Genomic DNA, 571,893 nt, shown 5'->3' on the forward strand with positions numbered 1-571,893 from the left:
GCTGGGATCATGACCTGAGCTGAAGGCAGCTGCTTAACCAACTGAGCCACCTAGGCACTCCAAATGGTGTATTGTTCTTATTTAATTATCTTCCATCCTAATTTTACTTTTTCACTCTAATAAAAATGAAAAGGAGGTATTTAAGGACTAGCTTGTCTAATTATCTGTAGATAAGTGACACTTAAAATGAATATGGCATTAAGATATTGTTACTTTATCCACAAAAGTGTCTGACAACCAGAGGCTGATATAGCTTGAGCACTTAGTGAATAGAAGGATACATTGTATTGTCACCCTTGCTTTAGAAATTTTGGCCAAAGAAATCAGGGCAATTCCCTACAGTCATACCCCATTGCTAGTTGGTCCGAAGGTTGTGGGTTATTGTTAAGCTGTTTAACATACCCCATTGCTGCTGAGAGCCGGCATCAGGTCCCTGATGAATTCCTCCATGGAGCTAATTACTTGGAGAAAGGAAGGAGGCAGAGATGAGCATCCCCGGTAGAATTTGCTCTTACACTACCCAGCTCTGCTTCAGCCCACCAAGGTATCAAAACTGGTATTTTCCCAAAGAGGCCATGTCAACTCAGGGTAACTGAGGGCCATCATATTAACAAAATCAGGATCTGGTGGAAGGAACACTGAAGAGAGGCCAGAATCCACCCACCAAGCCTACAGAGGTGAAATGAAGTCCTTCTGCCTGTTACTAGAAGATGCTCATCCTTATCGAGGGTGTATGTCTTGATGCTGACTTTCTCTGTCAAAGGGTTCCCCGTCACCTCTCCTCTCCTGCCATCATCCTTCTCTCTAATCACACCCCAGGCAGTGGGGGCCCATTTCTCAAAACATCCCTAAACTCAATGTCCTCAGTGAGTCACTTTTGATTCCTGAGCGAGTGTTAGCACAACAGGATGTCCCCCTGATGCTCTATCAGCTCTGTCTCCTTAGCTGTTTTTTTCCAGCGAGAATTTCCACGGTTCCCTTTTGCAGCTATATTCACTGTATTGTAGTTCTCCTGAAAGCACTTTCTGAGAGAAAAATTCTACAGAAACATAACCATTTCTGCTCCAGAATATAAGAATTCTCTTAGGGCAGAGATGGAGCAAACCAGGGGTAGTATGTTTGGTGTATAATACAAATGAAAATTCAGTTTTTTGCTTTTACAATAGTTTAGTTTTTTTTTTTTTTAAGATTTTATTTGTTTATTTGAGATACAGTGAAAGAGAACACGAGAGGAGAGAAGGTCAGAGGGAGAAGCAGACTCCCTGCGGAGCCAGGAGCCTGATGCGGGACTTGACTCCAGGACTCCGGGATCATGACCTGAGCTGAAGGCAGTCCCTTAACCAACTGAGCCACCCAGGTGCCTACAATAGTTTAGTTTTAAGCAGTTTTCAGTGTGGCTGTCAGTAAGGGACACCTGTAACTACATTTTTCCCATGCCTGGTCCTATCCAATGTCAATATATCATTGACTTTTATTTACCACAAGTTTCCTCCTCTGACTATTTGTGAGTGCTTCTAACAATGTGCCTTTAAAATCTCGTTATTTAGTTGTGAATACCCAAGAGGCCACTTCTTTCCTGAAGAATTATGGTACTTGAGATGAAGAGGAATGCTCCTGAGACAAGGGTTATCTGATGTAGCAAGTAAAAATACAGGCTTAAATGTGAATTTCAGATAAACAACAAATATTTAGTGTAAGTACATCCCAAATACTGCATACTTATTTCTGGGACATACTTATACCATGTGAAATATCTTACTGAAATTATTAAAATATTCTATTAAAAAATTATTCACTGTTGACCGGAAATTCAAATTTGTTTAGGTGTTTTATATCTTATCTGGCAATCCTATCTCAGATCTATTTTCATACTCTACAGAGACCAGAGCTGGACTGTGTCAGAGTAAACAGCATATTTTTACCTTTCCCAATAAGTGGAGAAGTAGAGCGGTAGCCTTTCCTCACTAAAAATGGCACACGAAGAGCTATTAGTTCAAATACACGCATCTGCTTAGGACTGACCCACTGTGCTACCTCAGAATGAGGGTGCACAAGCTTTATCTGTTTGATAGTGTTGTATATATCATTATTTGAAGCTACCCATGGCTACTTTTGGAGGCATGCATTTTAACTAATTGCTATTCATTTGTACTTCTTCCCTGAGGTGATTTTTCAAAATCTTAAACTATAAATCTAATCAGCAGATTTCTGGGTCTGTTTAAATACTGACATTTAAAAATTTTTGAGGATGGCAGTGAACATTAATGAGACAGAGGATATACAAGAGAAATGAAATATAATCACCATTGGAGTTCATAATAATAATAAAAAAAACTTCTCCAAAGTATTACATGGAAACACATTTCTTTCGGAGTGTGGTATTTCTAAGCCATGTCCAAAGGTTCAACCAAGGTTTAGTGTTACTAGTATAGAGTTGGAATGACTCATATTAAAACAAGCAAATTCTGAATATCAAACTGGAATTTTAATAGACTCTAACCCTTACCTGATTATATACCTAGAATATTAAGATCAACAATTTTCAAATAGTTGGATAACCTCTTCGATAATGGAAGCCTATTGCCAGGGAGCACAGCTGCACTGCCATCCACTGGCCTTAACTTCTTAGAAATGAGGTTTTAGGTCCCCTCCTGCATTCTTTTCATTTAAAGAATTAGCATGGTGTGGGCTTATGGTGGGGGAAAAGGGGCTCTGTCATAGCTTTGTTACCACTCCTCTCCAAGTTCTGTAATAGAGTGGTAGATTAAAGATGGCCACAAATTCTTTCCTCTTTTTTACATTGAAAAGGGAGTACTTTTCCTTCCCCTCCAATCTGGATTGCCCTTCGTAACTTGCTGATCAGTAGAACTCAGTGTAAGTGACATGCTGGGACAATTTTATAAGAAGTTTTTTTTTTTTTTTACTTCCACCCAATCCTCTTGAAATGTTCTCTCTCGGGACACCTGGGTGGCTCAGTTGGTTAAGCAGCTGCCTTCGGCTCAGGTCATGATCCCAGCATCCTGGGATCGAGTCCCACATCGGGCTCCTTGCTCGGCGGGGAGTCTGCTTCTCCCTCTGCCTTTGCCTGCCATTCTGTTTGCCTGTGCTTGCTCTCCCCCCCCCCTCTCTGATAAATAAATAAAATCTTAAAAAAAAAAAAAAAAAGAAATGCTCTCTCTCTGGGAGCCCTGAGTTACTGTGTCATTGCATAAGACCATGTAGCTGGGCAGGCCATGTGTAGAGTTCAGCCTTCCAGCTATCATCTCCATCCAGGCACACATGTGAGTGAAGCCATCTTGGGCCTCCACTCCCCAAGTATTGCCAAGGGAATTCGTGTTGATGCCTCCTCCAATAGAAGAGCCCAGCCAAGCCTGGTTGGAATTCTTGACCCCTGAAATCATGATAGAATAAGATGGTAGTTATTTTAAGCCATTAAGTTTTGAAGGAGTTCATTAAGTAGAGAACCAGAACAAATAGTGATGTATTGATCTTTACACTTAAAAAGAGAATGAAGTAGAAGAAAAAAGGGGTGGGCTGACTAGAGAAGGTGACGGGGGAGAAGTGGGATAGAAGATCATTAATGCCTCAGACACAAAAGAAAGATGGGCTAGGGATTTAGAAGACTTACAGCAAATTAAAAAAAAAAATCAAGAGTCACAAATTTTTATCAGGTTACTACTGTGACTTAGGGCTACACTCACAACGTGAGTTCTTAAGGATTCAGAGGGAAAAGAGCAGTAAAGTCTTGCCTCACGCAGATGCTGTGAACAGTAATGAATAAACATGACAAATGAAAATGCCTCAAATAAGAGCTAAAAATGCTAAATATGTAAGGAGCAATCTCTTCACCTACTGAAAATCGTTCATCAGATGATTTCAAATTGAAGGTGTCTCAGGAGAAAATAACTTTGAAAACACAAACAGAGTTTTGCTTTTTGTACTTTTATTGAAAAGGTACATTTAAAAAAATACACAGACGTTTTACCATTTACAGATTGCAGATATAGATGCTCTAAAAGAGTTCACTCTGTTTTGTTTTATGATATCTCTTGCCCCTGATACCACAAACATTCCAGTCTTGTTGATACCAGTTTAGAAAGGGGGGCACAGGAGCATGACCTGCAACATATTCGGTGAACAGAAAGACAAATTGTTCAGTTATAAATTTTTTTTATCTTCTGTACATTATTGCATTAGGGAGCCACAAAATTATGTAGCATCATTACAAATGAAAACAGGTTAAAAATGAAGAAGATAATAATGTAGAAATACATGGATTCATTGTCTCCTTGCAGAATACGCACAAGAGGTGCAAAAATGTGCAGCCGAGGGAGCTCTTTTTTTCTGGTTGTATACATTTGCTTAGCAACTCAAACTAGTGAGGAAGCTACAAAATAAGTTAAACAAAAGTAGCAAACAGGTAGTAATTATAGCTATGTTATATGGCTTTCTAGTTCTTTTAAATATCACCAAATAAAACGTGAAGTAAAGAAAATACATTACTTTATCATTTGTTCTCTTAAAGAGAAAATTGAAAGCTACTTTGCTTCCTAACATTGACACGGCAACTAAAAATGTTGAATTCAGACAGGGGATACAGAACTAGTACTACACAGGATACAACAGTACTTGGGTCTAAAACAGTACACAATCCCTGTCGACAATAGTACACCAGAAAAGAAAACGTTGTGATCCGTTGGTAAGATGGTATCCACAAGTGAGCACTTGTGGTCATCTAGTTTTGTTCCACACTAGAATGTGCCCCGTTGGATTCCAGAGTTATTTACAGACGTGTGAGGAAGACCCTAGTTTTCAAGTCTGTCAGGAAAATATTCCTTATCATTTCTAAGCCAGATCACACCCATGGAAAAGGAGTCGGCGAATGGCATATAGATACATTGTTTTGTTTTGTTTTCTGACCGATACATTTGCAAGAAACCAATTATCTCAGAGACACAGATCGGGTGGGGGAGGGGCGGGGGTAAAGCCTGGGCTGCTCGGGTCCCTAACGGTGGGAGCGGTCCCTAAAAGCACTCTTGAGCCTAGTGAGCTGCTAGTCTTTGGAGTCGGGGCTGGGGGGGTGCGCCGCCTTTGGTGGCCGGGGCAGGTGGGGGGCCGCAACACGGAAGGCGCCCGCCACCGCACCCCGCGGGGCCTTGCTCCGGCGGCGGCCCGGGGCGCCGGCCGTCAGTAGGGCGCGAAGAGGATGGAGGCGGGCGTGGCGCGGATGGGCCCGTGGCCGGGCCGCAGCAGCGCGGGGGGGATGGCTGGCGCCTGGAAGAGCGACGTCGACGGCCGGGGCGGCAGCGACAGCGCCGACGACACCGCCGCCGCCGCCGCCAGCGGCGAGGACAGGAAGGCCGGGGCCAAAGGCTTCATCATGTCTTTCTGGAATGCGAGTTTTGCCTGACGGAGGGAGAGAACCGGGGCGGGGTGGGGAGAGGGTTTTGAGTAAGCACCGCGGACGGCTCTTCGCGACCCGCGCGCTCAGAAGTCAGCTTTTAAAAGATCGCGCCTCTCCGAAGTCAAGAAATTATTTTCACTGAGCTGGTTCTCAGAGGCTCGTGGCATACCTTTGCTTTGATTTGTTTCCGTTTCAACTCTTTTTCTGGGGGTCTTTGCCCCTGGGGGCTAGGACGCGGCAGGGGGCAGGGGCGGAGCCTCTCTGAGTAGCTACTAAAACTATTTTGTGCCGCTTCTTCTCACAAAGAAAAAGCAAACGTACCAGAGGGTTTCCTGCTTAGATTATGGAGCTCAATTTACAATTCTGACTACTCCTAACCCACAGTGCAGCGAAGGGAGAGGTTTTCTGGGCGGGGGGCGGGGGATGCCTGACCTCCACCTTCTCTCTGAAGAGCTGCGCTGGGTGAGGTAACTGGGGTTCGGGACGTTAGGGCCCTGGTAAGCGACATGAAAACAAAGTCAGTGCGCTCCTGGGGATGATCCTAAGTGTGCTAGAAGTGTTCTTCTTTTAAAGGAATCCCAAGGTGGAATCTTCCTGTGAAGTAAGAAATCAATCCCTAATTTCTCTCTTTTGCAATCAGGAGACGCTTTGCACATTGGATTTGTTTAATGCAGGTAACACCTGCTTGCAGCATCAGATGGAGGCTTTGCAGAAGCTGGGAGCATCGCCTCCAGCTGGCCAATCCCACTTCAACCTCAAATGGAATGCCAGACTGGGCTAAGTCCCAGGGAGATTATGAAATCCATCCATCTGGGTATTTACATGACATCTATTGCTGGCGCCCCTGGATATTTTTGCAAAGAAACTGAAAACAGCACAAAGTGAGCGCAGGTAGGACAGGCTGAATACCAACATGCCTGCTAGACAGGTTAAGAGACAGTAATACAAACACCCACTTTACTTCCCGGAAAAGGGGGGTGAAAGGGGAGTGGAGGAGGAGGAGAGGGAGCGTCTCTAGAAGGGAGGGTATTAAATGGATGGAGTTTTGTTTTAGGAAGGCAAGCCCTCTTCCCAGGTTCAACATATTCCAGGATTCCTCAGGATTACTTGTCTTTGTTCCTGAGCCTTTATTTTTCTTTATATGTTAAAGAAGGTAGTCTTTTGAAAAGGTTCTGGTAAAGAATGAGGTATTAACTCTTAAAGAGGTTCAGTTTCTCTTCTCTAAAGCAGCTTGCTTCAAGGTGACCTATAGCAGGGACTACTAAGCCTTCCTTCTAAGCTTCTGTCTGAGAGGGCTATTGAAATTCAAAACCTTTCAGGGCCAGTTAGTCCCCAGGCCCTCCTAACCCACAGTCCTTAAGGTGGACCCACAAAACAGGTGAGCAGGTGAGGTGAACTTACTGCTAAAATGCTTGGGCTCCGCTGGAGTTTGTTGTAAGGGCTGTATTTCGGCTTCAGTGGTTTCCCTGCAACTCGATCCTTATGCCTTCGGCTAGAAATGTGCTGAAAAAGGTTGGATGCATTAGCTGAATCTAGATGTGAGCTTTACTTTATTCCATGTAAAATGTATTTCCTAAATAGAGGTAGTGGGTTGCTCCATTCCCAGTTCTGAGTCCGCAGGTCCAAGGCGGTGATGGTATGACCACCTTGCTCTCAGCATTCAGACCTGCTCCCCACTCAGTTGTAGTGCTTCTCTTCTTCTCCTTTCTCTGGAGTACTTACCCTGTTTGGCCCATTTTTACCATCGTGACTGATGAGTCTGTCTCCCCAACCAGATTTTGGTCTTTGAAAGACGGGCTGAACATCTTGTCTTCCAGAAGTTCCTGCTCCACTGACTACAAACTCCAGGTTGAATGCTGTGCTCACCTAGCCCAGATCTGACGTATAATAAAGATGCACAAGTATTTGGTACTAACTTTTTCTTCCATAGCACCTGCACATCATATATTCTATACTTCGTAGAAAGATTAGTAAATTTATCTGTGAGCATAGTGGGAACCATTATATAGATTAGTTACACACCCCAGTGGTGACCCAAACAACAGTGAATATTAATTCAAGATACATTACCTGCTTGAGTTGAATTTCTGAATTAACATGAACATCACAGATCTCACAATGAAATGTCTTGTTCTGAAGTCCTGAGCCCTTACTGCCATTCTGCATCTTTAACCTTGATCCAGGTCTAGGATAGGACTTAATTGGACCAGCCCCGTTACGAGCTTCAACCATGGTCTTGTGTTTAGAACCTAAGGCAGCAAGAGACATATAATAAGTAAATAGCTATTTAAGAACCGAATAGAATATATGTATAGCTCTGTGTTTTCTTATCCTTGAGAAGTTTATCTTCAGGCTGAATTTCTCATTGCTTTAAAAAAATCACTTTACTGCTGATTATAAACACTTTTTATTTATTATAAACAATCAGGCTGATTATTCAACACATTTTTGTGTAAAAAGGGGGAAACATGAGTATATTATGAAAAAAATATGTAAAATATAAAGAAGCATAAAAAAAATAAAGATTACTCTGTATTTTCACCACTCAGAGATAACCATGGTTATCATTTTATTTTTTTCAGGTTTTATTTTGTCTATATACTAAAAATATACATATTTTCAAAATTGGGATCATACTAGTTATATATACTGAAAATTTCACAGCAAATCATATACTTTTTAAAATAATGACACTTTAATGACTGAGTAATATATTCTCTCTGTTGGATTACTATAGTGTATTCGACATTACCCTACTGAGGGACTTTTAAATTGTTTCCCTTTTCTTCTAAGTGTGATGCAGTGAATATTGTGCGTGGATATTTGTCTTCATCTCTGTCACTTCATCGTAATGAGTTTTGGGAAATATTAGATGCTTTTGAGAAAATCAAGAACAGAGCAAGTTTTATCTCCAATTTGCTTTAAACTTTTGACTTGCTGCTTCCAAAATTATTGTATCATACTTTTCTTAAAATCACTCCTTTGAATCAAAAAAGCAGAGAAGACAATGAACAAACCTAACGTTTGAACAACAAAAGATAAGGTATTCTGCTGGGAAAAGTTGGGTTTTGTTATAAACACTATTTAAATTCAAGTGATAGCTGCTAACCTGTGTTGTGTGCCTCTAGCTGTGACAGGGAGTTCACAGCCACTTTGCATAGTGAACAATACAGTAGTTTTTTGGCTTTTTCTTCTTCTGATTCAGAAACAGTACCAGGAGCTCCATTTGTGCTCTTCGAGGGAGAAGTGGCTGCTCCAGGTGGCAAGGGTGCTGTGCCAGATTTGAGGAGATAGGAGCCCCCTTCAGAGCCTGATGGCTGACTGCAACTGTTGACTTTTAGCTTCCCTTTGTCTTCTAAGAGAGATGCAGAGAGATTATATTGAAGCTTCATATATCGTATCAACACGTGGAAAATTGACATAGAGCAATTAACGATAGAAAATGGATTTCCGCATATAGTTTTCATCTCCAGCACAGGTTTTAGTTCATTGAACTTGACTGAAAAAGAACTCCATGCCATCAGTTTCCAATATCACCTCACCCCAAGATTATGATGACTTATGAAAAATGACTTTTTGTCCTCCCACTGGTAGCAGGTAATTTTCTGAGATCCTTGAGTTGTAAATTATGCTCCAGGGAAGTTTTTAATGTAGAGGAAAACTAACTTCTTTCCAATACGAGTACATGATGTGTTGGTAATGTGAAATAAGTCATTCATCAATGGTAGTTTCATTTGACTATTCATGCTTTCATTATGACATGAATATAAAGTTAAAATTCAATTTTTATACTAAGTTAGCATTTTAACTTTGGGGTTTTGGGATAGAGGTGAAGGAAGAAACATGGTTAATTTTGGTTATGGTTAGTTAAGCCTTTGCTGCTCATTGAATGGCAAAGCAATGTATTTGAAATACAAGACGCAAAGACTTCATTCATTATATTTATGCCTGCCAGTCTAAATTCTAAGGTATTTTTTAATTTTGTTTTGTTTTTTGATAAACTCTACCCCCAACATGGGTCTCAAACTCACAACCCTGAGATCAAGAATCACATGCTCTACCAGTTGAACCAGCCAGGCGCCCCTAAAATTTTAAGTTTTAAGTAATGACATTAACCATAAGCACAATATGAGGATTAGCCAAATCATTTATAGACATCTTGGCATTTTGATCATGTAGCTCCTAAATGCTTCTAATTCTCAAGGCCCATGTTACAAGCTATAAGAAGGCTCAGAGTGACTTTAACAGAATTTTACTCTTCAGGGTCCATTTGCTATTCAAGACAGGTTCTGTTCAGTGGTCCTTTGGGAAAGAAACTGGAACTTCTTTGGCAACAGCCCAATCCATCACACATTTAAGTTGAGTAGAGCTGGTGCTCTCAGAAAATGTCTATTGATGTGTTGATAAACTCTTATTAAGAGGGGAAGGAAATTAAAACTGAAAACGTATTTGTTAATTGTCCTAGCTAATTTAGATCTGTGTACCATGGGCCTGGATCACCAAGACGGAAAGAGTAGGGGAACAGCAACACAATAGTGTGTGTCTTTTCTGCAGATGGGGCAAAGCCAAAGGGTTGATATGCATCAAAAATAATGGGAGATCATATTTCTACCAGTTTGATTTCAGGATCAACAGTTGATTTCCATTCCTTTTCCTGCACTGGATACATCCAGGTCAAGACTAGCAGGGATTCTATAGATGAATCCAGATCTGGATGTGTTTGGAATAAGTAAATGTTCAGGTTCCTTTTTTATCCCTGGGTCTCACAATGTACATTCCTTTTCAGCAAGTTTATTAAAACTTCAGGATGCCATGAAGTATGATGGAAAAGATCTTAGACTTTTACTAAACTGACCTTTGTAGTATGAGAGAAGGAAATAAAATCAGTCTTCCTAAATGGTAACAGTAAGTAAATTAGACTGAAGATTGTTTAAGGCTTGGAACTCTCTCATCTCTAAGGATCCTTCACAGTGATTTTACAGTATTACAGAACTCACAGAGCAGTGAAATAATTCAGTAATCTTAACATTTGCCCCTATGGAATTACTTAGTTTTTTGTGATGGAACTCGAGTTATTACATAGCAAAATCTTTGCTTCAGGAGTTTCATAAGATGTTTCAAATAAATGTCACCTAAAGAATCTGACCTGTTTTAGTCATTTCCTCATTCTCTCTCTTGTTCGTATTTAATTTATTGTCTCTTATATTGATCTCCCTCATATCCTCTAATATTTATATAGAATGTTAACAATTTACAAAGCGCAATCACTTACATTATCTTATTATTTCTCAAAACAAACTTGTGAAATAGGTAAGATTGAAAATAATTATTCCCATCTTAAAGATAAGAAAACTCAGGCTCCTCAAAATTGAATAATGTCCTGCAGATTAGTAGGTGGCATAAATGAGCATGATGTTTTCTCTAACTGTTCACTGGGTAGTATATTCATCTTCCTGTACAAAGGGTGGACTTCATATGGCATTAACATTATAAAAGGCATAGAGTTGTCACTGCAGATGTGGTAAAGCTGTTGTTTTCTTTAGTTTTAAAGCATATTTGCCTTAAATGAAAATATCTAGCCTATTCAATAATCATCTGATTCAGAGAAGATGGACAGAATTATCTTTTTCTCTCTATTCTTGTTTCTTTAAGAAAAATTAAACATTTCCTTTCCATATCTTTTTTTCAAAAGAGGTCATTTATTCATTAACAAATGCATGTTAACAAGATGCTAGATGCTGACAATGTGCTAGACACGGAAGAGAATAGTGACTAAAATGGGTATAGACTAAGAAAATAGAAGTATAGCACGGAAAATGAGATAGTCATTCAGAGATCTCTAATTTATGACAGAAACTGGTAAGAGGCATGGGAGCATGGAGGAGGAAGTAATTAATTCTGGTTAGGAAAAAAGAGACATTCTTCATAAATGAAGTTATATTTTGGCCAGGTTTTGAAGGTCAGCTTTAGAGAAACATAGGAGGAGGTGACGAGTAGAAAGTGAACAGTTGGAGGTGGAAACACGAGGAAATGCTTAGGTGTTAGAAAGGGTGAGGGTTGCTTATTGAATACCTGCTAGCTCAGCATAGGTGATGGCAACAGGTATAATGAGAGATATTATTATAAAGGTGAGTTGAATCAGAAGGTGGACAATATCTTAAAACTCTTAAGATGGATAACAAGGGAAGCATTTTCCTTTAAAAATATTAAGTGATATGGTATGTTTACATAAATTATGTTTTACTTTTTATCCTCTAGATAGGCCAGAGTCATAATCTCTGTGAATACAGGGATAAATTTTGACCTTGAAGACGTGTAAATGGTTCCATCATATTCGGGGAATTCTGCCATTGGATTGATACCAGGTAGTCAGTAAAGCAGATTCTAAAATCACCAATGCAATAATGTATTCGAACTTTGGAATTCTTTCCAGATGTATAAATTTATAAGCTTCAAAGCCAAATTTTTTAAATTTCTCTTTTAATTGTTTTATATTGTTATCAAAATCCATCCTGTTATTTTTGTTTCTTTTGGCATTTTTTAAAAGCCTCCTTATTTTGTGTATTTGAAAGTTTAATGAATGTACTGTTTACTTCTGTTTCTTTTAATAAAGATACATGTCATCTGGAACTTCTGGTTCATGTGAATTCCATTTTCAAGTACCCCACCTAGTGTTAATTAGCAGGTCTTCTGACAGCCTTCATTATTTTCTGATTACTCAAATGCCTTCAGGTTTTATCCTACAAGACTTTGAAGCAAAATTTGCTTAGCTATATCAGAACTGCCCTTTAAAACAAATATCTGTAATTTATGCCTCCAAGCGAATTTAATTCTTCAAAGTATCTGTCCTGGAAGGTTCCACGTTGATTTACTTATTTTCCAAAGTTCTAAGCATTTTGAAAACCTCCCATTTTAGAACTGTTTTCATATCTAATCAATAAACCAGGTGAAGAAAATTAGTCTTCAAAACTTATTTGTCACAGCTATTTTTTACTCCAAAACTTTACCCCGTTTAACCCACCTGTTCATCAAACTTAGCACTCTATTCCTCAGACACAGCTTCAGAGGACTAATAAGCTAACACAGAAGATGAAGAGAACATGCCAGGGGTTCTGGAAGCAGCTTTCAGAAACTAATCCTGTGGGTAACTAGAAGACTGATGTCCATCTGTATGTCTTAATTTAAAAAACAATCAAAGAAATACTATAACTACATTGTAGATCTGTAGTTTGAAGTAGAACTTTGGAAGCTATAACCAGTTTTTATGATTCCACTTACAAAGTTTACTCTTCAGTTTAATGTTACTAAGCTTTTTCTAATCGGGTTTCAATGGTTTAATAACAGATACATATGTTATATAAAAAATTTGTGTTCAGTGTAGAAAATAAAGTTAGACAAACATTTTTAAAAAATCACCCATGATTCCATCGCCTAAAATAACTTTTTTCTGTAAAGCACCAGATGGTAAAAATATATTAAACTTTGTAGGTCATACTGTTTCTGTTGCAACTATTAAGCTTTGCCATTATAGCAGGAAAGCAGCGACCAACATGGCTGTGATCTAATAAAACTTTATTTACAGAAATAGGCAGCAGGCTGCCTATTTATGTTTAGCCCACAGGTAGTATTTTGCCAACGTTTGACCTAGATTATTATAATGATAACTTACTTCACACTATTTAAACAATAATATATGTGAATAGACAGAAACAGGTGAATAGATATATATGAATAGATGGAAACATGAGGACACTAATATTTTTCAATTAGCAATAAATCAATATCTTTTCAGGTCAGTAAATGCAGAGTTGGATCATGATTTATAACAAATGATATTTACTTATATGGGTGTACTATAATTTATTCAACTAATCTTCTTTGATATTTAGGTTATTTCTGGTTTGCACTTTTACCATGTTAAAGATACCAAAAGGCAGTTTGGTTGCCTCAGAATGAAGGACACAAGCCCAAACTGAAAGCAATTGGCATCAAGTATCTCAGCATCTTAGAATAAGTCCCCGGGGAAACCCCCAGACACAAACGTGTAGCATTTCTATGAGGTAGTAGAACTTATCCTGTTACCAACATCTTATCACTCACTTCCTAGATTATCTAAGGATCAGAGGACTCACTGACATCATGAGCTTCTGTCCTGATTGGATGCTCCTCAATCTAGCCAAAGTAGTAAAACCAGAAGTACATGTAAGAAAGGACACTGGCATTTCATTTTTCAGTCTGGCAAGTTCGGATGTTAGTTATCTGCCCCTCATACCAGTAGGGAAAGTAGGGAAAAGGAAGGATGGGGACAGATGAGCTGGACCAAAAATGGTCAGAAGTTGAGGGACCTATAATCTCACTTTGGCATATCAAGGTTGAATGAGTTTTCTTTGGGTCAGTAGGACATCTTGAAGGGCAGTCAGGCTTAATCCCTGTTACTGATAACTGACAAGAAGGCTGAGCATCAGGACCCTGGCAGCAAGAGGCAGAGGAGTGGACTTCTCTGGTGGCGGGACCTACAGAAGGACTAGAAGAACCACATGAAGACCTTACACATGGTCCTCCCGAGAGAGGAAGCGTCTGGACACCTACCATGCAGAGGGCATCAATGACTGTCATTAAGTACAAAAACATTTGTCCTTTCTTCTTTAGTTCCTACTCCTATCTGTAACAATTGGAAAGGGCAAGCACTAGAAATTATAGGATGGGGAAGAAGGGAAGAGTAGACAATGCCCCTTCCCACGGCCCAAGCTGAGACAGGAAGAAGGAAGTGCTCAGTTGGATAAGAGCTTTAGGTTTCAGTAAGACCAGACTTTCTGATATCTGATGTCTTTGACGAATGAAAAAGGGACAGTCAACAGAGGAAACAGGCAATCATGTTTACTCCACTGAATTCATAAATTCATAAGCTGGTTTTATAAATAGCATTGTATATAAACATCTCTGTATACTTGCCTAATTTCCTCAGGACCTAAACTCTGAAGGGGAATTACTGGCACAAAGGGCACATATGTTTTTGAACTTGTGATGCACATTGCCAAATTGTGCCCCAGAATGGTTACACAATACTCTCAAAGCTCTCTGTCCTAGAGTGTGCCAGCTTCTCTGTATCTTTATCAGTTGAAGTATCCATTGCCTTTGCCAATCTGACAGATGAAATATAATAACTCATTACTAATTTGATTTGCATTTTTATATTGAAAGGGTTGAATATCTTTTCATAGGATTAATGATGATTTGTGTTTCAAAGTGATATTTAAAAAAAAATTTCTTAATTCTGAAAGGGAGCAAACTTTTGAACTAAGTGCATTTTTGACAGTTAAAAAAATTTTACCCATAGTAAGAAGTAAACTTTACCATAATAACAAGCTTTCTTTTACACACAACTAGTACTGTTGTTTGAAGCATGGTTCTTAGAAGCTGAATTCTGAGCCTCAGTACTATTTAGGGAAGTATGCTTTTACGTAAAGCAACAAACTGGCCTAATGATTACTCCAGGAAGTTTTATCTTACAGTGATAGAAATAACAATCATAATCCCAAGCCAATGGCTGATATGAAATGAAAACTCACTATAGACCAAGCACTGCATTAATAACTTCTATTCATTATCTCATATATTTTTCACATAAACTAATGTGGTTGTTACTGTTACTATCTGCACCATTTAATTTCTTTTTTTACTGAGGTATAACGTATAAACTGTAAAGTACATAAAGTTTAATGAATTTATACATATGCATACATTTGTTGAACAGAAGATATAAGACCTGTAGGAAATACAGGATGCAAGATACTGATACACAAGATATAAAGCTGTAGATGTTTCCACCTTTCTAGAGGGCTCCCCTGAACCTCCAATCAGCTGATACTCCCTCTCCCTCTAAGGTAACCACCATTCTCATCTCCATCAACTTAGATCAGTTTTGCCTATTTTTGAACTTCACAGAAGCCAAGTGTACGGCTTCTTTCACTCAACGTGTCTATGAGATTCATCCACGTTGCTGTACATAGAACTTTGTTTCTAAGAGCTGAAGAGTATTCCGTTGTATGACTATGCCACCAGTAATCTATTTGCTATTGATAAGCATTTGGAATGTTTTCAGTTTTGGGCTATTTTGAATAATGCTACCATAAGCCTATTTATATGTGTTTCTGTAGACATAGATACTCATTTTTGTTCAATGTATATACATGGGAGTGGAATTGCTGGGCCGTTAGCTATCTATCTCCTATCTGTCTACCATCTATCTCTATCAAGCCTTAGTAGATTCTAGAGACAGTTTTCCAAAATGGTTGTGATTTATATTCCTGCCAGCAATGCATGAGAATTCCAGCTGTTGTACACTCTCCCCAGCACCTGGTATCGGTACTGTCAGTCCTTTTGGTTTTAGCCATTCAAGTGGAAGTGTGGCAGTGTCTCAATGAGGTTTTCATTTGTATATCTCTACTGACTGATGGTATTAAACACCTTTGCCTATTTTTATTGGCCAATTATATGCCTTCTTTTGTGAAATGCTTGGTCAAATCTTGTGTTGTTGTTGTTTTTTAGCCTGAGAAAAGTGCTCAGGAAACCAAGGCCACAATTTTAACAGAATTGTTCTTTGTGCTTTCTGAGGTCACTGAAATATACTGCTGGTCACTTCTTTGTATAATTACATTTTCCTTTTTATACTTAATATTTCACTAAAAAGAATTAGCAACAGAGGCATGCAGTGAAAAGACTGCTGGTCATAGTCTTCCTTGCATTCACAAGCACCTTGTCCAACATCTCATTATTGTTCCAAAAAACAATGTCCGCATTACTGCTTACCACTTATTAAATCAAGTTAGCTCACTTTCATAAGGAATTCTGAAATCATTCTCCTGTTTTATCTTCCCACTTTCTGAATAATGAGAAATTAATGGGTGTCAGTCACAGTGTGTGCTTCCTTACGAGTTGTGCACTCTTGTGAGAAGTGAAGCTAAAAAGCCTGTGGTGCTCTGTGTCAGACCAAAAAAACAAAAACAAACACAAAAACAAAAAACCCCAAAAAACCCCAAACCCCGGAAACAGTGCAAACCTGTATGCTTGTTGATTGGTATGCTGTGGAAGACTTCCTCACCATTGGCTTCATGTGTCCCTTCCTTATCTACACATTTGACACAGTAAAAGTGATGGAAACCACCAACTGATGACAGATATTTTTAAAAGTTTAAACTGGAATTGCATTCAGTCAGTTAATGGATTTGTGTGGGGGGTGGGGGGGGAAGGCAGCAGCACACAATCTGCAATAAAAGGTGTACAGATGCTAGAGCATCACTATGTTGGTAGACGCACAAAGAAAGGGGCATTCATTTCTAGTATAACAGGTCTGCACCTGTCTAAAGGAGCAGGAAGAAAAGACCAACACTGCAGATAATGATCAGAAAAAACAGTCAGTTCCCCCTTTTTATTTATTAAATGTTTTCCTGAAAGGTATGTGCAAAAAGATCTTGGAAAACTTGGTAGTAATTTGAATACACTATTTAAAAGAGTGGGTTTTTTTTCAAATTTAAATTTTACTTCATTAACATACAGTGCAATATTGGTTTCTGGAGTAGAAATCACTGATTCATCACTTACAAACAACACCCAGTGCTCATCACAAGTGCCCTCCTTAATCCCCATCACCCATCTAGTTCATCCCCAGCCACCTCCATGCAGCAACCCTCAGTTTGTTTGCTATTGTTAACCGTCTCTTATGGTTTGTTTCCCTCTTTCCCCATTTTTAAAGAATTTTTTGAAAGCATGGCTCTCTTGACAATGCAATAACCACATATCCTTATTTTAAAATTTTATAATCTTACAGATTAGATTTGCTTAAATTAGAAACATATATAGTGAAAACTTATATAGCTGAAGAACAGGTCAATAAATAAGACAAACAAAGATGAAAAGAGTGATTCTATAAGGGGAATAAACACAGTCAGTCAGCCTCCCCATGGAAAATTTGTCCTTCTTCTTAAGTTGCCTACCAATATCACCAGCACCTCATTAGCAAACGTCTGGTATATTGTTTCTTACAGCAATGAGGAAGCTGGATGAGTTTGTCCCTGATGTTACCTTTTCTTCCATTTGCCTCTATTTTCTTTACTTCTCTGAGGAAAAGGTGTATGCTTCCATCTGTCTATCTTTTACACTTTTTCTCTATTTCCTATAGTTCTGGCTACTTTTTTCCTACTGGGTTCTTTCTGTTTACAAAATGCTGAGATTCCCGTGTTCCAAAAGTCATCCGCTGACTTGGTTCATTCCTGGAATCTTCCACCTGTCTTCCCTTTGATGCAGAATGTGAAGTGGCCATGTGAAGTGGGTCTTCTACTTCCTTTCTTCCTGTTTATCCTTACCCACCTAAAAAAACCAATGGTCTCTCTTCATTCTTCTCTTGTATTGGCCCCAAATTCCTTCTTGAAGTGCTTTTCCCTCTAGATGTCCACAGACACTGGCCTTGCCTGGTTCTCCTTCAATGTCAACCACAGTCCTCTTCATCAGCTCCTATTCGTTTGCCTAGTGTTGGCATTCCTCAAGATGGCGCCCTTACCCTCTTTTGGAAGTCATATGATCTAATTCACTCTAATAACTTCTACCACATTGACATAGATTCCTAAATCTGTAGGTGAAATTTCTACCTTCCTCACAGGAAGTTCAAGATCCTTTTCCCCTGAGTCTGTGGGACATCTATTTTAGATGTTCCATGGGTATTTCAAACTCAACCTGCCTGACACTAAATGAATGATCTCCACCAAGGGGCTATACCAAGTAGTCCCCTTATCAATCAATGACATTACTAGTTATACATCAGAACTGTCAGCAATGACTCTTAAATTCTTCCTTCTCTTACCCTCTATGTTTAACGAATGATCTAATTTTATTGATACTATCTTCTAAATATTTCTTCTATCAGCCTTATTCACTCTTTATCCAGCACGCATTTCTTTAGCATCTATTATGTGCCACTGCCTTATTTCAGGCCCTCATCCTTTGTGGATTGCCATTAAACTTCTTTCTAGACTTTGCAACTTCTAGTCCCCAAGCTCACTTCCTCCCTCCTTTCCTTGCCTATGTTCTCATAATCCTCTTCATATAATTATATTTTGATCTTGCATTAACTATAATTTTTCCACAGTTACAGTTATTACCAAGATAGAGAGATTCTTCAGTCCTGCAACAATGTCCTAATTCATCTTTGTGCCCAATGTACAGAAAGCTATAGGTGGGCAATTAGTATGTTGAAATAAGGAATGTTCAATTCAATGCAATCCCTTTTAGCCTCACAAGTAAAAATACCAGAAATTCACTGTTAATGGCTAAATCATAAAGTGAAGTAAATATAGAGAGAACAGACATTTCTGCTGTTGATTATGTAAAATACTTGTATCGTTGTTGAAGATATATATAAGCAGTCAATATTTAATGTCATTGAAGTTGAAATAATTCTCTTAAGAATGGGTCTCCTTGACATGTACTAGGGCAGAGTCATAACAACAGGTACATTGTGTCAGGTCCAATATTTTGATTTGATAAAATGAACAAATCTATAGATTTTACTATCTTCTTTATTAAGAATCCTACATAAGCTTACACAGAAACAGTAAGTCTGTACCTATGCCAGAAAAATCTAAAGCACCTGTGAAAACAAAAGAGACTCAAAGTATAGCCTATCCTCTTTGCAAGTAAACTGATATCCTGTTCTCATGGCAAGGTTTCATTGATAGCAACACTGTGGGTCTTAAGTTTGTAGCTAACAACCCATTTTAGCAATGTTGTAAGCAGTCATTAACAAATAACGTCTCAATATATTCATCTGAATTATCAACAGTTACATGATTGATATATTTATGCAATAATATCTTTAAGAAATTCCAAGTACTATGATTATGCCATTATTTCATTTTCTCCACCGTTTTAGGTAATAGATGTCCATTACTGAAGGTGATATTTTGCAGGCTTTGTATCTTAGTGATGATACTACTCATAGCCTACTCAGATCCCTAAGGCCCCAGAACACTTGGAGTCTTCTAGCACCATTTAGCTACTTCCAAGTAGATTTCCTCATTTAGATTTGATCTAACTCCAGATGTCCCCAAGCATTACCCAGCATAATGCAGACTGGTTTATCTTACAACACCTACTAAGTTGGTTGACTTGCTTTATTAGTCACAGGACTTCTTTGTTGGAAAGTGTCTGATCTCAATGCCTCACTTGGAGGATAAACAGCCAAACAACCTTTGGAAACAGAAAGCATTCCCTATATGGCTTATGTCATTTTGCAGACGTGGAAAACAGAGTACTGTCTATCATATCAATACAAGCCCAGAGACACAAGTAGCCAAGAAAAGACACAGAAACTAAAGTTAGTTTTAAAAATTCTCAGAGCACTCAAATATTATTCACTGGGTCAGCTGTGGCTGGTGGGGCCCTTCCCACCTAAGGCTACAGTACCATGCCTCCAGCTAAAGCCCGGAAACTCTGCCTCTTCAAACACGGTGGATCATTGTGAAGCTTGCTAATTCCTAATTAACTATGTTTATGACTGATTTTCATATCTTGGCCTTTAGACTAATCCTGGAATCAGGGAAAATTGTCTATAAAATTGACTCTACGTTGAACCAGAATCTATATATCCTTATTTTATTATTTTTTGAAAGATTTTATTTATTTATTTGACAGAGAGAGAGAGAGAGAGCGTGAGCGCACAAGCGGGGGAGGGAGGTGGCAAAGGGAGGGAGAAGGAGAAGCAGGCTCCCTGCTGAGCAGAGCCCACCAGATGCGGGGCTCGATCCCAGGACCCTGGGGTCGTGACCTGAGCCAAATGCAGACGCTTAACTGACTGAGCCACACAGGCACCCATCTAGATCCTTACTTTAAAAAAACAAAAACAAAAGCTTATTTATTTGATGTAACTTAGGACCCATGAAAGTTAGGAGACCCATTTTCTAAGTTCAAAATAGTCCCTGTACTGTCTTTTGCCAGACTGAGATCCTGAGTTAGGATATCCCACTCTTTCCTTTTGAAAGCCTGTGTCAGTTGGGGTCTGGCCACTGGGCTGCACCCTGCAGTGATTTTGTGGTCCAATGAAATGACAGTCATTGCCTAGCTCTGCATGACAACTGCCCTGTCGTCCTTCATGCCACTTTGTTGGGGAGCAGAACCTGCCAGTCCCACACTCAGATATAAAACAGTGGCATCTCCAAGTATCTCCCTGTTAAAAGCTGGCAGCCCACACTCTATATCAATGAGCTGGCACGGAGTCTAGTGAACATGTCACTTTTCTAAGGGAGCACAAAAGAGGGCTTGTTTGCTAGAGCTGGAAACTAATGAACAGCTTTCTCCTATTTTGTGTAGTTTTCCAGCCATTTGACTTGTACAATAGAGAAATCATATTTCAACTTCTTCAGGTTGAAAAATTGCCCCCTTTCCGATTTGTCACTGAGAGATGTGAAACAGCTCTTTCTGAGGCAGCTTTATTATGGAAAATAGAACAAGTAACTCCTGTCACTCAAATCAAGTCCCTCAGGGAGTAGGTCCAGTAATGATTCAAAAGCCAGGACTAAGAGTAAAAACTAACTTTCGAGGTGGAATGAGAAGTAAGTTCTTTCCTTCTAAATGAATGGCCCTTTACAGGGGAAACATTGGTTCGCAAGGTATAAGGAAAAACATGTGAATTCTGCTCCTCCCACCTCTGCCCTCTCTAGATGCAGAAGTTAGGGGTTAGCTTTGAAGCTCCAGGTAGACTGATTAGACAAGGGAAAGGTCAGCCTGAGAGGTATTGAGGACACAGTGTCTTTTTTCATCTTAAAAAATGTATCTTTATTTAATAGAGAAAAATTTTTTTAAAAAATTACTTTCTTCAAATGAGCTCATTGCCTCAGGCTGCTCCAGGGAGACGACTGTGGGCGGCCACTCTTGAAGGATTATCGGGATACTGTCTGTCCTAAGGAGACAGCTGACTTTCAGGGGCTAGACTGCCCAAGTGTAAGAAAGCTACCAGGCCTTTTAAAAATACACTGCTAAAAGCCAATCACACTTTTACTTTTTGAATCTAGCATTTGTGCCCAAATTCAATCTGCTGCTTTGCTATGAAATTGTCAAGGCCAACTTTCTGTTTAAGGCCTATCAGTTGCAGGAGAAAGTCTGTTGACCATAGACAGTCTCCTTTTAACATTAAAACTAATGTTAATTCAAGAGACCTGGGCAACCAAAGGGGTTCATCTAGAGGTTCTCATCATCTAGATCCCTTAGGAATACTGTGACATGGGGCCTTTTAGCTACAAAGTTCTTTTCCATCCTGCCCTGAGACATACAATAAACTCCTCAAGTCACTGGAAGAGTCTAGACCACAGGGATCCATGGCACCAGAGAGCTTAAGAACATCTGTGTTTATGCCCATCACTTCATGCTGCCTTCTTTCTGTTCCTAGCCGTCATTTCAATGACATTTTTACCAACACCCTAAATTCCCTTCCTTGTTCCCAAGAGTCCTCTCAGTGCTTCAGGTATTTAAACTAGGCTGTCTTTCACATCTCAGTCCTGTGGCATACTGGTCCTTCTGATGAATTCCTCTTTCCTTTCTGAAACCGGGGCCCCTGTTTGCAAGGCTACCTTCTTTCCCATCAGGCAGAGGGAGTTTAAATCCTCTGCCTAGGACTTCCTCTCCGTGGACAAGGTCAGCGCCCCTCTCTTTGCATTTAGCTTGTCATTATTTGTTCAACATTTGCTCTTCCAGACTGTATGCTCTCAGGAGGGCACAGCCCAAGTCTGCTTGATTCACTATCACATACCTAGTGCCTAGCATAATGCACTGTATTCCGTGGGGGCTTAATAAATACATGCAAATAAATACATGCATGAACAAACCATTTTCTAACTTTGGATCTAGTGTATTACCTGCATTTTCATGTTGCTTTCATTTACTTTAAGGCTGCATAATACTGTAGTGAGTGTAAGTACTTTATCGAAATAACTTCCCTGATACTGATCGTCTTGTTTCTACTTTTCATTAATAAAAATACTGCTACAGTAGGCATTTTCAAATGTAACATTTTATTTTTTTTACTTTGTATTTAGGATTATTTCATTAGTATAAATTATAGGAACAGGAATTTACGGGTCTAATGGAATGAACATTTTTATGTATTTTAAATTTACTGTGATATTGCTTTCTAAAAGGATTCTCTCAATTTAAAGTGCCATAAGTAACATAAACAGATATCTACTAGTGGTTTTTCAAAATACTCAAAAAAACTTTTTTTTTAAAAAAATATTTTCTTTATTTATTTGAGAGAGAATGAATAAGAGAAAGCCTGAGAAGGGAGAAGGTCAGAGGGAGAAGCGGACTCCCCAAAGAGCTGGAAGCCCGATGGGGGACTCGATCCTGGAAGTCTGGGATCATGACCTGAGCCGAAGGCAGTCACTCTACCAACTGAGCCATGCAGGCTCCCACCAAAAAAAACTTTTAATGGATATTTAATCTTATGGATTAACCAAAGGACTGGATAAAATTTTTGTTGAAAGAATAAAATAAATAATTTTCCCTTAACTCAAAATGTGATACCTTAATTTCCCACTTAGTAAAAATATTTTCTTTAATAGCAGAGAACCAAAAGACAAACTGTTTTAACTTAAATATGACCATTTTGCTAGATTAATGAGTTAAAAAAATCATAAAACTATGACAGAAGTTCAAATATTTGCCAGCAAAGAATAAAATAATTTCTATTATGACAAGAAATTCTAATATTTATGTCATTTCATATTTGAAGGAAAACAAAGCACATATTTTCTAGAGGCTAACTAGTTAATAGCATACAAAAATTATTTTAAAAAATTGTACACTAAGAAAATTTTTTGCAAGAAGCCAGGAATAAAATGTTTGAGCTGACAAGTTTCTCATTTACTGACATAAATGCTGGCAAGGACTTGTCAGGCAGGAGCGTGTTTCTTATTCTGATCACACTCTCCCTCTCCTGCTCAGTAGCCAACCCTGGCTCCAGGCGGGGCTGCTTCTCCATAGGTAGCACCCAATTTCTCCCTCCACAAATGGAGATGGGTTGGGATATCCTTTCTTTCAGTACCGTGTTTATGTATAGTGCAGACTGCCGACCTATGAGGTGGGGTAGCCATCTTACTGAAGACAAAGGAAAAAGAGCTAACCAGTGTCCGCTTGCCCTGTCCACATACTAGAGAAGGTGTTACAGTTTCCCCATGAGATTCTTCTGGATGGTATTAATTTAATATATGCTATCTATGTGACAGCCACATGCAGGATGAAATACCGGGAGCTGCGGAGGCCAGAGCACATGAGATACATTAACCAGTGGGAGAATGAATAAAAAGAAAAGACTTTTCCTCCATTTATAGAAATGTGAGGAAGATCAAGAAGGTCCCTCTACAACTTTACATGTCCCACTGGGAGAGTCACGCTCATCAAGTCTTAATGTCTGGAAGGAAAATGCAGTGTAAATAATTACTATGAGATAAAAGAACAAGTACATAAAAAGGAATGGAGTACAGGTCACTGTTGCATGGAGGCAAGGCATGGAATGATCATGGAATCAAAAGGGCGGAGTTGGGACATTTCTTTGAATAACGGTTGTATTTTTTATGGCTAGCATTTATTGAGTATCTGGTATGTGATATGCACTGAGGTTGCCATTATTGGTTCATTAATCCTGACAATTCCGCGAGGTAGGTCTTAGCCATCCTATCTAACACGTGGGGAAACAGGTTGGTGAACATGATTTGATTAAGGTTATCTGGTAAGTGAGAAGGGGAGCTAATATGTCTGAACTTCAAGCTCATGCTCTTTTTACTATGTTATATGTACAAGGTAGGTAAATGACACTCAAAAATCATACCCTGGTTAGTATGTCCTCATTCAAAGACACTCAAAACTTGATTTCTCAAAAATAAAACCCGTTGTAAAAGATGGTGGGAAAAGAAATCACACAACCTTTCTGAGGTGTCAGACATCTAGAAGTGTCACTTAGTGAAAAAAATATCAAATAACCTTACGGAAGCAGTGCAGTTAAAGTTATACACCCTCATCCAAAGGTGGCCGAGCATGGTAGTGAATTGGGGCTGCCTGGCAGAGAATCTGGGCTGGAAGCTACCTTCACTCTGAGCAACTCTAAGCCACCATTTCCCCTTACCTTCTAGTATCCGTCAGAGGACTATATCATTATGTAAGTTAGCATCTATAGGATATTTAGTATATTAGCCTTGGGCACACAATAATCATTCAGTTACATGTTAATTATTAGTAGTACGGGTGTTAAGATAATTTTTTGCATCTGATTCTAGTAAGATTGGATCTGTTTTTCTAGAACAGACTGTAATAGGTGCAGCACAAGGAGGACAGTGATAGCTGCCCCAGAAGGGGGCACCTGTCGCCTTTCATGGATGGCAGCAAGAAGGGATAACCGCGCAAAAAGAAAAACCCCCAAACTGTAAGAACATCAAGAACGGGCATTTTTATTATGCTTTACATTCTGCCAAGGGCTTGCAAAATCTTTTCATTTGATCCACAAAACACCACTGTGACGCAGGGAGAGCATTATTCCCAATTTACATATGAGAAAACAGGCTCAGAGAACATAATGCCTTCTCTGGAGTCATGGCTACTTAAAGAGCAAAGAGTGCCACAGTCTGCAGTTGTGCTGTCCAATTCAGTAGCCATGTGTAGTATTTAAAAATAAATAAAATTAAATATTCAGTTTCTCAGTAGCACAAGCCACGTATCAAGTGCTGAACAGCTACGTGTGGCTCATGGTACTCATGTTAGATAGCACAGATTACAGACCGTTTTCATCACTGCAGAATATTTTACTGAATAGAACTGGCCTATAAAAACGAGGACATCATACTATTAATGTGTGATATTATGTCCAGTATCCACAACAGTGAGCCTGATTCTCGGAGGAAAAAATCAGAGAAGGGAAAAATATTTTATAATGTTTCTATGAAAAACACTTTAAGTTTTATACCATAAATCCAAATTTGTGGGGTACAGTGAGAATTGAGCTGAAATCCCCCAAAGTGCTTAGTATCAGTGCCCCGAACACAGAATCTACAAATATTTACTGTGCGGTTCTATTTGGTCATCCACCCATCTCAAAAAATATTTCACTGTCAGAGAATTCTTCCTGAAGCAAATAAGTGGGATGTCATAAAATATTTGTAATAACCTTTGTTAAAACCTCAGGGGGCATTTTTGGTGGTACATTTACAAAATTACTCAATGTACATACAAAATCCTCTTATATTCCCATATCCTGTCAATGCAGAAAGGTTGTAAATAAATGTAATCAAAAGAGATGAATACCAGTTAAAATATGTCTGAAGATGAGAAAATCTTCCAATAGTGTTATAAGCCTTAATGAGGAGATAGTTGAGGTTTTGCTTTTTGGAATGGTTTATAACATATCCCTAGTAAGTTATAAGTTAATGGATCCTCAGCAGGTCAGAAGTGAGTCTCAACTTTTGGTTCATTTTCTTAGAGTGATGCTAAGGAAATAGTTTTCAGAAGTGGAGAAACTAACAATAAATGCTCAGTCTTATTTTGAAGCAATATAAAATCCTCACAAGTTTCAGAGGTTGGCTTCCCGAGTCTGACAAACACTTAACTATCTAAGAACCTTTAGCCTTGCCTGGCAGGATGCTGTTGTCAAATTCAAGGTGGATGGGCAAAGATGGAGGCAGTTTCCATTTTTAAATTGACTTTGAAAGTCTTAATGATATATGTACATTTCATGAAAATACGAGCCTTAGTATAATGGTCTGTTCTTTTTAGACAGATGGGACTCAATTTATGTTCTACATGATTGTACCCCAGAATTTCAGACTTAAGATGTTTGTCATAAATATAGTTAATCTATTATTTTATGAGGGATACTAAATCTCGGCCTCCTGGATTTGGATAGATGTATGCCAAATTTATGATGGCACTTGTCTATAAATGACAGATGCTGCCAAAGCAGAGCACTATCATTTTCTTCAAGTCAACAGCACAAGGTCTTGTTGCTAGAGACAGAAAGGGGAAGAGGCAGTTACAAAGAGCTTGCTGGCTAATCGATGGAGTCCTGTGGCAGTCAGCGGAAATGAGAAGTTGTCATTTGGAAAACTTGGCCCCATTTGTAACAACACATAAAAACTATGAAACACACAGGGGAACCCATAAAAATGACGAGGCAAGGGTCTCTCCATTTGTATCCCTGGCAGAAAGAGTCTTTGACAAAATTGAAAATACACTTTCATAAAGCAATAGGGTAACCAGAAAAAGCTGACCTACAGCCTTGCCAGGTAAATCATACTAATCTACTAGTTGATAACTACTTCTGGTTCATGCCCGTGGAATTGCCACAATGCAGAAGCACAATATGGCTGAAAACGAAAATGAGCTGTTCTGAGGTATGCTATCCCTTTTCCTTCCTTCTTTTGTCTTTTCTGACAAAAAGCTCCCACGGTACAATCATGGGTATGGGCTACATAAAACAATTTCCCTATCCCCAGTGGGAATATTTTATTTTTAAATTTTATTTATTTGACAGAGTACACAAGTAGGCAGAGAGGCAGGCAGAGAGAGAGGAGGGGAAATGGGCTCCCTGCTGAGCAGAGAGCCCGATGGGGGGCTTGATCCCAGCATGCTGAGATCATGACCTGAGCCGAAGGCAGAGGCTTTAACCCACTGAGCCACCCAGGCGCCCCCCCAGTGGGAATATTTTAGATGGAATGATTCCAAATGCTATTGAAGCTGTGGACAGACTTCAGGACAAGCCAGCTGGACCCTTTAGAGGGCAGTTCAAGGTTTCTGCCATATTGGGGATGCCCTCCCTAGTGTTCTCCTCTATTTCAGCAAGGATATTTGGCTCTATAATTGTCAGACTAGAGTTTTGAGAACATTTGTCATTTGCCCAAAATGAGTATTTTCATTCAAACTTGCCTTGGAAAAGATCTGTAATGTCTAAAGCTTTGTTCTGTTGCAGTTAAATACTACAGACAATATACTGCATAGGAAATAAGGATTCTTAATAAAACAAAGCCTTAATGCTTCTTTTAGTTTCATAGTTTCTCCTGAAAAATATCAACAGTCAGCAAGTAATTTAAAAGTAATCCATGGAGGTGGGCAGGAGGATTGGGTTAAACAGGTGCTGGGTGTTAAGGGGGGCACTTGTGATGAGCCTTGGGTGTTGTGCGTGGGTGATGATTCGCTAGGTTCTACACCTGAAACTAATATTAAACTGTACGTTAACAGCTGGAATTTAAATAAGAATTCTACCTAAAGTAATGTATGGTCTTACTCACTAATTCTTTTAAAAAGTGGTTTCGTGATTTCTGACTTTGCCCACTGGGACACTTGTATTTATTCCTAAGGAAGAAAAGTTTAGAAGTAATGGGAGTAATGACATATGTGTGGGTCAGGAAGTCCTGACTTTATTGGGATATGAATGGTGTGACCTTATGTGAACTAATTCGCGTTTCCTTGACCCATAATTACGATATTTTGGGGAGCAGCTTGAAGGTGGTAAACATATATTATTTTTCTTTGTAGCCCTAATATCCAACACATTAAAAAACACACACACAATAGGTTGGAAGCTCTTTGAGGGCAAGAAAATGTTTTTGTGTTCACTGTCGCACCCTAGTATCTGGCAATACACTACATCATTTAGTATAGAAAATAAATATTTCCTGAGTAGATAAATGGATATAAAGTTTGTTGCATGAGTGAATGAAAGATGGATACTAATTTTTGCCCTAACAGTCAAAGGGATATGGAGAGGTTCATACAAAAACACATATGTGACTGGATTTTATAAATTGAACAAATTTAAGGTGTTCCTATTGTTATATTTCAAGCAGAACATGCTGGTTTCATTATCTTTGCTCTTAATTGCATTTATAAATACATCTATAGCGTTTTGAATCATTCCATCTGCTTTCATCTGGTTAGACAGCAACTGATTAAAAGCTGTTTAGTTCTAAATAGATTTACATACTTTGAACTAGAAATGGATTTTCCCCATTTGATATCTAATTAATTAAAAAAAATCTAGTGTTAAGACTAGACATATGGACCATTAGGTTGACTACCACAATATTTGTCATTAGGTTGATTATAAAAATATTTTATTATTTTCAAGAATAAGGCTTTTTGAAGGCTCTGGGCTTTTCTGAACCCGTTACAAGGGGTCAAATGCTGTCACAAAGAGCATTCCACTTGATGTATAGGACATATTATCACAGGAAAGTGTACTGTCATATGGCACTATGACACTTGAACTCCAGGGAGAAATTTGGGTTGAGTGTCTGGCTAATACGTTCCAGCCATCTTCCTGAAGCTGTTTAATGCTTGCTGTGTTTTGACCCTAATTCTCCTAAAGCACATTTCTCCTCCCTCCTACCATGTTTTGAACTCCCACTGATGCATCATTAGAAGTTGGGATGGATCCTGGGAGACCATGAAACCATTTCTTCGCATTTTACATCTAATTCTACACCAACTTCTAAAAGGTGAATGGGACAACTATTTTTATTTTTTTTCAAAGATTTTATTTATTTATTTGACAGAGAGAGATCACAAGTAGGCAGAGAGGCAGGCAGAGAGAGAGAGAGAGGAGGAAGCAGGCTCCCCACCAAGGAGGGAGCCTGATGCGGGGCTCGATTCCAGGACCCTGGGATCATGACCTGAGCCGAAGGCAGAGGCTTTAACCCTCTGAGCCACCCAGGCACCCCAGGGACAACTATTTTTAACTGCCTTTAATGAAGCATATTTAATTTTTTTCAATCACGTGGTCAGAACTTCTTACAATAAATGAAATACAAACTATTATTGTTTAAACTAATTTTGTTTACTGACCTGAGAGGAAAAAAAAAAGGAAAGCTTGCCACAATACCCTGAAATATTTATATCTGATAGCTCCATTCTAACAAATCTATCTGGATTACACAGATCCAGCTACAATGTGAGCCCCATGGTATCTCCAAATGGATCATAAAATTAAAAAAAAGAAGTTGCCACTTCTTAGAATAAATAATCTGTGCTCTTGAGGAAGAGGCAGAGATCATCCGTGGGTGCCATGTTCCTTGTTGGATACTCTGAAATAACACTTCTCCTTGACTGCTATTTGGTGAATCCCAGGATGCTGCCCTCCTAGAAGGTCCCTCCCTTAACTTCTGGCTATTTCTGCTCCCTCAAGATTTGCCCTCTATTGCTAGGTTACTGCTCCTAAAATATGAGACTGGAAACTGAATTAGTCAATGATATGGATGTTGTGAATCTGGATATTTGAAATCTGGTGGCTGAGACATCAAGTAACAAATACATTCATTTTGATTTAAATGTCTAAAAATCATGTAAATATTGCTTAAGACCACTTGATAGGAACTCTTCTTTCAGAAGAGAAAGACCAATGCTAGGCAAACCATGGTTTTCCACTCTGACTGTTACTCTGATTTTTGACTGACTCCTTAGGAACAGTGTTGTCTGAAATAAAACATTTGGTCAATTAAGTGCCACAGTCACGATTCCTCTTCCCTTCTCCCTCTTCTTCATCTCTACATTCCACCTAGACCATTTATGAAGGACTGGTTTTGGTGTCCTCTCTTCTTCTAAGACAGGGACTCTGTGTGTGTGTGTGTGTGTGTGTTTTAAGTGGGCTCCATGCTGAGCTTGAACTCATGACTTTGAGATCAAGAATCAGATGCTTAACTGACTGAGCCACTTAGGAGTCCTCTAAAATAGGGTTTAAAACGAAATAAAAACCAGTTTCCAAAAAATCTATAACTTTGACAAAGCGGAGGGAGCTTTTTAAGGATTTAGAAACAGATAGTCAGCAATAGGTTACGTATCACATTGTTTAGGCCAGATTGCCCATCTGGGCAAGGTTTCTAATTTTCCAACTTGAAAATTCTACTACATATATGTGGGAATTCTTATTCATTTGAAGGTGACAAAAGAACATATGTATCTATTTAGCAAACACAACACATTTTATTTTTAAATGGTGCCATCTTTGACAACTTTGGTATTGCCTTTGCTGATATGATAGAACAAATAGTGTATTCCATTAGTATTAATATTTATGGAAAGCATGGGGAAAGGAAAAAATAAAGTGAATGATCCAACCAATGAATTATCAAATCATTTATACAGATTTTGAGTAAGGAAACACAGAGAATGAACTAACCCCAAAACACAGGTGGTTGTCATTACTTCTGGTCCGAGTCTCAACAGTGACACAGTGAGTGAAGCCAATACTATTACACCAAGTACTCTGGGGTGGATAGAGAAGTGGCAGAGGAAGCAGACAATGCAGGATTAGAGACCACCTCAGAGCTACTGAGGAAGAGATTCTGTGGTTGAGATTTGTTTGCCCTCTCCCCACTCTCATCCCCTAGGATCACTCTAGATCTCAATTCTCTTCCCTTGTTTATACCATTGCCTGGTGTGTCCCTATTGCTTACAAGGCAAACACAAGTGCTTAGAAAGTCTCTTTCATTGAGACCTAACTAGTATTTGATGGTAGGAATAAATGCTTTGAATTGTTTAAACTTTAACATATGCTCATTGGGTACTTTGTAGGTATGAGAAAAGCTGTGATTGTGGCCCAGGCCCCTGATTTTCCATTTCTAGATTGCTCTTTCCTTGGGTCTATCCCCTAGTCTTTGACTTTTTTTTGTACTTCCTTTCTTCTTCCACATCTTTCCTTCTCTCTCTTTTTTAAAAGATTTTATTTATGACAGATGGAGATCACAAGTAGGCAGAGAGGCAGACAGAGAGATAGGAGGAAGCAGGTTCTCCACAGAGCAGAGATCCTGATGCGGGGCTCAATCCCAGGACCCTGAGACCATGACCTGAGCCAAAGGCAGAGGCTTAACCCACTGACACCCAGGCGCCCCTTTCCTTCTCTCGTTAACTGTCTTCTATACTTTCATTGATTCTGCTTTCATTGATTCTTCTTAATTTCCATTTTTAACATTTTTTTTCCTGCTCAATACTTTTACTACTATCCCTGGACAAACCCAGTTCCCAAATAATTCATAACTAAGGGGAACACTGAGCACACACAACAGCAACACTGGAACATTTACAATACCTACCAACTGTGCTATTAGCTCAAGACAGAAAATAGGCTGAAAGAATGGAGTGACACTAACTTCCATTGTTTTATCATGTTGTACATAAGTTCTGCTGTGCTTAAGGAGCATAATCCAGGTAATAAAACCTTTGGCAGAGTGTTGTTTCATAGAGGCAACAATATCCTGTAGAAAATGAAACCAAGCAGGAAGTCAGGAGATGATGGATTCCTCCAAACACTGGGTAACCTCCAGTAAATAACTCCTGCACTGTGGACCCCGGCTTGGTTTACCATTTTGTAAACCTTAATATCTGATAGACCTGTGTGAAGGATTAATTAGATAATATACATAAAAAGACTTTGTTCTTTAGAAGGGGTGAAGTGTGATGTAATAATCTAGTATTTATTATCTGTTCATCAGATAACATGATTTAGTGATTCTATCAAACCAAGAATAAATATTTTTATTATCAAATTTGGCTTAACTCACTCCTACGCTGCAGGGTGGTTGGAACCACCATTCCTGAGACCTAATCAATAATTGTCCCTTCCCAAATAGTCTTTTTGTCTTACCAGGGTTTTTGAAACTTCCTCTAATACTAGTATGTTTGCTCTCCTCCAAAGCCCTGAGGAGCCACAAGAAAGCATTCTTAAGTCTTCTCCTAAAATTCTACAATGATTTCAAGAACAGAAGAGAATCAGAAGTGTGTGTCTGTGTGTGTGTGTGCGGGCACGCATGTGCTTCCAACAACACAAAGGTCCTCAAAAAGAGTCAAACATTAAGAAAGGGATATATGCTCTTAGTCACCCTTCATAGACACGGTTCCTCAGTTAGTTACTGAAACACGATTACTTATCTATTTATCCAACCTGGGCCTGAGAGGCAGTGTGAAAATCTTCTAAACATCCAATTTTATGGTGTACATGCCAGAAAATGAATTTTTTTCTCTTCTCCCTGAATCATTCAGTTTGAACTTACTTAGAAAAACTGCTGATTCATTGGACTATGAAATACAGACTCTTCTTAAGAGGCATTTCCTGTAGTAGCCCATTTCCAATTATGTAAAGCTCTTCTGCTAGTCAATTCATAACTTTTTAAATAACTCCCATAAAATCCTCAAGCTCACTTGTAACTCTGAGGGGAACTCTCCACAGACCTTCAAAAATGAAAATCTTTTATTACTGAACACATTTTCAGATTCATTTAATAATTCCATTTTCAGAAAACATCACCGTTTTGACCCGCCTTTACTGTGGTAAAAGAATATAAAAATGCCTATTAATAAACAACTTTAAGCATTCCTTCACTGAAAAAGTCTACAGCAAAAAACAAACATAAAATGAATAAAAGGTAATAAACTCAGTATTTTAGATCCATTTCTCGATTCTTGTCTAAACACATTATGACCAAGTAGCCTCTACTTACTTTCATGCATATATACATATATATTATATATATATATTCACACACATACACACATATATACTTAAATGTATGTATTTAACAACATGGAATGGTAACATCAAATGCTTAGGTTCCGTGCAAACACATAACCTTTCCTGTGAAGGAAACATATTAATATTATAAAAACAAATCATGGAGAGTAACATGCAACAGCTGAGGAGAGAAGAACGGGGTTGGGGCAGGGGACCCGGAGAAACACAAAGAATGTAAAGAACAAAAAGTGTCATTGACCTGATTTGTCAGAGCTGTTGCCTGTGATTGGAGTGATGGAGCAGCTGGGATTAGCCTTTGCGCTGTCCTTGGAAGAAACCATTTTGGGTTTATTTTTCGTTGCCTCTAGTGCTTTGACCTTCTTGGCATGTTTACTTCCTTTGTAGTGGGCCTCGGCCTGGCTCTACAAAGGAGAACAAATCAGGCTCATTTTTTTGCTACTTACAAACACCACAATGGATGATCATGCAGGAAAATATACATTCAATCGTAGGCACCACGGACATTTACAACTCAGCCCTCAACAAGGTTTCTGGCATTTAAGGAATTGGTAGACCAGTTCCTAAGGGGGTTTTGTGTCTTGAAACCCTCAGTACGGCACAGAGGACCCGTTTCTTTAAAACCCAGACATTATTATGAGTGGACACCAGGGCCAGGGCACACTTCTGATGAAGCTGAGCCTTGTCACTGGTGCCCTCCCACCACTGCCCATTGGGGTTCCTCTTCAAACACTGAGCTGGCAGCAAGCTGCTGCCAGTGTCCTTCTACAAATACTCCATTTTGTTTCCCTTCAGGTAAAAGCCGGTTTGCCTGTATCTACTTTCTTCTAGGCTCTGCTGTCTCAAAGATCAACTGATGTAACAGCAAGCTGCTGGTGAGTGGAAACAGAGTTACATTTTAGAGTCGTCTCCATGTGCTTCGGAAGATCCCAGTTCCAAGAATGGATAATTTAAGCTGCAAAGGAGGGACAGTCCTTGTTTCTAATCTCAGAAGTGATTCTGAAGTCAAAGCAGTTAGTGTCCCAATCACTTGTACTCAAAGCATAGGTGGAACTGTGACTTCAATACCAGATAAAAAGGAAGAAAAGAGATCAAGACAAGTGACTACTAAAAACCTTTAAAAGACAAAAACAAATTACAGCAAAACAAGAAAACATTTAACCAACTTATTGGCATTTGGAAATCTTCTCTCTGTCTAAAATAAGGATTTTGTGTTTTGGGCATCTAGCACGAATACACATATTAACAATAGAATCTAAGTATATTTGCTTCAATTTCATTTTGAGTAGACCCTGAAAATAAAAACATGCATTTGATAAAAATAAAAAACCAAATTATGACATAGATTATATGACCTATTAGCTTAGTTATAAAGGTGAAATAGGTGATAAACTTATCATAAAGTGAGTTTTCAATACAGAATTTTTAAAATAATAACTTTTTTTAATGTCAATTTTCCTTATACATTTGTATGTACTTAAAGATGATTATATTAACGCTTTCATCACTTTCCTCAACAAGCAGAATGCAGGGTGTGTGTGTGTGTGTGTGTGTGTGTGTGAGTGAGCACATGTGTAAGGAGGTGCGTAGAAGTGACAATGGACTGAACAAGCCAGGCTTTAATTTTATATTTCAACTAACGGTATGAATGTGATTTCCTTAGCACAGAACACTGATCACCCGAGGTCAAAAGCCTTATATTGGTGGCATACAGGACCTAACTTCCTCAACATCTTTTCATAAATTTCATTGTAAATCATCATCGACTTATAATTTCTTAGTTGGTTGGCTCAAGGACTTCTCACATTGTTCTCTGCCAGGTTGGAAAAAATAATGATACCAAGGGAGGAGAAAAGTGGAACATAACTTATTTACTTATTAGTTACCAAGAATGCTTAAATGCAGCTAATATGGATTATTGGATACAAATTAAGAAAATACACAAATAAAAATTTAAAAATTGATTACATGAAGAGATAATAATAGTGACTAGTATTACTGAGGCTCTGCCAAGCACAGTTCTAAATGTATTATGTGTATTAGCTCATTTAATCCTCATAATATTCTGTGTGGTAGGTACTATTATTAATTAGCATTTTACAGAAAGAAAACTAGGCACGGAGAAGTTAAATAACATATCAAAAGTCACAGAGGTAGGTGTAGAAGCCACTTTGTCCATCTGAAATGCTTACATGAACACTCCTATTTAACTGTATGCCCACACATTTACATACACATATTCACTCTGAGCTAACATTATAATTGTAATAAAAGGAAAAACTTTTTTAAAAAAAGGGAAAAATTACACACTGGGAAGCCACACTGCTTTTAATGACTCAGTGAAGATTATGTCTTAACAGAAGCTTCTATGAGTAGGAAAAATCTACTTCACGGAAAATACTCTCACATAGTATGTTAGGCCTGCTTCTTCCTAAAGAGCTAAGTAAGTCCCATCATTTAGGTATATAACAATTTCTACATGATATCAGGATACCTAATAACTCGTCTTTCCAAGTATACTGAATATGTGATGTTACTTTAGTGCCCTCCGGCTAAATAAACATATGGTTCTCTAAATAAAACCTCCTAGCACAAGATAAGCAGAGTGTCATTTCCTCATTACAATTTCCTGGCATCACTGCAGAAAGTTAACAGCATCAATTAGCACTTGAGATAAAGATCCAGCTAAGTGACACCTTGCTAGATGCCAAGATGGAAAGAACTCTCCAGAGCCACGATCCACTTTCCTTTTGAGTTCTGGGGCACGGAGAGAAGTGCAGCAAGGGAGCTTAGCTTCTACTCAATGTTATTTGGGAAGGACTCATGGAATAAAGATAGTGGCAGGCACCACTCATTCACATTTGGCATCTTTCCAATTGCCATGTGGTATTCTTGGTAGTAGCACTTTGCTCTCCTCAGTGCTGTATCTGGGGCGGTGTCAACAGCTTCCAAATCCTGGGCAAATCTTCAAGTGAAACTGAGACACTGTTAATAGTAACACGATTAACCTGACTTCATTATCTAGGACTCTTCTTAGTTGAGGAGTGAAAGAAACAAGGACAAGAGCCAGAAAACCCATGAACTAGGGAACACAAATCAAGCCCAATCGACCATGGCTCTTGTGTCACTTCTGAGAGACCTGGTTGACCAAACTGACTTGCTTTACACCTCAGTGACTGAATGGCAGGCACGTATTTGTCTAGCTCTACAGGCCTGCTTTCTGCTTCTCTGCCAAAAGTACTGCTGTGCCCCTAACTGGCAATGGGCAAAGAAACCTCTTGCCAAGAATTGTCAGAATTAGAGAGTTGCCTAAACTACCATATTGACCGCCGCACGAGAATACCTCAGGATCTATGCTCTTCTCTCACATGTCACCTCAGTAGCAGCCTGACCATCTTCTGGCAGAGGAAGAGAGTTGACAGGAAATGACATCCTAGAATTTTCTTATTTGTTTATCTCCATGTTTGTTACTACAGCCTTTTGCTTTCCCAAATCCTCTCCATCTCTCAGGACCCCAGTGGTCCAAACAAAAAGGAAAAAGAATGAGATGATGTATTGGTTTAAAAATAAAAACATAACACTAAAAATATCTAAAATTCACTGTGCTCTCATTTCTGATTTTTACCTTGTTTCTTTCTTTCTTTTTTTTTTTTTAAGATTTTATTTATTTATTTGACAGAGATCAGAAGTAGGCAGAGAGACAGGCAGAGAGAGAGAGAGGAGGAAGTCTGCTCCCCGCTGAGCAGAGAGTCCGATGCGGGGCTCCATCCCAGGACCCTGAGATCAGGAACCTGAGTCGAAGGCAGAGGCTTTAACCCACTAAGCCACCCAGGCGCCCCTGAAACACAACTTTAAATTGTGCTCACCTTTTTGGAAAGAAAAACGCAAAAGTGTCTGGGGAAGAGCAATGTTACTAGAGAACGCCCTCAACCATTTATTTACCAGTAGAACTCGTCTTGTTGCATTTAAAAAAGTAATTAGAACTCTTCCCTTCATTAAAGAAAGTTCATCATTAAAACTATTGGTGTCTATTTTTTTTTTTATTGGTGTCTATTTTTGACCTTAGATTTCAGGATGTTAAATGGTGTTATATGGGAAATAACAGAGGTCAGTTAATTTTCAGAGAAACTCTATAAACTAAAATGTCAAATAAAAAAGATGTCAAATGAACACAGGGTACACTAACAAGAGGAAAACATTATTATTGTACAAAGAATTATTTAATACCTGCCATGTGCTAGACATCCAGAAAAATTAAAAACAAAGACCTCTACTCACAAGAATGGTTGCAAGGAAAAATCATGCATGCAAATAGCCTCAACTCAGACCAAAGAGTGGAATGATAAAAAGGGATGTAAAGAGTAAGAAGGAAGGAAAGAAGTTATAAGAGGTAAATCTCTTCGGATTGGAGGTGATCATGGAAGCTTCAGGAAAAAGAGGTATCACAAATGGGGCCGGCTCTGGGGGGCACTGTGGTAGAAGGGGGAGAGGGAGGTATTTCAGGCAGAGGGAACAGCATGTGCTAGGGTAGTGAAGTCCTGTGGACTATGCTGTATTCCTGGGGCATGTTGGCTTCTCAGCATCACCAGGACACAGATAATAAGGAACAAGAGGGAAAGGCTGCTGCGTTGTGTTACCCTGAAAATTATCATCCCCTGTAAAAGAACATGTGTAAGAGTGTTCTACAATTAAAAAAAAAATGTTCTTTTTGTAGGCATTTTATAGAGAAAATGATTATAAAGTGGGATGTGGCTTTTACATCACAGATTTTTATCCTCTGCTCCAAACTAAAATCCTGTATTATAACAACTAAATTATTTCTACTGAAGCTTTAATAATTGTTTGAGATAAAAGCATGGCACTTAAATATACTACAGTTAAACATGTTAAGGAAAAAACTAAGGACTACTGAGTATTAGCTAAATAATTATTTGAATTTTTGCTTTAACAAGACTATTACTAACAACGAAAAGGCTGTTTGCATATACTTGCTGCATTGACAAAATCACACACTCTCAGAGACAGAGCTATAACGTATGAAACATAAGACGCAAGATGCAAGAACAAGGCTTACTGAATCCAGAGATGGCTGGTAAGTCTTTCTGCTGATATTTGCCGTTGTAAGGTCTACAGTATCAGTAACGACACACTACCGGCTTTGATATTCATTTCATTCAATCCTCAATCTATTGAGATCTCTTGAAAACAAAGTCTAGACAAAAATTACAACCGATATGAGACTTTAGCATAGAAGGACATGATGTTTTTGCTAATTTCTATTTTATAGCTAAGTGCAACACTCCAGGTTGCTGGAGCCTGTCCAGAATTTGTCGCATTGCAGAAAGCCGGGAGTGAGCAAATGTGATCCCTGAATTCCTGTGAGCCTGGGTTCTGGCCTCAGACTTTCACATTTAATGGCTTTACATTTCTACATATGTAGAAAACCCCATCAACTCCAAATATTTCTAGATGACTAAAGAGAAAAGTAGTGGCTGTCTAGGAAGAAATGATGTGCACGCTAGACTGCTAATTCTCTTTGGGTCTAATTTACATTCTATCCAATATCATTAGACAGAAGTGGAGTTCTTCGGCTGCTGCTGCTTTAAAATGCCACTATTTGAATACACAAGCATTACATATATATTTGTTCACATTATCAAAACATTCTCATGTAGGCAAATTAACTCATTTCTTAAAATGCCAAAATCCTGAGTGGGCTTCAAGTTATCAAGTTAATTTTTCAAATGCAGCCAAAGTCTTGATGCTACTGTTTCTTTTCTGGTGCATGATTTATTGGTGGAATTACTTTACACATTGAAACATGGAGAAGCTATAAATGGACCTAAGAACTATGACAGAATTTATACAATGAATTAGAAAAACCTTATTGTTTGAGTTTAAAATCATCTGGAATACAGCAAAAGTGTTTTTTTTTTTTTAAAGAAAAAGTTTTTTGTTTTTTTTTTTTAAATAAAATTGTCCTTGCAGAACAGCCACTGAGTAAAATTTTTGCATATCATTTTCCCAGTGAGTTTTATATCTCAATTAGGTGAAGGTAGATTTTAATTTTGGAAGATTCCCAGCAATCTAAGATTCTTTCCTTCAATATCCAATGATACCCTATGTTTCTAGTTTAGGATTGAGTACAGCAGGGCATTAAAGGGACAGTTAGTTATATAAGCTTGACTATGTCAGCTGTGATCTGACCCCCAAATCCTTTTAGATGAAACCAAATCATGTCATTTCATTGAATTCTGCTCTCTCCTGTTCCCTCCTTTTTTTTCAAATAAGGCCATAGTTAAAAAACGACTCAACCATATATATGTGTCAAGGTAAAGTTTGTCCCAGAATATTAATTTCCAAATTTTATTCATGAATATTGCAAATTACAGAGATTGTATTTTGAAAAAGATTTTTCCCTCCAGCAATCTAAGGGAAGGAGGTTTTTCTTTGTTTTTTAAACAATTTTATTTATTTGGCAGAGAGAAAGACAGTGAGAGAGGGAATACAAGCAGAGAGAGAGAGAAAGTGAGAGAGGGGGAGTGGGAGAGGGAAAAGCAGGCTTCCTGCTGAGCAGGGAGCCAATGCCGGCTTGATCCTAGGACCCTGGGATCATGACCTGAGTCGAAGGCAGATGCATAACGACTAAGCCACCCAGGCGCCCCAGGAAGGAGGTTTATGAGAAGTTTTCCAACATAAATAATGGATAAGAAAATGAGATTTATTTAATGCCATGATTTCTTTACCATCATCACACTTTAGTTAGAAATTCCACAGAAAGTGTCTGAAATGCTTATCCTAAGAAAATAAGACTGCTTACTTCTCCATTTCATATTACAATTTTGAAGGGTATATTTACTTTGTCTTCTGGGTTGAAGGTTAATATCTGAGTCAATTTAATGATAAATGTATGTGTAAACTCCAGTAGTTGTTCTAGAGTTCAGTTGAGACAAGAGAAGTTTAAATAAACCCTGGAGAAATGTGCCCTTAAAGTCTCTCCCAAATCCTAAAGGGATCAAATCATGAACTCTACACAGAATGCATTTATAAACCAGATTCTCCGAATTATTACACTGAAAAAGGGGAAAGCAGTGTTCTGTATACTAACACAATCTTGAGTATGAAATAATGAGAACATTTATAATTTATAAAAATATCTAATTTTTTCAAAGAATTATGCATATAGGGACCTAATGTGTTAGAACTTTTAAATCTTAGAATTTTTATGAAACACATGGATACTGTCTTTTTTTTTTATATAATATAGTACCAAACATTAAGAATTTGGTAATAATTACTTAATATTCTTAACTCATTTATTTTATGATCTTCCCCAAAGTATTCCAAGTAGAAATTGTCTACCTATCTCTAATTATTTTCACATTTTATATTAAACTGGAAAATTTTAGTTAATAATTCTCAGCTAGCTTGAAATATAAAGAAGGGTATCTCAGAGTTTATAGTGATTTCCCACTTACATTCTAAGTATCTAACGTGTGTGAGAGTGCTGCTATCTTTCAGTGGGGAAATAGATTGCCATTATGTGCTTTATAAGAACGATTTTTGGTACTCAATGATAAGTAATGCAATATAATTTAAATCCATGCACCAAAGCTGTGACTCTCCAGCTAACTAATTTAAGTCTTCTGATGGTCTTTTAAATTAGGCTCCCAGGCTTCCACACATTAATTTTTAATCAGTCTAGAAGGTATTACATTTTCTTCCATTTCCATATTAAGGAAATTTACATAAATGATACAAAATAAATCTAAAATTAGAATTTGCTTTATGTCTCTTTATATTTGATATATAATATCCCTAAAGTAGACAAAAGTGGCACAGTAACTCTGAAAGTACAATGATCAGAAAATTGGTTGAAGAATGCCTTTAGGGCGCCTGGGTGGCTCAGTGGGTTAAGCCGCTGCCTTCGGCTCAGGTCATGATCTCAGGATCCTGGGATCTAGTCCCGCATCGGGCTCTCTGCTCAGCAGGAAGCCTGCTTCCCTCTCTCTCTCTCTGCCTGCCTCTCCATCTACTTGTGATTTCTCTCTGTCAAATAAATAAATAAAATCTTTAAAAAAAAAAAAAGAATGCCTTTAGCAATATCTTATATATATTTAATATATTATTTATGTATCATTACTCATTTGAAAATCTTTTACAGAATGGTTTGCTAAAACTCATACCCCAAAGCCTTAAACCAATTCTTAAACTGAGCAGACATTTTATAATTCAAAATTAAGAAAATATGTAAATATAAAGATTAATACCATATCCTTTCAAAGTATGCAGATAAAACTAAGAAAAAACAATGAAACTATACATATTTAGCAGTCACTTAGCCAACCCAAGTCATATTAAGGTTGTTTGTACTCTAAAGTACCAGATTAAACTAGAAATTTTCATTCCAGGTTAATCTAGTCAACCTTCTAACATATGTGAAATTGGTCTCCTGAAGATAAAACTAAAATAAAAATTCCTTTGACTTTGATTTACCCATACATATAAAAATATTTCAGTATAATCAGCCAAGTGGACTTCTAGTTTCTGATTCTGTGTAATGTTGTCCAAAAGTTCTATTCACCAGTAATAATCACAATACTGGTTGTTCATATAATGTATGAAAATCATTAATGTGGACTCTGTCTTATTCATTTCTGAGTCTTCTGAAGTACCTATTGTGTAGTACAGACTCAATAAAAAGTTTTTGAATTGAATATAATATATAAATGGGACAGAGCAGGGAAAATCTTCTAAAAGCAGAATTTAAAGCTGAGTGTTCATTCAGTCTTTCATTCAACAAATGCATATTGAAACCTATTATGTTTCAAGCATAATTCTCAGTGTTGTGGGATGCAGGTCTAATAAAACTTATATTTTATCAGGGGAGATGGCTAATAAAATATAAATATATATAGATATAGTTAAGTGATTAAGTGATAAGTGATACATTTATGAATATGTTAGGGAATGCTATAGAAACAATCCAGAAAGTTAAGACAAGTAGACTCTGATGGGATGGGGTGCCATTTTAGGTACTGAGATAAGTTTTTCTATTGAGGGAACATTTGTAGAGAGAACTAAATGAAGTGAGGGAGTAAAGCAGGTAGGGATAGACGGTAGAAAAGCATTTCAGGTCCAGTGAATAGCAAATGGCCATGTAAGATTTTGACTTTAATCTGAAGAGCTGGAAAATTCCTACAGTGTTTTGAACAGACAAGTAACCTTGTTTGACTTCCGTTTATAAAAAGATTACTCTGGTTCTTGTGTGGAGGACAAGTTACGTGTGTACATGTACAGGGTGAGGAGACTGGGGTTGAGGCAAAGTTTAAAAGGAAGCTGTTTTCAGTCATTAAGGCAAGAGATAACAAGGGTTCAAAGTCAAATCTGACAGCAGCAAAGACCTGCTAGAAGGAAAGAAAAGACAGGAGAGTAAGACCTAAAAAGCAAGACAGGGAGTAATAGTGTTCTTAAATATACAGATTTCAAATTTCAGGAGCACTATACACCCAAAGCCAGAGCTTTTTTTTTTTTTTTTTTTTTTAAAGATTTTATTTATTTATTTGACAGAGATCACAAGTAGGCAGAGAGGCAGGCAGAGAGAGAGGAGGAAGCAAGCTCGGAGCAGAGAGCCCGATGCGGGGCTCGATCCCAAGACCTTGGGATCATGACCTGAGCTGAAGGCAGAGGCTTTAACCCACTGAGCCACCCAGGCACCCCAAGCCAGAGCTTTTTATAGAAATATATTCCTATTCCTCCAATTAAGGTACGTCTCTCAATCCAGAGATGCTATTCCTTTTTGCTTTCCTCAAGTCTATGATCCCTTTTCTTTTTTAACATTTGTATTCAAAACTCCTTTCCCAAATAAATCCTTATGATCAAGGTCTAAACAAGCTCTAATCTCCCCAACCCGAATGAATCATCTTTCAACCCCCATTCAGCCTTAACTTTTCACCCTATTACTCTGCTCCCTCTCACAGACTAATTTGTTAAATTGTGTGCACATCTTCATTTTCTCTACTTGAATCCGGTCCATTTTAATTCCCTGAAACAGATATCGCCAAGACACTGGTGCCCTACAAGCTAAAACCAAGAACATCTTCCCTTACTCATCTTGCTTGAGCAACAGGGTACACCTGACCCTGCTGACCCCTTGCCTCTTCTTTGGAAGGTATTCTTTCCCCAGCTCTTTCCCAAGTCAGCATTTCCCCCATCCTCCTTTCAGAAGCAGTCGCAGGATGTCCGCCCCCACCCCCACCCCCACCCCCACCCGGGCCTAGTCACTGAATGTTAATATATTCCAAAGCTCAGTTGTAGGCCTTCTTGTCTTCTCACACAAAACCTTCCAAACAAGAGATCAGTCTCATTCCCTAACCACCTCTACAGCAATAATTTCCTGGTGTCCACCTCTCCAGTCTACATCTCTCTTCTGAGTTCCAGACCTAGACTATTCACTTGGATAACTCAAAGCACTTTAAACATAAGTTCAAAACCAAACTCCTGTGATACCAGACAAGTGATTCACTCAAAAGCCCCTCTTGCTCTCTTGCAATCTGTTCTCTACATGGCAGGCAGCCAGAGTGATATTTTCAAAATGCAAATCTGATCATGTCACTCCTCTGCTTAATATCCTCAATACCTTTTTCACTATTTGTGGTTTAAAATCCTAAATAATCATATGCAAGACCTATATGGCCTACTTCTTACCTATCTTGAGTTTCATTTGGTAGCAGCTATCTTTCATTCTCTGAGGAACTGAAATAGAGTGTGGGTGGAAAATAATTATGGTACCATCCTTTTGCACATGCCTAAAACAGTATCCCTTTTCTCTCTTCCTAATTATTTCCTATTTCTCCTACAGAAGCCAGCCCAAACATTTCTTCCTTAGGAAGCCTTCCATGATGCCCCAGACCAGGCCATATCCTAACTCTTTAAATTCCTTTCTTCATAGCACATCTCACAACTAAAAATAAATAATTAATTTTTATAATTTGATTAATACACATCTTCCCCAACTAGACACCTTCATTAGGCTTGTACTTACAAGATTTTTGTTCTTCATTGTATCCCTTGTACTCAGCACACTGCCTGAGACATGTTAGGCATTTCATAGATACTGTTTACAATGATGAATGAATGAAGGAATGAATGAATGAATGAATGAAAGAATGAGTGACTAAAGAAAGAATCTGTATTATTTGGCAAAAATTAAAGTAAAGTTTGAAGAAGAAAAGTAATTAGAGTTTACTCTAAAAGTTTCAGGCCCAAATGACTGGGAAAATGGTGAAGCAATTAAAAACAACAAAAAAAATTCAGTTATGGTGGGATGGGGATATGTGTAGAGGAAAATGAAAACTCAGTTTGGGCATCTTCTATTTAGGCTTCTAATAGGGGCAGTGCTGAGGTCCAACAAAGAACTGGAAATGCAAATGGTAGTTGAGCAGAGAGGCTGGGGCTAGAGACATCCCATTTGGGAACCACATGGTAAGATGATAGACCCAACTCTCTGGGGACAGATGAGATTAATTAAGAATAGAGGGGAAGAAACCAATCTGAGGAAAGAAGCTTAAGAAGCAGCTCCATTTAATAGATAATATGAGGAAGAGAAGACTGCACCAGGTACAGAAAAGGCACCAGAAAAGCTGGATACACAAGAAAGTAATAAAACACAGAAGTGAAGGGAAATAAAAAGGACAGATAATTAAGGGAACAAAGGAAAAATAAAAATACACACACACAACTATCAAAGACAAACTATAGTCTTACTGAAGTATGACCACATCTTAAATATTAAAATACTTCTCTATAATTTCACAATAACCTCAAAAAATACCTGGAAAATAATGTAATATGAGATCTTTGTTTTCTGGAAGAATATCTGATAGTGTTGCTCAGAAAGGTGGTGGCCATGTTTGTGTGAAATAAGGGATCTATTTATAGCTACTGCCCCAAGGAAATCATAGTGCCTCACCCATCACTTCAAAGAACTGAGGACTGCAGAGCCATAGACAGAACACATCAGCCTGAAGACTGCAAACACAACATCAGGTTACAAAAACTACTCTGAATTCAATAATACAAATAGTGACAAGGATGCCTGGGTGGCTCAGTGTGTTAAGCCTCTGCTTTCGGCTCAGGTTATGATCCCAGGGTGCTGGGATCGAGTCCCACATTGGGCTCCTTGCTCATCAGGGAGCCTATTTCTCTCTCTGCTTCTGCCGGCCACTCTGCCTGCTTGTGTTCTCTCTCTCTGACAAATAAACAAATAAATAAAATCTTTAAAAAAAAAAGTGACAAATAGTGAACCAGTATTGTTTGCTGTGTACCAGACACTGTGTTGAGTACTTTACAGACAACACCTCATTTAATCCTCACAAAGCCATGTGAGGCAGGTATTATTAGCCCAAGAGACTATGAAAAGTTAAGTAATTGTCCAATATTACACTGCCAGGGATGAAAGACCCTGGATTCAAACCCAGGATTAAAAGATTAGACTCTTAACCAGTACATCTTTGAAGCAAATCCGCAAAGACCCTTCACAGGGGAAGATCCAAAACAGAACAGAACTTTCTCCCTTCATCACTCTGGTAAAGATGACCTTCATTTCCTTAGGAAAATCTAGAGGCAAAACCAGTTTGGGGTTGTGCCCTTTAAGGTCATGTAAGGTATAGTTTTTATTGTAGAGAATGGATTCAGTAATTCTCAACCAATCCTTGGGTGTCATAAGTCAAAGACAAAAAAATCCCCTTTAAGACCACTTATTAATTCAAGAAATATACACACACACTCCGTGCTAGGCACCGGGGAGACAGCAATACACAAAACACACCCACTCCCTGACCTTCTGGAGTCAACAGTTGTGTGTATGTGTGTGTGTTTTGCTAGAAACAGTTATTAAACAAATAGTCCCATAAATAAAAATCTCTTTACCAACTGTGATACATTTAATAAAGAAAAATAAGTGGGTGTTATAAAATTATTCCTGGGAATGGGGCTAGTTTAGACCAGGGAGTCTAGAAAAGCTTCAGGTGACACCTGAAAGAGGAGTATGGACTAGACCAAAGTGGGAGGGGCAGAAGCAGCTTGGTAGATTTACAGAAATAAAGAGAATCCATTGTGGCTGCAGCCTGACAAGCAAAGGGGCAAGTGGTAAGAACAAGACTAGAAATGTGCATGGCCAGTTAGAAACTTGAATTTTAAGAATTCTAGGTGACTAAGAGAGTGAAGAGTTTGGTGTAAAAAGGCGCCAAAATGAAACAAGTACCTCATACTTCCTCCAGATTTGCTGACCGAGGGCCGCCTGTGATTCAAAGCAGTGGATTGAAGAGGGGGTCACTAGCTGGTATGATTTTGGGGGTCTGGCTTCTTGATCAGTCTCAATGTGGAATGAGCAACTTCATAATACACTAATCAGTTATTGGTAAAATAATTCTTTTTTTTTTTTTTTTAAAGATTTTATTTATTTATTTGTCAAAGACAGAGGGAGAGAGAGTGAGTGAGCACAGGCAGACAGAGAGGCAGGCAGAGGCAGAGGGAGAAGCAGGCTCCCTGCCGAGCAAGGAGCCCCATGTGGGACTCGATCCCAGAACCCTGGGATCACGACCTGAGCCGAAGGCAGCTGCTTAACCAACTGAGCCACCCAGGCGTCCCAATAATTCTTAAATACAGTGATTTCCTTCCTTGCCTATCAAGATAGTCTCAGGTCAGAATGTAGAATCAGTGATTTATTGATCATTCAGTTAACTCGATCAGTGTAGACAACTAAATTGGACAAACATCCCACAAAGCAATGTCTCTTTGGCTGGAAACATAAAATGTGGATATTATCTAAGTTAAAATACTTGACTCAAAAGAGTTTTCAGAGAGGTGTGCCTGGGTGGCTCAGTTGCTTAGGTGTCTGACTCTTGATTTCAGCACAGGTCATGATCTCAGGGTCTTGGAATCAAGCATTGCCTCAGGCTCCATGTTCAGCATGGAGTCTGCTTGGGGTTCTTTCCTTCTGTCCCTTCCCTCTGTCCCACCTCCGCTGGCTCATCCACACCCCACAACCAATCTCATACTGCATCTCCCTCGAAAAAAAAAGAGAGACTTTCAGAAAAATGTTAATCAAGTCACAAATACATTCATTTGCTTTAAGAAAGAGAATAGTATTAGGTATTACTAAATGGACATAATTTCAGAAAAAAATCAATAAAGCAGACCAATTTGGGTAAAGGACATAATGAAATGGTAAAAAAAAAAATTTGAAAAGTAGAACATTTTTGAAGAAATGCTGTTAGTTGGTGACAATTAGCTACTAGAGATTCTTAGGTAATTTGTTAAAATAAACAAGATTATTTTAAATGATATCATTGTTTATATCTTAATGAGTGCCCTTAAAGTGCTTAAGTAAGCCTGAAAAAATTGGTTCCATAGGTGTTCTGAATCTCTATGCTTCAATCTCTTTTGCAACACTCATTTGCATTATCTTTGAAGAATGAATTTGGACCAAACAAAAGTATAATTCAGCTTATACCTGAATTATCACAAATTCCTAATTAATGTAGTCCAAATTAATAAGAATTTATTACATCTATAAAAATGGAAATTTATGCAAAATACAATTACTCAGTGTTTAGATCTTTAGAAAACTAGCTTGAAGAGAATGTCTTTCAGATATTCAAATTTTGTGTCCTTTATCTACATCTGCACACTTAGTAATTCTACTCTGGCATTTTATAAATATAGACATTCATAATTTTCTCAGCATTTACAGATGTTAATGAATACCCCCTTCTATGACCATCTGTGTAAATGTATAAATTAAATCATAAAAAGAGATTGTTGGTATTTTTAGTTTAAAAGTACATATAGGACATTTTGTTGCCTTAAACAATTTAAATTACAAAACTGTAACAACCAGCCCAATTAACGAATCCTTTTCCATTCCTCATGAATGATATAAAAAAAGTCAATAAAAAGTAATGACATAAACAAATAAGTCATCGCCTAAAGGATTCCATAGGCGTCTCTCAATTATACACGGTGATATTTCTTCCCAGAGCAAAAACCAGGTAATCACCTCAAGCTCACAGGTCAGAAATAATGAAAGCTACATATCACAGGACACTCAGCAGGCAGGATCAAGGATAAAAACAAAACTACTTGCTGATTTTAAGTCTGCACTACACATCTTGCATGTTGAATGTAACATGCATTTAAAGCAGAACTAGAATTCCTATAAATCGAATAACAAATGTCACTGGTACGCAGCAAGTGAGGCTGCCTACCTCAGATCCAGGAAATAAGGGGTTGTCCGGTCTGTAAATAATTTAAAAGTAGTAATAAAACTCTCAGACTAAGTGACTAATACAGTGAAGATGTAGGTTATCAAGAGTGGCCATAATCAAAAGAAGACCTCCTCCTTCTGATTAAATATCAATATATGCTGGCAATTCTAGACATAGTTTTAAAATAACCTTCCTGAAAATAAAATCTATTTGTCTACATTCTAAATAATCGCTGTGGTTACAGATGAATTTTAATAATATATATGCAAACAAAACCAGCACGTTTTTTTCACTTCTCTTTTAATTAACTACATGGAAGTTAATGTAGAGAACTTGTAGTTACAGAATTGAACTTCCAAGGCACAATGACTCTGCTAACCTATTATTTGGAAATTAAGTTCTTAATGGTTAAAAATCATTTAAGTTCATTTCAGATGTAGTTCAAGTTTGTAAAACTGTGCAGCTCATATCCTGGCATTTCACTAGTTGATCTGAAATAAACAAGGCTAGCACAGTGATTGTAAAGATGAAGAAACAGAGCTTAAGATACTTCAATTCTCTCATTTTACATGACTGCTTAGAATTTTTGTGTTTAAAATTTAGGAGTGAGACAGTACCTATTGTGAGGTGTATTATTTTTGTTTGGTAAATATGAATTTTAGCTTATACATGACATATTTTATTGATTTTATTAACTCCTATCTTTAAAATTGAAATTTATGCTTCTTTTAAAGTTATGTGCTTTAAAACTAAGCAACGAAGAAGAACATAAACTATCAGTGGTATAATTCGCTACGTATATAAGTTATATCTTTTGTGTAATTTTGATTTTATTATAATTCATTTATTTGTTACTATAATATTATTCATTATTGTGACAGAATAATATGTTGGTTTAAGTTTTTTCTCATTTAAAAATATATTAATACAAGTAAGAAGAATCAATCCTTAACTTTTTTCCCTTTTTATACTATAATATTAAGTGGTCTAGTAGTATATTAAAACTTTAAAAAGTCTCTGAGTTTTTTTCTGGCTTTTATTTATTTCTTAAATCTTATTATTATTATTTCTACATGTTTTATTTATTTGAGGGAAAGAGAAAGAGAGTGAGAGAGAGAGAAAGAACATGAGCAGGGGTAGGGGCAGAGGAGGAGGGAGAAGCAGACTTCCCACAGAGCAGGGAGCCCAATGATGCTGGGCTCCATCCCAGGACCTTGATATCATGACTGAGCTGACACTTCACCCACTGAGCCACCCCGGAGCCCTTGGCTTTTATTACTAGTCATGTACATAAATATTTTTTTCTGAGGGCGCCTGAGTGGCTCAGTGGGTTAGAGCCTCTGCCTTCGTCTCGGGTCATGATCTCAGGGTCCTGGGATCGAGCCCTGCATAGAGCTCTCTGCTCGACAGGGAAGCTGCTTCCTCCTATCTCTCTCTGCCTGCCTCTGCCTACTTGTGATCTCTGTCTGTCAAATAAGTAAATAAAAATCTTTAAAAAAAAATTAAAAAAATATTTTTTTCTGAAAGGGACTGTTCTATAGAGGCGACGTTAAAATTATCTGCTTCTGGTGTCAGAAGTGTTACGTAAAGTAATATGGTTTTATTTTTAAGTGTTAAAATACACTTAGTAAGAGTCAAATAATATTCTCTGCTCCCAAAAGTCATAATCTTAATAGAGTGGCTTATTCTTGGGAGTTCTTGTTCATCAGAATTAGTGAATACAACATTTTCTCTCCATGTGCCCTGGAAGACAGAACTGAAGAGAGAGAGAAAAAAAAAAAAACAAGGTCTTGTTTCTTTTCCCTTCCTTTGCCTTCCCTTTCCTCCCCTCCCCCCCTTCCTATTCCTTTCCTTTTCTTTTCGTGTTTCTTTTCCTCCCCTTCCCTCCCTTGTCCTCCCCTCCCCTTCCCGTTCCCTTTTCTTTCTATTCCTTTTCCTTTCTCTCTTCTTTCTTCCCTTCCTATTCTTTCTTCCAAGATTTAGGTTAGATGAAATGCTAGCCACTAAAAATCATTAAATCCTGGAACATATTGCCAAAGGAAGCTGTGGAACATTCACTCTGCAAGAATGGAAGATTCAATCACTTTAATCATCATGTTAAATAATCCTGGTTTCAGGTATGCAGATAGGCAACATTTTGCATAATTTTGGAGGGTTCATGGACACCCTGTGGCCTATACATAGATTGCCTCCTTGAGAAGCCCCCTCTGTTTTAGTTCTAGTATTTTATAATTCTTCAGTTCTCTTCCCTCATCCTGACCATTTCTCAAGCTTTTTTTTTTTTTTTTAAATTTTATTTATTTATCTGAGAGAGAGAGAGAGAGAGCGTGAGTGAGCAAGCGAGCACAAAAGCCGGGGGAGGGGCAGAGGCAGAGAGAGAAGCAGAAACTGAGCACAGAGCCCAACATGGGGGGCTTGATGTGGGGTTGGATCCCAAGACCCTGAGGTCATGACTTGACCCAAAGGAAGATGCTTAACCAACTGAGCCACCCAGGCGCCTCTCTCTCAAGCTTTTCATAGTTTCATCTCGTCCACGAACCCCTGTGCAAATAATAATGAGATAATGTATGTGGAGAGTATCTACTACAGAGCCGGCAGAGAAACAAGCATCCATCCATGCTAGTTTTCTGATTATTCCAGCCCCTGTGCTGACTCCTCTTCTAGATTTACACTACTCTACAGTTAACATTATACAGTTTAGCGGTGTTTCTAAGTGTATTCGTTTTGTTTCCCTAGCAAGATAATTGGGTCTATGAGGATGGAATCCTCCTTCCTGGGCAGGAACTATTTTGACACTCTCTGTCTCAGGCAAAGTTCACTGCTTCTTTACTCTCCTTGAAGAAGTCACATTAACCAGCAACATTTTTTTTTTCCAACAAAGATTCCTACCTTGAAATTTTTAGCAATTGGTTAAAGCAATGCTTCCTCATATGCTATTTTCTCCCACCCTCAATCTGAGCCATGTATTATAAAATTCAGATCCCCCCCGCAAATGATCTTTATGCTGACCCACTGTATCTGAAGTTCTCTGGCCTCTTGAGATAATGTCGTCACATTTTATTCAAATTTCTGCTTGAGATATGAAAGTAGCTAAAAGTTATCCCCTTTGCAGGATGTTTTGAATTGCATTAACTCAGCCACTTGCTTGAAAGCACTGGGTAGACAGATTTACATCTTGTTGCATCCAGCTTTTTGTTTTTTGTCTTACACAAGTGATACTTTTTTCTTGTTTTAAGGTTGTGAAAATTATAGCCAGTTGCCCATACAGGTATACAGAATATAAGACAAGCTATGGGAAAACAAACATGTCCTACATAAGCCTAAATATAAACTTGAAACCAGCAGCTAGTTATTTCGGAAACCTATAGGTGTTCAGCCTCAAAACTCTACCTGATCACTAACTATATGTTAGATAAGTTTTCCAATGAAGAATACCAAATCACAAAAATTGAGTGAAACAGTACCTTACTGTTAAGGATTCCACAACCTGTCTTAACTAAAAAAAAAAAAAAAAAAAAAAAATCCATACCAAGCAAAGAAGGAAAATACAGGAGTCTTCAACAATCTTCCTCAACCCCCAAGTGGCAAGAGAACTCTCGGATGACAAAAATCACCAACAAGATGACTCAGAAATGCCTTCAGGATTCTTTTACTTTTGCCTACAAGAATTACTAACACAGGGATTTCACACAGGAAGAAAGAAGTCCCACAGTGTTTTTAAAAGATGTTATTAATATTTGCTCAGCAGGGAAGCCTGAGTGGTTGAGCTGCTTGAGCTTCCAGCTCTTGGTTTCAGCTCAGGTCATGAACTCAGGTCCTGGGATCAAGTCCCTTGTCAGGTTCCCTGCTCAGCGCAGTCTGGTTTGTTTCTCTCCACCCCTCACCGCTGCTCACTCATGCACGCTCTCTCTCTCTCTCTCCTCCCCCTCTCAAGCAAAATCTTTAAAATGTATAAACTTCTTTAAAAAAAAAAAACTTGTTCAGCAAACCTCTATTAATGGAAATGTACCAAAGCTTGCAGTATTGACAGTGAATTACACATACCAAATGGTTTCTGTTGAAAATGTATTCTGATAAATGGGTGTGGTTTTTGGTACTTTCCTTGTAACATTCATACTTACTATTATTCTTCACAGCATCATATTGGCTGATCATCCTAACTTTGAATATTACTGAAAATGTATGATTACCTAAAGTAGCATATCATGTGAGGCATCAATGTATTTTAAGAAAAGTCAGAAGATATTGAATTATTTGTGTTGCATAATTTCCTCATTAGTTAAATATAGGATCTGATGAGTCTTTTTAAGTCATAATACTCACCTTAAAAAAATTTTTTTTTTTACTTATTTGTTTTAGAGAGAGAGAGAGAGAGCACACCCAAGGTGGGGCAGGGGGAGGTACAAACAAAGTCTCCTAACATGGGGCTTGATCCCAGGACCCTGATTTCATGACCTGAGCCAAAAATCAAGAGTTGGACACTTAACCGACTAAGCCAGCCAGGCACCCCTAATGCTCACCTTTTAAAGAAACTTCATTTTTATCCCAGTTTTTCCTTCAGTGATGAATTTAAAATTATCCAAATACAGGGTGTGCTGAGAAAGAAGGTGGCATTTTTATAATACCATCCACCTACTTTGGAGGCAAGTTTTTTTAAAAAAAATTTAATAAGTAACTACTATATGCTTCAAAAAAGCTGACCACACTTTGTTAAGAGCTTTGTTAAACAGAGTTATTGAAGACAACTTTGAGCTCGGCATGTTCCTTTCCCTAGAACCTCGCTATATTTCTGTCAAGTTGAAGCAAAAAATGTTCATCATTTTGTCAGTTCTGTCTGCAAAGCAGAGAATTACCTTCCTAAGCTCCTGAGATTTATGCTTTTAATTACCTCCTATCTGCTTCGCTACCCTCCACACCTAAGAATCAATATAAATAGTCCCATTTATGGGAAAAATGTAAAATGTTTGACAAAAGCAGGCTATCATTTTCTAGATTTCCATTTGATGCTATCGATTCCTTCTATCTTCAGTGAATTTTTCTTGAATCAGTCGTTTTTCAAACTTATAAATTTATTCATTTATCTAATAATTTGTACTGCTTAATACAGATAGTTGTAAGCCCTGCAACTAGCTTTTTGGGTCCCAACCCAGCAATAAGATTATCATCACTTGGCATCTCTTTATTTACTCATCGGCTGCAGAATTCAGATTATGTATGGTTTTTCTCCAAAACCCTTCATCCTAAATTCACTTCTCAGTGAAGACCAACTCCAATGGCTTATTTCATTTCTGAATGGGAGGACACTATTAACACAGGCAAAACCTAGCCACTGAGGCACCAGTAAAACTCTGCCCCTCATGTTTTATCAGCATCAATTCTTTAAAACAAAAACTCAACAAATTACATATCTATCTATCTATATATAAAATTATACATAATATAAAGATATATATACAATAAAGTATAGATATCATTATACATATTGTATTTATTATATAAATACAATAAATGAATAGACGGAGAAAGCTGCTATCTGGAAGGGTTTTTTTTTTTAAGATTTTGTTTATTTATTTGTCAGAAAGAGAGTGAGAGAGAGAGAGAGAGAGCATAAGCAGGGGGACTGGCAGACAGAGGGAGAAACAGGCTCCATGCTGAGCAAGAAGCTGGATGTGGGACTCTATCCCAGGACCCTGGGATCAGAACCTGAGCAGAAGGCAGGTGCTTAACCAGCTGAGCCCCCAGGCGTCCCTATTTGGCAGGCTTTAAGAGAAATAGAGCAGATGCGTATGGGTGGCAGGCAATGGTTGTCTGTGTACATGGGAGGAGGGCACGGTTAACAGCTGATCTGTAGAATCAATACAGGTAGATAGTAGTTGGATGTATGGGACCTTGGTGATGTAGGGAAGGTCAAATATTGAAACAAGAATGTTCAAAGCTTTCCTTGAGATGTCAGTTGGGGTAATGTACTACAAAACCAATGTCTGAGAATTCAGGAAATACAGGACAAACTGATTTGTTTAATATAGCATGCTGGTTAGAGTTTCAAATAATATGCTCAATGTGTTTGTTTTGTTTTGTTTTTACCTGCTAGAGAATTTTTTCAAGTGAAGGACCTCTGGATTTAAAGCAACAAACCCAGTTATAAAACTCAAGGCTTCACGAAGCTGCTATGCATGTCCCAGGACCATGAGGAAAACGGTGTTTTTGTTGTACTTCTGTGCCCGAGAAAGAGGAAGAAAGGGAGGAAGAGAAGAGTTGGAAGAGTGGAGGGGTAAAAGAAGATAGAGAACACAGGAAGGAGGAATGCATTTGTTGAGTAGAAGAAAACAAGTTTTGACAGGCAAAGGGAAACAATGAAAACTCATGGACAGAATTACTGGAGTTAAAGGCGAGCATTAGGCAGCCAAGAGCAAAATGTGGCACCCCCTGGAGGACTAACATGGCGACTCCTAGGCTTGATCCTTCAGAAAAAGAGAGTAGCTGCCCTTGTGGCTCCAGTGCCTCTTCTGCTTTTGCTGCAAGGGACATCGTCGAATGCAGAGGCCACCGGGTTCCTGTTTGCTGGGCCGCTCAGCCCTTCCCCGGGAAGGCAGGGCAGCTGCTGCAGGGACATGCTAGCCCACGGCAGCTGGCAGAGAGGTGGAGTTAGGCCTGGTGGCAAAAGGGGATGGAGGGTCAGCCAAGAGCACAGAGAAAGGGCATTTATGCGGGCCCCGGGTGTGGCTCTCCCTAATCTCATGACTGCTGAAATCTCTGCTGGCTGATGGAGGACTCTGGGGCTTCTAGCAGAACCAACGTGAAAGCCTCAGAAGGGACAGATGGCATATGGGGATTGTCTGTTTATGCAAGACAGAGAATTTGTGTTGCACTCTGAACTGCTGAAGAAATCAGGAAGTGGGCATAAGATTAAAATAAAAGAGAAAGAGAGAGAGAGAGAGAGATCAAAAGAACCAGGAGGGCTTACTTAAATAACCTTATTCACAGGAAAATTGCTAAGAAGACAAGGATGTGGAGGCTGAGGGAAGGCCCAGCCAGCGCACTGGTCACACGCAGAGTGCAGTTCTGGGAGAAAGGAGGGGATCCCCGAATGACTGCACGTCCTGAAATTTCAGACAGATTTTCAGTCAAGAATAGGAGAGTCACCCAAATGTCCACACAAATGGTTGGTCAACCTGACATTTTAACTTGTAAACAAACCCTTAATTTCCTGTCCATTTGTACATAGTCCGACTGAAATCAATGAGATGGCATGAGGTCATTTGTTTAGGCCTTGAGGCATGAGGAAATAGAACACAGCAAAAAGAACAGTGGGCCAAAAATGCGAGGTAGAGCTATTTGGATAACCAAAGTTCAAAAACTGAAACAAAGACAAAGAACAATCCAACAGAATTAGAAGCCTAGAGAAACCACAATGTAAGACAAAACAAACGCGAACTATAAGTGATTCGAAGTTTATGGTGCTCTTCAAAGGTAATACTCTAAATTTGAAACATCAAATGGGTTTGCACCAAATGACTAATGAAAGCCTGTGGGGTCAGCAATTAGGGACACTGCATCTCATGCTTAATCAATTGTGGTATTAATGCTGAGTATCAAAATTTCAGGGTCAATTCCTAAATTAGGTACATAAAACTTGATTAAAAAGATCATTATGCTCATGTTTCGATTTGCCTATGAAGCATAAAGGACCCAGTAGTATATTAAGGGTATTTATGATTAACCGTGTTCTGAGATAATAATAATAAAAGGAGATCATCTCTATTTTTAAATCAAGTTGCCCTGATTTTGTGTAAGATCTGTTTAAGGATCAGTTTCCTTTATCCTTCTGCTATTATCGTCCAAAGAATTGAAATTAATATGCAAATCAGAAAATATCTGGGATCTGCCAACTTTCAACCTAGCCAAAAAGAGAAACATTAGCCTCAAAAAATATTTTAAAAGTCTACATTAGCCCTTGTTTCTGGTCTTTTCGTGTGAAAATGGAAAGCCCCAAAATTTTGAGAGTCTTTTTTAAAGTCAAGCACAGAAGAGCATAGAGGATAGAGACCTATTTCCCTGGCAAGGCTTAACTCTAGAAATGAATTTCCCAGCAAAAGGGTATAGATTCAGATTTAAGCTTATCAGTTTGTGACCCCACTATAGTTGGAGTGCTCTCATTTGTTGGAGAAGAAAGGGGCATTCAGGCTTGGGACAGCCTCACTCAGTGCTGAGCTTAAGCCGTGTTAGGGAAAAGAAGATGGCCAAGAAGAAACTAGGTATTTGGGTGTTGCACAAATTTGTGCAAATGTCTGGGACTCAGTTGGGAAGACATATTATTCCTGGACTGCAGTGCCTGCCTCTGGCAAAGTTAATGGTGTTAATTTGTAAAGGTTAATTTGGGAAATGTTTGTGATTAATGCTTGCTCATTTGCATAACAGTATATGGTGTAAATAAAACCGTAGCCTTTTGCTTTCCAACAGTGGAGTTCTACTGAGATGATAAAAGCTGGACAAAGGGGGCTATGGGACACTTAAACTAGGTCACATTGAATTTTAATGCATGAAGCCAGTCCTGGTACATTTTACATGGCTAATGGAGAACTGAGGAATGCAGTCTGTTTACTGTGCAAATCTGCCTTCCAGATTTTTCAATAAACATATTTTCTACACTGAAGAGTGAAGCCAATGCAGTCTCAAGCTGATTTAGAAATGTTATTAAAGAAAATAAGGATGAGCATCTTCTTAATTCTTACATTAAAATGTAAATAGGGTAATTATAAAATAATAAACTCTCCCCCAAATAAAAAATGCTCAGTTTCAGAACTCAGTTATGCAGATTATAGCACCATTACTAAACACTGAGAACATGTATATGTCACACTTGTGAATTTGCCACCCAGACTTTGTAGCTTTACTGCCCAGAGTCTAAGCATGACTCAGAAATTTAATTTCTTTCTCCATTATCGACAGAACTTTTGAACGGCGACAAGGAAACTGGTGGTCACATGCTCACCTGTGTACATTTCTCATGATCCTATTAGTAAATACAAAGAAAATCATTGACATCAAACAAAACTCAAGTCAAAGGTGAACCTACTCCCAGAGCAATTCTGGGGCACAGACAGAAGGCAGCTCCCCCCCCCCCCCACCATTAACCCAACCCATGACACCAATGAAAAAACAAAACTCTCAGTCATTCTTTTTGGGTCTTAATTGTTCCACCTGTAAGGTGGAGATATTTATACCCTGTCCTTTATTTACTTATTTATAAGTTTTTTAATTTAAATTCAATTAACATATGTTTATTAGTTTGAGGTAGAGATCAGTGATTCATCAGTCTTATGTAACACCCAGTGCTCAGTACCTCTTAATGCCCTTCTTAATGTCCATCACCCAGTTACCCCATTCCCCTGACTCCAGCAACTCTCAGTTTGTTTCCTATGATTAAGAGTCTGTTATGGTTTGTCTCCCTCTCTGATTTTGTCTTATTTTTCTCCTCTCTTCTCCTATGATCCTGTTTTATTTCTTAAATTCCACATATGAGTGAGATCATATGATAATTATCTTTCTCTGACAGACTTTTTTCGCTTAGCATAATAGCCTCTAGTTCCATCCACATTGTTGCGAATGGCAGGATTTCATTTTTTTGATGGCTGAGTAGTATTCTGTTGTGTGTGTACATACATACATATATATATATATATATATATATACATATACATACATACACACACATCTTCTTTATCCATTTATTTGTCACTGGGCGTCTGGGTCCTTTCCATAGTTTGGCTATTGTGGACATTGCTGCTAGAAACACTGGGGTGCAGGTGTCCTTTTGGATCACTGCATTTGTATTTCTGGGGTAAATACCTAGTAGGGCAATTGCTGTATACCCTATCTTCCAACAGAAAAGCCATGGAAATGATTTTTAATCATAGAGCTGTAATGGTCCTCTCAAAATTATCTAGTCTATTTTAGGTTGTGAACAAGAGGAAACTGTGGCCCATGGTAGTGAAGTGATTTATCAAATTCAAAATTAGGATTTAAATCACCTCAAAGACTCTTAACCCAGGATTCTATACTGCATGGCCTCTCAGTGTATGGACTCATCCAAAATATAGAGCAGAAGACCTGTGATATGACTAGAAATTTGGATAATGACTATGCAAAATTATTAAACATATTTGGATCTATTTTAGGATTTATTATTCTGTCTTTCCCTACAAAAATTCTTTACTTATTATATCTTAAATTAAGTAGTAATATTGTAGCTCAATACAGTTAGTATTTATGTTCCTATCATTAATTAGTCTACTTGCAAAATATTTCATGGCTCCTACAATGCTGATTTTTTTTTTTCAAGTCAGGGTTACTGAGGTATACTTTATATACAGTAAAATTCCTTTTTAGGTATTTAGTTGTACGGGATTTGAAAAACAAAAACAGTTGTGTAACCACCACAAAAATGGAGATATAGAATATTTTCATCACTTCAAAAAGCTCCCTCATACCCCTTACACCTTTTGTAGTTGATTTCCTAACCTCACCTTGCTCCATCCCTGTTAACTAATGATCTGACTTCTTTTCCAATAGTTTTTGCCAAAAGTTATATAAGCGCAACCATACAGTACATTGTCTATGTGTTCAATTGGTTTCATTTAGCATCCTGCCTTTGAGATTCTCCCATTGTGTAGGATTTTATCAGTATATTATTTCTTTTATTGCTAAGCAGTATTCCATTGTATGACTGTACTTTTTATTTGTTGATCCATTCATCAGTTGATAGACATTTGGCTCAATTCTAGTTTGAGGCAATTATGCATAAAGCTACTATAAGTGACACATATGTATGAACATAAGTTTTCATTTCTCTTAGATAAAACCCTAAAAGTTGGATTGTTGGGTTGTATGGAAAATTTATAACTTCCTAAAAACTTCTTATAAATAACTATTAAACTATTTTCCAAGTCCCTGCACCATTTGTATTTCTACCAACAACAAATTAGAGTTCAGTTGCCCCTCATCCTTGACACTTGGTATTATCAATTTGTTTAATTTTCATCATATTAATAGGTAGAGGGGTATGTAATTGTGGTCTGCACTTCTTTAATGGCTAATGATATTGAACACTGTTTTGCATACTAACTTTCCGTTCATTCTTCTTCTTTGGTAAAGTGCTTGTTCAAATCATTTGCCCATTTCTTATTAATTGAGTTGTAAATTATTTAAATATTTTTTTGGAAGATTTTATTTATTTATTTGACAGACAGAGATCACAAGTAGGCAGAGAGGCAGGCAGAGAGAGAGAGGAGGAAGCAGGCTCCCTGCTGAGCAGAGAGCCCGTTGGGGGGCTTGATCCTAGGACCCTGGGATCATGACCTGAGCTGAAAGCAGAGGCTTTAACCCACTGAGCTACCCAGGGGCCCCTTATTTAAATATTTAAATGTCATGTTTTATATTATTTTCTCTCAGTCTATAATTTTTCCTTTTTTTTGAGGTGCAAATTTTTAAAAATTAACATATAATGTATTATTTGTTTTGGGGATACTGGTCTATGATTCATCAGTCTTACACAATTCACAGCGCTCACCACAGCATATGCTCTCCCCAGTGTTCATCACCCAGCCACCCCATCTCCTCACCAACTCTCCACTCCAGCAACCCTCTGTTTCCTGAGATTGAGAGTCTCTTATGGTTTGTTGCCCTCTCTGGTTTCATCTTGTTTCATTTTTCCCTCCCTTCTCCTATGATCCTCTGTCTTGTTTATCAAATTCCTAGTATCAGTGAGATCTTATAGCAAGAATCTTTCTCTGATTGACTTATTTCACTTAGCATAATAATGTTCCATCAAAAATATGGAATGCTTCACTAATTTGAGTATCATCCTTGTGCAGTCACCATGCTAATCTTCTCTGTATCGTTCCAATTTTAGTATACGTGCTGCCGAAGCAAGCACTTTTAATCTTCTTAAGAGTGTAACAGTGTCATTTAAAGAGAAGCTTTTAATTTTGATGATGTCTAATATATCAATATTTTTAGAGTTCATACACTTCTTTATTTATTTGATGGGGTGGGGGGAAAGGATAGGCAGACTTCATGTTGAGCTGGAGCCCAATGTGGGTCTCAATTCCACAACTCTGGATTATGACCTGAGCCAAAATCAAGAGTCAGATGCTTAACAGACTGAGCCACCCAGGTGCCCCTATAGTTCACACTTTTAGTTTCCTAAGAAATCTTTTGCTTAATTCAAGTTCATGTAGATTTCCTCCTATGTTTTATTCTTGAAGTTTTTTACTTTTCAATTCATGGTTAAATATATAATTCATTTGAATTAATTTTGGAATTTTGTCTGAAATGGCCTTTAAGGTTCTAAATTTACATGTGGTTATCCAATTACACTATTTGTTACAAAGATTAGCCTTTCTCCTCTGAATTGTCACTGCAACTTTGTTGAAGATCAACTGATCATACAGCTTTGGGGCTATTTCTGGACTCTTCTGTTCCACTGACCAACGTAACTACTATCCTTCCACCAATATTACAGTCTTGATTATTGTAGGTTTTAAGGTAATTATTGAAATCAAGGAGTGAAATCTGGAAAATTTGATTTTTTTTTTTTTTTAAAGCTTTATCTAGTCTCGGGTTTTTCTTTTCTATGTAATTTAAGAAGAAGCTTGGCATTTTCCACAAAAATGCTCTCTGGGATTTTGACTGGGATTGCACAAGGTCTATAGATGAATCTGGGGACAGCTGACAATGTTGAGACTTTTAATGAACTGATTCCATATAGTTCTCAATTTTTTAGGGAACACTTTAATTCTTGAAAAAGGAGTTGAGAAAGATTTTATTGAGTGCCAAAAAAATTTATTGGATTTTTGATGGAAATTGCATTAAATATACTTTTACAAATCATGTTAAACATGATAAAAACACTCTTTTCCAATTTTTATTATGTTTCCTATACAGAATTAGCAAAACATTTACTGGTATGTACAAACAAGAGTATTTATTGTTTTAGTATTTGCAAAAAAGCATGAATCCTGGAACATTTTCTTTGGAAAATGGCTTCTGGGTGGAGTAGCTCAGGAAATAACACATAATATATAGTTCCAGATTCAGATATGTATTGGCCATTGGCTTCACTTGGTAACTGAGTATTGCAAACATTCTAATATTATTTATTTTAATTTCACGTTACATTACTCCTACATTTAAAATGATTTGTACTCTTTTCTTGTTATTATTATTATTATTTTTAGCATGATGGTTATGCTGGCCATTTAAAATAATTTAAAAAAAATTTCCCTGCATTTCCATGTTCTGGGGAAAATATAAATTGTGTAATAAATTATTCCCTCAGGCATTTAATATGATTTGGCATACACACATGAAATGTGACACTTGTTATAAAGGGGAATAGCAATAATTTTCTTCAGCATTCATTGCATTTTCAACTTTTTTTAAAAAATATTTTATTTATTTGACAGAGAGAGAGATCACAAGTAGGCAGAGAGAGAGGAGGAAGCAGGCTCCCTGCTGAGCTGAGAGCCTGATGCGGGGCTCGATCCCAGGAACCTGAGATCATGACATGAGCCGAAGCCAGCAGCTTAACCAACTGAGTCACCCAGGTGCCCCTGCATTTTCAGCTTTAAAAAATTTTTCTATTTAGTGATTTTTGAAAAGTGAGTATCATTGGCAAGATTAAGCATAAAATGTTATGGGTGTGATTGATCACCTGGAGGAATTCTTGGTTTTTGATATTAGCTACTCTATTACTCAAGTTTCTAATGTTGAATCCGAAACCCTGGAAAATCTGGCCCACTGAACTAAGTGGGCCACCAAGGCAAGTGGCTGTTAGAGGTGATGTAAATATGAAGAGATGTACGTACTCAGAACAATCAGACTTTGAGCTTGACAGACTACAGAGAATAATAAAAAGGTGATACTCACATCTGAATTAAAGCGAAGCTGACAGACATTGCAAGAAATAACTTGTTTCTTCTTTGGGGGAATGGACACTCCAAAAGTGTGGTTAATGACTGCTTTTTGCACAGGATCCATCTGAAGAGCAAATGATAAAATAGTCAATGTACAGCTTCAAAGGATAGACAGTAAATACGAGCAAGTTAAAGTAGTTGTATTATTCCCTAAGATTTTAACTTCTTGGTTCCCAAAGAGGGATAATAAACAGTCTCCTTCAATAGCAAGTTACTCGTTTCCAGGAGTTAAAAACAAGAACAAAAAACTTGTTTTGAAACAATAACCACTCCCAACCAAATCACAGGAGAATCATATCAAGGAATCTTATACCTCTATAAGGAATCTTGAAAAACCTTAAAAGAATCATAAAATAAGAAAATTTAAGATTCAAAGGTCAGGGTTCAAATTCACATGTTAATGCTTTCCTCATATGAGGTGATGATTGTTAAGATGGTCTGAAACGATCTCAGTCACAATCACTACACATACATTTCAGTTTCTCAATTTTTGATTTATGACAAAATTATAAATGACAGGCTCATATCACAACACAGAAACTATTGATCATTATTTTAAAATAATTTATTACTTTTCATGCACTATAGATTGAAATCCATCTTACTTGAAACACATGTCATAGTTGTACACTCAAATACCCATAGCAGATTAACATGCAACCTTTGTCTAGATATTGATCAAGTAAAGTTTTAACTTTTTGTTGTCTGATTGCTGAGGCTAGGAATTCTAGTACTATGTTGAACAACAGTGGTGAGAGGGGGCATCCCTGTCATGTTCTTGAACTTAAAGGAAAAGCTCTCAGTTTTTCCCACAGAGAATGATATTTGCTGTGGGTTTTTCATACATGGCTTTTATGATATTGAGGTATGTTCCCTCTATCCCTATACTGTGGAGAGTTTTAATCAAGAAAGGATGTTGTATTTTGTTAAATGGTTTTTCTGCATCGATTGAGAGGATCATATGGTTCTTGTCCCTTCTTTTATAATCAGACAACAGAAAGAAATAAAAGGCATTCAGATTGACAAAGAAGAAGTCAAACTCTCACTCTTTGCAGATGACATGTTACTTTATATGGAAAACCCAAAAGACTCCACCCCAAAATTGCTAGAACTCATACAGCAAATCAGCAACATGGCAGGATATAAAATCAATGCAAAATAATCAGCTCTATTTCTATACACTAACGAGAGAGAAGAAAGACATTAAGGAGCTGATCCCATTTGTACCAAAAACCACAGGATACCTAGGAATAAACCTAACCAAAGAGGTAAATGATGTGTACTCTAAAAACTACAGAACATTTATTAAAGAAATTAAGGAAGACACAAAGAAATGGAAAAACATTTCATGCTTTTGGATTGTTAAAATGTCTATGTCACCCAGAGCAATATTAATAAATATTGTTTAACAATAAATAAGAAAACAAGAATAAATATTGTTGAAATGTCTATGCTACACAGAGCAATCTACACATTCAGTGTAAGCCCTATCAAAATACCACTGACAATTTTCACCAAGCTGGAACAAATAATTCTCAAGTTTGTATGGAACCAGAAAAGACCCTGAATAGCCAGAGGAATGTTAAAAAAAAAAAACAAAAACAAAAAAACAAACAAAAAACCCAAAGCTCATGGCATCACAATGCTGGACTTCAAGTTCTATTACAAAGCTGTAATCAAGACAGTATGATGCTGGCAGGAAAACAGACACATAGATCAATGGAACAGAGTAGAGATCTCAGAAATGGACCCTCAACTCTATGGTCAACTAATCTTCAACACAGCAGGAAAGAATATCCAATGGAAAAAGGATAGTCTCCTCAATAAATGATGCTGGGAAAACTGGACAGCTACATGCAGAAGAAGGAAACTGGACCATTTCCTTATACCACACAAAAAAATAGACTCAAAATGTATGAAAGACCTAAATGTGAGACAGGAATCCATCAAAATCCTAGAGAAGAACGCAGGTAACAACCTCTGTGACCTGAGCCGCCGCAACTTCTTGCCAGACACGTCTCCAAAGGCAAAGGAAACAGAAGCAAAAATAAACTTTTGGGACTTCATCAAGAATAAACCTTCTGCACAGCAAAGGAAACAGTCAACAAAACTAAAAGGCAAACTACAGAATGGGAGAAGATATATGCAAACGACATATCAGATAAAGGACTAGTATTCAGGATCCATAAAGAACTTATCAGACTCAGGGCACCTGGGGGGCTCAGTGGGTTAAAGCCTCTGCCTTTGGCTCAGGTCACGGTCCCAGGGTCCTGGGATCAAGCCCCATATTGGGCTCTCTGCTCAGCGGGGAGCCTGCTTCCTCCTCTCTCTCTGCCTGCTTCTCTGCCTACTTGTGATCGCTCTCTGTCAAATAAATAAATAAAATCTTAAAAAAAAAAAGAGAACTTATCAGACTCAATGCCCATAAAACAAAGAATCCAGTCGAGAAATGGGCAGAAGATATGAACAGACATTTTACCAAAAAGACATCCAAATGGCCAACAGGAACATGAAAAAACGCTTCACATCATTTGCCATCAGGGAAATACTACAAAACCACAATGAGATACCATCTCACGCCTAACAAGACAAGAAAGAACAAATGTTGGTGAGGATGCAGAGAAAGAGGAACCCTCTTACACTGATAGCGGGAATGCCTACTGGTGCAGCCACCCTGGGAAACAGTACAGAGGTTCTTTGGGATTGGGAGGGAGACAAACCATAAGTGACTTTTAATCTCACAAAACAAACTGAGGGTTGCTGGGGGGAGGGGTTTGGGAGAAGGGGGTGGGATTATGGACATTGGGGAGGGTATGTGCTTTGGTGAGTGCTGTGAAGTGTGTAAACCTGGTGATTCACAGACCTGTACCCCTGGGGATAGAGTATTATGCCTCCATCAGAAAGGATGAATACCCAACTTTTGTAGCAACATGGACGGGACTGGAAGAGATTATGCTGAGTGAAATAAGTCAAGCAGAGAGAGTCAATTATCATATGGTTTCACTTATTTGTGGAGCATAACAAATAGCATGGAGGACATGGGGACTTAGAGTGGAGAAGGGAGTTGGGGGAAATTGGAAGGGGAGGTGAACCATGAGAGACTATGGACTCTGAAAAACAATCTGAGGGTTTTGAAGGGACGGGGGTGGGAGGTTGGGGTACCAGGTGGTGGGTATTATAGAGGGCACGGATTGCATGGAGCATGGGGTGTGGTGCAAAAATAATGAATACTGTTATGCTGGAAATAAAAAAAAATAAAAATTAAAAAAAAAAAAAAGTTAAAGATAGAGTTACCCTATGACCCAGCAATTGTACTCCTAGGTATTTATCCCATAGATATAAATGTAGTGACCTGGAGGAGCACCTGTCCCCCAATATCCATAGCAGAAAGGTCCAAAATAGCCAAACTGTGGAAAGAGCTGAGATGTCCATCAACAGAGGGATGGGTAAAGATGTGGTATGTACACACACACACACACACACACACACACACACACAATGGAACAGTATTCAGTGGTCAGAAAGGATGAATACTTACCATTTACATTGATGTGCATGGACCTGGAGGGATATTATGCTAAGTGAAATAAGTCAATCAGAGAAAGACAATTATCATATGATTTCACTCATATGTGGAACATAAGAAACAGCTTAGAGGATCACAGGAGAAGAGAGGGAAAACTGAACGGGAAGTCATCAGAGAGGGAGACAAACCATGAGAGAGTCTTAACTATAGGAAGCCAACTGAAAGTTGCTGGAGGGGTGGTGGAAGGAGGGTAGAGCAATGAGGCGATGGACTTTAAGAAGGGCATGTGATGTGATGAGCACTGTGTGTTATACACAGCTGAGGAATTACTGACACTACATCTGAAACTAATGATGTACTATATGTTGGCTAAGTGAATCTAAATGTCTAAAAAGCTTAAGTTTGACTTATACCCTATAACTTTCTTTCCTTTAGTTTGCATGTTCCACACATATTCAGAAAAATATATGGTGACGAAAGTACTCAGCCATAGAAAAACTATGGCACAACACCATGATAATACTTGGAAAAAGAAAGAACACTATTTGTAGAGCCTATAAAAAGAGAGACAGAGCAGTGATTCTCTTGCGTATTCCAAATAATCTCCAGCATTAACATCAGACAACTGGCAGTTCAAAGAACAATGTGGGTGATGAACAAAGCATTGCTTATCAACACATGCAACATGAACAAGAACGGATCCACTGACTCCATCATGTAGGAAATCTCCTGCGGTTAGAGTTTAGGACTGGATTTGTTGATGAGGTTTGGTAGAGAGGACAAATGAATACTATCCTTGATCAGAAGTATAAATCAACAAAGTATGAAATTAGCTATTAAAACCTAAGTATATTAGAAAAGGGGGTGGATTACAGAACTATCAAATAGTAGTATTACCTATTTTTTTGTTACAAGTTTAATAGAGATGACAGGACAATGTATTCTCACTATACAGAACAAAAATTTGGAGAGGGGGATATTCTGGAGTAAGATATTCTATATCCTGACGCTAGTGGTGGTCACACAAATTTACACGTGTTAGCGTTTTTAGAACTATATACACATGCAAAAAGTCGATTTTATATGTGATAATGTAAAACATAAAAAAAGAAAAAAATTGTATGAGTATGATGTTTAACTACCAAATGTAAAAATATCCTTATTGGAAAATCTGGGGATTTCTTTGGTTCAAGGTCATGACTGATGGATTAAGTGTACTTAATGAATTTTTTTTTAAAAACTCTCCATAGGCAAAGAAAATCTCAGTAGTTCAGAAAATAAAACTTAAGTTCACTTTTTTAGTTTACTCACAAATGCATACACTTAGGTCTCATTCATCCCTTTGTAAAACATGAAACTATACTTTCTGATTGTTACTAGAGATGGCAAAGCAGTTTGAAGAGGCTAAAAATAAAATAGCCTAACTATATTGAGCAGGATTGAAAAAAAAGTACACTGTTTTGCAAAGTTAAAAAATGAGAGAATTTTATTGAGATATGTTCTGTTCTCAGGCTCTGAAAAATACTTGCTGGTTATGTGCGAACTACATGGAATAAAACTATATGAATATTTCCCAAACATCAGTTTTCTGCATGCCACTTTCATTATTTTTGCCATAGCCATATATTATTATTTACTTATTTTTTCTTTAAATCAAAGTAAAATTGACTTTTTCTTTTTAAATTGACTTTTTTAAAAACAGTGATAACATTAATGAAATCATAGGTTAATGTCTTTTTTCCTATTACTCATTTTAAAAAAGATTGAAAATTAACGTTAAAAAAATTAAAACTTTCATTATCTAAAATAAAGGCATATATTCTTCTTGTTTCCATGCCACAATGTACGAACATAGGCAAAAGGCTCATCTAAAATAATCTAGTTCCATGTTTTTAGAAACCAAGACATCTGCTGACAGCTCCAACATGACCTGGAATATAAACATTCCTCTTACATTTAAAAAATTGTTAGCTGCTTATATAATTTTTTAAATGGCTCCTAATACAACTTTATTCTACGTAAATCTCACATTTGCACCACATCAGCCTGAAAATATTTCCTAGTGTCCCCAAGGCTGGGAGCAAACTGTCCCAAATGGTGAATTGTGGATGAGCCCTCCAGGTACAAAGGCAAACTCCCAGCCATCTGCTCTCCCGTAAGTGAACTGAGGAGGTTCCTTCAAGAAACTCTTAACCAGAACTGGCTTCTCTATCTCATAATCCTATCCATCCTTGTAAAATCAGCTAACTAAACACAGCCCTTTCACTTCATTCCTTGTTATTAATTCTTGTTGCCTTTTATCCTTTGAACAATTTATCACTAATCATGTAAAAATTTTATTCCCTATGTTTCTCATTTGGAATAGATTTTTCTCTGTTTTCCATTTGATTCTTTTTTTTTTTAAACAGCTATTTCAGGAAAAGATCCACTTTTCCCCCCCTCCCCCATCTAAATCTCTTTTGTCTTTCTCTGCTGTTTATCACAGGATTCTATAATTACATTTCTTATTCAAATGTCATTTTGGGGAACCCACTTCAGTCGAAAGAAAACCTTAAATTGTCTGAAAAAGATCGCTCCACTTGCCAATTCAGCAGATACCTTGAGATAGCTACCATCTAGCTGATATTTGGAGCATTTGCCATCTGACATAGTAACTACAGTCACCTGAGTCATTTTAGTGGGATCCAGACATGGAAGAATATAGAGAAGGTCTTCAGATCTCTACCTTTCCTTTTTTAAGATATTAAGTGAGGGACACCTGAGTGGCTCCGTTGCTTAAGGCTCTACCTTCTGCTCAGGTCATGATCCCAGGGCCCTGGGATAAAGCCCTGCTTTGGCTCCATGCTCAGGGGCGAGCCTGCATCTCTCGTTCCTCCCTGTTCCTGCTCTCTCTCTCTCAAATAAACAAATAAAATCTTAAAAAAAAAGTATTAAACGATAAAATCTTATATACTTTTCTTAGCAGTCCTACAATACTTTACAAGTTACAAGAAAACAGTAACTATGATGTTAACTTATAAATATATATATTTTTTCTTCTACTAATGCATGTCCATTCTCTGTAATTACGATGGGATACGTAGAACTAAGTCAATGGTAATTCTTTTATTCAATCACCAATTTTTAGGGTAAATAAAACAGGGTGAATAAAAACATTCTCATAAATCCTAAATTGTGATATATGCATGTGACTCAGTTTAATACAGTCAAAACTATATATACATATCATAATGATCTCATATGTAGAATACTCAGAAAAATAATTGGAGATATTGCAACTAACCACAGTAAGAGTTTTCTTAAAGAGTCAGTTGGCTTTCTCATAGACATTTGATTATTAAAAATAAACAAGTGTTTTCAAACATCTCTGTTAAAATGTTTATATCACTTTTAAACGAACAAGTGCCTTGTAAATACTCATTGTTTAGCTCATGTTCATTCAGATTGCACAAGAAAGCTATCTATGTACTGAGAAAATTGTGATTCATTGGCAAATAATGCTAGAGAAATTTTGCTTTTTTTTTTTTCCTTAAAAAAATCAAATTTCGGGGCGTCTGGGTGGCTCAGTGTGTTGAGCCTCTGCCTTCGGCTCAGGTCATGATCTCAGGGTCCTGGGATCGAGCCCCGCGTTGGGCTCTCTGCTCAGCAGGGAGCATGCTTTCTCCTCTCTCTCTCTGCCTGCTTGTGATCTCTGTCTGTCAAATAAATGAATAAAATATTTAAAAAAATCAAATTTCATATACGAGAGGTTTTTTTTCCCCATCAAAAAAACAAAACAAAACAAAACAAAACAAAAAAACAACCCATGTAGTTCTAGCTACCAATATTCCTTACCTGGCAGAATTTATTGGTCCCAAATAAGCCTCTTCTTTTCTAAAAAAGTAAAAATTAGAAGTAGTCATCTGGAATTTTGAGGCTAGCAAGCACATTTACAAGAAAGTTTAAAAAAATTCATTTTCCTTATTCATCTCTGATTAAAAAGCCTGCAATGCTTACTAACCAAAAAGCAGCAAGAGTTAACACTTGCCACTTTTTCTAATGAAAATCATGTAGAAATGAAAAGCAAAACCTATTAGTGCAATTAACTGGGAGGTAATAAAAATGAAAGATGGGGTTGCGGCTATTACCAGGAATTGAGGAGATAATTGGAGGCTATGTAGGGACAAATTAACTATTATATTATAGTACTTATAAATGAATTAATGAAGCTGGCCTTATCACACCATCTATTATATTGTCAATATCAGAATAAGAACAAACAGGTATCCTTGGTGTATTCACCAAGATTATGGAAACACAAATTTGTGTGGATTTTTAAAAAGTGTTATTGAGCATACTAGAAAGTAATTTACATCTTCACAGTGTAAGCAATCACATAAAAATATGCAGCTGCAAATAAAACCGAGCCACTGGGAAAAAACAACGCCGGGTACCTCACTAAAGGCAGGAGCCACCCTACTGGGGATAGGGAGAGAAACCAATGCAGGGGCTACGGGATCAAATGGCTTTTAGACAAGATGATTTTTCGGTTCGAGGCAAAGAACTTAGAAATACAAACTTCGGACTATCTCTGTAATTTTCAAGAGGACTGAAATTTGATTTATATCCTTGTAAGAGTCTTAAAATGATTTCATTATGCAGCCAGGGTGGCTAGGTGTAAAGTTGGAGTAAAATATGGGAGTAAACTGAGGGTTGCTGGGGGGGAGGGGGTTTGGGAGAAGGGGGGTGGGGTTATGGACATTGGGGAGGGTATGTGCTTTGGTGAGTGCTGTGAAGTGTGTAAACCGGGTGATTCACAGACCTGTACCCCTGGGGATAAAAATATATTATATGTTTATAAAAAATAAAAAATTAAAATAAAATGGGTGTCAAGTTGGAGCACCGCCCAATTAAAAAACAAAGAGACTGCCCAAGAAGGATAATACAAGGTTTTCTTCTCTGTGGCTAAATGGCTAGGTTTCTGCACTATTCTTAAAGACAGAGTAGTGTCATCTTAAACTCAGTCATCTATTTTAACCGATGTACTGAAAAGCATTTGGGAAGCACTTGTTTTATAATAAACGGGCAATACTAGCTTTTCTAGCAAACAGAGGTAGAAACCACATTTTTGATGTTTAAAGTTTAACAGTCATCCCATAGACATTCCTGGAAGCCTATTATGTCAGATATTGTTCCAGACTAGATGGTGTAGGATGAGTCCAACATAAGGACATATTTATAATTGTGAAATTTAACCAATGAAAAAACAGACAACAGAAACTGTATTTAACTGGGGCTGGGAAAAGAAGTGACCTTAAAGCAAAATAACAGGCCTGAGAAAGCACTTGGAGGTGTGTCTTCTTTGCCTCCCCTCTACTTTGGGCTTTTTCTCCCTTTTCTGATTTTCTCACATTTTAAGCACCGAGGACCCTCCCTTTACCAGTGACGTCAATGTGTTATCCTCCCAGGGGGTGTTGGTCTTTCCATTCCTTTTTTAGCTGTGGAATAACAATAACAAACATCATAAGAGCAGCTTCGATTTACGGAGCTCTTACTATGTGCCAGGAATTATACTAAGGGATTATTTTGTGTCGTCTCCACAGTCACCCAAGGCAGATATGATCTTTATCCTCTTTTACAAATGAAGATTCAAAGGCTTTGAGAGTTTCAATAGCTTGTCACCCCTGAGTCGGAAGGTCTGAAGCCAGGATTCAAACTCAGGTAGAGTCTCTCTCCACTGTTCCCTGCCAAAGAAGCACTGAGCCTGATGACGGGTAGTGCCTGTGGCTCTGCTGAGGGGAATGGGGAAGTGAGATCTGAAGAAAGGATGGATGTTTCTAGCTCCTCCACAGCCTGGAGGGGAGTTGCCTCGTCCAACTACACGTAAGACCCACTTGATACTTAAGTAAGTTTCCTGGAGAGGTGAGTCTGGGTTTTTCTCTTTCTGATCCATTTTCATCACTCTTAGAATCAGCCCATTTCTTCTTGTGCAAGTTAAGGAGAGCCAGAAATAAGCATTGGGGCTGTCCTGTCCTCTCTCCCCCATTGTAACAGCTGGGCTTGCGTACAGAATAAAACACCTAAGAGAGGGACTACTTAGAGATTATATGCAGCCGGGGACGGTCAGCATTTACACTTGCCCTTGATTTACTGCAAAGAGGACCTTGACGACTAAACCCTGGTGACTCAGGGCTCTCTGGAAGTTTGGCAAAGCATCACTTTTTAAAGTGCAATATTAGCAAATTACCGTAGTACAAAAAGAATGACTATTTTTTCATCTCTTCCTTTTTCAATATCAGACTTATGGAAAGGAATGTGACAACAGTGTCCCATGAAAACTTCAAATGTTCATAAAATGACACATTTAAAAGTGATAGCTACATCATTGAAGAGTAGTATCTCTCTGAGTTACTTCAAAAAAAGGTTTTGCCTTTTTCATATTTAAGCACTCTGACCCCATGCCTTAACATTATTGTTTTGCTTTTTTCAAATCCTCACAAACTGAAATAGAGACCAGACACAGCTATCACAAAGACCCATTTCTTTTCTCAAAGATCAAGAGGTAGAAACAATTGCGTATTATTGGCAACAACACCTCAACCACACAGCTTTGTATGGTTTTGGATTTCAAATAAGAAGGCTCAATAAAAGTAAACTGCATGGAACATTACACTGAAATTGCACGCGACCACGAGATCTGCATTTTTGCATCTGGAATGTGTACAATCATAGACTTGCCACACCGATATGGCTTCTCCTACCTAGAACACCCTGACAGGGGTCCACATGGATGCCATCACTGTCACGGTAAGGAAGACAAATGGCCCGCCACTCTCTCCACAGGTTGTTGATTCAGTGGGGAGCCATATGTCTGGAAAGGTGCTTCCCTCACGGGTTTCCAGCTCTGTGCTAGAACCACACCTTGGTTGCGACTTGCTCATCGAATCCTCTGTGTCCTGATAACAATGGGATACCATTCCTCTTCTAGGAGTTTAACCAGTCATTCAGAACTGGTATAAAGGCTAAAGTAAGACAATGCACACTTAGGGAAATAATAAGCAATAGGCCACATTATATCTTTATCTCCAACCCAATAAAGTTATTACTATTACTACTACTATTTTATCAAAATATGGTAGGCTGTTCAGTATTTTGAGGCTGGTTAACAATTAGCAGTATTAAGTATTATATAATATAAGTATAATATATATATTATATATAAAATACATATAATATAGGTATATAATATAATATAAGTATTAGCAGTGATTCCTGCAGAAATGAGATGGGATTCTAGATTCTCTTTCCAAAGTCTCCTTTGGGGTGTCAATAGTCTCTAGAAAATATGAGTGGCCTCAGCCCAGAGATCTGAAGCAGCCAGTCAGAGTAGAGCACAGATTAGCCTTTCATCCACCTCCCTTTTTTTGTTTAAATAAATTTAGAAGGTTCGACATCTTTCACTCAAATTCCATATTGTCAGGCCCTCTTTGAAAAGTTCTGAGATTCATCAAACGAGATTGCATATTCCATTGACAAAAAGGATGACTAAGTAAGGAAAAACACCCGGTGATCTATTTTGAAGATCTATTTGGAAAGAAAAACTGAACTGCATTTTCCGGCGGTTTTTGGAGAAATTCCATCTTGTTTTTATTTTTGGAAGAATAAAAAGAAACATAGAATGTTAAGAGATGTATGTTTCTGCCATAAAATACTGTCCACTTTCTAGATCACTCTGATAGTAAAGGTTGTTTCATATCAACTTAGACTATTCAGTACTTGGAAATTTTTGCTCCTTTCCCAACACATCACACTTTTATAAATGCATGATTTTCAATTTGAACACTGTATTTTCTTGAAAATTCATTGATTTAACAAAAGTTTATCAAGTGGCTATCATTCACTGTCTTAGGAACTGGACATAAAATGAAGAACAAGCCTTCAAAAAAAAATTACAACATTGTATTTGAGGAGACCTATAAGTCTAAAGTAATAAATAAGGTATTTTCAGAGTGTTTAAGTACTTAAGAGAAAATCAGGAGAACGGGAAAAAAAAAACCCACATTTTACCACAGATAATTCCTAAAAACATTTTGGTTGTCTTGACACAACTGTGATTCAGATACTTCTACATGTAAAACCATACCAAAAACATAAAAGCAATGACACTATTCCATGATTTTGGAAAAATTTGATACCAAATTCCGAATTGTACAACTTGTGCAAGTAAGGAGCATGTTCCTCAGCTTTCAAAGTGGCCTGTGAGATTTCCATAGTGGATGTTCTTCAACTGACAAGTACCAAGATAACAAATGGATGTCAGAATTCCCATGATCGTCCTAACCTCAAGGAGAAAGTGACCTGCATTTTGGAAGTTGTCTGAAGAGGAGTGCTACGTGCTAGATGTCCTCTCACATGGAAACCTTCCAAGCGGGTTTCTGTGCAGTGTGGTTGGTCTGGTAGTTAGTGAATAGCAAAATGAGTATGAGCTACCTCTCTTGTTCTTTACATAAGTACAGAATTGGTCCATGATCTAACACTTATGAAGATACTCTAAGAAAATAATGTTTTTCAAGTTTAATACGTTAAGAACTTCAAAAAGTTACCAAATGGTAAAAGAAAAAAGCAAAAAGCTAATGAATGGGTGGTTTCACCACCTCCCTCTCTTTAGTGGAAAACCAGTTGAACACTTTTGACAGATAATTTAAAAACTATTCTGAGGAAAAGGAAGAAATTTTAAGGTCTTTTTTAGACAGTAGTTATTTTGTTAATGGGAGACGCCACAAGATTAGACCTGTGTACCTTACTGAAGCCGCACGTCTAATTCTGACAGTAGATCCTTGTATGTAACAAATATGGTCAGTACAAATGTAAAATGTTCCATTTTCCTGGCGGCTCCACATGCCTGGTGATTTTCCATGCTACCAGGGATTAAGAGCGATGCAGCAACGCTGTAGTTATGCCATTGGCTAATTTAAGAAGCCACATCAAAGAGCATTTCAAAAAGCTCAGTTTAACAAATAAGACTTTCAATTTACGTCTGCAGTGGGTAGGAGACTTAACTGAAGGTTCACTCAGACCTCACTGCGTGGACACATACACACACGTACACACCCAACAGTTTTGGGTGTTGATGTTCCTATTCAAACAACAGACGAGTCAGCTAAAAAATTCAATGGCATATTACCCATATTCAGGTTAAACAATGCATTTTGAAATGTCTATTCGGTTAATGTGATTTATTAGGGAAGCCCAGACCACTCTGTAGTCCAATTCTAACTGCTGCTTTCAACATAGGGAAAAAGAAATAAGGTAATGAGCTGAATTTTATCTCCTAAGAAAACCCAATGCTTTTCTTTCTTTGTTTCCATTCTTAAACAAGCAAATGTTTAGATGTGACTGGAAACCACTGAGAGAGAGAGAGTGGTGTTTTTCCATCAAGATGGGAAGAAAGTTCTTGAAAGCTTTTTCTTTTATCTTCAAGATTTGATGTTCTGGGTTGCCTGGGTGGTTCAGTTGGTTAAGCGTCTGCCTTCGGCTCAGATCATGATCCAGCATCCCAGGATCATAGCCTTGCGTGGGGCTCCCTCCTCAGTGGGGAGCCTGCTTCTCTCTCTCCCTCTGCCTCTCTCTTTTTTTTTTTTCTCTCTCTGTCAAATAAATAAATAAAATCTTTAAAAAAAAAAAGAGTTGCTTTCCTATGACTATAATATTTTTTGGCCAATGGATGCATACAGATATGAAAGATCTATAACATCTGTCAAAGACAAGATAACAAAAAATTTCTTATGAAAATGTTAGATGTCCTCATGAGAGAATGCAAAAAAAATTCAGAAAATTTTTAAGAAAAATGAAAACTATGTGGAATCTTTTAGGAAACTAATAAGAATTTAACTCTACTATGAATTTTAATAGCAAAGAAGAAATAAAATGATAAATCCTATGAATATATTTTTCCTTGTGGGAAAGTTACTACCTCCAAAGGTAGTCCAAAGGTAAGTACTACCTTACTCAATAAGGTATAGTCATATTTAAAAAACAGCCCAAGATATGCATAGTTGACAATGAACTATGTCACCCCCTGTTCCCCAAAAAAGTCCCACTAACAAAGCTAGAGTACATGCTTCAGAGTGTTGGGAACAGGAACTGGATTCACCAAGAGAATCTAAACTACACAGGTCAGCTGTTTCCTGTGTTATTTAGTATTGTGTCTTCTCAGGGTGAAATAAAAAAAAAATTATATCAGGAATATGGACTGAAGAACAATTTTTCAATAGATGCAAAATACTCAAGAAGAGAGAGATTCAGCTGAGGATAGATCATGAGAAGATCATGAGAAGCAATTATTCTGTAGTACATCATAGTACATCCATCCTGCAGTTTGGAAGGACCGGCTAATATCTGAGATAGAAGACAGGCACTTTGTTCTTGACCTTTCTTTTTGTTTTTAAAATAGTGACTGGAAAACTGCCTCCAAAACTTTGTCTTCAAGATTAAATTTCCATAACATAAAATTCAGTGCCAAAAGGAAGTCTGAAAAATACCTTAAAAAAAAAAAAAAAAAGAATTCTCCGTACTTTAGGAGGAAAAAAATGCCATACCAGTAACCAAAGACTACTTGCGGATACTTATGATGTAGCTTTAAAAGTTATTGGTCCAGGGTGGCTCAGTGGGTTAAAGCCTCTGCCTTTGGCTCAGGTCATGATCTCAGGGTCCTGGGATCGAGCCCCGTATCAGGCTCTCTGCTCGGCAGGGAGCCTGCTTCCTCCTCTCTCTCTGCCTGCTTCTCTGCCTACTTGTGATCCCTCTGTCTCTGTCAAATAAATAAAAGAAATCTTAAAAAAAAGTTATTGGTCCAAAGTCTCTAAATACAAGTAAGTAAGAATATGTTTGCCTGTGTTCTGGTAAACAGTCTTTTTTTTTTTTTTTTTTTTTTAAAGATTTTATTTATTTATTTATTTGACAGAGAGAAATCACAAGTAGACAGAGAGGCAGGCAGAGAGAGAGAGAGAGAGAGGGAAGCAGGCTCCCTGCTGAGCAGAGAGCCCGATGCGGGACTCGATCCCAGGACCCTGAGATCATGACCTGAGCCGAAGGCAGCGGCTTAACCCACTGAGCCACCCAGGCGCCCATGGTAAACAGTCTTAAAAAAAAAAAAAAAGTTACATAGGCTTCCTTAGACACTAGGAAAGCACTGAGCTTTCTTGATTTAAAAATCAATACACCTCCCAAACAGCAAGATGCATTAACTGACATCCTCTCGAAACCATTCTGTCAAAGCTGAGTTTGAAAGGCTGTTGGGTAACGAATCAGATAGATCCTGATGGTGAAGCAAAACAGGTCCGTGACACAAATTAAAAAGGTAGAAGATGAAAAGAAAACCCCACCAGGCAAGAAGAAGTGCAAGCGGAAACCCGGGCCTGTTTGGATGTATTTTTTATTCTGCGAAGCAAAGTGGAAATGAAATGTTTTTTTCCCCAGATGCAGGACCATGTTTCTTACCCTTGCACTAAGAAGAAAGCTGACAGTTGAGGACTGACAAGGCTCAAGGCAAGACAAGTGTTCCAGTCCTGAGCATCTCGGGTTCCTTCTCTCCATGGCATACTCTCATTACACAGTGGTAAAATGTCAGAGATCATCTATGTTTTCAAACTGGTTTTTAAATTTTTAATTTCAGTCTGAGCTTCTGAACCCCCCCCCGCCCCCGCCCCGCCAAAGTCATCCTAATTGAAAACAATAAACACTGAAAATGATGCTGGTTACAACTGGTAGGCCAGGCCCCACACCCACCGGCCCGATTTTAGTGCAGCTTCCTCACTTGAAAATGAGAACAGATTTGGAGAATTTAAGTGACTTGCTTGAAACCCTTCAGCTAAGCCCAGAACCCAGATCTCTTGCTACAGTCACCAGATTTACAAATATAAGTATAAGATGCCCAGTTAAAGCTGAATTTCAGATAAACAACAAATCATTTTTTTTAAGTAAACATATGTGCCAAACATTGTATAGGATATTCTTATACTAAAAACAATTTGTTGTTTATCTGAAATTTAACTTTAACTGGCATCTTGTATTTTATCTCTCCCTGATTCCTTTTTTTTTTTAATTAATTTATTGATGTCATCTCTACACCCAGTGTGAGGCCCAAACCCACAATCCCGAGGTCAAGAGTTGCTCACTCTTCCAACTGAGCCAGCCAGGCACCCTCCCTCCAAAGACGTCATGACTACATCCAAAGACGTCATGACTACATCAATATTGATTCTATTGGTCCTTCTCCTTACAAGCTTTTTTGTCATACTTAACATTCTAGGACTTTTATTAGGAAAGTAGTCCCTGAATGGTTTTGTGGACAAGTGACATCAAAAATATTTTACGTCATATATTTATCTTGTTGCTGCCTTTTTATATGGGTGTATATGTGTATACTCTTCCAGCAAATAAAGATTTTTGGTTCAACTCTGCATTTATATTATACAAAATGTACCTACCATACTTGTAAAGTAAAATAAAGAGCTTCAGTATTATGCCTCACTCTGTTCTCTGCAGTGATAATTGCTTTATTGAATAAGGCTCTGTTAACGGTACAGCTTGACATTTAACATTTATCCATTTGATTTATAATTATTTTTAGGTGACTGCAAGGAGGCTACAGTTCAAACTAAAAGTAGTCTGAACTGAACTGTCTTTCTTCTTCTCTGAGTTTGTTAAGGAAATGCAGTCACTGGCAGGTGAAACTATTTTATCCACCAAATTTGTTTCAAATATACATAAAGCCCTTTCTGCCTCTGTATATTCTGAATACAGCAACATCTAAAGGAAGAAAATGAATACAGTAAATGAAATCATCACATTAAAAATGTGTCTAGCTTGCTCATATTTTGGTCATGGATATCTCATCAAAATTCCCTAGTCAAGCAATGGAGAAACACCTACATGCACCGTAGCGAGTTGTTAGGAAATATAGAATCCCTCAGGAACATTCATAAAAAGTTCAAATGTTATGGAGCAAAAACCATTTGTATTTATAATCTATCTACTCCTTATGAAGATTTTTAGAAATGTTTCTAAATGTTTCTGTTTCCCATTTGGAAATTCAACCTATTGGGATGCTTGGCACCTTCAAAGTCTTCATAACACTCATTTGGAATTTTTATTCACCCTTTTTGCCTCCCTCAACCTTTAACACTTTTACTAAAACTGGACAAATACCTCTATGCAAAACAGAAGAAGTTCATATGTCACTCTATTTGAAAGGTTTTGTATAATTAGCTAGGAGTCACCAGATTTCTGCCACACAACAAACAATATCACGAGAACGATTGTTGGCAGTTCTCTAACCCCTGCAGTGCCACTGGCCTCCTGAAGCTGGGGTTAAAAGCTGGCCTCTGGAAATCAGTCATGCTCTCGGCAGAGAATAATATTTCAGTGATATGAAAGCTGAAATGGAGACTATAATCTTTTGTGATTACCCTTGAGGCCGAAGCAAACGCAAAAAGGAAAGTCCATGAATTGCTGATAATTTCCTGTGATGACCGATTCCCAGGAAATTCTGATATAACTCTTGCTCTGTGAAGAACTGATGGCTCCGCAGAACTGTCGCTTCAAAGACCTGCACCTCTGGATGTCACAATGCTTCTTCAGAAGCTACTCATCCATTAAAGGGGCCAGGCCTATGAGGCAGCAGCTCTCCCTCTGAAGACAATGGGAAGTCTGATTGCACAAGGAGTGATGAGCTGTATGCTACAGGCTGTTTTTCCAGAGAGTTCTTTTATGAAGGAATTGATTGAAAATATAACTGTTTTAAACCTTTTTTCTCCTCCTAGAGGTTTAAAGATGGATATATTTCTCTGCTGTTCCTAATAGCTCCGTAACTATGATAATCTCAGCTTTTATAATTTTTAAGGTTTTACTTGTTCTGATATTTGTTTTCTCTGAGAAAAAAAATAGTTTTCATACATATGTGCATACTGTTCATGTCTATTTAATATTTTGGATAGGATATAAAACTACTCATCTCTTTTTGAGTAAGCATCAAATCTACAGTTAGATGTCACTGCTCAGAACACAGGTTAAGCGGGTCCTTCTTATACAACTGGCAACTGAAATTCAGGAGAAAAGGGGAGGCAGGGTAAATGGAGATCTCCAGCAGAAGTCCAAAGAATTTTTAGAATACATTTCCATTATCAATACATGAAGGATAATTTAATATATTGGCTTCTATGAATGGGTTTAAAATCTTTTTTAATTGTTATGTTAACATAATTGTTATATATATAATATATACATATACATATATTATATATACTATATACTATACATAGTATATCTAATAATATATATACTATACTATATATAAATCTATATAAAGTGTATATAAATATAAAATATAAAAGTATATATATAATATATAAATCTTTTAAAATATAATTTTTAATATAATCTTTTTAAATTGTTATGTTAACATAATTTTTATGTTAACTATTGCTAGTTGAAAGAATAATGTGAGAATAAGATATGTGTATATATGTATATATTATATACTAAATATACTGTATATATGTATATATTATAGTATATATACTTATGTATATATTATATGTGTATATATGTATAATATACATATATATAATATGTTTGGAAGTCAACTGTATTTTATTTTATTTTTAAAAGATTCTATTTATTTATTTGGAAGAGAAAGTACAAACATAGGCAGGGGGAGAGGCAGAGGGAGACAGAAAGGGAGAAGCAGACACTTTGCTAAGGAGGGAGCCCAGTGCAGGGTTGGATCCCAGGCTCCTGGGATCATGACCTGAGCTGAAAGCAGACGCTTAACTGACTGACCCATCCAGTCGACTATATTTTAAAATAAAACAGAAAACACTGTTACATGTTAGTAGTCAGTGACAATGTTGCATAAGTGGACAGCTTTCAGGTTCGAAATATCTTTATCATAACCTAATATTATTGAAGGTAAACCGGCAAAATGGAATTCAGCCAAACCAGTGTGGTTATTCCCCGCCTTCGTTCTATACCCTCTCCCCAGCCCTGCTTCAAATTCAGCTGTAGCCTCTCTTCATTGCTTTTAGACAGCCAGGTAATTCTGATCTTTAAGCATGCCCTACTACTAACTCATTCAGCTAACAAATAGAGTACCTGCTTAGTAGCGGGCAGAACTACTTTAAACAGTATAAATGTCTTAAAGTCAAGAACCAGGTCTTAGCCATGTATATATCCTTACCATCTACCTGAATTAGGATTGCTCGAATGCACAAAACCAGCCCCAGTGATAAATATAACTTGGTTTATTTAAGGCAATTGGCTAGGAAGATGAGATAAAGGGAATAGACATATTAATAAGAATATTAATTTTATTTATAAAAATCGAGCTTTGCTATTTTAAGTGTACTTTCTTAAACATGATCTCATTTGGTATTCATAGAAACTGAATTGTTCAAGACAACAATAAGGTGATACGCCGGCAGGCCTGGTGGCTCAGTCCAGAGAGCATGAGACTTCATCTTGGGGTTGTGAGTTCTAGCCCCACACTGAGTGGGGACTACTTCAGAATAAAATCTTTAAAGAAATAATATGGTAAAGTAGGGTCAGGCCTGGTTAGTACTTGGATGGGAGAAATAATACGGTGATATGTTTTATAGTTATGATTTTTTTCACAGAACTCGCACTACATTTCAGAAGTTTTCTAAATATTCAGTCATATCCTCAATCCTCCATAAACAAAATAAGCTCAAATTTTCATGATATAATGATAAGGGTTATGAACATATATTAACTCTAGTTGTAAAATAGGCAAAAGTAGAACTAAATGACTTTCTCAAGATCAAAGAAAATGAATGTAGATACCGGTGTCATGGGTCCCAGTCCAGTGCCCCTTCCCTTCCCAGTGCACTAGATCACTCTCCCTTCTTCCCTCCTCCATTCTGACTCCTGCTTCTCTAGGGGGCATGAAGTAGAGTCAAGACCATGTAGGACTGTTAGAGGCTTACTTTGGAAAAATGCAAGCAGAATTACCTCTCTGAGATCAGAAAGAACGTTCCAAGTGGCTTTGGGGAGGAGGTGGGATATGACAGATGAATGAGTGACTAAGTAAATGCTACCACCTCTTTAGAAGCTAAGTACTTCAAAAGTTGAAAATTAAGTATATACCATGTGATAGTAGCTATTACTAGTAATTTCAGCATCTAATAACTTCAGCTCATTTTTAGGAAATGAAGTTTTTGGAGGTTTGATACTATTACGACAAAGAATCAATTTACATATTGTGGATATTTGGTATCTATATAAAAAAAATCAACTAAATTAGACCCAGAAACATATTTTTAATTATTGGAGACTTTATGTACACCTAAAATTATTGTAAATCATAAACCTGTGAAAGAGATCAGCTATCTTTTTTACTACAACACTCAGATCTTTATTTGATTGCAGAAACTGCTCACAATAAGAAAAAAGGATGAGACTGACAAGACAATTCTATCTTCTAAATAGAATACACTGCAGGGATGCCCAGCTGGCTCAAATGATACATTATGCCACTCTTAATCTTGGGATGATGGGTTCGAACCCCATGTTAGGTATACAGATTACTTAAAAATAAAATCTTAAAAAATTAAATTAAAAAAATAGAACACACTGCAAAGGAAAGTTTTTCAATCTGATTTTAGGTCCTGCAAGGATTTATTGGGTATTTAAAAAAGTATGTACTACTTGAATAACCTATTAGAAATAGACACATTTCAATTCAAGTTTTGTCAGGATGGAGACCGCTCTTGCTTGTCTGATACTTAGCTTTTTTTCCTTTTCAGAGGCAGAGCTGTTTACTGGAAGAAGTGTGAAGACTAGATTATATTCTTCAATCTTCCATTTTGCAAAAAGGGTGCAACAATGACACATGTAGCCTATTTTCATATGTGGGTATGTTAAAAGGATTAATTGTAGAATATCTTTAAAATATGCTAAAACCTTCTGATACTAGAATTCCATGAAAATAAGGTGTTGTTCATATAATTTAAGTTTTTCCCATCCTATTTTAAGCATCCGAACATAAAAAAGGTATAAAAATCAAATTGACAGCTAAATCTGTGAAAAAAGTATTTTTCCAAGATTCCTATGTGGTTCCACAAAGATGTTGAAATTTCACAGATTGCTCAATAGCACTCCAATTCTTCTTTAACACCCTCAATGACAATTCTGAAAGTAAAGGGATTGGAAGATTCCAAAACATGTTTTTCCTTCCCCCAAAGTGATTTGAAACCTAATTCTGAATATAAGAACCTGGGGGGGGGGGAAGCACACAGTCTGTGCTATTGGCTGGATTCCCAAATTTTTGATAAAAGTTTTTCAGAAAACAGCACCATCAATTAATGTTTATAGATTGATCAATTTAGAAATAACTTTTTGAGCTGTAGGAATGTTTTGCACAATAATATTTTGCTACTTCTTATATTTATGAAGCTCCCTTACTTGACCACTGGCACATGAAGAATTGGTCACTGAGAGAAACTAAGAACAAGGCTATTGTTGGTTTCTTCTTTGAATTAACTGGTAAGAACAAGGTAAATTATTTTAAGAAGATGGTAAATTATTTTAAGAAGATGGCCTGACAGAGACACTTTTTCCAAGTTGACTCTGCTCTTGAAAAATGCTGACCTGGGATAGTGCCAAGACTGAAGACCTGTCTTGCCAGAAAATCTCATGTGCCCTCCAAGTACACATAATCCTTGAAACTCTAGCACTAAAGATGAGGCTCCAGAGCCATGCGAGGTTGAGACTGGGATAATGAAATAGACATTCGAGAGGACAGAGCATGGGGGAACTACAGATGCCTCTTTTCATAGGCTTCTCAAACCTTGTGTTCCTTTACTGCATAAGGGTCCATCAAAGTCTTAATCTGTGTTTCTTGGCAGCTTAATCAACTGAACTGACTATTGATTATGAACAGTATTCTTTATTATATTACGGTGAATTACACAAGAGGAAGTAGTAATGTCAAACAGTGAGCAGATTCTTATTCGTTATAACCCCTGTCTTAGCACAATGACTGGCATGTGAGGACATTCAGTAAGAGGTTGTGAATGAATGCCTTTTCCTAGATGCCATGCACAAATAATTTATTTGGGGAGAGAGAAGGTGTATGACCATATATTATATAAATACACATGCACACACACATGCACACATACATACCATATAAATAATACCCACATATTCTAAAGGGATTTCAATAGTATGTAGAGAAAAGGAGATCTAAACACAAAGTCTGTAATAGGCAAAGCTTGATAAGGCAAAGGACATGACAAATTTTAAAAGATACGTTTGTAGTTTGAAGAGAAGAGGGAGACAATAGTACAGATGGTCACTATGTAGTATTTTTTTCCCTCCCAGGTAATGTTTACATACTTTTTCTCTGTCATATTGAATAGGGATGAAAAAATTTCCAGGCAGGAATCTATGCTTAAATATTTGTATAAAAATCTTCATTAGTTTTGTACTGCATTTCAAAGATGGATTCCTATACATTTTTTTTTTCTAATGACCTAGGGGGTTGCTGTTGGCTTTTTAAAATCCAGTAACAGACCATCATCTCCAAAGAAATTTCAGTAACCATGGAAAATTTCAAGTTGGCATATTTTAATATACATTTCTTTAGGACACATAGAAGAATAAGGTCCTTCAATATATCTTAAGCATAATCATGAAAATAAAAATTCAACCCTATCCTCTTTTTTATGTTATTTTTATTTATTTTATTTTGTCTCTATTTTACTTTTTTTTCTTTTGGATAAATGTATCATTTCAAGTAGCTGTACATATTAATATCCTAGGAAACAAGGAACATATAACTTCTTAATGACAGCAAATCATTATAAGAGTAAAAAAGAAGCCTCAAATAGCAAAAATTCACAACTAAGTGCATTAGCAGAGGTAAAGTATTTTATTTAAATCAAATTAAAGAAAAAATCAAGTAAAAGGGAAGTATGTATCCAAATGTTTAAATAAAAACTTCATTAGGTAGCAAAGGTATTAAAGACAGATTAAAAAGTTAAACGTTTTGGCTCACTTCAGGTTTCCTTACAGTGACATCTCATGAGACACATGGTATGAATTAATAGTGAAGTAAGTATGATTTTGATTCTCAGTTTCTTTATTTTGTACCTCCTTGATAAATATATTGTAATTGTATTATTATTTTTGGTACAAGAAACATTTTAAATATTCATTGAAATTGTCAAACTATGAATAATCCAGAATCTCAAAGAGTTTAGAATGAAAAATAGTAGACATACAGATCATCTCACAGATTGTCACGGATAATTCAGAGTCATATAGTGATTTTGGATTTTATACTCAGAAATAATCTTTATTCTTTTCCACATATTTGCTTATGTGTCAGGAAAAATGAATTTCAAGGGATGTAGTAAAAATCAGATTATTTTTCACAGAACTAAGATTGCTGAGCCTCTTACAATAAAGCAGCAGTGACCTCTATTGCGCCCGGAGCAGTTGCAAAAACAAGGCAGGACTCAGGAAGACATCTGAAATAGTAAACATGGGAAGTACCTGCCAATTAGCAGAGAAATTGATAGGTGACTGTCGTCTTAAGGTTACTCTGGATCATATCTATAGCTCCAGAGGTTCACGCAAATACATCTATCTGTTCATGTTCCCCATATGTGACTGTTAAAAAGAAACTTAACCTACTTATTGTCACATACAATATATAGGTTGGATAACAGTCTTAGTTTGTTCAGGCTGCCGTAATGAAATACCATAGACTGGGTGGCTTCAACAGCAGACATAGATTTGATCACGATCGTGGCAGCTGAGATCAGTGTCCCAGCATCATCAGATTCTGGTGAGAGCTCTCTTCCTGGCTTGCAGATGGCTGCGTTCTCACTATGCCTGCACATAATGGAGACACAGAAAGCTTTCTGTGGTCTCTCCTTCTAAGTGCACTAATCCCAAAAGGAGGGCCTCACCCTCATGACCTCATCTAACCCTAAATAACTCTCAAAGACCCCATCTCTGAATACTATCTGCAGGTGTTAGGGCTCTAAAATATGAATTTGGGAAAGAGGACACAAATATTTTGTCCATAACAGTATGTAGATATATCTTCTAAAGGGACTTACTTTATTTTATTTTTAAAGGTTTTATTTAATCATTAGAGAGAGAAAGCACAAGCAGGGGGAGCACAGGCTGTGGGAGAAGGAGAAGCAGACTCCCCTCTGAGTAGAGAGCCAGATGCGGGACTTGATTTCTGGGCGCTGAGCTCATGACCTGAGCCAAAGGCAGACACTTAACTGACTGAGATCCCTGGCGCCCATGGCCTTATTTTATCATACTAAGCTGATGCTATCCACCCTGCTAAGTATGCAATTTATTTCAATTCTGAAGCTGTCTCTTCTTATAGTTAACTAAGCACCAAGTACTACCCCAGTTGTTAAACACCAAATATTAAACACCAAGTATTATCTGCATTGAATGAAGCTAAAGATTGAAACCATAGTAAAGGACATGAGAAATTCTAATTCTAATAAAAGAAACAATTGTGTATAATCTGGTATCTACCAAAACATTATGTACAGTAATTAAAGGATGACTATGAGGCATTTGGTGAATTTAAATAAAGTGAAAAATAAAATGGTGAAAATAGCTCTACTGGGTTACCAAAAAATCATTCTTTCTGGCTTTTCTTTAACACTATGAAGTTGTTACTATTTTCACTTTGCCTATATTTCTTGGGTTTTGTTATCTTGCCTTTTCCAGTCTTTTATTCAATTTCTTTTAAGTTTCTTGGGCACTAGAGTATTTTTGTCTGTTTATTTTGTTTATCCTCTTCCTCAAACCCAGTACTCTTCAGTGCATATATTTTCAATAAAATCCAGGAATGAGTAACTTTCCCTTTAAACTAGCCGCACTTAAGAATAGGACCAAAGATAAGAAATGTAAGAGATTTTTGCAAAGCTTCCACACCATCCACACAGAGAAAGCTGGAACTATAGTTGCAAAAAAGGTTGTAAATAAGTATTGCGCATGGGTGAAAAAAAGACGACAGTTCTCAGGAAAACAAAAAAAAGTAAACACCTGGGCTTATCGTATTGTGCTTAGAAAGGGCTCAGAAATGTTGGTATTTCCTTTGCTGGGTGGCGAAGCATGTACACTGAAAACAAAAAACTGGGGTGCTTTCCTCCCTCTGTTTCTCCTTCCCATCAGAAAGGTTTTATTGAGGTCCTGGGCCACCAGGCATAGGAAGATGAACAAGCTATAGGCCCTGCTCTCCAGGATCTGGCATTCTAGCGAATACAGTAATCAGGTCATGGGATTATGGTGTGACAACTGCCATCACAGAGGTAATCTGGGAGTACTTTGGAAATACAGAGGCCTGGCGCTTGATTCAGACTTGAAGGTCACAGAAAACTTTATGTGTGGGAGGTGATACCTAAGTTGGGCTCTGAACAACAAAGAGTTGAAGGTGGGAGGCCGTGGTGGGAGTGAGGGAGCCTTAGTGGGTAGTCAGGTGAAGAAGCCCTATTAGGCTGTAGATAGAAAAGTTGAGATCTTTAAATACTTAGGTTTTGGTTTGCAGAGTCTTTTACCTATAATTGTCTCAAAACAGCCCATTGGTAAGATAAAACTGCTGGAGGGCAGAGTTCACATCACCGTTCTCCATCTTTGACCTAGAGCCCACCATAAATTCTCAGTGACCCAAACTCCATCCTCCCTAAACTCCAGACATCCCTCTTTGGATGTCTGCTTGGGCTGTGTCTTGAATTATATGCTTATGGTTCACATATAATCAGTGAGAGAGATTCTGTCAGTTGTGGAGTAGAAGGCAAGACAGCCACTGAATGAAGAATGTGAAGCTTATCTCTTCATTGTGTACAATTTAGTACAGAACAAGCATGTATTCTATTTCGGAATATGACAGAATCCCGTTTTTCAGTCTTGCTATAATTCTCATGTAACATTATCATACTCCACTGCAAAAACAGAAGGAAACTGTTACTTTATAGGTATTTTAAAAATCCACTTAAAACAAAACCTAAAAATTCCAAAACTGTCGATATGGTATTGGAATACAGTGTTTCTAGTCTTCTGATAATAATGATGAATTAAAATACTTCTTATTTCTTGTATTTGCTAATGTTATCCTTGGTTAAAAGTAAAGTGATTATAATGGCATTCACCTTACTTTTCAAAGAATAAGTGGACTCTTGAATAGAGAATACCTTTAAAATTTGCTAACAAGAAATTTTAACTTTTAAAAATATATTCTGCCTCAGAGATACTGTTTGTAGAGGTCCATTTTACATTTTCAAAAAATTCTTTCCTCTTCCTACTTAACGATTCTGCTGAAAATTGCCTACCATGCTTCCAGAGAAGAACAAGAAAGATTTCTCATTGAGCTTTGTTCATATGGAGTGATGTGGTAGGTAACATGGACCAAAAAAACCAAAGGCATGGATGACCCAGAACATGAGTTTGAAAGTTAGGAGATTTTTTTTTAAAAGATTTTATTTTTAAGTAATCTCTACCCAACGGGAGGGGGCTCAAACTTACAAACCTAAGATCAAGAGTAGATGCAAACTGCCTGAGTCAGCCAGGTGCCCCTTAAGGTAGGAGATTCTAATTCAAGTGTCAGTTCTTTCTTTACTAATTTTCTCTCCTCCTCTAGACAGTGGAAATGACATGGTCTACTAAAATGTTCTAAGACTTGTGTTCTTTGAGGGATATAAAACATCACATATCTATAGTATAATTATTATTAGTGATATAAAAATGTTTTTCTAGAAAAATGTAGACAATGACTTTTATGAAGTTGTCCTAGGAAATCTACTAGACGATTTAGACACTGGGATAGAAAAGTCTATAGGAAAAGGTTTAGAGTAATCCAAATGGTAACTCAGTGCAAAATCATAGGTAACCCAATGATCCTAAAAATTCATTTATTTACCAGATGATAGAGGGTCCTACTTGCAATGATTTAATTTTTAGTATACTACGAGATGTGTTCTCCCTTCACCGAATGGCTTGGATATAATATAATCTAATGTAATATAGAGAGTAAAATGATTATTTCATGTAGTTCTTTGCTATATTCTTCTCCTTAACCAAGAGTATTTTCATGTGAAAATTACACTTTTATTTTCTTCCAAGAAGGAAAAAAATTAATTTTTATTAGAATTATTCTTTGGGTTTTCTCAAATATTTCATATAGTTGCTATAAACAAACAAAAAGGCCAGTGAGTGTATCTACCAGCTATACAACATTAGCAAACCATTATGATACTGAATTTTTATCTAAAAAAAATTATGAAGACACTCTTTCCATTTCTTAAAGCTTTTAAAAACAGATATATATATAATATATATATTATATATATACACACACACACAAGGCATCTTGATAGTTGAAAAAAGTAACTTAGAAAAAAAAAAGAAAAAAGTAACTTAGAGAATAGTGCGGATCATCCCATCGCAGCTGTAAAAAGACAACAGTGATCAGGTTCCTGTTAAGTATGCACATAACATACTTCTAGAAGGGGGAGAGAGGGATGGGTATAGGGTACTTTCCTCTAACGAAGGGAATAAACATGTACACAGGGACAGGTAATGGTGACTCACACATTTTGCTTTGAACGTTAATGTTTTATTCGAATCTTTGAAGTAAGTATCCATGTATTATTATTTGTGTTAAAAACAATGAACTGCAGTCGGAGCCATTCATGTCTCCCCACATCATCAGTGCTGCTTCCTGACAGTGGCCAGACCCCAGCTGTGGCTAAAAATGCTGTCTCCCAAATACACATTAATCAAAATACAAACACCTAGTAAGTGTTTGAAGACGAGTAGCTTAATTCAGTTATGTTTGGAATGTATCACCCACATTTCGGTAGAGGATAAAACAGGCACACTTGAGTTCAAGTTCTCTGAAATGGCACGTTGAGTTTTGGGTGGTCACGCCTGATGGATTCACGTGATCCGGGCGGGCATGACTTCTCTCACTGAGCTGCTTCGCTGCTCTAGAAACGCTGCTCACCTGTTTATGCCTTTCTTTCTTTCTTTTTCTTTTTTTTTTTTCTTTTTTTTCTGTTTGACTTGTCTTTGAAAAACCCAGAAAAGACAAAGACATTCAACTGTTTATTCATTAAGTCAAAGTCAGGGCTCCTTAAAAAGTTGGCTGACCCCCTCCCTACCCCCTAATTACCTTGCAACACTAAGCCCTGACCGAAGTTCTGTCAGCAGATTCTATTTACAGCCCTTGAGGAAAAATCCTCTTTCTGTTTCACTTCGTACAGAAGATAAGTTTGCAAAAGGGAACATTTGGCAGTGCTTCAGATGCCCACTGTCTGGTGGTGTGGATAATGCAATTCTTTTGCTTGATGACGGCAGCTTCTATAATGCTGTATCACTCCTATAGACCATCATGCCCCAACTGACTGCATTTATTGACTAAAGAAATAATTCATACAATCACCTGAGCTGTTTAACCGTTTCTCTTCCTACAAGCTTAGCATTGGGCTGTGGGCTGAATTTATGCTGAATTTTATTGGTGAAAAGTGTCAAGCTCCACCTGGCATGCCTCCAAAATGTCTTTCAGCTGACCTGAGTGAAGAACATTGGCAATTATAGGTGAGGCACTAATATTTATTGTACGTTTTCAAGGGAATGCCAAAATATCGCACAATTGATACGTAGATGTAAAATGAGTTTTTTTTAATAATAAACTCACATTTACATAACCCACAATACCTTCCCAATAAAAATTCTGTTTGTATAAGACCCAAAATACATCCCAAATAAAAGTGTATCTAGGTAGTCAAAGCATATGGTTTCTTTTTTTTTTTTTTTTTCCCCAGAAGTAGGGGAAAAAAAAAAAAATCAGCATGGCTTGCTATCTCTATATTGAGCATTTGAATAGTACCCCAGATATAATATGGGTTCTCAAGCCACTGAAGTCTACAAAATTGCTCAAAGACAAAAGTGAAAAGTCGCTTGGGGAAATATTTGTAAAATAAATATGCTGGCTTTTGTTTGGACCCACTCCCATGGGAGGATTGTCTTCCATAATACAGCTGATCAGCGTAACCAAAATAAGGTCTAAAATTACACACTTTGGAAACAGGCTACGTCTACTACCTATTCACAACTGTAATGAAAGGAATCGGGGAGGACACAAATAAAAGAAAAGTGCATTTACTCACTGTGTTAAAATTTGGAAAGAGCCCAACAGCAGAACTACTGTCCACTGGAAAAGACATAAATGGTTTGATATCCAGTGAAGGCTGCATCATCAGGGTAGGTGTGCGCACGAGAGCAGGAAGTGGAGTAGTGTGGCAAGTACTGCCTGCCAAGAACAAAACAAAAAGGAATTCAATCTTTTGCTCATATCCATCTCCCTCCCCAACCTACCCTGCAAAAATCAGGACTGCTGAGCTGCAAAAACAGGACCTGAGAGCGAGGGAGTTATGCTGAAAGTGAGCCAACGGCACTGGAGGAGAAAATTCAGTTAAAAAGGGTCTTCTTGCTCATAATATAAGACAGTGAGGCAGAATACTCTCCGATGGCAAGGCCAAGGGCTGCTCAGACCCGGCAGGGGTACGTAGTACACGGATCCTGCTGGCAGGTGGGGCTGAATGAGATCATCCTGTGGTTCAACCATTGTCTCTGACTGGCCAAAAATGTAGGAGAGCCCAGGGGAGGGGCCTCTTGCAGCCAGATGCTCTTTACTATTCAGAGTTATTGAATGGCTGGTAGGCATGTTTTGTGCAAATCAGAGATAATTATAGGGTTTTTACAAGGGGGAAAAAACCTTGGACTCACAGTCACTGCCTGCTCCCAAGAAAATTATGACTCAAACAATTTTATCTCTAAAAAAAAAACCAAACTGAAAGTTGCCCTTACTTTGCGGCAGATAAGTAGTCTAGACATTGGGTAGTTGGAGTAGCTTGAGGGAGTGATTATTGCTAAAGGGAATGATTACTTCCCAGGTGGGGCAGGGTACTGGGGGACAGGGAGAAGTTAGGACAGAAACTTGAATATTTGTCTCCAACTTGAATTCTAATGAAATTTGTACTAGGGTAACAATTACCCCTTTTTAACAATTATATTAGCTGTCATCTCTTTAGGAATCTGGGCTAACCCATGTATGGGAGAGTTAAAGCACTCCTCCCTGGCAGCAAGCATTCTTCTTCTGAAGCCTCCGTCTACCGCAAGTAAGTAGCTGCTGGTACAGGTGGCCCTCTCGGAGACAGGCTCTGGTGTGCCCCGCCCCCCGTTTTAAAAAATGTAATAACTTTACTGAGATATAATTCACATACCAGACAATTCTACCACTTAAAGTGTACAATTCCATGGTTTTTAGCATATCTACAGAGTTGTGCACGTTACCACAATCAATTTAGAGCATTTTCACAATCCCTAAAAGAAATTCCATGCCCATTAGCAGTCATTCCCTATTTCCTCTCAGCATCCCCAGCTCCTGGCAACCACTAATCTACTTTGTTTCTGGGTTTGTCTATAATGGACATTTCATTTTTTTTTTAAAGTTGTTTTTAAAGATTTTATTTATTTACTTGAGAGAAAGCATGTGTCTGTGCAGGAGCAGGGGGCAGGGGCTGAGGGGGGAGGGAGAGGGAGAGAGGGAATCTGAAGCAGATTCTGGGCTAGGCGTGGAGCCTGACATAGGGCTCTATCTCACTACCATGAGATCATGACCTGAGCTGAAACCGAGAGTTGGCCCCTCAACCGAATGAGTCACCCAAGTGCCCCTATTATGGAAATTTCATTTAAATAAAGTCAAAGAGGGGCCTCTGGGCGGCTCAGTCAGTTAAACATCTGCCTTCGGCCCAGGTCATGACCCCAGGGTCCTAGGACTGAACCCCACATCGGGGTCCCTGCTCAGTGAGGAGTCTGCTTCTCCCTCTCCCTCTGCTTCCCACTCTGCCTACTGTGCTCTCTCTGGCAAATAAATAAATAAAATCCTTAAAATAAATAAATAAATAGATAGATAGATAGATAGATAAATAAATGAAGTCGAACAATATGGGTTCTTTCGTGACAGCCTTCTTTCACTTGGCATAAAGCTTTCAAGGCTCATCCATGTTATAGCATGTATGAAAATTTCATTCCTTTTTAAGGCTGAATAATATTCCATTGTAGATGTAAGCACTTTTCCTTATTCATTCATCAGTTGATGGGCATTTGGGTTGTTACCATGCTGTTGTTATTTTGGATAATGCTGTTATGAACATTTGTCTATAAATTTTTGTGTGGAGATATAGTTTCAGTTCCCTTAGGGATATACCCAAGAGTAGAATTGGGGACTGTTGGGTTGTATGGTAATCACATAGTTTAACCTTTTTAGAATTTTCAGACTGTTTTACAAAATGGCCGAAACATCTTATAGTACCTAGTAGTGTACGAGGGTTCGAATTTTTCCCAGCATGTCTATATAGGACCACAAATAATTATACGCTGAAAATCTCCTACTGGCTTCAAGGAGAAATAAACAGTATGGGAAAATGGTCCAACTATTAAAATTTCCTCCACTGTTCTCACACAGTGTTCCAGAATAATTAAGATTTCTCTTTCAATGATATATTTTTTGATAATGGATTTTCTTAATAAACTGCATTATATTTCAAATCATTCCAGAACATTATTAGTAATAGTGTTTAATGGACTCTCATGCCTCATTTACATTGATCCTCAAAACAGAAAAAAAAGAAAAAAGCATCTAAAACATTTATCTGTAATGGCAAGTCTTTAGGTCAGCCCCATCCATCCATTAGGGAATATGGAGGAGGACTCAGCAAAAATAGAATCAACTGAAAGTATAGATCAAACGGTAATGGTTTTTTTCTGATGCCAGAGTAAATACTCTGATCTCAGCCTGGCATTCACATAACCACCCTGTATTTAATTACACATTTTTCTTCTAATTAGGTAATGTTACATTCATTGCTAACTTCAGAGCTTGGAGATCCAAGATTTTACATTATGTCAGTATTTCGATGTTGCAGAAGCACTTATTAAAATCTTTATTTTAAAAGCTTTCCTGTGAAATCTTAGCTAAATTGAAAAAATATATTCTTATTTTAAACCGATGGCCTTTTACAACTCACAATTACTGTAATCATCAGAAGTCTAAAGTCCAAAAAGTATACAAAATTATTCTACTTAAAGCAGCCTGATGGACAAATTCTTTTGCCATCATGGGTCTCCCCCTACCAAAAGCAAAATTCTTTTTTAAGCCCACATAGTACAAGGTACTGGGGCGCCTGGCAAGACTCATTTTGTACTAACAAACTCAAATCAAACATACTGCAACATGAAACTTGACAAACAGATTGCTCCATCAACAAAGGTCAGAATGCACAATGATCCCCTTTACCCAATCAAATATCTATGCTAATAAAGATGCGGCTTGAGAACTACTTAGCTGCCACCATTCATTAGCATAAAAACTTAGCAGCTGTTTACCATTCATTAGCATTTTAATGACAGACAATTTGCCATGTTAAACACAGATTGTTTTAAAGTACTGGTAGATCTCCTGAATAAATATAAACTGCTTTCATCAATTCCCTCACCTCAACCTTGCTGTTTCACTTTTAAAACCTGCTTTTTCATGTCACTTCACCCAGACTCACTGCTTCAAAGGAAGTTTGTGTAAATGAGACATGAATGGCAATAAAGTGCTCCCCACCTCACCCCAAATTAGGTTAAGCTTTTATGCCTCTGTCACCTTATTTCAGATTTTGCTGCTACTCCTGCTGCTGGGAAACATTTCTCCTCACCTTGGGATGCCCAAAGGTTGGTAGGAAGTACAAGCAGAAATTTGTCCAGAATACATTGTACCCTGCAAGAAAATGCTTAGTATCTTTAAAACTTGCTGAGAGAAAAGAAAGAGTTGAAAATATAATGAGCATAAAAGCATGATACAATGTATCTTTTACATTGCTATGCTCATGGGACAGGACCAGCCTTGGTCTTTGTATGAACTATTCGGCAGCATTATGTAAGACATCTCCTATATGTAGTTCTATTTCAAAGCAAAGGATACAACCTTGTATATATTCTAATGAATCAAGTCATAATAGAGGTCCCTTACTTGATAATCAAGATTTTTAATAATTTTTAAGATTTTATTTATTTAAAGCAGAGAGAAAGCAGGGGTTGGGAGGAGAGAGGGAAAGAGAGAATCTCAAGCAGACTTTCTGCTAAGTGTGGAGCTAGAACTTGGGGTTCGATCCCAGGACCCTGAGATCATAACCTGAGCCAAAATCACGAGTGGGATGCTTAGCTAACTGAGCCAGATGTTTATACTATTTGCTGTATATATAGATCAAACTCACTGACCTAAAAAGAAATACACACAAGTGGGCATGCCTAGCCCAAAGATCCAACAGTCACCACTCTCACATGGAAATTGCACGTGTTTATATACTGTCCCATAAGAATGCAGTTAACCCTCTCCCCAAATTTCATTTTCATTTTCATTGTAAAATCCAAGTTGTATTTATTTGTAACTATGAAACTAATGAGAGAGACAGCTCACCGCTATGATCATAAAACTATTCTTCAGCCAACTGCCTCTGTAACATAATAGGTGCTTTATTATGTCAATGGATTATGTTGTAATCCATCACAATAAAACCTCATTTGAGGGCTTGGTGAGACGTGAAATTATTGCCTTAGTCTTTGACCTTTAGAGATATAATCTTGAAGATTTAGGTGATAGCTCTAAGGTTTCCTAGTGGCTCTTCTCTATGTATCATAACATGAGCAGACAAAACACCTCCGTGTTAGAAGGAGGAAACGCCAAAGTCATAGAAAAACTGTATGGAGAAGCATTTATAGAATGAGATCAAATCTATGCTATATCCGAGAGAAAGGGTTTTTTCCTTATGCCGGTATTATGTATGTCTGCCCTAGTGTGTACTGAAATAAAAAGCTTAACATATAAAAGTCTATCGGGTGGAGGCAATGCCAATTATAGAATTCCCAGAGATGTCATTGAAGAAATTAAAATGAGTGACACTTCAGAAGTCCTACCAAACTCAGTTTTCTCTTTTCACTGCTGTCCCAGCTTTGTTGCCTCTTACCCTGAGTGACTTTCCCTCTTAACCTCCACCATCACCACCCAGCACCACCCAGCATCTCCTCTCCCCCTCACTCATCATTTCCCTACTTTCATCAGTCTAACATGCGAGGAAAACAAATTTGTCATGAGACCATGGCTATGTGAGTTGGAGATGTGACTGATAAAGGGTTTTGTTTCTGAAAAGGCCACATAATAATAATAGAGATAACATTTCTATAGTTCATACTATGTGCCTGGCACTACCTTTAAGAACATTACATATGCGTATATGGAAGTATACCCACAGATAATATATACATATTTGTACATGTATACCCATATATACTCATTATAAATTGAATCAGACCAAATGTATTTTACTTTTTAAGAGAAGGTAAGAAATGTTACTGTTTAATGAGATTTTACTCTATGTGAGGTATAACTAAGTAATTTGTGTCCCTTATTTTATTAAATTATAATACAATTCTGTGAGGTTTGTATTATTATCCCCATTTTACAGATGAGAAAGGTGAGCCTTAAGGAGATTGAGTTCATCTAGTATGTGGTAGGGCCTGGGTTATCTAGCTCTAAAGTCCAGCCATCATTTCACAAAGTAGGTTATATGTAAAGTTGTTAAGTAAAAAAGATTCTGTCCTCAAATACATTTAGAAAATGCTGGCTTCAACAAAGTTTAAAGTGGCTCTTTTTTGCAAGACATCTTGGAGCTTATAATATACTAACAGGCACTGTGCATGTCTAGACAGATATAATTTCTACTTTCCATTTCTTGAGCACAAAACAATACTTTGTTGTTGTTGTTGTTTGTTTGTTTTCTTCCATAGAGCTTCTGGAACAATTAGAATGCTTGGCATGTCGTTCAGGCAATGCTGTTCTACACACACGAACTGTACCAATTCAAGAGTAAGATGATGACTTTCAGGTCTACCATTTTCTTGTTGTTCAAATTTGTGATGAAGGATAGTAGGAAGAAAGGCAGGCAGGGACAAGGAACCCCCACCATAAGAGGAAACCAACCTTAGGAGGACTTGACATCACCCTGGAAGGAGCCCTCCACCCTTTCCTACATAACGGATAGATGACAAAAGCCTGATTGGATGACAGGAGCATAGAGGGTTAATCAGATTAAAAGAGCCTGCAAAGGAGCCCATAGAATCCACTAGACTGAGAAAATCTGATGGCAACCGTCTCAAGTCCCCTCCGTCTTCAGGAGCTCTGTGGTATCACTTTGCTATTGCTCAATACACCTTCCTTTGCTTCCCACCACTCTGTCTGATCTACCTCTTCATTCTTGGAAGTGGGATCATCGAGAACGATGGGCACCGAAGGAGAAAGAAATCCTGTAACACTTGGACAAATGATTTTATTTCTTTAGTCCTCTATCTTCTTTTTTATAAGTTGGGGAAAATAAGAGTAGCTACAGCATAGGGCAGGTAGGAATACTAACTGAGATTTTTCTATGCAAAATGCTTAATCCTGAACCTGACACCTAGCAAGTGTTCAATAAGCTTTGATTACTGTAGTTATGAACCATTCCTACTCCTCTCACACTATGCCATATCCCAGAAGGCCATAAATACTTAAGTTCGTTAATACTTGCAAAAGACAGGATATGTAAGGGATCATAAATTATCAACAAAATGCTAAAGAGTTTCAAGAAAGAAACTGCATCTGGTTAGGAGTTGGGTTCATAAATGTTTTCATAGATGAGCTATCTCTTAAGATAAGCCTTGGGGAATGGTTGGTATTTTGAGAGGTAGATATGGGAGAATGGTGGAGGGAAATGCAAAAGCAAAAAACACGGAGAAAATTGAATGTATTAAAATTCAAAACCTTAAGGATTCAAGATACTCTTAAGCATATGTGGTTTAGAAGGTAAAACAAGAAAGAGAAAAGCAGAGTATCTAAATGACCTTGGAGTAAGCAAAGATTTCTTCTTTCTTTCTTTCTCTTTTTTTTTTTTTTTGAGATTCAGTTATTCATTAGAGAGAGAGAGAGAGAGTGTGCACAAGCAGGGGGTGGAGGGAGTGGGGGGCAGTGGGACAGAATCCCAAACTGATTCCCTGACGAATCCGGAGCCCTAAGTGGGGCTCAATCCCACAACCCATGAGATCATGCCCTGAGCCAAAATCAATAGTCAGATGCTCAACTGACTGAGTCACCCAGGTGCCCAGCAAAGATTTTTTAAATAGGAAACAAAAGATATTAATCATAAGGGTGCCTGGGGGGCTCAGTTGGTTAAACATCTCGCTCTTGATTTCAGCTCTGGTCGCGATATCAGAGATGTGAGATGGAGCCCAGCGACCAGCAATGCATTCAGTAGAGTCTGCTGAAGATTTTCTTTCTTCTTCTGTCCCTTCCCCATTCTCTCTCTCTCTCTGTCATAAATAATTAAATCTTTAAAAGAAAGATGTTAACCTTAAAAAAACTGACAATATAGAAAGAATAAAGCTTTGGGAATATAACATATCAAAGGAATGAAAAGGCAATCCACAGAGTGGGAAATTAAAATATATACTTTGACAAAGAACTTTAATCTAGAATACAGAACTCCTTAATATCAGTAAGAAAATGAAAACATGATGGAAAAAAATGGGGAGAAAATTAGCCACTTCACAAAAATATATACTAAAATGGCCAGTACTTAGCTTCATTAGTAATACAGTTTAGCAATTAAAAAAAAAAAAAAGGGACATGCAAGTTAAAACTGCAATGAGTTATCACTGCATACCCATAAGAATGGCTCCTATGAGTAAAGATTGAGAATGTTAATAAAGATATGGAGCAACTAGAACTTTTTTCCCCCCAGTTTTTTGTTTTGTTTTGTTTTTAGTTTTTGTTTAAATTCCAATTAGTTAGTATACAGTATAATACTAGTTTCAGGTTTACAACGCGGTGATTCAACATTTTCAGACATCACCTAGTACTCATCACAACAAGTATACTCTTTAATCCCTGTCACCTATTTAACCTATCCCCCCCACCAATCACCCCTCTGGCAAGTATCAGTTGTTACAATTACTGTTACAACAATTGTGTGGGTTTTTAAAAAAAAATCATTTTTTTAAAGATTTTTATTTATTTATTTGACAGAGAGAGAGAGATCCCAAGTAGGCAGAGAGACAGGCAGAGAGGGGAAGGAGGCTCCCCACTAAGCAGAGAGCCCGATGTGGGACTTGATCCCAGGACCCCAAGATAATGACCTGAGCTGAAGGCAGAGGCCCAACCCACTGCGCCACCCAGACGTCCCTAAAAAAATGCTATTTAAATACAATTTAATTAACAGATATTGTATTATTCGTCTCAGAAGTAGAATTCAGTGATGCATCAGTTGCATACAATACCTAGTGTTCATTACTTCAAGTGGCCTCCTTACTGCCCATCACCCAGTTACCCCATCCCCTCACTCACCTCCCCTCTAGCGACCCTCTGTTTGTTCCCTATAGTTAAGAGCCTCTTATGGTTTTCCTCCCTGTTTTCCTCTTATTTTATTTTTCCTTCCCTTCCCCATGTTCATTTTTTTTCTTAAATTCCACATAAGTGAAATCATATGGTATTTGTCTTTCTCTGACTGACTGATTTTGCTTGCAAATGGCAAGATTTCATTCTTTTTGATGGCTGAGTAATATTCGTGTGTGTGTGTGTATTTAGATGATACACCTATCTATATATGGAATACCTATATGGATGTACATATATATACCACACCTTCTTCATCCATTCATCTGTCAATGGACATCTGGACACTTTCTGTAATCTGGGAATTACAGACATTGGTGTTATGAACACTGGGGTACATGTGCCCCTTCAAATCACTATCAGTTGTTACAATTACCTTGAAAACCCATTTAGCATATCTACTAAAATTGAACATATATATGCTCTATGATTCAGCAACTTCCACCTCTAGGTATTTAGCCAACAAAAAGGATATGTACTAGAATGCTTATAGCAATACTATTTATAGCAGCCACAAACTAGAAATTAGCTAATTAACCCATCAACAGTAGAAATAAATAATGTTGGTTCTTCATGCAATAAAACATTCACATTATGGATTACAGCAATGAGAACAAATGATTTATAATTAGATGCTACAACAAATAGACCTTCCAAGTGTAATGCTGAGAAAAAGAACTAAAATACGGGAGCATGTGAACGTGCTGTATGATACTAATTTACACAAAGTACGAAATCATGCAAAACGAATGTATACTGTAAGGATAGGCTCTCCTTGGAGGAAGGATGTGGGAAGTGACTGAAAGGGGGCATGAGAGGGTGCTGGAAATTTTTCTGCCTGATCTTGGTGCCAGTTACACAGGTCTGTTATGCTTGTGTACATTCATCCACTGTACACTTGTGTGCACATTTCTGGTGGTTTTCTCCAACAGAAACTTTTGAAATGTGTTCAATGATAATAATTTTAGTAAACTATTGTTGGCAAATACAGGCAAAATTTTCCAATAAGAAAAACATCTTCAAACGCTGTCAAGTACTTTTAGGATGAATATGATGCTTTTTTCCCCACTGCCAGCTTGATTTTGCTCAAAATGATTTGTGAGAAAATAAAATTTCCCTTTAATGCTGCTGCTTCCTTGCTGAATTTCCTAAGTGGATGGAAGAGACTAACACAGGATCTACTGATGCCAAAGAGAAAAATGTGTATCTAGAACTCTGAGTCTATAAAATCTTCACAATTGGCAGTTCTGCTTCTGAATGTCCTTTGGGGCACCTCAGGGTTTCCCCCAAAGAGCTCCAACAGTAGCATCCTGGCAGAATGTTGCATTTAAAAATAAATCCTTCTGAGTACCACACTGAAGTTTATGGGCAATAATGAAATGCTGCTGCAAAAAACAGCAGAGAAGTCACATCGTGATAGATTTTAAGCTACAGTGTCTGTTGGGTTTAGCAGTGATACGCCAGCTTTTACACAAAACGATGAATCTTTCACTAGGACGCAACGGATGGCTTTTTGAATGTGTGGCAATAGAATACTTAGAGCCAAGTGGTGATTCATTTATACTTGAATATTTTGCTTATGTATGGACTTTCTTATGTTTAAATCCTGAAAAAAAGGTTAAGATTTTTTTGTTTGTTTGTTTGTTTTGGTTTTTACTCCGTGGTACAAAATACAGTTTGACTAAACATGTAACATACTTCATTAGTGGTCATCATTTTGGAAACAGAATTGAAAAATCTGAGAATTTCAGAATCTAAGTAAAGAAGTGGTTCTCAAAAAAAGTCTTGAGGACCAAGTCTTCTTTGCAGCTGAAATTACATTTTTGCTTTGTTATCTTTTTTTCCATTTGTAGCCCGATTTTATTAAGCATGACCATGCAAGGAAGAAAACTAAAGAAGGGAAAACAGGATTCTGACAAGTGCTTTGTCATTTTTTTGAAATAGTTTTTAATATACCTGACTTATCAAAAGGGAATGTCATGTGCTTAGTGCCTAAATTACTAAGTCTTTAGAGAAGCCAAAATTATCTCCAGACAGGGCTTTACTAAAATTGTCTGAGGTCAAGAATGGATTGGGAGGTCACAGTAGCCTGATGAAACTTTCTGGCAAAAAGACGTAGGGAGATGCTCCTGTGCTACATTTGCCCAATGACTCCTGTCTATGGCATCAAGATGCTTTCATGGAGTTTGAAGTCTGTATCAGAGGAACTTTTTTCTCTCCCTTCCCAGCATGTGAAGGACCTCATGGCCGCATGGACTCATAGTTTATTTTAGAAACCTCCCAAATAAGGCAGACTTTCTTAGGAAAAGCAACCACTGTGTTTCTCAAACTGTTGAATACTTCTAGAGGAATTATAGTTCATAAAATTTTAGAGGAATTCACCCTTTGTTTTGCATGAGATAAATGATTAAGAGAACTTAATCCAGCATGATGTCTGACTGATGGTAGACATTGCCCAGAGACATTGTTTTGAATAATGACGTCTACACAATCGAAGATGTTTAGGAATCATACACTGAAGTCTTGGTCTTCTTTAAAAATTTAAATAGATTTGTATTTGGTCTGTTTTCTTTTTATTTAATTATTATTTTTTAAAGATTTTATTTATTTATTTGACAGAGAGAGATCACAAGTAGGCAGAGAGGCAGGCAGAGAAAGAGGAAGGGAAGCAGGCTCCCTGCTGAGCAGAGAGCCGGATTCGGATTCGGGGCTCAATCCCAGGACCCTGGGGATCATGACCTGAGCCGAAGGCAGAGGCCTTAACCCACTGAGCCACCCAGATGCCCCTTTTTTTATGTTTTGACTGAAATTTAGGAGTATTCCCTTTTCAGTGAGATTTTAATCTTAATGTTTTATTTGTTTTTATTACTATGTTTTGAAAGATTTTATTTATTTATTTGACAGAGAGTGAGAGAGAATGAGAGAGAGAACACATGCAAGGAGAGTGTGAGAAGGAGAAACAGAGTCCCCGCTGAGCAGGCAGCCTGACAGGGCTCCACTCCAGAGCCCTGGGATCATGACCTGCACGGAAGGGAGATGCTTAACCAACTGAGCCACCTAGGTGCCCCTTAATGTTTTATTAATATGAATAATGAAAGAAAGAGATTTAAATCAAAGAGAAAAGCCAGTGAAGTCAAGAGCCAACATCTCTATTTTAAAGAACAGTGGAAGATCAATTGCAGCACCTTATTTTACAGAATTCTTTTAGTATTCCCAATGACATAAAAAAAAAAAAACCATTAAAACTACGCTTTCAAGCATACTGTTTAGGTCCACGAAACTAATTCAAATAGCTTCGTGGCAGGAGGCACACATATATTTGTTGGTGGTTTTTATACTGAAGTACTATCAGTTACTGAAACAAAAATGCTATCTGAAAAGACACATTTTTTCCAAGCTATAGCAACTGACCTTCCACTGGAGCAGATCAAAGCACCAAGACCATGGAGGCCTCTGAGTCTGTCTTTAGGCCTCTCTTCTGCAGCTCCCGAAAGGGCCAGGCTGAACGGGCTGCGTACAGCAACTGGGGAGGTCAACACATCCAGCTGCTGCTATAAATTCTAGCTCCAGGATACAAAATGTTTTAGACCCTGGCTTCAGAGAATTTCAGTTCTTGCATTTGGTGACTTAGCTATTTGCATTGAAGAACCAGACCGGGGAAAAGGAATAGTGGTTTACTTAATGGTCCTTTAAAAAGATATTTTTTTCCTCCAGAAGCTTGCTCAGTTTAAAGAAATAGAGTTAATATTTGCTCTGCTGGTGTTCTCTACTCCCACCTTGGTAGAGAAATGATGTTTCCTTAGCTTAAATATTAACTAACATTTCAAAGCTATTCAAAAGCTGTTGCCCATGTTTTAAAAAAAAAAAAAAAAAACAACCAAAAAACAGTAATGGGCTTCTAGAAAGCACAGTTCGGGAATAAACAGGACACCAACAACTGTGGTATTATATACTTTTCCCTTTTTGCATACATATTCCATGGCTTCCATATTACAGTGCACTATACAGAATTCAGGACAAATTCTAGTAGATTATAATACTGGCGACCATCATAGACAAGGCCACTCTTGGTGCTCCAACAGCCAAGAAGCCATTTTCATCCAGAGACTGCAGAGATGGCTCCCATTTGGCATCCAGGCACCATGAAAGCTGCCATTTCATCCCTGTGGAAACCTGGCATGGGTGACTAATGTGGACGTGCTAGGAATGGGGTGAGCAGAGATTGTAAATACTGGGGAGACAGTGAGGTTCACTTGGGCAAAAGGTGAGGGGGATTTGAGGAGGGAGGGAAGAGCAGCTAAGTTTGGCTGACTTTTAGAGAGGAGAGTAGAATTAACACCAATTCCTTACTTGGAGTTTCCTAACATCTCACTCCTAAAATGATTTTTTCCCCTTTTATCTTTAATCGTATTGTCAAACTCTAGGATTAGATCTAGGATTGTCAAAATAGGATGAAGTAGAGCAGAACAAAAACAATATAAGTAGGAACAACTTGGTTAAGGAGGAATATAATCTCCTTAAAGGAGCTGGGCAAATGCGAGGCAGTGTCATATCATCCTTATGCTGAGAAACATGGGGTCTTGTGACCTAGGGGATGCTTACACTCCCAAGGGTCTTTAGTGGGTATTGAAGGGAATGGTGACCCCTGACCCAGCTTCTTGGAACTCTTGCCATTGTCCTGATCTGGAAACTGAGGCTCCCTGCTTCAGTCATTCAGACAGCTTCTGGGGGCGCTAGTGATATGCGAAACAGCATCAGATAAGGCCGTCCAGAGAATGCCCAAGGATTTTCTGCACTGGAAGTGATTCATCATAAATGATCGCCCCTGTCCCTGTGTATCATGTTTATTTTTGTACCATTATCCTGACTTTGTACCAGTTTTTCTTCTATGGAATTTCTTTTTGGCATCTTAAATGACTCCATCTCACTTCCCCAGTGAACACCAAAAGTCAAAGACATAATGATTTTTTAATAAGGTGCCACATGGAAAGTAGAGAATTTAATCATAGTACTCATCATGTTCCTTGTCAATGATTTGCTTTATAAGGCAAGGAAGGAATGGAAATAGTTTTTTTTAGAAGAACATTTGTTTTGACTCTTAGTCTCTTCTGAACTTCAAATAGCCTTTTAAGCTCCCTTTGCCTTAAAGGACACAAATGGAAAAGCATCAGACCTGCTCTCAATGTATTTAATTTGACAAAGCATGTTGCCAGTTAAAGAAAATACAAAAAAGAACCCAAGGTTCCAAAATTGTACAATCTCTATTTTCAAACGTTGATTGACTTATGTGTCTGTCTTTTTTTCTCTGACACCTTTCTTCTCTGTGTCTCTGTTATCTCGCACAGTCTCTCTACCATCCCCGCCTCTCACCTCATCTTTTCTACTTCTCCCATCCCTCTAGTCTCTCTCAGGTCTCTGTTTCGCTCTCTTTCTACCTCTGCATACGGACCTGTCTGTCTCTCTTGTCTCTTTGTCTCTGTCTCTGTCTCTTTCCATAATATTGCCGAGGAACTAGAAAGTACTCAGACTGTCATTTGCCTTCTTTTATAGCATTCACTGTGTTTTCAATAGTTGCTTCCATAAATCAAAAGACAGATTTTACTAATATCAGAACAAGTTTGTCTCTGTGACAAGATAAAACAATTAGATGAAGGTCACATCTCTAGTTATGTCTCAAGTAGTCATGTCAGTTGCAACCACTGAAGACTGTTATTATATACAATCCCATGTTAATATCTGCCATACTCACAACAGAGTAGAGCAAGTGAAGAACTTAAATTCACCAGGTTCACTTGGGCAAAGGTGAGGGGGATTCAGTGGTGTGTGTGTGTGCATAAAGATTTATATTTATTTATTAGACAGAGAGAGAGAGAGCATAAGCAGGGGGCAAGGCAGGGGGAGAGGGAGAAACAGGCTTCCCGCTGAGCAGGGAGTGCAATGCAGGCCTGGATCCCAGGGTCCTGGGATCATGACCTGAGCAGAAGGCAGACGCTTAACCGACTGAGCCACCCAGGCACCCCTCAGTGGTATATTTTTATAAAATTCATCATCAGTGTCCTGGGTTATACAAATACCATGGCTTCCTGTTGGGGAACACAAGGTGCTTTAACACACATTAAGTAGACTTCTAACATGTTACATGGCTTATGATCAATCATCCCACATTTTTCTGATGAAGAAAATGGTGCTCAGGGAGAAATGATCCCATGACAAAGCAAAAACAGAATGAAGCCAACAATGAGCTCAGGGCTAGAAAAAAATTTTCTTCCAGAATCAGGTATGAGCCTGATTCTGATAGCTACACTGAGCACCAGTTCTGCTCAGAAGCCTCATATCACAGGGTCTCTAGCACCTTGAAAAAATTAAGGCTCATGGGCTTTAATCTATTCATTTTTTGCAAGAGTCTACTGAACCCTCAGTGTTTACACTTCTGATCCACCTGTGAGGTAGACAAAAAGATGACGATGCTCTTTTACTATTTTCTGAACCACCTGAAACCCTACTGGGGACTACGAGATAAAAACATCTACCTAGTGCCAAGACTTCTTAAGTTCTTTCCTAACAGTAATATTTATTCATGTTTAAAAAATGACAAAACTGAAAAAGAAAAGGAATTTTACGTGGGGAAAACTAAAGTGATAACATTAAAACAGAAATGAGAATTTCACCATCATCGATTGTATACATACAAACTACATCTATCCTCAAAACAAACAATACTCCCACTTGAGGAGCTAAATTTACCTAGTTTCCAGAGAGATTTCTATGCCCAAGGGTCTAAATAAACATTGAAGCCATTGAATTTTGACTTAAACTAGATGAAACATTAAAATCTTAAAACATGCTTATCATAAAAACCATGTGACGAGTGCAAATAACCCACGTCACCTAATTTTGTGACAGGCTACCAGCCACTATTCTGTCAGTTTGATTGTGAATTCTTAAATAGGTATAATCATCAGCTTAAATATACTTCGCAAAGAGAAAAGTGAGAGACGGTTCTAAATCCTTGGATTAAACATGAATTTCATTTTTACCAACTAGTTATTCTGAGACAAACTTCAAAAGGAAAAAGATAAAAGAAATGTGGGCAATCAGTCACATCTTTATTATACTTAGCAAAATGAACCAATATTACAATTTAAATAAAAACAAATTAGGAAAACCAGGATGATATTGGGCAGGGAAGTTGTGAAATTAGCCAATTCTATTTGCTCTTAATTCTGCTACTTTTCTCTGAAATTGATTTTAACTGTTTGACATTTTTGTCACATACTTCATGAAAAAGTTCCCTGAGGTGTAAATGCTGATTAGCCAGCAATGCTTACCTTCGTTTTTAAGATTACAGTCCACGTTCACTTCTGCATTCAAGCTCTGTGCAAAGTATGACATCGAGAGATAAATAATTCCATCATTTCAACCTGATGTTTCTGTGAAATGTGGTGCTAGGAGACAGCCGACGGGCACTGCGTCTGAACAAATCATATGTCCTGTAATTGCCGCTTAGCTCTAATTACTATTGAGGATAGTGTTTGCAACTTGATTCCAGGGAGAGGGCAGACTACCTTCTGACGACACCGGACCAAATATATCCTAAAAGACTGACAATTACTTTCTTTCATGTAATTTTTCTGAGTAGCTTCAGCTACTCAGAAACTACTACTCGGCCATGGCAAAAATGAAATCAAATCATCTGCCACCCAACTCTCCTTTCCAACAAGACAATGCAATTTGCTCAAAACACTTACTTGTTAAAACAATTTGGAATTTTGGGGTATCACTGAGATTTAAAGGGATTATTTTTTTCTTTTCTAGGTGGGCAACTAAATTTTTATTTTAAAATTGCTTTTTATTTCAAAAAGGACTGTGTTCTTAAAATAAGAACTTTGTCTATGTTCTCTTAGTTTGAAATAATTTATTTGCATGCCGTTAGACCTGAAGAATTTCCTTCCTTTCCTGTGCATTTTTAAGTTTTAAGTAGATTCATAGCATATAATTTAAAAAAGACTAAAGCAGGTAACAATTTGATGTTGATACATTAAGATGGATGTTTATGCTTTTCAGTGCCAGAAGCTTAATTTGAGTTACGCGGGTGAATTATCATAGTGAAATTAGCAGTTGTGCAGGCTTGGAACTGAAATGATACATTATGCACTCATATGTCTAATCTCACTTTGTCCAGTGGCATCTGATCATGAAGGTTTCTGATAGATCCATGTGACACGTATGGCTATGACTGAATGGTGTTTTGCTTATGCTAGGCTGACTGCCATTGATATTGATGAGTTAGCTTGGTGGGAATTTTGACTGAGTGAAAGAAACTTGAAATGACGGATGTTTTAAATGTTGGGAAGGATTTTGCACCTTTGGTTGTGCAACTTAACAACATTTGCCAACCACAGTCAACACTTCAGTGACATACAGAGCAAACTACACCCACCCAAATTCAAAGATCTGATGTATCTGCTTATGTCAGATTTGCATGGTAACTATCAGGGACAGGTAAACCTAAGAGAATAATTAGATGCAGCAACCAAAATGGTAATTACAATACCGGCTCTTAGAATGAGTTCATAACTCTAAGCCCCACGATCTCAGTTGTTATGAATAATAACAAAGTAGCATTCTAAATGGGACACAGCACCCTCTATACTTATTTCCCCCCCAAACAGCAGTTCACACTTCTTGCTCATATAACATGTTGTTCATGATTAAAATAAACTTGTGTGGCTCAGTTGGTTAAGATCAGACTCTTGATTTCTTCTCAGGTCATGGTCTTAGAGTCGTGAGATCAAGCCCCACATAGGACACCATGCTGGGTGTAGAAACTGCTTAAGATTCTCTCTCTCTCTGCCCCTCCCCTCTAAAAAGAACCTTATAGTCACTGCTGTGGTTTTCACTTTTATTTTTTATCTTTTTTTTTTTTTTAAGATTTTTATTTATTCATTTGATAGTCAGAGATCACAAGTAGGCAGAGGGGCAGGCAGAGAGATCGGAAGGGAAGCAGGCTCCCTGCCGAGCAGAAAGCCTGATTCAGGGCTTGATCCCAGGACCCTGAGATCATGACTGGAGCTGAAGGCAGAGGCTTTAGACCACTGAGCCACCCAGGCACCCCTATTGTTTAACTTATTTTAAAAAATCTATACCTAAATTTAAAAATCTAGAACACTCCTAAGAAAATTCGGTGTTCAGTAGGGATTCAGCTAGGCAGATTATTCCATTCTTTTTTGTCTGCCTTTAAATCATGCCTGATTCCTGAAGTATTTTCCAGAACATTCCCAGGCCTGGCATACTAGTCCATCCTCAAACTCTCACAGCTTTTACTTGTACCTCCCATAGGCCCTTTGTTTAGTTCAGCAGTACACGAAATGTGGTCCCTAGACCAGAAGCATCAGCATTACCTGAGAACTTGTTAGCAAAGCGAATTCCCAAGCTCCATCCGAAACTTGCGGAATTATAACCCCCTGGAGTGGAACCTAGAAATCTGTGTTTTAACCAGCCCTCCAAGTGATTGGACACACACTTATGGTGGAGAACCACTGGTCCATGATGCATGTATGTACCAAGAGTGGTAGGAGAATGTGATAAGGAACATTTAAGCTTCTATGGGGGAAACTATGGAAGAGCTAAAGGCCTAGCAGAGGGCTGGCATTTAGTGGTGGTCTAGAGGGGCGGCAAGAGACTGAATGAATGAAAGAGGCACTAGGCATCCCTTACCTGGCTAACCTGTCATGTGTGCCCTTGAGTTAATGCAGCCCTACAAATTCCAAGGTCTTACTCTGTAAGTTACCATCATTCTTCAATCATTTCATTCTTCAGGAAAACAAGGAAAACTTCCCTGATTTTTGTCAGCTTCTTCATCTACCAATTTCTCTGTCTTTTCCTTTAATTCCTTTTAGCATAGCCTATATTTCTTTTTCACTTTTTTTTACTCTCCCTTCAATTAATAAATCTGGCTTCTGATTTCTCCATGTTAAGAAAACTATAGTTTTGATGTTCTTTATCAGTCCTCCTTGATCTCTGTATCATAGTAGAATATGATCCCATGTCTAAATACCTCTTTTCCAAGCTCAACTTTTGTATTTCTAAACATCCCCTGGACTCCTCTCACCTGTATTATCCCACTGGCATCTCAACTTGAACGTATACAAAATTGAACTAGATCATCCTAGCTCCCCTAAAGTCTAGAAGAGACATACTTCCTCTGGTGTTCTTTATTTCACTGCCTAGCACCACGAGTTTTGGTTATACAGACTACAACTTGACTCTATTTGATTTTTCCCTTTTCCTTGCCCTGAATCAAGTTAGTTACATTTATGACACCTTTCACCTCCTATCCTTTTTCACACCCATTCTTGTTACCTCCATTCAGGTCCTCATTAGCTGTTCACTAGTATAATTCTTTAATCACTGTAATCCCCCTGTGGTTAAATGAGTTCCTGAGAAGGATAGCTTGAATCAATCATTTCCCTGTTCAAATGTCTTCCATTGCTCCCCTTAGTGAGTTACAGGCTTTGAAATCCAATACTGTGCACCTGTTCAAATCACTACTCTGCTACTTACCAGCTAGGCAACATTAAGTGAATTAATTGATTTGTTAAGCCCGTTTTCTTAGCTGACAAGTAGGAATAAACACTAATCAAATGTCATGAGGAGACCTGAAGGAACTAACACATGGAAATTCTTACTAAAGTGCATAGAAGGCTGAAGGATTTAGCAAATGGTAAGCATTATCATTACCGTCACCAAAACCATCGCCATAAAATACAATTCCAACACTGGTTCAGCAGCCATCACCATCCTTAAACTTAACTGAAACTTTCTAAGATATGCTCAACTGAACTATTTCTCAGGGGTGAGGACAAAATGGTTTTCTTTCCGTCTCTGGCTTTTTAGGCAGTTCTTTTCACCACACAAAGCACTGCTTTGTTCTTGTACATACAACTTTTTTTTTTTTTTTTAAGTTCTATAGCTTTGGTTATGCTTCCTCGAAGCTCTTGGCTTTCTGTCACCTCTCATACTCTAGCTTTAAGTGGTATTTTGAATGCCATTTCTTCCAGGAAGCCCTTCTATTTCCAAAACAAAAAAGTACCTTGCTTTCCTTTGAACCTGCAACACATTTCACTAATATCTCTTTTTCAGTATATAAGACATTCTATTGTGTATGTGTCTTTTCCCCTAGGAAACTATCAGATCTTCTGGGTTAGAGACCAGACATGACTTGCTGCTTTTGCTTGGTGTTTCACCCAGAGAGGGCACTCAACAAATGTACTGAATGAATGAATGAATGAGGTAAAGGGAACAGCATCTACATTCTTACATGAACTGTGCTACTGTGTGCTACCTGATGAGAGGCTTTCTTCCCCATTGATAATTATGAGGGTCTTCAACATGATGAGAATTACAGAAACAAGTTTTAAAAGGCCCCTTATAAATGGGGCATTTTCTTTAAACCTTGGGTTTAAAGTCATTCTAGAACTCAGAAGTAGGTTCTGCATAAATAAAGTCATAAACATTCATTGGATTCCTGAGATGGTGCTCAAAAGCATCAAAAGTTATTGACCCATAGGACAGGTGTCATGGCTAGAACATTACATTAACACCTCAATGCCAGTGTTACTAAAAGGGGTCATGAAAAGGAGTCGATATTCTATGAGTGTTTATGAAGTGCTCAAACTTCCTTATGAAACATCAAACCAGGAATTTTTTTTTCTTCATATTTTAAGACATACTCCAAGAGCTGTAGCCAGAAGCCAATTTTCTTGTGTATTCAAATGATTACTTTTCCTTGCCAGGATGAATGTGCTCTGGTTCAAGAATGAATTTATAATTGCTGATTATAAATTTAGAAAATGAAAGTCTTCTATAAAGTTGTTGATTTGTTTAAGTTTCCAGAAATCAGAAATTATTTTCTTTTTTAGTTACAATTCTAATATTTAGCTCCTTTGTCTTCATTTTGGATTGATTTTAAATTGACTGTGTGGCCCCTGATACTCCAGCTTCAATTCCTGTACCCACATCCCCTGAAAAATACATAATGACCCATTAACAAACTTTTAATTACATTCATTAGGGGAGTCTGTTATTTTAAAGTAACTCTTCAGTGAGTAAATAATCCCTTTTTAATGGAAAAGTGATTGCCTTTCCAATTATCTGAATTGCAATTTTGGATTTTCACAAATTTACTTAAAGCAGACAAGCCTATAAAGAAGAGATTATCAATGAAAAAGACCTATTTTCACTGTTACTTTTGTTCCCCCTAGTAGTGAGCTAGACATTACGATAAACTGAAAATGGGGGTCCTTGGTCCTTGAGAAGGTGACTATTCGGAGAGCAAAAATAGTAAATCTGAAACACTTAGAGACTAATACAAAGACACATAAAATGTAGTGTGAATTATAGGCCCAGAGAGAGATGTACAGAGGTGAGAATATAGCCTCACAAGGACAGGGATCTTTGTTTTCTTCACTAATGTATCCTCAACACTTGGAACTGTGTCTTACAGGTGTTACCAGCTCAAAAAAAAAAAAAAAATTGCTCCACCAAAAGGAAAGACAAGTGAGTTAGAATGACTGGAGATGTTTCACTGGGAAGGCAGGACTTAAGTAAGACCTTAAGATATGTGATTCCTTGGTTTCTCCTTTTGCTTACCACCTACACCCAGACTACTAGCAAGTTCTGTCTGTACTCCCAGCACAAACTGCAAATCTTTCTACGTCTCTCCATGTCACTGCCACTTTTTAGTCCAAGCCACCAATGTCTATCTGGACTACAGCTAATCGCTCTGAATGGATCTTTCTGGGAACATTTATGTTCGCCTATACCTGGCCTCCATATAGCAGCCAAACTGTTTAAAAACAAATCTCATTGTGTTACTCCCATAACACAGTAATGACCTCCCATCGCACCCTGATTAAATTCCATTCCTTCCCATGGCCTACATTTATCACATGATTAAGCCCCTGCTTACTTTCAAAACCACACCTTGTATCACCTCCACTTGCCAACCTCTCCCCCTTCAAAGACCCAAGCTTCTTTCCTCTTTCTTGAATATGTCAAATTCATTCTTATCTCAAGGCTTTTGTCTTTGCTGTTCGGTCAGAGTGGAACTCTCATCCTTAAATCCAATGGTGTCTCAGCTGAGGTCTTTAACAACATGTTTTCTCTATTACGTGCTTCTGTTTTTATCTACTCCATCTACTTCTTTGTCTCTAAAATTATCTAGTTTTTTTACTTGTTTACTGTCTCCTGTCACTACAATATGATCTTCATGACAGCAACAGCTATATTCTAGGTGCCTCATTTCTCACTTCTAGAACAGTGCTAGGCCTCTGACAGGCACCTGGTACAGATTTTGAAGGAATGAATGACTTTCCTCCCCCAGCCTTTTCAAGTATGAAGACACTTCTTACACATCGAAGGATTTGAAGGATTCCTCACATTTTATTATTCTTTTCTTTCCCATGAGTATTCACTGATTATATATGATGCTGTTATGAAGTCAGGAACATTTTTTCAAATAAAGACCTATCATTATCACAGTAGGGCTGACATACATTTGGCAGGAGTATGATATGTGAGACATGGTATTTATTCAATCAACCAGATACGTGGTGCACACTTCTGTCGGCAGGTACGTGAGGATCCTTTGCCACAGATTTTATGGGATCACTGAGTAACACGCAGACAATATGAGAGAACAGAGGGATGGAAAACATCCTACTTAGCACTTTCTCAATACAGAGATACAAATAAACTCAGGTGAAGCCTTAGCCTAAACTAAGGATAAGCCAATTTATTCTCTGAACCCTCTAACACCTACTGTGGAGTTTACCGATCATCTTCACACATTTGTATAATAACGGCTAATGCACTACATTTATGACATGTCGACAATATTCTAAGCACTTTATGCCTATATTAATTCACCTAATCCTGCCAATTAACACAGTAAGAGAGGAACTCACTACTACGTGCGTTCTGTAGATGAGAAAACAGGGCACACCAAACTTAAGTATTTTGCTCAAGATCACAAAGCAGGTAAATGGCAGGGCTGGCTTGTGAAGCCATATCGTCTGGCTCCAGAGTCCGTACTTTAACCATTATGTTATGCTGCCTTCCTGACAGAAAAAGATGGCATCGTCTTCACACTGGGTAGAGTATGTCTTGCATCATACATAGCATATAAGAAAAATTACATATCAAATGTCAGCTACTTCTAAATATGCACATTTTACTCCTAAGCATTTCCAAGCAGTTGTTTTTCTCTTTATGCCACATAAAGGTCTGAAATGCTTAGCAGCAAGTGACTTCATGAAGCAGCTCTATATCATGTGGGAAATCATGAGGATAATCTAAATCAAATACAAATCTCACTGTGCCTTTAATATCACTGTGAAAACAGCATGCTTTTCTAGGACACACTGTGAAGTCTGAGGTGATAAGACAGCCTATCTTAAAATGACTTGAAACCAAAAATGGATTTGTGATTGTTATTCCCAACTCACCAAGGACGTTCTATTTTGACAGGTTAGAACATGTGGATACAGGCCTCACCTTCATATATAAGGTATAAAAGTGTATAAACCTCAGTGATTTCTGCACAGTATTTGGTCAGGCTGTTTATGAAGGAAGTTCAGTATTAGCTTACTGAACCAAGACAGAATTCCAATAAGGCCCTTCATTTATTCCCCTCCATCTAGTCCCTCCTTCTTAAAGAGATTAATTAGCCACCTTGCGAAATATGAATGAATCAAGGAGGAGTCGTGTCTACTGGGCAGAACACATGTTAAGCAACTTGACCCTTAGGTAATAAATCTTTTGGAAAGCAGGTCTTTTCCCACTGGGACCTGTCTTCACTTTTCTCATGTGAGACCTGGCAAATGGGACATTCTGAGTTTGACAGGCCACTTCTCGGCTCCTCAGCTGACAACTGTTTTACACAGATGTCAGCTGAAATCCTTACTGGGGCACGTAGGGGATCAGAATGTTTGAATCACATCCAGCACCGAGAATCCCTCCTCCCTCAGCTCTCTGCCTGCCCCGCCCGTCCCATGCCATCAGCAGCACAGCCCTCCTGCAGGGCAGTCCAGCTCCAGGGAGATGGCCCAGGGCAGGAGTGAGGGGAAGGATCAGCTGTCAGCACAAAGGTGGCTTAGGGTGTTCCTTTGCAAGAAGTTCATTCAGGAAGACGCATCTCTCAACTTCTGCCATTATTCCTTGGTAAGGATTTGGGAGCTGGAGGAGAGATGTGAAGGAATTTAGGGCATTTTCTCATGGTGTGGTAAGATTAGAGTCCGACTCCAGATCAAATTTTGCTTCTACTATTTATTAACTCACAATGTCACTTGGGGGAATTACTCTCTCAACCATAGTTTTCTGATCAGAAATACCTGCCTTTTTTAGGGTAGCAAGGGGAAGAGCATCATAACACATAGAAAGTGCTTGGTGCGGTGGCTGGCAGAGAGTATGGCTTCAATAAATGTTAATTCTATCTTTTTTTCTCTGAAACTGGAAAGGCCAGGTGTTTGGAGGTCTGTGTTTAGAAATGCCTCCAAAATCCTCAGCGCATCCCATTTTCACTGGCTTTGTTTTTGTTTTGCCTTTATGCTTTTGTTTTGGATTCTTATATTAAGATCTATGGACTCTCCCGTCCAAGAATTCAGTGCAGTATTTGCAACCATGTTCATTTTGGGGAAAGAGAAATTAGATTTAGTCAATTCTCAAAGGATTCTATGATTCACAGAGATTAAAAATCTCTGTGCATGTTTCTGAAAACTTGTAGGCAAAGTGAATATCTTTTTTGTAAATCAAATTTAGCTTTTAATGTACTAGAAGAACCAGTGAGCAAAGAAACTCTCCCACGAATCTTTCTGTTTCATAAACTGCATATTCAATCCAGAGCTCTTCAGTTTTTACAAAAGATTTAGACTTTCAATATCAGGTTTGCTTAAACTAGAACACTTAGTGACATTATATGTATAGTAGTAACTTCCATTAATGATTTACAACGTAGTATGGGGGTCAAGTTCAGGTTGAATGAAGACTGAAAAAGAAGGAACTCCGAAAAGTTCCTGCTCTTAACTGGACAGAATCTTAGTTATCCTCTGCTCCAAAGACCTCATTTTATGAATGAAGAAATTGAGGTTCTTAGGGGTTATATGACTTGCCCAAGGTCATTGCAATAGTTACAGACAATAAGGAATAACAGCTCTAAAAATAATGACAGTGATTATGATGATGATGATGACAGCACTATGATCTGTTGAGCATTTACTTGAGCTGAGCCTTTTAAAGACTTCAACCTCATGCACTTTTGCTACAACTCTAGAGGAAGATTTTATTAACTCCACTCATTAGATGAAGCACTTGGCCCAGGGCTCCACAGCCTGGAAATGGGCAACTCACAACTCAGAACCTATTTTGCCTTGAAAGACTGTGTTTTTAGGCTGCTTCCCAGAATACAACAGAACAGAGAATCACACAGTCTTGAAGTAGAAACAAGAGGTTAGTTTGGAAAGATGTGTCTACAACCTTCAAGGTATATACTTGAATGGGTTTTTAAAAAATACAACATTAGACAGTCCTAGATAATACTACATCCTCACAGATACACATTTGTAGTATTCTAGGATTAGAAGCTCCAGAATATATCCAGGTCGATTGCTTGCCAGACCTCTTCCCAGGCTGCAGGCCAAGGAGATTGGTCCTCGTGGAGTCTAGGCTCTCCTCCTCCACATTCTAAGCCACGTTCTGGGTCTCTAGGATTTCATGTGTTCATTTCTAAATGGTCCTAGAACTACTTCCATGGCCTACATAGGTCTCTTTTCCAGATTTCTCTCCCTCAAGGTAGGTAATAGACATGGGGGACCAGTATGGCTATTTTTAGGGAATGTAAGTGGAGCTTGCCAGCCAGGACTGGGTGTCCATACATCTGTAGTATAGGACAGGACTGGGGTGGGGGGGGGAAAAAAAAAGAAGGTGGGATAGAAACCATGCTGCATCTTCCATGTTCTGGCATAGAACTTTGGATATGTCTGGGAATTCTAAAATAATATGTAGCCTTCTCAGGTTTTTATGAATATGTATTTGTCAAAGTATATGAAATATACTTTACTGAGCAGCTGAACAGCTTGATTTTAAACTATAATAGTTTATAATAGATATATATGGGCATCAATTTTTATCCTTGTCTCAGGGCTCGCATATCATGGGACAAGACAACACATGCCTGTCTGCTTTTCTACCTCCCGATGCTGTTCCTTCTCAGCTTTCTGCGTCTTTGTATCCCTTTGCTATGGCTCCATATTTGCTTTGATTTCCATTTTCCTCACTCCGCTTTTACTGATGACTTGGTATCAAACCCATCTATGATCTATGATCTATGATCTATAGACGTATGATCTATGAAATCCATTATCTAACATGTAATGAGGGCTGATTAGAAGCCATAGAGGTACTATGTAGAGAACAATGGACAAGAAACCCTCAGTCCCTGCCCTCATGTGACAGCTCTGCTTGAAAATAAATGCACTTAAAACACAGCATGACAAATGTGATGACAGAGAATTACTAGCTATGCTGAGGGAACGTAACTCTTCACCAGGTGTCCCAAGGTTTCCTTGAGAAAGTCAGGTCTAAACTGAAAACCTGGAGTAGGATTTACCTGGGCAAAAGGTAGGAATGAAGTAGGAGATGTTTGTTTTAAGTAGAGGGGATTACACATCAGGTGAAGCCTGTAGCCAGGGCAAGCACTGTGCCCTGAACTGAAAGAATTTCAGCAGTGACTAAAGTATGTTTCTGGAGTGAGAAATGTTCCTGGAGAGATAAACTGGAACAAGACCAAGCCAGGTCTTAGAAGTCATGGTAACGTGTTCAGGTTTGACCTAAATGTGATGGGGAGTCAAAGGCAGATTGGAAACAGGGGCATGACGTGATAAGACTTCTATATGAGGACATCAATGGTTGAAATACGGATTATGTGTATATACCAGAGTTGCTGCTGGAGGAGAGGGGGCAGGGAGGGGCAGGGCAGATGGTGCAAAGAAGTCCGAATAGCAGGCATTACAGCAATTCAGGGGAGGGACAGTTTTTTAGCATGAATTGCTTGCGGGTCAGGTTGTAGTGAGAAGACTGAGGAAAGAGGTAGAATCAGGAGGATGTGATCACTGGTGGGATCTGAAGCTAACCTCCAGTGGACTAAAGGGAAGCTCCCAGCCTGGGCAGATGGAGGGATCAATCGCAGAAAAGGAACACACGGGGAGGTGAAAGCTTGAAGGGGAATTTGGTTTCTGAGCAAGTCACAGCTTTTGATTTTCATCTTTGGATACCACACATTGAGGCTGAGAATGAGGGCCTACCTGTTAAGACTTTGGGGGTCTCCTCTTCCAACTGCGCCCTGCCACCATCAGGAGGAAGGGTGGACGAGCAACAACCAGGAGAAAGGGAATTCTTAGATGAGGCTTGCATTTATGATTCCTCTGTAAAGATCATCATTTGTTTAAAATACTTTGCTGTCATAAAAGTTACCAGGATTACTCAATAAATGACAATGTTTCAGAATTTTCAGTTATGTTGGATTGGGGGGGGTCTCAAATATTACAGCAAGGATTCAGAGTTAGTCAGTCTGTCAAGATTTTGCTCTCAAATATTTGATGTTAACCAAAAAACGTTGATCCTTTAAAGATGAAGAAAGTTACTTAGCGAATGGCTAATACACATCCTTCCTGAACATATCTTCTCAGACTTTACACATGCATTCCATAGTACATCAATGATAGAAATTAATCTTTATCCATACACCTGAGTTGTAGTCTTTTCTCAGTCTCCAGGAATTTCACATGGGTTATTAATTATACCAGAAGAAAATTTTAAGAAATAGTACTTAGTTTCAGATAAAAGGAAAAGTGCAATTTTATTTTTTATTTTGCCAGACTAAACATCAACAAGGATTGCTAACAATCCTTTATGAAGTTAGCAGCTATCAGAAAAAAGCAAAAACAAAAACAAAAAACAAACAAGCAAAAAACCCAAAGGATGGGTCCAGTTTTTTGAAAACAAACTTTTCAAAAGTAAATGTATCTTTCTGCTCAATATTGATGAACATTGTCTGCATTATTTATTAGCCATATCATATGTAGTACAGTTAGGTCTTTTAAAAAAATCTAAAATTTAGGTGAAAAAGCCAAATTTAAGAAAGTTACTTCTGAACTTCTTAGCGATTGTGCTGTGTGAATTTTTAAGGTGAAAAAAACCCAGAAATCAATACTATGTAAGGAAAAAAAGAAAAATGGATGAGAAAGCTTTCAGGGGCTCTATCAATATTTTAAGCAAGCACAGAGGAAAAAGCCAAGTTGTTGCGGCAACATTACCAAGGTTATCCACATCTATTGCCTATGTGGCTTTCGATAAAGTTCTATTTCTTTATACCTTAGTTTTTTCATAAATAAAAGAAACAAAATCAAAACAAATGCACCAAAATGCCACAGAAAGAAGGTTTATAATGAATTTTGACATGTGCTTAATAAAAGCTATAGCATTATTAGATCCATCTTATTTTATCCTTACACAGACCCGGATCCCTATGAACCAAAAGGAATGATTTTTAAGATCACTTTATTATAATGATATTTAAGATCGGTAACACACCCTGCCCCAGGAGAAACGGGCAAATAAAAATTAACACAATGAGAATGCCTCCGAAGATTAAGGGTTTGCATGTAAATTGCATTTTACAGTGGGGGAAACATGTCTAAGCCACTATCTGTTCAGGGGGCAACAGAGCCTCGTCGTCCATGAGTAAAATAGAGACCAGAACCCATATGAATCAGACAGGCAGCATTGTCCTTACTTCAAACACTGAAAAACAGAACAGACTTTTCTGTTTATCCTTCTTAAAATTGTTAGTTCTCTTAATGCAAACAACAAAGTAGAAAGTCCATGGAAGCAGAATCTAAACTATTTCTGTTTGGCTCTGAGCAAGGTATTTATCTGTTACATCCTGAACAAGGAGCACAGTGAACAAAAAAATATCCCCTAGTAAACAAAGGTAAAATCGGCTGGGTAACCACGAAAATAATGACTACTGAAACACTCGCATTATAGTCAAATTAATTGTAGCTCCTTACAGGAAAAGACCATGAGAAGCCACAAAGCCCATAAACAAACTAGATAGAAGCAATGCTAAAGAAAGCTAATCGAATGTCATACTTGCACACAGCGAAAATTCTACTCTTCACGTGGCATTAGACCTTAACCTAAGTAGAGAAACTCTGGTGGATTTCCACCTTCCCTCGTGGTTCAGAGGAACTGGGTGAGAGGGAAGACTGTGGAGGTGGCAGGTTCAAGAGGCAAGGCTAATGAGAGAGAAGTGGGTTTGCTTCCTGCTCCCTTGTTCTCTGCCTCCTTCCTTCTGCTACTTCCCTTTAGCCCTGCTTCCCGAGATATGTCTCTCCAGGCCCTTCTCTGGCCTATCCGATCAAGTTGCTCTGTCACTGTAAAGCCTGTTCTTACTCTTCTGTGTATGTTGATGTTCTGGTTTCACCACTGGTTTTCTGCTGGTGGTCCTCTACACCTTCTCCCCAGATGACCCCTGTGGGGCACTGTCTCTGCTAAGGACTACTACTCAGAGCCCCAGCCTCTGCCCCAAGCCTCAGTTCTGTGTATTCAGTTGCCAACGGGATCCCCCATAACCATGTCTAAAACCAAACTCATTTGGGTTGAAAGATTTTACTCCGAAATGTGAGGATGGAGTTACTCATTCTAAAAGAATATCCTGAGATAATAAAAGATAAATTTAGAACAGGAAGAGAACAGTGCCAAAGAGTGAGAAAGAAAGAACATTAACCATATTTCTTATAAATCTTCAGTGTACAAGAATTACATATTTTAATAGTATTTTTAACCATCTGAATATAAATTAAATTTAACGTTATTTGAACACCAGGTTCAAGTGAAGGGGGGCCCTTTGTTTTGTTGGATTTGTTTTCAGCCCCTCACCAAATGTTAAAACCAGATTGAGAAACAGAAGTAGAAATACTGTTTATTTGGAGTTCTCCTTGGCCTCAAAGCATTGCTCCTTTCCTGTATGAATTGGAGAAGCTTTCAAAGGCCACTCTGAGAAGTTCCATGTGGGAGCTGATTCCAGCCCCTCTTCACTGTAGAATGCTCAACTCAGAGGGTGGGAGAAAGGAAAAGCTAAAAGGAGGAAAGAATGAACTATCAATACATGTCTCTCTCTACCTAAAATTTTGTGTGAAGGATATGTGGTAATTAATTATAGCAAAATGTTTTGGTGTTATCAAAATTTTTAAATGCTAATATAATAGCCTTGGGATATTTGAAAATTTGAAGTTCTAGATTTTCATTGAAAACTTGTTAGAATTTGTCCATGGGTTCATTTTTTTTAAATTTTAAATTTTAAATTTTTAATTTTTTATTTTTTCAGTGTAACAGTATTCATTATTGTTGCATCACACCCAGTGTATGGGTTCATTTTAAAAACAAAAGTTGAAAGATATTTAAATTCTAAAGTCTTCAGGAACACTTGAACTTGATTCTTCCTCTAAACATATATCCTTATGTTCTTTAGATTAAATAATGGCAACTACCATAACACATGCTTCCTACCACTCCTTTTCTTCTCACAGCCAGAGAGCCACAAAAACACCAGGTCCTACAGGTTTAATCTTCCGATACATCTCAGATTCATCCTGTGACTCTGTGACTCCCGCTGCCCTACTTCAGAGCCTCATCGTTTCCCATCATCATTGGTCTCCTTTACTCCACTTTTATTCTTCTTGGATCCGTCTCTCAGGCTGCTGCTATTAACAGTTTATCAAAAAATCCAATTTGATTCACACACATCTTCTGCTTAAATCCTTTTTTTCATTCTATTTCATTTCATCCACCCAAATAATATCTGTTAAGGACCAGGGCCTGTGTGTCAGATCAATGTGCAATGTTGGGAACACAGCACAAATGAGACCATTGGGAGCTTTGCCTTCACCATTGAACTTATACTAATATGGCTTACATGGTCCTCCAAGATGAAACCCCTAACTACTCCGTGAGCTTCATTTCTCACCATCTCTGTCTCAAACATTATATTAGCAACACACATCTGTTTATAGTTCCCTGTACATGCCATGTTCTTTCTCACCTTTGTGAATTTCTCCTACTGACACTTTTCTCTCCTCTCCCACTTGATCTGCCTCCTATGCAATCTCTGAGAGAAAGTCTCTCTCTGTCCCTCTCAGACGGAGGTGAAGTGTTCCTTCACCGTGTTCCTATATAACACCTGCATTCCATACCACTGTGTCCATTATGTTGTAAATGTCTATATATATGTATGAACACAATTCATTTTGTGTTCTAGACAAACATTTATTTAACCATCACCAAATTCAAACATAATGACTCATATATTCTATAATAAAATTGGGAAAAATTGGTGGCAAAGAGATGCTCATATTAACAAAGTTATAGTTCAGGTAAGAGGGCAAGAGGTAGAAGGTGTTTAGAGCCCAGTTATAATTCCATATTCATGATGGGCTTAAAAAACTCAGGCAGTTCAACAAATATAGAGTAAATTCAATGGACTGTCTTGTTCTGGTAATCTCTGCTGCACTAGTATGTTTGCCTTCCTGATTGAGGTATTAATAATTAAGTGTGTTGTGTTTAAGTCAGGTCCTTTTGCTAGGGGAGAGGGTTTGAGGAAAAGCTCTTAACAGTGGTGTTAAGCATTCTTCATATGAGAATAAAGAACTCAGGAGAAAACTGTATATAAAAATATATTGAGGCAGTAGTGAGTAATCATTACCTGCAAATAAGCAATTATGATATGGAGGAGAAGTCCTATACCATTGGGCTTCTAGAGTAAAAACTAAGACATTCTTTGAGACCTTCAGAACACTCCATGAGACAAAAAGCAGGCTATCCTAAGTCCAGCTGGATTGGAGGGATCTTGTTTTTTAAGGCCAATATTAGTGTGGAAATAAGCCAAAGCTGCCTCCTCAGATGAGATCTTGGAATAATTTCCTTTTTTCCATTTTAAGCTATTTCTAGTTCTAATTAGAGTAGATAATATAAAGTTGGTTATACATCAGACATAAAATCTCATGGTGAAACATAAAAGCATAAAACATAAAAACATATGCCAAAACATATTTTGGCATAACAAGTGCCAAAATTATCCATAAATATAGATCCTTTCTACCTGTAAGACCATTTATTATAATTCTCTAATTATATAGAGCTGGTATCTACTTTAACCAGAAAACTTGCCTGTATATGTCAGTATATTTCTTTCTTTCTTTTTTTTTTAAAAAATTTTATTTATTTATTTGACAGATAGAGATCACAAGTAGGCAGAGAGAGAGAGGAGGAAGCAGGCTCCATGCTGAGCAAGAGAGCCCGATGCGGCGCTCGATCCCAGGACACTGGGAACATGACCCGAGCCGAAGGCAGAGGCCTTAACCCACTGAGCCACCCAGGTGCCCCGTCAGTATATTTTTAATAGAAAATGTGGCAACTAGACCTGTGCTCTTTTATAACTACTGATCTTGAGGGAAAAAAGTCAGGTTAATGTAAGGGTTTATTAAAACCTTGTGGGCCACCTGGGTGGCTCAGTGGGTTAAAGCCTCTGCCTTTGGCTCAGGTCATGATCCCAGGGTCTTGGGATCGAGCTCCGTGTTGGGCTCTCTGCTCAGCGGAGAACCTGCTTTCTCCTCTCTCTCTCTGCCTGCTTCTCTGTCTACTTGTGATTTCTGTCTGTCAAATAAATAAATAAAATCTTAAAAAAAAAAAAACCTTGTAAGTTGTGTAACTTCTTATTAGAAAAAAACTATAATTGCTTTTTAACAAATATTTAGATAATTACATTTCAGTATTTTTAGTAAATTACTAATATGAATACTTGTTATGCCCACAGTAAAGAAAAGATGAATAAAAAAGTTGCTTCATGACCTATACTGACTGTCTTTGTTAGAAATAAATGAAAAAAAAAAAACAACCAACAACAACAACAAAAACATACACACACACCAAACAACTCGTGGCCATGAACAAATGTTAGTGTTCTTGAATTTCTGTAAGTTTTCTTGGGCTGGTATACTTAATTCTCATAATGTTTATAAACTAACTTATATCCATTTTTTGTATTAAGAAATTATTACATTTTTCTGCTTTGGCAATTACTAATTATTTAATTACATATTTATGTGATGTTACTGCTGGCTCGACACCTCAGACATTACTTTCCTTAACTAGTGAAAGTACTCTGAATATGGGATGTGTGTGTGTGTGTGTGTGTGTGTACGTATGTGTGTTGGTGCATGTGTTCATTATACAGCAATAGATTCTTCCTACATGTTTGTATTTATGTGTTGCACATTTAATTACTATAGACTCACTCTTTAGCTCAAATCTATTTATTCATTTATTCAAGTATTTCTCTTAAGGATCTACCATGAGCCAGGCCCTGTGTTTATCCTGACTGAGACATGGTCCCTGCTCCCCAGAATCTAGTAGGGAAAACAAAACAAACATATGCAAGGTGATGTGTAACTCCCCTTTCTGAGTACATACCACAACTTAAACCAAATCATCAAACTATGACAATTATAAACAAAGCCAACTGTTATGGTAGGTATGGCTATCTTGCCTTCTCAAATCAAAACCATTGCAGGGTGTGTGTGCGTGGGTGTCTGCCCATATGAGTAGTCACTCCTAAGACTGTCTAGGAGGCATAGAAAGAAGATGATTTTATGATACCATACACCTTATCTATATATTCATAATTGCTCTGCCCAGATGTTGAGAACTACTTAGGATCAACTCAAGTCATTAGTATTATTAATTCCCAATCAAGACAGTTCAGAATTTTCTAACACATGTACCTGGTGGGAAGCACTGCTTTTACCTTTCAAAGTCACTAGACTGTGTTCCTGAAGCCTCAAAGTCACATTGGGCCTTCACTATTTGTTCAGCTGATCACAAATCAGAGGTAATGACATTTACATTGTTAATAGCCTTTGCTCCAAAGTATGTTAACTCCAGGTTTTGGTGTAGTTTCTCCTATCTGAGAAAAGCTTTTTTGACCTCCTGCATGAAACTTTAACTAGAACTAATTATGTGAATAAGAACATTCCCTTACTTGTATATCCACAGAAACATAAACATATTAAATGTAGAAATGTATGAAATTCTCTAATTAACCACTCCATATGAGAATCAGGACAAATTAAGGTAAGTATTATTGATTATTATTGATTTATCCTTACATACACATTAGATGACCCAACAAATCTGGGCATATTAGGAGAGTTGCTCGCAGTCATTATGATTGACATAACCTCTGTGACAATTACCAACTATCTTGGCTTTTAGAATTAGACTAATATAAAAATATGTATTTTGGTAAAGATTAAATCCAGCATAATGTGGAGAACAATTGCGCGTAATTGGACTTTTCCGAATACCAAATTTCAAGCAGTTAAATCTTTGCTTCTTTGATGTTCCTTTGATCACAATTACTAACATTTTATTGGCTTACTGGTGTGAAATGAAAAACAACAATTCCAAATTCAGTTTACTTTATTAACGAGCACTAAATGACCTCAAACCAAAGCCAGATAAAAAAAATTACATTGGTGTGCTTCAAGTAGAGTTTGAATACCTGCTACTTGTTAACTGTTTTAATCTGCTGCTTGAGCAGGCAAGAATAAATAGACACACACAGAGACAGTTATTCAGGTAACAATTAAGGTGCTAGTATCTCATATTATGAATTTTATAACACTTAAAAACTTGTAAAGTGTTTTGAGGTCAGCCAAAAGTATATGTAATTTGGATAGTATTTTATCCATTCCAATAAAATGTATAAATTTGGTTTCACAGTTAAATTCAATGGAATAGGATTTGATGTGTACTCAAATAATAACCAAAATTCTGAACATTTTTCTGTGTACTAGGTGTATGCCAACTGATTGCTATGCATTACATAATTTGATTTTCATTAGTACCCTATGAGGTGGACTCTATTCTTTCCATGTCAGAGAGAAGATTGAGAAATTTTAGTGAGTTAAGTAACCTGCCCAGTTACTGTTAATAAGTGACAGAACTTGGATCGAAGCCAGACTTTAGTGACTCCAGAGCCAAATTCCAGCTTATATACAGTCTGCTGTGAATTAGAAATTGTAAGATCTGGCATGGAGTCTCAGTGTCAATCAATTATTAGACCTGAGACCTTAGGGAAATTACTGAACTTCTCCAAACTTCAATTTTCTAATATATAAAATAGAGCCAATAACATATCCCAACCCTTCCTTTGGAGTTGCCATGAAGATTAAAGAGATAATGTAAGCAAGAAAACTACAGAGTGCTCTACAGATATCACTTTGTTATACTGTAATATCTTCACATTTTGTAACTCCCAAGGCATTTTGTGGGGCTAAACAATGACATTAGACCAGGTATCTCCTTAGAGAAAAAGAATTTAGGGAGGCCAGAGTGATCTACTGGAAGAAATTTTAGGGAGGTTGTCCAGGGTGGCACAGGGTAGTCAGAAAAAAAAAAAAAAATCACCCTTTGTGAATGATATGTAAATGAAAGGGAGGTCCCTGCTAAGGACTGAAAATTTTTATTCTCCCAAAATTCATATGTTGAAGCCCTAACTCCCAATGTAAATATAGATCGGAAATAGGGTTTGATAGTTCCAATGGTAGTTAAATGGGGTCATATGCATGGGGCCCTAATCCCATAGGGCTGATGACCTTACAAGAGGAGGGACGAGATACCAGTGTACTCTCTCTCTGCCATGTGAGGACACAGAAAAGGCAGCTACTTGCAAACCAGGAAGAAAGTTCTCACCAGAAACTGAATTGGCAAGAACATTGATATTGGACTTCCCAGTCTCTGGAAGTGTGAGAAATAAGTATTTGTTGTTTAAGTGCCTGGTCTATGTCTGTGGTATTTTGCTATGGCATCCCAAGCTAGCTAATACAGCCAGTATTGTGTTCACCCCTCATGTTACCAAGATCACCAAAAAGCAGGGCCACCTGAGCCCCGTTCAGCTGCCAGCTGGATGAGAGTGTGGTCTGACAGATCACATGAGCCACTGACAATCTGCAGTTAGGACCCAGGGAATGTAAGAATGTATTAGGCAAGCTTAGCATGAAGGGGACTCAGTATAAACTGCTTTGCCTAGAAGAAAACTGTCCAAGTTTAGCAGATTATAATAAATATCCTCAGGAAAACAATCAAACCAAACCAATAGAAAAATAAGACAAGTTCCAAAGATGCAGTCCCATGTTTGTAAGTATAAATTAATGCCAAAAGCTTGAAACTGAATTTATGAAAAGAACAGTGGAAAAATTCTGATTAACAAATTTACAACTGAACAAACGAAAGAATCTCTACATTAAAAACAAGTAACATAGTTCACTTTGTACTTTTTCTTTTTCACCAGAGCACAGCTATTTCTCAATCAATCTACCAGGGTTTCCTCAGCTAAAAGGGCAGTGAGCTGAAGTCATTGCACATAAAAACAAGCAGACATTGAAATATTACTTCTGCAGCTTCTTTTCCTTAGGATGATATAAACCTTATTTCTTGGGAATTGTGTTTTAATTTACAAGAAGACAGACAAATTTTCAAATGAAAAAAATAGCTTTCTAGGAAGAGCTGTCCCCAAAATCTGAGTAATGCAAAGTGTAATTGATAAAATATTTCCACTTACTTGCTCCTTTCACACTAATCGCCTTCCAGATGATTTGATTCTAGATGAACATTTATTCCATGTGAGGCACTATTCCAGGTGTTTAGGGCAGGCTCTGCTAGTTTTCTTGCCAATCTCCAGGACAGCAGGAGTATTAGTTTAGCGCTTCCCAGATAAAGAAAGCATTTCTCAACTTCTCTTGCAGCTAGCTGGGGCCACATGACTAAGTTCTGACCAATGAGCTGTGAGTTGAAATGATAACTTCCGGGTCATTCCCTTAGACGACAAGGTGTGTTTCCTCTAGCTTTCCTCTGCTGGCCTGGAATGTGGATGTGGTGGTGAGCTGAGCATGCAAAAAAGGGAATGCAGAGCAGAGGCGGCTAAGCAAGGAAATGGAGGAGCCTGGCCTCCGAAAGAGCTGTTATACCATTTCTGGATTGTTGGGTGAGACAGAAACAAGCCTCCGTTGTGTGAAATCCACTGTGCTCTTGGGCTCTTGTTACAGTAGTCTATCATGTATTTTCACTAACAGAGGATCGTACATATACCTTGTGAGGTATTACTATCCCAGTTTTATTAGAGGATTGAGGTTTAGGGAGATTAAAGAACTTCTTTATAATCACACAGGTGGTAAGCGGTAAGCTGGGATTTTAATCAAATGCCTTTCCCATTAGATCTTTTTAATACTAATAGAGAGAAAATTACTAATTTATAGAAAATCAGTATTATGCAGCTTTCTAATCTCCGATCTATTGATCTGATGGGATTATAAAAAGTCTTCAGTTTCACTGAATTAGAATCACTGCTACAAACCCCTATTTTTCTAATAAAGTGCCTAACAGTTACCAACCTTTCTAGGGCCTACTCCTCAAAAAATGTTGCATTAGAAAAAAATTATACAGAAAAAGTATGTTGATTCTCCAGGACTAGGACATGGAAGGCTGGTCAGAATGTTCAAATAACTTACAAAATAATACACTGAAAAAACACAATAACTCAGAAACAGATCAGCAGCTTTTCTGGAATGCATTTTCTTCCCTAATGTTATCCTTATATTAACACATAAATTTGTTCTCAGAAAGAACCATACGTGCATTCACTCACCACTTAATAAACATGTACTGAGTGCCTAGTCTATGTCAGGTACTTCTTTAGATCCTGGGGGAAACAAGAGGAAAGAATCTAGATGAAGTCCCCACATGCATGGAGACTACCCGAATGCAGCTACTGTAGGTCATATCCTATACACATGAATGTGACAGGCTTTCAATGTGCACCAGTAATTCACATTTTTAAATTAAACTTTGTTTTGGAATAATTGCAAATTTACAGAATAATTACAAAGATGATACAGAGAGTTCCATATACTCCTCACTCAGTTCCCTCTAATATTAGCATCTTATTACCAGAGTATATTTATGAAAATGAAGAAACCAATATTGGCACAGTAAGATCAACTAAATCCAGAATATATTCAGATTCACTAGGTTTCGGGTTTTAGGGGTTTGTTTGTTTGTTTTTGGTTTGCTTGTTTTACTAATTTCTTTTCCCTGTACAGGATCCAGTTCCAGACTACCACATTACATTTACATCTCAAGCTTACTTGATCCCTTTTAGTCTATGACCGTTTCTCAGCTGTTCCTTTGTTGTCATGGCCTTGACAAGTTTGAGGAGCTATTTTGTGAATGTCCTTCAATTTGGTGTTGTCCAATTTTTTTTTTTCATAATTGAACTGGAGTTTGTTTAGAATATCTAAGTAAAGTGCCCTTTTCATCATTGTATACCAAGGGATAAATGATAGCAATATGACTTGTCACTAGTGATGTTAATCCTGATCTCTAAGGATTCCTGTTTCTGTTTGTTGGAATATATTGGGTGTGCTTCTTGCTACTGAGATAAGCTCCATTTGTGTAATTCTGTACTAAACTATAGTAAATTTATTTGGGAATACATTTATACACACACACATATGCACAGGACTTATAGGCCATAAAATAATCTAAGGTATAGAATGGCAAAATGAATTCTTAAATACTCTATTTCTATCTTTTATATTCAAGATGCTACGTCTTAAAGATTTACATATTATAAGCATACTCACTCTATCAGAATGCATTTTGGAAGGTTCCTTAAAAGAGATCATCCCCATCTTCATTCTGTCCTCAAATCTGCTGCTTGGCACACAGAAATGGTGACTGGTGCTCTAGCAGGCATTTGGAATATCCGGGCCATACTTTAGCAGTGCATTCCTTAATGACTTTGTGGAGGCATCAGGCAAACCCGATTACAGACCTCCAGACTTATTTTGTGTGGGAAAAAATAAACTATCTGTTTAAGCCATTATTATCAGGGCTCTGTTTCAGAGTCAAATGCAACTCCTGATGGGTAGTTTGGAAAAGAGGCAGAAGGAAGTAAGATTTGTTGAGAGCACTGTGTACCAAGTGCTTTATATGCTTTAGTTCACATCATCATCAAGACAAAACAAATTTGAGAAACTAAAGATCAATGGCACTAAAACTCATGCATAGGTTTACAAAGCTCAATATTAAAACTGAACCGGGACTGGACTCCTGGGTGGTTCAGTTGCTAAAGCGTCTGTCTTTGGCTCAGGTCATGATCTCAGGGTCCTGGGATCAAGTCCCACATCGGGCTCCCTACTCAGCCGGGGGTCTGCTTCTCTCTCTCCCTCCTTCTGCCACTCCCCACTACTTGTTCTCCCCTGCTTGTGCTCACGCACTCTCTCTCTCTGACAAATACATAAATAATATCTTTTAAAAAAAACTGAACTGGAATTTAAGCCAAACTGTGTTTTCCCATCACAGCATGCTAAAATGTCCTGTTCATCATAGGTACCAAGACCTATGTTGATTACTAGCAATGGGTATGAACACATATTATTTTCTTTCACTCAACAAGTAATATGAGATAATACTTAAAGAAATAAAATGACATATATTTAAGTATGCAACAAAATAGTAATGTGCATCCATAGTTTGAGTCTTCTCATCTCGTTCCATGGTTAGCACCTCAAATGGTACAAATGGCATCAGGGCAACTTCAGGAGTGAAACCTCAAACTTACTGTTCTCAATCCACATATAACTATAGATTTTTCTCACTGGGCTAGAATGGGAAGCCATTCAGACCACCCATCACTCTACCCACCTACTTATGCATTCATATGTACTGAGCATCTACTATATGCCAAACAACTTGTTACTTCCTGCATATACAATGTTGAATAAGACACAGCTCTTGTTCTCCAAAAGCTTGTAGCTCAGTAGGAGAAACAAAAAAATAAATATGCAATTAGAACAGAATACCACCTCACACCAGTCAGAACGGCTAAAATTAACAAGTCAGGAAACAACAGGTGTTGATGAGGATGTGGAGAAAGGGGAACCCTCCTACACTGTTCGTGGGAATGCAAGCTGGTGCAGCCACTCTGGAAAACAGTATGGAGGTTCCTCAAAAAGTTGAAAATACAGGTACCATGCAACCCAGCAATTGTGCTACCGGGTATTTACCCCAAAGATACAAATGTAGTGATCCGAAGGGGCACATGCACCCCAATGTTTATAACAGCAATGTCCACAATAGCCAAACTATGGAAAGAGCCTAGATGGCCATCAAGAGATGAATGCATAAAGAAGATGTAGTATATACATACATCAGAATACTATGCAGTCATCAAAACCCCCGAAATCTTGCCATTTGCAGTGATGCGGATGGAACTTGAGGGTATTATGCTAAGCAAAATAAGTCAATCAGAGGAAGACAATTATCACATGATCTCACTGATATGAGGAATTTGAGAAACAAGACAGAGGATCATAGGGGAAGGGAGAGAAAAATGAAACAAGGTGAGACCAGGGATGGAGACAAAACATAAAAGACTCTTAATCTCAGGAAACAAACTGAGGATTGCTGGAGGGGAAAGGGGTGGGAGGGATAGGGTGGCTGGGGGATGGACATTGGGGAGGACATGTGCTATGGTGAGGGCTGGGGATTGTGTAAGACTGATGAATCGCAACCTGTATCACTGAAACAAATAATACATTATATATATATATATATTTTTTTTTTTTAAACAGAATAGGGTTTTTCAAATTCAGCACTAATGACATTTTGTACTGGATTATCTTTGTGGGGAGATCTGTGCCTTGTTGGATATTTAGCAGCATCCTGACCTCTACATACTGGAGGTCAGTAGCACCCTAACCCTAACCCTTTGTTATAACTGAAAGTGTCTCCAAACACTTTGGAATGTCAAATACCAATTGTCAGATGTCCCCCAGAGGTAAAAATCACCCTTCCACCTTCTATATCTTCCCCTTTCCCTTCCGTCATTGAGAACTACTGTAATAAAGTACAAGCCACCACTCTGGAGAAAGTAAATCCTTAACAGTGACTTGAAAGTTCATGAAGTGTAGCCAGATGAAGTAAATAATTATATGTGTGTTTATATGTGTATCAAGAAGGCCTTCAAAGCATGTGCAAAAACTCAGAGTTTTTAATGCATACAATACATCTGGGGGAATAAAGGTAGTCTAGCATGTTTGGAATGGGAGGTATGTATAAAAGGGAATTAGGAAAAGTTGCATGTGCCTACAGAAGAATAGAGAGATCTAGTCAGGAGAAGGTAAGAGACTGCAATCAGAACAGGCAACCATTGGGAAGAGAAGGAATTCAGTTTGGGATGTGTTAAATTTGAGTTACCTGAGGGAAAACCAGGTGAAGATGTCCAATAGGAAGTTAAATTTTCATTTCTGGAAGGTAGGGGCTTGACTCAGGCCAGAGAATGAATACCGTCTACATATAGAAGCCGTATGTGTAGATGAAATGACCCAGGGAGAGTGGAGAGGCCGGGGGCCTGACAGTGGCAATGTGGATAGGGGTGAGGAAAAATAAGAGTGATCATGATGTCATAGGGAGAGTTTCATAAAAATGGCATGAAGGTCAAACAGATGAGGGTGAGACATATCCAGTGGAGTTGGCGATTAGACACGGCGGCCTTCGCAAGAGCCACGTTATTGATATGTTCTGGGTGGTAATCCAGCTCCCAGTGGGCTGGAGTAGATGGAAGGGTATCAAGAAGAGTCACATTCAGGAAATCTGTAGAAAGCATTGGAATCATGCAAAGATAGTGCTCATGGTAGAATAAATGACAAACACACCCAGAGTCAAAAAGGTGAGTGGGGACAGGTAAGAATTTTAAGTATGGTTCTGACATCAGGTTAGCTATGGATATTGCTTATAGGCTCTGTTCTTATTTTTGGCTCTTGGAGTCTCCTGGGTATTTACATTAAGCTACCTCATAGAATTTCTGAATATAAGTGCAACTGGATTGTTTTTGCCTCTCCACAACATACCATATGATTCTGGGTGACTTTACAGTAGCTCTTTACTTGTCTGAGGTATATCCTCTGAATAAAGTATCAATAACACCCGACTCACTGGGCGCTAACTATACAGATTTCCCTTTAAAAACACAATATTCCAAGTCTAAAAGCAAGAATTTAGAGCAATAAGCTATTTTATATAAAATCTCTAAAACTATTTTATCATTAAGTGTGCTTATGAAAATCTTTCCTTTGAGAGGTTTTGTCTTGGAATTACTGACTCATGGGAGACAAAAGCTGACAGGGAGTTTAGAGACCTTCTACCTCCTTCCTTACTCCTCATCCACTCAGTGATTTTAGATGAATCCCTTTCCTCATGTCTTATGGTTCTTGCCCTTGACTCCATAGCTTCTGCTGATACTGTCACCATCTCTCCTGTGTTCCTCTAGATGGTTTCCCGACTGGCTTCCTCACCTCTAATCTTTGCTCTCTCCAAGCCTTTGCCATACCTCGTTAGAGTGATCTTTCTAGAACACATATGTGAATAGTTCCTGAGTTCTACTTGGAATTACTTGTGTCATGGCTTCTCACAAAATTCAGAAATCCTTATGTCAGATAAAGCCTTTTCCATTTGCTCCAGCATCCTTTGCATATTTCATTTTATCCTTATATTCCACCTGTACAGGACATCTGTTAGATCCTGAGGCTTTATACTGACTTCCTCCCACAGGCCTGTGTTCTTAGACCTCCATCCCCTACTCATCTAGAGAATGATATTCAAACTCAGCTCAAACATCTTCTCTTTAAAGTCTAAGTCAATAGTCTTCTCTCATCTGAAACCAAATAGGAATGACCACTCCTCTTTTGGTACCCTCCCATATGTATGTTATATTTGTTTACCTAATACAAATTTCTGTAATAGTATCAAACTGCTTTATTGCATGCATTAGTTTTTATAGGTGCATCTTCTATTGAACTCTCGGCTCCTTGAAGACAGGGGCTGCTTTTATTATTGTTATTTTCTGTCTCACTGAAACATGTTATTTATCAGGAGCTCAGTAAATATCTGTTGAATGAATCCACTCCAAGCCTCTATAACTACCAATGAGTGAAAAAGCCCTGGAGAAGTTAAAGGACTTACTCAAGGTCACCCATCTAATGAGTGGCAGAGTGGGAACAGAAGCTGTGGACTGACTTTAAACTAGGGCTCTTAGCAGTGTCCCAGATACTACTTCATCTGTTTGAAAAGAGAGACACCAAGGCCCAACTTTGTGGTTTGCTAACTTGGTTGAACAATGTTTTGATACTGAATATTTAAGAGACTATTTGATGAGAACATTTTTTTTTTCTGATTGAGAGAAAGAGTGGGCTAGATAGTTTCAAAATGATGCATTATTTGATTTTATTCTCACCTTTTTCTCTATTTGCTCTTTCAACCTGCTTGACTTTACCAGTTTAGCATTCAGTTAGATATTTTCAAAAATTTCAAAATCTGTAAGTAGGTATCAGCTGAAGACAAACTAAGTGCTACCACATTCTTCTTGTTGACAGAAGGGAAAAAAAAACGTGTCTTGAATGAAGAATTTCCCATACGTATTTCATACATCAATAATTAGTAGTACGTTGAAATTGTTTTTGTTTATTTGTTTTTGCTGTTTAAAGATAAGAATCAAAAAGAGACTAATAAATTCTAGTATCTCTTGGAATTGTGTGATTTAAGTTGCCAAATATGAGCAGAATAAATTTGTATTAGGTTACAGTTTTTTTTTTTCCCTTACATGTCCATAGAGATAACTAGCTTGTCCTTCTCATTCATTTATTCACAAATAAAACAGAACATTTAACTGGTAAATATGTTTTATTTGGAATGCTTTAATAGTTCTTAGTATATAACATTAATATGTAAAGGCCCTGAAGAGTCCATAAAACTCTGCACAACAAGCTCTATTTTAATAATGCAGAGACTATGCGAGATGGAAACCAATTTCTGCCGTTCAGATAACATAAGCAAAAACAATTTCCCGAAAGAGCTGAGGCTTTTTTAAACCTAAAAGGTTTTTAGGTTTCAAACCTAAAAGAGGTTTAAGATGCACAGGTCCTCCAGATGGCAGAGCTTAACATCAGCCTCAAAAGAACAGAAAAAGAAAAGATTAAAAAAAAAATTCCCTCCAAACCCAGGCTTCTTTCAAGTCTTCTACTCAAAAGAGGATCTAGGATGCTAATGAATATTCAACTTTTGTTTCTTCTAATAATAAATTCCATTTCTAAATCTATGAAGTAAAACAAACTTGCACTATGTTTAGTTTCTCTCAGAAGATAAAGTGGTCTTTCATATTCCTTCAGGAGTTGATGGTACTTGAATATAAAAAGACTTGACACGCTGAGTTGAGGTGAAAAAACTGAAAGCCATTTTGTCAATGGCAGTTTCTAACCTTTATTGGAAAGGCCAGCATTTTGCAGGCTCTTTTCTCAGGATCAGCAAAACTTGCGATCTAAAGAAATCCTCTTCTGCTTGGGCAGATTGTCATTTCAAAGAGGAGGAATGAGTGAGGAAGATGATTTTTCTCATCTTTATATGCAACATCCCACAATTCAAGACCCAGTCCTGCCATCATTCCTCATACAAGCAGACAGGTAGGAGGTGGTATTTGAGTTCTGTCAGATTTACCTACCACAGTTGCTAAAATCAACTTCCAACCTAGTCTCTTCTCTCAGGAAGGAGCCTGAGGCCATGAAAACCACTCATTCATCACCTGCTATGCCACAGTGATTCTCTGAGCAGACACTCTGGGCTGGTGTAATTTGCTTGACAGCCCCGAGGTCAGCCTGCCTAGTGACTGAAAATCTTTTCTTTTCCATCTTGAAATGTTATAAGGCATTGTCCTTTCTATACATGGCTGATGTTCCTGACTCACCATCAGTGGTGGTGAATCTGAAAAGCAAAATGTGATGATCCAGTAGGACTGAGCTTGAGGGCTAAACATGGAAGAAAAATTTCACAAATTGATAGGAGCTCTTGAAAACCCCTGCATTACAGAGAGCTCTGTCTTCATCTTACCTTAGGCTTTCAGATCTTCCCATCCAACCCAATACCTCCAGACTCTCTGATACTCTTCATATTTTTGTCTTAGTTTTCAGGCAGATTTCTATCATCTAGAGCAATTCCATATGTTGACTGGTACCCCCATATATTTACAGAAGAAAAGCAGCTCTGAAAATAATCCTACTCAGGCAACTTGGGAAGAATTAAGAAAGGTGTGTCAACTTCAATTTTGAATTTTCTTTTTATTTTATAGTTTTCCTCTCAGACTTAATGCCCAGGAGGAAGTAAAAATCATAGTTTACCCTCTAGTTGTTCAATAGCATACATAAAATGAAGAGGGGGCTTAACTCAGTTCTAACTGGCTTAATTTGTGCCTTGAATGTTCAGGTTCCTGTCCATTCTCCTACCAAATCCAGACCAGTCAGAGCTGCCTGGACACACACATTGCACAGGGAAAGGAGAGCAGCAAAGAAAAGAACAAAAGGAGGTTAAAGAAAGAGGGAACATACATTTATTTCTGAAGTGGGAAGGTGTACTGGCATTTCTTTAATTCACAGCAATTTTGTGCTCCCCAAAGAGGGGGAAGAGAAAAGGCAGTTCTTTCCTACCCTAGTCAAAGCCCAGATTCTATATCTATTTCCTATTTGTATATATCCATCAACACTGGATCTGATACGTGAAGGGTGTTTTACTGTCGGGTCTGAGAATTTAGAAATAATTAACCAAGCTTTACCTTACCAGACTAGCTCCACAAATAAAAAAGGAAGATTGTTATGAAGACACCATTAGCTAGTTACTGGAATACAGAGGTTTAAAATTGTGAAACCAGTCCACTTTGGTAACAGGAACTGATTCTTATGGAAAGCTACGCAACTAACCAATATGAAGAAAAGGATGTTACTATAATGTGAATACTTACTTATGGCTAGTCGTGCTTATTTTCCTTTTGTGAGATAGCTAATTATAATTAGATTTTGATTTAACATTCATTAAGCTGTCATCACAAGGACAAAAATTATAAATGAGGAAACATGTAGCACAGTATAGAGGAAACCACATATTTAGAAAGAGCAATGTTAACATCCTTGCTGTTGTGTAGGGTCTGTGTGTGACCCTAGAGTGGTCACCTAAGCTCCTCCGCCACCATGATCTCCATCAACAGATGATGTACCTCTGTCAGTATTATCAGAATTGTGGGAGAGAAAGAACAGATCCTAGAGATAGCCTCCTGGGGTTTGACCTCATTTTCCACAACCTCAGTAGACTTTGGGCAAGTGAGGGAACCTATCGGTGTCTCAGATTTCTCACTGTAAAATAGGGATTACATTGAAATTTGTTTAACGGGATTATATGAGACAATGTATGCATGGGGTTTCAGCCCAAAGCCTGACATCTGAGACTTTACCTGCCTTTATTTTTCTTGTGACTGCTTTGTTATTTTTATTACCATAATTATTATACCATCCAGAATATGGTAGTGTATCATAAATAGCAGCTTTAGTTCTCTCTTTTACATTTCCTTTTTGTCTCCCTTCTGAGACTTTTACATGCTTATTAATAAATAGTACATGCCTTATGAATAGGACTCCCAAGCACAGAGACAGAACCCAGTGGGAGGCAGGGGGTTGGCTGGGCAAATACTTCTTTGCCTATATACTTTCTTAGAAGACTTGTCATAATAATCATCCCTACAAAGGGCTAACTGCAGAAGCATCTCAAGACGGTTCTCCCCAGATGGTGCCTTAGCACCTGGTGGAGATTTAGGGTGAAAAGTAAATCAACTGGCCCTTTTCTTTTTGCTTTGGCTTATATTTTACTCTGCGTACTTAACACTAAGAATGGGTTCTCCTTGGAGGTTCCTAAGATAAATATTGTCTACTACCTCTCTCATGTCCTCATAAATCGGTTATCATGGAATATGTGGGTTGACTTCAGTAATAGGTAGACTGAGGCACAGGAAGGGCCTTTCAGTAGTTTGTCAAGGGTCAGAGTTACAGGCTGAATCTCAGGTCTCCCTCCAGTGTCCATTCTATAAGGCCACTCAGACCCTTAGGTCTCTTCTGCTCCAGTGACTCTAAGTATAAGATTATTTTCTTTTTTCTTAGTGGAAAACAAGACCCAGAGCCTGCGCAACAGAAAATGTCATGGTATTAGCAACACTGTGACTAGGTGTCTTGTAATTACAAAGTAGGCAGGAACAATATCTTTCTTAAAATTAAAAAAATACATATATATATGTATATATACATATATATGCAATTTTTGAAGAATGAAGGTATGAATTGGCTTAAAAAGGAGACAGATCTGAGGCTTGACAGATTTTGGTCTCTTTCTCTGTTCTTTCTTCCCTTTTCATGGTCTAGAAAATTTAGATCTCCTAGCAGCGATGCAGTTTAAGAGCACTCTACACCTTTTTCCTGTATTCATACAGGCAAACATAATGTCTATTGCGGGGGAGGGGGCTGCTTCCTTAAGTAACCGCCGTTTTTAGTAACTCATAAGTATAGCATTGACCACTGTAATTTAATAGTCTCAGTATGTTGGATGGCTAAAACACAAATTCAGTCATTACAATCATAACACGGACTCTACTCTTTGCATAGAATGCTTTCCTTTGGCAATAAGTACACCCCATTAAAAAATGGAGAATGAAAGCATGACATTGCGATTAACCCCATGTTATCTTTACAGTAGCAGAAACCCAGAGTGAACTTCCCCACCCATAAAAGTGGTAATATTTAGTAATTGGGAAAAAGAATACTGAACAAAAACACACTATAAGATCTTTGTATAATGTTTCTTACAGAAAAAAGAAATGTACTATAAAAACTCCTTTGGAATTACATTCTTTTATTTCATGGTCCAGATGGAGTTGTTGCATTATGTTAATTATTAACAAGGTAACAAAATATGAAGCTGAAAATGTGTTAGCTCTAATTGCAAGTTGTATGTCTAAAGTGCTCATGGAGGGTTTTTGGCAGCCCTAATCATTAGGTATTTTACTCCTTGGTGTCTTTTTTTATTGATAGCAGGCTCTAAAGGCTTCTCAAAAATCCCTGCAACCTTATATTTAGCATATTATAGGTGAACACTGAATTTTCATATGGGAAAACTATCTATTACAATCTACTTGGGAATTCTAAAACCAAGGTCTTTGCAGTGAGCTTTATTTATTTATTCAACCCACCATAAAAAGTTACTGTTAGAAGGGAAGACAAAGGAAATAACTTGTCTGGATTCATTTAAATGTCTCTAAAATATTAATATTGCTTTCAATTATGATAAAAATGAATTACTTGCTATCAATGGGAATGAAAACCTGGTTTGGGGCAAGAAGTATTTTCTTTAAAATATAATAAACATTGAAACATAACAGAAAATCACCTTCAGAAATTATATATGAAAAAGAGTATTAGAGTATCTGAAAAAGTCTCCACTCTATTAATTTTATTCTGTTTGCTGAACATTTCAAATATTTTCCATTTAAATACTTTCTCTTTACCCAAAGTTACCAACAACAATAGTATCCCTGAGAATTTTTTTTTACAAATCCATCATGAATACATTTTATTAAACATCCATTTATATTTCTGAACTATAATTCCATGAGAAATGTTTTAGGAATTTTTTAGATTACCAAATGGAAAATACCCTCTCACTTATTAAAGTTCTACAAGAATCTAGGTAATTCAATTTGCATGCATCTAAACAGGAACATTTGAAAGCACTCCCAAAAGATAACAAAGTTCTGAAGAGGCACAGACACCCCAATATGAGAAAAGACAAGACTGTCCTTGCTATTTTTTAACAAGATATTAAGATTAACTGGTTCTACCCAAATTTCAACTATCATGAACATGTTTTTTAAGAGTTCCTATATTTCTCTATATCATCCTTTAGCCCATCTTAGGTATTACTAGGGTGATCGCTTAATTTGCTATCTAAAAAGGAGAGCAGTTTTGAGAATGAAAGGGGATGCTATTAATAGGCACAGCCTGGGACAGTCGCAAGCAAATGGGGATGGACGGTCCCCTTACTTACACCTATCTTGCTTCATAACCCGTCTGCTGCCAGTAAGTTAAAAATGCACACGTGCAGTAGTTACCTTCTCCAAACTATAATATCTACCTCCAGGACCATAAGTAATGATGGCAAAGGAAAGGGTGGGAGTAAAACAACCAGGCAGATTTCCTCCAAATTTGAAAAGGAAAAGCAGGCAAAAGGAACGAAAAGACCAAAAGAAAAATAAGATCAGTTGCTGGAAATGGGCATCAATGAAAAACATTTCACCCTGCCATTCCAGTTACTTGCTTCTTGCTTTCCTCTGAGCCCTTAGCCTACTGATAATATGTTAGCAGTTTGTTGGAATTAATTTGTTATTGTTATTAAGCAGCTCTAATTTCAACTTAATTTGGCAGTCACACAAATAAACTTAAATAAATACTAGAATAAGCAGTAGTTAATTCTGTCAGGTTTCAGTTGTGAATTATAATACTCAAAGCTGTTGTGAAGTGTCCAGTGCTCTAAATGGCAGCTACACTCATTAAGTCATTATTAACTCAACCACAAACACTATATAATACCTACTTTTTTGCGTATGTTACAGCAGGAAAGACATTATTCACCACTACTGGTTTCTAGTTTTCTTTGTGTCTGCCTATATCTAAGCCCCAGTGTTCTGAACCTAAGTCACAGAAAATAATACACTAACATATGACTCGGGCCAGCTTATGGCACTTGGCCTAAGGTTGACTCAGTTACTAAAACCACCATCACTGCTGTAAGCCTATTGTGAGCTGATGTTATTTTTGATGATAGCATTTTTGAAGCTAGTTCAGATAAAGAGGAGGCATAATGCCCCCCACCCCCCAAAAAAGCAGCTTGTTAAGTAGGATTCTCATTTCAGGACAACAGTATCTTATACAAACCATGAAAAAAAACCACTGTCTCAGGTGACATAGGCGAACTCTTCTTATATGTTAGAAATGACTAGCAGACTTTGGAGATCTATAACATGATAAAGTATATTTCATTAAGCATAAAATAAATGCCAGTGAAAAATAATAACCTGATTTTCATCTTCGTTTAGTATTGACACTTCACATTGTCAAAAATGAAAACGATTTAAAATATTTTACTAAAACCTGAATACAGAAGGATTCAAAGGAAAAATGATACTTTAAGTATCTGACCTTTTCATTACTACCTCCAAAACACAGAATTTGGCTTCCTCTGGGAAATGGCTTTCCTAGGCTTTCTTGATGTAAATATTAAGTCCTCAAGGGGGATTCTGTGGTTGTTTCACAGCTATACCAACCTTGTCCCATTATTTCTTTCCAAAAAAAAATCTTAAAAACTACATTTCTTGAATGCTCTTGTTGCTAGGGTTCTAGACAGGATTTTGCTTCCACCAACTATGAATGCTTAATTAGGTCACATGCAAAGAGACTTAGGGCCTCAGGCTTCTGTTGTGATGCCTTGGAGAGCAGCAGAGGAACAAGGTGTTGAAACTTCTCTATTGTGGCAGTAACAGCTGCTCCTTGTCAAAGCCATGTTCTGTGATAGGCCGAGAATCATATCCAGAACGTCAAGCCAGGTGATTTTCAACTATACCAAATATTCTGGAAGTCATTTAAATTGTTCTAATAAATCCCTTTCTTATGGAATTAGCTAAAATGAACTTGTTTCCTGCAGTTGACCCCTAACCAATGCATTATCCCTTAAAGTGAGAACTAAAAATTGCTCATTTCCTTCCTCAAAATTAAAAACAATAAATGGAACATATTTTCTCCTATGAAATAGAATTTTCATCTTCCACCTTGGCCTCTTTATTTTTCTCCAACAATTTAGCAGATTCTTGGCACGCTACGCAAATCCCTCTCCTATCTCCCTATACCTTCTTTTGCTGCTATTAAGGAAAACAATATGAATCAAATTGGTATGTTTTGGAGTGGTGATCTCGTCATTCTTAGAATGTAGGCCATACCATTTACCTTCATTTGGAGACTTAAAGTTATGTTCTTGTACAATGAAAACAAAATTTTCCCAACCGGACTTTTACTTTGTAGTAATACTACAAAGGTATTACAGAAGTAAAGGTTCAGGTTGCTAAATGAAGTTTCTATACAGAGTAAACAATTCAAGAAATGATATCAGTGGGTGCGCAAGAAAGGTAAGAGATTCCACAGTGACTGGTGAACAGCTAAATCTCTGAAGGGGAGACTTAAAATCTACTTCACTAAGTGCACACTGACAAATTTGAAGTAGAAAATAACCAGGGAGTTCCCAGAGTCAGAGATTTATGTGTTTGTAACTTAATAGAAAGCATACAGAACAATACAGCATTTGAACAACTGTTTTCAGAGCAAACATTTGTAAGAGTTTAGAAGTGAATTTATATGGAAACCTTATGGAACCACTTTACTCTCCTCTAAATTGCATAAACTCCACTCTTTAGAATCTTTTAGTGGCTCTCTAGTTATTAATATTTGTATTAGATTTCTATCGCTGCATTACAAGTTAACGAATGAACTAACAGGCTTAGCACAGCACCCATAATATTGCAACATTCTGTAGGTCAGAAGTCTGAGTGGGTTTTACTAGGTTCTTTGCTGAGAGTCTGAAAGGGTGACATTAAGGTGTTGAACAGGCTGTACTCCTATCCAGAGGATCTCAGTTCTGCCCCCTCAGAAGTCTCTTTTTTTATTTTTATTTTTATTTTTTGCAAACAGTAGCATATGTTTGCAGCCAAATCATGGTAGTTTACTTCCAGAATTACTTCCAAAATAGAATTTTGGGGTCCATCAGTGTCCTTTTACTTTTCACTCTTTTTGTTCCTTTCAGTTCTAAGTGGTAGTGTTTCTGTTGATAAAATTTTCTTAAAAATTTTGTCTTTTTTTTTTTTTCAGATTATATTTATTTGAGAGAGAGAGAGAGCCAACATGAGCAGGGGAGGGGCAGAAGGAGAGGGAGAGAGAGAAGCGGACTCCCTGCTGAATGCAGGGCCGGAAGCAGAGCTCTGTACAAGCCACGCGGGACCTGACAGGGGGCTTGATCCCAGGACCCTGAGATGGTGACCTGAGCTGAAAGCAGACACTTAGCCAACTGAGCCACCCAGGTGTCCCCTAAATTTTGTGTCTCTTATGGATGATACAACAGTGCTCTCTATTAGACATATCCACAGGTTTTTCTGAGATAATTCCTTCTCTGTCTTTGGCTCCTGTTGAGATGGGTGAGGGCAACACAGATTCCTAGACGTTCTCTAATTGAATGGCGAAAAGCTATGAGGCACAGTCTTAAATTTTTATGACTGAACACTGATCATCAGATCTTCGAAATGTTTCAGCAAAAAGTTTTAGAGCCACTCTTGGCTTTTTTTTCTAGTTCTAGTTCTGTTCTGTTCTTTCAGAGGTGTCTTAGTTTTAGCATCTTTTGTCATCTGAATAGGTTGAGAACTTTCCAAATTTTCATGCCCTGTTTCCTTTTCTTCCCTCAATTTATATCACTCCTCTTGCATTTTACTTTAAGTAGCAAGAAGCAGGCCACATCTTTAACACTTTGCTTGAAAACCTCCTTACCTCCATATCCCAGCTCATCTTTCCCAAGTTCTGGTTTCCACATAACTGAAAGAGACAATTCCACTCAACTTTGCCACGATGTAACAAAGGTCTCCATTCTTCCATTTCCTAATAATGTGTTCCTCATTCCCTACTAAACTTCCACCACCAGTATCTTTAATGACCATATTTCTAAGAGTTTGTTCAAGGCGATCTAGGATTTTTCTATTATACTCCTCAAAATTCTTCCAGCCTCTATCCACTCCCTTCTCCAAAGCTATTATTTAATTGTTATGAGAGCACCCCACATCCAGCTACACAATCCATCTCTTTAGAAAGATCCCATTTCCCTTGGCTCTTATTCTTTGTTGGTTCTTTTGTTTTTAACAGAACAAATCTGGTGTTTATATTTTTATTGTGGGTTTAGTGCACCATCTTACAAGGCACAGCAATACTTTACCACAATTCAGTAGTAGCCAAAGCTACTATATAGATGTATATATTGTTTTGACTGTGTTTTACAAATAAGATGAACTGCCTTAGCACCTATGTTTGAATATGCACACAGCTTAATATGATGTCAGTGACTGCAAATGCAAAGCTGATCTGTATCCTTCACAGTTTTCTCCCAAAAGTTGGTATCTCTACCCTTGAAATTAAGCTTCCATCAGTCTTCTGGGTTCTTTCCATCCATCTTTCATCTGGTCACTCCATCTGAGCTTCTCACACAACCAATGCATAGATATCTTTGTGTCAATCATTCATAAGTCCTGTTGATAGATGCTATATTCTAATACCATTTTATTTTGCATTTTAATGTAGGTTGGGAACACTGGAATATTTTATGAGATCTATGTGAAGCATGTATGATGTTCAAGTCTTATAGTTAGGGGGAAAATGGATAATATTTTTGCTTCATAGGCCTTTTTTTTTTCTTGGGTTGAACTTCAAGATCTAAGTTGAAGTGTCCTGATACAAAAAATTCAATACACACAAAACTCTTTGAAAAGACTAATTCAACTTTTCACAATATGGAGAAGTAAAAATAATCTTCACTAGAGTTCAAGCATTGAAAATGTCAGTACAAAGAAAGAATCTTGAAAAACTTCCAACTTAGTGAAAAGAAAGATTTATAACATGGTTGCCATGGTAACTGCCTTGTACCCTGTTGCAAACCAGTTTGTGGTTAGTATAGTGGCTCTGTCTTAGGTTCTTCAGGATTAAAGACAGTCTATAAATGCAAAGTTTTGAGAACTCAAAAAAAAATTAGTAAATCTTGAGGCTGTTTCAAGGAAGACATCTTAAAAACATAGTCAAACCTAAAATCCATAAAAAAGAGTTTGTTTTCTTGAGTATGCCTGACATGACTCAACTACCCCTTCTGCCATGGCTCTTTCTGGAGATTTAGTTCATGTGCTGTTTAGTCTACCTCCTTCTTCACTGTGGTGAGAGATACTAGCTTAGGCCAGGTATGGATTGGCTTTTCCTATGAATGAAGCTAATCAATCTTAGGTCATGGAGCTCACCACAGATTTTTCCTTATTTTCATTGTGGAATGGTTCAAATGTACTTTGGTTTTAAGTGTCCAAAACATGTGCAGGCCTATCCTTGATATATAAATCATGTGATATATCTGAATATGTCAAAAAATTAAGTCCATTTATAAGATAGAAACCCTGCAATATTCTAGTATGTGTTTATTAAAATACAAAACCAATATGAGTGGTGGTGTGTGGGAATGTGCACATGATGCATCAAAAACATGAATCATATACATTATTACAGTTTTTAAATGTGGATTCTGAAAAAGCCATGACGTTATAACAACCATCACAATAAATTCCTTATAATTAAGACTTTGCATAACAACAAAATCTGACATCTTCTAATATCTAGTTGTTTGGCACTTTGAAACATTAGCCTTAGAATTAGTGCATATCCTTCTCATAAGAGTTTATTAAAATTCTTGTGGTTTGGAAATTTCATTATTTATTTTTATTATCTTAACATATACTGTATTATTAGTTTCAGGGGTAGAATTTAATGATTCATCAGTTGCATATAACACTTGGAAACTATTTTTTTAAAAATGCATTTTGTGCTCATTCCTTTTATTAGTTGGGGGACAGTTTGCTATAAGCAATGGATTTTTATATTAAATGCTTTAGATATATACAGTGTGAAGAAGAAAATGATTCTTGAGGACACTTATTGTGTAAAGAATTCCAAAATATGTGAGGAATCATGGTTTAATCCATATATAAGGAAGCACACTATTTGAGAAAAGGTAAGAAAATAAATGAGTAAGTGAACATTCTAATAATTGTATCAGTAAATATTTTGTGTGTGTGTGTGTGTGTGTGTGTGTGTGTGTGTGTGTTTTAATGGAAAACAGTACAGCTCTGCAGGAATGAATAGGTATTTAGAACTTCTTGAGTAACAGATGGTATTTGACTTTTCCAACAGACTGCCATGGTGTTATACTTCTATATTCTATAGAATCTCTTTTTTTTTTTTTTTTAAAGATTTTATTTATTTATTTGACAGAGAGAAATCACAAGCAGATGGAGAGGCAGGCAGAGAGAGAGGAAGGGAAGCAGGCTCCCTGCTGAGCAGAGAGCCCGATGCGGGACTCGATCCCAGGACCCTGAGATCATGACCTGAGCCGAAGGCAGCGGCTTAACCCACTGAGCCACCCAGGTGCCCCAGAATCTCTTAAGTGATCTAATTACTGGTACACTTGTTTTTGGTTCAAAACATACTGTATGGATTTGGAAACTGAAATTCTAGGAAGGCTAAGGGACTTGCTCAAAACTAAGCTGTTTGAGTTTCTGAGATTCACCCAGACTTTCTGATTCAAAAATCCGAGGTATTTATTTCCTTATACAATTTAGTGCCAAACTCATGTAGATGGAAAGTATTTGACAATGAGAATTAACAGAAACAAAGGGAGAATATATCATAAACTTTTATCACATATTGTCATATCAAAGAAAGAACAGCCAAATGTTTCATTTCAACTAACTGCCAAAATTTCTGTCACAGCTAAATTAATGGGCAAAACTTAGAGAAACCCTCTTCACATTTTCTTACTTAATATTTCTCCCAAATCATTTAAAAACAAAAATACTTTTCATCATTTTATATGGAACTATTTTCTCCCTAAACTTTATGTCTGTTAAAAAACCTCTTATATTAAAGGAGATTCTATATTCTTTAAATGTTATGGCATTACATGTCAGTACAGTGTTTGCTCCAAAGTGAGTACTCAGTAAATACTTTAAATGACAACACCAGTTCATGGGCATTTCTTTTTTTCTTTTTCTTTTTAAAGATTTTATTTATTTATTTGACAGAGAGATCACAAGTAGGCAGAGGGGCAGGCAGAGAGAGAGGAGGAAGCAGGCTCTCTGCAGAGGAGAGAGCGCGATGTGGGGCTTGATCGCAGGACCCTGGCATCATGACCTGAGCTGAAGGCAGAGGCTTTAACCCACTGAGCCACCCAGGCGCCCCCCCCTTTTAAAAGATTTTATTATTTATTTGACAGAGATCACAAGTTGGCAGAGAGGCAGACAGAGAGAGAGGGGTGGGAAGCAGGCTCCCTGCTGAGCAGAGAGCCAGATGCGGGGCTTGATCCATGGGCATTTCTTAAACTACAAACAAATATACCAGTGGTGATAGTGATTAGATCAACCAAGGGATTCTGTAGAATAGATGTGGGAGAGCAAAGCAGTCTCTTGGAAGTTCAAATGCTATTCAGAAGACCGGAGTAGCCAGGTTTGATGACGAGGTAACAAAAAGAGAGTATACAATGGTGATTCAGGAAGAAATTCCTGCTATGTGACAGATAATCACCCTTCCCCCAGCCTAAGGGGCTCTGAGAGGAAGCCACTGGTTCTAGGCTGCTTTCCCCAGGTGGACTGCTCAGGAGGCATGGTTGACACTGACCACTTTGAACATGCCCAAGGAACAAGAAAGGTATCGGAAGTGTGAGCGCTAACCAGAATCTTGATCTCACATACGTTGTGTTCTTTGTTGGTTCCTTAGTAAACCTAAGTGAAAACAACTCCAAATGGAACCTATCGTCATTTGTGTCACTCTGCTAGCTCCAACTACATTTAGAGGTCTGCCGTGCTGTAAGGCCCAGCCGTTATTGCTAGTGAATGTTTACAAATAAAAGAGTTGTAGAATAACCAATCCAATTTGAGTTCTAATAAAATAAGCTAACTCCAGTATATTGGGAACTAAAGATACCCCTCAAAAACTATATGGCATTTCGTTAAAATACCATTTTACTATGCAATTAAATAAGGGGGGGGTTAGCATTTCTGCTGAAAAACTATAAATGCAAATTGGACACTGACAAGTTTGACAATATTAAATTACTTCTGCGAGCAAGTCAACCAGAGGAAATCTAATAATATTCTAATGAAAAGAGTATTGCATAGCTTTCTAAGGTGGCTACTCCAAATGAGAAAATGTTTATCTAAATATGTAAGTCCGGGAAAGTTATCATGTATTCATTTCTATATTTTTTTGGATCAATTATGTTATCTCTCAAATCTTTGAGGAGGTATACTCCTTTATATTAAAAGAATAATGTAATTCCTTCTATTGGATCTACAGAAGAGCATAGCCATTTAAGTTGCGTAACAAAATTAAAGTAACTGTCTTGCATTTCTTGTTCTATATAATGCTGCTTGTTCACACAGCAATCCTGACTACTACACTGTGAGAACCTTAAAGGCAAGAACCATTCCTATATATTTATTTTCCTTCCTCCATCACAGAAATCAGCACATGGTGAGTACCTAACAAAAGTTCCCAGAATTATATTACTCTCACGGAAAGACCCACATTCTATTTAGGAAAAATGTTTCCAACTCCCACCTTCCCTACTAATAGCAACATTAAACTCCCACTGGAGAAGGAAATGGTGAGGTGCAGCCAAGTTTCTCAAAAGTTTTGTGAATATATGTGGGTAGGAAAAAAAAAGACAAGATTAAAGAGGCATTATAAATGCATAGGCCATTCCACTCTTGGATGAATGAAGGCATATAACCCATTTTGTATCCCAGTCAGCACCATTTTGTTTGAATATACAAGACAAAACTGCACATTCTTACAGTCCTTTGAAAGCATTAGAGACTCTGGGTATATTTCTTCAGCAACAACTAGAAACTACTTTTAGATTTGGGGATGCTGCCAGCTGATTTGATAGCTCTATGCTAAGGGAGGAGGAGTAAGTGTTTTGGGCTGGGTGAAGCAAGAATAAGAGATTTTGAAGTTCACTAAGTATATTCGAAAATATCCCAAAGCAGTAATAAAATATTCATTTTATGTATAAAATTCTTGGTTATAATCTAGAATTATCGTTTTTATGCTTTATGAAACTGGATAGCAGGTATGGAATAAACAATTCTGACTTTTAACATAACAATAACTAGTATATAAAGTTCCTTTCTTTTTTTTTTTTTTAAGATTTTATTTATTTGTTGACAAAGACACAGTGAGAGAGGGAACACAAGCAGAGGAAGTAGGAGAGGGGGAAGCAGGCTTCCCGCCAAGCAGGGAGCCAGATGTGGGGCTTGATCCCAGGATCCCGAGATCATGACCTGAGCTGAAGGCAGACGTGTAACAACTGAGCCACCCAGGTGCCCAGTATATAAAGTTTCTAAATCTAAGCGTGTATAATAATTTTTCAGTGTTGCTGATTCTACTTTTTTTTTTAATAGCCCTGGTAAGTAAAAAATAGAACCGGATATTAAAAAAAAAAAAACAATTTTACCTGAGCCCAAGTTATTTGAAGTTGGGTTGAAGTTTCAAACTCACATTTGCCACTTAAAATTAGGACACAGCTATGATACATGTGCATGTTCCTGAGTTATTTGAAATTCTGTATTAATTATAATACACCCATTACAAATATCCTTGGGGTCAATAGCTACAAGGTCCCTTAAAACCAACAGAGCCAGTGATATTGTTACATTAAAATTCATGATCAAAAGGAAAGGTTCAAGTGTTTAAACATTTTTCCCCCAAATATGCCATTAGGATGATTTGCTTTTTTATTATCGATTTCTCCATTTAAAACTATGATCTGCTGAAACTTTTACTTTGACAATATCCAAATAGTCAACCAGAAAGAGATTTTAAGTGCAGGATCAAAATGACTGAACTTTTACTACTTAGTGACTAACCTACAATTCTCATTTCAATAATGGAAGATATATGAACAATCTGTAGCATCAAAAGAAATTGAAGGTCTCTCTATAGTAGGTTCTACAAAAAAGAAAAAAGGAATATAACAAGTGTGGTCTATTAGGATCTGCAGGATTATTGACCACTGGTGTATTGTTTAGACTTACTCTAGAAATAGTAATTTTATTCTATAAGCTGTGTGAGACTTCATTAGAAAATACCCTGAGAAGATATTTATGCAGCACTTAAAACTGCCCACTAAAAAAATGTGTAATTGGGATCAGACTGTTTTTGTGAGCTTTCTTTTAAGGCATTGAACGATTAGAGATTCAAAGTTTTATTAACCAAAAATACAAAATGCAGGCTTTCCTTTTAAAAATTTTTTTTTACAATAATTACAAACAGTCTACAATCACTAAGACAGCCAAACTGGAACCACTTTGAATATTATGTCAGAGTTTGTTTCTCTACTAGTCCATCTAGGCATAAATTACTTTTTTTTTTTAACCTTCTCTAATGGTAACCACTCTGCGATTTTTCAAGAGAAAACATTATACGTATTGCCAACAAATGAGACTCTGAAAAACTAGAATGATTTTGCAACTAGAATATTACTGTTGTTTTTTTCTTTTTTAACTGGAAGTCATCATGATTCAAAGGTTACATTAGAGAACGAAATCTTGACATTATAACATAAATTACCTATTTGGAAAATTCATGGATTGCTAACAAGCATGTTGTAACTCAATAAACTTTCTTTAATAACTCATTAAAGAAATGTATCCTGATATTTAGTTTTCTTTGATTAGTATTTTAAAAGCTCTTCATGTTCAAAGATGCTAAAATTTTCCTTAACTACCTCAAAAGATCAGTGTGATTCCACAGCATCTTCAAACCAATTTGAGATTAAACAATCTGATTCTTACTATTTAACTTTGTTCCTCATGGGTTTGGATTGCTAGAAAACTGATGGGGCTTTAACTAATAGTAATGCCAGGGCAGAACAGAAGAAATGACCATTGGTGCTGGAGTAAGGCAAATGTGGGTTCAAGTCTGGCTCTGCCCCTTTTGATCTGTGGGGCCTCAGAGTCATTACCCTGTCTAAGCCCCAATTTTCTCACCTACAAAGCGAGGATGGTAACACTGCCAGCCTGTATAGGAAAGTATTGAGGGTTAAATGAGAGAGTGGGCCTAGTGCTTAGCAAAGTACACACACTCAGTATATGTTAGCTGGTGTTACTACAGCCTTCCAAGGCAGCCCCCAAATAATAGTTTGGTTGTATTGGGGTCTAGTTCTGAGTACAGGCATTGGTATAGCTTAGATCTTTCAAAACAAGGTTTCTAGGATCTCAATTTTTCAAAAGAAATTGTTTTCAATCCCAACAACAACACAATGGCCAAGGACCTCTGAACAATATTATTTACATTCAGGTTATGTGAACTTTATGGTAATTTACAGAACTCAGAGTACTAGCTCATACAAGAATGACTTCATATGATTGTAGCAGCAATTCTATGAAGTAAGCCAAGTCAATAGTACCTCCAGCTGTCCCTTAATAAAGGCAGATTGACAGCATTTGGTTACTTAGAAAAGCTCACAGGGTTAGTTACCAATGGAGCTGTGATGAAGTTTAATTCTTCCTAGTCTGGTAGTTCCTCCACGTTCCCTTTCCACACAAAATAAAATAAACCTCTTTTTGGGGGGGGGGAAGGCTATGGTAGACACTGATATTTATCAGAAGTTGAATGCAGGTCTCCTTCAGAAAATGTCTCTGTGGTAATCTGTGATGAGTTTTAAAGCTGAGTCCATTTAGAACACTTTTAATGAAAGCCTTCTCTAAGGATTAGCACTGTGGGAGATATCAGAGTGAGCTCACAGAGACTCTACCCTCCATAAATTTAAAAGCCAATTGGAAAAATGGCAAAAAAAAAAAAAAGCCCCAAACCCTGAAAGTATAGGATGGACTATAGAAGATGATGAAAATATATTTTCAAAAGTGAATTCCTGAGAAAGGGCTAATGATGATTATAAAAAAAGGAGTGATCTCAAGAAAGAATGGAACTGAAAAGAAATAATAATAAAAATAATTGTATCCCAATAAAAGAATGGTCATATTACCTAGAATTTCTGAGTTAGCTGGCAGGAGAAAACTGCAGTTGGAACTTGGAACTTCCATCAACCCTTCCCAAAATTTAAAAATATTTATGTTGGTAAGCTTTATTAAATTCTGCTCATCATATAAATTCAAATGCAAATGATATACCAGTAGGCCTTAATATCTGGCAAGCCTTTTCCAAAGTCAATATTTTTGCATATTGTAAGTATTCATAACTATATTATAGGGCTTATTCTATACAGATTTTAATTTGTTGCAAAGGAAAACAGTAAGTTTGTTTTGGAGGAAACTTTCTTGCCTGCTTATAAATACTAACTTTGTCCAAGTGGTTTCTGGAGGGAATTTCTCAAACTATATTTCCAAGGAGTACCATAATATTTAAAACTGTAAAATGTCACTATGCCTACATACACCTTTTAACTGAATTCAAAAATATTTTATATTCAGTAACACAAGCAAATAGTATTTTCTTTTCACACAAGGTATGCAATTGTGAAGTGATTTGTTTTCCACATTGCATATTTTAAGAAGTACTCATGTGATGTTATTTTGTTTCTGATTACGCATCTGTTAAAATGGTGTATCTTCTATCTTTAATATAAGAAAGTCCTTTTCCGCATGTCAAGGATTTTGAGTACTTAATAGAAGTATGTTTAAAATACAAAGTGTGATTTTTAAAAATACACATAGCGATGTATTTTGACATGTTAAATGATAGGTAATGATTTTTTTTTTAACATGTGTATCTTTTAGTTTCACTACATGCTACTTACCATTCTAGCCTGACCAGAAACATTTTCTGATTAAAGTAGGACATCAAGAGCACCTGGGTGGCTTATTGGGTTAAACCTCTGCCTTTGGCTCAGGTCATGATCTCAGGGTCCTGAGATTGAGTCCCACATCGGACTCTCTGCTAGGCTGGGAGCCTGCTTCTCCGTCTTTCTCTGCCTGCCTCTCTGCCTACTTGTGATCTCTGTGTGTCAAATAAACAAAAAAAATCTTAAAAAAAAAAATAAAATAGGACATCAAGACATACTGCTTCCTGTGCTATTTCATCTGTGTCATATTCTCTGTTTTTTAAAACAACCCAAGTCATCTACCACCTGAGGAGGTGTTTTCTAAATAAGAAACAACTGAAAATTTCACTAGAATAATCAATTGTTATTAAGTAGGTTTTTCTGGGTGTTTTTGTTTTTGTTTTGTTTTTTTTAGAGAGAGACCAAGACGTGGTTTATTTATGGGTCATGATGGTGGAACCTAACAGCAGTCATTCATGTTGGGTCACCAAAGTAAATATCACACCTTGTTTAACAAACAAGGTGACAATGGATCCCATTGCTTGTAAAATGTGTGTACAGGCAGGAACTATATGTGTATTTATTGGGTGATTTGGTTCAATATGAAAAGTGAATGGTCAGGAATCCTTAAGATGCATTTATTTTCATACATTATCAAATGAGCTTAATAAATACAGGGAGTCCAAAAGACCATTATTAACTCATGTCAGTAAATACAGTGTTCCCAAGTGAGTTAACTGGTTCTACTGAGCAAACGTCAGTGGTATTAGAGGCCTGAGGCCTCCACTGTCCTAGTAAATCAGAGCAGCAAATAAAAAAGTCAGCTTTCCTTCTTTCGACACAGGTCATTTAGCCTGAAACCTATGAAATCTTCTGACTATTCTGACTAGTTCAAACCATTACTATCTAGGCGAGGAGGGTTTCTCAGGACCGATGAATTCTGAACTAATTTGTAAACCACTTTTGAAAAACAAGAATCCATTGTTTTGTAAATCTGATTAGAGATTATTATTATTTTGTAATAACTTGAGAAGTACAAGTAGTAGTTGGCAGGCGATGAATTTGTAGGAATCCACTAACCATATTTGTTAAAATAACCACATCTGTTAAAATTTATACACAATTACCTCTGATGTACTGATCAGAGTTGATCAAATGATTACTGGTAGGAGACATGTTTCTCCTACTTCTGCAGCATGGAAATTGAGATTAGAATTTGAAGGAGAGTTTGAAAAGAGCTCTCTTTGTTCACAGAAAAATTGAAAAGGTTAAGAGGATGTGACACTGAGCACCTCCTTGGAGGGTGTCTTAAGTTTAGAGCTGACCAATATCACACGCTCATATTTGTAGAGGTCCCTCTCATTACTGTAGTGTCTGGATTTCCCCAGGACGTGGGAGTCACAAACATTCTTAAAAATGCCTTATTAGACATTCGGCAATACAGTACTGCCTTCAGAAAGCACAATTTCTGCTTTCTGATTCTTCAAATATTTCTTCTCTTTTTCCCTGAGAAAAAGATTATCTCCTTTATGTTTTGGGAGCTGTGGAAATCTAGAGTTTTCTAAATTCTAGACTGGAGTTTTAGGTAGATCTATGGAGTGTCTATAGCATAGGCAAATGAGTTAAAATTTAATGACTGACATGTCATCCCAGTTTTCTTTATTCTGTGTTTAAAAAATATCCTTGACAAAACGTACCATTTTAAAAATAATTATTGAAGAGTTTCTTTCTCATTATAAAAGCAGTATAGCTTTATTATAGAAATTTTGAAAAGCACAGGATATGATAAAAATGAAAATGAAAATCTGTATTTCCATCACTTGGGATAACTATTTTTGACGTTTAGATATTGGCCACATTTTCCTAATTTCCATAGACTCTAGACAGAGTGAAATATGGGTGATTTGAATGAGAATTTCTCATACAGCGAATAGTCTGGGAAGGCATAGCTCTGGGAGAGAAGGCACGATGATGGTATTTGCTGGGTCTTGGCTCTGCCTCACTCTGGGATCTGTGGTTTCTCCTTTGGTATCTCTTACTATTTGTTTACCTAGATTTAGTAACCCAGACTGTTTGGTTCTATCTTCGTTTCTGGCTTGTCCAAGGATGAGGCTATGGGCATGATGACGTTAAGGCAGACGTGTGGGGTGCACTGGTATACTGGGTGAGAAGAGAGGGGCCTGAAGCCTTGAGACTCACGAGCATTGACAAAAGCATCATGGGTATTAGTAAATGTGAAGAAGAGCAGCTAAGAAGCTAGGGGTGGGAGGAGCTAATAGAATAATAGATATATGGAAATCCTATGGGCCGTCAAAGGAACACTCGGTCACAAATCGGTGAGTGACAGAGTGACTAGTTCAAGAACACTTTAAAAACTCCTGGTTATGATGACAAAATTTAACATTCAAAATTCTAGGGTGAATTACCTTGTCTGGTGGAGGGGTCTGTGTTTCTGGTGACAGACAAAGGCCATGTCTAGTCACTTCTACTGACTTACCGGATGGCCTTTTCCATATACGTTCTTTTGACACATGAACTTCGCATGTCTCCATGGAAGCCCTTAACTGCTCCCTTCTTTTGCTCTGTCTTGATCTGCACCCACCCCTCCACTTTCTGATTTGGATACTGTAACTCAGAAGTGTAGGAGCGGACCCTCCCACTGGTGTGAACCTCAGTCAGCAGAAAGCAGGAGTCAGGAGAGGGCCAGACAGAACTCTCCCCACCCCCATGCCCCAACCAGTGTCTGTAGAGGCAGTTCCCCAGGCCTAGCAAACACCCCTGCCCGCTGAGCTGCTGGACCACATTCATTCTGACAAAGTCGCCAGCGACCTATCTCATTGCTCTTGAGGCTTCCCTTGTCTGACGAACCCTTTTTCCTGTGTTCATACTGTCCTGCGTTCACACTCTCAAATAAAATCAGATCTTTAATCTTTACCTTGGGCTCTGTTTTTTAGAGCAGCAATTCTCAAAACATAATGTGGGTACAAATCACATGGGGATTTTGTAAAATAAAATACAGATTCTGTGTCAGGGGACCTCGGATGGAGCCTGAGATGCTGCATTTCTCACAATCATGTGACATCCACATTGTTGCTCCTTTACACAGCAAGGTTCTAGGAGACATAAAATAAGACAAAACTCACCACCACTACAGGGTAAGCTCCTTGAAGAGCCAAGACTTTGTCTCTCTTTCTACATAAAGAGTTTTCACAATTCTATGGTTTAAATCTACAACAATGCTTAGAATGTGGAAAAGTCACAACAGGTATTTGTTGACTGAATAATAAATGAATAAATTCCCCTGAATGACTTTAGTCATGGTAAAATCTTTAAATCTTTAGTCATGGTAAAAAAAAAAAAATTCTAATTTTAGCATTCAAAATTCTAGGGTAAACTGCATTGTCTGGTAGTGGGTTTTCTGTATTTCTGGTGACAACATAAATATTTGCAATGGACTCAATGTTAATAATATTGCGTCCTCTCCAGAATACATGTGTTGATACCAAAGTAACGGTATTAGGATGTGGGGCCTTAGGGACCTGATTAGGTCATGAGGATTCAGCCTTCATGAATTAGTGCCCTTATAAATGGACCCCAGAGAGATGCCTTGCTCCTTCCACCCTGTGAGGTTATACCAAAAGACAGCTGTCGAGGAAGTAAGGCTCTCACCAGAAACCAAATCTGTTGGTGCCTTGATCTTGGACTTCCCAGTCCCCAGAACTATGAGAAATAAATTTGTTATAAGGTACCCAGTCTGTGGGGTGCCTGGGTCACTCAGTGGGTTAAAGCCTCTGCCTTCAGCTCAGGTCATGATCCCAGGGTCCTGGGATCGAGGCCCGCATCGGGCTCTCTGCTCAGTGGGAAGCCTGCTTCCTCCTCTCTCTCTGCCCGCCTCTCTGTCTACTTGTGATCTCTGCCTGTCAAATAAATAAATAAAGTCTTTTTTAAAAAAATGTACCCGGGGCGCCTGGGTGGCTCAGTGGGTTAAGCCGCTGCCTTCGGCTCAGGTCATGATCTCAGGGTCCTGGGATCGAGTCCCGCATCAGGCTCTCTGCTCAGCAGGGAGCCTGCTTCCTTCTCTCTCTCTCTGCCTGCCTCTCCATCTACTTGTGATTTCTCTCTGTCAAATAAATAAATAAAATCTTTAAAAAAAAAATGTACCCAGTCTATGGAATTCTGTGATAGCAGCCCAAACAGACAAAGACAATGTTGAATACCAAATGTAGCTATATAGTTCTAGCACCCCAACATCAAGGGGTTAAAGCCAAAAGCCAATTAAATGTAAGAGTTACATTTTAGGGATTGGTTTCTGGTTTGGAAGCATGGATAGACGGTAGTGAGGTATCAAGTTCAAGATTTCCAGAGGCCAACCTTCTTTTCTAAAGCCTGGTTGTCTTCTGTCAGAGACAAGGGAACAAAGAGAAGTGTGCTGAAGATCCATTATATTGGTAACATCCTGTATTTACTCACCCCGCACTTCACTTTTCATAGAATACCTTGTACTATGGAGGGTAAATGGCAGTTTTCCCCTGAATTTTAAAATAGTGCATCATGTTTAATTCATTAAAACTGCCAGTAGCATCAACATCCTCTTCTGGTATTTGTCCTATTTAAGAAATGTCGCACGTTAGACTTCTGTGATAGGTGTTATGCCTATTATTGGATGTAACTGACCTTGTTTTACTGTCCCTTCCGTTGCTACCAACAACCATTTGGACATTAAAGATTTTTTTTTTTTTTTTTTTTTTTTTTTGCTGACAACATCAGTAGCTATTCTTTTCTTGTTACACTTTTACTGTTGTCATAGAGACACAGAAACAGCTGAATAGAGTTTTTACATATGGAGTTCCTGATGGAGCGGTGATATTATCCATGCTACTCTCTGTCACTGAATTTGTTTCTAAATGATTGCATCAAGGTCACACTCTTACCTTTGAATTTTAAGGAATTTTCAAAGACAAGAACAATTTCTACCAGGAAATCTCATTTGGAAGACTATTAAAGTAGTTCTTAAAAGTATAGTCCCTGTACCAGTTGCACTGGCATCACCCACCAACATATTAGAAATGGAAATTATTGTGCCCTGTGATGGTTTCTTAGCCCAGTTAGCTGGTAAAAGATTATTTCTGGGTGTATCTGTGAGAGAGTTTCTGGGAAAGATTAGCATTTGAATCAGTAGACTTAGTAAAGCAGATGTACCCTCACTGACGTGAGGGGCATAATCCAATCTGTTGAGGACCCACAGAGAACAAAAGATAGAAGAGTGAATTCTCTCTCCTTGAGCTGGCATGTCCATCTTTTGCCCTTGGACATCAGAGCTCCTGGTTCTCAGATCTTCAGGTTTGGACTGAATCGTATCACTGGCCTTCCTAGTTCTCCAGCTTGCTGGTAACAGATCATGGCTCTTCTCAGCATCCATAATCACGTTAGCCAATTTCTATTATAAATCTCTTCATCTCTCTCTCTCTCTCTTTATAGATATCATTGGTTCCTCTTCTCTGGAGTATCCTGATCAATAGAGGTCCCATCCCAGGCCTGTTAAATCAAAACTCTGTAGTCTCTGTTTTAACATTTAAGTCCTCCAGGTGATTGCAAGGCATGGTAATGGCTGAGAATCAACTTCTCTCTCAGACACCTTCCTATCTGATAGTATTGATGAGAATTATTAAGGTACTCAAGAATCGAGGGATAAATGAAAAGAAGATGTTCTCCATTGGAGTATTTGAAAATCTAAGGTACAGAACAGCATTTTTAGAACCTGGGTTTGAACTGCATATAGTATCACAGGACAGGTCCTTATTAAAAATACGTAAGCCTTGGCCCTACTCAGACCTAGTGAATCAGAGTGTCTGAGTCAGGGCTGATTGCCTCTTTAAGGGTACACCAGACAGTTCTGAGGCACCAAGTATGATAACCATTGAATAAAGTATAGCTTTATGTTAACAGTAGTTATCTCTGGCTAACGGGACTGAGAATGATCTCTGCTTTCTATATACTTTTTGCATTTTTTTGAGTTGGGTGCAATGATCATACATTACCTTTGTAATCAGAAAATAACAGCAAGGCTGTTATTTTAAAAGAATAAAAGCAAAAAGAATAGCATCAGCCTATCTTGGAGCCCTGGGAACTTGAGGGGCTGATGTATTTTCATGATTATTTATATTAGAGGGGTGCAAAGCTCAGATTTTGGCACAAGACTGGCTGGGTCCTGATCCTGGAGGCACTTATGAGCTGTGTAAATCTCCTCCCCCAAGCCTCAGTTTCCTCATCAGCCAAGCAGAGAGAGTAATAATAGAACCATTTTAACAAGGTTGTTGTGAGAATCATATGAGTACTTAGTAGAGTGCTTAGCACATAATGAGAATTCCAAATGTCAGCTATTAGCAGTACAAGGACATCTATGCTTTCTGATTATTTATGGCACTAGGTTTTATGGCTATTCTTAGCCCTATTTTCTATGAGTCATATATTAATCAATCCATTTCTCTTATGATGCTCAAAACAGAACAAAATAAAACAAAAAACAAATCGCTGGCCATGGCTCTATGTAGAAGATGTCCCTCCTTAGTGATAGTAACTCTTCTGCATCACCCTGGGCTTGCATTCTCTCATCTGACTCTGGTCCCTTGCCATGATTCTCACACTCCTTCCTCTTGACAAAAAACCACTTCTTAGTTCTTTCCCCATCCAGTGCCCACTGCCTTCATGCTTCCATGTTTCCCCTTTCAGTTTGCTGTTTGTTCGGTGACTGACACCATATTTATTTTACCTCCAACGTTGCAACTGTTGGTTATTACAATGTATTTAATAAATTTTTGTTAAATTCTCTTAGGATTAAGGTTCAGTATCACTAGATTTTTGTTTTTTTCTTTCCCACCCTGACATAATGAATGATTCGGGGTTCTGAAGCTCCGTCAGGAAGAACATTTCTGTCTCAGATTAAGAACTGACTGGAAAAAAAAAAATCATTCCTGGGTTTGTGCCTCAAGGGCAGGGATGGATGCTGTGCCTGCATGCAGTCTTGCTTAGAGCCACTGCCTGGGAGATCCAGAACTTAGCTACACTTCCCTTTTTCAAAGATAGACTCTTATGTGTCAAAGTCTTGACACCTGACTGGGACTTTGTCCTACCAGATTAAATCAGAGTCTTGTAAAACATCGAGGAAAGGAGTTTAGGAGAGAAGCTGATCAACTTTCTACTTTCTGGAGCACTTTTATATTGAAAACAAATACTTCCAGGCAGTGGTATTTCAGATTTTAGTATGCATGAGAATCATCTAGGGGTTGCTATATAGATGGAATGTTGTGTTCCCCAAACATTCATGTTTTGAAATCCTAGCCCCTCAGGTGATGGTATTAGGAGATGGGGCTTTGGGGAAGTGATTAGGTCATGAGGGTGGAGCCCTCATGGATGAGATTTGTACCCTTATTAATGAGACCTCACAGAGCTCCCAAGTCCCTGCTGTCTTGTGAGGTAAGTCTATGAGGAAGTGGGTCCCCACCAGACACCAGTCCCAGTAACCTGGGACTTCCCAGCCTCTAGAACTGAGAGAAATAAACTTCTGTTGTTTATAAGCCACCCAGATTATGGTATTTCTGTTATAGCAGCCCAAATGGACTGAGATGAGGGCTTATGAAAACAGAGGTTATTGGTCCTGCCTCAGTCTCTGATTTACTAGGCCTAGGATCTAACAAGTTCCTGGGTGATGCTATCACTGCTAACTCGAGAACTTCACTCTGAGAACTACCCTTTAAGAGAATCGATCCTTAAGAATCTTGAGAACTTGGTCCCCCTAAAAGGGGAGGAGTGTTAGTACTGGCTATGGTAGGAAATTTCTCGTCATACTCCATTTCTCTTTTTTCTTCCTTCCACTCACTGAATAGTACTCACATCTGATAATTTCAGCCTGAGAAATTGACCACTTCCATGCTCAGTATATTTCAGAGACACTTACCAAGAACCACCAAAGAGGGGTCCCTGGGTGGCTCAGTGGGTTAAGCCTCTGACTTCGGCTCAGGTCATGATCTCAGGGTCCTGGGATTGAGCCCCTCATCGGGCTTTCTGCTCAGCAGGGAGCCTGCTTCTCCCTCCTCTCTCTGCCTGCCTCTCTGCCTACTTGAAATCTCTTTCTCTCTGCCAAATAAATAAAATCTTCAAAAAAAAGAAGAAAAATAAAAGAACCACCAAAGAAATTTCTAACCCTTGGCATAGACTCATCACCAGTTTACCGATGATTTTAATTGTAACAGCAAAATGTAAAATTTAGCTTTACAGATGTGAGCCTCTGTATCTTTGCCTACTTCTCACTCAGCAGAACTTCTCGGGCACCCGAGGCACAGGTGCCCTCGAAGCTGGTGCACTCTCAGTTCCCCTGCCCTGAACGTCACTCCATCCCCCTTCTATCCACTTCCATACCTGCTTTGAAAACAGTTTCATAAGACTCAATGCCTCCATAATGTCTTTCTTTAGAAATTCTGACTCACAGATAATTCACCTGTTTTGCTTTCCAGTGGGTAAACACAGTTCTTAGTTCTTATATTTCATTTTCTATTATTTTCTAGTGTCTTCTCGCTGATTTGTCACCATCTTTTTTTTTTTTAAAGATGTTTTTTATTTATTTGAGAGACTGAAAGACAGAACACAAGCAGGAGGAGGGGCAGAGAGAGAGGGAGAATCAGATCCCCCACTGAACATGGAGTCCAACTTGGGGTTAGATCCCAGGACCCTGAGATCATGACCTGAGGAGAAGGCAGATGCTTAACCAACTGAGTCACCCAGGAGCCTCTGATTTGTTTTCCTGTTTTTAATTTTGCTATCTTCTGACCACAGCACTCTTCCCCTAAAACTGGGAGATACAGAGAATAAAAACTAACAATAGTATCTTCTGTCACTGCCCGAGATTTTCTTCAAATGATGCATGGGGTAGGACAAAGGCAGGATATCCCTCAATGAGAGACCAAGGAGAAGCAGGAAAGCACCGGACTTGGCTTTCTTGCCTCTAAAAAGTCCACATTCCCAGGGCCAGCAATGACAAAGCACTCATACATATCTTGGCTTCAGTGACCCCCAGAACCTAATTGTAACCTGCTCATTCTTCCCCTTAGAGCAGACACAATTACCATGCTTAGGAAGGGAGCTCAGCCAGAAGGTTAGTGGATTTTGTTTTGTGCTTAATTTTTGCTTCAGTGCTCAGAGAATGTATTACACAACTATTGTGAAATAGCACCTGGTCTGTTTACTAACACAATATTATAAAAGTAAAACATAATTAAAAAAAAAAAACTGGATAACTAGGGCCCCAGAACAAAACTCAACCACAAATGATCACCTCATACCTATAATTACCACAATAATTTGAGTGTGGAATAGATGCCAAATGATTCAGACCAGCCAGGTTAGATTCTCCTGCTGTGTGGATGAACTTTTCAGGTGCACCTTAACGTTGCATTGCTGTGGATATCAAAAGCACAGCAAGGGTCCCCACAAAGCTGGCAAAGCCAATAAATTCAGGGACTTGCAGGCTTCCGGGTGTAAAACGTATTCAGCATTTGTTTCATAGGAATGATTTATTCTATTAGATCAATGGTTTTCACTTTTTTCTACTTTCTTTAGTGACCCTTTTTCTACTTTGATGTTCAAAATACATATCCAAAAGTTCTGGCAGAAGCTGAGTACAAAGTTCTGCCCGATTTCTGTCCTGTCCCCTAACCCAGGCAAGAACCCCCGGTAGGCTCTCAAAGTACCTCCTGCAAACCTAGACAGCCCCACAGAAACACAGGTGAAATGGCAGCAATGATACCATAATGAACAAACACTATTAAGACACTAGGATACAATTCCAATTTTTTCTCTACTCGTTCACTTGAGAAGTAGATTTATTTATAAGGAAGGAAGCACATTCTTATTATAAACCATCCTGCAGGGGCGCCTGCATGGCTCAGTCCATTAAGCCTCTGCCTTTGGCTCAGGTCATGCTTTCAGGGTCCTGGGATTGAGCCCCGTGTCAGGCTCCCCACTCAGCAGAGAGTCTGCTTCTCCTTCTCCCTCTGCCCTGCCCTGCTGTCTCCTGCATGCTCTCTCTCTCTCAAATAAATAAATAAAATCTTTAAAAAACAAAACAGTCTGCAAACAGATTTCTGCCAATTCTAAATATTAGATCTGGTTCATTAAAGGCAATTCTCTCCAAACTAGATAGTGTGTATGAAAATATACACAAAGAAAACAAGTGAGAGTTTCACTAACATTAAAAGCGACCATTAAACATTCACGTAGTACAATGTGACACATTATGACATAATAAAAGATATTGGAGCCAGGAAGATATGAGATAAAAATCCAGTTCTGTTATTTACTATCTATGTGGCCTTGGCAAGTCTCTCAATTTCTCTGTTAGATTCTGATTTTTTATTTTTACTTTTTTAAAAGATTCCATACATTTATTTGACAGAGAGAGAGAGAGATCACAAGTAGTCAGAGAGGCAGGCAGAGACGGAGAGGGAAGCAGGCTCCCTGCTGAGCAGAGAGCCTGATGCAGGGCTAGATCCCAGGACCCTAAGATCGTGACCTGAGCCAAAGGCAGAGGCTTTAATCCCCTGAGCCACCCAGGTGCCCCAGATCCTGATTTTTTAAAAAAGAAATTAAGAAAAAGTGCTGATAGAACTATATTTCAGGGTAACTGTAAGGTTTAGATACCGACTAGTCAAATTTTCATTGTGTGTCTCATGTGTAATTAGCAAAGATTAGAACTGTTTTACCCCTAAAACTAGCTAGATACAGAAATAAACATTTCTTGTTCACCCAGCCAACTGAGGTTTTTTTCCCTGGTTGCAAAATGCCAACTCTAAATCCTCCTACCTGTAACTTGTCTGTTCCTTCCCGTAAAAGACTAAAAGTAAAACCACTCTGTAAAGACATGTTTTGTTCTCTGGATCTGGGGTGCTGTCCCTACGGCAATAGCGTGAATAAAATAAATTTCCTTATTTTCTAGTTCTCACCTTTGATGATATCATATACGTAAAAGTGCCTGAACCAGAATCGGTCTTTATTCCTTGGAAGCTTTTATTAATGACCTCCTATAAACAGTGCTCTCAGTATAAACAATGAAATGCACGAATGTGAGTAGAATGCATCTTTTGCGCTGGCATCTGCTGAATCTAGCAGCAATTCCATACATTTATGATGCTAAAATCTTTCTTTGGTTACATTTTTCCAATGTCTATCATGATAAACTAATTCTGGCAGATCAGTAAGCAATGAGTTAACTCAAACTACTTTAATGGGAACTTTATAGTCATCTATTCATAAAAACTATAAATAGAGTTGAACTTTAATATGCATACCAATTCTGGAAGACCTAGTCGAGATGGCTCCATTTTCAGGAAGCCTTCTCTAATTTCTGCAGTCAGAAATAACCTCCAGTCTCCGTGTTCCAGCTTGCATTGTTCCTTACTTATTCCAATACTGTCTTCCACATTAGGCTCTACATCATTCCTAGTTGGGTACGTGTCTGGTTTTCTCCCTAGATTTTATGTTGCTTGAGACTAGGTACAGTGCCTTGGCTGAAATGAGTCTATAATACCGTTTGATGGCTTAGATCATACTAATCAAGCAGCGTGCACATGAATGTTCTTCATAAAATGTCAGAGTCTACACTGAGAAGACTAGAGTAATCAAGAAAGGATCACGGAGAATGGAATTTTTTTAAAAAAAGAAGAGTGGAGTGTGAAAAGAAAACTAACAATACACTGAGAAATCTAAGAAGGTAAAATTATATAGGAAGCAAATGCATCACAAGTAACTTAAATAGCACATTATTCCAATTCTATGCATCTTTACTACACAAAGGTTTGAATAAGGCAGATTACAGTCAAGGTCTTTAGAAATTTTACCTATACTGAGTCTTAATCAGGAGGTGATAATGATGGTAAGGTTGTGATATACAAGGTTCCTTTCAACAGTAGATCATCAGTGGAATGCTAATAAATCTTAGCAACCTAGTCTCTGGGGTGGGGAAAGGGAGCTCCTGATTTGTAGCACCCCCGATTTCAATGCTATAAATACTTCCAACGTGGCTTATTTTAAGGTATCAACAGATTACTTAATGTGAGTTTGGAAAGAGGTACACACAGTTGGCTCACCCAAGCCAGTGGCACAGGTCCCATCACACGACTGCCAGTTCCCTCTCTCCTCACCTTCCTTCCTTCACTTTCTTCCAAGGAAGAGGAATGGAGTACAGCCAGTCTAGGGAAAGGAGCAGGGCTTCATGGAAGGTTTTGCTTCTCAGTTTCCCCTTTGGGACTGTGTTTCGGAGACAATGGATCACCTCCAGTTCATACTCTCCACCTCAATTTTCAGGGGACCTGACCATCTAAGAATCACTTTGGAAATAAAATGAAAGCTACGACCTTCTTTTAGGCCACTGAAGAAAATGTTAGGAATACTTGGTTCACAATAAATGTTACTTTCAATCTGACAAAATGATGAGAGTTTAGCTTCTCTGAATCTTAAAGAAACTATGAAATTATGCGTGAAAAAGACTGCAAATACTGAATTACCGGTATTTTTATCTTCCCCATTGTTACGCTAACAGGTAACTTTCTGCTACTGGTTATACTTCATCAGTTGAGCCAACATTTGCTTATCAAAAATCTATGTGCTGCTTTTCTCTTAATACAAAATATGATGAAATAAAATGAAGAAATAATATTATCATGGTTCTGAGCACTTACGCAAATTAGTAAGGGCTCAAAGACCCACGAGTAGGCATGAATCAGATCTCAAGATGTGCAACTATTAATAAAAATGTGATACAACAGCCCCTTTCCTGAACTTGTTCAGGATCATCACTACCAGAAGCAACATCACTCTGACATCTTACAGCCCAGCCTGGGCTGGTGTAAACAGTAAGCTCATGGAGTCTCCTGGATTTATCTTCAAGAATATGCAGAAGAAATCTAGCTTTTTGCAACATATACTTTGTGGCATCTAATGACACTGGAAAATCCCTAAGAAAATCTTCCTAGAATAACTCAGAAAGGTACCAAAATTAAAAATAAACCTTATTTTCTAAGTGTGGGCTAGAATGACTTGGGAGGGCATCCTCCCAGGAATGGTTATAAAAGTTATTTTGGTTCCAACTCTATATTTTAGAATCTTACAGAACTTATTTGTGTTCTTGTTCTGCATTTTCAGAACCTTGTATCATTTTAAGCTACATCTATAAGCATAAGAATTTTTAATCACAACTAGTGGGGTAATCTTTCTATTTTCCCACTTGTACAACTGCCACACTGGTGTGTGGTCTGGTATGATTCTCTGCAACTGGCATTGTCAACTAATAAGAGACAGAAAGAAGACTGGCCTGCCCTTGGGAAGAACAGCAGCTGTAGCAAGGATCTGGTGGCTGGCAAAACTTCTGGTGAAGAGAGGGACATGCCTATGTAGTTGGTGCCTGCAAGAACACTCCCATCATTGTTGGGGCTGCTCTGAGAGACTTCAGAGGGCATAGATGGTAAAATCCCAAACATTTAATTTGTTTGCAATTATTTTGTTTAAAATTTAAGCACCAACAACAGAATAAATTTGATGTCAAAACTTAAAATGTTGACACTCAACACCAAAAAGTTGTGATGCACAAGGCTTAACAAGATCTCCGAACACAATGGTTCTGAATTTCATCTTTTAAACTGGAACTGAATGGGACCTCTAGGTGGCTCAGTTAGTTGAATGTCCAATGCTTGATTTTGGCTCAGGTCTGGATCTCAGGGTCGTGGGATCAAGCCCTGTGTCAGGTTCTGTGCTCAGTGTGGAGTCTACTTGGGATTCTCTCTGCCCCTTCCCTCCACTCTCTCTCAAATAAATAAATAAATTGTTAAAATAAATAAATAAATGAACTAGAACTGAAAATTAAGACTCATTAGGTAGCTCTTTCTAGGGTTCCCCTGAAATTTTAGCTTTAAAAACCATCCAAATTCAAGCATATATGGAGTTTTGAATGAAAGTTTTAGTGGGCAGTTGCCTGTTTTGGGGGATGGAGGTACACAGAATCTGAGCTTTATGTCTCCCTGAGGATTCATATCTTTCTAGTTTTGGAGGGAGGAGAAGTCCACACTTCACTATAAGAGCCTGTTATGGACTGAATATTTATGAACCTCCAAAACCCTATCCTTCAAAGTGATGGTATTAACCAATAAGGCACTGAGAAGTAATTAGGATTCAATGAGTTCTTGAGAGTGGAATCCTCATGAATGGAATCAAGCCTTTTTAAGGGTCATAGGAGAGCCTTGCTTCCTCTCTCTGCTCTCTACCCTGCGAAGTTACAGTGAGAAGACAGCAGTCTGCTACCCAGAAAAGGCTTTTCACCAGAACCCTACATGCTTGCAACCCTGATCTCAGACTTTCAGGCTCCACAATTGTGAGAAAGAAATTTCTGTTGTTTATAAGCCACCCAGCCTGTGGTATTTCTGTTACAGCAGCCCAGACAGACAAAGTCAGAACATATAACAGCCTCTGCCGGTCAGAAATATCTCATCTTCCGTCTGCTCCCTCCACCCCCAAATCTTGAACTAGTGATGTCAGAGGACAGGAATGGGGAGAAGCCCATTTGGAGACAGTAGCGCAATCTCCAGGAGCAGGCAGGACAAGTGTCCTGTCCAGTGGTGGGACCCAGCTGTGACACCCAGAGCTTATTGGCACCAGCTGCTCTGCTCTTACCACGTGATGGATTCCATGCCACGAATCTAAGCCCTGTTTCTAGCTTTTCCCAGTGTCCTAAACCTGGTTCAGCCAGCTTCTTAGTGATTCTGGGCTCCCCAGAGCCTTTTCAACAAATTTCTGCAGTAGACGGCCAGTTAGTTTTGTAACTACAACTATAACCCCTGATGGTTACAAAACATAGTAAGAGGGGCGCCTGGGTGGCTCAGTGGGTTAAAGCCTTTGCCTTCAGCCCGGGTCATGATCCAAGGGTCCTGGGATCGAGCCCTGTATCGGGCTCTCTGCTCAGCAGGGAGCCTGCTTCCTCATCTCTCTCTCTGCCTGCCTCTCTGCCTACTTGTGATCTCTGTCTGTCAAATAAATAAATAAAATCTTTAAAAAAAAAACATAGTAAGAAAGTTTATTTCTCAAAACAGTTGTTTCTTAACCAATCCCCCCAAATTAGACTTCTATTTCTTTCCTATTTTTTAAAAAGATTTTATTTATTCATTTGACAGAGATCACAAGTAGGCAGAGAGGCAGGCAGAGAGAGAGGGTAAACTTTAGCTGTGATCACTACTAACAGTAATGACTAATAACTGTAGTATCGTTACTACTAACAGTAATGGTAAGCACATACTACTTTATGTGGGAGGCACATGATGGGTAAGAAGTTAAGAAAGCATAGAAATTCAGACAGAAGGTACATCTCCACAACCATGTCCCCTCCAGAGTACAATTCCCCTCTCTCTGCTGTCCCTAGTGAGGCCTAAGAAAACTTAAAATCCTCTCAAAATCTAGGATGCTTCTATCTAAAACAAACGTTTCAAGGAGATTTCTTAATTTAGATATCATTTTGATATATACCACAAAAGGGAGAGTTATTTTACCTTCAGCGACTTTTTTATTGTGTATTTTTAAACACTTTAGGGACGCCTGGGTGGCTCAGTCAGTTAAGCATCTGCCTTCAACTCATGCTTCTGGGACCCTAGGGTTGAGCCCTGCATTGGACTCCCTGCTCAGTCTGGAGTTTGCTTCTCCTTCTCCCTCTGTCCCTCCTGCTACCTCCTCGCCTGCATTATCTCTCTCAAATAAACAAATAAATAAAAATCTTTAAAAATCTTAAAAAATAAAGTACTTTAAATTTTCAGTTTTTTAAACATGACTCAGATAAATTTTAAACATGACTCAGATAAATTTTTAAACATGACTCAGATAAATTTTACCTCAGAGTTGAGAATGTATGTATGTGTGTGTGTGTATATATATATATATATATATATACACACACACAACTAAAACATAAGTTTTACAAAACACCATTGATCCTATTTGTGACGCACTATTTTAACTTATTTTGTTCCATTTCATTTCTTAAAGCATTCTTATTATGACTCTTTGAATTAAGTTTGTAATAAATAACATTGCTTTAAGAAAATAGGAAGTTCAATGTCCAACGGGCAAATGTTTTAATTTTCTGACGGAAAACTATTCTTTTAAAGATCAAAGGAGATTGGGCCAACTTCAGATGGATGATATAGTATACTGCTTCTTATCTCATTAAGTATTTGCTCAGAAATCCAAAATATGTAGAGCTGAGTCATGCAACTCTTCCTGAGAAGAGAAAATACATCCCCAAGTTGTATTCCCGGTAAGAACATATCAACCCACACACGTAAATCAAATTTCAAATGCCTCTAGTATTAGTGTCTCCAGATTCTAAATATGGGCTTGACTTATAATTTCCATTTTCTCTAGCCTTGGTTTTAATGAACTTAAAAGTAATTTTTATGTATGCATATAATTCAGTAATTCTGAAAACTGCATCGTTATTGATTAATCAGTGATGACCTTAATCTTAGATTTCTATACAGAAAAAGTAAACTGTTCAGAAAACAAACAGAAAAAAAAAACCCTCTTTCATTAACTGATACCATGGTTAATCATCGGACTTAAAATAAAGAATTTGGAAAATACAATGTTACTATTTTTAAAAACTGCTCAAGCAATCAAAATTGTGAATGGAAGCATTTCCAATTCGCCAACATAACCCTTAGACACATTCATGCCGGAAACATCTTGGCTGAGTTTTAACACTCCCTAGGAAAATATTAAGTAAGTTATAGGTTTTCTTTCTTTCTTTCTTCCTTTCTTCTTCTTTTTTTTTTCCATGTCAACTCTAAGATAACACTTAATTCTAACTGTGTATTTGCCGTGCCAGATCACATTGGACAGAAACCACTACCTTTAACAGATGGTTCTATTCTAGCCACAATCATATCACATTAACTTCCCAGCCTACCTATTAATATCCAACCAAATTAGAGCTTGGTGAGCTTCTGGCAGGTTTGTGACAGCCCCTAAAACCTGCAATTTTAAGTAATTATAGAAATTCTGGGCAGGAAGCCCTCTAAAAAGATGATCAGCTTCATTCCTTTCCTTTGAAACTTTGAGACCATCCCAAAGCCAGTGTTCTTTTTTCTATTTTAACTTGGAGAGAAGAAAGGATATTAGCATGAAGGATCACTCACTGTGTGACCAGAACCAGACTAGGTTCATTACATGTATGATATAATTTAAGCCTTATATATTCACGTAGTAGGAATTACTATCTCCATTTTACGGAGGGGTAAGTTAGCCTCAGAAAAACTAAGTAAGCTAATCAAGGTGCCTGTTAAAATTGGGGTCTGACCAAGAATCTGCAGAAATTAACATTCCCCTGTCAGCTTTCTCAGTCTCAGGCTAGGGCTGGCCACACAGACTTGTGAGAGCTGGGGGTGCACACCTCTTCCCAACTCCACATTTGGTGAGGTCACATCAGTAGCTTGAAATCTGCCATGGTGGGAATATTTAGACCATGCCAGCTGGCAAACACTACACATCAGGGCTTTCTTCTTCAGATAGTCATTTACCAGCACACCATTACCTACAACATTCATATATATTTTTGAAGATTTATTTATTATAGAGGAGGAGAGTGTGCATGAGTAGTGGAGGGAAAGAATCCTCAAGCAAAATCCCTACTGAGCGTGGAGCCCAATGTGGGGCTTGATCCCAGGACCCATGAAATCATGACCTGAGCCAAAAGCAAATGTCAGATGCTTAACTGACTGAGTGACTCAGGTACCCCTCACATTCATAGTCAATATCTTACAAACGTCATGATTGGATATTTCTATTAGTGAATTTATTTTATTTTCAAAAGCAAGTAATAGTGAGGATATAGACATACTGTCTCTCAGTATGTACTTCTCGCTTTTACTTTCTAAATGCTTTTTGCCTACCTGTTAAGAAAACCTTCAGTTACCTGAAAGTAGTTACAATAATATAATAAATCTCCATGTCTTCATTATCCAGACTTACTCATTACTAAAATATAGCCAACCTTATTTCATTTATACTCCCCAAACACTTTTTTCTCCCTAGCCACATTTTCCATCCAAGCCAGAATATTTTAAAACAAATCTCAGATATTTTATCATTTTATTTGTAAATAATCAGTTTGTATTCCTAATAGAGACTAAGCTCACTTTAAAACATTACAACACCACCGTTATTACACTTTAAAATTATCAGTGATTCCTTAACATTAGTATTCAGTTTTCCTTGATTGCCTCAAAGCCTTTTACAAAGGCTGCTTTGCTCAAATCAAGAACCAAAGTCCGCATATTACGCTTGGAGAGAATGTCTCTTAAACATTAATAGATCTTAATCTGTTCATTAGCTTAATTTTTTACTGGTCTTAATATCGCCCCTCTTCCTTTTTTTTTTTCTCACATCATTTATTTGTGGAAGAAATTTAGTCATCTATTTTATAGAATGTCTTAACTTTTGGATTTTGTGGCCTGGATTCCATGGTACCAGATAACATGTTCCTTTTCTTCTGCATTTCTTGAAAACTGATAGTTAAATCTAGGGGTTTGAATAAATTTATGTTCTACTATTAGCAAGTATATTTTATAGACAGAATTGTCTTGCTCTCTCTCTTTTTTCTTTTGGAATTAATGAGTGCTGATGTTCCCACCTTAACTCATCTCTCCTAGAGATTCCTCAACAAATGGTCTGGGCAGCCATTGACCATCATTTCTTAGATTACTTCAAAAGAAGTTGCAAAAATAATGATGGCTTCATTTTGTCAATCCTTCTGCAATTACTGGCTTGAATTTTTTTTTTTTTTTTTACAAAGCAGACGTTTTTCTTAGCAACTCTTTGATTAACCTGAATTACAGTCAGAAAAGGGGGGAATATAGCTTTTGTTACTTTCCCTTCATCAACCAATTTTTAGAATGAGTTTATGCCCTCATATCCTAGGATAAAGGAAGTTTTGGGGTTTTATTTGTGGTATTATGTACTCATAGGTTTTAACATATTTGATGTATTTCAATAAATTGCAGTTTCTTTTTATTCCTTCAAATTGGTTCCCGTGTCTTTCTGACATGACTCCAGTAGTTTTTGATAGCCTCCTTACTTCCTGGTATATTCCAAGCTCTTGTACATTTCTTGCCCCCATCTTAGAAACAGACATTTTTTTTTTTTTTTCTGAGGAGCCTGAATTCTTGTGGTGGGAAATTGTTCTGTGCACTATTTAAATGGATTCTGTCTCAAGTCATGAGAGATTCTAAACCAGAACACTCTCAGCACTCACAGACTACAGATGAAGTACCAAGTCCTGCAGCCAGCATCTCAACTTCTATTTCTTCGAGCAAAAACTGCCGTCTTATTACAGGATCTGTCAGGTTAAATGTATACAATATAACCTTCACCATATCCTAACTCATTACTGATTGCCTCAAGCATATGAATGAGTGACTGTCTGTAAAACTACATACGCTTTATATATTTTGTGGGGCCTGAAATCTAAACAATTGGGAGGGGGCTCTCTTTTAGAAAATGAGTATGAAATTACAAATATAACACTAAACAAGAAAGTGAACATTTATTTAGTTGACAAAAAATACCAATGCAAATTACAAGTGTAAAAAGGCTGAAAAAAATCACAAAATATGAAAAATAATGTTTTTATTCAATTATTCCTACATTCTTTGGTTGTGTACTCTTTGGTCACGTTTTCATGTAATAATGATTTTATGATATTATTCCATGGAGGGATTGGAAAGATGATCCTGTCCTCCCTTTCGTGTGGCTGGCCAGATTTTCTTCTTATTTTTGATAGTCAGAAATGCATAAAAGCATGTGGCTTAACAGGTACTCTCTCATCTGTAGCACTACTATGCTTTGTACCTTACTCAGAAATTCTGATAAATCCTATCTTAAGCAATTCCCCTCAAAAGAGGGAAAAACGTATGACATATTTATAATCGTACACAGCAATTATGTTTTCTAGTATAGCTTTGATAGGAGAGAACTTACATTGTGACTAAGGATCAATTAGAACTCAATCATCCAGTTACAAGTTTAAATATCTGGTGATGGAAGGAAATTTTACAGAGATTAGCTTTTGGTTCTGTACATTTCAATCACTATTTCTCCTCCACTGCCTACATACTTTCATGGCTGTCCTGCAGAACACATTAATAACCCAACATAGCTTCTGCCCCGCTGGGTGAATCGGCCAAGTATATGTGATAGGACCTAGAAGCCATTCTTTTGCGGGGATGGCAGGCAGTAACTTAATTATACACAGAAACAACTGCAGACCCTACACAGAGCCAGCTATACTCAAAGTAAATATATCTCCGACCCTTTGTCTTCCATGCATTCAGCTACTTCTAATTCCACTCAATGTGAGGAAAAGAGAGATGGAGGAGAAGTTTCAGTGGAAGGAAACAGAGGTTCTAACCAACTGTGGTTAAAATACCTAACTTAGCAGATATTACAAACCACTTGGGCACACGGTTCAGGCTCCTCTCAGGGCCTCGGGAGGGCCCATACGAGTGAGGGATCCTGAAATATAAACTTCACAGTAATGCCCTGTCTTGAGAGAAATATCGTCTCACCACTCAGTCTTTTCTTTCCCAATGGCTAATCCAAACATTTGACACTTTCTGTCTGCAACCTTTTCCCAGTTCCTTGAACATTTATGGGACATCCTTTGACTCTTCGGTTCCATTCTCCGGGGATCCTTGTGCACACAGACAGAAGTCGGTGCTTTTCACGTTCATCACATATTCACAAACCCTCCATGTGAATGCAAACACATCATAATTTTGCATCTTGAAAGCAGCCCCCATGTGCAATTAAAGAGTAAAAATGTCAGGTGTCATTTTTCTCTGATCGGAACTCTTCATTGGTAGAATCAAAAGTTTATATAAACCTATACTTTGTAAGAAGCTGTTTATAGATTAAAAATACAGGACATCTATATAAATATATCTAGCTACTCATGGCAGTAACCCAACAGTACTGCAAGTAAAAACATAAAGAAGTCATAGCAAATGATTTCTAGCTATTATTTTGGCTCATGCTACAGCACTCACCAGCAAGAGTAGCAACAACATACTTGCTTATAAAGTTATAGTATGCTGTGCCCGTCAAGCCTGGGAGTTGCCAGCAAGCATTTCAGGAAAATTTCCAAAGTTATTATTAGGTATAATACAGACTTTCCTACCTAGTTTTCAGTCCTGAGATCTCTGACAGATGCTTTGGTGGTTACGGTGGCTGTAATGTTTGGCATCCCAATAGACAGCCTGCCCCGGCACCAGCAGCAGCAACTGACCGGTGTTTCACAGGAGGAATTTTTATTTTTATTTTTCAGAGGCTTCAAAACAAAGACAAGGTCATTCTCAATGCCAGAACTTTTAGCTAAGCCATAACTTTGCCTTGTGTCTCAAAAGTACTGAGAGAAAGAAAAAAAAGATACAACAAAACCCACCAAAAAAATCCAGCTGCCAAGAAAATAAGCCATTAAAGTTAGTGTTAGGAACTCTGGATATCTGGATTACTGTTTCAAATTTAACCTCAGCATCACTACCAGTGCCTCCAAAAAATCACAGGTAATACTTTGCACTTGCTACTCATCAGGCCCTGAACTAAGTGCTTTCTACTAAACTTCACAGTAACCTCATTTGACAAATGAAGAGGACAAGACAGCAAAAGCACAATGATCTTGACCTGGTTTAATCAGTAAGTGTGGGGAGGGGTAGGGACCAGGGTTTGCCCTCAGGCAATCCAATTCCAGAGATAATTTGTTGAGGTCTGCTCTATACTGCCATGCAGCTCTGGTATCCTTGCAAAAACTTCTCTTGATCCTGAACTTGGAACAGTAATAAAAATGTAAATTATTAGTACAAGAAAGAAAAACATTTATGCTTTCCCTCTCTTAGTTTCTAAACAGATCTTCTATATGACGATGACTTCAGCACCAAATTTTGCATACGGTTTTTTAATGTTTAGTTTTCTTAGCATTTTAAAACAGCACTTCTTACATATTCAAAAGTAGATTAATTCAACAATACCGGAAAATAAATTCTTAAATCAATATTACAAGCCAAGTAAATGTAAACCTATATGAAACTGTTAAATAAAAATAGAGAATAAAAGAGAACTAATTCACATATAAGCTGTTTTAAATATATTCTGACCATCTGACTATATCTAGAGAGACATATATTCTGAGGACAAAAAGAATTGTAGGAGAGGGGCACCTGGGTGGCTCAGTGGGTTAAAGCCTCTGCCTTCGGCTCAGGTCATGATCCCAGGGTCCTGGATCGAGTCCCGCATTGGGCTCTCTGCTCAGCAGGGAACCTGCTTCCCTTCCACTCTCTCTGCCTGCGTTTCTGCCTGCCTGTGATCTCTGTCTGTCAAATAAATAAATAAAATTAAAAAAAAAAAAAGAATTGTAGGAAATCTTGAATTTGGCACCATAAGTTTGTTGTTGGTCACAGTATTGGTGTAGCCGATATGAAACTATTTTCTGTGTGCTGCAGGACTGAGGAAATAAGTAAATATATTGCCACTGTTGGTACAAGCTTTGGGAGAATGGAAATGGAAGTATGGAACAGGGGTAGGGAGGAAGGAACCTGCGGTGTTAGAATAAAGTTGATAGCAGTAGCATAGCAGTACTATACCATAGAGCTACAGCAGTGCTCTCCACATATGGGTGTATGTACGTGTACGTGTGTGTGTGCTAGTATCCTTTGAAAGGGCCTAGAACCAATGACACACCAATAGCAATGAGCAAACCTCGTGTCCAGGTCCAAGTTTTAGAACTAGGCCCGATTCCAAAAGGAACATCCAGAGGCTTCTCTGGACAGGAAAGTCTAAGTTAAGCCTGAAGTATCTAGTTGTGCCATAGAGACTGTGCTCCAACTGATGAGAACAGTCACCAGCTCAGAAGGGCCCCCACTGGTAAAATTTGGTACAATGCGAACAGTGATGGGTAATGAAAAGAGTAAATTATGATAATAATGAATTGAAAAAGTATATTCATAAGAACATAGTGACTCTAAAAATATCTTTTCTTAAGGGGAGAGGAAGGAGAAGAAAGAGCAAAGCAAATCAAATAAATTTAAAAGTAATGATAAAATGGGAAACCAGAATTTACACATGCCTAGCAATAACAAGAGCAGGTAACAGTCATCAATGGGTACTAAAACCACGAGGTTAAAAAAAAGTGGGGAAGTGGCAATTCATACAATCTCAAAGTATCACTGTACAGATATTTGAGTTAAAAAGGGGAGGAAAAAGTTGCTTGACAATGGAAAAATCATGCAGTTATTCCTTTTACCTTAAAATCACCAGTAATGGATACACACTGACATTCTATGTCTCCTGAGGACACAGCATTACCTTGCAGATATCCTGCCAAAAATGCTTACTATAAATCTAATCATGAGGAAACAATGAAAAACATCCAAAAATGGAGGATATTCTGCACAACTAGACTGGCCCTTCCAGCAATACGAACATTATATAGAACAGCAGCACCATCAAAAAAAGAGCTGGAGACCTGTTTAATTTACAGGAAACTAAAAAAATAGGATGAATACCACAGCATATAATCCTGGATTGGATCCTCTAGTGAAAAAAGAAGGAAATGATAAAAACAATGTTATTGGGACAACCAGGGAAATATGAGTAGACTCTTACTTAATACTACTCTATCAAGATTGCTCTGTCAGGGGCACCTGGGTGGCTCAGTGGGTTAAGCCTCTGCCCTCAGCTCAAGTCATGATCCCAGCGTCCTGGGATCGAGCCCCACATCGTGGGTGCTCCCCCACCCCGCCCCTCTCTGCCTGCCTCTCTGCCTACTTGCTATCTCTGTCTGTCAAATAAATAAATAAAATCTTAAAAAAAAGAATAAAAAAAAAGAGAGATTGCTCTGTCAGCACTTCCAGATATTTTGCAGAGAACGTTCTGGTTTTTAGAATATCCATGCTGAAGCATTTAGAGATGAAGAGTCTTGATGTCCATAATAATTCTCAAATGGTTTGGCATGAGAATATGTATACATATATGCATATTAATGATATTAATGTATGAGCATAAATATAGGAAACATAAATCCATATTCTATATACTTTAGAGTAAGAGACCTAATACTTGGGGGGAAAAGTTAATATTTAGCAAAGTTAGGTGAGGGGGTATATGGATGTTTCTTGTACTATTTTTGCAGTTTGATAATGGTTTTAGATTGATCAGAATAAAATGTTGGGGGTTATTACAATGAGAGATATTTGGGTTCAGTTTGAAAATAAAGATCAGCAAATTGCTAAGCGGGAGAATACATTGCTAAGGAGATGATGGATGGCAGAGGAGACAACCACGTCTCTGAAACAGCTCCAGGTGAGCCGTGGAACAGACCGAGTGAACTCACAAGGTTCTGTTTAGTGTTATCATTTGTAAACTATAAAAAACAGAAAGAGGAAAAAATATAAAATAAGGTTGTTACCTTGATTTGAATTTAAATTTTTATTTTTATTTTTTCTTTTTGAACACAGTGATATAATAGCCACGACCTTAGGTCAAACTCATAGATTATTTAGTTCAAAGTTCTCTAATTTCTAGTTTAAAAGTTACAAATGCATTCTAGACATCAAAAGATAGAAGTTAAAGGAAATCTTGTTATTATATATATATATATTTTAAATATTTTATTAATTTATTTGACAGAGAGAGACACAGTGAGAGAGGGAACACAAGCAGAGGGAGTGGGAGAGGGAGAAGCAGGCTTCCCGCCAAGCAGGGAACCCGATGCGGGTCTCTATCCCAGAACCCTGGAATCATGACCTGAGCCAAAGGCAGACACTTAACGATGGAGCCACCCAGGTGCCCAATTATATTCTTATTACAGCTTTACTAAACATGAATTTTCTTAAATTCTCTTTGATTTTTTTTTTTAAAGAGATCTGAACCACCTATGTTTAAAATGATTTTTATAATGTGGCTACTGCATGGGAAAGTGATTCTTTTTCCTTATTATATATTATCTGCCTCTTTAGAACTCCAAAATTTCCTTTGTGGTCCTTCTCTGGGATCTGATGAACAAGTATGTTCAGTACTATCCATATGCTATAACATTTTATAGTTTTCAATAATATTCCTTTGGGTTTCCAGCTTGAAGAAATGACATCCTAATCTTTTTAATGGGTCTTGCTGTTGGCCACTTCAATATCACCTCACTTATTTCTTTTTTAAAGATTTATTTATTTGAGAGAGAGAGAGAGTGTGTGAAGGGAGAGGCAAAAGGGGAGGAGGAGGGAGAGAATCTTAGGCAGATTCCCCGCTGAGTGGGGAGCCGGAGGCAGGGCTCGATCCCATGATCCTGAAATCATGACCTGAGCCAAAATCAAGAGTCAGTCGCTCAACCAACTGAAATGTCCAGGTGCCCCTCACCTCATTCACTTTTAATTGCCCTTCCTCAATCTTCCCCATGAGTTAGTTCTATTCTCTAGAGGCAGAACAACTCGAAGAGAAGATAATTCTCCAAATATTTAAGTTCCATTCCTGAGACCTTGATTTCCAGTAGTTATTTTTTTTTAAACAAAAGATAAACTTTATCTGCAAATGTAACATAGTTTAAAACTTTGAGGGACAAAATGTCTTTTCTTAAAGTAGAAATGGATTCTTGGAAATTATCATCGTATAACTGTAATTTAGATTTTATCCCCTAAAAGTATTATGTTATACATACATACATACAGCAAAATTGAACTCCCATGGTCTCTAAACATTCAGAATTTATTTCTGATACTTTTAATTCTATAATATAATCCTCAGATACAAAGGTTGAGAGGAGTCAAAAATCACTTTATAACCTGCTTATCCCTATAGAGAAATATTGCCAACCAGGGCAAAACTTGTCCAACCCTCACAGTTGGTGAGCCAAAAGAAGGTCAAGCCCTTCCATTTCAGAAGCCACAGTGTAGAAGAGTAATCAGAGGTTCTCAGGTCCAGAGATGCTTTCTATGTAGGTGGGAAGAAGGCCTAAGCTGCCAATGACTACCTGTCCGCATTTATCCTTGGCATGTGTAGCAGCTCCCTTAGCAGCTCTGACAAAGACTCTGAGTTGATTCCAACCTACAAGTTACTGAAAACAGCATCTTGCATGGCTCTATGAAACCATATAAAACTGAAGACTGATTTAGAATGCTAAAACAGTCTGAAAAAAATGTTTGAAGCAAAGACAATGATTCTTAGAGATATTATAAGCCGCAAATCCTTTGGGACTACAAAATTATAGTATTAGAACTTAGAGGAACATCAAGAAATTATTTGATTTGGTTTTCTACCTTCAGCCATTTGTAATAGTAAATGTTGTAAGAGAGTAAATAAGATTCTGTTTTGAAGATCTTTAGGGTGTAAGACACAACCTCACTCCTTCTAAGGGTCAGTGATGTTCTTCCCCTTCACCTCTATTTTCTCATGCCTTAACATCCCAATCCTTCTTTTTTCCTCACTTCTCATTGGACCTGTATTCCACAATGATCTTATTCTTCTTTGAATCAATATGCATCACAATCTATCAGGCAGTTCTCCAAGTGTGGTCTGAAGACCCCTCGGGGTCAGGAGATATCCCTCAGGGGGTCCATGAAGTCAAAACTATTTTCATAATCCTCAAACCTTTTTGAGTGTGCTTTTTTCACCTCGTTGACCTTTGCACTGATGGTGCAAGAACAATAGTGGATAAATCTGCTGATGGCTTAGAAGAGTAAAGGCATTGACACCACACTACACCAGCAGTTCTTGGCTTTACCACTATGATGCACAGTTCAAAAATTTTTTAATCTTAAGACTATCTTTTAGAAAGCAGTAAAAGTGTTTAATTTCAAGAAGTCAACCCTTCCATAAACGTCTTTTGAATATTCCCTGTGACAATACTGAAAGTACACATAAAACGTATTTTCTGTATACAATAGTATCATGATTGTCTCAAAAACAAAACAAAACAAAACAAAACAAAACACAACACAACCTCTGTGTGATTAAGCTGTGAATTGAAATAGCCACTTTTTTTTCCTGGAACACCATTTTGGCAGACAAACTATAGTTTCAGACTTGACAATTTGGCAGACTTAACAAAAAAAAGCAGAAGTGAATTGTCAAAAAGAAATTGACAAAATTTGGGGTCAATAATAAAATTCAAAATTTCATGTAAAAACTAATATTTTGGAAAACTAATATTCATCACTGTGAGCTTGCCAGCTTTGCAAGACTTGTCTGATGAGATTGATACTAACATTAATAAATGTGATTTTGGATATTTTATAAGAAATGTATCAGTATTTGAAAGATTTGCTTATATCAGCAAACCAATATTTTTCAAGTGACTAATGCAGGATCTTACAGAATCATGAATAGTTATAAGATCCATTCAAAGTGGGTCGCCTGGGTAGCTCATTGGGTTAAGCCTCTGCCTTCGGCTCAGGTCATGATATCAGGGTCCTGGGATTGAGTCCCACATCGGGCTCTCTGTTCAGCAGGGAGCCTGATTCCCTTCCTCTCTCTCTGCCTGTCTCTCTGCCTGCTTGTGATCTCTCTCTGTCAAATAAATAATTAAATCTTAAAAAAAAAAAGATCCATTCAAAGTATAGAGAGATCATGCATTTCTTATTAACACAGTATGAAAAGCTCACTGATATGGTTTCAGACTCCAATATGGCTACTAATATTTAAAAAATTACCACTTATCAAATTCAAACGGATACCAAATGGAATACCACAAAGCACAAAAAAGGAATGAATTATTTATGCATGGGATGACAAGAATAAATCTCAAAGACCTTATGCACCAAGACAGTGAAAGAGGCCAGATTTAAAAAGCTAGGTACTATATGATTCTACTCATGTAAAAGTCTAGAGAAGGCAACTACAGCTATGGAGAACAGCTCACTGGTCACCAAGGGTTAGGGACACACAGAGGGTAAGACTAGAAGGGTTCAGCACAAAAGAGATTTTTAGAGTGATGAAACTGAACTATGATTGTGATTGTACTTATATAAATCTACATATATATTAAAATTTCTAGAACAAAAGAAGTCCATTTTATTCTACGTTAAAAATAAAAAATCTCATAGCACAATGTTAGTTCACAGAAGATACTCAATAATAGCCATATTTATAAGTAGAAAATTCAAAATCCTGAGCACTGTTTTTAAGACACTTACTTAATCTGACTCTTTTACTAGATTCTATAGTTAGAGGTAAAACAAACCCCCCAATACTTCCCTTGATGACACTTAATCTCAGGTACATTTGGAACTGCTAGTGTTGTGAAAATAATATGAAAGCTCAAATCCTGAAGTTTGCCTCCAGTCCTGCTTCTAACTGTAGGAAAGCAGATATAATCCATTCTATCATCACTGTCCTAAATACCACAAAGTTCCATTTGTTAGTGCCACCAGCATTTGATGAAGGTACTGATGAGCTATTAACTTTTACTGAGTGATTGCTCCCTCTGGGTCTTGGGCCAATACCTATCTATACCCTGTTCTCTCATTTAAATCTCAGAACAATCGTACCAGTGAGGTCAAATCATTCCAAGATCACATAGCTCAGAGTCAGACCACACAATGCACACATGTAGCCACTGTGTGAAGCCAGCCCTCATTCTATGTTATCAAGGCCCAATATTTTCCAAAAATAAGTGTAACAGGAAAACTGTCTTTTATCCTATGTCCTGTAAGTCACAAGTTTTTTTAAACTCACTTTCAGAGGCACCTGAGTGGCTCAGTGGGTTAAAGCCTCTGCCTTCGGCTCAGGTCATGCATAATCCCAGGGTTCTGGGTTCAAGCCCTGAGTCGGGCTCTCTGCACAGTGGGAGCCTGCTTCCTCTTCTCTCTGCCTGCCTCTCTGCCTACTTGTGATCTCTGTCTGTCAAATAAACAAATAAAATCTTAAAAAAAAAAAAAGAACTTGGGGCGCCTGGGTGGCTCAGTGGGTTAAAGCCTCTGCCTTCGGCTCAGGTCATGATCTCAGGGTCCTGGGATTGAGCCCCGCATCAGACTCTCTGCTCAGCAGGAAGCCTGCTTCCTCCTCTCTCTCTGCCTGACTCTCTGCCTACTTGTGATCTCCGTCTCTCTAGTAAATAAATAAAATCTTAAAAAAAAAAAAATGAACTCACTTTCAGAGAATTTTCTATTCTAAACAATTTGATCAAAGATTCATTCTCATTGTGAAAATTCAAATCAAGATGTCAAAATCTCCAAATATAATTTGGCAACTTTATATTCCTAACATTTTTTGGATTATGGGTGATAGGATTGGGACAGGAGACTAAAATAAAACATGAAGAAAGTCTAACTCCATCATGTGATCAAACAAATCTCGCAATCCCTGGACTTCATCGTACCCTATACTTCCTCCTATTTTCCTAAAAATTATCCCTTTTAACATCTTTCCTATCAAAGTGTGTTTGAAATGGTAACATAGGATGTCACTGTCCAAACTTCCTGACTTAAAGTCCCATTTTTGTATATTCTGTTACATTTTACATGAACCACATAATTTTTTTAAAGTTTTAAAAAAGTTTTTAAAAGTTTGTTATGAACTATTTTAAAAATGTAAAGAATGAACTATAATTTCTCATTATTATTTATTGGCAAGGGGATGGCTTCACTGTAGTTTGTGTGATCCTTGTGTGTAATTCCTGTTAGGGAATGAGGTGTCAGAGTTTTAATGGAAGAGAAGTTGGTGAAAAACATTAAAATACGGATGGCCACACACCCTGTTACCATGTCATTAGATTTACAAAGCAAATGAGAAAACCACCTGACTTCACTGTGGCTCAGCACAGCAGCTGGACAACTTTGGTCACTCTTAGGAGACATGTATCATGACACCCAATCTTACAAAGGAGAAACTCTGACAGCACGGCTGGGAAATGCTAAAATTTTCAGGGCTCTTTCTTATCTGGTTTTCATTCCTAATTCCTGGACTGCTGATAGAGGAAAGCCTTCACTATCAAATAACTCTCTATCTATCTGGGGAAACAGTAATACATATCACAGTCTTTTTTTGGATTCTGACGTACTTAATAATAACAAGAACTAATACTGACTGTGTTCTAGTATCAGGCAAAACCCTAACGGCTTCACATGCACCATTGAATAAGAAGAGGAGTTTTAAGATAGTCCCTGAGTAGTATACTGTTATTCGTGAGACTCAAGCTTTATGGCTCTCCAAACAATTCATGAAGATCCACACAGTGCCAAAAGCCTGGGAACTGCTTATGCCATCTGAAGAGGCTTCCCCACCCCAACCTGCTGAAACCCCCCTCCTTCATGTAAGTCCTAGCTCAGGTTCTACAGAGCCTCCTCATCAGCCCAGCGTGACATGTGCTGTCTCTTCTTGAAGTCTAGTAGCTCAGGGCTCATGGACGGGTGTCCCTGAAGACCTCTAGGATCAGGCTTGTGCTCCTCTTTCCTAAGGGGACCAAGAAGGAGAGGCCTTGTGAAACTGTACTTGTGGACATGCTCACCCATGTGCCTTTTCTCTCTGTAGAGGGAACCATGGGTTTCATTTGATCATTAAAGGGAATCCTAACCTTTGGGGTTTAAAAACCATGTTAGGTCTAATCTAGTCCATCTGCTCTGTCCCATTGCCTTCACCTCAGGTCAGCCGCTTGCCCCTGAACACTGCAATTTTTCTGTCCTGCTCCCCTGCCTTTGCACCCCGCCATACTCCATGTTCCACAATGCTACTAAAGTGATCCTCTATTTTATTTTATTTTATTTTATTTAAGATTTTGTTTATTTATTTGACAGAGATCACAAGTAGGCAGAGAGGCAGGCAGAGAGAGAGAGGGGAAAGCAGGCTCTCAGCTGAGCAGAGAGCCTGATGCGGGGCTCAATCCCAGGACCCTGAGACCATGACCTAAGCCAAAGGCAAAGGCTTAACTCACTAAGCCACCCAGGTGCCCCTAGAGTGATCCTTTAAACACTTAAACCTGATGTTATATTCAAGTCTGTGATCTGGTACACACTTCAGAGTGTGTCGAACACAAGTGCTTAGTAAACACCCACCGAAGAAATGGAAGAATGAATAAACAGCTTATAGGCTGAGTCCTCAGCCCAGGACCCTGTAATAAACCTCCTTGACTTGCTCCCTGTGACACCCCAAGACCCTGGAACCTATGGGTTTGGGCTGTAAGTGTAATGAGATATATGCTACTGGGCCAAAGGAAAATCACAATCTCCAATTAGTGAAGTGAATACATAACAAAATGTGCTTCTCGTCCAAGTGTCACACATAAACAGATTACAGTAGCTTGGTTAGGAGGCAAATTTTTTTTGAGTTAATTTATTATAATGGTTTTTAAAGACTTATTTATTTGTTTGTTTGTTTATTTTAAAATGGCCAGGGATGTCTTCCTTTGGGGAGAAGATTTCAAAGAGGGGTTACACAAATGAATATACTATTTTAACATATAACCATAGATAATAAGCAAAGCTGTAATCAAGAAGCAGAAAACTGTAAGGGATTAAAATTTCATACAAACATTTTTTTTTTTCAGTTGCCAGTATCAGATGTCATAACTTTGACTTTCAGACAGAAACAGACTGCCCATTCTCCAGGTCAGGCTGACACAAACTCATCCTTGCACCCAGAAGCTCAAATTCCCATGTTACATTTTATCTATATGTGAATAGAACACGAAGCAGCTGTGAATTTCTATTATAGTCCAGAACAGCCCCCAGAAAAAACTGCCCACATTTCCCAGTTAGCACAAAAGATCCCAGGACACTACACCATGGCTGAAGTTGTCCCTCTAATAGCCTCAAACCCTCAAGTTCCCTGAGCCCCAAAGGACTTTTCTTTTCTTTCCCTTCTTTTTGTGTGCATGTGTGAAACATCTTTCTGTTTTCTCAATTCTTAGAATCTGCATTTATTGGTTTCTTCCCAGGTGATTTTATGTATATTTTTCTCAACAAAATGCATTAATTTTAAAGAACCCTCAAGTATATTTCCATTTGTAGATGCTGTTACCTTATTTTTTCCCCAGTTTCACTGAGAGACAGTTGACATACATCACTGAATAAGTTTAAATGCTACAGCATTATGGCTTGATTTACATATATTGTGAAATGATTACCACAGTAGGTTCAACTAACATCTCACTTCCTATATAGACCTAAAAAAAAAAGAAAAGGAAAAAGGAAAAGTTTTCTCCTTGTGATGAGAACTCATAGGATTTACTCTCTTAACAACTTTCCTGTACATCATGCAGCGATGTTAGCTCTGGTAGTCATGTCATTCATTATAGCCCTGGTTCTATCATTATAACTGAAGTTTTGTACCTTTTGACCTCTTATGTAGTTTCTACCTTTTGGCTGTTGTAAATGATGTTGCTATAAACATAGGGATAGGGTGCAGACATCTTTTGGAGTATGTATTATTTCCTTTGGATGTATTAAAAGTGAAATTGCTGGATCATATGGTAGTTCTATTTTAATTTTTTGAGGCTCTTCCATACTGTTTTCCATAGGGGGTGCACCAATTTACAATCCCAGCAACAAAGTACAAGGGTTCACTTTTCTCCTCATCTGTGTCAGCATTTATCTCTTGTCTTTTTGATATGGTCATTCTAACAGGTGTGGAGTGACATCTTACTATGGTTTTAATTTATGTTTCCCTAATGAGTAGTCATGTTGAGAATCTGTTTATGTACCTGTTGGCTTGGTATAACTTCTTTGAAGAAATGTCTATCCAGATCCCTAAAGCTGTTTTAATCTTAAAGCCAATTCAAGCCATGTCCAACATTGAGGCTCCCAGCCTGGAGCTACTCAGAGCTGTCTAGAGCCCCCTGGCTCCTGGTCTGCATACCACAGAGCTAAGTCTTAAGACTTCAAGATCACTGAGGTCCAAATTAGCAAAAAGGTGATCATAGAGCCATAATCTCCTGCTTTAGTGGCTGTGGTATTGAAGTAAGGTTTCCTTCAATAGTAGTTAAGGACTACCTACATTAAAGAGCTAAAACAAGAGCTAAAAGTATCGATAATCACAGCTGCTGTGTGTTTGGTGAGGGGGGAAGCCAGGGGGTGGGCAGGGAGGTGGAGGCTGAGAGAGACTCAGGAAAGAGAAATGGTCTAAGCTAAAAATACTGGCAGATAATGATTTTTTTTTAAATTCACTCTTCATCTTCCTGAATAATTTTTTTTCTAAAGTAATTTGGGTAGAACAAGGTATAGTCCGCATGGGTGATAAGGAGGAAACTTGGTGATTCAGAAGAGGATGTCAGAACAGAACAGGTAAGGACTGGCAGAGAACTATCCAGCATGGGGAATAAAAGCTACAGGAGGGTAACAAAGGTATCCCCACATTGGAACAGTCCAGAACCTAGTGCTGCAGCCTGAGGAGGGTAAGGAGGGCTTCCACACTGAAGCATGGGGCTCATCCTGCAAATGGGCTCTTGGGAAATGGGTGGGATGAAGAGTACTTCCACATGGAGGGGCTGACTGTGGGTGAGGTTACTGGGAGTCCTGTGGTGTATCACAGCCTACGTAGGTAAAGAAAGCATGTATACAAGGAAAAAATGATAGTGGCAATGGGAAATTGGTCACAAAGGAACAGATAAACCAAGTAGATACATTAAAAAATAATTGGACAGTCTGGGTGGCACAGTCGGTTGAGTGTCCCGCTCGGTTTTGGCTTGGGTGGTGGTCTTAGGGTCATGAGATTGAGCCTGAGTGGGGCTCTGAGCTCAGCACAGAGTCTGCTTGAGACTCTCTTTCCTGCTCCCCCCTCTCTCTCAAATAAATAAATAAATAAATCTTAAAAAAAAAATCTTGACAACCAGTTTCTCACTGTGAAGAAGTGAGTTAAAAATAGTGAAAGGGAGATACAAAAATAAATGTAATGTACATGTGTATACACTTGTCTGTGTGTGCATGTATCGCCACATGTATGCTCTGTCCACTGAGAGGACTTGAGACCAACAATATCCCCCAAAGCAGTGAGCACATCTATCACCCAGATCTTGGTTTCTAAATACCATCCACTGAAGAAACTGGGACTCCAGGAGAAAAGGCTGAAATCAGGACTGCGGTAAGGGAAGTACAAGATAAACGTGAAATATCTTACTATGCCACAGAGCAAGGAGATATCAAAAAATTGGGGGTCTTCTGAGTCATAAGGACACAGGATTCAGCTTGAAAGAGCCCTTGCAGCCTAATCTGGGACAATTTACACTCAAAGTAAATGATAAAGGATTATAACTGAATAAATAAAATGGGAACCATGATGTATATGGATAGAAATAAACAAATGGAGAATCTAATGAGGAATGCGATATTTTTATGGTTTCAAAGTACCTCCCTACAAGATGCTTACTAGTTGTAAAAGGGAAGGAAAAGAATAACTCTGTGGTATAAAAGCTGGGACAACACCAACATTGCAAAGAAATTAAAGTGAACATCATCACTAATAGGAGAAATTAACATCACCTGAGACCTGGCAGAATTCAATCAGAGGAACAGAGCATTGATTCCATATTATTCCTGTCCGAAATTCGTAACCTAAAATTAGATGAAACATTTAAAAAATCCAAATTGGTCTATAATTTTCAAGAGTCAAGATCATGAAAATTAAACAAAACAAAACAACAAAACTACTGGTAAACTATTCCAAGCATAGGAGACTACATAGACACGGTATCTAAATGAAATGAGATTTTGAAATAGATCACTTTACTAAAAATAGATTCTTTAACTATTAGGACAACTGCTAAAACCTGAATCATATCTGAAGAGAAGATGTAGAAATACATCTATGTTAAATTTCCCAGTTCTGGTGATTGTATTCTAGGATACTTATTTGTTTATAAAAATAAATACCAAGATATTCCTAGGAAGTAGGATAACTCACTCAGAAAAACAAATGTTGTTGATATTACATTACACATTTTCTATGCATTCGATTGTGTTTAAGAATTTTTTTAAATGTCTTGTAAATAAGAATGAGATAAATATGTAAGTCCTATGGCAATGTTATAAGATATATGCAATAAAATACTAAATGAAAATATTAAGGTACAGAATATATCATATAATACTATTGTGTGCCTGCAAACATATATATGTATGTATGTTTGTGTGTGTTTTGTTTTAGATTTTTGTTTTGTTTTACTCTGAAACAAAGCACAAAATCCATTAGCAAAGTTTGTTTGGAGGAATGAAGATTAGGGGTTTGGGGGAGAGGAAAGAAAGATTTTACTTTTCATTACATACCTTTCTATATTAGGTTCTCTCACATTATGTATTAGTTTTAAAATTTTAATGTTTGGCTGAATAAAATAAAATCAGTACAAAGTAAAATTTTAAAGCATAATTCTGATCATAATATTATTTGTATTTCCTAATACTAGTATCCTTCCTCTAAAATTTGACAAGACTAGCAGAAACAAAAAATATCACCACTGGAGACCCAGTGCTTGGCACAGAACCTGGTACGTAGGTGGCAACAATCACATATTGTTGAACAAATGCATGAACTAGTAATTCATACACATAATCATTACCAGCCATAGGATTTCATTATTTGTTTTCTTTTTGAAACAAAGAAGATCTGTATGTATTGTCATGTCTGTAATATATAGGTTTTATTCAAAGTAACAAAGTTCCTCTGAAGATATTACAAGACTAAGAAAGTAGAATGAGAGATCTCAACTGAAAAAGAGCCCAATGTGGGGCTCGATCCAGGACCCTGGGATCATGATCTGAGCTGAAGGCAGATACTTAACCAACTGAGCCACCCAGGTGCCCCTGTAATATGTTTCTGAAGAAAGGAGAATGTTTGAAGTACGAGAAAGAAATAGATTGTGATTCCCATTTAGCTCCATTATACCGATGCCCCGTGTTTAGGACACCGGTCTAGGAGAATTTTTGCTTGATAAATAGGGTTTCTATATTCAGGCACAAACAGAAAAAATGAGCATATGTGAGAGAAGGTGACATACATTATTCAAGATAAGGCATGCTGGAAGATAGATAAGAGCCCAAGTAATAGATACTGCTAAATGTTGAAAGGATAACGTAATATCCTTCATGCTTGGGCTTGGTGCACAGGCTGTGGGGTTTGTTGTTGAAAAAGGGATCCCATAACAAACTGTCATTTCGAAAGTGGCATTGTGCCTTTTTCAGTCATTTGGCTGTATCAGTAACTCACATTTATCCCATATACAGTGGGTAATTTATTGCCTTTATCGGAAGTAGAAGAAAAGCCAATCAGTAAGGTGAGGTGGTGAGAAACCAAGACACAAAAGTCTTTTGTGGTTATCTATATAACATTATCAATTTTCTTTGAATCAATATGTCACAGCACAAGACCTGGCTGACTGATAGCTAACCCTTTTCCTGTCTTGCTAGACAGCTAAGCGGCATTAAATCTACTAGACAATTGATACAGTCATACCCTGATACAAGGTAAGAATTGATTAAGCAAAAAAAGCAGCATAATAGTTATCATCAGTATCAAACATTTGGAAACAATGCCTATTGATTCCCTTTTGTCATTGACATTACTCAGGGAGGAAACCACAAAGACATACATTAATTTAGCTGAATAATATAGGTGAAAGACTTTAATATCTTCAGAGTGCATTTCTGCTCCCAAGATGTTTTACCATTTGAAGAAAATCTGACAAAAGGGTCAAATTATACAAGTTGTCTGCAGAGTTAGGTAACTAACATAGGATAAACTATTTTCCTTATTGAGCTGTAATTGACATGCAACATTATATTAACTTCAGGAGTACAATATAATGATGGGAGCATTTGTAAAGATAATTTATTTTTAAAGTATGTAAGGTAAATTTTGAAACAATATGTTCCATAATGTGTTTTCAGATAAAGAACTTCTAAGTGCAAAGCAATGCATTTAGTGGTTAGTCTGGAACAAAAAACAGTTACTGAGCAAATATGCTAACAGTGTCCAAACAGTGGAAAAATGGGGAAAAGGAGATATTTGTTGCCCTTTTCTAGATTAATAATTGGACATATTGCTTTGCATTTCGAAGTACTTCAGCTAGAATGTATCTGGAGGCTGAAGAAAAGTGCAACAAACATTATAATATAAAATACAGCTAACATAAGTATAAAAATAAGTTTATACTTTTTCCAGTCTCATGGACACACTGTACTATACAGCACATAAACCCCTTAACCTCGGGGCGCCGGGGTGGATCAGTGGGTTAAGCCTCTGCCTTCAGTTCAGGTCAGGATCCCAGGGTCCTGGGATTGAGCCCCACACTGGGCTCTCTGCTCAGTAGGAAGCCTGCTTCCCCTGCTCTCTCTGCTTGCCTCTCTGCCTACTTGTGATCTCCCTCTGTCAAATAAATAAAAATAAAATCTTAAAAAAAATAAATAAATAAACCCTTAACCTCTTTTACCACAATAAATAAATAAAAACACAAAGCCCCAATTCTAATAAGACAGTCTCTGAGACTAAGTTTTTTAAAAAAATTATTTTTATTAACATATAATGTATTATTTGCCCCAGGGGTACAGGTCTGTGAATCATCAGGCTTGCACACTTCACAGCTCTCACCATAGCACATACCCTCCCCAATGTCCATAACCCCACCACCCTCTCCCAACCACCCTCCCCCCAGCAACCCTCAGTTTGTTTGGTGAGACTCACAGTCTCATATGGTTTGTCTCCCTCTTGATCCCATCTTGTTTCATTTTCTCCTTCCCTACCCCCCAAGCCTCCCACTCTGCCTCTCAAATTCCTCATATTAGAGAGATCATATGATATTTGTCTTCGAGACTTAGTTTTTTACAGAACTCCAAATATGACCTGTAAGTTGGTAAAGGAGGATCCGAATATTGCTCTGGAGAGGCCTCCTAGGTCCTGAGTGTTCAGCCTACATCACAATACCACATGTATGGGCTAGGGTTAAAGTAGGAGCTATCCCTATGAATGCTGGAGAACTGAAGAAGATTATCTTCCTCATGCGAAGTAGCTATATTAGTTTCCCTTTTCTTTATGAGGGACATCTCTTCTCAGAAAAAAATAAGGGAAAAGAGAGTCGGGAAAAAATTTAAAAAAATATATATTCCATAGGAGTGTTTCTATTGTTTAGAAAGATACAGCCTCATTGGGCATGTCCAAACTGTATTGCCAGAGAAAATTACAGTCTTCATTAGATTAAAACTAGGGTCGTTGAGCACCCTTTTCAACCTGTCAGGGATCAGCCAACTCTGGCCTGGACAGAGTGTTTTAAGGCAGAGGTTTGGAAATATGGGGAGGGCTGTGAGTAGTTACAGAGTCCACAGTTACAGCTGCTCAGATATATAAATAATGCCAACCGCTATTAGGACAACTTTTTCATGATAACGTGGTTTCATTTTTCATAGTTTTGGTGAGTATTTTTCCAGAGTCCAGGTCTACACTACTGGTATAAAGTACATGTTCAAGGATCTCTAAAACCATAGTTTCTAAAGAATCCCCTAATTGAGAATCATGTGGTTTATCTCCAGTGTTAATACTGAGCTTAAAACTGTTTCATGCGTGTTTGAAAGAGCTGAACAGTTTGTGCCAGTAGATTCTGGGAAATGCTACTTTTCCAAGTAAGTACTTATGGGACTCCTATTAAATAAAAGCAACACATTGCTAACAGTGAGGCTTTAAGCTGCTCGCCTGAGCAGCCAGGAAACTGGGCAGTCATGGCTATTACTGTAACTCTCATAGTCATCCTCATCCAAAACAATGGAATCATTGGCTAAACCCATTGCTCTTGACACTCAGCCATTGTAGTTATTTGCATATCTACTTCCCAACTAGATGGCCAGTACCCTGAACACTAAGATATTTTATTAACTTCTCAATCGCTACATATACAAGCATTTAGTAAGTACTCAGGAATAATTTTTGAATGCTTGACAACAAGAACACTAGAGTATGATAAACACCTCACATATTTATCTGGTAACCCTGACAGTTCAGAATTCAGCTAAGCACCAGAAAATGTGCCTCTTCACACCCCCACCCCTACCCCTCAAATAAGCATCAGAAGATCAAAGGTTCTTTTTTTTTTTTCTTTCTTTCTTTTTTTTTAAGATTTATTTACCTACTTGAGAGAATTTGTGGAGGGGTAGGGGCACAGGGAGAGTCGGGGGAGAGAGTCCCAAGCAGACTGTGCTGGGTGCAGAGCCTGCCTGGGGCTTGATCCCATGACCCTGACACCACGATCTGAGCCAAAACCAAGAGTCTGATGCTCAACCAACTGCATCACTCAGGTGCCTCTAAAGATTCTTAAGAGAGTTCCTGAGGTCTCAAAGATTTAGCATAGAAAAAACCTGAGATATAAACTCCTTAAGGGCAGAAGGTTTTTCTGCTTTGCTCACATCAATATATTTAGGGCCTTTACTGAGCAGAATAGATGCTCAATAAAGATGTGTTGCATAAATGACTACAATGATGGTTAGGTCTTTCCTAAATGAACAGAGAAATGAAAATAGTTGAACTCAGAACTAGGAGCTAGAGTTACTGTAGACATGGACATCTGTGACACAGACCAGCTGACATCATAGGATACCAGCAGACTACAGAAAAACATGGTCAAAAATGCAGAAGCATGACAAGTTGGAACCATTCCTTTTAGAAGCAAGCAGATCCCAATCCCTTACAGGACCCTGTGCATTATCGCTACACAGTTCAACAATTAACATTTGCATTAGGGATTCCGAGTCAAATAAAAATTTAAAAGCCAATCAATATCTAGAATATTAAAAAAAAACAAACCTACAGAGGAAGATGATGCACTAAAGGAATACTTTTTAAAAAAAAATTTTTTTATTTTTTCAGTGTTCCAAGATTCAATTGTTTATGCACCACACCCAGTTATCCATGCAATACGTGCCCTCCTTCATACCTATCACTGGCTTCACCCATCCCCCCACCACCCTCCCCTCTAAAACCCTCGGTTTGTTTCTCAGAGTCCACAGTCTCTCATGGTTTGTCTCACTTCTCCTACCCCCACCCCTGCCCCCGATTTCCCTCAATTCACTTTTCCTAAAGGAACACTTTCATCTATTATTGTTTGAATTATATACTGGATGGGAAAGATTGTTCTGAGAACAGTTCAAGAGATGGTGTGTTCTGATTGTTCTCTGCTCCTAGATCCTCTGCCCATTCTTTATGGGAAGAAGGGAGAAGCTGGAGTATTTCTTTTAGTCTCCCTTCTTGCCTACAGAGGTGATGGCATCTTTTTAGGGTAACACATTCTGCTGAGTAGTCTCCCTTTCAGCCTCCAATTTCAGCTCTAACTAAATTTAAGACACCTTCATGAACTGCCTCCCCCTTCTCCTTTAAGAATGGGACCGTTTATGGTTGGCCAACAGGATCCTTGACATGTATTGCTGGCTCCCTTCCACCTTACCACGCCTCAGCAAACTGGTCCTTCATTAAATTCTCTATGTAAAGTCCAGCTGATTAGGCTTTCAATCAAACCATTTGATCCACCATAGAACAGTCAGGGCCTTCTTAGTTTGGATGAGACTTTAAAACTAATTATGTCAGGCATAAGTTCATTATCAAACCAACCCATCTCTATTTCCTCCTACTACATGAAAGTGCCCTATAAGGCTCTCAAGATAGTGGTAAAGAAGAAAAAGACAAAGACAATTTGTGACCAGCAGCGGCAAGTGTTCTCTTGTTTCAATAATGCCCAGGCTGGTGACCAAATACAGACGGGCTAGTGACTGCCGCACATCAGTCAAGGCCACTTTATTCTTTCAAAAGGAATGAAAAGTAATTGCAGATGCATCTCTAAATTATTTTGAAATATTTCTGGAGAAAGCTTCAGAGAAATGCACATGAGTGAGAGGAGGCAAAAATATTTTGAACAGAAAAAGGTCATGGGTTAACTCCACTAATTTTGAAGTAGACTATACAAGAACTTGTATTTAGTGACTTAGAGATGCAAACAGAATTAAGGGATGGAATAGGAGAAATTACATGACCTCCCAGCATAGATAGATAGATAGAACCTGGCACCAGGGCTAGAGCTCTTACCCACCCTGCCTGGAACAGAGGGAAACGCGGTGAATGAATGGAAAGAAGCAGTGGGTTGGGTTCTAACTCCAACTTTCCTAGAGGAGACATTTTGGGGAAGGCACTTTGGCAGTTTTAAGTGAGATAGGGAGGATGGAAAGTACCATATTAATTCCTCATTATGCTGTGGTCTGAAGTCTGTGAAGATTATTCTAATCTCTTGGGGATGACACTTTTCGATTTCCAGGTTTGGGAAAACTGTTTGACCTGTCAGTCCTCAAAGGAGCTGTCTTAAAAATCTGGCCATTTCTGCTGAAACATTTGTCACCTACTATCTTGAAAGCTCTTAGTTTCTTCCACTGGAATGACAGAAAGTAGACACGAGGCGATCCTGTGGGGGTTAAGAGCAAACCTAGTGCGTGCCTGAACTTCCACGGTGTCATTTAGTATGTATGGATTCTTAACCCAACTTTGCAGCCTAATGACTTTTTGAAGTCAAAACTTCTTCCAAAATCCTCTTGGAATATGATTTTTGAAGCATATGGAGACAGAATCTGAGCCAATATATTTTATTCCAAATGAGGTTCTTTGATTTCTCATCTGCTTTTGAAATGTGATATCTGTCTACCTTGTGAAATTGTGTTCTCTCAGCTCCCAGGATAGCTAGGAAGAGACTTAAATAGCTGTATCCTTAGTGCTTTCTGAATTCCACTATTTGGGGACTATTTCTGCTGGATACATGTATTGCCTATCTATAGCATTCTCTTAATTCTGGTCCTCAAACTCCTATTGTCTGCTGTCAAAGCCAATAATTACAAAGCCAGACTCTGGAATGGAGAACAGTACTCCATGGTTATTTGTTATTAAGGGACTTCTATCACAGAAAAATGGAAACATCGTTGACAAGATAAATTACTTCAAAAGAAGATAAGCTGAAAAGGCAAGGAGAGATACCATGAATCTTATAGTTCTTCATTTATTCTGTTTTGCCACATTGCAATCCCCTTACACTGACTGTTTTTTCTCCATTGGATTTTCATCTGAAGAGTATTAATTGCACAAAGTAAAAGAAATCAAAATAACCAGGGAATAGGGCAGTGGGTTAGAGTTTTAATAGTTATCACAAAAGCAGAACAATCACTTGTGGAGGGGTAGGGAGAGAGAGAGATTTATGGACACCTTTTCCAAGAACACAAATACAATCTTCCACAAAGTTGTATCAATACTGAAATTCACCTAATTCTACATGAATTCTCAAGAGCTGTATCAATATGGAATTTCTCAAATTTGAAATACTGGCTGATTCTCACTACTTCCTTTCAATTCACTTCTCTAGCCTACAATTCCATACATGTTGGTGAATATATAAAAGCAAATATTATCTGTGTAGAGACAGGAAATGATGACATTCCAGGCAAAAGTGATGTCACAAACATACCTCAGTTCCAAAGGATACTCAGTTCTCACGTACTAAGGGCAATAAAACAATGACTCTATAGCTGAATAGTATTTAAAGAAACATATTTCAACAAAACTGCCAGAAAAACTAATCATTCTACACGTAATAGACTACATTAGCAACTATAGATATTAAAAGTTTAACTTAGCAGAGGATTGACTCTGATTTTTAAAAACAGTTTAATATATCTGTTTTTGTAAAAGTTGTAAAAGTTAATTTATCTGTTTTTTAACAAATTCAAGCTTATATATTGAATTTTTTTTTATTAATCTCTATATCCAACATGTAGTTCAAACCTATAACCCCAAGATTGAGAGTCACATGCTCTTCCAACTGAGCTAGTCAGATATTTATCTGTTTTATCTGTTTTTGACTTAGGTCAATAGGTGTCATCACTGGCTTAAAGGAAAACAAGAAATCTATCTGTCCTTTCACAGATAATATTAATATTTTTCCTAGAGAGACTTCTGTATTTCATGGGTAATAAAACTCTTATCTCCCACATTTAAATCTATTTTCTATAAGAATTTTAAGATAGTAAGTGACACAAAAATGTACAACACATAGAAGTATAGTTAGTAATTGGCATGCGTTTATCATATACTAGGCAATGTGCAGAGGGTTTATTGTACCTTATTTTGATTAATACTTATGATACTGGAATTCCACAATTATGATCCAAAAATAAACTAAAGACAAAAGAACTGAGGGTTAAAGAGGGTAAGCAATCTGCCAAGAGTCACAAAATAAGAGAGAAAGGTAGAGGGGTGCCTGGGTGGCTCAGTGGGTTAAAGCCTCAGGTTATGATCTCAGGGTCCTGGGATCAAGCCTTGCATTGGGCTCTGCTCAGCAGGGAGCCTGCTTCCCTTCCTCTCTCTCTGCCTACCTCTCTCTGATCTCTGTCAAATAAATAAATAAAATCTTTAAAAAAAAAAAAGAGAGAGAGAAGATAGAATTCAAGTTCAAGTATTTCTGTTCTCAAGTCTTTCTTCTTTATTTACTCTTATAATTAAAAAGAGTAAAAGGTACAAGTGAGCATATTTGACTTCTTAGAACATAAATACTGGTTCTTAATGTAAGTATCAAGTTGGACGTAAGTTACTTTATACTGCAAACATTCACCAACAATTTAGTGGAATTTGTACTCTACAGGCTTAACAAAGTCCTTTAAAATTCTCATCTACAGTGGCATTTCTCAACTTTTTTTTATGTTATCTTTCCCCTTCTTGAAGTTTTTTTCTTACTCACCCCTCCCACAAAATTTTGATAACACCACTATACCATGTATCTGTCTATACAGTATATGTACACCCATGCTCTATACATAGGAAGAGTTGAAATTTTTTTGCCTTCTGCAATGAATTTCTGCCCCTTAGAGGGCAATGAGAATCTAAAATCTAGAGGACATATCTCTCTGTTTTTCTTTATTATTCCAACACCTTCCAATCCACTGACTACTACTTAAAATTGTATGGGATTAGGACTTAAATTTTTTGCTTCAAGTTTTTCAGTACGTTAAAATGCAAATACATAGAAAATGTTGGTGAGGCACTATAAGCCATTTACATTTTGGTATGACTAGAAGATGGGAAAACCAATTTGAGAGGGAAAGAAGACTGTGTGGGCACTCCCTAGAGGAGCAGGGGAGGGGGAAGAACAGAGAGCCTCTGGTGCCGGAATGCCTGTGGTACAACCTGCTTCAGTCTAGTCCCGTTGAACGCATTAACATGAAGGACTTCAAAATGCCAGCTCCCATTCATGACGAACAAGAAATCTTAGTCATAAGCCACCTTAGTGACCCTTACCCTATTGATTAATGTGTAAATATTGGGTTTCCTGCCCATGAAGAATTTGCTCTTTGGGTCCTTTGAGGCTTGTTTGTACATTCCCAACTGCTACGTGGCCAAGAACAAGTAAGTTTATGTACTGTTCCAAAGAAACAGCTCGACGCCCTGGCTCATTTTAACCCAGGTATGAATAGAAGACAGAGATGAATTCACAAATACTTCTTTCACATGCACTGTAAAATATAACTTTTCATTCCCAGAGGCCAAAATGGTCTTAACCATTGAAGTAATTATAGCTCATGACTGTAATTTAGCGTTCGCTCTGGTTGACTCTAAATTCACACAGGAAAATAATTCACTCATCTTGTTGGAACACTGGAGTAAATAACTTCATAAAACCCATACAGTTTCAACAATCCTAGAAAGTAGGGTGAATTCTAAGAGAACTCAACAGTTGATAATTTAAAAAGACAACAACAGTAATTGTCTACCATTTATTGGTCACCATTTTAGGCTCAAGTACCACAGCTGACATTTATAAATATCACCTACTCGATCCTAACACCAGTCTTGTAAGATGAATGTTTGCATCCACATTTACAGAGGAAATAAGTTTAGAGAGGATGGGCAATTTTCCTAAAACCACTCAGAAGTGGAAGAACAAGTAGAAGAATTCAGACTCCTGTTATCTGAACTCATGCTTTGCCACTTCAGCCACAGTGAAATTATCTTCAAGATGGAAAGGATCAAGTCTGTAAACTTTTTGTTTCCAATCAGATGGAGAAATCCTGGGTAAATAGAGAGGTAATGGATTTGGCGTGAAACCTTTTTTTGCGGGGGGGGGGTGCTTTTTACATGTGAGAAGCTATTGTTTAGATGATTTTGATTCAAGGATCATTTTTTTTTTGTCTTTTTTTTTTTTTTTAATTTCCAGCATAACAGTATTCATTATTTTTGCACCACACCCCGTGCTCCATGCAATCCGTGCCCTCTATAATACCCACCACCTGGTACCCCAACCTCCCACCCCCCGTCCCTTCAAAACCCTCAGATTGTTTTTCAGAGTCCATAGTCTCTCATGGTTCACCTCCCCTTCCAATTTCCCCCACCTCCCTCAAGGATCATTTTTGTAATAAATGTCTTCAAGATGGGTATTGGCAAGGATTTTCTGACTTTGAAAGTTGTGAAAAATATGATATGTATATATGCACGTTTGCATATATACTACCTTGGTAAATGATAAATATAATGGTGGCTACGTCACACAAGGATAGGTGTACTTTCCAGAAGTCAGGGCCATTGGAGTCAGCTGTTTCTATCACTCATTCTCCATCAATGGTATTGAAACTTATTACAAAGGGAGCCCTTATATGAAAAAATGGCCCTTCTAAAATAAAAAAATACAAGAAACGACAAGTGTTGGCAAGGATGTGGAGATAGAGAGATCCTCTTGCACTGTTGGTGGGAATGCCGGCCACTGTGGAAAACACTAAGGCAGTTCCTCAAAACATAAAAATAGAATCTAGTAATTGCACTACCAGGTATTTACTCAAAGAATAATTACTAACTAATTAAATTACTAACTAAACTAATTCAAAGGGATACATGCACCCCTGTGTTTATTGCAGCATTATTTGCAATAGCTAAATTATGTAAACAACCCAAGTGTCGAAAAAAGAATGGATAAAGGAGATGTGATATTATTTATAATGGAATATTATTCAGCCATGAAAAAGAATGAAATCTTGCCATGTGCAACAACATGTATGGGGTCAGAGAGGATAATGCTAAGCAAAATAAGTCAGAGAAAGGCAAATACCATATGATTTCACTCATATGTGGAATTTAAGAAACAAAACAAATAAGCAAAAAAAAAGAGAGAGAGGGAGAGAGAGAGGGAGAGAGACACAAACCAAGAAACAGATTCTTAATATAGAGAACAAGTTGATGGTTACCAGAGGGAGGGAGAGATGAATGAAATAGGCCATGGGGATTATGGAGTGCACTTGTGATGAGCACTGGATGATATACAGAATTGCTGAATCACCATGTTGTACACCTGAAACTAATATAACACTATATGTTAACTAACTGGAATTAAAATAAAAACCCTTGTTTAAAATTTTCTGTTTGTTTCATACACCTATATGCCACCACCAATATGACAGGACAATAAAAATAAAGAGGGCAGAAGTAGAATGGCAAAAATAAAATAAAACCCTAAGAAATAATCTAATTGATTTATAGAAGAGCTAACCCAATGTTTAGGAGTGTTGAGGAGTTAGTACCCAAGCTTGGGTCACTTGATTCCTAGACCAGTATTTTCTTCCTAACAGTATACTATTACGAAGTAGAATAATAAATAGGCTTGCAATTACAGGGAAAAAATGACTTCCAAAATACATCATCAATTTTAGTCTTTCTCTGTGGAGACTGACCTAATATTTAAATTATTTAAACACACTGACAATGAAGTACAAATATAATTTATCTCTTAAACTACCAACACAGTTATGTTTACTATGTCCCAAATGGGTTATCAAACATCCTTAAATAGTGACATAATGAATAACTCCAAATAAAGGCTAAAATTGTTCTCACATGTGAAGTAATGTGTACAACTGGTCAAAGTACAGCCATTGCAATAAAAATGTTTTTGCTTAATTTCCTAGAAGTTTCAGATGTTTGTTTAGCCTTTATTAACTGGAAAATTCCTTAATGCATTGAGCACTTACTGACATATTTTAGTTGGAAAATGTTTGTTTTCCAAATAAATAATCCAAGACATAAAGTTCAGCCAGTGCTTCACAATATTAACTTGACGATAAATGAAGCATTTTATCTATGAAGCATTTTTAAAATTTTTATGTAACTTTGAATGAAATTCTAATTAAATTATGTTCTCCTATAAAGTGAGAAAACTTCCTATATCAGATCTTCTGTGAAAGGTTTTGCCAGACTTCTATTAAGACTAATGCATGCAAATTCCATCTTCAAAAAATATTTTGTAATGTATAAGATATAATTGTGAATATTACCAAAATATGCTTACCGCTTCACTTTTTCAATGTTCTTCTACTTGAAACTAATTTTAAAACAGACAATCTAGGCATTTCCATATATTTTAAATATTAATAAAATAATCATGCAGAAACAGCTCTTTTTTAGAGGACATATCATAGCATTTTACAACATATAGACGTCCAACATATTTTTAAACCAGAAGTCATATTAACATTTAGATCGCACAAACTCTGTCATCTATAAAACTACTGATTAACCCCTGAAATGTTCTGCTTATCTTAATGGAAGGGGAAAAAGTACAGTTTTGCTAGTCATCCTGCCTCTTTAATTTACACATACATGTCCAAGATCTTTCTGAGTAACCACAGCTCATCAAAATCCTCGTAGGACAGATAGTACTAATCATCATGGTATTGCCCAGCACTGTATGAAATCTTTACAAACCTGGAAAATTGCCGGCAAAGCCCAGTATACCTCTCTCTCTATATATATATATATATATTTTTTTTTTCCTATCACTTGAGAACAATTCTACTGCTTCCAAGTTATGTTACTTACCGAGAAGCATGTTTCTCAGCAATAGTCAATTTAGCCAGTCTGCAATTTCTCTGTGATAAAGGTATGAAGAACTGAGAAGTACGTGAACCTGCCACCCGTTTTGTTACAGATAGTGTGAGCTTTCACAAACTCTTCCTTGTACCCTCCGCCTGCTGGAGCTCTGGACAGACTCCACTCACTCTTACTCACTGTGCACCTCGGTGGAAACTAACAAACAACAGAGTGACTGTCAGTAGATGCTGCCTCCTCGGCCGACAGAGCCAAAAAAAATGATGGAAAACTAGGTTACTTCACTGGGGTTGGAGATGCAAATTCTGAATTGATTATGCTGTTTCTTTAAAATTCCAGTAATATTTTCTACTGAATTCACAAAGAAACAAAATGTAAACTTATGCAAATAAGCTTATAAAATCATGTTTAAAAAATGTTAACTGTCCTCGTTTTTCTTTAAGAAATTAAAACACATTTCACTACATACTTCAAAGAAATTCTGCTCCAAAATAAACTCTGTGTAATATGCATGTTTTAGGGAAGACTGATTATTAAGATTATATCACTCATCAAGGATCGTGGAATGCAAATATATTTATTATTTGATGATATGAGCTTGAGCCTCCAATGTGAGTTCAGCTTCTCAATGGATTACTTGTTTGACTCCAATACAAAGGTAATTATTTCTGAAATCAGTTTCTCCTGAGAGAATAAGCCTTGCAGTTTTAAACCAATAAGGATATTGCAGTGAACATTTAACAAAGGAACATCTCGTTTCTTTTCATTTTTCTACTAGATGTGTATTAAAAACTGAAAAAGAGAAAAATCTATTATCTCAAACCAGAAGAAGAATTCACAGCACTTCAGACGACACTAAAGCCAGTAAGTTGAATGTGATTTTTGAGACCATGTTTGTTAAAATAGAAAATGAAGTGACACATTCAAATATTACATATTCTAGGAACTGTTTTTCAGTTATCCTACAGCACATATTACCATTTATATATTATAATGACAGAGGACAGCAGTTAAACTATACCTTCCTCAGATACAAATACTTGAGCAGTGACGTTTTAGAGCGGTTTGTTCAAACGTATTTCTCTACCCCTTAATTTGGGGATTCAACTTTCATAGGATTAGCTATTATTGTTTTTAAGGGTGAAAAGTTAAAAACAGGAAAAGGAGAGGGAGAGAGGGTCTGACAAAAGTGTAAAAGGGAAAATTCTGAATTATACTGGGATTGCAGATTTTTTCTGAATCTACGTGATACACAGAAGGTGGGAAACGACTATGAAGACAGGACAGTTTGGAGCAATGAGAACAAAGGGCAGGGATAGCTAAGGATAATAATTATAAAATATACCAAGGATTTTTTGGCCATTATAAGATGTAGGCTTTTTGTATACCAAATAGATCTACTTGTTTTTTAAAGATTTTATTTATTTGCCAGACAGAGAGACAGAGAACAAGAGGGGGAGGGAGTGGCAAGCAGAGGGAGAGGGAGAAGCAGGCTTCCTGCAGGGCAGGGAGCCAGAAATGGGACTAGATCCCAGGACCCTGGGATCATGACCTGAGCTGAGGGTAGATAATTAACCAACTGAGCCACCCAGTGCCTCTCAAATACTTCTATTTGAATGTAGTCATCTGATGGACTGCACATATAAATTCTTACAGTGAGTAAATAAAGTTTTAATAAGAGATTTATGTGTGTATATTTATATCAATAAATATTTCTTTATAAATGTGGAGGAAGGCTTCCTTCCCTTTGACTTCTCATTCATTCTAACCTGGTTCACACACGTGGGCATGCATCAGAAGTCCCTGGAAGGCTTGTTAGAACAGACTGCTAGGCCCAATTCCCAGAGTTTCTGATTCAGACTCTCTAGGGTGGAACCTGAGAATTTACAACAAATTCCCAGGTGATGCTGATGTTGATGCTGTTAGTCCCAGGACTGCATTTTGAGAACTGCTGCTCTAGCTCATTATGTTACCCTAGCATCCAGCACAAGGACAGTTTCCATTGTAAACTGTTGTATTACCATATTACGTGGATTCTGAGCTCTATCCCCCAGCCCACCACATTTTCCCAGCTCTGAATGGAGATGTGTCTTTAATTAATCACATCTTATGATAAGTATACACAAGGCAGCCCTCACAAGCATAGTGGTCAATGTCACAGTGTGCATGGGCTTGGTCACAGCTGTTAAGCGGGTCTCTTCAGCTGAGTGATAGAATTTTTGAGTGATACCATGTGTGGAGTTTAACTGCCATTTCACTATTTTTTAAACCTATACTTTTTTAAAGAGCCACAGTATGATTTGGCTTTAAACATACAAGGTGGTGCGTACAAAGATGGCACATAAACAGGTGTGAAGTATGTCTTTGTTACTTATTAGTGAAGCAGATGTTCATTATTGGAGGAATGACAGCAATTTCAGATTTCCTTGGAAAGAAACATTCTATTGCACTAGAGGTTATAAGAAAGGTAACCTTAAGTGGAAAAAGTTGTGGTACATGGGAAAGTTTTGCTTATCACAGGCCTGGTAATGTGACTTAAGGTAAAAGAAATTGCCAGATACCTCTGAACAAAAATTTCAAAGTGACGAGTTGCTGATACGAATAATTCACAAAAAGTCCAGAGCAACTCTCCTTAAGGTTCTGTGTCATAGTTTATTGACTTTATTTCTTTCTTAGTGATACATGAGTAATGATGTGACTTACATTAAAAAAACAAACAAACACAAAATTCTTAGATAAGGTAAAATATGATGTTATTAAAAAATAAAACAATCATCCCTAGTAGTAACTATTTAAAAATTGATGAGCAATGTGTTGATTTAGAGCAGGTTTTTTTGTTGTCATTCAAAGTGTGGCATGAAAATTACCTAAAGAATCACCCCACTAAAAATGTAGGTGTCTTGGACTACCTGAGATCTATTGAGTCAGTATCTTTGGTTGGAGAACGACTGACAATTTCACCTTCAAGTAAATAACAATTTAATAAGAATGGCGAGACTGGAGGAATCCTCAATGTTAGTGGTGATGATATATTCCTTAAAAAATCTACCTTTGATTCCAAATCAATTACAATAAACCCTTGATAGTGCCCAGATGGTTAAAACTATACAAGAACAACTCTGCTTATCCCCATGGGAAGTTTTATAAACCCAAACACCCAACTGCATAAATATTCCAATGGACCTGTAAAGGCCGGAGAAGCCGCCAGAGGCAATGGTGGAGGCTCTCATCTGACTGGTCTCAAAGCAATCGTGCTTAATAGGAAGGCATGATCCTAGGAAGAACAAGTACACAGGAGGAGCACCACATGGCCAAGTCAGAGACTCCAACACCAGCCCAGTACCAACTGGAGTCTCCATGTAGCCCTCTGGGGCTGTGAAGAACTTAGAAGAGGTCACTCTAGAAAACTAGTTGTAATTGACTGGGAAGTCACCCAATATCTCTGAGCCTGTTTACTCAGTAATAGAATAAAGGTATTCATAGAATAGCTTTCTATGGCCCATTCCAGCTCCAAAAGTTTTTATAAAAGGGTGTGGGCTCTTCCAAAGTTTTATTAGGAAAACCTCATGAAAGCAAATGACAAACTAATCAAAGACAAAGGGCGTCTGATGGTTTGAATTATGTCCCCCGCAACTTCATATGTTGAGGATATGAACCCCCAGTATCTCAGAGTCTGACCTTATTTGGAGGTAGGGTATTTATAGAGTGGATTGAGCTACCTTGGGCCCATCAGACTGGGCCCTAATCTGCTATGACCAGTGTCTTTATAAATCCAAGAAATCTGGATACAGAGAGGTACAGAGGGAAGATGATGTGGAGGGACACAGGGAGAAGACAGTCAACTACAAACCAAGAGAGGCTGGGAACAGATCCTTCCCTCACAGCCCGCAGAAGGAACACCAACAGAAGCCAACACCGAGAATTCAGAATTCTAGCTTCCTTAAGTGTGAGACAATAAAATTTTCTTACTTGAGCTACTCAGTCTGTGCTGCTTTGTTACAGTGGACCTAACAAACAAATATAGCATCTTCACCAGGTGTTTGGTATTAAGTATCTGCTAACTTCATAAAAAGACTGGAGAGCAGAGAACCACTCTCTTCTCTAAGAATTCTGAAAAGCAGTATGAGAAGCCATGTTTGGAAAGTTAAACTCAGATTTTTATACTTGTACTGCCATTAATTTTTCCTTAATCAGGTCAGTCATGCATTTGTCTAGTCAAGTAGATTTCCCTCCCCAAAACACTAGCTGTTGATTTATTTCAGACTTGCTTTTGTCTTTATTAAGGTCTGCTTCCTAACTTGATTAATTTTGAGAAATTTTCCTAGTTTCTAAGATACATACATGGCTCATTTATTTTCAATTTTTATTTTTTAACACTAAAAACCATTTAAGAACTAAGAACAGTTTTGATGTTTTCCTTTCCATTAACTTTTAATCTGTCATTTTAGTTTTGATTTTCCTTTTCTCCCTTTACTTAATGGTTAATAAAACTATGAGTAGAAATAACATTATTTTTGTCTTTAGTATTAATTTAGTTTGGTCTTGGGCCAATCACTTGCCTTCCATGAACTTCTATGATGTTGTCTGTGTGAGGATCACACCAACTAAATGATGATATGTGAAACTATAAATTGGTATGTAAATTTAAGCCATTGTTTTAATTATTTTTGATGAATTAACTATACATAAAGAAACGGGGTACCCCTGGGGACATCAGAATGGCTTAATTTTGGAGCTTTAAACTTTCATTTGTTTGGTGTATTATTGTCTCTCAAATTTTCTATAGGTTTATAATTTTATAGCAAAATGGCAATTATTCACCTAGTATAGTTTTAGTTGATGACTTTCATCCAAGGAAAGAAATTATTTTAAAAATCTATCTCTTGAAATACTCTGCATTATCACTTAAAAACAGGAGAAAAGGGGCGCTGGGTGGCTTACTGGGTTAAGCCTCTGCCTTCAGCTCAGGTCATGATCTCAGGGTCCTGGGATCAAGCCCAGCATTGCATCAGGCTCTCTGCTCAGCAGGGAGTCTGCTTCCCCCTCCTCCTCTGCCTGACTCTGCCTACTTGTGATCTCTCTCATTCTGTCAAATAAATAAATAAAACCTTAAAAAAAAAAAAAAAACAGGAGAAAAACGAGCTAGCATTTACTGAGAGTCAGTTATGCGTCAGGCACTCTTTTAGGTAATTTACATTAAGTTCTCATATAGCTATTAAACAGAGGTAGAAACTGAGATTAAGAGTATAAACCAGTTGCTCAAGGTCACAAATCTTCCAATCCAGTGCTCCTTCCAAGCTCCCTTCTTATAAAAACCAGTGAACTGACAGCTGGGTTGAACTCAAGTTTTTTTCTAGTGATTGTAAATGTAAAATGTAAATATGAAATGTTTCATATTTTGGGGGGAATTGAAAAATCTAAATCATTTTTTTTAAGTAGGCTTCATGCTCAATGTGGAGCCCACTGCGGGCTTTGAACCTATGACCTGGACATCAAGACCTGAGCCGAGATCAAGAGTTGGACACCCAACTGCCTGAGCCCCCAGGTACCACTGAAAAGTATAAATCATTTTAAAGTAAATGTGTTTCAAAAAACAAAACAAAACAAGTGGTCCTTCTGTTTTTCTTTGATTTTTTTTTAATTCAGGGCAAATATTAGTTTTTCTTTTTTTGTTTTCCTCCAGGCGAAAATGAAAATATTGGTGAATAATCATTTTGTTTTGAGTTATACTATTATTTTTCTCTCATGCTTAATATTAAGTTCTAGCACATCATGTGTATTAATTCAAGAATTCTTGTAGTTTCTCAAATATATGTAAAAGTTTTTAGTACATTCATTTTTAATACTTAGTGCTGAGTTTTTACTTAAGTCCACTTGAAGGCATTGATTACTATTATTTCTGGTGAGATTATGTTGAGGAAAAAAATGTAGCCTAATCAGCTTTTCAATTATCTGCAAGTACAGCTCTCTGTAGATGAAAGATCATTACTATTAACTAGGCTGCCATGTATTTGAATAAAGTAAACATTTAGGGAATTCTGAATTTGAGAATCCAAAATGGACTCAGGAAAGACAAATAGTAAGAATTTAAGAATTTAAATTGAAGAATCTAAGCTGCATCAGCGAAGATGTTCATTACATTATGTATAATTACAAACACATAGAAACATCCTAAACATCCTCTGCTCAACAGCAGAGGAATGGGTGTGTCAATATTATGAAATATTATAAAATATATTAATTGACATAGGAAAATGTTCACTATGTAACAAGTAGGGGGAAATATGTAATTCTGGTTACACAGTAAAGGTCATATGTGTAAGAAAGACATGTTCCTTACCTATGAATGTTTAAATATGTGCATATCTACAGAACTATGTTTAGAAGAAAATACTCCAAAATATGTTACCATTTTTTGCAGGTTTAGAGAAAATTTTACTTTATTTTTCTTCTGTGTCCTTATAATTTTTTGTACTAAATTGGAAAAAAAAAATCCATCTTAAAAACGGCAGTGGGGGCACCTGGGTGGCTCAGTTGGTTAAGGGTTAAGCATCTACCTTCAGCTTAGCTCATGATCCCGGGTCAGGGGATGGAGTTCCACATAGCGCCAGCTCCCTGCTCAGCAGGGAATTGGTTCTCTCTCTCTCCCTCTGCTGCTTTTCTCTCTCTGTCAAATATATATATATATATTTTTAATGGCAGTGGGAGGGATTTGGCTCTTTAAAAGAAAATATATATAATTTATAAAAATCTGGAGGCAGGATTAGCAAAATTAGATAATCTCACTTAAAAACTTACAGTAGGTAAATCTTGAGGACAAGCTAAATTCTCAAGTGTCCTTTGGGTCCCAATGATCCTCTGCTACAACTGGCAAGGTTAGAGACCTGGGCAAGCGTGCAGACTGCACACACACAGGGGGCTCGCATAGATCACTGTCACAGTGCAAGTGTACCATAAGTGGTGTGAAATAAACACGGTAAGAGGGAATGAGGATAATGGTAATACAATATTTATACGGAAATTCAGCCATCAATTCCCACAGCCCCTCAGTGAGTTCATGTCTTCACCTCTAATACCTGCATGCATACTGATGAGCCTGGAGAACCTGCAGGGAGGGGACGGGGGAGGGGTTGGGGGGGAATCCAGGCCACAGATAGGCTTATATGCATGATTTCTTTCAAGGCGCTAAATCTTTTTAACCACTATGGTAGCACTGTCATTTTTACCCAAGTGTTTAAATTATATAAAGGACATAATTTAAAGGCTAAAAAGATATGACTCCCAGAAACCTTTTATCACATGGCCCAAATCAAACTATTTCTTATCACTGTCATCAGAAAAATTCCATGACGACCTCATAACACATAACTAACATGGTTCAGACACATCAGATCCCAGCACAACTGGACACATCACAAGAACTGTTATGTTATCAATGAGGCTACCAGACAAAGCACCTGCTCCCTTTCTGCACTGGAGCACAGATCTTGCAATAATGCCATGCAGGTTTTCTTAAGATAGATGCTCAGAAGTGTTAAGATTTAAAATAGGGAGAAATTGGAAATGCTATCATTTTTGTTCATTAAAAAAAAAAAAAAAGAAAGAAAGAAATCTCTACCTACCTACCAATGGCACTCAGTCTATATTCTCATTTTAATGTAAAGCCAGCTTGTCCTCTGAGGCTTAGTTTGCTTAGGGTAGCACAATGCTTTGCAACTGTTAATCCCCTGAGAGTGATCGCCAGCTGGGAGAAATGTGCTGTTTTTAGTTTGCTTATGGCATATATTTGGAGGGAGATGGACGAGACCATAAAAATTCGAACAAGTTGGATAATTCTGAACTGAATGATATTCTGCAAACAAAATGTTTAGGTACATCTAACTCTGAGAGATAAAACCCAAAGGGATTTTAAGGTTTGCTCTTCATTAGCACAGAATCTAAAAAACAAAAACAAAACAAAAAACAATGTTTTTCAATTCTTATCATTAAGTTCCTTGCTCACATACTTCTCTTACCAAAAGAGCTAATATATACAATTTATGAGGGCACTCCAATATCTGATAAAAATGCTTATTTGTTTTTGTTTTTGTGTTTTTCTGCCTAGGTTCATCTATACTGGTTTCCTTAGAGGTGATCACATTTATCCATATTAATTAGAATACCCCCCAATCTATATGTTATGTGTACTTTAATGAGCAACTTACATAAGATCTGTATTGTTTTCTGTTACATCAGTTGAACATATTTAGGATATAATTGCATGATATAATTGGAAAGATCTCTCTCTCTCTTTCTTTCTTTCTTTTTTTTTTTTTTTTTTAATCTCTATGTCCCCCAGGAGGGGAAAAATTTGAGTTTCAGAGATAAACATTTGCTGTCTCTCCCAATTCAATCTTAGGTACCTCCATTAACATTAAGCAGTCATCATGTTATGATTTCAGTGAAAGATTTAGAGAAATATCTATATAATAACCAAGGATGTTGTAACAGTCTAGAAGCACAACAATTAATCAGGAAGAATTCTAAGACTGGTCTTAGCATAGCACTAGTGTTCTGCAGTAACCATGTGCTGAACATGCACTACAACTTTTAGCCTTAGGCAACTCCATTTTGTAATTAAGGCAGAATACAAAGCATGTTTCCAGGGGACATTTTGGGGCCCTAGTTACTACACTATATCATTAATATTTAATGACATAGTGGCATTTAGTAAGTTAATTTTTACAACCTTCTAAATATAAAATTCTAGAAGGGTTACTAAAGACCACAGTACTGGTGCACCTGGGTGGCTCAGTGGGTTAAGCCTCTGCCTTCGGCTCAGGTCATGATCTCAGGGTCCTGGGATCGAGCCCCGCATCGGGCTCTCTGCTCAGCGGGGAGCCTGCTTCTCCCTCCCTCTCTCTCTCTCTCTCTCTGCCTGCTGCTCTGCCTACTTGTGATCTTTCTGTCAAATAAATAAATAAATAAAATCTTAAAAAAAAAAAAAAAGACCACAGTACTGAATTAATCTTTTCCAATTTTCAACTTTCAAATAGTTTCTGGTGATGCTCATAATATCTGCTTATTTCATCTCTTTCCTATTCTCTGTCAGAGGTGTTGGAAAACAGGCACTCAGAGAAACTATTGTAAGTAACAGTCTTCTGGTTTGCCATGGTTCTCACATTCTCCTTTATCAAAGTGCTTCCTGGCCATTTCTCCCAATAAATATTGTGCCTAAAGTACATGAGGACTTTTCCCTTTATTCTTCGTCTAATTAGACATCGATCCTCCTCAAACTGAATGGATGAGAAAGCATTTTCCCCGTTGTTTTGCTTTTAAAGATTTGAAGTATTTTTTGCTACTGGTTTATCTTTATCACACAGTTCCTGCCCCCAACAGATTTTGCTTCTTCTGTATTTGTTGTGTTCCTACTGGGAACAGCGTCTACAAAAATGATTGCTGCCGCCTCATATACAAGAAAAAAGGTTTATTATTTATAATGTAAAGAAAATATCAGTCTCAGTCAATGCAAATGCTTTAATTCAAAAGATCTATTACAATGACAATGCAGATGTCGTTCAGCTATAGCTCTAAAGCATCCGAAGCACTTTACTTTGGGCTTTTCTAAATTAAAGGAAAATAAAAAAATTGGGGACAGTTGAGAAGAGAAATATCAGTATGATTAAAGGCTAGAAAATAGGAAAGACAAAAAGTATAATAAAAGGGACATTAAGATGTGGCCTTCAAGTACATAATTGCCTCTATGTTGGAGACAACAGGTAGTACTACTAAGAGAGTGTCCTTAGTAGTAGTAATACTAATACAACAAATGCTTCAGTGCCAGATCCTTTCCAAGAGAGACAGGGAAGCAGGCTCCATGCTGAAGCGGACAGCCAGATGTGGGTCTCTATCCCAGGACTCTGGGATCATAACCTGAGCTGAAAGCAGAGGCTTTATCCCACTGAGCCACCCAGGTGCCCCTGTTTTTTAAAGATTTTTAAAAATTTATTTGCCAGAGAGAGAGAGCATAGCACGGGAGAAGCAAGAGCAGAAGGAGAAGCAGGCTCAATGCTGAGCAATGAAGCCCAACGTGAGATATGATCCCAGGACTCTGGGATCATGACTTGAGCAGAAGGCAAGACATTCAACTGACTGAGCTACCCAGGAGTCCCGTCCCTTAACTAAGGTAGTACTATTATTCTAATATTACACATTGGGAAACTGAAGCATGGAGGTAGTGTGCAGCTTATCTCAGGCTACACAGCTAGGCAGTTGAAGAGTGGGGATCTGAAAACAGTTCTGGTCCTGCAACTGGAGCCGTTAACTGTAGACTATTCACCCTCCATGTAAATAACCTGACTAGTAGTTTTCAAATCAGTTGAGTGTTAGGACCATCCCAAGAATATGGTAGTATCCCAAGGATACCACCATGTGGATTCCGCCTCCAGGGATTATCATATAATGGATTTGGATGGGACCCATCAACAAAATACCTAAAAAAGTGCTAAGGTGAATTTCAAACCAGAAAGGGAAAAGCACCAAGTCTAGGGTACCTGGCTGTTATGTAGTTGAGACAGGAGCAGAATCCAGGTATTTTGACTTGTTCCTGTACGTTAGAGTAGCACCTACTTTAAGACGCAGTTTTACTCTGGAATGGATGAACTTGAATTTCTTAAATCAAAAAGTGTTGGTTTACTGGGGATCATGAAAGACAGGATTTCTTTTGGTGGTTATTCAAACTAAGATGGATTATCAATTTTCTGAGATAATTAAGTGTATTAACGAGAAACTGATGAACGTTTCCAAATTCCCTCTCTTAAATATTGTAGCACTTATGTAATTCAGACACCAGAGGTCTCTGCTATACATTCTGAACTCTCTGTATAATAAAGAGCCCTCCTGAGAATCAACTTAAGGCAAGACATTTTCTAGAAGGAATGAAGGGGGTGCTGTGGTAAATGTTGAACAGCCAACTCCCTGGGGAAAAGCCCTGATTTGTAGTGTTTACCAAATCATAGTACAAGTATGATTCTAATTTCAAGATACCAAAGCGATGGGCATTATTGAATGTAGAGCTCAGTAGAACACCACCAAACAGTATTTCCATATAAATATATATATATCTTGAAATTAGAATCATATATATATATATACACTCGACATAAAACCTCAAGAGCATAGATAATAGTAAAATGCAGTTAAATAATTAGGAAGCGATGGGTTTTGAATATTTATCACCCTTGTTTTAAATATAACTTATTTAACATACATTTATAGGATTTAATTTTTAATAATACGATATTTAATGACTGGCCTGCAAAATTCTTGAAGACTTAATGATCAGCTTTTGCAAATCTGTCCAACATACCACTGAAAAGACATCCACTCAATCAAACATGTTTCTTGGAGAAGAACAATACTTATTCAAATAAAGTAAATAATAATAAGCCAAATTTTATCATACATAGAGTAAGAGGGGAGAAAGTAATCTTTCTTCATTTGTTGAGTTTCTCAAGAATAGAACTTTTGATTAAATCCTTCAAGATAAATCAGGCTTCACTGTAAGCAACAGAACATGTAGCTAAAGAGAATTGGTTCTGGGGTCAGAACCCCTGGAACTGAGTCTTACCTTGCCCACTTATAACCCTATAGTTTCCGGAAAGTTGCTTAAAAAATTTGACCATCTGTAAAATGGGATGATAATAGTCCTCACCACAAAGAGTTGTTGACCGAATTAAATACTAGTATATGTAAAGCATGTACAAAATGTCGGACATACTGCAAATGTTCAATGAATGTTAACTATCACTATCAAATTTTTTTAAAAAGTGCCTTCAAATATGTTAACTATGTATACTTATGTATACTTGAGATATTTACTTAAAGTTACTTAACGTTCCCTGAACACACCAACAGATTTCAAGTATCCTTTCCTTTTCCCACACTCTTCCTCCCTCGTGATACTTGATACAATAAACTTTTGCCATGACTTTTTAAGTTCAGCTTCTTAAATTCAGATCATACTATTTCTTTTAACTTTCTCTGACTGGTTTGCACCATGGATGATTCAAGAGTCCTATGTAGGAACATATTTAATGTATCCTTAATATATGATTAAGAAGTTCCAAAACACATGTTCTAAGGTCAAACATTTGAAGGCTGAAGAGAGGAATGTGCATTTTGTTTTGTTTTGTTTTGTTTTTTTTAAAGCTTTTATTTATTAATTTGACAGAGAGAAATCACAAGTAGACTCTTCCTCCCTCGTGATACTTGATAAAATAAACTTTTGCCATGACTTTTTAAGTTCAGCTTCTTAAATTCAGATCATACTATTTCTTTTAACTTTCTCTGACTGGTTTGCACCATGGATGATTCAAGAGTCCTATGTAGGAACATATTTAATGTATCCTTAATATATGATTAAGAAGTTCCAAAACACATGTTCTAAGGTCAAACATTTGAAGGCTGAAGAGAGGAATGTGCATTTTGTTTTGTTTTGTTTTGTTTTGTTTTAAAGCTTTTATTTATTAATTTGACAGAGAGAAATCACAAGTAGACGGAGAGGCAGCCAGAGAGAGAGAGAGAGATAGGGAAGCAGGCTCCCTGCTGAGCAGAGAGCCTGATGCGGGACTCGATCCCAGGACCCTGAGATCATAACCTGAGCTGAAGGCAGCGGCTTAACCCACTGAGCCACCCAGGCGCCCCAGGAATGTGCATTTTGAAGTAGGGTGAGTGGGTCTGCTTCCTGGAATCATCATTCCTCAAGGACTAACCACTCTTTGTTAGAACTTGCACCCATATGAGCAGCTTCCTCAGGTGATAGCTCAAATCCTCCTGGATTACCCATATTAAAAAACCTATTCAGCACATGAAAGTCTGGTTCATAAAGTTTGGGACCTCTAGGCATTGCAAAAGTGAAGTTCGTATTAAAGTGAAAATTATTTAATTTAAGGATTATATATAACTCTATAGTATCTATGCTGTCCCCCAATTTTCATTCTGGTGGTCTTTTTTTTTTTTTTTTTTAAGATTTTATTTATTTGACAGAAAGAGTGAGAGAGCACAAGCACGGGGAGCAGTAGAAAGAGGAAGAAGTAGGCTCCTTGCCAAGCAGGGCTCTATCCCAGGATCCTGTGACTCATGATCTGAGCCAAAGGCAAATGCTTAACCAAATGCTTAAAAAGCATTTAACCATGTTAAATGCTTAACATGGCTTGGGACCTTAGCCACCCAGACACCCCTCCTTCTGGTAGTCTTAAAGGCATTGTACTTCAATCTGTTTGTATCTACACAGGTATGTGCTAGGTGATCAATAAATGTTGGCTGTATTTACTTCCAGCTGCTATAAGCATTAGAAAACCTCAAAGTTTAGGGAAAAAATAGCTTTGCTGTCTCCTGTCAATTGAATATCATTTGCATAATAAAGGAAGTTATAGAACTATAAATTTCCTTTTCCTTTCAAAAGTAGCTCTGGAATTTTATTTAAATGATGTATTATCTTATATAGATAGATGTAAGAGAAGGAAAAAGGAAGAAAGGAAAGGAGGGAGGGAGAAAAAAGGAAAGGAGAGAAGGAAGGCAAATTGTTTCCTTAAAGGAAGTATCTCTCTTTTTTTTTTTTTTTAAGATTTTATTTATTTATTTGACAGAGAGAGATACAATGAGAGAGGGAACACAAGCAGTGGGAGTAGGAGAGGGAGAAGCAGGCTTCCTGCTGCTGAGCAGGGAGCCTGGTACGAGGCTCAATCCCAGGATTCTAGGATCATGACCTGAGTCCAAGGCAGATGCTTAAAGACTGAGCCACCCAGGTGCTCCCCAAGAAGTATCTCCTTAAATATAGAATCATTGTTGCATTCTATTTCCATCAATAAAATAAATTGACCAAATATTCTTAAAAAACCCGCCTCTTACAAAATGGATTGAGATTATTTTAAGAATGCTTTTAGATGCATAGAAGATTTAGAAGGAAACCAAGGAACGTTTTCAAAGGTCAAAAATGGAAAGCCAGTTTTGTAAGATGGTATACTATTGCCATGGTTGCCCCGAGGGCATTTGCTAGCATGGATATTGTGGTGTCTTTGGTTCTAACCACTGAATAGGAGCAGAAATCAAAGCTGTGCTCCTCTGCAAGGTGGGAAGTTGAAAATGAAACTCAAAGCCAAGTCCTTTGAAGAGCAACTCTGCAAAAAGTCTGCTAACTAGCAAAGGGGACTGCAAGGAAAATTGTCTGGTTTTAGCCAGAAACTGGGGAGAGAGGGTAGCTTTCTGAAAGTTTATAACCATGGCTTGGGACCTAGATATTCTTTACATATCTGGTCCAGGAAACCCCAAGAGAAGAAACATAACAAATATGGACCAGGGTTGGTTCCAACCCAGAGCAACTAGAAGAGGCTAAACGAATTTTTTTCTGGAAGGGCACACCTTCAATCCAAGTCTTGCAGAATTTCCTCAGAGAAAGCCCAGTAAAACATGAGCTAACAATCAGAAATTATAAAATACACAAAGAAGCCACCATAAACAAGAGAAGCAAACAGCATACTTTAAACCTTTTTGAGGCTCTCTTAGAATTATTAAATATAAATTATAAAATCTACCTGAAATAGTAGGAAAATTGTAGATTGTGTATCATAAAATGGTCATTAAATGATTCAATTAAGTGGCATTTATGGTCTATATGCAGGTCAAATATAGAGGGAATTTGGGAAAATGTGTTTGGAATAACAAATTTTAAAAAGAAAAAAAATAACTCTGAATAGAATGGAAAAGGCAATTTTTCCTTCAAGCTCCCCTGCTGCTTCATCCTCTCGCCATCCTTCTCTTGCCTTCCTCTTCTCTATCCCCTTTGCAAGGATTGGAAAGTTTATTCTGACTAACCTTAGATCAAGGCCAATCCTAACCATATTAGCAACCCTGCTAATAACAGGAATCTTTATAATCCAGAGGTAATACTCATGTTCTAGTTTTACTTGAAGATATTGTTTTATAATATTAATTTGAAAACACTCTTGTAGTATATTACTTAAACTTGGTAAAGAACCATACTACTTCATTTGAATATGGTAGTAAATAAAATTTACAGACTTGCTTTTTATACAACCATATAGACTTCTATCTGAAAAGTGAAATGTTTATTGTGCTACCAAAAGATTAAGCAAAAGCTCTTGGTCTTAGAAAAAACACAGTGTTCCAATAAATGCTATATCAAAGTCTATTCTATATTTTTAATGCTTTTACAGAATTAGGTCCAGAATTACCAACAGCTTTTTTAAGGCTAGCGACTACTGGTAATGTCAATGTTGCATATTAGGTGGCTAATACTGCATTTTTAACATAATTTATCTATTTGACAACACTTAAATGGACTTTTATATTATGATATGCTCTGTGAAGAATTACTAGTAAAAATAGTCAGTTCCTGCTCTCGTGGAGTCTATAACTAAGTGAGACACATAGATTATTACTGGAGTAATCCTCAAATAAGTGTAGAATCGCAACTGGGCAATCATGATATATTCTTCTTAACTACAGTCAACAAATACATTGATCTTAAAACCCTTTGTGTAAAGGATTTTATTTATTTATTTTATAGAGGGGGAGTGTGTGGCTAAGAGTGGGTGAGGAATGTAAGGGGAGGGAGAGGGACAAGCGGACTCCATGCTGAGCTGGAACCTAACACAGGGCTCCATTCCACACCCAGGAGATGACCTGAGCTGAAATCCAGTCCGACGCTCAACTGGCTGAGCCGCCCAGCTGCTCCTAAAAGCCCTTTTAAGGAATATTAACTTTGTCAAAAGTTAAAGGGAAATGAGTTACTTTGGTCTTATTATGGATCTATCCTTATAAATATAACCCAAATTTCCTATTGGAAATATTTACCTCATACTGATACCTATTTAATCCTTTTAAAGTCAATATTGATTTTGCCTATTTTTGGAAATTTTAGGAACTGTTCATTATAATCCCAAATGACAAATAGGCGAACTTATTAATTTTACCAAATTTTGTTTCTTACAAATTTTGAAGCAATACAGATTGTTTGGGATACTTCCAGAGATTTTGAAGATTTCCATTTTTAATGTGTTATTATTATAACTGCATTTTAAGAAATGTTATATTTGATTCTGACTCCAACTGCCTACTTGGGGAAAGATGGAGACACAGCACATTGGTTGGGCTGGTCTGCTAGTCCCAGAGAGGCGAACCTGAACTGAGAGACAGGGTTCATGGGGACGGGGAGGGAGTCTGAAGACCCCAGAATATGCAAATACTGATTCTATATAGCCCTCTAAACTCAATTCATGTGAAACTAAACTATAAATAACAAAATAAAATGGTTTGTTAAAATCTATTATTTTGGTGACTATGGTTAGTAATTTGGCCCTTTGGTAAACTGGCTTTTAGATGATTGGCTTTAGTCCAACTGGCCTAGAATTAACTATAACGGGTCAATCTGACTTGGTCCTTAAGTCATCAGATAAGAATAAGCTGCCAGCATGAGGCTCCACCAGAGCCAGAACCGAAGAGTGCGTGCAAGCTGGCCAGGTGCACGGAGAGGAGTAGAGCAAGGGAGGGGCAGAGGGACGAAGGGCGCGCAGAAAACCCTCAACTGGCAAGAAAAACTGGGTTGAGAGAAAGCAAAGGGGTACTCCCAGATGAACGTGGGGAGGCTATTTTTAAGAATTCTGTCTTTGTCCTAGGTCACTGGGAGTAATGTGATGAGATCTGGGTTTGGGAAAACGCTCTGGCTACAATGTGGAGTCTGAACTGGAGAACAGCTGGGGCACGTGCAGCGCAACCCAGCAGAAAACTCTTACAGAGGTTTGCTGAGAGATGACAGTAGTCTGGACTGGAGCCCGAACGAAAAAGACTGTGAGCAGTGGGCAGATCAGAGTAGTTGTCCTCAACTAGAGGTGATTTGGCTCCACAGGCAACATTCAAATATCTGTCGACATTTCTGGTTGTAATGACTGGGCTAGAGGGATGGGCTGTTAGCCTCTAATGCACAGAGTCCAGGGTGCTGCCAAACATCCTATAGTGTACAGGATAGCTTCTCCCTGCCCATAACAAAGAATTGTCTGACCCAGAACGCTCGAGTCCCCAGGCTGAGAAACCGTGGACTAGAGACTAGAGAACCATGGACTAGAAAACCTGTAACACAGACTTCCTGTCAGAAATGATAAATTTATGCATAATGCCAGATTTACCAAAATAAAACACAGTGACCAAAAGAAAAACAACACAATGTCAGTAATTGCTTTAGGAACAACATTTAAACAAACAGGTGCAATTCCAAGCAATTATTAAATACATACATATAGTTACTAAATGCTGAGAAGGGATGAGAGCTGTAAACTGCACTCCCAGCTTGACAGAAATACACAGTGACTAAATCTAGCATTGTCTGCAAAAGAGGCACGCACTTCACTCTGGTAACAGTCAGCAGGATCTAAATTTAGTTTATACTCTTAGTGCATTAAAATAGCATCAAGAAGCTCAGGAAGTCTAAAACCATCACACTCCAAGTTTCTGTCTATACTGTTAATAGCTACTTGCCAAGATCCCTGTTGCCCATGTGATGATTATAGCCTATTAAAAACATGTCCTCTGCAAAGTACTCTCAAGAAAAAACAGGAAATGGAGTTAAGGGAATGATTCTAGATAAAATAATTGGCAACACAAATATCACAATGTAGACAGTCATAAGGAATATATCTTAACTCCTGAAGTTTTGTGAGGGCTTTATGAGGCTTTTTTACTGTTTACTATAAAAGTTAAAATGCTTTCAATCAGAGTTCCAGTGTCACAATGGTAAATTAGAAAAGCAAATGAACATTTTCATTTGAACAGAAAATCTACTAATTGTCCACATGTGACTTGGATAAAAGTGGAACGGGGAAAGAGCTGAGCCAGGCCTCTTACTGCAAATGGGGAGTGATTCAGAGTGGGCTTGGTACCTTACTTTATCAGTTAAATCTCTCTGCTAGTAAAACAAAACCCAGATGGACTGACCCAACGAGATTCATTTTTTCACTTCAGTTCACAGGACCTTCTAAATGCAATATGAGATTTTAAAAAATTGCTTTATTTTTTGAAATTTTAGTTCAAGATGTATTCCTTCCAGTAAAGTACACTCAGTTGTTGCATTCCGCAATCATCTAAGCAGATATGTACCACTAGAACGAACCTAGAAAGAGTTCAGAATTAATATCCTACAGTAAGGATAGTTTGGGGTGTTTGTTTGTTTGACAAGAAGCCATGAACAAAAAAGGAAACCAAAATCAGCAGCTTCATATAGTTAAATTCAGATTAAGTCATGTTAGTCGTTTTTATAAAATAGATGCACACACACACACACACACATACTCCTTCACTCATTGGCAGATTCTTTTCCAGTGTTAGATCCATGAGATACAAAAAATATCTGTTTCAGTTGCTCTGTGTCTTCACACCTGTGCTGCACTTCTCCTCTTGCCTATATTCCTGTGCCTACGACTAGAAATAGATTCTTAGCTAGATACATAGGTACCCAAAACACAGCCTACATGTCTCAGTTTCTCTCAGTAAAAATATTTTATTTATTTAAGAGAAAGAGAGCATGAATAAAGGGTGGGAGGGGCTGAGGGAGAGGTGGAAGCAGACTGCCCCCTGAGCAAGGAGCCTGACCTAGGCCTGATTCCAGAACCCCAGGATCATGACCCTAGCCAAAGGTGGCTGCCCACGTTATGGGTTTTTTGTTTTGTTTTGTTTTGTTTTTAGGAACTCTTCCCACTTCCCACTTCCACAGAAATTTTTCTTTACATTGAACTAGGACTTGTTGTCTACACATTTCCACCTAATTTTGAGCTTTGACAATATTGTGGGTAAATATTTATTAATTTGAACTTACCCTGTGCCCTTAAATTCCTTAAGGAATTCCTTAAGGTTAGGTAATGTAGTTTCCACTTCCTGTATTCCCAGTACTTTGCTAGAGTTAATAGATGCTCACATGTCTGCTAGTAGTTTAATATACGGAAAGGGGAAGTAAAGGAAAGAAAGAAGGGATAGAGTGAAGAAGGGAGGGACAGAAAAGGAGAAAGGAGGAGAGAGGGACAAAGAGAGAGAAGGATAGTGAAATAAATGATTAAAAGCAACACAGCAAAATGTTTTGTCTTCAAATATGTCCAATAAAAACTTCTTTATATTTATACCCGTGGACATTAATGGGCCATTATAGGACCAATTTAAGCACCTATTGGTTAAACATTCCTGAATAGGCACTTCTGAACACGTAACTGAGTGGAAATCTTTGCGTGTGGGAGATGACTCAACCTGAAACAAGAACTCTCCCTAAGAGTCTAGAGAATAAGAATCTCCTTAAGCCATTCTGTTGTTCTTCTGTTTGCTAAAACAATAGCAGTAGCAACAGCAACAACTGCTAATAAGAAGTAAAACTGAAGAAGGCTTTAAGTTTGCTAGACGCTCAGAATGCTTATAGGAAACTTTGTCCTGAGTTTGAAGAAAACAAGAAACCATTCCAAGGATGTTTATGAGCCAGGGTCAAGTTAGGACAGAGTTTCTCACTGTTGCTGACAGAGAATAAGAAACTCAGTCTTCTTACTGAGTTTGCCAGATTAGAAGTATCTTCTTGTATTTGTGGAAACAAAATTTGTTTCTACATTCCCTTATGTATCCAGGTTCCTAAACATGGCTTATCAATTGATTTTGAACTTCTAAGTCTTAATAGTTTTAACAGTGTATGTTTCTTATTACTGCTTTGGCTACCCTGTAAATCAAAACCCTATTACTGATTTCTCTTTATTTTGCCTTAATTTTGTTTAAAGTGAATTTTGACTACAAATCATCTGGCTGATAAGCAATGGCTTTACTTCTGTTCTCATTTGTTTTCTTTTTTTTTTTTTAAATAAGCTTTTTACTTTGGGATTATTTTAGATTTATTCCATTTACTTTTGATGAAGAAGTTGTGCTTATTCTAGGAATGCAAAGATGGTTAAGGATTCTAAAATAAATCTAATTCTTACTACTATAACAGAAGGAGGAAAAGCATGCAACCATCTCAATATGTGTAGAAAAAGTATCTAAAAAAACAAAACATCCATTATTGACAAAAACATCTTAGTAAACTGTTAACAAAATGAAATTTCCTTAACTTGAAAGAAGTTATCTTTAATCAAAATAATATGGTACCTGTATAAAAACAGACAAAGAAACCAATGAAACAAAACAGAGAGCCCAGAAATAAATCCACACAAATAAGGTCAAGTAATCTATGACAAAGGTGTCAAGAGTACACAACAAGAAAGGGATAATCTCTTCAATAAACAGTACTAAGAAAACTGGATGTTCACATGCAAAAGAAGGAAATTGGATGCCATCTTACACCATATACAAAAATCAATTCAAAATGGATAAAAGACTTAAATGTAAGACCTGGAACTGCAAAATTCCTAGAAGAAAACACAGAGAAAGAGCTCCTTCACTTTGGTCTTGGCAGTGATTTTCTGAGTGACACCAAAAGCAAAAATAAACAAGTGGTACTATATCAAACTAATAATCTCCTACACAGCAAAGGAAATGAACAACAAAGTAAAAACACAACCTATGGATTGGGAGAAAATATTTGCATACCATGTATATGATAAGGGGTAACTATCCAAAATATATAAGGAATTCATAGAACTCAATAGCAAAAAAAATAAAAAATAAAAAACAAACAAACAAACCTGATTTAAAAATGAGTAAGACTCTTTTTTTAAATTATTAGGATTATTGAATTATAAATACAGGCTATTGATTCAGAAATATTACATTAGAATTTCAGTATTTGTGCATAAGAAAAATACTGGCAGACTGGAGGTGAGAAGTGAAAAAAAGAAAGACAGTATATTTTTTGTGAATAGCTAGATGCATTTAAATATTTAATAGAGTCTATTTTAGAAGTTTCTCTATTGTGTTTCTTAGCTCAATATAATTGCTAGTTGCATAATTTGCTAAAGGTAATTTTGAGTTTGTTGCACATGGACCAAAATAAATATTTCTAGTACTAAAGAGAAATTAAAATAAAAAATAATTTAAAAAAATGAGTAAGGGAGCTGAACAGACATGTTTCCAAAGCAAACATAAAAATGGCCAATAGGTAGATGAAAAGGAATTCAACATCACTAATAATTAGGCAACTGCCTATCAAAACCACAGTGAGGTATCGCCTCACACCTGTTGGGATGGCTATTATCAAAAAGACAAAAGATAACAGGTGTTGGGAAGGGTGTAAGAAAGCTTTGTATACTGTTGGTGGGAATGTAAATTGGTACAACTGTTACTATTATGGAAAACAATATGGAGGTTCCTCAGAAAATTAAAAATAAAACTTTGATTCAGCAATCTCACTGCTGGGGATATATCCAAAGGAGATGACATTAAAATCTCCAAGAGATAATTGTACTCTCATGTTCATTGCCACATTATTCACAATAACCAAGCTATGGAAACAACCTTAAATGTCTGCCAATGGTTGAATGGATAAAGAAAATGTGATATATGGAATATGATTCATCTATACAAGGGAGGAAGTACTACCACTTGGGACAACATGGATAGACCTTGAGAAATTAATGTTAAGTGAAATATGGCAGAGAAAGACAAACACTATATGACCTAATTGATATTTAGTATCTAAAAAAGTTGAACTCATAGAATCGGAGGACAGAGTGGTGATTGAGAGAAGGTGGTATGGGGAAATAAGGAGATATTTTTCAAAGACTATAAACTTTTAGTTACAAGATGGATATGTTCTGGGGATCTAAAATAATGCTAGTTAATAATACTGTATTATATGTTTTGTAAAGTCCCCACCACTACAACAAAAAAAGTAACTATGTGAAGTGATGGATGTGTTAATAATTATGGTCACCATTTTACAATGTACATATATATCAAACCATCACATTATATACCTTAAATATACATAATTTTTATTTGTCAAATACCTGTACACCTCAGTAAAGGTGGGAAAAAAAGAAAAAGATTATCTACACCTCAGTAAAGGTGGGAAAAAAAGAAAAAGATTACCTACAAAGTTCCTAAGGTAGATATTGTAATTCAAGTTTAAATATTGAAAATGTTCTCTCTGAGATTGGCAAGGAGACAAAAATGTACTTTATACTTCTAATCAATACTATATTGAAGGTTCCAGCTAAGGCAATAAGACAAGGAAAAGAAAAAAATGTTGTAAGACTAGGAAGAAAAAAATGAAGCTGTAATTATTGGCTGATGATGTGATTTGTGTATGTAGGAAAATCTCAAGGATTTCAGATAATCAAATAAAGTCAATTTAGCAATGTTGTTAAATAAAAAGTCAATAATATCAATTCAACATCTATAAAAGAGTTGGAAAAATAGATTTAAAAAACTGAACAATTACAACAGCATAAAACATCAAATACCCAGGAATAAATTTCAAGAATCATATGTGAAACTTCTGTACAGAAAATCATAAAACATTACTAAAATGAAAACCAAAATAACATGGACATACAACACTTTAGACTGGAGAAACTCAATATTGTAAAGATGTCATTTCTCTCAAATTAACCTATAGATTTTATGTAATCCCAATAAAAACTTCAGAAGTTTTCTTTTTTTTTAGTAGATATTATTCTAAAATTTAGACAAATAAAAAATAGACAAGACAAACTTGGAGAAAAAGAAGGTGAGGAGAAGAGCTCAAGACTTATTATAAAGTCATAGAAATTCAAACCGTGTGGTATTGGCATAAAGCTAAACAAATACATCAATGAAACAAATAGTTAAGATAATCCAATACAAATGTGGACACTGCGTTTATGGTAGCAGAAATGTCAGGAAAAGATTTTAAAATAAATAATTCTGCATCCATTGTACGTGCACGTGGGGGAGAAAAACTAACCGAACAAATCCTGACTCCCAAAACCCCTTCACGCTGCACATAAAACTTAATCCTTTTTTTAAAAAATAAAACTTAATCCTAGATAAACTGTAGCTCTAGATGTGAAATGCAAAACAAAATTTCTGTAACATTGTAAAAGAAAATACATTCATGTCCTCGTGATAAGCAAGAATAACTTAAATAGAAAGAAAAAGTCTTAATCACAAAAGAAGAGATTAACAAACTGAAGTGTGTGAAATTAAGGTCTTCTACTTATTATAAGACCACTAAGAAATTAAAAAGCCAGCCCACAGAGTGTGAGATATTTGCAAGCCATGAATATGACAAAGGACTCGTCTTCAGAATAAGCAACTTCTACAAATCACTTAAAACCCGAGACAAACCAATAGAAAGTGGGCAAAAGGCTTAAATAGGTGCTTCACAAAAGGAGATATTCAAATTTTTATGAAATTATTAAAAGGTTCTCAATCTCATTAATAATCAAGGAAATAAAATTAAAACTATAGGCCACTATATGTCCAGGAGAGTGACTAACATCAAAACAATTTAACAGTACCAAATGTGGGTGAGGATATGGAAAAACCAGAACTCTCACAAATTATGAATTTTCCAATTTGGAAAAACTTTTGAAGAAATCTCATTATCAAACATATGTGTAACTTTTGATCAAGTAATTCTACACCTAGGATATGTGTGTATGTATGTGTATATACATGTGGAGATATATATATAGGAGGTATATAATATATTGGATATTTTTATTTATTCATGGTAGTATTTGTAATGGCTTCAAACTGGAAACAATTCAAATGTTTTCCAGTAGATAAATTATGGTATATTTGAAAATGTGGAATACTATTCAGTAATAAAGGTGACTCGAGTACAGCTATATGGAGCATCTCAAAAGAAATTTGACACCAAAAATACATATTATACGACTCCATTTATAAAATTTAAAAACAGGTAAAACTGAAGTATATAATACTTGCAGTTGGGATGTTGGTTATCTTTGGGAAGGGGGGCCGTAGTCATTAGCTTAAAATGGGGCACAAGGTGACCTTCTGTGCTGCTGTAATGTTCTATCTCTTAACCTCAGTAATAGCTACTTTAGTGTATTAATTATAATTCATTAAAGCAAATACGTATGATTTACGAACTCTTCTGAGCTATGTTATATTTCAAAATAAATTTTATTTGAAATATCCATCTTTTATCAATTTTCTTCTTTTATCCACCCCCACCCTACTTTTCACATTAAAGTATTAAATATTAAAATCTAAAATCTAAAGGTCTGGAGAAAAAAATATATGGTTATAATTATTAAAAGTAGCAGGGAGTGTTACAAGTACATAGCAAATTTTCATATCCATTTATCTCAATATTTGTTAACAACTGTTTGAGAGACAATAAGCAATGAGGTTTTTAAAAAATAAATGTATAAACTGTGACTCAGATTTTATTCCCCAAATTCACACATCTAGAAAGTGACAGAGTTCAGTTTAAGACTTTAATTCTTGATTTCTAGTTTCTTGCTCTTTATGCTACCCATGTAGCCATTTAAAATAATATATAACTTAAAATAAATGATCTTGATTCAAACAGCTGGGTTTTTTATTTGATTCTGACTAGACTCACTGTGAGTCATGACAATTTTCTCCTAATCCTGTTTTAAAAATAAATGCATTTATTGAGATCAATAACAGGAGGACATTTTCTACTTTTTTAATATATATTTTTCCACATCAAATAATGTGTGTGAACAGTGTTTCATACTTTCTTAGCTACAGTAATATATTTCAAATATGGATTCTGATTTGGGTGTTCTTTTAAAACTAAAATACAGTAATATCATTGAGCTGTTCAGGGACCTTATATTCTGAATTTCTCTAGTTGAATTTTCTAGTTTTAGATAAAAGAAGAATTATTAGTTTCCTTTCTAGGAGTTATCCAATTAGAAGGATAAAAAGAAATATTTTAGACTACAGTTACAGAAATAGGTTAGAACACTGTGCTAGTAAAATTATGAGTATGATCACTCTGTATAGCTTAAATATTCTTTGATCACTATAGAATACAGCTCTAACTTCCACCAGGTATTTTAAAATTACATACCTTTGGTCACAGTGCCTACCAGTAAAAAGAGTTCATATGACTTAATTGACATCATCTGCATTATTAGAAAAATATAATTCAGAGGTTTATAAAACTGATGATGTGCTAGGAGTCGCACACGTGAATGTGGGAAACGGTTGCTGTTTCACTGTTGATGATAGTGTACATTGGTACAAATTTTTTAAAAAGATGTATTTTTTTGACAGAGAGAGAGAGAGAGAGACAGCAAGGGAAGGAATACAAGCAGGGGGAACGAGAGAGGGAGAAGCCTGATGTAGGACTCCATCCCAAGACCCTGGGATCATGACCTGAGCTTGAGCTGAAGGCAAGGACTTATTGACTGGGCCACCCAGGGGCCCCCATTGGTACAAATTCTGGAAGAAAGTCTGGCAAGCAGTATCAACAGTGTAACATAAGCAATTTCTAAGGCTGTGTACTCAATTTACATCAGTTTTTCAAAGGAAACAACTAATGACGAAGATTGGCCTACAGGGTTATTTGCTGTAGCATAATTTATAATATAAAAACTTACCATAGCATAAGTGTCAAATAATAAAAAAATTATTAAATTACCCATGGCATATTCATATTCACTTTGGAGCCATTAAAAACAGCACAGTAAAGGAATTGTAAGATGCTATTTGGCCAGACAGAACAATACTACTCATACTCTGTCCTCCACTCGCCGCCCTTCTCTTGTGATGCTATGTAAGGATATGAATGCTTGTCACGGATTCCAACAAAGGAAGATATTATGCCAAGGCTCCTGTGACTTTTCATACGTCGATGACAGCAGAAATAGTTCTTTTTGACACATTTTTCTGCATCAGCAGGACCTGACTTTACTTACGAGAGTGGTCACTTCCCCACCCTCTTCCGCCTTCTGTGACCCTACTCTTCCCTTTAAGCAGTTTCTGAACATAATTTTTGAATTCCTGCCCTCTTCCACGGGATGATCTCCCTGCTCCCCATTTCTCCATGCATGACCATCATGACGTGTTGCATCTGTGTGTCCTTCTCTGGGTGTCTTGACATTTCCTACCGTTCTTCTTGTAACTACAAGCTAACCACCTTTTGCTTTAAGAAGTTTTCTCTTTGATATCCTACTTCCCACCCCTTAGGTTCCAAGTCCAAATCCCAGAATCATTTATTTGTTCATTTACCACATTTTAATGGCTTTTGTCCTACTCGCTGTGGTTAAACTCTCTCTCTGAACAAACCTATTTACTAGACTTTGGACTGATTATGGCACAGATGTATAATCTTCTTGGCCCTTGGGTTTGTGATCATTTCACTGAGTTTTTACTCCTTCTTAACCCAAGAGGAAAACTTTAGCCTTCCCTCAACTGGGTAGAGGTCCCCAATCCTATTATTATTAACTTCACTGCCATTATAATAATAATTATTATTATTAACTCCACTGCCCCATGAGGTAGAATCAATACCTGGGGTCTCTGAAGTTCATAGCTGAGACCAGAGCTCATCTACTATAGGCTAAGAGACCCTGATCAGGAAGGGAAAGTCATCCCTAAAGGGGTGAACAGCATCTTACTGATGGAAAAATAACCCATATACAGAATCTCAGCTTCCTTCTCTCTCATTTTCTCTTTTTGAATATCTTCTAATGACTTATAATGCAGACAAATAATGCCAAATAATTAAGTGGGACTAAAGTACCTTCTGAATTATAGGTATAAAAGCATCCTATTCTTGTTAAAAAAAAAAAAAAAAGTCCTCCACAGCCACACCTAGAGTTAAGATGGGAAGCACCAGTGTGGTTAGGTTTTCTATGAGTAGGAGAGAAGCACTGGGGGGAGGGGGCGGGAGGGACAACTGTTGGAGTTTAGTTTCTCTTCTCATGTCTTTAGTTTTGAAATGGTTTACAGAGAAACCACATTGATTACCGTTACAGAACATTCATGTTCACCTGTTTTTAAATTGTGGTTATTTTATCCTGAACATCCTGAACAAATCATGTTAAGGCCCAAGTTATTTTTAACCTGCTTTCAATTCTCCCCAATTCCCCAACTTCATTGTCTTTTAGTGCCATTCTCATATGACACTGCCTCCTTTTTACCTTTAAAATAAGAAATGCTATAGATATAAGAAAGAATAGTTTTGCACATTTCTAAAAGATGAACCTTAAAACCTTCCAGTACTAATAATGAGCACCTCTAATCTGTTTCTCTAGCCCTGGGTTTCTGAAACCTGGCATCTACATTCACTGACCTCTAGCAGAGTTCTCCAATAACAGAACAAAATCATGCAAAATGCCAGTGACTGTTTCATTCCAAATGCATGTTCTGTATCATCTCTGTGCTCAGATTAGAAATAATTCCTGGACAGATACATACTCAGAGTTCAGCTGGTTGGTGGACCATGGTTGTAGAACTGCTTCCATTTACCCTGTTGAGGTAAACAGTTATATCTTCACTCTCTGCTTAGCAGCAAATAACAAGAAACACTACATTACAAATAAAGCCATAGAGACTGAGGTCACTTCAACTCACCTTCTAAGCTTCCTTCACTTGAAAATGGTAAAATAAAATATTCATGGGCTACCATTATGTGGTTGAACACTGAGGGAGGTATTTCCTCTTATTTCTATTAATCCGTGATTGCTCACAGCCTCCTACCAAGTCCATCATCTATATCCCTGTCTACCCCATATATGTATGACCACAGAGACTCAACAAGTGAAACAACTAATCAATCTTCCTAACAGCATGACAAGTATACTGAATCACATTTCCAATGTTCATTGGCACTTTGAACAAAAAAACACAACCTAGTTTATCCACAGAAGGACCAATTTCCCCAGGAGATGTCTGAGGCCGCCCATGGCAACCTATCATCTCTGAGAGTTTAGGGAACACAAACGAATACTGAATGCAAGTTGACTTTCTGAATTAAAATTTTAAGCCCTTTAAATGAAATAGCAATACTGAAAGTAATTTAACATCTTTTAAGATAATTCAAAGTGCTTAACTCATTTAATATAATTATCTCTTAACATTGTTATATAGTCTCTATTTTCCTAGTGCTCTTCAGAAAGGACAAAATACCCTTCCTTTTACCATAATTTCCCCCTTGTCTATATCTAATTGAAGAGCTTTCTATCAGGAAACTTGAAAAATGGATAATTAGTGCTCTGGGGCCTCTCGTCAACTATGAACTTGGGAATTGGAGTTTCTGGCCTTGCTTAATGAAAAGTGTTTGAATTAAATTTCCTTCATCTCAAAAGTATCTTTTTTTTTTTTTTTCTTTTTGGTAAAAAGTTTCCCAGAGAATCTCTCTTAATAGCCACTGGCAAAGCCCATAATTCTACTACTGAAACAATGAGATCTATTTTCCAGATCATCAATCTTCATTCTCCAGACAGATACAATTGTTTGAAGAGTTGCAATTACATTATCCCTTGGTGCTTCTTCAGCCTCCACATTTGACTGATTCCACAGTTAAACAATTAAAAGGCCAAAGGAATTGAGGATTAATTTTTATCTCTAATAATAAAAAGTTCATTGCACTGAATTTCTTGGTATCAGCATCATCACCCTCCTAATTAAAAGTGCAACAGTTATATAATCTTGCAAAAGGAGAAATGGAAGTCAATACGTATTCATGGACTATGTAATTTGAGCGTAGGAGCAGCAATCATCCTGACTGTATGGACAGCACCATTTTATACTACCTATAAATGAATCAATTTAAAGTGCTCGGCTTAGCTAGAAAGCTAACAGTTAATTTCATCCTCTGATACTAAACATTACGTTTTTGGATAGCCAACGATATTTAGCAAGAAATAAGTCCAGTAGATTCTAAACCAAATGTAGTTAACCAGGATGAACCACACATTGCATTGGCATAGAGGTATGTTCTACTTCAACTGGCATCAAAGGCCAGCAGGAAGCTGTTGCTTGCTAATTATCAATAAGGAGTCAATTATCAATAAGGAGTCAAGGCCAGCTCTTCCTCACGTTCCCTTCCCAACTCTTTCCACACGACTGCTGCCTTCGTCTCATCATGTTACCACCAGTTCTGTTCATGTTCTTATTCTCCTCGGTGGCTCTAGGAAGGCTCTAGGCTCTCCCCTTCCCTGTCCAGGTGCCAAGGTTTGGATTCCATAGGCCTCCACAGGCACCTAGGAATCTGAATTTTTCACAAGCAGCCACAGTGTCAGGGCAGTGTGGTCCCGGAGCCACTTTCCTTTTTTTAAAGATTTTAAGTTCCGGTTAGTTAACTTACAGTGTAATATTAGTTTTCAGTGTACAATATACTGATTCAACATTTCCATACAATATCTGGTGCTCATCAAAAGTGCCCTCCTTAATCCCCATCACCTACTTTACCCATCCCCCTACCCACCTCTCCTCTGGTGACCCCAGTTTGTTCTCTAGAGTTAAGAGTCTGTTTCTTAGATTGCCTCTTCCCCACCCCCACTTTGCTCATGTGTTCTGTTTCTTAAATTCCACATATGAAGAAATCATATGATATTTGTCTTTTCTGACTGACATATTTCACTTAGCATAATACTCTCTAGCTCCATCCACATCGTTGCAAATGGCAAGAGGTCATTGTTTTGGACGGCTAAGTAATATTTCAGTGAGTGTGTATCTCACATCTTTACCCATTCATCAGTCATTGGGCACTTGGTTGCTTCCATAATTTGGCTATTGTAGATAATGCTGCTATAAACATCAGGGTGCATGTATCCATCTGAATTAGCGTTTTTGTATCCGTTGGATAAATACCTAGTACTGCAATTGTTGGATCATAGGATAGTTCTATTTTTAACTTTTGGAGGACCCTCCATGCTGTTTTCCACAGTGGCTGCACCAATTTGCACTGGGAGCCACTTTTCAAGGAAAAAACTGCCTGTGAGCTTCTGGATTACTTTGTGGTCTATTTATTTTGAGTGCTTGGCACAAGGCTTCAATGAGATAGGAATTCAAGAAAAATGATACCAAAAGCCTGGAATAGCTAGGATTTACATTAGAAATTGGCTTAGGGAAAGGAAGGCTCAGAATCTGGTCCTATTAAATGCTCTTTTATACACTTGTGTCTCTGAGTCTCAACTTCTTCAGGATAAAAGTTCAACAATGGGAAAGCAGAAGGTTAAGAATGTGAATGACAGGCTGGTAGAGAGGACAACATTTTAAGTGTATGATTTAGGATAATGTTCCTTGATCCCAAAAGCACACTCCTCTCAACTGGCCCACCCCTAAAACTGGAAAGGAGGGGAAACTTCATGAAATCATGGTAGAAATCACCTAACCAAAATATAATTTTTAAACATTAAAAATTATCTTAATCTGCTAAAAGTGAGTGGTTTTCTTCTAACCAAATTGAAATTTTGTTTAAAAACATACATCTTGGGAGCCTGCTTCCCTCTCTCTCTCTCTCTCTCTCTCTGCCTGCCTCTCTGCCTCCTTGTGATCTCTGCCTGTCAAATAAATAAAAAAATCTTTTAAAAATATAATAAAAAAAAAAATAAAAACATACATCTTAGGAAATCACCTGAAGTCTGTGGAAGAGTTTATCTGTGGTCTTCTGAGAATTGCTTCCCTTTTTGTTTTTGCCAATTCTCTCATGAGACAACTGACTAGTCAAGCCAAAATTTGTATTTTATAAAAACAGCTCCATATTTTATTCATTTCAGAACATGAAGGCTAATGTCAATGTCAGGACTTGTCTTCCATAAAACTATCACATTCGACTATTGGGTATTTACCCAAAGAATATGAAAACAGTGCAAAAAGGTATTTGCACTGCAGAATTATTTACAATAGACAAATTATGAAAGCAACCCAAGTGTCCATCAATAGATAACTGAATAAAGAAGATGTAGGGTGTATAAGTGTGTGTATGTGTATAATATACATATATAGAGAACACAATTATCATGATGAACACTGAATAATGTATAGAATTGTTGAATCATTATATTGTACACCTAAAACTAATATAGCACTGTATGTTAACTATACTGGTTTTAAAAACATTTAGATAAAAATAAATAATATTCAAAAAACTATCTCAAGTCATATTTTAAACCAGATGCAGTGTACTCCTCTCACTTCCCATTCCAATTTTATTGGCATGTTGAGAGCTATCAAGAATACACATGAGTGTTTGATTAAGTCCTGTCTTAATAAGAGCCAATTATAAAGGGAATGACCCAAACTATACAGAGACTTCCCAAGAAATGATGACTATTACTGGATTATGCTTTTTTCCTTATGAGGGCATCAAGCCCAATGTGGGGCTTGAACTCACGACCCTGAGATCAAGACCTGAGCTGAAATGAAGAGTCAGGCACTTAACTGACTAAGCCACTCAGGCACCCCTTACTGGTTTGCTCTTAAAGGAATGGGCTAGCGGGTAAACATCAAGCCAAAGGACCTGTGTATTATAATTTATTCCTTGGTTTCTGTTTCACAGGGTCAGTTGCTGTTTGTTATTCTCTTGACTCATCTCATGAACCCCAGATTTCTCTATATCAAAATGACTGCCATGGAATATGCTGCTCCACCCCAGCACTCACAAACTGACCTGCACTGCTTCAAACAGTATCTTAGCACGTCCTGTCATGTTAACTCTTTCTCAACTCTTAGAAATACCCTCCTCTGTCCACACAGAGTCGTCCTAGAAATTGCAAAATAAGAAGCTACTACATTAATAACACCACAATGTAAAACCTAATATATAATATTATAAAACAGGCATCGTGGGAGAATGGATCAGTGATTAAGAGAACACATCTGGTATCCAGTAGACCTGGGTTCATGTTGTGACTCTGTTGAGTACTAGGCATCCAACAGGGTGCCTACATCTCTCCGACTCTCATCCGCAGACTGGTGCTAACAACACTAATACCTCACTAGGTTTATGGGAAGATTAAAAATGCTGACTGCATGAAGTTAGCACGAGGACCGATCAAAGTATTTGTTCAACTGCTATGAGCGACTACACTAACGCCACCGTTAATGACAAGGGTACATGCTTTAGAGTCATAATTATTTCAACTCATGGCTCTGCATTTCAATCTCTTCATTTGTAAAGTGAGGTTGGCACCAACTATGCTACAGATTTGGTTTGCAGTTTAGAGATAAATATATTAAAATCCTTGGTAAAATGCCTGGCACAGGACAAGCACTCAATAAATGGCAGCCATTGTAATAATTACAGATGGAAATGACTTTGGTTATGAGACTGTAATCCATATGCCATAACTATCAACTTGTTCAAAGTTTAAAAGGCTTTTGATACCTTTCAGTGCAGCTGATCTTACTCCATCATGATCCTCCTGCTGGTGAGGAAATCTTACTCAGGCAGAAACGCACCCAGCCTTTCTCATCCTCTATCTACTGAGAAGGGTCTCACCTCTACCAGAACAGTTTCTTTCCTTTCTCCGCCCTGGGGGGGTGGAGGGTGGGATGGGGGTGTTCTGTTGTCAGGCAAATTCTCTGGGACTTCCACGGGAAACTCATGAAGGGAGGGAAAGGGAATTTCCTGAATACAGTTTTATGTGTCCTCTTCTGAATATTCAAGGGAAGTAGGTACAAAAAGAAAAAAAAAAAAAAAAGGAGAAGGGAAAAAACCTCCTTTTGTTGGACTATGTTCTTTGAGTGCCAGTTCTCTAAAGCAGTACCAAATGAGTCATGGTTTCTACTGGGTAATAAACGCTATGGACTTGGCTGTTTCTGAGGGCAGAAATGCCATAGGAAATCAGACACACTATGAAGGCAGGGCTACTTGATTTCCCAGGAAGGTAGCCATTTGAGGGAAATACCTTTAGAACTGTTAATACTGGAGGATCTGAAGGAAGACTGCCAATGTTATGACAAGGAAGAGAGGCTTCCCAAGTGAAATCAGAAATCAGGTGACTAAGGAGACCTACCCCAGAGTATGTGCCCCTCAGCTGACCTGCAATTGGGGTTGAAAAACACCAGGAGCTCCATAGAAATGGGGCCCAGCACTGACATCACTGAAATGCAAGAAGTGGGGCTAACTGGCAGCCCTCCATGCAGATCAGAGAGAGGACATCTGCCAGAGAGAGACATTGGAAGACAGAAGAAAAGAAATGTGGCAAACAAGAGTGCAGGAGAAGAAAACATAGGCTTATTGGGCTATGCGACCGTGGCAAGAAAGCACTATGCAACGGGTATTTCCCATCTGCCCTTCCAGAGTCAATATGTCCCATTCTCCACCCTGCTCTGACCCTGGGAGACTGACCTTTGTGGACTAGATCAGTGGCTCCCTTGTCCTCTGGCTTCTGGTTGAGTTCAGTTAATGTTGGCCACCAGCAAGAGACTAGACTGCAAGAAGAGAGGGAAGGCAGGTATTGGGAAGGCAGGTATTTGTTTACTTCTTCATTTTCATTCTAGACTTTGATTTTTCTTCTTCCTGGTGGCAACAAACTGGCCGTAGCCTTCCTAGGAAAGAGCAGCTCCTTGCCTGCTGGTTGTGTCTCTCCTGCAGCTGCACCTGTCTCTGGCTCCTGGCTCCCTCTCCTTGCTACTTTGGGGTCAAGGGACAGTAATTGATTCCAGCTACTGCTAGTTCCTGGCTCTTCTCTCTCTCCCACTTGTTCTCTCAACCCTGTCCACACCTTTTTAAATATTCCCTTCCTTAAACTCTCAATTACCTACTTGAATGTACCATCTGCTGCCTGCCCAGACACCAACAGATAGACTCATGTACAATGATGACTGTACAATGAGAAAATGCAAAGGCAATCCACTGCCCTCCTGATGAAGGGAGGATGAGAGAAAATATGAGAGTAGAACTCAATCACTGGACTAATGACTTTGGTTAGAAGATGTTTATGAACTTTATGTAAATCCAAAGCTTGATTCATGGTAATATGATCTACTTGTAATTATTTTCTATGATGATGATTTTGGTAAAACAAGGCAATATATTTTGCAGGTTTCCATTATTAGAATAAGTTGATTTGCAATGTTGCACAATGGAAAAGAGATATAGGCTCAATTCCCATCTTCACCACTTATTGTGTTAAATTATTCCATCTTTGTATATCTCAATTTTTCCATCTGAAAAATGGCGCTCCTAATACCTTTTTTGCAGGATTCTTATGAGATTAAGTGGATTCCTACCAGATGCATGCTTGCTCACAGTAAACCCTGAACAAATGACAGTCACACGTGTCATTCCTGTGCCTTTTTGTATCCTCTTCTACCCCAAGTGTCAGTTTAAGAAATCCAACCAGATTGTGGTGTTGTCAAGGGCACTTAAATAGGGGTGAACCCAATCAGTTCTCTCAGCACTGTTTTAGATCTAGATGAAGAAGACTCTGATAAACTCCTTGCTGGCAGGGAAGCTGTGGCCAGCTCCCAGTAATCCACTCATCTGTCATATTTCCCTTTGTTGAAAACGATCTCTGAAGTGTTTATTTTTTTCAGAAATACATTCCAAATCACATCATTTTGTGCTACACACTACACTTACAACTTCAAGTTATTGATCAGTTAAAATCCTCAGAATTACTCTTGAAAATTCTAGTAAACTAGTGATGCAAAACTTCCTAACCCTAATATGACTCAAAATTTCATTTTCAAAGACTTATCTTTCCTTTGTACCTCATTTTCCATACTGAACATTCTTGAGAAGATTGCTCAAGATCATTTTTGCTGAAGAAATAAAATATCAGACACATAGAATATATTTAGGAACAAATATCTAAATCTTAGTTCTGTTCTCTTGTATGTTAAGCATCCTACATGCCACAATACTTTTAACCTTAACATACGTTCCTTCACACATACAATAAGTATTTACTGAGTGCTAGTCACAGACCTAGATTCTGGGGACTCTCCAGATAATAAAAAACGCAGAAATGAACACCCTGATGGATGTTACATTCTAAATACAAGGTTAATATATTTTCTTCATCTTTTCTGTATCTCTATTTACAAAAAGTACTCAATTTTTAACAAGTCTAGTGTTTCCAAATAAACTATAGGATGTCCAGTTTAATCTGAGTTTCAGATCAACAATAAATATTTTTTAGTATGTCACAAATATTTTGCTTGACTAGAAGTATTCATTGTACATATTTATACTAAAAATTATTTTTTAACATTTAAAAAAATTAAATTCACTTATCCAACATATCATTAGTTTTTGAACTAATGGTTAATGATACATTAGTTGCATATAACACCCAGAGCTCATCAAATCAAATGCCCTCTTTAATACCCATCACCCACTCACCCAATACCCTACCCACCCCTCTATCTGCAACCCTCAGTTTGTTTCCTGGATTCAAGAATATCTCATGGTTTGTCTCCCTCTCTGATTTCTTCCCATTCAGTTTTCCCTTCCTTTTCATATTGTTTCTGCACTACTCCTTATACTCCACATATGAGTGAAACCATGTAATAGCTGTCCTTCTCTGACTGACTTATTTGACTTAGTATAATACCCTCCAGTTCCATCTATGTAGATGTAAATGGTAGGTATACATCCTTTCTGATGGTGGAGTAATATTCCATTGTATATATGAAGCACATATTCTTTATCCATTCATCTGTTGAAGGACATCTCAGCTCCTTCCACCATTTGGCTGTAGTGGACACTGCTATGAACACTGGGGTGCATATGCCCCTTCTTTTCACTACATCTGTATCTTTTCACTACATTTGTATCAGTAGTGCAGTTGCTGGGTCATATGGTAGCTCTATTTCTAACTTCCTGAAGAAACTCCATACTGTTTTCCAGAATGGCTGTACCAGCTTGCATTCCCACCAACAGTATAAGATGGTTTCCCTTTCTCACATCCTCGCCAACATTTGTCATTCCGTCTTGTCAATTTTAACCATACTAACTAGTATGAGGTAGTATCTCAGAGTGGTTTTGATTTGTATTTCCCTGATGGCAAGTGACGTGGCTCATTTTTTCATGTGACTGTTGGCCATGTGTATGTCTTCTTTGGAGAAGTGTTTGTTCATATCTTCCGCCCATTTCTTGACTGGATTATTTGTTTTTTGGGTGTTGAGTTTGATGAGTTCTTTATAGATCTTGAATAACAGTCCTTCATCTATTCTGTCATTTGCAAATATCTTCTTCTTTTTCTTAGGTTGCCTCTAAAAATTATTTTTAACTGAAATTCAAATTTAACTGGTGATCCTATTTTATTGTTGGCTAAATATGACGTCCTAAAATAGTCACTACTCTCCTGAGTGACATTGTGCACATAAATTAGATTTTTTGGACCTCAGTTTGCTTGTACATAAATGGAGCTTGCTGGTTCAAGGGACACTCATGGCTCCTTAAACTTCCTGGTTCCAGTTCTTCCCTAAGCAAGAGATCATGTCATCACATTCATCCACTCCCTCTCCTACATTCAGAACTTTCAAACTGGTTGTCCATTTTCTGGTACTACTGCTCCAAACTCTTCTTTTCTCAGTGTCCCTTGGTAATAATCTTGATCTGACACCCAGCCCCATATTGACTGACTTGACTAAGGCTATTAGTATTCATGCTCAATGCCCTACATTTGAGTAGCACTTTACAGTTCACAAAGTGCTTTCCCATACATTACTGCATTTTGATACATTAACCTCTCTCCTCAATCCCATTCAAAAAATTTTGCTGAAGTTGTCTTTCGTGCCACTGCATAATCCTTCGTATGCACCTCTATGAGCATTAGCAACCTTCTGAGAGATCCTCTCTCAATTCAAACAAGTCTGCCCTCATCTTCGAAGATTTTCCAGAGATTCAGGCTCTATCATCCATCCATCTCCCTCCATGCTCACTGGGTTGCCTCCTTGCCCCTTCTGTTCACAGGAGCAAGTACCTGCCTCCTCCCAAGACAGACCTTTTCTATCACGTTCCAAGACCTGTACCCCGTGGGGCTCCCTGTAAGCCTGAATCACACAGTCCTGGATACTACTCAGTGTGGTTCCTGCACCAGCAGCAATCCATTCCTGGATTCAAGAGTATCTCATGGTTTGTCTCCCTCTCTGAGCTGGTTAGAAAATAGTGTTTTATAGTCTTGGACTCTGCCTGAGAATACTGAACCAGAACTTGCCTTTTTAGTTTGAGAAACCTGACTTAGGACATCTTTAGTCAGGCACAATTTTCCCATGTTTTCCAGGAGATCTGCACCACTTGGTCTATATTAAGTAGACCATCCAAAGAACAATATTTCTAATCTTGTTTCTGTGAAGGTACACTCCCAGGATGACATCAACTGCCATAAGGAAGAGAGACTCACCTCTGCAGTGATTCTCATCCCACCTAATCTGCATACTCTTTTTGCAAGTCATTCCTTACTATCAGCCAGGACACTGAATGACAGCATTAAGAAGGGGAAAACTACCCTCTCCAGTCTTGATATCTATAAAACTGTTCCCTAAGTACATGAGCAAAAGGGAAATATGAATTATGGCTTTCCATCCATGCTTGCTGTCTGATATGACCAAATAAATTGACTCATTTTGAAAATGGAGAGGATAATACAATAATGAATTATTTCTGATACTGAGATGCTTATTGAATAATTTAAAAGCACTTTACAATTTCAAAGTTCTCAGAGCTTGATAACTAATAAAAACAATCCAGAGTTCCACTGGCTAAATCTTTTACATTTGTTTTCTGCTCCACAGAGCTGTTCCTGAAATTGACAGGCATGTAACATAATTCAAAATACTTTTTATGAATAATCACAGGTACAAAAGATTGACAGAACCAACAAAACAATAACTGCCTGTCTTGGTAAACAGATATTTGGTTGTTATATCTCTTTTAGCTCCAAGGGACAAGGGCAAACAAATATGAAGAAACCAGTTTTTGTCTGACTATAATCTTAATCCTTGGATAATAAGATGCCAAAAGGCAGAAAAAGAATTCTGTATACTGAATCCTCAAATAACCTGTTTGTAGAGTAAAAAACAAAAACATATTGTATTTTTTCCTATAAGAACAATGTCAAAAAAAGCATCTAATGGCTCAGCTATACATAAAGGTTAAAAATATCAACACAATGATTAGTGGATTCATTTATATTCAAATATAGAAGTTTGCCCATTTTAGTACTATATTCAAGGGTTAAAACTCAAAGAAATATCCAATTGTCAAGAGAGGTAAATGAGAAAATATTTCTTAAAGATCCAAATTCATTACTATTATTAAATTCTACACAGGAGTTTATGACACATCATTATCAGCTCATAACTAAGCTGAGCAGATAACCAACTCATAGCCAGGTAGATCTTTAATCAGTTCTAAAGTTCACTACTATACTTTATTTAGAAGGAGTTATACAATTAGGAAAATTAAATTGATATCCTTAGAATGGGTAAAGAGATGACAAGTCTCTTGCCAAACTATAGGGAATTTGGAATAGCCCTCAATTTAGCTGCATTAACTTTTTTTTAAAACCGTAGATTTAGGACACTTGGGTGGCTCAGATGATTAAGCATCTGCCTTCGGCTCAGTTCATGATCTTGGAGTCCCGGGACTGAGTTCTACATTGGGCTCCCTGTTCAGCAGGGAGTCTGCTTCTCCCTCTGTCCCTCATCCCACTCTCATGCTCTTTCTCTAATAAATAAAATCTTTTTAAAAATAAGTAAACCCTAGATTTATATCATTGAAGTAACTATGCAAATATTAGTGACGAATTTCAGCAAGACTTGAAATTTACTTTTGAAATATATATGTACTTTTTAAAAAAGATTTCATTTATTTATTTGATGGAGGGAGAGAGATCACAAGTAGACAGAGAGGCAGCTAGAGAGTGGGGGAAGCAGGCTCCCCGCTGAGCAGAGAGCCCGATGTGGGGCTCGATCCCAGGACCCTGAGATCATGATCCGGGCCGAAGGCAGAGGCTTTACCCACTGAGCTACCCAGGCACCCCTATATATGTAATTCTTAAGAGAAAATACAAAATTTCTCATGAATTAGTATTTTAAAGTTATAGACACCCTACTGAGCATGTTGGCATAGAGCTATACTATTTTAAAAGCAGGAACTGAATTTTAAAAAATTCTAGAAATGGAAAAGTAATTAGACTTCAGGGCTCTAAAGTCTGTCAGTTGTAGACTTGAAAGAAGGCAAATGTGTGAGCTTTGGCTTGTCTCCTTAACCTTTGACTCATTCTTTTTTTTTTTTAATTGTTTTCTCTAAATTTCCTCAGGGCCATATATGGAGTTGCCTTTATATGGAGTTAATTACCATGGGTCAGAAAGGTTTAATCTATTTCATTTACTTCATCTCTAACTAAAGTGACCATATCATTTATCATCCACCATTTTTAAGAGCGAAAGATAAGATTAAAAATGCCAGCTTCCATCATATGTAAAAATTAACACAAAATGGATCAAAGAGCTAACACAAATAAACTACTAAAAGAAAACATAGGGATAGATCCGCATGGTTTTGGATTTGGTAAAGGATTCTTAGATATGACACCAAAAGCAACAAAAGAAAAAGATAAATTGGACTTCATCAACTTTTTTAAAAAATTGTGCTTCAAAAGATAGCATTAAGGAAGTGAAAAGATAACCCACAGAATGAGAGAAAAAAAATTATAAATCATATATCTGATAAGGGACCTGTGTCTAGAATATATAAAGAAGACAAAAACATCAATTTAAAAATGGGCAAAAGATTTGAATAGACATTTCTCCAAGAAAATGTACAAATAGTCACGAAGCACATGAAAAAAATGTTGACATCATTATTCATCAGAGAAATGCAAATCCAAAACACAAGCTACAACTTCACACCCACTAGTAGGGCCAGGAAAAAAAAGCCAAATAACAACCGTTGGCAAGGATATGGAGAATCAGAACCTCACATATTGCTGGTACAAATCTAAAATGGTGCAGCTACTTTGGACAGGAGTCTGACAGTTCTTTAGATGATTAAATACATAATTACCATATAACCCAGCAATTCCATTCTGAGGTATATACCCAAGAGAAGTGAAAAGAGATCCACACAGAAACATGTACATGAATGTTTACAGCAGCATTACTCATAATAACCAATAGGAGGAAATACCCAAATGTCAATTAATATACAAAGGAATAAACAGAATGTGGTATGTCTATATAACAGGATAGTATTTGACCATAAAAAGGAGTGAAGTTTTTGATTTGGATGAAGTCCCAAAAGTTTATTTTCACTTTTGTTTCCTTTGCCTTTGGAGACATATCTTGAAAGAAGTTGCTGTGGCTGATGTCAAAATCAAAAGCTTCTTCACAGCAAAGGAAACAGTCAAGAAAACAAAGAGGCAACCCACAGAATGGGAGAAGATATTTGCAAATGACAGTACAGACAAAGGTTGATATCCAGGATCTATAAAGAACTCCTCAAACTCAACACACACAAAACAGACAATCATATCAAAAAATGGGCAGAAGATAAGAAAAGACACTTGTCCAATGAAGACATACAAATGGCTATCAGACACATGAAAAAATGTTCATCATAACTAACCCTCAGGGAGATTCAAATTAAAACCACACTGAGATATCAACTTACACCAGTTAGAATGGCCAAAATTAGCAAGACAGGAAACAACATGTGTTGGAGGGATGTGGAGAAAGGAGAACCCTCTTACACTGTTGGTGGGAATGCAAGTTGGTGCAGCCTCTTTGGAGAACAGTGTGGAGATTCCTCAAGAAATTAAAAATAGAACTTCCCTATGACCCTGCAATTGCACTACTGGGTATTTACCCCAAAGATACAGATGTAGTGAAAAGAAGGGCCATCTGTACCCCAGTGTTTATAGCAGCAATGGCCACGGTCGCCAAACTGTGGGAAGAACCAAGATGCCCTTCAATGGGTGAATGGATAAGGAGGATGTGGTCCATATACACTATGGAGTATTATGCCTCTATCAGAAAGGATGAATACCCAACTTTTGTAGCAACATGGACGGGACTGGAAGAGATTATGCTGAGTGAAATAAGTCAAGCCGAGAGAGTCAATTATCATATGGTTTCACTTATTTGTGGAGCATAACAAATAGCATGGAGGACATGGGGAGTTAGGAGAAGGGAGCTGAGGGAAATTGGAAGGGGAGGTGAACCACGAGAGACTATAACTCTGAAAAACAATCTGAGGGTTTTGAAGGGGCGGGGGGTGGGAGGTCGGGGTACCAGGTGGTGGGTATTATAGAGGCCACGGATTGCATGGAGCACTGGGTGTGGTGTGAAAATAATGAATACTGTTATGCTGAAAATAAATAAAAAATAAATTAAAAAAAAAAAGGAATGAAGTGCCGACATGTGGTACAACATGGATGAATCTTGAAAACATGTTAAGTGAAAGAAGTCAGATACAAAAGACTACTATCTGGTTCCATTCATATTAAAGTTCAGAATAGTGAAATGCATAGGTGCAGTAAATACATTAACATTGGGGCTGGAGGTGGGAGGACAGATAGGAGAACAGAGGTGGTAGCTAAAGGGGACAGGGTTTTGTTTTTTTTAAATTTAGGGTTATAAAAATGTTCTAAGACCGACTGTGGTAACGGTTGAACAAACCTGTGAATATACTAAAAACCAGTGTATTGTATACTTTGTATGGGTGAGTTGTGTGGTATATAAATCATATCTCACTGAATCTATTAAAAGAGAAAAAAATTACGGTGGGACAACACATTTAAACTGGGAATATCCTGGGAAAATTCTGATGCACTGTCATCTCTCATTTCATCTGGGTATCTGACCAACTCACTTTCCAGCAAAGGACTGCTGAGAAGGTTTGATCAGTTCTATATTTATACTGACCCTGTTTGAAAACACAAGTCCAAAAAACGTGTCCTAATGAAGTAGCTAGGAAAGAATTTTCAGACTGGAAGAAAAAGTGTTGACTCATTTAGAGATATTCTCATACACAAGGGCCTCTACACTCCTTTTCAAAAAGCTTTGGACTGTCTAACAAGTAGATTGTGCATGTGCTTAGGGTGCCCACTAAGCCAGGGCCTTCCTTCCAAATAAGTTCAGCTGCAATGAAATTTTCAAGAAGTTTACATTAAAAAAAAAAATACAAAGAAGCTTTTTTTCATCTTAGTATGCATCTTGTGCATATAATACCTGAAATCCAATGGAACATGATATTCATAGACTAGTTTTAAAAGTTAAGTATAAATTTTATTTTTAATTATAATATTATAAGTGCTGGGGCTATCAAGAGGTCCTATTATAGTCTTATGAAAAAGGAAACATGGACAGAAGTAATCAAAGAGAAATGTTTAAGCTCAGCATAGGCACTGAAAGGAGGCTCACAGCAAGGACCCATGAGAACCAAGGACAAAGCAGCATTCCCAGCCCACCTGCTCCAGTTGGTGAAAGAACTTGGGATGTCCAAATGACCCTCAAGGTGGGGAACCCTCAGTTAACTGAGATTAAATATCCTACCACCTTGGGGTCAGATTTCATTTAGTTTATGAAAATAAACATACATGCTATTTTTTTGCACAACCGATTTTGTGGGGGTAAAATTCATACTCACCTCACTACCTGCACCCATTCAGCCATGACTGTGAGCTAAGCCTTTTGGCTTTTTACAGTCCAGTTGGAGATTAGAATGTGAAATCCTTAACAATGCTGTGGTTTTAAGATGATTCTAATCCTAAGAATTTTATGTGCTCTTTGCCTTTTCCAGTAAATTGAAGCAATATTTGTAAATGTTTGAATTGTATGGCTGAACCCTGTAAGAAATGAAGTCATTATGAACTTGCTAACCAGATAACCACTGATACATACGAAGAGTGTTCTCAGTATTTTAAGAAGGAAACATAGTTTGCTATTAGATTAGACAGCTTTCAATAAATCATGGCTAGGGCAATAGGTATGGTAAAAATTAAAGTATTTCTGTTACAAAGGTTTCTAGCTGGGTTCTAAAATAACCATCATATATACTGAAGATTCTTGAAGGCAATTATTATTTATCCAACTTTGACATCTCACAAAAGCCTTTCAGTATCTGAGAGGACAAGATAACTTAGAGTATGACATAAATTCCGGAATCATTTATTCAAATCAAATATCCATTTTTACATCAAGGGCAACTACTTCTTCATAAAAGAACAGTGTAATATATTACCTAGAAATGAATGTTACATATTTATAACTGTGGCTGGTAAATCCCAGTCATACTATTATTATGCCATTAAACTGGAAATATATAGAGTTGAAAGAGGAGTGATCATAATAAAAGCACTTTATTCTGCACATAATACCTGAAATTCAATCTAATACAACTTCCAAATACCACAAGTTTAATGTTTATAGTCTTTATTGAATAATCTTCTCTTTCTTTGACTAAAGTCAATAAAAAGTCATCTCTAAACTTTTCAGCAAAGCTAGAAACCATTACGTTAAACTACAAGGTCATCAAGATAGGAATAAAATCGAGAGATCATCCTTCTGATACTTGCTAGCTGATGCTTAGTGCTTTTTTCCTCAATCCCAACGTGAGTTTATTTAGATATTTTAGTGAACTGAAGTGGACCAATTTTTTTTTTTTGTTAATGTTCTTTTCACTTATATACTCATATCTGATTTAGAGTTCTTTCGAGAAAAACAATATCAAGTAATGTTATAAATGTGCTGGGAATCCCTTTAGGCTTAGAGGAGGCGATTTAAAATAAAATTTTTATTGTGATAAAATATATACGTTTACCATTTTAACCATTTTAGTGTGTACAGTTCAGGGACATGAAGAAAATTCCCATTGTTGTACAACCATCACTATCATCCATCTCAAGAACATTTTCTTCTTCCCAAACTGAAGCTCAGTACTTATTTAAACTTTTTTTCCCCTCTGCCTCAATGGAGGGGACAATTTTATTTTATTTTTAAAGATTTTATTTGTTTATTATCATTTATTTGACAGAGGTGGGGGAGAGACAGAGCACAAGCATGGGGAGCAGCAGGCAAAAGCAGAGGGGGAAGCAGGCTCCCTGCTCAGCAGGAAGCCTGATTCAGGGTTTGATCCCAGGACCCCGGGATCATGACCTGAGCTGAAGGCAGATGCTTAACCAACTGATCCACCCAGGTGCCCTGGGAGGAGACAATTTTAAATAATGTTTACCAAACACATACATTTGTAAGTTGGAATTATACTCTTAAGCAGAAACCCTCAGTCTGCACTTTAGAAACAATGACTGTGCATTAGTGACACAAGCCCTCGTAGGCCTATTTATGGACCTTACAGGATAGTCATATATTTTGGATTTGGGCTATGCAGTTATTTCAAAATATCAGCAGAAATACTGTAAATATTATAGAATAGTAAGTTCAAACATGATTTAATAAATCCTGCTTTTAACAAAAGATTCAGAATACATATGGGGAACATGGATATCAAATAGTATGTTATTGCATTGATATGGCCACATGACCACCCTGATTTACTAGAACAGGAAAGTATTTTGTGTAGTTTTCCTAAGGAAGGCTATGGGTTTATAAGGATTCATCTATGTTTTTATATACCATATCCTCTGTGGGCAGGAAATTCACATATTTTTGAGTAGATGAATATAAAATATGACATATAAACAGGGAAACTCTATAATTACCATAAAAATTGACTTAAAAAATAAATGAAGAAAGAATGGCTTTTATATGTCAATAAGACAATAAACCAGATCTTGCAAAAAAGAGTCATGATTTTAGGCAAAGAAACTTGCAAAAAGCTCCTGATCTGGATGACCTGACCTGGTTAGAAGGAAACATATGTTTGTCTGTCATAAATGATTCTTCTCTTTCCACTTACTCCTCATGGTCTGCAGCCCAGGACTCCAAAACGTAGCCTTGTAGGATGAACAAATCTCTGTTGACTGCATCCTCCCAGGCCACCTTTGTTGTACCCCATCCACATTCCATCGCGGGCACACTAGGGAGCCCTTTCCACCAAAACTTTCCATGACGGAGCATACCGTATTCAATCACCCTTGCCTTTGCCTCCCCACTCTCAAATTCAAACCACACCCTGATACGCTGTGTGCCCTGGGATCCCTGCCCTCTGCAAATTTTGCTCCTTTCCAGTGTGAGCTCTTGATCTCCAGATTAGATCTCTGTGCCTACAAAATCCAGAAACCCTCAATAATGATGGTAGATAGTGGACATGACAGCAATAGAAGACCATTGGTTTTCGTAGGGGAGCAGAATGGATTCAGTCTGAAGAATGTGGGACTGGGCCAGTTCAAAAGCATGGCCTAATTTTCATGGTGATCATGATCTGATACCACGTCATGTTCTCACCTCATTTTTCAGAACAAACTAAAAAGGATGGTAATTCTGGCTACATTCTTAACTTCCTAATATTGTTATTAATATTAATAGATCTTATGGCTCATACACTATGAAAATCTTACAGGTGGTTTAGAAATCCTCCCCACCTGGCTTCTGGCAGGAATATTACTTGTCCACTGATGACAATAAAACAGTACACCAACAATAGCCAAGAGTTAGGATTCCTCTGGAATTATTTTCTCTCTTCACCCTAATGCAGTTTCATTCTAATATGCAATCTAAACGCAAACTCAAGAGTTCTACTGTATACTGAGCTAGCAGTTATTGAGGATGTACAACATGCTAGGAATTGCCTTTAGAGTTCTACACTAAATTGTTCATTTAAACCTCCCAGCAATCCTATCAGGTATCAATAAGTATTATCCCCACTTAATACACTGTGCAGAGAAAGTGAAAGAGAGATTAAGATACTTAGCCAAGGTTACCTGGACTTTACTCAAGTTCACTAGAGACAGCCAGATCACACTCTTAATCTCTAGTTTTAAATATTAGTATTATTTTTCCACATGTAACTCATTTTCAGTGTCCAGTTCTACCTGTTTATAAACAGATTTTAAGGAGGTAAATGGCAGTGTATATTATTTGGTTGAAAGCCCTGGCATTTGCCAGCCATGCTTGAGATTCCTGCCATCTCAGGGCACTGGCCTTTGCTGAGTACCTTGGACATTTCAATTCAGTAACTGGTGTCTCAAAAAATTTTTGCATACATTTTTATAAGAAACTCACTGCTGATCTTCAGAAAAGGGTCACTTAACTTACATAGTTGGTGGTCAGAGTCCTGCCTGCATGACTTTTTTTTTTTTAAGATTTTATTTATTTATTTGACAGAGAGAGAGAGATAGCAAGAGAGGGAACACAAACAGGGTGAGTGGGAGAGGGAGAAGAGGGTTCCTGCTAAGCAGGAGCCCCATGTGGGACTGGATCCCAAGACCTTAGGATCATTACCTGAGCTGAAGGCAGACAACCGACTGAGCCACCCAGGCATCCTAAATCAACAAATATTTTAAAAAAACAACAACTGAATCCTTGTCAGTCTTCCAGAGATGAATCATTCATTCATAAATAGGAGGAAAAGGGAGCAAATTGCAGTTGTATCTAACAGTGTTCAGAGAGGTCAAGCTGCTGCTTCAAGAGACTTTTTACATTTTCATTAAAATAAAGTGGCATTTCCTATATTAAAATGATTCTTATTAACTTCAAAATATATCATATTCAAATTATTTTAAAATAATGTTTGTGCAACTCAATTAATATTGTTCTATATTTTAAGATTTATAACTCTTTATGACTATTTTGAATAATTTAATCAAATAGAAAACAATTAGATTATTGTAAGAACTCTATTATTAATGTATTCCCTAGAAAATTTGTAAGTCAAAGGCAGGCTTGCTTTATTTATTAATTCATTTAGAGTCATCTGGACATATTTTCTGGAGAGTGGTCCAGGTGTTAAGCAAATGCACTTGCAAAACACAGGGGAATTTTATTACTAGAGCACTATGGTCCAAAAAATTTTATGACAGATATTAAAACTGGGTCTGGGTATTGCACGTGATGTGCTTATTAAATGAGACTGACTTCTGTAAGATGCACATACACAAATGAGTCTCTGTAATTTATAGTAACACCATGTAAACAAACACAAAAATGTTCAAATACAGAGAATTCTCTCTGGGACAATTCCAATTAAATCTAGCTAGGATGGGTTAAGTGTGAGTCCGAAATTCGGCCAATAGGGCAAAACTAAGTTAATTGCTGGGTACACAGAATAGAATTTGTATTGCTTCTATGTTTTGAGAGATAAAGAACCTCAGTGTTATCTGTGATTCTGTTCTTTCTCTCTCATCCCCTATCTACTCCATGAGCAAATCACCATCAAAAGAAATCCACAATTCAATCGCTTCCTGCTACTCTCACCACCACCACTCCAGAACAAAGAATAATCTCTTGTCTGAAATATTGCGGTAGCCACCTAACCATTTACCTGGAGCCTCTTTTCAACACAGTAACTAGGAAGATTGTGTTGAAACCCTTTCCCCCAGTGGCTTCTCTTCTCAGTTGGGGCAAATACCAACATTCTGATGAAGCCACAGCCATCTGGTTTGATGTCCCCATTTTGACCTTATCTATCTTCCCTCTAGTGCGCCCTGACACAGGAACCGGGGCTCCTTGTTCTTTTTCAAACATGTTCAGCATGTTCCCGCCTTGGGGCCTTTGCACTGGCTCTTTCCTCAGCCTAGAATGCTCTTCCCCAGATACTATGTGGCAAGCTCCCTCCTTTCTTAGAGAGACAGGTTCTCCCTCCCACCCTGATTAAACTATCAACACCCTCAAACCCAGCAACATACAGACCCTTCAAAATCCCCTTCTATACTTCATTTCTTTTCTCTTCTCAGCACTTACCACTCTCTAATATAGCCTACATGTCACTTATCTACCTTATTTACTGTATGTCTCCTCACTAGAATGTAAGGTCTAAGAGGTTGCGTTCACTATATCCCAGTACCTATACCAGTAACTGGCACGTAGTAGTTTTGTGAAATGAAACAAATAGATGAATGAACGCATTCAAGATCAAAAGAAAACAAACTGTGACACAGAAAAGAAAATAATCATTAAAACACAGTGAAGGGGAATGAGAACTAAGGGAGAAAATACACAAGCATGCGTGCAGTCATGCGGTCTTTCATGCAAACAAATATTAAGGGCCTACATGTCACTTTTTGCAGAAGGTAAGGCACAGTCCCTCAAAGAGTTTGTCATACAGCTGGGAAGATGAACAGATCCACACACAGGGATAATATGGTGTGATGGAGGCATTTTGGGGGTATCTAGGTAGGGCTCCTGACCAGAGTGGCAGGGACAGGGCTGTACTGAGAAATCAGAATGGACAGGAAACAGGTCTAAAGCAGATTACAAATGACCTCTTCTGTCAAGCTGAGGAACTGGATTTAATCCTGAAGGTCAGGAACTAAAGAGCCACTGAAGAATTGCAAGCAGGAAATTATGACATAATCAGACTTTGGTTTTATGAAAGTCATTTATATAAGGATGATCATTATATTGTTATGTGTAGTAGCAAATAAGTATGAAGCCCATCCAACAATACAGGGGTTGGATAATAAATATGGTAAATCCCTGCTAAGGATTAAAAAATGATTTAGATAAGAATTTATTGATAGGGGTGCCTGGGTGGCTCAGTGGGGTAAGCCTCTGCCTTCGGCTCAGGTCATGGTCCCAGGGTCCTGGAATGGAGCCCCGCATCGGGCTCTGTGCACAGCATGGAGCCTGCTTCCCCCACCCTCACAACCTCTGCCTGCCTCTCTGCCTACTTGTGATCTCTGTCAAATAAATAAAATCTTAAAAAAAAAATTTATTGATAGAAAAAGTTCCATGATACATTAGTAGAAAATAATATATTTTAAGAGAGCACATAAAATATGGTCCCGTGGAATTTTAAGAAAATGTATCTCTGTGTAGAGTGTAAGGACCTATTTTAGCCAGAGCACTTCCATCCAGATTGAACAATAACCTCATTATTTAACCCTTAAACTGTCCCTGCTCCCCCTCCCCTAGGGGACTTACTTAAGAACAAGTCCCGGAAACCAGTCCCAGGTAACAAAGCCCAAATGCAAGGGTGGGTCAGGCCAAGTGGAGACATCCGATCAGTAGGGGGGCACATACTGTCTCCCTAGTTACCAAGGAGTAGGGGCCCTGCCTCTTGGGGCACCTTTTGGGCGCCAATTCTGACCAAGGTGATAGGCTGGTTCAAATATCTACTAGGGTAAATTATAATTCAATTGGTCACTTATGTGTGACCTAACATGACTATGCAGCTTTCTCTGTGTGTTACAATTTCATTGGCCACCTGTGCGTGGCCAGGCCCAACCACATGGCCTTTGCCCTTAAAAGCTAGTCTGTGAAGCAGAGAGTGGTCACCCTCTCTATAAGAGGTGCGGCCCTGGCCTGTCAGTTCGATTCTTGATGCTTGGAGCGAAATAAAGCTTTGCTTGACCTTCGCTTTGTATCAGTCTCGCTCTTTTAATCACGGACCCATTATTGGGAGACCTAACATAGAGAAAGTCTGTGAAGATGAATAGCAAATTTTAGATTCTTTATTATGCCTTCTGTATCAGCTGAATTAATGTTACAGAGACCATATATGGCTTGTATAATAAAAAATCATTTTTTGTATGGTTTTTTTGTTCTTGTTTTTCATTTTGGAGGATATAAAAGGAAGTGACTAGGTGGGACTAGACTGAGGAGAGAGCCTGTTAGACTGGATGGCAGCATATCCTGGGGGAAGTGAAGAGGAATTGGGAGAAGTACAGGAGGTTTCTGGCTTAAGAAACCTGTGGTAGAGTCCTTCAGGAATACAGAGTCCCTGACTCATGAGTGAACAGATTCCAGGGCCCAAGGGCACTCTGAGGTAGCCTGAAATTTCTTATCCACCGGGGCCTGTAGCCAATTTGTAACATTTAGAATACTTGTCATGAGCTAATACCAGTGGGCTGACTGCTCACCTGATTGGGATTTCCACATGGTGCCATCACTACTGGCATGGCTGAATGCTGTGGTTTCAGAGAGGCACCTGTTCCTCTCTGTCCACCAGACATTCCCTGGTGCCAATTCTTTAAAAGGCCTGTGGCCAAAGAACCCTTGCTCACCTTCCAAAGGTAAGTGCCTCCTGTCACCTAGTCCTCCCTTTACTTCCATTCCTGTACTCCTCTATTCCCTTTCTTTGACCTAAATCCTCACTCTGAAATTATCCTATTGTTCTATTTTTCATTCCAGAATTCCCATTGCATAGTGGGGGAAAAAAGGAAAAGAGAAAAAAGAAAGAATGCAAGTCGTACTGTCCTCCATCTCTGTCCTAAAATCATCTACCACATCTTGTCCCTGAATGTCTCCTTTGAAGACAACACCCCCTGGGAACCCTTTCAATGATCATTGTTCATTCTCTCCAGGTAAGGAGTAGGTTGTCATCCTTCTCTCTATTTCCAACTTGAGGCCATTACTTCTCAATCTTTCTTGAAAATTCCTATGAACAGGCCATATATCCCTTTATCCCTGTTTGTGACCCCCAAAGCCTTACAAACATTTATTTCCAGGACTTTCATGTAGGCTCACCATCTTTCTGCTCACCCCCCAACCTATCATCATCCTATGTGATTTCAACATCCTTATGGACAGCCCATTCAATACACTCAGGTCTTTTATTTGAGGAAATGTTGACAAACTTCAGAGACCCAACTTCACCTCACCTATCCACTCCCCCCAAGACTTCTCTGGGCTTGACAACCTCTGGAAACTATGTCGTTCTCCCATCTTTTACCTCATCTTCCCACCCTCCCTGTCCTTTGACATTATGTCTGTTCTTAGACTTCAGTGAGAGAAATAAAGGAAATAGAATAGACTAAGGTTGGCAAAGTTTGTCTATAAAGGGCCAGATAGTAAATATTTTAAGTTTTGCAGATCTATTCTCACAATTATTCAAATCTGTCATTGCAGCACAAAAGCAGCAACAGAGGACAGACAGTAATGAAGAATGAATAAATGGGTGAATCTGTGTTCCAAGAACGGTTTATATACAAGAGGTCTATATACAAAAGCAGTAGGTCAAGTTTGGCCCCAGGTCATCGGTTGCTGGCCCCTGACATAGACCTATATTCTCTTCCTTTTCTCTTTTCATTTTCTCCCTGTCTGTTGATTGGTCCTTAATCCTCCTTTTAGTCCCTAATTACCCCATTCTTTCGTCAGCATTGGCATGTCCATTGGTACAGTATCTGTGGTTATCTTGGCCAGAAAAACTCAAATCTTAGAATCATCCAACTATCTACATTCTTGACTCCTGGAATGCTAAATGCTGATGGAGAACATCATCCTTTTTCCCACTGATAGTACTATAATTCCTAGTTTTTGATCCCCAACTTTCAACACTTCATGGTAAATGTTTATATTGCCTTAATCCATTGCCTTCTTATTCTTTCCAGTAGCAACTTGAAACCTCTTCCATTTTCTTCAAGAAATCTACTCTACTAGCACATAGTTCCCAGCATATTATCATTTACTTCACAGAGAAAACAAAACATAGGGGCGCCTGGGTGGCTCAGTGGGTTAAAGCCTCTGTCTTCGGCTCAGGTCATGATCCCAGGGTCCTGGGATCTAGCCATGTGGAGCTCTCTGCTCAGCAGGGAGCTTGCTCTTCCCCACCCTCTCCCCCACCCCCGCCCCCGCCTGCCTTTCTGCCTACTTGTGATTTCTGTCTGTCAAATAAACAAATAAAATCTTAAAAAAAAAAAAGAAAAAAAAACAAAATATGTCAAAACGAAACTCCCTAAACATTCTTCTTCCTCACCTACAAATGTACCATCATCTAAACTTATATTTCCTTTTCTTCTACCCTACTAGAAGAGGTTTGTTTCCTTCCCCCCCTTTCAAACCCCCACGCGTCTGCTTTCTTCTTTGTCTTTACAGGTTTATTTCCACCAGCATTTTAATGTGCTCATATTTCTCAGGGATAAAAAAATATTTTCATGTGTGGATGCATTTATATATTATGGATATAATTCCAACCAAAGCATCATGAAATAGTACTATATGTGATGTATTCTAATATTATCTATTCTATAATTCTTCATTTTTCCTCATATGCTGGCTAAGATCCACTCAATTGATTTCACACCCAATAATGAGTCTTTCTGAGAAAAACTTGTCTATGTACAAAAGGAGACATATAAAAATTCATATTGCCACATTTCTTATAATACCAAAAAATGGAAAATGGGAATAACCTAAATGTTCATCAATAAAAGAATACAGATATAAATTGTTGTATGCTCATGTGGAATTCCACATAGAAAATAAAACTGCAGTTACATGTACCAAATGTGGTCACCTCAAAGATAAAATACTGATTAATAAAATCAGTTTGCAGAAGTAAAGCTATGATTTAATACACTTAATACCTTCCAAAGTTCAACTCCAAATTTCATCACATTAGAGGTTAGAGCTTCAACATATGAATTCTGGAGAAATACATTCAGTTCATAACATTCTGCCCTCATCTCCCCAAATTCATGTCCTTCTTGCATGCAAAATACATTCCTTCCATCCTAACAGCCCCAAAAGACCTAACTAGTTCTGGCATCAATTCCAAAATATGAAGTCCAAAGTCTCATTTAAATATCTTCTAAATCAGGTATGGGTATGATTAGAGGTATGATTCACTCTGTGGCAAAATTTCTTTCAAGCCATGAACCTGTGAAACCAGACAAGTTATGGGGCTTCCAATACAATGATGGGATAGGCGGAGAACAGATATTCCCATTCCAAAGGGAGGAATGTAAATGAAAGGGTGATGGGTCCAGGTCCAGGACAATTCCAAACCTCACAAGGTAAAGACCATTAGGTCGTAAGGCTTAGGAATAATCCTCTTTGGTCTGATGCTCTGCCTTTCAGACTTATTGGGGCAGCAGTCTCTCCTTCAGGACTCACAGAGGTGGAACTGCCTCCTCCACTCCTGGTTCCCTGTAGCTGTGGAGGGTAGGAATTGCTTGTTCTGGAGGCTCTGCCAGGAGCCCCTGCCTGGCTTGTGTTAACTGAGGTGATGCTTTCCCTTTGAAACTGAGGAGGGAGCCCTGATGATTTCTGACTTGCCTTTGGGGTTTTTCCCCTTGTCTTGAAGAATAGTGTGAGTAACAGCCAAACAGATCTCTGGTCTGCGGGATCTAAGTTCAACTGCCTTCCTTCTTTTCATCCTGCTTCTTCTGTTCACTTTAGTTCAAATTGGCAGGGTCTTAGCTATATAATCACATCTCATTCCTGGGCTCTGTTGAAATGACTGATTATAATCATTTTTCACAGCCACACTAATCTCCTTATCAAATGGCCAGTGAACTATACCTTTGGTGTTTTCTCCCAAACACATTTTCTCATTTTTGCAATATGGACAGGCTGAGAATTTTCCAAATCTTTAAGATCTGGTTCCTTTTTGCTGAATGATTTCTTCTTCAAATTACTTATCTCTTCTTGTGCTTTACTTTAAGCAGTCAGGAGTAATCAAGTTACTCTTCAAATTTTCTTAGAAATCTCCTCAACTAAATACCCAATTCCATCATTGACAGGTTCTCCCCTACAACACCCTAGAACACTAACAGGATTCAGGCAAGTTCTTTGTCACTCTTTAACAAGTATCACCCTTTCTTCATTTTCCAGTAATATATTCCTCATCTCCATTATGATTTCATCAGAATATGAAGTCAGACTTTGTCATCCATAGTTCTACCAATAACCTGTTTATGATCATTTATGTATTTTCTAAGAAGACGAAGGCTTTATGTCTAGCTCTTCTTTCTCTCTGAGCTTTTAACCAGACTGTCTTCAGCAGCACCTTCATGGCAATTTCTGCTTTTTATAGCATGAACCTCAAAACTCTTTCAGCCTTGATCCATTCATCACCCAGCTCCAAAGTTGCTTCCGCATTTTTAGGTATTTGTTACAGCAGCACCTCACTTCTTGGTACTTGTTACATGTGATTACTTCCACGTGTTTTTATTAAAACTTCACATTCTATCATCAAAAGATAGAGTCTATTTCCTACCTTTTGATTTTGGGAGAGTTTGTGACTTGCTTTTAACCAACAAAATGTGGTAAGTGTAATAGTGAATATCTTCCCAAGGTTAGGTCATAAAAGGTGATGCAGTAGTGATAGGAGCTGAAATACTTTTACTTGGCCCCCTGAGCTATCTGTGAAAAGTGAGTGAGATTCCCGTAAGGCCACCATGCAGTCGGGAAGCCCAAACTAGCTGTCATGAAGAGACCACGTAGAGAACCCCCGAGACTATACTGACAGACGCAGAGATGACCAGTCAGCCTCCAGTTGTTTCATCTCCAGCTACGGCCTAACTGCAGCCACATGATAGGCCATGAATCCAAACAGCTTGACTGAGCTTTTCCTGAATTGCTGACTTATAGAAATTCTGAGGCATAATTAAGTGACTATTGCACATTAAGCTACTGAGTTTGGGGGTGATTTGTTACACAGCAATATAATTGGAACAAACTGTAAAATTTAAAGCCCTCAAATTAACATTTAAAAAAAGACTAAAAGTAGAATTTTTCATTTAAAACAAGACAAACTATTTCCAAGTAGCCTTTTACCTATTTCCTCAAAGCAGAAAAGATTCCATTTTCAGCTTCTGTGAGGTGAATGGAGTTAAAACAATCTTTTCAAAGCTTAAAGCCTAAACTTCAGATGATATAACCTCCAGTTTTCTTTAGATTTTCCTTAAATACTATCCTTTGCCTAAGAACATCATTTCTATCTTGTTCTGCTAAGATAGAAAAATAGATCTATGGGGAGAGAGAGTAAGACAGAGAGACAGAATGGATAGGGAAATGGAAAAACTTTACATAGATTTGAAAGGAATTGTGTCTACTGTGATAGAAAAAGGTTGCCAGCTTCAACTTTAATTAAGCCATTTCTTACCTCTCATTATGCTTACAAAAATAATTATGAGGGTGAGGAAAGGGGAGAGCATGGAACACTGTCTATCGGTAGTGTATTTTAAGTCTCTATCATTTAAAATCACACTCTCTGTGGTAAAGTGTTGTAGCAATGGTTGGGAGCAGATCCAAGTTTTGTGGAGACAGAAGCTAACACAAAGTTGAAAATTCTCTTAAATAAAAGGAATCTAAAATTGCAAATATAAAATTAACTATGAAAAGAAATATTTATTTAGACAGGGAAAAGAAATCACAGCAACAACAACAACAAAAAAAACCCCACAAGTTTTAAGAAGCTGACAAATACTATCAATACTACAATATCCAGGAAAAAATATATTTGTGGTAATTAACTGCCTGACACACATCTTAATACTGTTTAACCACATCTTTTGGCTGTATTTTATAGATTAATTACTTCTCCATACAACAATGATTACAAAATATTTTCTATAGATAGAATGTTTTCCTCTAGCATGGTTGATTGAAACTATTTTTTTTTTACTATTAATAGTTTATAAAGTTGTATATTTTAAAGTCATATATGTTGTATTACTGAATATATATACACACATGTGTGTATATGTATATAATATATACATAAATATAGTGAGAACTAAATCCTCCACTTAAAATTTTGCACTTCAGATGACTGAAAACTTTTCTACCAACCAGCTTCTGGCTTTGAACATTTAAAACTTTCTTTCTCTTCTACCTTACATACAGTTTGTTGCTGTAAGATATCATCATATTTTACTATTGATCCACAGAGTGATTTGGCCAGGGGACAATATGTTTCTAGAAGTCACTGCTACACCAGGAGAGCTAATAATAATCAGTTATGCAAGGGAGTGACTACAAACTATATTAAGCAACCCCCCAAACTGAAACAAAAGAGTCTCCAACTCAATTTCTCCTTACCTAGATTTCAAGCATGCCACAGCAACTCCACTGTCATATGTCATAAAGAAAAATATGGCAAACGGAAGTCGGAGTTGAAGATGAGTGTTCTTTTTCTTTTTTTTTTTTTTTTAAGATTTTATTTATTTATTTGACAGAGAGAGATGACAAGCAGGCAGAGAGAGAGGAGAAAGCAGGCTCCCTGCTGAGCAGAGAGCCCGATGCGGGGCTCGATCCCAGGACCCTGAGATCATGACCTGAACCGAAGGCAGCGGCTTAACCCACTGAGCCACCCAGGCGCCCCGAAGATGAGTGTTCTTAACGTGATTAAAACATCCACAAAATATATGATCTTGTGAATAAATTAAAAGGCTGCCCCAGATTTCTGGAAGGGGCCCACGCACATAAAAGCTCATGGTAAATCTACCTCACTTATGACTACACATTTTATATCCCTGTTGGGGAGTTTTCAGGTCTCTTAGAGGAGTTTCCCATTCCAGGTCAAGTCTTTGCTTATCACCATTGACAGGGCAATCTTACCTAGACTGGCTGCTCAGATTAACGCATTCCCAGTCCTTATCAGTTTATGTAATCCAGAAAAAGTTAATGAGAATTTCCTAGGACTGAATATGGCTATTCAGGGAAGAAAATCACTTTTTAATGGGGATGCTAAACAGAAAAAAAAGAACCCACATCTGCTGATGACTGACTTTCTCCTCTATGGAAAGACCTTGTTTGAGAATAAAGCCAGCATTTAAAAGCATTACTGTTGACTTTGAAGCTTTGAACCTCTAGAACCAGATGTGCGCCCTCTCTAACTCCTCCCTCTTATTACAGACAATAAATTCCCTTCTTTCTTCAACTAAGTTGAATTCTTAGAATTTACAACCCAAACATCCATGAGTAATACTACAGCCTTTCCTTTACTACATTAGAATGTTTTGTTCCAATTATTATGTAGCATTACAGAAAATGTAAATTTTAATAAAAAATAAATAAATATCTCCATCATTTAGAGAATTTCTCAGATCTGGCAACACAAGTAACATGAAATATTAGGTACAAGGGAGAGGGAGAAATGTTAAACACACAAACAAAAACTAGTAATTGTGTTAAATTTCATGTTAATAAATTTTAACTAAGATAAAACAAAAGATAATATACACTAAAATAGACCTGGCAGACTTAAAATACAAATCTTTTTAACTCCAAGGCATTTGTATAGGGTATTTGCTTTAACTAATCCAAAGAAAGTGGTATTAAAATATAATATTTTTTAAATGTGTAATATCAGACAAAAGATCAAAGAAAAATGATTGGGAGCCCCCAAATATAATTATATTTTTTATATTTTTATATTTTATTTATATTTATTTATATATTTATATATATTTATATGATTATATTTTATATGGTTATATTTATGAATTATGCACTATATAAATATTTGTATTTATATTTATTTGTATTATATTTTTATATTTTTATAGAAATATATTATACTCCTATAAAATTATAGGATGGAGGTGGCAGTTAAGATCAATTAGAAAACCAAAGATTACTTGAGTGATGGTGCTTACATAAGGAAAAGAAAGAGAAACCAAACTCATATCCAAAGTGAAATTAAATTCCATGTGAGTTAAAGCTGCAAATGTAAAAAATAATAAATATTTATGTGGCCATGGAATGGTGAAATAGAATACCAGAGATCGAATTCAATATGTCAAAAAAGATTTATCTGTCTTTAAGAAATTAAAAATACCACAATATAAATTTTAAATAACACCACAAAGCAAAAATATAAAATAAGAATACAAATGACAAGCTGGAAAATCATATTTTAAATATGTCTGACAGAATAAATGTAATACATAAAGGACTCTCGTAAACTGATAAGGATAAGAAAAAAGTAAGTCCTCTAGTAGAACTGTAGGTAAAGGGGATGAATGCCCCAACCTCCCAATATTAGAAAAGACATCTATGTTTTAAGATGTTGACAATGGCTGCATCAGGATAGTAGAATTACAGGTGATTTTTTGTGCATTACATTGTGTTTTGTGTTTTTCAAGATTGAGTAAGTTTCTTTGCATAATTAGAAAAAGCAAACAATATTCATGTAACCTAAAACCTCGTGACAAACCTTAGAGGAAAAAAAAAATCTAAGGAAAATTTATTTTAGAGGCTAAGACCCAATTCTAAACAGACTGTCATTTTCCATGAAACCTTAGGCATTAGTTACTTGTTTCTGTCTCCCATTAGGCTTTAGAAGCTAATCTCATCACACATGGAAATCTTTACAACCTAACTATTAACATTAACTATAGCAAATTGACCTAAGACCTTTTTCGGCGTGGTTGTGGGTGCTGGTATGGACCATGCTCCTGGTTCTCCACATTAGGTTGATACTAACTCTACGTGTCTCCCACCTCCACCCTCACAATCAGTGACCCAAGGGCCCACCTCTGCAGGGCCCAGGGCCCAGCTTGGCCCAGATCATGGGAGTGTTTAATAGCTACTAGTTCAACTGAACTGAACTACGCTTCTACGATTATGAAAGGCCTCTATGACCCAGAAAGGCACGGTAAAACAGAGTCAATTCATTATTCTGTTGTCTTTTATATGGTTGAGTATTTTGATGTGAACTAATTTTCCAATTTACTTCAAGTCACTTACATTTTCAATTAATTTTCACATATCCCAAAAAGAAATGAGATAACTGTGAAAGTTGAGTCATTTAACATATAAAAACATATGATGTTCATAGAGAGAAAAAATTACAAAAAATTAAAATTTTCCACAGGTACTTATTATAAAGCCATGATGAAGACTAATTCAAATCAAGGGGCCAAAACTGGTCCAAGTGAAACCAGTACAACAAAATCTTTCTTTATATTAAATAATACACTTAACTTTTCCAAATATTCAGAACTTCTAGTTAACATATTGCTTCTAAAAGGAGGTTTACTAGATATACACATATATTTTTAAAGGTTTTATTTATTTATTCGACAGACAGAGATCACAAATAGACAGAGAGGCAGGCAGAGAGAGGAGGAAGCAGGCTCCCTGCTGAGCAGAGAGCCCGATGCGGGGCTCGATCCCAGGACCCTCGGATCATGACCTGAGCCGAAGGCAGAGGCTTTAACCCACTGAGCCACCCAGATGCCCCTACTAGATATATTTTTAATGTCTAATTTGTCATTTGTTATTATTTACATAAATGTATTAAAATCATGAAAGCAACTTTTCATCCCACAGATTAATACTGTCATCTGAAGACTTATTTTTGTTATTAAATTACTTGGCAAATAGGTTTCTGGATAGGTAGCCTAATGTTTATGCTATGCTGAGCCAGTGACATGCATACTGTCTTAATTAGTAAAGGCTGATTTAATGAGACTTCTCTATTCTAGCAATATTGTAAGTAAAATATGATTTGAAATGTAAGCATTTCTAAAGAATGACCTTTACTAACACAAAGGGTACTGTTATTTAATGTAGGATACATTTATCTATCATCAAATTTTATTTATCCACAGCATGTTAACTCTAAAATAATGAGATTTTTAGCTTTACTTGTCTTGAACAGTAGGTCCTAAAAATGTTTTCCTCAATTTATTCTCAAAAGATAAATATATATTTTTTCCATTATAGAACAACTCTAACATCTGCACTTGCAGAGTTATACTTAAAGGTACTTTTACATTTCATTACGCACAAAATCATCAAAATAAACATTGAGGATCATGAATGCCTGGCTTTTCAATGAATGCTTCTGTGTATTGTTTCTTTACAAATCACCGTTTTCATTTTAAAGATAATCAATCATAGAGTCACACAATAACAGAACTGGGAAATGATGTGGAGAGGTTACAAATTTACTCACACGTTGCAACTCAATGTGTTTTTAAAAAAAAAAAAAAAAGTACCTTTCTTATTTGTTTATTTATTTATTTATTTGACTGATCTGCTCTTCCTCAGGAGCAAACTTATCACGAGCTTCCAGGAACACCCGCCTGTCTCTTGCTCTTCCCCACATGGTCCCACCACTTCCACCTTCTGAGGCTCTTATCAGGGGCCTATGGATGGCATAATCAAGGGGATTTCCTCCACCTGCCTCCATGCATAATCTGACCCTATGTTTCAAAGGGGATCAAGGATAAAGACCCCTTGTTTTGGCTTTCCCATGAACACATGTAACACTGTCACTACCATTCCATGAGTTGGCTAAAATGGAGAGGGGGCAATAATTATATTCATGAACCTCTCAACCCTTGCTTTTCCTGTCTCTTCTAACCTTCACTGTACTCAAATGAAAAGGGCAGGTTTGCCACCTCCTTTTTCATTTTAGATGCATTATAAATACATCACACCCACTCCTTGAGGTGGCAAGTTATATTCTGTTTTCCCTAGAGGTCATAATGGCAGATGAAATACAAGGACATCCTAGCTTACTGACATCTGAGCTTCCAGAAGGATAAACTAAGCTATTTGCAGTGGGCTGCAATGCTCTCTTTGTGTAACCAGCAGTGGTTTGGTTTCAGACTGGCTTTCACACCCAGAGGATATAAAAGATTTCAACTGACACCAGGTTAACTTAGAAAGATACAATAGGGGAAACGTAGCATGTCTGCGTGATCTCATCAAATGCATCTTCAGTGGAAGCCCTTATGGCAGTCCAGGCATTGCTTCCCAAATCCCATTAATATTATGTTCAACTTGGGGTGCCTGAGTGGCTCAGCGGGCTAAAGCCTCTGCCTTCGGCTTGGGTCATGATTCCAAGGTACTGGAATCAAGCCCTGCATCAGGCTCTCTGCTCGGCAGGGATCCTGCTTCCCCATCCCTGTGTCTGTCTCTCTGCCTACTTGTGATCTCTGTCTGTCAAATAAATAAATAAAATCTTAAAAAAAATTTTTTTTAAATATTATGCTCAACTTGGGGTGCCTGGGTGGCTCAGTGGGTTAAGCCTCTGCCTTCAGCTCATGTCATGATCCCAGGGTCCTGGATTGAGCCCCACATCAGGCTCTTTGCTCAGCAGGGAGCCTGCTTCCTCCTCTCTCTCTGCCTGCCTCTCTGCCTACTTGTTATGTCTCTCTCTGTCAAATAAATAAATAAAATTAAAAAAAAATTTACTCAACTCAGTTGTAAGAAATGAGATCCCACAAGTGAATGCAAGCTCCTCAGACATAAGGAAACCTCAGACATGAAGGAAATCACATCTTGTAATCGCCTCTGAGTATATTTTATAAGTCTCTACAAGATACATTTGAAGTTATGAAGGAACTACCAAAGGAAGCTGAGGTTATGTTTTTTCTGACAGATTTTCATATGCTTATGATCACATGGACCTTTGGGTTTGTATGTCAGATAACAGTCTTCTTAATCCCAATAAGGAGTGTACCCCACAATAAACAATATTGAATATAGCTGACATTCCATATTTATCTTAACTAAGTATGTTTTCAAGGAAACAATGTTGGCAGAGGGTAAATCCAAGGCCATCAAGACATTCAAGACAGGTTTTTTTTTTTTTTTAAGATTTTATTTATTTATTTGACAGACAAAGATCACAAGTAGGCAGAGAGACAGGCAGAAGAGGGGTGGGGGTGGGGGAAACAGACACCCTGCTGAGCAGAAAGCCAGATGCAGGGCTAGATCCCAGGACCCTGGGATCATGACCTGAGCCGAAGGCAGAAACTTAACCCACTGAGCCATCCAGGCGCCCAAGACAGGTTTAGACTTGATTATCCCTCTAGAGGGTAAACCTAAAAATACATTGACAATTTAAAACCATAATAATAATACCTAATTTGCTTGACAAAATTACCCAAAATGAAAACACTGGTCAAGAATAGAATACAAATGTCAGAGCAACTATATACTTCAGGATGATGGCAAAGATACTGATTAATTTTAGACTTTAAGTACCATGTTAAAAAATATCCGGAGTAAACACTAAAAGAGCAAAGTAGAATATAAACCTCCAAACATGTAAAAATCTGAAATGGGATTTTACAAAAAGGCAAAGCTCATGCCATCTACAAGCCTGAGAAAAGGGGCGCCTGGGTGGCTCAGTGGGTTAAAGCCTCCGCCTTTGGCTCAGGTCATGATCTCAGGGTCCTGGGATGGAACCCAACATTTGGCTTTCTGCTCCGCAGGAAGGCTGTCTCCCCCACCTCCCCTTGCCTGCTTCTCTGCCTACTTGTGATTCTGTCAAATAAATAAATAAAATCTCTAAAAAAAAAAATTGAGAGAAGGCAAAAAGGAAATAGAAAGCTCATGATAAGATGATAGAAAGGAAATCCAAGCATACCAGTAATTGCTATAAACATAAATGGACTAAACTCTCCAGATAGTTTCAAAATAAAGATAGGGGTAAAACATAAAAACATAAATTTAAGCTATGTGGCTTTTAAAGGAGACATAGAAAAAAATAATAAAAAACTCCCCTAGTAATTATTATCCAAAAAATAGACTTTAAGACAAAAAGAATTACTAGAGATGAAAAAGTATGCAATAAAAAGAGTTTCAATACATTATGAAGGAATACACAAATGTTAATAATAGTAATAAAAACAGCAAGATTAGAGATGTGTCAAAGATTCAAACTGATTATTAAGGGTTATAATTATATATTTATACTACAATTTGGAAAATATAAACAAAATGGGAACATTCCTAGAAAAATACAGATCATCCAAAATTGACTCAAGTAGAAATAGAAAACTTGAGTCATTTTAGATTGGTTTTAAAGTAAGTTTTTCCAGTCATTTGAAAGACAGATAAAAGCAATCTCACAAATTCTTCCAAAGAGAAAAGAAGGAAGATACAGATGGCCCCGACTTAAAACTGTTCAACTTATGACTTTTGAACTTCAGGCTGGTGTGAAAGTAATGTGAACTCAGTAGAAATTGGGGTTCAAATTTTGATCTCTTCTTGGACTGGTGATATGCAGTCTGCTGCTCTCCTGTGATGCTGGGCAGAGGCAGCGACCCACCCCATCACCAGAATAAACAACTGAACCACCTACAACCATTCTGCACCGATATAACCATTCTGGCTTTCACTTTCGTACAGTATGAAGTCAATTACATGAGCTAATGCACACTTTTTTAATAAAATAGGGTTTGTGTTAGATCATTTTGCCCAACTCTAAGCTAATTTAAGTGCTCTGCACCCATTTAAGGTAGGCTAGGCTAAGCTGTGATGTTTGATACCTTAGGCATATCAAATGCACTTTTTGACTTGTGATATTTTCAACTTAGCATGGGTTTATCAGGGTGTAACCCCATTGTAAGTTGTGGAAGAGTATACTCCTCAATTCATTTTATGACACTAGTATTTCCTATAACAAAAGTACATGAGGATAACAAGAAAAAATTTAGTCTCACTCATGAAGACAGATTAAACAATCATAAAAATTATTAGCTTACTGAATTCAGAAATGGATTAAAAGTTAAATATTATGAGCTAGGCACATTTACACAGTTGGTTTAATTAGAAAATTGATTAACTATATACACATATATAATAAAAGTAAAACCATACGATACATTTTAATAAATACAGAAAAAGCATCTAATAAGATACAGCATCATTTATGAGGAAGGGAAGCAGGCTCCCTGCTGAGCAGAGAGCCCAAAATGAGGCTCGATCCTAGGACCCTGGAGTCATGACCCAAGCCAAAGGCAGAGGCTTTAACCCACTGAGCCACCCAGGCACCCCTAAAAAATCTCATACTTCTTGGTGAAATTTTAAAATATTCCCTTTAAGACTGGGAATAAAGGCAAAATATTTCTAAAGCGTTTGTTTTCTTCTGCCTCTTTATGTTTACCAGAAAATGGGGTGTCTCGACCAAAATGGCGATATAGGAGGTTCTTGAATTTCCCCCTTCCATGTGATGCACCGACTATACATGGAGCAATTTCCTCTGAGAGAAATTCAGAAACTAGCTGAGTGACTCCTACACAGGGCAACTGAGAAATATCCACATTGAAAAGGCCTGCATCTTGGTGCTGACTGCAATTCTCCTCTTTGAAACACTGACAAGTTCTGGCATGTGCTCAACCACTGGGAGATACTAAGAAAAAAGGCAGTGGCTTAGACAATCACAAAGGTGATTGTCTATATCTATACCCATACCTATTTCCATATCTGTATCTATATCAATATCTATATGAATATCTGTATCCATATATCTATATCTGCCTCTATTTCTCTAGAAATTATCAGAAATATATGGATTTTAGAAATACAAGGAATATAGCCAGCCTTATAAATGAAGGAAATCCTGCTATTTGTAACCACATGGATGGTCCTGAAAGGAGTTAGGGCATTATGCTAAGGAAAAAAAGCTGGACAGAGACAGAAAACACTGCATGGTATCACTTATATGTGAAATTTTAAAAATAAATAAATAAAAGCCAAACTCCTAGAGACAGATTGTAGAATGGTGACTGCCAGGGGCTGATGTAGGGAGAAATAAAGAGATAATGCTATAAGGGTATAAATTTTCAGCAGCCATGAGTATGTATTTAATGTTAACATGATGACTATAGTTGGTAATACTACACTGTCTAACACTTATTTTCCTAAGAGAGTAGAACTTTTTTTTTAAAAAAAAATTGTATTTATTTATTTTTGTGCACATACACGCAAGGGGAGGGTGGCGGGTAACAGCAGGAGAAGCAGGTTCCCTGAGCAGGGAGCTTGATGCAGAGCTCGATCCCAAGACCCTGAGATCATGACCTAAGCCAAAAGCAGATGCTTAACTGACTGAGCCACCCAGGTGCCCTAAGAGAGCAGAACCTAAGAGAGTTCATACACACACACTCACACACACACACACACACACACACACAAAGATAAACATATGAGGTGATTGATGTGTCCATTAACTTGATTGTGTGAATCCTTTCACAATGTATATGTATATCAAATCATCATACTGTATGATACTTAAGGTATATGGCAATTTTATTTGTCAATTATACCTCAATAAAACTAAAAAAATATTGAGTATTACACAATTTACAATAAAAAAGGAATAAAAAAAGAATGTACACTTTGACCATTCCTATTTAAATTACCAATTTGTTTGTTTAAATTATTGGTTCTAGGAGTGCCTGGGTGCCTAAGTCAGTTAAGCAGCCAACTCTGGATTTCAGCTCAGGTCATGATCTCAGGGTCCTGGGATTGAGCCCCAAGTCAGGCTCCATGCTCAGCATGAAAGCTGCTTGTCCCTCTCCCTCTACATCTTCCCCCCAACCCTAGCTTACTCTCTCTCTCAAATAAATAAATAAATAAAATCTTAAAAAATTTTTACTGGTTGTAACCAGTACAGTAAAATAAAAAGTTTTTAAAAGTATAAGGAATAAAGAATAGACAAGATGCAATAAAATGGATACTATTTGTAAGATGATATGATTATATAAAAAATATCTAACAAAAGATATTCCAGCCATTTTTTTGAAGAAAATTATAAAACCTTACAGCAAAGACTTTTAAAGAAAAGATAAATTGAGCATGGTAGACCATGCTATTGGATAAGAGGACTCAACATTTGTATGGAAGAGTAAATGGCTGAGATAGATATAATTGTTGAAGTAAAAAGCCAAAAAGGAGTGCTTGGCAGAAACAGTTATAAAGACTTTTTAGAAGTCTGTACTATTAGGACAGCATGGGTTTGGTATAAGGACAGAAAAATGAGCCAATGGAACAAAACAGAGACTCTGGAAATAAGTTGGACATATACAGACACTTAATTTTTAACAGAATGGGCACTGAAAACCAGTGTTAAGAAAGTATGTCACTAAATGACTCTGGAACAATTGGTTATCTATAGAGAAAAAAGAAAACTGCATAAAATTGACTATATAAAGATAACTCCAGGTAGATGAAAGGTTTAAAGCTAAACTACAGCACTTGTAGAAGATGAATACATTGAGGATCTATATGATCGTGAGGTAGGGAAAGACTTCTTAAACAGAATACAAAAGTACAAAGCATGAAAGCACTAGAAACATGTGGTTATGTTAAAGTTGAAGATTAACTTTAACAAGAGACACTAAAAACCAGTGAAAACTGAAGCTATAAACTGAGAATATATCTGCAACATAGGAAATGGAGGATTAGTACAGTATTCATACTACATAAATAACTGCTTACAAATAAACTTTTTAAAAAATTAATGACTCAAAGGTGGTAACTGAGTAGGAATAGAAATTTCACAGAAGAGGAAACACAAATGGCCAGTAAACATGAAAAGATGCTTCACCTCATTAGTTATCAGGGATATGCAAATTAAATAGCCAGTGAGACAGTATTTCACAACCACCAGATTGTCAACAATTTTTAAAAATCAGATAATGTCAAGTGTTGCCAAGGAGTTAACACAATGGAAAGCTTATCTGTTGTTGGTTGGAGTATGAAGTGATACCTCAACTTGGAAAAATAGTTCGGCATTTTTTCATTCAGTGTGTATTAATTAACTACTTAAAATACATTTGGTACTATTCTGGGACCACAGCATGAGCAAACAGATAAAATTGTCATTTCAGGTTGAAATGTACATCTCTTATGGTCAAAATTCCACTTCCTGGAAAGTGTAGGGCCTACAGAACATAACTATATAACCTGGAGAAATCTACATATGTAGATTTCTTAGAATCTACAATACTGCTTCTAAGTCAAACTAAGGAAGAAAGATGATAACCAAAATGTGTATTGTCAGTGGAATGGGTAAATAAATTGGAGTATGGGATACAAAAGAATATAAAACACTGAAGATGAATAAACTACATCTATATATAAAAAGGAATCTCAAAAATTATGTTAGTGGAAAAACTAAATCTATATTTTTATTTGTTTGTTTATCTTTTTTAAGTAGGCTCTGTGCCCAAAGTGAGGCTTGAACTCACAACCCTGAGATCAAGAGTCACATGCTCTACTGATTGAGTCAGCCCCAAAACTAAACATATTATAAAGACATATTCATATTTAGTAGTAAACTATAAAGAAAAGCAAAAGCCTAACAGACAATTCTGCAGAAGAATTACTTCTAGGCAATAAGAAAGAAGTGAGGGGCATCTAAGGTAGAGTTTTATTTTTGAGTTAGGTTATTCGGGAGTTTGATCTTTTCAAAATTACATCTATATTTTATACACACTTTGAAAATATTTTATATTTTACAATAAAAAAATACATGTCCTTAACATACTAATTGGGCCAAGCTTTTTTGTTTGATTATCAATTTGGGTCAAAATAATAAAATAGTAAAATCAAAAACTCACATATGTTACTGCTTCTATATCATATAAAAAATAGTATATCCAATAGCAGTATAATTTTGTCTCAGTGAAAAGTTAAAAAGGAACTTAAAAGTATCAGAAAACCAAGTAAAGGATATATGATAACACGGTTATTAAGAGCAAAATCTACAGAATTACACAAAGTCATCTGAAGGTTCAGCTGAATTGGTACTCAAAAAATATATTTATATATGTAGATTCTTCCAGAGATGTAACTCCCATGGTAGAATCAATCTAAAATTTGTCCCACTAAGAAATAAACCTTAAAAACAGTTAACAAACATGTTAGCAATTCATTTGTAAGAGTTTATATAATATAGAGCCATTCATATAAATTGATCCAGCATAGTGTTTATAATATAAGAATTCACATTTAGTGAACACTATTCAAATATAATTTCAGTTCAAGACCAGCAGATGAGGCTACGGTAATGCTTTTCTGAATAGAAATATTGAAATTGAGGTTCTTTCTAAGAGGTTAATGATTACTTTGACCCTTTAAACCAAATTCTAATAAATAACTTCTCTTTACACTGTAGCTAGGAAGTTAGGGAGGAACTACCATCCTTGATGCACAGAACAGTGCCTGCACATATAAATATTGTTTACAGAAGATTCTTAATTTTAGATTTCTGTAGTTTAAAACATTAATAATTTTGATGTAAAAAAAGCTTATTCAATGACCAACATGCACTTTATATGAATTCCAAATCTATGCCCTTACTGGTAAGTATATACTCATCTATGATTTTATGGAATTTTCACAATGCATATAAACAAATGAGCATTGCCATGAATTAATATTACTACTGTATATCCATAGGAAACTATGCAACAATAATTAAATTCGTAGAATGAATATTCAATTTCACCCATTAGATCAAGAACTACACATTTTTCAAAACTTCAGTATAATAAGAAAAAAGGCTTCTCTGATTAAAGATAAAGTATACAACATTCAATCAAATAATCAGATTTCTAAACACCTAAGTATTTAGAAATGTCAAGTGAAATTAGTCTAGGGGATTGTCAATTTTAAGCGAAAAGGTTAGTCGTAAATGAAACACTGCTTTTTTAGGCATGATCTGTAGAGTCAATAACAAAAACAAGGTTTGACTACCTTAAAATTACCCACCATATATATAAATATTTCCATGTGTGTAAATGTGTGTGCGTTTATATATGTATACATATAAAAGTATATATGTTTTCCCTTTTTTTTGAGATACATGTACATAAAGTCATTTTAGACATTTTCTCTGGATGCTATAAATTAAGGTGTTAGGTTTTTACACAATGTATTTTTGGTATGTAGTCATAATGTTCTCCAATTCTCTAGTTCTGTCAGTTTCACAATGCTCTAGGGTGTGAAATTGACAAGAAATGGTGCAAAACCAACAACCTGAAGCATAGAACTTTAATAAGAAGTTACCATGCACAATGTTTGAGAAAGACTAGAAAAATAAATATTTGACAGCAATGACTATGCTCCAATTTGATGAGATGTTTCAAACAAAGAATCCCAGATTCTTCCAAATGCATGAGTCCTTCTATATGTACAAATGTTTAAAAAATCGAAGTAGGATAATCCAGACAAATACCACACTACCTAAGAACCTTAGAGGGAAAGATATGTAAGAATGAAATCTTACAGTCACAGCAGTTGCTTATTTCCCTAGAGTTAAGCTATAGTTCCCACTTTTGCATTCTTATAGATAATGGTCATTTCGAACCCTCTCTCTGAAGCAGCCTTTTTAAATTTCCTTCCCGCAAATCTGAAGTAACAATTTAAAAAAGGAAGAGTGTGGAAGGTCACCTTTGGTATTGTGTGTTTTCCATCATTAAAATCTGTCTACTCATTGCCCTAACAAATTAGTTACCATTATTTGGCAGCCCAGAAATCTTTTAAACATTAAATGTGATATTATATAAAAAGGACTTAGCATAGTGGCTGGCACAAGTAAGAACTCAATGAACTGTGATGGTGGAGGTACACGTTTCTCATTATGTCACTCTTGACCGCTCCTATTCTAGACTTTCTACATTACTTCATGAGGGCAAAGTCCAATATTAGTAGCGAAAAAAGCAGCCAGAAAAATATGGGCTGCTTCTGTTTTCTTAATAAGGGATTTATAATGATGAGGAGGAGGAAGAGGAAATAATATTAGTAATGATGCTGCCTTTGTGCTTTATAAACATCTTTCAAAGACATCATTTCATGTAACAGGCATAGCATCTCTGTAAGTTTTGTAGAGCAGATATCACTTTCCTTATCTTAAGGATGAGGAAATTAAACCTCAGAGAGGTTGAAAAAGTAGCCCAAAGGACACTGACTGCACATTAGGCCATTGAATGCAAAATGGAGACCAGAAGCCACATCACTTCAATCCAAGTACTCCCTTATGATTTAAATCAGCATGGCACTCCATCTTGAAATATTAATCCTTTGGAGCAAGTAGAGTTTCATGTGGGTGTTTCATGGAACTCCTGGACTAACGTGATCAGTTCAAATAAATGAATAAGTACTCAACATTAAAAACAGACCCCTTGCTGCCTTGGTTTGGGTATAGCAAAAGGAAGACAATTTATCAGATAACATTTCAGTTTCTTTGACTTTATTATTCTTATAAATTGAATTATTATTCTGAAAAATTATTCTTATAAATTGAAAATATATTTAAATGGACTCTAAATTATTGTACTTAAAAATATTCTTCAGTTTAGTTTTTCCAAAAAATAACACTGAAAACAATGTAAAATACAACTGAGTTATTTTCTGGTCCACAGAACTTTCAAGGGGAGTTGTGTTAGCTAAGCAATATTAGGATCCTACAGCATGAATTATCTTATAATGAAATACCTGGGAAAAGTTCTATGTAATTGGGAAAATAATATCTTCAAAGTAAATGATTGCTACAGTTATAAATGTATACTTCTGGCCTTTTAAGGATTAACCATGAGAAAAACATTAATGTTCACTACCCAAAAATATTTATACATTTCTTAAGTAGACTATAATAATATAGTCTTTCTGCTTAGATATAATCTTTATTTTTAAAAACTTAGAATTATATATAAACAAGGTTGGATTGGGAATTATTTGATTAAAAATGTAACCAATGAACCCGTCCAAATAAAAACTCTTTTGAATAACCCCCATGGAAAAACAACATGTCACACCTAAATTCTACATATTTAAGCCATATGTAGCACATCAAAGCTACCATAAAGGGACTGAAAAGATTTATTTTGAACATTGAGAAAATCTTACTTGTGAGCAGATGCCTAGACTTAGCCTGGAGGCAGCAGGTTTTCATTGGGTGACTAATCACATCACTGGGGCATTTTGTGAAGTCTCTAGAAAGGATATTTAGTAGTAAAAAGCCTGCATATTGAAGTTAACAAACCAGCTAGGCACGTCAAGATATTTCTGAAGAGCCTCCCCCAATCACAATGAATGCCCTAAATCTTAAAAACTAGCAGTTTATTCCTGTTCTCTGAGGACAACTGCCCTTCGTCAAGTTTGACTCTGACAAAAATCAGTGAGAATTTTACCTGAACAAAATGCACTAAACTCCTGCAGCAGAGTCATCTCCATAATAATCTCTCGCTTGATTCCTCAAGTTCTCAGGGCAGCTAATTCTGGAGAAACTCAGAACACATTGCAAATTTTCTTGTTTTTGTTTTTTATTTTTAACTACAAATGCAACCCATCTTCAAAAATCTACACAAATGCTAAAAAAAGGCCACTACGAAATGAAGTCATATGAAAAATAACCCTAGAATTGTTCAGCTTAAGGGGATCATAAAGAGTACTAAAAATGTCCAAATCTCTCACATAGGAGGTAAGGAATGTGAAGCCCAGAGACTTAATATGACTTACTCAAGTTCTCAAAGTCAGGGGGTACAGCCTTAGGATAAGAACCCAGAAAACCCAAATCATCTCGTGTTCTTTCCACCACACCATGACCACTTTCATATGGAAGGGAGTGTGAAAGAGACACATTCGTGAAGTTGGGATCTTAAAATTTTTTTCTTTCTCATAGTGAAGCCCCTTTTTGGCCCCCAAGAAAGCAGCATTATTATATGTGTAAGTATTTCTAAAAATAATTCTAGTTTAAATCTACTATTATCTGGTCTCAATATGTTACACTTTCTTTCCAAAGGACTGATGTCATCAGAAATCCTTAATATTGGTTAGCAAACTGTGGTCTTTAATTGCTAAAGACAACATCTGTAAATTCTCAGTCAGGAGAACTCTGGGACCACAAAAAAAAAAAAAAAAAAATCAGGGCTAGTTTAATGCATGAGTGATAGAAATCAGTGTGAAACATACACTTCAAGTAGTCTTGTTATTTTATGTATTTACAGGTTTATAACCCATTTATGAATTCTTGATAAAATATTAAATCAGGAAATCACTAAAAATTATTAAAACAGAGTAGCACAAATAGTTTTTAAATTTTTCTTAAATCTAAACCCCAAAGTAACATCTTCTAAAAAGATTCAAATATTTATATTTTAAGCTAGAGTATCAGGAAGAAAAAAGGTTAAATCCTAATAACATAGTGGAGTTAAAACACGACTTTGGGGCACCTGGGTGGCTCAGTGGGTTAAGCCTCTGCCTTCTGCTCTGGTCATGATCCCAGAGTCCTGGGATCAAGCCTGCCTCGGGCTCTCTCTGCTCAGCAGGGAGCCTGCTTCCCCCTCTCTCTTTGCCTGCCTCTCTGCCTACTCCTGATCTCTGTCAAATAAATAAATAAAATCTTAAAAAAAAAAAAAAACACGACTTCAAACAAAATTTAGTTCATATTAAATATTACCACTAGAGTAAAAACTGGATTAGAGAAAACTAATGAAAATATTTTTTGTACTCAGAAAAATGGGAAATTAAGTTTCTTTTTTGTTCAAGTTTCCTGAAAATCCCAGAAGGAAACATTTAATTTTCTAGGACACATTGATAGACAGAGGTAAGAAGGCTACACAGCTAGAGCTGAATTAATCAAGCAAACATCATTGAGAATCAGCAGAACTTTCCTGGTGATTAAACTCAGTTTGAGACAGCTGGAGGTGGACCCAATCTTGCCGGAGGTTCCATGAGAACAGAATGTTAAGGGCACAAAACGGTCTTCAAAAACAGACTATGTAAACCATTGTAAACCTGTCAGTATTTTCAAGTATACAGGGTAATATGTGAGTAAAAATCAAGAGGGTAAACCTCACATTTTCAAATTAGAGATATCTTATTAACTAATATAGCTTCTTACCTAATTTCATTCTTATTTTTCGAGTTGGATCATGTTTACATGAAATATTTGCCTTCTCCAATTTCCTAAAATTTCCAAGGGTCATGGAACTATTAATAATCAGAAATGCGAAAGACTGAATACCGTAGTGTTCCAAGGCTGGAATTACTTTAATTGTTAATCCTAAAATATTAAATCTAACTATATCTGGATTCCCGTTTGATCTATTTAATACCAATGTTGGAAAAATTCCAAAATTGTCCACACCCCTAATTAGAGTGGCCATACATCACAGTAAAAAGCAACCCAACTTTATGCCTGGGTCCTGGCTAAATCATAAATAACTCTTAAAAGGGTCCCATTTTGATGATAAATTATATAACCATCAACTATATAAAACTTTGAATGGCTTCTTCCCTTACTCTCTTAGTCCCTAAGAAGACTTTCTTCCATGTAACTTAATACTAGAAAAGAAATTAATGCTGACTTCTCCTTAATAGAAAATTTTCAATTTCAATATACAAGCTTGACTTTTTAGGTGTTACCTCCTGTCCCTTCCCACTTTGTTACCAGTATGAATTTTGCTTCTTCCTATGGAAATTGTGCATTACTGTTTTGACATTCCCTGCCCCCAGTCCTCCAACCCCTTAGTGCTTAGTTGGCTTGGAAGCACAGACTTACTTGAAAATATTAAATCTATGACAATGTTTTAAAATCACTAAGTAACTTAAAAATCAATTACTGCAATACAGTTCATTTGTAAACTGGGTACAGCTTTTGTACTGATAAAAGAATAATTTAGGACAAAATTTATGGTTAATAAATACCATTGAAAAAACACCTCAATGAATGAATGATAAGGAATGGACTTCATAGACAGGTGGTTTAGTGTGAAGAAATAGAAAAATTCTTATGCCACAAAGAGAAAGGGACAGAAGGGTGACAAGATAAAGGAGAAGAAGCATAAAATCAAAAGCATAGGGGCGCCTGGGTGGCTCAGTGGGTTAAGCCGCTGCCTTCGGCTCGGGTCATGATCTCAGGGTCCTGGGATCGAGTCCCACATTGGGCTCTCTGCTCAGCAGGGAGCCTGCTTCCCTCTCTCTCTCTCTCTTTCTCGTTCTCTCTGCCAGCCTCTCTGCCTACCTGTGATCTCTCTCTGTCAAAAAAAAAAAAAAAAATCTTTAAAAAAAAAAAAATCAAAAGTGTAATTAAGTTTGAAAGAATCCCTGTCACCCACTGGCTTTGCATAATGACTAGCATGTCCTAAGGCACCAAAAGTTATAAACTTGGTCTACTGGGATATTTTTATCTTTTTTACTGTAAAAATGTAACTCAGACTTTATCATGGAAGTCACTTGTTAAAATGGACTAGGTTTTTAGAAATAAATATTGAGCGGACTGAAATGCATTTATGTCTTCAAGTGAAATATGCATACATTGGCCTTCAATCCATAATGTTCAGGTCCAGCTAATATTGTTCCCCTTTTGTACAAAAGAGGAAGCCAAGGCTATAAATGTAGAAAAGTGCACCTCTGCTTCAATTTTTCACAACTGTCTTGTTTCTAAGTCTCATGCTAGGTTCTATAGCATATGCAACTTTGTTTCATCATCACTCTTATCCAATCAGGTATGTTTTACAGATGCAAAAACTGAGTTTAGAGACTTTAGACAACTTTCCCACAGAGCTGATAAAAGTCAGGGTCAGGGTTTGAACCTCTGGCTGCCAAATCCCAAACTCCTTGCCACTGTGCTCTGTAATCTCTCTCTGAAGAGCTCCTTCACAATCAACTTATTTGTGGTGCTTCTTCTCGAAGACTCTCCATTACCTGCCCAGTAGAGCACAACCCCCTTGAACCAGTCTCTAAGGTGGTTTTAAAACAAGCTGAAAAGCATTAAAAAACCCACATGCCAGCAGTTTGGATTTAATTGATCGGGGTAAAGTGTAGGCATCAGCACTATTTAAAAGTTCCCCAACGGATTGTAACATGCCGCTGCAGCTGGGAAGTCTCCCAGAGACTTGCATCCAGGGGTCCCCTGCAACGGCTTGTCTGCTCTGCCAAAACGCTGTTTCCTGACAGTTCTTCCCAGCCATCTCACCCTCAGACATGCCACGGACCACCATTTAGCTCTAATCTTTACACAAAGAAGTAATGCCCATCAGAGGAAAGAAAGTCCTACTTTTTCAGCTTCACATCTCCTTTCTGTACAAAGGTTCAGCCTTTGCAGTTTGAGTATCACAATTCCTGCGCTGATTCTTGGGCACTTCTTTGAAATTAAAACTGTGTAACATGGAAAGTTTGTAAGTCATCTTTCCCTGATCTATTCCTGCTGCCATTTTTATGAGGCAAAGAGAGATAGAAATTCATAGAATATTAGTATTAGGTCAACCACGATTATATCTAGTTAGCTTAGAGCACCGTGCCAATGAGGCTAATATTGTGACTTTCACATCTAGTTAGCTGTTTGGATTCACAAACCCAAACCACCTTTAATCCGGGGTAGGCAATGCACAAATGTCAGCAATTATGCAGTTGATCATAATAGAGATGCGTATATGTGAATGTGTGTGTGTGTGTGTGTGTGTGTGTGTGTGTGTGTGTGTGTGTGAAAATCCAAAGGCATCATCTTCAAATGCAAGCAAGAGCATATTTTAAAAAAGCAGCAGTGTAGCCAACTTAGACCGATTAGAAGAGAAAAGGAAAATGTCTAGTTGATCAACAGTTAGCTGATCATAATATTAACCAAGTCCTTCATGCCACGTTTCTGCAAGCTAACATTGAATATAATATAAAATCACGCCCACTTCAGCTCAGCTGGGATTTTGAGTTATTAAACAAAAAGAATGTGTTAAATTAACAGTCACACTCAGCATTAAACCCCTAGAAGCAAAGGCATTGAAGATAAGACGTCCATTGTCAAATCATGACTTTGTATTACAGTCCCAAAGGTAAGATCACCCAGTGTTATGTATTTCTCAGAAAACTAAATGTATGAGATTAAAAAACAAACCCTCTGCACAAAAGGGTGAGCTCAGTGCAATACTGAATGCTGTCATGTTTGTGGATTTAAGGCATGCCTTCCTATTATTTTAATGTAGTTTTGTTCTTTCTTCTTTTCCTTTTCATATATTAGTGTGACTCACATTGAGGTACTTCAGAAGTTTTCATTTCACAAAGCTGAGGTCCCTCACGTCCCTGCTGTTTTACACGGACTAACACATCTGAACGGATTTTATGGAAGAGACCCACAAGTGATATTGTTCAAGCATGAATACTTGAGTGTATTTCCTGAAAGTTGTGGAAGGAAAAACACACATCAGGTAGGCTAAGGCTGGACACCAGGACTGGACACAGAGGGTCAATACAGCACCTGCTCAGGAATTGACCAAAGAGCAGCTTTTCACATTGGGACAGACATGTGGGAGGACAAAGGCCAATAGACTGGATCATCATCCAATTACCCGGGAAAATGGCTTCTGCCTTCCTCACCTATTAACCGTGGCCAGAAACCATGCAGTCATCATCTGGCAACTCTACAAGCTTTCACTGGGACAACTTTTAATTACATCACATTCCTATCATTTTCTCTCTGCCTCTTTCATCTTTCATTTTTTTTATATGAATATGTCTGTTATTCTCAAAAGTAAACTTCTCCAAAGTAAAAGTATGTTAAAAAATTCAAGAGTACAAAAGGGTATAATACTTAAATGAAAGTCTACTTCAAACAGTATGAAAGAGAATACAGTCAAAAGTAATTCTACTTTGAACTCCATCTCTAGACTCCCTATGAAATGGATTCATCCCTTCTTTTTCTCTTTCTTCTCCTTCCTCCCCCTTCTTCTACCTAATACACACACAAACATATCTCTAATGGAAACAACATATATTTTGTACTGCATATTTCTTGTTTTACTTATACCTTACACATTATCCCATATCAGTTGTTACTGTTACTGAAATTCATATGTTAAAATCCTAATGCCTAATGCGATGGCATCAAAAAGTGGGGACTTTGGGAGATGATTATGTCACAAGGGTAAGTCTTCATAAATGGGATTTATGTTCTTATAAAAGAGACCCCACAGAGATCCTGTGTCCCTTCTGCCATGTGAAGATACACAAAAGGTCTACAACCTGGAAAAAAGACCTCACCTGACCATGCTGCCCGCTGACCTTGGATTTCCAGCTTCTAAAACTATGAGAAAGACATTTCTGTTGTTTATAAGCTACTCCATCTGGAGTATTTTGTCATAGCAGCCCAAACAGGCTAAGACAATGTCACCTTGCATGGATGAACCATGATTATTACCATCACCCATTGCTGGGTATTTTTTTCTATATCTTCCTGCAACAAATAATGTCAGAATAAAGTCCTGTATGGATTTGTACATAGATACATGCAACAAAATTTGCTGCTCTATGTGACTTTGTTTACATATGCAAGCATACACACAGACTAAATCTGGGGTAGGGGAATTGCTGGGCCAAAAGATACGCATATTCTAAGTTTGGGTAGTTATTGCCACATTGCCTTGTCAAATACACAAATGAATTTACACTCCGTCCAACAATGAACAAGAGTACTACCATGACCATACATTTGCTAACTCATTGTATTATCATAAGATTTGATCTTGCCGGGCGCCTGGGTGGCTCAGTGGTTAAGCCGCTGCCTTCGGCTCAGGTCATGATCTCAGGGTCCTGGGATCGAGTCCCGCATCGGGCTCTCTGCTCAGCAGGGAGCCTGCTTCCTGCTCTCTCTCTCTATCTGCCTGCCTCTCTGCCTACTTGTGATTTCTCTCTGTCAAATAAATAAATAAAATCTTTAAAAAAAAAAAAAAGATTTGATCTTGCCCATCTGATAAGAAAGTCTCACTGTATTTTTAATTAGATAAATGTTTTTATGAGTGGCAATTAGCAAATAATGTATTGAGTTCTGGACAAGTAATCACAGATCCTGTACTTAATGGTAGTCTCTCTTAGTCAATGTTTTAAATATATTATGTACTATGTATGTGTCTAGTGTTGTAGTGAAGTTCACATATTTAAAAGAATTAGGACATAGTTCTTAGCTCAGTCTGGAGAGAAAAATATTTAGGGATAGGTATAATAAGAGAATATGAATTGGATATAGAAATGGTTAACTTTGGGTAAAAAGCTTGTTCCTTAAATATACCTTACTAATCTGTTTTTACATTTTATAAACATATTCAAATGGGATAAGGAAAAAGTATATAATATGCTTGTCTACAAGAAGCACCATGACAATTAAAGCTAAAAATTAAAGATCCTGATCCAATGAAAAATTATCTTAGGTGACCCATCTATACTTATAATCTATATTTATTGAAATAAGAATATGCAGAATAATTTATCAAACTATCTTACTTGATACTTATTCTAGGGACTTAGAGCTTTGTCTGAAAAAAAAAAAAAAAAGGACACAGCCTGTCCTCTGTCCACTGTTTTTCAGATGTTGTTAAGCTCTTTTGATTAACAGAATCCAAACACAAACTTTTGTCTTCTGCCCTTCCTCCTCTCCCAACTCACTGAACCATTAAACTTTTAATATATGGTGATTCTTATTAACCGTTGGATTTGTTATACCATACTAAAGAAGGTTGCCCTTTAATAAGGGTGTGTTAAGGATAGTTAATTATATTACACAGAAATCCCTTTAAGTATTCAGATCCCATAAAATGTAATAATAATGTTAACATTATTGACTGGTAAGGTTACTACTTGAGCTTTTAATTATCTTTCCAACCTTCTTTACAAGCTGTCTTCCAATCAACAGGAAGGCTTTAAAATTTTATTCCTGGACTAAATTTGATTCACTGATCATACTCCCTTTCCACATTTTCCCTTAATTTCCAAACTTCATTACATTGTTTATGGCCAACTGGTAATTTCTCCTCCAAAAGTAAACCTTTGAGCTGGGCTGCCCACAGACGGAGGCAGAAGAAGCTGATGTGTGGAAGGTGCTGAACGGGGGTTCAGAAGTCTAGGTTTGACTTCCAGTTCTGCTATTTGGCAAGTCATTCCCCAGATGCTGATTTAATATTACTGTAATGAGCAAATACTTAACTACTTTATTTACTTCCCAGGGTTATGGTAGGGATCAAGTGAAATTATGGGTGGAAATGGATGATGAGAATTAGCAATTAGTTTCCTCAACCTCCTTTCAAAATCTCCCTTCTGTATCTATGCCCAGCAGTCTACACGGCCTACACTTTTTCAAAGCCTCCCCCGTGGGCCATGTTATTTGAGTCTTCCACACTCTAGCCCTGTATTTCCCACCAAAATTTACCTGCTTTAGGTTTTATCTCTCAAACTCTAATTCTTAATAGAAGACAGCTATAACAGAAGAAAGAATAATTTGTAAGTAATAATGGGTTACATTTATTGAGTACTTCATGCATTTATTGAGTACCTCATGCCAAACCATAAAGCTATCATTGGCAATCTTACAGCTTTTACTATAACTTCTGATTATATCATATTCTTGCCATTTTCCCTCAGTTTGACACACCAAGATCTTTATATACAATACTCTCACTTAATCTTTACAGCAAATGCATGCATGGAAGCCATTCTTCTTCTTCTCCAGCTGAGGAAACTGAGACTTGGAAAGTGAAGTAATTTGCGCAGTCATACTGCTAAGTTGTGGTGGAGCCAAGGCTTTGAACCTTTGAATGCTTGAAACTTCCCCATAATCACTGCGCTCTGCTGCTTCTCCTACATGCAGAACTAATGTAATGGACAAATTCTCATTGATGTATTACCTTATTTATTTAACATGCTCCTGCAATTACAGAGTCTGAAGTTGAAAGATCTACTTTTTTTAAGAGTTATTTATTTTATTTTATTTTTTTTTTTTAAGAATCTTCTTTTTTTTTTTTTTAAGATTTTATTTATTTACTTGACAGAGAGAGATCACAAGTAGGCAGAGAGGCAGGCAGAGAGAGAGAGGAGGAAGCCCCTGCTGAGCAGAGAGCCCGACGTGGGACTCGATCCCAGGACACTGAGATCATGACCTGAGCCGAAGGCAGCGGCTTAACCCACTGAGCCACCCAGGCACCCAAGAGTTATTTATTTTAGAGAGAAAAAGAAAGGGTGCACACACAAGTAGGGGGAGGGGTAGAAGAAGAGAGAGAAACCTGAAGCAGACTCCACAGTGAGCAGGGAGCCTGACACAGGACCCTGAGATCATGACCTGAGCCAAAACCAAGTCAGCTGCTGAACTGACTGTGCCACTCAGGTGCCCCTGGAAAATCATCTACTTTAACCATCCATCCAATCCTTATTCTTCTCTATCACACACCTAAGTCACATTCTGCCTTTTGCTTCAATCAGGGACATACTCTATGTCCAAAAAAAGAATCTCTTCATATTCAGACAACTCTTTTAAGAAGTTCTGTATATCACATAAAGATCTTTCTTCCTGAAAAGCCCATCCACTGATCTTAATTTTACCTGAAAACTTTATTGAAAAGGAGGTAGATGGGGGGAAATTGATGAAATAGATAGAGGTGATTAAAAGTATACCTATTGTGATGAGCACTGAGTCATGTATAGAATTACTGAATCATTACGTTGTATACCTGAAACTAATATAACACTGTATGTTAATTATATTTCAATAAAAAATTTAGGAAACAAACAAACAGAAAAAGAAAAAAATTCAAATAAAAAGGAAGGGGGAATAAAGAAAGGAAACACTATAACTCAAACGTTATAATAAATCATCTAATGATCTCTTCTCCTTGGCAAAGTACTGAGCATACCTTGGCCATGGTAGTTACCCTCAAATGAAAGCACTTAAAGCTCTCTGCATCTCTCCCAAACCTCAGGCATACTCTGACCAACTGAGGAAACTTCACTGATACAGGTATTCAATTTCTTCTAATCCCACCTAAAATACTATATTAAGATCGTAGGGGGTGATCATGTTATGCTTTTGATTCATACATGAGTTTATGGTTTAATATTCCTACAACTTTTCTCTCTCCCTACTTCATTTACTGTAGCTGAAACCGACCTTGTTGGAGTTGATCCATCTTTTGAAAGAGTGCTTCTAACTGGGACTGCCATTGGAATCGCCTTGGGAGTTTTAAAAATATTGCTTCCCGTGTAGCACTCCTAGAGATTCTGATTTATTTGTATGAGATGTGGCCTAGGTTTTGAGATTTATATTAGTTGTATTTCCCTATGTACTTATTTTCTCACCTTCATGTCATCTACAGATGCAATAGCCAAGTCATCAATGTTCTCCCCAAGTCATTGCAGAGTCCTAGACCCTCACTTTAAGTGAATAATTGGCCAGGTACACTTGGGTGTAGGGATTCAACCAATTACAAATCTACCAAATTACATTATCATTCAGTCCACAGTTTTCTATTCTACTCACAAAATAATATCAAATAATATCAAAAAGATTTGGTTAAGGGGCGCCTGGGTGGCTCAGTGGGTTAAGCCGCTGCCTTCGGCTCGGGTCATGATCTCAGGGTCCTGGGATCGAGTCCCGCATTGGGCTCTCCGCTCGGCGGGGAGCCTGCTTCCTCCTCTCTCTCTCTGCCTGCCTCTCTGCCTACTTGTGATCTCTATCTGTCAAATAAATAAATAAAATCTTTAAAAAACAAAAAAGATTTGGTTAAATGTCTTACAGAAGGTGAGTCTCTAGGGCAGTGTTTAAAAGCATGGATTCTGGAGCCTCCTCTCATAAAGTAGGTATAACAGCACTTACTGATAAGGGTATTACAAGGACTAAATGAGATGAAGCCTCTGGCATATAGTTGGTTTGAAAGTGTCAATTATCACTGCTGTTTTTTTGCAGCCCTTTTATGCACTATTTACTGCAAACACTTGATTAAAGGACAATGATAAAACTTGTTGATAGAGGTCCAATGTTGGTTAAATCAGTTGTAGCTAAAGCAAGAAATAAGTGTTAGAGATCATTTCTAAGCCATCCCTATTTTTTCCCTACCCCAGTTAAGCATGATTCATAAACCATTAAAGGATTTCTAACTATTGTGTATACAGAGTGACATCCACGGCTTGCTCCCCCTAATTTGCATAAAAGTTGTTATACACCTAAATTGCACAATATTTGAAAACTTCAGTTAAGCAAGAATTAACTAATTTGTCATAAATATTGTATTACCCATTGCACAAAAATAAAAATATATAAAATGTAGACAAATGCGAGAAAAAAATCCCTGTGGATTAATTTCTGAATCTGCTAACTCCTGAATATTTTGAAATTTCTTCAAAATTCAAGCTCCTCTTTCTTGTTCTCCAAGAAAAAACACTTGAGTAAAGAAATACACCTCGGGTATCTGAGTGACTCAGTCAGTTAAGCGTCTGCCTTTGGCTCAGGTCATGATCCCGGGGTCCCAGGAGTGAGCCCTGCGTCTGGCTTCCTGCTCAGTGAGAAGTCTGTTTCTCCCTCTACCTCTGCCCCTCCACCCTGCTCATGCACATGCTCGCGCATGCCCTCTCTCTCTCTTTCAAATAATAAAATCTTTAAAAAAAAAAAATACCACCTTAACTTGCTGGTAGAAACAGAGGGCTTCTAGATGTAAAGTCATTACCTCCATCATCTTCTAAAAAACCAGCACTACCAAAGAGTGAATCAGAGGGGGGAAAATAGAAGTAGAATTATCATAGATCTCCAAATGAAATTCACACACCAATTTGAAATGTCGGCAAAAAGATGTTCGGTTAAATAGCCTGATGGTATTGCAGACTCCCTGGATGGAACAAGCAGACGAAAATTCCTCGCTCTGACAGAATAGGCATTTCCTGTGGGAGGCACCTGTTTATTATTCAATTGCCATTTGTCGAGAAAATATAGCTTTGAGCAATCTCATCTTTTAGGAAATTAAAAGAAATAGAATTCCTCAAATTACTAGCAAATTTAACTTACTAGTCCCTTTCCTAAGAATCTGAAGACAAGTTAGGAAAAATGTTTTTTGAGGATACATAGTTATTAAAATTCATATTATGGATTCACACTGGTATTTTGCTGTAACAAACAGACCACACGGCCAGACAGGATTGACCTAAGTAGGGGAACACTGGAGCTGACATGGGGACTAAAGTAGTGATCATTAAGGAAAACAAGAGTTAGAAACGTTTCCCAAAGAACGTAGTTTAAACACCAGAAAAAGCCACTAATACAATCCAGAACAATTAGAAGAACTAATGCATAATACGGTAACATTTATGAATATGTGAAAGCAGAAAACAGATTGATAAGAGAAGGCAAAAACTATCTTCTGAGATTCAAAATAATCAGATTGAAATAGTGGTATACTCTTAAAAGACAGAAAAATACTGAAAGTAAATTAGAGAGGAGAAGGGAGTTGAGGGAAATTGGAAGGGGAGGTGAACCATGAGAGACCATGGACTCTAATAAACAACCTGAGGGTTTTGAAGGGGCAGGGAGGTGGGAGGTTGGGGGAGCCAGGTGGAAGGTACTACGGAGGGCATGTATTGCATGGAGCACTGGGTGTGGTGCCAAAACAATGAATTCTGTTACGCTGAAAAGAAATTTTAAAAAATTAAATAAAAAAAAAGTAAATTAGAGTCTGTCCTATGGAACAATAGACTCTGAGAAATGAATTAGATCATTGTGGGTGTGGGAGGTACCATTTAACTGAAAGAAGATACGGTTTATTGAACAGTTCTTTATTGGGTAGTTAAGAGTTAATCCATTTCCAAAACTTGAGTTAATTGCTCCCACATTCAACTGATCAGTTTGGACTCAGAATTGGTTTTCTGGTTTGGCACGTCACGTGATGGACAGAGAACCGAGGTGCTATTTTAGACTGGGTATAAAAAGGTTAACTTAAAGAAGTTACCCCAAACATCTCCTCTGCATTATTTACTAATCAAGTGCAGGGTAGCCTAACACAAAATTCTGTTAAAGTATAAGTAGTTTACTTCTATTTTTTTTATCTTGAGAATCAAATTATTAACTGATGTCTAGCCACTCTCCGTGGGGATATTTATTAAAAAAGAAAATAGTGAGTGAGGCAGATACTAGGAAGTGAAAAGTGAGAAGAAAGGTAATGCAAAGTCTGAGTGAGCAAAGAGGATTTTAAAATATAGCCTTAGGTGAGATAAAGGAAAATTAATCTTTATTCCTCTATTTCTCTGTGGGGAGGTTGCCCAGATGTTTAAAAGTAGCATTCAGAACCAGGATGGAACATTCTGCTCTGTTCCGGTGAGGTTAAAATTGGAGTAACTCTGGGCTGGGAACAAGATTTTGCTTTTCTTTCTTTTTTTTTTTTGACAAATAACATGTGTACAATGGCTATTACATTAATATATTAAAAAGTAGTTCTTCAATAAAAACCGGTCTATAAATATTTTGATACTGTATGAGGTACTTAGTAGGTATACAGTAAATCTTTATTCTCTTCTACTCAGCTGTGGCACATTGAATAATGTGAGAGACCTCTCATTAGGCATCTTAACTACAACAAAATAGTTAATTTTTAAGAATCTCAAACTTGTTAAAGGAAGACAATCCTGAAAATATTCTAGTTGGTAAAGGATAACAACTGAGCATTAATTGTACAATTCTCATTATTCTCTATCTAAAATGTTATCAACAACTGTTACTTAATATGCTGCCTTTACTGTTTTATCTCAGTAATTATAGGAGGCTTTCATATCCTTGCTTATGATTTCTGCTCTACAATCCTATTTTTTATACCATTTTAAGTTTCTCAAATGGAAACTTTGTTTTCCTTGGAGTTCCTAGGCATAAGCTCCAAAAGTATGAACTGCTTTTACAGGAATGTGAAGCCTCCATTTTGGCTTTGACAGACCCAATTTTCTAGGTAATAAAGATTCACTTTCTTACTTAGAAACTAGATAGGGTTCCCATGTTCAATACAGGAGACCCTATCAAATTTGAGTTTCAGCTAAACAATGAATAATTTTTAGTACAAGTATGTCCCAAATACTGCCTGGGACATACTTATACTAAAAAGTATTCAATACCACACAACAAACGTCAAAACAAACTACCAACTATATAATTAGTCCAAACTAACAACTGTACGTGTACAACAGGATAGCTCACCAAACATGGATAGTACTTTGATTTTGTCATAATGTTTCTGAATTAAAGTAGGTTTACTACTTACTTTACTATCTGCTATATTTTATAACTAATCATTTTTAAAATCTGCTGAAGGAAATTCAGGGTTGCTAGCTCTTGATATAAAAGCAAAAAGATGCAGGTGAATTTCACAGATGCATGAGAATCTCACATCCCCATGATAACTTTCTAAATCCTACTTCTTGTGAAAGAGAAATTGCTATTAACAATTTTATGCTAAATTATCCTTTGCTTCAACTAGTAAATTTCTATGATCTATGTAATATGACAAATCTTACTGTTCTAGAAGTATTCTGACATTCTAAAACTTCTTTTAAGGTTTCATTTACTAAACATGGTAGATCATCAGAAATCTAAAGGGAAAATCTCAATCCCTTCTAATCTTCTAATTCTCAACCCACAAACCCAATTTGTTTCGTAGGCTTCGGGAAGTGAGAAACATGAGATATTTATTTGTAAGTCAAAACCTAAAGGAAAATCCCTCTGACAATCTGAGGATGACTTGTGACATGACATCCCCAAAAGAGCAGAAGAAAAATAAGTTGTTTAAAATTATGCCTCACTGAAAATCAGAAAACCTTCTAATTATAATGGAACATATCATATGCCTGCATTTCAATAAATATCATTTTATCTTGGATGCTTAATCATGTGAAATCACTTAACGTAGGCTAAAATCCATGGATTAAAAAGAAAAAAAAAATCATGAAATTCAAGATTTCAGAAGTGTTTTCATTTCCATTGTCAAGGCCATTTGGAAAAAAATAAAGTACAATAGCACCATTCTAATGTGTACCCTAATCCATCTTTCTATATCCATTACCACCATACAAAGAAAAAACACAAGAATAAATACTTCATTAAATGTGCTGGTAGTTAGTTTTGACCACCTCTATTTCAAAATGCATTATGACTAGCAAAACTTTCAAGAAAGGTTATTTTCTGATGGAAAGACAAGGCTAAGAAAATAATTCCTACAATATTTACAAGTGCATTTCATCTATTACCACTCTGTGGAAACAAATAAAAACTGTCTTTAATATTTATATAATTTTAGCATTTGAGAGCTTTTTTCAAGATGAGGCAGTTACATGAAAGACGATATTTTCAACATTTTTAATTTATCTTCAGACTGTTTAGTTTTATTCCACAGCACATGCATGTATAATAAAGTACAGGTACTTTATATCAACTGTGAAATATAGAAAAGCCTGGTCCTCTCTCCAGCATTGCTGTAGGATGTGTTACCAAACAAGCAGGTAAGTCCAATGATGACCTGCACAATATAGTCAGCACTAATAGAGCGGTCTTCTCCAAATGCATTACAAAAAGATGAAAAAATACCTTACACTTCAGAACATAGCAATTTTGATGTCACACATCCAGGGAATTCCAAAGTGACAAACATTAGTAACTTTAAATCTGTAGGGTCTGGATTAAAAACATAAAGGAACTTCGGACAAATGACAATGCATTCAGAAAAAAGAGACAAGGTCGAAGGGAAGAGTCTCTTCTTGAGGGTCTAATTAGGTGCCCCCCTCCCTCTGCTTTTTAAAAATTTATCTCATACGGACACCTTAGCAGAAGCTATCAGCTTTGACAGAACACCGAAATCCTGGCAGTGAACCATAAATTGACCATTACCATAAAAAGAGCTGCTAAATGAGAAACCATGTGCTCAGTATAAAACTAATTTCATGCTTTCAAAAGCACACAGTGGCTTCTAGCAAGATAGTGGCCCTGGGACTTGCTGAGACAGATTGGCGAACACAAATGGTTTGCTCCTGATGCGTCTGCTTAGCCAAGCTTCACATGTACTGGCAGTAAACGGGGTTCTCGAATCTTCTGTCAAACGAATACACACTTATCTATAACTTCAGAGTTGAAAGCTATAAAACAGCTGCCTCAAATAAATTTAGCAGGGAAAAACACATACACATATATAAATACATACCCCATGTGCCATGTTAGCTTCCAGTCAAATAAAAATAGATTTCTCTGCAGACCTAACATACTAAACCGACACTTAATAAGCATACTGCTTTGTGAATACATCATAACTCCCGGTCCTTTCTTCTTTAGAAACAGCTTCTCATCGTGTAGGAATTGGGAGTTCGAAAAGCCTAAGCAACAGGACTCCCTTCTACTCCGGGGCTAACTTTGAGCTTGCCCTTGTCTCGTTGGCTTGCAAATACTCTATACTTATAATGCCACATCTGACCTTTCCAGGCATGGTGATCTACTAATTGAACTTTCCGGGTCAGCATCTGTACTTTATTTACACTTAAGTAATAAAATCTGCTACATTTAAAACGTCACGTCTAATTAAAAATGCTTTATGAAGAAATGCTACTAATTTTCTCCTTCTTTCATTCAATATACTATCTCCAAAAATCAATTACTATAGGTTGCCCAGTGCCTGACAGGTCATAACTTTGAATTATTAATGTCAAGCTTAACAAGGTGTCAAGTCCAGGATGTAATCTTTTTCACTTACTTTCTTAGTTATATCAGAACCATCACTTGTTTCCTCCTATTTTTCATGTCAAAGATTCTACAAAGTACATTCAGTTCACAGTCTTTTACATGTATATACGTACCTGAAGCACATCGTAGCACTGCTAATTACCTACTTTCAGTAATGACAGCAAATTGCATAATATTACTGACTTGTTCTGAATGTTTAAAATGCAAAGGAAGTCACCTACTGTTAAGATGTCCTCGGCAAACAGCTAGCACAGAAAGAAAAGAATGCTATCACACCGTGCATTTAAGGAGTGACTTCCTAATAAAATTAAAGAATCGTCTATTTTGCTTCACGGTACTGCCCCTTCCAATCTGTCAGCGCGACACGATAAACACAATTGATAACTCCACAGGATTCAACCCAGCACACAAATCTGTTACTGACACACCAGAGCCCCCATCCAAGTTTTAGAATAAAAATGCTCACCTCTGCTAGGAAGTCCACTCCACATCCTGGCTGGGCTTTCACCAGCTCTGAGAGCAACCAAGTTGGATAAACAAAACTTCCAGTATGTAACCAGTGTGATGCACAGCGCTCCCAAGACTTGGCTCCAGCCCTGATTATCTGTGTGACGGTACCGCGCTATATCGGTGCAGCTCCAAACCTTCCCAGATGCTGGCTTATTGCACTGCTCATTGAAAATCCTTTACACGCTGGCAACATTTTAGGAAAGGACAAGCGCACTCGGAGTCATTTGTAAAGAAAGCAGAGCAATTTCAATGCTATATCTCCATGCGTGCTGAAACCAGAATCACTGTCAACCTACAAGTCTGAGGTGGATTTATGCCGAGAAACAGGCAACCTAAGCCTTCATTATCAATGCATGAAATCAGCCACTGTGATCAAATTCAAGCAAACCACAAAAAGGATATGATTATGAAAGGCTCCACAGATTTAGCACCAAACCTTGTGGAAGGAAGAATCATCTACTGAAATTGTGTAAATGTTAAAAATAGCTCGGGCTTTTCAACAATGAGCAGGATGCAGAGAAGAAATCAGGAGTATATATTATAGGGACTGATCGTAAAAGCTGCAAAATTCAAAATAGCTGTAGGTTCCTGAGACTTTTCTATAGACAAATAAAATCACTAGAGGCTCTCACAATTATAACAAAAAAAAATTTCCATGTGTTTGATGTAGGTATCCAGTAAAGAACAAATTAAATATACTTTAACCCCTAATTGCTGGTCTCTAAATTAAAATAATAATAAGAGTAAAAGCATGCAGGAATATGCTAACAGCAGGGCAAAAGCCCATCCAATTTACTCTAAGACAAATTCTTAAACAGTAAAGATTAAAATGTGCTCTGTGTAACAAGAAAATCAACACACAAAGTAAAGAATATTTTTAACCCCACAGTTCTTGATCACTTATTATTTTTTAAAAACTCTATAGCTCATGAAAATCCCTACCCTCACCACCCCAACTTTGTACCCTTACCTTTCCTTTCCCCATCTTTTCTCTCTCAACACTAAAATATAAGATGCAAGACATAGCTGACAACTCTTAAAAAAGGTACAAGGTAGACTATCCTAGAAAGTAGCAGCAATGATTTGAGATCATAAAATAAGGAGCTTTGACACATGCAAAGTGCAAAGCAAAAAGGACATGAAACATTTATCAAAAATCTCAAAAGTAACTGGAAGAAATTCCTAGTCAGTAGCATTGACAAAGAACACAGTTAAGGTTCTAGTCAGATTTTTAAAGATGGGCTTTAGGTTATCAGTGAGATTCTATATAGACAGAGCAAAGCAGGAGCCAAGCAAGGCAACCCCAATTTGAGGATCTTATACCACTACCTCTTAGGTGCCACATTCAGTAGTATCTACTAAATCCAAAACATCTGTGTACAAACAAGCACTGCGCCCAACATATATTTACATAGCACAGCATTTGGAACAATTTTAAACATGGCACCCGCAAAGGTATCCACATTATATCTCCGTGTGTATATCTGACTCCTTATAGGCCACTGGTTAGAACCCCTTCCGTGGGTTCTAACCCATGGTCATGCACACAAGCATGTTTGTCCACGCCCCAGGAAAATGCCCTTATCCTGTTGCAGTTACTTCTACTACCTGACTTCCATTCATTGTGTGCCTCATGATTCACTGATTCAGCAACTACTCAGTGTTTTCTCTCTGTCTCTGGCTCTGTGTGTGTGCTTTTTTAATCTTAGAAAATAGTTCATGAGAGACCATGTGCCGAAAACTCCTTTTATTATTACCATACATGCAACTCCTTAGTAATAAGATAAAAGTTTAAAGTGAAACCATAATATTTGATTATCGGTCCTTAATCCCTAACCTAAAACCTTAATGCCAGATGCATTTCAGAATTCAAATGCTTTCAGATTTTAGAAAGATAATACTCTGCATAGACCATGAATTATGTAATGCCTCCAGTAGAGTCTGGGGCAACACGCTATAGTCAAACACGTTAACATTTCTGCAGCAAAACATGTGCATATTCATACTAGTTGGGATAAATAAAGACTGTAATTAACCTCATATCAGTTCAGGTCAGGTTTTGCCATCAATATGAATTATAAAACCTTCTGATTTTCAGGGCTTCTTGGGTTGCGAGAATTACAGGTGAGGAGACCTGTAGAAATGTTTACCTAAACTGTTAAAGGGATTGGATTGGAAAATGGTTCCTAAACGTGTGTTCTCTTGCTTGAACAAGAGATTTGGAGATTAATTTTGCTTTGGCAGAAAGTCGAAAAATATGAGAGAAGGTGCTGAGACACACAGCAGAGGAGAGATGGACATGTAATGCAGGATGAAGAAACTAGGGCACAAGAGCAGAAAGTAAGAAGAAGCCACTCAGAATTACTGTGTTGAGAAAAAAAAAAAAAAACCCAAAATATAATTATAATGATGTCAAACACTCACCGATGAACTACTTTATACCCAGTAATGTGAAAGGCACTAGACAAAAAATTTTTTTAGCAATGTACTTTAAAATTTTCAAAAGAAATTTTTAAAAGGAAGAATGTATCTCACTCTCTTTTCATTGTACCCCAAAACAAAACATCCATAATGTATAAGGTCATGTGTGAGAAATGTCACTAACAAAAATAAGCTTTATGAAGTAAAGGTCCCTGTTTTATTGGTACATGTCATGTACTATTTGGTATAAGAGTTCTTCAAAATCACTTGTAGAAAAAAAATGTAGTAATGTTTTTTACCATCAATACTCAATTTAACTTTAAAACCCTTTTTTAAAAGGAATATTTCTCCTCCCAAATATGAATATCTGTTGTGTTAACTTCGAGTGGTCCTATGAGTATAATTCCCAAATTCTTTTTTAAAGTAGGTATGTTAAAGATGTTTAAGATAGCATTGACCCTGGACTTAAGACTTTGGGCCTATAGAACATTCATCATCTTCAAAGGTGGTCAAAGGGTACCAATTTGCACTTATGTAGGACGACTACGTCTAGAGAGTTAAGGTACAGCATAATGCCTATCAATACTGTACTGAATACTGGAATTCTGCTAAGAGAAATTTCAGTCATTCTTGTCACACACACACAAAATAGTGGTCTATGAGGAGATGGGTATGTTAATTAGCTTGACGACAGCAATCATTTCATTATATATATGTATACTGAGTCATGTTGTACACATTAAATACATACAATTCTTATTTTAAAAATGAAAAGACTCTACATACTCTACCTAAAAAGAAGAGCATTTCTTGAGTGACTTTTGGGGCCCAGACGTGCAGTGAAGAAGAGTTCCACAGGCATTTAGGAGAATGTTCGTCATCCTATTCGCTCACTGTGTAAAGTGTAACAGAATGTGTGGCTCCAATTTTAAAATCTAGAATATGGTCACAAAGTCATATTCCATCTGAAGAAAGAAACTGCATTCATTCATTTCTGACATTAGAACATAATTTAGTGAATTCTTTCTTTAGTAACTGAAATAGTGCCCCAGGGGTTTGCTGGGGTTATTGCCGCTTCTAAAAGCAACTGACTATCTGAGTACGTAACTCCCCAGCATCAAAATCAATATCTCTTTATACCTTTTACATCATCTCCACATAAGAACGTAAACTTCCAGCCTCTATAGGCCAAGAGTCTCTGGACTGCAAGGCTGGCTCACTAGAGGGCAGGCTCTTAAAATGAGTCCACATAAAGTGAATGCCATCACACTCAGGCCAAAAGAAAAGAAAGAAAGAGAGAGAGAGAGAATGCGCACACGCAAGGAAGGAATTGCTCTGCTTTCATTCATAAGGAACTTCAATAAGCCATACAATACAAATACCAATTGAATTTACCTGGGGATTAACACTGTGGGGGTACTAACTCTATGATTATTTGGAAGAATAGACTCAGGATTTTGTAAAATACTTAGAAACTTATAATGATCATTCTGGCCAAGACAAAGAGCCAGAAAAGTATGTTAATATTTTCTCTACTGTATCATCACTGGGTCTAAATTATTCTAAGTAAGAGAATTCTTGGGCCCTATCAATAGGGATTTATACTAAGGAAAGCAAATGTCTTCTTAAATCCAAGTTAATATATATTAAACCACGATCCTTTTCCCTTCCAAGTCTGGTTTTCCAATAGAAAATTATGGGAAGTTATATGGACTCTATCTACTAAGTGGGTTGTATAACAATTATTCCATGAAAAGATTTCTATGGACTTATAATTAAGATGTCTAGGAAAATAGTGCATCACAAATAATTGAATCCACCTACTTACATAGTGAAAGGCTTTTCTTACCTAGTGCACTTACTAACAGGAACTCACTGATACTTTGTCAATGATTTGTTATACTTTCATTATAGTACTGACATTTTGCAAGTATTTTAGTTAAGTGATGAATGACCATGTTAAGTTATAACTGAGTTAAGTGATCACCTGAATCATCAAAAATGAGGAAAAAGCAAGTATTTGGAACCATATGTTTCTACTACAGAAGTAAAAGACATCATATTGGTGAATTCTAGCCTTATCTCTGCATCTATCACACAAACCTAAGTTTGTGTCCTCAAACATTAATGTTCATATCTAATGTCTCTTAAAATGAACTACCACTTTTTTTTTCCAGACACGGAGCAATATTATGATATTTAAGCAGTCATTTTTATTCCTGAAAAGTGAAGAAAAATCTCCCGATCCTTTTTCCCTCCCACCTCTTGTCAGGAACAACACACACCCACCACCATCCTCCTATCTCCCTTACAGATCTTCCCTAAGTCACAGAAGAGCTTCTGAAAGAGTCTGTCAAACTAGCATGCTCCTACGCACACATGCATGTCCGCACTCCGGCTCACCCTTGGTCAGGATTTCTTTGCTTTCCATACGCATTAGTAAGTTCCAGCAAAATGTGGGGATGGAAAAGAGGAAAATATCTTACTTCCCATATACTTGTGGCACCACCTTGTGGCGATTCTATAGCGTTACTGTTTCAAGTTTAATTTTTAAAGTTCAAAACTGAGGGAACAATCTCGAAGACAAAATTTCATTTTCAATATACAGGAGAGGCAGTGGGAGAAATTTGGCCTATGAATTTAGAAGCACATAGACATATTTCAATAGTTGTAATACCTATCACAGTGTCCTGACCCTCGTAGCTGATTCTCAAATCTAGAAGAGGAATGAAAATAGGAGATCCTCAGATGGGAGAGGGGAAAATAGCTGAGGATCCTAGAAGATCCTGGAGGCATCAAAGAGAAGCCCAGAATATGGCAGCAAAGGAAAGGATGCATTATACAATGCTCCAACACACAACCCACTTTCAGATCTTGTTCTCCCTTTTTCCCTCCAAGTGATTTCTTCTACCTCCTGCTGCAAAATCACTTGGCTATATCACTCTCACCTTCTCTCTCCGGGCTCCCAAAGTGTCAACTTAAAATCTACTCAAACTCAGTACAAAATTCCTAAGGCCACATAAAAAGATGCCACTTCTCACATCAAGAGGCAGAGTCAGTGTTCCCAGCACTTGAGTTTGAGCTGGTCTTGTGACCAAAAGGCCATAGTTGTTGCAGCTTCTGCTCTTACTGAGTGACGGGGCTGCTCTAGGACTGTGGAAGGAGGCCTCGTCTCAGCCAGTGGAAAAGGAGTCTCCTGGTGAGAATGATCCAGACTACAGCCAGCACCAACCACCAGATGCATGTGTGTGAGGCAATTGTAGACCATCCAATCCAGCTGACACGCAGGCTACCTTCAGTGGCATGAGTGACCTCCTGTGAGTCCAGGACAAGGACCACGTAGGTGAGACCAGCTCCAATCTCTGATCCAGAGGATCGTGGCTAAAATAAAGCATTGTTTTTCTTAAAAAATGTCTAGCAGCTACTATCTCAGATTTTGTCTCTCCTTCTGATTTTCTCACTCAGCTTCAGCCACATCTCAGCTTTTTGGATATGACAAACTGTCTCTTTACTCCCTTTGAATCAGTGTTTCTCCACTTTCTTGGCCTAACTCTTGTTTATTCTTAAAAGCTTGAACTTCAATGAGATTAGACATTCTTTTGGAATTAACTGAAGGTGAGAAAGAAAATGGGCAGTTCCGTTAGTAGTCACTGGGAAAACAAACATTAGATAACAAGGAAGTAGTCATGAATTCTTTTCATTTTTACTTTGTGAAGAATTTGTTGCAAAAAGTTATGAGAGGAAATGCAGAGGATGAAAAAGATCTTAGATTTTGAATCTTTGTGTGGCTTTTGGAAAGGCCTTTAAATCTCTCTAAGCTTCTTATCTATAATGTGAGGAGTGTCATACTTCACGTGTAGGGTTGTGAAAACTAACGTCATTATTTCAGTCTTTCCAAGATAACCCCTATCTCCAGTGCACCTCACATCAAGTACCAACGTGTCCCTCTTATGACCGTTCAGCTCAACCTTCGTAATCTGGGCCTGACCTTTCATAGCTTTAAATATTATTTGTGCCAAATGAGTGCCAAGGGCAGGATCAGAAGTCACAGCCTAAGGAAGAACTCTTCTTATTTTGAGGAAATATGGATTCCCCAAACCCCAGAATGTAATTAATTCTCCCTACCATGATCCTTGGGGGCAAATGTAAAGTTAACATTTTTTACTCCATCTAGTGATTTACCTGCTTCTGGGTATCAGAATATCATGTATCCCTGACTGACTTCTGAGCAAAAATGCTGGTACATCCAGAGAGAGCACTTACAGCCTCTCTTTTCTGATTCAACTTCCACATCAAGTACACAGTCTGAGCAGTAACCTTTAAGCACAAACTAGGCAATTTCTGCCCTACCCAGCTTATACCCATAGACGGAAGGCAAGAACACCATGGTGAAGAATCAGGTCACAGAATTAGGCCAACTTGTTTCAAATCCCACCTTGCCTCTTCTAGCTACTACCTTCTTCATTCCTCATTCCCACTGTATGTAATAATAGTACCTTTCTCATAAATCTGTTGTGAGAATTTAAATAAAGTAACCTCCTTAGCACAATATCTGGCACAAGGTAAGGCCTCATTCATCCATTCAACGATGGTCTAATGAAGGTCTACCTTCATTGTATTTATGATATTGTAGAACGCACAGAGTTGCTTATAAAGCTCCCAGCTAGAGGTAAGTTATGGGATTGGGGAGTGGGGGAGGGTGGCTTTGTCCCTCTAATTCTGTGGCATCACCTCTCTATTTTCATGGGTCAGTGAATGCCCCCAGAGAAGACCAGGAACACAGGAAGGCCATTTTCCTCTTTCCTGACCAATTCCTAAGTATAGATTTATCTGAGATAAGAAGCTCTTTTTCTGGTTATCAATCGTCCTCTATGGGTTAGATTGGTATTCTCAAAGTGTGATTTCAAACCAGGAGTTTCCCCTGAGAACTGGTTAGAAATGCAAGTTCTCGGGGTGCGTAGGTGGCTCAGTGGGTTGGACCTCTGCCTTCGGCTCAGGTCATGACCTCAGGGTCCTGGGATTGAGTCCCACATTGGGCTCTTTGCTCAGCAGGGAGCCTGCTTCCCCGTCTCCCTCTGCCTGCCTCTCTGCCTACTTGTGATCCCTCTCTCTGTCAAATAAATAAATAAAATCTTTAAAAAAAAGAAAAAAAAAGAAAGAAAGAAATGCAAGTTCTCAGGATCAACTTCAGGCCTATTCAATCAGAAACTTTGGGGATGGCGTCCAGCAAGCTGCCTTCTAAGCTACCCTTCAGGTGATTCTGAAGCACGTTAAAATTTGAGAACTGCTGAGTTAGATGATCAGTTATTTACACATCGATCACTTTATTTATTTTTTTAAGTTCAAATACTCCTCAGAGAATTAGAATGGTAAATGGGATAAGAATAGAGGGGAAATACCATAGCAATAGGTATTGAGGATAATAGGTCCCAGCCTTTGAGAGCAGAGAGCAAGATGAGTGTTACTAGCAACACTACATAGGTAATAAATGTGGTCAGTTTTATCTGGACTTGGGAAGTTGTATGTGGGTTGTGGAAAATAATCTCTGCACAGCCAGCTGATATCCTAGGGAAACACCACGCTGAGATGTGTGGACTTGATGGGGAGGCTCCTGGTTGACATAAACCAGAGTGGCACAGAAGAACTTAGGAGAACTCTGAATTCCCACAGCTGCACCTGATTTTTTTTTTTTTTATATGTTTGAGAAACTGTGTTCTTCCTATGCTCCCAGAGAACAAAGAAAACTCTCCTGTTCTAGCTACCTTCTATTTTGCCTGAGGGATCTTCCCTCCTTTTCCCTCAGTCATATTTCACTCCGGTAATAATAAACTATGGTTTGTCCCTACATGCATGGCACTGCAATCACTTCTATTTGGAATGTTGTTCTTCCTTGAATAACCTGAATCTCATCTTTGAATATTTACCACAAATATCACCTCTTCTGGGAAGCCTTCCCTGACCTCTATAAAGTTAATCATTCTTTTTCTCTTTGCCATCAACCTTATAAATAAATCTATCACTGTTCTTAGCATATCACATTGTCATTCATTTATTTAGCTATCCACATGGATACTTAAGAAAAAGAAATTGTGTTTTATTAATCTTTGCAGACACTTGAAGTATTTAAAAAGCCAAACCCCTGAATTTGTGCTCATTATCATCTCTGATAATGCTACTAGAAGACTGGGTATTTTAGGTGGTCACCTTAAGATTTTTTACCTGAAATTTTTATTGAGATGATTAGAGATTCACAGGCAGTTGTATAAGATAAGGAACTTGAACTCATTCTGGTTTCCACTGATCATACATTTTGTAAAAACAATGGAATAATGTACCAGTCTGGATGTTGACATGGACACCATCTACCAATCTTCTTATTCCAATTTCCCCCGTTATACTTGAATTCATTTGTGTATGCGTGCATGTGTGTGTGTGTGTGTGTGTGTGTGTGTGTGTGTCTCCTATGTAGGTTCACGTAACCACTACCACAATATCCTTCATGTTGACTTTCAAAATCACACCCACTTCCATCCTGACACCTCCCCTCATCCTCAACCCCTGAGAACCACTGATTTGTTGTCCATTCCTAAAATTGTCCTTACAAAAATGTTGCACAATGGAATAAGGCAGAGGTAACCTGATGAGATTGACTTTTTTCACTCTGCATAATTCACTAGAGATTCATCCAAGTTATTGTGTATATCAATAGTTATTTCCTTTTTTTTATAGAGTAGTAGTCCTTGTATAGATGGATCCTAGTTTAACACATCAAATCCTGGAACCTGGAGACATCTTATTTGGAAAAAGGATCTTTGCAGAAGTAAGATAAGGATTTTTTTTTTCCCTCTTAAGATCCAATTTTATTCTGAATGCATGTTTAAACATTACAAAGAATTTCAGCAATATTTACTATTGTCCTTAATCTACCCTGCCACAGAATGGTAATAATGTTAAATGAAAAAGCAGGAATAAGACATTATATGATAGTAACTGGTGAAATGTGGTATGTGTGCTTTATGTGTGCACATGAATGTACATGTGGTTGTATGTGTAGAAAAACAGAGTCGAGGTGGGGGAGGCATGGGAAAATGCTGACAGAAAATATTTAAGGGGCACCCGGGTGGCTCAGTCAGGTAAGTGGACTTTGGCTCAAGTCATGATCTCCTGGTCCTGGGATCCAGCCTCTCCTGAGGCTCTGTGCTCAGTGCAGAGTATGCTTCTCCCTCTGCCTCTCACTCTGCCCCTAGCCCCCCACTTGTCCTTGTGCACGAGCTCATGATAGCTCTAAGATAAGGATTTTGAGATGAGGAGAAAATCTTGAATTATGCAGGAGTTCCTAAATCTAACAGTGAGTGTCCTTATAAGAGAAATAGGGGTAGATCTGAAATAGTCCAAGAGGAGAGGACACAGACACACAGAGGAGAAGATGTGAAAACAGAGGTAGAGACTAGGGTGACCTAGTCACAAGCTACAAGTCACTAGAGGGTAGAAGATATAAGGAATAGATTCTCTCTGGTGCCCCTGGAGGTTAATGAAGCCCTGCCAAAGTTCAGATTTTATTTTATTTTTAAGTTTTTAAAAATATTAATTCCAGTATAATTAACATATAGTGTTATATTCATTTCAGGTATATAATATAGTGATTCAATAATTTAGACCCCAGAACTTTGAGAGATTAAATTTCTACTGTTTTAGACCATCAAGTTTATGGTACTTTGTTACAGAAGCCTCAGGAAACTAATACAGAGTGGTTTATAGTTAGTTCTTGGCTATTACCAATAATGCTACTCTAAGCATTCATATACAGGTTGTTGTGGGAGCATATGTTTTAATTTCTCTGGAATAAATTTCCAAGAGCACAATTATTGGGTTGGGTGGTAAATGTAGGTTTAGTTTTATAAGAAACTTCCCAACTACTTTCCAGAGTGGCTACACCATTTTACATTTCCATTAGCAATGTTTGAGCGATCCATTTACTCCCCATCACTGCCAACATTCGGTGTTGTCACTATTTCTTCCTTTAGTCATTCTGACAAATATATATTAAAACCTCATTGTTTTTTTCATTTCCCTCATGACTAAAGATGTTGTACACCTTTTCATACACTTATTTGTCATCTGTATATCCTTTTCAGTGACATTGGTCTTCCTTTTACCTATTTCATAATTGGATTATTTGATTTTTTTTATTGTTGAGTTTTGAGAGCACTTTGTATATTCTAGATATTAGTCCTATGTTAAATATTTGGTTTACAAATATTCTTTACCACCTGTAACTTTTTTCATCCTCTTCAGATGGTAGTTTTCAAAGTAAAAGTTTTGAATTTTGTGTGAAGTCCGATTTATCAATTTTTCTCTTATGGGTCATGTTTCTGGTGTTAAGTCAGAACTCTTTAACCTGCCTTGGGTCCCAGAGATTTTTTTTCTATTTTTTTTCCTAAAAGTTTTATATTTTTATGTATTACATGTAAATCTATGGTACACTGGTTTAATTTTTGTGTATGGCATAAATTTACTTGACTTTTTTGGTTTTGCTTCTTTGCCTATAGACGTCCAGTTGCACCAGCAAAAGGTCATCTTCCCTACATTGATATAAGTGCTATTGAAGCAAGCACTCTTTCCTACATTGAAATGCTTTTGTGCCTTCATCAAAAATCAATTGAGCATAAATGTGTAGATTGGTTTCTGGATTCTATATTTTTTTCCATTGGTCTAAGTGCCTATATCTCTGTTCATAAATAGTCTTGATGACTTTAGCTATATAGTAAGCCTAGATATTGGGTAGAGATTTTTACTGATTTATTCTCTTTGTCAAGATACTTTAGCTATTCTAGAGTCTGCGTTCTTCCATATACATTTAGAGTAAGCTTGCCTATGTCACCAAAAGCCTTGCTGGGGTTTTAATAGGAATTGCACAAAACCTATAGGGTAATTTAAAACATACATCTTAGCTATCCTGAGTTTTCCAAGCCATGAATATGGTATGTCTCTCCATTTCTTTAGGACTTGATTTATTTTCTCAATATTTTGTAATTTTTAGCATACACATCCTGTACATTCTGCATATGTTTTGTTTTATTAGATAATAATAATAATTTTATTATAAATTACATTGTTTTTACATTGCAGTTTCCACAGGTTTATTTTTAGTATATAAATATGCAATTGATTTTTTTGTGTTGATATTCCATCCTGAAATCCTGTGTTTTAAACCCACTTACTAGTTTTAGGAATTCTTTCATAGATTCTTGGGGATTGCTAGACAGAGCATATGATCTGTGAAGTGAGGAAGTCTTATTTCTTCCTTTCCAATTTGTATGCCTTTTATTTATTTATTCCTGCCTTATTATGGCAATTAGAATTTCCAGTACTATGCTGAATAAGAGAAGTGACAATGAACACCCCTCTTTTGCTCTTTTAAAATTTTAATAATTTTTTAGTTTTAATTCCAGTGTGGTTAGTGTAGTGTTATATTAGTTTCAGCGGTACAATATTCTGATTCAGCAATTCTATACTTTGCTCAGTGCTCATCCAGATAAGTATACTGTTTAATTCCCATCAACCTATTTCACCCACCACCTTTACCCACCTCACCTCTGGCAACCATCAGTTTGTTCTCTATAGCTAAGAACAGTTTCTTGGTTTGTGTCTCTCTCTTTTTTCTTTGTTCATTTGTTTTGTTTCTTAACTTTCACATGAGTGAAATCATGTGGTACTTGTCTTTCTCTGACATATTTAACTTAGCATTATTCTCTCTAGTTCCATCTATGTTGTTGCAAATGGCAAGACTTCCCCCTTTTTATGGCTGAATAATATTCTATTGTATATATACACAACATCTTCTTTAGCCATTCATCTATCAGTGGACACTTAGGCTGTTTTCATAAGATGGCTATAGTAAATAATGTTGCAATAAACACAGGGGTGCATATATCCTTTCAAAGTAGTGTTTTGTATTCTTTGGTGAAATATATAGTAGTGAGATTACTCGATCATAGGGTAGTTCTACTTTTAACTTTTTGAGGAACAGTATGGAGACACTGTTTTCCACAGTGGCTGCACCAGTTTGCATCCCCACCAAAACCTCAAGATGGTTCTTTTTTTTTCCTTAATATCCTCACAAACATTTGTGATTTCTTGTGTTTTTTATTTTAGCCATTGTGACAGGTACAGGGTGATATCTTATTGTAGTTTTGATTTGCTTTTCCCTGATGAAGAGTGATATTGGGCATCTTTTAATGTGTATGTTGGCCATCTGCATGTCTTCTTTGGAGAAATGTCTGTTCATGTCTTCTACCCATTTTTTAACTGGGTTGTTGTTTGGGTGTTACATTGTATATATTCTTCATATATTCTGGATACTTACCCTATATCAGAGATGTCAGCTGCAAATATCTTCTCCCATTCAGCATGTTGTTTTTTAGTTTTGTTGACTCTTTCCTCCACTCTGCAGCTTTTTATTTTGATATACGCCCAATAGTTTATTTTTGCTCTCATTTCCTTTGCTTCAGGAGACCTATCTAGAAAAATGTTGCTATGGCTGATGTCAGAGACATTACTGCCTGTGTTTTCTTGTAGGGTTTTTATGGCTTCAGGTCTCAATTTACATCTTTAATCCACCTTAAGTTTATTTTTGTGTCTGGTGTAAGAAAGTGGTCCAGTTTCATTCTTCTGCATGGTGCTGTCCAGTTTTCCCAACACTGATGAAGATTTGTCTTTTTTCCTTTGCATATTCTTGCCTCTTTTGTGGAAGACTAATTGACCATATAATCACAGGTTTGTTTCTGGGCTTTCTATCCCATTCCATTGATCTATGTGTCAGTTTTAGTACCAGTACAATATGGTTTTGATTACTGTATCTTTGCAGGGTAATTTGAAATCTGAAATTTTGATACTTCCAACTTCTTTTCTTCTTTTTTAAGATTGTTTTGACTATTTGGGGTCTTCTGTGGTTTCATACAAATTTTAGGATTATTTGTTCCAGTTCTGTGAAAAATGGTATTGGTATTTTGATAGGGATTACATTAAATCTGTAGGTTGCTTTGAACAGTATGAACATTTTAACAATATTTGTTCTTCCTACCCATGAGCATGGAATATCTTTCCATTTGCTTGTGTTATCTTGAATTTCTTTCATCAGTGTTCTATAGTTTTCAGAGTAAAGGCCTTTCACCTCCATGGTTAAGTTTATTCCTAGATACTTTATTAATTTTTTGTGCAATTGTAAATGGAACTTCTTTCTTAATTTCTTTCCTTTTTTTTTCTTAATTTCTTTATGTGGCTTCATTATTAGTGTATAGAAATGTAAGGTATTTTGTGCATTGATTTTGTATTCTGTGAACTTCCTGAATTCATTTATTAGTTCTAGTAGTTTTTTGGTGGAGTCTTTCAGGGTTTTCTATATAGAGTATCGTGTCATCAGCAAATAGTGACAAGTTTTACTTTTTGTTTACAAATTTGGATACCTTTGTGCTCGCTCTGGCAGCACATATACAAATCCGGATACCTTTATTTCTTTTGCTTGTCTGTTCGCTGAGGCTAGGACTTCCAGTACTATGTTGAATAAAAGTGGTAAGAGTGGACTTCCTTGTCTTGTTCCTGATCTTAGGAAGAAAGCTCTCAGTTTTTCCAGTTGTGTATGATATTAGCTGAGGGTTTTTCATATGAGGCCTTTATTTTTTTAAAAATCTATTTTATTTGAGAGAGAATGAGTGGGGGGGAAGGGCAGAGGAAGATGGTGAAGCAGACTCCCTGCTGATCAAAGAGCCCTGACACAGGGCTCCATGCCAAGACCCTGAGATTGTGACATGAGCCAAAGGCAGATGCTGAAGTGATTGAGCCACTCAAGCATCCTGATACATGGCCTTTATTATGTCAAGGTATGTTCCCTTTAAACCTATCTTGTTGAGGGGTTTTTATTATGAATGGATATTATACATTGGGGAATGCTTTTCTGCATCTATTGAAATTATCTCATGGTTTTTATCCTTCCTTTCATTGTTGTGATATATAACATTGATTGATTTCTGAATATTAAACCATTCTTGCAACCCAGGAATAAATCCCACTTGACTTTGGTGAATTATTTTTTTGATACATTGTTGGATTTTGTTTGCTAAAATTTTGTTGAGGATTTTTGCACCTATGTTCATTAGAGATATTGGCCTTAGCTGTCTTTTTTTGTAGTGTCTTTATTTGGTTTTTGTATCAGGGCAATGCATATCTCGTAGAATGAATTTGGAAGTTTTCCTTCCTCTTCTAGTTTTTGGAATAGTTTGAGAAAAACAAGTATTAACTCTTCTTTAATTTTTTTAAATTTTATTTTTTCAGTGTTCCAAGATGTACCATACCCAATGATCCATGCAATACGTGCCCTCCTTAACACCCACCACCAGATTCTTCTTTAAATGTTTGGTAGAATCCACCTGTGAAGCCATGTGGTCCTGGACCTTTGTTTGTTGGGTGTTTTTGATTACTGATTCAATTTCATTGCTGGTAATTGTTCTATCCAAATTTTCTATTTTTTCCAGAATCAGTTTTGGGAGGTTATATGTTTCCAGGAATTCATCCATTTCTTCCAGGTTGTCCAACCCTTATTTTGCTCTTGATCGTAGGGTAAAGCATACAGTCTTTTACCATCTAGTTTGATGTAAGCTGTAGGCTTTTTGTAGTGCTCTTTATTAAACTGAGGTAATTTCTCTCTGCTCCTAACTTACTGAAAGTTGTTTTTTTCTTTTTATCATAAACGAATGTTGAGTTTTCCCAAATTCTTTTACTTCACCAATTGATAAGATCATATGATTTTTTTCTTCTTCAGGTGTTGATATGATGTTGAACCAGTTTTACAAATCTGGACTAAATCCAATTTGGTCCTGGTGTAAAATTCTCTGTTACTGGATTCAGTTTGTTTATATTTTATTGAGAAATATTAAGTTCATAAAAGACTAGTTTGTAGCTTTCTTTTTATATATTGTCTTTTTCTGATTTTGGTAGCAGAGTTATAGTAATCTCATAAAATAAGTTGGGGGTGTTTTCTCCTCTTCTATTTTCTGGAAGAAATGTATAAAATTGGTGTCCTTTAAATGTTTGGTGCAATTCCTAGTAAAACCCTGTGGATCTAGAAATTTCTTTTTGGAAGCTTTATTATGCATTCCTCTAAGTTATGAAATTTCTTACTCTAAGTTTATAATATTTGCTTATTATATTTTTATTTTTTTTTATTATTTTTAAAAAGATTTTATTTATTTATTTGACAGAGACAGAGATCACAAGTAGGCAGAGAGGCAGGCAGAAAGAGAGGGGAAAGCAGGCTCCCTGCTGAGCAGAGAGCCCAATGCGGGGCTTGATCCCATGACCCTGAGATCATGACCTGAGCTGAAAGCAGAGGCTCAACCCACAGAGCCGCCGCCCAGGTGCCTCTGCTTATTATATTTTTAATTGTGGCAAGTTCTATAGTGATATCACCTATATCATTTGTGTTTAAACTATATCATTTCTCTTTAATCTTTGTCAGTCTTGCTAGAGGCTTACAAATTTCATTGATTCCTCCCCCCTACAAAGAGCCAGCTTTTTCTTTCATTGATTTTTCTCTATTGTTTTCCTATTTTCAACCTCAGATATTTTTGCACTTGAACTTTATTATTTTCTTCCTTTTGCTTGGATTGGGTTTATTTTTTCTCTTCTTTTCTATCTTCCCAGTGCAGAGAATTATTTATTGGATACTTTTTCTTATTTGAAATATAAGCATTTAGTGATATAAACTTTTTTCTCAGTACCATTTTAGTTACATCCCATCTACTTTGACATGTTATTTTCTATTTTCATCTAGTTCTTTGCATTTTTTCTTTCCTTTGAGTTTTATTCTTTGATTCATGGGTTAAAAGATATGTTATTTTTCTCCTTATGATCATAGACATACTGTAATTTTGTATTTGACATATGTAATATGGTATATGATTACAGTTCCTTTAAATGTGTTAAAGTTTCTCTTATGGCCTGGAATGTGGCCTCTCAATGAATGTTCCATGGGCATTTGAAAAAAAAAAAAAGTTCTACTGCTGTTGGATAGAATTCTAAATGAGTTAGTTAAATCCTGTTGGCTTATTCTATTGTTTAGATTTTCTGTATCCTTGGTGAGTTTTTGGTCTAGTAATTCTATCAGTTGCTGAGGGAGAATTGCTTAAGTCCTAAACTATAACTGATACATGAACATTTAGAATCATTATATCTTCCTTCTTCCTGATGGATTGGAACTTTTATCATACCATGACATCTTTTTTGTCTCTAATAATATTATTTGTCCTGTAGTCTGTCTTATCAAATATTAATGTAGATACTCATGCCTTTTTTATTTTTATGACTGTTTGCATGGTATATTCTTTTCCATCTTTTCACTTTCAAAGTAAGTGAGTTTCTTGTTGGCAGTATATAACCAGATCATTTTAAAAATCTACTCTGAAAATCTCTTGTCTTTTGATTGTTATATTTGGATCATTTATATGTAAGGTAATTATTCATATGTTATTACTTAAGTCTGACCTTTTAGTATTTGTTCTGTTTCCTCTCATTCTGATTTCTATGTTTATCTTTTCTTGTTCTGTGAGTTACTTGAAAGTTTTTATAGTACTCCATCTTGATTTATATATATTCTTTTTGTGTATCTCTTCATAAAGTTTTCAGAGTAGTTGCTATGGGTGTAACAATATACATACTTATCACAATCTCCTTGCACCACCATTTAAATAGTTCAAATGAAGTACCAACACCTTACTACTATTTGGGTTCCTTGAAGTTCTCCACTTTTAAATATCATCGTTTTGACTATCAGATGGTTATAATTTTTGTTTCAATCATCAAATATGATTTATAAAACTTAAGAGAAAAATGACAGTGTAAGGATTAGTTTTATGTGTCAAACCTTGACTAGGCCATGAGGTCCCCAGATACTTGGTTATTCCGTATTCTATTTGGGTGTTTCTGTGAGTTTGTTTTTGGATGAATTCTGAATTTAAATTTATAGACTGAGTAAAGCAGATTGCTCTCCCTAATGTGGGTGGGCCTCATCTGGTTAGTTGTAGGCCTGAATAGAACAAAAGGGTCCTCCTATTTTTCCGGAAGCTGAGATTTAAAGGTTTTGAATTCTAAGCTTAGTGAAAGAACTGCCACTGGTTATGGGTCAGTCACTTCTTATTCAGAGAAATGGCTTAAGTCCCAACTACCACCTTGTGGCCCCAACTCCGACCTTTGCCAACCCCTACTCTATAATAAGGCTGACAGAGAAGAAGGAAAGTTGCCTCTGAAACTGACAGTTCTTGGGAAGGCTACCTCTACTACCACATCTTTTCTCCTTTGTGGGGAGGATGTTGTCCTCTGTGTGTCAGTCTGCTAGGGCTGCTGTAACAAAAACACCACAAACTGAGTAAAGATATAGCAGTCACAGTTCTGTAGGCTGGCGGTCCAATATCAAGGTGAGGCAGGGTTGGTTCCTTCTGGGAATTCTGAGAGAAAAACTGGTTCCAAATATCTCTCCTTGGTTTGTAAATGGCTGTCTTCTTCCTGTGTGTCTTTACATCATCTTTTCTTTTTGTGTGTCTGTACATTTGAATTTCCCTTTTTTATAAGGGTATCAGTCATGCTTAATTAGGGTCAGCCTAATTCTAATGATTTTATTTTAACTTGATTTACTTTGCAAAGGCTCTATCTATAAATAGGGTTACATTCTGAAGTACTGAGGATTAAGAATCCAACATAGCCCTTTCTGGGGCAGAATGGGGGGCATAATTCACCCCCTAACATTCCCTAAAGTCAAGCAATGGCCAAAAAGGGAAGATTGGCATTTTGTTCCTTGATTAAGTGTCTACTTTTTCAGTTACCTTCCCAGTCTCCCCAATGCTACCTTAGCAGGAAGAGAAATGTGGAGGAGCCCCTCATACCCTACTCCACTTCTACTTGCCCATGCCCAAGCAGCTCCAGGTTTTGGAGAGGAATGTTATTTGTCATATGTATTCTGTACATTCCCTCAAGCCTTAAGAGTTGATCAATACATAGATAAAAATAGAGGATACAATCTTGCCAGGAATGCTACAATGTGGGAGAAAGAGGCATAACAACTGAGGTATGGTCTTTGCTACAAAGTGGGATAAATTGAGAGAGACGACTAAATCTCAGGGACTCCCAGTGACTGAGGGACATTTTGGTGGAGTTCTTCATCCACAGTCTCTGTCAGGAGCACTTGTGACCCAAAGACAACCAGAATAGCAACCTACTACCAAGAATAGCCTTGAAACCTTGCCAAGGCTTTAAGATAAGGCCACTTCCACCCCTCTATCTTTCCATGGGCAGAAGGGCAAGCTGAAGCAGCAGAAGGGCAAGCTGAAGCAGCAGAAGCTGAGAGCTAACTGTATCCCATCCTCTATGCTCAACTCCAGGTTCTATCTAGCCAAATCTTAATTTGGCTCTGACATGGATGTTTTTATAAATAGAGCTGAGTCATTTAAATCAAAGTCCCTCTGAATATACAAAAGTGAGAAGTTATGGGCTGAGAAAGTGTTAAGGGAACTGCTACCCAGCAGGAAACAGGCATTTGAAAGATCAAAACTGAAGAAAGTGACTGGAAAAAATAAAACCACGTCAGTCTTGCTCCTCAGTGAGTTCAGACTAAACAGTAGAAAAGTGCACATGTATACATAGCACTAAGGTATATTTCATCTTACTTCCTGCTGTTTCACTTAACATGATATCATGGACAGATTCCCCTGTCATTAGGCAGTCTTCAGAAATACAATTTTTAATGACTCTGGTTTCTATCATTCATCTTATAAATGTACTTTAATATATTTAATCTTTCTTCCATTGGACATTCAGGATACACTTAATATTTTGGAATTATAAATCATGTCATGATCATCCTTATACATATATCTATGTCTAATCTCTATTTCAAAAGAAGAAAAAGACATTGTTATACCTACTTTTTTTCAAATGGGAGGATTAATGTCAACCACTTTCAGAGATTGACTTTCCTTCATCATATGCTAAACCCATCTTTTAACAATGGATAATTGACTATATTATCAGTGTATGAAAGTTGTCCTTTACAGTTAATGTACAACTTGAGAAGTTGACTCATTTTGTATCCATTTTCCCACATACTAATACTGCCTTATACTTAGGTGATGAACTATATTTTACTTATAGAATATATCCATAATAGTCTGTGTATGTCTTAACTAAATTTATGTCAGCTAATTTCATTAGCAAGGAGGAACTCATGAGTTGGAGTTTTACATGTCTATTTTCAAAACCTGTCAAAGTGGGATAGTTCACCATGATAGCAACAATTTGTGACCAAAAAGACATTACAGCACACAGGTCTGAATTTAACCTGAGTGTTACTGCATGGCAGAAAATAGCAACAAAGTAGTGACAAAGAATAATGGCTTCACTATTAACTAATTAAATATGGTTAGGATTTTAGATCTGCCATTTCCATGCCATATGACCTGGACAAATTATTTTCTCTCTCTGTGCTCCATTCCTAGTTTGTAAATTAGGGATAATCATAGTGCCTACCTCAGGGTTGATGAAAGGATTTAAGGAGAAAATTCCTAGAAAGGACCAGAAAATGGCCCATAAAATATGATCAGTTAGTGTTAGCTACTAATCTCACTAATTAGAAATCACAGGTTAACGTCAATCGAGACATACATATTTGGGCTCTGACAGACACAATTCATACTTTTACCCAAGACTACTTGCTCTCTGATTCAGATCTAAGACAATAAATCAGTTTTTAACCTGACACCAACTCTGTCTACCGATACATTAATGCATCTGTGAATATTTGCATTATCATCATAATAAAGACAAAAATGGAGAAGTAATTTTTCACTATTATAATAAATGTGTATCTTACAACCTCAAAGTTCCTGTAAGTTCTTTCACAGCATGCCAAGTATTGACTGGAGAAAATAATTTAATGAAATTAAATCACACACTGAGTAAAAAGCAGTGAGGTTTAGCTTGAACTATAAAAATTATTTCTTTACAACACACACAATTTTCACTGGAGCTTAATATGGGTCATGGCATAACTTCACAAAACCAAAAGCCATGTAACGGCACCGAGTGAAATTCCAAGAAATGGCTGGTCTGCGTCATTGCTCTCCACGGTGAAGCCTCATTACCAGAGTCTGCTAGATGCAACTTGGAGCTCTTCCACCACATCTAGAAGGAGGCTCAGTTTGATCTCCCACGTAAACCTGAGTAGGAGGCCCCCCTTTCTGTAGAAATCTTCACCACAGATCACAGTATCTTTCACATTCTTTTTAATTGCGCCCTAGTGAAGATACCCAATGGCCAGCAATGTGGAGGAGGAAGGGCTGTCTAAGGAGAAGATAAAGAACTTGGAAGACTATCTCCCAGATTCAGGGCAGATGCGGGAAATGTGAAAATTCGCAAGCTTCTGACTCTACCCACCCACAGGACAGGGTGAGAGGTGAGAGGAAGGCAAGAAGGTGCTTGCCATAGGGCCAGAGCTCAGAGGTAAGCCTTGTTGGTTTTGGCAATGCCTGCTCCTAATGTTAGAACACCACGACACGCAGCTGCCAACTCCGTAAAAGACTACCTAACACTCAAGATTAATGCTCCTTTCCTGCATCACGGGATTTTATAAATAAAGCTGTAGCTTTTTATATGCTCTCAAATAGTACACTACCCTATAGATGAAGGAAACCCAAGAAAGCCCAATTTTGCAGAGAAGGGGAACAAAAAACTGTCATCATTGATCTATTTCAAAATACATTAGGAAATGTTCACACACTATGGGAATACAGGACCAAGTCTACAATCCAATACACAACATTGTGTGTATGTGTATGTATGTATTGTTCGAATCTAATATAATATATGTGAATTTCTTATACAAGCACACACATACACAGAAATAACAAACAGCTCTTGGAATTTACTGTAGGAAAAAGAATACGTATTAATGTGGTGGTAGCTTTTTAGTGAAAGTTATCTTTTTCTAAACCCTTCATTTTCTAAACACAGCAGCATTTCTCCCAGCAGCTCATGGAGTCTGGGGCCTTTGCACCTACCTGCGCTGGTGTTGGTGCTGGGGCTGGCCAGCAGCTGTCCTGAACCCTGAGCGGGCGGCGGGGGCTGCCCATCACTCAGCTGCTTGACCCGCTTGCGATGAGATTTGCCATTGTAATGGACTTGGGCCTGAGCTGCGGAGTTTAGCTGGATGTTGCACACCTCACAGAAGGAGAATAGAATTTTCTTTTTCTCTTTACTCAACTGGTCCTCAGGCCTGTCATTCTTTATCCCCTTTTCTTCATATCCCCGTAGAAAAGTTGCCATATTCATAATACCATCTTCAGGGTAATTGTTAGGGCTTAATGAGTACTTCATACCTGAAGAAAAAAAAAGTTACAGGTGTTTGAGAAATACATGCTTTCTGATTTTCTAGTAAGATTACAAATTATTTTCGTGATTTAGGATAAGCTAGAATTCTTCCAGCTACTCAGTGGACACTCTTTGAAAAAGTTATCAAAACTACCTAAGTAAATATGGTCTTTGAACATGTTTCCTCTGTCTGGAGTACTTCTTCCTTTATCCTCAACCCATCCTCCCTCTACCTCCCAATTCTTTTCCCCTTTCTAACTCCTACCTACCCTTTAGATCTCACCTGGAGTAACTACCTTGTCCAAGCAATCCACCTGACCTGGAGCCAAGGCAGATCCTGGGTGACATGCTCCCAGAGTGCTCTAGGACTCCCTTCAGAGCGTCCATCACCATAAGCATGTCATATGTATTTGTGCAAATTGGCTTACGAGTTTCTCTGATAGAGTATGTGCTCCATGAGGGCAGTACCCTCATTTCTGGATGTCCCTTGGGCCTAGACCTGTACTTTTACATAATAGGCATTGAAATACCCACTGAAGGAAAGAATAAAGCTTATGAACCCAGAATTGTGAAAAAGGGTATGTATAGGCACAAAGCATATATAATACATGAGCATTTGCCAATAGACCTATGCCTTAACCTGGGGAGGAGGTGAGTAACAAAGATCAAAACACAGTCTGTCTGCAACTTACATTAAGTTGTAGTCCAGAAGTCCCTTTATAAGTCAGCCAATGGGAAGTTGAACATATTTTTTTATAGTTGTAGTGAAATAAACTGTATTTAGGTTTCCAGATTAGCCCATAAATATCAATTTAATTTTTGATGAGATTGAAATGCAGAACATCTGAAATAAAAAGTAAAAGAAATACAGTAAATGGTAAACTAGTAATCGAAAAATAGATAAAGAATATAGCAGACTAAGATACAATTTTGTTTATTTTTAAGTGCTGATTTTTTTCATCAGTTAGATAAGAGTTGGTGCTCAATCATGACTCATTGAAGATTTAAAGGAGACTTTTCAGTACCTCAAGAACCTTCACCTGATGAAGATGGCCTTGGTTTTTTACTTTCACAGTTCCACTTTAACATATGTAAATTATAGATTTTATTTAATACCACTAATACCAGCATTTTTATACTTTATTAGAAAAACTCAAATTTTTCCTTCCTAAGGAGGAAAGTCACTTTCTTAGTCACACAGAACACTTTACCTCTGACACTTCTGGTCACCATATGTGTGGAGGTGGTTTTTCCCCAAGCCCAGCAATTCCCTGTGACACCAGCTGGGGGTCCTTCACCGTAATTCAATTCTGACATTGTGTATCCAAAGAGAGCATCAGATCCCACAGGTTAAGGACTCAGCCCCACAAGACTACCTCCCCAACACACACACACACACACACACACTTCAGACACCTCTCAAGCCCAGCCTGTCACCTATGCTTCTTCTAACCAATCCACAGAGGTTCCAACAACCCCCTCCTTGGGTTTGATCAATTTGTTAAGGTGACTATAGATCACAGGAAAAGAGTTTACTTATTATTTACCAGTTTATTAGTAAAAAGATATAATAGAGAATACAGATGAACATCCGAATGGAAGAGATGCATAGAGCAAGGGATGGGGGAAGAGCGTGGAGTTTCCATGCCCTCTCTGGGTGTGTCACTCTCCCAGCACCTCCACATGTCCATGAACCTAGAAGCTCTCTGAACTCTGTTCATTTGGGATTTTTTGGAAGTTTTTTTTTTTTTTAAGATTTTATTTATTTATTTGACAGACAGAGATCACAAGTAGGAAGAGAGGCAGGCAGAGAGAGAGAGAGGAGGAAGCAGGCTCCCTGCAGAGCAGAGAGCCCGATGTGGGGCTCGATCCCAGGACCCTGGGATCATGACCTGAGCTGAAGGCAGAGGCTTTAACCCACTGAGCCACCCAGGCGCCCCGGATTTTTTGGAAGTTTTATCAAGTTGGCATGATTGATCACTTACTCCATTTTCAGCCCCTCTCTTTTCAAGAGAATCAAGGGTAGGGCTGAAAAGTCCAAGCTCCTACTCATGGCTTGGTGGCCAGCCCTTTTGCAAGGACCACCCAGAAGCCCACCCAGAGTTGCCTCATTGGGACAAAAAGACATTCCTATCACTCAAGAAATTACAAGTGTTTCAGGAGCCCTGCGTCAGGAACCAGGGTCAAATACCAAATATTAGAACAAAAGATGTTCCTAGTGTTCTTATCACTCAGGAAATCATAAGGGTTTTAGGAAAAGCTCTGTACCAGAAACTGGGGACAGAGACCAAATATATTTTCTATTACCTCACACATACTTATCAGTGTGATTATGGCAATGCCTTTGGTTCTCAACTAAAAAGACACTCTCCTACAAGAAAGAAGAGAAAAGTATTCACGCAATAATTGGGTGAGAACTAAGGGAAAAGGAGTATGCATGAGAAAGAATTGGCTGAGATGAACAATATTGTGCCATGAGGGATGCAGAATTCAGATAAAGAAAGGATTATGGCTTGTGAGGGATTCTTGCCTATGGGAAAAACTCAAGAGATGGAAAGACACTTGGCTTCGAACAATTCTGTTGATTCAAGTTGGCTGAGAGCTGTATGAGGAGAAAGGAGCAGCTACAGACTATTCCTCATTAGGGGTGTTCACTTGTTGAATGTTTAAAAATCAGAAAATGAGTTATAGTACAGGTCACGACCATAAGGATAGAGGTTGATTCTATGAATACAGTGTGCCAAGAAGAGCTTCTTATTTATACCCATACACCCCATTGCAAAGAGCCACTGTGCATTATAGTGTAGGCTAAATCTTAACCTGCAGTGAGTTGTTAGAATAATGCTAATTTTGGGGTGCCTGAGTGGCTCAGTCAGTTAAGCGTCTGCCTTTGTCTTAGTCATGATCCTGGGGTTCTGGGATCAAGCCCTGGGTTGGGCTTCCTGCTCAGTGGGCAGTCTGTTTCTCCCTCTGCCCCTCTCCCTGCTCATGCTTTATCTCTCTTACTCTATCTCTCTCAAATAAATAAATAAAATCTTTCCAAAAAATAAAGAAAATTGCTAATTTTGATATGTAAATCCTATCTGTCCCATAAGTATTTTATCCCGATGTCACCATTTTAAGGAACTTTACTTCACAAAATTTATTTTTAAATTTATTCAAATTATACATAAATCAGGTTTAAGCAAGTCCCATAGCTGAGTTGCAGAAAATAATTCTGTTATAATTAAAATGTGATTTAACTGCATATACATTAATATTTTTGCTTTTATTCCTTAAATCTAAAACATTAAGGTATCATAAAGCTATTTTACTCATAAAGCTTTGGAAAATATTAGTGACACATAAAAGTTATGTTCAAACATACTATACTTTATGTCCTCTCAAAATATTAAAATTCATCATAAGAATTATCTGAACTAATGGAGATAAATAATTTTAAAATGAGCTCATCATTAATATATTATGCCCTATCTAGAAAACTAATCCATTGTAAAACATGAGGAAAACCAATCATTTCTAACTCTTCAAGGCTAGGTCAGATACCAGCTCAATGAATCACTGAAATCTAAGTGTTATATTTCAACTGAAGCAAACAAAATCCTTGAATCCTCAGCTGAGGACTGATGACACTTTCATTTGAAAATTTAACCCAACTTGGAGGTGGCTGGCCTTGCCCACGTTGTCAATTAACACACGATGTTTCACAGAAATAAGATCTACATCACAATGTTCCATTTTAAAATTGAAATCTAAAAAATGACTTCTTTGTATTACCTTATAGCAGATAAAACGAGCTTACTTGTGACTTTCTAATTGCCATCTGTCTTAGAAATATATTACATTTTAGACTTATTTAAAGATACATATTTTATTTTATTTTTAAAATTTAATTTATTTGTGTGTGTTCCAAAATTCATTGTTTATGCATATTTTAACTAGTAAGAAAGAAACCCTTAAAATGAAATGAATGGCCATTTTAGAATTCTCCTATAAACTTCTTCAGAATACCAGCATCCTTTATAATCTTTATCCCTAATTTATTTTCTCCCAGAGTTACTCTCACTTACAGATGTTCCCCCAAGCCTCCAATACCACATCCATAGGCCACTCTAGGAAGGATGCATTGCCTAGCAGGCACCATGTCCCGATTTATTAGTCCTAGCTCCGGCTTCACACTTTTCCCCTCTCGGGAAAAATACCTGCAGCTCCTGTTAAGAGCCACTTTCAACCAGAATAAATTTCATTTCAGAGGTCTTGAGAAGAAGACCCAGAGGTAGTAGAGAGGCAAGATATCAGAATCCCAACATTTAATTTTGGCCTGAAACGGTATACTTTCTAGGCTTATAATACGTCTGGCAGTGATTTTTATAATGTCAGTTTTCTGGCTAAGGGGAAGGTAACAGTGAGTTTAAGAGAAGAAGAAAGAAAAATCTCACTTTCTATTTTGAAGTTTTGTTTTGTTTTGTTTTGTTTTTAACAGACTATCTTAAATTACATGTTTCACTTGCATAGGGCAGAAGGACCTTCAGGGGTATCCAATTTAAACTGAGCAGTGGGCAGCATTCTGCTTTGGAATGCCATGCGCACACAGCAGGGGGTAAGAGAAGCCAGAGATAGTTCAGGTATTCTATGCTCTTGTTGTATGATTTTAACAGATTAGATGGCCAATCATTTAAGAGCCAAGAAAGAATAAGGTATTTTGGAACAGATCAAGGGATGGGAAAGCTGGTCCCTGAGTTGCTGCTTTTGAGGGAAAGAACTGATAGGACAGCCAGTCACTATGTAAAGGAGTGACTTTTAAATGACGAGGATATGGTGTGTCAGGAAACTTTAATACTTGACTTTCTCTCAAGACTGGGTCTCACATGTGTAGTTATCCAATTGTTTTTTATAATAAGTAGAAAATTTATTATAATAATTACGATAAATCAGAAAACTGATTGAGAGGTAAAGACGTCTCCTTAAGGCACATGGAACGTACATCCCTTTACACAAAGTTGCCACAGCAGATAGAGAATATGAGAAGAGATTTCTTCACTTCTACATCAGTATTAAAGACTCTGCCCACGCCATGGATTTATTATCTCATTTCCCAACTTAAGTCAACTAGCCTTACCCAATTCTAATTCATTCCTTAACCTATAACAACCCGGATGATAACCCTTTTCCAGATTTAGTCCTTCTCTTTGAAAAGTTACTATAAACACTGCCTAACTGCCAAATCTAAGTGAGTCCTCTCCTCACTCCTCATTTGTCTTGACGTCCTCATGATGCTCCTCTTGCCAGGGTTTCTTCTATCTCTGCATTCCTGAAGCACTGTCGGTGCATAGCAAGCCTGGAACCCAGCCCTTATAGCAACACTTTAATTATTTTTATTATTAGTTTTATTGTATTTATACAGCTTTAGTTATTCACTCAAATTTATTGACTATCTGGGCAGAGGACTTGATGCTAGGGGAACAGTAGTGAACAGGGTAGATGAGATGTCAGCCTGAAGGGACTCTGTAGTCTAATGAGAAATACTGAAGAGAAAATAGGAAACTACAACCAAATGTGATAAAGTCTGTGGAAAAGTCTACAGTTTCCTTCCTTGCTAGATTTCAGGTTCCTTTAGGATAAGAACAGTGCTTTGTCTTTGTATCCTCAGCATCTAAGACTATGTTTAGTACAAAGTGGGCCTCAATAAATATTTGAATAAATGAATGCATTGTTTATGTGTGTGGTAGCATGGGTTGTGAACACAGTAACAAGGTCAATGTTTTCCCATAATTTCAGTTTATAGGTGGCTGAGTACATAGCTGTTTACATCTTGAGATTTCTAAAACAGCAATAACCATGTATTCCCAAAAGGAAAAAAAAAAAAGTACAACCAGTCATTTGCAAACTAAAATCCCAATTATTTGGGCAAAATCCTTCATCCTTTAACTGAAAACAAAATTTAAAGTTCAAATTCTCCTGGGGGGCAGGTCAGATACTAAATGAGCACACTTGTACTAACATCCATATGACCTCTGGTCACTCAACTTTTGGAGAGAATGGAGCACTGGATATAGAGGAAAGGGTTGGGCAAGATAAAAACACACAAATTTGGAAGACTCAGGACTCTGACATTGATTCTTGCCCAGTTCACTATGTTGCCAATGTCTGTCCCGGACTTCTAAACTTTTATTTTAAAGGATGATAAACAATAGCCAAGTTCTTGGGCACCAGACAACAAACAACACACTTCCCCCAAATACAGAGTTTCAGGGAAGATTAAGAGGTCAGCAGTATGGGCGCCTGGGTGGCTCACTGGGTTGGGCCTCTGCCTTCGGCTTGGGTCATGGTCTCAGGGTCCTGGGATGGGGCCTGCATCGGGCTCCCTCCCTCTTGCCTACTTGTAATCTCTCTCTCTCTCTCTCTCTCTCTCTCTCTGTCAAATAAATAAATAAAATCTTAAAAAAAAAAAGAGGTCAGCTGTATAAATGTGCATTTTGTGGAATATTTTACTATTTCATAATAGGATCCAGATACAGGAGGCTGTAATTAGTTCAATTCAACTAGGCAATTATTTATTAAACATTGACTATATACAACATACTATCTTTTGGCCCTATGGCAGCCAAAAGAATGAATAAAATAAAGAGCTTAAAATAAATCAGAAGAAGCAATCCTTCTGCTGCTCATTGTTCGTGACAGTGACTGTGGAGATTCTTTGCATAACAGTTCCCAGAGTACTCAGCATACTTCTACAGCACGTCAGCTTTATTACATTGGATTGAAATTACTGCTTAGTTTTCTATTTCACTAGACAGTTCATCAGTATCAGATTTTCTTTTTTTTTCTGATCACCTACTGGCACTTTGCTGAGTGTTAGTGAAGCAGATTGTAATGGGGTATCCTGGCCTAATGTAAATCCCAAGAGATTTTGACACTAATTACTGAGTAAGAAAAACTGACATTTAAATGCTTCTTACAGTTTGTTTCTCTTGAGAAAAAGATTTGAGTTCAGTTTTGGGGGCGCACTACTCCTTTGTTTCAGAGAAAACATCCTAGAGATCTTTTGATCTTCTGAGAATGTGAATATGTGTAGGTAAACCATGCACTCTATTCTATAATGGAGACTGCAGATAATACGGCTCCAAAGACCTTAATCTGCTTTTCATAATCATATAAAAGGTTGTCTTCATTGTGGCACAGCTGCATCTCTGCAAATTATCTTTTCTTTCACAGAATATTTCTTTCCTATAAGTGGATTTAAATTGTATTGTCTCTGAAAGCATTTTGGTTAGACACTAGGAGATAAATGTGTTTTCTTGTTCAAGCAAAGAACCACCAGAGATCAGTGGAGACTGGAAGCCACAGGAAGGATGTGAATGCATCTTACCTTAGACAGAAGAATGGCCTGGGATTGCTGAAGCTCATGGATTATCCTGTATAAGCCCCATATCTGGGGTCATTCCAGATTAATAAACTCAACTTTGGGGAAAGTACTGTTGTTCTGAATTATCTTCCGAGCTAAAGAAAGACCACACCTCTCTGGATGGGTATAGTGTTACCACAAAAGGAAGAGACATTCCCACTGTCAGTCTTACCAGAAGATTTAGAGTGGCAAGATGGAGACACAGAGAGGGATGAGCCTGTGATTGTCTCTGGGCCTGGGGTACAGGGACCTGTGATCTAGGTATGAGAGACTTGTTCCAGGTATTTCCTCTATTAGGAGATAAACTGATCCCTGAAATAGATAGATAGGCCTGAGATTGGACAGAGAAGATTCTGCATAATAGAGAATGCTTACAGAAGGTTTTAGTCTACAAACTCACAGAACCTCAGTATCTAATAACAACTGTGTAATTCCCAATTTTCACCCCCCCTTTTTTTTTTAACTCAAAGCTATTAGTAAAATCATGCAAATATCACAGCCAATCTTTCTACTACTTTAAGAAGTTGTACAAGAGCCTGGAATGGCACCTGGGGTAAAACCATACATCATAGACTGTAGCACAGTGCTGAAGGATATTAGTGACTGGCAAAAAAAAAAAAAAAAAAAAAAAAAAAGTTGTGGCTCAGAACGAGACAGTTACTTAAGATGTTGAATAACTACTGCTACAAGATCTTAGGGATTCAAAAAATATGTAAGAAGGACAAGTTGGTAAAATATTGAAATTCTTGCATCGAGTAGGGTAGAGATTTGAAATGTTTTGAACTAGGTAATGTGATGGGTAAATAGGGTAGGACATTTGAGTTACCTAAATGTAAACAAAACAAGGTTGTTTTATTCTAATTCATTATGATAGGTTCTAAATCTTGGCTTTAAGAGGGCTAAATAGTTGAAAGACTATATAGATCAATGTCTTTTCTGGCACCTGTGATGTTCTGAGTGGTCCCAAATACCATCATATACATATCAATAAATAACAGTAATAAGAATTATATTTTTTTTCTGTCATAATATCAATTTCTAATATATATGTGCATTTCAGATAACGTCAGGGTTGAAAATATCCTTGTATGCTTAATACATTGAGATTCTATCAGTAGAAGGAAAAATGCATGTTTATTATTGCAAGGACAAAATGTTGTCATAATGTTAATTATGAAAGCTATTAATATTAGATTTAAAAATACTAAAAATTTTCAATTAGTTATATAGAGAAACTGACTGACAACTAAACCTAGCACTACCTATAGAGCTATAGAGGAAACATGCTTATTTTGAAATACAAATATTTATAAACAGTTTAACAATGTTGTGATAAAAATAAGATCAGAATTCTAATCTCTGTAGAACTCTGTGGTGTACTAACTTTCATGATATTACACAAGTAACCTTGAAGCACTATATTTAGTTTTTATTTCTTAATTCCATTAGGATATGAACCTGTCTACAAAAAAAGAAAATCCTATTTGGGAATTCTCTTCATCCTCTGAAAATGAAGTAAATGCAAAAGGCTAGTTTTGCTATCTCAAAATTATTACCTCCAAGAGAAATGATTAAATAATACTTAAACTCATAATATATAATTTTCTGTTTCCTATCTCAAAAGTTATTTTGGGGGCACCTGGGTGGCTCAGTGGGTTAAAGCCTCTGCCTTCGGGTCAGGTCATGATCCCAGCGTCCTGGGATCAAGCCCTGCATCGGGCTCTCTGCTCAGCGGGGAGCCTGCTTCCTCCTCTCTGCCTGTCTCTCTGCCTACTTGTGATCTCTATCTGTCAAATAAATTTAAAAAAAAGTTATTTTTACTGATGTATTAGGTTTTAGCCTTAGGCTATTATTGACTGTAATTCTTGGCTTTAAAAAGGTATATAAGGTATACCTCTAGCCATAAGAGAGGACAATGCTTGTTGAGCTATGCAGTCTTCTTTACAGTGAGGAAGTCTGGAGTCCATTTGTCCTGTGCTCTGCCTAAGTCTGCAGCAGTCAGGTAAGAAAACTTCAAAACATAAAATCCTAGGCAAGGGCAGATGTTGCAGCCCTACTCTTCCTACAGCATTGCCAGGGCAGGAGTGCGACCTGGAACACTATCCAGAACAAGCCTGGAAGCCATTCTAGCAGTCAACAGCTGAAGTGTTATGTGAAGCAAGAACAAGCTTTCCTGGCTCCTTGAGGGACCTGTTATTGCATCGTCCCAGGGTGGGAGAAAATGCAGCCCTTTAGTAGATGGCTACACCCAAGCCAGATCCATCCATCAAGGACAGATCTCAGTTCACTGAATTCTTAGATAATCTTTAAAAGTTTACAAATAAGAATGATATTTTTTGGGTTTTGCTACATGGAAAATTATAGTTAAAGAGACCACGTCACACAGTTTAGTTTTAGTTCCAATCATAATCCCTTTATATACCATCTAGATACATTTTTACATATAATGGATTTTTTTACTCATTATAAAAATAATGTATCATTCTAGAAATTTGGGGAACTATAAAGAGCAGAGAAACATTGGAGGAAAATCCTCCATGTTCCCATTATTCAAAGTTAGCCACATTTTATTTCTTTTTTTATTTTTTTAAGATTTTGTTTATTTATTTGAGAGAGAGCATAAGTGGAGGGAGGGCAGAGGGAGAGAGAGAAACAGACTCCCTGCTGAGCAGGGAACCTGATTCCGGACTCAATCCCAGGACTCCAGGATCATGACCTGAGCCAAAGGCAACCACTTAACCAATTGAGCACCCAGGTGCCCCTCACATTTTGTTTATTTCTAGTCTTTTTAAGTGTACATACTATTCTCACAGAATTCTGGTTAAATAGTACATACTTGATAAGAGCTCAATTATATGAAAACATCATTTCTTTTTTTTTTTAAAGATTTTATTTATTTATTTGACAGAGAACAATCACAAGCAGGCAGAGAGGCAGGCAGAGAGAGAGGAGGAAGCAGGCTCCCTGCTGAGCAGAGAGCCCAATGTGGGGCTCGATCCCCGGACTCTGAGATCATGACCTGAGCCGAAGGCAGCAGCTTAACCCACTGAGCCACCCAGGCACCCCTGAAAACATCATTTCTGAGTTCTTAAATTGATTATATTTACCTGCAATTTGATGAACAAGATGTCAATTTTCACCTTCTGATATGAATCAAACGTAACTATAACAAGGTGTTCTAAAGAAGAGAAACAGTGATGTGAATACCTATAATAGGGAATAACCTTAACTACTGGGAGCAATTAAAAATAAAATAGGCTGTTTGGACAATCAAAAAAGTTCAAGACACAACAAAAAGCTAGGACAGGACTGAATAATAAAGTTCAACTACACAAGGCTTCTACTTCCAAGACTGGAAGAAGTGGTTGTCTTATCTAATGTATAAAAACCAACACAGAATGTCAAGCAAAATGAAGAAACAGAGGAACACGTTCCAAACAAAAGAACAAGATAAACCCCCCCAAAAAATTTTTAATGAAGTAGAGATAAATATTTTACCTGATACAGAGTTCCAAATAATGGCCACAGAGACACTCACTGAATTCAGAAGAACAGATGAACACAGTGAAAACTTCAACAAAGGGGTGGAAAATATTGAAAAGTTCCAAGAGAAAAAAATGAAATTAAAGAATACAATGACTAAACTGAAAAATACACCAGAGGGTTTCAGCAGGCGACTAAATGAAGCAGAAGAAAAGATCAGTGAACTCAAAGACAGAGCAGAGGAACTTACCCATCAGGGAAACAAAAAGAAAAAAAGAACAAAAGTAAGTAAAAATAGCTTAAAGGACTTATTGGAAAACATCAAACTCACTAACATTTGCATTACAACAGTGCCAGAAGAAAGAAGAGAGAGCGATAAAGAGACAGAAAACTTATCTGAGGAAATAATGGCTTGAAATTTCCCTAACCTGGAAAAGAAACAGATATTCAGATCTGGGAGGCCTAGAGAGTTTCAAATAAGATGAATCCAAAGCAATCCACACCAAAACACACTTAATTAAAACATCAAAAGTTAAAGACAAGGGCGCCTGGGTGGCTCAGTTGGTTAAGCAACTGCCTTCGGCTCAGGTCATGGTCCCAGAGTCCTGGGATCGAGTCCCACATTGGGCTCCCAGCTCCATGGGGAGTCTGCTTCTCCCTCTGGCCTCCCCTCTCATGCTCTCTCTCACTCTGTCTCTCTCTCTCTCAAAATAAATAAAAATCTTTAAAAAAAAAAAAAAGTTAAAGACAAGAAGAGAATCTTAAAAGTAGCAAGAAAAAGAAAAAAAAAAAACCAGCTTGTTTCATACAAGGGAATCTCCTTAAGACTCTAAGCAGATTTTTCAGCATAAACTTTGCAGGCCAGAAGAGAGGAGCATGATACCTTCAAAATCTGAAAGAAAAAAAATATAATCAAGAATACTCCATCCAGCAATGTTACTCAGGACTAAAGGAGTGATGAGTTTTCTAGAGTTTTCTAAGCAAAAACTAAAGTGGTGATTTCATCACCACTAAACTGGCCTTAAAAGAAAAGTTAAAAGGACTTCTTAAAGCTGAAAAGAAGGGGCACGAATTAGTAACAAGAAAATTCATGAAAGTATACATTTCACTGGCAAAGGAAAAATATCTTAAAGGTAGTAGATTAATTACTTATAAAGTCAGTATGAAGTCAAAAGACAAAAGTCTTAAAGGCCATGATGATGAACCATTCTCCTCCTCAACTTCCTGAAATGGACTACATCTTGGAGACCATTCCTGTATAATCTTATCAGAGACAGGAGGACCAGCCCACCCAGCTTTCCTTTTTGTGCTCTGACTCAAGAGGAGCAGAACACACATTCAGTAAATAACTGCAATCTAGCTTCTCCAGTCGACTTCTTTTCTTTACTTCATCTACAAAATGTGGACACTAGAGGTTTATCTATATCACCATTCTGAAGCTGAAATCCAAATTGCCTGTGGAACTCTGAGCAACTGTTAGATAAAGGAATGACACTGTAATTAATTCTTGGAACCAAGCTTAGGTGTCATTTCTCATTTGTCCTTTCAAAAGTCAAAAGAATTATATTATTTGAGCAGTATGTACAACGTTTTAACATCTGTGGGTATTTAATAACAGAATAAAAAGTTTCCTATAAGGATTCCAGCCCTGATGATTACTTTTTCACACTAGGAAGTGTAACTTATAACAGTAATGTGATTTTCATTATTTTCTTCTGTTACAGTATTTTAAAACTTGGTCTGGAATAATTGAAAATGCAATAGTCTAGTGGGCACACACACATAACAATGCACTTAGGTAACAGTTAATATAAAGACATCAGTGGCTTTGAAGTCAATACCTTCTATGGGTAAATTTAACTGGTCCTTAGGCAGGTTCTTATCTTCCCCTTGTAGTTATCCTATTGTGAGGTACTGTCACTAATAGGGAACAAAGATAGATATAGACAAGGGATTGCACTCTATTGGGTCAAAGCACACAGCAAGCGTACTGTACTTAAGAGTAATGTGAGAAGAAAATAGCAATTCCCAAGGCTCCTTTAAGAATTTAGAACACCAGGTCAAGATTTGAAGCTGACAGTTTCAGTGGGTGTGATATGGCTGCCAGGCAATGACCCCACAAGCCCTGTTGGGCAAATTAATCCCAAAGGTACCACAGGCAGAAGATGACCCAATTACCGAGAAGAAGGTCAGGCATATAAAAGACAATGATGAGAACAGGCCACAGGGACTCAAATATCAGAACAACTGAGATTGTCAGATTTTGATTATAAGTCAAAATCAGAAACTTCTCAGAGGGAGAAGAATAAAATGCCTTATTGAAAATCAGTGTCCTGATGCTCCTGGGGGTAAGAACAGCCTTGCAGGTTTCAAAAGAAAGAAGAACGTCCATGTTCATTATGTCATCACTCCACTGCTAGGTGGAACTGATATGAAATAGAGAAGGCAGGTGAAGGTGACCCAAGAAAGGGATGTGCAGACTAAGAGTCTGATGACAAGTATCTTGATTTTGTTGCATTTTTTAATTTATTGCCTCTTCTAACTGTTCTTTCCATATTATTTTCTTTTAAATGGTCTTTGTCCTATTAAAATTGATTTTAAAAACTGTTCTTTGTAAAAAATCTGCACTGCTTCTGATGTTCCATTTAATTATATTTAAAGTATTTATTTTCTTACTATCCCCTCTCCCCGCAAAGGAAATAACTGACTCTGACTTAATTCTATCATAGGAGAAAAGTGGAAAGATAAAGAAAACCAAATTTATTTGTTGTCTCAAAGCAAAATTGCCAAATTTACTCTATAAGCTGTTCATGAAGCATATTCCCCCAACTATTTTTAGACAGTTTCTTAATTTCAAAATTATGAAGTTGTTTGTTAAAATCACTCCTATTTACATTCAGAAAAGACTTAGAAAAAGAGCGGCCTGTATGCAATTTGTTTAGTTACCCAAATCTTTATCTACTGGTAACCAAAGTGGATTTTGGATCAATTTCACACTTTCAAATGCATAAGTGGGTAGAAGGTGTTTCTGCTTTATCATTTGCTGGCAGTCAACCCTCCTATGTACGTAGGGATTGTGGTGAAAGTGACAGGCAAGATGGGGCAGTGCATGGTAGGATTCAACTACTTGGGCTAGACGAGACTTTTGTTAATTTGAACTCTTGGAACACTACATTTACTTCAACAAGAAAAATTAATATAGGATTGGGGTGCCTAGGTGGTTCAGCAGGTTAAAGCCTCTACCTTCGGCTCAGGTCATGATCCCAGGGCTCTGGGATCGAGCCTCGCATCGGTCCAGAGGGGAGCCTGCTTCCTCCTCTCTCTCTGTCTATCTCTCTGCCTGCTTGTGATCTCTATCAAATAAATAAATAAAATATTTTAAAAAACTGGGGCGCCTGGGTGGCTCAGTGGGTTAAGCCACTGCCTTCGGCTCAGGTCGTGATCTCAGGGTCCTGGGATCGAGTCCCGCATCGGGCTCTCTGCTCAGCAGGGAGCCTGTTCCCTCTCTCTCTCTCTGCCTGCCTCTCCATCTACTTGGGATTTCTCTCTGTCAAATAAATAAATAAAATCTTTAAAAAAAAATCAAAATATTTAAAAAAATATATTTTAAAAAACTAATGTAGGATTATAACACCAAGAATAATTAAGGAAGAACCTCAAGCAATTTGAAAGGGACCATCTTTCAATCACAAATGTCTGTCTGTTCAAAAAATGCATTGAAACACCTATCAAGTTCTTCTTTCTTTCTCTCTCCTCGCACCTCAAAGACCCAGATGAGGAATGTACCAAAGTAGTAAATACATTCAAAGTATATTGGGGTAATTTTAGAAGGACTTATGCCAAACACACAAGAATGTTTGCCTATTGGGGATGAGAGGAATAGAAATGGGAATAGAGGAAAATAAATAAATCCAAGAAAGCGCCTCTCACGAACAAGTGATGAGTGTTAACAAGCCATGACTTGAGGAGAGTAATTAACTCAACCCTCTATATCTAAGATTAGAACAGAGGTTAAAAAACAATTTTTGTTTTGAAATTACTCTGTGATGATGAATAATGAGGTATTATGTCCCATGACAACAGGATCATCAAAGATTCCCGAGTAGATCCCAGAGGGGCATTCAAGAGCTTAGTCTGGTTATGAGGATTGAGAAGGAAAGAAAAGTCCCTGTAAAGCTGTTAACTATGGATCTAAGTAAGCTCCTCCCATCCTTACAGTGACTGGACAAGATTGAAAAGAGACTCTATTTGCTTTGCAAGAATGTCCCTCTTTTGCCTTCTCATAAATTGCTTTTTTGGTCTCCTATGCTTCCTTCTGAACCTATCTGTAAATTATTTCACATTAAGTTGTTACTGACTGATGTAGACCTCTTTGTCAGAAAGAAACGAACCTCCAATACAACTGTGTTTAATGGAGACACAAAACAAAATCACTCAGGGAGCTTTTGCCAAAATCCGTACGTCCCGGCTCTACCTCCGTAGACTCTGATTCAGTACATTTGCATTTATGTAGCAGTAGAACGGAAAAGAAAGAAGCAAAATGTTTCTTAGAATCCTAGGAAACTTATGTGTTCAGCTGATCCTGAGCATTTATCCAAGGATATCTCTCCACTTCCTAGTCTTACCACATCAGTTCTAAAGACTTCTAAGCCATTTGCCTACAGGGAACAGGAGACCAGTACTACTAATTGTACCACTCACCTGCTTCTCAACCTAACCAATTCCCCAGCGTCATGTGGAAGAAAGTGTCAGCTCTGTCAGTCACTTAATAGTTAAGAAATCACTTGTCTATCTGGGCATCAAATTCTTCTTTCATAAAGGGAGGAGAATAAACTGGATGACCTCTTAAATTCCTCTCTGTTCTAAAATTCCAGAAGTTTATACAGCTTCATTTTTGTTTGTTGTTTATCTGCTTTTTGTATAGGGGGAAATTATAATGTCTGACTTGAATTTTTGGCAAAATTTCATTGCCTGCTCTGATCCTTCTGATCTAAGGCTCATCCTTAGCAGAGAACCCAACAATTGCTGCTGTCAGTTTCAGGTTTGTGTAAAGAATATTCTCTCTCATCTCACTTGGTGATTGAGTGGGAGGCAGTAGGCAATATTTCAAAATGCAAACTGACATTTAATTATATAAAAATCTCCTTCCACGATCACGTCTCTTGCCAGGCTGATTCTGGTCTACTTGAACATTTCTCCTTTTTTGTTGACTCCTAGTTTTCCAGTTCCTATTGAGAATAATCGGAAATGGGCCTCCAACATTAGATTTATAGACTTGCTACTTCTTCCTCTATGTAATAGAATTTTAAGGTGACACTGTGTTTGCAAAATGATGTCTCTTTCTGATACCCACTGGAACCCCTCATATCTACACTGACAGTCTCAAAATATGGGTATTTACCAGTAATATTTTTAAAAATGGAGTATTTGTACAAATGTCACTTAAAAGCGTAAGTGGAAATTCTGGTGCAAAAAAAGGAAAAAGACCATTCTGTCTTAACTAATTAAACACTAAAATGATTCAGCATGGAGATAAGTCAGCCAGGACCACAGTAAGGTAAGGGAGACTTGTCTCAGGTATGGAATTTAAGGGGGCACCAAAAATCTCCATAATTAAAATAAAAATGTATTAAAGCAATATTTTAAATCAGTAACAGTACCATGGGAAGCCATATTTGAACCTGACCCAAAAGGGGAAAAAAACTTAATGATCTTATCTTTATTTAAAATTTTACTATTTTGCTCATAGTAGATTTAATTGAATTTGATATTTTTGATACATTAAAATATTATTTATATTGATTATGAAATTGGAGGCATCCTTTTAAGGCTTTAAAGTTTGCGCCCAAGGCAAGTTCTTTCTTCACTTCACCTAAGTTCTTGCCCTGATATAACTTACCTTCTGTTATAAGCTATACACAAATATTAATACATACTATTCCTCATAAAGAGGGTCCCCTACAATAACTCTAATGATTTCTATTACAGTTACCATTTGTGTATGTGCCTTTTCTAAGTGATTGATACCATTTTAATAATTTATTCTAGCAGTGACTGGAGAAGTAGGCAATTTTCTTTTTACATCAAAGAAAAATGAAACTCTGAAAGGTGAAAATAACCTGACAAGGGGCATGCCTCATGTACATTGCACTGTTAAATGAGATCAAGGGGGAGAGAGAGAGAGAGAAGGAGAGGGAAAGAAAGGGAAGAAAAGAGGAGGATGAATACACATCCCAGAGATTTTTCAAACTGAAAGTATATAGACTCAGCTGGTAAATATGTCTAAAATGTAGATTCTCAGGCTGACCCATATATGTTTGAATTAAATAAGACCTAGGGTAACTCTGAGAATCTGCGTTTTAAGAGATTCCTGATGCAGGTGTTCTAGGGACCGCACACTAAGAAACATGGATGAGATGCACTCATTCTGCCAGAAACAGGGTTAGATATCTGAAATGCATCTTCTCATAATCCCCCACCCTTAAATAACCTTCAAGGTAAGAATGAATGCCCCTTTCTTTACATACGAGGAGAAGAATCCAAGATGATAAGAAAATTAGAAACTTACATGGTAGCAAGTGGAAAAATCAAAATTGAACCCAGATCGAACTCCAAATTCAGGCACTTCCACTGTATTCTGGGACTTCCATGAGAAAGGCAGGGGATGCATCTGTCAGGTGACTGCTCTCAGGTACCAGGGACACCAGAGCATATCAAGGAATCTAAATGAGCTAAAGGTGGTAGTCAACAGCTGCAAAAGCAGGAGGCTGGGGCAGATGTCAGAGGTATGCACGGTGAAAAGAAAGGGTAAAATATGCTAGAGTAGAGGGAGGCAGAACAATTCAGGATGCAGAAAGCAAGTAATGTTTTGCACATACAATGATTTTACTTTGCAGTTTGAAATTCAAAATGAGAACCACAACAATTATGTCAATGTTAGCTATTATATGAACAAATGACATAATATATTTATAGATATGACAATAATACAATTTGATGAGAGAAGAAAAAAATCTTGGATTGAGCCTGTTTTCCAGTTTAAGACTACATTGCTGGATTTATCCCCATTCTGCCTTTCTGTGCCTTCTGTCTCTAATCCTGAACTCAAGCTGTTCTTCCTGGGCCAGTCTAACATTTGTATATTTTAAAGCCAGAACCTACTTGAAATCCATCTCCCATGGGGAATTTGTTCTGGTTAACTTCATATCATTCCAATATTTGACAAATTACCATTATGTACAACCAATCTTCACTTGTGCTTACACTTTTGTATATAGCATACGTATTATTTATGCACCCTATATTGTTTGGTTTAATAATTTATCTAGATCATGGCTAGATTTGTAAACTGATTTTCAGGGTCTGAAGGTGTCTGGATACTCTAAAATTTAATTACTGAAACTCTATCACCTGTAAAATGCTATGTACTATGAAAAAGGTCAATGAGCACTTACTAAAGAATAAAAATAAAACAGAACTTTGTAAGGCAATAGATCTGCAATGTTATCACTCACTTGTCATTAAAGTGAGCTTTCTCCCCTAAAAGAATACATTTATAGACTTATAATATTTAATAACCATTAGACTCTTGCTATTTTCCTAGATCTGCCTGGGAGTAGGGGTGGAAGTGAGAAGTGTCTCAAGAGAGTCTCAAGAATCTTAACATCTTACTGAGGAAATAAAAACCAATATCGATAGTTTTAGGCCAAGTTGCACTGAACCTACAATCAGAATAGAGGAAGGAGGGATCAACAGGACCTCAAGAGTCATCTTGGATGAGATGGAAACACTTGTGGGCAGAATGTGGTTGGGTGGAGAGGGGAAGAAATGTGGCCTGAAACAGAGAGAGAAGTGAAAGCTGGAAGTCCATGCAGGGGTGTCATCAGCCCAAACAAGAAAATAAGACTTGGTCATAAAAGGTATGTAATGGGTAGACTATGTGTGGAGGGAAGTTTATAAAGAAAATAAATGAGAGAATAAGAGAGAATAGTATAAATCTCACACCCAAGGAGCCGGGCTAATAATGGAATAGACTACTGAAAAATGTCTTCTAGAGAGAAAAGACTTTGAAGATACAAACACAAAGAGGCAGCAATGAAGGGAGAGAAGGGTTACAGTAGCATGAGTCCCCAGAAGAAGGATTTAGAGATGGGGTATAGAATATAGTGGCCAGGAGAGCTTCAGGGGGAGGAAAACGCCTCAGAAGGGAGATATAGATCAGAAAACTGCTGGGAAAAGTGGGAAGCAAGGAAGGAGCCCACCCCAGTTGGTTTCCATCATGTTCATCATGTGGGAGGTGAGATCAGCTCCTAAAGGCAAGAGGGAAGTGGGGGTAGATGAGAATGTCTGGTTAACTGTGGTGGTGAGTTTTACAGGGTGTCCGTGCCATCTTCGTCATCCATGGTGACACTGTGCTGGGTGTTAAATCTTATATAAATTAATCTTATAGAGATTCCATATTTTATATAAAGATATAGCTACAGCTTCTCCCTCAAGATCATAAAGTGTAAATAATATAAAGTCGAGATATATTTCAAGGTCTAGAAGGAAATCCCAGTTTTCATTCTTTTAAAATACTTTATATTCCATGGGTCAGCCAACTTTTTTAAAATAATTGCTAATTTCAGTTGTTATAACACAATGTTTCCAATGAAAAAACAGTGTTTGCGACTTGGGTTGCCATAGCTTAATAGGTGACATACAAACTTTATAAGTCATTAATATCAGAGAACTAACATTAACTTCTTGATAAAAGTAACCATATTTTAAAGTATGAAGTAATTCTTAATTTAATTGAGGTTTTCTATGACCTTCCATATATCAGGAAGATGTTCAACAACCTCATAGTTCTTAGCATCTCTGGGCATATTAAGTTTTAGATCTAAACCAAAAAAACATACTGTGACAGAGCACACTAATTTATTTCTCTCTTTTCTGCCTGAGACAGAAACTATGAAGAGTCTAACTAGTTATTCTTGCTGGAGATATAGGGAAATCCATCCACAGAAAAGCAGAGAAGCAACTAACCTGGAGTTTGAAGGACATGTACTCATATCAATCTTAGGGAGATTTGTAGCCAATAACTAATAGTCATTGGCTAACTAGGAATTGGCATTTCTAGTATTTTTTTAACTTCCTTAAAGGACTGCTTTATTATGTTTTATACATATTATTTAAGGAACAGTGTCCAAATTGCCTCCATTTCAACAAAGCGGAAGATGAAAGATGCCTGGATCAGTCAAAGCTTCCCAAATCCCCACAGTTTTGTGTGTTTGAGGTCAGTCAGCAAATTGCTGGAAGCAGAAAAACATATTGTAGTCATCCTCCTGCGCTGCTACTTTATCAATACAGCTTCAGTTATCACAAATTGATTCAAGAAACAGAGAGGGTCATTTTACAAACGGTTTTACTGACTTGAGGCTCTTCATTTACTTGTCTAGAAATTACTGATTCAAGATGTTCTGAAAGTTCACAGATGACTTGAGCGTTCATCTTTTAGAAGATTTTATAAACTCCCCCAGATCCTAGATGAGGGACTTAATCCTCCTAGGGCAACATCAGAGTTTGATCCAGGGGTTGTTTTTGTTTCTTCAGAATGAAGGCACCATTTCTTATTTGCCGTGGATTCCCCCCTCCTTTGTGTATATGCATGATAAGGAAAATGTCTCACTCTAGGACATACTATCCTCTTCCTGCCAGCCATACACCATGCAAATACACTACACCCAGGAAAACCACCTTGGAACGAGTGATTAAGAAGAATATTAAAACAGAACTGTTCTCCCCCCCCCACCCCATCTTGTGGGGAAGGGGAGCAGCTTGCCTCATTAAAGATTCAGAATGGCTGGTATTGCCTAGAGCAGGCTGACAAGTTTTGGAATCTGTATTTAGCCAACATGCAAATTACAATCTCCCTCAAAAGGCTTGAATTTGGGCAAAGAATGCTGATCAAGAAAATGGCAAAAATATACATACATATATATGTATTATATACATATATATATTTCCGTACGTACACACATACATACCAGCAGACACCGTCACTCAAAATCTCTGCTCCTGTTAACTGTTCAGACTGAACAGAGTATGGGGAGCATGCCAGCAATAAAAACCAAATGGGCTGCATTGCAAGCCTGCCTCTATCCTCTGCTAGCTGTGTCTTGGTTTAAGATATTTAATATCTCAGCATGATCTGAAAAGTGAAGACAGTAGAATTTCTTTATAGGATTCTGGTAAATGTGAAGATAACACCTGTAAAATGACTACGACAATGGTCTGGCACATAACTTAATATTTAACAAGTGTTAATTGCATCTCATTAGGAATGTACTTTTGGGAATGGAGTGAAAAAACCCCTAACTTGAAGCCCTTCTTACTATAGTAATTATTTCACATAAATGACTATTTTTCTCCACAATATGATCTCTGAGATTGATCTTGTGATAGTCCCTTTTTTATCATAAAAAATTTGAAGCATAAACAAAAGTAGAGAGAATAGTATAGTTCTTCCCCAGTTTTGATAATTATGATCTTGTGTTTCACCTTACTCCCTTCCGCTTCTTCCCCCCAGATTATTCAAGCAAATCCCAGAAATAGTATTATTTCATCCGTAAGTATTTCAGTATGTCTCTCAGAGATAAGGATCAAAAAAACTCCATAAAACCACAATACTGTTACCACACTTCTAAAGTTAAAAATAATTGTTAATATCATCAAATATCTGGCGAGTGTTCAGATTCTCTCAACAGTTGTATGGCTTTGTTTGTTTGTTTGTTTTGGTTTTTACCTAACAGCTTGTTGGATTAGGATCTGAGTAAGATCCATACACTGAAATTTTTTGGTATGTCTTTCAAGCCATAATCCCCTTTTCCTTCTTTTTTCTTTTTTAATGTATTTGTTGAGATATTGAGAAAACCATGTTCTTCATGCTATAGAGGCATCTTAATGTTACACTTCCTCTCAGTGCATTTCTACAGTATCTTTTAATGCATTCTTCTGGTTTTCTCTCCTTTCTGAAACTGACAATCAGATCTAACGGCTTGGTCAATTTGAGGTCCAATCTTTGTCATGAGTAATTCACAGGTGATACTGTGGACTTCCATTAGAAGGCATATGACATTTCTTGTCTCTCTTTGTAACATCAGCAGCTGTTTGGTGGGGACTACCTAAATCCACTGTTGCAAAATAGAAATATTCTATCATTCATCCTATATTTATTAGCTCATACAGTCCTACCAAAAAAAAAAAAAAAAAAAAAAAAAAAAAGCCCTGTCATCAAGTCTTGATTATCAATTCTTGATTTCCAAGGAAGGAAAACTGCTACATTTCCTCTGTTTTTTTTGTTTTTGTTTTTTTCCAAAATACTGAGTTTGTTTGCTAGCATCCTATACAGGTGGCCACTGAGGGACCACTTTTTTCTTAAGTATCATTATTAACTCGTGTATTTAACGATGTGTTTCAATCTATTATTGATATTATTCTAATTGATGATTAAATTACTCTGTCTTTGCTTAATAAGAGCCTGTTCAAGTTGACTCCTTTTGGTGCAAACCTTGCTTTTCATCTTCTCTTTTATTCCTCGTCAGAGCCCAAGGTTGGAGAATCAACTGTTTCTCCAAGGATCTTAGTTCCTTGCAGGAAGAAATGGCACTTAGATAACACAGTCTGGTAGCTTGGGCTGCTTATTTTTATGCCATTAGTCATTGTTATAAGCGATTTGGGCTCTTTTATGGTTCCATACAAATTTTAGGACTTTTTGTACCAGATCTTTGAAAAATGCCAATGATATTTTAATAGGGGTGGCACTGAAAGTGTAAATTGCTCTGGGCAGGTAGACATTTTAACATGTTTATTCTTCTAATCCATGAGCATGGAATGTGTTTCCATCTTTTTTTTGCCCCAGTGTTCCAAGATTCACTGCTTATGTACCACAGCCAGTGCTCCATGCAATACATGCCCTTCTTAATACCCACCACCAGGCTCACCCAACCCCCCTACCTCTCTCCCCTCTAAAACCCTCAATTTGTTTCTCAGAGTCCATAGTCTATCATGGTTTGTCTCCCACTCTGATTTCTCCCAATTCACTTTTCCTTTTCTTCTCCTCATAGAGTCTCTATCCTCATTGTCTAGAGTCTAGAGTCTCTATCCTCATTGTTAGAATAGAGACTCTAGAAACACACTTTCAACTCTATGGTCAACTAATTTTGACAAATCAGGAAAAAATATCCAATGGAAAAAAGACAGTCTCTTCAATAAATGGTGCTGGGAAAACTGGACAGCTAGATATAAAAGAATGAAACTGCACCATTCTCTTATACCATACACAAAGATAAACTGTAAATGGATGGAAGACCTCAATGTGAGACAAGAATCCATCAAAATCCTAGAGGAGAACATAGGCAGTAACCTTTTCTACTTCGGTTACAACAACTTCTTTCAAGACATGTCTCCAAAGGCAAGGGAAACAAAAGCAAAAATGAACTTTTAGGACTTCATTCAGATAAAAATCTTCTCCAGAGCAAAGGAAACAGTTAACAAAACTAAGAGGCAACCCACAGAATGGGAGGAGATATTCGCAAATGACACTACAGATAAAGGGCTGATATCCAAGATCTATAAAGAACTTCTTAAACTCAACACTAAAAAAACAAATAACCTAGTTTAAAAAATGGCAGAAGACACAGACACTTCTCCAAAGAAGACATACAAATAGCTATCAGACACATGAGAAAATTCTCAACATCATTAGCTATCAGGGAAATAAAATCAAAACCACAATGAGATACCACCTTACACCTGTTAGAATGACAAAAATAAGCAAGGCAGGAAACAACAGATGTTAGCAAGATTGGGGAGAAAGGGAAACCCTCTTACACTGTTGGTGGGAATGCAAACTGGTACAGCCACTCTGAAAAATAGCACAGAGGTTCCTTAAGATGTTAGGAATAGAGCTATGCTCTGACCCAGCAATTGCACTACTAGGTATTTACCCCAAAGATACAGATGTAGTGAAAAGAAGTGGCATATGCACCACAATGTTTGGAGCAGCAATGTCCACAATAGCCAAAATGTGGAAGGAGCCGAGATGCCCTTCAACAGATGAATGAATAAAGAAGATGTGGTTCATACATACAATGGAATATTACTCAGCCAGGGGGGATTATGCTAAGTGAAGTAAGTCAAGCAGAGAAAGACAGTTATCATATGGTTTCACTTACTTGTGGAGCATAAGCAATAGCAAAAAGTACCATAGGGGAAGTGAAGAAAATCCAAAGGGGAAGAAATCGGAGAGGGAGATGAACCATGAGAGACCATGGACCCTGGGGAAAAAACTGAGGGTTTTGGAGGGGAGGGCATGGGGGGTGTGGTAACAGGGTGGTGGGTATTAAGGAGGGTACATGTTGTGATGAGCACTGGGTGTTATATGTAACTAATGAATCATGGAACACTACATCAAAAACTAATGATGTACTATACAGTGGCTAACTGAACGTAATATTAATTTTAAAAAACCTCAGTTAAAAAAAACTGGGTGATGGGTATTAAGGGAGCACATGATGTGTTGAGCACTGGGTGTTATATGCAACTAATGAATCACTGAACATTATATCAAAAACTAATTATGAACTATGTGTTGGTCAATTAAATTTAAATTAAAAAATTAGAGTTGATAATAAAAAATTAAATTAAATTAAAAATTAAAAAATTAAAAAATAAAACTTATCACAGGTTCTTACTAATATTGTAATTCAAATCTGGTGCCACAAGTTTTCTGTGAACTCCACTCATCATCATGGATCTGCACCTTCATCTTCTTCCTCTAAAGTCCAAATTTCAGTTCTTAAGGATTCCAACATAATAACTCATTTGTTTTATCTCATAATTCTAGTTTCAGAACCACAATATGATTACTATCCCCAACAATACACTTAGAGTAAATAATTTAAAAACTGTTTGCATTTCTTGTTCTCGGGGTGCATATCCGTAGGTTTAGGTAGTCAAATTACAGTGGTTTAAAGTTTTAAGAATTTTTTTAAATTTTTTTATTTTTTAATTAACATATAATGTATTATTAGCCCCAAGGGTAGAGGTCTGTGAATCGCAGGTTTACACACTTCACAGCACTCACCATAGCACATACCCTCCCCAATGTCTATAACTCCACATCCTTCTTCCTACCCTCTCCCCTCAACCCTCAATTTGTTTTGTGAGATTAAGAGTCTCTTATGGTTTGTCTCCCTCCTGATCCCATCTTGTTTCATTTATTAAGAAGGGTTTTCTATGTGGTTATGCCACCAATTTTTTGCACAGGTGACTTGTTTCACTTTGCTTTTGACTTTAAGGGATTGTTTTCACATTTAATTTTGTGTTATATGTATTTAAAATATTTACATTGCTCCAAAATCATATCTAAGATAAAAAGATATACTTAGAATATTCTTATCTACTTGTCCCACCATCCTCTCTAAGACTCATATCTTATTTTTTTTAAAGATTTTGTTTATTTATTTGACATACAAAAATCACAAGTAGGCAGAGAGACAGGCAGAGAGAGAAGAGGAAGCAAGCTCCCTGCTGAGTGGAGAGCACGATGTGGGGGCTCGATCCCAGGACCCTGGGATCATGACCTGAGCCGAAGGCAGAGGCTTTAACCCACTGAGCCACCCAGGTGCCCCTCATATCTTATTTTTAATAGTTTATCTATTCTACACTTTCAATATAAGTAAATACGTCTTCTTCTTAAAAGAAGAACGGTAATATCCTGGACATGCATTTATATATCTTCTTTATTTCACTCAATAATTCCTGCATCAAATAACTTTCCTCAATCATTATATTGGAACAGTTACTTATATTGGCCAAGGTAGTCTAATGATTATCAGATATTACTGTCACCCATGTGAGACAAATGAAATAGACATCCTGTCTCATGCTGAAAGACCAATCATGATTAGCTTTCAAAAAAGCGTACCTTTTGACTCCCTTCACCAATTTCACCCACATTTCAGGGTCAAAAGAACAAACTTCCAGTTATAAATAAGTAAGTCCTGGGGATAAATATATAGCATGGTTACTAAAGTTAGTAACACTGCATTGCATATTTGAAAATTTCTAAGAGAATAGATTTTAAAATCTCTCATCATAAGAAAAAGCTTCACTGCATATGGTAATGGATGGTAACTAAACTTACTGTGATGATCATTTTATACCATATATAAATATTGTATGATTATGCTGAAAAACTGAAACTAATAAAATGTTATATGTCAACCAGTTATAAAAAAGCATACATTACACCCTCATTTAAAGTGTCAGTGTTAAAAGGGAACATTCATAAACCTATTTCTTTCAAAAGTTGGCTATTTTTGTTAGTTAGTGTTGTATTCTTTTACAGGAACACTTGTGGAAAATTAGCATATTAATTCTCATCTCCCCTTTAGATATTTGTATCTTATCAATTAGAATCTTGAAATATTTGTAAGAAGTCTGAGAATGCATATGTTATTTTTCTTTTTGCCATTTTCTGTTTGTAGAAATTCTATAATGGAAAAATTTGGAGCCAGAAAGACTTATTAGAAATCTTAGCCGACCTGCTAACTAGTTGGATGACTTTGGGTAAATCACTTCACCTTTTAGAACTTCGATTTTCTCACCAGTCAAGTGCAGATAATACTACTAATGCCAAAGTGTTGCTATGAGAAAGAAATAATTACTTGAATACAACACATAAACGCCACAACACTCTGCAAATGCAAAGCATAATAAACAGGGACTAGAAAGGCTGGTTTGATAAAATCCAATCCTAAAGCTTTAATTTGTTTGTTTAAAATGATGGTAACATCCGAGAGCTTTATGATCATCCAAGCTGCTGTCTGGAAACTGACTTTTTGCCTGAACAGAACTCAGTTATAAATATCTGTCTTTGGATTTGACATTCAATTCTGAGACAAATCAAACATGCTTCAGAATTTTAATCTGACACCGAAGAGCTAAAACTCCTTAAAAGTAGATAAAACATTTTGGGGTTGGGGGAGCAACCTTAATCTCAAGTGACTTTTAATTCCAACTTTGATTATTCAACATAGTAACATATCTTTAGATAGAAACTCATTTCTGAGAATTCATCTCCAAAGCTTTTATATAATCTAAGTTGGAGAGGAAATGTACCTATATTTTATGTTGAGGGAAAATAAAACCCTAAAATTAATCACTTGTTCTCTTAAAACTTTTTAGACATAAACTTCATTAAGGAAAGAATATTATATGACATAACTTTCTGAATGTGATTCAGCAAATGATAAAGCAACCAGAATGAGTAAGAGACTTATGACACTGCATTAAAAATCAACTATGCTCATATTGGCCCTTTTTTGGCTGTTACAAAGCATACCTTGCTGAAATTATTCATTCTTGCCAATGAATTCTGAGCATGGTTCTCTGCTTTTAACCCAAAATCTGCCTTGGGAAGTGCACACTGAAGAGTTAGAGCCAAATGTACATGTAACAATCAAAAAATGCCATATATACATTGTTTCACTCTCAATGCACGGTATTTCCTCTTTCCACTTCAATCCCGCATGCTGCCAACAGCTATATGTCTACACCACCAATCCAGTCATGACCAGCTCACTGGGGGAGGAAGGGCCGAGGATCTCAGTTACAAAAAATTTCAAAGACATGCCAAAACAATGAGAATAGGTCAATGTGCCTCCACATATCTATCATCCAGATTTAACAATATCAAGAACTTACCACATTGATCCACCTTCCCTTTATTGCTTTGGGGAAGCCTTTTAAACAAATCTCAGACTTTAGACCCACATCAGCACACATTTCTAGAAAAGATGGGCATTTTCTTACATAACTACAATGTAATTTCCACCGTAAGAATATTGCCAATTATTCCTTTATTTCATCTGTTACCCAGTCCATAATCAAAATTTCCCAATTGCTTCAAAATAGTCATCGCAGGGTTGGTATGTTCAAATTAGGAGCCAAATTAATTCTACACATTATATTTATTACATCTTCAAAGACTGTTTTAATCCAGAAATGTGCCGCTTCTATATCTCCCCATGCCACTGACATGAGAAACCCTTCTTTAAAAAAAAAAAAAAATACACACTTCTTAAGTGCCTATTGCTTGCTAGATACTTTTGCATTTATTACCTAATTTGGTCTCAAAATAACCTCAGTGATAATGTGACAGTCACAGGTACCTGTCTACCAAAATTTGGGCTTTCTCTCTCCCCCATCATATGGAGTTTTGCTGAAAAGCAGCTGCCAACCAAGGCTTTACCAAGGAGTCTGAGCCAGGTGGGTCAAGCCTGGGTGAAAGCCCTTTCCAGTGACAGATGCCCCCAGTAACTCCCCTGACCTACGAATATGCTCCTTGCAAGGTAAATTGTGGGCATATTTGTTGACAGACATATCCTCCTAAGACAAAGTTCTTAATTCCCTTCTCTGTGCTATGATGCTGTGTCACATGTCTATCACAACACTTCTTGCATTTTAATTGTAGTCATATCTATCTTCAATGCACTATACAGTAAATTCCAACAGAAAACTGTGCCTTATTCAACTTTAAATCTCCAGGGCTTACCACACTGCCTAACATACAACAATGTGTGGCATAAAAAAAAAAAATGAATCAATTATACATCCCACTCTTAGAATATGTATAAGTGACAGGTTATCACTGATTTGAGAGGATTTCCTCAAATGCATCCACGACAAAATCACAGCCCTCTACAGAGGAACTAAGGCATGAAAAGTGCAATACATAAAATTATAGACTATGAAGGGAACAAAGGGAAAAGGTGGCAGAGGGCAGGAGGAGTCCAAGGGGAAATTTTATACTTTCAAGTAAGAAATTTTTCTAAAATACTAAAACACAGAGCAAATGAAATTGTAGTTAATTAGAGGGCACAGATCCATAACTGTCTTTGGGCAGGAACATCTCTGGCTGATTAGCAGGTAAGCCATTTTTCAGTTTTAGCAAGGCTGAGATAACACAATTCAGATCAATGTTTAACAATCTTCATTGTTTAGAAAGTCGAACCCAAATCCCTTACACTTCAGCTTAAGCACATTTCTTCTTTCTCATCATGAGAGGTGAGCAGCTGGCCGCCATGCTAAGCAGATCTCTTTATATACTCAGAGACCCTCCAAATATGCACTGCTTATTCCAGTCTTTAAATAATGCAGCTCTCTTCACACTCTTCCTTATGCATTCTGTTGGGAATGATCCTTTATGGAATTCATCATATTAAATCATCCACTTATTTTTTTTTTTTTGCTACATTCCTTAACTTTACCTCTCCCCAAGCCCCTTCTGTTAATGTCTCTAGTTCAAGTTACTACATTAAGTCTTTTCCCTACCGAATTGGCATTCTGCTTTCTACATCTTGACAGATAATATAATAATTCACCTTACATTTCATTCCTTGTTCTGAAGTGCCTAATGATAAAATTAAAACAGCTCCAATCAGAATCATAAAACAAACCTTAAAAGAGTTTCCATATGTCTTGGGAAGATTTGCCTTCCTGGAAATGTGTTGATGAATTTTTAGCACAAATTAGACTTCAACAAAATCACTTCTCAAGTATTTCTATAAGCATTCTGCCATCATGTCACCCTGCGATACTTGAGAACTGTAGAGCTGGTTTGAAGCTGAATGATATCGATTCAAATAGCCCTTGCTTACAACTTACGAATCTGAGAACTGTTTCTGGGAGGTGAGGTAAGTGGTCCCAGGGAAAGAGGCCAGGAGAGTGTTCACAGTACTATGCTGCTTATTAGAAGGGTTGTTATTCTGCTTTCATTTACTGCTACCCAAAATGTTTGGCAAATAAACCTACTGGTAAAATAGAACTAAAATGAAAATGCCTTTTTAACCTTAGAAACTAATAGTAAATAATAACAGCAATACAATAGCTAACCCTTAGATTGTACGGACACTGGTACTGATACTGGTACTATTGTAAATACTTTATCTATATTAACCCATTCCACTTTTAGGATGCTCCTCTAAGGGAGACATTTTTTATCATCTTCATGTTACAGATGAAGAAACTGAAGCTCAGAGATTTTAAGTACCTTTCCTAAAGTCATGCATGCTTTGGCTTGAATTTAAATTCAGGACATTCAGCTCCAGAGTCCATATTATTAATCAAGACTTATATTGGTGATGGTTCAGAAGATTCATCTTTGTGACATAGGAAATATATCTGCTAAGGTAATACATATTTAGTAAATATGAACACTTCCAAAATAATGTTTTCATCTTAACAAAAAATAATAAAAATAATAAACATAGTATCAATGTGTGGATTCTCTGAGTGATGCTCTCTCTGGTTCAGAGTCTAGTTGGGGGACTCCAGAAACTCCTCTGGTCATATATGCTCACACAACTCCTCATACCGAGGGTGGGCAACTCATTAATGTCCTCTCATTGAATCTGGGCTGGCCTTGGGCCCGACTTGGACCACAAACAGAAAGTGGTAGAAGTCCATTCTGAAACTCTCAAATCCAGGCCTTCACTTCCTGCTCTGAGAACCCAGCCACCATGCTATCAGAAACTCACGCCACATGGAGATATTACATAAGGGGGAACCAGACACACCAGTGGACAGTCCTAACTTACTTCTCAGTTGATGCCTGTGCCAACCCTCAGTCATGTGAATGAACCATCTTAAATGGTCCGGCCCAGTCAAGCTTTAGATAACTGCAGCCTTAGGCTTTACCATGTACCCAGCTGAGCTTAGTTAGCCCAGAGAATCATAAGCGATAATAAAGTAATATGATAGTGGCTTGAAATGGGATAATAAAATTATTTCAAGCCACTCTATTTTGGTTGTCTTATTACAGTAATAATACGGGTTGTTTATTACAGCAATACCAAGAGACATCATTCATGAAACTGCTGGGCAGAATGGGTATTTCTTGGGCTAAGCTCTCATAATTCTATTCTGTAATTTAACAAATTGAATTGTAATTATTTATTTTTTTCATCTATCTCCTCTACTAGAAGTCTCAAGACTAGTAACTAGAACTTAAGGGAAAAAATTCTTTTCAGAATAAATTCCAAGAAAAATAACAAAATTTATAAAGAACAAAGGTGTAACAAACTTGAAAAATTCAGAAGTCGCTCCAACCTATTGTTTTGGCAATATCTAACCCTTTGTAGATTTGAAGTTATAGAAAGGGTGAGACTTGTCACCCTAAAACAATAAGCAGATGATTTAATATTATAACTTCTATCTAAAATTCTATTTATACACCACCTTCTTCTGATAAGTGAGGCAGAAAATAAAAACAAATGGAGAGAAAGTGACCAAAGTCAGCCAAGATTATTTTACTCATTTATCTTTTAAGAAGAACACTAAGGAGAGGAAACTTGTTTTATTAGGCAGAAAGATTTTTTGGAGGCAGGATAATAAAGGAATTATAAATGTGGACTCTGGAGCCAGGCTGACTGGGTTTTAAATTCAGCCTCATAGTCTGAGTTTGAACTGTCCCTACACATTTGTATGGAAAGTTACTTAACTTATCTGTGCCTCAGTTTCCTTATTGATAAAAGAGATAATGAGTGTACCTCCTGCACAGGGCACTGTTCAGGATCAAATGAGTCAGTATATAAGATGCACATAGAACAGTGCCTGACAGTCAGTAAGACTGGCCGGCTGGTACTGCTGTTCCTCCTCCTACCATAAAGGCAAGGTAAGGAAGTTATTCTCATTTCAGATCATGGAGAGACAAAGTAACCACTGGAACTAGGCAGTAAATAATGTTTGACAACTAGCTCTGTAACTTTTGCTTGAAACAAAAATAAATTCTGAAGAGAATTTTACTTATAAAACACAAAAAGTTTGTGTTTTGTAACATTTAGAGGGAAAAAAAGTAGGAGAGTGTCTTTAATAGCTTGGTTTGGTTGGCGAGGTGGGGGTGGGGGACAGAATCTTAAGCCAGATATTAAAAGGACAAACTATTAAGAAATGGTTGCTAAATCTGACTGCACTAAACTTTTAAAATTCGTTGCAAACAAACAAATAACATAAACAAAGTTAAAGGGCAAGCCAGAGGTTGGGAAAAAGAATTCTGTCAGGATTAGTGTCCAAAATATATAAAGAATGCCTACTAATCAATAATAAATACCAAATAACTCAATACAAAATAGGCAATATGATAAACAAGCTTGGATGAGGAAAATGCAAATGGTTACTCATATAATTAAATAAAACTTCAACATACCATGCCCTTTAACTTAAAAAAAAAAAAAAAAACACGATATTGCATATTTGGTAACTGGCTTCTTATCCTCTGCTTGGGCCCTGACCTAGTGTTATCTTCTGCATAGGAAGAGAAGAATGTGGGTGAATCAGGGAAATGGGGATGAGAAGGCTGGGTCTTCCAATTTCCAGAATTTTTCCAACCCAACCTTTCCAGATCAGGCTGATTAGAGCCATAAACCTTTCAATAATGTAACCTGACATTCTACATTGTTTAATTTTTTTGAATCTCACTTACCATGTTTTGGAAAATGTTTCTGACAACATCATCTTAGTAAGATCTGGGTAGGGCTCTATAAAATTTTCACATATTAACTCAGAACAATTCCACAAGGTCCATATGATTATCATTCCCATTTTGCCAATGAAGCACTAAATGGTGACAAGCCCTAGTTCACGTAAAAGACTCAGGATTCAAACCCGAGTTATCTGGCTCCAACATCTATACATTATTATTATATCTGGCTCTGAGGCATATGTTATTATTGCCTCTAAACATATGACTTACAAAAAAGATACTCGATGCTGCTAGTAATCAGGGAAGTGTAAATTTGCAACATAGCATTTCATAGAATATGCAGAGTGGCAAACGTTACAAGTCTGACAACGATGACTGTATGAGGATGTAAAGCAATGGCAATCTTTGATCTTTTAGAAGGATTACAAATTTGTGCAAACCATTTCAGGGGCATTTGCTAGGGTTTTACTCATATGAAAGATGTGTGTTCTCTATGCTGCAGCCATTTCACTTCTACAAATACATGAAAAGGAAAATACTTGCCAAGGAGGTAAGTAGAGAAATGCTCATTTCAAGCATGTTTGTAATAGTAAAAACTATATATATTTGATGATATATTTAAATGTCTATAAGTGAAAAACTGTATAAATTTGGTGTAGACTATTCAGCAGCTAATAAGGTTAAATTGGAACTCCCAGCTTCATAAAAAATAAATCCTAAACAATTGTATCATATTAAAAAGTTAAAAAATGATGGTGTTGGCTACCATTTCTATAAAGTTAAACAACATGAAAAAATAGTATATGTATTTTTCAATGATATATGAATGTATAAAGAAGTACACAATCATGAATACAGATGATTAACACTACATTCCAAGGCATGGTTGCCTCAGAGAGAAAGGGATAAGGCAATGCACACAGGACTATATCTGTAATACAGTCCCGGCTTAAAAAAAAAAAAATAGCTAAGGCAAATATGTTGACATTTAATAAAACTGGGTGGCAGGTGCATGGTGGTAAGCTAGTTTGTATACTTGTCTCTACATTCAAAGTATCTCATAATAAAAATACAAAACAAATAAAATATGGCATAACAGAGCATTTCAAAAATAAACTTAAAAAGAGGTGATTTACATATATTTCATCAAAGCCCTTTTTTGAGAAATGCACTGCTTTACAGGAGCATCTGTTGCTCTGAGTCTAGGTCCTTTACTTTGATGGGTCCTGCTTCCCTTTACAGACTTAACAAAATAAATGACTTCTACTACAGCAATAACATTACAGTTTTATACAGAATAACAAGGTAAGAGGAGTCCCAAGACACATATTGTGATTAACAGCTTAATAAAATTAGTGACAAAATGTTTATGAAAAATATCAGCAACGTATTTGTCCTCACCTTGCAAAATACCACAAGACAGATCACGGCAAGTGAAATATGAAAAATATATTTTCACCACCTTTTTATAGAGCTTTGGTAGTTTGTCTTTCAAACAGGAGAGAAAACATTCAGGGTTAATGATTCTGAATCAGGTTGATAACTGTCAAGTTGTGATTAATATCTCTGGAATATCAAAAGGTAAAAGCTTAGAGACAAAAAAAAAAAAAAAAAAAAAAAAAGGTACTTTGTGGCTATGAGTTCACTGGCCTATTACTATGCATTCCTATCCCATCACATAAATTCCTGGATAACCAGGGCACCTGGGTGGCTCAGTTGGTTAAGCAACTGCCTTCAGCTCAGGTCATGATCCTGAGTCCTGGGATGGAGTTCCACATCAGGCTCCCTGTTCAGTGGGTAATCTGTTCTTCCCACTGACCCTCCCCCTTCCCGTGCTCTCTCTCTCTCTCAAATAAATAAGGGCTTTAAAAATTAATTAATTAGTTAGTTAGTTAATTCCAGGATAACCAGCGATCCAGTTACAAATTCTGAGATTCAGGTATAGAGAAAACCAGACGAAGAAGCATAATACAAAAGGAAATTAGTCTCCTGAAAAGAACTCAAGATTTCAGAAAAAACCCTTTTTATCATTGTCTTCCTTGCCATTGAGATATCCCCTTTCTCTTTGCAGCCTATTCAAATTGTATGTCTTTTTATTCATGTGTAGACATAGTAACACCACCCTTAACCAGAGTCGTTAAAGTGGCAGTCTATGTAGCCAAAATAAGAATATACATAAGGGGTCCAGGAACTACCAAGAGACAAAGAATGGAGGGGGAAAAAAATCAATAATTTATTCTTATCTTACATAAATTGTTAAAAAAATTAATCATATGATATCCTAGACTGATACAAATGGAAGTTGACTTAAAAGGCATAGATAGATCATAATATCTGGAGGGATTAGCAAAGGAAGATATTGGGAAAATAACAATTTGTCACAGAAATTTTATAAAATCTAAATCTAAAGTCACTTATAATACAAGCAAAGATCTATCATATTTGAAGAACACACAAGAATGCTACACTATTTCTAGTCCATCCATAGTCATGGCCCTGGATTGTCAAGAAAAAAATGTGATATTTATTCAGCATACATTGATTAAGAAGCATGAGGAAGTGAATTTTAAGCTTCTGATTCTAAAATTCATCTGAAAAAAATAAATCCGCAAGAATGTTCTTAAAAAAAAAAAAGTAATGAGAGAATTTGTCCTATCAGTAATAAAACACTGTGTAATGAAATAATAATTAAAAGAGTGAGATAATGTTACAACAACAGACAAGTGACCTAATGGAATAGAACTTACACAAAACAGATAGTAGGAAATAGAAGTTAATGATCTTTGATAAGAGTAGCATCAGCAATCTAAGTATTATCTAATAAACTGGACTACAACACTTGTTCAACTACTTGAATACTGGTTATTTAGGAGGATTTATATTTTTTTCAAAATGTATATTAAATAAATTCCAACAGGAAGAATTTTAAAAAAAAACACTTTTTAAAAGGTACCTATTTATTTAATGGCGTAAGGAGAAAAATGACCCCCCCAAAAAAAGATTTTTTTCAAAATGTAAATGCTTTTTTAATAATTATAAAAGTAGTATGTGGGACATTTAATAATCTTAAATACATGAAAAAAGAAATTAGAAAGATTGTTGATTTTCCTCATCATCCAGGAAAAGCTCTATTACATTTTTCAGTAATTTATTTTCTAGTATGTATATATATGAGCTCTTCTTTTTTATTATTACATAAATGGAATCACAATTACTTTGTAACTTGAAGTTTTCAATTTCTGCACTGAGCAGATATTGATGTACATTGTCATTAACATTATTGTCATTGGTTAGAATATAACTTACTCCATTAAAAGCAACATTTTCAAATTAAAAAACACAAGCACAAAGTTTCCTCTTTCCACTACATGACTTCAAAAGCTGATCCTGGAAGTCTTTATTTTTTTTCCTTCTACTTTTAATAGTGTACAAATTCCTTAGGTTAATGGGTGACTCTGGCTCAGTACAGTTGCTCATATACTAAGAAGTATTGGAAAGTCAAGCAGATTTTAATAATTTCAAGTATCACATCTACACATCTGTTTTATCTTCCTTGAAAGCTAGTCAGGTTGGATTTTCTAAATGGTTATTCGTCATTTCTTCTTTTCTAAGTTATCCCTGCATGTTCTTTGATTAAATTCCTTCTTGGAATTTTCTTTTCCACTTGTAAGAGATCTTTTCTAGAATATTTACAAAATTAATAGTTTCCATATATGTTATAAATCATTTTCCCTGTTTGTCATTTGTATTTTATCTTTGTGCATTTTTCGCTGGGTAGAAGGTTTTAAATTAGTCCCATTTGTTAGTGTTTACTCTACTGGTTTCTACCTTTACTGACATGCTTCGAAAAATCATCTTTCCATTTAAACACTTTCTGATGCTGTTATGTTTTGTATGATTTCTTAAAAAATATTGGAAACCTCAGTCTGCTTGAAATTTATTTTGATATGAGGTATGAGAAAGAATTCTAACAATGTTTGCTTCAAAATTTGGACATTTGTCTCCAGTGAATTAAATACCTTGAACATATGCCAAATTCTTACATCTGCTTGGGTCTGTTTTGGGCCTTAACATTCTGCCACTAATTAATTTTAAGATGTCACCTGACTAAAACTTTAAATCAATAAGTCATAAAAGGCCACAAATTAGAAAAATTATTGCAGTGAATATGAGAGACAAGTGGTTGATAACATTAATACGATAAATCATACAAGTCAACAAAAAACTGCTGAAGATCCAATGGGAGGGCATGGAGGATGGGCAAAGGACATGAGGGAAAAGTCATAAAAAAAGAAAAACAAACAGCAGAAAAACAAAAACAGTAAAGATTAAAAAGTGATTTCCACCTCTCTGATAATCACACATTAGTTTAAGAAATGAGATCACCCTAAAATGTTCAATTAGTAAAGACTTTCACAAAATAATTGTTTTTCAAAAGCCCTCAGAAGAATCTGAGAGAGGCATGCTTACACTTCTCAGTAGGTATATACGTTGACAGAATCATTTTAAAAAACAATTTGGCAATATCTAACAAGAGTCATTAAACAGTACATATCCTTTGATTCAGCATTTTCCTTTAGACTGTATCCTAGAAAATAATCTGAAATGTAGGAAAAGAGTTATGTATAAAGATATTCACCTTAGTTTTATTTATATGAAAAATAGAAACTAGGTAAAAGTACAATGAAATCGCAAATATGCAAATCATAGCATAACAATAATATTAAATACTCTAGCTATGTAAAATAGTTCCAAAACCGTTTAATTGTATGCACGAAGTCTTACAATGTAATGTTTGTCATATAAAAAGAAAGATTTAAGGAGTCTATACATGGTTGGATCCTAGTCAGTTAAAACGCACATAGCAAAGGGACTGAAGGTAAACACATGTACGATCATCTCTGCGAAAGGAGATTATGGTTGTTTGTTATTTTCTTCATTTCCTTAGTTCCAAAATACTTTACAACATGTCTCTATTGTTTTTATCTAGCTAGATAAGAATATAAATTTAAGCATGGCCGGTCTTTTTAAGATGGGAAAACTATGAACAAACATGTTTATGAGCTGTAAGAAGCTATAAAGGGACAGGATAAAGGCTTAACAGAAGGGAATGGACGCTACAAGGATGATGCGAGGAAGAGGCAACCACAAAACAGGTGGAGAGACTTGTTTAAGAGGAATAGCTTTACCTTGGTATTTATAAGTAAGAAGGACCCAGTAAGGGCAAATACAGGTAGCTCTATAAGCAGGGAATGGGAACGGGACATTCATGGAGCTCGCAAATGTTCCCTTTTACTATCTAAATCAAGCATGAGGCAAGCGCAGAGGCTGACACAAACAGGCTGGGGATGGCTGGGGAATTTGAGAAGAATGATAAAGATTATGAAAGGGGAGTGAGTGAGAGCCAATTACAAACAGTGAAAGGGGGCGCCTGGGTGTCTCAGTTGGTTAAGGGACTGCCTTCAGCTAAGGTCATGATCCAGGGTCCTGGAATCCAGCCCCGCATGGGGCTCCCTGCTCAGTGGGAAGCCTACTTCTCCCTCTCCCACTCCCCCTGCCTGTGCTCCCTCTTTCGCTGTGTTTCTCCCTCTGTCAAATAAATAAATAAAATCTTTAAAAAAAAAAAAAAACAGTGAAAAGAACTATCTTGGTATTTCTGCTTTCCTAAATACGCACTGAGATCATGAAATTGTTTAATTCTGGGGAACAGTGCAGTTACTATCTTGTTCATCAACCAACAATTCTATTAACATATCTATGCCATATCTTGATTGATCACTTGATTCAGACTTCTTAACTCATGTGACCTCATTCAAGCCCGTAAGCAGGTCACTAAAACCCTCCACATTTGCAAGTGCAGCAGTCAATTCACAGGCTTCATGTTATTTTTCACTTTACTATTATTTGACACATTTAGGAATTCCTCATTCTTGAAAATTATAATTCATTTCCTTCTAGGACATTGCTCTCCTTTGGTATTTCTCCTGCTGTACTAGTTAACCCTTCACAGACTCCCTGGTGGGTGCCCCTTCATTTATGTGATTATAAATGTTAAAGTGGTCCAAGGCTCAGTCTTTCTGCTTCTTCCAGATACTCATTCACTCACGATGTGATTTCATCCAGGCTTTTGGCTTTAAATACCTTTTATACACTGACAACTTACATGTATATTATATCACACACACACTACAGTCTGGCCATTTTAATCTTCCCCTTGAACTCCAAACTCATACAGAACTGCCTACTCTAGGGACACCTGGGTGGCTCAGTGGATTAAGCGGCTGCCTTCGGCTCAGGTCATAATCCCAGGGTTCTGGGATCGAGTCCCACATCGGGCTCCTTGCTCGGCAGGGAGCCTGCTTCTCCCTCTGCCTCTGCCTGCCACTCTGTCTGCCTGTGCTCGCTCTCTCTCTCTCTCTCTCTGACAAATAAATAAAATCTTTAAAAAAAAATTAAAAAAAAAAAAGAATTGCCTACTCTAAATGTCTGTTGAATTGTCCACAAACAATTCTCAGACAACTCCTCACTCCTCGATTACATAGCCACCTAACTAAATGGAAACTCCATCCGTTGTTCATGCTCGAAACCTAGTAGTCATCCCTAATAGGTCCCCGTTTCTTCTTGCTCTCTGTTCTAGTAGAGCTACAAATCCTAACTATTCCATTTTCAAAATGCACCAGGATCTGATCACTTCTCCCCATTTTCACTCTAGTTCAAGCCCTAATATCTCTCACCTGGGATGTCTTAGTCTCCCAGGGACCTTATCCCTCATCTCTTATCCCCCACCGTCTTTTCTCCCCATAGCAACCAGAGGGATTCTATTAAAAAAACAAAAACAAAAACAAAAAAACATAAGCTCTATCACATCACTCCTCTGCTCACCACTCTACAACGACTTCCTATTTCAGTTAGAGTAAAAGCCAAGTTCTTTACGAAAGCCCTAAAGCCAAATGGTCTGTTGCCCTGCAATGTCTAACCTTGAGATTTCCATGTTTCTCCCTTTCATTCAACATGCCAAGCATCTTTCTCCTTTATGGCTTCAGGACATGCCCTTGTTCTTCATTCTATTTAGCACACTCTTTCTCCAGATTTACCCAGGGGTCGTTCTACACCAGCACCTATAAAGGAAGTCCTTCCAGAGATGCTTTCCAAGATTAACCTATACAAAAAACTAGCAACTCATTCCCTGATCACACTTTATCTACTTCAATGTATTTTTCCACAGCACATATCACCACCCCATATATTATATATACATATATTTGCTTATTTTCCCAGCCAGTTATAAGCCTCACAGTAGATGCTTTTCTGTTTTGTTCACTCTGGTAAACCTAGTACCTGGACATCTGCCTGTTATGTAGTAGGTGCTTGTAAATATCTATTGAATGAGGAAGTGAATGAAATTTTTTTCAGCACCAATTATGTATGAAACTACTGTATTGGGTGCTGGAATAGGAAATTTAGTAGTTTGTTCTGATGATTTCTACTTAGCTCAGGGTTCTTAATCATAAATAATAGAAAACAAATCTACACTTTGTAAAAAAAAAAGGAATTATTGGCAAGGTGAGTGGGGCTTTTCTAGTATGGCTGGGGAAGGAGGGAAGTAGAGAACAAGAGGATCTTCCTTCTGTTTAGGTTTCTATATGGGAGACCAATAATTTCTCTAAAGACTACATCAAATAGGGGCTTCCCAAATAAAAGTTCAATGTTTGTTCTAGGCACATTTCCCCAAATTTTCTTATCCAATTAGCAAGACCAGGAAAGTGGCCAAACAAAATATTTATCTAAATAAAATCCCACAATTTTAAATATGCAACTTCAGAAATATTAATGGTATCCTTCGGGCTACACCATAGGATACTCTAAATACCATTCTTAGATTTCATTTCGATTTTTACAAGAAAGGCACCAATAGACCAGGTGCAATTTATGGAAGCTTTTTTCCCCTTTCTCTTCTTCATTAGCAACAAAATCCCAAAAGTATGATTTCCAGATTCTCTTGGAGAAACGTGAACATACGATATGTCCCAGATGGTGCCTTCCAATCTTTTACACACAAAAATGAAGGTTTTACTGTGAAGAACAGTGGGCATTTCCAAATCTGTTGAAAGCAGAACAACGACATTATATCTATCCTTATACATTCACAAACAGAATGCTCTTAATTTCAAAAAGGCAAGTTGATTACCCACCTTTTTATTTGTCCTCTATGGAAATACTAGGTGTTATTACTATTCCGTTCCACATTATTTCTTCATTAGTAAACTATCATAATCATGGAAAGCAAGTAATAAAACAGCACAAAGTGACACAGAGAGAACATTTATCTGCAATATGGCAAAACAAAGAGTTATTTCTTGAGTTTCATGATATATTCTTTGCCACCTTCTCATCTGACCCTGTTAACTCAAAAAATATGTGTGAAAGGCAATTTTCTCTTCGACTTTTATAATCTTCTCCTCAACACTTGCTTTGGCATATGAAAGCAGGGTAAGTTCATGAAGTTCTTTCTGTTCAACGACATGCAAATAATAAAAATGAACCAGTATCAAAATCATCAATCTCACCCCAAAGGTAATCACATGAAATAATTGGTCTGAGTCACCCACTTCCAGTCAAAGATCAAAAGAAATGCATAAAACAAGGACAGAAAAGTCAGAAGTTAGCTACAAAACAGTGGGGGAGGAGAAGAGAGCAAAAGTTTAACCCTCTGTGTGTAGGTATTGCTGTGTGTGTGTGTGTGTGTGTGTGTGTGTGTGTGTGAGAATTTGAATAAGCTCATGGGAGTGTGTTGGCTTGAATGGATTCACATGTATGTGTATGCCCATATGGGTATGTCAGCCTAAGTGTGTGTGTGTGTGTGTGTGTGTGTGTGTGTGTGTGTGTGGAAGGACTAGATTCTCCATTTTCTTGCATACTGCATAATGGGAACGTTTTCTTAAAAATTATGAAAGCAAAGATAGTTAATCAAAATTTGCCAATCCTATATAAGGGCAGGTACCTCCAAATGTCTTAATTAAACTCAATAGAACTTAGGTGTGAAAAATATCCTAAACTGATTTAGCAGCAGGACATGTAGATTTCAGTTGATTTAAACATGACCGCTTCATAAACCGGCAGAATGCTATTTTTCTTTCACTTTAAAATAACCTGATATAATGAACTAATTTTCCTTTTAATAAAAGACTCTTTAAGTCAGTATTGTAATTGATTAATGTCTCTTGATTAAACACCACTTTATTTTAAATTAGGGCTTAACAAGTAATCTCTGAATGATCACAATTAAATCCTTCCCTGGTATGTTAGTGTTATACGTAAAATATAAAAGATACCCTTGCCAGAAATGTTTCAACTTTTAAAAGTAAATACTGGGGTGCCCGGATGGCTCAATGGGTTAAAGCTTCTGCCTTCGGCTCAGGTCATGTTCTCAGGGTCCTGGGATCGAGCCCCACATAAGGCTCTCTGCTCTGCTCTAATCAGTGGGGAGCCTGCTTCCTCCCCCCACCCTCTATGCCTGCCTCTCTGCCTACTTGTGATCTCTGTAAAATAAATAACTAAAATCTTAAAAAAAAAAAAAGTAAGTACCATGAAGCACTGCTCCATATGCCAGATTATAACTGAATTTTGATTCCCACAACACACTTCAGGTCAGTTCACTCTGCTTTCCTCCCCAGAGCTGACTGGGAGGGAATGTACCATGTGCAGGTCAATGGAAAAGATAAAAACTCTCTCATCTTCAATGCTGGCTTTAGTGCTCATCCGGTTTTAAAACCCCCAAGCTAAATCGGGTAGAACATCAAACTCATCCAGGGGAGCAGTGCTTTCCCGAAGTTCCAGCTCCGAAAGTCTCTTCATCAGATGGAAAGTTGCAAAGGCAGGCTTTCTTTTTAGAACTCAGCTAATATTTCAGAGTGTTTTCTGCCAGCATCTCAGAGACATGTGTGCATAAGTATATGCACATTTTTAAAAACACACACACATACAAATAAAAATTTGCTCCACCATCTAACGTCACCTTGCTTTGTTTTTCTAAATCAAATAAAATCTGTCGGCCAACAGTATTTGCTATTCATATGCCTTCCCATCCTAGTCTTACAAGAGCACCAAGAAATTCAGCAAACTTGAGGATATGCTGTGGCTTTCAGTCTGCCATGACCACTGAGATTCTGGGGTCAAAAACCCAAGGACAGATTAAAGGTAGGGGTCCCACTTTTCCGTCCACATCAGTGGGAGACTGAAATCTTTATGTGCCTAGAATGCAGTGGTCTCCCCTGCTTGTGGTCCCACCTCCTCTTCAGCCATTTCATCTGTCCATCGGCCTTCGCTCATCGTCCTACCACCTCCAAGATCCCCCTTGGGAGTTGGGTGGGGGGCTGCCACTCTACTCTTTCATTACTCACAGTTCTACATGGGGCCATTATGCCTCTTTCAAGTCTTAAAACTGCAGCGTTCTTTTGGGAAGCCCACTTTAATATTTCCCCCACCCTGGGGTATAAAACCCCAAAGTTTTTGTTCTCCCCTTGGAGAGAAGAGTGAGATGTGAGATGCTCAGATTCTTAAAAAATAACCATAGGGGCAGGGGGCCTGGGGGCTCAGTCCTTAAGCATCTGCCTTTGGCTCAGGTCATAATTGCAAAGTCCCTGCTCAGCGGAGAGCCTGCTTCTCCCTCTCCCACTCCCCCTGCTTGTGTTCCCTCTCTCGCTATGTCTCTCTCTGTCAAATAAATAAATAAAATCTTATAAAAAGATAAATAACAATGGCCTCTTCTTCCTGGGAAGAATGAGGAATAAGCACACTTGAGTCAACAGTAGCCACAATTGCTGACATTCTATTAATATACCGCTTTGCTTGAATTTACAGACTTTCTGGGCATTCTGATATACAGACAGTACTTTTTTTCAGATTAATAATTAGACAGATTGCTTCAGGTACTTACCCCGAAAAGGTGTCTAGAGTTTAAAAAAAATGTACTGGGAATATTCTTTGATAATGCAATTAGCATACTGTTGAAATGAGTTTATCTTATGTTTCCAGACTTTTCAAATGCCCTGGGAATGTGCATACAGGTATAGATAAGTAAATGTGTGTGAGGGTGTGTGTGTGTGTGTATGTGTGTGTGTGTAGATTGGTTTATATAAATCAAAATGTCCCACTGATGTGTTTTCCTGAACTATAAGAGCTTTTAATTCCTTTGTAAATGAAGGCTTGATACTTTTCTATAATAGTTACTGAAAAAAATCTCTTTTCTGGTTTACTATGCAGGTTTGGTTTTACTAATGGGAATTAACATGCAGATTTCATCAAGATTTTCAGGTGTATCTGCATGAAGTTACACAGGGTACTGGTATAGTATTTAATCTCTTCTGACTGTGGCCATAGTCCTTTTCTCATTCTTAAATGTGTTTGTGTTTTTGTCTCTCTTTTCTTATTCCATTTACCAAATGTTTACTTTATTGTTTCATTTTAAACTAATCTTAGATTCATCATTCATCAATTCTATTGTTTGTCCATCTTCTAACATTAAATTCTGTGTTTTGTTCCTAATATTAATTTATTCTTATTGTTCAAGTTTAGTTTATTATTGTTATTCTGTTTCAGGATTCTTTTTCATCCCAAATAACCACAGTTGAATGTTTCACTCATTTCAGTCATAAATTTTCAAATTTTATTTTTAAGCAACAAGAAATCTTAGGGTTGTAAATATATCTATAACTATGTCTTTGACTGAGAAGCATAACTTTGATATGCAATTTTGTTCTTTAATTACTTTCTTAAAAGTCCACAGTTGTATTTTTATTTCATCTTTGACCTGGGGAAAATGTTTCCTTTTTCCTATAAATATTCTAAGTCTAAAAAGATATTTATGAATGGGGGGGCATCTGAGATATCAAAACTCTAATAATATTATTAGAGGCTGATAAATCTCAACTTACAACTCTATGCCTCTATTAAATATTTCAATCCTAGAAACAACTGCCAAATTTCCTATTTGTGCTTGCCAATCCAACCCATCAAAACTAATAAAAGATTTCAAATGGAATTTTTTGCAAATGTTTTCTACAAAACTTTTTTTTTCCTTTTTTATATTCAAAGTACTTATTAAAGGAAAGATTGTTAATCTTTTCAGTCATTTAGGGGTTCCTGGCTAGCTCAGTCCTCAAGCATCAGCCTTTAGCTCAGTTCATGGTCTTGGGGTCCTGTGATCAAGCCCCACATCGGGCTCCCTGCTCCATGGAAAGCCTGCTTCTCCCTCTCCTGCTCCCCCTGCTTGTGTTCCCTCTCTCACTGTGTCTCTCTCTGTCAAATAAATAAATAAAATCTTTTAAAAAAATCTTTTCAGTTACGGGGCTCTGCAACTGGTAAGTGGACACAAACTTCCTATTGTCAGAGCTCAGCTCATTCTCTCTCCCTCTGGCATTCCCTTTTTCTATTTCCACCTAGCTACACCATTTTTAAAGTAGTAATTACAAAGTAAGTCATTTGTGAGCAATTAAGAAGATCCTCATGATTTAAATTCTTTAAAATGATTCAATATCAAAACTGCTCATGTTAATCTTTTAAAATATCCTGTTAGAGATTTGGGTTTCCTCCAACAAAGGAAGAATAGGAAGTTCAGGGGGTTGGGACCAGGGTAGAAGCTGCTCAGAGAGTAAGTAAAACCTTCAACACCGAGTTCAGTCATTTTTACATTTTATATTTCTTGGTTTAAAAACCACACGTGGAACTAAAAACAAACTCTTTTTAAATGACTTTGACTTTTTGTTAAAAATACTTCACAGTTTCACATGCAACTCTTCAGACCTCTGACAGAGATCAAAATAAGAGGCAATTTTAAAGGGTCATTCCTTATCTAGCCATTTTTCTCAGACATACTTTACCCAAGATAGACTAAAGAACCACCTGCTCCCTCACTTGGTATAAACCAGATAAACTAGCATTCCCAGTTCAGCCTTGACTATAGTTCTTGCAGAATATGATCAATGATATATTCCAAGCAGAGGTCCCCTAGGAAAACATCTTCTCTCAGTTCTTATTACCCTAATGAAATGGTATAGTTCTTAATTCATTAATTTGACTGGAGTGACAAAAGAGGCTGCAAGAAAAAAAAAAAAAAAAGTACCTCTGTCATGTCCTAAGAGACAAAACTGGGATAATTCATTAGTGATAAAATACACTTGAAATTCACCATGTTCTGCTGAATAACACAAGGTTTCCTATAAAAAAGTAACAGCGATACACACACACACACACACACACACACACACACACACACACACACTGTGGTCACCTCCAAAGAAGCCCACAGAATTCTTATTAAATAATTAAATGCTTGATTTTTCATGAAAGACAATCTACACAATAGATTTCTAAACTACATATTATACTGAGGTAATGAGTTAAGTAAAAGTCTACTAAACAGTGATTTATGAAGGACAGTGGGAATAAGGGAGCTAATAGGACTTTGTCCTTCTCTAGGTTTCTTTTGTCTCTCCTTCAAAGAGTAGTGCCTGTCACTCCATGCAGCCTACATTTTCTAAGTGTGAGGCCATTCCACAATTTATAGTTATTAAACTAATAGAGCTTAGTACATCACTTTATTCAAAACTAACTTTGAACTAAAGGCAATCGACTAACACGTAAAACGAATTTCCTTTAGTAAAGTATTTTAAAGCTCAAAAAGAGCATAAAGATAATAATGATGAAAATTTTCATATTCTGTCTGAGTCAGCATAATTCTAATTAGCAGCAGCAGCAACAACATAAACCTGAGTGGTCAAGAAGGTCTGGTTGAATCCTGTACTTATGGAAGGTGCCATTCCAAAGCCATAAAGGACATTTGAGTTCTGAATGTCATCTCCATAGACTGACTCTAACTTCTCTAGATTTTTGAACTTCATTATTTTTTAAGATTTTATTTATTTGTCAGAGAGAGAATGAGAGAAAGTAAAAGCAGAGGGAGCAACAGGCAGAAGGAAAAGTAGGCTCCCCACTGAGCAAGAAGCCTGATGCAGAAGAAGACAGACACATGAAAAAGTGCTCCATATCACTCAGCATCAGGGAAATACAAATCAAAACCACAATGAGAGATCACCTCACACCAGTCAGAATGGCTAAAATGAACAAGTCAGGAAATGACAGATGCTGGTGAGGATGCGGAGAAAGGGGAACCCTCTTACACTGTTGGTGGGAATGCAAGCTGGTGCAACCACTCTGGAAAACAGCATGGAGGTTCCTCAAAAAGTTGAAAATAGAGCTACCCTATGACCCAGCAATTGCACTACTGGGTATTTACTCTAAAGATACAAACGTAGTGATCCGAAGGGGCACATGCACCCGAATGTTTATAGCAGCAATGTCCACAATAGCCAAACTATGGAAAGAACCTAGATGTCCTTCAACAGATGAATGGATAAAGAAGATGTGGTATATATACACAATGGAATACTATGCAGCCATCAAAAGAAATGAAATCTTGCCATTTGCAACAACGTGGATGGAACTAGAGCATATCATGCTTAGCGAAATAAGTCAAGCAGAGAAAGACAACTATCAATGGAATACTATGCAGCCATCAAAAGAAATGAAATCTTGCCATTTGCAACAACGTGGATGGAACTAGAGCATATCATGCTTAGCGAAATAAGTCAAGCAGAGAAAGACAACTATCATATGATCTCCCTGATATGAGGAAGTGGTGATGCAACATGGGGGCTTAAGGGGGTAGGAGAAGAATAAATGGAACAAGAGTCACCATAAGTGACTCTTAATCTCACAAAACAAACTGAGGGTTTCTGGGGGGAGGGGTTGGGGAGAAGGGGGGTGGGGTTGTGGACATTGGGGAGGGTATGTGCTTTGGTGAGTGCTGTGAAGTGTGTAGACCTGGCGATTCACAGAACTGTACCCCTGGGGATAAAAATATATTATATGTTTATAAAAAATAAAAAATCAAAAAAAAAAAAAAAGAAGCCTGATACAGGATTCTATCCCAGGACCCTGGGGTCATGACCTGAGCCAAAGGCAGATGCTTAACCGACTGAGTCACCGAGGTGGCCTGATTTTTTAACTTTCATCTGTACCTGAGGTTAGCAAGTGACTACCATTTGCCTATCAAGAGAGAACAGAGTAAACCCAGACTTCTCTCCCAGAACTGAAAGGCCAAATATCCCAGACCATCAAGCCTTAAAAAATTAAGTCACTCCATTCTAAAGAATTATTTTCTTACACACAAAAAGGAACACATCAGAATGGAAATTCTAAGCTTGTGGGGAATAAGCCAGCAATTACCTATAGGACATGAGACCAGTTTCATACTTTTTTGTAAAAATTTATTGAACAGAAGGCTATGAAGATATTAAAGTTCTGTTAGTGATTGGAGGCTATAAGGGGGAAAAAAACAGGTTTCGGCCTATATAAGGAAAACATCTATAGATGAGTTCTCCCTATTTGAGAAGGAAATTTTAAAAAACAATACAAATATCTAAGATTTAAGAGCTCAGAATTCATAATGAAATAAAAGGTAACTTTATAATGGTCATGAAGTCTTGGCCGAAGGAATATTCTAATTTACTAACCTTGATTCTATAAGGGAGATAAAGTAGTTGAGGTAATGATAGTGAGACATATTCTTTTGCCTGGATCTTGTCCCCATACATCAAATTCTTCAGTTACCATAAAATACTGAGTCCAAGTGCTATGTTCATCTACATAGCTGTAGTATACAAGTCTCATAAACAGGTGAGTTTTAATTATGGATAAAAAGATGAAGATGCTTTCTATGATTAGGCAGGTTTACTTTTTAAAATTTGTTTAAAGGTCTATTTATTTGAAAGAAAGTGCAGGAGCAGGGGGAGGGGCAGAGAGAGAGAGTGAGAATCCTCAAGCAGACTACCTGCTGAGTGCAGAGCCCCAACAGGGCTCAATCCCAGGACCCTAAAATCATGATCTGAGCCAAAGTCAAATGTTTAACCAATGACTGAGCCACCCAGATGCCCCTGTCAAGTTTACTTTCATATCCAGCTCTCCCTTCCAGGACACTCAAGGCCACAAACCTGCTTTAATTTTTAACAAATTCTTTGCTTTCCCACTATCAAGTGAGTCTGAAACATTTTCCTTAGCACTCCTTTCTCTCTGTTCCCTTTGTTTCCCTTTGTACAGAAGCATCCTGACTTGGATAGTTTTCCTTGCATTTTTACTGTTCATCCTGTCTTGACCTCCCTAATCCAATACCCAGACTTGAAGACTTTCCTGTACCAGTTATAGAAAGAGCATGCCATTCCTCTTTTCGAATAACGGTTCTTAAATCAAAATGGTTTGTAATTATTTTTAAAGCATGTATTAGTTAGGAAGTCTTTGATTGCAAGTAACTGAAACTACAGCTCAAAGCCCTGAGCAACAGAAGTTATTAACAGAAGTTACTGCAATAAGAGGGTTTTTGTTTTGTTTTGTTTTTTCAAAAGTGAGGAAAGTCATTATTTCATGTAACCAAGAACTCCAGTGACAGGATTTGGCTTGATCCAGCAGCTGAACAATGCCACCATTACTAGCTTTACACCAACCCTCTGAGCTTAGATGTCCTGTGAACCCTAAAACTTGTTTTGATCTTCAGATGATCTGTGGCACCTCCTACAGTTACAGTTTCAATTACTTTCAGTAGAAAACTCATAGTCTGTTTCCCCAGTAGTTCAACTAAAACCCCAGTATCCAGTGTAGTTGCACACATCTGTTCCTCATGGCCATCCCTAAAAACATCATTGTGGTTAAGGGGATGGGAAAGATGGATGACTTAAACCAGTCAGTTCCCTTTTGGAGCTGAAGGAGAGGTCAGTGTTACCCAGATATTTGGGCCACCGTATTTGGAAGAGAGAAGGGATGTTTGAGAGTCAACCAGCAAATGTTGACTACAAAACTAAATCCTTGACATTTATCAGGTTGTGATTCTTCTGTACTTTTTATTCCTTTTTATTCCTTGCAACATCCCACAGAGAACAGCATAACATTTTCTATATAGCAGGTGCAATACGAATAATGATATTAGAACACACACATACAGAGATTAAATGCTGAAGACATGCGTGCTGTACAAACTCAATACATTTGAGAATCTCAAGATGCAAAGAAAATAAAATTTGGAAATTGGATTTAAACGAACCTGTCATTTAAAAAACTCATTGTGAGCAGAGACCCATTTTTTTTCTTATTTTTTTACACTGAAAGCACCACACCTTTTGAATCACACTTGAAAAAAACATTTGGTTCTCTAATGTTTTAATTGTGATTTTATAATTTTATTGGAAGATGAAAATAGAAATTAAAATATGGCTTTTAAATAACATGGTCATACATACGGGCTTATCCTGAAGATTCCTGGTTTATGCATTTTGTCCCTGGGGATCTATTAATACTTCCACTCTCAAGCAAGTACTGCTTTGTACAATAAATTACATGGTCACTCTAAGTTTGAATGAATGTCAGACATCTATTTTGTGTTCTAAATAAAATTGAAACAAGAAAACTACCTAATCAAATCAAAATAATGTCAAATAGTATATACTCTTTGCATAAGTTAAAAAAAAAGTAATTCAATTTATCATGTTGTAAGAAATAAAGCATCACTTCTAAAGTCTGAAAGAAAATTCATTTAAAGCCACAGCTGTTGTGCTTTAGGGATGTGGATTAAAAATCATCATTATCTTTCTGTTAATACCCTTCCCTGGACCAATCAGTGGTCATATGGTGTTTACAGACCCTGGACACTGAGCTGACTTGAATGGCCTTTGTATTGCAATACAATCAGATTATGTCTAATCTAAATGCGGGGTGTCCTTTATAGAACAGACAAATCCTAATCCCTCATTTACAAAAGCAAAGCCAGTCCAGTCTCTACTGGCTATCTAGTCATTTACATTTTTTTTAAATTTTTAAGTGACAGAAATTAAAATTTAAATTCACTCAGTCTAAATTTAGTCTAAATATTCAGAGGTTTTGAGCTGTGGCTAAAGCACTACTGTTTTAATAGCCTCAAACAGGCTATTATAAAAATACAGTTTTGGGGTTCTTTTCCTCCTAAAGAATAGAGATTAACAAAATAAACTACACCCACTCTTCTAAAAGAATAAAGCGAAGCTTAAAAAGCATCTAATTTCCCGTTTTCTAAATTACTTGATAGTCTATCTTAAAACCCAGATTAGTTAGCTGCACCTATACATTATCAGTTAAGCCCTAATAATGGTTTTGTTTTGTTTTGTTTTTTCCCTAAAGATTGTATTTATTTATTTGACAGACAGAGATCACAAGTAGGCAGAGAGGCAGGCAGAGAGAGGAGGAAGCAGGCTCTCTGCGGAGCAGACAGCCCGATGTGGGGCTCAATCCCAGGACGCTGGGATCATGACCTGAGCTGAAGGCAGAGGCTTTAACCCACTGAGCCACCCAGGCGCCTCAAGCCCTAATAATGTTTTAAAGCCAAAGTCTCCAGAAGAGGACTCTCCGAACCTTCCTGGAATGCACCTTTCTGCCTTTTGCCGTTTCCTTACATTACGGTCAAGTCCTACTTAACCATGAAATCTTTAGATTCAGTGCTATTTTCAAGGACATGTGGGGGTAAAGTAAGTCGTGGCTTTCACAATCTGCCAGCCCCAACCTTCCCTTTCACTGTCATCTCCTTCTTCCCAGGACCCTAGAATTCACTGTCAGTATCCTGATGCCATCTCCTTCCTCAGCTCTGCAGGCTGCAGTGAGACTGAATTTGGGGAAATCCTCTTTTTAAAATTTTGCATTGTCTCTGTGAGCCATTTTCTCATGACCTGAAAATGAGAGTCTAAAATTAGAAGAGAAAAGATAGACAAAGAAGTAACTGAAGTATGGAAAACAGTTTTCCAGAATGTACCACCCTCACACTCATCAGACGTTGGGGTTTGAAACTGTCAAGCAGGAATGGAGTTCAATGTTTAAAATGAAAAAGGGAGAAATTTTGCTAGGGCATCAGGAAAGGAAAGAGTATTTCCACAAAGACTGAGATGCTCCATTCTTAACACAACTCCGTAGAGCCACAAATAAAACAACAACAAAACTAACAAGGGCTTTGGCACACTCGTGGGTTTTCTTCCCCAGAGATGGAGGTGAAAGCCAGGCTCATTCATAAGTACAAAAAGACACTTCCACTCTAACTTGATGACCCATTTCATTCCTGTTACAATACTCAGACACCACTTTCCCCATGCCCATCCATCTCTATGAAGCAAAGAGCTCTATCGATAGCTCTTCTGAAAAGCAAAACTATTCTTCAGCGGAGCCTTGAGGGCATTTAGCACACCCCCTTAGAGTAGGAGGTCAGTAGAAAAATATTTCTTCACAATACACAGAATGGATCTGTACCTAAGATGAATGGGTTGGGTTTCTTTTTCATTTGCCTTATATAGCATCCAAGTTAAAATTCTTGCCTAGATTCCTTTCAGTGCTTAACACCTAGCACAGAATATATGCTAAAAATAAATAGCAATGGCTCCTGCATTGATAATGTAATAAGAAAGGTAAGTTTGAAGCTAAAATTTTATAAGGCACACATTAGAGACCCGTTTAGTTGACTTCTCGTTTATGGATCAATTCTGAACATTCAAACCCTTCATCCAATCAACACATATTAAGTCCTCCCCATGTTCTAAGTACTATAGTGGGCAGAAGACAAATTAGAAGCTCATCCTACCTTTAATGATGTTGAAGAGAGATATATAATTATTTAAGGAGATAAAAAGATATAACACACTACAAAAGAATGATAAACTCTTCAACCCACCCTCAATTTACTACAGCCCCCCATGTACCCCATATCATGTTAAGTACCAGGGATACAGTGATTTAAAATACATAAATATGATGGGAGCTTGGCGGGCAAGGAAGGCACAAGGAAAGCTAGAGGAAAGTCTTAAAGATTTGGGGGGGAAATGGTGTTCAGAGAATTGCAAACAGCTAAGTATTTTGAAGACAACATGACAGGAGTTATTATGAGGGAAGGGGGAACAGAGTTCAGATCACAGTGGTCCTTACATGCTTCCCCTCAAAATTAAAATTCGATCCTATGGGCAATGGTAAATCATTAAAGACTTTTAAGAAAATATCTCTCTTCCACAATTTCAAAAATTTAATAGCTGATTTCATAACTGCACATATAGCATTTTAAGGAAATGATGACTCAGTGGGAAATTAGTATTTTATATTTATATCTTAAAAATATAAATAATTTATTTGAAATACTGAATTTTGACATGCAACATATAAAATAATAATTCACAGTACTATTTAAATAATACTGAATATACTTTTTAAAAAACTAACCTAAACACATATCATATAACCAGAACTTCCTACATTTCCTGGCCCCCTAGTATTAAGTGCTGCCTTCATTGAGAATACAGTCTACTGCAAATTGGTATTTGAGTATTTTCCAGTTGGGGCTATTACAAATGATGTTGCTGTAAACACTCTGTGCTTTGCAGACATAGATATACATACTTGTGGAAGTGCTGGGTTTGCCTTAGTCACTTACTGTTTGTAACACTGATACTTTCAAACAGGGAGCAAATAGAAGATAGGGATATGTATGAAACCACAAAAGAACATAAGAGGCATAAACACTTTCTCCAGAGAACATCTAGACCAAAATTTAAACATTATTTCTTAAAATATGCATTCTTTCACTGTGATATTTCTATCAAACATCATTTAGGGATAATGGCCTTTTATTTGGGCAACTCTTTATTTAAAGTACAACATAAACCCATTTCCGTTTTGTCACTTGATTAAGTAGAATTTAAAAAAAAATAAATAAATCCTTGGGGTGCCTGGGTGGCTCAGTGGGTTAAGCCTCTGCCTTCGGTTCAGGTCATGATCCCAGGGTCCTGGGACCAAGCCCCGCATCGGGCTCTCTGCTCAGCAGGGAGCCTGCTTCCTCCTCTCTCTCTCTGCCTGCCTCTCTGCCTACTTGTGATCTCTCTATCAAATAAATGAATAAAAAATCTAAAAAAAATAATAAATAAAAACTAAATAAATATTTTATTCAATTTTGTCTTTCAGGTAATTTGCTTCAACATTAAGCAAGCTATCATACTGTGAGTACCTACATTACTGCTCAAAAGAACATACCTAGAGAATCTAACAAGAAATGGCTCTTGGTTTTTCCTGAAGTTTGAGTTTGAAAAAATACACATCATTTGAAGAACTTTAAAAGTTTTCTTTCAAACAGGCCTTTGTAACCAAATCACTGGCAATTATATTTCTGAAAATATTTCACAAGACTGCAATGATCTGAAATATATGGGTTTAATGGATTGCTTGCACTTTAAGCCTGGAAATTTTCCCAGAGATCATCTCATGTTTTTATTCCTAGGATCAATAATGTCAGCAGATGTTAAGGCTTCCTAGCCAAGTACAGTGAGAGAGCGGGAGAGAGAGAGAAAAAGAAAGAATATCAAGCATTTCAACAGTCCCCCAAACAGTAGCTCAAATTATGAAATAAATTAAAAACAAGTTATAAAAGAGTGAGAGTATTTGAATAATAACTACTCAAAACATTTTATTGAGTAACTATGTTTTAATTAAGAAACACAACCAGCTATAAATCATACACACCATCCCACAGTGTTTCCAAATCATTCTAAAATATAATGAAAGACCAAATGTCAAAATGCTTCACTCATTAAACAATTCCATGTCCTTAATAATATTTCTCCACAAAGTTGAAGACACTTCATTCATTGAAAAAGGATTAAATATTCTCCCAGGTTTTCAGTGATTACAATATCTTCTTACAAAATAAAAATCTTCTTATAAGTATCTTCAAGAAAATGTCAACTCACTTACTAGAGAAAAATTAAATGAATAACTGGATGTTCACATACAAAAAATTGAATCTAGACACTTAACCTTATACTTTTCACAAACAGTAACTTAAGATTTTAAGCATAAATGTAAAACACAGAACTAAAACTTCTGGAAGATAACATCGGAGAAAATCTTGGTGACCTTAGACTGGGCAATAAGTTTTTAGATGCAACACCAAAACCATAATCTATAAAAGAAAATCTGATAAGTGGAACTTCATTGATATTAACAGCTTTTACTCCATGAAGACACCATTAAGAGAATGAAAGGAAAAATCACATGCTGTGATTGCAAAACATGTATCTGACAAAAAACATATGTCCCCAAAATACAAAGAAATCTCAAAACCTAACAGTAAGAAACAACCCAGTTTAAAAAGGGAAAAAGATCTGAGCAGAAGCCTCATCAAACAAGATAGGCAGATGACAAATAAACCTATGAAAAGACGATCAACATTGTATATCTTTAAGAAAATGCAAACTAAAACCACATAGAGATACTACTACATAACTTTGAGAATAGTTGTGATTCTATTATAATGGCAGAAACAATGACAACACCGAAAGCTTCAGAGGATGTGGAGCAACAGGAATGCTCACTTATTCCTCACAGGAATGTAAAATGGTACAATTACTTTGGAAGACACACAATTTCTTACAGAGCTAAACACAGTCCTACCACTGGACCCAGCAATCATGCTGAAGTATTTACCCAAAGGAGTTGAGAACTTGTGTCCAGACCTGCATGCAAATGATTACAATGGCTTTATCATAATTGCCCAATGTGGAAGCAACCAAGATATTCTTCAAATAGGTGACTGGATAAAGAAATGGTCTTATATCTGGATGAAAGAATGTTACCCAGCAATAAAAATAAATGAGCTATCAAGTCACAAAAAGACAATGGGGAGAGAGGACCTTAAAAGCATATTGTTAAGTGAAAGAAGCCAAGCTTAAGGGCTACATACAACATGATTCCAACTATATAATGTTCTGGAAAAGACAAAACTGTGGAGATAATGAACTAGATCAGTGATTTTCAGTGGTTGGAGAGGGAAGGGAAAGGGATAAATAAGTGGAACACAGGGAATTTTTAGGGCAATAAAACTATTCTGGAGGATACCAGTAATGGTGGTTAATAATAAGCATTTGGCAAATCTCATAGAACAGTACAAAGGGCAAACCCTAATGTAAACTATGGAATCCAGTTAATAGTAATGTTTCAATATTGGTTCATCAGTTGTAACAAATGTACCACACCAATGCAAGATGCTAACAAGGTGGGAAACTGAGTTAGGGAGTATAGGGAACCATATACTTTCTCCTCTGATTTTGTGTAAACCTAAAACTGCTCTAAAAAAAATAAAGCCCATTAATTAAAAAAGTTAAAGAAACTGATTTTTATTTTTAGGCAGTTAATATTTTGGAAAATATAATACTCATGAAATGGAAAACAGGAAAATTGCACTTGAATCCTGAACTTAAGGTGCCTGGTGTACACAGATGTCATTTTCTGGCAGTATTAGTTATAATAATAATTATAAATAATTAGTTTAAAAAGTGCCAGGCACTATGCTTTGGAGTTTATTCATTTGCTAGTTTAATCCTCAAATGACCTTATGAGGTAAGTATTGTTATTCTTATTTTTCAAATAAGGAAGCAGGATCTTTCTCCATTCACTTAGCTAGTACATGGTAAGCAGGCTGACCAACCCCATTATGCATCTCAGACCACAGGGCAACGTTGCATTTTACTACAAAGTATGGATCCAATAAAATTACATGAATATCTCTCAAGGCTTTTGACTTTATCAGATTCATTCACTTGAAAAAAATAAGTAAAAATGAGCTTATAACCTGAATTATGTATTTTTTTAAAATCTATCTGTGACGTTCAAATACTTGGCAATACTCGTATGAACTGAAAGAATGAACTCCAATTTTCTACAAGCAGACTTCTTTCAAGCAGATCCCAATGCTCTCATGGCCCAGAAGTCTGCTCTAATGCTCCTTCCAAGGGAAAAAAAGAGAGGTCACTTCGGTTATGGCAAGTAATAGACACAAAGGTCATGAGTCCATGCCCTGGGCCAGGAGTCAGAAGACCAGAGCTGGAGTCTCAGCTCTGCTGATCCTGTGCCAAACACATCTGTCTCCTGTGACCTCAATTTCAAGAGACTAAAAATCTCTAAGTATCTTCCAGTTCTCTGATTCATGGATTTGGTACTGATTCTTATAGATTACTGATTCTCTTTTTTTTTTTTTAAAGATTTTATTTATTTATTTGACAGAGAGAGATCACAAGTAGGCAGAGAGGCAGGCAGAGAGAGAGAGAGAGGAGGAAGCAGGCTCCCTGCTGAGCAGAGAGCCTGATGCGGGACTCGATCCCAGGACCCTGAGATCATGACCTGAGCCGAAGGCTGCGGCTTAACCCACTGAGCCACCCAGGCGCCCGATTACTGATTCTTAAGACAGAGAAAAATAACTCAGTCACAAGGCAGAAACAAATTACAATAGAGTGTAGAGTTTCATTTTAACCCAAGCAAGACTGCTTTAGCCTAACATGGTCAGTGCGTTTGAAGTTCTGTAGCAGAGCCTCTTTCCATAGACCAGTCTTGGAATACAGATTAATTAGCCCTGCATTAGCATCAGGAAGATGAGTTCCATCTGATATCCCAAATGATTTTGGATAATCGAGGCCCTATGTAAAACAGAAAAAGAGGGAAAGTTTGGCCTTATGCTCCATTTGCAAAGGAATCTCCCTCTTCCTACCAATGCCCTCCTCAGCTGCCTACTCCCTTGCTTCTCCACTTTACTGGGCACCCATCCCAGGATATTCCTTGAAGTTTCCTGTGTGCTACAAAATATTCACCTCTTCTTTTAAAAATGCACCATCACTACAGCTCTTCTAGGATTTAGAAGGAAAGCAAATAAATTAAGATGAATCAGGAGCATCAAAGTGGCTCAGTTGGTTATGTGGCCAACCGGATTTTAGCTCAAGTTATGATCTCAGAGTCATGAGATCTAGTTCTGCATCTACGTGGCTCCAAGCTCAGCTTGGGATTCTCTCTCTGCCCCTTCCCCTGCTTGCATGTTTTCTCCCCCCCACCAAATGAATGAGTCAATGAACGAATGAATGAAAATAAATGAATGAATGAAAACAAATGAATTAATATAAATAAATAAATAATAAAATTAACCAACAACAGAATAAATGGCTGAAAGGAGCTTAACCTTTCCCAGCTCTTATTTGCATTTTTAATATGTTAATATACATAAACCTTCCAAAGGAGAAATCTGGAAAATAAGAGGACGTTTTGAGGACTTCAAAATTTTTTGAATAGATTTTTGTAAAGATTTTTTTTTTTTATTCTAAGATTTCCTGTCTTTATTACCCAGCCCACTTTAGTTGACCAAATCAGAAAAACAAAACTGGACACCATGCAATCCACCACCCCACTTCTGAAAGATGGCCAAGCCAAATCTGAGCCACCCTGCAAGATGGCAGGGTATGTGTGTTCTTTAGGCTAACAACTTAAATTATCAGCCTAGATGATGTCAAGTATACATTTTATAATAATTACCACATTCCATAAGGCACCCAAGAATTAAAGTTAAGATATACTTAGAGAAAATATTCAAGATATAACTGCAATTAACTTTTGTTGCATGAACAAATGCACCGTGTGAACAGCAGAAGGTGCGCTGACATTATCTCCAGTAAGAAATACTTCATTCATTTGAATTTTCTCTGGTTTCGGTCCAAAATGACAACATTATATAAAAAGTCCTTTAAAATTATTTTATGGCTTCTCTAAACTCTGTACAACCCATTATTTTACATTTCTCTAGCTAAGCCACCTCGGACACACTGAAGAATATGTGTGTGTGTGTGTGTGTGTGTACTTTTCAAACACTCAGATGTTTTGTGCGATTTTCATTTGTATAGCCACAATTAAATATTTGACTGCATTTTCCAGTTCCTGATCCTTTGTTTCCCCAGATGTGCCCTTACTTTTACTATTTCAGGAGAATACAAAGGAAAATAATATGAATAAAATGATAATTTTATTTTTCTTTGAAACTATTTCTAGACCTCACAGTAAGACATAGTACCCATAAGAAACACTGCTCTACAGAGGATGCACCCTTAAAAGAAACCAGTGGAAACACACAATGTAAAACACACATGCATACACACAAACACACAGTATCTGGTTTAAAAAACAGGATACAATTCTCAGATATAAAGTTAAAAGGCTTAAAATGAAGTGGGGTAAGTATTAATGCCAGAATCAAAACAAGAAGAAATATTACTCTTTGCATGGTCCTTTAAAGTTTTATAAGTGTACTGATACCCATTATGCCATTTTGATAAAGCTGTCCTATCTACTAATGGTCAGTACACACACTGCTGTCTTATTAAAGACAAAAATCATATCTGGTATTTTTAAAACTAAGAAGTAATGAATATACCTTTTATATAGCTCTGGCTTTAAAACCATGTTAATGTTTTACATATTAATAAACTAAAAATTTAAGGAAGAAAGGATGGAAAGGGACACCTGAGTGGCTCAGTGGGTTGAGCCTCTGCCTTCAGCTCACATCATGATCTCAGGGTCCTGGGATAGAGCCATGCATCGGGCTCTCTGCTCAGCAAGAAGCCTGCTTGCCGCCCCCCTGCCTTGCTTTCTGCTTACTTGTGATCTCTCTATGTCAAATAAATAAATAAAAATTTTTTTAAAAAAAAGAAAGGATAGAGAATACAAAAGTTTACTTTTTTTAATCTTTTTTTTTTTAAAGATTTATTTATTTATTTATTTATTTGACAGAAAGAGAGAGACAGCGAGAGAGGGAACACAAGCAGGGGGAGTGGGAGAGGGAGAAGCAGGCTTCCCGCCTAGCAGAGCTGGATGTGGGGCCTGTTAGGCGCTATCAGATGCTTAACGACTGAGCCACCCAGGTGCCCCAAAATTTATTGTATCTCAAATAGATAACATACCTTTACAGAAGAAAATACAAAAAGAATACAGGCCATTTCTGAACACAACTTATGACTTATTTATAACTTCAATGAGATACATTCTAAGAACAACAAGAAGAGCAAAAATACCCTGAACTTCCTTTGTCTGATGTTGGTATTGGTGTAACAGTTCTAAAATTTGGGTAGGGTTATTGTTAGCTACAAATGAGTAACTATTAATACACTGATGTTGTTGGGACATAGGCTTCCCTCTGTAGGAGAAGGGAAACTCAGAAATGGAAGAGAGGAAGGAGAAAAAAAAAATGCCATGCTGTTGGATTAGAATTACCGGTATCAAAACTACTAGAACTCATACAATAATTCAGCAACGCGGCAGGATACAAAGCCAATGTACAGAAATCAGTGGCTTTCTTATACCCTAACAATGAAAATACAAAAGGGAAATTAGAGAATCAATTCCATTTACTATAGCACCAAGAACCATAAGATACCTGGGAATAAACCTAACAAGAGGTAAAGGATCTGTACTTGAGGAACTATAGAACACTCATGAAAGAAATTGAAGAAGACACAAAAAGATGGAAGACCATTCCATGCTCTTGGATCAGAAGAATAAACATTGTTAAAATGTCTATACTGCCTAGAGCAATCTATACTTTTAATGCCATTCTGATCAAAATTCCATGGGTATTTTTCAAAGAGCTGGAGCAAATAATCCAACAATTTGTATGGAATCAGAGGAGACCCCGAAACGCTAAGGAAATGTTGAAAAACAAAAATAAAACTGGGGGCATCACGTTACCTGATTTCAAGCTTTATTACAAAGCTGTGATCACCAAGACAGCATGGTACTGGCATAAAAACAGACACATAGACCAGTGGAACAGAGTAGAGAGCCCAGATATGGACCCTCAACTCTATGGGCAAATAATCTTCGAAAAACAGAAAAAAATATACAGTGGAAAAAAGACAGTCTCTTCAATAAATGGTGCTGGGAAAACTGGACAGCTATATGTAGAAGAATGAAACTCGACCATTCTCTTACACCGTACACAAAGATAAACTCAAAATGGATAAAAGACCTCAACGTGAGACAGGAATCCATCAGAACCCTAGAGGAGAATATAGGCAGTAACCTCTTCTATATTAGCCACAGCAACTTCTTTCAAGATATGTCTCCAAAGGCAAAGGAAACAAAAGCGAAGATGAACATTTGGGACTCCATCAAGATCAAAAGCTTCTGCACAGCAAAGGAAACAGTCAACAAAACAAAGAGGCAACCCACGGAATGAGAGAAGATGTTTGCAAATGACAGTACAGACAAAAGGTTGATATCCAGGATCTATAAAGAACTCCTCAAACGCAACACACACAAAACAGACAATCATGTAAAAAAATAGGCAGAAGACATGAACAGACACTTCTCCAATGAAGACACACAAATGGCTATCAGACACATGAAAAAATGTTCATCATCACTAGCCATCAGGGAGATTCAAAGTAAAACCACATTGAGATACCACCTTACACCAGTTAGAATGGCCAAAATTAACAAGACAGGAAACAACGTGTGTTGGAGAGGATGTGGAGAAAGGGGAACCCTCCTACACTGTTGGTGGGAATGCAAGTTGGTGCAGCCACTTTGGAGAACAGTGTGAAGATTCCTCAAGAAATTAAAAATAGAACTTCCCTATGACCTTGCAATTGCACTACTGGATATTTACCCCGAAGATACAGATGTAGAAAAAGAAGGACCATATGTACCCCAATGTTTATAGCAGCAATGGCCACGGTCGCCAAACTGTGGGAAGAACCAAGATGCCCTTCAACGGACGAATGGATAAAGAAGATGTGGTCCATATACACTATGGAGTATTATGCCTCCATCAGAAAGGATGAATACCCAACTTTTGTAGCAACATGGATGGGACTGGAAGAGATTATGCTGAGTGAAACAGGTCAAGCAGAGAGAGTCAATTATCATATGGTTTCACTTATTTGTGGAGCATGACAAATAGCATGAAGGACAAGGGGAGATGGAGAGGAGAAGGGAATTGAGGGAAATTGGAAGGGGAGGTGAACCATGAGAGACAATGGACTCTGAAAAACAATCTGAGGGTTTTGAAGGGGTGGGAGGTTGGGGGAACCAGGTGGTGGGTATTAGAGAGGATTGCATGGAGCACTGGGTGTGGTGCAAAAACAATGAATACTGTTACGCTGAAAAAAAATAAATAAATTAAAAAAAAAAAAGAATTACCAGTATCAGTAAAAGCTTGAGCATGCACCTGTGTGTGTGTGTGTGTGTGTGTGTGTGTGTGTGTGTTTACTTGCTCCGTCCACTAAATGGTTCTAGAAGCAGTGATACCATCATTCTGAAAGCAATGATATCTTGGTAAAAATGAACACATCTAGTTCAAAGATGCTGTTTTCTGAATATCATGCTCCACTAAAAGAAACCATGACATTTTGGAGAAATCACTAATTCCTTTTCTGTAGAAGAGAAATAACAAACTAAGCCTGGATCTTCTGTCTATGCTGGGGAAAAGGAAAAATACTCAAAAACTGGTTGAAAATGTTAGCCTGAATGGGCTCTCAGTAGTCAAATTTGAGACAATTAGAGCATCAAAGTGTATAATGATAGGAGTGGATTAAAACATTATGAATTTCTTTAAAAATCCTTGAGTTAATATCTTTTTAAAGGGAGGAAGGGGAGGAAAAATTTTCTTTACAAAAGTAAGCCAATTAATGAGGATGGAAAAACCAAGAGAAATGGAGAGCCATTTTCTCAACCACCACAGCAATATCTGATTCTGGAAAGTTCTATCTGTGGGCGCTAATACCATTAAGTAAAAGGCTATTAGGAAACTAGATATTCAGAGTCTCAGTGCATATCCCCATAGATTATTTATTGATTGTCAAGGGGGAAGATACCTTTACAATAGGGAAATATAGCAGATACACCTTTACCAAATGATGAAATTTAGGGTTAGCCTTATGATAAGTATTAGGGAGGGCACAGATTGCATGCAGCATTGGGTGTTATAAGCAAACAGGAATCTTGGAACACTCATCAAAAAGTAATGACATACTGCATGGTGACTAATATAATAAAATTTTTTTTTAAAATCTTAAATGATTTAGTTTAATATCATCAATATTAGAACAAACTAACATCTGATAAAAGACCTGATATCATGCACTATGAAGGACACATCACCACCAGTGGAGCATTCTTGCCAAATATATTTAACCTAAATATAATTATGAGGGAATATCAGACAAATCCAAATCACAGGAGACCCTTTGGAGTAACCAGCTTGTGCTCTTCAAAAATATCAATACCATTAAAAAAGAGAAGAAAAAGAAGAAGGAGAAGGAGGAGGAGGAGGAGGAGGAGAAGTAAGAGGAGGTGGTGGCGACAGCAGCAGCTAGGGGACTGTTCTGAATTAGAGGAGAAAAAGAAATATGACCATCAAAAATCATCTACAAAGTACATAACTGGGACAATTTGGGAAATTTCAATATAGGCTATATAGTAGATAAAAGTATGACATTGCTAAATTTTCTGGACATGATCAGACAGATGGTGAAGTATTTAAGGGTGAAATGTCATGATGTCTGCAACTAACTTTGAAATGCTGTAGTAAAACAAGACAAATCAAATGTTTACACAGAGAGGAAAGATATAAGGCAAAAAGTAGCCACCAACTGAATGGTTCCATGTGAAGAGTTTTTGCAACTTTTCTGTGTATTGGCAATTTTTTGAAATAAAAAAATCATCAGAGGAGGGTGGGAACATTTCAGGTAATGGGACACTCTCATATGTGCTTGGTTCCGGAACTCTACAGCCCATCTTATTCAGGTGGGGCTTAACCTAATGGGGTGTGTAGAAACAGGTGCACCACGGTGCTCGAGAGGGTGTTGGCATGGGAGGGGGCTGGGAGGGCCTCAACAAAGGTCTCCAGAATGTGGCACTTGCTGGAGCACTTGTCCCTTCTCTACTGGGGTCTTCAAAGCCCTGTATTATCCGCTCACCCCAGTTCTCAAACCCTCCCTCTCCAGCCCTTATGTGTTCTTCCTTTTTCTATTCCGCATAACCATCAAGATCCTCTCACCTTGGACTTGTGTTCTCTGTGCCCTCGGTTTGGGGAGCTCTACCTCCAGATCCCTGTATGCTACTATCTTCATATCCCTGTATGCTACTATCTTCATATCTTGGCCAGGGGTCCCGCCTCAGCCAGAGGGTCCGTTCCTAACACCAGCAGATTTGGAACAGCCTTTCATTTCCACACCCTCTCCCAGGGCACCTTGCTTAGAGTTGTTCTTTGTGCACTTACCCCAAACCACGAGTCAGACATTTTACTTATGCATTTATGTATCAGTTTGTTCTCTCTTCTCCCTTGACACTTGTCTCTCTCGGCCACTGCTGTAACCCAGGGCTTTGATCAGTGCCTAATGTACTCTGTAAACACTAATGGACTCAATGGACCCAGGTGCTAAAACATTGCACAATCCGATGGAGTAAAGGCTATATGGCTTCTCCTGCGATCTTTGCATTTAGAACAGTAAAACAAAAATGCAAAACAAGAGACTCCGAGTCAATAGCCTCTCTCATATTACTTTTAAAAGACAATTTCGAGATAACCTGAGTCAACACTCTTGGGTTTTCTAGTGAAACAAAAGTATATTTGCAAGCAATCATGAATCATAGCAAACTGGACGTCCCTCTCCTCATGAGGCTAAATGAGCGAAGGGATGGAACTGGTGCTTCGTTCGCCCCCAGAGTCCCATGTACCAGACAGAAGAAAGCATCAAACCATCAGAGGTGGGAACCTATTCTGCCTTTCCACTTCATTAAATCATAGATCATTTTTACATGTGAGCCGCCAGGCTATAAATCATGTGAGACAGAATGAGAGCTAATTAAAGGGTCAGCTGAGCATGTAATTTTGAATTCCTAGGCACCCAAAAACTGAGATTGACAATAAATGTGATAAAACCCAGAATCATTTGTTAACTAATAAAGCAAGAATTTTCAAGCTGCCAACCTGCTAAGCCACATTTTCATATATAAAGGAACCTATATTGAATATAACTCTTATAGGGTAACGAAATTTCAGTCATTTATCCTAGAGTACTTCATTAAAATATACTGAGATTTTAATTTTTTTTTTTTTTTTTTGCTAACAGTTACAAGGTCACAAAAAATATGAGTGAATTGTGCTTTCATTTCAGATTGAAGTTCACTCCTGAGATAGGAAACATTGTTAATTGGTATTTCATTGCATATTTCTTCCAAAGCGTGTTCATGGAAAGCAGGTTAGTAGAAAGAAACTCCATTTGTCAAGAGGGAAAATGAAAATGGAGTTAGACCAAGATGGCCAAGGTCACTAAACAAGTCACTAACTGTTCTGAGAGCAGAACCTGAAGAGACAGCTGACTCACCGTGGTTTCTCTCTTCCAAATACCCTGCTTCATCTGAAAGGTATTTTGAGGATATTCAAGTTTATGCATTTTATATTTGCATTCCTCATGATGAGGAGCTTTCATGTTAGGAAAAAAACTATCTTTCTTAGACATAATAAATATCAAGACAACTTTCCTTCTTTTAAAGATCCTTGTAGTTTTAAAATACAGCTTCAGATCTAACATGTTGAGACAGCACAGTCAGATATAAATACTAGGTTACAGTTTTTAAGAAAGGTACTAACTTTCTATCATTACCATAATTTAATAACCTAAAAAATAAGGTACAGCTTCAGAGTTCTTGAATTATTAGAATTTTATCAAATTTAATATTGTCAGAATCCCAGCTAAAGGAAATGAGAATTTTACATAGTAAATCTATCCACAGCCTATTTATCAATTCTTTAAAAATAGAAATCTCCAATATTTTCAAATCCTAGGGTAGAAAAATAAATGTTTCCCTCTGGTGAAGATAGAGGTGAAAAAAGTGGGAATTAGTGAGTTACACGGATCAAGGTTCCAAAGCTGTTCCTCTTTCCACATAACATGATACACACTTTTCTCTGATCAAGTATAGGAAATGAAACAAAATCAACAATCCACGGCTTGAGGACATCATATTCAAAAGATTGCCTGGACCCTTCCTAATCTTACAGCCCAAGCCTGAACCGCTGATCACAACACCAGTACTCCAGTATGTACAAACCAAGAAAACCTGCACAAGCCTTGCTTACACAATAGAGTGGTCTTTTTAGCCCTCATACCCAAATTTTCATCCACATGGAATGCCTCACTTCTGATCCCATGTAAAGTGTGCTTATTATCCTTGGCTACACATCCCCCCAATACCACTGCTGTAATACACAGGCTTCCATCCCCTCTACAACTCTAAAGGAAATGCTTACTGCATTGCCATTTCCAAAAGTAGATTTCCTCAGGAAAAGGAAAGCACATGCTTCTATGGGATGCAAAGCTATATATAGATAGATATATAAATATCTATATGGCTGGATCTACAGCAGAAAATAGCAAAGAAGAATACTGGAAGCTTCACTATTTCTCTAGGCTGTCATCTTGGAGCACTATACACTCTTCCTAAGAAAAGAATCAGCAATTTGACATTTGTTTTCATGGCCAGAATCATGGAAGAGGAAATTAATTTATATAAAACTACATTTAAAATTTTGCATAAAAGAAAAAATAATATGAATAATAGACTAAGAATTAAATATGAGTTATTACTATAAACAAACAAAAAAAAGGCTTTTTGCTGCTCCTAGCAAAGGCTCATGTGAAAGTCCTTTCAGTTTCAGTGCTATGTACTCTATTCTAATTGAAAGAACACAACCATTTGGAGGAGGAAAATGATCTAGGATTGGTATTCATACGTAGGTTCTTTCTGGAGAATTCTTCTCCTGAGGAAGATTAATGCCTAACTCTAAAAGAGAACTGCTTAATTGTCGTCAACAGCCTCTCACTCATGCTTAAGAATTCTTTGGGGACTTTTTTTTTTTCAAAAGATTTTATTCATTTATTTGTCAGAGAGAGAGAGAGAGCACAAGCAGGGGGAGCATAGGCAGAGTGAGAAGAGGCTCCCCACTGAGCAAGGAGCCTGATGGGGGACTCAGTCCCAGGAGCCTGGGATCACAACCTGAGCCAAAGGCAGATGCCCAAGCGACTAAGCCACCCAGGTGTCCCTCATTTGGGGACTTAACTAAAGACTAGCTCAAAAGCTGTAACTACTGAGCCATCCAATGAATCCTGGTCTGTTTCTTCCATTAACGTCCCAACGTGCCTATCCCTGTGGACTTTATAAGAGAGAACTGTGCATAGATGGAGTCTTTCCTACCACCCAAAACCAAACCAACTTAGAACTCTCTTCCATGAATTTTCATTAGTCAGTGAACTAGAAAATTTTCCAGTCAATGGATCACAAAAGAAATGGCCCTTCTTGACCAGAAAATGAATATTATCCTTATTCTAAAGTTACTTTTAAATATAATATTCTATTTTATAATGTTATGGTACCATTTGATATATGATATGATACCATATGATATAAAGTACCATACCATATGATATAAAGTACCATACCATATGATATAAAGTAAAATACAAAAATGGACATTTTGTGATAAGTGTCTGTGCTTAGTTCAATTCTTCATCATTGAGATTTTTCATAGATGCTAAAAAATCTGTTTCAGATTGCCATTAGAGTCTCAATAGGAAAGAAATAATATATTCAAATAGGGAAAATCTGAAGAGTTTATTTTTAAAGGACCATTTACAAGTGTAGAGTCAGATGTAAAAGAACCACAAGGATACACAGAAACAAGGGGTCTGAGTGGGAATGGTGTTACAACCCCCAGAGAAAAAGTCAGTTACCTAAACCTGGAGAGCAGAAAAGACCTTGAGGGAGGCCATGTTGAGAGAGGCAGTGACCAACACAGAACAGTCAGCCTGAGGTACTTTCCAGGGTAGAGTCTAGGAAATAAATGCTTCGATCTCACTCTCCTCCTTCTCTCCTATCTTCTGCCAGCATTTTTCCATTAACCAAACCCAAGTGTAAGACAGAAGGCAAAGGATTCCATAGATGTGGTCCGTACAAGTCAGTCTACTAGAGCAGAGAATTAAGTAGACCAGAACTACTTCCTGGACTTCCAGGCCTAGCATGGATCCAGAGGGACAAATGGAAGGTATCCACAGGCAGAAACAAACCACACAATACTTTCTTAATCTTAATCTTAATTCTTAATCTTAGAAATAAAATTAGATTAGATTATAGATATATTTTCAAAATATACAGAATCAAGGTATTCCCATGGGACAGGAACAGATGCAAGATCCCCATCACGGCTGGTCTTTTTGGTCAGGGTCCCTAAAATAAGCACATAAGCACTAGCAGTGCTACACAATGTTGCTGAGTAAGAAACTGTTGCTCATTTCTTGCCATACCAGGTGAAATCCATATTCAGGAAGATTTTGACAAGGTCCTCTGAACACAATGCAAAGAAGTCTGGATTGTCTATGTGCAGATTGAACTAAAGAAGTTCTTTGATCAGAGCAATGCCGTGACTGTATCTTTGTTGAAAAAAAATTTCTTTGATGGCATTATGGCATTGAGATTAGAAGAGGACACAAATGAAAGTAGGAGACTGCACAGAAAGCCATTACAATCATCCAGGAGAAACAAGTTCAGCATTGTCATTTTGTGGTTTATACTTTTGAAAATCCCTGGTTCCTAAAACTTTGTGATAGGTAAGGAATGATACAAAATTTGTTCTTTAAACGTTGAAGTTTCTATATCCTCTCATTTATTTCTCTTGCTTCTTGAATCCTAGCACCAGTCATTCACCAACTCCTGTTGAGTTTGATCTTTTTTAGCATCTGTAGAACCTATCTCTTCTCTCTGACAATGCTTTGATAAAGACCACATTTACCACGGAGACGAGCGTTTCTCAAATTATGTACAAACTCTTCTTGAGGTTACCATGAAAAAGAATTGTTTTCTTGACAAAGACTTTGGGGGAAATCTTGAGATAAACAAATTTAAATAGTTTATTTATACAACTTATGAATTCCTAAAGAGGGGGACCAAAGGCAGAAGTTCTCCCTTTTCATAGAAAACCTAGGGACATCTCCAGGGTCAGTGGTGCACCTCAGAATATAGACTGCAAAATGCTGACATGGACAAACTAAGGTTTTTCTTGTATTTCAGTAAATCTTCATTGAGTCTGCTGACTTTTATGTATTTACTGTTCCCAGGAAAGAGATTACATAGCATAAAGCAGAAAAGAAGGTAATCATTTCATGCAGTTTGAGTTTGAAACATTAGGACAACTCATGGGCAACAGATTTGGAAGAATATGATGAGTAAGAACAAAGTTTCCTACATTCAGACTAAATAAAAGGGAGAGAAAGGGAAATAGTTACAAAGTAATCACAGTGGGGCACCTGGGTGGCTCAGTGGGTTAAAGCCTCTGTCTTCAGCTCAGGTCATGATCCCAGGGTTCTGGGATCAAGCCCCACATCCGGGTCTCTGCTCAGCAAGGAGCCTGCTTCCCCCTCTCTCTGCCTGTCTCTCTGCCTACTTGTGATCTCTCTCTGTCAAATAAATAAGTAAAATCTTTTTTAAAAAATTAAATTAAAAAAAGTAATCACAGAAACTTCTGATGTAAATGAGTACCTGGAAAGGGGGCCCAGGTCCCAGCCCACTCACCAGACTTTCACTGAGCCCTGATGGAAGGAAAGGTAACGGAAACCCTAGGAGCTTTGGTGGATCTAAGAAGTTTGGGAATCTGTACCTTCCTGGGAAGATGGAGCACTGAGAATAAATTATAACTTTGTAAATAAATGGCTAAAATGTACTATATCCATGTCTATATAGGGGTTTCTCAGTATCAGTAATATTAACATTTTGATCCGCCAAATCTTTGCTTTTAAGGACTATCCTGTGCTTTATAGGATGTTTAACAGCATTGCTAGCCTGTATCTACCAGATGCCAGGAACATAATCCCCTTCCCCACTTGGGAAAATCACAATGTTTCTAGACATTGCCAAATGTCCTTGGGGGGATGGGATTCCCAGCTAAGAACAACTAACCCAGGTACAGAGAGTCCTAAAGAGCTTCAAAACTTTCCTCCTGGCACAGTATGGGCTGCAAATAGCTGAATGGAACATTCTGGAGGTTCTAGAGCAACCTGCATGGATGACACGTTAGAATCAGATGGGATAGAAACAGAAATCATTGGCTGTGGATGCCAGAGAAGACTATCACTCCCAAGGACAAAATGGTACGCTCTCCATGGATACCTCCAAATCATATCTGCACTGGTTAAGAACAAGGATCCCGGAGCAGAGCCGTCGGTGCGCTAACCATGTTCAAATCCCCGCTCTAGGCATTAAGAGCTGTTTGACTTTGGCAAATCACTCAACTTCTGGGCCTGTTCCCTTATTTATAAGATGGAGATCATAACAGCATATACCACGTAGGGTTACTATAGTAATCAAATTAATTCAAATTTGTAAAGGACGTGCTCTTTACATAATTAAGTTTTGAATAAGTGGTGTCTTTTACATGTATAGAAGCAATCCCTGGACTTAGATCTTAGAGAAGGAGAGTACAACCCTGAATCATATAGCTTAGTTTCTACCATCAAATCAAACGAGGCTCACAAGAGAAACTGAAATTCCTAGAAAAAATGAAGTTATTTTCACACTACCAATTTGTGTTTAGAAACTGCTTCTCACTACGTCAGCTCTCTCCAGCAGAGTGCTGATCACCACCGACCTGCTGGCCAGAGGCATCGATGTGCAGCAGGTTTCCTTAGTCATCAACTATGACCTTCCCACCAACAGGGAAAACTGCATCCACAGAATCGGTCGTGGGGGACGATTTGGCCATAAGGGTGTGGCTATTAACATGGTGACAGAAGTAGACAAGAGGACTCTCCGAGACATCGAGACCTTCTACAACATCTCCATTGAGGAGATGCCCCTCAATGTCGCTGACCTCATCTGAGGGGCTGTCCTGCTACTAGGCCCCCCAGGGTTCAGTCTGGGGGGCTGAAGAGCAGCAGGAGGGGGGAGGGAAGGGAACCAAGGGATGGACATCTTGTCATTTTTTTTTTTTCTTTGAATAAATGTCACATTTTGAGGCAAAAGAAGGAACCGTGAAAAAACAAAACAAAAAACTCGAGCCTCTAACCTCTGCCTAACCTCTGTCTCTATCCCTCCGTGTATCCTCATACCACCATTGTGGTTACCACTTATTTCTCAGATCTGATCAGGTAACAGGCATGTGATCAGTTGTGGTCACACAGAGATGCCCCAGGAGTTCAAGGCTCTATGGTGGAGGGTATGGCATCAAAGTTCATTGAGTTTCTATGTAAAGTTTTATTTGAAAAAGTGATCTGTGTTCCTAAAAAACATTTGAAAATCATTGGCCCACAGAGATTCCACCAGATGGCAGTCAAACCCACCCATGAGCAGACTTGCCCATCCTTCCAGCTGTTCATAAACACAACCCCAGGATCCAGATGAAGAAAATCACTGGTAGAGAGCACGTGTTCTATTAACTTCATGGTTTTGCGCGTGCCAGTTCACCTGCTTGGCATACCTTTCTCTATCCCCTACACATGTGCTATCAATGAAGGGATCTTTTGCTGAGAAATATGCTGATTTGCATCTTTAAAAGAAAAACTCCCGGACTGGAGGCCTCTCCTCTGGTGCTGGGGGTCCTGCTTCACATGCTGTAGGATTTTTGGCCAAGGCTGGGGATCCCTATGATAAAATACATTGTTTCCCCAAACATATCACACTCCCTCACAACATCCGGCTCAACCCTGGGGTGCCCTGGAGATGCAGACCACCCTTGGATCCACTGACTCTAAGAAATCAACCTCTTTCTTTTCTAGTTCCCTGCTTACCTTTCTCCCCTGAGGCCAGGAGAGCACATAGGCCCGGCTCCCTGCTTGGAAAGGGAAAAGAAGTACACACCTAGAGCGAAACAAACTGTCTCACGGGGAATCACAATTCTACCTGCATGGGTAACTCAGGAGAATCACCACTTCCTTCTTCGTATTTTCATGAATAAGTTTAGTTTTGTGGTAAGAATATACCACTAAAAAAAAAAAAAAAGTCTGATCGGGACCCGCATTTATGTGGAAGAGCCATTACGCAAGTTAAGCTGCAGTACAGGTATACGACACACAGAAGCAGCCTGCTTTTCCAGATCCTCAACGCCGTTTATGCTGGGATCAAAATGCTGCTCTTTCCCCAAGAGGGTCACCATTCATTGTCTTCACTCATGCGTCCATGTCCATACCCTTTCAGTTCGATGCCACAACACATCAGATCACCTTCTCCTCTGTCCCATTTGGCAGCCAGTCTCAGGACTGCTGCTGGTTTTCCATCTGTCAAACTCAATCTATCTTCAAAAGAGAGGCAGGGCCTGGAGAGCTGGCTGAGCAAAGAACAACGAAGGCAGACTGATTTCGCCCTGAATTTGGTCTCCTTGGAGGGGAGGAGGAGTCCTAATAATATGGAAAATTCCCTAACAGGGTCTTGCTTCCTGGCTCTGTGAGAGTCTGGCTAGAATGGAGCTTCCAGCCTGGGCAAGAACAACCCCATACGGTGAACAGCTTTTGCAGCTGTTCCTTGCCCATCCGTGAAGATTCCTCTTGACCTGCAGCAAGAGGGTCAAGTGAGGTAGCAGCCATTTTGAACAGTTCTGTACAGTGTGCCCGCGCTCCTTGTGGCAACAACAGAACATTGATCCAGGGAAGACGACCGCCCCAAGTGAGCCAGTTAGACGGAATGAACATGCCTTCATAACTGCCATAAGGGTGGAACCCATCGAGATGGGCTCTTTCACTTGCTAGTTATAAAACCAAGGGTAAGGCTTTTAAGCTCTTTTAACTGATTTGCCTGTGGAAAGAATAGTCTGAACTAGATGATGTTTAAATTTTCTTTTCTACTCTTGCATTATGGTTTTTGTGATAAAGGTGAGTTCTAGAGTCAGCGAGGCCTCGGTTCAAGGTCATGTTTTGTCTGGTACTAGTCTAATGACCTAGAAAAGTGCCTCAGTTTCTTAAGCATCAGTTCTGTCATGTGTAAAACAGGAATGACAATAATGCTTATCGTGTTATTAAATGATATAATACATGGTAAGTGCTTAAAACACTATCACACACAGTGAGGCAGCCTATGGTCTCTGGTTGCTATTGTTATTGTTGTTATTTCTATATGGAAGATAATTTGAAATTAAAGAAAAGGAAGGAAAGGAAAGAAGGAAGCCGAGGTGAAAACATCATTTTTTTTTTTAGTCAAAGGAATGCTTTAAGAGGATCAATCCATTTGGCTTATCATTAGTTCAAAGACGTGGGGGAAGGATAGACAAAAAAATCAGATGACTCTCTCCAGGTGCATAAAAATGCACAGGATGTTTAATTGTGACCTTAAGAAAAAAGAGAAGGTAACACTATTGATCCCAAGCTCTATTATTCTCAGAACCTCAATAAAAATCTAATAACGAAGGGCATTCCAAATACAAGTAGCACTGGGTACAATCATAACTCTCCAATGAATGATCAACTATTCAACTTGGAGAACCATGTTAAGACTTAATTTGTCCTTTGCTTTTCTTTGTGGTCTTGTCTTGGTGACATTTACCATGTTTGTATATGAAGGCCATTCCTTCCTTCAAATATGAAAAGCATAATGCTTGCTACTACAACACCACACAAAGTGGATTATCTCAGGTCAAATGATTTTCTCAATCCAGAGACTACTTGAACACCCCTAAAGGCAGTAATGGTTTGAGACTCTCAGAAGAATATTGCGGCGCCTGGGTGGCTCAGCGCGTTAAGCCTCTGCCTTCGGCTCGGGTCATGATCTCACGGTCCTGGGGTCTGGCCCAGCGTTCGGACTCTCTGCTCAGCAGGGGGCCTGCTTCCACCTCTCTCTCTGCCTGCCTCTGCCTACTTGTGGTTTCTGTCTGTCAAATGAATAAATAAAATATTAAAAAAGAAGAAGAAGAAGAAAAACCTAGGCTATTTTAGAATATTTTTCTCTGTATAGATGGTATGCTCTGGTAGCAATTGAGGACATAAATTGACTTGAATACGTAGCCTCATCCCAGTTCAATTCTTTGGTGAGTGAATGATCTGACTGGATATGATACAATGAATGGAAGAAGGTGACAGAATATAAGACGGGTAAGAATGAAAATAAATAAGTAAACCAGGGCCTGCATAATATGCCACCCTCAAGAGATGCAAAAGCTCAGCAATCAATGGACTGTGGTCAGTGAAGGCAGTTGACCCAGGGTACTTCAGCCACAACAAAAATGTCATTCTGCCTATACAGGTGAAAGCAAGTGTCACTGAAATTGATGGGGCCAGGGATCAAAGATAAACTCATCATACAAAGGGCATGTCACAGCTTCCTCTCATATAGAAGAGCTATATGGATCACATGCATATTTTCAAATCATATTTATGAAGACTTGCAGCTCTGGTTCTATTTTCTGGGCTTGTGAGTACAAAGCCACACATGCTCAAATGACCCTCTCAGATGGTCACACTAGGAAACTGGCAAGAGTTTCCCTATTTGGGGGATCCCAGGGACCTCCAAGGAATGCAAGAAGTCAGTCATCTGTGATCCCTGTTTACAACTTGACATCAGGTGCCCTAGAATTCAAAGTATGTTTACAGTGCTCTTGGACATCTTCAAACAAAATGCGTCCCTACTATCTGTCCCATTCTATCTCAGCACTGTTGACAGCTGTCGTGTCCTGTGGCTGCCAGGACTTTTTCAAAGCCAACTTGTTCTTCTGCAAGATGATGAAAGACAAAGGGAACATTTCAAAGATTCTCTTCTTAGCCAATATTCTCTCCTATGATATACTTGCACACGGTAGAGACTTTTAGTTGTAGAAATTCACCTGAGACGAGTTAATGACTTGCTGACTATCCAAAATAGTAATTTGTGCATGGTTATGTCCCAAATTTTGTGTTATTCAGTTACTTTTATGTTTACGTTTTAAGACTGTTCTTATAAAATATCTAGCATGCCATTCTGTCCGCCTGTGCTTGCTCTCTCTCCCTCTCTCTCTGACAAATAAATAAATAAAATCTTAAAAAAATATATCTAGCATGCCTATTTTCAAAATTTGGAACCTAAGAGGCTCCAACAGCCTTAGGATTCTAAAGTCATCTCAGAAACAGAAAAGTTCAGATTTAATCTATATCATCCTAATGACTCGGATGTCTAATCAGAGATGCTGTCCACTTGTCCTGTTACATTTGCATATTTTTAAGTGGGAATTTGCTGCTGTATGGTGATATTAGGAAGGAGTTTGCTCAGGAGCTAAATTATAAAGCCTTTAAATGAGATGAGCACTCTATAGCCTGCTTGCCTGTTTGTGGTGTTCTATATAATCCTTCAAAAGGCTTGGGAAGAAAACTCGGTCTGTTTTACTTCACATATAAAATCAAGGAAGTTGCCCCAAGACCGCTTTGGCATGTTTTTCCCTTTATACAGTGGCCTCTCTGTGAACCTAGAGGGCTGGACCCTGTATCAGAAGCATGAAGCAGAGAGGAACCTTCAGGGGAAGCAGAAGGTGCCACCCCATTACTGTCCTCAGACTTTGATGTGCAAGAGACACACAGAAAGGTTTCAGATGGAGATTTGGATGCAGTAGGCCCTAAGTGGAGACTAAGATTCTGCATTTTTTATCAAGCTTCCAAGTAACGCCCACACTGCCTGTCCCTGGGCCAACCCTGGGCAGCTGGGACTCCACTCTCCCTGGCCAGAACCCAGTCCTGCTCTGCCACTACTGAGCACCTTGGGCACATCAGGTAGCTTCTCAGTGCTTCTGTTTCCTTTTCTTGAAACCAGACAAAACTCAGAGGCCCTTAGCGACTTCAGTGAGTGGAAGAGAATGTGGATGAACAACTTTAGGTGCAAGCATTATGAAAAAAGTTTAAGGGGCTACTCAATTAATGACTTTCAAATCACGGAAGGACATAAAGACAACTGCTCCTGAAACCAGCCAACCGGAGGCCATTACTTCAGCTTCAAACTGCTGTTCTAGTGGCTGCCCGTGCACCAGGCTCCCATGGACTACCTGGCCTTCAGCACAAAGTTATTTCTGAGTGGACCCTGCACTAACCTTGCACAGCAGCGGTCCTCTGGAAAATTCTTCTTCCCAAGTCCTGAGCTCCATTAAAACAGTCTCAAGACACTAAGTTATTAAATTGAATCATTGGGAGGAACAGAAGCTAACTTTCCATGCCTATATAATTTATAGTTTATATAGTTGGGTCTACTAAAGTTTACCAATTACTACCTGCTTGTTTTACGTGTGGGTAAAGTTAAACCTGGTCAAAATAAACTCTTTGCCCATTACCACAAGAATCAGTAAGGGTGGAAACAGGCCTGGAAGCACTGTGTTTAATTCCCTTTTGAGTCTGACTGCCTCTGCTCCACATTGAGAGACATTCTCCTCACCTCTTCCTTCTCCCCAAGTTCCTTGAAAGTTACCTGCAGCCGTTCTCTGTTTTTTGGCAGCAGATGGTGGTGGTGCCATTGGACCAGAGCAATACTGAGCCACAGGAAGAGAAGACAATTGCAGGAGCAAGAAAGAAGCATTCCTCATAAATGAAGCAGAAGGGACTGGAACCAGTAGCAGGTCGTTCCCCCATCTGTCCCCTCAGAGGAGACTCAGGAAAGAATCACCAAAATACTTCCTGGGTTTCCAGGACTATGCTCAGAGATGCTGTCATTTATTTTAATCCGCTTTCAAGAGAAGATCTTTTTGAAGTCTACCACCACAAACTGGCCACCCTAGAACTAGGGTAACTGCTTGCCGTATGATTAGGAACAGCTTGGATGCAAGGTCCATGATGGCACACAAGCTCTAGAAAGAAGCCCATAAGCAAGAGGCAAGATCTGGACCTCGAAGGAGGAGCTCCTCATGAAAGGAGCCAGCCTGGACACAGACTGATCAGCTGCAAGAAAGTAGTCATGGGTCCCAAGCATGGAATGAATTATGGAGTTGTGTGGAGAGAAATGGGCTCAGGGAAGATTTATTATGCTCCATTTCCACTCTGCTAGCAGGCTGCACGGGGTCTCTGAGGTGCAGATTTACTCAGGATTGAAATTTTACATCCAGGGACGCTATCTCAAATAATCTAATTTGGTGAGATGAGAAAATCACATCTCGTAAAACTATCATCCCTTTTCAAAAGCCCATATAAAAGTTTACAGGCTGTTGAGGTATCTAGCCATGGCGTGAGCTTCTATAATAGGTGATACGGAGACAACAGACTTAAAGAGGAAATTATTTTAATAAGCAGTGTTACTCCTCGGTATGTGCAGTTTGCTCTTTACAACCTGAACTTCATAAATTTTTATAAGGTGTCTATTTACTGTCAGGCTCAGGAGCTGCTGTGTCATTGTTGCTCAGTCAACGCTTCTTCAAATAAAAGAATCTTGGCTGGATGTGATACATTATATGATATTAAGACAGACGACCCCACACCCACTTCCTGCGTCTCCTCAATAACATTCATGTCTTCCATGCAAATGTTAAAATAAATCTATTCCTCATCACTGTGAAGTGGGTTGCTCTTTTGGCCATTGTACATGCTACAGCAGAATGCCTCAGCAGGAAGGGACCTTGACTATCCTCTACTAATTCTCAATGGAGGAGAAAGGATGCGCTGAACACAACAGAATCATGCCAAGAAAGCTTCAGGAGTTGCATGTGGGTGTCTCTCAGAGGCTGGAGGAAAAAGGAAAAAAGAGACAGGGGACTATTTCCAAATAACCATTATCATTTTCTAAGAGCTCATTATGTTTCTGGGGCAAGATTAGCATTTCATATATGTTATCTTACCGAGGCCTTGCAGCTCTCGAGGTCTAGAATATTCTGGCCATTTTGCAGGAAAGGCATCTTTAGCCTTGAGAGGTTTATAGTTTTCCCAAAGCCATATAGCCTGAACTCGACCCAAGTGTGTCAGAGCACAGAGAACGTGTTTTATCCCAGTGTCACCTCCTGACATTGCTTCTCCTCATTGGTCTGGATTCTTGGTTACGCAGGTGAATACTAAGCAGAGAATACTAGGCAAAGGACCTCAGGAAACTTCAGAAGGGAAAAGAGATTAGGAATTACAGTATTTTAGAATGAGCCTCTGTAAATGGTCTGGATAAACCCCTCACTTTACTGAGAAGAAACAATGAGGTGCTCACAGAACTAGTTAACAGCAGGAGCAGGATTTCCTGCTCATCCCACCAGTAATGCTGCCAAAGGCAACATATCCAGTTGGGCTCAGGAAGGGGTTGCCTAAAAGGTAGTTTTCTCTTCTCTAATTTTGGGGATTTTTTCACGTCACTCTCTTCACTAGCTTTCCCCTGAAACAGAATAAATGGAATAGGTAATTAGGGTGTGATTAGGAATGGAAAGGCATGGTTGGGAGGAGAAAGAATATTCTACTGTATTTCCTTACCTTGAGGATAAAAGTCATCCAAGGTATTTCTTTAGGGGAAGAGGTATGATGGGAGGAAAAATCTAATACTCAGTTAACAAACATCAGCTTTTACTATTTGCCAGATACTGGGATAGACACTGACTAGATGAATCAGTCAAAGGGATCTGTTCTCAAAGAGCTTATAGTCTAGTGAGAAAAATCAGTACAATCAGTACAAACCTGATCACCACAATCTAATAGCGCAAGCACCAGAAAGGAAACAGAAGAAGTGATATGAAAGATTAGCCAGGAGCTTAGCTCAGGGAGGATGTGTATGCAGGACACCTTTTGTGACGTCACCAAAGATGCAGGAAAGCAACTGCAGAACTCTGGCTAAGATAAGACGTGCTGGGATTTGGGTCTTTTGGCTGTTAAATGAGATGATGTTCTGGACATGTTGGTTTTAAGTGTAACTTGCTTATAAAGCCAGGGGGAAGATGAGGTAATTATTTTTTCATCTTTTAAGGAGTCTAGAAACACCTACCTCTTCACCTACCTATTTTCTTATATGTCCCCCTCCCCTGCCTATGGTCACTCCTCAAATTATTTTACCAATAATGCCAAGACGCGGGGATGCCTGGGTGGCTCAGTTGGTTAAGTGGCTGCCTTTCGCTCAGGTCATGATCCCGGAGTTCTGGGATCGAGTGCCACAACGGGTTCCCTGCTCAGCAGGGATCCTGCTTCTCTCTCAGTCCGTCTCTCTCTCTGTTTGTGCTCTCCCTGTCTCTCTCTCTCTCTGACAAATAAATAAGTAATCTTTAAAAAAAAACCAATAAATCCAAAAAGCAGATAGATTACAGTGGTCAGCCAAGTTGAGCTTCCACTCAATCTAAGAATTCCTTATATGTTGTTTCTGGTGGCTGATCCTCTCACGTGTCACATACTTTCCTCTGGAACAAGTGTGAAACTTCAAGGCCACTATTGAACAGTATGAATCATTAGAAAGTTCTCTCTCAGACTGAATGGAAATCTGCCTCCCTCCAATCCCACCCACTGAATCTAATTGTGCCTGCTGGAACTTCAGAAAAATGAATCTGTGTCTTTGTCCACATGTCATCCCTTTGAGGGTTCGTAGGCAGCTTCCGTGTCAGTTCAAAGCCCTCTTATCTTGCACCAGATGGTGAAACATGTGCCTTGTCCTATTGCTAAGGGAGGTTAACAATGGCGGCATGGTGGTGGGGAGACTCACAAAAATTCTGCTTTGTGTCTTTCCTCATGCTAGGCTGCTTCGAGTGGCTTCCATCAGTGCTGAAATCATGTTCTCAGTGCTCATTGTCTTATGGTCATAACAAGGCTTCATGGAAACAAAAAAGTGGGCTAGTCCGAGAGGCCTTTGGGATAGCACAATCTCCTCAACTAAGCACAGGTCCAAGAGATGATGAAAAATCCATCCCATGGAGGGCCCCTCCATCAAGTATCATTATTAGCCCTATGGAACAGTTCAGATGTTGTCTTTTAAATGCTTTTCCTAATGTGAGAAAAATAAGCTTGCCATGTCACCAGTAATCATCTCTTGAAAAGATCCTTGAAGTTTGACACTATTATCTCCTCGACGCATAATTCCCTCTCGCATCTAATTTGACTGGTGGTGGATTACAGGTAGATGTAATACCTTTTTGCCAGTCACCCAACCTCACTAACCCCTGCCTCCTTTGGTTACCAGGGAGCCTTCCTTATTGTGGAAGAAAGATGTTAACATCTAGGAGGACTGTGTCAGGACTGTGTCAGATGTAACAGGGTTCCATCAAAACACGAACTTGGAATGAGGAGATGTCAAACTATTGACTTTTAAGCCACCTTACTTTCAATCAATCTCTGACGTTTTATAGATAAAGGGTTATTTAACAAGACAGAAAACTATTCCTCAGATTTTAAAGCAATCAATGACAAAGTTGTTCACAATATAATACTTAATAATTTTTAACGTCGCTTTTGTTCATTATTTTATATAGGAACACTAAAACATTCTCTAACTTACATTTTTATATGGGTCTATTGAAGTACACGGCCTGGAGACAGAACTGTTACACATACACAGTAATTTTCTTGCTACAATTCTTGATAATTCAGAAACACAATTTCAAGAATTCAAATATTTCTAAAGATTGGGTTGCCTCTCCCCCATTCCAGCCAAGAGTACATTATACTGTTCCTTTTTCCAAAGCACTTTAAGAGGAAGACAACAGATCTGAGAACCTGTGAAATTCTCGACAAATTTAAACCCTGCTTATGTAAGCTATACACAGGGAGGCAAGAAAGCCTTCAAGGATTGGAAAAGGCTTAACGGGGTCTCTCTGCCAGGCCAGCAGCAGCCTGAACGTGTGCCATCACATTCGTATGTTTGGCACTATCGTTTGGGTCTCTATTTGGCAGCTGTGGAAAGGAGAAGACAGGAAGAGCCCAGAGAGAAAGGAGCCTGTGTTTCCCATTATAAAACCACAAGGACAAGAGAAATGGCTGTTCGCAGGCTGCAGAAAAAGGAGAAGCCTGGAGGTGTGAGAAGGAAGAGACACTGCTGACATTCAGGAGTCATGGCGGTCCCTGTCCTGGCCTTATGTTCGCTGCAGCCAGTGTGGTCACCACAAGCACTGGAGCCGTCTGAAGCCCTGACCCGTGCAGGCAAAGGCTAGCTCCACAGAGCACAGGCTAGAGAACTTCAAGGCAATCATCATCCTCTGCAAAGCCAGGGAAAATCCAGGTTCTAAGACCTCACATCCCAACTCTTCCTTTTTTTTTTTTTTTTTTTTTTTTTTTTTTTAGTTTAGTAGTATTAGGTTTGGGCCCTGGAATTTGACTATCCCGAGTGAGCTCACAGGGATACTGAGGCAGGTGGTCAGTGGTCCCTACAGCTACGGAGAACCACAGTGTACTAAAACCCATGGCTGAAGGCCCCAGGTAGTCAAAGAGAGAACAGAGACTTGTTCTCTAGAATTTGCACATGATAGGCTCATATGCAGGACTCAAAGCAGCTTAAGCAAGGAAAGCCCTGTGGTTAATGCATCACAGAAGAACTGAGCTTGGCCTGTTCAACTGGACTTTTACTAAAAGAACCACAATAACTGTGAAAGGCATCCCAAGCTGAGAACAAGTGCTCATCCAGAGAACTAGGCTGTTTGATCTGTGAATCAACTGGGACACTTACAAAATATTTTCGTAAAATATTTAGATTAGTGAGTCCTACCTCAAGACCTGGTGAGTCAGAAAACTTCAAGGGTGAATTACAGAGATCTGCATTTTTTGTAAGCCCTCCAGGGATTCCCTTACATGCTAAAGTCCAAGAATCACTGTACTAGAGACATTTTTTAGGATCAGCCCAGGACCACAAGCATGAGACACAAGGAGAAGTTTATGCAAAAGAACAAGACTAAGATTTTCTAAGTCCTGATGATTTTATTGCTGTGTAAATGAGACTGACTTAAGAACCATACATGTAGCATATATATATATATATATATATATATATATATATATATACACACACACACACACATATGTGTATATATATGGACTTAAACTCCTTGGTAATCCTGCATATAGTTTATCAATTATGGTTTTTTTGTTTTTTGTTTTTTTGTGGGTTTTGTGGGGTTTTTGTTTTGTTTTGTTTTGCTAATTATTTTGTTGTCTAAATTCCAATTCGGAAAATCCAATGCAAGTGCTCAAATAAATGCATGTGAACCCAGGAGGATTCAACTACAATTCAAATGCCCAAGAGACTGTCCCTGAATGAGTCCACTCTGGTCACAGACCCTAATTCCATTTGCTGGCTCCTATACCTAGGTCACTCTGATTTAGGTCACTTCCAAACATTCCAGGTTCATACATGACTACCAAGTTCAGGAAGCACGTCATATGAAAGCTACATCTTAAGCCACTTGATCTTTTCATAAACCCTAGGGCCTGAGTTATATATTTTGTTATTAAAAATCCATCTGTGCGTCACATGGTTAAATTGTCTGGAGCCCTTGTAGGGCTTAAAATTCCACACCTCTATTCTCTCTTTCATTTCATTGTTCTCCTACAGTAAACAAGGAAAGACAGAGGAGAGATCATACATATTAGAAAAATACAAAGTAAGTTTCAGACTCAAGGTGCAAAACCTAAGAGTTGCACAAGTTCTCTTGGCAAACAAATCAATGTATCCTTGAGGTATCTGGTATTCATTATTTAACCATATAATGTACAATAATGGCTACCATTAGGAGTACTGGACTTTGGTAAGTCCTAAGAACTTTGCTAAGTATGTTATGTGTACTTGTTTTTTCTGACAACAATCCCATGAAAATTTCTCTCATTGTCTCTTACACTTGGGAAACTAAGGCACAGAGAAGTTGAGTAACTTGATCAAAGTTAGACAGTGAATAAGTGGAAGAGCTGAATTTTGCATCCACAAAGTCTGACTCTGGAGCCTGAACTCAGCCATTAGGCTATACTTCTCTCCATCTCCAATAGTGTAACATATGCTGGTAGTGAGATATGTACCATGCGGGTAATGATTAAATACAATCATCAGCATTTCCAGGTATCGTGTAAAACCATGTACAATGACCAATTCATTAAAATAAAAATATTCATAAATATAAGATCAAATGCCTGTTTTTATATATAAGTGTGGGTTTTTTATATACAAACAATGGCATTTTGTGCTTTGTATTCTTACTTACAGCATTATATTTCAGATAAAATATAAAGTAATACCTCTCTAAGTCTGTGAGGTACAGTTTTCCCACCTCTTACATATCATCTTGAAGGACATCACAGGGTCTATATAAATGTTATGTGAAGTTTAAATTTCACTGTTAGTACCACGAGAACTTTTCCTTCCTTATTTGTGATGTCTAATTTCTTTAGGGTCAAATCTTAAATAATCTAGATTCTCAGGTCTCATTTCTCCAATTTGTCAATGAGGATTTTGCACAAAGAGCCCTTTTCACCCCAAACTATACTTAACTCATTTCCTTAACTTATATCCTTAACTCATACTTCACAAAAATAACAATCTATTAAGCCTGAGATTAATCAGAATCTGAATCCTGGTTTGCAACAAGTATAAGCTGATCAAGGATCCAGACCTCTAGACTCTGAAAACCTTATATAATGGACTAACCATCAGGCTGACTAACCATCAGACTGACCACTTTAATCAATACACACTAAAAGTCACAGCTCTCTGTAGAATTTGACACAATTTTAACAAGTATATTAAGCAAAGACTGCAAAAAGAATTAGCTAAACATCGCTCACAATGGACATTTTCTTAGTTGTAGCTCAAAGGTTCTTTTTAAAATGCCATAGTATCTTTTTTTTAAAGATTTTATTTATTTATTTGACACAGAGAGAGAAATCACAAGTAGGCAGAAAGGCAGGCAGAGTCAAAGGGGGAAGCAGGCTCCCCACTGAGCAAAGAGCCTGATGTAGGGCTCAATCCCAGGGCTCTGAGACTATGATCTGAGCTGAAGGCAGAGGCTTAACACTCTGAGTCATGCAGGCGCCCCTAAAATGTCATAGTATCTTCTTAATTGTGCTATTTAAAAAGTACACACCACAATAGGAAAAAATAAACTTTGGAAAAGTTTTATCAGTTTAATTAAAAATACTTTTCCTGATCAAAAAGTAAATAATACAGAAATGAAACATTTCATTCTAAGAGAAAAAAGTGAGACGCTGTCCCCAGGAGTCTTTCTTTTATGCACGAAGGCCATCAGTAATGACAACCCCTGATGTTTGCTATGAGGTACCTAGGCCAGGCCCACTGGAATTACTAAGCACCCTTTTACTTGTTTTCAGATATATACAGGAAAAAAAAAAAAAAAGGTCTGTGGGTCCTCAGTTAATATGGGTTATATCCATTTACCCAATCTTTGCTTTGCTGATATGATGATAACATTATAGCATAACGGCTGTTCTGGAATCTCAGCCAAAAAAAGAGAAGAAAGGGTTGATTTAGATTTAGCCTGCACAGGACAGATTATCGCTTTGTGTGCGCTTTTTAATTTTTAAATTCCATTTCCCATTATAAACTCAGAAATGTAAATGCCTAACCCATTTATATTTATTTCCAAAATAAAATGCTCTCTTAGACCCATGAATTTCAACCCTTTCTATTTGTTGGTGACAGAACTGTCTTTATTAAAGAGCAAAAGCATTTTTCATGACGTAGGTATGAAAGCCTGGCCATCTTTTGTGTATCAGTTTATATGTGTTTTAATCTATCTCTGCTATTTATGAGATCATAGAGTTGATGTGGCACCAAATGGATCAAAAATACAAGGGTGGTTGGTTTTTATTAATATATATGCCCTCTTCCGTATTTTTTTCACTGACTTCTGAAAAATAAGCTCATAAATTTCTCCTCAAAGTGATTATACTATGCAGAATACCTAGAAACTGAACAGGGGGCAAGGAGACTGTTAGCTCTGAGGCAAAATGACCCTTAAGTAATTCAGTGGATTTAAATTGTTATGGTATCAGGATAAACAACCACTACTGTTTCTTCAACAACCACAATATGCACAGTATTCCACTGATGGCGCCTGTCTATCTTCACAATAACAAAGTCAACCCATTTCACAGACAAAGAAACTGAGGCCCCAAGACATGAAGTAACCCCCTGAATCTCTCAAATTTGTTGAGTAGCAAAACCAGGATTTGACTCAGCACAATACTATGCTCTTAACCATCATTCCAAGCTGCCTTTACAGACCAGACACTGAAGTTCTCCACCCATGCTGGAAATCAGAATCACTTGGGGACATTCCAAAAATACTGATAAATTAAATCATTCCCTTGAAATGAGCTAACAACACCACTATTTTCTGTGAGCTCCTGAATTGATTTTAGTGTGAATCCAGGGTTGAGAACAGGATTTGCAAACCCCAAGGTATAGCTGTTGCTCTTTTTTTCGTAAGAAACATAAGTCCCTGAATGGTGCAAGAACAAAAGTTCAAATTGTTTATCTAAAACAGAAACATTAGATGAGGGCCCACACCAGCATCACCAGCACCACATGATGCTTCTTTCCTCCCCCAACCTGCTCCTTCTGCCCCACGAGAAGATCTCACGGGGTAAAGAAGATCTCCTGGTGCTAAAGGAGATGCCAGGAGTTGTATAATCCACAACCTCCATCCACAAGTGAAAAGACCAGAAAGAAACAGCTTTGCCCAATATCTCATGCTCACAGTAAAGGCAGAGTGAGAACTGGAGTCTCCTGCCCCGGATTTCAGTGCTCCTTTCACAGATAATTTTTGGAAGCAATAGGAAAACAGTTGGGGCAGGGAGTCAGCCAAGGCATCTGAATTTTAAGAACCAAAGAGAGCACAGGAAAGAAAAAGAATCATAGCAGAGTGAGCAAGGAGAACCACCACAGTCTGGATATAATGGTAAAATGAGAAGTAATATACAAGAAAGAAATAAAACTGGCCAGAGAAAAATACAAGAGGGAGAACTAGCCATTGTTACACTGGGTCAGCAAAATAAAGAAAACTTAAGGGCATCACCACATCTTCCATTTTGGTTTGGGAAGCATGTCAAGGCCTAAAATACTTCCAGGATACAAAGTAATATGGAAGCAAACACTAACTGGAGGAAAACCACCAGACAGAGAGCTGGGGCTGCCAGAAACTCCCCAAACTGTGAAGTAACATCTACTACCTTGCTCAGGTTCAAGGTTCTGCTATTTCAACATAAGCTGGGAACTCCTTAGCAAAGCAGTACCTCTGGCCCCATCCCAGACCTGCTAAACCAGACTCTGCACTTTAATAAGATCTCCTCATGATCAAGATACATATTCAAATTCGAGAAGCACTGGCTCTACTGTAAGAGACTGAATCCTGAAAACAAGTAGCTATCACAGGCCCAAGTGGGGACTAGAGAGCTACGTAGAATTCAGTCTAATTAAATTACTTGCTGATGTCCCACAACCTGCCAGGCCATCAGCTGGGTATTTCAGGAAATGAAGGCCTGAGGTTAGGCATGGTTGGCAGGATGCCCTGAGGGGAGAATGCAAAAGGCACAGATAAATGAGGGAGACAACTTGGCCTGTGCTCCAAGAAGATGCCTACCAAAGTGTTACAAGGTTTGGAGGAGGAAACACTGGAGTCCTGGAGTTCGGAGATGCCACAGCAATGGCACTGACTCTCCGGCAGGTAGAAATGGTTCTGCAGAAGTGGGAGGGCCGAGTCTAGGAAGAGGGAACAGCATAAGCAAAGATGCAGAACTCAGAAACCTGCTGTGTGTTGAGGGAATACTGCCTTCTGCCAAAGCAGTGTTTTCAAACTGTTTCAAGGAGACTCAAGACTCTGTGATGATGCCTCAGAGACTACGAAGGGTAGGGATGTAGAGGTCAGTGGGGTTGCTAGGGCCCATAAGATTATATTTTAACAGTGGATCCCACCATTGAAAAATAAAATGTGCAGCATACCACTGAGCTAATACACAAGGCACTTCTAAAAGTATTACCTACAGCTGTTTCTGGCATGCAGCAGGCAATCAAATATTCATTGAATGAATGAATGAATGAATGAATGAATGAATGAAAGAAGTCAAAGTAAAAATGTGAAGCCATTTTTGGCCTGGACTGCAAAGGGTCTTAAGACGTCAGAGATGAGGTTTATATGTTATTTGGTGGAGCACTGGAGAAAAGTTTATTAGCCAGTGACTGAGCTCGGCTCTGCCTTAAGAAGCTTATTCTGCAAACCAAGTATAAGATGGATTGGAAGTGAGAAAGACTGGATCTGAGAGACTAGTCAGGAAGACATCAAGAGAGTCTCTAGAAACAGTTAAGAGTCTGAAGAAAGATAGTCCCTATAGGAATAAAAATGTGGAGAAGCGGGTATCATAAGTCATCAAGTCCATAGGGTTTATCTGTGAATTATAGGAAATTTATAGAAAATTTATACACACATACACACACACACACACACACACACACACACACACATATATATATAATTATAGGAAATCAATGATATTGGGAAGGTCCTGGGTGATGGAGAGAAATACAGAAATTAACAGACCCACCCCCTTTCATGTAAGAAGAAAGATGTCAATTAGAGTTTAAACCTGTTTAAGGCACTTAAGAGGAATACAGAGGCATCTTGCAGATGATTCAAATTGTCAATATAAAATTTAGGAGGGACAGTAGGGATAGGAATACCACTTTGGGAAAATAATCCAGCACTAATAAAAGGACATCACTGAATAAAAAGTAACATGCAAAAAAGAGATCATCTATAAAGCAAAGAGGATCAAGAGAAAACTGCAGAAAAAAATAAAAAAGCAAAGGAAAGATGAAAAGGTGATATTGAGACACCCGGGGACAGACACAGGACAGGGGGGGATGGCAAAATAGAGACGGTGAGATGGTGGTGGGGGGTTTACAATAAAACCATAGAGGGGAAAAGCAGTGGGAAACTGGAACATACATGCTCATTGTTCTTTAGATCTTGGAAGATATAGGATCTTAGAGGAACAGCAGAAAGCCAATTTTGCTCTTCTGTGAGCAAAGATTTTCATAAATGAAGCAATTACCCCTGTGAGAAGTAAACTATTTGTTCATATTTTTTCATATAAACTGCTGCTGTTAAAAATCGTGCAATTGAGGGATTTAAGATTCTTATCTCTTCTATGATGGGAGCTCCACACAGCATTACTCTATGGAGACATTTTACCTTTTGGAGGTGGGTGTTTGGGGGCTTTTTTTTTTTTTCCCCTCCCTGAGCCAGGTCATTAAGCTGAGAAAAAGAGAGCTGAGAACACCTGATAAGGCTTTATAAATCCTCATATAATAGTTAACACTTGGTAGGTAAAGTTATCCTCTAACTGCTGACAGGTCTCACTAATTGTCCATGTTTGGGTGACAAGTACTAATGACAGTTCCTTCTCTGGTTTGATGGCAAAGGAGACACCTCCCTTGGTTTCCTTTCTGCCTCAGTTCAAGAAAGATAGATTAAGTTCACTGTTCTCTTTTTGCTCTGTGAATCCGTATGTTTGGTAAAATGCTCTAAAATACTGACATACTTTTCTTTAATATAGATGCTGCTTAGTGGTTAAACTTCTATAAAGACATCATGACTTATGTAATGTAAAATAATATAATGTAAATGAAATACATAGGAATTATGCTGCAAAACACTGATATCACTAGGATGATTCCAGGGAAAGCAGGAATTTTTCCTTTGTTAGAACTCACCTTCGCAAAAGCATTTTACTACAAATGCATCCAAGAGAGGTCAAGGAGATCTACAAGAATAGCTATTTGATTTGTGGTTTTCATTCCAAGCTTCCTCAAATCACTTTTGGAAATGAGTAGCAGTGTGAATTATAAATCCACAAATATTTGATTTATGGGGATAGAGAATCTGAACTACAACCAACACTTTTGAGTAAATAAACATTTTTTTTTTCTACCTTAAGAGCCTCAAGTAACAACAGAACTTCCAATACAGCATTTGCATTCTAAGGGCATTAATCTAGCACAGGGAAGGGACAGCACATACTCAATGAACAGATGGCGTCAAAATAAGATGAAAGGACTATGAAAACCGGTGAAATAGGGTCCTGAAATATTTAAGGGAGCTCTTTCAAGCCAAAACCTTTCACTTTATCTGAGATGTAGCTTACTGACTTTATGAAAATCCTTGTTTTTAATTTGATAAATGCATTTTCTACAGTTTCCTGCATTGTTCTGAAGCTGCCAGTCTCCAAGCTTGAAGCTGGACCCTACATAACACGAATGTTTTACTTCTTCTATTTGAGCATCGTTTGCTACATCTTAACAAAGTTTGAATTCACCTTGGTGTGATGCTCCTGAGCAAAGCAAAACCAAAGAGAAATGCAAACCACATCTCTGTACGAAAATAAAGAAAATGAAGATGACGTTTTCTAATACAAGAACTTCTGAGAGCATTCCAAAACTGTGTTTATTTTGTACTCATGGGGGCCGAGGGCTTGATGGCAATTTATTTTCCTTGAAAGACTACAACATTCCGTCATCCAGGTTCACCATAAAAACTGTTTGTCCTCCAGAGCCTGGGGAAACATTTGGGGAACATCGTCCTGCCAGCTCTCCCTTCTTCCCCCATGGGCCCCCGCAAATAACAGCAGCGAAGCAGATGGTCCTCCCCCTCCCCTTCTCCCTGTCCCTTCCGCAGTCCCACAGTGTCCTCCCGACGTGCACCGACACCTTCACCGGGCACCCCTGCACCCCACACCAGGCTCCCAGCAAGTGCAAACTTTGGGGACCTTCTTTCTGCCTCTCCGCCCCCATTTCACCTTCTTTCAGCTGCAGAACTCTCAGAACCCCAAGTTTTGACTCCTATCTTCCTCCCACATCTCCCCAAACTACCCATCTCCCCGTAATGAAGAGAGAGACGCCCAGCCCCAAACTTCCCGCCCAGGTGGCGGAGGCACTGCGGCTAACCACAGAGGGGCATTCTCCTTGCCCTCTTCCCTTCTCCATTTTCCCCTCGTCCTTGGTAATCAGAGCCCCGGAGCCCACACTGGGGACTCCTCCACTCCTTTGGCTTCCACGACCTACTCCTAACTCCAGGGGCTCACAGGAGCCTCACGCCCCAGCCCGGCAAGCGGCGGCTCGGCATCCTCCTCTACAAGTGGGACCGCCGGACAAAGTGCAAACTCCAGTGGGAGGGGGCTCCCGGCCATTCTCTCCGGCTGCGCGCCCCGGGGTCGGCTCGCTGGGAGGAGGCGGGCGGGCTGGGGCGGGAAGGGGGCGCGGGTCCCAGGGGCGCCGGGCTGGGCGCTCGGAGCTTACCTCGGCGCGCGGGCCGCTGGCGCGTGGGGCAGTGGCTCCTCCAGCCGGGAAGCTGTTGCTCGAGCTCCGGCGGCTGCGGCGATCCCGCCGGCGCTGCGCTGGGGCTCCGCGCAGACGCTCTCCCGCTATCTGCTGCAGCCGGGGCGGTGGCGGTGGCGGTGGCGACAGCGGCGCCGGCGACAGCTCGGCCCGGCGCGGCCCCGGAACTGTCCAACTCTGGCGGGCGCCGGGCTGAAGCTCCCGGCTGCGGCCCCAGCGCTGAGCGCCTGCGCGCCCTGCCTCGCCCAGGTGAGGGGCGTGTGCCTGGAGCCCGCGGGGCGCGCCCGGCCCGGGGCTGCGCTCGGACCCGGCCGACCCGGCCCTCCCGTCCGGCTCTCGACCCCGGGGTCTGGACCCGCCGACGCCACCGCCGCGCGCCGAAGCTGGTGACGGTTTACCAGGCAGGGACTTGCGAGGCACACACACTAGGGCGAATGAGGCGGGACCGTTCTGGGGCCCGTTGCCACTGCAGAGTCTCCCGCAGCATCGCCGCCTCTAAATCCCGCCTTTCCAGGCGTGCGCGCACTGCGAGGGAGAGGAGGCTCCGTCCGGACCCGGGCTCCGCGCGGTCCCCGGCCTCGGGGCTCCAGCCCTTGCAAGAATTCTTGGCAACCGCCGGGGTCCCAAAACCGAGATGCCAAGAGGCGCGGTGGGGAGGATCTGTCAAATATTAGTCAAGCCAGAGGGAAACTCTCTTCTTGGAGATCGTCAAACCAACTATTTGTTTTTCCTCTTCGACCAGCTCCCGGCTCGGAGACCACACTGAGCCGCCTGGGCATTTCTGGCGGAGCCGGGAAGGCCCGCAGCGCGAGAAGCATCGCAGCCACGCCGCGGCTCGGAAAGGCTTGCGGGTGGGGGGGGCGGGGGGGCTTCTGCTCCTCGGGTTTTCTTTCCGTGTTTATTTAAGTTTTCAAAACTAAAACATGTCATTGGTTACCCCCGATGTGGGGCATTTGATGAAAGTAGTGCCAACGGCCAAGGTGCTGGGTTCTGAAAGGGAGAGCACTTGAAAAAACAACATTTAAGAGGAAAGGAAAAATAATTGTAAAAGAGCAGTTTTCTGAGATTACCTCTTTGGCTGGAGAAGTTCAAGAGCAATAAATGACAAGAAAGCTGTGTTATACAGCAGAGACTTTTTTTTTTTTTTTTACAGAATGATTTTAAAATATTATACTTTGATTTTCTTCTTAGATGATTGACACTAACGCCATCAATAATTAAGACTGCAGCTGTTAATGTCTTGGCATAAACGTCCAGAGTAAATATCGTAGGGTCCAGCCAAAGCCAGTACTGATCTCCAGGATGGGTTTGAGATTTGACAGGCACACGCACAACATCCTAGAGCTCTCTCAAGGAGCAGGTTGTGGTTTTTCCCACCTTGGAATTCAGGGATATTACAAGCACCAGCACACCTGAGCAATCAGCGTGAGAAGGAGCATCAATCTGACAGATAGTTTTTATATATTTAGGATTCTAAATACCTTCCTATACAACTAAGCATTCCCACTCATGACTAAGGACAGACACTTACTGGTCTGTTTATCCTTAAAACTGTTTCTTATTTGAAATTGCTATATACAGGAAGCAAGCACCAAAATTGAATTATTAGAACCCACATATCAAGAGCTATGATAATTGCTGAAGTTATCTTCTACAAAATTATGGCTTTGAGGTCTCCTCCCATCAGTGAAAGTTATACTGAAAACAAGTCTTTCATGAGTCCCTGACAGTCCGGTAAGGTGGGGTTCTGGCAGCATGGGACAGCCAGGAAATTCCAGAGGCAAAAGCCTTCCTTGAGAAAAACACCCAGCTTCCAGTGCCCTGTACGTCAGAATTGGGAACAGTGTGGTTGCTACTGAGCTCAGATAAGTATTGGTGTCTCTAGCTTTCTAAGGTACAGGGGAAAGGGACAGGGGCCCTTAAAAGCCTGAAGTCAACACCTTGGATTGCACTTGGAGGCAAATGAGTAACCTCTGCCGAGTGGAACACCTGTGAGAAGTGTTCTCTGTGGCTTGCACAATTTAGCAGCATGTGCATTTTTTATGTCCTGCAAACTGCAACTATATCCTTCTCTCCTCCCTTCTATTTTTAATCACCTATAGCGGAGACTTATGGTGGAGAATTATTTGAGGGCTACATTTCCTAACAACAGCTGAAAGAAGCATAAAATACATGCAGACAACTCCCTATTTCTTACCTGAGCCACCCCTAAGAACTGTGCCTTCGTGTCCTTAGAATAGGAGTCAAGTCTCTGCAGGCAAACTAAAAACAATTGCAGTGCCTCCCTTCTAAATATATTGCAATATGGAAACAATGTTAAATTAAAAATACACAAAATTTCAATATATAGAAACAACAGCTTCTCCCTAGATTTTCTGACTGCAGGTGTGTATTTATTGGATACGTTGGCATTGCCTGCCCACCTTTCTGGTGGTGTCTGATATGGGGGGGGGTGGTCCTCCTGTCCTCAAACTCTTGCACCATTATTTTTCTAGAACCACCAATATTCATCCCTGGCAATGACGGTGTAAACCAACACAGGGACTATTAGTTGTAGGCAAGGAGCTCTGGGAGGACTGTCAGTATAGCAGCAACACAGGGACGTGTAGCAAGAAGAGGTCCCTAAACAGTAAGACAGAATGTAGCAGAAATATTAATTTAAGCCTTTTTCCTACTAGGTGTGTTTACTTGGTGTGTGGTGCTTTGGTTCCTAAATATTGAAAACAAACAAACGCCTTTTAACTATGTCCACATATGGGACACCAGGCTGACTCAGTCAGTAGAACATGAGACTCTTAAGATTGGGATCATGAGTTCAAGTCCCTTGGTGGGTGTAGAGATTACTTTAAAAGAGAAAAAGAAAACCTAACTAAACTATGTCCACAGAATCAGCCTACCCACTGGATAAATAACTCAGTGATAAGAACATTAACTAATTAGAAGATTTTATAAATCATTTAGTTTTACTCAATAAGATATGGGTAAGAGTTTCCACAATAAGATGTTATAAAACAAGGCCCTACAGCTATTTGAGATGCTTTGCAGTCATCAGCAACACTCGGGCCTCAGGGCTGAGGGCCATATTTTGAAACCCATTCTTGCAGTGGAAGAAAATGGAACTAGAATAGAAAACTCAAATTCCGATTTCAGCCGTCACCTTTAAGTCTGGGGACCTCAGTTTCTTCATTGGGAAGACAGAACAAGTGGAGCAGCCTTGTCTCAATGGGTCACTGTGATCCCCGGGAGGCAATGCTATGCGGAATACTTTGGAAACCTTATGGGAATGTAGGTACCACTGATCACTAATTGTCTTGCTCATATTTTGCTCTTCCACCTTCGCATCCTGCAAACTTGCCCTCAGAATATCCTGTAACTCCTGTTTAGTTTTTTAATAGTCTCTGCTATGAATCTTTCCTTATAAATGCTTTCAGATGGCCCGGGTATGGTGTAACATGGAAAGCACATACATTAGAGTTGGAGAAGCAGGGCTTCAGCCCCATTCCCTCTAAACTTCAGTGTCCTCATCTGTAGTATGGGAAAATAAATATCCTGTCTTCATAGGGTTATCCCAAGGAGCAAAGCAAATAGGAAAATATCTTTGCAAATTGTGCAATATCTGATATATGTCCATTGAGATTTATATCCATAGCTCTTTGGGAAGTAAATAGGAGTTTTATCTCCATATTGAGCAATAAGGTCTTAAGTGTTTTAGAAATACAACAACAACAAAATTGTATCTGGGACTTTCAGAACAACTTAGAACTAGATAAAAGACTGTAAACCTTGTTTTAATAGGCTACTAAATTATATTTGTTTACATGCATACCTGAATATTACAAATACCAGAAAATCTTTTATTTCAACTTCCACATACTAAGAGAAATTAATGGAATAGTTGTTTCAGTTGACTTTTTAAACTCATTATATCTCATTGTGTCATTGTGCCTGACTTGTGGGAAGGACACCCTATTCTTTGCTTTTTTTTTTTTTTTTTCATTGCAGTAGCATTGACAAAAGTTATATTTAGTTTCAGGTACACTACGTAATGATTTGACAACTCTGCGTTATGCTACGCTCATCACAAGTGTAGCTACCATCTGTCACCATACAATTCTATTACCGTACCATGGACTATGTTCTCTTTTCTATACATTTCAACCCTGTGACTTATTCATTCTATAACAGGAAGCCTGTCTCTCCCTCCCCCTTCACCCATTTTGCTCATTCCCTTCCCCTCGGCAACCATCAGTTTGCTCTCTGTATTTATAGATCTGTTTCTCCTTTTTGTTCGTGTGTTCATTTGTTTTGTTTGCTCATTTGTTTTGTTTTTTAGATTCCACATATAAGTGAAATCATATGGTAATCATCTTTCCCTGATTTATTTCACTTAGCATAATACCCTCTGGGTCCATCCACGTTGTAGTGAAATTTTCTCTTAAAAGCGCCAACTTGATTTCAGCAAAAAATATATATTTCTTCAAAGCCATGATAATATTTTAAGGATGTCTGCTTACTTAAGATGGATAACAGCTGAAACACAAATGTTGAGGGTTTTTTTTTTTTTTGATCAGATGATTTTCATATCATTTTCTCATGCTTGATGAAAAAATAATGGAATAGATAGATATTTAAAGCCAATGAGTTGGCTTTATGTAGAAATTCCCAATTGGACCTAGGTATTTATATCTAAAAAAAAAAAAAATCAATATAACAAAGTGTAAGAAGATTGTTTTAAATGGAAATTGTAAGGTGATCTCTGAGCTATCAATTTGTGATTTACATTTGTCCCATTTTTGAACCTAATAGTATCTTTTAAATCTAACTGAAGTACCTCCTTTTGGAAGGAGAAAAGATATAAAACCCATTGCTAAATCTTGGGCTTACTTGAGGAGCTGTGCTGGTCTTTTTTTCTCCCTGTCTTAAGGGATTGTTTTTATGTGAATCACTAGTATTCTGTGAAAAAGATTTGCCCTCTTGGTCTGCAATTATTTTTTTAACTGGAGATTGAGTTGTTTCCTTTTACCTTTCTATTTTATTTGAATACTGTCAGCAGAGGAGCGTCAGACATCTGAATTCCTTGCTAACTAATATGTCTTCCCCTTTTGCATTGAACACATTATGATTTCTTTATCTTGATATTTGAAAATTAATTATTTAAGTATTTTTCCCAAGTGTGACCAAGATCTGCTTGCTTTCACCCTTCCCTCATAAAAATGTATGTTGTTGAGATCTAGTGAACTCGTGCCTTTCTGTGCCCCCTTGCAAGGCAATAATATCTTTTGTGTCCGGAGATTATCAATACTGTAAACGTATTCCTTCTAGGCCTTAACCCGGGCTTTGTAGTAATAACTATGCCTCTTCTTATGTCTCTGTCCTTTTGAAACTTAATCCAGCACTGCCTTGGGCCCCAAAGCAGTGGTTACACCAACCTTCCGATCTCCCCAAATCCTTTCCTGATTAGATTGCAAGGTGATTACCCTGGTTAGCACATATTCCCTTGTTTGGCTCTTTGCTAGGAGATAGATATAAAAATTAATCTTCTCTGAACTACATTTGCAATTTTGATTTCCTTTCCCTTTTTCTCAATCTGAAGATGTGGTAATACTCCTTTCACAAACGTTGATTTACTCCTGAGGCTCAGTTCTCACCGGTTTGCACTTACCTCACAACTGCCTGCTAACTAGGGAAGCTCCCAAATGAGGAGAATCTTTTGATTTAAAATTATAGTTTTAAAAAGGTTTCTCCTTTTAACCTATGTCATGATTTCAGAGAAATTACTAATGTTGAAGTTGGTATGTTGAATAATTTTTTAAAAAAGCTTCAGTGTCTGAATAGCTAACAGTGTAGTCTTTACTGAGGAACACTGTGTCCCATGTATTGTACAAGCACCGTCTCGTGTTATTTTCTCACAGAATCCTATGAGGGAGAAATAATTAATCCCATTTTACAGAGGGGGAAAGTGATATGCCCAACATCACAAATTGGCAAGCCAAAATTTCAGCCCAAGTTTATCTTATTTTTTAAAAGATTTTATTTATTTATTTGACAGAGGGACATAGCAAGAGAGGGAATACAAGCAGGGGGAGTGGGAGAAGCAGGCTCCCCACAGAGCAGGGATCCAGATGCAGAAGACCCTGGCATCATGACCCGAGCCAAATGCAGACACCCAATGACTGGGCCACCCAGGTGCCCCTCAAGGTTATCTTATCTTTAAAAAGTTCTTTATATGCTGCTGTTTGATGTTAATCAAAACGACTGATTTAACTATAAGTTCTACTGAGACTCAAACTCATATCCTACTTGTTCTTTAGTCCATTATGATACTTAATAAACAGTACCTTACCGAGAGCAGCTCAGAATCTGTTTGCAGAGTATGAGGTTGCTGACTTTGTGTTTTGCACTTGCTGCAACTCCTATCAATAGACCTTGTGAAGCCATTCTCCAGCTCAGTCCCCTTAAGGCAGGGTTGGTGGAAAGGAGTTGAGAGGGCTGAGGAGGAAGACTCCAATTTCTTGACAAATTCCAAATATGTTCTAGCCTTTGACCTTGCACGATCCTATTTTGGACAACCATCTGGACCTCTCTAAACAAAGCCTTACACATGATAGCTATCTCATAGCATATCTTTCCAATAAGATTGTCTCATTCTTAAAGCCAAAGATAGGTTTTTGGTTTTTGTTAGCATTCACCTCCACCCACAATGCCTAAGACTGAAATGAACCGGTTGTTGGCGTCCATGTGAGCTGGACGACAGCTGTGCACAGGTTCAGTCCTGCCTCAGCTGTAGCAGAGGAAGTGATTTTCAGGAAGCCTAGGCCACCTAGCCATCCAGTCATTGATTCACCAAATATTATGTGTTAGATATGCAAGTCTGTATTAGGCCCCAGGGATACAATGGAGAGCAACTCGGAGTTCTACGATCCATAGAAATAAAATGGTTTATCTATAGACGCAGCAATGGTTACTGGACCCATTTCCCCTCCAATGCTAACCCCCCATTGTTTTCCCTTTAGTAGGTTAACATTTCTAGCTCGCCTCTCAGTCCCTACTCCTCCCCTCTTTTTCTAACTCATCAATACTTATTCCTATCTCTCATTAAATATAATTTACTAATAACCTACTCAATTTGAGAATAGTTTTGGTCCACGTTTTCTTCTTCCTTACTCCAGTCAAAGCTCTTCTCCTTTTCATAAAGGACCATCATTATCCTAACAGAATAATCCAAGACGCTGTTGAAGTGGCCCTTGCTGATACAGTTTTGTGAGGACACTTTATGGTCGGAGCCCTTGACCCAACTACCCTCCAGGAGTTTTCAAGCTATGGGGATCAAGCCTAAAGTACAAGTGTAGCAATTACTTAGACATCAAACATTAGCTGAAGCATTCCATGCTAATCAAGGAGGCCTATTCCCGTGGAGACATTGAAATCATTGTAGCTCAGGTTTTCTGACAGAGTTCCTTAAAGGAGATGGACCCAGCTGAATTACAGTGGAGAGCAGAATGGCCTGAGCTATAGCTTGGGATAGTGAAAACACCGAAAGCCTGGGGCTTGGAGACTTGAATCTAGTGTGGACTACTCAGTGAACTTGATCAGTTGAATTAAATTCCCCGTGCTTCTGTCTCCCTATCTGTTCAGCTTTGGCACTATCACAGACTTTTCAGACTGACCTCAATGAGCCTCTGTTAGCTTTTTAAGAAACTTTAAAAAGTTTCACTTTTTAGCCTGTCTTCACTTGCAGTTATTTTGCACATAATAAATGTTTCTTACTTTAGATACAAACATCTGAACTTTCAAAACAGATCAACTAAATAGGTAGTTTACTATATTATCGAAAATTTGTTTGCTGAGTTTAACCAAACTCATTTAGTTAAAGGTCTAATTCTTGGTATCAACTGAGGTCATGCTCACAGAATCCTGAGATTAAGCCCCGGGTAGGGTTCCATGCTCAGTGCAGAGTCTGCTTGAGATTCTCTCTCTCAAATAAATAAATAAATCTTTGTTTTAAAAATAAGAAAGAAAATTTGTTTGCTAAAAATAAGATTGTTCGGAAGGTCTGATTTTGTCCCCAGTCAGATAATTAGCAATGCCTGGAGACTTTTTTGGTTGTTACAAGTTAAGGATGTTGCTGGCATATAGTATACAGAGGACAACATAAAGGACATTCCCACACTACAAAGATTATCCAATAATAGCCAAGGTAGAGAGATTAGTTTCAAGGACAATCTTGTGTAGACAAAAGACAGGTATATGCAGTGTGCATGCTCACTAAACATTAAAAACATTTATTTAAAACAGCATGCAGTCACATCAAATTAGCAGACTTTTTAAATTTATATAACACATTGTGGCAAAGGTGTGGTAAAATGGTTATCTTATTCTTTGTGCAACTTTTCCTACAAGCAGTATTTTGCCCTTTTTACCAAACTCTTAAAATGATTATTCTTGTTGACTCAGTCAGTTCCATATAGGGCTATATCTTATGGAAATAATGCTAAATGCAGAGGTTAAAAAAAAATGGGCCAAAGAGAAGTGTTATTGCTTTACTAATGATAAAAAAAATTGAAGATGATCTAAGAATAGTTAAACACATCCTGTTAAGGGAATAGTATGTAGTTATTTTTAATAATGTTTGTTAGGACTTTGTAGTGAGTAACATGGGAAATTATTGATTGCAATATAAAGAGGAAAGGAGAAAATAACTGTGACATATATAGCATGATCACAACTGAGCAAAATAAATTGATGCATGAAAAGATTGAAAGAAATGTAAAACCCATCCATATAAATTGATTTACAAAAGTTTTGATTGATACATTTCAAGCATACTATATAATCACATGAAATACACTTGGATATATCTTCACTAGTATTTTGTGGCATATCCCATCCATTTCTTTCACATATGTGAAGTTCTCCTGATTTAAAAGCCCAAGAAAGCAAAGAGTTTGCTTTTTATTTTCTTCTTCAGACTAAGGACATAGTTATATGTTATATGAGACTATTAAACAATCAGGCATGCTCTCATGCACTATTGATGGGACTGTAATTGATACAACCTCTCAGAAAGGTACATTCTTCATGTGCATATCCTTCAACACAACAATCCCACATTATCCCAGAGACACACATCTAAGCAAAGATATTCATTACATTATAGTTTGAGTAAGAAAAAAAATTGGTAACAAACTAAGTGCCCAGCAACAGAAAAATGGTAAAATAAACTATTCTATTATACATTAACTAAACATTTTATAAACACAGTGTATTCACACATTAACTGTTATTATAAAACTAATAAATGTCTTTCAAAAAGCAGTGGGAAGGGGATGAAGTAATATGCACTTGGGTTTAGTGGTGTAGTGATGCTCAAATTAGTTCAAAAATCTGCTGATGTATCGGAATTTTTGAAACCTAAATTTTATCAGTTCCTATCTATGTATTTTTTTTCCTTAATAAAAAAATATTCAGCACCATTTGGAGAAGGAAGGAAGAGGCATAGTCTTTCTAGGTTGACACTGGGATGCCACTTAATCTGATCCCAAGAATCATGAAATTAAACATTTGTTTTAATCCCCAGCCAGTCATCATACTCTCTGGCCTACAGGAACCTTCCCATTGCTGGGAAGTTTACCCTTCTCAAGACAACCCTGCCATCTCTAGACGGGTTCAATTATTCAATGTTTCCTCCTCAAAGTAATTCCAAATTTACATATTAATTTCCTCATTTCTGTTTCAAAAGCTTGTTTCCTCTAAGCAATTTGTAAGTTGCATATCAGGTATCTTGCTTCTCCTTTTCCACTTAAAGAAAAAAATGTTATCAACTGGTTGGGCCGTTTGAAGTATACATTTGACAAGGCACAAGCAAACCTTTCTTGCCCCACATATACTCCAAAGATGATGACTAAATATCTGGCCACTAAGCCCTCCCTCCCCACGATTCCTAACCTGTAATTCACTCTCAGTCTTCCTTTTCATCACTCCTGATATCCTGATAGCCCTATACCAGGTCCTTTTCAACTATCCATTTCCTATCTCATATTAACTTTTTGTGGAACATTCAACCATGTCAAATCCCCAAACGCACCATCTTATCCAACAGGAAAAACGCATCTCTTGCATTCCTGGAAGGTGAAAGCCACCTGTCTTCAGCATCATCAACCTTCTTCATCATCACAAGGAACACCTTGGCATTTCTCTGCCTTTATCTCTCCTGGTGCTAATTTCTCTTGCTTCTTTCAGTATGGGGTCCTCTTTATTCTTGATCTCATTTCCTCTTGCTTGGCTCCACCATTCAAGATAATACCTGCATCTCTGAAATACCTTTAATCTCCCCTATTTTTCTCAGTCTGCTCTCTTACAATTAATATATTCAGGGGTCTCCTATTTTCAAAATAATAAAAGAAAACAGATGGAAAACCTTCCTTTGATTTTGCTTCACCTAAGCTGTTGTCTTCTTTTTATTCTCTCTTTTGTCATCAACAGTTATTTAACTAAAATTTTAAGCAATTATTCATATGGGATAACCTGATATGTAGTTCTGTTGTGGGGCTTTAGATTTTTTTTTTTTTTTTTTTTTTTTTACAGAGATCACAAGTCAGCAGGGAGAGAGGAAAGGAAGCACGCTCCCCGATGAGCAGAGAACCCAATGCGGGGTTCAATCTGAGGACCCTGGGATCATGACCTGAGCTGAAGGCAGAGGCTTTAACCCTCGGAGCCACCCAGGTGCCCCAGGGCTTTAGATGTTCAAAAAAATAAGATAAAAGGGGCGCCTGGGTGGCTCCGTGGGTTAAGCCTCTGCCTTCAGCTCAGGTCATGATCTTGGGGTCCTGGGATCGCGCCCCACATCGGGTTCTCTGCTTGGTGGGGAGCCTGCTTCCTCTTCTCTCTCTCCCTGCCTCTCTGCCTACTTGTGATCTCTCTCTCTCTCTCTCTCTCTGTCAAATATATAGATAAAATCTAAAAAAAAAATAAGATAAAATACAGTCTTTGATTTAAAAGCCTAATCAAATTTGGGAGGCAAATACACAAAAAATTTCTTTGAAAAAACTGCTTGAACTTCCCCATCCTCTCCTCAATCCAATTTCCACTTCGAATAAAACCAGGGATCTATCGGATCCCAGATTTCAAACTTTCTTGGTTCTCGTCCTCTTTGGCTTTTCTCATTTTAGAGGATGTTAATGATTACAAAAGTGTTTCACATGTATGCTCAAAAGTTATTCTCACAAGAAGCCTGTAAAGGAGCTATTCTGCCACAATCCCCAACTCCCACTCCCATTTATCAGATAAGGCTCAGGAAGAATAAGTTACCCAAGGTCACCCAGCAAACGCACGACAGCGCCCAGACTTGATCTCGTTGTTTCAGATTCCAGAGCCTCCATGCGTCTAACTTTGCTCCTGCTGCCATGGCTAACTGAAGGAATGACTGGGTGCATCTATATTAATCAACTGCGTGCAGACAGAATGCAGAATGTCAGAAAACATTTGTCTTTCTCTGACCTAATCTGACAGCACATCACGCAGCACCAAGCATGGGATTAACGCCCATGAACTGTCGCTGTCTAGCTTTCAACACCAAATGCTTGCTGACCGTGGGCACCTGGATGGGGAAGATGGTGCCTCCTTGTACTGAAATGCTCTTCCCAAGATTCCTGTCACCGAAGAACCTTAGACATGACTGAGCTTTATAATTGGGATGTTTTTGGTGCCTGAGTATCCCAGCAGCTCTAGGCTGAAGAACAGATAGACTCCCCCTTTTAACATATTTCACTACTAGAGGGTAATATTTTAGTGAAGTTCCAATTTACATAGAACCACCTTCATTCAAGTGTTTTTGAGTAATCAATGAAATTGGAGCACCTTAAATGCCCAAACTAAATTCACTGTTGATATCTCAACCTATGTAACCTGTAATCAATGCATTAATTCCTACCTACTTATATTCTAATCTTTCTGAAACCTTATCACCTTGGTATCACCTAAAAATTTCTAAATTAACGCTTTGTCACTTTTTTTCTTTCTTATAAAAATAATGAACATGGACTATCTAGAATTTCTGTCTTATCTAATTTGTTTGCAGGTAACTTTTTTTTTTAACTGCCTACATCTGTTGTCCCAGGAAAATTGTTGTCTGATAAAGGTAGCTCTCTGCCTGCTTTTTCTAAAGTAAGAGATATAAACACATCTGTGTTTTTATCTTCTAAACAATCTTTTGCTTAGTCCTAATTAGTTCAGTCATTTACTTTTATTTGTTGTCATCCCATTTGAACTTTTTACTGCCATTTGAAATGTTTTCTGAAACTTGCTGCTTATTATCTTTCTCCAATATGTAATTTTTCCTTAATTTGGCTTGTTTACATTGCTTTCTTCCTCCTTCACAATTTCTTCGTAAATGGATATTTTTAAATCTCTTCCATATGTCTCTCTAACTGGCCTAAGATCTCCGTTAGGCATTTATGTGTGTGAACTGCTGTCTTTTTCTTTTTATTTCCTTGGATAAATCCACCTTAATTTTGTCCTACTTTTTTGAAATTGCTCATGATAAAATTGAATAAAATCTTAATGTTTGCACTCAGTCAGCCACTTGCTAGGTACCCATGACAGCTACAACATTGTGCCCCCGTGCTAAGCTGGAGAATGGAAAAGCCAAGCAGAAGGAAGAACCACAGAAGTAGAATGGAATACTAGAGGGAGGGGGTGGGGGTTGGGTGAGCCTGGTGGTGGGTATTAAGGAGGGCACATATTGCATGGAGCACTGGATGTGGTGCGTAAACAATGAATGCTGGAACCCTGAAAAGAAATAAAATAAAATAAAATGGAAAAAACAAAAAACAAAAAGAAAAAAACAAAAAAAATTAACAAAAACAATTAACAAAGAAAACAAAAAAAGGGGTTTCTAAATTTAAGAAAACTTAAAATGTAACGGGGTAGGTAGGATATCTAAAAAATCAGAATTCAAAAAGGAACATGTAAATATAGTAAGCAAGTATAAGTGGACTCTATGAATTCTGAAGGAAGAAGCAATGATAGGTTGGCATCATCAAAGAAGGTTCTTCGGAACAATGGGCTTTACTCAGGGAGGTGTTTAGGATGTCAGTAGTCCAGCAGGTAGTGGCTGCATTCCAGCTGGAGGAAATGGGATAGAGATAGAAGAGAACAACTTGTTCAGATGATATCTAATTTGCTGTTGGATGAATAAGGGAATTGGAGTCTGTGGACATGGAAAAGACAGGGGTAAGTTTGTGAGTGTAGGAAGAAAGAGAGGAGCCTATCATTTTTAATTTGTAGGAATTCTTCATGTAATTTTGATTCTGATCCTTGTCAGTTATGTGTGCTGCACACCGCCCCCCCCCCCCCAGTCCTTAGGTTGTCTTCTATTATTTTTTAAAGATGACTTGATGAGCACAAGTTCTTAATTTTAGAGTAGTCACATTTATCAATCTTCTTCTTTATGATTAACACTTCTGTGTCTTCTGTTAAGAAATCCTTCTCTGCTTTAAGGTTAGAAAGACTTTCACCTATATTTTCTTCTAAAAGTTTTCAAGCTTAGCTATCAATATTTAAATTCTTAGTCCATCTGTGATCAGTGTTGGTGGTCCACATTTTTTCTTGGCTCAGCTGATTCAGTTGTCCTTCCCCAGTGATCTACTATATATGCTTGATAGTTACATATATCACCAGTTACACAAGTCTGGTTCGGGCTCTCTGTTTTGTTCTTCTGGCCATTGAAAAAGTAATAACCCTGACCACTGAAACTTTGAAATGCTGCCTTAATATTGTTTTGGCTCTATGACAGGTCTTCCACGGGCCAGGTCTGAATTACAGGTCTACCCAAGTGGGCAGAGAGAGCCTCCAAAGAACTACATGAATTTGAGGAGAAGCATTTTCCAAATGGAGAAGGTAGGGAACAACCATCAGTGGAAGGGAAAAGGTTATTTAGGGCAGGCAAAAAATTGTCACACAGTTTTCCTTATTTGAAGTTGAACTTTTGCTGAGATGTTCTTTCTCCCCATCCCCACAGACAGAATATGAGTTTTGTCACATTGATTTACCAGTCTCACATATATGTTGAAGAAACTAACTCCTTTCGTATCATATGTGTCCAAATATTTCCCCCAATTTTTTTTTTAATTTTACCTAACAGATTCTACAACATGAAAGTAATGGTTTTTGTGACTCCAACTTCATGGAGCTATTAAATTGTGACTTTATAGTTTTATTCTTTATTGTGACTTAACTTTCATTCTTTGTCCTTTTCCATTCTAATACCTGAAGAATATTGTATTTCTTTTTTCTTCTCTTTTAAGATTTTATTTGTTTATTTGATAGAGAGGGAGAAAGACAGGAAGCACAGGAGTAGGGAGCAGCAGGCAAAAGAGGGAGAAGCAGGCTTCCCAATGAGCAGGGAGCACAAAGCAGGCTTGATCCCAGGACTTTGGGATCATGACCTGAGCCAAAGGCAGACGCTTAACCAACTGAGCCACCCAGGTGCCGCATGAACATGTATTTCTTAAAATACTTTATCCTCCTGAAAATTATTTTTGGTGGAAATAATAATAGAGTATCTAAATTTCTCAGATTTGCTTGTTAATTTTCTTGGCACCATTTAGTGAATAATCATTTTTCTTCTGATCTGTAATCATCTTATATTACACTATTATATAAAAACATAGTCCTTGTCTCTTCTGAGATCCAGACACATATGTAATATATCTTCTGGCATCTTTCAGTTGTCCTGTGACTGAATAAATGTAAAATGGTGCTTATGATCATCACCGAAAAAAAGACAAAATAAAACAAATGCTGCCTTAATTATAATAACTGTATCATGTGTTGTTATATTTGGCACCATTTTAAATCTATAGATCGTTTACATAGGGTAGGTAGGTAGATAAGTAGATAGGTGGATGAGCCTCAAGTGGACCAACAATGAGAGTTTTCATGAACTCGGGATTATGTTTAATTTAATTCTATGCACTTGAGATTCAAAAGTTGCCATGAACAGGAAGTACATGGAACACTACTGAGTGCATTTTTGGTAAGGTAAGTTTTTTTTTCAGTCAGGTATTATTTTAGATTATATCATTAATGACCTTGAGGAAAACAAAGTAAACACAAGAAATCTGCACCAGCCACATCAAAATTAGACAATTCAACTATTAATTTTTAATAAACCAAAATTTTGAGAAACACCTGTTACGTGTCTCAACTAACATTTTTTGAGGGCATGAACCGTGTATACTCAGCACCTAAAAGAATGTCTGACAAACAGTAGCCACTCCATGCATATCTGAGGCATGAATGAGTAAACAAGCGAAGGATGGAGTGGTGGAGAGCATCATGGACAGAGTCTATACTTTTAAATTTGAATCTTTAGTTGAACAAGTCTTATGCACTAATATTCTTCCATTGGGAGAAAATGCCTGCATATACAATTCCATACAGCTAATCCAATGACATTGCTTTTGCACTGTCACATAATTGTGTTGGCAGTCAGCAGTATCTATCAGCCGTCCGGTGGAATGGACACACTTTGCTAGATTCTGGGAGGGGCTGTGAAAGGAGGTGCATGAGCCAAGCAGTCATGACCCTGTTGTTCTAGCTTTCATTCAAGCTGAGAGTACAAAATGAACCAAAGAGAAAATGTCAGAGCACTCCAAATAATAAGTGTAGATTAACTCTGTTAAAACTATGCACACCCGTGTTGAGAAATCAGGCAAAGCAGCAGACACCCCTTGGGCAGGTGAGAAGCAGTGGAGCTCCCTACAGCTTTCTCTACTGTGGAAGGATTTACTGTAACTTCTCACTGGTTTTCAAACTGGGGTCTTGGACCCCTGGCAAGTTATGCTTAACATTCATGTAATAGAAACGATGTATGTTATCTACATTCATGTAATATAGGTCTCTAAGATACAGACCTTTAATTTTAACTGTAATTTGTAGATAATTTTCTTACAGATTTAGTTATTATCCATATAGAATAAAATAAAATGGTTCATAAAGTGCAAAAGAGAGTGCATGCATGGCATATACTAAAAATAAGAAATAGGTGTCTAAATTTATTAAATTTTATTTTCCATTACTTCTATGGTTTTATATGTGTGGGGATGTGCTGGGCTGTGATGTAAACTGTATTTCTTGCTGTAGGGTCATCGAACATGTTTGAAAACCACTACTTTAAACCATGATAAACTGAGCCACAAAAAGGTCTGGGCAGCTGGCTGAAAAGTCCAGTACAAAAACAACGGCCCTTTCTGTCCTGTAGGCACACAGTGACAATTTCTCAAGGTCTGGCTCTAGCCACTCGTTGATAGGCTCATACTTTGTTGCCTTGTCTTTCCCGGTTTTTGCAGCCGGGCAGCAAACTTTGTTTAAAAGAACTTTCCCTGTTTCTTGTAATGACTTGCAAGGCTGGGAATTCTGGTGGCAGCTTCCCAGGTATTTATAGCTCTGGTATCAATTTAGAAGTTGTCCCATTTTTCAAATCTCCATTTGGCTTACTCAACTTGAAGCAACTCTCTGCAGCAATAATGTAGGGGTCCTGTGGCCCCTTCCTACTCCATCATTCCTGGCCTGGCCGAGCAACACCAGGGTGAGCCCGTAGACACAAAGGTATCTCATACTGTAATTTTCAGAGAGTGTATGGTTTATTTTAACTATATGATGTAGAAGGAGTGTATACTCACTTAATGTAGTACACGGGCAATTATGCTTTCCTCTAAGAGTAAATCTGTAATTATTCTGTAACAACCGCCTTGCATCATTTCTTTTCCAGATAAGCTTTTTAAGTTTTGAAGTTGAGAAAATAACATTTGAACTAATAAAGTTGAAATTGTCAGCACTTTTCCTCTAATGTTCATTTGTCAGAAGTTCTTGAAACAATAAAGAATAAATCTCTGAAGAAACAAGATAAATAGATTCTATCTATGGAGACCAGTTGTGTTTGTTTTTTGTTTTGATTTATTTTTGTATCTTTTTTTTTTCTTTTGCAGCGAAAACAAAACAAGACAATCCAAGAACAGAGATGAGGTCAGTTTTACAGGTCAGTCCTGAATACATCAAATGAGCATATAGTTAGCAGGTACCTGCAGAATGAAGAACAGCCTAGAAAAGAATCAAAGAATTAGAACACAGGGACAACAAAAAGTAGTAGGCCAAAAGGTTAGAGACCGAGTATCCAATTTTTACCATTGTCGAATATCTTCTGACTTCAATGACATTCCATGTACCACTGGATCTCATGGGCTCCTGGGTGAGCAGAGGAACCACACCTAGAAGGGACAGACAGAACATGAAGCTGCAATTATATCCATTATCTGTTACAGGGGAGAGTGCCAAAAGTAAATAGTACGAGGAATATGGCTCTAACTCAGACTAATATACCTGAATAACTAGAAAATGCTCTTTAATTTTGTAATTTATCTTTCACAGAAAGAGGTGGAAACCAGGATATCATTTTAAAATTATATCAAATTTATTTTGGCCAAGCCAAATGGATTAACTGCACTGAGACAAATTTTGGAAGGTAAAAACAGAGACCTCTTCCTAAGCATATATCCTATCCATGCAAGACTGATCCTGTCCTTTCCTTTGGTGAATGAAGCTTATGAACATTCATAATAGAAGGCATTTCATAATTCTTTCTTATTGTTTTCCATGTTTATCAGATATTTCAACATACTGTGACTTTCAAAGAGATAGGGCCATGGAAGTCCTCCAGATTGCCCTTGGGATGATCTCAACATATCAATATTTACAACTACATCCACTCTTTTGTCTCAGGAATAATTTAACCTGTTGGTGCTCTCTCAGTGGACATATCCTCAGGAATTTTATTCTGGGGGCACCTGGGTAGCTCAGTGGGTTAAAACCCCTGCCTTCCTCTCAGGGCATGATCCATCTGGGATTGAGCCCCACATCGGGCTTTCTGCTCAGCAGGGAGTCTGCTGCCCTCCCTCCCCTGCCTACTTGTGAACTCTGTCAAATATATACATAAAATCTTAAAAAAAAAAAAAGAAAGAAATTTTATTCTGTTAAGATACACTGTAGACTCCTTCAAATCTGAGAAGTATGGGTTGCCTATTAAAAACATGAATTTAGGGGTGCCTGGGCTCTACCTTCGGCTCAGGTCATGATCTCAGGGTCCTGGGATCGAGCCCCCATTGGGCTCTCTGCTCGGCGGGGAGCCTGCTTCCTCCTCTCTCTCTGCCTGCCTCTTTGCCTATTTGTGATCTCTGTCTGTCAAATAAATAAATAAAATCTTTTAAAAAAAAGGCATGAATTTAAAACTAAATTAAGTAGGTTTGGTAAGTTTGTTATTGGCACTAAATATATAAATGTTACAAAAAGAAAAAAAAAGACAAACTTCCCTATGACTGGCTTGTTGCTTTGCAAATAGACTTCTCTTATGATGTAGAAATTACTGTGTACTTAAGAATTAAAATTATGTAACTTTATAAAATATGTCTAATCTCCCTTATCAACTATACCTTAGGCTTTTTTCCTTGAAGCTTTCAGACTCTATGATGAGGTTTTAGAGGAAATATAGAATATCCTCATTCTGACTTTACTGTACAAGGTGCATAAAGAGGTAAAGAAATGAAATACTTGATATAAAATCATTTGCCCAGGAATGCCATTGATTGGGGACAGCGTCATGACCTCTGCATTCAGAATTTGTAGACAAAATGAGCAGCGCCTACCAGTGGAGTTCTATAAATAAACTGGCAATGAACAGGGAGAATTGCATCTTGTTAATTAAGAGTCGCTCAAGAATGGGTTCTTGACTTTCTGTAGAGTGTTGTAAATCTTCCCTTTTTAGAGTGCAGGATTTTTATTTTTAAAGAAAACACACATCTGTGTTTATACCAGATGGTATGTAGACACTTCCTATTATTATCCATTCTTCTGTCCATTGCTACAGATGTTACAAGTGTCTTCTAAACTTTCCCCCTCTTTCAAGGCTAAAAACAGAACCTAGCATTAAACATAACAGTAAACGAAGAGGCAGAGAGAAGCTGAAATGAAAACCAGATGCATTATTAGATTAACTTTGTTCTTCCTCTGCTTGGTCACCTCAACAAGATGATACAGTTGCACTACAACCAAAGCTATGTAATTTTTTTTTTTTGCATAGATAACTCTGGAAGATAAATGGACCTTCGTTCTTTAAATTGAACTTTTTATGATATCGTATGCATACAGAATTGCCCTTAGCATACAGAATAAACCCCTGGTTGAAAACCTCCGCTCTGTTTGTCCAGTTCTGACTTAATTCTTCTTGCAACTTAAGAGTTGTACTAACTTTGTAATGAGCAAACATTTGACTTGTACTTTCTGGAGCTGCACCATTGGATGTTTAATTTAGAGACATTATTTAGAGTCAGATCAAAGGGAGCAAATGCTTCACCAGAGAATACACTGACAATATGTTACCTGGAATTAAGCTTTATTAAAAGGATTCAATATTGATCTGACTACGTAATGGTTCTAATGAAGGCATACTGAGGTCTTACAAGATAGCCTACCCCAGCTGCTTTACCATCCTCTACTTGCTGAGGACAAGGGTGAGGATGGAGAGGATGTCCCATCTTCAATGTCACTCATTCACTGAACAATATTTATTTAGCGTCTACTCTATGCAGTCTTTTTTCTAAGAACGTTGATATTATGAGGACTTTATTCTCAGCATCACCTTCTTTCCATAACTTCAAGACTTGGGAGAACTTTGAAAAATACTGTCATTACCGAAAAAACTGAGGACCCAGATCTGAGAAGGGATCACAGTCCATCCTCCATAAAGCCCTTGATAATAAGGGGTCAAGAAACTCAAGTTTATCTCTAGTTACTAGGTCTAGACCCAGAATATCAACTCAATTTTAAAATGCCCTGAGGAAAATTGAAGCAAAGTATAGATTTGTTGTTGTTGTTGTTTTAAGATTTTATTTATTTATTTGACACAGAGAGAGAGATCACAAGTACGCAGAGAGGCAGGCTGGGGGGTGGGGGGGGGAAGCAGGCCCCCCCACCGAGCAGAGAGCCCGACACGGGTCTCAATCCAAGGACCCTGAGATTATGACCCAAACCGAGGGCAGAGGCTTAACCCACTGAGCCACCCGGGCACCCTACAAAGTATAGACTTGTTAAATGGAACTTTCATCTACTTGACCAGTGAAAAGATAAAGGTTTACTTTCAAATGGTTTTATGTAACTAACGTTTTCTGAGATTTACTCTGAGAGGAGGAAAGGCAAATGACATTGCATCAGATCACAGAATGAAGGACTCGTGTCATTGAGATACTGTTCTTGGAAAATTAATAGGTTCCAGAATCAAGCAAGATGATTAATACTGGCTTTCATTTGATCTATAAACCACAATGACAGGCACAGCATGCCCCTGACTTTGCCTGGCATTGTGATTTAATGAAAAGAGAAAGCTTAGAAGAAGACTATGAAGGGGGAAAAAAACCTTCTACATTGGCCCAGAAACTTCTTGATTGATATGCCCACCTTTTGATTTCTAAATCTTGATCAGGGGGCCTTTATGTGTGGTAGATATTTTCTTTCCCAAGATAGCAGGATAAAAGGTGTGAGTTTTTTAAACACAAGTGACAACAGTATAGAAGGGAAGTGATAGACAGCTTCGTATTTTCTGAAGGAAATGCCATTTGCAAAGATATAAATAGGAATGCTGAAGAGAGTAGGGAAAAGTGAATAGTGAATGCTAATAACCATGGGTGTACTTTTATAATGGGCATACTATTAAATAAAACTAGTTTTGGAAGCCTGATTGTAAGGCTGAAGTAGAAGATAGTAGAGGTCACAAAATACATTGGTGTGAGTGAATCTACCAGCCATACCCTCTCAGGTCTCAGTGGTCCTGACTGGCATTGGAAGACGATTGTGTGGATGATACAGATGGAATATCCAAGCCCCTCTGTAAAAGGTTGAAGCCACTGTAGAAAGCCGGAGCTGTCATAAAACCAAGCTGTATTCACCCCCACTGTTTTTCTTAAGACTCTTAATATAGCTCAGAACTCTGCTCCAAGATGGTCTACACCCACCAAATTGCCTGAACTTTCATCTCCATCTCTCCGACTCCTATAATGGCACCTGCCCCCATTCTGCATCGTGGGTTCTTCAGTCTACGCCTGATCCAATGTGGCTAACATACCCTGCCTAATTTTGTTTCCAGAGATTTCTTCAGACACCAGAGCTTCTTCCTTCTCTTGCTAGCAACTCTCTAGGGGATTTGTTAAATCGAAACAAATAAGGATGAGCTCCACATGTTCACCAAGAGATTCTTTATCCTGTGATTGGATATGTACATCTGCCTCAAAGGCTGGTCTCACAGTTTTTGTATTTTCTTTCACTCCCTCATTTTTCTCCACATTTATTGAACGTGTCTGTGCACTCCACACTTCATCTCTGAGTTGAAGTTCATTCCTCTACAGAACTTAATCTGCTGAGGACAACAGCTAATTTATAGGTTATGTATAAGGATGATAAGCACTTTGATAGATGTAAACATAAAATCTATTGGGCCCCTTAAATCAGTTTGCCTTATTAGTTTGACTGCTTTGATCAGGAAATCACTGGATTGAAAGGTCACATAGTACTCTATTTCCTTAGCAAGCTTTATCCCCAAATCTCTTGAGATTATTCAGTCAAAGAATCTTTAGTGAGTGTATATAATTAAGTAGGCACTGTTCTATAATTTTAATACTGAATGGAACAGAGAAACATTCCTGCCCTCATGGAGCTTACAGTCTGCAGGAACCAAATTTCCACTAGATAACATGTGAATAAGTATAATGTAGAATAGGAAAGATAAAGGTGTGTGCTGAAGGGCAGAAATAAAGCAGGAAATAAAGGTATGACATATAGAGTGTGGTCTATAAGGGTGACAAGGGAAGAGCCCGCTGAGACAATGACTTCTGCATCTTGATCCAAAGGATGTGACAAGGTCAGTCATGACGCTATCTGGGGAAAAGCATTCCAGACAAATCTAGCCCAGCAAATGCAAAAGGCCCCGTGGCAGGAAAGTGCTTGGTGTGTCTAAAATCAGTAAGAAGGCCATTGTGGTGTGAGATCAGGGAATGGGTTAGTTGAGAAGTCACTCCTTTTTAAAGAAGAGAAGAAGAACTAGCTTCCCAAGGCTGTTTCCAGACTTCAGGAAAGGATACGGTGCTTGGAGAAGGAAGTAGTGATGTTGTCATCAAGGCCATGAATATGGGAGGGTAAAGCTATGTCTCCCAGGCCTGGAGTCATCATTGTAACTTTCAACCCTCACTCTTTGGTCTTGGAATAACATTTGATGTATTCACTTCTATGAGGGAAGATGAATGGGAGCAGTAATCCTAACAGACAACAAGAAGGAACCTAATTACCTCAGGAGGACTGAAGAAAATGTACAAAAGTTGTTGTGCATCCTCACTACCTAACTTCCCCCTTTTTTTTTTCTCCTCAACGTCCTTTCTCAGCCTGACATTATCTTGGCAGAAAATCACCCTTGAACTTCAGTGGCACAGCTCTCTACAAGACCTAAACCAACTGTAACTAAGAATTGAATCCTCAGAGATCATACAACCCCAAACTGGCTCACGACAAAAGAGAGCATCTCTGCGGAGAGACACCAGTGAAATTATCTGGTCTCAAAAAATTGAAAAACCAAACACACACTCACCCATACACACTAAGAAACAAGCCAAAATTCGAGACAAAACAAAAAAGGAGATCTTTGTAACTGCCTCTGAGACAGTGATTCTTAATCTTTCAGCAATTACAGATCCCTTGGAGAATCAGATGAAAGATATGGAATCTGCCTCAGGAAAATGCATATGCATTCAGTTTCAAGGGGTTTCTTAACCCCTTGAAGCCCATCCACGGATGGGATGGGTGTTGGGATTCAGAATATCTGCTTAGGAAAAAAAAAATCCTTTCTTCTTCAAAAAAGCTAAAAATTTTTTGTATTGAGTTTCATTAGATATAAATAAGCTCCTAAAACTTCAGTTATAGCTCTACTATCTCCGTTAACTATAAACGCACTATAGTTTACAATTGAAGAATCATAATCTAACCTCCCTCCGACACCAGGGCGGACACAAGGCTGAAGCCAGGGAAAGGAGCTAGCAACAGAATTCAGTATCAGAGAGAGGGTTCATCCAGTTCAGACAACCTGCCTTTGGAGATGCCATCATCAAACAGCAGCAGGAGGTACCCTCAGGGTCCTGGCTCTGTGCCCCTTCGGCAGCATCTCTGTGACCCTGCTAGGAGTCCTGGTCCCAGGAGAGGTCCTGAGTTATGCAAACAGATTTAGCTGTCTTAGAAGCTTTATTCCCTCTCCATATCAGTGGACATTCCTCTGTCCTACTAACTTATTCACTGCACTCACCTGGCTTAGCCTTTGGAATCTCTTTGTGAGCACTGAGCTCCATTCCAACAGAGAAAAGGTGGAGTTTAGAGAGGAAGAGAAAGATTCTGCCTGCTGATATTTTCTTCATCTGTGTACCTGCCAACCTACCAACAGCCCTGTGAATCTGAGCATAAACACTGAGGTTAAAAAAAAAAAGAAGAAAGAAAAGAAACACAAACCCTATAAAATGATGTGTCTTTACTGCTGGGAGATGGTCCAGAAGAAGGAAGTGTTTAAACATGAATATATGCATTGCTTTTTGTTGTTTTTTTTTTTTTTTTATCAAAAAAGAGATGCTGATACTCGGATTTTAATAGAGTGCAAACTGCTTCTCCCACTCTTTTCCTGTTCCCACACACCTTCTCTAGCTGCTTGGGTTTGTGAACTGGTTGTTCTCACCAAGGGAGTTAGCTAGGAAGGAAATGGTAATTTGTTTAGGATGGCAGAAATCAACACTTGTTTCATGAGCCAATATCCATAGTCTTTATTCATTGTTGTGTGACATGTTTGCAATCCAGGATATTGAAGGTGCGGGTCACTATGTGTTTTTATAAATGTGTCACCCACTGCCATTGCCCCATGCCATCTACGAGGGAACTCTGTCACCATCAGGGAGAGTGGACAACACCCGCAGAATCAGAAACTAGGCTCTTAGACAAAAAGAGGTCCTCTCTTCTGCTGGGGTCCCAGGGCTCAGCCTGCTTGAGAGTGGGGTCAGTGGTGGAAGTGTGGTGGGGGTTGGGACTCCTCCAAGGAAGGTGCCAATATCCCAGTTCCTTCCATGGTCTCCATCCTTACAGACATTCTTCTTGTTCTTAATGAGGGCAATTTCTCAATCAGAAATTCTTGTGTTACAGGAAAACACAGCAATCCCAAAGACCAGGAAAGGACCTCGCCAAGTTCCTTCGTGGGCATACCTAAAGGGTCTGGGGCTGCTGCAGACCCCTGCAGGGTGTGGCACAAGTACTGGGTAAAGGTATGCAGACATTAAGGATCATACAGTCAACTCCCCACCACAGACAATCATACTAGAGCAGTAGTTCTCAAGTGGAGGCAATGTCTGGAGACATTTTCGATTGTCATGATTGAAAGAATGGGTGCTCCTGGCGTCTAGTGTGTAAAGAGGCCAAGAATCCTGCTAAACATCCATAACACTCAGGTCACCCCCCCTTCCCCCATAAAGGCTGATTTGTCCCCACAAGTCAATAGTGTCAAGACTGAGAAACCCTGTGCTGAAGGGAATGAGGGCATGGAGATTTGAGGGACAGGAGAAGTAGAATGTGTGGGAGCCAAATACATCAGAGAGTCCTAGAGGAGGCAGCAGTTTGACATTTTCAGTCAAACTCAGAGGCTTTGGAGACCTCAAAATAAGGTGGGACGTTTTTGACTGAATATTTTACTTTGGATCTGGACAATCTATTGAATTGCTGGTAAAAACTTGAGTATTCTCTTATGGCTGCTTGTAGTTAATGACTTTTCCCTCTAACTGAGACTTTCATTTTCTGCGTATACATGTGCGTGTACAGAGAGGGGCAACACAAAGGCAAACACACGGGACCTCTGGAAGGAGACAGTATATAAGTTGTAAACGAACCAAACCTGTGTCCTCTGTGCCACAGACAACGCTGATAAGAAAGGTTACACATCCTTCTTTGCATACAACACAGTATTGACAACTGTGGGCTTAAGATAAATGAGGTGCCTTTCTCCCTTCGAGACTGCAGCACTGGAACTGAAAAATTTCCTCTGAAGGATTTCTCATGAGTGACTTTTCAAAGGATAGTTCCAAGTCCATTTAAGGAGTTCCCTTCTGTGTTGACAGACATCTAGGATGTTTCCATATCCGGACGACTGTGAGTAATGCTGCAATGAGGATGGGAGTGGCAAATCTCTCTTCAAGTGAATTTACTTCATTTGCATATATACCCAGAAGTGGAATTGCTGGATTATATGATGGCTTCATTTAAATTTTTTGAGGAACCTCCATATTGTTTTCCATAATGGCTGCACCAATTCACATTCCTGTCAACAGTGTGTAAGGGCTCCCTTTTCTCCATATCCTCACCAACAACGTGATATACGTATGTAAGTATGTATACACATATATAGGTACCTACATGTATGTATGTAGGTATGTGTATACAAGCCTACATACATATATGCACACTATATGATATACAGTACAAACAATAGAATATTATTCACCATTAAGAAAGAAGGAAATCACGCCATTTGTGACAACATGGGTGAACTCAAGAATATTATACTAAGTAAAATAAGCTAGACACAGACAAATACTGCCTGATTTCATTGATGTGTGGAGTCTAAAAAAGTTGAATTCATAAAAACAGAGAGTAGAAGAGTGGTTGTTAGGGGGTAGGGAAAATGGGGAGTTGTTGGTCAAAGAGTAGAAATTTTGGTTATAAGATGAAATTTTGGTTATAAGATGGTTATAACTTCTGGCGACGTAATGGGTAACACAGTGACAATAGTTAATGACAGTGTATTGTATACTTGAAATCTGGTAAGAGAGTACATCCTAAGTGTTTCTCACCACAAAAGAAAAGTAACTATGTGAGGTGATGGGTGTGTTAATTAGCTTGATTGTAATAATCACTGCCCAATGTATGCATAAATCAAAACATCCCACTGTACACCTGAAATATGTACAATTTGTATTTGTCAGAAATAAAGTAGGAAATATAAAATAAAATTTAACATAGGAAGAGCTGCCTCCTCTCCTCACAAGAATATCATCCCGGGAGAGTTTACTGAGGTCAGAAGGGCAGGGTGCACGAGCACACGCATGTGAGAGAGTGAGAGAGTAAGAAGGACAGCGTGAGTGTGCGCGTGTGCGTGCGAGCACATGTACATGTGAGAGAGTATGTGTGCATTTTTCCTGCCTTTGTCTTAATGCACTTTCTAAATGGAAATGCTCTGCCAGGAATGAGTGTGCCACCTCCCCTTTGGACCTTGGCTTCCTCATAAAGAGAGCGAGTTGGATACAATCATCTCTAAGGTCCTTTTCCAGCTCTAACATTTCTGGATTCTGTGTAGACGGTTATTTTCATGCCTGCAGAAGAATGCCAAATGGCTGCATCCTTTGCTTTCTGTCTTCAGTGGCCTTGTGCAAACCTCCCTGGCACAGCACTGCGGGTGACAAGGCCGGAGGAGCACCCAAGACATCCATTCTTCACCTCCTGTTCTTGCTTTGAAGAAATGTTTTAAATTCCTCCTCAAAATTATGTGAGAAGGACTTTAATGGGCTGATTTTTATGTGAGGATCCAATGATAGAAAAACAGATTCTAGTCAGTGCTTTACTCAGAGGATCATTCCACAGAAGCTGAGCTGTTTCTAAAATAGTCCCCAAAGTAGCTTAAAAAATAATGGAGATTCTAAAACCAGATCATTTCCTGATGAAAACTCTGGGCCTGTTCAATTTTTAATCTTTTCTGAAATCAGCATGGTTTTTCTTTTTCCCATAAAGGTATTTAGAATGAAGTCCTTGAATTTGCCCCTTGGACACATTTACATGTTATGTCTAGTTTCCTAATTCATTTAATCAAGGCTTTCCTAACTTTAAATCGCAGTTAACTCTCTTCAGGGGAATTAAGGTGCTTATTCCTATTTGTCTGACAAACATACAGCATCAAATATTCATCATTTAAATGCAATTAAAATATAGAATCACAAAAACATCATTGCAATGATTTAAATTGCTCCAGTTTTAATTAAGGGATTAGGGCAACTGGGGATTAGGAATATAATATAATGTACAATCAAGAGGCCATATTTCTATAGGTTTTTAATAATTCAAAACTCTTATGACTTGAAGGATAAGAGGTATGTGGGCATATTTGCCAACAATGAGTCATAATGACAGTGGAGAAGAATAGGAAAACGTGGGTAAAAAAATCTGATAACTCAGATGTTCCGAGAAATTTAAAAATCTGTCCAGTGAAATTTTTAACAGTCCCAAATTCTTCCAGGCTAAAAGCAGTAAGTGAGAATAAAACATCACATATGAGTAGAATACGATATTCGGTAAAGTTGTTAGGAATCCTATCTCCATTCTGGAAACAATTCTTACGTATCATATTTCTATTTCACTAGGATCATCTTAATTTCTTTATGGCTCTGGGACTTGTGGGGCCACCTTAATATGAATGCTTGAAATTGATCTAAAATGCAGCCTGTGGATGATAAAACCTAAACACGTCGTCAAAAACTTAAAATTAATTGACACTTTCATTATTCACATGGCCTCCAAAATGACTTCATATAAATTATATTGCCATATATAAATCGTTAGAACTCTAGCTGCCACGTTTTCCATATAAACCAACAGCAGCTATAAACAGTGTTAAGTGAAGCGAAAAGAGGTCTCTCTATGGATGCTGGAAATGTGAAGTCTCCTATACTTTTATAACTGACATCTCTTGTCACATTTTTAATTAAAGTGGTAGCGGTGCTTAATGTATTACCCATGCTTGTTGGCTCCCCAAAGCGCATGTGTCTCGCTCATGTCCTAAGGCAGGCGTGCACTTGTTCTCACCTGCACCAACCTCAACCGGCTAACCGGCCAATTGTACCTTGACTGAGAGCATCCACATACTGCTACCAAAGGACACCTGGACCTTCAGAAGATTTTTCAAACAAAAGACTTTGGGGATCATCTGGTCTAACATTCTGAATCTAACAGAAGCTAAATGAGCCACCTAAATGAGACCGTGCTCCCAGTCAACTCTATCCCGTAAAAATCAAATGAAAGCTACCTATGCAATTTCAAATTTTCTAGTAGCCATGGTTTTCAAAGTAAAAAAAAAAAAAAACCACTGATGAAATTAATTCTAATAGTATATTTCATTCGGCCTAAATTATTATTTCAATAAGCATTCAATGTAAAAATTATTGGATTGTCTTACATTACTTTCGTCACACCAAGTCTATAAAACACAATGTGTGTTTTACCTATGTGGCACATCTTAACTCCCACCAGTAACATTTCAAATGCTCGGTAGTTGTGTCTGGCCAGGAGCTATACTGGATTAACAGTATAGCTCTGGGCTATCCAAGTGGACCAGAATGGCTTTCTGACACTGAAAAAATTACAAATGTGGGAGAGGGTAGCCTCTTCCTCCAGAGGGCATCGTTAGGCCTCAGAGATTCAGACAAAGCAACTGAAGTCAGGTTTTTGCATCTGGTCCTAGGGGTAATGTTACTAGAAGAAGAAATTACAAATAAGTGTGGAAGTTTTATAAATAAGTTATGGTCTACTCATACAGTGGAATACTATGCAATAAAAATGAATCATACAGGGGCACCTGGGTGGCTCAGTGGGTTAAGCCTCTGCCTTCAGCTCAGGTCATGATCCCAGAATCCTGGGATCAAGTCCCACATCAGGCTCTCTGCTCTTCGGGGAGCCTGCTTCCTCCTTTCTCTCTCTGCCTGCCTCTCTGCCTACTTGTCTCTGTCTGTCAAGTAAATAAATAAAATCTTAAAAAAAAAAAAAAGAATCATACACAGCCACTTGCAACAAGAAGGTTGGTTCTTACAAACATGATGTCAGTTGAAAGAAGCCAGATACTAAAAGTATGCATAGATCTCCCTGGACTTAAGAATTGAAAATATCATAAATCAAAAATGCATTTAACACACCTAATATACTGAACTTCAGAGCTTAGCCTTGCCTACCTTAAACATGCTCAGAACACATATACTAGCCTCCAGTAGGACAAAGTTCTCTAACACAAAGCCTACTTTATAGTAAAGTGTTGATTATCTCATGAAATTTATTGAAAACTGTGCTGAAAGTGAAAACCAAAACAGTTGTGTGTCTGTCGTTTGCCCTCGTGATTGTGATTGTGTGGCTGATTGGGAGCGGCGGCCACTGCCCAGCATCATGAGAGAATTTCGAGCTGCATGTTGCCAGCCAGGGAAAAGATCGAAGTGCACAATGTGAAGAATGGTTTCTACTGAATGTGTATTGCTTGTGCACCATTGTAAAATGGCAAAATCTTAGGTGGCAAAATCTTAGGTTGAATCATCCTAAGTCAGGGACTGTCTGGATTTTATGATCCAATTACATACAATACAAAAGAACAGGCGATATTAACCCAAAGAATAAAGCGTCAAGAGAGTAAGTACCCTTGGGAGTGTCAGTGGCTGGAAGGGAGTGAAGGGGAAGCTACCAGATGCTGATCATGTTCTGCTCCTTGAACTGGATGTGTTTCATTTATGAAAATTCATTGAGCTATACAGTAGGAAATAGTTCACTTACCATTTTATTTTTATATATATATACATATATATATGTATATATATTTTACACTTCCATATAAAGGTTTTTTTAAAGTAAGATTCAAAGAGATAAATTTCTACATATTTCTGTTTTGGAACAGAAACACATGTCATGTATCAGATAACATTATAAAAAGACATGTCAATGCTTCTGATCTAATTTTTTTAAATTTCGATTACAAGATAAATTATAAAAATAAACATCAAAGCTCATTTATATTGATTGCTAATGATTGACCTCAAAGGTGCCATGAGCACAGGCCACAGAAGGGACACCAGCAACAAAGCATACCCCAACCTTTTCTCTGAAGAATGTTTAATCTTCTTGTCCCGAGTTTCCCCAATTGGTCCTTTGTCCCTGGATTTAGCAACCGTTCTCAAGAACAGAGATCCTCAAGAGGACATGTTGTCTATTAGGCCTTGAAAGAACAAGCCCAAGGATGACAGATTGGAGCATCTTGGTCAATTTGGAACATCACTGCATTTGATTCCTAGACTGCTAACAGCTCATGATCACTACCAGCTTTTGGAACTATACCCCAATGAAAATAGTATGTTTGGAAAACTTGTCTTAAGCTCATCATTAAAATATACTTAATTGTATTTTAAGGCTTATTCTTGGAAATGTTCTACCCTTAAGAAAAACCGCTGACAATTCTCAATAGAAAAAAAGGAGAAAATAGGAAAAACATCCATCCTGTAAACTCAAGATGCTGTGATTTACAACCAACTCAAACCCACTTTGAGTCTAGTTTGGCTGTGGTCCTGGGCCAACTGAGCCTATCGTGACAGGGACCTCTGCTTTCACCCCCCACAGGTACTCTTGTGTGTACTCCAGCCTGGCCAGACTCCTCACTAATTCCATTTATGTGCCATTGGTCTTGGGCTTTACAGCAAACATTTTAACTTACAGAATCTAAAAGTCTTGTTGTGGAGCATCTCCTGCACGTAATTTCCGACAACCTAGAGTCTGCAGTCTGGCTGTCCTCAGCTCCCACATGCACATGGCTGACATGTGTAGATGTTTTGAAAGAATATGTTAATAGTTAGTTGTTTATATGTCTCTCGTGATAAAGGCTGAAACAATAATTATTTTTCTATTATTACAAAAATTTTTGTTTAAAGCTCTGGACTCTGTAAATCTATTTTTGTTGACTTAAATTCTTGCATTCAAAGAATGTAGATTATACTCAGTAAAACTATGCCCCATCTTAAAACACTCCTGAAACACCATTGACATCCAAAGATGAGGTTGCCTATATTCACATGTAAAGCTTAAAAATTGTGACTGCTCTGATCCAAACTCAGGGTGGAATGGCAGTCTAGCCTCAAAAATTAATTTCTGAACAGTCCATGTTCTGTGCTTCCATGGTTTCAATGCCACGGAAGGGCCAGGCCGAGCACAACGATATTTCTTAAACCCCCTCCTTCCACCCCCAATAGTTTCATTATTTGGCACAGCTTCTCCTATACCTCTCCTTGTAGTGTTCTCACCCTTCTCCCCACCATCTTTCTCCCTTTGTCAAAACTCTGCAGGGCAGTATGCTGCTGGGAAGAAGTTGGGGGAGGTGGGCAAGAAATGAAACAGGCAAAGTCTGTCTCCTCTTCAGAGGAGTAGGAGAAAAGAAAGCCAGGAACAAACATCTGCTGATCATTTTTGTCCCACCACGTGCCATTAGTATCAGATTAGCATCGCCTTCGGTTGGGTTCCTGGGGAAAAGGGTTGGGACAGAGATTTGCCTGCATGAGCTTTATTGAGGAGAGCTCTCAGGAACAGCACCTGTTGGGGCATGCAGGGAGCAAGTTAGTAGGGCAGAGAGAGAAGAAACATGAGGCTGATAGAAAAGAAGTCTCCTAGGGTCCTCCCGGGGAACTAATTAACTGGGAAGGGATGGCCCTTCGGGGTTCTTGAATCAAGACAGGGCAGAGAGGCCTTGGTAGCCCCCATTGGACAGTCACTGGATGTGGGCTGTCCCAGGAGGGGGCATGACCTTGGGAAAGGCAGCTCTCTATGGCAGAAGGCTAGGAAATTGGTTGCAAGCCAATAATAGCCAAGGTCCCATGCAGCTGAGGGAAAGAACACTCCAGCCCTGAAAGGGGCATCTGGGTGGTCTCTAACAGCATCCACCGCAAGCATGTATCAAAAGTGACCTTTTCATTCCAGAGAGTAGCAATTTTCTGTCCTTACGTGGTTCTCTGAGATCATCACTCTTCACTTTAGGACCTTTGCGACATCTTGGTTCCTAATCATGGTTTCAGAATGCCTCATATGAAGTGAGTTTGCTTGTCTGTTGTTGCAAACGGGGTAATGGCTATCCCATACATGAAAATCATTCTGCCAAATGTCTGAGGAGATCTTTATGCTCGAGCCTCCTACAACTGTTACTCCTTGGCTTTCTGCGCAGCAGACCAGATCTCTTCTTGCCGTTTACCCCTCTGCAGATATTCAGGCCAAAAAAAGTTCAGTTTCAGTAAAGCTGCAATGTAGTTAGGCAAGTTTGATGTTGGTGATGGTAAGTAGCTGGCACAAATGAAATTGCTCTAGAATTTAACGGTTCAGTATTATGTGCCAAAGTCTCCCAGGCCTTTAGGAAATTTGGTTTTCAGCACATCTCAAATCTGGCTTGAACTTCCCCGGCTATGTTGATGCCAATCCAGTTTCCAAGCATAGATGTGTTTGATGCTATTTTCTCCTTCCCGATCTATTTAGCATGTAGTTTGACTGGGATAGCAAAAATGTGTTTTTATTTCAGTTGAAATGCTTTGTTTGCTCATCCATGGTACATACCATGATACGTACCCTCAATTTCCTTCAGCCTGATATTCATTTAATTTGACAGTCTATGTTTGTCCTAATATATAACTTCCAGCATGTAAGTATGAGCATAAAGCTGTCCTAAATCAGTTCCCAGCTAATGACTGAAAGAACCAGTAATGAATTCTAGAATTCTAACTCAGATCTTCCCACTGAATGTAACTGGAACATTATGTAACCACCGGAACAACCCATGCCTTCTCATGTTTTAAAGGGCCCGTTGGAACTTCCTGGTGATCAACAGAATTAGTAGCTTCTAGAAATACCTGAAGGGCATTGGGCTCCCTCTGTGTTCAGCCATGACAACAGCCATTGCATGATGCAGGTCAATGGATTTTGCATCTTGGCACAAGTTCTTTCCTTATTGTGGGGTCACATCCTAGTGGCAAGTATGTCAAAGTGTGAAACTCCAGGCGTATTGATGGCAGTGTGTCACAGAGTCGGAATGAACAGCTAGAACTGAAGGAAGCGACACAGTTAGGTCCTGGCCCCCAAATCAGTAAGATCAGGAGTTCAAAGCCAACTATCAAACTAACCATGAATTTGAGGCTCAGAGAAGTCAGGGGTCAGGGAACAGGGAGCCCCTAGAGGTCAAGAGAAGGTGAGGGACCAGGTGGAAGCAACTGGATTTTATTCACTGGTGACATGGGCATGTCATATACTCCCATTAGCGTTTTGAAGTCATTGGATCATTTAGCTTTGGGTTTCCACAACTATTCATATTCCAAACCTCTCCAGTAGTTTACCTTTCATGTAAGGAGCTATTAAAAAAATAAATAAATAAATTTAAAAAAAGGTCAAGTCATTCTGTACCATTCAAGGGTATAAAACTCACTTTTTTCTCTTTGCCATCACAGAGAGCTTTTATTTATTTTTTTTAAGATTTTATTTATTTATTTGACAGAGATCACAAGTAGGCAGAGAGGCAAGCAGAGAGAGAGGTGGGGAAGTGGGCTCCCTGCTGAGCAGAAAGCCTGATGTGGGGCTTAATATGGGGCTCAATCCCAGGACCCCAGGATCATGACCTGAGCCAAAGGCAGAGGCTTTAACCCACTGAACCACCCAGGTGCCCCCACAGAGAGCTTTTAAAAACTGACTAATTAACCTTCACAGTATCTGTCAGTTAAGTAATAGATTGAAAGGAAGTACAGCCCCCTACTGAAATAAAGTCCCATTTGGAACAGAAGCTTTTTTCAGCTGTAACTAGACAGCAGTTTAAGACAGAGTGCTGAGGACAACATATGGGACAAATATCCAAATGGATGGAAGTATGAAAATAGGACAGGAAGCTAAAATAGATGTGCACTCAATTTCTTTAGTATAAATAGCATTGTCTGTAATCTCAGGTATATGATTCAGCAACTGCTAATGGAAATCATTTCCAGTATTGCAAATGGGAAAGTAGCAAGTGCATAGATTCTTTTATAAAAGTGGGAAGGGTCTCTAAAAGACTTTGAAACACTTGAACATTCCAGTTGGGTTACATTTTTTCATATTTGTTTATATAATTAGAGTCCACATCTCCTAAAACAAATGGAATGACTATTCACCCACCTAACCAATAGGTTTTGGTCCCTGAGGTAAGACAATCTCAGTAAGAGTGAGTAAGAAAATCCCAGAGTGGTGGGCCTCATTACCAATTCGTGGCTACCATACTCACCTGGGGGGTGCTTACAGCCACTCTGCCCTTTATTTACTCCTTCCTGGATGAACCCCCTGTTTCATGCAGAATTGGTATTTTCTCCTGCCCCTCTTTAGCTTTCAGCTCCTTTGTGCAACCCTCATTCTCAACACTGTGCCTCCTTGTCTAGCTTGAGTTGGTCCACTTTCCTTTCCCCCCTAAATTTTATCCATCTTTCTCTCAATCATTTCTGCCTCAAAAAAGGCAGTGTCCTCACTTTGAAGACCAGTTTTCCCACTTGATCCTGTCTCCCCTCATCTTTTGGGGGGCCAGCCAGTCTCCTTAACATTTTTTCCTTCTTTCCCTCCCTTCCTTCCACACTCCCTGCCTGCCTGCCTGCTTTCCTTCCTTCCTTCTTTCTATCCTTTCTTCCATCCTTCTGAGATTATATTTAAGACAGAGAGAGAAAGAGAGAAGGAGCAGGGGGAAGAGCAGAGAGACAGGGAGAAGCAAACTCCCTGCTGAGCAGAGAGCCCGACAACAATAACGCAGGCTCCATCCCAGGACCCTGGGGTCATGACCTGAGCTGAAGGCAGACATTTAACCAGCTGAGGCACCCAGGCACCCACTGTTTCTTTCTTTCTTTCTTTAACCACATATTCCAGGCACCTATCGCTGCATCACAAGCATTCAAAAACGTTAGTGGCTTCAAACAGCAATCATGTACTCACAAGTCTGCACTTTGGGCAGAGCAGGGCTCCTCAGTTCTCCAAGTAACATCTTCTGGGGCTGGAAAGCCCAAACTGGCTTTCGCCCTCACGTGTGGTGCCACAGATTGAATGTCTAAACCATCTGGGAGCTGGCTAGACATATCTCTCTCCCTCCATGTGGCATTTCCATGTGGATAGCTTGGGTTTCCCACACAGCAAGATGGTGTCAGGTTGAAGCTCTTGTATGGTGTCTGGCTTCTCCAGAACACAAAAGTAGAAGCTGTCAGGTCTTCTTAATGCCTTGACTTGGAAGTATTTCCAAGAATATCACATTCTATTGGTCACCAGGCCATCCCAGGTTCAAGGGGACACAAGGACACGAATACTGGGAGACACAGCTCACTGGGGGCGGGGGGGGGTCATCAATGTAACAGACTACCATCTCACCCCTTTGCTGTCTCCTTAGAATCAGCTTTCCTTGTCTTAATAAGACTTTCTTTTCAGTCTTATGCTCTTCAAAGAATAACAACCCTCTTTCATTTACACTTCATTACCACTTCTCAAAAATAATTCTCTACTCTTGTTTTCTCCACAGCATGACTTTTCATTTACTTCTCAACCCATTGCAATCCAGCTTCTGATCTCATCACATTATAAAAAATTAACAGCAAATTTTGGGCTCCTGGTGGCTCAGTAGTTTGAGCATCTGACTCTTGGTTTCAGCTCAGGTCATGGTATCAGGGTTGTGAGATTAAGCCTGACTTCGAGCTCTGCACTCAACATGGAGTTGGCTTAAGACTCTCTTCCTCTCTCTCTCTTTCTAAACAACTCTAAACAAAATCTTTCTAAACAAATCTAAAAAAATTTAACAGCAACTTCTTCTTTGTTAAATTTATGTATTTCTTCTTTGTCCTCATTTTACTATGTTTCTCTGAATAATTTTTTTCTGTTGACCTTCTTCTTGAAATCCTCTCCTCATTTGGTTTCTGAGATACAGGGTAAGTCTTCTTCTTACTTATGCCATCTTCGTATTTTTCCCTTTCTCTTCCTCTGCATAAATGTGGGGGCTCCTGCATCACCCCCATTCCCATGCTCCCCAGTCTGTCACTAGATTATCATAATCCTACCTTGATAAAACTTAGAAACCATCTCATCTTTCCATTCCCATTGCTCCTGCACTAATTCAGTGCCCCATTTGCTCCTCATTAGGCAAATGCAAGTTTTCTATTGGATCTTCACCACGCCAGTTTCTCTTCCTTCCAATCCTCCAAACTGGCACAAGAGCTACTTTCACTAAGCAGAACAATCTATGATCAAAAACTTTCCCCAGCTGCCTATTGCCAATTAGGAAAGCAGTCTTCTTGTCTTAGTTTGCCAAAACCTATAATTCGGGTCTTGAACTGTATTTCTGAATACCACAGCAAATTCCCACAGCCTAAATTTTAGTCCCACAGGACATCTTATAGTTCTCTAAAGATGTCTTGTGTTTTCCTGCCTCTGTACTTTTCTTTTAGAAAAGTATCTTTCACCATCTCAGCCTATTAAAAACTTTCATGTCCTTTAAGGCCAGTCTTAAACGATACATTTTCCACAAAGACTTCTCTGAACAAATGTGTCTACTTGCTTTATACCCATGGAATTTTGTTTAGACACTGCTTTTAGAGTATGTCATATTTTAAGTTAAAATGTGTTGTTATTTTAGTGTTCCTCACTAGATCATAAACCCCGTGAGACTCCAGACTCAGTAATCCCAGCATCTAGCACAGTTGATTGGAGCTCACTATTGTTGAGTTGAATGAATTAGTATTATGAAGTGTTTATTGGCTTTCAACCTTCAGCTGGAGAGTCACGTAAAATGAGAGAGGTTTCCTTCTATGCATGTGATTCAGTTGCCAGCTCAGAACAAAGGCTCTCTGTGGACAGATTGCTAAACTTCTGCCCCCCTTCAAATCACTCAGGGTTGTAAATATTAAATTCTAGAGGAATATTCTCAAAAATCTAGGAGAATTGAGCAAAATAACTCAGCATTTTCCCAGATTACCTAGATAACTACCTAACTTCACCATCTTGTTTATATTATCGCTCTAGGATTTATCACTAACTGATGCTCATTAAATTTTAATAATTCTCTGGGATATGTGTGGCAGTGACACTGCATTTCCTTTCCCAAGGAGCATGCAGATGTATAAACATTTCAGTTAAATGTGTAATATAATACTCAGATAAATCTATAGGATGAAATAAGGAAATGTCAGTATTTCATGTTGTAAGAAGAAAATACTTGCTCTTTCCCTGTAACAGACTACAACAAAATTATACAATGTGCCTGGTGAACAGCAATTAAGGCTCTACCTCACTTTCACAAATAGATTTATTTGTAAGATGAAACGATCGATAAATCAATTCTATTTTCTTATCTCCCTATAATTTATTTAAGATTCATTTTTCTTCTATCTTTGTCTAACAATTTCCAACTTCATACATTAGGCTGCTTAACCCACCCATAGATTCTCTATTAAGTAGTTAATGGTCTGGAACCAAACACTAAAGAACTTCCCGTTGTAAAGGAATCCTAGGGTGAATACTTCTGCAAGCTAAGTGATTAGATTCTAATTTGAACTTTGAAAATTTGACTTTGCATAAACAGCTTATGTATGTATTTGCAATTTATGATTACACTGGGCCCCAAAGATAGTCTGAAAACTGATACTAAAAAATTGGAATAAAATTTTTCCATTCAAATCATTTTAGCCAAGTCAAAAAATCATACCTTTTAACTCTAGTGCTGCTGCCCTGTAGCACATTAGTATCATAAATAACTAGATCAATTTCAGGATCCTGGGGCAAGGGAGACTTGATGTCACAGAAAGAAAGAAGAGCAGTTTCCTTTTTCAATCTTTGCTTGGTAATTCTAAGCAATATTTCACAACTGTAACATTTACCATCATTATTCTTCTCCTCCCTACATTTCTCTTTTTCTTTCCTATCCACTTCCTTTGTCAGGGGCTTGTTCTAAGGTTATCTTTTTGTAGTCTCTTGCTTGAATGGCATTAACAGATATATTTCAGGTTTCAAGATGACTTAAACCCATCCTATGTCTTCCAAATTGCCCTTTCATCCAGCTGGGCACAAGAATCCAAGGGAGAAGGGATTCTGGTGGGGAGAGGAGAGAGTGCCAGTCTCATATAGCACATCTACAACAGGCCTAAAGAAGACAGACCTTCACTATTTTCTGTTCACATTTTTCTGTTTTGTTTTATAATATCTGGACATTCCTTGAAAGCATTAATAATGTAGTGAAACACACATGAGAAGGAAATGGGGAGAAGAGGTGATGTTACAGCCCCTGTAAAGAGAGGAATGGAATAGATCTATCAGCAGGAATGAGTATGAAGGAAGGGGGTGGGGATACCTCTTTAGCCAAGTCAGAGAAGATGGGATGGGCATTTGTATGTCAGTGACATTCATTAGTCGGGAACTTTGTGACTTACAGAGAGACCCTCCTATTGTCATGATTCAAGTCAGTAAAAGCAAAGAAACCACAAGATCAATATTTTTCACTTTTTCAAATATATCAAGAGTAAATGAATACTCAGTTTGGAAATTAAAAGGAAAATAATTTTAAATAAGCACTCTTTATATCTGGAAAGCTAAGTATTTTCATTTTGAGTTTGGAATCTTAACAATCCATGAAAAATCTCAAAAGTTTGCTAGTCATCTATTTTGAGATTTTTGGTTTTCTTTTTAAAGATTTTATTTATTTATTTTAGAGAAAGAGAGAGAGTTGGGGGGGTGGGCAGAGGGAAAGGGAGAGAGAGAATCCCAAGCATACTCTGAACAAAGTGTGGAGTCCCATGTGGGGCTTGATCCCATGACCCTGAGATCATGACTGGGGCTGAAACCAGGAGTCTGAAGCTCAATCAACTGAGCTACCAAGGAGCTCCTATTTTGAGATTTTTGATTGTAGAAGTTATTTACAGGGCAACAAAAGTGTTCAACATGTTAGTGACTGAGGAAATAACCAGATGAGTTTTATACCTGTAAGTGTAGAATTTATAAGTGGGAAACGTGGCAACGTAATGCAGACTTATACTGGCAGTTTTATTTTTTAGTCACCCATATTCCTCCTATATTTCTAGAGCATTTTGCTTTGCCCCGTGTACCACTACAATGAATTAACTGCCTCTGTTCCATCTATAGCTAACCTTCCCACATGTCCCATCCTCCCTTACCTACTGTGGATTGTGCTTCTCTATTTCTTCTCATCTGGATTATCCCCATCAATGTACAAATATGCTTCAGTATCTCATACTTAAAATGAAAATTCTTCTCTTTGAAGAAACTGCTGATTATCATGTAAGATAGAAATCATATAAGATAAGCCTAGAATACCAGATAGCAAGGAATCTATAAAGAACTACCAGGATACGTCAAAAATATTCTGGGGCCAAACTGAAGAAGCTCCCATAGTCCACAATGGGGCAATTTGAACTTCAGGGTGCTAACTAAGCTGTATTGAAACACAATGAGTATATTTAAATCCATAAGTTCATTGTATTATTTTTAAAAAATCATTCATTGTTGGAAGACACTAGAGAATTTACTCATTATTTTTAAGAACTGTTAAAGAGAAAGAATCAAACATTTTTTCTGTCTTTCCTAACCAAACTGTAACAGTAAGTAACCAGAAATTGGTAAGGGAAGTATTGCAGCTAATAAAGAAGCAAGGATAGAATTGGAATGTCACCATTTTACAATCCCTAATGAATTAATGTATCTGGACAAACAGCATCAATGGCTACTAACAACACAAAAAGAGAGACAACCAGACATTATGTTCTTCTTGATGGGTAGACATACCATCATCTCTGAATTAATCATGCCAAAATATTTAAACCTGATTCTGATCAAGCTTTTGGATCCAACCACCAATTTTGGGGAAATACAAAAGAAGAGAACTCAGTTAATCAAAATCACAGAAGTTCAATCAGGAATACTCAGACTATAGGAAACTCCACAGGAGATACTGGCTCCTTTGAAAATAAATTGCGGGGCGCCTGGGTGGCTTAGTGGGTTAAAGCCTCTGCCTTCGTCTCAGGTCATGATCCCATAGTCCTGGGATGGAGCCCAGCATCGGGCTCTCCGATCAGCAGGGAGCCTGTTTCCTCCTCTCTCTCTCTGCCTGCATCTCTGCCTACTTGTAATCTCTATCTGTCAAATAATAAATAAAATCTTTAAAAAAAAAAAAAGAAAATAAATTGCAAGGGGGACAAAAGATGGAGAGAGAATATTTAGACTAAAAGATTTTAAAGACATAGCAAAACAAACAAAACAACAACAACAACAACAAAAGACATAGCAATGTCAAACCAAAAGAACTTGCAATGTGTAGATCCTTTTTGGGAATTAATTAAAACAAATTATTCAAGCCTGTGATGTTTGTGAGATAATTAGAACTTTAAACACTTTAGATGTTTGGTATTAAGAGATTATTATCAGTTCTTTTTAGGTGTCATAGGATATTGTGATTATATTTCTTTGCCAGAGTCCATGTCTCTTAGAGATATACTCTCAAATAGTACAGATGAAATAATTCATAGGATTTGCTTCAAAATAATACAGAACTATGTAAGTGCATAGCAGTACAGACTAACAAGATTGTTCATTCTTAAAGCTGTTGATACATGTGAAGTCTATTGTACTATTGGATCTACTTTTTTTATACATTTAAAATTTTCCATCACAAAAATATTTTTAAAAATTGTCTCTTGATCCTCAACTTTTTCACGGACAGCCTCATTCCTTTGCTTACCACTGGAGCACAATTCCACACATGACTCGTCTCTACTTCTTTACCTCCATTCTCACTCTTTTCAATCAGGCTTTGGCTTCTACTCTACTATACTCCACTGAAACTTCTGTCATCTAAAGGCCCTAGGACCTCTGCCTGCCTAACTCAGGCTGCAATCTCTGTCTTCATCTCACTCAACCTCTTAGCAATACTTACCTGCTCTTGGTTTCTGGTGTTCTCCTGTGTCACATATTTCTCCTACTTTTGCTGGCTTCTCTGTCTTCAGTGCTATTCAAACTGTTGGAATGCCATGGGGCTCCCTGTGGACACATCCTGACAAGAGGGACCCCTCCAGTACCACACCTTTAAACCCAATCTAAATGCTGATGACATTCAACTTGGCACCAACTTGTATGTCTGACTCCATAATAATGTCAAACAGGTGGTGATCTTAAAATTAATGAGTGTACAATAAGCTCCTGATTTTGCCTCTTCCCCTTCTTTTACTACCCCTCCCACTCCATCTTCCCATCAAATTTAATGCATCTTAGCAGTCATTCAAGCAAAAAACCCCAATGTTACCTTTAATCTTTCTTCCCCTATTCTGGACTTTTAACCTGTCAGGAAGTTTTATAAGCTCTAACTTTAATATACCCTAAACCTAATGTCTTGGTCAACTTGGGCTGCCATAGCAAGATGCCATCAACTAGGTGGCTTAAATGACAGCAATTTGTTTTCTCAAAGTTCTGGTGGTTGGGAAGATCAAGATCAAGTTGCCGGCCAGTTGGTTTCTGGTGAGGGCTCTTTTCTTGGCTTACAGACACCAGCCTCCCACTGTGTCTTCACACAGCTGGATGAGAGAGCATTTATAAGAACACACTCCTAGTGTATCAGGGTCTCATCCCAATGGCCTTAATTTCCTCCTTATAGGCCCTATTTCCAAATATAGCTATGTTGAAAGTTAGAGGTTTAATATCTGTTTAGAGGACCACAGTGACCACCACATCTGACCACAACAACTTTAGGGATTTTACATATATATGTATGTTTTTTGTACTTTTCTTTCTGCCCAGAACATCATTCTCTCCATTCTTCACAGGGCTACCCCTTTTCAGTGTTCAGATCTCAGAGCAAATGCCCTTCCTGGAAAGTCCTTCTCTGATTACTCTATCGAAAGTAGCTACATAAACTCAGCTAAACCTACTCACTCCCTCACTGTCCCTGCTTTGTTTTCTTCCTAACCTGTCACTACTAGAAACACCCCATGTTTATTTGCTCACCAGATACTCCCACCAGCTTCACAGGAGCAGCAGCCTTGCCTGACCTATTCTCAGTGCACACAAGATCAAGAGTAGGAGGTGCTCAGAAGGAAGTGGTAGAGAAGAGGAGCCTATCTCTTCCACAGCACTTAGCAGCCAGACTGTGCTGGTTTCGGTCATCACTGAGCCCTAGCAGAACTGTTCTAACACTAGATACTGAATTTAAAACATCTTTGAGTTGTAATTTATTAGCCCCTCTATCTCAGCCCAAATTTTCTCCAACTTTCTTTGTAATCTCTACAGTTCCCTGCAAAACATTCACTTTTCCTCCCTTTCTTAATGACTGTATAACTTCCAGACTCCCAAATCTTCTCAGTGATTCTAAAGATGATTTAAAGAATAAGTGACTAAAAACCTATCAACTGAGGGTTTTGGAAGGGAGGGGTGGGGGTTGGGCAAACCTGGTGGTGGGCATTAAGGAGGGCACGTATTGCATGGAGCACTGGGTGTGGTGCATAAACAGTGAATCTTGGAACACTGAAAAAAAATGTGCCTTTTTACCATAAAAAGAAAACTATCAAAAGTATAAGAAAATATATGATTTTTCTAATAATCATGTATCAAATTAGCTATTTTCTCTGAGTTATTTCTATTCTTCTAACACTGAAATCGAAAGGTGGGAAAAATAGTACTCTAATAAGACAAAATTGGAAAGAGTTATACATGGCCTGTCTTCTACTACTTTTCTGATTTATACCTATATGCACTCACACTTATGCATATGTAAAAACACGTTTTTCTAATAAAAAACAGAACTGGGGTGCTTGGGTGACTCAGTTGGTTAAGCATTCGACTCTTGATTTTTGGCTCAGGCCATGATCTCAGTGTCCTGGGACTGAGCCCTACATTGGGCTTTGTGCTCAGCAGGGAGTATGATTAAGATTGTCTCTTGTCCCCACCTCCATGATTGTGCAAGCACGTTCTCTCTCTCTCTCTCTCTCTCTCAAATACATACATACATACATACATGCATAAATAATAAAAAAAATGTTCTTTCTCTACATGTTGATTACATAACTCATGTAACAATATACCTTGGTCATCTTTCTGGGTCATATAGATTGACCTTGTTCTGTATAAATGTTGTATTATATTCTATTGTATGAACCACAATTTCTTTATTTATGCCTCAAGAGACGGCACTGAACTCATTTCAAATCATTTGTTTTCACGAAGTTCTTTGTATGTGTGTGTTTACAGACTTGCGCAATTATTTTTGCAGGCTTGATTTCTAATGCTGATGGCTTTCTTAAGTGACATGAACATTTTTATTCCTTAAATTATGTACTGATTCAGTTCTCATCAACAATGTATAGAATTGCTTCCATCAGCTCTAAATGATCAAAATGTTATCAAACTTTTACACTTGTGCCAAACTGAGAGATGTTACCTTGCAGGTTTAATTTGCATTTATTTATGTTATTATTAATATGACAGAACACCTTTACATATATCAGTTAACACTTGGCACACTACAACTTTTATATATTATGTTGTTTTGTATATGTCTAACAAAAATACCCTACTAAGATTTGAGAGGACTTGTAAAAGAACTCATGTAGAACTATTAAAAATGAAGAAAATGAGGGGCACCTGGGTGGCTCAGTTGGTTAAGCGGCTGCCTTCGGCTCAGGTCATGATCCCAGGGTCCGGGATCAAGCTCCACATTGGGCACCTGCTCAGTGGAGGGCCTGCTTCTCCCTCACCCTCTGCCTGCCCCTTTGCCTACTTGTCCTCTGTCTCTCTGTCAAGTAAATAAATTTCAAAAAAATCTTTAATAAAATGGAGAAAATGAAATGTTGGGGGAGATTAAGCTTGTGTGTTATAAATAAGGCACAAACGCACTTGTACTATTCCCATATAGTTAACTAAGCATATTAACAGGAGAAAATAAAATATAAAAATCATCAACTTGGCAGTTCCCTATAAAAAGTTGTAAATTGACAAAAACATTAGAATATAGACCCACAAATTAGATCATCAATGGACATGCTGAGACAAAACTTTTCATGAAAAAAGAAACGTACGACTAGGTTTTCACCATAATGGGTAAATTGATTGCATATTAGCATTAAACACACATTATATTTATCTAATAAAAATGTGCTGTGGTTTTCAGTAGGTGAGAACAGATTTAACTTCCTTGGCATATGAGAGAATATGTTTGAAGAGTTGATGAATTGCCTCTCTCACTTCTTAAAACCTTTGCCTATAGATTCTCTGATGTTTTTACAAATGGCTAAGTCCACTGGGAGACTGCATTTGGTGTTCTCAGATGTATTCACCCCTAATGGAGTCATAGTTTGTAATAAAATCATTCAAAATGTTGAAAGAAAATGAGAATGAGGATCACGTGTGCAATTCTGTGCAAAGCTGAGAAAAAGAAAATGTTCTCACTTTAGACAACTTATAAAACATTCCAAACTGAAAATAATTCAGTTCAGGATTTTATACCCAACATCCCAGATGCCTGCACAGTTGGAAAAGTGGGGCTGGCCTGATTCTGGCACACAGTGGAGTTATTTATGAGACAAAATGCAATTTCCTCTTCCCTAAACTGCCTGCAGATTACACAGGGTCTGGAGAGACTGACCATTAGGGCTGGGCCTTTCTCATCCAGACAGGATGGTAAAACTAGCTGAAGAGGGAGATAGCTTGGTAGGAGCCTTCCCATCTCACCACAGGGCATGCCGGCAGCCCTGGACTTTTCCATGAGAAAAAGGTTTATTTTGTTGCTGTTGTTTCCTTTCCAAGAAGCCTGGAAATCATCAGGAGGCTATGTGGATACCAAAGCTTCCATGGGATAAGTTTAAGCAAGGAGACAGGGAGAGAGGACACCATGGAAATATGGTCATCTTGGAGCTCAACCAGGGAGGCATTAAATGCTATGGAGTTTCTTCCAATGACTGGAGCTTTTTGCCCCGGATACTTCCATGGTAGAGCAGCCTCAACATCCCATACTCTAGCAGATCCTTTCAAGATGGGAGAACAAGCAGTGTGTGTGCTCTAGTCTGGGTATTTCTGTTGCAGTTTGAGTTAGGATTTTGGCACTGCCTCACTGGCTCCAAGGAAGTCTCAAAGCTATTTTAGGGATTAGACCTTTCCTCAGAGCCCCTTAGAGATGGACTAGAAAATCAGGCAACCTCTTTGACATGAGGTAAAGATTTATGCAGCTAGTTTGGTAATCTGATGCCAGTGTGAGTCTAGTTGCAGCCTTGATTCTAAGAAATTGAGCTTTGGTAAATGCTGAACACTTGACTCATGATGGAACTGATTAAAATTTGAAAGACCAACAGAAAAATCCTTGTAGTGGGTTGTATGTGTCACCCCGCCAAATCTGCCGAGGTCTAACCCTAGGTACTTGTGAATGTGAACTTAACTGCAAAACAAAACAAAACAAAACAAAAATGATCCTTACAGATAAAATAAACTTAAGGATCTCAAGAGGGCATCATCTTAGATTCAGGGTAGGCCCTACATTGAATGAATGACCAGTGTCCTTATAAGAGACAAAGGAGAGAATCCACAAAGCAGGAAAGGCCATGTGAAGATGGAGGCAGAGACTGGAGGGGTGCATCTATAAGCCAAGGAACAACAAGGGTTGCCATCTGCCACCAGAAGCGGAGAGAGGCAAGGAAGGGATTCTCCGAGTCTCCCGAAGGAACGAACACTGCAAATGCCTTGATTTCAGACATCTGGACTCTAGAGATGTGAAGGACTAAATTTCCATTGTTTGAAGCCATCCAGGTTATGGCCATTTATTTTAGCAGCCCTAGGAACTACTACACCTCACATTCCAGATCCAAGGGTTTAGTGTGCTCTGTGCTGGCAGATTACATTGGGAACCCTGTGAAAATAGCCCTTTAGGGCACAACTAGGGTAAAGGAGACAGAGCACAGGTTGGAGTCAGACAGCCCTTGTTAATTACTGCTGACTTGGCAAGTCCTTCTAAGCTTTTGTTTCTTTGTGTGAGACCAGGAAGGCAGCCTAGGAATATGGGATAGAGTCAGCTAGCATAAGCCAAGAATGTATTAGAGGTTATCAACACTTGCTGCACATTAACACCATCTGAGAAGTTTTCAAAATATTGTTGACAAGACCTCACTCCCAAATAAGTAAGTCAGCATCTCTGGGACTAAGTCATGGACACTGATAATTTTTTAAACTCCCTGGGCACCGCTTTATAGCCATTGGCATAGCTATTATCAAAAAACAGAAAATGTCAAGTGTTGGCAAGGATGTGGAAAAATTGGAACTCTTGTGAATTGCTGGTGAAAAACACTATGTCACCTCTTAAAACAACAGAAACAACATGGAATTACCACATGACCCAGCGATGCTACTTCTAAGTATCCACTCAGAAGAACTGGAAACAAGAACTCAAAGAGATATCTGTACCATGTTTATAGAAGCATTATTCACAACAGCCAAAAGGTGGAAACAACCCAAATGTCCATCAGTGGATGATTGGATAAACAAAATATGGTATAAACATAGAATAAAACATTATTCAGCTTTCAACAGGAAGGAAATTCCAACCCATGCTACATCAGGGATGAACCTTGAAGATGTTATACTAAGGGAAATGATACCAGGTGTGAAAGGACAAATATTATGTGACTCCACTTACACAGGGTACCTGCAATGATCAAATCCATGAAGACAGTAAAAAAGTGTCTGGGGAAGGGAGGGGAAGGAGAGTTAGTGTTTAATGGGTACAGAATTTCAGTTTAAGAACATGAAAAAGTTCTAGAGATACATGGTGGTGATGGTTATACACCCAGGTATTTAATGCTACTGAACTGTACACTTGGAAGTGGTTAAAATTGTAAATTTTATGTTATGCATATTTTGCCATAAATAAAAACAAAAAATAGATGTTAATACACGTACTGTGGTAATCACTTCACGACATATATAAATCAAACCATCATGCTGTATATCTTCTACTTCCACAGTGATGTATATCAATTATTTCTCAGAAAGAAAAAAAAACTGAGGAAAAAAACAAATACGCATGCACAAGCCCTTTTTGGGCAATGCTGCTATGCAACGGAATTGAGAAAGAGGGATTAAAAAGGGTCCAAGGTCAGAGGCAAAGGCAGGTCAGGCAAATCATGGAAGAGACCACCTTGGCCACGGCTAGGGAGGACGCTCTAGGGGACCTCGGACAGGGACTCACACCTGGCGCTGGGATGTTCAGGGTCCACGGCAGGTGCATAGTCAGTGTACGCCTGGGTCACCAAAGTTAGAGAAGGACCACCAGCATCACTGACATGATGCTGAACCAGAGTTCCTTCCTAGCCCTCTTTAGAGGACAAAACTGGTCCCAACAAGGGAGCAAAACTGAACTTGTGGGGAGAGGGAGAAGGGGAGGGCACCAGACAGGTGACTTATGAAATGGAGAACCCAAATACTGTTACAGTCTCCAATATGCTTTGTTTTATTACCATCTCAACTCCATAGATGTTCTTCTTCTACAAAGAAACGCTGTGAAACCTCAACTCTTGACCTCGTGGGGAAACTCTCACTGTGAACATCAGGCTGAGAGAGGGCTGAGAGCCTGGAAGCCTTGCATAAGTCTGACAGCACACTCTATCGATCTATTTCCAGCGCAGAGTGGGTTGCAGGGAAGAGTTGAGCAAGGGTGCGTGGGTGCCGGCTGAGGGCGTACATGAATAGATGCTGATTCTGTTCACTTGGGTTTCAGAGGAAGCTGGTTCTGACCTTGTGCCCAGGCTTGGGCATGCTCTCTCCTTGCAACATGTGCACTCCTGCCACTGTCTTTGGACTTCCTTCTTTTAAAAAGTGATAACACCACTGTCAAAAGCAAATTGCAGCCCTATCACATGAGAAGAGTTCCTCAGTTTTGTTAGCAATGAAAGAACATTTAGAGCTTTAAGTTTGAGCTCTTGTGCTTATTTACTCTAACCTGGACCCATCCCCGCCCCCCCCCACCCCCCAGCAGAACAGCCTCCTTCCTACGTCCTCTGACTTCGCCTCTGCTCAGTTAGGCTGCATCCGGGAGAGGATGTAACTCCTTAGCACACCTCATGAGGGAAGCATGAGTGGGAGGCAGGGCTTCACCTGTCAGATGCCATCCCTGTCAGCTTCCCAATAGCATCTCATGTGTACAAGGAAACTATTTTACCTCTCCTATTTTAATGGTGTTATCAAGAACAACTGTAGCCACTTTCTTCAAATAAATGATGGTTGGGGGGAAGAAAAGAATGATACAGAGCCTTCTGTGTTTCTAGTAACTTTGCAGTTCTGTTTGTACATAGATGGGGTCTAATTTAGTTAGTCCTGTGCTCAGGAGTAGAGTGAGAACAGAACATCAAGTCTGGTCCACGTTCCAGGGCTGGGCAAGTGGCCCCCTAGGGCCCTTTCAGGGCTAAGTTCTCTTTGTTTCAGTGCAGAACCAGCCACCAGGCTGCACCAGATGGACACACAATGGTGGAAATAGATTTAGCTCCCAGGGCTCCTTTATTCTGCAGATGCATTCCCAAAATTTGGAGTTCTGGAAGCTGTGCAGAGTGAGGAATCCAACAGGTCAAAGATCAAAGATATGCTACCTAACATTTATACTTCTAAAAGGGTATGGGCTTGGTGTGAGCTGCAGGAACCTAACAGCCTACAACACTCAGACCTAAGGTCCAGGTTCTAGGTTTATGATTTCATTTATTTTTTTAAAGATTTTATTTCTTTATTTGAGGAGAGAGAGAGAAACAAGTGGGGAATGGGAGAGGAACAAGGAGATTGGATCCCACCACTCTGAGATTATGACGTGAGCTGAAATCAAGAGTTGAATACCCAATCGCCCGAGCCACCCAGGCGCTCCTAGGATATCTTGATGCATTGCAACTATATTAAGGTCTGTGTCCCCCTTTGCTTCTTTTTGAGCCACAGGGTTTACTTGGGACTTCAGTGCAACTGGCTTGGCCATGGTCTATCACAGTTGTGAAGAATAAATAATAAAACAAGTAATGGACTCCAAATTGTTTATCATTTCTACCAAAGAAACTTTAAGGTGAAGAGTAGCAATCTATCACAGTACAGTAAACGTGTCAGGGCAGTGACCTCTGTGATAACATTAAGCAAGGCTTATTTGATGGCTAATTCAGAGCTGTGATTCAGAGACCTGTCTTGACAATCCAAACTCCCTGGTTGTTACGAGGACTATTTTACCCAGCAGGTCCCCCTGTATCCCTTAACATAGACTTTTTGAGTGACTGAAATAATCATGTCTGCCGGAGGAAGACTTGGCTAAAGCTGGCTAACATCTACAATTCTTACTAGCCACCTTACCTGCCTTTCCAGATTCCATGCAAACCCTGGCTCATTTATGTGGCTTCTCACCTTCTGAATCAAGACTTCACCCTGTGCTTCTGATATTTTTAGTTTGTGGATCATAATCATCATATGCTTATTAATTCGCTTCTTCAAGAAACATGCATGAAGTGTCTTTTATTTACTAGGGGGTGTTCTGAGCACTGAGAACAAAACAGAATAAAGGACACCATTTTTACTTCAAGGTGTTCACATTCTAGTTTGAGAGGGTAGACAAAGAAACCCCTGATAGAGGTCTTCAGATGTTTCCAAAACTGACTGTGTCATATATTATTTTTAAGTCACCCTCACTTTGAATGGAGTGATAGCCAAGCTGTGAGATGGCCTCCAATGTTCTCACCCCCTGATCTTTATCCTCTTATAAGACCTCTTCCCACATAAATCAGTGCTAGCCCACATGACCAAAATATAACAGAAATGGCTCCTGAGGTCATAAAAGTGTCACAGTCTCTACCTTGGTCTCTTGGATTTCCCATTAACCAGCCACCTACCATAAGAACACTAGCATAGCCCATGAAAAGTCTACCTGAGGAGGAACTGAGACCCTTAGCCAGAGCAAACCAGAGCTTACTAGTTGTATAAGATGGCCACCTTGGAAGCCAATCGTTGGGCCCTAGTCACACATAGATAAGTGCAGCCCTGGCCAAGGTATGACTACTCACGACAGATCTCAAGCCAGAACCAGCCAGCCAAGGGAATCCCAATTCCCCTCCCACAGACACCATGAGAGATAATAAATTATTATTATTATAGTTTTAAGGAAGTAAGGTTGGAAAGAATTTGTTATGCTGCATTAGATGACTAATACATAGGCTATGCTTTGTCTTCTTTTTGTTTTTCTTCCATGTGGAATCGTTTTGCATATGCCCTTCCATTGCAGTTTCCTCATCTCTTAAGAGACAGCACAAATATCACATATTCTAATAATGCTTTCCTTAGTTATAAAAATCTCAGATCTGTACCAGTTACTTGACACATTGCACATATTCTAATTCCTTGTATATTTGTCACAACTATTTTCCAGGTTAGGAACAATCTAAAGGTAGGCTGTGCTGTGTTCAGTTCATAACACCATAGTAGTAAGCAGTCTTACATATCATGTGTGTGCAATAACTATTTGCTAAACGAATGATATGTGTGATCAGTGATAGACTGTAATGCATACACAAAATATGCTTTTACATGTTTTCATGTTATTTCAAGGGCTCTTCTTTCTTTTCCTATGTCAAAATTAGAATGAACCTCATCTATTATATCTTTTCTGCCTTCCTACAGCATCTAATGTAGTGTTGGATACTCAATGTGTGCTCAATAAAGGTTGACTGACTAAGCATTTAATCTCTTAAAACAGAAATTCAATAAATGTAGTCCCAGTGACCTGAAAGAGTAATGTTTTCCCTTGTGTGTCTAATGGATTACCAAAGAGTGTCTTAGAGCCAGGATTTTAGAAACAATTGTCAATGCCAGACTCAAGGACACAGCTACCGCTGTGTAGGGACTGCCTCAGAGAAAAGATAATTCCCAAAGGATAATAATGAGCTGAAGAAATGTATGTGTACCCAGTCCATAGAACTCTAGACCCCTTAAATGTAAAGGACTCCCTCTGACCCTGATGCCTACCCCCAAATCAAAGATTCCCTTTTTGAGGAGTGAATATCCCATCTTAATTCAGAGAACAGTCAGAGCATAAAAGTCAATATTAGTGATGAGACTACATAAAAAATAAATGAATTGTCACAGTGAAAGTTCAAAAGCTGCTACTAATTCTTGTCAAAGCAACACCTACGATGTCTGACTACTGTTGTCTCAGTAGCCAGTGCTGACTCTGAGCACCAAAAAGTCTCACGTATTCTGTTTATGACACTACCATCCTGAAGAGTCACCTTTACCTTTTGGGATCTAAAGCTCTTGGCCCCAACCCTGTCTGTTACTGGCTTCTCTTCATTTTCCTTTACTCACGCTGTATTACAACTTTAAGCCATTGGTTTCTGTCCCCTGGAAGAATTTCATCTACTGAAGTACCACTTATGAACTTCTGATTAATTAATTCCTTCTCAGTTTCCAAAGGATGAGCTTTATTAATTGGGAAGTAATTGCTGATATTACCCAAACTTTTAAAAGGAGAATCAGCTGGTATTTTTCTGAAAGAAAAGAGCCCAGGTCCTGATGATAGAAATTACTCTCAAAAATACTTCTTTCTGATATTTGGTATAGTCAGCGTTATGGAAATGATGATAATACTTTGCCAAATGAGAAGAAAATATAAAAGTGGAAGGAATATAATAAATATCAAGCCTTATAATATACTAACATTTACCATTCAGATTTTCAATAATTTAATATAGCACCAAAGCAGGTTTTATTATTCAACATATTTGCCTCTGGATTATCCATCAGAGATGGAAATGTCTCTAATTCAATCATGTTTATCTTGTAGGTATACTAATAGCCTCACTGTTGAAGGCTTTTGTGTTTTGCATTCAAATGTATGTTTGTTATTATGAGAACAATAAATATAATTTTATGAAAGAAAGAGACAAAACTACATAAAATGAAACTATATCTAAAAGTAATGGGATAAAGTAAACATTAGTAATAGAAACAGGGCTTTAGGAAATAAATTGATTTTAAAATTAACATTATGGTACAGAAGGTTTTAAAAAATTTGTATACCCTACAAAAAATTAAAATGATTCATAGCTGTGTTTCGGCTCTGAAACTTACTTAAATTTAATAATTTAGCCTGAAAAATCCTTGGTATTTTATTAAAAAGTTCAATAAGGAATAGCAAATAAAGCATGATCATCACACCCTTCAAGTCGTATTTATTAAGCTCCTGTCTAGTTCCCTTAAAATCATATCAAGTACATAAATAACAAAATAGGAGTGCATTAAAAATTGATCTGAGTGTAGCTTCTATGTTCATCTCATCCCTGTCTTCATTTATAGCAATTTCTACACCACCACTACGTGTGTAAAGCACCCACCATGAATCAAGAACAGCACTAATCACTCTAATGCATAATCTTCCTTAATATTCGAGATGACTCTATGTCTAAGGACTCAACATGCCGCAAATGGGGCAACTGAGGCATAAGAAAGTTAAAAATTTGTTCTAGATCACAGTTAAAGGTGCGAGCGAATTTAAATCATATCTCTTTGAATCCAAATCCTGCGTTCTTACTCATTGTACTATTAATTGTTAAATCTCCTTCAAAAGACTTGCTTACTTCTCCAGCCCACACAAATCTCATTCCCCTTCCGAAACCCAAGCTTTTTCCATGTATATCATATTGTTATTATGTATTGGTCTATATAATGTTACATACATGTGTGAAGTGTATAAAATTTGTTCTTCAACTAGACTGTAAACTTCATAAAGGTTGGCTTATGTCTAATATGTGCCATGCTACTATCAAAAAAAAAAATAAAAGATAGCAAGGTTGGTGAGGATGCAAAGAGTCCTTGTACACTGTTGGAAGGAATGTAAATGAATACAGGTATTAAGGAAAGCAGTATGATGGTTCCTTAAAAATGAAAAATAGAACTATCATATGATCCAACAACCCGCTTTCCCCCAAAGGAAATGAAATAATTACCTTAAAGTGATACCTGCACTCCCATGTTCATTGCAACATAGTCAAGATATGGAAACAACATCAGTGTCTGTTGATGGATGAATGGATAAAGAAATTGTGGTATAGATACATATGCATATGTCATATATACATATACACATGTATTCATATATAACATGTATCACATACATATATATCATCTATAAAGATATGACATATATGTTATATCTGTATATATATCCAAATATATATGATGAAATATGATTCAGCCTTAAGAAAGGAAGAGATCCTGCGATTTGCAATGAACCTGAAGACATCATACTAAGTGAAATAAGCAGGATACTCACTAATATGTACGATCCAAAAAAGCTGAATACCTAGAAGAAGCAGAGAGCAAAACAGTGGTTAGGGAGGTGGGACAGGGACGTGGGGAAATGGGGAAATGTTGGTCAAAGAGTACAAAGTTGCAGTTATATTGGATGAATATATCTAGAGATCTAATGTACAGCGTGATGACTATAATTAATAATGCTATATTAAACAATAGAAATTTGCTTAGAGAGTAGATTTCAAGAGCTTTCATCACAATACACAGAAGATAACTAGGTTAGATGGTATGTTAATTAGCTTAACTGTGGTAATCATTTCACTGGTTTATTAAATCATGTTGTATACCTTAAATACATACTTTTATTAAAAATACATACATACAAAAAGTGTGCCATTTACTCTTCCAATTTACTAACCACTTCCTCAAATATAAGTACTTAATAAATACCGTTTGAATAAAGTGTGACTGTATAAAATAGGTATTGAGATGGTTAATAAGATATTTAGCACAGTTATGCTAAGTAATTTACATCTATTACCCTCATTTCATCCTCATTTACTTCCTATGAAATAAGCTTCATGATGGCCATTTTATGATGAAGAAAAGGGAAGAAATATCAAATAATTCGACCAAGGCCACAAAGATAACCAGTGGCAGTCTGGGATTCGATCCAGATTGTCTAAAAAAAAATCTATATTCTTATCATCTAGTACACTGTTATATTAGGACATGGCTAGGGCAAGTGATACTAACAAAGTTGTTTTTGCTTCTGGACGAAGGGTGAATAAGAACTGATCAAATAGGAAATATGTATCATTGTTACATACTATATATCTGAGTACATGGAACTGAATATCAGGGATAAGTCTGACTAGCAATTTAACATTTACCATGGATAGGGGAGAAGGAGGTGAGTAGAAGAGAGTCTTCATAAATACATCACTCACCTGGGGTAGAGTAAATTGAATTTAGTCAAAAATATTTTCTGTAATCCTTCTAAAACTAAAGTGTAACTTTTTTTTTTAAGATTGTATTGAGAGAGAGAGAGCAGAAGCAGGGGTGGGGTGGCAGAGAGAGAGGGAGAAGCAGACTCCATGCTGAGCAGGGAGCCTGATGCAGGGCTTGATCCCAGAACCCTGAGATCATGACCTGAGCCAAAGGCAGATGCTTAACCAATTGAGCCACCAGGTGCCCCCCTAAAGCCTGATATTTAAACAGCTTCTGATTTCATATGAGATTGCCAACCCTTTCTTTTTTTTCTCTCTCTCTAAGATTTATTTATTTTAGAGAGTGAGAGAAAGAGAGTGAGCACATGGGAGGAGTGGAAGAATGAGAGAGAGAATCCCCATCAGATTCCCTGCTGAGACTGGAGCCTGAGGAGGAGTTTAATTTCATGACCCTGAGATCATGACCTGAGCTGAAACCAAGAGTCAGGCATTTAACGGACTGAGTTACCCAGGTGCCCTAAGATTGCCAACTATTTGTTTTCTTTTTTCTTTTCTTTCTTTTCCCTTTTCTTTCTTTCTTTCTTTCTTTATTCCTTCCTTCCTTCATCTTCTTTCCTTCTTTCTTTCTTTCTTTCTTTCTTTCTTTCTTTCTTTCTTTCTTTCTTTCTTTCCTTGACAGAGAGAGAGAGAGAGACATAACAACTAGGCAGAGTGGCAAGTAGAGGGAGAGGGAGGAGCAGGCCCCGCTGAGCAAAGAGGCTGATGTGGAACTTGATCACAGGACCCCGGGATCATGACCCAAGCTGAAACCAGATGCCTAACTGACTGAAACACCTAGACACCCCTTGCCAACTATTTCTATTGGAGAAGTTACTTTTATTTACTTCTACAACTTGAATTTTTGAGATGAGTTAGTTTTAACATAAGAGATATTCTATTAACAATCTCAAATATTCTCATTTTGATCACAAATCTTTAGGGAAATATCACCTACTATTCCTATCTCAAGCTTGTATCATATTAAATATTATATTCTTTCACAGGAGTCAACCTGGAATCATTTCTTCACCTTCTCTTGGTTTGTCCTTTCCTGATAGATGATTCACACCAAGAGAGATTCAATCAAAACAAGTCATAGGGGGGCGCCTGGGCTGCTCAGTGGGTTAAAGCCTCTGCCTTCAGCTCAGGTCATGATCCCAAGGTCCTGGAATCGAGCCCCGAATTGGGCTCTCTGCTCGGCAGGGGCCTGCTTCCTCCATCTCTCTCTGCCTGCCTCTCTGCCTACTTGTGATCTCTATCTGTCAAATAAAATAAATAAAATCTTAAAAAAAAAAACAAGTCATAGGGCAAAAGGAAAGATGTGGAGTGTTCAGTGAGCAAGGACTGACCTCCGTTGTAATATCTCATAAGCCAATGACTCACTTCTGTTGCAAATACGGGCTTTACTGAGTGCTTCTGCTCTGTATCTCTACAGCTTTGCCAAAGATGGCCACAATGGACTGGAAATATCTTTATTTGCTGGGAAGCAATACTTTTGATAGTTTACAAGGTGGCCATATCAATAGTTAATAGAGTCATCAATACCCAGAAGCAAAATTGATTTTAGTGAATACATAACTGGAAAAAGTACTTAGCAGATTTTTCCTTTGGCCTTTTAAAAAACTGCATTTAACTATATATCTCGTCATGGTACCATTTTTTTAAATGGTTAATATGTTTGGCTGACAAAGTAAAAATATAGATCTATAAAGGATTATTAATGATGAAGAATTGAAGATACAATAGGAAAAAGTGAGTTGCTGCAGAATGAGGTACAGCTGAGCAAGGCAGAAATAAGAGAAAAATGGTCTAACACCATGGAGGAAGATTGTTTCAATGCCAAGTTCAAGGAAAAAATTCATTGCTCCAGGAAAATGAGCAGAAACACACTTTTTATGTTCATTTCAGCATTATTTGTAATGGCAAAGACTTAAAAACAATATAAATGATCAGTCATTATGGTTCACTCATATGAGAGAATATTATGTAGCCATAAAAATAGGTTGTGGAGGAATATTGGAATATTTAATGACATGAGAAAAATTCATTCAATATTATGAAGAAACAAAAAATAGATTACAAAGTGGTAGATGCAATAGGGCAAAAATTAGATAAAACACAGAGATATGCACATGCATATACATAATATAAAGATGGGAAAAAATAAATACCAAAATCTTATTGGTACTTAGCTCTGGGTAATGAGCTTATGGATGAGAGTTAATATTCTTCTCTGTACTTCTGTATATTTCTCAAATTTCCTATAATTAACATGTAATATCTTTATAATTACAAAATAAAAACAATACTTTGCATTTTTATGTATTTATTTATTTATTAGGATTTACTTATTTATTTGAGGGGGTGGGCAGAGGGAGAGAATCTTTCAAGCAGACTCCCCACTGAGCAAGGAGCCCCATGCAGGGCTTGATCCCACCACCCCATGAGATCATGAACTGAGCTGAAACCAAGAGTCAGATGCTTAACCAACTGAGCCACCAGGTGACCCAATACTCTGCATTTTCAAAGGAGAGGAAGAAAACAAACAGACCTTCTATTTTTGACAATAAGGCTGAGTAGATACCCTCAATAGCCCCTTGGGTAAAGAGAAATTTCTGGGCTAAAAAATAAATGAAACAAGTATATTAAACTCCTCCTTTTAAAACATACTGCCAAGATGGCAGAAATAGCCTAAAACAAGACCAAAGAGGAAATCCACGATGGTAAGCAATTATTCACCGGTCTTTCTACTCTGAAGGATATGCCAAACTAGTCAATTAAGCTTCCATTTTCTGAGCCATGTATAATGTGACCAGTGGAGTGTGAAGCTCCTACCACCAGCTGTGAGTGCTGACTATACATATCTCTTCCCAACTTCATGTTCAATATTTCACACTGGTAGTTAGAAATCAGCCTTCAGAGTGTTTATAACATAAAAACTGATGAGTGATACAGATCAGGAATTCCGCCCCCCCGCCCCACCCAGAGACCCAGTCCTTATGCATTTACCAAATTTAGGAAACAAATCCAAGTGTCTATAAATGATTGAGAGTCTTATTGTGGACTGCATAGCTTTGAGGCCCCAAAGAGCTCCACAGTTAGTAGGAGAAAGAAATAGAAATAAGTTTATTCCACAGGAGGAATCAACAAGGAAACAAACTGGATGCTAGGTGGGAGGGCAAGATATCTTCCCTGAAAATTTCAATGTCACCAAAGTTTTAGGACCTGAAACACATACTGCTTATGTGGCTCACAAAACTTTAAGCCAAAATTCAAAAGTGTGGTCCCAGTTGATAGAATCCCCAGGCTTCTGGCTGATACCAATGCAAATCCTATCTCAGGCAACACACTTATAACTCAGCCTCAAAAATTATCCCAAAGGGAAAATATTAGGTCATATTAAAGAATGAAAATAGCACACAAGAAAATAAGACAGTAGGAAACAAGAGAGTAAAATCAGATCTCCAGAAGTTTTAAATACTTAAGCTGGGCACAAATTAGAAACGAGTTTAATATAAATAAAGAAATAAAAGAATTGTAAACAGGAGAACAGAGAGTTATTAAAACAGAAGAAAAGATAGACTTGAAGGAAACAACATTTCTAGAAATTAAAAAAATCAATCATAGAAATTAAAAACTCTGTGGAGAATTCAAGCAGAGTATTAGACACAGCTGAAGACAGGGCTCATTTGGAAAATCAGAAGGCAGATCTGAAGAAAGTATCCAAAATGTAGCAAAACATGTCACAAAAGTGGCAAATGTGTAGGAGAGGTTAAGAGATGTGACAGAATGATTAGGGGGATACCTGTGGAGTAAGTCTATAAACAGAAGCATGGGGGTGATAAGTATTAAATTTAGGACAATAGCTACGTGTGGGATGCAGTGAAGCATTGGGTCATGTGCATATAGAACTTTAAAATATATATTATTTATATATACATAAAATAATATATTACCATATATTCTCTGTTCTACGATTGGCAATGGGGACAGTGTTGTAGGTGCTGGGGTGGCTGCAGCCAGCAGTGGCAAACTGAGGGAGCAGTGGCCTGGCCTCGCAGGGTATGGGAAGCCGCCACAGAGGCAAACAAACAAACAAAACAGAACAACAACAAAAAATGGGCAGTGGTTACACAAGTGTTCCTTCTAATTTTTTTCTGAAAGTATATAATAAATACTCTTTTTTACATTGTCAATATTTAATTATTATTTATAAAGTAGCCTGAAAGGGAATACTCCATAGAGTTAATTGTAGTTACATTTGAGTTCAAACTATGGGTATTTTTATTTTCCCATCTTTTCTGATACTTAAAAATTTTCTTTCATGAAACTATTAAATTTACAATAAAAATATAAGGATAAACACACTTTAAAAGAAAGAAGCATATGGTTTCCTAACATGATAAATGTCTTTGCATAAAATAGCAAACTCAGGTGATCCAATTTTCTGGGACCTTGTCTTTTATTTACAGATAAATATAATTTTTTAAAAGCTGCCTACAGAAGTTGGGAAGGCTTCTTTGGGTTATTTTTCTCTCTGGTGAGTAAAAACATAGCATCAAGTTTCCAGTGAATCAAGGAAGCTTTTAAATTACTCTTTGGCACTTATGCAGATTCTTAAACTGAATTACTTCAGTTTCTTAATTATATTTAGTGACAAATTAATTAGAGATCTGGGACTGGTGAAATTATAATAAGACTGCTGAGATTTACACTCGTTCCAAACAGAGTCAGTGGCAAAGATAACAGTGATTTAATTTGGGACATAATATGTTTATAGAAAGAAAGGGTTAGAAAAAGGCCCATTGGTAAGAGAAGCACTAACACTGGTAGGTTTTAAGACAAAGAATTTGCTTAGGCTTCAAAGAATTTTGGATAACTAATTGAAAAATCAAATCCTAAGAGAAAAGAGGAAAGACCTTTTGAAGTGCTGAATTCAACTTACTATAAAATTACAGTCTACAAAATCATGTAAGGGAAAAAATGAGATAAAAATTAAAAAAATAAAGTCATTGGGAATTGCTTCAGTCTTTCTAACATAAAAAAGTAAGCTATCTTATAATATGCCTAAGGGTGAACACTGTTTCCTATTTGAAAAGTATAGCTTAACTTGCAATTTTTATTTTAAGTGACCTAAATTAAGTCGTCTTAAATATTCTTTTGGTTTCCAGCCATATTTACTGAGGTATAATCATATATAGTGAAATGTACATATACATAGAGTTCAACCCAATTTAACAAATGCACATAACTGTGTAACCCCATCACTTACAAAGATATCCACCACTGCCATCCCCCCAAACTTTCCCTTGTACCTCTATGCTGTCAATCCGTAACTCCACGCAACCACTGTCCTGATTTTTAATATCAGTGAATGAATTTGATCTTTCAAGAATCATGTGATATTCACTCTTTTGTGTCTGGCTTCTTTCATGTGGCATATTTTATAAATTGCCTTGTGCTTTTTATTCTATTGTATGCCATGATTTGTTTATTCATTTTCCTGTTGATGGCTGCCTGGGCTGATTCCAGTTTTTAGCAACTAAAATAAAACTGCTATGAATGTTTCTGTACAAGGCATTAGTGAACACTATATTTTAATTTGTTTTAGATACTCAGGTGTGGAATTTCTGAATTATAAACAAATATGTTTTTTAAAGGAAACTGCCAAAGTGTTCTTCAGAATGGTTGTACCATTTTACTTTCCCACCATGAATGTATGAGAGATTTGGTTGATTCTCTCATACATTGAGAGAATTGTATGAGAGAAGAGAGGTTGATTCTCTCTTTGCCTACACTGGTATTGTCACTCACTTTCATTTTAGCCATTTTAGTGGGTGTGTGGTGGGCTGTCATTATCTCTCCTTGAATATTCTTGTCTGATCTTAATATCAGGGAAATCTGGCCTCATAACACAAGCTGGGAAGTATTTCCTCTTCCTGTATTTTCTGAAACTGTGGGGAGTTTTATATTTGGTTTTATATGAAGATTTTTAGTTCTTTAATAGATACAGATCTATAAAAGATTTCTATGTATTCTCTTCTTAGTTTTTGTAATTTATAATTTCTATCTACCTTGAATTTGCCTATTTCATCTAAGTTGTTAGACTTACTGGTATTAAATTATTATTATTATTATTTTAAAGAATTTATTTATTTGACAGAGAGTGAGAGAAAGATAAGGAGAGAGATAAAAGCAGGGGGAACAGCAGAGGGAGAGGGGAGAAGCAGTTCCCTGCTCAGCAGGGAGCCTGATGCAGGACTCGATCCCAGGACCCTGAGATCATGACCTGAGCCGGAGGCAGAGGTTTAACCCACTGAGCCACCCAGGGGCCCCACTGGTATAAAATTATTTATAATATCCCTTTCTTCCCATTAATTGCTATAGAGTATATAATTATGTCCCCTTTGTCATTCCTGTTAGTAGCTATTTGTGCTCTATCTCTTTCCTTAATCAGTCCTATTTGATAATTATCAATTTTATTACTCTTTTAAAACCCAATTTTTTTTAGTTTATTTTTTATTTATTTTCAGCATAACAGTATTCATTATTTTTGCACTACACCCAATGCTCCATGCAATCTGTGCCCTCTCTAATAACCACCACCGGGTTCCCCCAACCTACCACCCCCCACCACTTCAAACCCCTCAGATTGTTTTTCAGAGTCCATAGTCTCTCATGGTTCACCTCCCCTTCCAATTTCCCCCAACTCCCTTCTCCTCTCTAACTCCTCATGTCCTTCATGCTATTTGTTATGCTCCACAAATAAGTGAAACCATATGATATTGACTCTCTCTGCTTGACTTATTTCACTCAGCATAATCTCTTCCAGTCCCGTCCATGTTGCTACAAAAGTTGGGTATTCATCCTTTCTGATGGAGGCATAATACTCCATAGTGTATATGGACCACATCTTCCTTATCCATTCGTCCATTGAAGGGCATCTTGGTTCTTTCCACAGTTTGGTGACCGTGGCCATTGCTGCTATAAACATTGGGGTACAGATGGCCCTTCTTTTCACTACTGTATCTTTCACTACTGTATCTGTATCTTTGGGGTAAATACCCAGTAGTGCAATTGCAGGGTCATAGGGAAGCTCTATTTTTAATTTCTTGAGGAATCTCCACACTGTTTTCCAAAGTGGCTGCACCAACTTGCATTCCCACCAACAGTGTAAGAGGGTTCCTCTTTCTCCACATCCCCTCCAACACATGTTGTTTCCTGTCTTGTTAATTTTGGCCATTCTAACTGGTGTAAGGTGGTATCTCAATGTGGTTTTAATTTGAATCTCCCTGATGGCTAGTGATGATGAACATTTTTTCATGTGTCTGATAGCCATTTGTATGTCTTCATTGGAGAAGTGTCTGTTCATGTCTTCTGCCCATTTTTTGATATTATTGTCTGTTTTGTGTGTGTTGAGATTGAGGAGTTCTTTATAGATCCTGGATATCAACCTTGTGTCTGTACTGTCATTTGCAAATATCTTCTCCCATTCCATGGGTTGCCTCTCTGTTTTGTTGACTGTTTCCTTTGCTGTGCAGAAGCTTTTGATCTTGATGAAGTCCCAAATGTTCATCTTCACTTTTGTTTCCTTTGCCTTTGGAGACATATCTTGAAAAAAGTTGCTGTGGCTGATATCGAAGAGGTTACTGCCTATATTCTCTTCTAGGGTTCTGATGGATTCCTGTATCACGTTGAGGTTTTTTATCCATTTCAAGTTTATCTTTGTGTACGGTGTAAGAGAATGGTCGAGTTTCATTCTTTTACATATAGCTGTCCAGTTTTCCCAGCACCATTTATTGAACAGACTGTTTTTATCAACCTTTTGTCTGTATTGTCATATAGCTGTCCAGTTTTCCCAGCACCATTTATTGAACAGACTGTTTTTATCAGCCTTTTGTCTATACTGTCATTTGCAAATATCTTCTCCCATTCTGTGGGTTGCCTCTCTGTTTTCTTGATTGTTTCCTTTGCTGTGCAGAAGCTTTTGATTTTGATGAAGTCCCAAAAGTTTATTTTCAGTGGCTTTCTTATACACTAACAATGAAAATACGGAAAGAGAAATTAGAGAATCGATTCCATTTACTATAGCACCAAGAACCATAAGATACCTGGGAATAAACCTAACCAAAGAGGTAAAGGATTTGTACTCGAGGAACTACAGAACACTCATGAAAGAAATTGAAGAAGACACAAAAAGATGGAAGACCATTCCATGCTCTTGGATCAGAAGAATAAACATTGCTAAAATGTCTATACTGCCTAGAACAATCTGTACTTTTAATGCCATTCTGATCAAAATTCCACCGGTATTCTTCAAAGAGCTGGAGCAAATAATCCAAGTTTGTATGGAATCAGAAGAGACCCCGAATCTCTAAGGAAATGTTGAAAAACAAAAATAAAACTGGGGGCATCACGTTACCTGATTTTAAGCTTTACTACAAAGCTGTGATCACCACGACAGCATGGTACTGGCATAAAAACAGATACATAGACCAGTGGAACAAAGTAGAGAGCCCAGATATGGACCCTCAACTCTATGGTCAAATAATCTTCGACAAAACAGGAAAAAATATACAGTGGAAAAAAGATAGTCTCTTCAATAAAGTGTGTTAGGAATATGCACATATATATATATATATATATATATATATATATTTCTTTCTATATATATATATGCATATTTGACTGGTGAATAGAACAGAGCCACCCACCTGATTTTGGGTGTGCTTTGGTCTCAGAAAAAACTACCTCCCTTCTTTTAAAGAAAGAAAAACTTTCTTTCTTTACACAAAAATAAGGGTAAACCAGTGAAGGGATGGACTGTAACTGTAAAAATTAAAATGTTTTAAAAAATTCTAAAAAAGGAATTGATAAGGGTGCCTAGGTACCTCAGTGGGTTAAAGCCTCTGCCTTCAGCTCGGGTCTTGATCCTGTGGTCCTGAGATCTAGCCCCATGTCGGGCTCTCTGCTCGTTGGGGAGCCTACTTCCTACTCTCTCACTGCCTGCCTCTCTGCCTACTTGTGATCTCTGTCTATCAAATAAATAAATAAATAAAATCTTATAAAAAAAGAATTGATAAGATAAGTTGGTTGGAAAAAGAAAGAAGAGAAAGAGTGGGGGATGGAATGTGCTCAGGCTGGAGACTAGAACAAAGCCCTATGCTAGATTTAGAGTCTATTTTGATCTACTAGAAGAAATTGTATCCCAAAATTTTTAGGAATAAAAACCCTGTATGTATACAAAAAATAAGTTTAAATACAATGAAGGATAAAATATGACTATGATAATGGGTGTTTAAAAAGTGTTTCCTGGGATCGAGTCCCGCATCGGGCTCCCAGCTCCATGGGGAGTCTGCTTCTCTCTCTGACCTTCTCACCTCTCATGCTCTCTCTCACTGTCTCTCAAATAAATAAATAAAAATATTTTTAAAAAGTGTTTTTTTTAAGAAAGGTATTGTTAAGATAAACTAGTTAAAGACTAGAGGAAACAGGAAAAGTTTAAAAAATTAGAAGAAAAAATTTTTTTAATTTAATTTAATTTTTTAAGACTAAAGGATCATTGGGAGAAAGTCATGAATTCCATTCTTTGCTTTCCCCTCCTCTGGAATTCCACTGTTCTCCTTGATCAGTGAGCTTGGTCTTGTCTGGATGTTCTTGCTGATCTTCTGGGGGAGAAGCCTGTTGCTGTGATTCTCAAATGTCTTTGCCCGAGGCAGAATCACACTGCCCTTGCCAGGGGCCAGGCTAAATAATCTGCTTGGTTTTGCTCTTGGGAGCTTTTGTTCCCTGATCACTTTCCGTAGAGCTCTGGAGGATGGGAATGAATGGCAGCCTCCCAATCTCCAGCCCAGAGGGGCCGAGAGCTCAGGGCCCCACTCCTCAGTGCCAAACCCAGCAGATTCCTGCCTTCAGAGGAGGAAGGTGAGTCTCCCTGGATCTGCCACTTGTGGGGTCCCTGCTCAAAGAGCAGTGGTCTGACTATGCTGTGGATCACAGTTTAAGGTAACCCCAAGCTGAGAGCTCACTCCTCAGCTCTGTCTCTGTAGTCAGCTTCCCTGCTCTGATACCTGGGAGCTCTGCTACGCTCAGACACCCTGATCTTTCAGTGACCCCGTGGGTCCTGAGACCACACTGTCCCTGCGAGGGCTCCAGCCCCACTTAGCCTTTAGAGCAATGTCCCTCAGTGGAGCAGACTCCTTAAAGTTCTGATTTTGTGCTCCACTGCTCCACCACTTGCCAGGAGCTGCCCCTCTCCCTGCAGTCTAACTTACTGTCACCTCAGATTCACTTCTCTGCATGTCCTACCTTTCAGAAAGTGTTCAATTTTCTGTTTCTAGAATTGTTGCTTTTCTTCTCTTGGATCTCCTATTGAGTTTGTAAGTGTTAGGGATGGTTTGATAACTATCTAGTTGAACTGCAACCTGATGTCATTTCAGTCCGCTACTCCTCTGCCATCTTGCCTCTCTCCTACCTTTAACAAAGGTTGTTGATAATTATGGAGATTTCATCTTTTTATTCTAGTCTTTTCTTCTAAATTATCAGTTTCACAAATAAACCCCAAAGATTTAGCTTCATAATTATTAAAATATTTTAAATGTCTGTTGTATTGTTTTTATCATTGTTGAGTTTGTTTTGTTCTGTTTTACTAAGCCAGCCTCTTTGAAATCTTCAGGAATGATCTTCAGATATGTCATTATTTTGCCCCACAAAACCATGCTGATTACTATTAACAATCTCTTTAGAAAATAATACAAAACTATTCTTCAGCACTGCACAATTTTTTTTTAAAGAAATCTATTCCTGGGGCACCTGGTTGGTTCAGTGGGTTAAAGCCTCTGCCTTCAGCTCAGGTCATGATCCCAGAGTCCTGGGATTGAGCCCCTCATTGGTTTCTCTGCTCAGCAGGGAGGCTGCTTCCCTTCCTCTCTCTCTCTCTCTCTCTGCCTGCCTATCTGCCTACTTGTGATCTCTGTCTGAAAAAAAAAAAGAAGAAGAAGAAAGAAAAAAAAAAGAAATATATTCCTTTCAGAGAAATGCCAAACAAATTTATTGTAGAGGGTTGAGGAATCTACTTTCCTTTAAGCCTTTGGAAGAAAGACTTCTCTCCTTCTCAAACATATAAAAAGGTAATATTTTGATCTCTACTAATCCAGTGATTTCAGTTTATGCCCCAAATGCAACATAAAGATGAAAGCTGAGGAAAAATTGGCATGCATTTTTGTGGTGTAGTGAGATGGCCAGTAGTTTTTGCAATGTTCTTAATCCTAAGAGACTTGTGGTTTATAATTTGAGTTTTAGGAGAATGCTGTGTTATCAGTTAGTTCTGTTGGCTGTACCATTGTGGGCCAAACACCTATCTCTTGACTATTGCCATTCTGGTATGTATTGCCAATCAAAGACACAGAAGAGAGAAACTCTGGTGAATGATTAACACAACTACGTGGCCATAATAGGAAGTGTTAGAAAAACTCATGAAAACAATGAACAATATATGTGAAAAGATGGGGAATTTCAGAAAATATATGCAAACTATAACAAAGAACCAAATGAAAGTCCTAGAAATGGAATTATGATGACCAAGATGAAAGATTCATCAATAGGGTTATAAGCCCAGAGGATGTACCATACATAAGAATGAACTAAAGAACTTAAGGATAAGTCAATAGAAATTAAAGTGAAACACAAAAAGAAAGAAAGAAAAGGGGGAACACATATCTGAGATAAGTCAATAATACATGTAATTGGAGTTGTAGAAAAAGGACAGAGAGAAAATGGAACAAAAAAAAATCCTAAATTGATGAAAGTCATTAATCTACATATCTGAGAAATTCAGCAAACCCTAAGCAGGATAAATATAAAGTGAACTAAAGGAAGGCACATCATAATCAAACTGCTGAAAGACTCAAAGGTAAAGTATTGAAAGAATCTGGAGAATAAAATACATGGCATACAGGTGAGCAGCAATAAGAATGTTGACTAACTCCTCATTAGAAAAAAATGGAGGCTAGAAGAGTATAGAGCAATTTCAGGTGCTGAAAGAAAAAAAAATGTCATCTAATATTCTATATCTAGCAAAAACTATCTTCAAAAATGAAGGTTAACATATCTGTCCCTGAGGAAAAACTGGGAAAATACTCACCCTCATCAGATCTGCAATAAAAGACATGCTAAGAAGGGTACCTGGGTGGCTCATTCAGTTAAGCGTCTACCTTTGGCTCAGATCATGATCGCAGAGTTTTGGGATCAGGTCCCATGCTTGGCTCCCTGCTCAGCAGCAGACCTGCTTCTTGCTCTCTATCACAATCTCTATCCCTATTTCTGTGACTGTTTCTCAAGGAAATAAATAAACTCTTTAAAAAAAAAAAAAGACGTGTTAAGAGAATCTCTTGAGACTTAAGAGAAAATATGCCAGGTAGAAATGTTACCAGATAAGGAAAAAAAACACACACACACACACACACACACACACACACACACTCAAATGTTATTTTGGAAATTACTGATTCCTTAAATTAAAAAAGTATATTGTGTGGTTTATATAATACATAAAACTAGACATAAAAGGAGAGTAGCATAAAGAGAGGGAAGGGAGGCAACTCCACTGCTATAAGTTGCTTACACTATTGATGAAATAATAGACATTTTGAGGAGATACTCTGTGGAATTTAAAGGTGTGTATTGTAATCCCCAGAGCAACCACTAAGAAAACGACAAAGACACCTACATCAGACTCTTCAAAAACTATTCCTAGATAAAAGACATTTCCTAATAATAAAACAGAAGATAATATGTAAAATGCTTGAATTAATTAGTATGAAATAGACAAATCTAGTGGGAAATTTTAGCATCTCCAGTAAGTGAGAGAGCAAGTAGACAAAAAATTAGTAACAATACAGAAGATTGGAGAAACTCTATCAACTAACTTGATCTAATTGTCATTTATAGAACACTATAGCCCAAAATAAGAGAATATAAACTCTTTCCAATTGCACATAGAAAATTTATCAGGATAAAAATAAAGAAAATTTATCAAGATAGATGATATATTGAACTATAAAACAAGTCTCAATAAATTCCAAAGGTTGAAATCTTTGAAGTATATTTTCTGACCACAAGAGTACTAAAGTAGAATTAATAACATTAAGATGTCATTAATGTTATTAATATTAAAAAAATCTCCAAACATTTTGGAAAATAAACAACACATTTCTAAATAACTCATGGACTGAAGAGGAAATCACAAGAAAAATTAAAAATATTTAAAATGGAATAAGAATTTAAAAACAGCATTTCAAAATTTGTGGCATGCAGTTAAGCTGTGCTTAGAGGTAGATTTATATTTCAAATATAAATGTTTAAATTAGAGTATATATAGTCATAATAGAAGGCTGTATTATGAGCTTATTTTATTTTTTTAATTATTTATATTTTTATATTTAATTTTATAAGATTCAATATCTTAGGGGTGCCTGGGTGGCTCAGTGGGATAAAGCCTCTGCCTTCTGCTCAGGTCATGATCCCAGAATCCTGGGATCAAGCCCTACATTGGGCTCTCTGCTCAGCGGGGAGCCTACTTCCCCCTCTCTCTCTCTGCTGCTGCTTTGCCTACTTGTGATTTCTGTCTCTGTCAAATAAATAAATAAATTTTTTTAAAAAAGATTCAATATATTAGAAAGAAAGATGAAATAACCTATGTTTCCAACTTAAGACCTTAGCAAATTAGAGCAAGTTAAAATCAGCATAAGTAAAATAAATTATCTAGTAAGATAGGAGTTGAAATCAGTGAAATAGAAAATAGACAAAAACAGAAAAATGAACAATGTTAAAAAAAATTGGGTTTTTGTTTCCTTTGCCTTTGGATACATATCTTGAAAGAAGTTGCTGTGGCTGAAATCGAAGAGGTTACTGCCTATGTTCTCCTCTAGGATTCTGATGGATTCGTGTCTCACGTTGAGGTCTTTTATCCGTATATATATATATATATATATATATATATATATATTTCTTTTTACCCCCTTTTTTCTCCCCTAGTTTGGGATCTCCTCTGATTTGTTTACATTTTTCTGGGGTCTTTGCTACCCTTGTAGTATTTTATTCTCTCATTCATGTATTATTATCTGGATAAAATGACAAGGTGGAAAAACTCACCACAAAAAAAAAAAAAAAAGAGAGAGAGAGAGCAAGAGTCAGTACCAACAGCTACATATTACCCAGACATGGGTAATATGTCAGATCTAGGGTTCAGAATAATGGTTCTCAAGGTGCTAGCTGGGATCAAAAAAGGCATGGAGGATATTAGAGAAACGCTGCCTGGAGAAATAAAACCCCTTTCTGGAAATAAAAGAACTAAAATCTAATGAAGTTGAAATAAAAAAAGGAACCAATGAGTTGCAATCAAGAATGGAGACTCTTATTGCTAGGATAAATGAGGCAGAAGAGAGAATTAGTGTTATAGAAGACCAAATGATGGGGAATAAAGAAGCTGATTAAAAGAGAGACAAACAAGTTCTGGACCATGAGGGGAGAATTTGAGAGATAAATGGTACCATAAGATGAAACAATATTAGAATAATTGGGATTCCAGAAGAAGAGGAAAGAGAGAGAGGGGTAGAAGGTATATTGGAGAAAATTATAATAGAGAATTTCCCTAATATGGCAAAGGGAACAAGCATCAAAATCCAGCGGGCACAGAGACCCCCCCCCCCCAAATCAATAAAAACGTGTCCACACCCTGTCATCTAATAGTAAAACTCAGTAGTCTAAGTGACAAAGAGAAAATCCTGAAAACAGCTCAGGACAAAAAGTCTGTAACATACAATGGTAGAAATATTAGATTGGCAGCAGACTTTCCCACAGAGACTTGGCAGGCCAGAAAGAACTGGCATGATGTATTCAGAGCACTAAGTGAGAAAAATATGCAGCCAAGAATACTATACCTAGCTAGGCTATCATTGAAAATAGAAGGAGAGAAAAAAAAGCTTCCAGGGCTAATTAAATTAAAAGAATTTGCAAACACCAAACTAGCCCTACAGGAAATATTGAAAGGGGTCCTCTAAGCAAAGAGAGAGCCTGAAAGTAGTAGACCAGAAAGGAATAGAGACAATATACAGGAACAGTCACCTTACAGGCAATACAATGGCACTAAATTCATACCTTTCAATAGTTACCCTGAAGGTAAATGGGCTAAATGCCCCAATCAAAAGACACAGGGTATCAGAATGGATAAAAAAACAAAACCCATCAATATACTGTCTGCAAGAAACTCATTTTAGACCCAAAGACACCTCCAGATTTAAAGTGAGGGGGGTGGAAAAGAATGAAGTGAGGGGGTGGAAAAGAATTTACCATGATAATGGCCATCAAAAGAAAGCTAGGGTACCAACCTTATATCAGATAAATTAGATTTTAAGTCAAAGGCTATAAGAGATGAGGAAGGACACTATATCATACTTAAAGGGTCTGTCCAACAAGAAGATCTAACAATTTTAAATATATATGTCCCTAACATGGGAGCAGCCCACTATATAAACCAATTAATAACAAAATCAAGGAAACACATCAACAATAATACAATAGTAGTAGGGGACTTTAACATCCCCCTCACTGAAATGGACTGATCATCTAAGAAATAGATCAACGAGGAAATAAAGGCCTTAAATGACACACTGGACCAGGTGGACATCACAGATATATTCAGAACATTCCATCTTAAAGCAACAGAGTACACATTCTTCTCTACTGCACATGGAACATTCTCCAGAATAGATCACATCCTGGGTCACAAATCAGGTCTCAACCAGTACCAAAAGATTGGGATTCCAATCCCAATATCATTCCCTCTATGTTTTCAGACCACAATGCTTTGAAGCTAGAAGTCAATCACAAGAGGTTGGAAAGAACTCAAATACATGGAGGCTAAAGAGCGTCCTTCTAAAGAATGAATGGGTCAACCGGGAAATTAAAGAAGAATTGAAAAAATTCATGGAAACAAATGATAATGAAGACACAACTGTTCAAAATCTGTGGGACACAGCAAAGGTGGTCCTGAGAGGAAAGTATATACCCATACAAGCCTTTCTCAAGAAACAAGAAAGGTCTCAAGTACACAACCTAACCCTATACCTAAAGGAGCTGGAGAAAGAACAGCAAAGAAAGCCTAAACCCAGAAGGAGATGAGAAATAATAAAGATCAGAGCAGAAATCAATGAAATAGACACCAAAAAAACAATAGAACAAATCAACGAAACTAGGAACTGGTTCTTTGGAAGAATTAATAAGATTGATAAACCCCTGGCCAGACTTACCAAAAAGAGAAGAGAAATGACCCAAATAAATAAAATCATGAATGACAGAGGAAAGATCACAACCAACACCAAAGAAATACAAACAATTATAAGAACATATTATGAGCAACTATACGCCAGCAAATTTGACAATCTGGAAGAAATGGATGCATTCCTAGAGACATATAAAATACCACAACTGAAACAGGAAGAAATAGAAAACCTGAACAGGCCCATAACCAGGAAGGAGATTGAAGCAGTCATCAAGAGTCTCCCAACAAAAAAGAGCCCAGCTCCGCTCTGCAGAAAGCCTGCTTCCTCCTCTCTCTCTGCCTGTCTTTCTGCCTACTTGCGATCTCTGTCTGTCAAATAAATAAATAAAATCTTTAAAAAAAAAAAAAAAGAGCCCAGGGCCAGATGGCTTCCCAGGGGACTTCTACCAAACATTTAAAGAGGAATTAATACCTGTTCTCCTGAAACTGTTCCAAAAATTAGAAAGGGAAGGAAAACTTCAAAACTCATTTTATGAGGCCAACATTACCTTGATCCCAAAACCAGACAAAGACCCCAACAAAAAGGAGAATTACAGACCAATATCTTTGATGAACATGGATGCAAAAATTCTCACCAAAATACTAGCCAATAGGATCCAACAGTACATTAAAAGGATTATTTACCACACCAAGTGGGATTTATTCCTGGGCTGCAAGGTTGGTTCAACATCCACAAATCAATCAATGTGATATAATACATTAATAAAAGAAAGAACAAGAACCATATGATACTCTCAATAGATGTTTTTAAAAAATTTGACAATGTACAGCATACTTTCTTGATCAAAACTCTTCAAAGTGTAAGGATAGCGGGTACAATCCTCAATATCATCAATGCCATCTATGAAAAACCCACTGCAAATATCATTCTCAATGGGCAAAAACCGCGAGCTTTTTCACTGCTATTCAACATACTACTAGAAGTCCTAGCCTCAGCAGACAAACAACAAAAATAAATTAAAGGCATCCTAATCAGTAAAGAAGAAGTCAAACTATCACTCTTTGCAGATGATATGATACTTTATGTGGAAAACCCAAAAGACTCCACTCCAAATCTGCTAGAACTTGCACAGGAATTCAGTAAAGTGTCAGGATATAAAATCAATGCACAGAAATCAGTTGCATTTCTATTCACCAATAATAAGAATGAAGAAAGAGAAATTAAGGAGTCAATCCCATTTACAATTGCACCCAAAACCATAAGATACCTTGGAATAAACCTTACCAAAGAGGAAAAGAATCTGTACTCAGAAAACTATAAAGTACTCATAAAAGAAATGAAGGAAGACACAAAGAAATGGGAAAATGTTCCATGCTCATGGACTGGAAGAACAAATATTGTGAAAATGTCTGTGCTACCTAAAGTAATCTACACATTTAATGCAATCCCTATCAAAATACCATCAATTTTTGTCAAAGAAATGGAACAAATAATCTTAAAATTTATATGGAACCAGAAAAGACCCAGAATAGCCAGGGGAATGTTGAAAAAGAAAGCCAAAGTTGGTGGCATCACAATTCCAGACTTCTAGCTGTATTACAAAGCTGTCATCATCAATACAGTATGGTACTGGCAGAAGAACAGACACATAATCAATGGAACAGAATAGAGAGCCCAGAAATAGATCCTTAACTCTATGGTCAAGTAATCTTCAACAAAGCAGGAAAGAATATCCAATGGAAAAAAGACAGTCTCTTCAACAAATGGTATTGGGAAAATTGGACAGCCACATGCAGAAGAATGAAACTGGACCATTTCCTTATACCACACACAAGAATAGATTCAAAATGGATGAAAGACCTCAATGTGAGACAGGAATCTGTCAAAATCCTTGAGAAGAACACAGGTAGCAAGCTCTTTGACCTTAGCCACAGCAAATTCTTCCTAGAAACATCACCAAAGGCAAGGGAAGCAAGGGCAAAAATGAACTAATGGGACTTTGTCAAGATCAAAAGCTTTTGCACAGCAAAGGAAACAGTCAACAAAACCAAAAGACAGCTGACAGAATGGGAGAACATATTCGCCAGTGACATATCAGATAAAGGGCTAATATCCAAAATCTATAAAGAACTTATCAAACTCAACACCTAAAGAACAAATAATCCAATCAAGAAATGGGCAGAGGATATGAACAGACATTTCTGGAAAGAAGACATCCAGGTGGCCAACAGAAACATGAAAAAGTGCTCAACATCACTCGGTATCAGGGAAATACAAACCAAAACCACAGTGAGAGAGACCACCTCACACCAGTTTGAATGGCTAAAATTAACAAGTCAGGAAACGACAGATGTTGGGGAGGATGCGGAGAAAGGCAAACCTCCCTACAGTGTTGGTGGGAATGCAAACTAGTGCAGCCACTCTGGAAAACAGCAAGGAGTTTCCTCAAAAAGTTGAAAATAGAGCTACCCTATGACCCAGCAGTACAGGGTATTTACCCTAAAGATACAAATGTCCGAAGAGGCATGTGCACCCAAATATTTATAGCAGCAATGTCCACAATAGCCAAACTATGGAAAGAAACTAGATGTCCATCAACAGATGAATGGATAAAAAAGATGATGTATATATATACGTATATATATATATGTATATATATAATGCAGCCATCAAAAGAAATGATATCTTGCCATTTGCAATGATGTGGATGGAACTAGAGGGTATTATGCTGAGCAAAATAAGTCAATCAGAGAAAGATAATTATCACATGATCTCCCTGATATGAGGAATTTGAGAGACAAGAGTGGGGGTTTGAGGGGTAAGGAAGGAAAAAAATCAAACAAGATGCATTCAGGAGGGAGAGAAACCATAAGAGACTCTTAATATCACAGAACAAACTGAGGGTTGGGGCACCTGGGTGGCTTAGTGGGTTAAGCCTCTGTCTTTGTCTCAGGTTATGATCTCAGGATCCCGGGATCAAGCCCTGCATTGGCTCTGTGCTCAGCAGGGAGCCTGCTTCCCTTTTCTCTCTGCCTGCCTCTCTGTCTACTTGTGGTATCTGTCTGTCAAATAAATAAATAAAATCTTTAGAAAAAACAAAACAAAACTGAGGATTGCTCGGGGGGAGGGAGGGATGGAGAGGGTGGTTGGGTTATGGACATTGGGGAGGGTATGTGAAATGGTATGTGCTGTGAAGTGTCTAAACTTGGCGATTCACAGACCTGTATCCCTTGGGCAAATAATACATTATATGTTAATAAAAATAATTAATAAATTTTTAAAAATTTGCAAAAAAAAGAACCTTTGTTAAATGTGTAATAGTGGTGTGGTAGGTATTATATTAATTTCTGTACAAAAAGTTCAGGGATCGGGGTGCCTGGGTGGCTCAGTTGGTTAAACAGCTTCTTTGGCTCAGGTCATGATCCTGGAGTCCCAGGATCAAGTCCAGCATTGAGCGCCCTGCTCAGCAGGGAGTCTGCTTCTCCCTCTGATCTTCTCCCCCTCACACTCTCTAACTCAAATAAATATATAAAATCTTTTTAAAAAAAAGTTCAGGGATCATTATTGTATACATCAGTTATCTTTTGTTTTATAGCCAACTACTCTAAAACCGATGATTTAAAAGAGGAAACACTGATTAATTCTTAAAGCTCTGAGTGTCACTTTCTGTTTTGTGCCAGCCAGGTCAGGGCCCACTCATGTTTGGTGCTTGGCAGGTTGGTTGATCTGCACAGGGGCTGGTGGCGGGGCAGAGCTCACTTTTATGTGTGACAGTTGGCTCAGTGTCAGCTAACAGGATGGCCATAGCTGCTCATCATCCAGCAAGCTTAGCCTGGGCTCATGCACTTGATAGAGGAACGATTTCTAGCATCAGGAGAGGACCAGCCCCAGTGCCTAAGACTATTCACGTTTCCCTCTGCACCATGTTTGGTAATAATCCACCGGCCAGAGCAAGTCATATACCTACATTCAAACCTCTTGCAGAGGTGTAGATTCTTAGTGTAAATTAGATTCTTAGTGTAAAAAGGCTAAAACTGTAACTAGGATCTGATTAAAAACTCAGCTTCAGTGTTGGGCATCTCATTTAGTCTCAACAGAGCAGTAATAGAACATACCTCTTAATGGTAAGGGACACGAAGAAAGGGGTTAGAGAAATGGCTATGATGCAATCTCCCACATCACACACCTTTGTTTATAGTAAATATCAGGCAATAATTGCTATTGTATTTGAGTTGGGAAGAAGGTCAAAAGCACAGCTTACTACAGGAGATTTTATACATCTATATCTTTTTTCTTTTAACTTGCTTTTGCTACTGTGAAGAACGTGCACAAATCTTAAGCATTTACAAGTCAATGCACTGCACAAAATAAAGACAATGTGACACTCACACCTATGTCTGGAATTAGAGCAATGCCAGCATCTCCAGAGTCCCATTTATTCTTTCTTTCAACATTTCCTACCCTTCTCCCCAAAAGTAACCACTATTCTGACTAGACTCAATTTGCCTGTTTTCTTACTTCATATAGTTGAGAACATACAGTGTGTGCTCCTTTGTGTTTGACTTCTTTGGTTCACCATGTATGCTCTTTTGATTTATCTGTGTTGTTGGACGTAGCTATGGTCTCATTTTTATTTCTGTACAGTATTCCACTGCATGAATTAGCTACTAATTTATTTATCTAGTCTACTGTAGTTGTACATTTGAGCTGTTTCCAATTTTTGCTATTAAGAATAATGTTATTATGAACATTCTTGTAAACATCTTTTGGTGAACATGTGTACACATTTCTGTTAGGAAGAAAAAGATTGAAAATGTTCACAGTGTTCTTTACTGTTTGTGTATCTAGGTACCCAAGATGCAGTGTTTTTTTCTTGTTTTTTTTTTAAGTTTTATGGAGGTATAATTGACAATTGACAAAATCATGAGGTATTTAAAGTATACAAAATGATGATTTGATGTATGTCTACATTGTGAGTACCTCCTCACAGATCATTAACCTATCTATCATCCCGCTTCTCACTTTTTTGTGGGAGAATATTTAAGTTCTACCTTTTTAGCAAACTTCAATTACACAATGTAGTATTATCGCCTATTGTCACCAGGTTATACATTAGACCTTCAGACCTCATTCATCTTATAACTGAAAGTGTGTACCCTTTCACCAACCTCTCTCCACTTGCCATGTGTGTTCTACTATATTGTTGAACACATAGGAGTGGAATTCCTGGTAAATAGGGAACATGTACATTCAAAATTAGCTGATACTACTAAAGTGATTCTACTCATTTATACTCCCTCTGCATTTTATATATTTTACCTCTAATACACTCTCATGCATAAATTTTACCTTCATTTTGGTGTCCCAGGTTTTAAGCTAATATGTTCTTGAGTTTTAGTTTCTCATGCTCTATGACAAAATAGTTACATTGTGTTTGTGCTTAATGAAAAACCCTGAATTGCTCATCCAATTAACAGTAGTTGATCTGCATTTAAAATTTCACAAAACCCCAAGAACCCCCAAGTGCATAAGATTATTCTGCTTAGCAATAAACCAAAATATTCTGCTTCCTCATTCCTTCTTCAAATGCTCATTGAGCATCTACAGGAGATTTTTAGATTTGAATCTGGAGATACAAAGGAATGTAAGATTGAACTTCTGACCTCTGAGAAATATGTACAGTAAAAGATGACTCTTTTTTATCAGCAGCTACCAGCTCCTTCCCAGTGCCTCCCACCTCTCCTATCACTTCTCCAATACTTACCTCTAGCCTAGATGAGCAATTCAGGATTTTTCATTAAGCGCAAACACAATTTTTCCACCTCTCTCCCTCTTAGGGCTAAATACCCCTAGGAGTTTCATCTTCTCCATTTTTAGATAAAAATTAATATAAGGACACAAGCAAAATTGTCCCCAAAACTTGAGGAATGGTGGCAATATTGACTTTTCACATTTTTCCCTGTATTTCAAGGAAGAGTCTGCAGGTATTTGTATATAATGGGATTTTCAGGCTGCTTATGTGTAAGATTGCAAATGTTTGCAGTGTTCTTACTGTTCAGTATTTCATATTGTAAAAAGATCAGGATACATTAGTTGTTAAGGTAAAGTATTTTTGCGGCTTAAGGGAGGTAATGTAGCCCTCAAAATAGCTGCAGTTAGTCCTTTTCATTGGTAATATGAAACCAATTTTTGTTTGTGAATTGACCTGTTGCATCTGTGCAATACATTTCAAAGCCCGAGGAGAGTCCTGTAGGAAAAGTGAGGTTCTGTTATTTATAAAAATAGGTCACTAGTAATAAAATTAACCTCATTTAAATCACTCATTTAGATGTTTCTGTGAAGTATTAAGAGCCACCCACAGGTACTTTGTTGTATTTTTTCCCAAGGTCATCTTTAGTGGGTATACATTTATTTCCTTCTAGCCTTCTGTAAGTAAAAGTATGCAAGCAAAAATATAGTGAGGTGGGAATAGCTGCCCAAATGATTCCATCTTGTCCATCAAGAGGAATCACAATGAATTAATACAGATGTTTTTATCACAAGTGGTATAAATCGGAATCAAAGTAGTTTAAATAGAAAAAGGCTCATTAACTCATACCTGGGAAGTGTAGCTTCTGCCACAGTTCAGTTTATTTGTGGGGGGCTGCTTGCACAGTTCAGTTCATCCAGTGGGGGGCTGCTTGCTCTTAAGTGCACTGGTCTGTGGACTGGCCTTTTCCACAGGACTATGGTTGCTCCAGCTTTAATAACCACCCTTCTTGCTCTGTGTAACCTTAGACATGGTCCTGTGTTTCATGCTCCGAAGTAAAGAATAATTGGGCAAGGATTCTGAGTGGACCAGCTTGGGTCACATGCTTATTCCTGAACCAATTCCATTGTTCAGGGAGTTGGATATTCTGTATGGCCCAGCCAGGGAGGGATTTTGTTGGCAAGTTCCCCAAATTACTGGATCAGAGAGAAGAAATCATCCTCCGACAGAAGCAGCAAATGTTCAGTACAGCCTTCACAGGGACTTCTCATGTATTGGTCACAGAAATAGTGGGGAAAGATCTCTGGTTACAGTGCTATATAGAGTATGGGACTCATAAGGACTTTTAATTCATACCAGATACTTGTTCCAGGAAATAGTCTTACTTGGCGGAGATAAAATCCCATTCGGCTAATCTTTTAGGCCTTATAAGGCATGAAATTACTGATTAAATGTCCAGTTAATTCACTTCAGCAACCATTTGATGGTCACTGAAGTGTTTGATCAAAAATTAAGGTGTTTGGATACTGGATAATCTAATTCTCTATTGTAGGATTAAAAATAATAAAATAGTCACAGCTCATTGTTTTCCATTTCTGAAATGTGTTGCTTATAGTAGGTAGTTACAGTGAGAAACCAGAACCTATAGGACTCAATCATATTAACAGGCTAATAATCATGCTCCTGTTTGCAGAAAACCTCCTTTTAAAATGTCAACTAGAATGTCTTCCCTAGAATATCAGAAAATTTTGCTAAACAAAACAATTGGAATATTACTGTCCACTCACTTAAATGAGTATTAAATAGTCTCTTAAAACAAATCTTGCCCTTGCAAAAAGAAGGGCATTATAATAGACATAGCTTTATATGAATAGGCACAGTGGTTCATCCAGAACAAACACTTAACATTGTGATCCACTGAAGAGTATTTCCTAAGTGCTAGGTCTATGGTTACAGTGGTCAACTAGGGATACTTTGCCTTGGAGGGCATAGTTGGCAATGTCAGGAGACAATGGATTGACCTCGTCAGGACTGGGAAACTGGTGCTACTAGTATCTACCAGCTAAGGTCAGAGATGCTGCTAAACATTCTACAATGTAGTAGTGATCAAGGGATGGCAGCTCCTAGAACAATCATTAAGACAGGGTGAAATTGAACTTAAAAAATTTTTTTTTTATTGTTACGTTAGTCACCATAAAATAAATCATTAGTTTTTGATGCCGTGTTCCAAGATTCATTGTTTATCTATAATACTTGAACTTAAAAGAAACTAGAATAACAGGCTGGGAGTTTACATTTATCCTTAAGCTGGAGGAGTCATTGAACTTCCGTGTAGAAGAAAGTAACAGGATGGAAATAAAGGCTTTAGATTATTGAAATCAGAATCGAGGTAGTTTATAGGTGGTCACTGCACTACTGTTTTGGTTTTTCTAAATAGCTAGCATTTTTCAAAGTGTTGTTTTTATTTATTTATTTAAGAATTTATTTATTTATTTGACAGAGATCACAAGTAAGCAGAGGCAGGCAGAGAGAGAAGGGAAGTAGGCTCCCTGCTGAGCAGAAGCCCAATTTGAGGCTGATTCCAGGACTCTGGAATCATGACCTGAGCCAAAAGCATAGGCTTAATCCCACTGAGCCACCCAGGTGCCCCAAGTTTTTATTTTTTTAGCTTTGTTTTCCCTTGCGAAGATTTAGGGTCAATAGAAGACAGGGCCTGGGGGCACCTCAGTGGCTCAGTGGGTTAAAGCCTCTGCCTTCAGCTCAGGTCATGATCCTAGAGTTCTGGGATCGAGCCCCACTTCGGACTCTCTGCTCAGCGGGGAGCCTGCTTCCCTTCCTCTTTCTCTGCCTGCCTCTTTGCCTACTTGTGATCTTTCTGTCAAATAAATAAATAAAATCTTAAAAAAAAAAAAAAAAAGACAGGGCCTGTTTGCTTTTTGTTCTCTCCTTGGAGCAGTACTTGGTACAGGAGGATGATGCATAAACTACTGTCCAAATCCAGGGATGTCTGGTTGGCTCAGTTGGTTAAGCATCAGACTCTTGGTTTTGGCTCAGGTTGTGATCTCATGGATCCTGAGAGGAGAGCCAGCCCACAGTGGGCTCCACATTCAGCAGGGAGTCTGCTTGAAGATTCTCTCCCTCTGCCTCTGCCCTTTCCTCCCTTTCTCCCTCTCTAACATAAATAATAGATCTTTTAAAAAGATACTGCTGCAGTTTGGTAGTTTGGGGAAAGGAGAACTCAAAAGTGATGGGAGATTAGTGGAATCAGCTGCAGTTAGAAAGGCTGAGGATCTGAGGAAAAATGAATTATATTTTGGATATACGAAATTTTAAGGAGTAGGCCAATGGAATACAGAACTAAAACTTGGCAAAAGTTTTAGAGCAAGAGGGACTGCTGAGGTTAGCAAAGTAAATGAGTTTTCTTAAGAAAGATGATAGGACTTATCCTCCCACTCTAATGAAGAGCAGAAAATGAAACGGTGATGAGGTTTGTATAACGAACACTGTCATTTCAAGATTAAATAATAAATAGCTTTTGAGGAACTACAGTGGAATCACAAACTATTTATTCAAAAGGCAATTCACCTGAAGGGATCATTTTGTTTGGACTTTTAACAACTTCGGGCTGTTTTGATCTTAAAAAAAAATCGCTGTCAACATTTAAAAATCAGGAGTCATATAAAAATCTTCAATTCTCTTGAGAATCAGGCAGCTTTGTCAATCTTTGGTCTTTTTTATAGGCAAAACTGGATGGAGCTGAGTAACTACTGCTGCCTTTCAGTCACTCCAGTTCATTCCCCAAGCTGATTTATCTTATTTGTGTTATCCCCTGTATTCAAGTTTGCAATTCCTGGTCTACTGGTATGATGTCAGCATTTATTGACAACAAAAAACAAAAAAACAAAAAACAAAACAAAGCAAAAAACCCCCAAAAACCGTAACACTGAGCATTTAACTCCAGGCCCTGTTCATGCCACAGAGACCGTTCACTATTTAAGGGAGTAACCATTCTACCACTGTCTACAGGAGGAAAAGGACACAAATGGAGACACCAAAGGTAAAGGACCTGCCCAAGGCAACAGCCAGCAAGTGGTATAGATCAGATAAAAACCTAGTAAGACTTAAATGTGCAGTTAGCCAAATAGTTTTCAAATGAAATGGTAATAAATTACTCAATATGAACCTGAGTCTTTTCCTAAAAGCAAGGGAAAGAATCGGGGTGGGGGGGCAATGATAAATTTTAACAAAGTCAGTACATCTGAAATTTTGATGAAATGATCGGATTCCTAGACTAGCACTACTAGAGCGAGTGAGTGGGATGGGCAGTGGTCAAAGTACGATGCTTGAAGAAGAGCTTTCCGAGATGGTGTGGATTTTGAAGTCAACATAAGGTGAATGACCATGGGTGCAGGTGGTTGGGGATACAGTAGGGATAGAGAAACCTTGGACGCCGAGAAGTTGAGAAACTGAAAAACAGTGAGTAATGGCACGTAAAATACACAGGACTCAGCTGATCCTCAAAAAATGCTAATCCTAAGAAGTAAAAATTCAGAAACAGCAGACATAGTCAACATGTTTCTTGTCTGCATTTTAAAAGGATGAAAGTGGGAAAACCTGCCCAAATGGCAGGGCGGGGCATCTGAGCCTATCACATTTGATGTGCTAGAAATGCACCCTGAAGGCAAAAAAAAAAAAAAAAGTCCATTTCTGCCCCAGGCCCCTACTGATTGTGCCCTGATATGACTCAGTTATACTCAGATATTTTTCTGCTTGGAGTTAGTTGTTAACTGCTTTTGTTAAAAGTAAATAAGATAGTGAGAAGAAAAATCCAACTAGTTGGATAGGAAAGGTTAACATAAATTCCCAGGCAGTATTTGTTATAAATAAACATCTATACTTCAGGAATTCCTTCTGCCTGGGTTCTCCCCACAGTAATCCACACGGTTCAAGGCCTTACTTCCTCCAACAATCTGGGCAAACATCACCTTATCAGAGATCTCTGACCTTCCTATGGAAAATTACCAACCACCCCAAACCCCCCAGTATCATGACCACCATATCTCCCTACCATAGTATCAGCCCTGTTAAGAGTTGAGACTCTTGTTTTCTTCATGGTTTATTTATATTCCTAGAATAGGTCTGTGTACATAATAGAAGCTCAATATTTGTTGCATTTAAAAAATTATTTATTTTAACAAATCTTTAAGGTCTTAACGACTTAATAAATCAAACGATTTCCCATTTCTACATTTAGAAATTATAAACTTATAGTGAAGAAAATAAGCTAAAACTTCTATTCCATTTTTATTCCTTCTTACCACCCCCAAAGACCAGTGTTCGGTTACAAAAATAAACTCTCATTTATTTTCCTTTAGGGCTCATAGCCTACGTGTAAATGAATCCGATTTGCTGAGCTTCATAGTTTTGTGAAATGCACTGCGTCCATGACAGTACCTTCTAATGACAACTCAGCATCTTCTAACCACCACAGTAGGAGAAAACACTAAGAAGAATTTTTTCAGGCTGTCATATTCAATGAATGCTCTTCTTTTTTTTTTCTTTCCCCTCTTGCAGGGGTAGGAGGATAGGAGGAGAGGATAATATATTTATTTATATGGACTTTATTGTTATTTATACTCAAGTTTTTAACAAAAATAAAAAACATTTTGAATCAGAGAATGCCTAAAAGTCAAACATTGAAGATGGTGGCCCCATTATTCTTGAAACCAGACATCAGCTAAAATGGACTTTATGTACTTTAAAAGTGAACAAGCATAAGCAGTCTTATTTGGTAAGTAGGTTAAATGTCAGCAAATCTAAAATTTCAGAGGCAATATTTTATTTCAAAAGTAATAAATAATATGGTCACATGTTAACTGGTGAGAGTTACAATGATGGAAACCTTCAAAATTCTTTAAAAAATTGGAATTATTTCACAGTTAGGCTGTTCACATTTCTCATGACTATATGTTTTCCAATGACCTATTAACCTAAATTAAAAGTTAAATACACATTACCTTACCAACGATATAACTTCAAAGCTGAGAAAAAGCACTAATCACAAAGAATTTCAATTAAACATTAATCTAGCAGTCCAAAGAGAAGAAATGTTACTGATGAGAGAAGTCCTAATCCTAAATAATATAGCTATGCATCTGTTTAAGAGACTAATATACCCTTAGCTTCATCAAAACACTTGTTAAAAAAATTACACATATCTACTTTGTTCAAGAAGTAATATGAAACTTGAAATAATTCCTATTTTAAAAAAAAGTGACTCCTAAAAAGGTTCATAGCATCTCACTGACAAAGCAAAAATATTACATTGAAATGGTTCATCTATTTTGGTCTCTAGTTATTAAAAAAGAAAAAAAAGCCACTGATAATTCATTATAATAATTCTATAAACAACTGGAAACATTATCAGGAAAAAAATATTTGGTCAATGAAAAAAAAAATCACTGATTCAATGAGCATTTGATCATTTTATTAACAAAATATAAGCAAGAATTACATCCCTCTCTGGTGAAACTTCTCAAATAATTTTATGTGGAGGGCCTTGAGATGTATCAATTATAAAACATGTTAAAATGAAAAAATTTTTTTAAATGTACAAATACAAACCAGTACTTTATACAAGAATTCTTATAAAGTTCGTTAATGTAAAAAATAATTTGTTTCAACTGAATATAAGGCATGTTCAGTTTCTGTAATTTTGTAGAACTATTTTTTTTGCTTTGTTGGAGACTTTTCTCTTCGCCAGTCCTGATGTTTGTTTGATTCTCTGGATTGTTTAGAGTATCTGCTAGATTTTTCCCATCGCCTTTCGGCACCATTCTGATACCTATCTTCATCACTTCTAGAACCTGAATGTTTTCTATTCTTTTCTCTTGACTTTGATCTATCTTTTCTTATAACATTTTCACAGTCTTTATTTCGGTGTCTGTGCTCATTTTCAGAAAAAGAGTTTCTTCTCTCTCCTCTCTTCTTTTTGGGATCACCATACTTATTTTCCAAATCTGTATGTGCTTCTTGGTCTCTGTCATTCATGATTCTACTGTAACTATTTCGTTCAGAAGGAACACCTCTGTCTGAAGTGTACTTTGTTATGGGATCTCTCCAATTTGGATCCCTTGAATTTTTATCTTTATGTTTTTCTGACCTTCTTTCTCTTTCAGTCCGTGTTTCCCGATGCCTTTGCTCTGGCCTTCTTTCTTCTTGTTTCCTATCATGGCTCTGTTGTTTCCTGATCAATTTATCTACTTCCTTACTTCTGGTGTTTCCTTGTCCCTTCTTTCTTCTATCTTTATCTGCATACGTAAAAGAAATCGTTAGCTTTTTTTATTTTAATCTTTAATAATTTAACAATTACATTTATTAATCCATTGTAGGTTTATTAATTCAGACAAACTGGATGCAAAACTAAATTGAATGGAAAGTCTTACAACAGGATATTTTACAAGATGAGTAATTTTTAAGAATATGTATCTTATCACCGAAGTACTGTTTTGATCCTTAGACTCAAAGCTATAAACAGAAACTTTAAATAAACTATAGCAAATGTAAAATTTTTTATAAAGTGACTAACAGGTACAAATTTTATTCAAAAACAGAAATTCCAGCCCTGTGCATTATGTCATATGGAACAGTAATCAGATCTGACATGTTAATAAAAACACAGTGAGCACACGTGAGCAACATCACTTCTAAAGCTGGGAAGTGGGGTTACTGTGTTTAACAGCATGAATATGTATTTTTCAAATAAAAACCTCTTCCTACAAAAACAATAGTTCTGCTCTCCAGTGCTATCAGAGAAGCAGTATCTACACCAGGAAGAGAAGCTTGTTAAGACATATAATCACAGGGGCGCCTGGGTGGCTCAGTGGACTGAGCCGCTGCCTTCGGCTCAGGTCATGATCTCAGGTTCCTGGGATCAAGCCCCGCATCAGGCTCTCTGCTCAGTGGGGAGCCTCCTCCCCCCGCCCCGCCTGCCTCTCTGCCTACTTGTGATCTCTCTCTTTGTCAAATAAATAAATAAAATCTTAAAAAAAAAAAAAGACATATAATCATAGGCCTTATCTTGATTTCTGAGAAAACTCTTTGGAAATGGCTGAGAACAATTCAATCTTACTGATACAATCACAAATATTAAATAATCACAGTGAAATTTTAAGCTATAAAACAAATTTAATCAGTTTATCTGTGTTATTTCCTTTGCGTACATAAATCAAAGGTGCTGAGAAGAACAAAAGTTCTGTCAAATTCATACATATACAGAAAGAAAATATGGTAGAAAACTGCCTACCTTCGTCCTGTCTCCACCTAAATCTCACTGCACCAACCTGTATTTCTTCTGCCAAATGCCTACCCTTGGCATAGTCCATTGGTTTGCCACTAAGGATTTATTTCTCTGGTTCCTACCAAGCAGCTCAGCTGAGCTGCAGCTACCCAAGCAGAAACCATCTGGCTGCGTGCTAAATCAACGTCTCTCTGTCCCTACTATTCACCACTCTCAGGGCAGTGCTGACAAAAAACCCTGAGCCCTACCATAATAGGCAACCAACCCACTGTTGGGTGTTTGCTTTATAATTTTCTAATTTTGGGACAGTTCATATTGCTTTTATGCTACTTAATATTTTACTAATAAAACAGAAAACTCTCTACTGAAATTGTATGATGAGGCAAATTTATTTTGAATCAGCAAGATTCCTTACTGCAGCAATTCAAGCTGTGTTATCATCTGTTCTCAAAACAGATATCATGAAATAACAAATTCTTTAGAATTAAGAGGTGAATATTAAATGAACAATGTTAACGTATTTTAATTCAAGAATAAGACTTCCTGTGGACAAATGCAATCTTGCTCTAATAATATAAAATACTGAGAGTCCCACAATTCTGGCTGCCACACACACTCTTTTAAGTGCAATAAGCCAGAGAACAAGAGCGTAAAGTTCAACCTTCCAACTACTTTATCCTGTCACTAAATATGCATTAAAAAGTAAGAAATGATATGCATTTTGGCCAATAAGACTCTCTCTCATTCAGACTAAGACACTGTGATGGAAGAAAGATCCTGGGGAAAACGAAACAGACCTTCTCAGAAAATGGCACATTTAAAAAAATCCTTTACTACTGTATTTCTACTTCTAGGAAGGATGGAAAAAGCTGTGGAAGACCAGTGCCCCTGCTGAAAACAACTAGAAACGCCAGATACAAATTTAAAATCTTCTGCTTAAAGGCACTAAAGATCTTGAACAGCTTGAGATATTATAAAGAAAGGCAGTGCTCAAAAAAAAAAAAAGAAAAAAAAAAGGGACAGGATAGTGTATGTTGAAAGAACAGAGGGTCAACTTCAAGGAGTCCTAACTGCCAAAGCTGAAATGACCTGAACAAACAAATAAATTATAGTAATGGATTTTAACTAATTCAGATAAATACCCAAGAGTGCACATTGATAAAATGTAAAGTTAACAAGTAAGTGGGGGTGGGGGAGAGGGATAATTCTTTCTTGCAGAAAAAATTCAATCACTAAATGCAGAAGAAAAAGACAAATGGAAAAATCACATTCGGCAAACATCACAGTAGTTAAGTATTGCAGACAAGACCCAAGGATGGATGCTAAAATTAAAGAGCAAAAGGTAGAGGAGAAAGAGAAGATTTGCATAGTATCAAATTATCTCCCTACAAGACATTAATTTATAGAGAAAAGGAGTTTCTGTCTTTTTCTGCTCAAAAGAAATTGAGCAGATATCTCTTTAACCAAGTGATCAAAGTTAATGTCACCAAAAAGACATATCAATATTATGAACTCCAAGATAAGATGCATTAAGAATACATTATTTTCTATGGTATTCTGTCCAAAAATGCATAACCTCATTCTAATCATGTAAAAATATCAGACAGATATCCAAGTTGAGGGACCAATTCTAAAATATAAGTGACCAGAGGACTTCAAAAGTCTCAGAGCCATTAAAGCCAAGAAAAGCCTGAGAGGAATAGGTTATAGAGGACTAAGAAGAAAGTCAGTTCAATCCACGTAGGAACCTGGAATAAGAAAAAGGACATTAATGGAAAAACTGGTGAAATTCAAGTAAGAATATGTTTAATGTATTGTTACAATGTTAATTTCCTGGCTTCGGTAAAGGAACTCTGGTTACATACAATACGAACACTAGGAAAAGTTGAGTGAAGGCTATATGGGAATTTTCTGTACTATTTGCAACTTTCTTTTAAGTTGATTAAGGGCCAGCATTCTAGAGAGGGCGGAACCATGGAGAAGTAAGCTGACATTCTACAGCCACTTTCTCCCTATGAGCATCTGCTGATCCAGGGTTACTGCTGAGGGACAGAGAGACCAACAGAGCTCTGGCAGCTGCACAGGCTGGGAGAGACAAGAATGGAATGGAACTAGCTATTTGCAATACATACATGTGACAAAAGATACATATCCACAAAACCTAAAGAACAACAAATTTATAGAAGAGACAACTTCATAAAACAACAAAAAGGGGGGAAAGGTAGCAAAAGATTTGAAAAGACATTCACAAAAAGGAAAATACCCAAATGACCAATAACATTATAAAATAGTGTTCAACTTCATTAATGATCAAGAAAATGCAAATTAAAACCACAATGCAATACCATTACATATCTACCAGAACAGTTAAAATGAAGAAGATATCCAACCAAAGTGCTGAGAGGATGGGAGCTACTGGAACTCTCAAACATGGCGGATGGGGGTCTAAACTGAAATACTGACTTGTCAAGCTGGCAGTAACTACTAGAGCTAAATATACACACAACCTACAACCCAGTGATTCCCAGGACAAACCTAACGGAAATGCACATATGTACATATATGTGCATTTACATATATGTACATACCTACCGAGTATGAATAAGGATATTCATAGGAATACTATTTATATATCTCAATTGCTTCTGAGTAAAAGGGATGTTAAATAGACTGTAGCATATTCATACAGTGGAAAACTATACAGCAATAAGACTGAAGGAACTATAACTAAATGAAGTATTACAGATGAAGCTCACAAAAGTAATTGTGAAAGATAAGCCAGACACAAAGGAGTTCACAAAACACAGTTATGAAGTTAAAAACAGGCACAATGAATTACGGAATTACAAATGAGAGTAGTAGCTGCCCTGAGGCAGTGGATGGGAGGAGCAGCAGTAGCTAGTAACTCTGGTAATGGGTAGCTAGCATGTGGATGTGTTCTCTTCATGAACATTTACACTTACGATGTGTGCAATGAACGCATAGCATTTATCAGTAGCTAACATGACCCCACTACAGTAAAAAACTATTTAAAAATTTTTTTTAAAAATAGAACTACTAGAAAAGCTATAAACTGGACTATAGGCACTATGAATGAATGGCATTTCAGTCGTCACTCAAATAAGTATTTGCAATGAAATATCTTCATTTCTATGAAGAGGATTCCAATAGGTAATCTTAGCGTTATAAATGATGCAATTCACTACAGGCTCCAGCAGGGATAGATGATCATTTATATTATTAATTGTGGCTTTTAAACAACTGAACTCTAAAATAATCAAGCAATCAAATTATTTTCTTCCCTTGCTGTAAACATCACCAGCAATATACTTGTTAGAAAAAAGAGCCCAATCCATTAGAAGTGAGTTTCCATACCTGAGGCAGAGCTCTGACTACTGCTGGATGAAGACCCACTGTCTTCGCTGGAAGACTCTGAACTACTGTCACTGCTGTCCGAGTCAGAGGCAGAGGACGCCGACTCTGAAGAGGAGGACGCGGAAGAGGAAGAGGAAGGGGATTTATTTGCCTCAACATCTGGTTTCTGTGCCACAATGACCTTCGGTGTGTTTTTGAGATGCTCACGCAATTCATCCCTAATTAAAGATATAATCTCTGTTAGTTTCTGCTTTGAAGGCACCTATGACATAATTTTATAAGATGAAAATAAAATTTTGAAAACCATCCTTACGTTAAACCTCCAAGACCTATCGAAGTAAAGAAGTTGATGGCAAACCGAGTGTTTCTTGGATTATCTCGGGGTAATAACCCTTCAAAAAATGGCTGTAGGGTTCTAAAACAAGAAAAGAAAATGAACAAAAGAGAACACATTGCTTAAAGAGAAAAAGGCAAATTTCTTATATAATCATTTTTCAGATTTTCTACGTATTTTTAAATTGGTAAATGAAATGCAATTAAGTAAGAGATTTATATAATTTATTAGGTTAGGCTACATGCTATTTAAATGAAATAAGTAGGGTCAAGTTATAATTTACTAAACTTACAACAGAGGAGGTTTTTTTTTAAAAAAGATTTATTTATTTGAGAGAGAGCCTAGGCACACGGGCGTGCACAGTGTGGGGCCTAAGGGAGAGAGGGGAAAAAGAATCTCAAGCACACTCCTCAAGGAGTGCGGAGCTCAACACCGGGCTTGATCTCACAACCCTGAGATCATGACCCGAGTGGAAACCAAGAGTTGGATGCTTAACTGACTGAGCCACCCAGGCGCCCCACAGTTTTTAAAAACTTTTTTATACATCACACATACATACATATTGTATAACAAACACAATCGCACACACATACACACACATCTGTGAATGTATACAATAAAGTAAAAACAAATCTCTGTTTTATATATAGACACACACAGCACTGTGCACAGCACTGGGGGATGGGAAAAAACAGTCAACAAAAGGGCGAAATCATGAATGAAGACTGCATACAATCATTATTTCCAGGGATGGGAACAATACAAGGTGGTCTGGACATGTTGTTCTGAGTGCCACACTGAATGACTAACCAGCAGGGTCAAGACAAACTGTTACACAGAAAAAAGTGACATACAGGAAAAATAATTAAGAGTTTTGCTGGAGAGACCAAAAGAGGGGATTTCTAGCTCTGGAAATGGAGGTAAGGAAGCACGAACAAGCTGAGCAATGTTGGTGAAGTCTAAGGAGAGGTGAAGTAGACAGAGACCGGTAAGGTTAGTCTATGAAACCAAGAGGAGAGAGGGACTAGCCCAGAGAGGGCATGTTGAAGCCAGAATGGAAACTGTGGCAAAGAGGAGAGGTAGGCTGAAGAGTAGAGACCATGAAGAGTGAGGCAGAATGAAAAGAAAGTGAGGAGCCACAGTGAGCAAGTGGCCAACTGCATTAGTAAGGCCGGAAAGTCCGGGGGCAGGAGGATTGAGAAAAAGTACTTGACTTGGCAGGCAGTCACTAAGAAATCTGAAAGGATGATTCAGCAGTGTGAATGAAGTAGAAGTCAACAGTAATCTGAATAAATTGGAAATAAGAAAGCTGGTGTAGGGATTACATGATAGTCCTGGAACAAGATTCTCATTCAGTGTAATAATTTGAACAACTACATGACTGAGTCATCTAAATACATTTATAATTACCATTGATAACAAAAATTAATTAATTTTCTAAGGTTCAAAATTTGGGTTAAAAATGAAAATAAAGGGGCGGCTGGGTGGCTCAGTGGGTTAAAGCCTCTGCCTTCAGCTCAGGTCATGATCCCAGAGTCCTGGGATGGAGCCCCGCATCGGGTACTCTGCTCAGCAGGGAGCCTTCTTCCTCCTCTCTCTCTGCCTGCCTCTCTGCCTACTTGTGATCTCCATCTGTCAAATAAATAAATAAAATCATAAGAAAAAAAGAAAATAAGACTGTAAGTAGTACTCATCAGAAAACTCCAATGAACATGCAAAATAATTGTGTGTTCTAACTAAATTAAAAGAGGCACTGATTCTGTGTTTACTCTCCTGCAACTAAAATCCAACATTAAAAAACTGCATGTTGGGGGCGCCTGGGTGGCTCAGTGGGTTGAGCCACTGCCTTCGGCTCAGGTCGTGATCTCAGGGTCCTGGGATCGAGTCCCACATCAGGCTCTCTGCTCAGCAGGGAGCCTGCTTCCTCCTCTCTCTCTGCCTGCCTCTCTGCCTGCTTGTAATCTCTCTCTGTCAAATAAATAAATAAAAATCTTTAAAAAACAAAACAAAACAAAACAAAAAAAACCCCGCATGTTGTCCTGTGCCACAGAACATGAGATTCAGAGTAGTAATTAATGGAAGAAGAAAGACCTAGGGACGCCTGGGTGGCTCAGTTGGTTGGACGACTGCCTTCGGCTCCGGTCATGATCCTGGAGTCCCGGGATCGAGTCCCGCATCAGGCTCCCAGCTCCATGGGGAGTCTGCTTCTCTCTCTGACCTTCTCCTCGTTAATGCTCTCTCTCACTGTCTCTCAAGTAAATAAATAAAATCTTTAAAAAAAAAAAAAAAAGAAAGACCTAGGGGCTTAACTCTTGTTTTTACAACCAAGTGTGGATTTAGGTTGCTACAATGGGAGGAAGATTCCTGAGGACAGTAAGAATAAAACGTGCATAATGATAAACTTACTCATCCTTTAATCTTGCATTAAGTTTAGGAAGACCCATATATTCACACAGTTCTTGGAAAAATATTTTAACAAAAATTCTACTGGATGATGTAGTGGTTTCTTCACTTAGCTTTATACATTCAAGAACCTGAAAATTAAAAGACAATTTTATTTTGTTCTAAAGATAAGACAAAATGACCAACACTTATAACTTTAAGCATCTCTAAAGAATTATCTGTATCTTTCTTTGTCCTAGTAAGTATTATTTCTTGGCAAAGTTTAAGACCATCTCTCTATGCTAATTTTCATAATGCTAAGACACTACAGAAATAGAGCTCATTCTTTCTTGAGTAATGTGCTTTTATATTCTGCTGTAAGTATATAATGCTGAAGCAAAGATTACTAGCTCCTAAAACTCACTCATCAAAATGTGGATATATATAGGGGTTTGGGGCAAAATGCCACTTAATGCATTAGGCTACAGTTTTGCATAGTACATATACAGTAAGGGTAAAGACAGGAAGAGTGATGGTTTGTTCTGAATACCAAGATTAAGCCTTAAAAACTGAAGCCATAGAGATGTTTTAGGACAAATAAAACTAAAAGTAACCTCCAGTTTCTATGTTCCAGGAACCCATTTGCTCCGATTGTTTAAAACCTTGATTTCATTTTCATTCCCAGAGGGGGAAAAAGGAGTAAAAATATTATTATAATCAGGCTCCTAGGCCAGCTTACAAAGTACCTATTAATGCAGCTAGACATACTTAGTACTTACAATATTACAAGAATCTATCTAACGTTTATAAGGTCACTTTGCTGCCTCATTCTACTATCAGGTTGTGGTATAGTACAATGTGATCCTCTTCTTTCTTTCTTTCCTCTTGGATGTAATTTCTTTCTTTCAACTTCACTTTTCTTATAACCTATCACTTGTTATTTTGTACTGGCGCTATGGGCATATCTTACCTTATGTATTTCTTATATGGTATGTTCCTTTAAAGCAGAGATCATATATAGTTCACTTTGGATGCCCAGTATCTCTCTCAAGTGACTGGACACAGAGCTGGTAACTAAATGAATGGCTGTTGGATGAACAGCAGTTGTACAAAAAATTCCAGTGTCACGAATGTATTTTAAATTCCAATCCAGTATTCATTTGTGTATCAAGGATATCTTACCTTGTTCTAAAGAACTGACTACATGATGCATGGACCATAAAGCTATTCGTGTACATGGGTATGAGTATATATGCACGTGTGCACACACAGAGAAGAGGAAAATCTCTATTTTCCCCTGAAAAGACCATTAGCCATCACTAGTAAAAATCACTATTAAAAAGGGCTGTTAAAATCATCACAGGTGGTATTTCTTACACTCACGTTATTTACCTAACTTCTCAATCCCACGCTGTATGAATATAACCTCAAAGATAGCCATTACGATAAAAGTTTGCTATACATTTCATTTTAAAGCACATTTCCTACATAGGAAAACTATGGTTATATTATACTTAATACCTATTCGAGAATAATGGGATGAGGAAGGAAGAATAAATATCGGTTCATCTACTTACACTCCATGGAAGTGAATCAGTGTATAAAAGGTGAGCAAACATCTTGGCAACATTTCTCAATTTGTTTGTTTCCAAGCGATGGATGGTATCATATTGTTCTTTGAATATACTTTCAAAGGATTCCATGTATTCTTTTTTTAGCATGCAAAATCGCTAATAAATAAAAAAACTGAAGGTCAGTAGCACTAAAAACTGACTCTCAATACCATTACGAGCATATTAGATCCTTCTAAATTTACTGAATCAAAAATTAGTAAATATTTTGCATATCATATCATTCAATCTTTTTGTGCTATATGATGGAATGCTTAAAAAAGAAGGTAATGTATATCATCCCTATTTACCTGGGATTTATACACTAAAACAAAATTATACAAGTAGCTTATCACAGACACATACATTTATATACCATGCAAATATATTTCTCTGTGGGTAGAGTTTAGATTTAAAAAGTTATTTTAGCTCATGCTCTATTTGTGTTGCCTGAACATGTACTTGACTTCAGAAAATGCTTTGACATTTTGAAAAGGCAACATTTAATTGTCCTCTTTGGGAAACTGTTACAAAGCATAAAGAATTTCAAAAAGTTCTGGAAGAGTCATAAGCAATGTTAATAAGGCACTGCAAAATGAAGTAGGAAAGGAGGAAACTACAGAGGATGGGAAACCCGAGGGAGGGAAGAGCAACAAGCTCTTAGCGAAGACTTGCTCTTATATTAGACAAGACCAAAAAGCAGACACGTTAATTCACAATATTCATGTTATGGATTCCCCTAGTGATTCTACTAAATTCCAACAAGAAAAATGAGGTTGTAACTCACCCCAGCTAATAAGCCAAAAAATTTCTCATATGTCCTTTGTTGGGCACAACAGTCAAGTATCATGTTGCAGAGTTCTTTCTATTTGGAAAAAAAATTGCACTAGTGATTCATAAAACAATGAATCCATGCTGTATGATAATTTATCAATATGATAGAGACAGTTTGAATTTTTAAATAAGGGTTTAAATACACAAAACTTCCAAAGCTTTGTGAGCTTAAGTTATCAGGACAAAATTAAGAAATTCAATCTATGTCAAACCTGTATAGTTTTTCAAAGCCTTCAGCCTGGCTGACAGTTTCCATAGTCATCCATGCTAATTAGATTGATTAGAAAATTATAAATTTATATTAAGTATGAACCACCTCAAGATATCTACTATATGAAACAGATATACCATGAAGAGACTACTGAATAGACTATATTGTAAAAAGAGTCTACACAAAATCTTTAAAAATACAGCTCATCCATATGCCACCTAATAATTCAGTTATATACCTTTAAACTCAATTATTAAGGAATACATTTAATTAGTATGGAAAAGGTAGAACATGAGTCTTCATAGAAGCATAAATAAGCATAGTTACAACATTAACTTAAATGATACTCTGGTTAATAAAAGGTCTTTTTAAAAGAACAAAGGAAATAAACACCTCTGTGGCTGGATTTTCTAGCCTCAAAATAAATGTTACACATATAGATCTATTGATAAATCTATACAAATAGATCAAATCATTCCATAACTACTGGAGTAATATACTGTCTAATTAGCTATTTTTGTACCTTGACAACTCCTGTGCAAAAATTCTGTTGAGCTAATAAATGCAAGAGTTAATCCAGGACCAGAAATACCATCATCACAAATGATTTATAATTTTAAAATACTGTAATGAAGTATGTGTTGATTATATCAATTTCATAGACAAAGAAACTCAGACAACATGGACAGCTCAATGGAGACAAAATTTAAAAAGGCCTAAATTCATTCTTTGACCACTGCTGTAGAATTGATCAAGTATATATTTTTCTACAAAACATTTACCAAAAAGTTAAAAATTATTCTTTTTCCAAATATAGTAACTGCAATGGATTTGTGTTCTATAAATGGAAAATATAAATATAAGAATATATTTATTATATAAAATATAATATATACCCTTTCAGTTCATTTTTACTTCTATTTAATTTCACCTTAGTATTTTCAATTAGCAATTTTGACATTTTGTCATATTTAACAATGTGAGATGCAACCTAAGTAAATATGTAAATATATTTTCTTTTCTTTTATTTATTTGAGACAGAGATATAGGGAGAGACAGCATGAGCAGGGGGAGAGACAGTGGGAGAGGGAGGAGCAGATTCCCTGCTGAGCCAAAAGCTCAATGTTGGGCTCAATCCCACGACGCTGGGATCATGACCTGAGCGGAAGGCAGACACTTAACCATCTAAGCTACCCAGGCACCCTACTGTAACTATTTTTAAAACTTAGGTCTATCTATATTTACTGCATATATCCATGTGCAAGAGGGAGGAAAAGGGTCCTAAAGAAGCATAGAACAGATACTCTAGAACTGTGCTGTCTAGCATGCTAGCCCCTAGCTAATTAATTAAATACCATTATATAAAATTAAAATTTTCATTCTTTTGTCATCCTAGCCACATTTTCAGTACTCAAAAACCACATGTGAGCAGTGGCTACCATACTAGACAGTGTAGAACACAAACATTTTCATCATTGCAAAAGTTCTATTCGATAGCGCTGTTCTGGAAGTTGATAATCTTCTTATAAAACAATCTACTTAAAAGGCCTTAATTCACAATTTGAAGTTGTTTTCAGATATCATTACATTACTAAATTATTATTTTTTTATGATTAATCACAAGTCACCTCAATTAAAGAAAATGCTTATTAATGCGTAAGTTCTGAAAAGATGTACTATGTCAAAATTTAATATAGTACTAAAAAGTTAAAATGAGGTTTTCTGAGTTCTGCCACATTATGTTAGTTTGATGTATTAAAATGCATTTTCAACTCTTTCTACTAACATTGTATTTTACAATAACATAACAGTTAATCAGGTTTTAAACAATATAACATGGTAATATGCTGAGAGCATTGCTAAATAAGCCAATGCTACTTGCAAAACAAATTACTTTCTTCCCTAGACTAAATGCAATTATAAGAGTTATTCCCTGTGGCTTATAATAATTAAATATTTTAACATTTTAATTAAATATTACAGCAATTTTAGGAGAGTCTTTTGAGTGAATGAAAATAGATGCACTAAGACATTCTTCCAAATGCTATCAAAATATGTTGAGGTTAGTTCTAGAACAACTACCCTCCGAATTAATATTAATAAAACTTAAAATGACTTAATTATACTTCTCTAATAATGTGACAAGATCATATAGTAATTTCAGTTTCAATTATAATTTTAAAGGTTAATTCACTAATTTATTTCCTTTCAAAAGTGAACAAATCAAGTGCACCCAGGATACAAATAGGTACACTGTTACTAATATACTAATAAACAAACTTTAAGAGGGGGAAAAAGAACTTTTTAAATTTGAAAAGAATAATTTCTTCTCAAAATTATATACCATGGCATTTCAAGAAGAAATTTATAATCTAGAAAAAGATTGGTAAACTTTTTCAAAGGCCAGATAGTAAATACTTCAGGATTTAGAGGCCATAAAGTGCCTGTTGCAACCAGTCAATTTTGTTGTCATAAGGTGAAAACAACTATACACAATATACCAATCAATGGGCATGGCTGTATTCCAATAAAATTTTGTTTACAAAAATGGATAGTGGGCCTGGGCCACCGTCTGCCAATCCCCGTAACAGATCATATTAAGAGCCTTAAGACAAAGCACTTACACCTAACGGTAACAGCTCAGATAGTTAAAATCTTTCAGAAATAGAAACAGCCTAGAGTTGATATATTCACTCTAGCATCTCTGCTGGGTCTACCATGTGTAAACCAGGGTGTGAAAAACAAAACCCCCAAAGCCTTGGCTCAATGGAGATAGGCACGGAACAATCTAAATAAAAATGCAATTAGAAAAAACATCGAAGATAATCTACTCAATCCAGTCTTTATGATTTTTGGCATTAGGGTTCTATGATACATTGAACAGTGAAGTATATTCTAAGTTGTAAGAGTCCAGTCTAAGTTGTATGAGTCCATGGACTAAGGGGTGGGGGGGCTAACATGTACTGGATTATTGAATCCCTGGTATCCTGTAGAGTCTGACATGTAGTATATGCTGAATATATTTTGTTGCATTAATGAATGAAAAAAATGACAGAGTCTTCTATATCCAATTTAAGTGATATAAAACATGTATAATTTCTACCACAAAAGATGCTTTAGTACAGTAAGTAGATAAAGTAGACAGAGTAGATAGAGATAGAGTACAGTAAGTAGATAGAGTAGGCAATTCATTAAGGAACAAATTTCCTATTGTATTTTAAGCTACCATTTGATTTACAGGCAACGACTCAAAATTTTCTGTAAAATGCAATGGATCAAAGAGACTTCCTCCTTTTCCTACATCCCGTTTAAGCAGCCCATTTAATTCACTGCAATGAGGAGCATTTATGAAGCACCCCAGAACTGATTTTTAAGTTATTTTAAAATTTTAGAATATCTACATTAAAAAATGAATATTCAGGGCGCCTGGGTGGCTCAGTGGGTTAAGCCACTGCCTTCGGCTCAGGTCATGATCTCAGGGTCCTGGGATCGAGTCCCGCATCGGGCTCTCTGCTCAGCAGGGAGCCTGCTTCCTCCTCTCTCTCTCTCTGCCTGCCTCTCAGTGTACTTGTAATTTCTCTCTGTCAAATAAATAAATAAAATCTTTAAAAAAAAAAAAAAAAGAATATTCAATACTGAGTTATTATTTCAATTCATAAAACCTATATTAACTGTCTTAAACATTTTTATAAACAATATTATTGTGACTTACTGTTTGGCTTTCAGGGAACTCCATTTTCAGCAATTTGTGTGCACATTCTTCAAAATCTAAACTGTAGAGACAAAGTGGTCACAACAGTTAGGTTAAAAACTTGCTCTTTCATAAATAAGGATCTTACTTCAACAATTGTTTAAAATAACTTTTTAACTATAACTTCACAGTACTGCATCGTGTATGTAGAAAAGACATAGCTCTTAATTCTACAAAGAATGAAGTACTGAGACGTACTACAACATGGATGTACTCTGATTTACGTGAAGTGAAAAAGTCAGAAATAAAAGGCCACATAAAGTATGATTCCATTTATTTAAGATGTCCAGAATGGACAAATACATAGACAGAAAGTAGACAAATTTTTATGATGTTGCTAAATATTTCCACTTATCTCTGACCCAAGACAGGAAGAGGGAAGAGATGTTCCAGAGCCCAGCCTGACATCTAGTACTTAATCACCACATTTACAAGTTATCTTGATTCATACCCAACCACAGTGCTTCTACATTTTCAAAAACTAAGTATAAAAATAGTAAATAATCAAAATCACTTACAAGGAAAAAAAATTTGCTTTTATATAACATTCATTAAGTTTCATTAAAAATATTTCCAATATACTTAAGAGAATTACCAAATTTAATGTGAGCTCAATACATGAATAATGCTAATGTATTTGTACTTTGGGTAGAATGTTCAAATCTTTATTCTTTTGATATCAGCAGTATAAAATAAATAGTCACTGAAATAGAATGACTATGAATTTAGTTTTATGGTTCATCTAATTCCTTAGCTTCTGATACTGAGTTTCTGTAAGCATAACAGAGTAATAACCCAGGATGGTACAATGTAAAGGAATTAAAAAAAAAAAACCTAAAACGAAGAAAGAAATATATCAGAAAGCACTTCTGCAACAGGTAATACTAAACAATATCTGGCACTAAGATTAAAATATTAAACTGTAGTTGATAAACTTCAACAATACAGCAATATTACCAAAAAGTATTTTGAAAGATGTGACACTTTCTTTCCTAGTTTTGATTTAAAAACAGAATTAGTATGCAGGAAAAAACCCTGCAAAATCTGAAAAATGAGTCAATTAATTAAGAAAAATACTTTACAACTTTCTGTTTATCTAATAAGTACCAGTGAGAAAGTTAGCTGTATGGCAGTCTCTTCTCCTTGTTCTTGTTTTATTTGAGAAGTATCTGGTAGCACCTTACACAAGACTGTTTTGAAGTTGCACTAAATGTAAATATTAAATGAATTAAATTTGCTTGATATTTCAGTTATCTTAGGTTGCTAAGTCAAATAAATTTCAGGTTTAATACAAATAAAGAGTGACTGAGGGCAAGAGTAAAGAAAATGATTTTACGTGATGTTAGTTTTCCAGCTGTGTTTACAAATGGTTTTATTGATGTTTCCAATCTAAGAAAGTTTGGTGGGAAAATGACAGACCCACCACCCTCTGATGCTAGAGCTTCAATAATGAAAAATCAGAGTGGAGCATCATTTGAAAGCAAGAATAAACAGGAATGTTTACTTTTCATTAACAAATCTGTTTCAATAACAAAACCGACATAATTTTATGTTTTATGTGAATGAGGGTCATTAAAGAGCCAGAATAGTAAGAAGAGTACTGATGAGATCAGTCAACAAATATAAAAGAAAAGAAAGTAAAAAAATAAAATCACCACACAGTTCAGTTGTCAGACCTTAGTTCTGTCTGCAAGATTTCCAAAAGCAAACTGTATAAAATGCCCTCACTGCCATCTGACTAGATGATTATATTCCATTCTTGATTTATATTATATTTGGTAGAGACTGGTGTATTGTAAACATAAGACTTGAAAAATACAAAAAAACTGGAAAACACAGACACAAAAAACCCAATCTCTTCTCAAGGCAACCATGGTTGATATGTTAATGTGTCACTTCTAGAATCTGTCTACCTATCTAAACACTTAAGATAATACTACTGGATTATATGTTTATAAAAAAATTAAAAAAAATTAATAAAAAATACTACTGGTACAGTACTATATAGTCTATACCGTTTTTGCCCCATTTCACATTAAATCAGACCACTTGACCATACCAATAATAATTCCCCATTAGCCTAACTTTCACTAGTGGCATAAACTAGACATTTGATTATTTCTATTGGACAAGATAGTCTTTTTCTTTTTTGTACTGAACAACTCTATATAGTTCTGTCAATTTTGAAAAATGGTCAAATGGCATCAACATTAAGCCCTTAATTCATGTTACTAAAAGGCTTTCCATAAAGAGCATATCAATTTAAATTCCCACCAATGTCTACCTGTATCTCCCTAAAGTCATTAATATTGAGTGCTGTTGCTTTGAAGAAAAAAAAAAACAACACACAGTAAATCACTTCAGCTGTTTTAATGACCAATAATAGCACTTCTTAGTCTAGAGTGATATTTGTTTAGTAACTTTATGATTCAGGATCCCATTACATGAATCCCTCAACCATGTCCTTTAAACATCTGGTCTACCAAAGTCTTCGTGGTTCTTTCTAAAATATGCATGAGATTTTAAGTATAGTAAACTTCGTCATATATAAGTCATTTTTAACAGACATGTAGGGGTTCAAAACGCTTAACAAATACCAACACATGAAATGGTATTGCCGTTACTAGAGTTGGTATCACTCTGTAATTCTGACTGTCACCTGTCTAATGCTTTCATTTTTAAAATATTTTCTGTGGTTCAAGGACTATTAAGGTTTGGTAAACCAAAAAAAAAAAGTTTCCTTTACGTAATTATCCAAACAGCTCCACTGTAACTCTTCAAAGTTAATGTTAACACCAATATTAAAACAGTGTATCTGCTGTTTACAATAGATTACTGTTGAATTTCTAAAAAAGGATAAATGAAAGGTCAAACTGTAAGGATTTTTACCTATAGCAAAAAATTTTCATTTTCCACTTTAAGTTTGTATGAAAACATAGTTAATAGATTTTTCTTCTGTGCAAAAGGCAAAGAAATAGGTAAGGATAAACCAAAAATATTTCTAGCCAATGTTTTGCTTTGTAACATTTCTCTTTCTGAAGATGAATCTAAGCCAAAAAGTTTTCAGACAGAATAAAAACAGGATGACTCCTACGTATGAATCATTTTTGCTATTACATCATACTAAATGGAAATATACAAAACCTAGTAAGAAAACAAAACTGAGAAAACATTCCTCCTCCGGTGCAAAATGTAAACACTGTGCCATTAAATCAATAGGCTGATTTGCATAAAAAACAACAGATGTACTAAGCATTTAATATTTCATTTATTTCTCTTCCAAACCAAACTCATAGCCTTCAAAGGGAATAAGATATTCATAAGACATCACAGTAGTTCTTACTTAACATTACTTCAAAGGGTCCTCAAAACCTTCCTAATTCCTATTTCCATATATATTCATTTCCATCTGCACACACAAAAAAATCAGTGTCCAAAAGTTATCATAACAGTGCTTCTCTGCTTAGAATCAGAATTAGAAACCAAATTTAAAAATATTAAATTTCCACTACAATTAATACTGTGCCAGCTCTATAACACTAAGCTGTCTTCAGGTTTTTAATTAGTGATATTAACTATAAGGAATGACAAAGTTAAAAAAAAAAGAAAAAAACATTAAATTCTGTGACACAATTAGACCTTCCAAACAAATAAAGATAATTTTCTCTTGAAACAAAGAATCAATAGCAGGGATCTATGGGATCTATGAAGGGCAGGTAGTCTGAGAATCCCTAAAGTGCCATCTAGTTTTCTGTCATCAGATTGTAAAAAATCCCATCTTCTTGTCCATCCTCTTTCAAAAATAAAGATGAACTGAGCTATAGTATCTTACCTTGACTGAATAGCAAGATAAATTGTACGACGAAATGAGACTAGATTAATTTCTGTTTTGTCATGAATGGTTACTTTCTGTCCTGAAAGAAATTAAACATAACAAAATTATGAAACTACAAAAATAAATGTGAAGGACTAAAAATGTATCTCCAGATAATAATCTTTCTTTCCTTTTTTTTAAATAAAGATTTTATTTATTGTGCTCGCTTCGGCAGCACATATACTAAAATTGGAACGATTTTATTTATTTATTTGACACAGAGAGAGAGATCACAAGTAGGCAGAGAGGCAGGCAGAGAGAGAGGGGGAAACAGGCTACCTGCTGAGCAGAGAGCCCGATGCGGGGCTCGATCCCAGGATCTTGGGATCATGGCCTGAGCTGAAGGCAGAGGCTTAACCCACTGAGCCACCGAGGCGCCCCTAATTTTTCATAAGTATTTAGAATCTATGAGTTTAACAGTAATGCTATTTTCTACAGTGTGAAATAGTATTTGCATGCTCAAAGTAGCCATTTCTAGTCTTCTGCTGTATCTTAAAGTATTTTAATAACTTTTGTCAGTTCAAAGAAGTCCAAAATCAAGCCAGAAATATTATTTTTGTTTCTGTGTCATTTGCTCATGTAGACATAAAAGGCAGCACTCATGCTGTTGTTTGGCAAAATATTATTTCCAGAATTATAAACAGTAGCCTGATAATTTGGAAGAACTGTAAATTATGGTTAGAAATTAAGTCTCAGAAAACACTGGATCATCATGACAGACTAGATGGGTCCAATATAAATATGCGTATTTGTCAAAATTTTCTCTTATCTAATACATGACAACTTCTCCTATATTTAGTATTTCTTATTTGAACAGTATTTTCACGTAAAGAAATTCTAAAACTAAATGTAGTACACAGGAAATGTTTTAAGTAAGAAAGACACCAGAAAAAAATGGAACTTATTTTTATAAAATATGTTGTAGAAGAATAATTACATTTTAGGACAGAACTAAAATGTGTTTTGTCCTAAAAGGGAGAGACATACTTTTAATATTTTCAAATATGTAATTTAAGTAAATAATGGCCAGCTTACGTATGTTCTGATGTTTTAACTAAGATTTAACTAAAATAAAGTTCTGAGCTTATTTTTCTGTGAACTAAAGCAATCGAAGCTGAAGAAGAACATCATGCCTGCTTTGTGCAGACACAGCTTTTGGCCTCCCCACTCTATTTTGCCAAAATGAACAGCAAATAAATACTTGGCCACTTTCATTGGTCACATTCATGTCTGGGCTACAGAATCACATGCACTCAACACGAATGCATCTTTTTCACAGTTTATACTCAAAGGCATAAAATGTCAAATTAAAATTATGCTGATATTACAAAATGATTTCCTTGTTTAATACTTTTAGAACAGGGTTTTTCAACCTGAGCAATACTGACATTCTGGGCTACAGAACACTCTGTTGTGGTGAGGGCAGTCTTGTGATTTGTAGGATGTTGAACAGCATCCCTAGCCTTCACCCACTAGAGGCCAGGAGCAGCCCCCAGCCCTCCACAGATTGGGAACCACTATTTTAGAGGACTCCTTTAGAATTAATTTAATTTCAGAGTATTTCACAATATTACTTGAATGAGCTATACTTTTACCTTCTTCATCTTCTTCTCCCTCTTCATCTTCTTCTTCCTCTTCCTCTTCACTACTTCCAGCATCTTGGTCTGTGTTTGAGTCACTATCTCCCTCATCAAGAATTTCTATCAGAACAAAGTATGGGAAAATATTAATGAGCAAGTGATACACGTGAATCTCATTCTGAGAAGATAATTCTCAGTTCACCAAAATCCACAGTGGCTATAGTTTATCACCCAACAAAGTGAGCACACGAGCCTGTGGTATTGTTTAGGTGGTCAGAGAGCCATCTGTATCATTCTTCTGCCAAGCAGAAAATGGTCATAAAATAAGGGCAGGAAGAGAAGAACAAGAACAAAAACAAGTAGATGAAGTTTTCCAAAAGAGCAAGAGCACCGGAAAAACAAGTTAAGATTGGAAACTAGTACACTGGAGTCAAAATATTATTAGTTCAGCATCAGAAAGAAGACAGTCTGTTATACAAAACTAAGGTAGATATAGAAAACAAGAATTTAGGCTATGAAAGACAAAGGGAGAAAAAATAATTGCATAATTTAGTGTTTAAACAGTAATGAGATTTTTATTCTAATGTGTACCTATTAAATAGAATATTATAATTAATCTTACAACTTTCCATATCAGAAACAGAAGTCTAAAAACCTTGAAAAAAATTGGTAAGATGAGCACTTCACTGGAAAATCACTTCTTAAAATACAGCTTACAATAGAACTGGATGAAAACAGTGATGTAAATAAAAGACTACCTAAGGCTAGTCTTTTATCACATTAATAATAAACAAATGAAAAAAACTAGTTATATTTTGCCCAATGGTGTGTACTCTGTTGATCTGATAAAAGATTTTACAAAGCCGTCTAGCACTTCACTTCTGAATTATTTTAAAATCGGAGTTTCTAAAATAAAGTTTTAGGGTGAACTTACTTTTAGGGAAATTCTAATTTCTTATATTTAACTGAGCATTATAAATCAGGAGACACATATAATATTTAATGCTATCAGAAAACATCATACCATGAAAAATAAATCATTTTATTCAAACAAAGAGCTGTCATTCAGCCCTTAGCTGACACAAAAATCCCAGGAATATCTCTAACAAATGTGACCTCAAGAAATAATCTAAAGTGTCTAGTTTCCTATTATATAATGTGGCTCAGACAAGAGAGGAAACTATTTAGTATTCAATAGTAGGAAGACAGGCACTCCTGCTGTCTTCCCAAATGCTGTAAAACCTAAAACACAAATGCACCTGGGTCACGCTAAGGTGCTAATTACTAAAGCTGTGCCCACTTCCTGCTGTGGCCATTTTTTAAATGCCAGTTCTAGAAGAACATTTTATGAAAGAATGAAGGTCAAATGAATTGTCTAGTCATTTACATCATCCTCTCCTCATCTCTCCACTTAAGAATCTACTTACTGAAATCACTTAGGCAATGACAACTGTATTTCACTAACTGAATGAAGCAGCACTTTCAAGCTGTGGTCTGTGAGTCCCTGGGGGATTGGTTAGGCCTGTCAGGTGGTCTGTGAGGTTACAACTATTTTCCTAACAACACCCGGACATTATCTGCCTTTTCTCTGTGTTGCCATCTACAAGGGTCTGAAAGCAATGGGAGTTGAAACCGCTGCAACCTGAGCACAAATCAAGGCACCAGACTGCACCAGCCGTCACTGTGCTCTTTACTGCCATGCTGTTGGAGGCGGGAAAAGAGCCAGTTTGACCTGAGGATGCCCTCGAGGAGGAAATAGAAAACCACTAATTTCACTGAATCTCAGTTCTGAAGGGTAAGCACAAATAATCTGAGTAGCAAAACATGAATTCATACACAGCCTTTCTGTTAAAGACAGATGCACAATGGTGATGTTTTCCTCAAAGAAAAGCACTTGTGTGACTCTTTGACTTGTAAGGTCAATTAGTGAAAGAATGGCTGGCAAACTAGAACTGTTAGGCATTTGGCAGACATTTTCTCAAATATAAACAAAGTGAGATTGTCACTTCAAAGAAAATAATTAACAGTACTTACTACCATTATAAAATAGGAGTTCTCAAGAGAAAATTAGAATTTTGGAGAACTTGGATCCATTCCTGTGAGCTTAATAGTTTCCCAATACTTAGACTTCTCTGATGAGGTAGGTGGGAATACTAATAAATGTGATTTTTTGATACTGTGTTAATGTGTTAATTTAATTTTGATAATGTTAAAATGTTAACACTTAGAAGATATGCATAACTGATGAATGGGTATTTTCTAAATGACCAATGGAACATGCTGCAAAATCATACATGGGTAAAAGATGCACTCAAAGTGACAGGCCAATGGATTTTAAGGTAACAGAGTATGAAAATTCATGAATATAGTTTCAGGTTTCACACTGCAACTAATCTTGAAGAAACAATTAGCTTTTAAATACTGGCACAGTATTAAGGAAGAATATACATACTATCTGAAAAGGTTATTAAAATGCTTCTCTCTTTTCCAAATACATATTATCTATGAAGCTCAATTTTCTTCATATACTTCAATGAAAACAACCTATTGCAAAAGATTGAAATCACCAACAATATGAAAATCCATTTCTATTAAGTCAGACATTAAACTGTATAAAATATACAAAACATGGCATTTTTCTTAAATTTGTTTCATCGAGTAGTTATTTTCATAAAAGTATGTAATGTAACATAACACTGTTTTTATTACTCTTTGAAATGATTTTGATATTCTCAGTTTTAATTTCTAATAAAGTAAATGTCGACAGATGTAACCCACACAAACAAATGCTCTTTGGGGTCCTAAATAATTTTCAAAAGTATAAAGTGAACTTAAGTTCAAAGCGTTTAAGTGCTACAATAAAGAAGAGTACTACTTTCCTGACATTGCTCAACCACAGATATCCTAAACAAATGGATGTGGAGTTTCCAAGTTAAAAAAAAATCCTACTAGGTATGATAAAAATTCCATAAAACCATTTAGAATCTTTGAGTGATACTGTAGAAAAAGAAGTTCATAAGAAGGCAAAATGGGTCTAGGGAATTCTCCATGTTTGGAAACTAAATTGTAATAGCAAAAGGAATCTGGCTAACGCAGTGAAATGCCCCTAGGAAATTGGCACCTAAGGAGAGCAATCTACTTATTGTACCAGATTTTTAGAATAATGTACAGAAATGGAAAGCTGCTTACACCTTACTTCTACTTCATTCTACTTCCAAGTCTGACTAAAGCCAGAATGCAGGAAATGACAGAGCTCTAGGCCTCCTACTGTCTTCCCGAGCTTTCAGAACAGTAAGTACTTCTCACATAAAAAAAAAAAAAATCACAACTCAAGGAAAATGCACTCATAAAATCATAATTATAATTATATAGGTAGCCCTGAAAATTAGCTTTAAAAGAAAAACCATACAAATGTCCAAAAATAAAAAAAGCATTGCCTAAATCCTTGCTCTATGATAATACAAAGCACTATATTTTATTTATCCTTAAACAAACAAGTAACTTTATATCAAACAAATAATGTGTACCAGGTCACTTCTCTAGTAATGGCACAGACAAAATACAAACCAAAATCTGTCCAAAGTTAGTGCTTGTAATATACTGATGATGTACAAACGATAATAATAATCAACTCACTAATTTATTGAGCACTGATAGCCTATCCGGAATTATGAGTGATTTTATCAGGATTATCAATCTGCTCTCAAGAAATAATGAAGTATAGCACTTTATAATAAAAGTATAGCATCTAGTTGAATCTTAAATCAGACATCAATTTAAGTACCAATTCTTAAGTGGTAGTGAAGTTAAAATAAGGGCTACTAGTAATATATGAACCTTTCTTATTTTTTTTAAAGATCTATTTACATATTTTAGATTTATTCATTCATTTATTCTATTTATCTATCTTAGAGAGCGCGAGAGCATGCACAGATAGAGGGGCAGAAGGAGAGTGAGAAAATCTGAACCAAACTCGCCGCTGAACACGGAGTCTGCCACGGGGCTCAATCTCAGGACCCTGAGATCATGACCTGAGCCAAAACTGAATCAGACCTTCAACCGAGTGAGCCACGCAGGCACCCCAATATGGACATTTCTTAAGAGGAATGAGACTTAAGCACTGTACAATTTAAATAGAGGAAAAGAGGAAGGGGACAATAAGGTAAACAACTGAGAATGAAGTAATACCACAAACAAGAAATAATAATGAAAAGAAAAAAAATGTATGAGAAAACAGTGAAGAGAATGGCATCATAATAGCAGAGATTTCATTAGGTCAGTGATTTAAGCTTTCCTACCAGTATTACATATCTACAAGAATTGCTTCTATTGATCCAAAATAGATTGTAAAATTCCACATACCTTTCTTAATAGCTTTGTACTTCTCTTCATTCTCCATAAAATTAGGATCCATCTTGAAAACATCTTAAAAAAAATTAAAAATTATTTATTTTCTCTATTTACATTTGTTGGTACCCTACTTCCCAACTCACCCTGTAGCCTGCCCCTTCCCAACTCTAACTCACTAAGAACATCTTCTGGATTATAGTCATCCTCCAAAGGGAGCATATGGGTAAACTGATCATCTTCTTCCACTAAGTCAAGGCCTTCTAGGATAACCGGGTGGTCCTTGAATCCATCTTTCCGTACAGCAAACATCACTTCAATCATATACTGAACTCTTTTGTCAATTTCAGACTCATGGAGAATGTTTCGGAGGCGCTCAAATATAGCTGAAGTTAAAATGAAAGAAAAAAGCAATAAAATAAGCAAAAGATATTATAATACTCAAACAAAAGCTCAATATCAAACCAAGGTAATATACTTACCATTGATTCCTCTTGGTGACACTTGTGTTAATTTGAGGCCACATTCCTTGAGAAAACCAATAGCTACTTCAACACTATCATCTGTTGGTCTTTCTAGGAGCAAAGTGAGCATCTCTAGGCATAAAACTTCATGTGCCTTAAATAGAATGAAGACATATGGAATTGAGAAAATGCTTTTACATATATAATTAACCTACTATTGACAGTAATTTAAAAAATTGGCAAATCTGGTTTTTGCAGCAATAATATTATACATATGATGAGCAAAGTTTTAGAATGCATACAGAAATACTCCAAATATGGGATACAATTTTTCTTTCACTCTTATTATGTCTGTTAAAAATTTCCAGATGACTGTTCCAAAAATCTAAACTGATTACATTAAATACAACTACTTGATTTATCTCCAGAAGAAATAATTCTTATATATTATATATAGGAAACAATAAAATATCTACAGGAAATGCCATAATTAGTTTCAAAATAGAAGTTAAAAATTATGCTATACTTTTTCTAATGCCATTCTTCACAACCACAACTCTATATCCATTTCCTAGTTCATTCTATCAGCAATTCTGTTATACAGCAAATAGTTCTTAAAGAAAATATCTGGGACTCAAGGAAGGTTTTAAAATACTTCTCTCTCTTTTTTTTTTTTTTTAAACTAAATCAAGTAATTGACACTGGCCAAGTTAAAAATGTAATACTTAAAAACAATGCCAGGTGGGATGGGAATAAAATTCTATTGAGCAGCTTTCCTGTGAAAAGGAAATGTACTAGGAAGCATTTTCAAGCCACCAGTACCTACGTCTTCCTAAGGTCAGATACTTTTTTGAGATGGGGAAGTACACAGTCTAAGTCTTAACTTGGGAAGACACTCTTTCAATTGAGCACAACATCTAAAATACATATTGCTTTTATTTTGTGGTATGGTGGGGAGGTCTAATAGTTTTAGTCTTGTATCAGAGTGATAAGAAAATATTGCCCTGTACCACAGCTGGAAAACCTAACATAATTAACATTTTAACAGTTTTGTGGCAATGCCAAAAATATTTTCAACATAAATGAATACACATTCAAAAACCAAAACTTACTTTCTGTGCTTTCACGTAAATATGTGAAATTAAGTCCCCATGGTCTTAAGAAACAAGTTATCATTGTAATAATAATTTAACTCATTACGTTAAAATCTAATGGGTTTTTAAGAATGAACATGGGAATTTCATTTGGAAAGAATGAAAATAATGGTAAATAAAGATTGAATGAGACTTCAAAATTCTTCCTCTTATATATAATTAAACATAACATATATCTGAAGGAAAGCTTTGAGTGTGAATAAGAGAAATCCTATTTTTCTTTAGTTTAAATAGAAGCTAATTCAAAACTCTCAAATTAAAAAAAAACCCATCAAATAGGTAAATGAATGAATACAAAATAAACACAAAACCTGAACACAGAAAATTACTTGCAATTAAAACAGATTAAAATTATTTCATTTACATTTTATAAATTGATTTTTTTTTCTTTTTTTGATTTTATTTACTTATTTGAGACAGAGAGTGAGAGTGAAAGGAGTGGAGAGACAGAGAGGGAGAAGCAGGCTCCCTGCCAGACAGGGAGCCTGATGTGAGACTTGATTCCAGGACCCTGAAATCATGACCTGAGCCGAATGCAGACGTTTAACTGAGTCACCCAGGTGCCTCTATAAACTGTTTCTAAGAATATATGACTATATACTAGTTATTGCAGAGAAAAGATTTTTTTATAGAATATCAGATAGTACATTCTCAACAATAGGTACAGGAGAAAAGAGTGGAGGAAATATTAACTTTATTGTCTTATAAATATGATTAAATTACATTCTTTGAAGGAATAATTTGTAGCTGAATAACCATGTACAATATTAAGAGTGAGATCAATTTGATAAAATATTTGTTCTGAGTTCCTTTTTAAATTTAAGAACATTAATCACATTTATTACAGTTTTAAAACTAAAATATCATCTAAGATTCTTTTCTGAAAGACCACAAGGCAAAATAAAGATAGAGATGTGTCAATGAAGTGGCATAAAGCATGTGATGTCTAATGCCACTGCATGGTACCAAATTTTGAGAATTACTTACCACATTTTGGTTAATAAGATGTGCCACAAATTTTGAAGCAGTAAGACATAGTTGCTGAAAAGTGAAGGTAGAGACAATTTAAACTATAAACTAAAATCAATTTTCATTTAACTACTAAATCTATAGCTTATTTATTACATACTTTATTTAAAATATATAGCACACAAGGATAATTTTTATGATGTAAGAAAGTTACAAGATGAAAACTATTAAATGTGAAATAGTGTCATTTCCGGCTAAATAATTATAATCTTACAGTTATAGCTATCATTTCTGTGGCTCACTGTTAGTGGCCAGAGATATTTAATGGAACAAAAAAAATGTTCTCATGAAATGCAGTTTTTAAAAAGAATTCCTAAGTAGCAATCAACATTGCTTATCACTGTAGATACTAGATTATTAGTCTGTTGCTATGTAGCTGTCGACTTAACACGCCCATCATATATACCTTATCATTTCTTCGATAGCCTTTTCGGAAATTAAGAATTAACCTTTTAAGGATTAATTCCCCAATCTGTGGAAATTTTGAGTTGATAATTGCCACTAACGCTGCATAAACATGGGTGAAGATTGGAGAAGCACTCTGCGCTTGCAAAACAGATCTGGACAGCAGGCCTCTGTTTATAAAAGAAAAAAAAGTCAACAAGGTTCCACTTCTAATTCATTTTGAAATGACCATGGTTCTACATGCATTTGATAAAGGGAAAGATGCAAAGTTATTTCTAGCAATGTAATGACAAATAATTACTGGACTGCCAAAAGGCAGGAAAACAGTTTATCTTAATAGTTACCAGGTTTAACTTTGACAACTGAATCAACAGAGTAGAAAATGAGAAAAGAAAACCCAACTTATATAAACTGTGCGATCTTAAGCAACCCATATAGCCTCTGCTGTTTTCTGACTAAAACGGGAGCACTCTACCTACCTACCTTTGAGGACAAGCTGCTTCTTGCTCAACTTTCTATATCCCCACAACATGTTACATCTTACTTTACTTGCTCCCTAACCAATGTTTTGGAAATGATAAATCAGAGTCATGTGAAATGACACAGGAAAATACCCTTCAGATTTCAAAATAAAAAAAATATATGACATATTTTTATTTCATGATCCTTTTAAAATCACAACCAATTAAAACTACACAAAAAATGACTGTCATTCCCTTCGGCTTTTCTAACATTGATCACTGATCTTTCTTTTTTCTTACACCTTCCCACTTTTCATTAGAAATTAAAATTACATATACATATATAAATAAAATGTTCATTATTTCCTATGAGTTTAAATTATTGGAAGTATTCAGTAAACAAATGTCTACACAAAAATCATTATGTGACATCAGAACTTTTCAAAAGCAAAAACTGCACAATTTCTAATGGTGAAGTGCAAGTTTTATGTTAGTGGCCATACATTTTTAAAAGAACTGCATTTTACATAATTACTCTCGACTACTACTGAAGTAGCACCATAAATCAACAATTATTGTCCATGTAGGTATTATGATCCTTTGAAAAACTGCTATGAAATACTATAAATAAAATAGCTGATGCTTACCTTCCTCTAACTATGTTTTCTTGAAGAAGCTCTTGAATAATAATACCTATATTAGAGATGTTGACTTTGTTGATAAGACCATTGATTGACTTCTTTAGGGCCTCCCAGCTCATCCTCTGGTATGCTAAGCTAAAAAGAATTGATTTTAATAAACATGAAAACTTAGTCAACAATTACAGTAACCAGAGATTATAATAAGAACATAAAAAATACTTAGGCTCCCTTTGTTTTTAACATTATTTTCACAAAATGACCTCAAAGTGCAGTAAAATAAATGATTATATGAATACCTAAACCTGTATTTGATGTTCTGGATAAATGCTCAACTACAGATCACTTCTCTTTAATAACATAATAAAATTATATAAGGATATATAAGTATAATGTTTTGTTTTTACATCCACATATATTGGAAATTATAACATTACATTGGAAATTATAAGATTCAATACATACTTATTTTACATTATAATACTTCAGCTAAAATTGTCTTTGAATATTTTAAAATGACAACTTTAAAAAATTTTAAATTATAATATGAAGTATCCAAGTATAAGCCTTAAAAGGAGATTTTTATTATATACTTTTTTATAAAAGCATGATAAGGAAAACAAGATTAAATATTTTAAACTGTAAAGAAATAGCAATAAATACAGGAAAAGGGAGTCACATGAAATCATGGGGCTGAAAGACTGTTGTATTTTAAAGAACATGTCCACATTTAGGCAGTAGTCTCACATCTGTATTGCTTGTTTTTTAACTCAGACCTTAGGCAAATAATTTAGCCTAACTAGATTTGTTTAGGTTTAACCTGGTAACACCTAAGGTCTTCTAAAGCTCTGTAATTCTATGGTTTTTATATTTATTTCTCTGTGGAATATGATTTCAGCTGTAGAGCATCTTATCTTTCTCATCTTCCTTATACTTCTCTGGTAGTCTCGTGAAGCTGAAGGACTTTTTGGAGTAATATATATAAATATATAGAATTACAAAGGATATCAATCATATTTAAAAAGGTTTCAAAGCATGCAAAGAAAAAAAGTTTGATACAGAATTCTATGTGGTTCTTAACACATTAAATAACAAGAAGTGGTGGTAGAACTAATAACTTCTTTAATTTCCAAGTAGCATGGATATAAGTAATATTTTCATATGTTTGCAGCAAATACTCTTGTTAATGCTACAGTCTGCTGCCTACATTCCTCATAGAAAGAAATGCTAAACTTTAGTTAGAGGAAAGTAAAAATAAAGACGCAATTTTTTCTTTCCATTTACATTCATGTGTTGCCAAATTCTACCTATTCGCCTCTTGAAGGTATGTACATTAAAGATCCCTGATCTGGAGTGGTATACTAAGGGAGAGGAAGGGAGAGCAGTCTACCCTGGTGGGAAGGGTATTTTATCACTGACATTGTCCTCAGCAGACAGTGAGGACAAAATGCAGAGTGATCTGCAGTTAATTATATTGTTTTTAAATTCCTTATAGATCATGTACTTGCTAAATGCCTGCGTTTGAGGTGGGTGCAACACTTCCAGGGGCCCCCAACCCCAACCCCTTGGTACGCTACTATCAAGATCAATGGCTTAAAAACTAGCCTAATGAGTAAGACTGCTGATATATAATCACAATCTCTCCTATTAAACTTTGGTCAAACAAAAACTATAATCAAGTACAACTGCACTTCCTAATTAAGAAGCCTACAATTCTCCTGACTTAGTATCTACTAAAAGTAAAGTCTATAGACTTCTCTTAAGAGACTTCTACTTCACCTTGTCCCCTTTAAAGACTATGAGCAGATTTAAACTGTATGAAATTATCTTCCAGGAATCAGTGTAAAATTACGTGTACTGGGGACTCTTCTCCACCCACTTTATTTATAAGGAAGTAAGAAAGACATGGCTTAATAACAATGTTTCTGTGGTCTTTTATAATTAGGATTGCTTTGGGCTGGATTGGAGATTGTGACTCTCTCACTAACGCTGCCACCACTGCTTCCTCCTAAGAGCAGATAGCAGAAGGTCTACATGCTCACGAAGCTCTTGCTAACCACAGAAGCCATCTCCAAACTCCTTCTAAACATAACACTGCAGGCATTATTACCATGTAATGGAATATGACACATATAGAGAAACTTACTAATTAGTTTTAAATTTAATGTCATCTAATGTCCCTTTCTAGCTCATAAATTTTAAAAATTTTATTTCAAATATTTATACTTTATATACATGACATTTCTACTTCAAACTAATTCACGAAGTAAATTTAGATTTCATTTATATAAGGGTCTCAAGTACTTTCAAGCTGCCATTAAAATACCTATGAAAGATGTGGGAATACTCTTTCTTGGCTCACTTTGAAATCTATTTTTCTCAAAGTGTAGCTACCCTTTGTCCCAATCTTTTGTTACCTAAGTGGCAACTGAGTGACCATTTCAATCCTGGACCACACTTTCCGAAATTATCTTCTCTCGTGCCGCTAAAGAAAGAGGTCCTGAAAACTTAGCTATATTTTCATGTATAGCTCCTCTCATCTCAATCATTTTGAAAAGGAAGTGAAGGTGTTTTGAGGGTGAATGTTCATAAATGAATTTTGATTGCCTTAGCAAAAAATTACAGTCTGAGATGGTATGGTCTAAGAAAACTATGGAGTAGAGAAGATTCAGCTTCATTTCATAGATTAGTATAGGGGTTGGCAAACTACATCCATGACTCAAATGCAGCCTACAGCCCATTTGTGTAAAGAAAACTTCATAGCAAACAGAGCCACACTCAGTTAAAGAAGTTGAGCTAATGTCAGGGCAAACAGTAAGCAGAGCTCCAAGGGAGCTTATGGAGTAAAGAAGAAAAACCTAATTTGAGGTCTCTACCACTGTGGACTAATAATGTAAACTCTCAATAGCCCATGTTAATTAGACCATGGTTGACTTTTTTCAGTGAGGTATCATTACTTTATAAACTCAGTGATATTGACATGCCTGTTTTTATCTGTAATTTGCTCTTGCATCATCCTGAGCTTTGCAGGAGGAATATATGCTCCACCCGTGCGAGTAAGAAGAGGATCCAGCTCATCTTTCTTCTTCTTTGCAGTAGGTTCATCCTGAGCAGAGGAACTCTGGGTTACTGATGGTTCTGGGCTTCTTCTCCCAGGAGTTGGGGATTTCCGAGACCTTTTACGATCCATATCTCTTTCTCTTTCTCTGCGTTTTTCTCGGTCCCTACTTCTGTAATATTAAAAATTTTTTAATGGAGAAAAGATAATATAAATTACATACATTACATTTTTTCAAAGATTTTTATTTATTTGATAGAGGGCATAAGTAGGCAGAGCAGCAGGCAGAGGGAGAGGGAGAAGCAGGCTCTCTGCTGAGCAGGGAGCCTGATGAGGGGCTTGATCCAAGGACCCTGGGATCATGACCTGAGCTGAAGGCAGAGGCTTAACCCACTAAGCCACCAAGGTGCCCTATAAATTACATACTTAAAAGAGCTGTACACCAAATGAGCAAGACCATTTGCAGGCCACAAATTCAGACAAGGGCAAGTGGTGTGGAATGGTAAGGAAGTGCTTCATAGAAAAAATATAACTTAAACGAGGGCTTCAAGGCTTGACAGAATTTATACTGGGGCAAGGGTGGGAAGGTGGAGGATGAAGGAGGGCATTCCGCAACTAGCGGAGAACAGAATAACTACTGGAAAAGGGAGTAGGATGTTCAAGTTATTAAGCAGTACTGTCAGGAAACAATAAAGCATCATGTATAATGGTAGTTGGCAAAATGAGCTTGAGTTAAGGTATGAAATTTTAAGACATAACAGACTTTAAGCTTTTTATAATAGTCAATGGAGACTCATTAATAGTTTCTGAGTATGAGAGTGACATGGAAACAATGTTTAAAGAAGACTGTTTAGACCATGATGTACATGATAAACTGCATAAAGAAGAAACCAGAGCGTATTTCTAACAATGGCAATTCAGGAATAAAAAATGTCCTAAAAAACTGTTAACATTTGAAATTACTTTTTGATAGAACTGGCATTAAAAACCTCAGAATATCAGAAATATCTGGTTATTTGAGACGGAAAAAAAGTAACTTGTTTTCCTGCTGTAACTCTTCCTTGTAGGTGAGTATCCTCTTTCTTGTAGGTGAGTATCCTTTCTTAAGGTAACATTTTTTAAAAAAATCAAGGTTATTTTTCTCTGAAATTATCAAGAACTAACAGGAAGAGTAAATTCTTGCTCTTTTGTTATCATTTCTGAGAGAAGAGTTTGTCCACTTAGCTGGGTTTTTTTTTAAACCTATACTGAGTTGGAAACTTAGATCATTCTGCTCATGATTTGTGCAACCATTAGATAAATGAATACAGTAAATAAAAACAAGTGTCATTTATCATTATTACCAGGAAACCGCTCGATAGATTTTAGCTAGATCTGGGGAGTCTGTATTTGAGAAAGTCTGTCTTAATATATAGTAATACAACTTACAAAGAAAGAGAGAAGGAGTAACTTAGCCAGGTAGATTCAAAGGAGCTGTTTTGAAACTGAAGTATACTACTGTATAAGGGAAGACAGAGTGAACAGAAGGGGGAAAAAAGTAGTTCCAAATAGACAAACCAGTTAGTAACAAAGGTAGGTGCACTGCAATCTAGGCACTGATTTGTAACTGAGTTGCTTCTTATTGTGAGTGTAGAATGCTTCAAGAGAGTAACTACCGCAGGGATTTACTGGCATTGGTTACAATTCTTCTAAGAAACATTAGGTAAGACATAACATAACTGGCTGATAAAATTGCATCTTTATAATTTCACTGTTTGTTCCTGTCAAATGCAGAGATAACAGAGTCTTCATCAAGTCTAAATTTCTCTTCCAATGCTTTCATACTATTAGCTTTTATTTTCTACATAATACACAGTCTGCTTGATTCACAGTGTGAGTGTATGGATCAAATGAGACTTATGTACATACACTGGACCAAACACAGTTACAATGAAGTAATACAGTCAGAGATTATGGAAGAAAAAATGGGTTTGGGGAGTCAAAATTGAGTTCAAATCTCACTTTCATTGTCTACCAGGTAGGCAACTGCAAACTCAGGTAAGTTACATAATCACTTCAAACCCACTTCACTTTTTTCTTTGCGAAATTGTGAAAAATAGTATCTAGTTTGTAAGAGTCTTAAAAGTATTTGAGAAAGAATGCAAGATGCTTAGCTCACCAATTATGGTAGCTGGTTCTCCCAAGGGGGCATTAAGGTGACAGCAGATGAGCCTGGCTTTTGGAGGCTAATTTAATCTGACATTTTACTTTTAGGTATATATTAGAGTAGTGAGAAGGAAATTTAGGTTGCAGATATCAAATAATGTGATTAGCTCCAAACTGCAGAGGAGTTTCATCAAAATTTTAGTGGGGAGTATAGCCTTGATAGTCATGGAATGGATAGTATGAGGGAGACATCAAAAGGATACAGATCTTCGTCAACAATAACATTTGGTAGACAAGTTTTTGAAACTGGATGACTAACAGGGTGGGTAGCCAAATTCTCCAAGGCTCAAGAAAGAATAAGTTCTATTTAGATAAAAACTAGACTGGTAACGTCATTCTCACTGTCCCAGTGCCATCATGTAGGAAAGTATATTTTGATCACTCTATGTCATATGATGTAAATGACTTTCATTCAGTGATGAATCTAAAAAACTCACACTGCCAACTCCTCATGCAATACAGTCCCATATAATGAATAAGAGCTTAGGCTCAATGTCAGATAGACCAGGACTTTCCACTGACATGCTTCTAAAACAAAAACAAATGACTTAAATTCTCTCTGCCTCAGTTTCTTCATCTATAAAACACACAGTAATTACTACTTCATATACTTCAATAAGGAGTTAATTTGCATGAAGTCCTTATTAGAAAGTGTGGTCCTTAAGAACATCCATTTAATGCTAGCTGCTACTTTTACGGTTTTTTAAGAAGCATAAAGAAAATTTAAACAAATATGATTTTTCTGTAGTTAAAATTTCCAATACTAACCGTGACTCCATGCTACTATCATAAGAACGCCCTCTTCTTGAATGCTCATAGTCTGACCTGTTGTAATCAAAGTGATCTCTATCCCGAGGGGATCTTTCTTGTTCTGCATATCTAACACATAAAATAAGAAAACCAAAGTTATAAGATGAAAGCTATATTATAGATACCTATGAAAATCATATATTGATAATGCTGAAGCAACTCTATGACTGAACAATGTCTTACCGAACTTCTCAACAGCTTATTTTGTTGACATCATTCATTTAGTCTTGATTATAAAAGCTTTCAGCTTGTGTACAAAAGAACTACTGGAGTTCACATAACCAAACCTGTCATCCTGATTCACTCTGTCTAAAGTAAAAGATCTGTATCTGGATATCATATACAGTTGGCATGAAAAAAGCCCACCCTGCAAATGCTTTATCAAAGCAATGAACAAATGAGATCAATGTCATTGGCTGGCCTTTATAAAGACCCATTTAACTCATTCCAAGAGATATCCAAAAAACACTGGCTATTATTCTTGAACCTGTTTTACTGAATAGCAGTGAGAAAGGACTGAAATGATTAGCAAACAAGGATGACAGTATAAGACCTGCCATTTGAACTTTAAATATCAATAAAGTCAGAGAACCTTAAGAGAAGTTAAATACATATGCATGTAATAAATATACATAGTAATAAATATACTAACTCATATTTTATATACAGTTAACCTTTTGAACAGTTGCGGGTTTGAATTGTGTGGGTTTACCGAATTTTTCTTAATACAGCACAGTATTACAAATGTATTTTTCTCTTCCATATGATTTTATTAATGACATTTTCTTTTCTCTAGCTTACTTCACTGTAAGAATAGAGTATATAATATATGTAACATATATAAAATATTAGTTGACTGTTTATGTTACCAACAGCAGGATATTAGAAGCTATGCTTTTTAGGGAGTTAAAAGTTACAGAGGCAGATTTTCAACTGGGCGGGGGGCATTAGTGCCCCTAACCCCCAGGCTGTTCAAGGGTCAGCTGTATACATCTGTAAGTAATTTATATAACATATAGATATACATGTTTTTCTGTGCATGTAGAGAGGTTTTTTTTTTCTTTTAAAGATAGGAAGTAGGTGATTGATGAAAGGTACTAAGTACTTGCAACCATGACAATTAACTCAATGTCTATGAAACAAAAGTTTTTAGAGACAACAGAGTGAAATAAGAAGAAAGTACACATGGGGTAAGGAAGAGATGAAAACCATTGGAAGGAAGTTTAGAGGATGCTTCTACCTTCATAAATTATTTTAATGATTTATTAAAATTTAAAATTTGAATTTAATTAAAAAATTAAATTTAATGATCATTTATTAAAATTTAAAATTATTTAATGATCATAGCTCACTAAGTGAAATAACTGAAGTACTACTATGAATGCCTGATGAACATTAATAGTAATGTTTCTAGATCTTTTATCTTAACAAAATTATAAGATATGATATATATGTAAAAGTACTCTAAAATCTATAAAGAGCTATGTAAAGGATAGTAGTAACAATAAAAGCAGCACTTCAAAGTAAGGTGATTTCAACTCAGTTTTTCCATTTTATAAACTTCCATTCAGGATTCATTTCATTTTATAAAACTTATGGAGTATTGGGCATGCTGAAATTATTCTCTCTCACCTCCAAAATTAGATAAAATCTAGAATTATCTACTAGAAACTCCTAGAACAGCCATTCAAAAATGATTTGTCCTCAAGCTTATTCAAGTAATACTGCAAAACCATCTAAAAGAAACTGTTCACTGCAAAACCATCTAAAAGAAATTTTTCACCCTAAAATGAAGAACCTAAGAGCTAAATAATTTTTTAAAACTTATTATAAAAAATTTAAATTGCAGGAGCACATAAAATTATTTACCTGTCTTCTGGAGAAGAGGTTCTCTGATAGGAATTATAATTTTCCCTTCTGTCATGACCAGAAGAATGCTTTCAAAGGAAAAGAATGAGGGGGGAGGGGTTATTTTAAAAAATTATGTTAAAAACACACAGAAAATGAAATATGCATCTCAGAAAATTGGTAGTGCTTTACAAATTTTTTGAAAACTTTTTTTATTATAAGAATAATTGTTATCTAAACAGAATGTAAGACAAAACAATATTTTTAGGCCCTCCAAGGTGAGTATCTGTGGCAGATAATGTTTTCACTATGGACCACAAACTTTTTTTAATAAAAAAAAATTCAAAGTAGAAGAAAATAATTCTCAAATTTTCAATGCCACTTAGTTGATATTTTATTCCTTTATATTGTTTTAAATATAAAGAACATCACTTTTATAAACACCTTTTGGTGAAAAGCAAGACCAAAGTTTTTTCTTGGTGAAAAACATGACTAAGGGCCAGAGGTCTTCTAGCAGGAAGAGTTCACTCTTGTGGTTATATCAAAGTCTTATAATATTGCACTTATCTCCCTGAAACCACTTTAGAACAAGAGGGAATTGGGAGGGAGATAAACCATAAGAGATTCTTAATCTCACAAAACAAACTGAGGGGGGCCGGTGGGGTGTAGAGAGAGGGTGTTGGGGTTACGGACATTGGGGAGAATATGTGCTATGGTAAATGCTGTGAAGTATGTAAACCAGGTGATTCACAGACTTTTACCCCTGGGGCTAATAATACATTATATTTTTATAAAAAAATAATTAAAAAAAAACTTTAGTTCTAGAAACCGATTCTAATATATTTATGAAAATTCATTTTTACCTTCAGGAAACACTGTTCAAATGTCTGACCTGTATGGCACTATGTTAGATTCTACAGATTTGAAAAACATGATTTGTGAGAGAGAGATCCTATGCCAAGTCCTTTGAAAAATAGCAAGACATACAAATAAATAACTCACTATAACATGAAACTGAAGAGAAATGTCACATAGACAGAGATATGAACTATCCAGTTGGAGAACAAATCCTAATTTAAAAATCCAAATACAGTTAAAAAGCGAAATATTTACCTGTGTAAATAGGTAACATTTTTACATCACTAATGAATATTCATATTGTCCAGTTTTATTTTAAACGATTAAAACCATTTTAACTAACCTGAACTATAAGAAAGGAAAAACAGTATGTTTTTTAAAAGTAGCTTTACCTTAAAAGCTAAGAAGAAGGAAATAAAATAATGAACAACTTGTTCTGCACATTTAGATGCTTGCCTCCTTAATGGGAAAAAGAAACGTTTAAGGATAGAAAATTATACTGCACAGAAATATAAACAAGCTCCAACTTCCTCTTATTTTATGACTAATTAATAGCAGTTTGAGTCTAACTTTATCACAAGTAAACTGCCAAACAGTCTCATCAACTACTGAATTTTTCTAATAGTATATACAAACTAGACTAATCTATTTAGATGAGTAATAAGCATGTGGTCAAAATTTGTAATTTACGATAGCCAAAGTTTGGATGCTATTTTATACTGAATGCAACCACCTTAAAATCCTGTTTCTCATGTATATAACAAAGTTTTAAAAATTACTTCACTTAGCAACCAAATGAGGTAAAATTGTTCAAAATTTATGACCTAGTTTTCTATAAAACTTGACTTCAAGATTCCAAAACAAATATGGAACACAAGACTCATCCGATCCATAGCAACACCAAACAGAGTATTTACTGATCATTTATTGTAAGACACAGCCTGTCCTGCGTAGACAATCTGGAGGATACAAGTTAGGAAAAACCCTCAAGGAATTTATGATCTTACAGTGGAAAGATGGCTATAAAGATTTCCACAATAAAACGTATCAGATTATGTGTTCCTGAGAGAGCAAGAGAGAAAAGAAGAGGAGGAGGAAGAGAAGGAAGAGGGGAAGGAGAGGGGGAAGGGGAGAGACAGAACAAAACTGCAGTCTACTTTTTCTTTTACAAGGCACAGCAATTATTTTGATTACATTAGGGAGAAGGCCTCAGTTCTGTGCTAATGATTTTTAACACATCTCCGCAACATCTGTTGTAAGCAAGGGGGGAAACCAAAAATATTGAAGTCGTGAATCAGGATTTTGTAAATATGATTAAGTTAACGTGACTGGCACACAGAGACGTGCTAACAGGACATCCTGAGTAGGGAACAATAACTGAATATTGAGGAATGACAGTGGGTAGAGGGGGATTTGAACTAGGTTTTGGTAGATGAACAGGATTTCACTATGTAAATATCATTTTGAGATGAGATTCAAATAATAACTTGAATTTTCCTCTTTTCTTAATCATAGTGTCCAGGTTATAAATCAGAGTAGGCACTGAAAATAATATATTGTCAAAATTACTTTAAAAATTCTCCAAATTGTTCATTAAGCAAAACAAATGTTTATACCATGTGGTTACCTATATAACAATATAAAGACAGCAGTATGAAAAGGTGAGTGGAGCAGGGAGCCTGAGTCCAGACCTCTGAGCAACCACTAGGCTCAGGAACCAGTCTTTAAGAGCAAGGAGAGGAAGGGCTGAAACAAGTAGGAAACTTGATTCTTGATAGCTAAGGATCAGTGGAAAAACAAAGATCCTCAGCTGAATCCTCCTGAACCTAGCAAATGACTCCTGAGAACACTGAAGGGAAGACGTGAGCTTTACATGAGGTAAAATGGGCCCCACCCAGCTAGCAGACTTGCCTGTGGCTAACAGGATAGAGAAAAGGAGGCAGACTATGCTACAAACTGGTAGACAGAGCTGAGCCACTAAGCTTGGAGGGCATGCTGACTGAAGAAGATACCCACTCCTAGGATGGGACGGTGCCATTGAGGACCCACCAGGACCACAGGAGGTAAAGGTGGAGAAAGCACAGTGTAAGAGGAGCAGGAAGAGGATTCTGAAAAGACTAGACACATCTCCCTCTGTGGAAGGTATCCGGCTAAATCTGAATGCTCTCGTCTAACATGGTTCAATCAAGAGCCAGTTCCACACCAGTTCTCCGCTTTATGTCGCCAACTTTCAGCACAGTCTACCAGCTACTAGGTCCACCAATTAATTAACTGCTTAAGTGCCATTGGACCAATGAGTACAAGCCCCAAAGTGGCAGATTTCAGAACAATATATGAAAGTATCTACTGACAGATGGGTCTAGCTTGAGATAGTTAACTCCCACCAAAAGAGATATGCAAGCATGGGCTGGGTGTCTACCAAGCCTTATACCCTACAGAATCTAGCAAAGATGGTGGCAGAGCCTGCCCCAGTCTGTAAGTCCATCAATTCTGTTTATTAAACACTTACCAGGCACCAGGGCTAGTTCCTAGTGTCCCCTGCTAAGCTCAGTTTACTGTTTCTCTTTAAAGAAGGAGGTTTAGGGGTGCAGAACTGGTGGAGGAGAGAGGAAGGGAGCAGGGCCTAGATCTGTAATTAAATAAAAATATACCTCCCCCTTTACTGATTCCAAGATCCAAGGTGTGATGTGTCTGCTTATAGATCTGTGCAGTTGAATAGAAGTGGAATGGTTTGTTCTCCTGCTAAGTCCACTGACAGGCAGAGGAACAGTTCTGAATAGACAGAGTTATTGGTTCCTGTTATTGCTCTGACTGCATCTACTATTCTCCCTTTCTTACAACCTGCCTCGGCCACACTAGACTCTTTGTCTTTATACTTGCTGTTCCACCTGCTTGGCATACTCTTTTCCCAGTTATTTACATGGCTAACTTCCTCATATCTTTCAAGAGTCTGCTCAAATGACTACCTATTCAGTGGGCCCTCCCTATCCAAAATTGCAACCCCCAATGCTAATGATCAACATTACCCCATATCTTTTGTCTGTAGCATAAGTCTAGCTCTTAATACCACTATCCTACACCATTTACTTATGGATTAAGTTTATAATTTATTTTCTGTCTTCCCACACTAAAACACGAACTCCATGAGACCACTGGATTTCTGTTTTGTCCACCATTTTATGTAAAGTGCATAGAATAGTCACTAGGACATAAGAATTCAGTGAATATTTGTTGAATAAATGAGTGTATAATGTCTAACGGAGAGCACAGAATAAAGAGCTTGTTTATGCACTAGAAATGCAATAAGAGTCTCCCCTGTAGATAGACATGCAGGAACTATGATTAACTAAGGAAGGAGATGCCTGTCTTCCATTTCATGCTCATTCAGGGAAGTATAATCTTTAAGAAGAATGGCGGAATTCCCTGCCCTATTAATTATTCTTTTGCAGGTGCTCACTCACATGCACTTTCTTGATTTGTGGAGGCAATGATACACATACATGCATACATGTACATGGATACACACACATCATACATCTTCCACGTTCTCTCATCCCCCTCTTGCACACTACTGCTTCTATGTGACCACGTGGCTACACCTGGAACTGTGTAAGTTAGATATGTGTATGATGCCTTTCTACTGTCTGGTTCTAATGTCCTAATTCTATGAAATGCATTTTTTGATTAAAGAACAGGTACAAGTTTATGTTCTTCATTATAAATTTCAAACACTTACTTTTATCTGTGCCACGCTACTTTTCATTTTCTGTTGCCAATTGATCTGATAAATCAAAGACTCCTTAAGTTGTTCCAAGTAACAGGTACAAAATGGTATGAATTCCTTGACAGTTTAACTTTTTTTGTCTGCAAATGTCACCTGAAAGGTATACCAAAGAAAGCTTTGTTAACAGTGATAAAACGTATGTGACATAACAGCTTATTATTTACACACAATGAACATTTGACCATTTTTCTTAATTAGTAGGCAAAGATATATAATCAATAATTAAATAAAAATTCAAAAATTCCTTAAACAGTTTCACATACCAATGTATAAAGAACACAATCACAGAAAAGACTCTGCATAAGAGAGCAAATAATAAGGGCTTATTAAGCACCATAAGGTATTTTAGTCTAATGACTGAGAGGAACAAAAATTAATTTAGTAACTGAAGTCAGATAACTTTATTCAAATTGCTTTCAGTGAGGGACACCTAAACCCACATTATAAAAGAGTACTGTGATATTATAAAAAAATAAGTGAACAGAATAATTACATAAGATAAAATCTATATAAACGGAGTATAAAATACCCCATGTTTCTATATAAACTAAGAATGAATTATCCCATGTTCTTATAATGATCACTCAAAAATAAATATGCCGAGTAAAAATATAAGGTATTAAATTAAAATAATTAAATTTTAACGTAATCTATCAAAGGCACATGACTTTAGTGATGCAGGTGTGAGAACTAAGTTATTTGGCTCAGAATAAACCTAGTCATCAACATTAAATGCTAAAACAAAAATTTTTTCAGTATCCATCTGTTAATATTTTAGGAATTTTTGAAAAATGCTGAACAGCTACTTATGTTAACAGAGAACTACCATTTGAGTACTTAATTTTAATTGCATATCTAAGTGGTTTATGGTTTGGTGTACCATAATGAAATCACAAAAATCAAATGAGATAGAAGAAAATAAGAGAAGTAAAAGAGGTAGAGAATATACAGAAAGAACTGTCCCTAGTACCAAAATAACTGAATACAACTAGGAAAATGTTTGTATTTGAATGACAGAAAGGATTATAGATCCTTTATCTATAGGATAAGGATTATAAATCCAGTTCAATTCTTTTTTTTTTAATTTTTAATTTAATTTAATTTAATTTTTTATTTTCAGCATAACAGTATTCCTTGTTTTTGCACCACACCCAGTGCTCCATGCAATCCATGCCCTAATACCCACCACCTGGTTCCCCCAACTTCCCACCGCCCCACCCCTTCAAAACCCTCAGATTGTTTTTCAGAGTCCATAGTCTCTCATGGTTCACCTCCCCTTCCAATTTTCCTCAACTCCCTTCTCCTCTCTAACTCCCCTTGTCCTCCATGCTATTTGTTATGCTCCACAAATAAGTGAAACCATATGATAATTGACTCTCTCTGCTTGACTTATTTCACTCAGCAGAATCTCTTCCAGTCCCGTCCATGTTGCTACAAAAGTTGGGTATTCATCCTTTCTGATGGAGGCAATAATACTCCATAGTGTATATGGACCACATCTTCCTTATCCATTCGTCCGTTGAAGGGCATCTTGGTTCTTTCCACAGTTTGGCGACCGTGGCCATTGCTGCTATAAACACTGGGGTACAGATGGCCCTTCTTTTCACTACATCTGTATCTTTGGGGTAAATACCCAGTAGTGCAATTGCAGGGTCATAGGGAAGTTCTATTTTTAATTTCTTAAGGAATCTCCACACTGTTCTCCAAAGTGGCAATTCCTTTTTAAAGACAAAAATACTGAAGGTTGGGTAAGTTCCTTCACTGTCCTAAGCTATACTACCAGTTAGTGGTGAACCTATAACTAGAAACTTAGCCTAAAGAAACTCAAATTTTTTCCCCACTAGATCACATACACAAATAATCTTGATACTACGAAGTGACATAGAGCAAGTACCATTTAATGCAGATAGGGAAGTACACAAATCATTAGGTTAAGAAAAATTTCTATTACAGCAGTTGGCAAGGCATCAAAGTTCTTACAAACAATATATATGAGATTATTTACAAATAATCTATAAAAGATAGTTGCAATCTAAAGCACATTACCACTTCTGTATTTGTAGCTACAGTCAGACTAACATGCCCATAGGGCATGCCCATCAGGGAAACAGCCAGAGGAGAGGAACCCAAGGTGCCCAAATCTCTGACCACCTCTAAACCAACACATGTGCAAGAGTATTACTAAGGATCAAAGAAGTGAACTGTGATATGAACACCCACCTAAGAGAACTTACAATTTAAGACTAACCAAGTTAATTACCTAAAAAGTCACCACTCCTCAGAGGAATATAACAGAATCTACAGTCTTAACGTAATAGTAACAATGCCCAGGATACAATTAAAAATAACTTATCAGAAAACTGTGGTCTAAACTTAAGAAAAAAAGACAAAGACCAACACTGACATGACCCAGATGTTGGAATTGGCACACAAGGTTTTTACAGTTTATTCAAAAGTGCAAAGGAAAACATGCTTGCAAGGAATAAAAATAAGAAAGTTTAGCAAAAACAAAGCAAAAGAAAACAAAAAGAAAAAGAAAATACAACCAAAATGAATTTCTAAAACTGAAAAATACATGAAGTGAAAAATTCTCTGGTTAAAAACTTAAAGCAAAATGAAGATATAAAAAAGTCAATGAATGTGAAGTAAAATCAAAAGAAATTAACCAATCTAAAAACAGAGAGACAAAAAAATTTAATGAACAATATCAGGGACATGTGGGACAATATCAAAGGACATAATACCTGTGTAACTGAAGTCCAAGAAGGAAAGAGAGGAAAAATGGAATAAAAAAAATTTCAAAAAATAGGGAATTTCTCCCATATTTGGCAAAGTGCCTAAATTTACAGATTCATGAAGCTCAGAGAATCCTAGGTAGAAAAAATCCAGAGAAAACCACACCTATGGACATGGTCGTAGATAATGGTCAATAGTCAAACTGCTGAAAATCAAAGATAAACAGAAAATCCTGAGAGCAGCAAGAGGGGCAAAAATGCATTACATACAAGGAAATAACCGTTCAAATTACTGCTGACTTCTCATCAGAAACTAGGGAGACCAGAAGACAATCAATCTTAAAAGTGCTGAAGATAAAAAACTTGTTACCCTACAATTCCAGCAAAAATAAATTTTAAGAATGAAAATAGACATTTACTAATTAAAAGAAACAAAAGAAAACTAAGAAAAAGTAAGAGAATGTATCACTAGCAGAACTGTACTACAAGAAATGCAAGAGTTCTCAAGCTGTAGGTAAAAGATACCAGTTGGAGACTTGAAAAAGGAACGAAGAAACAGTAACTTTCTCAGGAAGCATAAAAGGCTACTTTTTCCTTCACTTAAAATATGGTGGTCTCGGGGCGCCTGGGTGGCTTAGTGGGTTAAGCCTCTGCCTTCAGCTCAGGTTATGATCCCAGGATCCTGGGATCGAGCCCTGCATCGGGCTGTCTGCTCCGCTGGAGCCTGCTTCCCCCGCCACTCTTCTCTCTGCCTGTCTCTCTGCTACTTGTGATCTCTCTCTGTCAAATAAAAAAATAAAGTTAAAAAAAAATATGGTGGTCTCTTTAAAGCAAAAATTAGTATCTTGAGGGGTACAGTGTATGTACATGGGAGTATACATGATATGTAGCATATAGGAAGACAAGGTAAAATAGGCCTACATGATCTAAAGTTTCTAAATTTTTTGTGAAGTGATGATATCAACTCTAAGACACTTGTGGGAAGTTAAGGATACATACTGTGTTTCCTAGAGCAATGACTAAAAAAGTAATGTCAAAAATTCTGTAGATAAATTAAAATGGAATTAAAAAAATATTTAAATATTTTCAAAGGACAGGATAGAAGGAACAAAAAAACAGAAGGGACAAATAAAAAAAAGGATGGCAGACCTAAATCTAGCTGCTAATTATATGAAATACTAATAAACAAACATGTCTAACAAACAGAAGCTAGTTCTCCCTCCTCTCAGGTGGAGGCAACCCCAAAGGCACAGACCTTGTCTGGGATGGGTTTTAGGTCCCATGTGCCACAACAAGATGAGTTTGTGCCAAAATACACAAATCATAGGACTCTTCATTTTTTACATGACTTTCTTCAAAGGTCCTGTTTTTATGGCTATGAATGTACAGAGCCATAAAATTCAAAATTTTACTCAATTAACTCTTGCCTAAAGGTAATGGTTATTTTTTTTACCCCTACCAGCACAATCACCATATCATGTCTAACAAATCCTTATCATGTTTATCAACCAGTATTATTTATATATACACTCATTCAACAAGTAATATTTACTACACTTCTATTATTTTGCCAGGCATCTCCTAGATACAGGGTAGACAGTGGTGAGCAATCATAACAAAATCCCCTCCCTACATGGAGCTTATATTCTAGTTATAAAAAGTAAATCTATATTGATAAGCAAAGCTTAATTAAGCCTGCTCAAGCACAGTGGCTTGTGGGTTTTTTGTTTGTTTGTTTTTGTTTTGTTTTGTTTTTTTGGTGCACATGCAAGTTTCAAATCATTACTTAATGTAAAGCTGGTTCCCTGAGTCATTATATTACATCATGAACATTTGTTTGATATAAGTACTAGTACCTATATGGGGGCTCAGCTGACTTACTACATCAGGTGTGTATACATATACATATGCGTGGGCAGAGGGCAAGCCTAGGCAAGCTGATTCTATGAAAGCATTGCCAAGGTATTTCCAGTATCCATCTTTTCCCCAGGTTTCCTCAGCTTTCCAATTTTGGATGAGAAATCTTGGTTCTCAATTTGTTGTAAACAATGAACTAGTTAGATAAAATACAGAGACTTCATAGCCTACCTAACAGTGAAATACAAAGTCAACAATCATTTGGAAAGGGACACATACATTCCAAATGTATTAATCCATACTAACTCACTGGTAAGAAGCGTATATATGGATGCAGAAGAATATCAGTATCAGTGATTTTTAAATCTGAGACATTCTGGCAACAACTCATAGGGGGAAAATTCTCACTGGTTATGCAATGACAACCACAGCACAGGTTCTTTGGGAGTTTAAGATATACGCCATAATAATTAAGTAACATTATCTACTGCAACATGGGCAAGAGCACAAATTTAAGCACTGAAATGGAGTAATTTAGATGACAAAATATGTTTATAAAGTGCTTTTATTATTCTTAAAATGAATGTAAGACATGAAAAATTGAGACAAGAAAAGAGAAAAAAACCTGTATTAACTACCTTCCTAGGTAAACTCGATACAAATTTCACATATATTCATATATAAGGACTGAAAAAATTCCTGTAAAAAAATTTTTTTGCCTATAGGTTTAAATATACTTATTAATTAGTGAGATCTTGAATATACTTTATAGACAAATTAAAAGCCTACAGAATTGTTAGTGTCCTTAATTTTTTCTTATGTCCAGGATAATCAGTGCTAAGTCCTAATAAGATTGATACTATATTTTACCTCCATGGAGGATTCCACTCTCTTATATCCTAATATTATCAGACAAATTAATCAGTTACTTATTGTCCATAGGAGTTTCTGCTTCCCTACATTCACCTAAATACTCCTTCTATAAACTAACATTAAGAACTGAATTATGCAGAAGGAACATCAAAGGAAATCTGTGTGAAAGACTCTACTCAGTACTGTTCACTATTTACAGGAAATAACCTGATGGACACTGCTGCTGTGATCACAACCACACATCACCCGTGACTGATTTCCAGGACTTTTTGGGTCCCGAAGCAGAAAACACTGAAAACTACTACTGCCTAACACTATCAGAATAAGGCTCTCCCTCAGCCTGACACTAGCAATTCTATTTCTTTGCATATTTTTGGTTTTTGTCCTCTTGTTTATTTATTTTTTCCCTTTCTGCTGGTTGATGCTTCTAAATCTGTACAACGGAACTTTCTGCATTGATGGAAAATTCATATTCTACACCGTCAGTCACCACTTCATTAACACAACAGCTACTGGCCACATGTGGCTATTGAGCACTTCAAATGTGCCCAGTGGATTTGAGAAAATCATTTTTGTAAGAGTTTTACATACTGGACAACATATTTCTAAATGATTACTAGACATTTAGGCCTTTTCCTCATGGTACTTCAAGATCCTTGTCCTTGACAATCTCCAGATTTGGTGTTAATTCTTCAGATACTGACAAAGCAAAATAACTCATACCCAATTTACAGGAAAAGTCACTTGGTTATTTTCGAAAAGTTTCAGATTTTGGAAAATAAGGGACAATATAATAATCCCGGTACAGTTGGTATATGTTGCAATCACCAATATGAGATCTCCAGAGTCTTAAATGCAGTGCAGTCACCATAATGTCAAATGATCATTTAACACAAACAGCAAGAAAATCTGCCACTAGAGATATTATGACAATCACAAACATGATACATGATCATGACCCACTGAAAAACAGTGTAGATATGGCCTGACTGCATCTCCAGAAGATAATGGTCTATTCTGCAGCTTAGGCTGAGTAAACAGGGGTACTAATAAAATTTTAAAATAACCCTGATGACAGCTATGAAGAGAGAACTAACAAAAGAAATGTAAATCACTACTTGTAAAATGGATTCCACTAATCTGCAAATCAGAAATACGCCAGTTTAAGTCATTATATACTTATCATGGATTATCTATGGTCAAGTTCTTAATTCTAGTTACTTTAGATCCATCTGTTCCAAAGTAAGATTGTGAAACGTCTGCAAGAACCTGCATGTTCTAAAGATATGACCATCTACTGTTCTAGCAACTCATTAGTTTACAATTTCTGCCTAATACTTTATGGACAAATTAAAAGCCTGGAGGATTGTCAGTGTCCTTAATTTGTTCTTATGTCCAGGATAATCAATTACTAAGTCCTTATAAAACTGATACTATATTATACTTCCATGGAGGATTCCACTCTCTAATATTCTAATATTATCACATAAATTAATCAGTAACTCACTGTCCACAGGAGTTTCTGATAACTACCTCTACTCTCCAAAGTGTAGTTCCCTTCTTAAACCCCCTTTTTGAGGTACCCCATGGTCCCTAAGAGTATGTTTGTTGTCTCCCTTGCTGCATCAAATTAATAAATTTGACTTTGATTACTAATTAGATATGTTACTGGTGATTACTCACTGATGAGCTTTAACATATATGACAAATGACCCAGTTTCTCAAACAATTCAATGCTAGGGGGACAAAAGAAGAAAAAGAAGGAAAAAAAGCAGGATAGTTATTACAGAACAAAAGAGACTTAACAGAGTTAATGTAATGTGCGGCCTTTATTTAGATCCCGAGTTGAACAATTTCCCTTCTCTAAAATGGGATGTACTTATATGTAGAACCCAAGTTATTAACTTGAATTCAGTACTAACTCAAAGGACTAATAAACTCTACCCAATTTTCCTTTTAAAATGGGGGATTAGGGCGCCTGGGTGGCTCAGTGAGTTAAGCCGCTGGCTTCGGCTCAGGTCATGATCTCAGGGTCCTGGGATCGAGGCCCGCATCGGGCTCTCTGCTCAGCAGGGAGCCTGCTTCCCTCTCTCTCTCTGCCTGCCTCTCCATCTACTTGTGATTTCTCTCTGTCAAATAAATAAATAAAATCTTTAAAAAAAAAATAAAATAAAATGGGGGATTAGCTGAAGTTCTTATTTCTGCATAAAGAATGAACATTTTCTAATCCAACTTGATTGTGAACTTGCTGAATTATTAGCATATTCACATCATGGTTTTTTGGGGAAGAAAAGATAGGGTTGGATATGGACTCTTGGCATTATTTAAATCCTTATTATATATTTTCTATTTGTGAGGACTTATCTTAGTATGTACGTGAAATAAGACTCATTTTAAAATCACCTGCTACCTAAGTACTGTGCCCAAGTTGATAATGGAGATACTTTCAGCTCTAATGCCAATAATATGCAAACTTTTAAAAAGTATTTTCTGGAGCGCCTGGATAGCTCAGTCAGTTAAACATCTGGCTCTTGGTTTTGGCTCAGGTTGTGATCTCATGGGTTGTAAGATGAAGCCCCACATCAGGCTCCATGCTCAGGGGGTGTCTGGCTGATTCTCTCTCTCTGCCCCTGCCCCACTCTCACGCATGGGGGCTCTCTAATATGAATAAATTAAAAAAAATTTTTTAAAGTATTTTCCTCAACTATATAAACGTGTTCCACTGATACAAAAGTCAATTAAAAATAATAAAATGGTTGGTGTCCCAAAGCTGATGTGCACTGGTGAATGTAGGCTAACCATTACTGTTCAAAACCAGACAATAGGAGAGCTGTCAATGTATACAGTAGCTCTTCAACAAATTAAGTTACCATTGACACTATAGAGCACATTACAATAAGATTCCTGAGATATCCAGAGATTAACCAATTAAGTACATATACTTCCCATTTTAGAATTCTGAAATGTATAATTTATATTAATAACAGCAACAATAAAGAATGATAAATTACTGCAGCCACAAAGATATAACACTAAGCATTTCATTTGTATCTTCTTACTCAATCTTCATAATTATCTTGCTTTATTTTTAAACCTCATTTTTCTATTTTTTTTAAGATTTTATTTATTGACAGAGATCACAAGTAGGCAGAGAGATAGGCAGAGAGAGAGAGGGGAAGCAGGCTCCCTGCTGAGCCCCATGTGGGGCTCGATCCCAGGACCCCCGAGATCATGACCTAAGCTGAAGGCAGAGGCTTTAACCCACTGAGCCACCCAGGTGCCCCTTAACCTCATTTTTCAATGGGAGAACTGAGGTTGGAAGATTTAAAACAACGTGTCCAAGTCAATTATAGCTAGTAAATGGCAGAGCTAAAATCCAAAAGGTTTTTCTGATGCCCAAACCATCTGATATTGCAACCCCACGAAAATGGTAACAATGGGGCACCTGGGTGGCTCAGTGGGTTAAAGCCTCTGTCTTCGGCTCAGGTCGTGATCCTGAGGTCCTGGGATCAAACCCAGCATCGGGCTCTCTGCTCAGCAGGGAGCCTGCTTCCCCCTCTCTGCCTGCTGCTCTGCCTATTTGTGATCTCTCTCTCTCTCTCTGTCAAATAAATAAATAAAAATCTTAAAGAAAAAAAAAAAAGAAAATGGTAACATTAATATACTGACACCAAATTGGTAAACTACACAATGTAAACAGATACAGAAAATTTTCCTATCCTAAACTGATCCATTTGTCCAAAGTTCTAGAGAGCAAAGGTATTGATATTAATATAAGGCCCTACCTACTTCTTTTTAAAATGCGAAATAATATTTTAAAGATTCCCTTTATTTAATCAACATAGCTAGAATTCACTCTTTAAGCAAATAAGTTTAACTCTTTTGTGTAAAATTTAATTTTCCTTGGTTCTGAAACCTGGCTTCTCTTCTCAACTTACCTAAACATATATACACACAGCAATCTTCTGTGTATTTTATTTCAAATTACCTTACTTATCTAAACTTGGTGAGTTTTCTTTCTGATCAGTGTATATCGTCTCTCCCTTTCTATCCTTCACCCATCATCAGCAAGTAATTTTCTGGTAATCAAACACAATCTGTTAGATTTCCATGTCCCAAAATGTAACTGTGAAATTGACAATATTATAAAGTAGACTGCTACTACAGTTCTAACACAAAATGCATAAAGTCCTATCATCGTCCAGATTTATACAGAATATGCCCATAGGGAAATTCTGAGAGTTCAACATGTGCATGCTTGATACTTAGACTAATTGGAAATTCCAGCAATGAGAGCAATTTATCTAGAGTTTATAGCTCTCACTGCTCTTCCTAGTATCATTGTGTGGATTTTATGATGAATTATTAAATTTCTCTCTCCTGTCACAAGTAAGCAACTCAGCAAAACCACACCTGCTCCCCTGAACAAGGGTATTTTATAATAAGGAGATGAAGTTTAGAAATACTTTTCCTATCATTTCAGCAAGCATCAGAATGCAAAATATTTCATAACAACTGTAGGATGCAATTTGGGCTGTTAACTGGAAACTATGAAATTGTAAATTCTGCAATTATCTCAAAAATTCATACTCAACTAATAGTTGAAATGCACTGGTTTCTCAAAGACTTTGGTTGAATACTCTTACCACTGGCCCTTAGGTGTCCTCAATCAATGTTAAAGGAACTTGCTGTAACTTAGTATCAAAAATTAAAAGGGAGCCAACAAAGTAGATTCCCTTTAGTTTGCTCTCCTGCATTCTACATGGCAGCACACTTGGCAAACTTCAACCATTGTAAAAGAGTTAAAAAAAAAACCAAACAAACCCAACTTAGTTGTTCAACTGGGAAAATGATAATATTAAACAGTATTCAAAAGAAAAACTAGTTTGAATATGTTCTAAATGCAAAACTGAATGGGGGTGGGAGGTGGTAATGGGATCCTCAAGAAAATCCCCAAATAGGACCCAAGCCCCTGGCCCTTCCACATGGTGATTTTCCTTCCCAGGCAACAGATATGAAAAACAGGTTGGCCACATTTCTTAACTTATATATGTCATAACTATGACAAGATTTCTCTGGCCTTTACATATCTTTATTGAACAAAAAAATCTTGTAAGAAAACAGCTTTCCTACTGTTTTTTCTTGCTATTTTTAAAAATGTGGACATATTAGTGAGAAATATGCCCCATAATATGTCACATAAGGAAAAATGATTTTGTGATTTGATTCAGCATAGTTCTACAATTTCAAGAAAATAAAAGCCCCCAAACACTATTATCATTTTGAGAAAAAGTCACTAGGTACAAGTAACAATCCCTTACCTGCAATTACAAAATCTGAAAAGCTCTGAGAACACAAAGGTTTTTCTTTATCCTTTTTAAAATAGAAGTATAGTTGACACACAATGTTATATTAGTTTCAGGTGTATAACATATAGACTTAACAACTCTATACATTATGCTGTGGTCAGCACAACTTCCAAAGATTTTTCTTAAGCTCAAGGGAAACTCATCTGGTACCAACCTGAGACTTAAGGTGACTCTTCCCAGAAATACTAATGTGTTTGATTAGAAGATGTTACCCTGGATCTCAAAAGAGTGATTACTTCATAAATACATGTGCATTATATTTCTTTAAAATCTGAAAAACTCTGAATGTCAAAATAGTTCGGGCTCCAAGAATTATAAATAAAGAATTTGGAGACCTGTACTCTCTGTTGTTTGCTTCCTAGCCAATGAATAAATCAGGTGTGCTTTTTGACTTAGAACCATTTGAATGACTGAAGATTCCCATGTTCAAGTACAGGGATGAAAGTTGTGGAGACAGCACCTGCATTACTGTTTTTCTTTATATAGAAATGGACAAAATATAAAAGACTTTGATTAGTTTCTGACTCTGTGTAGAGAAATATAGAATTTCTTAACATTTTAATGAACTCAGTGATACCAACAGCCATACTAAAATTATTCATTATAAAATGAGGAGTTATTATCCTTCATTCATTTCCCAGTATCATGAAGCTGGCACAAAATGGTCTGTACTTAACCAAATAAATTGAAAAGTGAGATGACCATTTCAGCATGCTACTTAATTAAAAAAAAAATTCTTTTGTTGGTACATGGAAGATTCTCTAATGTGCTCCTTTTCACCAGAATGTAGGTTCTTTAAGAACAGGAATTTGTCAATTTTTTTTGTTTCAAAATTTCTATAGGCTTTTTTCTTTATTTTCCAATTTAGTTGGTTTTGAAGAAAAATTCTACATACTGAACTTCTTTACCGATTCATTTAAATCTAAATTATGACATCTACGGGGCAAATTTCCTTTATCCTGCTCCCTCTCAAGTTCCATTCTTTCTCTTTTCCTACAGAGTCAAATATTTATTAATATTTATTTTGACAGATGTGTCTACACTTGATGCCTATAATTCTTAATCTTCCATTAACCCCTCTTATACTCCACAGTTTGCTTTTCCACTCCCACTACTCCATAGTACTTATTAAAGTTACACAATGACTTTCCTTTTGCTAAATCCAGGGGCCACTTCCTTCTTTTACCTGACACTGGTCTAGCAACTGGTACTGCTAAATCTCTCTTCTTGAGAAGACCCCATTTATCTGGTTTTCCTTGTCTTTCTTCTCCTATCTACTCCTCTAACAGTTACTATCCTGTAGAGTTTAATCTTTGTTTATGCATTTTGACTGTTTTGCTCATTTCCATTTTCCTAATACAGAAAGCCCTCAATCTATATTTGTTAAATGAACAAATGAATAGTCTTTATATTTTCTTTCTCCATATTGTATCTGGAAGACTATCTCCATCCTCACACTTTCAACTAACATTTACAAGAATGACTTTTACTTTCGCCTCATCTTCTCTACAGAGTTTCAAACCTTTACGTCCAAATGTCTATAGGGGAAAAAAAAAAATCAATCCATGTGGACGCCTCAAAGGCCCTCAGAACTAGGGAAGTTTTGGTAATTATCATTTCCTCTTCTTCTCAAACCACCTCTCTTCCTCTAAGATACTACCTACAAAGCCAGCTAAGTGACAATTTCCTTTTCCTTCCTCCCAATTAGTACCAAATCTTAATATTTCTACCTTCAAGTTTATAAATAGGACATAGAATCAAATCTACTCCCCCTCCTCATTCTCTCTGCTACCTTATACAAAAGAAGATATGAGGAAGGATCGGTTTCAAACGCTTCCATAATTAGACAACCTTAATCTCATTTCAGAGGAAGGCAAATTTTTTTTGACCTTTCTAGTAACATTTCTCACAAGGTCTTCTTTATGTCTAGGTTGCAAGAACTTTTCCAACTTGCTTCTAAAATATTAATTATGTATCCATCAAACTTGTCCATTTCCATTATATTTCACCCTTTCAGGACTAAAGTTTCCTTTAAGTATCTGCAAAGCTGCCCACAGGGAAACCTTGTCCTTAAAGTAAAAGCACATTCCACCACAATATATTCAATATTATTTCATGCTTTTCAAGTTACCTTTTAAGCTTTTAAATGGAAATTCTGTCTCAATGGACCAATTATCAACAATCTATTTCTACATATAATTATTGTTCAGTGGCGCTCCTCTAATTATTGAATAAAAACAAATCCTAAGGGAGCTCTCTGCACCTACAGTACCCTTAATCACTTGTATTTATATTCTCCAAAGCCCACCTCATCTTTCCCATATACCCCTTGGTTCACAATTCAACTGCATGGCAACAGGATTTAACTTTCCTCACTAACTCCAGCATCTTCATTCACTGAACAAATATTATCATTCTGGGTTTTCTTGGTCTAGTGACTAAACTAAGTTTATATCAATTTTCAGCAATACAAAAAAGAGATAGGGCGCCTGGGTGGCTCAGTGGGTTAAGCCGCTGCCTTCGGCTCAGGTCATGATCTCAGGGTCCTGGGATCGAGTCCCGCATCGGGCTCTCTGCTCTGCAGGGAGCCTGCTTCCTCCTCTCTCTCTCTGCCTGCCTCTCTGCCTACTTGTAATCTCTCTCTATCAAATAAATAAATAAATCTTTAAAAAAAAAAAAAAGAGACAAAACCTTAAATTTCAAATCTATACTGTAACCCTCACCACTTAATAGTAAAGGAACAGACTTGTAGTCAATAAATAGCTCTAGTGTTTCTTTTTAGCCACTGAATCCTTCCTTGTTCATTTTGTGTTAAAGTTTGAGTTTGTTCAGAAGAGACTCTTCCGTGAGGTCATAAAAATTGAGAAACTTTGTACAACGCAAACAGGTAAACAGGACTACAAAAACGATGAGGATGGAGTGAAAACTGACACCTTGAGAAGTTGTACAGTAAAGTACTTACAGAAAAAAAATAAGAACATATAAGGTTAAGAGAAAGAGCAGTATGGTCATGGTCTTTTTCTTTCTAGTTTTTTACTTTATCCCCTATTCTTTGGAATCAAGAATAGAGATTGGGCACCTGGGGGGCTCAGTGGGTTAAGCCGCTGCCTTCGGCCCAGGTCATCAGGGTCCTGGGATTGAGTCCCGCATCAGGCTCCCTGCTTCCCTCTCTCTCTCTCTGCCTGCCTCTCTGTCTATTGTGATCTCTGTCAAATAAATAAATAAAATCTTAAAAAAAAAAAAGAATAGAGATTAAAGGCAGTGTCTGTGAATAGTGAGGAGATAGGTACATTATGCTGCACACAAGGTACTGATGTCTAAGAGATGAAAGTTCCTATCCTCAGGCAGAGAAGAAAAGTCCAAGTGCTGTAGCAATGTTAGAGACATAGTACTTCTGGAAAAGAGGAAGTGCAACCAAGTGGATCTAGGGCATACAGAAAGAAGTGGTTCTAGAAGATGAAACCTGAAGAACAAGTAGGAGCACGGGTGGGGGAAAAGAAAGGTCACTTCCCATATGGAAAGGGGAAAAGTCAGCATGTGTAAAGACTCTCCGGACATAAAAGAGTTTAGGGGATTCTCAGCTGTTTGAGCAGAGTACAGAGTATACACAGAAGATTGAGCAGAAATGAGATGGAACATGAGATTCAAAAAGCATGAAAAGACCCTGCATGAGATCCCTGGATTCTGAGGTTCTTGGTCACTACTGTGTATCGAGAACCTAAGACTGTGCCTGCCACTTAATAGGTTCCAATTCTAAAATTAAATATGGGGGGAGGGCGTGTCGACTTCTAATGATTATCCCTATTGTTTCCTACACAGAACTCCCTATAATGATATTTTGACAGATGCTTTACCAAAGAATACCACAACAGACTTGTCTCACCTATCAACCCTGATTTCGAGGAACCCCCCAAATGTTTGCCATCAACTGCATCAAGACAGCACTATTATCAAGCATCATCCCTTGTCTTTACTCCATGTTAACCTGGAGAGCTCCCTGAATAAACTTCCCTATTGAGATGAAAACAAAAAACAAAAAAACAAAACAAAACAAACAAAAAACAAAAACCAAACCAGTTCCTTTAAAGGCACCGCAAGAGGAAATCTGACCCTGAATATATAGTTACTTCAACTTACGAAACCATGTCTATTATTGAGTATACTTCATGCCTTCAAACATTCATACCACTTTATTCCTTGTCCCCAAAAATGTGTTCCTCTGCTTGCCTAAGTAAGTATATAGGCTGATATTCTGCCAACACTCATAGCACAGCTTTGAAAGTGGCCTGATTATTAATTAAAGGGCCATTTAGTCAACCACAATCTAAGTTTTTAAAGAAAACCTGGAAGTGGTGGCCTCCACTGAGAAATTTATGAAGTAGCCCCCAGATACAAAGCACTATATTCCATCACTGAGGCACTGTCACCAAATCTAGAATAAAACTGTCTTGGTAAAATAACTGAGTGAAGGAGTCAGAGGGTGACTTTTCACCTGGAAGAGCTACACTCTGTCTATCCTGATTCATTTGAATTAGGCCCAAAGTTAAGAAAAATATGAATCTTCACTGAGTTTCTTCCTCCCTCATTTCTCCCTCAAGATGAGTTTTATTTTATTTTATTTTATTCCAAGTTTTTATTTAAATTCAAGTTAGTTAACACACAGTGTAGTATTTGTTTCAAAAGTAGAATTCAGTGATTTATCACTTACATATAACACCCAGTGCTCATTACAAGTGTCCTCCTTAATGCCCATCACCTATTTGGCCCATTATCCTGCCCACCTCCCCTCTACCAAGCCTCAGCTTTTTTCTATAGTTAAGCGTCTCTTAACTATGTCTCCCTCTCTCTTTTTGTCTTATATAATTTTACCTTCCTTCCCCTATGTTCCTGTTTTGGTTCTTAAATACTACATATGAGTGAAATCATATGGTATTTGTCTTTTTTTTTTTTTTTTTAAAGATTTTATTTATTTATTTGTGAGAGAGAGAGAGAGAGAGAGAGGGAGAGAGCAGGAGCAGTGGGGACAGGCAGAAGGAGAAGCAGGCTCCCTGCTGAGCAAGGAACCCAAGGTGGGACTTGATCCCAGGACCCTGGGATCATGACCTGAGCTGAAGGCACAGGCTTAACCGACTGAGCCACCCAGGTGTCCCTCTCTGACTTATTCTGCTTAGTATATTGCACTCTAGCTCCACCCATGTCATTGCAAATGCCAAGTTTCATTCCTTTTGATGGCTGAGTAATATATATACCACAATATAATATATATAATACATCCTCTTTATCCATTCATAACTCAGTGGACATTTGGGCTCTTTTATAATTTTGCTCCCATTAGCTTCTATAATCACAAGAGCACTAATGTCTCCAGACCGAGGCAGCTTATGCTATCTTTTTGGTATCTGTTCTCTGGGAAAAGACTAACTTGGCTACAAATAGCAAAGGCTTGCTTTAATCCACCACTTCCTCTCCTGATGTATTATTTTTGAAGAAAATGCTTTGAAAATTTGCACTTTCTTGTAGGCAATGAATTATCTCTTCCAGTGTCCACTTGGGAAATGTATACACGGATAAAATATTTAGGCTACACATTTAGTAAGTCCAGAAATTTGCTGAAACTAACATGCCAGAGGCCTTTTTGTTTTATCACCTTCCCATGCTAAAATTTTCAAAGTTTAGATGGTAGAGAAATGCCACAAGGAAGCCCACAGAGTCATCAGTAGGATCAGCATATTGCAAATAACCAACTCTTTCTTAAACTAGCTCTAGGCCAGCCATAACTTATACCAAGTTAGGGACATATCAGGTAGTACAAAATTCAGTCTCTAGATACAAGTGGGTAACAAACAGAAGATAATATTTAAGTTAGGGCACAAACATTATAAATGTGTGCGCTCTTAGATGGTCTCAGGTACAAAAAGTTAATGTATACCACCTGGCAACGTACAATCATCAGGGAGAACAGTTAACTAGACCCCAGCCAAATGAGGTGGGAAATGCTCCATGAAAGCAGCATGAGCACTTAAAAGTGGAAGGGCAACATTCAAAACCAAAGGACAAGAACTGAGGCAAGAGAACTCATCAACTATATCAAAGTAGTAACAATAATAGCTACACTATGTCAGGCACTGTGCACAGTGCCTTATACACATCATTTTCCTTTATCCTCAAAACAACTCACTAAGTTAGATATTATCATTCACATTTTTCAGATGAAGAAGCTGAGACTAGAGATGTTAGGTAAGGTGCCCCAAGTAACAGACCTAGTAAGGGCTGAATCAAGACTGGAGTCTTGGCTTCCTAGTCCATCACCCAGCATCAACAGAAGTAGGTCTCCTTCTCCTACAGATGATGCTTGTCACAACGCTTCTGCGAACGAAGTCACATTTTCAATGCCAATTCTAAAAAAATCCGCTTTTCTCAGTAGGACCATAATTGACGTTAACTCCCAAGTTCACAGACAATCCTAAAACAAACTTAAATAGGAGAAGGAGGAGGTAGGTTAACTAGTTTTCTGAAGGCCAAATCTGCTCGTTTTTCTATCTGCTATTGCCAGTCTGTGGGACACCAAAAAATGTAAAGGGAACTCTTACTATGCTTTTAATCACCACTTATGTCTTGCATCTGGAATATTCTTTCTCAAAGTTTTTCCTTCTCAATCTCAAAAAGTCGTTGTGAGGATTAAGTCAAAATAAGTAAAGTGGTTACTAGAGTTAGACTCAGCGAAATGAACTATTACCGACATGTACAAGTGTATAGTAGGATCCGAAGCTCGATGGCTGGACACATTGGAGACCCAACTTGGGGAGTTATCACCTTACTGGAAATAGATCAATTTATGGAAGAATAAAAGAGGGCAGAGAGCTCATTTAAAAAGGAACGAAAAGCCCCAGGACTAAATAATAGAAAGCACCTTCATGGGGCAAATGAATGGAAAAGAAACGACTAATGAAATTCCAAAGAAGCTGTACAGGTATATTACGCTAGAAAGGGGCAAAAGAGCGGAACTTCCGCTATTTTCTAATTAACTACAGTTCATTACTCCCACTCCCACCGCCTGGAGCCCGGACACTAAAAAAGGGCCTTGGGAAGTCCAAACGACTGGAGAAGCTCTAAGTAATCCGCGCCGACAGGACAAGAGGCCCAGCTAAGCGCTAGACTTCCGCAACAAAGACACCGCGGAGAGACACCTCCTGGAGCCTCACCAGGGAGCTAGGTTCGTCCGCGCAGTCAAGGCCGGAATTCACGCTCGCACTTCCCACCCGCTCAGACTCCTCCGCCCGACCGGCTCTCACACCTCGGCCTCGCGGGCCCCAGGCGCCTAGAGGAAAGCCACGCATATCCTGGCGCTGCTGACGGCGGTCCCAGCCAGGCGGCATCCACTCCTGGTCCCCTTTAAATTCCCACCCGTACCAGCAACCCGTCAACCCCACTTCGGTTGGCTGCCTGAGGCGAGTCTAGAGTTCGGTAATTACCTGGAGCTACACCGCGCCGCCATTACACCGGATTCACGTCACTTCCCCTTCCCGGTCCGGCGTACGAGGAAGGCGGTACGTGAAATACATTAAAAACCTGACGCTAAATTCACTTCAAAACGTTATCCTATTAACTTACTTTAAATGTTCTTTCGTGATACCAAATTTAGAGCAGCTGGTCTGGCCTTAATTTTCTCTTTCCAAGACCGCGACAAAAGAGAAGTTAACTCAAACTACAAAGTCCGGCATTCACCGCCTGGGAGGGCGGAAATGACGTCACAATTGTAATATTTCCCCCCTCCCTGGCTGTGAAGATCGCAGTGTACGGCGGGAATTGTAGTTCTTGATAGGAGCCGGGGACATCCTGGCGGCTCCTTTGAAGACTGGTAATGATGAGGTTCTGGCAAAATTTACTCTAAAGCTAGTTCTCTACAGTTGGCAAAAAATAGACCTTTCTAGTCACTTTTCTGTGAAAATCTTAAGTAACAGACACCTTTTTCAGACTCTTCAGTAGTCTGAAGAAGACTACTTCACCTTTTTCAGACTACTTCAGTAGTCTGTCAGAAGCGTTAAGTATCTTTAATGTTCCAAGATTTCAAGCCTACGGGAATGGGAGAATATTGGACCACAAACAAAGTGAAGTAATGAGGAGAAGCTAATTTTGTAGAGAGGATGATGCTTCTGTTTGAGTTTAAGGTACCAGGTGGCAAGACATCCTGAGGGTAAGGAGACTGGCCTGCCAACTTGGAAATAGCAGACGGTGCAGAGATCAGAGGTAATCAGTGAAATAGTTTTCTTAGTCTTTACAGTAGTAACAAAATCAAAGCTCAACTATTTCTTACTGTTTTAAAAATTATCTTTTGGTATAGCAACTGTATACATCAGGCCTGGTTTCTCCGAATATTTCTCTATTAGAATTTTAGAGAACTTAGGTTACTGACCCTTTCTTTGAGTTAGAAGAGTATAGCAATTACGGATAAAGACACTGGAGTGGGCCTACTTATGTTTAACTCTTTCTACTTAGGTACTCCTGGATAATTTTTTCTTGGGCAACACTGTGTGCCCAATTTTCTGTTAGGTAGGGAAAAAAATTAGTAACTACCCCATAGAATACTTTCAAGAATTGAATTAGTTGATACGCTTGTTGTATGTGACTTAATTCCTACTACATAACAGTATTATCTATTCTTTTTCATATTTAACAAATTTGACCATAGTTAAAGCACATTTTTGTGTCTTTAAATATTTAAGTGAATAGATTTCAGTTGTACCAACACAGGACACAGGAGCTGAATCTGATAAACATTTGTATCTGTATCTCAATAAAAAGCACAATACCACCCTTACAATTATCAATAGATATAAGAAAGTTAGAGTTGAAACTAGGGGAGTTAGATGGAGCTGGACAAGACAAGTTTGTCCTTTCAGAATTTGCTTCAGGAAGCAAACTGTGATACAGGTTTCAGAATGTCAGATGGTAAAAGGAAAAGGGAGGAAATGGAATTGGACACGGGTAACCCCAGAGCAAAGATGAAGAGTCCTACACTGTGATAAAATGGCTCAGCTCTCGTAACACATTCTTTGTTCGGTCATTGGCTGGAGCCCCCTTAAGAAAAATGTGGCCTCAATTCAAAACTTGAGATGTGCTTGGAAGTGTTAACAGTTGAAATGGGTCACCTAACCACACTCCTAGCAGAGTTTTTTCTTGAAAAGGTATCTGAGCCGAGTATCTCTTTTCAACTGTCACAGTCCACTGCTTGCATCGTTCAGATCCACTCTGTATATACACTTAGAGACTAATTCCTCCAGGATTCCAGTGGCCTCTCTTCCTGAAGAGAAACTTAGAAAAGTTAGTAGAACAAACTACAGTCCCCATCTTTGCAGGTGGCCTTGAGCCGTCGCTGAACCTTTCTCCTCCACTATTCATTCTAAATTCCTCCCTCTCAGCTACCAGTTCTGCTGGTCTCAGTAGTTAAACTGGTGGTGTGAAAACCCTAGTTCCTGAGAAATTTGAGCCCCTATTAATAATTGTCTTCTCATGCAGGTGTTGCTGTACTTGCCTATTTATAGTCGCTATTGGGCAAGGTAGCACTAAGAGATGCCCAAGTGGATCACCTGTGTGCCACACACATATTCTTACCTGTTCCTGTTATGTAACATCAAGCCTACATTCTCCTCCTGATCAGTGTTAACTTCTCCTACCAGGGTATTGAGTCCTCTTTTTGCCTACTTGTCTTGGAACTCTGGAAGTTCAGAGCGCCTATGCAGCAGATGATGAAGCTTATTTCATCTTGCTGTGTCCTCTAACAAGAATATAACATCTCTGGGGACTAGGACCTCTAATTCCACAAAGTGCAGAATTGCAGGAATGGGTTAGTGGGATTGATGGTAAATGGGGCTAATCCCGTTTTAATCCCTTGTCATGTTGACCCATGTATTGTTCCTACTGGGGACTTTAACCCATATCAGAGTCTCCTGCATCCTGGGGAACAGCACCTCTTCCTTGTATTGTCTCCTGTTAGGTGCTTGAATTTTACCCTCATCAGTGTTCTTAGGCCTCCAACTTCTGGAAAATGCAGCATGTGATATAACTAGTGGAACCCATGGTCACAGGCACCCTCCTACACTACCTTTACTGTGAAGTGATTACCTGGTTGGATGCTATATTGTATTGTATTCCATGTCTGTGAATCCAGCATTGTATAAGTTCCCAAATAGTGGTGCTGGATAGACTGGTGGGTATGAAGTGTAAACTCATACCCAATATAGCTAATCTATTCCCATGGGTTGGAACTCCTGCCGCTTCCAGGATGAAAGTTTTCAACGTGGTCAACTTGCCGTGGAACGGCTAGTTCATCTCCTAAAGGAGTGAAGACGTATTAGAAGCTCAACATTGCGTTCTTTTGCTGCCAGAATGTGCAAATGAGGCAGTAGGTAGGTCACCTATAGTAAATGGGCTTCATGCTCATGGGTTCCATACGTACACTCCATTTTTGTCACCATGACCATTTCACTCAGTTGTTTATTGTGCCATCACTGGAGTGGCCACAAACAAAGACAGGCTAACATCAACTAGATGAGTAATTTGGTTTATTTGCTTGTTTAGTGCTTATTCCATAATGTATGCTTTCTTGTGGATATTGATGTGTGTTCAAAATATCTTCACACTTTTGACCCACAACAATACTCATATCCACATACATGTAGCCCTTTAAGATCGCTTTGTCTGCAATTTTTTAAATCTCTTTCTTTTCAGACCTCTGACCAGCCAGCCAAACTTTTTGCCATTTCCTGTTAATCTATTTATACTCTGACATCAAGCCATTTTTCCTTCTCATACAAAGTGGATTATCAGTTGCACCCCCTGAAGCTCTACCCGTTAGGAAGCTTGTCCCACTGCTGTCTTCGAGGCAATTTGAGAGTGAGGCTATGTTATAGCTGCTGTCCAGTTTCAGGTTTCATCCACAGACTCAACTGATTCAGCTGTAAGCTAAGCTCAGACATTTTCTTTCTTCAGCTTATTGTTCAAGACACCATCCCTACCCCATACAGCCATCATTGCAAGCTGAGAGAGGGGTGTTGATGCAACTGAAGGGTGACATCAAGGTCTGGACTGTCTGTTGATGTGAATTGTTTGTGCCTTCTCATCTTCTTTGCACTGCATCCCAAATAGAATACTTTCATCTTATGAAGAATTATGGCGGGACCTTGCAGAATTTATGACATGATGGGTTCAACAACACAAATTTCATTTTGTATCATTTAGTGTCCCATGGTCAAATATTCCCTTTTCTTTTCCCAGTAGCATGCTGAGATCTAATTTTTTTTTTTTTTTTTTAGGAATTCTGGGCTCCTGAACTGTGATTCTCCTACTGTGATTTCTATAAACTCCACAATGGGTCTTTTTCTAAAAGTGGCAACTCTTAACACCCTAGAGTGTGCCAGATCCTACACCACAAGTGTCAAGGCCGCTTGTGCCACCACTTCAGACCTGCTGTAGAGCTCTTTTGCCAGGTTGTAAAGCTGGCAGTTTTTACGTCACTTGGCATGAAGGCCCAAAAAATATTCCTATATGTGGAGTATGTTGCTTACAGAACTCAAAGCACCCTCTTAGGCACTATGCTTTTTTCTTTCTTGTAGGGGATACAAGAGGCAGCAATTTGTGTTTTACTTAGAAGGGGATGTTCTAGCACTCCTCAGAACCCTGGACATTTAAACCCTTTGATGAAGGGATAGATCCCTGATTCTTCATAAGTTTAATTTCCTACTTTTTGGAGCACGAACCTCCAGCATGCTAGCCACTTCTTGCTTAGCCTGTTTAATCAGCATGATGTCATTGATGTAATGGATCATTATGATACCCCACAGGATTTTCAGGTGATCCACATCTCTTTGGACTATATTATGAGAGAGAAAGAAGAGTTAACATAGCCCCAGGGCTAAACTGTCAATGCATATTGTTGCCTGTTTATTGCATTTGTATATTAATATTTCTGATTGTATTTATTGATTGCCATATAAAAGAATCCACTATCAAAATTGGTGGTTGTGTACCTCAGGCCATATTATCCTGCTTTAAAAATGATAGCTCAGCATGGCAGCTGCAGTTGGGATTGCTACTTTGTTTAGCTTCCAGTAGTCAACAATCATTCTACTAATTTACCTGGTTTCTACAGGCCAGAGTATCAAATTAAATGAAGGTGTGATGGGAACTACTGTTCCTGCATCCTTTATATCTTTAAGGGTGTTGTTAATTTCCACCATCTTCTGGCATTGTGATATTATTTTAGATACACTCTCTTAGCCAGGAGAGACAGTTTCAAAGATGTCTACTTGGTCTTTCCCACTGTGACAGCTCTTACTCCATAGGCCAAGGACAATAAATGGAAATGACTCCAAATGTGAGGTATATATATTCTAATTATACACATGGGATTGGGTAAATGACCACTGAGTTGATCTGTGAACCCAGTCGACACGGTGTGAGCCACATTTTGGCCATAACTCCATTTGTTACTTGGCCTGCATATGATTCCATTCTGACGGTAGATAATTTGGCTATTTTAAGTAATGCTACAGTAAATGTAGGTAGGGGTACATATATTTTTAAAAACTAATGTTTTTATATTGTTTGGTAAATTCCCAGGAGTAGAATTACTAGTCATGTGGTAATTTTATTTTTTAATTTTTTCAGGAACGTCCATCCTGTTTACTATGGTGGCTTCACCAATTTACATTCCCACCAACAGTTCAAGAGGCTTCCTTTTTCCTTCACAGCCTCACAAGCACTTGTGGTTTCTTGTGTTTTTGATTTTAGCCATTCTATCAGGTGCAAAATGATATGTCATGTGGTTTTAATTTGCATTTCCCTGATGATGAGTGATGTTGGTTATCTTTTCATTTGTCTTTTGACCATTTCTGTGTCTTCTTTGGAGAAATTTCTGTTCATGTCTTCTACCCATTTTTGATGAGATTATTTGTCTTTATGGTGTTGAATTGTATAAATTCTTTATATATTTTGGATATTAACCCTTTATTGGATATGTCATTTGCAAATATATTCTTCCAATTAGTAGGTTGTTTTTTAAATTTGTTGGTTGTTTCCTTTGCTGTACAGAAGCTTTTTATTTTGTTGTAATCCCAATAGTTTATTTTTGCTTTTGTTTCCATTGCCTAAGGATACATATCTAGAAAAATGTTGCTATGGATGATGTCAGACATATTACTGCCTGTGCTGTCTTGTAGGATTTTATGGTTTCAGGTCTCACACTTAGATCCTTAACCCATTTTGAGTTTATTTTTGTGTAAGGTGTAATAAAGTGGTCCAGTTTCATTCTCTTGTGTGTAGCTGTACAGTATTCCCTATAGCATTTGTTGAAGAGACTGTCTTTTTTCCCATTGAATATTCTTGCCTTCTTTGTCAAAGATTAATTGACCATACAATTGTGAGTTTATTTTGGGACCTCTATTCTGTTCAATTGCTCTTTGTGTGTTTTTGTGACAGTACCATACTGTTTTGATTACTACAACTTTGTAGTACACCTTGAAATTTAGAATTGTGATACCTTTGATTTTTTTCTTCTTTTTTAAGATTGCTTTGGCTATTTGGGGTCTTCTGTGGTTCCATACAAATTTTAGGGTTATTTATTCTGGTTCTATGAAAATGTTGTTGGTATTTTGATAAGGATTACATTGTTGGGTAGTATGGATATTTTAACAATATTTGTACTACTAGTCCATGAACATGGAATGCCTTTCCATTTGTGTTGTTTTACATTTCTTTCATCAATGTCTTTTCTTTTTTAATTTCTTTTCAGTGTAACAGAATTCATTGTTTTTGCACCACACCCAGTGCTCCATGCAATACGTGCCCTCCTTAATACCCACCAACTGGCTTCCCCAACCTCCCACCCCCCCCACCACATCAAACCCCTCAGATTGTTTTTCAGAGTCCATAGTCTCTCATGGTTCACCTTCCCTTCCAATTTCCCCCAACTCCCTTCTCCTCTCTATCTCCTTATGTCCTCCATGTTATTTGTTATGCTCCACAAATAAGTGAAACCATATGATAATTGACTCTCTCTGCTTGACTTATTTCACTCAGCATAATCTCTTCCAGTCCCGTCCATGTTGCTACAAAAGTTGGGTATTCATCCTTTTGATGGAGGCATAATACTCCATAGTGTATATGGACCACATCTTCCTTTTCCATTCATCCGTTGAAGGGCATCTTGGTTCTTCCCACAGTCTGGCGACTGTGGCCATTGCTGTTATAACATTGGGGTACAGATAGCCCTTCTTTTCACTACATTTGTATCTTTGGGGTAAATACCCAGTAGTGCAATTGCAGGGTCATAGGGAAGCTCTATTTTTAATTTCTTAAGGAATCTCCACACTGTTCTCCAAAGTGGCTTGCATTCCCACCAAAAGTGTAAGAAGGTTCCCCTTTCTCCACATCCTCTCCAACACACGTTGTTTCCTGTCTTGCTAATTTTGACCATTCTAACTGGTGTAAGGAGGTATCTCAATGTGGTTTTGATTTGAATCTCCCTGATGGCTAATGATGATGAACATTTTTTCATGTGTCTGATAGCCATTTGTATGTCTTCATTGGAGAAGTGTCTGTTCATATCCTTTGCCCATTTTTTGATATGATTATCTGTTTTGTGTGTGTTGAGTTTGAGAAGTTCTTTATAGGTCCTGGATATCAACCTTTTGTCTGTACTGTCATTTGCAAATATCTTCTTCCATTCCATGGGTTGCCTCTTTGTTTTGTTGAGTGTTTCCTTTGCTGTGCAGAAGCTTTTGATCTTGATGAAGTCCCAAATGTTCATCTTTGCTTTTGTTTCCTTTGCCTTTGGAGACATATCTTGAAAGAAGTTACTGTGGCTGATATCAAAGAGGTTACTGCCTATATTTTCCTCTAGGATTCTGATGGATTCCTGTCTCACGTTGAGGTCTTTTATCCATTTTGAGTTTATCTTTGTGTACAGTGTAAGAGAATGGTTGAGTTTCATTCTTCTACATATAGCTATCCAATTTTCCCAGCGCCATTTATTGAAGAGCCTGTCTTTTTTTCCACTGTATATTTTTTCCTGCTTTGTTGAAGATTATTTGACCATAGAGTTGAGGGTCCATATCTGGGCTCTCTACTCTGTTCCACTGGTCTATGTGTCTATTTTTATGCCAATACCATGCTGTCTTGGTGATCACAGCTTTGTAGTAAAGCTTGAAATCAGGTAACGTGATGCCGCCAGTTTTCTTTTTCTTTTTCAACATTTCCTTAGCAATTCTGGGTCTCTTCTGATTCCGTACAAATTTTAGAATTATTTGCTCCAGCTCTTTGAAAAATACTGGTGGAATTTTGATTGGAATGGCATTAAAAGTATAGATTGCTCTAGGCAGTATAAACATTTTAACAATGTTTATTTTTCTGATTCAAGAGCATGGAATGGTCTTCCATCTTTTTGTGTCTTCTTCAATATCTTGTAGTTTTCAGAATATAGACATTTCACCTCATTGGTTCAGTTTATTCCTAGGTATTTTATTATTTTTGGTGTAATTGTAAATGAGATCGTTCTCTTAATTTCTGCTTTGCTGTTTCATTATTAGTGTAGAGAAATGCGATGGATTTCTGTGCATTGATTTTGTATCCTGCAACCTTATTGAACTTATTTACCAGTTTTAGTAGACTTTTGGTGGAGATTTTAGGGGTTTCCATGTATAGTATCATGTCATTTGTAAATATTGAAAGTTTTACTTCTTCCTTACCAATTTGGATGCCTTTTATTTCTTTTTGTTGTCTGATTCCTATGGCTAGGACTTTAGTACTATGGTGCATAATGGTTTTGAGAGTGGATATCCTTGTATTGTTTCTGATCTTAGGGGAAAAGTTCTTAGTATTTCACTATTGAGGATGATGTTATCTTTGGTTTCTTTCATACATGGCGAGACAGCCTTTTCTATTGTCAGCTCTTATCTGTAAAGAGGAGCCAGCAGTGGACATCCTCATGACACTAATATCCCTGTAGCTAGCACATTCCTGTTCGACTTGTGGAATGATATGTTCTCTATTCCCTCCTGTGGAAAATACTTTTCTGGTAGGTTTTCTGGCCTCCTATGTTCACTCTCCCATACCCACTTGACTGGGCTTTTTATTTCCTTTCTCTGGGGTCAGCTGTGACAATTTAGGTATTTCATTTTTTACTCAAGACAAGTCATTGGTTTCTCCAGGTGTCTGGGAGTCACCCTACCAGTGAATTTGCTCTGTACCCTTGGATCCTTTCCAGAGTGTTCAATTCTGTATTCCAAGAAAGTACCCCCAAATCAATAAACTCTTTTTATCTAGTGTTATGCTTAACAGTTGTGCTAAGGTACTGTGCTAAAGACTAATTGTGCTGCACATACCATCTGGGATGGGCTCCTCTTTGCCAGTTAAGCAGTTAGGGATACAGTCTCAAAATTCCAACTTACCACTTGCTTTTTTTTTTTTTTTGGGTCATTCTTGGTACCACTGTGTCAGGTGTCAGATCTTCTGAGAAGTTGACACTGACATGAAGACAGGCATATAAATGGTTTATGCAATAGTAACACCTGAGAAAGGAAGAAGACAGGAAATAGGATTGAGTGGGAAGAGTCAACAGTACTATGATGCAGATCTGACAAGGTGTCTGGAACCTCAACAGAGAGGTCTAGAGTGAAGATTGCTTAATAGAATAGACTTGCCAGGGATGCCTGGGTGGCTCAATCGGTTAAGCATCTGCCTTCAGCTCAGGTCATGATTCCAGGGTGCTGGGATTGAGTCCCACATTAGGGTCCTTGCTCAGTGGGGATCCTGCTCCTCCCTCTGCCTGCTGCTCCCCCTGCTTTTGCACTCTCTCTCCCTCTCTGACAAATAAATAAATAAAATCTTAAAAAAAAAAAAGGAAGAAGAATCTTGCATTGGGTGAAACTCTAGAACCTTGTGACACATCTTTATTGGCCATTAGCTAGGGACTGTGACCTGAGCTCAAAAGCAGAAGACAACCGAAGGAGTTAATAGTTGGAGGCCACAAGTCTTTTCTAGAAGAGGGATGTGAATGTCTGAATGCTGCATTTCTATATCTTACACAACTGGTACCACTGGAAAGATGCTAGATGTTATTAGGTTTGTTTGGTATGTTCTGTATTACTATTGTAATAATTGCATGGGAAGAATTGTCAGAGCAGAAGAGATCTCAGCCTTCCCTAGAATAAGTTTATGTAAAAATCTCACAGGTGGCAGATTTTAAAGGAAGGCTTTGGAAATTTCTCACTGCCTTTATTGTCCACAATAGGTTCTTAGTTCATGGGAAACACTGATTAAACCCTTACAAAATAGACAATACAGAATTTTACTGTGCTTCATTCTGATTTTGCCGGTACTCTAATCAGTTGTCTATAGCAATTCAGCCTCATCGTTAAACAGGTGTCTGCTCCCCTTTGGAGCTTGCCTGAGATTTCAGTTTAGGTAACAAGCTAGTGATTATGTTTTTAAGAAGAGACAGTCTCAGGGCTCCATGGAAAGAGACTGCACTCAGTACTCTGAACTATGGCCAGTTCAAAGAATAGAGACTTGGGTAAAATCTTCCAAGGTAACATTGCTTAGGAAACTTTCAGTCTGTACTCGTAGACCAAGTCAGAATTTGCAATACTCTTTTCTGTCCAAAAGCTGATGATGCAATTTATCAAAGCTAATTGCTTGATCCAAAACAGAGTAAAGTATTTTTTTAGAAAGATTTTATTAATTTGAGAGAGAGAGTGCACATAGGCAGGAAGAAGGGCAGAGGAAGAGGGAGAAGCAGACTCCGTGCTGAGCAAGGGAGTCCAACAGGCCTCCATCTCAGGGCCCCAATATTGTGACCTGAGCCAAAGGCAGACACTTAACCTACTGAGCCACCCAGCTACCCCTAAAATAAATATTAATTACAGTGGACTTAATAAATTAATGAGGAAAATTTTAATGTGGTAATTTATTCAGAATATTATTTTATTCAGAATATTATTGGTATTAATGTATTTCTCATACACATAAGAGAGAGTCCTTTCTTTCTTTTTTTTAAGCTATTTCAAATCTTCAATAGACTCTGCCTTTGGGATCTGATGCTCACTGACTTCTAAGAATTGAGAAACAAATATTTTTACTGAGTCTCTTTACTTTCACAGCAATGTGATTTTTTACATAGGATCAATAAGAATATTTCCTTCCTTGTACCATGGTATGATTGGACAAATCAATTGTGCAACAGGGTCATACTTGAAGTGTTATATTTGAGAATAATTCTCCTTTAATCATGTATCAACAAGGGTTGACTATATATGGAGAACAGCTCAGGAATGACACTAGCTGTTGACTTTAACTATGGAGGCCAGCCAGCTGAGTAATGACCGTTGTCTTGGAGACATGAGGACCTGGGAACACTACACTGATTTAAAGGTCCTGGCTAGCTCCTTTTTGTGTAAAGCCCAGATGCTATCTTGGGGAGGAGGTGGGAAAGTTAAGGGTCTCGTACACTAAGTAATGTACCCAATTCTGAGCGCTACTTAGATTTTTTTTTTTTATGAACATATATTTTTATCCCCAGGGGTACAGGTCTGTGAATTGCCAGGTTTACACACTTCACAGCATTCACCATAGCACATACCCTCCCCAATGTCCATAACCCACCCCCCTTTTCCTAACCCCCCCCCAGCAACCCTCAGTTTGTTTTGTGAGATTAAGAGTCACTTATGGTTTGTCTCCCTCCCAATCCCATCTTGTTTCATTTATTCTTCTCCTTCCCCCTTAACTCCCCATGTTGCATCTCCACTTCCTCATATAGATTTGTTATTTTTTAAAGGGAGGGCAGACCCTCCCTTTACTGACCCAGATGGTGGTGGTTTGGAAGTGTGTAAGGATGGTTAAGATTGTCAGCATGCCAAGAAGGGCTGCTACTGGCATTATGTAGAAGGAGGTGATGAGAGGGAGAGGGGGTGGTAAGTGCCTGCCAAGCTCTAAGCAGAACTGTCCTACCCAGAATGACCCTTGAGTTATCATGAGAAATAGGAAAGGGGCTGTTTAAATCTCACTCTTCATTTGGATTCAGAGGAGCAGCTTATAGTTTGTTTTTATTTTGTTTTGTTTGTTTTTTCTTTCCACACAATTTCCTCTTGAGGAAGGTAAAATTCGTTTAAATCAAAGATTTACCTTTGCTTCTCCTATCTGATTTGTAATATGAGCAGTCCTGTTACAGCTATGCTTAAAAGCATAGTTAACCCAAATACAAAGGAATTACAGGCATATTTTTAAAGTTAGCAATGTAGGTTCTTGGAAGGAGCAAAAGATATCCTTTAATTGATTTTCTTTAACATCTGTTTTTGTCCAGGGTGCCTGAGTCCCAGACGATCATGTTAGTCACACTGAAAAGCTAAAGCTTTGACCCCGCTGTTGTATGACTCAACTCATATCATATTTTGAATGTTTTAACAAGCTTCCAGTGCTTATGTAACCCACATGTAATAAGTTAAAAGTGCTCTTGGAACTATTTCTGAAAGTTTCTTTGAAAACACTTTAATTGGGCTGGCCGGCAGCTTTTAACTGCCCTAAGGGATGTTTTGATATAAGAGGCGGGTGGCAACAAAAACAAAAAAACCCACTAAAGAGGGTTCTCTTGCACCATCCTCCCAAGCCCACCCTCCACCTGTGTTTTTCTTTCTGTTGATGTTTCCAGAAAGCTTTTCTTTTCAAACAAGCAGTAAAGTTTCCAGGTGGCAAATAGTGCCTTTTTCTGTAAGTGAAAATAGAAGCAGGAGAAGAGAGTTTACAGGAGAATGTAGAAATAAAGAGGAAAATAAGGTCTAAGACTGAAGAAGAACAAAAAAGGGAGCAGAAAAACAGTGAAAAAAAGAAAGTAGGGAATAGGAGGGAAATAACTGAAATGGTGATGAGAATGGATACAAGAATCCAACCGGCATTACCAATGACTTTTTTTTTTAATTTTTTAATAAAGATTTTTATTTATTTATTTGACAGAGATCACAGTAGGCAGAGAGGTGGGGAGCGGGGGAAGCAGGCTCCCCGCTGTGCAGAGAGGCCGATTCGGGGCTTGATCCCAGGACCCTGAGATCATGACTTGAGCCGAAGGCAGAGGCTTTAACCCACTGAGCCACCCAGGCGCCCCACCAGTGACTTTTTAGTTCAAGCAAAAGGAGAGGAATCTTTCTTTAGTACAAGAGAAGGAGTTGAGGGTGGTGTGTGCTCTGTGCTGGCACCTTGGCACTGCTCGGGCCTTTGGGAGACAGGAGGGAACATACTGGGACTGTCTGCACATGGTGGCCTCCGTGACAGAAGCTGAGAGAACCAGTCACAATTCCTAGGGAGCAGAAGAGCATGCTGGCTAAAGCACGATGTCCAGAGCCAGATCACTGGAGTTTAAATTTACCAGCTATCCTAGTTATTTATTGTCATATAATATATTACTTTAAGGCTTAAAAGTAAGCCTTAGTGCCTTAGTGCACTATGCCTTATGCCTTAATGCATAAAACAACATTTATTATCTCACATTTTCTGCAAGACAGGGGTTGGGTGCAGTTTAATTGGGTCCTCTGGCTTGGTCTCTCACAAGACTGTGGTCAAGGTGTTGGCCAGAGCTTCAGTCAACTCAAGGCCCAGTGTGGGAGAGGATCCCTTCCAGGCTCACTCGTGTGGTGGTTGGCAGACCTCAGCTTCGCACTGGCTGTTGACTGGTGGCATCAGCTCCCTGACATTTTTGTGGATCTCTCCCTAGGACAGCTCACAATATGGTGGCTGACTTCCATCAAAGCAAACAAATGAGAAAGGGTGTGAGAAGGCACAACTTATCTCAAAAGTGACATCTCATTATTTTGACCATCTTCTTTTGGTTAGAATCAAGTCGCTAGGATCATCTGAAACTCAGTGGGAGGGGATGACCTAAGGGTGTGAAGTCCAGAAGTCATCTCAGAGGCTGCCTTACACCGCAGCTAGGTAGCCCAAACTACCACGTCTCAGTTTCCTTCACTCTAAAATGAGGATAAATAATAGCAATAATGAGGATAGATAAATAATGCCAATAATAGCATAAATAATAATAGTAACATTAAACAACACGATAAACAACATTAGGGTTATTTAAGGATGAACTATGATAATGTATGTAAAAAGGTGAAGTGGTACCTTATGCAGAATAATGATTTTGAAATATTGACAGTTTCTTGCTCCTAGGGATTTCCTTTTCCTTTCTACCATGGAAGCAGTTGGTTTTCTTGGTAAGTAAGATATGACAAAATGGGACGCTACAGGCCTGCTGGTCTTCCTGGTCTGATTTCCAAAAGCCTAGATCCTTACAGAAGCAGAAAGTTAGGGATGGAGAACAGATACATGGGAAAAATCATAGGGAAAGAGCCGGTCCAAGGAAGGAAGGGTCGTATGGCTGCGCTTTCTCCTGCTTAAATCGTATATAGCATATTAAAAAGGTCTTTTTTTCTAAGTCTTTTGAATAAGGAATTTGGTAAAAAAATTGTGGACATCTGAATAAGCAATTCAATGAAGGAAAATGGCCAGACTATAATAATGAAGAGGGAGAGTCTCTATAGTCTCATTCAGTCCTGCAGCATGTGTTTGATAATCCTTGCATTAAGTAGAATGAAAGTACCCTGGAAAAGCAATAATGGGGATTTCACTGCCTGAAGTTGAGGCTTATATTGAGTTAAAATTTAATATCACTTGGTAGTATTTTTAAAGTCATATATCTATAGTTAGCAAATTAGTGAAGACTGTATTAGAATACTACAGATACTGTGTCATACACTCAAAGCTGTATTAGGAAAAAATGATAACTGGATGGGCAGCTTAAAAGTCAATGTTCAATATATTGGGACGTTTAGGTATAAAAGGAAATAAAGGACATCTCCACATTTGTGTGTTTGATCACTAACTAGGAATTACTATGTATGTGAAGTTTAGGAACTTGGTTTTCTCCTTTCAAATTTTCTGAGGATTTTTGTGAAAATTGATTTTTTTTCCCCATCTACTTGAGAGCATCTGTGAAGGGCCTGATTTGCCATACAGTTCTTTTAGAAGATTTCCCTCCTGATTTCTGAAAATCCACAGGGAGTAGGTCTTTACTTCACAAACCTGTCCCAAGAGATAGAATATCACAGAGGTTAAGGCCCTAAGACACCACTGACTACCAGAATTTGTACCTTGACTCTGTCTTTGTACCTGACTTGTAGTTGTTTGATCCCAATCAAGTTACTTAGTATCTCTGTACCTCAGTTTTCCTATCTATAAAACAGGAAAAAAATAATATTATGTACATAGTTATTGCGAGAATGGAATGAGATGATCTATGAAAATACTTGGAACCTAGTAGTTCAAAGGTGTCTGGCTTAAAAAACATGAATCTATTATTATTATTAGCTGGAAAAGTGTTGCTCACTTTTCCCCACAAAATCACTGCTTCAGGCTTTTCTGCTTATCACCATCATATGCATACTCCATCTAGTTTTCTTACGAGACTAGTTATTGCCCCAAAGACAGACATGGCTCCTAAACCCTTAATTGCCCAAAGCACACAGCTTTGGCATTTTATAAAACTTTACTAAAGCATTCAAGAGATGATAATGCAATTCAGGAAAAGAAACCTAAGTTGAAACACTGGGTGCCATTCTCGTAGAGTTGCCTTCCAAAGAACCTCTCTTAGTTCTCCTTCCTTTCCCCTGCTTTGTCTCTGTGGCTCTGGGCTTGACTCATTTTCCCCGGATGGATGTGCCTTCACTCCTGCTTTCCCCTCTCAGGAGTGAAGGTCCCCCACTTGCTCTGTCTCAAGCTTTCTCAAGGAAGAGCAAAAACCAGCCAACATCATCATAATCTCTTCAGGGATAACACATAGCCACAAGGAAAATAGAGCAGATTCCTTTCTCATTGTCTCGTGGATTCCATTACCATTTTCTCCTTTGCTTTGCTAAACCTAAAGGGGTATAAAAATATATTATTTTACCATGGAGCTGTCTTTCCCCAAATACAAATTTTCTGCCATGTCTACAACGGGCACAGATTTAAATCTGATTTCATCTATGCAAGACTCCATCCAAAAACCCCCCACCATTTTATAGTGTGTCACAGTTTCTAAATTAATGTTTTCAGTGCAGACAAAAGTGGGGGAGATATCAAATCAAAATGGTTGGGCTGTTAGTGTGGGCATTTACAGCTCATCTTTGCAAAAGAACTTTAATAAACTATATATATATATATATATATATATATATAGTGCTGTCCAACAGAAATGTAGTATAAGCCACATATGTAATTTTAAATTTTCTAGTAAGTAAAGCAAGAAAAAAGGTAAAATTAATTTTGATGTTTCAAAAAATATGTTCAAAATATTGTAATTTCAGCATTTAATAAATAAAAATATTAATGATATAGTTTATCTTTTTTCATGCTATGTCTTAGAAGTCCAGTGTATATTTTACATTTAAAGTGGCTATCTGTTTGGACCAGCTACACTTTGAGGGCTCAATAAGCACATTTGTTGGCAGCTACTGTATTGGACAGCATAGAAAACATACTTCGTAATTGCCCCTAATGGGACAGTGTGATCCTTTATTGACTAAGAGTTGCTCCTGAGGGAGTTAATTTCTTCTGGCACGCTGGCTTGCATTCCAGCTAAGCATGCTTCTGTAGCCAGAGAAAGGACTCAGGCAGAAAGATGCCAGTGCTTGTGCTAAAAATCCTTTAGGGGAACAGTCCACAAAGGTAGACTCTGCAGAGGCCCAGGTACATGGTCACAGTGTCAACAGTATTTGCTTTAACCATTTGAAACAGTAACTGGCACTGTTCTATTCCAGGGGGAGTTAAAAATGGCTAAACTGCATATCAGGAAGATTACTGAACAAATGTTCATTCTTCTCTGCAACAAAAATGGGTCTTGCTAGGCTCATGAATATGAAATGAAAATGTACTGAATTTGTTCTCCTTATACTCTCTACTTCCCCCATTTTAAGCCTGCAGGTAGATAGAGACCACCTTCCTCAGGGAAAGTTAGTGATAGGTCTGGAAATAGAAACCCCTTGGCCTAAGATTTTTGCTGGCTTTTGTTTTCTGCAGGCAGTTATACCCGGAGGGAATGGGTAGTGGAGGGGGAAGAGAGGCTCACATAGTAAGACAGGGAGAAAGCTGGAGGTGAATATCTGTAAGCATGAGGAAATTAGGCCCCATCCAATGGTGGTACCTTGTTTTGGGAGAAAAAGTAAGATGGCAGGATTGCAAAAAATGACTGCTGGGACAGCTAAGGTGGAGGACCCCAGGTTTGCCAGTATTTCATTGCCTTTAAGTCTGGCACAGAAGTCAAGTACCCGTGGGCATCTCTACAGTGATGGACCGAAGATTAGATGGGGCCTTTCTGGAGATTGCTCTGGGTGAGACTTTTGGACATCTGCAGGGCCCTGGACCCAAGTAAATCTGCACTCATTTTTTTTTTCTTCTGGATTTGATATTTAAAATTTTCAACATTATCTTTAAAAAGCTTTCAGGAGGTTTTCTGGAGGTATAGGCAGGATTTCATTTTTTTTTAAATTTTGAAAAATTAAACAATTTTTTAAAAATCCCCAATTTCATGAAATCAGTATTAAAATTTCACTTTTCACACTCTAAGACTGTCCCTATATATCTGTTTTTCTGGCTTCCTATTTAAAAAAAATTTTATTTCAAATAGTTCATATTCTTACATATGCTCACATGTATATTGAATTATATACTCCAGAAATATAAGACATTGAGGCAGTAGCTAAAAAATTACATGTGCATTTTAAGCAAGTTGAGTGAATATTTAAATAGAAGCATCTGTATTGTTGCTGCTATTTATGAATTCTAAAATTTTATTTTCCTTTAATTTTAAGTAAACATACTTTCAGTCTTACAGGGAATTTATAAGAATAGTGCAACAAATTTGTGTATGTGTTTAAACAAGATTTCTCACATTTAACACTTTTCCACATATGCTTTATCATCCTTTCTCTCCACTACACAAGCATATGCACAAATATTTCTCTGTCTTCACCACCTCCCTCTTGTGTACGTGCGTGTGTGTGTGTGTGTGTGTGTATGTATGTGTGTGAAAAATTTGAGAAGAAGCTATAAAAATTGTGTATTTACCTTTAATGATTGGCTTTTATTTTCTAAAGACAAAGATATTCTCTTATGTATCCATAACATAATTAGAATCAGGAAATTAACATTCTCAGAATACTACTGTCTAATCTATAGATCTTAGGCAACTTTTGCAAATTTACCAGTCCTTGATGGCAAAAGGATGTCCTAGAGCACATGTTGCTTTGTCTCTTTTGTCTTTTTAGGTCTAGAATAGTTACTCAGGTGTTTTTGTTTTGTTTTGTTATGATTTTGCCTTTTATAACATTGACATTTTTGAAGAGTATGGGCCAGTTATTTTCTAGAATGCCCTTTGATTTGGATTTGTCTGATGTTTTCTCATGATGAGATTTAGGTAATGTGTGCATTTTTGTAGGAAATCCTAAAAGTGATGATGTGCTCCCCTGCCCAGTGCATTATGTTAGGAGGCACATGATGTCAGTTTCACTGAGTCTTATTATAAAATAAATATAAGCTAAACTATAATCTAGTGGCATAGTGATTCCTATTATAGTACAACTTTTGTTATGTTGTCCTTAATTGGTAACAAACAACTCGGGCATTGATTTTTAGAGTGTTCATTTATTGATTATATTTCCAGTGTCAATTTCTCAACTTGTCCTTTTCATAGAAGACTTTAATTTTCTCTTTGGGGTTGCTTCTCTACCTGAGGAAACTCTATCTATTTACCCAACCAGAGGAGCATGTGAGCAAGGTCAATGAAGCATTGCATTCTCCTGGAGTCAGTATTCTTATCTTTTTGATAATAGCTACCCTAGCAGATATGAGGTTATTAGCTCATTATGGTTTGGTTTGCATTTCCCTGATGTTTAATGGAATTCAGCACCTTTTCACGTACCTACAGTCCATTCATATGTCTTCTTTGGGAAAAATATCTATTCGGTCTTTTACCCATTTCCTGCTTCCTTCCTTTGCTATTGAGTTGTATGAGTTTCTTGGATATCTCCGATATTAACTGCTTATTGGCTATATGATTTGCAAATATTTTCTTCCACCCTATTCTGTAGCTTACATTTATTTATTTATTTATAAATAGGCTCCATAGTAATCATGGAGTCCAATGTGGAGATTGAACTTATGACCCTGAGATCAAGACAAAGGTGAGATGAAGAGTTAGACACAACTGACTGAGCCACCTAGGCACCCCTAACTTTTTGTTTTTACTGATGGTTTCTTCTGCTATACAGACACTTTAGTGTGATATAGTCCTACTTTCTTATTTTTGCTTTTTTTTTCCTTTGCTTTTGGTGTGAAATCCAAAAAACTGTTACCACATACAGAGGTAAGGAGTTCACACACCTATATTGTTTTCTAGGAGTTTTAGGATTTCAAGTCTATGTTCAAGTCTTTAATCCATTTCAGTTGATTTTTGTGTATAGTATAAGAGATAGAGTTTTTTCATTTATATGTGGCTATCCAGTTTTCCCAACATTTTTTTAATGAAAAGACTATTGTATATTCTTGACTCCTTTATCAGAAATTAATTGACCATCTATGTAATTGTTTATTTCTGGATGCTCTATTCTGTTTCACTGATCTATGTGTCTGGTTTTATGCCAGTACTATTCTGTGTTCAGTACTATGGCTTTTTAATCTAGTTTGAAATAAAAAAAAATGTGATGCCGCCTGCAGTACACTTTGTTCTTCTTCCTCGAGGTACATTGGCTATCCAGGGTATTTTGCAGTTTCATATAAATTTTAATATTATTTTTTCTATTTCTGTAGAAAATTTCATTGGCATTTTGATATGGATTGCACTGAAAGCGTAGATTGCTTTGAGTAGTACTCACATTTTAATATTAGTGATTCTTGCCATCAATGAATGTAGGATATCTTTCCATTTATTTATAACTTCAGTTTCTTTCATCAGTGTCTTCTGGTTTTCAGTGTATAGATCTTTTACCTCCATCATTAAATTTATTCCTAAGTATTTTATTCTTTGTGATGTTATTATAAATGGGATTAATTTCTCTTTTTGATAGTTGATTAGAGAAATGAAACTTATTTTTGTGTATTGATTTTGTAACCTACAACTTTACTTAATTTGTTTATTCTAACAGGCTCTTGGTAGATTCTTCAGGTTTTTTTTTTATATATGATATTATGTTATCTGCAAATAGAAATGATTTTACTTTTTCCTTTTCTAATTTGAATATCTTTTTTTTTTTTTCTTTCCTACTTGCTCTGGCTATTATTTCTAGTACTATATTGAATAAAATTGGCATTCTTGTCTTATTTCTGATCTGGAAGGAAAAGTTTTTAGCATTTCACTGTTGAATATGATGTTAGTTGCGGGCTTGTCATGTAGGCCTTTATTATGTTCATGTATGTTTCCTCTGTACCCAGTTTATTGAGTGTTATCATCATGGAAGGATGTTGAATTTTTTTTTATTAACATATGATGTATTATTAGCCCGAGGGGGTACAGGACTGTGAATTGCCAGGTTTATGCACTCCACAGCACTCACCATAGCACATACCTTCCCCAATGTCCATAACCCCACCACCCTCTCCCTACCCCGCTCTGCCCAGCAACCCTCAGTATATTTTGTGAGATTAAGAGTCTCTTATTGTTTGTCTCCCTCCTGATCCCATCTTTTTTCATTTATTCTTCTCCTACGCCTGAAACCCCCCATGTTCCATCTCAACTTCCTCGTATCAGGGAGATCATATGATAGTTGTCTTTCTCTGATTGACTTATTTCACTAAGCATAATACCCTCTAGTTCCATCCACATTGTCACAAATGGCAAGGTTTCGTTTCTTTAGATGGCTGCATAGTATTCCAGTGTGTGTGTGTGTGTGTGTGTGTGTGTGTGTGTGTGTGTGTATCTCATGCCTTCTTTATCCATTCATCTGTTGATGGACATCTAGGTTCTTTCCATAGTTTGGCTATTGTGGACATTGCTGCTATAAACATTTGGGTGCACATGCCCCTTCGGATCACTACGTTTGTATCTTTAGGATAAATACACAGTAGTAAAATTGCTGGGTCATAGGGTAGCTCTATTTTCAACTTTTTGAGGAACCTCCATGCTGCTTTCCAGAGTGGTTGCACCAGCTTGCATTCCCACCGACAGAGTAGGAGGGGTCCCCTTTCTCCACATCCTCGCCAGTATCTGTCGTTTCCTGACTTGTCAATTTTAGCCATTCTGACTGGTGTGAGGTGATATCTCATTGTGGTTTTGATTTTGTACTTCCCTGAGGCTGAGTGATGTGGAGCATTTTTTTCATGTGTCTGTTGGCCATCTGGATGTCTTCTTTGCAGAAATGTCTGTTCATGTCGTCTTCCCATTTCTTGATTGGATTATTTGTTCTTTGGGTGTTGAGTTTGCTAAGTTCTTTATAGATTTTGGATACTAGCCCTTTATCTGGTATGTTGTTTGCAAATATCTTCTCCCATTCTGTCAGTTGTCTTTTGGTTTTGTTAACTGTTTCCTTTGCTGTGCAAAAGCTTTTGATCTTGATGAAGTCCCAATAGTTCATTTTTGCCCTTGCTTTCCTTGCATTTGGCAATGGTTCCAGGAAGAAGTTGCTGCGGCTGAGGTCAAAGAAGTTGCTGCCTGTGTTCTCCTCAAGGATTTTGATGGATTCTTTTCTCACATTGAGGTCCTTTATCCATTTTGAGTTTATTTTCATGTGTGGTTTGAAGAAATGGCCCAATTTCATTTTTCTGCATGTGGCCCTCCAATTTTCCCAGCACCATTTATTGAAGAGACTGTCTTTTCCATTAGACATTCTTTCCTGCTTTATCGAAGATTGGTTGACCATAGAGTTGAGGGTCTATTTCTGGGCTCTCTATTCTGTTCCATTGATCTATGTGTCTGTTCTTCTGCCAGTACCATAGTGTCTTGATGATGACAGCTTTGTAATAGAGCTTGAAGTCCGGAATTGTGATACCACCAACTTTGGCTTTTTTTTTCAGTATTCCTCTGGCTATTTGAGGTCTTTTCTGGTTCCATATAAATTTTAGGATTATTTGTTCCATTTTTTTGAAAAAAGTGGATGGGATTTTGATAGGGATTGCATTGTATGTGTAGATTGCTTTAGGTAGCATAGACATTTTCACAATATTTGTTCTTCCAATCCATGAGCATGGAACATTTTTCCATTTCTTTGTGTCTTCCTCAATTTCTTTCATGAGTACTTTATAGTTTTCTGAGTATAGATTATTTGCCTTTTTGGTTAGGTTTATTCCTAGGTATCTTTTGGTTTCGGGTTCAATTATAAATGTGATTGACTCCTTAATTTCCCTTTCTTCTGTCTTGTTGGTATAGAGAAATGCAACTGATTTATGTGCATTGATTTTATATCCTGACACTTTACTGAATTCCTGTACAAGTTCTAGTAGATTTGGAGTGGAATCTTTCAGGTTTTCCATATATAGTATCATGTCATCTGCAAAGAGTGATAGTTTGACTTCTTCTTTGCCGATTTGGATGCCTTTAATTTCCTTTTGTTGTCTGATTGCTGAGGCTAGACTTCTAGTACTATGTTGAATAGCAGTGGTGATAATGGACATCCCTGCTGTGCTCCTGACCTTAGCAGAAAAGCTTTCAGTTTTTCTCCATTGAGAATGATATTTGTGGTGGGTTTTTCATAGATGACTTTGATGATATTGAAGTATGTGCCTTCTATCCCTACACTTTGAAGAGTTTTGATCAGGAATGGATGCTGTACTTTGTCAAATGTTTTTTCAGCATCTATTGAGAGTATCATATGGTTCTTGTTCTTTCTTTTATTAATTATTGTATCACATTGATTGATTTCCGGATGTTGAACCAACCTTGAAGCCCTGGAATAAATCCCACTTGGTTGTGGTAAATAATCCTTTTAATGTACTGTTGAATTCTATTGGCTAGAATTTTGGTAAGAATTTTTGCATCTGTGTTCATCAAGGATATTGGTCTGTAGTTCTCTTTTTTGAGGGGATCCTTTTCTGCTTTGGGGATCAAGGTAATGCTGGCCTCATAAAATAAGTTTGGAAGTTTTCGTTCCATTTCTATTTTTTGGAACAGTTTCAGGAGAATAGTAATTAGTTCTTCTTTAAACATTTGGTAGAGTTCCCCTGGGAAGCCCTCTGGCCCTGGGCTTTTGTTTGTTTGGAGATTTTTGATGACTGTTTAAAACTCCTTCCTGGTTATGGGTCTGTTCAGGTTTTCTATTTCTTCCTGGTTCAGTTGTGGTAGTTTATATGTCTCTAGAAATGCATCCATTTCTTCCAGATTGTCAAATTTGTTTGCGTAGAGTTGCTCATAGTATGTTCTTATAATTCTTTGTATTTCTTTGGTATTAGTTGTGATCTCTCCTCTTTCATTCATGATTTTATTTATTTGGGTACTTTCTCTTTTCTTTTTGATAAGTCTGTCCAGGGGTTTATCAATCTTATTAATTCTTCCAAAAAACCAGTTCCTAGTTTCATTGATTTGTTCTACTATTGTTTTTGTTTCTATTTCATTGATTTCTGCTCTGATCTTTATGATTTCTCTTCTCCTTCTGGGTTTAAGATTTCTTTGTTGCTCTTTCTCTAGCTCCTTTAGGTGTAGGGTTAGATTGTGTACTTGAGACCTTTCTTGTTTCTTGAGAAAGGCTTATACTGTTATATATTTTCCTCTCAGGACTGCCTTTGCTGTGTCCCACAGATTTTGAACTGTTGTGTTTTCATTATCATTTTCCATGAATTTTTTCAATTCTTCTTTAATTTCCTGGTTGACCCATTCATTCTTTAGAAGGATGCTGTTTAGTCTCCATGTATTTGAGTTCTTTCCAAATTTCCTCTTGTGATTGAGTTCTAGCTTCAGAGCATTGTGGTCTGAAAATATGCAGGGAATTATCCCAGTCTTTTGATTCTGGTTGAGACCTGATTTATGACGCAGGATGTGATCTATTCTGGAGAATGTTCCATGTGCACCAGAGAAGAATGTGTATTCTGTTGCTTTGGGATGAAATGTTCTGAGTATATCTGTGATGTCCATCTGGTCCAGTGTGTCATTTAAGGCCTTTATTTCCTTGTTGATCTTTTGCTTGGATGATCTCTCCATTTCAGTGAGGGGAGTGTTAACGTCCCCTACTATTACTGTATTATTGTTGATGTGTTTCTTTGATTTTGTTATTAATTGGTTTATATAGTTGGCTGTTCCCATGTTAGGGGCATAGATATTTAAAATTGTTAGAGCTTCTTGTTGGACAGATCCTTTGAGTATGATGTAATGTCCTTTCTCATCTCTTATTATAGTCTTTGGCTTAAAATCTAATTGATCTGATATAAGGATTGCTATTCCTGCTTTTTTCTGATGTCCATTAGCATGGTAAATTCTTTTCCACCCCCTCACTTTAAATCTGGAGGTGTCTTTGGGTCTGAAATGAGTTTCTTGTAGGCAACATATAGATGGGTTTTGTTTTTTTATCCATTCTGATACCCTGTGTCTTTTGATTGGGTCATTTAGCCCATTAACATTCAGGGTAACTAATGAAAGATATGAGTTTAGTGCCATTGTATTGCCTGTAAGGTGACTGTTACTGTATATTGTCTCTGTTCCTTTCTGATCTACTACTTTTAGGCTCTCTCTTTGCTTAGAGGACCCCTTTCAATATTTCCTGTAGAGCTAGTTTGGTGTTTGCAAATGCTTTCAGTTTTTGTTTGTTGTAGAAGCTTTTTATCTCTCCTTCTATTTTCAAGGATAGCCTAGCTGGATATACTATTCTTGGCTGCATGTTTTTCTCGTTTAGTGCTCTGAATATATCATGCCAGTTCTTTCTGGCCTGCCAGGTCTCTGTGGATAAGTCTGCTGCCAGTCTAATATTTTTACTATTGTATGTTACAGACTTCTTTTCCTGGGCTGCTTTCAGGATTTTCTCTTTGTCACTAAGACTTGTAAATTTTAGTATCAGGTGACGGAGTGTCTACCTACTCTTGTTGATTTTGAGGGGGGTTCTCTGCGCATCCTGGATTTTGATGTTTGTTCCCTTTGCCATATTAGGGAAATTCTCTCCAATCATTCTCTCCAATATACCTTCTGCTCCCCTCTCTCTCTCTCCTTCTTCTGGAATACCAATTATTCTAATGTTGTTTTGTCTTTTGGTGTCACTTATCTCTCGAATTCTCCCCTCATGGTCCAGTAGCTGTTTGTCTCTCTTTTGCTCAGCTTCTTTATTCTCTGTCATTTGGTCTTCTGTATCACTAATTCTTTCTTCTGCCTCATTTATCCTAGCAGTGAGATCCTCCATTTTTGATTGCACCTCATTAATAGCTTTTTTTTTAATTTCAACTTGGTTAGATTTTAGTTCTTTTATTTCTCCAGAAAGGACTTTTTATATGTCCCGAGAGGGTTTCTCTAATATCTTCTGTGCCTTTTTCAAGCCCAGCTAGAACCTTGAGAATTGTCATTCTGAATTCTAGATCTGACATATTACCAAAGTCTGTATTGATTAGGTCCCTACCCTTTGGTACTGCCTCTTGTTCTTTTTTTTTGTGGTGAATTTTTCTGCCTTGTCATTTTGTCCAGATAAGAGTATATGATGGAGCAAGTAAAATACTAAAAAGGTGGCAAACACCCCAGGAACATATGCTTTAACCAAATCAGAAGACACTCCAAATCTTGGGGCGGAGAAAGAGGATGAAAAGAGGTTCAGAAAAAAAAATAAAAAAAGAAACAATTTAAAAAAAGAAAACATATAAGGAAAAAATACAAAAAAGAAAAAATATGTATATTAGATAAACTATTTTAAAAACGTTAAAAAAGGGTGAAAGTTAAAAAAATTTAGCAGAAGAAAAAAAAATTGAAAAAAAAAAACCAAATTAAATTAACTGCAAGACTAGTGAATCATGGGGAGAAAGCCATGAGTTCAGTTCTTTGCTTTCTCCTCCTCTGGAATTCTTCTGCTGTCCTTGGTTTTGAACCTGCACTCCTTGGTAGGTGAACTTGGTCCTGGCTGGATTTCTTGTTGATCATCTGGGGGAGGGGCCTATTGTAGTGACTCTCAAGTGTCTTTGTGCCAGGTGGAGTTGCACCACCCTTATCAGGGGCTGGGCTGAGTAATCAGCTTGGGTTCGCTTTCGGGAGCTTTTGTTCCCTGAACGCTTTCTGTAGAATTCTGGAGGACAGGAATCAAAATGGCGGCCTCCTAGTCTCCGGCCCAGAGGAGCCGAGAGCCCAAGGCCCCACTCCTCAGTGCACCCTCAGAGAATAGCACCCAATAACTCCCATCTCCCTGGCCTCTGGCCACTCTCCGAGCTCACCCAGTCTGCGACCAGTTCAAAGTAACCCTGAGCTGAGAGCTTACTCCTCGGCTCTGTCTGTGTAGCTGGCTTCCCCGTTCTAATACCTGCAAGGTCTGTGACACTCAGACACCCCAGATCCTTCTGTGACCCTGCAGGACCTAGGGCCATGCTGACCCCGCTTGGGCTTCACCCCGGCTTAGCCTCTGGAGCGATGTCCCTCAGCGGAACAGACTTTTAAAAGTCCTGATTTTGTGCTCCATTGCTCCGCTGCTGGCCAGGAGAGGCCTCTCCCCCCATGGTCTATTTTCCCGTCGCTTTGGATTCACTTCTCCGCCAGTCCTACCTTTCAGAAAGTGGTTGATTTTCTGTTTCTAGAATTGCTGTTCTTCTTCTCTTCAATCTCCCATTGGATTTGTAGGTGTTTGCAATGTTTAGATAAGCTGTCTAGCTGATCTCTTGCTACCTGATGTAGTCTCAGCCTGCTACTTCTCCGCTATCTTGACTCCTCCCTCATCTATTTTTTTTTAAGATTTTATTTATTTGAAAGAGAGAGAAGGAGAGATCACAAGTAGGCAGAGAGGTAGGCAAAGAGAGAGAGGAGGAAGCAGGCTCCCTGCTGAGCAGAGAGCCCAATGCTGGGGCTTGATCCCAGGACCCTGAGATCATGACCTGAGCCCAAGGCAGATGCGTAACCCACTGAGCCACCCAGGTGCCCCTGTTAATCTATTTTTATGCTTCATCTACTCTGCTTTTGGGTCCCTCTGTTGAAATTTTCAGGTCAGTTATCATGTTCTTCAGCTCTGTGATTTTTGATTGACACTGTTATATTTTCTATTTGTCAAAATTTTCACTGAATTGTTCTTCTGAATGAAGTGAGCAGCTTTATGACCAGTATTTTGAACTCCTTATCTGGTTAATCACTTATCTTCATATCATTAAAGTCTGTTTCTGGAGTTTTATCTTGTACTATTGTTTGGTACGTTTTTTTCTGTTCTTCATTTCCTTAGACTCTGTTGGTTTCTGTATATTACATAAAAGAGCCACATGTTACACTCTTTTAAAAAAATATATTTTATTTTATTTCAGTGTTCCAAAATTTGTTGTTTATGCACCACACCCAGTGCTCCATGTAATACGTGCCCTCCATAATACCCACCACCAGGCTCACCCAATCTCCCACCTCCATCCCCACCAAAACCCTCAGTTTATTTCTTAAAGTCCACAGTCTCTCCCTCTGATTTCTCAACTCACTTCTCCACTCCATCTCCCAATATCTTCTGTGTTATTACTTATGCTCCACAAGTTAGTGAAATCATATGATAATTGACTCTCTCTTCTTGACTTATTTCACTCAAAAAAGTCAAATTTCTTCACTGGTTAAAGCAGAATTTTGGTAGTCACCAAAGTAGAACTTTTAGTCCTCACACAATCTGTGAAGGTGTTCAAAAATCATAACTCTTATTTCTCATGGTATGCATTTTCTGGACCACATAATTATATATTGCCTTAGTTTGTATTCTACAAGATTCTACTAACCTTATACAGACCTACATATATATGTCTGTATGTTCAAAGATTTTTCAGGGCCAAATCTTACATGGCCTTTGTATCTCCCACTTAGAATATCTAACAGAGCTAGGCATACAATTTTTTATTTTAGATTACTTAAAAATTTGATGGTCAATTTATTCATGTTTCCTGGTTGATCATATAGCTGACAAATATAAAGCATTAAGTAAATACTAGCTGGAAAAAAAAATGATTGAGGTTGGTAAGATGACATGAAGGGGTTCATTATGTTATGACCTCAGATACCTTCACATTGGGCTATAGGAAAATAGAGACTATTTTTGGCAACACCTCTTGCACTCTTGACATAATATCTCATGTATGATATCAACCTTGTTAAATCAGCCCAGCCAAGCTCTTGGTTTTCTCTCAAACATTTGTGATTCACCAAGATGCTTTCTTTGTTTTAGCGGCTCCCAATGGGAAAGGCCATCAGTGTTTCAAAAGGAAGGATTACAGTTGGGACCTAGATGTAGATTGATTAGAAGCTGGAATCTCAGGCCGAAACTGAGAAAGTATGTATTTTTTTCACAGTCAGGACCTAGATATGTATTAAAATTAGAAGCCTGAGTCATGAGCTTTTAAGGTTTGCAGCTATATCCCTTTCAAGGAAAACTTGGAGAGCAGCATTTTTGCCTGCTTCTTCTGTGTTGAGCCCTGGAGGGATAGTCAGTTAAGACCTCTTCTTTATTTCCTATACTTCTGTGGGACTTGGCGAAAGGTAGCCCCACTGGCTATGAGAGCCAGGTGATTGTGAATCTATCCCTAGAGACAGCTGTGAAAGTTGGAGTGCAGACATGTATACAAGCTTCTTCAGGGAGATACTGGTGAGTTACTTGGAGCAGGCTGGAGGGAGAAGACGGGAGGTATCTGTTGGTTTTCCCAGTATCTGGAGATGATGGCTGCCAGCCACAAGAGACATGCTAAATTAGAAACCTGGCCCTCAGGCAGCAGATCTCAAAATATGCAAGTAAATCCCTTTCAAAGAAAGACTGGAACGTGGGCATTTTTGCCTGCTTTTTTTATGTTGAGCTCTGGGATGATAGCTAGTTAACATTTGCCTCTTTATTTGCTGTATCCCTGTGGAACTCATGAATGGAAACTCCATTGGCTGTCAGAGCCAGGCAGTCCAGAGACCCATTCCTTCATCAGCAGCGGCAAAAAATGAGGTACAGATGTATATACAAGCTTCTTTCAGGGAATCACTGTTGACTTGGAGTAGGCCTGAGGAAGAAGATGGGGGAAATGTGTGCCAACTTTCCTAGTCTGTGAGGAGGATCACAGCCCGTAGATGCCTGCTGACATTCAGTCAGCAGCTTTTGACATGTACAGATAAAGTCCTTTCAGGGAAAAAAAAAATGGGAGATGGACATTTTTTGCCTGTTTCCTCTATGTTGTACCTTCACCGAGATAGCCAGTTAAGAACTGCTTTTCTGTTTGATATAATTCTTTTGAGTCTTGTGGATGAAAACCTCACTGACTTTCAGAACTAGGTGTTTGGAAACCTGTCTTAAATGTGGGAGTCTTGAAAGACTGGAGTGTTAGATATGGGTCCCAACTCCCTTTCCTCCTCAAGAAGAATTTGACAGTTGGGAGTTGCATTCTGATCATATGGCATGGGTTTTATGACAAAAGAGTGTCTCAGCCTTTCCTGCCCATTTCAGTCTATTTTCACTAAAGTAACTCAGCTGGTTTCTGGATCTTTTTCATGAGGAATTCCTCCATGTGTAACTGTGTATTTGGTATATCTATGGGAGGAACAAATCTTAGGAGCCTCCTATGTTACTATGTTGATTGACTCTGTGTTTTGATTCTGTTCTCCTGAAGTACTGAAGTTACTGTAGTTGGAAACATGGAGAATACTGACAGTGAAATGGGTACGCATCAGAGGAACACATACCCTAGCATCCTGTTCTGCCTCATGAATAAGTGGATTTACTATAAAAAAGAATCATGGCAAAGAAGGAAGACAGTTAATAGCAAATTATTTAAAAATCTATCAGATTTAAAAATGAAGAGTTCAAAAAAAAGGAAAATAAGAAAACAATTATATTTACAATAGCATCAAAAAGAATAAAATACTTAGGAATAAATCTAACCAAGGAAGTGAAAGACTTGTACAGTGAAAACCACAAAACACTGCTAAAAGAAATTTAAAAGAACACAAATAAATGGAAAGACATCCCATCCTCACGGATTGGAAGATTTAATATTGTTAACATGTCAATACTACATGTCCGTACTAAAACTGATCTACTTGTTCAATGCAATCTCTATCAAAATTCCAACAGAATTTTTTGAAGAAATAGAAAAATTTATCCTAAGATTTTAATGGATTCTCAATGGACTTTGAATAGCCAAAACAACTTTGAGATTAAAAAAAAAAAGGTTGGAGGACTCATAGTTCTTGATTTTATTTTTTTGTTTATTTTTTAAAAACTTTATTTTATTTTTTCAGTGTTCCAAGGTTCATTGTTTATGTACCCCAACCAGTGCTCCGTGCAATACATGCCCTCCTTAATACGCACTACTAGGCTCATCCATCTCTCTACCTCCCTCCCCTCTAAAACCCTCAGCTTGTTTCTGAGTCCTCAGTCTCTCATGGTTTGTAATGCCAATTGAATATTACCCCCACCTTAAAAGACCACCAGAGACGTGAGTCAAAGCCAATCAGCAAGGGTCGTTTATTGCAGGTTCGAACCTGGACCTCTGCGGCGCTCGTTGCCGATAACGCCGAGAGGTCCAGAGCTGGGTTGGTGTAGGATTTTTATAGACAGATACAAACAAGTTTCGGGTGGGGCTGAGCTGATTGATTGATAGTTTGAACAGGCATACTTGGCGTCAGTGGATTGGGTCAGGGGACCCCGCGCGAAAGCAGACAAAGCAATCTTAACAGAAGCAGAACTGGCCGGTTAGCCCACGCATGCGGAAAAAAAGCACTACCAGGATATTGGAGGCCTGGTTACTTATCAAGTAAAGACAATTGGGAGTCTTCTGGTGGAATGTTACATTCCTGCTATCAAGCATTCTTGTTAATGAGATTTAGGTTTAGAAGAAATTTAACTTTATTTACTTTTCCTTCTACCTCCACCTCCTTCGGTTTTTATGGAGGGGAGGGTAACATTAGGCTTGAGGAACTGAGTTCTGTGTCTTTGGAAATTGGGCTATTGATAAGGTAACTTCTTTGTTGTAATCTCAAGGAAATTTGCAAACCAAGGGAGACTCCTGTCTTGCAGGATTGCGATCTCAGCAAGTTAACTATTTATCATTTTATGGCAGTCAGGGGTGCCTGAGGAATGCTACACATATGGAGGGGAGCGGATGGGGGGGGTGCAAGGCGCCAGCCTTTGCTTTGTCCTCAGCCTGCCTCCTGCTCCTTCAGGTTCATTTCCCCTTCGATTCCCCCAATTCACCTTTCCTTAAAACATATCACAAAGCCACAGTAATCAAATCAGTGTGGCATTTTTATAAAGACAGTCAACTACATCAAAGGAATAGAGAGCCCAGAAGTAAATCCTTACCTATATAGTCAAATGTTCTTTGCAAAGCATGCCAAGACTACCCAGTGTGTGTGGGGAGGAAACTCCTCCACAAATATTTTTGGTAAAACTGGGTATATGTACTCAAGAGTTAAGTGGGCCCCTTATCTTTTACCATATACAAAAATTAAACTAGATTAACGACATCTTAAAGTTCTAAGACTATAAAACTCCTACAAGAAAACAAAGAGGGAAAAATTCATCATGTAGAATTTGATAGTGTTTTCTTGGA

The 571,893-nt window shown here is 37.6% G+C and overlaps 2 protein-coding genes, 2 long non-coding RNA genes and 1 other non-coding gene across 20 annotated transcripts; all 5 read right to left on the minus strand.

Moving 5' to 3' along the window:
* Positions 1 to 3,926: 3,926 nt before the first annotated feature.
* Positions 3,927 to 387,328, minus strand: ZNF385B (zinc finger protein 385B). 13 transcript variants are annotated; one of them, XM_032356093.1, is made up of 12 exons: positions 387,161 to 387,328; positions 309,903 to 310,054; positions 308,901 to 309,218; positions 186,590 to 186,661; positions 90,928 to 91,070; positions 69,557 to 69,595; positions 62,150 to 62,260; positions 33,193 to 33,355; positions 8,514 to 8,759; positions 7,475 to 7,653; positions 6,806 to 6,907; positions 3,927 to 5,406 (listed from the first exon to the last, which is right to left on the minus strand). In XM_032356093.1, the coding sequence occupies exons 3-12, from the start codon at positions 309,214 to 309,216 to the stop codon at positions 5,188 to 5,190; spliced, it is 1,590 nt and encodes a 529-aa protein (XP_032211984.1). In that variant the 5' UTR covers positions 309,217 to 309,218; positions 309,903 to 310,054; positions 387,161 to 387,328; the 3' UTR covers positions 3,927 to 5,187. The 13 variants fall into 13 exon arrangements, with proteins under 13 accessions (XP_032211984.1, XP_032211985.1, XP_032211986.1 ...); XM_032356094.1 differs by lacking the exon at positions 186,590 to 186,661; XM_032356095.1 differs by lacking the exons at positions 69,557 to 69,595; positions 186,590 to 186,661.
* On the minus strand, positions 60,049 to 60,155 carry LOC116597955. Its single transcript, XR_004288869.1, has one exon. It is a non-coding gene; the product is annotated as a U6 spliceosomal RNA (small nuclear RNA).
* Positions 161,618 to 165,812, minus strand: LOC116597846. Its single transcript, XR_004288806.1, has 3 exons — positions 163,606 to 165,812; positions 163,397 to 163,401; positions 161,618 to 161,628 (listed from the first exon to the last, which is right to left on the minus strand). It is a non-coding gene; the product is annotated as an uncharacterized LOC116597846 (long non-coding RNA).
* LOC116597845 lies at positions 168,907 to 185,163 on the minus strand. The gene is made up of 3 exons (XR_004288805.1): positions 185,150 to 185,163; positions 179,000 to 179,001; positions 168,907 to 170,721 (listed from the first exon to the last, which is right to left on the minus strand). It is a non-coding gene; the product is annotated as an uncharacterized LOC116597845 (long non-coding RNA).
* A 93,307-nt stretch (positions 387,329 to 480,635) lies between the features above and the next one.
* On the minus strand, positions 480,636 to 540,745 carry CWC22 (CWC22 spliceosome associated protein homolog). 4 transcript variants are annotated; one of them, XM_032356108.1, is made up of 20 exons: positions 540,648 to 540,745; positions 522,294 to 522,434; positions 517,721 to 517,788; positions 515,810 to 515,920; positions 512,763 to 513,008; positions 509,788 to 509,916; positions 508,681 to 508,849; positions 508,233 to 508,286; positions 506,110 to 506,245; positions 505,807 to 506,013; positions 505,643 to 505,705; positions 501,296 to 501,400; positions 499,659 to 499,740; positions 495,788 to 495,848; positions 491,818 to 491,895; positions 490,998 to 491,150; positions 489,445 to 489,572; positions 487,018 to 487,119; positions 486,705 to 486,922; positions 480,636 to 482,340 (listed from the first exon to the last, which is right to left on the minus strand). In XM_032356108.1, the coding sequence occupies exons 2-20, from the start codon at positions 522,318 to 522,320 to the stop codon at positions 481,754 to 481,756; spliced, it is 2,724 nt and encodes a 907-aa protein (XP_032211999.1). In that variant the 5' UTR covers positions 522,321 to 522,434; positions 540,648 to 540,745; the 3' UTR covers positions 480,636 to 481,753. The 4 variants fall into 4 exon arrangements, with proteins under 4 accessions (XP_032211999.1, XP_032212000.1, XP_032212001.1 ...); XM_032356109.1 differs by lacking the exon at positions 540,648 to 540,745 and adding an exon at positions 540,378 to 540,614; XM_032356110.1 differs by lacking the exons at positions 515,810 to 515,920; positions 517,721 to 517,788.
* Between the last annotated feature and the right edge of the window lie 31,148 nt (positions 540,746 to 571,893).

Source organism: Mustela erminea, chromosome 8, assembly GCF_009829155.1.
Source record: "Mustela erminea isolate mMusErm1 chromosome 8, mMusErm1.Pri, whole genome shotgun sequence".
NCBI classification, from domain to species: domain Eukaryota; kingdom Metazoa; phylum Chordata; class Mammalia; order Carnivora; family Mustelidae; genus Mustela; species Mustela erminea.

Excerpts from the sequence above, each read along its gene's own strand:
- CWC22 (XM_032356108.1), bottom strand. The coding sequence starts at position 522,320 with ATGAAAAGTAGCGTGGCACAGATAAAA. Across the intron at positions 505,706-505,806 it reads TAATCCAGAAGATGTTCTTA|ATGTTTTCAAGATGGATCCT; the intron begins GTGAGTTAGAGT and ends ATTTTTTTTAAG. Across the intron at positions 487,120-489,444 it reads AATGCAAGATTAAAGGATGA|AACCCTACAGCCATTTTTTG; the intron begins GTAAGTTTATCA and ends TTCTTGTTTTAG.
- ZNF385B (XM_032356093.1), bottom strand. The coding sequence starts at position 309,216 with ATGAAGTACTCATTAAGCCCTAACAATTACCCTGAAGATGGTATTATG. Across the intron at positions 69,596-90,927 it reads TCTTTCCAAATTTTAACACA|AAAAGAAGAGGCTTATTTGG; the intron begins GTGAGTAAATGC and ends TTACTTTTTTAG. Across the intron at positions 33,356-62,149 it reads AGCTTCGCTTTAATTCAGAT|AGCCAGGCCGAGGCCCACTA; the intron begins GTGAGTATCACC and ends TCTCCTTTGTAG.